This window comes from Mercenaria mercenaria, chromosome 6 (genome assembly GCF_021730395.1).
Source record: "Mercenaria mercenaria strain notata chromosome 6, MADL_Memer_1, whole genome shotgun sequence".
Taxonomy (NCBI): domain Eukaryota; kingdom Metazoa; phylum Mollusca; class Bivalvia; order Venerida; family Veneridae; genus Mercenaria; species Mercenaria mercenaria.
Window position 1 is genome coordinate 61,680,362 of NC_069366.1, and position 492,545 is coordinate 62,172,906.

The 492,545-nt window shown below is 36.1% G+C and overlaps 11 protein-coding genes across 16 annotated transcripts; 6 read left to right on the forward strand and 5 right to left on the reverse strand.

Moving 5' to 3' along the window:
• Nucleotides 1-2,203: 2,203 nt before the first annotated feature.
• LOC123548728 (C-Maf-inducing protein-like) lies at nt 2,204-125,247 on the reverse strand. Its single transcript, XM_053546850.1, has 18 exons — nt 124,028-125,247; nt 121,621-121,749; nt 111,745-111,795; nt 108,376-108,447; nt 84,044-84,133; nt 79,167-79,274; nt 73,020-73,100; nt 66,419-66,522; nt 58,820-58,921; nt 54,609-54,679; nt 52,106-52,817; nt 44,453-44,479; nt 34,927-35,012; nt 33,849-33,967; nt 33,052-33,192; nt 8,026-8,176; nt 7,409-7,479; nt 2,204-3,948 (listed from the first exon to the last, which is right to left on the reverse strand). The coding sequence occupies exons 1-18, from the start codon at nt 124,634-124,636 to the stop codon at nt 3,895-3,897; spliced, it is 2,778 nt and encodes a 925-aa protein (XP_053402825.1). The 5' UTR covers nt 124,637-125,247; the 3' UTR covers nt 2,204-3,894.
• Nucleotides 125,248-142,966: 17,719 nt separating this feature from the next.
• Nucleotides 142,967-153,340, forward strand: LOC123548727 (procathepsin L-like). The gene is made up of 9 exons (XM_045336233.2): nt 142,967-143,008; nt 143,797-143,945; nt 144,240-144,345; nt 146,697-146,852; nt 148,120-148,243; nt 148,494-148,594; nt 151,584-151,744; nt 152,701-152,811; nt 153,181-153,340. Exons 2-9 carry the CDS (start codon nt 143,800-143,802, stop codon nt 153,278-153,280), a joined length of 1,005 nt encoding a protein of 334 aa, XP_045192168.2. The 5' UTR covers nt 142,967-143,008; nt 143,797-143,799; the 3' UTR covers nt 153,281-153,340.
• A 4,372-nt stretch (nt 153,341-157,712) lies between these two features.
• Nucleotides 157,713-229,302, forward strand: LOC123548725 (RNA cytosine-C(5)-methyltransferase NSUN2-like). The gene is made up of 23 exons (XM_053546078.1): nt 157,713-157,845; nt 163,665-163,757; nt 164,476-164,570; nt 167,550-167,651; nt 168,152-168,257; nt 168,509-168,580; nt 169,720-169,804; nt 171,517-171,659; nt 173,423-173,472; nt 173,911-173,985; nt 175,285-175,412; nt 178,873-178,949; nt 179,458-179,585; nt 181,824-181,921; nt 187,188-187,400; nt 207,655-207,967; nt 215,425-215,550; nt 216,568-216,694; nt 218,842-218,922; nt 222,362-222,500; nt 222,861-222,900; nt 224,136-224,263; nt 228,288-229,302. The coding sequence occupies exons 1-23, from the start codon at nt 157,777-157,779 to the stop codon at nt 228,590-228,592; spliced, it is 2,793 nt and encodes a 930-aa protein (XP_053402053.1). The 5' UTR covers nt 157,713-157,776; the 3' UTR covers nt 228,593-229,302.
• LOC123533418 (uncharacterized) lies at nt 191,353-475,289 on the forward strand. The gene is made up of 12 exons (XM_053546852.1): nt 191,353-193,364; nt 437,240-437,390; nt 446,161-446,332; nt 447,611-447,810; nt 460,611-460,814; nt 466,267-466,370; nt 470,040-470,243; nt 471,114-471,354; nt 471,980-472,147; nt 472,469-472,691; nt 473,568-473,744; nt 475,210-475,289. Exons 7-12 carry the CDS (start codon nt 470,047-470,049, stop codon nt 475,287-475,289), a joined length of 1,086 nt encoding a protein of 361 aa, XP_053402827.1. The 5' UTR covers nt 191,353-193,364; nt 437,240-437,390; nt 446,161-446,332; nt 447,611-447,810; nt 460,611-460,814; nt 466,267-466,370; nt 470,040-470,046.
• Nucleotides 193,372-198,060, reverse strand: LOC123548726 (uncharacterized). The gene is made up of 2 exons (XM_045336232.2): nt 197,929-198,060; nt 193,372-196,895 (listed from the first exon to the last, which is right to left on the reverse strand). Exon 2 carries the CDS (start codon nt 196,892-196,894, stop codon nt 194,744-194,746), a length of 2,151 nt encoding a protein of 716 aa, XP_045192167.2. The 5' UTR covers nt 196,895; nt 197,929-198,060; the 3' UTR covers nt 193,372-194,743.
• On the reverse strand, nt 241,462-244,353 carry LOC123550086 (uncharacterized). Of its 2 annotated transcripts, none has more exons than XM_045338527.2 (2): nt 244,214-244,353; nt 241,462-243,936 (listed from the first exon to the last, which is right to left on the reverse strand). In XM_045338527.2, exon 2 carries the CDS (start codon nt 243,933-243,935, stop codon nt 241,788-241,790), a length of 2,148 nt encoding a protein of 715 aa, XP_045194462.2. In that variant the 5' UTR covers nt 243,936; nt 244,214-244,353; the 3' UTR covers nt 241,462-241,787. The 2 variants fall into 2 exon arrangements, with proteins under 2 accessions (XP_045194462.2, XP_045194464.2); XM_045338529.2 differs by having other exon boundaries at nt 244,251-244,347.
• Nucleotides 247,377-270,477, forward strand: LOC123548723 (uncharacterized). Its single transcript, XM_053546084.1, has 7 exons — nt 247,377-247,448; nt 255,624-255,755; nt 257,495-257,705; nt 259,058-259,247; nt 260,522-260,570; nt 267,364-267,566; nt 268,617-270,477. The coding sequence occupies exons 1-7, from the start codon at nt 247,386-247,388 to the stop codon at nt 268,924-268,926; spliced, it is 1,158 nt and encodes a 385-aa protein (XP_053402059.1). The 5' UTR covers nt 247,377-247,385; the 3' UTR covers nt 268,927-270,477.
• LOC123550443 (zinc finger CCCH domain-containing protein 18-like) lies at nt 276,412-352,417 on the reverse strand. 5 transcript variants are annotated; one of them, XM_053546075.1, is made up of 20 exons: nt 352,369-352,417; nt 339,873-340,050; nt 338,142-339,330; nt 325,054-325,476; nt 323,531-323,992; nt 322,519-322,690; nt 321,573-321,658; nt 320,873-320,959; nt 314,487-314,668; nt 310,417-310,612; nt 310,125-310,198; nt 304,284-304,448; nt 302,822-302,905; nt 302,271-302,360; nt 288,979-289,071; nt 286,579-286,830; nt 281,162-281,194; nt 280,635-280,685; nt 279,072-279,298; nt 276,413-277,230 (listed from the first exon to the last, which is right to left on the reverse strand). In XM_053546075.1, the coding sequence occupies exons 2-20, from the start codon at nt 340,016-340,018 to the stop codon at nt 277,043-277,045; spliced, it is 4,200 nt and encodes a 1,399-aa protein (XP_053402050.1). In that variant the 5' UTR covers nt 340,019-340,050; nt 352,369-352,417; the 3' UTR covers nt 276,413-277,042. The 5 variants fall into 5 exon arrangements, with proteins under 5 accessions (XP_053402052.1, XP_053402050.1, XP_053402049.1 ...); XM_053546074.1 differs by having other exon boundaries at nt 352,250-352,391; XM_053546076.1 differs by lacking the exon at nt 352,369-352,417 and adding an exon at nt 346,212-346,378.
• On the forward strand, nt 352,479-386,354 carry LOC123548722 (beta-catenin-like protein 1). The gene is made up of 16 exons (XM_045336226.2): nt 352,479-352,534; nt 355,679-355,852; nt 359,907-360,013; nt 363,457-363,596; nt 368,455-368,552; nt 370,682-370,775; nt 373,585-373,676; nt 374,123-374,195; nt 376,280-376,338; nt 378,389-378,537; nt 378,883-379,061; nt 382,068-382,165; nt 382,914-382,994; nt 383,406-383,543; nt 384,327-384,399; nt 386,069-386,354. Exons 1-16 carry the CDS (start codon nt 352,505-352,507, stop codon nt 386,155-386,157), a joined length of 1,674 nt encoding a protein of 557 aa, XP_045192161.1. The 5' UTR covers nt 352,479-352,504; the 3' UTR covers nt 386,158-386,354.
• LOC128558061 (uncharacterized) lies at nt 441,552-442,730 on the reverse strand. Its single transcript, XM_053546851.1, has one exon. The coding sequence runs from the start codon at nt 442,728-442,730 to the stop codon at nt 441,552-441,554; it is 1,179 nt and encodes a 392-aa protein (XP_053402826.1).
• A 203-nt stretch (nt 475,290-475,492) lies between the features above and the next one.
• On the forward strand, nt 475,493-483,138 carry LOC128557789 (GPI mannosyltransferase 1-like). Its single transcript, XM_053546086.1, has 2 exons — nt 475,493-475,906; nt 482,335-483,138. The coding sequence occupies exons 1-2, from the start codon at nt 475,856-475,858 to the stop codon at nt 482,638-482,640; spliced, it is 357 nt and encodes a 118-aa protein (XP_053402061.1). The 5' UTR covers nt 475,493-475,855; the 3' UTR covers nt 482,641-483,138.
• Nucleotides 483,139-492,545: the final 9,407 nt, after the last annotated feature.

Consider the following 492,545-nt stretch of genomic DNA (forward strand, 5'->3'; position numbering starts at 1 on the left):
TAAATCATATTTTTATTTAATGAATAACACTTTAGAGATCTTTTCTAGATGTTTTAAGGATAACACAATAGTTTTTCATACATAAACAAGAGCAGCAATGCTCACAACTTAAACTTTTACTTTTACATAAGCAATAAAAATAATAATGGGATCAACAGTGCATCAATTTGCACACCTACCGTAACCCAAACCAATCCCTATTTATCAATCACATGCTGACAAATGATATCAGATAGGACCCACAAATCAAGTCCCAAGGTCTACAGTGCTTTATCAAAATAAGGTTTTAATTTAACATTATTTCATAATCGTGGTATGTCCTAAGTTAAGTTATTCTGTAACCCTTTATCTTATTTTAATGACAACTTGTGCACCAGAAAACTCCCAAACAGTAACCAGCTCGTTTCGCGGTCTCGATATAAGCTGACATAGCAACCCAAGTTTTAGGTTAAAAATCTTTACCGAAAACAAAAAACAAAATCCGCGATGTTTTAATGTCTACCAGGTAACTACAGTACCTGTCGACTTCCCTTCCAATGACATACCCAATCAATAACTCTGGGTTTCATTGCGAAACCTGTTGTTAATAAGGAAGGACATTATCAATCATACTTCAAAATTTATTTTTTACTTATATTAACAACTGGCACAATGACTGATCTTGAATAAATCCAAAATATAGGATTTTCAAACACACAATTATGGAATAAGATCGTGACAGCCTTACTAGATTTGTTTTATACCCAAACCATTAATGCTCTTATTATCGATTTCAGCATGCATTCAAATGATTAAGTGTCAAGTAATGGATCCAGACAAGCTGCAAGAATGTGCTAGCGAGCACTCCACACTGGTTATCTTACATCGGGATGCTCAATTTATTCAACAAATGAAAGCGTTTTTAATTTTGAATGTATTTCATATCTTAAAGTAATAATTCCGTTATACGTTCCCTTATTAAAAAAAGTAAGAAGTTTTCATTTACCCTTTCCAACCCTTTAATTTGAAACAGACCCATGATCTCTGCTTGCCACGAATTATGGGTATGTAACTTTAGTACATGTCTTACATTTTTTTTAAATATCTCACTTTTTCTGCATGATTTAAAACAAAATTTTACAATAATCAATCTTATTATCAGGCAGTTGATAAAGAACTGGAATAAAAGTCTCAAAACTTGGCCAAACATATTTATATTTGTAGCCCAAAGTTACACAATATACCAGTGCCATGAACTGATATGATCTAAGTCTCGAGGGTTCCCACCAAATTGCCCTGATCCCCAGCGGCTTATGAATCTTGCCTATTTAATTTTGCTGTGTAAGAAATAGCTACCACGTTGACTAAAGTTCAACTAAAAAATTTGGGATTGTAAAATGGCAAAAAACAATTCTAATATGCCTGTCTCTGTTAAAACACTCTTATGCTAGAATGATGTCACGTTAACATGCAGTGACGTCAAAGTTTTTGTTGTGACCAAAAAACAGCGCTTCTATATTTTATCTACTGTTTTAGATTAAGGACATATTTGAATCAAAATATTTTATAGCAAAAAGAGTGTTTTAACACTATTTATACTCTCGGGCGGTAATACCTTGTACAAATAAACTCACTCAGGCTGTGCCCTCATGCAATTATTACGCCCAACATATAACTGCCCATCATGCATAAATAGTATTAAAGCACTTTTGCTATAAATTATTTCTTAAATAAATAAAAAACAAAACATGGCCCCAGTTCCACAAAAAATTTAATTTTTGGAGTTGAGAAACAAACAAACAAAAATCCTTCCCCAAAACTTTAAAATTAAAATTACTCTGTCTGCTTAATTAAACCAGCTATTTTAAGAGATATCTACAAAAATATATGTATCTAATAAGAGCTAATATGAAAATATGGTTATGGCTAAATGGTATGCTCAACTTTAATAAAATAATATGAGCCGCGCCATGAGAAAACCAGCATAGTGGGTTTGCGACCAGCATGGATCCAGACCAGCCTGCGCATCCGCGCAGTCTGGTCAGGATCCATGCTGTTCGCTAACAGTTTCTCCAATTCCAATAGGCTTTAAAAGCGAACAGCATGGATCCTGACCAGACTGCGCGGATGCGCAGGCTGGTCTGGATCCATGCTGGTCGCAAACCCACTATGCTGGTTTTCTCATGGCACGGCTCATATAAAGCAGAGATCGTGTTTTAATGGCTACATATTAAGATCAGTAATTTCCTGAGTTCATAGCCCAAGTGAATTATTTCTTGCTGTATATAACTGATTAATAATATTTTATCATTAAATTCATCAAATACAACACACTAACTTGTATATCTGATTCTGTATTTTTATTAGATATTCATTCCTTGGTCGCTACAAGTTAGTTAGTGACAAACCCTACGGCTGCATCAGCGAAAATTAATAGGATTTTTCGTGTCAGAATATGATGGGCATTATCATCATGTAAAGGAAATGAACACCTGTTGGGGATACATTCATTATTTCAAAGGAAACTAATTCTACAAGAATGATGAAAAAGACAGACATAAAACATTATACTATATTGAATGGTAGATTTATTTCATGGTAATTAATTTTCTATAAATACTTCTCATTTCCTTACAGCAAGTCATTTAAGATGAAGTTCATGCCAAAGTGAAATTACACCAGAAGTTATTTTACTTCAGATCAAAACAATAAAGAGAATACTAAATAGAAATCTTGTATCAGGGCTGAGGTATCTGTTTGTAGCATAAAAGCTTGCAAATGTACTAGATGGTAGACAGCTTGAATGATGATTGTAACACTAATTTTTTACAAAATTTTACCTGGGTACCCTTCTTACCATGCAACCCTTATGGATGAAAACCCTAAATTTTAAAAGTTAAACCATACATTTTAAAAAGAGTTGACTTTTAGCATTGAAAACTCTTATTATCAAAGGGTGAAAATTCGGATTTGAAAGAGCATTGAAAATCTATTTTACACATAGGGCAAACAATAGAATTTTAGAAAGGAATTAAATTAAATTAATTTTAGAGGGTGAAAATCAGGATTTTTGATGGTACCGGTAATCCTCACACCATCAGGGTGTAAAACTCATACTTTAAGGATGAAAGGGTTTACATCATACTACAAGAACACAGAATATTGAATCACAATGAATCACTGATTGCTCAAAATAAAAAAAAATAAAAAGAATTCTGTAGACTGGGCAATGTTCGCAACACTTTAATTTTTGCTATTTTTGTTAATGAAGAGACACAAATTCAAAAATCTTGTTAATAATAAACATTGTCACCAAGAGTGTAACAACCAGAATGAGAGAATCTTTCATAAGAGACATGTATCTGTCGTCTTTAAAATCATGCAAGTGGTGTGAACATTACCTAATCTACATAGAAATTTTCTATTTCGCAAAGCTGCATTTTCATACTGTTGTGAAACATTGTCAAATGATTGTGAAAGCATAATTCTCTGAACCTTTGATGGCAACTATGTATAAACCATTTCAGAAATTGCTGTATAAAATCTATATCATATAATTATTGTTTGTGCGTATTTTGTGTGTACCTCAACAATTTTACCTATGAACTATGAAGTGTACTGTATGTTTTGGATATTTACATATGCCTTTGGCAGGATAACTATGGTAATGTATGTTCAACATAATGAATACTTAACACAAGATTCAGACTACACAAGTTTGAAACATTCACAAATTACTACAGTAATTATGATTTTATGTAACGCCACCTGTCAGTGACCACATGTTTCAGTTTATATTAAGCCAAGCTCAGTGAGCTGAGCGTGTTCAAATTGTTAATGGTGCCAGACTCAGATGAACCCAGCATGTTCAAATTGTTCATGGTGCCAGGCTCAGATGAGCCCAGCGTGGCTTAGTCACCAGGCATCTGTGTATCGAACATCACACTCCTGTAACGCCGGTAACTTCTCCTGAAATATCAAAATACATCTGCTCTTAAACATCTTCAATTTTCATAAGTAGTTACTATAAAATCATTATATTAAGTGGACAAGAATTTTCAAGTTTTGGGGCAAAACGGCTAATTCTATAAAGTTGTGGATTTCAGCTTTTGAACTTAAATTAACAGGTAGTTTATTTGTTTATTGGGTGTATATTTTTTGGACTGACTCATCCAAAACATTTAGCCTCACATGAATATCAGTAAGTTCACTGTACTATGAAATCTTCATACTGATATATTATTTTACCTTGATTGATTTAACTTATGTGAATATCTCTAAGTTCTAGAAATTTAATTATTCAATTATGTTACAATGGTATAAATTCTGAAGTTTTTACCAGAACGCCTTTTTTTCATGAAAACGTGAATTCAAGTTTCAGTTTCAGACCCCTATGTAGGGTACATAACTTCAATCCACAACCAATGAAAATATTTTCACATGATTATTTTAAAAAAAGACAATTATATGTGAAGGTGTTTTCCCCCTAATCTTCTAGTTGTGAAGTTGTCAATCAAGTACCTGATCAAAGAACATTTCTTCCCACAGACGTTTAATCAGTACTGCAATTTTTATATATAACCAGAATACACAAAATTCACATATTATCAGGATAATAGTTTAAATTACATTTTCCTATCTATATATTTTAGATTCAATATTTTTCATACAGATTAATGAGTACAGAAAAAACTATTCATTTTTTTTTAATTTTCCGCATTCCATGCATGTCAATGGTAAACTTTAGAAAAAACTGATGAAACAAGAGCTGTCTGAAGAGAGCAACACTCAACTATTTAACTGCCTTGCCAACAAGGTAACTTAAATGAACTAATACAAAAGTGGTAAAAAGGGTTAATTTTGTAAAAATGCAAAATAGAGTTATGGAACCTGTACAATGCATATCAAATCATCACAGTGAACAAGTATTTGAAGTTTCAATTCAATTCCTTTAGTGGGAAGGAGATACAAACTTAACCAAAAACTGCTCAGCCCAAAAAAAAAAACAGCATAGTTTTGTAAAAAGCAAAACAGAGTTACTGAATCTGTGCATAGCAAGTCTGTTTATTAGTGAACAAGTGTGTGAAGTTTCAATCCATTCCTTCAAGAGTTTACTGAGATACCAGCCTACATACAAAATTTAACCAAATTGAGACGTAGACACAGACATCAACAAATAGATGACTGCAAATATCTAAATATTGCTTCCAATAGTCCAGCTACATAATTAATCTAAGTTTGTAAGCATATAAAGCTTAAATACAAAGGCAAATTAATTTGTCATGTTATTCTGTGGCACTATATATTGGGTATTAATATAAAATTTTCCAGAAATAGATATCAAACTACATGAGATATGGCCAGTGTGTTTAAATTTGGAAGCATGCATGCCAGCCTTAGGAAAAACTGTTTCATGAAATTTATTTTGGCATTGAACTGTAGCATTAATGAAGTAACATTTAATGTAGTAACGAAAACTCTTCAAAGCCATGTCATGACATCTGATTTGACAGACATGACTTTGTTCAGTAAATAGCGACAAATAGTATTATTTTAGTCCCTCAGGTATTTATTTAAATCTTAAAATAACTTCTCTATTTACTATATAGTCTACAGAAATGTGCAAGTCATTCAGAAAGGTCATTAATAGCAGAGTTTGTCTAATAAAACTTCAGGTAATTGAAAACTGAAATTCGCAATAGAAACATGTAAATATATATAGCTTCTAAATACACTTCTGATACAATAAATACTGTTAAATTTGTGTTGTTGTTTTTGTTGGGTTTAACATTGCAGCAAAACATTTCAGGTCATATGTCAACTTTCCAACTTCGATGGTGGAGGAAGATACAGCTGCCCCTCTGTGCATTATTTCATCACAAGTAAGCACCCTGGTAGAACCAACAACCTTCCGCAAACTATGAAGAATTCATTGCCCTGAGTGAGGCTCAAACTCACACTGGTTAGGGGAACACAATTTGAACTCAGCAACCATAAGCACTCAGCCACAGAGGCCACCCACACAGCTGCTTTTTTGTTGGAAGATCAATTTTTGGGTTTGCATTTTTTATTGGTAACATATTAAAATGTTTTTGTTTTTTTTGTCTGAGTTTTCTGTGGGTTGTTGCAACCTCTTGCACTTAGCAAAAATTGAGTTTCCACGAATAAAAGATTTCATAGTACACAGGATTCGTGCACATCTACACTTGGTACTGATCCTTCAAGGTAGTTCAGCTTATTTGATAAACCGGAAGTAATGGCGTAACAACATTTATCCAGAAAACGTAGAATAAAACCTGGATTCGGCATACGGAAATGAAAATCATTATATGAATTTATGGCAAGAGGTAAGTGAACTTATCACAACAGTAACATCACTAAAATGGACCATTGGGGAACTATCTAAACAAAACAGAGAGGTTCTGGCAAGGACTATACACACCAAGCTTGGTGAAGATCAATCAGGTCTTTTTAGCTCTAGCGACTTCTAGAAGGGGTTAAGTGTTACATATTCAACAGAATTAGGAGAAGCACTCATTATAATCCTACTGACAATTTTCGGTCAAGTGCTCTAAGCCGATTTGTTTAATGGTATTCCTATGTTTTAGCTATAGTGGCCTTTAAACGAGGCAAAGTGCCCACATCTGAACAAATTTATGAGAGGATCCTACAATTATGCAACAGAACAAATTTGATTAAGATCTCAAAAGAGGTTCAAGAGAAGACATTGTTGAATAGTTTTTTTCTGATTTTAGCTCTAAATGGGGTAAAGTGTCCCCCCTCCCCTGCTTTGAATAAAAATGAGACAGGACCTTATAGACTAAGCTGGATAAAAGTCCCATCAAGCAGTTCATGAGAAGAAGTTGTTTAAAAGGTTTTTTTTTCTATTTTGAACTCGAGTGACTCCTAAAAGGGGTCAACTATCTGTATCTGAACAAATTTGAGAGAGGACCTTTTACTGATTCTGATCATTATACAGACCAAATATAATGATGATCCATCAAGCAGTTCATGAGAAGAAGTTGTTTAAAGGTGGTTTCTATCAAACACTGAAAGGGGACGTCTGCACCTATCTGTACATGAAAGAGGACTTATAATAATGCCAAGAATAAGTTTGATGAAGATCAATCCATGCAATTCACAAAAGAAGGAGGTTTTTCTACAGTCAGCTTTGGAAGCAAATACACAAAGCTAAACCATCTGAACAAAATTGATGGAGGTCCTTGCCAGGATGCTACTGACCAAGTTTAGTGTAATTCAAGAGTTTCTGAGGACAATATATTTAAGCAATAAATGTTGACACAGACAGCAGGCCATCCACCTATACTAACTGCTCACCCTAAACAAGGTTCAGGTGAGCAAAAAACATTAATACATCCAACTTCGATTATAAAATACAAGATATTTCTATAAATGAAAACAATCTTACTTTCAGTCCCTCAAACACCAGTGCTGAAAGATTTGTGCTGTTCAGATTCAACTTCCGTAAATGTTTGAGTGCTAGAGAAAAATAAAAAACAAAAAATTAATTTTTACACAACTTTCTAAAGAATATTTTATTCATTCACTACACTGAACATAACACCATTGTAATAATATATTCAAACAGAAAAGCATGACATGCTGAAATGATCAACTAATCATGATGAAATGGTTCAGGACAATTTTTGCCTCTTTAATGTATATACTTACCTATTAGGTAGATCAGGTTCTGACAACTGCATTAATATGATTGTAATTTGATAGAATTGTGAAAACTTGAGATTGTTTTTCTTGGAAAAACGTATGTCTAACACCACTTAAAACACAGACATTACAAATTGCCACATAAAAATATTCATAATTTTTACATGTAAACCTGTTAATAACTTCCTTTGTTTGAAACACCTATCTAATCAACCCTGTATTTAACAGCCTGCCAAAGGAAACCTTAAGCCACATGGCAGCTTAAGACTAGTTAAGACTAGTCGATGAGTTAGCTGACTTAAGGCAAAATGATGCTTAATACCGATGTTTAATACAGCAAGCTCAAATGTAAGTACTTACCAGCAAGTGAGCTAAGACCTTTGTCAGAGACAGGTGTCTCACACAGGTTCAGAACCTGAAGCTTGTGTAGATGTTCCGATATTTTCTGTAAACCAACATCACCAAACTGAAATATCAAATAAAAAATTTCTAAGTCCAGATCTAAATAAATCTGCCAGTAAAAAAACAAGATAGAATGGTCGTAAGTTTATTCTTATTTCTGTCTGGAGACCAGTTTCTAAACATCAACATCTGACTCGTTGTTACTGATCATAATACTCAAACTGACCAATGGAAGACAAGTATTTTAGACTGTCTCCAAATTGAAACTGTCAAATTGCCTGGGCAGTTGTACATTAACATTTAAAATTTGACACGCTATGCCTTACACAGTCTGCAGAATCTGAGAATATCAAAACAATATAAAACCTGCACTTGAAAATTCTATGCATTCCCCATATATTGGGGGGTGGGGGGGGGGGAGGGAGTAGTAAATATTAGTTGTTCAAAAGCTCACATGAGCTTATGTTGTACTTTTTTGATGTCTTGCCGATTTTAAATAAATCTTATATTGTCTTATCTTATCTGAATAGTTCTCTCAAAATTTCTTATATCTTGTATTTCATTTAACTGATCATTGGTATAAACTTTTTGACATTAAAATTCCTTTAAGACATCCCTGTTTTTTTTTTTAAAAATCATTGATTACAAATAATTAAAAGATCTGACATAAAAATAATTAAAACCCTATATAGAATTTTCAAAAATAGCACTAACTGGTTAATTCAAAGTTTTCTTTTGTTATTTCTCAATGTCAAGATATTAATTCAATATTTGATACCAAAAAATAAAATGAAGATATTTCAATTTTTCACCCTAAAAATGAACAAGAGCTGTCTGATGACAGCACGCTCGACTATTCGAAGAATTGATTGAAGAATGGGGTCAAAATATTTCCACAGATATTCAGACAAAAGAAATAAATAGATTAGACAAACAATGTTCCTGTATTACTTTGATTTCGATAAGTCTTGCACTAAATGGCAATGTATGAACCAATTTCAAAGTCCAAAAAGGGCCATAATTCAGTCAAAATAGTTATGTACTCTTGCCTACAAATGGAAATCATAATGATAAACAAGTGTTCAAAGTTTGAAAGATATATGTCAAATAGTTTTTACAAAACGTGGACTTGTATGAAAACAGAACCAATTTCAAAGTCCAAAAAGGGCCATAATTCTGCCAAAATAGATGACAGAGTTAGGTACTCTTTCCTACAGATAGAGACTATTATACTTAACAAGTGATAAAAGTTTCAAAGCCATATGTCAAACACTTTACAAAAAATATGAACTGGTACGGAAAACTTAACCAAGATTTCTAAGTCAAAAGGGGCCATAATTCAGTCAAAATCCTTGATGGAGTTATGTACTCTTGCCTATAACTGGATATGGCGATGGTAAACAGATGCTGAAAGTTTCAAAGCTTTATCTTAAAAGACTTTGTCAAAATATGAACTGGTACGAAATATTTACCAAGATTTCTAAGTCAAAAAGGGCCATAATTCAGCCAAAATCCTTGATGGAGTTATGTGCTCTTTCCTATAACTGGACATGGCGATGGTAAACAAGTGATGAATGTTTCAAAGCTTTATCTCAAAAGACTTTGTCAAAATACGAACTGGTACGAAAAACTTAACCAAGATTTCTAAGTCGAAAGGGGCCACAATTCAGCCAAAATCCTTGATGGAATTATGTACTCTTGCCTATAACTGGCCATGGTGATGGTAAACAAGTGTTGAAAGTTTCAAAGCTTCATCTTAAAAGACTTTGTCAAAATATGAACTGGTACGAAAAACTTAACCATGATTTCTAAGTCAAAAGGGGCCATAATTCAGCCAAAATCCTTGATGGAGTTATGTGCTCTTGCCTATAACTGGCCATGGTGATGGTAAACAAGTGTTGAAAGTTTCAAAGCTTTATCTCAAAAGACTTTGTCAAAATGTGGACTGGTACGAAAAACTTAACCAAGGTGTGACGCTGACGCCGACACCGACGTCGATAGTAGGATAGTTTTACTTTTTCTTCGAACAGTCGAGCTAAAAATTCAAGTTGTGATTCAGATATGTTTTACCCAACTAAATTAACTCATATTGTTTCAGAAATGTGTACGTTTTAGTTTTTTTCCCCAAACATACTTCTACCAATGCCCTATTTCTATTTGAATTTAATGATGTTTTAACCAAAGAATGTCTAATATACTATTTGTTTAATGACATAAAAAGTCACTTAACTTCTAAAATAGCAATGACAATGACAACATATCAAGTTAAGATCTCATTTTCACATCAAACCTTTAACAGCAAATTTATAACAAAGTCAAGCGTATGATTTACGAGAAGAACTTCCTGATTACAATATCTGCTATTTTTAGCTTTAAGTTTCAACAATCCATGCTTAAATGCTATAAAACAATGTGGTAATTTGGGTACAACTGTACCTAGAAGTCATAAAACAATTATTGGAACAGCTTAGTGAGAAAATCTAAGGAAAAACTTCACTTGATGATACAAGTATGAAATTTACACTAAATGTTCATCATATGGCCTAGATTCAAAAATGATCGAGGGCCACCTAAAAATCTTCCATTTTCAAGATGGCCGCCAAATTTAAAAATGACTGCCAGAATTGAGGCATTTTTCATAAAATCAGGATCTTTAAGTTTCTAAAATATCGTATTTGTTGGGATATAACATGTTTTTCCCTATCAATTTGTTCCCATAAGCTTATAGTTTTTTTTAATGTTGCTTTTTCCAAATATCGACCCATTTAAGAAGGTCGCCATCTTTAAAATGACCACCAGACTTTTAAATAACGTTCTTTTCGCGGCCAAGTTTGAGTTTTCTACTTTCAGTGTTATAACCATCGCCTAATGATTAGATCCTGGTCCCAGATAAACCAGAAAGCATATTGTAATGATATTGGCCTGAAAAAAAACTACTGTAATATAATATTATATTGAAGGCGGTAAAAGGACAGTCCCTAGGCCTTCTAATTATACATGTATTAGTACATACTTTGTATTAACATACCAAATCCTTAAAATATATCATTGTAAATTTGAGTATCTGTGCTTTTGTTTATGTTTTATTTCCAACACTTGATAATGTCGAAAAGAGTTTAATAGTAGACCTTCTAAACTATGGAATAGCTTTCTCAGATGCGTTGAAAATAAAACTAACTATTTAGTTTTCGTGCGGATAAAACTAATGGTGATGAATACCCCCAGACATCAGCTTACTGTCAACGGAACAGGGTAATTGAAAATAAGATACATTGCTTTGTATATTGTACAGGGAGAAAATGTACAAAGACACACACAAATTGTTGTGCAAAACTGTATAAAATCTTCAAACTCCACTGTTGTACCTTAAAAAGAAGAAAGTAGGTCAAGATCAAGGTCACTGAAAGTCAGTTTTGAAATGTTTGTTCAAAACTGTACAAGTGGTTCGAATTTTATGGCAATATCTTAAAGAAAGAAGAAATTCAGTAGGTCAAGGTCATGGTCAAGGGACCATGTAATCTGCTTTTTAATCTTGTCTTTTGGCATTTTCTGTGATATGCAAACTCCATAACCACAAATCAAATCAAGCCTGCAACATTTTCGTTTATGTCGTCTTGGGAGACCTGTGGGTTTCCGCTTTTTTACTTTATTATATCACCAAGAGTCATCAACTAGTTATACTTAACATATAAAGTATGTTGAAAATTTCACTGTAACTCTGTTCGTATTTGAAACAAATAAAGGGCCACAACATAGTCAACAATCATTCATATGGAACGTGTTTTGCACATGCATAACTACACTTTGTACCAATGATAATAGTGATAACAAGGTGTGATAAAAGTATGGCATACAATAACTGAGAAGTAGCGCGGACATTTTTTTCCATATGTGAAAAACTATGTGAAAAAATAGTTCAAATGGAACATGCTTTGCACATGTAAAATTTGACTTGGTACCAATGGTAATTGCAAGGTTTGATTAAAAGTCTCGAATATGATGACCGACAAATAGCGCGGGCAAAAGTTTTCCATATACATATAAAGAAAGAACAATAAAGAGCCATAACTAGATGAATCAAGGCCTTGAGATGTCTGGTGGTTGCGGGTTTTGCTAGAGTTATTTTCATTTTAAATGCCAATCTATAAATATACACGTATAAGAAACAAATACTAATGTGCCTCATATCTAAGATAACTCTGCCTGACCTTACATGAACAGCTGGAAGTCAGTGATGTAACAATGGGCTGGAATACCTAATCATTGGCAGATCTTACATAATCTAAATGGCCAGTGTGAATAATTAGAGGACGAATAAGAACTGCTTGATCATTGATAATTCATCCGCATTGTTCATGAATGGGACTACTTTGTGTAGCACATGAACAAATTCTTTTGGATGTGATTTGGAATCAAATAAAGAAGATACCTGATTGTCAGAAATACACCTCAACTTTGGTAGCGGGATAAACCCGCAACCAAAAATCATCCAAATGGAACTTGCTTCGCACATGCGCAACTTGGCTTTGTACTGATAATAATTACAAGGTTTGATTGAAAACTGGCAATAATTGCTGAGAAGTAGCGCAGACAAATCCCGTATACAGACGGACGGACCGGAATCCAGAATAGTCCCAATATATCTCGGTATAAACCAATAAGATGATCATAGCACCAAAAGGTGTGCCGATATTGTTTGCAATTTAGATATAAACGGAAATGCGTTTGCTCCATTTAATCACAAAGAAGCCGATAATTGTATATTTGCTCATGCACAGCATGCCTCATTGACAGGAAACCAAACAATTACAATTATAAGCTAGTTCCTGCTATGGCAATGTATTGATGTTTTGTGACTTGCTTAATTGGTCCTCATTCAAAGGCATTGCCATTGTTTCTTGCTTTAACCGGCTGCGACACTGTTTCTGCATTTGTTGGCAAGGGCACGAAATCTGCATGGCAGAAATGGAACATTTGTGAAACAGCTACTGAAGTATTTCATAGTCTCAGTGTTGCCAAATACACAATAACTGAGTAGGAAATGGATACATTAGAACAATTTGTAGTTATATTGTATGCTCGATCAAGCACGGCGTGCAAGGTGGATGAAGCTCGATTTGATTTGGTTGTCCAGAAACAAAGAGTGTATAACATGATTCCACTAAGAAAAGGTACTCTGAAACACTTCATCAAACGAGCATTTTTTGTCTTGGGTAAAGCAGCTGTTACTGTGCAGCAACTGCCGCCTCTGTCAAACTGGGGATGGCTGAAGCAGAAAAATGTGTGGATCCCTTATTGTATGGAAATGTCCGTTATAGCTGAATGCTTCCACATGCTTCAAAAGTGTGGCTGCAAAAGGACTACCTGTACTGGAAGAAATTGCAAGTGCCACCGCTTAGGTCTTTTATGCACAGCAATTTGATGTTGCAACTGTTAAGAAAATGACTACATGCAGTGTATGCATATATTTTATTTGTTTCGATTAGAACGCATTTTCCGATGTGTATAATTTCATGGGTATAGTAAATCAACAGAGATAGTTTCTTAAGGTTTGCATTATAAGAAAATGTTGCTCTTGACTGTGCAAGTGCTCACGCTGACCAGTTTCTTTATCCCCTCGTAGTTTATACAATAGAAAAATGTGGAAACTTCAAGACGCATTTTAAGACGCATTTTCTAAAGATGTTTATTTTGCGTTGAATGTTTAATGTATATTAAACTTATATTGGTTGGTGTGCTTCAGATTTTACCATTGTTCGAAAACAAAACTGCAAGTTATAAAAACTTAATTGTTGAGATGCCTAAAGCCTTGAGCTTAGTTATACAAAATTGATTCCAAATTAAAAGAATATGAATACTGTTACTACAGTTTGGTATTCTGTTCTGAACTGAAACAAAAGTGTATAAATAAAAACAAGGAGCTGCGTTCAATAAACGCTTGATGCTCCCAGTGGCATCCGTTTCGACAGATTTTGCTACTAAGTCCAAAAAGAGGTCATGGTCAAACTGAGGCCAGGTGATATTTGAAGATGAGGAATGGTCACAGGTTACATCTGTATTAGTATCAATTTATTCTTGTAAGGGGTATTGATGCTAGACGAAACGGTCCCATTTGGATAACCAAGAGATGGCCCATATAAAGCAACCTGTCCAAAATTAGGTCACGGTCAAGGTTAAAGTGAAGTCAGGTGATGTCTGAAGATGAGGAATGGTCACAGGTTACATCTGCCTTAGTATCAAGTCATTCTAGTAAGGGGTATTGATGCTAGACGAAACGGCCCCATTTGGTTAACCTCGTATGGACGGACAGACGGACGGACGGACAGCACAGTCACTATATGCCTCCCACATCAGTAGATGCTGGGGGCATAAAAATGTTATCGTTTTAATGTCTTACATGCTTGCCTCAAATAAAGTACTGAAAAGTAAATACAAAATGGCGGCCATTTTGTTTTTACGGCGGCCATCTTGAAAACGACATAATTTTAAGTGGCCCTTGATCTTATGTTAAAGCGCATGCCAGGTAGTTACTGTCCTGCAAATTTGATGCTTGTATCATCAACTGAAGTATTTTTGCAATATTCTGCTCCACTAAATGTGGTAATTTAGATACACCTGTACCAGCTATTAAATGCAACAAAACTGGCATATATTTAGTGTGTAAGAATGCCAATTTTGATTTAAAAACCAGTAAAATATTTCTTACTTTCTCAATAAAATTGAAAAATTCATCAGTTCATGTGAAAATTACAGACGGAATGAATACTTAGTTTTTCAGTGACGAGAGTGTTAAGTATTTTCAGCAAAAAATGGCCCTAAACATACTGGCAAAGGGAGATAATTTATGCTATAAATAATATCTGAAAGGCTTGTGTAGTACATACCATCATCGTATGAGTATAGGTCACACCTTATTTACCGAGATTCTGGTCAGGAAGAACCAATGCGACCTATACATGGCTATAGGATAAGACCACACTTTACCCTGGCTCAAAAAATTTAAAAAATATATCTTTGTTTACACCGAAGATATTCTTACAATGAAGAGAATTCAAAGGGAGTAACTACCTTTGACTTGGGCATAAGACAAGAGCTGTCAGTGGACAGCGTGCTCGACTATTCTCAGTGTTTGATAGTATAATATAAGCAATGACTAAAACTTTAACATTACAATAAGCATATTCCTAGTCGAAAAGGGGCCATAATTCAGTCAAAATGATTAATAGAGTTGCCTCCTCCTTTTTACAGACTGGGGTCATGATGGTAAATAAGTATGCAAAATATGAAAGCAATATCTCAATGGACTTTGAAAATATTTGGGGTGGTACGCAAACTTTAACATTTATTCTAAGTCGAAAAGGGGCCATAATTCAGTCAAAATGCTCGATACAACTGCCTCCTCCTTTTTACAGACTGGGGTCATGATGGTAAACAAGTATGCAAATTATGAAAGCAATATCTCAGTGGACTTTTAAAATATTTGGGATGGTACGCAAACTTTAACATTTATTCTAAGTCGAAAAGGGGCCATAATTCAGTCAAAATGCTTGATAGAGTTGCCTCCTCCTTTTTACAGACTGGGGTCATGATGGTAAACAAGTATGCAAAATATGAAAGCAATATCTCAATGGACTTTGAAAATATTTGGGGTGGTACGCAAACTTTAACATTTATTCTAAGTCGAAAAGGAGCCATAATTCAGTCAAAATGCTTGATACAATTGCCTCCTCCTTTTTACAGACTGGGGTCATGATGATAAACAAGTATGCAAAATATGAAAGCAATATCTCTATGGACTTCGAAAATATTTGGGGTGGTAGGCAAACTTTAGCATTTGTGTGACGCTCATGCTAACACTCACGCCGACGCCGGGGCGAGTAGGGTAGCTCCCCTATTCTTCGAATAGTCGAGCTTAAAAAGTCGGTATTGGGACCCAGCGTCTTAAATGAATTTTGTATAAAACGTTTAGCAAACCCTGTGTAAAACTTTCCCAAAGTTGGTGTTTTCACACATTTTGCAAGTTCATTGAACCAACTTAATTACAAGTTGCTACAACACATAAGTCGATAATTAGGAGATGTTTGAGAAGGTGATGAGATCGAAAAAGTGTTGAGAAGTTTGAGATACCTAGTTTGGACAAAACTTTAAATACCTGTGTTTTCTAAATAAATTCCATTGAAACTGTCAATTTAGTAGTATCTTTACTCACGATTTTTAGGACGTATACTAGAATTCCCTGTATATGAGATGGGCGAAAATTCTCCAAAAAATTGAATCTCTTCAAACTTTGGATATTGAAGGACAATTATCTAAGAAACAAAAATATGCAATAAAAGTCATAGGTCACCAGTATTGACAAGAGGACCATGATGGTCCTGAATCGCTCACCTATCCCCACATGACCCAGTGTTGAACTGAGTACGAAGTCGTTATTTCTATTATTTGACATAGTGACCTAGTTTTTGAGCACATGTGACCTAGATATCATCAAGATAAAAAATTCTGACCAATTTTCATGAAGATCCATTGAAAAATATGACCTCTAGAGAGGTCACAAGGTTTTTCTGATTTGACCTAATGACCTAGTTTTTGAAGGCACGTGACCCACTTCTAAATCTGACCTAGATATCATCAAGGTGAACATTCTGACTTATTTTCATGAAGATCCATTGAGAAATATGGCCTCTAGAGAGGTCACAAGGTTTTTCTATTTTTAGACCTACTGACCTAGTTTTTGACCGCACGTGACCCAGTTTCGAACTTGGCCTAGATATCATCAAGAGGAACATTCTGATCAATTTTCATGAAGATCCATTGAGAAACATGGCCTCTAGAGACGTCACAAGGTTTTTCTATTTTTCGACCTACTGACCTAGTTTTTGACCGCACGTGACCCAGTTTCGAACCTGACCTAGATATTATCAAGGTGAACATTCTCACCAATTTTCATGAAGATCCATTGAGAAATATGGCCTCTAGAGAGGTCACAAGGTTTTTCTATTTTTAGACCTACTGACCTAGTTTTTGACTGCACGTGACCCAGTTTCAAACTTGACCTAGATATCATCAAGGTGAACATTCTGACCAATTTTCATGAAGATCCATTGAGAAATATGGCCTCTAGAGAGGTCACAAGGTTTTTCTATTTTTAGACCTACTGACCTAGTTTTTGACCCCACATGACCCAGTTTCGAACTTGACCTAGATATCATCAAGGTGAACATTCTGACCAATTTTCATGAAGATCCATTGAGAAATATGGCCTCTAGACAGGTCACAAGGTTTTTCTATTTTTAGACCTACTGACCTAGTTTTTGACCGCATGTGACCCAGTTTTGAACTTGACCTAGATATCATCAAGGTGAACATTCTGACTAATTTTCATGAAGATCCATTGAGGAATATGGCCTCTAGAGAGGTCACAAGGTTTTTCTATTTTTAGAACTACTGACCTAGTTTTTGACCCCACGTGACCCAGTTTCGAACTTGACCTAGATATCATCAAGGTGAACATTCTGACCAATTTTCATGAAGATCTCATGAAAAATATGGCCTCTAGAGAGGTCACAAGGTTTTTCTATTTTTAGACCTACTGACCTAGTTTTTGACCGTACGTGACCCAGTTTCGAACCTGACCTAGATATCATCAAGATGAACATTCTGACCAACTTTCATAAAGATCCCATGAAAAATGTGACCTCTAGAGTGGTCACAAGCAAAAGTTTACGCACGCATGAACGCACGCACGCACGGACGGACGACGGACGCCACGCGATCACAAAAGCTCACCTTGTCACTTTGTGACAGGTGAGCTAAAAAAGAATGATCTGCTCTTGAAAATGGCATTTTCCCAAAAATTTCGCCCGAATTCTAGTGTACGCCTTAAAGAAGTGGTTTTCACAACTTTGTTAAAATTACCGGTGCCACGACAATGGCCGACCAATGTCGGGGAAAACCGCATTTCCGTACAAATTTACATGTGTTTTAGATTCCTTTTTTTTTCTGCGACCAATACACAGGTATAAGCATTTTTCTAGAAATCTGTTGATATTTTTCATTGCGTCTTATACACGAATGCGACCTATACTTGTACGATGATGGTACATAGTTACAATAGATGTATGTCAGAACAGCCGTCATTTATTTTAGTGACTACGGACAAACCTGCATATCAAGACCATGTTTAATAGAGTCAAAAATTATCTTCATTTATTCATAAAAAAATACTCTCAACAGGTGACGTTTAGCCAAACATATGGTCCCTAGCACAGACTGGATTGTATATATTGCATTTTGTTACTTATGCTACAGGCTAACACACAAAAATAAATGAAACAAGAGAGTCAAGATGACCCTGAATAGCTCACCTGAGTAATATGAGCCACATGTTTAAAATGGCAAACTGATGCTAAAATATTAGAAAGTAGGTCAAATTCATGGTCACTGAGAGTCAGTTTTAAGATTGGTGTGAAAAACTGTATATGTCATCCAAATTTCAAGGCTGTATCTTAAAAAACAAGAAAGTAGGTCAGTAGGTCAAGGTCACAGTCAAGTGACCCCTAATCACTTCGGGTCATCAGGTCATTATGATTAAGCACTCTAGGAAATATGATTTGATAATTTTTGAAGTATTCATTCCTATATAACTCATATAACAAGTGACCCCCACGTGGGGGGCCTCTTTTCACCCCAGGGGCATAATTTGAACAATCTTGTATGAGATCCACTAGGCAATGCTACATACCCAATATCAAAGGCCTAGGCTTTGAACTTTCAGACAAGAAGATGTTTTCCCCTATAGATATGTCTATGTTAAATTTGGGAACCCTAGGGCTGGGCCTCTTTTCACCCCAGGGGCATAATTTGAACAATTTTGGTAGAGGAACACTAGGCAATGCAACATACCAAATATCAAAAGCCTATGCCATGCAGTTTCAGGCAAGAAGATTTTTAAAGTTGTTTCCTATATAAGTCTATGTAAAACTTGAGACCCCCCGGCGCAGGGCTTCTTTTCACCCTAGGGGCATAATTTGAATAATTTTGGTAGAGGACCACAAGGCAATGCAACATACCAAATATCAAAAGCCTAGGACCTGCAGTTTCAGACAAGAAGATTTTTAAAGTTTCTTCCTATATAAGTCTATGTAAAACCTGAGACACCCCGGGGCAGGGCCTCTTTTCACCCCAGGGTTATAGTTTGAATAATTTTGGTAGAGGACCATAAGGCAATGCTACATACCAAATATCAAAGGCCTAGGTCTTGTGGTTTTAGACAAGAAGATTTTTTAATTCTTTTCCTATATAAGTCTCTGTAAAACCTGTGACTCCCGGGGCGGGGCCTCTTTACACCCCAGGGGCATAATTTGAACAATCATACTAGAGGACCATTAGATGATGTTACATGCTAAATATCAAAGCTCTACGCCTTGCAGTTTTGTACAAGAAGATTTTTAAAGTTTTTCCTTTCGGTTGCCATGGCAACCAGAGTTCTGCATGGAATTCAATCCTTTGAACAATTTTGAAAGGGGGCCACCCAAGGATCATTTCTGTGAAGTTTGGTTTAATTCTGCCCAGTGGTTTTCAAGAAGAAGATTTTTTTAGAAAATGTTGACGGACGGACGACGCACGTCGCACAACGGACATTGAGCAGTCACAAAAGCTCACCATGAGCATTTGGCTCAGGTGAGCTAATAAAAATACAAGGTTTCCATTGAAGTTTGGAAAATATAAACAGCAACAGAATATCAATTCTTGTTAATCGCAGTATCACGAAGGTAACTATGGAGTTGTTAGTATGCAGATTACATAAATCGTGGTTGTTAATTTCTCTATGGAAATTTCATGTGGTAATGCTGTTATGTTAAACATGGTTGCTAATAAAAAATGAAGTCATCTGTAAGGTGAAGGGTTATTACCCTCATGTTTTAATATAACTTACTTGCTTATAACAAGAGGGTCATGATGACCCTGGATCGCTCACCAGAGTAATATGAGCTACATGTTTCAAATGTCAAACTGATGATTTTTAGAAATTTTTTGGAAGATTTTCCAATGTACAATCAAGTAACCCCTTGGGCGGGCCAATTTACCCCGGGGATCATGATTTGAACAAAGTTTGTAAAAGTCTACTAGGAAATGTTACATATCAAATATCTGAGATCTAGGCCTTCTGGATTATTTTTAGCAAATTTATGAAGATTTCCCTATGTACAATCAAGTAACCCCTAGGGCTGGGTCAATTTGACCCTGGAGGGGTCAAGATTTGAACAACTTTTGTAGAGGTCCACTAGGCAATGCTACATGTCCAATATCTAAGCTCTAGGCCTTCTGGTTTATTTTTAGAAATTTTTTGAAGATTTTCCTATGTAAAATCAAGTGACCCCGGGGGTGGGGCAGAGTTGAACAAATTTTGTAGAGGCACTACAATGCTACATTAAATATCTAAGCTCTGGGCCCTTCGGGTTTTTTTTTAAAAAATTTTGAAGTTTTTTCCTATGAAAACAAGTGACCCGGGGGCGGGTCATTTGCCCCCGGGGGACATATTTGAAAAAATTTTTTTGTAAGGTCCACTAGAAATGCTACATGTAAATATCTAAGATCTGGCCTTCGGGTTTTATTTTTAAGATTTTCTAGGTCAATCAATAACCCCATGGGGGGGGGTCAATTTACCCCGGGGTTCTGTTTGAAAAAAATTTTAGAAGCCCCTACTAGGCAATGCACATGTCAAAAAAAAAGCCTAGGCCTTTGGTTTTTTTTTTAGAAATTTTGAAGTTTTTCCCTTTTAAAAATCAAGTGACCCCTGGGCGGGGTCAATTTTTATCCCGGGGGGTCATGATGAAAAAAATTTTGTAGAGGTCCCTAGAATGCAATTTTAAATATCAACTGGGCCTTTTGGGTTTTTATTTTTAGAAATTTTTAAAGATTTTCCTATGAAAAATCAAGTACCCCTGGGCGGGTCATTTTGACCCCGGGGGTCGTTTTTTAAAAACAAATTTTGTAGAGGCCCACTAGGAAATCTACATGTCAAATATCTAAGATCAAGCCTTCTGGTTTTTTTTTAAGTTTTTTTCTACGTACAATCATAACCCCCGGGGCGGGTCAATTCTGACCTCGGGGGTCAGAGTTGAACAAAATTTTGTAAGGTCCATAGGCAATGCTACAGTCAAATATCTAAGCTCTGGGCCTTTTTGGGTTTATTTTTTTTAAAAAATTTAAAGATTTTCCTAAATAAAATCAAGTGACCCCGGGGGCGGGTAAAAATTTGCCCCGGGGGTCTGTTTTGAACAACTTTAGTAGGGTCCATGGGCAATGCACATGTCAAATATCAAAGCTCTAGGCCTTTTTTTTTTGAAAGATGTTTTTTTTAAGATTTCCAGAAAAAATAAAGGACCCCTGGGCGGTCAATTTTGACCCCGGGTCATATTTGTATAAATTTGGTAAGGGGTTTCCACTAGGAAGCTTCACCCAAAAAATTAAGCTTGGGGCTTTTTTTTTTTTAGAAGAAGTTTTTTAAAGTTTTTCCTTTCGGTTTGCCATGCAACCAGATTTCGCATGGAATTAAATTCTTTGAACAATTTTTGTGACTTCACCCGGGAAAAACATTCCTGTGAATTTGGGATAAATTGCCTAGGGGTTTTTATGAGGAGATTCGTTTAAAGTAAAAGTTAGGGATCCGGGAGGGTGACTGATCAAATACTCACCCTACCTTTGGCTCGGTGACTAAAATTAATTGCTTCCTTTTAATAAATACATTTCCCAATATTTCAAAAGCTAAAAGAAATCAAAACTAAGCATCACAAAAGGGTGATAAGTACCCCCCCCCCCCCCCCCCCCCCCGCATGCACGACACAGTACTTTGCAATTTGAGCACACAAGATTGCTATTATGTGGACTTATGTAACATTTATAAAAAAAACAAAGCCCCATAACTAGCAGAATATTTATCTAAAAAATATAACAGCCCCAGCCAACTAGGGTTGGTATGATCATTTGTGTGAATTTCATTAAATGTGTGTAAGGGTTTTTAGATTAGGCGGGCACAAGTTTGCATAGCAGCGTATGTAATAGATGTTAACAAAAACAAAGTCCCATAACTCTGCTTTTTTGTCGCTGAAAGAACCTAAAGCCCCAGCACAACTACGTTGTTTAATGATCACTTGTGTGAAGTTTCATTAAAATTGTGTCAAGGGGGAATTGAGAATGGTGCACAAAAAGTTGGTCTATGTAATAGATAGAAAAAAAAAAAACAAAGCCCCCATAACTCTAAAATTTTTTTTTTCTAAAAAACCTAACATGCCCCATGCACAACAAAGTTGTTACTGATCACTTTGTGAAATTTTCTTTTAAAATGTGTAAAGGGGGATGAGGAAGATGGTGCGCAAAAGATTGTGTCTATGTATATATATAGTAAAAAAAAAAAAAGCCCCCAAAATCGCAAATTTTTTTTTCTAAAAGAACCTAACATCCCCCATGCACAACACTGTTTTTTACTGATCACTTGGTGAAGTTCTTTAAAATTGTGTAAAGGGGGAAAGGAAAGGGTGCGCAAAAGATTGTGTTTTTTTTATAAGTATGAAACAAAAAAAAAAAGCCCCAAACTCTGCAATTTTTTTTCTAAAAAAACCCCTAACATCCCCCAGCACAATACGTTGGTCTGATCACTTGTGTAAGTTTCATTAAATTGTGTCAAGGGGATGAGAAGAAGGGGGCCAAAAGATTGTGTCTATGTATTATATAGTAACAAAAAAAAAAAGTCCCATAACTCTGAAAATTTTTTTTTCCTAAAAGAACCTAACGCCCAGCCCAACTACTTTTGGGTCTGATCACTTTGTAAATTTTTCATTAAATTCTGTCAAGGGGATAAGGACAGTGGCGCAAAAATTTGCGCTAGGGGAAAAGCCCAAAAACCCTGAAACCAGTATACCCCCACCCCCCTTACAACTTTGTTGTCGGGAGGTACAATTAGTTTTGTTTTGTACATTCAAAACTCTAAGTTAATCATGCCTTTTCCCCTGGTTAAAAAGGGAAACTGACTTTTGAACCTTTGCCAAAAATATGAAAAAAACACCCTTAAGCTGTCATAAAGGGTGATTTTTAGAGGTCTGAAGGAAGTAATGGAAAAGGTTCCAGTAAAAAGTAATATAAAATCCTCTAATTGTGTGGGAATAGACTTTTGTGGTTTGGACAAAAACGACTTTTTGTGGGGTTATGAATTCAGGGACTTCATTTTTTAAGATAAATTAAATGTATTTTTTTTAGTTCCTAGGGTTTTATTCGGGACGATGCAAAAGAAAAAAATCAAAAAATTTAGCCCTTTGTGAATATTTTATTTTTTCCAGAACCAGGTTAGGGATCAAACCCCCATTAAAATGAAAAAAGATGCAAATTCTAACTTGAAACAAGAGGCCCCTGATGGTCTAATCGCTCAACTGCCCCCTACGTGCCCTAGTTTTGAACAAGTATGCCCGTTTTTTCTATTATTTGACATAGCGACCTAGTTTTTGAGCTCATTACCCAGTTTTTAATTTGACCTAGATTTCTAAAGAAAAAATTTCTGACTGTTTTTTATGAAGACCCAAATTAAAAAAATAGGCCAGAAGATTTTCCCTATTTTTCCCCTAATACCTACTTTTTAAAACATGGACCCCTTTTGAACTTAGCAGAAAATCATCAAGGAACATTCTCACCAATTTCAGAAGATCCATGAAAAAATGGCCTCTAAAGGTAAAAGGTTTTTTCTATTTTTTTGCCCTAAGCCCTATTTTTGACCGCACTGCCCCATTTTCAAACTTTACCTAGTATCATCAAGGGAACATTCAGCCCAAATTTTTTCATAAGACCCATTGAAAAATTGGCCTCTAAGAGGTAAAAAGGGTTTTACTTTTTTTTAGATCTGCTGCCCTATTTTTTTAACGCATTCCCCAGTTTCGAATTTGACCTAGTTTCATCAAGATAAACATTCGACCAATTTTTAAAATTCCCCATGAAAAATAGGGCCTCTAAAGGTACAATTTTTTTTTATTTTTTTGCCCTACTACCTTTTTTTGTGGACATGACCCATTTCAAACTTGCCTAGATATCAATTTGAACATTCTGCCCAATTTTCTAAAAGACCATTCAAAAGATGGCCTCTGAGAGGTCCAAATTTTTCTATTTTTTAGACCACTGACCTATTTTTGACCGCAGTTGACCCTTTTTCAAAACTGACCTGATTCTCAATAGGAATTAAACCCAAACTTCATCAGACCCAGAAAAATAGGGCCTTTTTAAGGGGGTCAAAAGGGTTTTTCTATTTTTTTGCCTACTGACCTAGTTTTTTAGGGGCCTGACCCAGTCTCGAACTTGCCAGTTTATCAAATAACATTCTGACAAATTTTTTCAGAAGACCTTTTGAAAAGTAGGGCCCTTAGAGAGGTACAATTTTTTTTCTATTTTTAACCTACTGCCCATTTTGGAACCCCGTGCCCCTTTAAAACTTGACCTAGTTCATCAAGATGAACATTCAACCAACTTCATACAGACCCCCATGAAAAATAGGGCCTCTAGAAGGTCAAAAGGTTTATTTATATTTGACCTATGCCCTAGATTTTGGTGGCACGTGACCCATTTCAACTTGACCTGATATCTCAAGGTAACTTTCTGACTATTTCGAAGACCATTGAAAATTGGCCCTAGAGAGGTCAAAGGTTTTTCTTTTTTTTCGCCCTAGGGGACCAGTTTTTGCCGCAGATACCCATTTTTCGAACTTGACCTAGAATCATCAAGATGAACTTCTGACCATTTTCATAAAGATCCCTGAAAATTGACCTTAGAGAGTCACAAGCAAAAGTTTACGCACGACCACAGAGACGAACGACGAGGCGCGATCACAAAACCTCACATTTCCCCTTTTTACATTGAGCAAAAATTTGGGACTTAAAAAAACCAAACTTTAAACCAAACAAAAGGGATGAGGGGAGCAGTGAATCAAAATCTTTCTAATTTATTATAGTTTAAGCCCCTACTTTTTTCGACAAAGTAGTGGGAAAGGAAAAATTTTTCAATGATGTGTAGTGTCCAAGTTTTTGACTGCATAAAAATGAAAAAATTTTTCACTTCCATATTTTTATCGTTTTTTTTACCCTGTTTTTCCATTACCTATGCATTTGAAAATTTTTTATGAATTTTATGTTGTAAATGTGGAATATGGATACCACTAAAGAAAACAATTATATACTTTTTAGTCTTTTTTTTATTTTCATAAAAAAATAAAAAAACGGGGGTGCTTTAATAACTGCAAATACTACGTGATTTTTATGTACCTTATTATATAAGTATCCACTATATGACGAATACTCAATTCGGGTAATTTTCAAAAAAGACTTTGACAATATAAAATATCTGAAAATTGGAAAAAAAATCCAACGGGATGAATTTTCGTTTTCTCAGGGGTACTTTTAAAAAAGGAATAATATAGGCACATTGAAAGTTATGTAAAAAACCCCTGCGTAGACCAAAAGGGTTTTCAAGTACGCTATGGTAGTTTGCGTCTCGCACAGCACTTGTAATTGAGTAAGCAAGACCAAACACCCCAAGGTTTCCGAACGATCCAAGCTGACATCTTTGTAGGTCGTACAGTTCTTGGACGAAAAAAGCCCAGCTTTTTTGGGGCCTCCTTTCTTTGCGAAAAAAAACAACAAAAAACATACTCTTTTTTGCATATTCAAAGCGACCATTTATGACAATGTTACCAAAAACTCCCCTTTGGGCCCAAAAACGAATTCTTTTCAACATTTAAAAAATATACAATAAATTTAGGGACTAAAGGATTTCAAATATGAAAGGTTTTACTTTTTGCTGGGTTTTTAATTTTGTGAAAGACTGAGCTTTAAAAACCCAAAACTTTTTTCCCTCATAAATTTTTTCCCATTTCACAGTCCCCTATTTTTGGTTTTCCGTCCTTAACATGAGACTTTTAAACGGGGTGTGACATGGCAAACTAAGGTTCTAGCAACTTTCCATTTTTCCCCAAGTACTATTTTTCCCTTTTGGCATATGGCAGAATCACCTAAAATCCCCAAGCTAGCTGCTTACTTCCTAAAAAGGGGGGGGCCTCTTGTCCAAGGGTTAAAAGCACTGACTTTGAATCCTTCCCCAAATTCAAGGTCATGGTTTTTAAAAGGTACCCATGTGATGAAATAATGCTGGGGGGTCTTCGTTGAAAATCACCATATGACCTAAAATTTTGCCCAGGGGACAAAAATCCAACAAAAACAAAAAAAAAAAAAAACCCACAAAAGGGAATTTTACCCCGGGCGGGCTTAGAAAAAATATTAAAAAAGGGAAATTCTTTGGGTAAGCAATCTTGGAGTCACTTGGAACTTCCCCCAAACCCCACTTGGAAACCCTACTCCATTATACCCCACTCTGGACCTTAACCAAAATAGCTATTGGGAATTTTAAAATGACTTTCCACAGACAATCTTACCACTTAAAAACCCTTTAAAAACAAACCCACAGAGCAATCTAAAAAACCTTGCCCCTTCACCCAACTGACCACCTTTCAAATTTGGGGGGGAACTCACTTTTCTTATCACCGTCATCACAACCTAACCACTTGTAAAATTAGCAACAATATCACCTAGCAATTTAGCAATTTTTAAAACTATTACTCTTCAACAAAAACCCACTAACCAAAAAAAATTTTATAATTTGCAACTCCAATTTAACACCTTGGCCACTAAGCAATCTAAAACCCTTATCTCACTCAAAATTTAGCTACTAGCCAAATTTGAAATTTAGCAAATCACAATTTTACCCACTAAACCACCAAAAAACTATTAGAAACCTTTAAAACCAAGTATTAAATCTTAACAACTTACCACTCAGAACTCCCACAACTGCACAAAAAAAAAGTCTAGTTTCTCTAGATGGTTAACAAGTGGATCCTTAGAGGTCGGACAGTGGACCCAATCATTTTATGAAGATGGGATAAAAAATTCCGAGATGGGGACAAGAGTAAAAACCGAATTTTGGAAAATAAAGGGCCCCATAAACTAATAGCCAACCAATTTTGGGTATTTAAATCAAATTTGGGGCCGGGTCTTAGGGTCAAAACATTTTTTTTTAAGTTTGGTGAAAATCGGTGAAAAGTTTATTTAAGATGGGGACAAGCTTTGTGACAGACAGACACACAAAAACAACACAACACACACAGACTGAAAAATCATTATGTCTCCCACACCACTGTGTGGTGGAGACATAATTCCCACACCTTAGCCACAGCCCTCAACAACCTTAACAACTAAGTAAATAAGCAACCTTTACTACTTAGCCACTCATCAACCTTAACCACTTAAGACATTAATCAATCTTAAATACTTAATCAAAGGCCTGAAGGGCCTGAGAGCGCAAATGATTGAGTCCGGGTATAAGCCCCTCCCATTTCATTTTGTTTTTATTTTTTTCCCCCCCAACAAAACGAGATTTTTTTTACAAAAAATAAATTAACATCAAGTCGATGCCTAAAAAAATTTGATTAAATTTAACATGTATTTAAACCCAATAATTTCTCTAAAATTAAAGAGTGGTTGAGCCAAAAAATGTTTGAAAGACAAATTTAAAATTTGACAGCTACACAAAATTACGCCCATGACTAAAAAATTTTTTTTCAAATAAACATTTTTTGCCTCCCATTGCCAAAAGAGGCAATTATGGGGCGGAAAAATTCGCACGTGTTTAAAATTTGAATATGAAATTTTTATTTTTTAAAAAATTTTTTAAGCGCGGTTGCCACATAAAATTTGTAATAGGGACAAAAAACTGTTCAGATATTTTACAGATAATGGGCCGGGCGAAAACCCCGGGTCATAATTAGTATTTTTCATCATAAAAAAGGGGTTTAAATTTAAATATACTTACTTTTGCGTTTAAGATCAGTAGTAAATGTTACTGAGGTCAATTTTTTAGTAATCATATTAATAAATGCAGTTTTTTTTTATTAAAACCATTATTTATTCATTTCAGACCCGTTTTAACCCCCTTTAAAAACAATCTGTAAACCCGAAGTCCATGCATTTTAATTTTTTCCTTTTGAATCTCGCGGGAAATATTAAAGTACGCACATATATTATTCGGGGGCATTAAAATGAAGCTGCATAATTTAATTTCATGATGTGGGGAAACTCTTTGTTAAAAACATTCCCAAACTTTCAGAGGCACCGACCCAAAGAAATACTAGATATGTTCTGGGGAATATATTTTTTTCTTTCGCTGTTTACGCAACTTGTAAAACCTGGGGATTCATAAAATGCACAGCGCAATAAATTTGTTATTTGCGCAAGATTTAAAAAATTTTTTTTGAAACGGACAGGGTAACAATGAATATTTGGGTAAAAATAAAAATCAGCTTTTTATTTGAATTTTTGAAACATATTTGGATTTTGTGACAAAAGGGATAAAATCGTCACCATAATCATTCCCCCAAAAGATTACCAAATCCTGCAGTATCGTTATGCGTTTTATGCTTTAAAGATTCCCCCGGGAAAAAAATACGGGGTTTATTAGTATTCACATTTACAAGTCAAAATTTGACAGATTCATCGTGTATTTTGGGCATACAAAAAGGATTGACAGACTAATTCATTCGATCAAAAGAGCTCTTTGAAATTTGGGCAATCTAATGGGAAATACAAAACCTCGCTGTGTTTGAGGCCATTTAAAAAATGAGAAATCGGGGGATAGCAAGGACTCTCAAACCTTGAAAGCGTTTAGCCGACTCAAAAACCTGAAACCTTAACTACTTCACCACTCGCAACCTTAAATATTTTTTCAAATCATTACCCATTAGCAAAAACTTTATTTTTACCCACTCGCAGCCCTTAACCCCTTTTGGCCCACACAACTTTAACTACGTAGTACTCATAAAATTCAACTATTTAGCCACTCATAAATTTTAAACTAATTTCACTTTTTCAACCTTAATACTTAACACTATTAACTATTACCCTTCAGCAAAACCTTAAAAATAAGCTCTCAGCAACCTTAATTCTAAGCCCAAAGACAAAATAAAAACTTAACTTTGCCCCTCAGTAACCTTAATACTTAGCCATTCACAACTTAACTATACACTGAACTTCAATGGCTCGAACTCGGATCTTTCGAACACCCGGATCCTCGAAAATCTTCGCCCGGGGCCCCCAATTTTTTCCTTCTTTTTTCTATAAAGTTTACCTCGGACGCTCGAACTTCAAAAATTCGAACTCTCGAACTCATTTGGGGTCCCTTCAGTCAATTACAGTGATAATTACACCTTTCACAACACCCAATTTTTCCCCGGGAAAGGGTTGTGTTTACAAAGTTTTTCACACCTTGCCTGACATTCGCCAAGCTTTCCCCTTTAACGGCGCGTGCGTAATTTTCACACGCTTATAAGTAATTAGCTTGTAAACGACAAACAAATTTGACAAAATGATTTAATCACTGCAATGCTTTTTAAAGGGGTTTGATTTTAAAACAATAAATTATTTAAATAAATTTTACAATGTCTTTCTTATTTTTTTCGCTAAAAAGGGGGATTCGATTTAACGTTTAAGCTTTAGTACGGTTGAACAACTTAGTAAAGGGCCCCGGAAACGGGGGGGTGCTAATCGGTATGGGAAAACAAGGAACAAAAAGAAAAAAAAATCAAAAAGCTTTAGAAACAAAAATATAAGCCTCATCAAAAGTCAAAAAACTCCATGTTTAAACTATTCAAACTCTCTCCCAAAATTAAGTTCAACAAACGTTCGGCGGTTTTATCCTCCTTCAAGGATTTATTCAAAAAAATAAACTTATACGTACATGACTCACTGATATTATGAATAAAATGACTAGCTCATTAGTTGTGTAGATTTCATGTGTTATTTTACCTATGTCCCCCCCATGTGACGTCCTATACGTTTTCAAAAAAAACTGTTTACATACCTGTCCGGAATTTAAATTTTTTTCGTTTTTAAAGTGTTTTTTGAAAATATTTCACTGGACTATGATTCAAAAAGGTTTGCTTTCATGTCTTCTTATTTATGGTCTTCACCCAAATTTCTGATGAATATATTGTGTTTTACTATGTTTTTTTCGATCTTTCATGTTTTTAAAATAAATAATAAAAACATTTTCCTTTGTTTTTTTCAAATATCGTATCAAAACTTAGGGACAAAATGCAATATATTCGATGTAATTTTTTTAACACATATGCCCTTTTAAAAACCCAAATTCAAAATGGGGCCCCATTGGATGGGTCGACAACGGGAAAAAACCGAATTATTTCAACGGGCCCCCAAGTTCGAGCCATCGAAGTTCCACTGTTAACCACTTAGCAACCTTAACTTCTTACCCCCTTGGCAATCTTAACTAATAGCCACTTTAAAAACCCTTTCTATTACCCTTAGCAACCTTTTAAATTCTTAGCCATCCCAAACCCTTTAAATATTACCCCTCACAACCTTAATACTTAGCCATCCGCAATACTTAGCTTTTCGGCAACCTTAACTACTTAGCTATTCAGCAACCTTAACTACTTTGCCATTCAGCAACCTTAGCTACTTAGCCATTCGGTAACATTAACTTCTTAGCCGCTCAGCAACTTTAACCATTTAGCCACTAAGAAACTGTAACTCTTAACCATTCAGAAAACCCTTAACATTTAAAACATGGCAACCTTAACTACAAACTATTCAACAACTTGGGGGCAATTTCATGCCAAAAATGGGAACTCCGCAACAACTAGAAACTTCACAACAACAGTGGTGTGGAAAAACAATGTTTAAATTTTCATAATTGCAAATAAAAAGGGGCCCTTTTTACAAAGAAAAGGGCAAATTTTTGTAATTTTTTCAATTTTTTTCTGTAGACAATTTTTCTTAAAAATGATAAAAATACCCAAATTTCGGAATTTTGTTTCTTGTTAAGGGGAAAAAATCTAATCATATTTTGCTTAATGAAAAAAATATAGTAATGTCTGAGATACATAAATGGTCTCAACAAGGATTTTCAATCAATACTACTTTAATAACAATTTCCTTTGATCTTATGAACCTTCAAACACATCAAAATTTTTGCTCTCTACATGACTGGAATTAACCTAATCATATCTGGAAATAGCTTCTTGCTAATGAAATGAAAAACAGGATTGATGGGCTATGCTTTAAAAAGTTATGACTGATGAAAGAAAATGGAACTGTCAATGATGACTTTGTTTGTTTTGTCAGGTGTTTTGTCGCATGTTTTTTAGATTGAGTCTAGTCATCCAAAGGGAAAAACGCTGGCTTTTAAAACTAAAAAGGGTCTTGACAAACTGCAGTAATCTAAGCTTCTTTTTAAGGGGCCTCAAAAAATCTTTTGGAATTATAGGCCCCAAAAATGGTAAAAAAAGATTTTTTAAAGACCGTTTTGATATACATTTAAGGAAAAATGGAGACACTTTAGGGCCATGCCTAATTTAAAATAAGAAAAAAAGGCCCCCCTTTTTAAGAGCAAAGACCCCCGTAAAGTTACCACAATGGTTCATGACCAACTTTCTATATTAACCCCTTTGCAGCCACTTAATTGGGCTGATGGCCCTAAATGAAAAAACTGAGACAGTACGTTACAAACTAAAATAAACCCAAATTTGGTTAGATCCAAAAATCATCATCAGATCAATTTAAAGGGAGTTGTATTTTCAGCTCTACCTACAAGGGGCTGTCCTATTAAAAGAAAATTAAGAGGAACTCATACTACAAAGTTTTTATGAAAAATTTATTGAAGTTCATCAGAAGAAATTGTTTAAGGTTTTTCCATTATTGCTTTAGGGCCCATAAAGGGGGCAAGCCAAACTTCGGGGGAATTCTTACCAGTATTCAATTAGAATAAGTTTTCAAAAAATTTCAGGACAAGAAAACCCCCCCGTACTAATAGCCCCCTGAACCTAAAGGGTTTAATGAGATTTAAAAAAGGGATAACAATTCAATTAGCTTATCACAACAGAATGTGTCATTATCATACAACCTGACCCATGTTGTTTTTATAATTAAGAAAATCTGCTCAACAAACATTTGCAAACTACAACTATCACTAAAAAGAGTGTCTGTAAGACAGCGTGCTCAAAATTTTTTCAGTGCTTGACTTGAATTTGACTTTGCCATAAAAAAATTCCAAGTAAAAAAGGGGCAAATTTTAAATTTCAAATCAAAACTTTAAGAGTAATAGATATTTGACTTTTTAAAAAAAAAATTTAACAAAAAATTAAAAGTTAAAAAAGGGCAAATTCTGTCAACGGGAGATTATGGGGATTGTTTCTCCTGGTGTGGGCTTTTATAGTAAAAACTATTTTAATTTCAAGCAAAAAGCTTTGATAGTAACAGAGATAACTGACTTTATCAAAAACTTAAACCCAACCGATGGCGACGCCGCCCGGGCGGGCAAAGCTTACTTTTCTTCAAAAGTCGAGGTAAAAATTTATACCCCCCCAAAACAAGTTTGAACAGGGGCGTAAAGTGTTGTTATCATGACCCTTTTCCTTTAAGTGGACCTTGAAACTGCACCCTTGACCCGGGGGTTTAGGGGCCCGCATGTTTTCTTCAGAGGTTACAACAATGTTGTTGTAATAAAAATTTTCTTCCCTTTGTTTGAAGTACGGACAAACAAATTTTTGACTGGTCTTTTACTTCTGTTCCCTTTCCTTTAACTTAATACCGGGTTTGCACCCCATTTCTTTTGGGTAAGAAAAACAAAAAGTTTCTAATTTTACGAAAACAATTTTTGGGGTTTAAAAAAAAAGATGGACAAAAAAATCCCAGCCACTTTTTCTTGACCTTTTTTACCTTGACCAGGTTTTTGCACCAAAGTTTGATTGAGGTCAACACCCTTTAAATTTTAAAACCACACTGAAGTTCCCAAAAATTTAACTGGATTTTAAAAAGCAAAATCTTCGTAAACCTTAGGGTATCTAAAACATTTATGCAAAAATGTAAATATGAATATATTTACCAATTCCCTGAGTGCGATTTGTCTCTCACAGAGATCGGCGTACATACGTTTTCCCGACATTGTACTCTGTAGTGTTGTTACCATCTGCATCTTGAGGTCATTATTCTCAACAACATCACATTCTAACATCGCACAAAGTACCTAAAACAAACATAGTAAATAGGTCATTATTCTCAACAACATCACATTCTAACATCGCACTAAGTACCAAAAAAAAACAAACATAGAAACAATCATATTCCCCAAAACACACATTTTAACACAATAAGTACCCAAAAAAAACAAACATGTTAAAAAGATATTATTCTCAACAAATTTCTGCTTCTGCAAACTACAATAAACTGGTAACCCGTAGTTTTGTAATCTTGTTCTCTTCCTATTGTGCCCTCCAGGCCAGCTCGTTAAGCCCCTCCAGGCAAGCTCCAGGCCAGCTTATTAAGCCCCTCCGGACAAGCTCCAAGCCAGCTCATATTCTTACATTATTAGTGTCTGTAGACAGACAATTATACCTATAGCACTTAGTGCACTTTTCCACTTCAGTATATTTAATGACTAGCTCAACGAAACTGTGAAAATGTGTGAAGAAGGAATTCACATTAATATGGACAATTTTCCAAGTGACTGCATCAAGGTTTTGCCTATCAGATACTGGTGCTTTGGCTATATAACCATTTGGAGACCAATCTAAGAGTGCAGCCTTGTCAATGGTCAATTTCAAGACTCTGCCCAGGAACAACAAATCCAATTCTAGAGTTTTCCCTCAAATTTATAAAGTAGAATCTAGATTCTAAACTCACCTCCATTGCAGCAATATTTTCTCGTAGGGACAGTAACATAACTGGTCCCAACTTTTTTTTCAAGCCAACAAAAAGTTTTTTTCCCTTTTCAGCAAAAAAAAACATTAGTGCCCCTTTAACTACAAAACAATGTAAATCAATTAAGGTAAATTTTGTTACAATTTAAAAATCTCCCAAACAATCTAGGTAATCTGTTTTCCAAAAATGAAGTCTGATCCACCAACTCAACAATCAATGTACGTCATCTACTGACCAGAATATGACCTTTGACCTACGAACACTAAAATCAATGTCAGTAATCCATTTACCAGAAGCAATATGACCTTTGGCCTTCTATCTCTAAAATCAGAGAAGGTCATCTACTGACCTAGGGCAATAATTAAGCTTCATGTCCAAAGCCTTTTCAAGATACATACCACAGACTGTTCAAAATCACAAGCTTCAACTTACTGTAATACAATTCAAATCCATGCATGTTCAGCACACAAGCCGCTGCTATTCCCTCATTAGTTGGTAATTACTTTATTCCAGTCAGACATCTTGCCATTAATCAATAGAAACTACCGCAAAAGGTATTACAGAATTCTTGTTATTTAAATCTATGGAATATACCCTGTCAATTTTCCATCCCGCTGCATAAATCTTGCAACAAATTAAATTAAGCCACATTTTTTAAAAATTTTTGCCGTTTGCTATGTATTGGTATAGGGGATGTTTTTTTAAACAACCAGGGTTAGGCTTTTTGGGGCAAAATTTAAAATAACAACTCCACAGTGAGTTTTTTTAAGTTTCCCAACACAAAAGGGTCAATGACAACTTTCCATCTTTAAAGGTCCCAATCAACATTTCAACAAGGGCAGGATCTCAGTAAAATAGCCAACCGATACTTTCACATGAAAAAATTCTTCCTCCAATAGGGGTTTAACCTACTGCAGCAAAGGGCCAAGTGACCTTAATCCTTGGGGTTTCGCCCAAGGTGTTTGCCTATAGGTGCAAGTCATCAATCTAAAAACATCCTCTGGGGCCCCATATTCCCCCCTCGTCCACAACCAATGTTACCCCGACAATATATATAAACCCGCCTTCTTTCCCTTCTCGTTACCAAGTATCGTCTGGGGGGACCCACACTTTGTCGTAGCTATATTTCGTACAATCTTTCTGTTTCTGCAGCAAATATAACCAGCATTTAGTAAATCACACCCTAAAGAACAATTTTTGTTCATTTTTCTGGTCTATAATTGTTTCATGTCTTGGGAAAAAAAAACTAGCAATACAATACTTTTTGATTTCAGCGTGTTCCAATTTATGTTGATACTGTATTTGTCATTTAGAGTACTTACAAATTTCTGTAAACCCAAAAAAACAGATTATTCTTTTTCCTTTAGCAGCACTGAGATCACAAGGGGAAATACCAAAAATATATTTTTATCTAGTGACTTTCTACTAAATACCGTATTTTACCTAAGTCTTGGGACAGCATAAAATAATTATTTTTTACACTGTCCCAAGACTTATTCCCCGAAAAATAATTATTTTGAAAAGTGTCCCAAAAATATGGACACAATAATCGTCATCGGGTAACATCCCCCACCCACCCGTGTTGAAAGCGAAAAAAAACAACCATTATCGGTAATTATTCTGTTGATAAACAAAGTAATTGGCCTTGTTTTCATCATCAATTAACACCCCCTCAAAGAGCTAAAAGAAGTTTGTCGGTATCATGACATTAGAAGTGGAGATCAAAGCGGTATAGTTTCCCCGAGATTTTCATGGCATTACGTCATGTTTTCGCGCCATGTTGCACATCACTGTTTGATCGTACCGCCTCAGTTCTTAAGCGCTGAGAAGTAGATCTAGTGTTGTAACAATCAATAAAAAAAGCTTATTTTTAAATTTGTTAAAGCGAATGTGCAATATCCCGTATAAACTGACAGGTAAATGTGTCAAACTATAATAGCAGATATCTTACCTCTGTGACCTATTTGCCCTCAAGGAAATTACAAAATGTTTTGAGAAGAATATCTTATTATAAAGTGTCATGTCAAACAAGAGATCACGGAGTGATCTTGGCGCCCACCAATGTGCCATTTTTGAGTGTTCCAAATTTCAAGACTTACTGACTAGCTCAAGGTCAAATTTCATTTTCGTACACAACACAAATCTATGCATGTGGTCCAAATTTGAAGCCTGTACCTTCAAAAATGTGAAAGTAGGTCACTAGGTCAATGTCAAGGTCAAAGTTTGTTTCGGTACACAAAACTATGCATGTGGTCCTAAATTTGAAGCCTGTAGCTACAGAAATGTGAAAGTAGGTCACTAGGTCAATCTTAAGGTCAAAGTTCATTTTGGTACCCAAAACTATGCAAGTGGTCCAAATTTGAAGGCTGTAGCTTGAGAAATGTAAAACTAGGTCACTAGGTCAAAATCCAGGTCAAATTTTACTTCGGAACACAAAACTATGCAAGTGGTCCAAATTTGAAGCCTATACCTTCAAAAATGTGAAAGTAGGTCACTAGGTCAATGTAAAGGTCAAAGTTTGTTTCGGTACACAAAACTATGCATGTGGTCCAAATTTGAAGGCTGTAGCTTGAGAAATGTAAAAGTAGGTCACTAGGTCAAAATCAAGGTCAAATATTATTTCGGAATACAGAACTATGCATGTGGTCCAAATTTGAAGCCTGTACCTTAAAAATGTGAAAGTAGGTCACTAGGTCAATGTAAAGGTCAAAGGTAATTTCAGTACACAAAACTATGCAAGTGGTCCAAATCTGAAGGCTGTAGCTTGAGAAATGTAAAAGTAGGTCACTAGGTCAAAATTAAGGTCAAATTTTATTTCAGAATACAAAACTATGCATGTGGTCCAAATTTGAAGCCTGTACCTTCAAAAAATGTGAAAGTAGGTCACTAGGTCAATGTCAAGGTCAAAGTTTTTTTTGGTACACAAAACTATGCATGTAGTCCAAATTTGAAGGCTGTAGCTTGAGAAATGTGAAAGTAGGTCACTAGGTCAAAATCAATGTCAAATTTCATTTTGAAACACGAAACTATACATATGGTCCAAATTTGATGCCTGTACCTTCAAAAATGTGAAAGTAGGTCACTAGGTCAAAATAAAGGTCAAAGTTTTTTCCAGTGCACAAAATTATGCATGTGGTCCAAATTTGAAAGCTGTAGCTACAGAAATGTGAAAGTAGGTCACTAGGTCAAAATCAAGGTCAACTCATGTCAAGGTTCATCTTGCCACTCAAAAATATACATGTGGTCCAAGTTTGAATGTTGTAGTTACTGACAAGAATGTTTTAAAAGCTTTTCCCTATATAAGTCTATATGAACCAATTGACCCCCGGGGCGGGGCCATATTTAACCCTAGGAGGATAATTTGAACAAACTTGGTAGAGAACCACTAGATGATGCTACATTACAAGTATCAAAGCCCTAGGCTTTGTGGTTTGGACAAGAAGATTTTCAAAGTTTTTCCCTATATAAGTCTATGTAAACCATATGACCCCCAGGGCGGGGCCATATTTGACCCTAGGGGTATAATTTGATCAATCTTAGTTGAAGACCACTAGATGATGTCACATACAAAATATCAAAGCCCTAGGCCCTGTGGTTTTGGACAAGAGGTTATTCAAAGTTTTTCCCTATATAAGTCTATATAAACCATGTGACCCCCAGGGCGGGGCCATATTTGACCCCAGAGAAATAATTTGAATCATCTTGGTAGAGGACCACTAGATGATGCTTCATACCAAATATCAAAGCCCTAGGCTCTGTGGTTTTGGACAAGAAGGTTTTCAAAGTTTTTCCCTATATAAATCTATATAAATTATAGAAATAAACAAAGGGCCATAACTCACTCATAAATTGTTGAACCAGTCTGATTTTCAGGGGGACACAACTAGGGTACCAATACATCATTCTGACAAAGTTTGGTCAAAATCCCCCAAGTAGTTTCTGAGGAGATGCGATAACGAGAAATTGTTAACGGACGGACGGACGGACGGAATGACGGACGGACGGATCACGGACGCAGAGTGATTTTAATAGCCCACCATCTGATGATGGTGGGCTAAAAATACATGTGATGTACAAAGATTCATCCAAAACTTATTAAAAATACGCAACAACATTGTTTTTGTTTTTTAACTGCATTTTCTATTTACGTTCAAGAGGTCACGTAACAGAAATCTGTTTGCCAAAAATCGTTTTACTTCATATTTTTAAATTGCTGCTGCCTTTTCATTATTTAAGATTTTTCTATTCTGTTTTTTGTACTTTCTGGTCAAAAGTCTGAATTTTATGCCCATAGTTTGTATTATTTATTTACTTTAGAAAGAAATAAGTATTTAGGATCGCGCTGTTTGGGATTTTGCAAGTAATTTTATGAAAGTTCGACCGTTTTTATAGAATTTTGCCAACATTTCTGTTAATACCTTTTTAATATCATTATAGAGTTCAAACTATATTACTTCTCAATCGGTGTTAAAAATCTGAAGCGATAAAACCAAAAAATGAATGCGTGACGCGCGTTTTTTGTATACGTGTCGATGAACAAAAGTAACGGCGTTGTAAGTTAGACATTACGATAGGTCGCACGTGCTCGGGGAATGGAAAATTACTGGCATGGCGTTTTGATATTTGTATGATTCGCGGGTAAATTCCAGTCAGTGGTAAATAAAATAAATAAATAACGGAAAATGGATTTCCTGGCTGCAGCAAAAAAAAAAAAAAAATATATATATATATACAACACTTAACTGGTATGGTAAAAAAAAAACAATTTACTAGTAAAAACACGACACGAAAATGTTTAAAAAAAAAAGTCTTTGTTCTTATAATTATTTGATATTTTGATCGATACAACACCATACAATGTATAATAACAGTATTTGGGTTACATCTTGAATCAGTGCACAACCATAGTCCCAACACTTAGGGACGAAAAATACGCTGAGAAAATACTTATGTCCAAAAACTTAGGGTCAAGAAAAATAATTATTTTTCCAGATTTTAGGGGTGTCCCAAGATTTAGGGTGTCCCAAGACTTAGGTAAAATATGGTAGTCAGGCTGAAGAAGTAAAATTGGTCTAGACATTCTCATTTAATAAAGCAACTGAACTACAGATGTATGACAACAAAGAATAAGGAAAATTTTAATATACCAGGAAATTATTGCTATATTTTCAAAAAAGCTTTGAAACTTAGTTACTAACAAATCAAATGTTATGGAAACAGTGAGAATTTAATTGTTCGTTATAAGAGATTTTTCCTTTTCGGAGTGGAAAGTACCAATGGTAAACTGCATTAATCATAAAGCCTTATATCAATAAAATGTTAAGTACATTTTTCTCATGGTGTATTGGTAAAGATGGTAGGAAAATTTCTATTGCCAATGCAACCTGGGTTTGATTCCCAGCTTAGACAAGTCATTTTTTTAATTAGCATTTTTAAGATACCGTATTTCCCGAATAAACGCCCCCGGGGGCGTTACATTTTCCAAAGAGGGGGTGTTCATTTGAGGTAAAAAAATAAAAAATAAATTTTTTTACAAAACTTAAAAACATCGTTCAAACCAACTGTAAAGTGTTTCTGTGTTGTTTAATTCCCCCCAAAACGTAATTATTTGGCATCCAATTTAATGCAGTGTGTCTTAAAATTATGCATTTAAATGCGGTACCTCATGTATTCCGTGACACGCTCGCGACATTACACATTACGTCATCATACCCAAACAGCTGTGTACTCGATAATATTTTCCTTAGTACATGAGGTAGCAATACAAATGTCAGTGGTTTGACACGTGGTTATGTGCCGGCTTTTAAATTAAAAGTAATAAAACTGCCGAAGAAAAGGTTAACACTTTGCCGCAAATTTGTTTAAAGTCGACAGGAAGCTTGTGCGCGGGTAGTGCAAAAACAAATCAAAATGGATTTACCGTTTCATTTTCTATTTGATGATTGGATACGTACCGTACTTAGTATAAACGTTTTGGATTTACGGTATATGTACTGTTTAAAAGTGTGTTTAATTCTCAATACATTGGATACTTACTGTAAATTACTTATTATGTGGACTTATAAAAATGAGGTAGGTGATTTCTTTTCGTTCTTGTTGACTTTTTTTCCCTCCAAAACGGGTGGGGGCGTTAATTAGAGGGGGGGGGGCCTTAATTCGGGAAAATACGGTAGTAACATCTCATGTTCTTATGTTCTTAATATGTCCACACTTCAAATCAAATGAAGACCATTTTTCCTTTAATTCAAAACAATTTCCTGTTACAAAGTCACTGTTGCCTGGACTTTTAACTAAATGATACAAAACCATAAAAGTCAACTTCAATGACAACAGTTCTAGGAATTCCCAACTTAATGACATGTTTACTCTCTCTTGACTATTACCTTGACTTCTAACTTGATGGCCAAAAAAATATTCAACCAGACCAGGCTCCAAGTTGCAGGCCTGTTTAAGAGTGCAATTATGCTGTTGGAAAATTTCAAATTTTGCTCAGAAACTGCCTATCATAAGCTGGTGTTGTACGACTGGTTTCCAGCTTTATAACTCAACACCCTAATCAGAGAATATGAAAAAGCCTACATCCTTTCAGGTTCCTCTTTTAAAGTAGATTCTAAACAAGGAGCTGCGTTCAATAAACGCTTGATGCCCCCGGTGGCATCCTTGTCGACACAAAGCAACCTAAGTCCAAAATGAGGTCAAGGTCAAGGTCAAACTGAGGTCAGGTGATGTCTGAAGATGAGGAATGGTCACAGATTACATCTGCATTAGTATTAAGTTATTCTAGTAAGGGGTACTGATGCTAGACGAAACGGTCCCATTTGGTTAACCTCGTACGGACGGACGAATGAACAAACGGACGGACAGGACAATCACTATATGCCTCCCGCATCAGCAGATGCCGGGGGCATAAAAAGTCAACATGAAACAACAAAGTCTAAAACTAGATGTGTGTCTATAGGACACTGATATCTGCTCTTCCTATCACTATACATGGTTTCATGATTTTAAGTGAAATACTTTTCAAGACTATGTAAAGGGCCATCACTCTGGTCCCACAGGGTGAAATCTAAAATTAAATGCAGATACATAAATTCAAACGCTGAATAAGTCTCATGACTACAGGTAAAATATTTTTGAAGATGCAACACAAACTTGTATTCCCTCTATGCTTGACTAAATCAAGGGCTATAACTCTGGTCTGACTGTCAGAAATCCCAAACAAAACCCTAGGTGCACAACTTCACATTCTAAATAATATTCCTAATATGTTTCGTGACCCTTTGTCAGATCATTTTCAGATGTGTGCAACACAAACTTTCATACCCTTTTATGTATATTTTATAAGGGCCATAACTATGGTCTGGCTGAGTGAAATCTCAAACAAAACCTCATGTGCCCAACTTGACATGCTGATTAATATTCCTGTGTTTCATAATCCTCTAGGTTAAATACTTTTTTCTGACACATGCAACAAAAACCTTTAGGCCCTTTTATGCATACTTTTTAAGGTCAAGGCCCATAACTCCGGTCTTGCGGTGTGAAATCCCGATGAAAACACCAGGAGCATAACTTCAAATGCTTAATAGCAATCCTCCTAGGTTTAATGCCAATGTCAAATATTTTTTGAGGTTATTTATCATAAGAGGACGAATTTCTTCCAATTTTATGGTTTATTCAATCTATAAAATTGTATCTATTATTCATATGAAATTTGAAAATCAATGAAATAATTTCCTCTGCTGGGTAAAATCACCACAATTCACAGTAGTGTTGAAGAAAGGTTTAATATATCACCTGATACAACATGTCAAATAAATTTTATCTTCCAGTAAAATAGTAAAACAGCTGAATATTGTATCATTAACATCCTTAATTTATCACTCTCTGTCTGACAAATTTTCAATAAATTGCATGGAAACATGTCAGAAATAAAGATAGAACTAGAAAATGCTTTTGTAAAAAAGCGCATGTCTCCCCCAATGCAAAGTCCTATAGGAAAGAAGTCAATAGGGGTCAGGAGCGAAAGTCAAAGAGACACTGATGGTTGGCTGCAATAGGGATCATCTACTTGGCATGTCCAGTCATCCCGCTAAATTTCAACACTCTTGGCATAGTGGTTCTCAAGTCACTGTTAGGCTCCTGTGACCTTGACCTTTGATCAAGTGACCTCAAAATATATAGGGGTCATCTACTCTGCATGTCCAATCATCCTATTAAGTTTCAACATTGTAGGTCAAGTGGTTCTCAAGTTATTTCCAAAAAATGATTTTACATGAACAGGCCACTGTGACCTTGACCTTTAACTGACTGACCCAAATATCAATAGGGGTCATCTACTCTGCATGTTCAATCATCCTATGTTTCAACATTCTGGGTCAAGTGGTTCTCAAATTATTGATCGGAACTGGTTATCAATGTTCAGGCCCCTGTGACCTTGACCTTTAACGGAGTGACCCCAAAAACAATAGGGATCATTTACTCTGCATGAACAATTATCCTAAGAAGTTTTAACATTCTGGGTCGAGAGGTTCTCAAGTTATTGATTGGAAATGGTTTTCCATATTCAGGTCCCTGTGGCCTTGACCTTTAACAGAGTGACCCCAAAATTGTTAGGGGTCATCTATTCTGCATGACCAATCATCCTATGAAGTTTCATCATTCTGGGTCAAGTGGTTCTCAAGTTACTGACCAGAAATGGTTTTCAATGTTCAGGCCCCTGTGACCCTGACCTTTAATGGAGTGACCCCAAAATCGATAGGGGTCATCTACTCTGCATGTACAATCATCCTATGAAGTTTCAACACTCTGGGCCAAGTGGTTCTCTAGTTATTGATCGGAAATAGTTTTCAATGTTCAGGCCCCTGTGACCTTGACCTTTGATGAAGTGACCCCAAAATCAATAGGGGTCATCTACTCTTTATGACCAATCATCCTATGAAGTTTCAACATTCTGGGTCAAGTGGTTCTCTAGTTATTGATCGGAAATGGTTTTCAATGTTCAGGCCCCTGTGACCTTGACCTTTGACGGAATGACCCCAAAATCAATACGGGTCATCTACTCTTTATGACCAATCATCCTATGAAGTTTCAACATTCTGGGTCAAGTGGTTCTCTAGTTATTGATCGAAAATGGTTTTCAATGTTCAGGCCCCTGTGACCTTGACCTTTGACGGAGCGACCCCAAAATCAATAGGGGTCATCTACTCTTTATGATCAATCATCCTATGAAGTTTCAACATTCTGGGTCAAGTGGTTCTCTAGTTATTGATCGGAAATGGTTTTCAATGTTCAGGCCCCTGTGACCTTGACCTTTGACAGAGTGACCCCAAAATCAATAGGGGTCATCTACTCTTCATGACCAATCAACGTATGAAGTTTCAACATTCTGGGTCAAGTGGTTCTCTAGTTATTGATTGGAAATGGTTTTCAATGTTCAGGCCCCTGTGACCTTGACCTTTGACAGAGTGACCCCAAAAACAATAGGGGTCGTCTACTCCAGCAGCACTACAACCCTATAAAGTTTGAAGGTTCTAGGTCAAATGGTTCTCCAGTTATTGCTCGGAAATGAAGTGTGACGTACGGACGGAAGGACGGATGGACGGACGGCAGACGGACGGACGGACAGGGCAAAAACAATATGTCTCCTGGGGGAGACATAATTAATTCTCTTCTAAACAAAAGAAAAACAGCATCATTTTTTTTCTGCCTGCCAGTCGCAAACTATACTGAAATTTTGTTTTTGAAATATCTGCGGGAAAAAATATTTCATAATTATTTAGAAACATAATTTTAAATTACTGAAATTTGCTAACAGGGCAAGCAACCTGTTTTACATTTTTTTCATTTGCTAGTTGTAAGCAATTCAGCATTTTTGTTTTGTTGGGACACACCCACACAAGTTATGCCACTTTTTGGCGACCTTTCCCACACCCAAACAAATTATGCCACTTTTTGGTGACCTTTCCCACACCAACACAATTCATGCCACTTTTTGGCAACCTTTCCCACACCTACACAATCTATGCCACTTTTTGGCAACCTTTCCCACACCCACACAATTTATGCCACTTTTAATTTGAAGACCTTTCCTGCACCACACAATCTATGCCACTTTTTGGCAACCTTTCCTGCATTAGACCTGGACCTCTGACCTTCCACCCTGGTTCATACACTCTGCATATCGTTTCATCACCACCTACGTACATCCAAAGTTTGAAGAAAATACCGTGATTGGTTAACAAGTTATGCTACAGACACTAAATTTGGCAGACTTGACCTTTGAGCTCAGTTTGTGACCTTGACCTTTGACCTACAGAACCAGACAAAGTGCCCTGCATGTTGTCCACCATCTACCTATATGCCAAGTTTAAAGTAATTATCTCAATGATTATGAAGTTATGCTTAGGACACGAATTATGAAGGACGGACAGAGGGCCAGATGGACAGACGCATATGCCATCACATAATACACCCATTTTTATTCCAAAACAGACATATAAAAACCCACCAGCTGACCTTTGCCTTGAAGGTATAAACAAGCATGTTATGAAATGCTATTAGAAGTATCTTTGATGATAAGTACTTACGATGTGAACAGGTCATCTGCAAGGGCACTGAAAAGAAAACAGAATCACTTTACATATTACAGAAAGTTAAAGGCACTAACACACTAACTTTTAGGCAAAAAAATTATTTCTCTCTAAAATCCATACCAGAGGGCCATGATGGCCCTATATCGCTCACCTGTTATCATTGCACTTGAGGACAAGAAGGTCCTCAGAAAAAATATCTAAGTCCAAAGGACAGGAACAACAAAGGAAAGAAATTTAACCAAAAAGACAAGAGATCACAGAGTGATCTTGGCGCCCACCAATGTGCCATTTTTGAGTGTTCCAAATTTCAAGACTTACTGACTACCTCAAGGTCAAATTTCATTTCTGTACACAACACTGTGCATGTGGTCCAAATTCGAAAGCTGTAGCTTGAGAAATGTGAAAGTAGGTCACTAGGTCAATGTCAAGGTCAAAGTTTGTTTCGGTACACAATCCTATGCATGTGGTCTAAATTTGAAGCCTGTAGCTACAGAAATGTAAAAGTAGGTCACTAGGTCAATCTTAAGGTCAAAGTTCATTTTGGTACACAAAACCATGCAAGTGGTCCAAATTTGAAGGCTGTAGCTTGAGAAATGTAAAAGTAGGTCACTAGGTCAAAATCAAGGTCAAATTCTATTTTGGAATACAAAACTATGCATGTGGTCCAAATTTGAAGCCTGTACCTTAAAAATGTGAAAGTAGGTCACTAGGTCAATGTAAAGGCCAAAGTTCATTTTGGTATACAAAACTATGCATGTGGTCCAAATTTGAAGGCTATAGCTTGAGAAATGTAAAGTAGGTCACTAGGTCAAAATCAAGGTCAAATTTTATTCGGAATACAAAACTATGCATGTGGTCCAAATTTGAAGCCTGTACCTAAAAATGTGAAAGTAGGTCACTAGGTCAATGTAAAGGTCAAAGTTCATTTCGGTACACAAAACTATGCAAGTGGTCCAAATTTGAAGGCTGTAGCTTGAGAAATGTAAAAGTAGGTCGCTAGGTCAAAATCATGGTCAAATTTTATTTCGGAATACAAAACTATGCATGTGGTCCAAATTTGAAGCCTGTACCTTAAAAATGTGAAAGTAGGTCACTAGGTCAATGTGAAGGTCAAGGTTTTTTCGGTACACAAAACTATGCATGTGGTCCAAATTTGAAGGCCGTAGCTTGAGAAATGTGAAAGTAGGTCACTAGGTCAAATCAATGTCAAATTTCATTTTGAAAACACGGAACTATGCATATGGTCCAAATTTGAAGCCTGTACCTTCAAAAATGTGAAAGTAGGTCACTAGGTCAAAATCAAGGTCAAAGTTTTTTCCAGTGCACAAAACTATGCATGTGGTCCAAATTTGAAGGCTGTAGCTTGAGAAATGTGAAAGTAGGTCACTAGGTCAAAATCAAGGTCAACTCATGTCAAGGCTCATCTTGCCACTCAAAAATGTACATGTGGTCCAAATTTGAAGGCTGTAGCTACAGAAATGTGAAAGTAGGTCACTAGGTCAAAATCAAGGTCAACTCATGTCAATGGTCATCTTGCCACTCAAAAATATACATGTGGTCCAAATTTGAATGTTGTAGTTATTGACAAGAACATTTTAAAAGCTTTGCCCTATATAAGTCTATATGAATCATGTGACCCCTGGGGCGGGGCCATTTTTGACCCTAGGGTGATAATTTGAACAAACTTGGTAGAGAACCACTAGATGATGCTAAATTACAAGTATCAAAGCCTTAGGCTTTGTGGTTGGACAAGAAGATTTTCAAAGTTTTTCCTTATATAAGTCTATGTAAATCATATGACCCCCGGGCGGGCCATATTTGACCCTAGGGTATAATATGAATAATCTTAGTTGAAGACCACTAGATGATGTCACATACAAAATATCAAAGCCCTAGGCCTGTGGTTTTGGACAAGGGTTATTCAAAGTTTTTCCCTATATAAGTCATTTATAAACTATGTGACCCCCAGGGCGGGGCCATATTTGACCCCAGAGAAATAATTTGTATCATCTTGGTAGAGAACCACTAGATGATGCTTCAAACCAAATATCAAAGCCCTAGGCTCTGTGGTTTTGGATAAGAAGGTTTTCAAAGTTTTTCCCTATATAAATCTATGTAAAATATAGAAATAAACAAAGGGCCATAACTCACTCATAAATTGTTGAACCAGTCTGATTTTCAGGGGGACACAACTAGGGTATCAATACATCATTCTGACAAAGTTTGGTCAAAATCCCCCCAGTAGTTTCTGAGGAGATGCGATAACGAGAAATTGTTAATGGATGGACGGACGGACGGACCACGGACGCAGAGTGATTTTAATAGCCCACCATCTGATGATGGTGGGCTAAAAAACAAAATTCTTACAAGGTACAGATATGTCAAAATACACCTAAAAATTGAAGACCTTTCCTGCACCACACAATCTATGTTGTACCACAGAAAAGTGGTCTCGGTTCCCTAAGGCCAATAATAAAAAAAGTTTCTAAAAATAGGCTATTTATAGTAACATAAAAGGGAAGTAATTCAAAAGAAAATTATTGTTAGTTAACAAAAGAAGGATCTGCCAAATAAATCTGTTGACATAAATGAAATTTAAGATCAGTATCTTCATTAGTTACCGTGATATACCCATTTTAATTTGAAATAAAGGGAGGTAATTTGACATAAAATCAGTCCATAGTTATCTACCCTGATTGGCTCGGTCCAACTAATGACAATAATGAAATTTCAAATAAGTCCTGTAAGTACTTACTGATATAAATCCATTTTGACTACAATCAGGGGAGGTAATCAGATATAAAATCACTCTGGAAACTACGATTGGATCTGATTTGTCATGGAATCCAAGATTTATTGTTGTTGAAGATATTTTGGAAGTTTGTATCAAATAAAACCATAAATGAAGTCTCTATATGGCTGCAAAAGCCAAAATAGCCAATTTTGGACATTTAAGGGGCCATAAATCTGGAACCCATGATGGAATCTGGCCAGTTTAAGAAAGGAACCAAGATCTTGTGGTGATACAAGTTGTGTGCAAGTTTGGTTAAAATCAAATCATAAATGAAGTTGCTATTGTGCAGACAAGGTCAAAATAGCTAATTTTGGCCCTTTCAGGGGCCATAACTCTATACCCATAAGGGGATCTAGCCGGTTCAACAAAGGAACTGAGATCTTATGGCAACACAAGTTTTGTGCAAGTTTGATTAAATTCAAATCATAAATGAAGCTGCTATTGTGCAGACAAGGGCAAAATAGCTAATTCTGGTCCTTTCAGGGGCCATAACTCTGGAACCCATAAAGGAATCTGGCCAGTTCAAGAAAGGAACCAAGATCTTATGGTGATACAAGTTGTGTGCCAGTTTGGTAAAAATCAAATCATAAATAAAGCTGCTATTGTGCAGACAAGGTCAAAATAGCTGATTTTGGCCCTTTCAGGGGCCATAACTCTGGAACCCATAATGGGATCTGGCCAGTTCAAGAAAGGAACAGAGATCTTATGGTGATACAAGTTGTGTGCAAGTTTGGTTAAAATAAAATCATAAATGAAACCACTATCGTGCAGACAAGAAATTGTTGATGGGCGGACGGACGCACGACAGACGACAGACGAAGTGTGATCACAAAAGCTCACCTTGTCACTATGTGACAGGTGAGCTAATAAAGCAGTACCCTGAAAGAGACTAGTGGTACAAACTGGCTGACATAAGATTTTTGCAAGATATTCTTATAAATACCCCAAAAAATATTGTGCAGAAGGAAGTAAACCATTGCAATGCTTTTGAAATAATGCAGAAAATTTACAATCTTCTTGCTTTTTTACCAACTTTTTTTTTTAACTAACATTTATTTTCACCCACTTCATCATTTTACATTGTCATATATACATTCTATGCCAAACTTGGTGGAAATAAACATGGTGAAATTTTTTCACCCAAACTGTGGGTGTGTACCTTTAGTCAATAATATGAATACAAAAGTACAGTAACAGTTGGTATAAATCTTTGTAAAATTTCTGAGCCCTTCCCATAAACTCAGTAGTGTGTGTTGAGTGATTTGATTGGTCACTGATAACCACAGTCAGTCAATTCATGTCTGTCTAAAATAGTTAAGATGCCAGTAAGTTCCTGTGACAGCGGGGAGAAAAATAGAATCCAAGACACTTGTTCAGATTTTGTGTCAAAATATAATAATTTAGATAATTATTTTAACTATACGGAGAAAAACTGCTATCTTGAGCAAACACAAGGGCCGACTGGAGCAATTCCAGGACCTTTTCCTTAATTTTTTTTATCATTAAGATTACTGGACACCTTGGGTAACTCTAGTACTTTGCTCATCCCCTTGTGACTTTGAGCCATTTCAAGTGATCAACAGTTCACATTAACATGCATATCTGACACTGAAAAACAAGAGCTTTTTTTGAAGTCAATTGATGCTAGCTTTATAAAAATCCTTCCACCTGTTAAGATAAAATAACTAAAAAATAGACACAAGAAGAGATATTTGGCCTTTGACCCCAAAGTGTGACCTTGACCTTGGAACTAGTGGTCTTGGTCATGCCCTCTACACTTCATCCTGATAAGGTTAAGGATTGAGGCTAGTTTTTATAACTTCCTTTAAGAGCTTTTAAAGATTTGGAACAGATATCATATAAAGCTTTTTGAATCTGTATGACCTTGACATTAGACCTAAAAATTTGGGTTGTGCGCATCTGGTCACACTCTGATGGTGAATATTTTGGGGTACTTATTTGAAAATCCACTGAACAGTTTTGGAGATAAGCCTCAAGAAAGAAATAACAGAAGGACCGACGGACTGACTCCAATACTGGCCTCTACACTTTGTATCTAGTGGGTATAATAACAAAAGAAGTGAGAATCCTTATCAAATATATGTAGAAAACCTATCTTAATTGTTGATTTCCTTCCAAATTTCAAAAGCTTCACAGACATTTTACTGCTTCCAATTATTTATTTTTTTTACTTTTCAGTAATACCTTGCAAAAGCTAGAAACAAGATTATGGCGATTTATGTAAAAAAAAAAAATCAATTTTACTAGACAACAGCTTTCAGTGATTATCCATCCTATGAAAATCATAAATATCTTCTAATGATTTTCTGTTTTCTCAGAATGTCAATTTTCCAGTAAACTACCATAGTTATGATTGGTGATAATCATGGTTTACAGCTTCTCATACTGGGGGTGTTTAATATTTCACATCAAGGCCCTGTTCATATATTATTGTACAACCTGATAAACAAAGACTGAAAATTGTTAGTAGAAATATCCTTAAAGGAGCATGTTTGTGTCAACACCTGAAGAAGTCTATGGAGTGTCTCAGAACACACCTGCTTATGTCAGCAGTTGAAGCAGTCACAGAGTGTCTCAAAACACACTTGTTTGTGTCAACAGTTTATAAAGCAGTCACAAGGAGTGAGTTGTGAGTGAATTTCAATTAAGTTTTACAGTTAGCATAATCTGTGGTAGAGAATAACACAAGGAAAATATCTATGAAATTATTTTGAAATTAGGCCAGAGGTGTCTGGCAACAAGATTTTTTTCCAATATACATCTACAGGATTCCCCTTTTCGTTCTGGTAGGCATGTTTCCTGACTAATCAGAAGAATTTGTACAATCTTGGAGGAGGATTCCCCAACCCCCCTAAAAATGTGTCTGTGAGTTTGTTTCAAAATGTAAACAATGGGATTTACGGTAGGAGAGTACGATACTTGAAGATATTAATGTTTTCCTTGACTAATCAGAAAAATCTGAATACTCTTGGCAAAGGGTCCTCATAGAAACATATTTCTGTGAAATTCTTTCAAAATCAGACAAGATGTTATATTAAGGTCAAATCCTGTGAAGATTTGTCTACTTTTAGCTCTGGCAGCAAGAAATCTGAACAATTTGAAGAACCATTGTAGGTTACCAAAGGAACATAATTTTTTTATGCGTATATTTCAAAATCATGGCAGAAGTTTCTGAAGACAAAATTTTTAAAGCCTCTAATAAACAATGTAGAATAATCTGAAGGAAGTCAGTACAGGGTTACCAAAACAACAATAGAATGAAATTATTTTGAAATTCTGCAAGAAGATTCTCAAGTTCCCACTATAGCCAGAAAAAACATGACCTGTCCCGTGGTGGCCATCTTTTTTTAATGTAGCAGAATGACCTGAAGGAATTTGGTAGTTCACCTAATTAAAGAACATCTTGATGAAATTACTTTACAATAGGTCCTAAAGCCAGTATTTTCAGAGAAGACTTTTTAAGTTTTCCATATCGCTAGAGAAAATGAGTCCCGGCCCTGGAGATCATAGCTTTTAACAAATCAACATGGCGTGAAAGAATTTAATAGAGGGTCATCCAAGGAACATTTTAGCAAAACTATACTGAAATAGGGCTAGCAGTTTCAGGAGTTTTCCAAATAGCAATATAGAGAAAACTAGCTTCATTCCCTGGTGACCATGTTTTCAAACAAACCAAAACTGGTAGATCACACTAAAGATATTGCTGTAAATTTATTTCAAGCCAGCTGTTTTTGAGAAGAATAACTGTCAAAGTTTTTCCTTCTGTATCACGTACTAACCAACGGATGACATAGATTTGAAAGAATTTGTAAGAGGATGTCCAAAGGAACATTCTTGTGAAGCTTGGTTAAAATTAGCTTTGCGGTTTAGGAAGAGATGTTCTTTAAAGAACTTAAGCACAAAAGACGGATGAATGGACAATGGTCCTGAAAGCTCATCTTGAATACAAAATACTCAGGTGTTTCTATGTACTCCTGCAGTGGAGGAGAAACCATTCTTTTTGTAACCAGGGGTGTTTGTAAAACAAATATGCCCACATGATGTTCTGCTGGAGACAACTGGTTGTGTAATTTCACCTATCATAATTATTAACTATATGGGTCATCTATAGGTCACAGAAAATCATGCCATGAAATTTCATAACCACAGGCCAAAATATTCTCCAGCTTTTGAGTCTCAACGACACCAAGACCTGAACCTACTGACCCTTAAATAGGGTCAACTAAGCAGTCAATCATCCCATGTTTGACAGCCAAAGACCAAGTGCTCTCCAGTTATTGATCAGAAATCTTTTGCAGCCTGGAAGTCATGATGACCTTGACCACATGCCTAGTTATATTTAAAATCATAGAACACATTGACTGACCAAAGGCAATGCCCACTGTAAACCTATGCATCCTCCAGTAATGTATCTGAAAAGGTTTTCAGTCTCAAAATCACTGTAAGATAGACTTTTGACCTATTAACTCTTAAAACATATATTACCTACTGACTACTGTCAATAAATTTGTTTTGAACTTAGCTATGCATTCTCCAGTTATTCAACAGAGACCTTTTACAGACTTAACGTCACTGTAAACTTGGTCTTTGACCAGTTGAACCACAAAACTAAAGGTTAGTCTAATAACAACAGGCAATCATCATCCTATGAAGCCATACCAAACCTTCTCTTATTTATTTAACAGTAGTTGCTTTTAGTCTGATGGTCTCGGTGACCTTGACCTTTTAAATACTGACCTATAATAGGCATCATATTTTGACCACAGTCATTCATCCCATAATGTTCTCTTCTTGCAGTGATACAGAGACTTTCCAGCCACTCCGGGCACTACCTCAGGCAACGATGGGCAAGCACCAGTATAAAACCGGCCTTGACCTGATACCTCAGGCAACGGTACCTCAGGCAACGATGGGCAAGCACCAGTATAAAACCGGCCTTGACCTGATACCTCATGCAAGGGTGGGCAAGCACCAGTATAAAACCGGCCTTGACCTGATACCTCAGGCAACGGTGGGCAAGCACCAGTATAAAACCGGCCTTGACCTGATACCTCTGGCAACGATGGGCAAGCACCAGTATAAAACCGGCCTTGATCTGATACCTCAGGCCAGTATAAAACCGGCCTTGACCTGATACCTCAGGCAACGATGGGCAAGCACCAGTATAAAACCGGCCTTGACCTGATACCTCAGGCAACAGTGGGCAAGCACCAGTATAAAACCGGGCTTGACCTGATACCTCAGGCAAGGGTGGGCAAGTACCAGTACAAAACCGGCCTTGACCTGATACCTCAGGCAAGGGTGGGCAAACACCAGTATAAAACCGGCCTTGACCTGATACCTCAGGCAAGGGTGGGCAAGCACCAGTATAAAACTGGTATTGACCTGATACCTCAGGCAAGGGTGGGCAAGCACCAGTATAAAACTGGTATTGACCTGATACCTCAGGCAAGTGTTGGCAAGCACCAGTATAAAACTGGTATTGACCTGATACCTCAGGCAAGGATGGGCAAGCACCAGTATAAAACCGGTATTGACCTGATACTGAACAACACAACTTCCATAATCCAGCTGAAGAGCTTCATCTCATTGTGAAAATTATACTTCCCTAGTTGGTTACCAGTACAATACAAAAATATTAAGAAATAAATTTAACTTACTCATTAGGAAAAGGTATGGGTTGAAGCAAACTCCCTAAAATATACCTCCAGTCTTCATAAATGGACCTGAAATATTGGAAACAGACATTCAAAACTTTGAAATAAAATACTGTGCATAATGGAAAAAAGATGGATAAATGTTTATATTGTGAAGGGACTTATTTTTGCAGATTTCAATGTTGTATTAGTCCACAAAATGTAGTCCCAACATACAAGTTAAATTCCCACTCGTTTTATGTTCAAAAGCTGAAATCCACATATTCCTATCCCAAGGAAATTGCTGTTCTCACCAAAACCACCAAATTTTGTGCCCACTAAATTAATGTTTACATCATAACAGAACAAGAGCTGTCCGTGAGACAGCATGCTCCACTATTTGGCCATTTGACAGTAAAATGAATATACAACTCAACAAGAGACCTCTACTTTAAAAGGAAGATATACTAAGGGGCATAATTCTGCCAAGAACACAAGTTAGAGTTATTGTGATTGTTACCACACATGCATATGATGATGGTAAAGATATATTTTGAATTTCAAGTCATTATCTTAAATAGTAACAAAGTTATGTCCAGAAAACAGTCTGTCAAAAATTTAAGTACGAAAGGGGCATAATTTGATCAAAAATAGAAATTAAGGGTTATGGGGATTGTTACCACACATGCAGATGATGATGAGGATAAAGATACATTTTAAGTTTCAAGTCTTTATCTTATATTGCACTAAAGTTATATCCAGAAAGCCAAGATTGCCAAAAAAACTTTAAGTATGAAAGGGGCATAATTCTGTCAAAAATACAATTAGAGTTATGGGGATTGTAACCACACATGCGGATGATGATTATAAAGAAACAGTTTTAATTTCAAATCATTATCTTTTTAAGTACCAAAGATATATCTATAAAAGAAGCTTTCGAAAAAAATTTAACATGAAAATAATTCCAAGTAGAACAACTTTGTGACCTTGACCTTGGGTATGTATGCTGGACAATGTTTATGTGAACTTTCAGTAAGATATAAGCTACAGAAAAACAAAGGTTGCTGAAAAACTTTAACCTTAAAAATAACCTAAGTATATTTATTTACTTATTTGGGTTTTACGGCACAGTAAACCTGACTATAACACCTTGGTGACCTTGCCCTTACGTATAATGGGCCCAGCCCTGCACATACTTTATTTGTATGCTGGACAATGTTTATGTGAAGTTACAGTAAGATATAAGCAATAGTAACAAAGATATGACAGAAAAACAAAGGTTGCTGAAGAACTTTAACCAAGAACTTACGCCGACGCCGGGGAGAGTAGAATAGTCCCCCTATTCTCCGATTAGTGGAGCTAAAAAATGGTTGTTTTAGTTATAAACCTTTACCCTGCTAAATTTCTAAAATGGACTGGTCTATCATTCAACTGGGCAGTACCATTTTTTACTCACAGGGGTGTTCATTGAAAATTTACTGATCAAATAGCAAACACTGAAGACCATGATCAGTGCAGGCTGAAGGTTACAGTTTAACCCCAACCAAAGACTTCATTTGTGTGTAGACCTGTGGATTTAAGACCGGCCTAAAAAAAGGGGGGAACTATCAATCTTGTAACCAAGCCTTAAAAATGTCCCGGTTAAAACCTCTGTCCACTGGGGCCAATTTTTAACTCAAATATAGAAGCAGACAAAGACCTGTAAACACCTTCTGAACAATTATCAAGGAGAAAGAACTAAACTCAGTGACTGTATCTGCAGTATAAATCCTGAAAGCAAAACCTCCATATACAGACGAAAAAGAATTTTTCCCCCCCAACAAAATAAAAACCAAAATAAATGAAACAAAACCCATCTTGTTAAGAACATTTTCGTATTCCTCGAAGGTTGCACAATAAAACCAACAAACAATTTTTAAACCAAGGGAAAGTTCAGTCTGCAAAAAATTTAAAAATACCAGCATTACATAAAGCTTTATACAAGTCTGGGGCCTGTTTCAAACATTGTTTTAGATTTGAAACATGTTTAAAAAAAACTCATACCTTCTAATTTTACAACACAGGTGCTAAATTCCACAAACAGCAGGAAACTGACAAAAAATTCCCACCAAAAAAGGGTTTGATATACAAGATAATATGCCTTTTTGATCCATAAATTTTTATGCCATTTTTAAACATTTTGCTTCATGGCACTTGTTCACCACATAAATTCAGTATTTTCTTTTACAAAAGCTCTCAGATGACCTTTTTTTTGTTTAAATGCACATTTCAACAGTTTCAAACACTTTCCGAAAAAGCACTCTTTAACCAACAATCTCTGGATCTGTACCATATTGACCTTTTAAAAGTAAGGAATTACACTTCCCAAAAAAAACCCGGGCGGAAGACAAATGACAAAAATAAAAAATTTTGTTTTAATCAAATCATGAAAACATTTAAGCCCAACCCGGGGCTCCATTTTGCATCCTCTCTATACAGTGCAACCTCCATAGTAGCTCTAGCTGAGGGAAACAAAAAAGTACATGTGATGCAGGGGTTTACACTCTAAACCGGAATTTCAGCCAGTACACAATCTGGCTGCTTTGGGCAAGGGTTACTTAAATTGAAATTTCAATTAAATGTAAATTTCAGAAGAAACCACTGCGCTAAGCAAGTGGCTGCTAATGGGGTTTTCCAGAGATCAGCAGTGAATTCGTAATCAAACTACATTTTTCTCTCGTTTTTTAAATTTTTTACTCCCTGGGACACAAGGGTTATCATCTATGGACAGGTACACAAAACGCTACACCATAAAACTGAATTATTGAACTTTTAAATGAAAAAAATAACAAACTACAACTGACTTAATGGACTAAATTACCTTGAAAATGCATATGGAAGAGTGCTGGTGATCCCAAATTAGAACTTTTCCCTGTTAAAAAACTGCTACGCTAGACAATTAATTATAAATCCAAACACAACTTCTTTACAATGGATTTAGTCTAAAAAATAATCCTCTAGTGAGGTTCATTTTCTACATAGTTTCCATCATACAATGTACACACACTTTTCCTCCCCTCCGAAGGGTCAATTCATGAGTTCCTGTTATCTTCTTTGCCTGAAATTTAGAATCATTTCATTAAAAAACCCCCTTTGGGGCCCACCTTTCTACATACCCACCCCTATTTATCTATCAGTACGTCACATCCCTCTTTCGTGTTTCAAACAGGGAAAGTGTCCACGATTTCAGGGGTCAGTGGCGCTGGTTCGAGGGTTTGGGCAAAAATGCCAGGTTCGGGGTTTGGGTTTCCATTACGGGGATATACCGCTAGTGGGTCATGCTGGGGGGATTTCTTTAAAATGGGACTGTTTCCAGCAGTATCGGGCCCAGACTGGATGCGGGGAGGTAAAATGAGCCTGCTTTTGGGCTCGACTGGAAAAGTTTTTCCATCTATTATGGTGGGACTTTTGTCAAATACCCATGTTTTAAAAAAGAAACATTTTTTAAAAAATTTAAGAAAACTCCTGTAGAAAGTGTGGAGTGAAATAAAAACAAATACTAAAATCTGATATAGCAGGCTTTTTGGGGGCAAAGAAATTTGTTTTTTATAACCCAAGTTTGTTGTACCCAATAAAAAAAAAAATTGTTTTAAGGACCTGTTAGATATTAGTTCATTAGAACATCATTTATTGTTTTAAAAGTTATTTAAAGGGGCTCGCTACAGTTTTCTGGACAAATCGAAATTTACCCCAACCCGGCCCTTTGGTTGTGTTTCTAATCGATGTAGCTCATTTCAGATTTGGGGCGGGCTTCTCCCTGCCCGGGGGTGATTATCTAAGCGCTACAGCAAAATTTTCAAATTATTGAAAAGTTTTTTATGCATTTTTGTAAAAAACAAGTACACAGTTATCGACAGTTTCTGCTGATTTTAATTGATTTTTTAGTAAAATAACTCATGGGAAACCCCCTAAAATCAAAATGTACCCGAAAAAATTTTATTTTCGTTTATTTTCCCTTTTGAAAATTGGCGCCATATTTTTGACTGACCAAGACAATTTCATCAGGCACTGTTGTTGTCATTTCTAAAAATAGAAGGCCTACGCACGCGGAAGAGACCGGTTCCAAATCCGCTTCGGAAAATTTCCGTTTTTTGGGGGTTTTTTTTTTTTTAATTTGACCCTAGAGTATACTGTAGTTTGCATCCACTAAAAATTTTTATGCATCTATTGTGGGGCCAAATTGGGGGGGGCAATAACTATCTCCGGATTTCATTGTCTACAACATGGCCCAATTAATTGCATTTTGGTCAACCCTTATTTGAAGGAGCGGGAGCTAGCGTGTCTCGCACATTTTTTTTTAAAAAATTTTACGGAATAAGTTGAAATTTGCTATATTATTTTATAAAATACTGCATAAAATTTCCGAAAAAAAAAAGCAATAGCTGCATAAAAGTATCCAGAGTCGTAACTATGTCAACAAGGGAGATCGATTTTTTGATCATCATAACATGGACATATCACAGTAACCGGGAAATACCTTTCCAAAGGGCCAATCAAAAAACCTTTTTACATAATAGGATAGATATTACAACAAGTAAACAAAGAATGTAATTTGTGTATTAATATTTAGATTAAACTGTCGATAACTGTGTCACTTGCTCTAATATGTATAATATACTGACTAGAGGTTAGGGTAAGTATCACCATGGTTACAAAATATAAATATATATAAAACATTTAAAGTACTTTTAATTTAAATTGCTTCAATCCAACATATACTGGAGTCTGTAATTTATACCGGCGCTCCAACTCTACATTGAGTCACAGCTGTTTCTAATCCCGTACCATACCCATACCGTTCATATGTATTCGTAAACGATAGGTTTTGTTCGGAGAAAGGCGGAAACTTTCATCGCTCTATGACATCAAAATGCTTCAGAAACACCTTAAAATTTGCTTATTAAGAAATCTGCCATTTGATAATTTGAAGTCATTTGCTCAAACACTAAGAGAGTATCAACCTGCGTTGTATAAATGCCCGCTACACCCCACCTCGTTGTAATTTGATTTAAGCGAAATCTAGTATGGTGACCTATCAATTTTCTTTTTGTTTTAGATTAGGTAGACATAACCAAAGGTATGTGCAGAGTCTCTGAGCATGTTACAAAAAGATATATTCTTTTCCGTTATAAAAATGCTCAGATATCAAATTTATGCTGATTATTTTACTTTACTGAAATATATTTTAGGATTATAGAAATTTTGAAAAATGTTAAAAATAGCACCATATCTAGGGGCAAATTAAATTGAAACAAAGCTGGTGACCTAGTATTTTTATTTCATTTTTCAATACATCATAACCTGATCTTTTAATACAAAACATTTCATCAAAATCTATTATTGAGAAAAAAATTACGAAACTGTAGCGAGCATCCTTAATTATTTAACACATTTACTGTACTATAAACTGTACAGTTTCTTTATAAACTACCCAGGAATTTAACAATATGACATCAACAAAATTATCATAGGCCCGCCATCTGATAAGTATGAACAATCTCATATATAATTCTAGAATTATCAAAGCTCCTGTTGTTATCATATAGATTCTTAAATTGCCTCATAAAACCTTAATACATGACTAAGAGTATATTACACACTTTTCCATAGAAAACACTGTTTGCAAAATGTAGGTCTAGTATTTTCAAACTACTGTGAAATCATTAATATTCGTGTGGGACTCATTTTCGTGGATTTCGTGGTTAAGTCAATCCACAAAATTTAATCCCAACGAACAAGTAAAATTCCAATTTATTTTAAGTTCAAATGTTGAAATCCACAAATTTATATCCCCACGAAATTGCCATTTTGACCAAAACCACAAAATTTCATGCCCACAAAAATAAATGATTTTACAGTAGTTTTACTTACAATTTTTTATCCTCATACAGACTGTAGACAGCTGCCAAGCAAACCGCAACAAGATTTGGCAGAACTCTTGGGTGCGGGCACACACTTGCTGGACCATGCATACTGAAACAAAACATTGGCGTAAGTTCAAAATTGTTAAGTATCTTCCAAATACATACCACAAAACAGTTCAATCACTCTTGAAATACATATTGTGATAGGTGGCGACATGAAAGGCTGTATCACTATACCAAGGGCTGTATCAATAACAATGTCTGTACTGCGATACCGAGGGGCTATATTGTTATACCTAGGATTGTGTCACAATACTACTGGCTATATTGCAATACCAAGGCCTGTTTTGTGATACCATTGGCTGTATTGTGATACCAAGGGCTATATTGTAATACCAAGCGCTATATTGTCATACCTAGGATTGTGTCACAATACTACTGGCTATATTGCAATACCAAGGCCTGTATTGTGATACCAAGGGCTATATTGTAATACCAAGCGCTATATTGTTATACCTAGGTTTGTGTCACAATACTACTGGCTATATTGAAATACCAAGGCCTGTTTTGTGATACCATTGGCTGTATTGTAATACCAAGGGCTATATTGTAATACCAAGCGCTATATTGTCATACCTAGGATTGTGTCACAATACTACTGGCTATATTGCAATACCAAGGCCTGTATTGTGATACCAAGGGCTATATTGTAATACCAAGCGCTATATTGTTATACCTAGGATTGTGTCACAATACTACTGGCTATACTGAAATACCAAGGCCTGTTTTGTGATACCATTGGCTGTATTGTGATACCAAGGGCTATATTGTAATACCAAGCGCTATATTGTCATACCTAGGATTGTGTCACAATACTACTGGCTATATTGCAATACCAAGGCCTGTATTGTGATACCAAGGGCTACATTGTAATACCAAGCGCTATATTGTGATACCTAGGATTGTGTCACAATACTACTGGCTATATTGCAATACTGAGGCCTGTATTGTGATACCAAGGGCTATATTGTAATACCAAGTGCTATATTGTGATACCTAGGATTGTGTCACAATACTACTGGCTATATTGCAATACCAAGGCCTGTATTGTGATACCATTGGCTGTATTGTGAAACATAGGACTGTATTGTAATACCAAGAGCTATATTATGATACCGAGGGCTGTATTGTGATACAGAGGGCTATATTGTGATTCAAAGGATTATATTGTGATACCGAGGGCTATAATGTGTAACAGAGGGCTATAGTATGATACCAAGGGCTGTATTGTGATATCAAGAGCTGTATCATGATACTGAGGGTTGTATTGTAATACAGCAGGTTGTATTTTGATACAGAAGCCTGTGTTGCAATAATAAGGGCTGTACTGCAATACCGATGGCTGTATTGCAATACCAAGGACTGTATTGTAACATAAGTCAAGATATTATATCATATGATCAGTCACATTGGATCCTCTAATTCAATGGGTTATCAGTAAGTACTGTAAAGTTGACCCTTTTGTTTGTGATTTTATTTACTTTCAACATTATAAAAGGGTTAATTGATAAAAACAATTGTTTTAGACTGTATTGCCTTTGTTTAAAACAAGCTATTTTACCTTGTATGCTTTACATCAATACGTGTGATACTTGAAGAAATACGACACACATCCGCTAAATGTGAATCTATTTTCAGCAACACATTTCCAAGAATTTTAAACTGACTGATATTTATAGCTTGTGTTGCATTAAGGACAGTTCCTGGAATTCTTTTTTCAAATTTATGTATATCTACTTCTGAATCGATATGACGTTCTCTTTTTCAGCGATCATAAGTGATCGCCACCATATTTGTTTTTATGTTAAGAATAGTAGATGTGCATAACCAATTTGAAATTGGTATTTAAACATGAGAACCAAAAACTGAAGCAAACTATGAATAAATTTTGATAAATCTGTTTAATTTTATTAAATTTTCACTTCAGTCCATAGAATATTACATAATGGATATGAATGAATAGCATTTATCTTAATTTCAAAACGTTTTTCATTAATTTCAATTATATTTTTAACTCTTTTTTTTCAATTACATTAAAAATGTAATAAAAAATTACACATTTTTTACCATTTATTTTTATTTAAAAGACACATTTTTTATTCTTTTTTTAATTACAAGTAGCTTATGTCATATATGTCAAAAAGCAACCAGAAAATCATGGGTACTGGTACTGACGATAAACCCGGACAGATGATAAAGTCGACCACCTTGGAAATATTCGATTACAATCGGTTATTTATAAAATTGAACACACCATCTAATAATTTCCACTTACAACACCAACTGTTGTAAATAAAAACAAAATTGGTAAATATTCTGTATAAATAAATGGCTTACATTTATCTGTATAAAAAATATTTATCAAAAATTACTGGGGAAGAGGGTGTTTTTGGCGCATGCTCACTGTCGACACATGAAGGCCTGACATTGGGTCACTTTTCATTACTTGATCAGGAATGAGTGTTGCAGCTTTTTGGGGAAAGTTTCAACATAATACTACAAAGAAAATTTTGTAAAAGACAAAGTGGTCAAATTTATCATCAGTCAACGTTCGTACAGTCCCCATTTTACAAACCCCTTTCAGGGCCTCATTTCGTGTGAGTTTGCTTACTAAATATAAATTTGAATTATGTAAAGTTTTTAGCAATTGTTAAGCTTTACTTTGATACCGACCATTGATCACAATTTGCAGAAATAAAAAAGTTACAGGTAAAAACCTCATTTTCTGTTCGGGTTTATCATCAGTACCAGTATCTATGTGTTTTCCTGAGATATTTAGATATTTCACAAATTTTAGTTCATTTTTGCCATGTGCCTAACTCTATTATCTCGGCGATATAATGACCATTTTGTGTCTATTCACTATTCCAAACTCACTCACTATTATCCGCCTAAATTGTTTTATTCTTAAATTAAATGATGGTCCAGTCCATTTTAGAAAATTAGGAGAGTAAAGGTTAAACATGAATAAGAATTTAATTGTAATTGTAATAATCTGTGGCTGCAACACCCAAAGCTTTCTTTCCATCACCTTACATGTAAACAGAGATAAATAGCTTTTTCTTCTGATAGAAACCAACAAATTTGTTTCTTTACCAACTAATAAACATGCTCAAAATAAGTTTGTTTCCATTTATGAAGTGTTTGATATAGCCTGGCTCCCTGGCTGCATGGTTATTTTTTTATGTAAATACTGCAAGCAAAATAAGAAAATCTTAAGCCTCTAAAATAGTACATTTTATCTGATGGTCGAACCTTATGTTCGGAGCCAGGGGCAATAAAAAATGTCAATGTAGAAACAACCTGCTGGAGTTACTTCCCTCTTAATGAATAAAGATATATATGTAAATAAGAACAAACATAGGGACGGGAGCCAGTCAATGTTTGATACTAAGTGAAAATAATTAAAGTTTCTGTTTAGTGAAAAACAGAATTTATAAACAACATTATAGCTCATGCAAAATAGCTTTCACAGCTGGCGGAAATGCCCTTAAGTAAATCTCCTGCTGACTAGGGTTAGGGTTAGGGTTACAGTTTTCAATTGCGTTGTATCGATATGTATGTTTTGTTCACCATGAACTTGATTACATCGCTGGTGCAACTGATAGAGTGTAATGATTACAAACTATGAGGTGTGAGTTAAAGCCCAGACAATGGCCGTATTTTTTCTCTACTATACATTATTTTATTTAGTCAAGAATCTTTAAACTCTTTTTAAAAACCATTTTATCTATTTTTTTATAATAATGTTGGACTTATTTTTTCCATTGTTTCTATATTTTAATATATTTTGCTACTTTTATTTCAATTCAATTTAATTAAATTACACGTTAACTAAGGCAAGTATTTTTGACTAGCTAACACATCATTAACTGACCGATTCAATGAACTGCACAATTTTCTCGTGAAATGTATATTGAAACAAACGATTCAAATTTTTTAAAAAAGTGAACTTACGAAGGCTCGAACCTCAAAAAGTGAGTTTGTTAAGCCAATGCCATATCCTTTGGCCCATGCATTTGTTTACATTCACCGATAACTTATACCACTTTACTATGTATTGCTATGTATTACATATATGTTCCTACCCTTTTTGGCGAATCAACTGTTATGCATAAATTTGTTACGGCTCAAAAAATGTTGCTGACCTATACTGATAAACTACTAAGATTTGACCTTCACTACTTTAGAAAATAATTTCACTCAAAAGCTGTACCATTTGAGCCTCACTCGGGGCGTTGAATTCTTCAAGTGAGGAAGCCATCCAGCTGGCTTACAGAAGGTCGGTGGTTCTACCCAGGTGCCTGCTCATGATGAAATAATGCACAGAGGGCACCTGGGGTCTTCCTCTACCATTAAAGCTCGAAAGTCGCCATATGACCTATCATGTGTCAGTGCGACGTTAAACCAAAACAAGAGGGCCATGAGGGCCCTATATCGCTCACCTGTTATCATTGCACTTGAGGACAAGAAGGTCCTCATAAAAAATATCTAAGTCCAAAGGATAGGAACAACAAAGGGAAGAAATTTAACCAGAAAGAAAAAAAAATTCTTACAAGGTACAGATATATCAAAATACACCTAAAAATTGGAGGTACCATCCATGTTGTACCACAGAAAAGTGGTCTCGGTTTTTCCCTACGGCCAATAATAAAAAAGTTACTAAAAATAAGCTATTTATAGTAACATAAAAGGGAAGTAATTAAAAAAAATTATTGTAAGTGAACAAAAGAAGGATCTGCCAAATAAATCAGTTGACATAAATGAAATTTCAGATCAGTATCTTCATTAGTTACGGAGATATACCCATTTTAATTTGAAATAAAGGGAGGTAATTTGACATAAAATCAGTCCATAGTTATCTACCCTGATTGGCTCAGTCCAACTAATGACAATAATGAAATTTCAAATAAGTCCTATAAGTACTTACTGATATAAATCCATTTTGATTACAATCAGGGGAGGTAATCAGATATAAAATAACTCTGGAACCTACGATTGGATCTGATTTGTCATGGAATCCAAGAATTTATTGTTGTTGAAGATATTTGGAAGTTTGTATCAAATAAAAACCATAAATGAAGTATCTATATGGCTGCAAAAGCCAAAATAGCCAATTTTGGACCTTTAAGGGGCCATAACTCTGGAACCCATGATGTAATCTGGCCAGTTCAAAAAAGGAACCAAGATCTTGTGGTGATACAAGTTGTGTGCAAGTTTGGTTAAAATCAAATCATAAATGAAGCTGCTATTGTGCAGACAAGGTCAAAATAGCTAATTCTGGCCCTTTCAGGGGCCATAACTCTGAAACCCATTAAGGGATCTGGCCGGTGTAAAAAAGTAGCCAAGATCTTATGGTGACACAAGTTTTGTGCAAGTTTGATTAAATTCAAATCATAAGCTGCTATTGTGCAGACAAGGTCAAAATAGCTAATTCTGGCCCTTTCAGGGGCCATAACTCTGGAACCCTTAATGGAATTTCGCCAGTTGAAGAAAGGAACCAAGATTTTATGGTGACACAAGTTGTGCGCAAGTTTGCTTAAAATAAAATCATAAATGAAGCTGCTATTGTGCAGACAAGGTCAAAATAGCTAATTCTGGACCTTTCAGGGGCCATAACTCTGGAACCCATATTGAAATCTGGCCAGTTCAAGAAAGAAACCAAGATCTTATGGTGATACAAGTTGTGTGCCAGTTTGGTAAAAATCAAGTTATAAATAAAGCTGCTATTGTGCAGGCAAGGTCAATATAGCTAATTTTGGCCCTTTCAGGGGCCATAACTCTGGAACCCATAATGGGATTTGGCCAGTTCAAGAAAGGAACCGAGATCTTATGGTGATACAAGTTGTGTGCAAGTTTGGTTAAAATAAAATCATAAATGAAACCACTATCTTGCAGACAAGAAATTGTTGATGCACGGACGGACGGACGGACACACGGACGGACCATTCCTATAATCCCTCCGCCATGGCGGGGGATTAAAAATACTAGTGGTGTACCGCCTTATACCCCAGTCACACATACGGCGCGGATAGCTAAGTCTAGCTACGGATAGAAACGTAGTAATCTGTATCGATCCGTATCTGAGCCATACTGGTTGGTACGGACTGATACGGATTACTACTTTAAGGTACGGCTCAGGTACGGATCGATACGGATTACTACATTTCTATCCGTGGCTGGACGTAGCTATCCACGCCGTATGTGTGACTGGGGTATTATCGTGTCATTGACAAATCATGAATAAATTGTCGCTGATGAATTCTTACATCCTAATAATGCCCCCAAAAGAAGCAGAATCTAGTAATATAGCCACTTTTACTACTAATGAGCACGTAAAATGATTTCTTGTTAGTAAAATTGTGAAAACTGACAATTCCTGGACACTGTGTTAAAAAAATATTACCAACATTACTTGGCTTTTGTTTGTGCTCAAAACAGAAAAATAAGATTTTTACATGTTGTTTTGACCAGAACTGACACATATCTAATTTTCATCGTGATTAATCAACAATCTGCAATTTTTGTACAGATTAATAAATGCGGAAATTTTGAATTATTCCCAACACCATAACATACACTGTAATTTCTTTATTTTAATTAGAATGTAATTATATACACTAGTTGACGTCAATATCAAATTATCTTTAAAGCACAGTAGGAGAAAATTAGACAAAAAAATAAGAATTTCACTCCTATGTCTAGGGTACCATGGTAACAATGACACATTGTTTTAATGATATATTATTATCTCTGCCGCTCCAATCCGCAGAAAAAAGATGATAAATGCTGCTTATAAAACACATATGCTCCCCATGACACCCAGTCCAATTTTCTGTCTTGAGATCAATATTAATCTGACCTTTGACCTGATAATCCTGGAAATAACGGGGGCAAATATCTACTGACTAAAGGTAATCATCTTATGAAGTTTGATAACTTCATGCCATAATAATTTTAACTTCCTGAGCTTTTTTCAAGTTATCACAGGGGCACAGGTAATCATCTCCCTACAGAGGTAATCATCTCCCTACAGTCTGAATATTGTGAGGTCAAATGACTGGAAGTTTTACTTTTTTGTTTGTACTAGACTCCTGGATCAATGCATTCACAAACTCCATAAGAATTATTCACTCCCAAATATTAACAATGTCAATATCTTAACCCTTACCATGCTGGACACAATTTATTCTGCCTTTGCAACCAGTGTAGATCATAATCAGCCTGCACATCCATGCAGTCTGATCATGATCTGCACTGTTTGCTATTCAGTCAGTATCTTTTTGGTAAGCACCCCTTTTAACAGTTAATGGTACTATCCAAATTGGAAGATGGACAAGTTCATTATATAAATTTAGCATGGTAAGGGTTAAACCTTGTTGGATTTCATTCAATTTCTAAAGAAAACATTAATGGGCATTTATGTGACCAGATGATTTGAAGCAACCACTGCTACCGTCTTACAATCTGCTATGTAAGAGACAAACCCTTTGCAAAATTTTAACTCAAGTAACAATCAAGCAAAATGCTTAAAATTATGAATTACCTTTTGATGAATTCTTTAACAACTTCAAGGCCTGCATTTTGACAATTCAGGGCCTGTATGTATTCTTGAACAAACTGACGCATTCGTGGAAATTTTCCAAAATCCTGAAACAGTGAAGAAACAATATTTTTAAATTAACAAAACAAAACATGCCACACATCTTATTATTTATCATAATTCCCCTTGAAAATCTTCCTCATTCAACACTTCTGTTTGCTTGTGGTGCTTCTGGTCACACAACTTTAAGATCATATTTAAATTGTGTAGGAATGCCCCTGTACAATTCTTCAGTCATGGGCGAGCACCTTGGTAGACAGCAAGCCAGCTGGTTGGCTTCCTAACAGAAAAGAATTCCACATCCACTACTCATTCAACAGCAAGAACCATTTGAACTACTCTACAGGCCTACCCAATGAAAGAGTATTGTGAAGATCAAATAGAAAATGTGAACTCTAGACTGTTAACAAAGTTATTCTATGATTTGACCTAGTTTAAGACTTGGTAACCCAATTTTATTTGTTTGTTTGTTTGTTTGTTTTGGGTTTAACGCCGTTTTCAACAGTATTTCAGTCATGTAACGGTGGGCAGTTAACCTAACCAGTGTTCCTGGATTCTGTACCAGTACAAACCTGTTCTCTGCAAGTAACTGCCAACTTCCCCACATGAATCAGAGGAGGAGGACTAATGATTTCAGACACAATGTCGTTTATCAAATAGTCAAGGAGAACATACGCCCCGCCCGAGGATCGAACTCACGACCCCGCGATCCGTAGTGCAACGCTCTTACCTACTGAGCTAAGCGGGCGGGTTAAAAATTATGAATTCTAGAGAGTTAACAATATAATTGTATATGGTGGACGTCAGATGATAGACACATGTTGACAACAACAGTTCATCATCTTAAGCAATTTGTGCACATGGTGAGCGGAAAATCACTGCATCTCCTTTAAAGCCAAATTCCTAAGTTGTGATTTTTTAAACTTCTTTGAATTATTAATCAATACAGTGTTATCTAAACTGACAAAATGTACCTGGAGTTCCTGTATGATAATTACATATAATTAACGTATTCAGTTACTGGTGGTATTTCTACAGACTATGGAGAATCAATACTATCCTAAAGGCAATATTTCTATGGCATTTACTATTAAATTCATCTTCCATTAAGGCACCTCTTGTTAAAGTTAATTATTCATTTGCAGATTTTGAGCTATCTAAGCTGGAAAAACAAGAGGACTATGATGGACCTGTATTGCTTAAAAGAGTTTAGCTGTTCAAGCAGGTATAGAAACACATGTTGATCACCTACGGAACAATTACCTTCACATATTTTGAAATCAGACCAGAGGTTTTCATAGAGCTAGCCCCATTCCCTGCAGCCATGTTTTGTTGACATATCAAGGTGACTTTAATAGGTAAGAATAGGTTCACCTAAGAAACATTTCTGAGAAAAAAAGTAGGTTAGAGGAGATGGAATTTAAAAATTTTCTACCTGCAGCACTCGATATTAAACATATCAAACTTATTTCAATAACCTTGGTTACGACTGTGCATGCAGTCGCACAAGGAACATTTCTATGAAATTATTTCAAATTACTGTTTGAACAGTTTTTTTTCTATTTTCAGTTCTGCATGCAATGTTTCCTGACAAATTAGAATAATCTGAACACTCTTGGTAAAAAGTCACCCTAGAAAAAATTGTGAGAAATTATTTTAAAATTGAGAAAGCAGCTTTTAACATGATGAATTTTGGAATAAATTTATATACATCAAAGGAAAAGTGACCATGCCCTCTGATGATAATATTTTTTCACAAATCTTAACAATATGAACAATCTTTGTAGGGAGCCACACAAGGACTATTGGTATTAGCTAGTAGTTTCTGACAAGGCTTTTCAAGTTCCCATTATACACATACATGCATACAGGAAAGTAGCAATGCCCTCTTGTAGCCATATTTTTTGAAAAATTATAATAATCTGAAAACTCTTGATAAAAGGTAAACCAAAGAAAATGTGTGTGGAACTTTTTTAATAAGTGACATTTATAGAAGAAAGTATCACCAAGTTGCTTTAAAGGTGGTTAATCAGACTTCATGTTTATGATCTATACCAGATTTCATTTCAACTGGCTGTGAGCTGTATGAGGAGTCAAGTACATGAAAGTACGAAGGAAAGATGGACAGACAATTCAAACTCTGTATGCCTCCCAGGTCTTTGACACCAGGGGCAAAAAACAATTAGATATACATTTCTAACAGGAATCTGACTCTAACAACCTTCTTGTTCCTTAAATAAACAATTAACAGAATTTACAGAAAGCAAAAAGCGTCATCAAATATTGCTGAAATGTGGCTGACCACCTTTAAAAGTGTTATCTTGATAACTTAAGGACCAAGCAGTGATTGCATACCTAACCCAATAATACAAACTGGATATTATTGTTTATTTTCACCTTGTGTCCATATGGGTTTATTTAATATGGATTTAATGCTGTTGTCAACAAAATTTCAGATTTTGTTGAACAAATTAGGTGATAAGAGCGGTGGTTTCATTTTCATTAATATTCTCAAGCAAGCTACATGCAAATTCAGATCTCCGGGGAATGTTTACATGCATTACTCCCATCAGTAGAAATAAAATAATTACAAAACCTGAATTCTTTATGATACAAGCATGTCTGATGTTCATGAAATGCCAAATAAACTGTGATGAAGAAATCACCCATTCTGTTAGCCTAGGCAATGCTCCTGCAATCTGAACACCCATTATGTACCGAGTGTTTCATAATATCTGTTACCATTACTACCTAATATTGTAGTAACTTTTTTATTTTTGGTGTTTAGCACACAATTTATCTGTCATTTTAAAAACAAGAGGACCATGATGGTTCTGAATCGCTCACCTGTTCCCACATGACCCAGTTTTGAGTATGAAGTCGTTTTTTTCTTATTATTTGACATAGTGACCTAGTTTTTGAGCTCATGTGACCCAGTTTTGAACTTGACCTAGATATTATCAAGATAAAAATTCTGACCAATTTTCAAGAAGATCCATTGAAAAATATGGTCTCTAGAGAGGTCACAAGGTTTTTCTATTATTTGACCTATTGACCTAGTTTTCGAAGGTACGTGACCCTGTTTTGAATTTTATCTAGATATCATCAAGGTGAACATTCTCACTAATTTTCATTAAGATCTCATGAAAAATATGGCCTCTAGAGAGGTCACAAGGTTTTTCTATTTTTATACCTACTGGCCTAGTTTTTGAACGCACGTGACCCAGTTTCGAAAATGACCTAGATATCATCAAGATGAACATTCAGATCAATTTTCATGAAGATCCATTGAAAAATATGGCCTCTAGAGAGGTCAAAAGATTTTTCTAATTTTAGACCTACTGACCTAGTTTTTGACCGCAGTTGACCCAGTTTCAAAGATATCATCAAGATGAACATTCAGACCAACTTTCATACATATCCCATGAAAAGTATGGCCTCTAGAGAGGTCACAAGGTTTTTTTATTATTTGACCTAGTTTTTTAAGGCAGGTGACCCAGTTTCAAACTTGACCTAGATATCATCCAGATGAACATTCTGGCCAATTTTTATGGAGATCCATTCACAAGTATGGCCTCTAGAGAGGTCATAAGGTTTTTCTATTTTTTGACCTACTGACCTAGTTTTTGACCGCACATGACCCTGTTTCGAACTTGACCTAGATATCATCAAGATGAACATTCAGACCAACTTTCATCAGATCCCATGAAAAATATGGCCTTTAGAGAGGTCACAAGGTTTTTCTATTATTTGACCTACTGACCTAGTTTTTGATGGCACGTGACCCACTTTCGAAACTGACCTAGATATCATCAAGATGAACATTCAGACCAACTTTCATACAGATCCCATGAAAAATATGGCCTCTAGAGAGGTCACAAGGTTTTTCTATTATTTGACCTACTGACCTAGTTTTTGAGGGCACGTGACCCACTTTCGAACTTGACCTAGATATCATCAAGGTGAACATTCTGACCAATTTTCATGAAGATCTCATGAAATATATGGCCTCTAGAGAGGTCACAAGGTTTTTCTATTTTTAGACCTACTGACCTAGTTTTTGACCGCACGTGACCCAGTTTCGAACTAGACCTAGATATCATCAAGATGAACATTCAGACCAACTTTCATACAGATCCCATGAAAAATATGGCCTTTAGAGAGGTCACAAGGTTTTTCTATTATTTGACCTACTGACCTAGTTTTTGATGGCATGTGACCCAGTTTCGAACTTGACCTAGATATCATCAAGATGAACGTTCTGACCAACTTTCATAAAGATCCTAGAGTGGTCACAAGCAAAAGTTTACGGACGGACGCACGCACGGACGGACGACGGACACCGCGCGATCACAAAAGCTCACCTTGTCACTTTGTGACAGGTGAGCTAAGAAGACAGAATAAAGTTCTTTTTACTAACACTTTCTCCACAAATATCAATTCAAATTCCTTTCAATTCCGACAAATTCCATATCAAAATCTAAGTTGGAGAAAAAAATGACTAATGACTTAAGAAGCACTTCTTGAGTCATCTCATGACTTCAGACACATAGCCTACAGTCATCTTATGACTTCAGACACATAGTCTTCAGGCATCTTATGACTTCAGACACATAGCCTACAGTCAACTTATGACTTCAGACACATAGTCTTCAGTCATCTTGTGACTTCATACACATAGCCTACAGTCATCTTATGCCTTCAGACACATAGTCTTCAGTCATCTTGTGACTTCAGACACATAGTCTTCAGTCATCTCGTGATTTCAGACACACAGTCTTCAGTCATCTCATGATTTCAGACACATAGTCTTCAGTCATCTCATGACTTCAGACACACAGTCTTCAGTCATCTCATGACTTCAGACACATAGCCTACAGTCATCTCATGACTTCAGACACATAGTCTTCAGTCATCTGACGACTTCAGACACATAGCCTTCAGTCATCTCAAGACTTCAGACACATAGCCTACAGTCATCTCACGACTTCAGACACATAGCCTACAGTCATCTCACGACTTCAGACACATAGTCTTCAGTCATCTCGTGACTTCAGACACATAGCCTACAGTCATCTCGCGACTTCAGACACATAGTCTTCAGTCATCTCGTGACTTCAGACACATAGCCTACAGTCATCTCGCGACTTCAGACACATAGCCTACAGTCATCTCATGACTTCAGACACATAGCCATCAGTCATCTCGTGACTTCAGACACATAGCCTTCAGTCACCTCATGACTTCAGACACAAAGTCTTCATTCATCTCGTGACTTCAGACACATAGCCTTCAGTCACCTCATGACTTCAGACACAAAGTCTTCATTCATCTTGTGCCTTCAGACACATAGTCTTCAGTCATCTCATGACTTCAGAGACATAGCCTACAGTCATCTCATGACTTCAGACACATAGCCTACAGTCATCTCGTGACTTCAGACACATAGCCTACAGTCATCTCGTGACTTCAGACACATAGCCTACAGTCATCTCGTGACTTCAGACACATAGCCTACAGTCATCTCGTGACTTCAGACACATAGCCTTCAGTCATCTCGTGACTTCAGACACATAGCCTACAGTCATCTCGTGACTTCAGACACATAGCCTACAGTCATCTCATGACTTCAGACACATAGTCTTCAGTCATCTTGTGACTTCAGACACATAGCCTTCAGTCATCTCATGACTTCAGACACATAGTCTTCATTCATCTTGTGCCTTCAGACACATAGTCTTCAGTCATCTCATGACTTTAGACACACAGTCTTCAGTCATCTCCTGATTTCAGACACATAGTCTTCAGTCATCTTGTGATTTCAGACACATATGCTTCAGCCATCTGCGACTTCTGACATACTGTCTTCAATCATTGTGAAATTTCAGATACACTGTCTTCAAACATCTCTTGATTCCGTCATCTCTTGTTGTAACAGGCACTTTATTCAGTCATATTGTAACTTCTATGTTTTACCTCCAGCCATAAGCTAAGCTAATTCTATTGAGCAAGCCCAGTGAATACATCTGACTGACAAAAATTCAATGTATCATTTCAAACATTAGTCCAATTCAAAATGTTTACAGAAAATTTAAAACTAAAGCTATTTTAAATATTTTTTGCAAATTTTTAAGTTACACTAAAAAAATTTATCTTATAATTAATGCAACTTTACTGAAGGTTCCCCTCTAGGCACAAGTTTGGCACAAATGGACACCTATAGGAAGGCTCCTGGTGGCCATTTGGTCAGTAATATGGCACAATTGGGTATCTACAGGAAAACACAGTCTTCTAGTGCCCTTCCTGGCATTAGTATGGCATAAGGGGGCACCTACAGCAACAGTCCCTCAAGGCATTATTTCTGCACAGGTGGGGAACCTGGATTAGAAGCATCAACATGGGAAGCCTACTAAATCCATGGCAATGTATTTAACTCACTGCAGCCACAGACATGATTTAAGACGGCAAGCTTATTCACTCAGCCAACGAGTTTTTTATGCTTGTGGCCAGTTTCCATTTCTAGATATACTTGTTTAATTCTTACCATATTATGTTTGAGTATCCGCTGTACAACAGGGGTAAATAACTCTATCACAATGCTTGATCTGGGACTGTTTTTGCAGTGCTGAAATAGAAATAACAGAGGTAAAAAACTCCATCACAATTCTCTATCTGGACTGGTTTTGCAGTACTAAAATAGGATAACAGGTAATGATAACTCAACTGCAGTGACATCACTTGATCCTGGAATGTGTCTGAAGTACATGTACTGAAACAGAAATAACAGATGGAGTTTTAATAACACACTGCTTGAATCTGGACTTTTTTTTAATAGTGGAGGAATAGAAATATGAGTTGCAAGTTAGAAATAGCAGTCCTCAAACAGAAAAAGCTGACATGTGCTAAAATAGAAATAACAGACTGAAACTAGAGCTGCTTTTGAGAAAAGCGAATGTCTCCCACAACTGCCTAATCATCTAAATAGCAAGTCAGTCTTTATATACTTTTTACTCACTAAAATTCAAGGGCCAGAACTCCAAAATGCCTGGACCGATTTGGCTCATTATCGAACTTGTCGAGGTCTTGTAGTCAAACACATTTTGTTCAAGTTTGGTGAAGACCGGATGAGAAATATTTGACTTAGAGTGCAGACAAGAGTAGAAATGAATATTTTTCGGTAATTCAAAGGCCGTAACTCAAAAATGCCTGTACCGATTTGACAAATTATCAAACTTGGCTGAGGTCTTATAGTCAAACATATTTTGTTCAAGTTTGGTGAAGACCGGATGAGAAATGTTTGACTTAGAGTGTGGACAAGACTAAAATGGCCGATTTTTGGTAATTCAAGGGCCATAACTCCAATATGCCTGGACTGATTTGGCTAGTTATCGAACTTGGCTGAGGTCTTATGGTCGAACACATTTTGTTAAAGTCTGGTGAAAATCGGATGAGAAATGTTTGACTTAGGGTGCGGACAAGAGTAAAATTGCCGATTTTTGGTAATTCAAGGGCCATAACTCCAATATACCTGGACAGTTTTGGCTAGTTATCGAACTTGGCCGAGGTCTTATGGTCAAAAATATTTTGTTCAAGTTTGGAGAAAATGGGATGAGAAATGTTCGACTCAGAGTGCGGACAAGCTTTGTGACAGACAGACACACGGACACACAGACTGGAGTAAATCAATATGTCTCCTACACCACTGTGTGGTGGGAGACATAAATAACTCCAGCACAATGCTTGATCGCCGACTGATTTTGCAGTAGTAAACAGAAATAAAAGAACTAGCTAACACTGAAACAGTGCCTGAATTTGGTCTGTTTTTTGTTTTTTTTTGCAATGGGGCAGATAACTCAATCACAATACTTGATCTAGGAGCTGAAATAGAAATAATAGGGGTAGATAACTCAGTTGTAATGCTTGACCTGGTACTGAAACAGAAATATCAAGGGAAGGTAAATCTATCAAAAACTCAGTTGTACGTTTGACCTGTGTACCGAAACAGAAATATCAAGGGGGTAGGTAACACTACTGAAACGCATGATGTAGAGCTGTTTTAAGAGTGATGAAATAGAAATAACTGGGGTACATACTGATATCACAATGCTTGAACTAGGACTGGTCTTGCAGTGCTAAAATAGAAATACTAAAACTTACTGGCTTAAATTTTGATGGGAAAGGTAATGATCTGAATTACATGTCATAAAGAGATGACATTAGTTATTCATACAATTAATAGCTGTACATTTCCTCATCATGATCAATCATATGCTTTAAATATAATACAATGCAAAGTCAGAGGTGAATTACATACTATATAAATCATTCTATCATGATCAAATTATCCATTATTGCCATCACATCTGCATTGATCTTGCCTTAATGCTGTTAATGCTTTGACTGCTATTAACACGTATAAGAATATAAATCAGCTGAGGTAACGAAAGTCAAGTTGAAATTATACATGTAAGCCTAAATTAAACATTATTTCCTTTATACAGGATCAAATATCTCTCAAATTCATCTGACAAAACTCTAGCATGACAACAGGCTGTTGTAACAATTGTTAATACCTAGAGCATTTAGTAAAACTGTTTTAGAGGCTCATTCCTCAGCCATTATAAGCCGGGAAAGTCAACTGTCAGTCTAGGCTAATGTAAAAGCATTTTTCAGAGACAAATGTCCTGTAAGCCCTTTATACTAGCAGATTTCCCCTTTTGATACAGGCTCAAATACCTGACAATCAATGAACTTGAAGCATTCGAAAGGAATTTTATTTTGTAACAACCCCATTTTAATAATGTTACATAGGTACGTCAATTGAAAGACGGAAAGTTGTATAGAAATCAGGCTAGTAAGTTTCTGAACAGTGCATTCTCGCGCTGCACGGATTCGCATTTCAATCAGCAGACAAATCCGTACACATGGCAACAGGTAGTTTGGTATGCCCCCTTTTACTGTTATGGTATGTAATGAAAGTCGGACGTTTTATAGAAAAGCAATGTTATAACAGTAATGCAAATTTGATTCTAATCCAATGTGTTTTTTATCACCTAAAGTCATGTATTTCCAACATTGTTTGTAGTTGCGATTTTACAAATGTATCGTCTAAGTTTTCACACCTTCCATCCAAGACACACTTGCTACGATATCTATATGTCTCAAGGAATCACTGCATATAGAAAATAAAACAATATTTAATGCCTGATCGTCTGTATATTGTTGTTTTATTATACCAAACAATTCGGTAAAGGGTAGCTGAGGGTATCGGAATATGCAACAGCGATTTTTTTTTTCTCGTGCAACAATGTACCCTGTATATGTTTTATGTACAGTGAATAAAAAAGTGAAAAAAAAAAAAAAAAAAACCCGTTCTACATTCTACATACCATCTGAGTTTAGATTCGAATAAGATTCGTAGTAAAGCCAGATGTACATATAAAATTGGTATACATGTAGTCCGATATGAAAATCACATGTATAAATATCACGAGTTACGACGTGTAGATATTAAGGTGCTGTATAGCGAAATTTCCTATGCTACGCTCAAACGAAAATGCGATATTACGGAAAAAACGACCGGTCCCTTGGCTTTTCGTAGGATCGCGATTGTACTGTATACAGTAAATTGGCACTGGATTTATTTTTGTTCTGGAATGCCAATGGGTGTTTTTTATCACATACAGCATCATTATTGACCCAACAAATTCACAGAATGTCTGTGATTTGAATAAGAAATGAAAGCATGACATCAAACAAAAAAATCATCATTCAAACCTTGCTTTGGCCATTAATTCCATTATATCAATTTATTATCAACAAGGCCAGAAATAAACTTAATAAATTTTTCTCTTATGATCTCTGGCCAACTGTTGTCTACCTCATTTGTCAATGCTATTGTCAATGCTAGAGTGGGAAATATAAGGTTTCAATGCAAAATGTCATTTCAACATGCTCCCAAAAGCCAATCATTTAAAATTGCCAATTTTAATTCAATTCATACCGATACATTTTAGCCCATGTGGTAACAACAGGACTTTCTGAACCACTCTTATGAATCAAGTGTTAGTGCTGGTGTCAAATGGACAGGTGGGGGTCATGACCTAATAGGCCTCAAAACCACTACCTCCAGGTTATGCAGCTGGCACCTTAACTACCAGGCAACAGATCCTCAATATAATTGTATCCTCTTCAGTTTTGTATGAACATTTTTTCTCATGTAAGAAAAAAAAGACCATAATGAATAAATAGCTTGATGACAATACCCACTGAGAGTGAGATAATCTTACTATATGTGAGATAATACCCACTGAGAGTGAGATAATCTTACTATTTGTGAGATAATCCTATTGTATGTGAGATAATCTTACTATATGTGAGATAATCCTATTGTATGTGAGATAATCTTACTGTATGTGATATATCCTATTGTATGTGAGATAATCTTACTTTAATTGTGATGATAATCTTATCTGCATGTGAGATAACCCTATTGTGAGATCACCCCTAATGTATGTCTTGATAATCTTACTGTATGTGAGATAGTCTTAATGTATGTGACATAATCCTATTGTATGTGAGATAATCTTACTGAATGCGAGATAATCCTATTGGGTGTGAGATAATCCTACTGTATGTGAGATAATCCTATTGGGTATGAGATAATCTTATTGTAAATCACTCATGGTCCACTATATTTCAATATTAAAGCCATCTGTTTAAGATATGAATTTTTTTTTTCAATGTACATGCTAGCAATTCATGTTTAATTTACCAATCCTATTCTGTCACTCATTTCGCATGAACTCTGAAAAAAAAAATAATTTCTTATATTTACATTATATTTCCTTACCATTTGTAAACAAGGTTATATTATAAATTAAGCACATTTTGTTACATTTGACATTAAAATCATCTTCCCAGCCATTCTGTTCATCATAGAACAACTGCGACGTTATCTAAGGAATGTTCTCTTGACAAGACATGGACGGTGTCAAAACAGCGGCCCGTTATCACTAAGCACCGTTATCATAATTTTGGTGCCTTTCCTTTCAAACAAAAAGAACAACATAAGTTTCAATAGAAAAGAACAGGGCTTATGTAAATTTAGCAATGGCACAGTTTTTTGACAAATATCAAGAAGTAACAGTAAACAAAATGGTGATGAAATAAATCTACAATATCTATTAAGTTGTTAAGAACAAAATCCAACCCAAGGTTTGTGACAAGCCTAAACACTCAGCAGAACTTTATTTTGGTCATATCTAAACCTTGGGTGGCATTTCATTATTCACAACTCATCGGGAGTGGTATACTGTCTTTGTCTTAACAATAACTTACATTTTATGAGTAAGATAGTTACATAATGTGCAGAAAATCTATTTCTATCATCATAATTTATAGGAATCTTTTTCAAGGAGATGAATTTATACATCTGTTTGTAAAAAAAAACCTGTTTTCAGACATTGAACTATTTTTTTTCTGTATGACTAATGCATTTGACAGCTTTTTATCATACGTTTCAGGCCATGTACGTGGTTTTTGTATTGGTGCTATACACTGGGCAAGTTACAGAACTAGACAGTTTGTTCATAAAGAGCTGCACTGAGTCAGCCAGACATGCCTCTGTCTACAAGATTTCTTTCTCTGTTTGGGGGCTTTCTCTCACTCTGTCCCTCTGGTCAGATCACTCTGTTCTGTACTGGTAGAGGATGAATTTGGAGCCCTGAATGGCTGTTGTATGTAAAGCATCTCTATATATCTCTATCATGAAAAGAGTACTACATAAATCTGGTATAACATATATATAATATAGAAATCATGGTTGGGTCATACTATATTGCCTAAGAAATACTTTCAATCGTAAATATAATACTTGCACTTTTTAAATAGAAATTAGAACTGTTTACTAAATTTATCTCGTAAAAATGTACATAGTTATCTGTTGGATTGTATCATGTCGACCTATTTGATAGAAATAAGATGAAAATAAGTAAACTCTGTTTGAAACTAGTTTAACTTTAAGGTTAGCATGAGTCCAATATTACATCACAGGCTTAAAGGAACTGTAACGTGATTCATAAGGGTTTGACTACTGTTTGGGAAATCTACTATAGCCAATATTTATATCATGTAAACGATATACCAGACTGACAGGAATTAATTATAGACAGAACGGGTGCCAACACTCTTACTGAGTCAATCTGCCATTATTTAAAAATAAGTGCAGATTACGTCATTACTCTGAATGACCAATAAACGAAAACGGGTTTGACGACACTTTTACGTGTATATATAATATTGAAAATTTTGAGCAAGTTCCCAACCCCATATATGAATATTTTAACAATATTACTTGGAGATCACAACTGAACTATTCACAGTATTATCTCATTCCAGATTACAGGAAAGGAAAAATATATTTCTAATCAACTTAATTTAATCAAAATATGAAATGAGGTTCTTACATACACAGAATTACTAGTAACAAAACCCACAATGCCAGGTCAACATACACTCAATTCTGATTTCAACTCCAATGTCATAGGACACTCCTAACAGATACACAGAAGGATGGAAAAACAGACTGTAACACAATTACTGACTAAATAAGTAAATAACAGACTGTTACAGAACAAACAATGCTTATAAAACACTATCCTATTTTCAAAATATAGAAAGGCATACTAACCTTACTGAAAAAGTCACAAATTTCTTGTGTTGGATGATTGTTCTCCAGCAATGGCGCGAGAGCCACTATAATATTCTCATGTGCCACTTTAGTTATAACATCTGCATTCTGAAATTTACAAACACATGTGTAATTCAATATTAGTCACACAGATATCTACAAAATAGTAGCTTAAACACTGTAGAAGGCCTAACTAAACTGAAGGAACCAGCGTGGGAGCCATCTGATCTAGTCGCGTAATGGCTGCCAGGTATTTGAACACTAATTTTTCACTTGGCATGGCAATAGAGGTCTAAATTGAAGCTAGTTTCTGTTTAAATTTCATTGTGGGTGTATTTTTGGCGTTTTGGTAGGAAAAATGGGAGAGCAGGTTGTATTTGGTGAAATCAAGCTCAATTTTAGTATGAGTAGTACTTCCAGGTCACAGCAGTGTGATTTTGATGTCAGTTTACAGAAAGCAATGTGACCAGAAAAATCTCTCTTAGAAGATACATGACCCCTACTTTTCTCTTCATTTTATATCAGTTTTATCATAACTCTTTAGAATGAGGTAAGGATTTGTTCTCTGAAATGGACCTAGCTATGGTTGGTAGCTCTTTGAAAAAGGTCAGTTTTAACTAGAATATATAGGGAAAACTATTTAGCTTATTATGACCTATAAGAAAATGTGGGCAAAAATAGAGATTTGTCCAGATATTGATATTAATGAACTAGTTTGGTCAGATTTTGGTAAAAAATGAGAATTTCATTGAAATTTTGCTGCAAAAAATGATAAAAACCCCAAAAATCACATTTTCACTGTTTTGGGGGTATTTTTGAAAAAAATGTAAATTTGCATTCTAAATTATGCCCATCTATACCTTTCAGAGGGGACATTTGGTATATTTCAAAGTGTTAATGTGTAATTTGCTTGCAAATTATGGTGAAAATTTATGAAATAGGGCAAAAACCAGCTCTGGCTAGAAGAACTGGTTAAAAATTATGTCGCGACATCAATTTTGAAGGAAAATTGGCGCAGGGACCCGCATTACTGAAAATGCCATAAAACCTGGAAAACTGATTTAATCAAGCTGAACTTTAGTATTTTTCATGCAGATATATTACTGGTACTATACAAATGAAATTGAGACTATCACCGAAAAAAAGTTTTTCTTATAGGCCTAACTAAACTAAAGGAACCAGCATGGGAGCCATCTGGTCTTGTCGCGTAATGGCTGCCAGGTATTTGAACACTAATTTTTCACTTGGCATGGCAACAGAGGTCTAAATTGAAGCTAGTTTCTGTTTAAATTTCATTGTGAGTGTATTTTTGACGTTTTGGTAGGAAAAATGGGAGAGCAGGTTGTATTTGGTGAAGTCAAGCTCAATTTAGTATGAGTAGTACTTCCAGGTCACAGCAGTGTGATTTTGATGTCAGTTTACAGTAAGAAAATGTGACCAGAAAAATCTCTCTAAGAAGATACATGACCCCTACTTTTCTCTTCATTTTATATCAGTTTTATCATAACTCTTTAGAATGAGGTAAGGATTTGTTCTCTGAAATGGACCTAGCTATGTTTGGTAGCTCTTTGAAAAAGGTCAGTTTTATATAGAATATATTGGGAAAACTATTTAGCTTATTATGACCTAGAATGCATAACAGTTGTGCTATAAAACACTTCAATTAAACTTTGTTGCAAATCTGATTTGTATTAATGATCTATTCACGATATGTTGAATTGAGGACACTTTCAGAAAAGAAACCAGAAATGCATTTGAATATATCACATATATACAGATACAAAACTTGTCAAGATTTTCATGAAAAACTTTAAATTTGTAAGGGATGAAACTCATAGTTGTCAGTAAAAATTAAGTTCTTCTGTGTAGTAAGTGTAGCAGTAAGTCCAAGTGCAGAAAATGGTAGGTAATATTCAAGGTGTACAAAATATATCTGACAATGGAGGCATCGTAACATCTTATGGTAATAGGGAAATAACTCATTTTCCATAGGCCCACATTGTAATGTTTTGTGTTATGGGCCTTTCCTAACATTTAAACCTTTGATACCATCTATTCTGGATGAAAGAACTATATATGGGCAAGAAAGTATTCTTTACATATTGCACACAAACCATCTTCAGTTTCAAGATCACTTTGACCTCTGATCTTTGACAATAAAAACAATAGATGTCATCTACTGGCCACAGCAAATCGTACTATGATAATTATAGGTCAAAAGAGTTCTGTAGCTATTGAACAAAAACTATGATTTTCAGCCTTAAGGTCACAGCAACCTTGACCCTTGTACCCAAATATGATAGGGGTCATGTTCTACTACAGATGGTCATTCTATGATTTTGGCCGGCTGTAGGCCAGAGTTCCCTAGTTACTGAAAGGAAACCATTTTCAGTCTCATTGTCAATGTGTTATTTACCTTTGACCCCACAACAAAATTGGCCATCCACTGACTTAAGGCGATCAATGGTCATCTAACCTACCACATGAAGTCATTCAATAAAGTTTAAAGACTGTAGACCAAGGTCTTCTTTGCTTATTGAGTGGAAACTGTTTTCAGTGTCAAGGTCACTGTTACCTTGACCTTTAACCTAATGACACTGTTACTTTGACCTTTGACCTACTGACACTCAAAACAGTAAGGCACATCAACTGATCACAAACAATTATCCTATTAAGTTAACAATTGCAGTATGCCAAAGAGTTCTTTAGTTACTGAGAGAAAACTATTTTTAATCATGAGGTAAGTGTGACCTTGACCGTTAACCTACTGAACTCAAACACAGTACGGGTCATCTACTGACCACAGGCAATCATCCTTTGAAATTTGGTCATTGTGTCACTCAGACCAAGCAATCTTTAGTTTTAGTATGGAAACCAAATGAACTACAGACCAACCTAAGAATGACAGATGGACCAGTAAGGAGCAAAAATGAGCAACAATTAAGTTTTACCCTCCACTTTGTCATGCTTTAACTTCATTTGTTATCAATTTTACCCGCACATAAAGTTTTCCTTATTTTTTGATGACTTGGAATGAATTTCCTGACTAAAAAGGTCTGAAATTCTATACGAAGGTAATAAGGAAATCTATCCACATTTCATGTTTAATTAAACACATTTTTCTTACAAAGGAGAAGACCAGAGTGATACTAGTCATGATTAGTGTCACGATTTTGATTCATTTCTACACCAGGCTCTCAATCAGCTGTACATTTTACCACAGAAATCAATAGAAAACAATTCAATAATACGATATAACTACCTTTGTGTTTTAGTCTCAGATGCAGAGTTAGCATTTTCATAAATGACCTTGTTAACGAGAAGTTGAGATTTTGTATGTTTACAGTATAAGCCAGGGTAGAATTTCATTTTTAGTTTAAGGCGGTGTTTGTCATATCAAAATTTAGAACATTACTTTGCTACACAATGCATGCACTTATCATAGTCATCATATACATTACTGCCAAGTGACTGTATCAGTGTATATGTAACAGACTGTTGTATGTTTGTTTGCATCCAGCCTCCCCTAAAGCAGTACCCAAACTCCACCCAAGACTAGTCATCGAGTAAATGTAAGCACTTTTCCCACTTAATTATCATGGAAGAAGCATAAATGTTATATTGAACAAAACAAGTATTCTGCAAATAAAGTGACCAATGAGTAATTCTTCAACAAAAGTGATATAACTGGACATTGCTCGTGCACCATCCAATGAAATAAATCGTGCTAAGAACAAATGAATACACGCAAGTCCTGAATTACTAATTTTAAGATAAAACAGATTAAATTAACACCAATAATCTATATCAATACGGACAAATGTACAAACAAGAAGAGTAGGTTTGATGGCTAATTAGATATATATATTAGGAAAACTGGGTACTTCATACTCCAAAATATTATTCCAACAACTTTTTGTACATGCATATTACTATTAATAGAATTTTCTCTACATAGATGCAAATGTATTCTTCTTAAATCTCAACATCTTCACTATAAACTGCATTGATTCCCCATGAAAAGAAATGAACCCATCTCCATTCTCATCTTTAAAATGCCAACACCAAAGAAGAAAATATTCTTCAAGCTTGTGCAAATCATGCTAATAAAGTTGTCCATATTGATTGTTCTTGTAGGAAAAACACTGTTATTAAAGAGGCATGCAACTCTAAGAGGCACATCAAATTATCTAATTTTTACAAAATTTATTGCCACATCTAAACAATATCAACAAGAGCTGTCAATATGAAACAGTGGCTGCACCAAAAAAAAATATCTTTACAGATTGTTTCAACGATTCAGGTTGGGAAGGGCATAATGAGGAATGTGGGGTACTAGAAACAATATGCGAATCACAAGAAGTTGAAGGAGCAAGGAACACACAAATTTAATTCAGTGTGGGGAGTAAGAACCAGGTGGCCCCTGTACATTATATTTCAAGCACCAGGGCAGGCCACTTTGTACAGCCATCAACTATCTGCAAGCAAGCTAGATAGCTTTCTCAAATCATCTTCCAAAGAGGACTCCACCTTACATAAGTGAGGGGTAGGTGGTTTTTTGTCAGTGACTTTGGCAACTTTGATTTTTGAGGTGCCTCGTTGTCTGCCCCTTACTTTGACCAATCCTTATTTGAGAATGATAGTATAATTATTGGGGCAACATTTATCTGTCACAAAACTTTATCTGGAAAACAAAGCCAATTGGTGAAGCTAATGCCAGAGTGAGTAAAATAGTCCTCCTTATTCTTTAGAGAATCATGCTAATGAAAGTACATTTTTGTACTTTATGAAATTTCCAAAAGTCTGGAGGCATACACTCTTAATATTGAAATTATTTGCAAACCTTATAAACGTAAATGCACAGGTTAAGTTCTTACCCTTTGCAGAAGTTCTGACACAAGATCTAATGGGAACTGATACACACTAGGGTCCTGTATTGGTGTGTGCAAGGAAACATCTATCATGTTCTGAAAAGAAGAAATTGCATATTCAATATTTTAACTTCAAATGCTCTAGATCATTCGTCATTATTTACTGCAATCTTCCCTGCACAAGGTACTGTTACATGCACAGCAGAGATACTGCAAATTTTATCAGCAGTAGGTACACTATCTAAACTAAATCTCAGTACAAGTATGGAAGCCAAGATGGGACAAAAAAAGAGAAAAACAAAATTCCTTCAGTTCATCTTGTGGCCACAGGTCCCCTCCATGCTTCCATACATATCTGTATGCAGCTTGAATTCTGCATTCTGCAAGTGACATAAAGATTTAAGTCCGCGACCCTAAATACTTTTTTCACCGTATTTATCTCAAGATTTCTTGATATTTGACTGATTATATCATGATGTAACTTTACCATAACGTGATATCTAGTCTTGAGTATTTTCTACCTGACATGTCATATTAAGCCTCTGTCAATTTTGGATTAATGCATGTCTTTTCAAGTTATAAAATCTGCAGAATCCTGAGGGACTGGTTGCTCTCTGAGACAAGGAAACCAACATAACTTATAAATTTCAGCAGATGGTATAACAGGAAACTAACGTGTGATAAAACAAGAGATGATGTGTTGTTTTTTTTGCGAAAAACATACTTCTCCCACCACTTACCCAACAGACATTGTAAAATGGCACAAATTTAGGGCCAAACTCCACTGAAAATCACTGAACCAAATCATTCCAAGGAAATACACAACTAGGCTTGGCAGTGGTAACTCCTGTGAAGTTTGGTGGAGATGCAATCCGTGGTATAGGAGAAGAAGCAGAGATAAAAGAATTTGACAAATCAAGGGTTATGACTCTGCTGAAAATCATTTAATCAGAACATGAAGATGATATGCACAACTATGCTTCACACTAAACACTCGTGAGGTTTGGTGAAATTCAGCCTAATTGTATACAGCAAGTAGCGTAAATGCTGTAAAATAGGATAAATCAAGGGCCATAACTCTGCTGGAAACCTCTGGAAACCAGAACATGAAGAGGATGTATAACTTAAAAGCTTAGTACTGATTACTCCTGGTAGGTTTGGTGGAAAGCTGTCTGAAGGTGTAAGAGAAGTTGCCAAAAAATCATTAAATGACAAATCAAGGGCCAAAACTCCCCTGAAAATCACTGAACTGGAACATGCCAATAATATGCATAATAACGCTTGACACTGATCACTCCTGCAAGATTTGGTGCAAATCCACCCTTTTATACAAAGGAAGTGGTTACAACATTGTTACTCTGCCAAAAAACCCCAAAACCGGAACATGCCCAAGAAATACACAACAGTTACTAGGCTTTGGCAATAATCTCTTTGGTGAAGTTTGGTGTTATTCCTCCTGGTGATATTGGAGCAGTTGCCTGTACAAGGTAAAAATACAACAAATCAAGAGCCATAACTCCAATGAACTGGAACATGCTGAAGGTATTGACGATGATAACTTCTGTAAGATTTTGGTGGAAATCTGTCCAATAGTGTAAGAGGAGATGCCAAAACCTCAAATATTTTGATAAATCAAGGGCCATAATTCAACTGAAAATAATCAAACCAGAAAAAAGAACATTCATAACTAGGCCTTGCAATGATCACTCGTGTGAAGTTTGGTATAAATCTGTCCAGTGGTCTCCAAAGTTGCATAGACAAACTTTGGGACATTCAGTCAGATGGACGGACTGAAAGACTGACAGACAGCACTAAATCAATATATCTGCCCTACTACATGTGAGAGACATACTACCGGTGAGACCCCTAAGAAAAATCATGACTCCATAGTATGTACCAGAATTGTGTCCATGGGACACAAATGACCCAAATACTACGCCATCCCTTAAATAGTGAAGTTTTTATTAAGAAAGGGCTATAATTCTAGAACAAAAATATCCACAGAATCAAGCTTGTTCATCTGTAAAAGTTTTAAGCCTATCAGGCTAATAGTGTGGGAGGAGTTGGACACACAAGATTTTTCTCTATATTCTATATAGTCAAACTATCAAAGGGTCATAACTGCAGTAAAAATAGTCAAACAAAAAATCCTTTCTTTATGGGCATCTGCACATCAAGGTTGTTCATGTGAAAGTTGGAAGCAAATACAGCATATAGTGTGGGAGGAGTTGGACACACAAGATTTTTCTCTATATTCTATATAGTCAAACTATCAAAGGGTCATAACTGCAGTAAAAATAGTCAAACAAAAAATCCTTCCTTTATGGTCATCTGCACATCAAGGTTGTTCATCTGTGAAAGTTGGAAGCAAATACGGCATATAGTGTGGGAGGAGTTGGACACACAAGATTTCAAGATGTATGGACTGGTACGTACTGAGAGCAGCAACGCTATATGCCCCTCACATAAATGTGTGGGGGCATAAAAATGTTGAGATTTTCAGTCAAACTGTTAGCTGTAACTTCTAAATGAACAAGAGCCATGTGACACATGGCTAATCCCCCCGCCGGGCATATTATAATTGAAGGCTAAAGTTCCTGGCAAGTTAGTGTCTGAAAGTATTAATTTTGGGGAAAGCTTTGAAGAACCGTTTAGTTGTGGTCCGCATCAGGGGTTTTAAAGATGTGGAAGAAAGAATAAGTCAGTAGTGAGGTGGTTTACTGCTAAATTTTATTAATTTCATAAACAGTATATCTATGATGTTTTTCTATATGGCTACTGTAAAAAGAAGGAATGGAAAGCTAACAGGGAACAAGAGTGCCAGAATGTCACAACATATGCCCGTCGCAGCAATTTCTTTACTCTAGCAGCTGTATTTGCAAATGGAATGTTAATTTTGTGGTTGTTTAGTAATCATTGTAAGTCTTTTGTTTTTTTAAGTCTACAAAAAAACTCCTTACCAGGTAGAGATACCTTATATATAATAAAATACACCTAAAATTGGAGTGTAACATCTATGTTGTACCACAGAAAAGTGGTCTTGTTTTTTCCCTACGGTCAATTATAAAAATGTTACAATATAAGTTATTTATAGTAACAACTAAGGGAAGTTAATCTTAAAAAAAAAAAAAAAAAAATTGCAAGTCCACACAAAAATCTTTATCAGGTAGAGATTGGTCAAAATACACCTCAAAATTGGATATAGCATGCATGTTGTACTGCAGAAAAAAGTGGTCTCGATTTTTCCCTCTGACTAGTAATGAAAAAGTTACAATAAAAGCTATTTAAAGGTGGTCATTCACATTTAAGCAAAATTTAGTGACATTTTTTACTTTTTGTATATTCTGTTAGAGATTTATTTAAGAAACAAAAATACCCATTACTTAGAGTTAGATCCCTGTTAGAAATGTATACTTTATTGATTTTCATAAAAATTTGTAATTACTCCCCTTTAATATGAAAATATTTAAAATGCTTGGTATTTCTTTTTATTTCCATATAATTCCGAGTTTTACATTCGCATTGGATAGACATACCAAATATTTAACAATCTGAATCAAAAGGTTAGTTTTAAAATGCATGTAGCTTCTGAATTTCATTTTTTTCCATTCTATCTTGGTTGCGCAACCAAGATAGACAAAGGGAGGTAATAATAATTTTTCAAACTTGCATTTCTAATGAATTCAATCTATATATGTAATTGTTAATGCAATTATTTTACGAATATAATACAATATATCGGTTAGTTATACATTTTCTTAGGTAAAGTATGTTTATCACATTAATACCTATGATAAAATAACTCTATCTTGGTTGGGCAACTGCAATAGGAAAACCAATTATTAAAAATATCTCCAGTGAAAACCTAACTTGTATTAAGCGCTAACTGAACATAAATGAGTGTAAATGATCAGATGTTAAAGTTTAAAACAAATCCGTTACTTAGCCAAAATCTGATTATCCACCTTTAAAGTAACAACAAAGGGAAGTAATTCTAAAGAAGGGAACTGCGCATGACACTACGTCTCATGATGGTGTATAATTGTGCCAAGTTACATCTAAATCCCTCCGTGCATGAAGAAGAAATGCTTCGGACAAAGTCATTCTTGTATCTGACCTTTGGCCTCTAAGTGTGACCTTGACCTTAGACCTAGTGACCTGGATCTTGCGCATGACACTCCGTCTCGTGGTGGTGACCTGGATCTTGCGCATGACACTCGTAGTGGTGAACATTTGTGCCAAGTTATATCAAAATCCCTCTATGCATGAAGAAGAAATGCTCCGGACAAGGTTTTCATTCTTGTATCCTTTGACCTCTAAGTGTGACCTTGACCTTAGACCTAGGGACCTGGTTCGTGCGCATGACACTTCGCCTTGTGGTGGTAAACATTTGTGCTAAGATATATCAAAATCCCTCCATGCATGAAGAAGATATGCTCCGGACAATTTTTTTTTTTATGAAAATATGATAAAGGGGAATAACTCAAAAAATAGGCAAGGTGGAGTTATTGTTCTTGCACACTGCACTTCCTCCCAATGTGTTCTATCAGTGTATGAAGTTTGAAGAAAATCCCTCCAGTACTTTTGGAGTTATGCTCCGGACAAATTTTTTTAAGAAAATATGATAAAGGGGTATAACTCAAAAAATATGCAAGGTAGAGTTATTGTTCTTGCACACTGCACTTCCTCCCAATGTGTTCTATCAGTGTATGAAGTTTGAAGAAAATCTCTCCAGTAATTTTGGAGTTATGCTCCGGACAAAGATTGTTGCGGACGGACGCACGCACGCACACATGCACGGACGGAGAGCATTTCTAATATCCCCTTCGCCTTTGGCGGGGGGATAAATAAACTGACAAGCAAGTTACGAAGTACACTGATGACATTTTGTTCAAATGGTTATATAGCATTTCAATAACCTGAATACATTACAAATGGATTCATTTAAGCTGACATATTACTTTCCTTAAGAGTCCAATTTCGTTAAAATGAATCAATCTTTTACTGTAATATCCTAGAAAATGGAACACTGAAACATCACGGAAGCAGTTTTAGGATGATAAATTGAGTGGGAGAGCTTTCAAGAAATGCAAATGTACATTCTACCTGTAGAAAACACTCTTACAAAGTAACAAACATCTGCTAAAAATTGCCAAAATTGCCTACTAATAAAATCTTTAAAAAGATCGTTTGGAAGCAAAGAATGCACCAAAAAGAATAATAGCAGATTCTAAATCTGTATCTTCCCATTTCAATTTTTAATACAACCACTTATCATCTTTCAGCTTGGTCTATCATCTTTCAGCAGGTAAAACTCACCTTGGTCTATCATCTTTCAGCAGATAAAACTCATCTTGGTCTATCATCTTTCAGCACATAAAACTCACCTTGGTCTATCATCTTTCAGTAGGTAAAAGTCACCTTGGTCTATCATCTTTCAGTATGTAAAACTCACACTGGTTTTTCATCTTTCAGCATGTAAAACTCACTTTCAGCTTGTAAAACTCACTCTGGTCTATTTATTATCTTTCAGCTTGTAAAACTCACCTTAGTCTATTATCTTTTTTGCATGTAAAACTCACATTGGTCTATAATCTCTAAACCCTTTTCTAATCTGTTTATATAACTTAAAACAATTGGCCAGACCAATAAATGCTTAATATAAGGAAAGATGCATGGCTTTTAGTTAATTAATTTATTCAAATCAATAAAAAGATCCTTTAGAAGCATAGAATGCAATCAAGAAAACAAGACATCAGACAAAGTTTGACGGACTCTGTTTGTGGGAGTAATGAAATGTACAAAACCCCTCATACCCCCTTAAATATACCATAAAAAAAATTAAATGAATTTTCATATTTAGTGGTCAATGATCAGTAATATTTCAAAGATTTTACCCAGACCATTAGCCAGGACTGTCATTGATTGAACACTATTGATATTTCAACAATCCATTATAACAATGACAACACTCTTATGCAGAAAATAGGGCAGGATGAGACAGACCTCTTATCTAAGATAACATTTTTTGTAACTGAAATCTAAGGAGATACTGTGCAAAAATCTAACATAGTATTAATAACTAATAATAAAAGTAAAGTTTGTAAATCTATATTCATTTTCTTTTTGTTGTTCAAGGGAAATACTTTCAACTTATCAAGGTGTTTTTATGCCCCCGAAGGGAAGCATATTAGTTTTCAACTGTCCGTCCGTTCGTTAGTTTGTTAGTTCGTTCGTTCGTCACAACGTTAACTTTTTGCATGAAGGCACTTCACTCGCGAACCACTGCACCCAGGACCTTCAAACTTCACATGCTGATAGTACTTATTGAGTACACGGCCCCTACTGACTTTGGGGTTACCAGGTCAAAGGTCAAGGTCACAGGGGCCAATGTTAACTTTTTGCATGAAGGCACTTTACTCGCGAACCACTGCACCCAGGACCTTCAAACTTCACATGCTGATAGTACTTATTGAGTACAAGACCCCTATTGACTTTGGGGTCACCAGGTCTAAGGTCAAGGTCACCAGGTTAAAGGTCAAGGTGCTGCAGGGGCATTTGTCACCATTAGTGACAGCTCATGTTTTCTTCATAGTTATTTTTTACAGTACTGTTAGACTTGAACATAAACAAGAGCTCGTCGAACACGAAATGCCCCCCTTGATGCATTTAGTAATTGCACAAGGAACAAATTATATGCTCACTTATGCATGTGGTTCAAATTTGAAGGCTGCAGCTTGAAAAATGTGAAAGTAGGTCACTAGGTCAAAATCAAGGTCAAATTTTATTTCGGAACACAAAACTATGAAAGTGATCCAAATTTGAAGCCTGTACCTTCAGAAATGTGAAAGTAGGTCACTAGGTCAATCTCAAGATCAAAGTTAATTTCAGTACACAAAACTATGCTTGTGGTTCAAATTTGAAGGCTGTAGCTTGAGAAATGTGAAAGTAGGTCACTAGGTCAAAATCCAGGTCAAATTTTATTTTGGAACAAAAAACTATGCATGTGGTCCAAATTTGAAGTCTGTACCTTCAAAAATGTGAAAGTAGGTCACTAGGTCAATAACAAGGTCAAAGTTTGTTTCAGTACACAAACCTACGCATGTGGTCCAAATTTGAAGGCTGTAGCTAAAGAAATGTGAAAGTAGGTCACTAGGTCAAGATCAAGGTCAACTCATGTCAAGGTTCATCTTGCCACTCAAAACTATACATGTGGTCCAAATTTGAATGATGTAAGTTTTGGACATGAATATTCTAAGTTTTTCCCTAAATAAGTCTATATGAACATGTGACCCCTGAGGCGGGGCCTATTTGACCCTAGAGGGATAATTGAACAACCTTGGTAGAGAACCACTAGATGATGCTACATTACAAAATATCAAAGCCATAGTCTTTGTGGTTTGGACAAGAAGATTTTCAAAGTTTTTCCCTATATAAGTCTATGTAAACCATGTGACCCCCAGGGCGGGGCCATATTTGACCCCAGGGAAATAATCTGAACAATCTTGGTAGAGGACCACTAGATTTTGCTACATACCCAATATCAAAGCCCTAGGCCCTATGGTTTTGGACAAGAAGATCAGAAACTGTTTAACTGTTCCTGGCCAATGCGACCTTGTCCTTTGACCTAATGACCTCAAAATCAATAGGGGTCATCTGCTGGTCATGGCCAACCTAACTATCAATTTTCCTGAAACTAGGCCCAAGCGTTCTAGAGTTATTGCTCGGAAAACATTTAACTGTTCCTGTTCACTCTGACCTCAAAATCAATAGGGGTCATCTGCTGGTCATGACCAACCTGCCTATCAACTTTCGTGACCCTAGGCTGAAGCGTTCTTGAGTTATCATCCGGAAACCGTTTAATTGTTCAGGGTCACTGTGACCTTGACCTTTAACATACTGACCTCAAAATCAGTAGGGGTCATCTGCTGGTGATGACCAACCTCCCTATCAACTTTCATGATCCTAGGCCCAAGCGTTCTTGAGTTATCATCCGGAAACCATTTTACTATTCAGGGTCACTGTGACCTTGACCTTTGACATACAGATTTCAAAATCAATAGGGGTCATCTGCTGGTGATGACCAACCTCCCTATCAACTTTCATGATCCTAGGTCCAAGCGTTCTTGAGTTATCATCCGGAAACGGATTGGTCTACATTCCGACCGACCGACAGACAGACAGACCGACCGACCGACCGACCTACCGACCGACATCTGCAAAACAATATACCCCTCCTTCTTCGAAGGGGGGCATAATAAATCGTCAGTATACTGATATTCCCATTCAAGATATATCACTGACTTGACAATACAACCATACTGCAATATAACAATATTGCTATTAGCAATATACAGATATTGTGATCTAAGATGTATCACAGACTTTACCATCTTGCAATTAAACTGATACTGCAAATAATCGTGTATCTTTAACTTTACCATATTGCCAATATACCTAAACTTCAATTAACGATGTATCACTGTCTTGACCATACTGTCAATACATCGACACTATGATTAACCGTGTATCACTAACATGACCGTCCTGTCAATACATCGACACTATGATTAACCATGTATCACTGACTTGATCGTCCTGTCAATACATCAACACTGTGATTAACCATGTATCACTAACTGGACCGTGCTGTCAATAAATCAACACTGTGATTAACCGTGTATCAATGACTTGACCGTGCTGTCAATACATCAACACTGTGATTAACCATGTATCACTGACTTGACCGTGCTGTCATTACATCAACACTGTGATTAACCATGTATCACTAACTGGACCGTGCTGTCAATAAATCAACACTGTGATTAGCAGTGTATCAATGACTTGACTGTACTGTTGATATATCGACACTGTGATTAACCATGTATCACTGACCTGACTGTCCTGTCAATACATCAACACTGTGATCAACCGTGTATTATTCACTGACTTGACCGTCCTGTCAATACATAGACACTGTGATTAACCGTGTATTATTCACTGACTTGACCGTCCTGTCAATACATCGACACTGTGATTAACCGTGTATTATTCACTGACTTGACCGTCCTGTCAATACATTGACACTGTGATTAACTGTGTATTATTCACTGACTTGACCTTCCTGTCAATACATCGACACTGTGATTAACTGTGTATTATTCAGACTTGACCATCCTGACAATACATCGACACTGTGATTAACCATGTATTATTCACTGACTTGACCGTTCTGTCAATACATCGACACTGTGATTAACCATGTATCACTGACTTGACCATACTGTCAATACATTGACATAAAATCATTAATCATAAAATTTGTATTTAAGGCCTCATCTGCATATTTCAGTTATGCAGCTTTTTTAAAACAAAACACACTATCAGCCTTTAAATAATACATGCTTGAGTATACATTTCTTTAGTAACCATAGCAACATAGCACCATAATAGATAATAATCGGGACATTTAGAATTCCCCTGAGTGTGCTCTTATTCATTAATAATGTAACAATCATAATAAATCATTTCACTAATCATTGATAATGAAATAATTGTAGTTTTACAGTTTCATAAATGAGACAAACATTTTTTCCTTCATAAACTGATTCCAGAGTCTGTCCCCAGTTGAACATGTATACTTCAAACATATTCAAACACTGCCAAAATTTCTCACAATAGAGACATGCAGTGCAATAACATACCATGTGACGCTCCGATGGTAAAATTTAGTTGTTTCATTCAATACAATTTGATAAATACACGATAAACTAGATTATTAGGATATGGACAACGGTAATGCAGTTTTTGTATTACTGAAATAATACCTGTTAAAACTGACACATTGATTGAATTGAATAGCAATTTATCACCGATTTACACTGCCATCAATTTCATTTTTTCCCCCAAATCTTTAATTTGCTATACATTTCTCCTCATTTTACTGGAACTGGTACCATCCTAAAACTCTGAGAAAAAAATCCCTGTGTGAGAAGAAGTCAATCTGACAGTTAACAGCAAGTGCTGCAAATAATGTTTTATAGGGCTTAAAATAAAATTAAGTTTGTTTGACCTTTACCGACCGACCTGAAAAAATTGCCGCGACTCAAATAATTTTATTGCATTCCAGAGAAAAAAAATATTTTTATTTTCTTATCAAAGGGAAAAACTTATTTTGGTGCTTGAAACTGGCGATTATTTTATTTAACAAATGCGTAAATAATTATGGCAAGTGAGAAAGTAACCCGTGGTCGGCTAGTAGAAATCGATAAAGCGGACTGTTTATCATCTCGTGTATTCCGAAAACGTGTCAACTATGCCGATAACGTTGCCTAAGGCCATAGGATGCAGACGACAATCAAACCGCTTATAACCGTAAGGCAATCTGACAAAAGGACATATTTTACAGATCTAGTATCTAATTTACCCGCTAAATGTAAAGAAACCAAAACATCATGCCGGTACATTTCCATTCCACGAGCACGTGCGAGCTATCGTAATATCTAATTTCCATCACTCGACGTTACTTTTGTTTACACATACACAAAAAAAAAAACGCGCGTAGTGCATTCATTTTTTGTTATTATCGCATCAATATTTTTTAGCACCGCTTAAGAAGTAATATAGTTTGAATTCTATAACGATTTTAATAAGATATCGACAGGAATGTAGGCAAAATTCTATAAAAACGGTCAAATTTAAATTTAGTTCTTTGTAAAATTTCAAACAGTGCGATCTTAAAATTGCTTATTTCTTTCTAAGAGTAAACAAGAGCCATGTCAGACATGGCTAATCCCCCCACCGGGCATATCATAATTGAAGGATGTGGTCCGCATCAGGGGTTTTAAGATGTGGAAGAAAGAATAAGTCAGTAGTGAGGTGGTTTACTGCTAAATTTTATTAATTTTCATGAAGAGTATAGCTATGATGTTTTTCTATATGGCTACTGTAAAAAGAAGGAATGGAAAGCTAACAGGGAACAAGAGTGCCAGAATGTCACAATATATGCCCGTCAAAGCAAATTTCTTTACTCTAGCAGCTGTATTTGCAAATGGAATGTTAATTTTGTGGTTGTTTAGTAATCATTGTAAGTCTTTTGTTTTTTAAAGTCCACAAAAAAACTCCTTACTAGGTAGAGATACCTTATATATAATAAAATTAATAAAATACACCTAAAACTGGAGAGTAACATCTATGCTGTACCACAGAAAAGTGGTCTTGTTTTTTCCCTAGGGTCAATTAATAAAAATGTTACAATATAAGTTATTTATAGTAACAACTAAGGGAAGTTAATCTTTAAAAAAAAAAAAAAAAAAAAAAAAAATTGCAAGTCCACACAAAAATCTTTATCAGGAAGAGACTGGTCAAAATACACCTCAAATTGGATTTAGCATGTTTGTTGTACTACAGAAAAGTGGTCTCGATTTTTCCCTACGACTAGTAATGAAAAAGTTACAATAAAAGCTATTTAAAGTAACAACAAGGGAAGTAATTCTAAAGAAGGGAACTGCGCATGACACTTAGTCTCATGATGGTGTATAATTGTGCCAAGTTACATCAAAATCCCTCTATGCATGAAGAAGAAATGCTTCGGACAAAGTCATTCTTGTATCTGACCTTTGGCCTCTAAGTGTGACCTTGACCTTAGGCCTAGTGACCTGGATCTTGCGCATGACACTCCGTCTCGTGGTGGTGAACATTTGTGCCAAGTTATATCAAAATCCCTCAATGCATGAAGAAGAAATGCTCCGGACAAGGTTTTTATTCTTCTATCCTTTGACCTCTAAGTGTGACCTTGACCTTAGACCTAGGGACCTGGTTCTTGCGTATGACACTCCGCCTCGTGGTGGTAAACATTTGTGCCAAGATATATCAAAATCCCTCCATGCATGAAGAAGATATGCTCCGGACAAATTTTTTTAAGAAAATATGATAAAGGGGAATAACTCAAACAAGAGGGCCAAGATGGCCCTAGGTCGCTCACCTAAGAAACACTCCATAACAGTGTAAAACATGTTTGACCTTGTGATTTCATGGAAACAAATATTCTGACCAATTTTCATTAAGATTGGACCAAAAAATTGGTCTCTTGCGATAAAACAAGCATTTTCTTAGATATGACCTAGTTTTTGACCCTAGATGACCCATGTTCAAAATCGACCTAGATTTTATCAAGGCAATCATTCTGACCAAAATTCATGAAGATCAACTGAAAAATACAGCCTCTATCACATACAGAAGTTTTTTCTTTGATTTGACCAAGTGACCTAGTTTTTGACCTCAGATGACCCATATTCAAATTCGACCTAGATTTCATCAAGGCAATCAACCTGACCAAATTTCATAAAAATCAATTGAAAAAAACAGTCTCTATCGCATACACAAGATTTTTCTTTTATTTCAACTAGTGACCTAGTTTTTGACCTCAGATAACCCATATTCAAAATCGACCTAGATTTCATCAAGGCAATCACTCTAACCAAATTTCATGAAGATCAATTGAAAAATACATCCTCTATTGCATACACAATGTTTTTCTTTGATTGACCTAGTGACCTAGTTTTTGACCCCAGATGACCCAATTTCGAACTCGGCCTAGATTTTATCAAGGCAATCATTCTGGCTAAATTTCATGAAGATCAGTTGAAAAATACCGCCTCTATTGCATACACAAGGTTTTTCTTTGATTTGACCTAGTGACCTAGTTTTTGACCCAAGATGACCCATTTTCGAATTTGGTCTAAATTTCATCAAGGTAATCATTCTGACCAAAATTCATGAAGATCAATTGAAAAATGCAGCCTCTATCGCATACACAAGGTTTTTACGTGATATGACCTAGTGACCTAGTTTTTGACCCCAGATGACCATTTTCGAACTCGGCCTAGATTTCATCAAGGTAATCATTCTGACCAAAATTCATGAAGATCAATTGAATAATACCGCCTTTATCGCATACACAAGGTTTTTCTTTGATTTGACCTAGTGACCTAGTTTTTGACCCGAGATGACCCATTTTCGAACTCGACCTAGATTTCATCAAGGCAATCATTCTGACCAAAATTCATGAAGATCAATTGAAAAATACAGCCTCTATCGCATACACAAGGTTTTTCTTTGATTTGACCTAGTGACCTAGTTTTTGACCCAAGATGACCCATTTTCGAACTCGGCCTAGATTTCATCAAGGTTATCATTCTGACCAATACTCATGAAGAAGAATTGAAAAATACAGCCTCTAAGGCATACACAAGGTTTTTCTTTGATTTGACCTAGTGACCTAGTTTTTGACCCCAGATGACCCACTTTCAAACTCGGCTTACATTTCATCAAGATTATCATTCTGACCAATATTCATGAAGATTAATTGAAAAATACCGCCTCTATCGCATACACAAGGTTTTTCTTTGATTTGACCTAGTGACCTAGTTTTTGACCCGAGATGACCCATTTTCGAACTCGGCCTAGATTTCATCAAGGTTATCATTCTGACCAATATTCATGAGATTAAATGAAAAATACAGCCTCTATCGCATACACAAGGTTTTTCTTTGATTTGACCTAGTGACCTAGTTTTTGACCCCAGATGACCCACTTTCGAACTCGGCTTAGATTTCATCAAGATTATCATTCTGACCAATATTCATGAAGATTATTTGAAAAATACCGCCTCTATCGCATACACAAGGTTTTTCTTTGATTTGACCTAGTGACCTAGTTTTTGACCCGAGATGACCCATTTTCGAACTCGGCCTAGATTTCATCAAAGTTATCATTCTGACCAATATTCATGAAGATTAAATGAAAAATACAGCCTCTATCGCATACACAAGGTTTTTCTTTGATTTGACCTAGTGACCTAGTTTTTGACCCGAGATGACCCATTTTCGAACTCGGCCTAGATTTCATCAAGATTATCATTCTGACCAATATTCATGAGGATTAATTGAAAAATACAGCCTCTATCGCATACACAAGCTAAATGTTGACAGACGACGGACGACAGACGACAGACGACAGACGACAGACGCCGGACATCGAGCGATCAGAAAAACTCACCTGAGCATTGCTCAGGTGAGCTAAAAATAGGCAAGGTAGAGTTATTGTTCTTGCACACTGCACTTCCTCCCAATGTGTTCTATCAGTGTATGAAGTTTGAAGAAAATCCCTCCAGTACTTTTGGGGTTATGCTCCGGACAAAATGTTTTAAGAAAATATGATAAAGGGGAATAACTCAAAAAATAGGCAAGGTAGAGTTATTGTTCTTGCACACTGCACTTCCTCCCAATATGTTCTATCAGTGTATGAAGTTTGAAGAAAATCCCTCCAGTACTTTTGGAGTTATGCTCCGGACAAATTTTTTTAAGAAAATAAGATAAAGGGGAATAACTCAAAAAATAGGCAAGGTAGAGTTATTGTTCTTGCACACTGCACTTCCTCCCAATGTGTTCTATCAGTGTATGAAGTTTGAAGAAAATCCCTCAAGTACTTTTGGAGTTATGGTCCGGACAAAGATCGTTGCGGACGCACGGACGGACGGACGGACAGACGGACGCACGGACGGAGAGCATTTCTAATATCCCCTTCACCTTTGGTGGGGGGATAAATAAATGATAAATTCTATGGGCATAAAGTTCAGACTTTTGACCTGAAGGTACAAAAAACAAAACAAAAACAAAAACAGAATAAAACAAGAGCTGTCTCCATAGGATGACACATGCCCCCGATGGCACTTTGAATGAATATATAGTTATGGCCGATGTTAGAGTTTAGGACCTTTGACCTACGGAACTGGGTCTTGCGCGCGACACGTCGTCTTACTGTGTCACACATTCATGCGTAGATATTTTAAAATCTATGCATGAATGACAAAGATATGGACCGGACACACCTATCAATGCACTATCATGAAAAATGACCTTTAACGTCTAAGTGTGACCTTGACCTTTGAGCTACGGACCTGGGTCTTGCGTGCGACACGTCGTCTTACTGTGGTACACATTCATGCCAAGTTATTTGAAAATCCATCCATCGATGACAAAGATATGGACCGGACACGCCCATCAATGCACTATCCTTTAACGTCTAAGTGTGACCTTGACCTTTGAGCTACGGACCTGGGTCTTGCGCGCGACACGTCGTCTTACTGTGGTACAAATTCATGCCAAGTTATTTGAAAATCCATCCATCGATGACAAAGATATGGACCGGACACGCCCATCAATGCACTATCCTTTAATGTCTAAGTGTGACCTTGACCTTTGAGCTACGGACCTGGGTCTTGCGCGCGACACGTCGTCTTACTGTGGTACACATTCATGCCAAGTTATTTGAAAATCCATCCATCGATGACAAAGATATGGACCGGACACGCCCATCAATGCACTATCCTTTAACGTCTAAGTGTGACCTTGACCTTTGAGCTACGGACCTGGGTCTTGCGCGCGACACGTCGTCTTACTGTGGTACACATTCATGCCAAGTTATTTGAAAATCCATCCATCGATGACAAAGATATGGACCGGACACGAAAATTGCGGACAGAATGACAGACCGACAGACAGACCAACAGACGGTTCAAAAACTATATGCCTCCCTTCGGGGGCATAAAAATCTTAAATAATGAAAAAGCGTCAGCAATTTAAATACATGGCGTAAAACGACTTTTGGCAAACAGATTTATGTTAGTGCGGCAAAATAGCTCACAGAGGTAGGATATCCACAATTATCGTTTGACACATTTACCTGTCAGTTTATTCGCTTTAAGAAATTAAAGAAGAAACTTTTTTATAGATTAATTCAAAGAACCGAGGCGGTACGACCAAACAGTGATGTGTTATATGGCGCGAAAACATGACGTAATTCCATGACAATCTCGGGCAACTGTAACGCTTTGATCTCCACTTCAGATGCCATGATACCTACACACTTCTTTTAGCTCTTTGAGGGGGGTGTTAATTGATGATGAAAACAAGGACAAGGACTAAGTTTATCAACAGAATAATTACCGATAATCGTTTACGCTTTTTATTACGCTTTCAACATTGGGTGGATTATGATTATTGTGTCCATATTTTTGGGACACTTCACAAAATAATCATTTTTTCGGGAAACAAGTCTTGAGAAAGTGAAAATAACTAGTCCTAAGATTTTTGGAAAATATGGTAAGGGCTAGACTGTGATTATTTTTACTATCGATGCAGTTATTATGGAGAGCAACTAGGTGGTGGTGATTACTAAAATACCCTGAAAGAAAAATGTCTGCTGTGAAAACGAAATTTAAGAAGAACAAATATGATTGATTACAAAGGAAACGTAATGTACGTGAGATTATTATTTGTCTACTATGTGTTATATTTGAAATTTGCTTGTACATAATACTGCTTTCACAACAGTGACAGTATTACGGCAATTGACAGGCGAGTGGTGGGAAATTTGATTATCTGTGAAAATATATTATGAACTGACTTAATTGTTGATTTCAAAATGTCTTTAATCAGAGATCGTTTTGAAATGCATTTGTTCGAAGTGAGAAAATCTCAGTTTCCGAATTTCAAGAATTTGACATGAACGGAAATGTTTTGAAATATAACAAGCTAGATAGTTTTAATATTTTAATTTTGTAATGCCAGAACAAAGAGGTATGAAAATCTTATACTTCTTTTGCCAGGACAATGGCATAATAAATGTCTGATGTCGGAGAAACCCAATCTTGTTTCTGTTCTTAGTAACATGACCAATACGTGCAAGTAGCTTGAAGCTAAAAAATCATCACTTTTGCTTGCATACTGCCATAACCGTTGTAAAAACCTTCTAAAACTCATAAAAAGTTATTATCTATTGAATTAAGCATCAAACACTTGTTGAAAATAAGCTGTAATTCAGTAGTGTGTTTAGATGCCAAATATTTTCGCGACTATATCATTTGTACTTTTAAGCGCAGATGTAGTGAAAACATTTTTGATATATATATAAAGAAAAAGTATAGACATGAAAGATACTCAAAGACTTGGTCAACTTTGCCTTATGTGCAAATTAAGTCTGTGCCCATATTGTGTGTGCATGAATAGGGCTAGGGGTTTATTACAAGCATACATTTAACAGAGCATCTTCCGAGATTATCTACAAGCAATAGGTATTAATAAATAGACTTTAATTTTTATTATTACTGAGACAACAAACATTAAAAAAAACTAAAATATAATAAAATTATTTACCTACCTACCTACCCACTGTAAAAATACTGGGTCGGTAAAGGTCAAACAAACTTAATTTTAATTTAGGCCTAATGTGCACTATCACAAAGTGCACTATCACTAAAGTATCAGAAAGTCTGCTTCTTTGCAAAACATTTTGCAGCAACTGCAAAATATCTATCATCAACATTACTAAGAGGTACATATACAGCTGGCTAGTGCCATCACTGCCCGAAGGTTTTGACCTAAACACAATTATGAAACTAGGTTTTTATAAACATTCTCTTCACTTTTATATTTAGTAATAGGGTATTTTCATTCAACAAACTTAAAAGTATCATGTTTTGATTCTTTAATCCACAATGCAATCAATATCTTAAAATCTATCTGAAAACATTAACATCCTCTCAACCACCTTACTATGCTGATTTTTCAGCTACCTTGGGCTTTTATGATTATAGCATGTGGGGCATACTGCACCATTATCAATCCATTTCAAAGGCATTTTTTTCAATTTATAGTAACATGTACAACAAGAGCGCCACCAAGCGGGCAATATACGCCCGAAGGGTTACATCAGAGGATGGGAGCAAAATTGACTTGACTGTTGAAGCCCAAAGGACAGGAACAAAAAAAGAAGAAATAAAAATGTCCCAAGTCCAAGAAAAAATTCTTGCTAGGTAAAGTTAGTGCAAAATGCATCTAAAAATTGGATGTACCATCCATGTTGTACCACAGAAAAGTGGTTTCAGTTTTTCCCTACTGCCAATAATAAAAAAGTTTCAAAATAAGCTATTTACAGGCTTTTATAGTAACAAAATAGGGAAGTTATTTAAAAAAAAAATTCATTTAAGAGAACAAAAAGGTATTTTGCCAAATAAAAACAAGAGCACTGCAATGCTGAGCAATATACACAAAGCAAAGTCATATATGACCTCTGACCCCTAAGTGTGACCTTGACCTTGAAGCGAGTCATCCAAACATGCGCTATGCACGTCGCGTCAGTGTGGTAAACATTTGTGCCAAGTTCCTTTGAAATCCTTCAAGCAGTTCAAGAATTACAGAGCAGACACAGCAAAGTCATATATGACCTTTCACTCCTAAGTGTGACCTTGACCTTGAAGCTAGTCATCCGAAACAAGCGCTCTGCACGTCGGCTCAGTGTGATGAACATTTGTGCCAAGTTTCTTTGAAATCCTTCAAGCAGTTCAAGAGTTACAGAGTGGACACGAAACACAATCATATGACTTTTGACCCCTAAGTGTGACTTTGACCTTGAAACGAGACATCCAAAACATGCACTCTGCACGTCATCTTGGTGTGGTGAACATTTGTGTCAAGTTTCTTTAAAATCCTTCAAGGGGTTCAAGAGTTACAGAGCGGACACGAAATTGCTAACGGACAGATGGATGGATGGACACTGGGACCATAACATAATACGTCCCTTGGGCGTATAATAAAAGAATTTAATGTTAAAGGACCCAGAAAACTGAAATCATTCTTTTCTATGCGCCTAGCATAATATAATCAACATAGTAAGGGGTGTAGAAATATTCAATTTTTCTTAGACAAAGAACCTACATTCCCACAGCAAAATTTCTCTATTTGTCCAAATTAATATGATTCAATACTTTCCTGTTCTTACCTATATCTGTAAAAAGACATAATATGCAGCCGCCCCGCCCCTCTATGGTCTGTTGGTGGTAACTAGGTGAATTATTTCCAGCTTCAAGTATGGTACGATATGAACAGGAGTCATCTAATAACTGTTAACAATCATGCTAAGAAATTTCATGGCAATAGGCCCAAGCATTTTCCATTTAAAAATAACAAACCATGTTAAGCCTCAAGCTCACTGTGATCTTGACATTTAACCCTACCCCCACCCAACCCCAAACCCCAACCCCTAAAACAATATACATCATCTATTTCCTAACAAAAATAAAGCTATAATGTTTTGAGGGCAAAAAATAAATACCGAAATAAATCTATCTATCTATCTATCTATCTATCTATCTATCTAAAGGCCCAAGTACATGTATATTCCAACTATATAATTATCATAATACCATAATTAGTCTTAAACGTCAATGTTATTTTGACCTTAACTCAGTGGCCCCAAAAACAAAAGGGGTCATTAATAACAAGAGATAATTGTCCTAAAACGTTTTTAAACTGTAGGCAGGTGTTCTCTAGTTATTGATTGGAAACCAAACTGTCTACTGACAAACCCACAGGAGCAAGACAATATACTACTGTCTTCGATGCAGGAACTATATTCTGTTTTTGCAGGTTTTTTACTACCATAACTAGAAAGTAACTATCATATATGGGGAAGATCAGGGCGAGAAAATATACTGTAAAATCATTTATTTTCGTGGGCATGAAATTTCTGGTTTTTGGTCAAAACGGCAATTTCGTTGGGATATGAATTAATTCGTGGATTTCAACTTTTGAACATAAAATGAATGGTAATTTTACTTGTTTGTTGTGATTAAATTTCGTGGATAGACTCTACCACAAAATCCACGAAAACTAGTCCCCCACAAATATTAATGATTTCACAGTATGACATTTGGATCTAATGGTCAATATTAAAATGATTTAAGGGTTAATTACTATTCTAACACGACCAGCAAATAACCTACATACGTGTGGAGCAAAATCTATCTCGGGTTATTCTGCAATAACCCATGCGCATGCAATGACATCATCCGATCCAGGTGCGTAGCACAGTCGTAAAAAGTAGTTACCATTTTTTCTAACTCTGTTGATACTAGTATGTCATGTAAGAATCGAAATAACAAGTTCCCAGTGTGATTTATCGTAGAATAACCAGCGTTTTTTGTTCTTATGCGAAACAATATATCACTCAGGCCTATGGCCTTCGTGATATATTGTTATGGGTAAGAACTCAAAACACAGGGTATTTAAGAAATAATAAGTTCCCAAAAGTGGTTTATCGTAGAATAACCCGAGTTTTGAGTTCTTATGCGTAAGAATATATCACGAAGGCCATAGGCCTGAGTGATATATTGTTTCGCATAAGAACGAAAAACAAGGGTTATTTTACGATGAATCACACTTGGGAACTTGTTATTTCGATTCTAACACGACATAATAGTATCAAAAGTGTAAGAAAAAATGGTAACTACTTTTTACGACCGTGCTACGCACCTGGATCGGATGACGTCATTGCACGCAAGTGGTATATCGCAGAATAACCCGAGATAGATTTTGCTCTACATGTATGTAGGTTATTTGCTGGTCGTGTTAGAATCTATGATAGACCACACTTGGAAACTTATTATTAATATAATGTCAATAAAGTTAACGATTGTCTTTATGATGGCCCTGTAAAGACAAATAAAAGATCTATTACAGGGCCATTGTGAAAACAATTTTATAACATGACCCCTTTAAAATGTTTTTAATTAAGTATTATGTCAATAAAATCATCTCTTTTATCTAAACAGATGTTTTAAGTTTAGTGTTTTGCGTTCTTATTGACACAGTGGAACTGTCGAAGTAAATGACTATTAAACCAAGCAATATGAGTAAATAAAGTCCAAGCCATTTACCTAATGCCAGTTCATAGTGCACCTGTTAAATAAGGTGTATGATTGATTGGCCGAAATGACTGTTATAGGGTTTATTAATTACAATCATTCAACAAATTATATAGCTGCCATAATCTACAGGAGGGGTGAGGAAAAATATCAAATAATTAATGGAAAACCATTTTGATGCTCATCAGGTAACCCTGACCTTGATGTTTGTCTATGTTTGCAACATATGTAACTGTACCTACAGGCAGACAGTTTATTATTTCAGTCGAATCAGCCTCAACACTGCAAACAGTGTTATTTAATTTAGTCATTTGTATAATTTACTTATTACGCACTTACACAAGTCTAATATACGAACATGAAAATAACAAGTTACCGTCATATACAAAGCAAGATGCCTCCGGTTTTTTTTAGGGGGTGGGGGGCATATGAGTCATCTACACTAAGCCAAATCATCTTATCAAGTTTGAAGAGTTTGGGTCAAGTTCTCATGTTACCATGCAGAAATAATTTTCAATGTATGGTCTTTGTGACCTTGATCTTGGAATTATTGACCCCAGAAACAATAGGGGTCATCTACTTCATAACCCCAATCATGCTATCTAGCGTAAAGATACTGGGTCAAGGGGTTCTAAAGTCACTGAGTGGAAACCATTTTCTAGGTTCAGGCCCCTATGACCTTGACCTTATTTTTTTGAAGAACCAAAAAAACAATAAGTATCATCTAAATCATAAGCCCATGCTATCAAGTTTGAAGGTTCTGGGTTAAAAGGTTCTCAAGTTACCATGAAGAAATAGTTTTCAATGTTTAGGTCCCTGTCACCTTAACAACTGACCCCAATAAGAGGGCCATGATGGCCCTGTATCGCTCACCTGAGTACCATTGCTCAATCTGATATGATCGTTTCAAACCAATCTCATTAGAAGCTGCTAAGGTGTATTCATTTAGATAAAAAATAAAGGGAGGTAATTTGTCATAAATTCAGTCAATATGTATCTTCACTGATTGTCCAAGTCCATCTGTTGACATAAATGAAATTTCAGATCATTATCTTCATTAGTTACGAAGATAATACCCATTTTAATTTGAAATAAAGGGAGGTAATTTGACATAAAATCAGTCCATAGTTATCTACCTTGATTGTCTCAGTTCAACTAATGTCAATAAAGAAATTTCAAATAAGTCCTATAAGTAATTACTGATATAAATCCATTTTGATTACAATCAGGGGAGGTAATCAGATATAAATAACTCTGGAACCTATGATTGGATCTGACAGATTTGTCATGGAATCCAAGATTTATTGTTGTTGAAGATATTTTGGAAGTTTGTATCAAATAAAACCATAAATGAAGTCTCTATATGGCTGCAAAAGCCAAAATAGCATATTTTGGACCTTTAAGGGGCCATAACTCTGGAACCCATGATGGAATCTGGCCAGTTCAAGAAAGGAACTAAGATCTTATGGTGATACAAGTTGTGTACAAGTTTGGTTAAAATCAAATCAAAAATGAAGCTGCTATTGTGCAGACAAGGTCAAAATAGCTAATTCTGGCCCTTTCTGTAGCCATAACTCTGGAACCCATTAAGGGATCTGGCCAGTTCAAGAAAGGAACCGAGTTCTTATGGTGACACAAGTTTTGTGTAAGTTTGATTAAATTCAAATCATAAATGAAGCTGCTATTGTGCAGACAAGGTCAAAATAGCTAATTCTGGCCCTTTCAGGGGCCATATCTCTGGAACCCATAATGGGATCTGGCCAGTTCAAGAAAGGAACTGAGATCTTATGGTGATACAAGCTGTGTGCAAGTTTCGTTAAAACAAGAGCACCGCCTTGCGGGTGCTGACGCTCATCTGATTTTTTTTGTGTAATAGAAATATTGTCCTACCCATGATTTTCTAAGTCTAAAAAGGGCCATCATTCTTGCAAAAAGCAGGATAGAGTTATGTTTCTTGATGTACAGTGTCCACTTATGATGGTGAAAAACTGTTGCAAGTTTTAAAGCAATAGCTTTGATAGTTTATGAGAAAAGTTGACTTAAACATAATACTCAACCAAGAAAATGATTTTCTAAGTCCAAAAGGGGCAATAATTATTGCAAAAAGCAGGATGGAGTTATGTTGCTTGCTGTACAGGGTCAGCTTATGATGGTGAACAAGTGTTGCAACTTTCAAAGCAATAGCTTTGATAGTTTAAGAGAAAAAGCTGACCTAAACATAAAACTTAACCAAGAAATCTGATATTTTCTAAGTCCAAAAGGGGCCATAAATCTTGCAAAAAGCAGGACGGAGTTATGTTTCTTGCTATACAGGGTCAACTTATGATGGTGAACAAGTGTTGCAAGTTTTAAAGCAATAGCTTTGATAGTTTAGGATAAAAGCTGACCTAAACATAAAACTTAACCAAGAAAACTGATTTTCTAAGTCCAAAAGGGGCAATAAATCTTGCAAAAAGCAAGATGGAGTTATGTTTCTTGATGTACAGGGTCAGCTTATGATGGTGAACAAGTATTCCAAGTTTCAAAGCAATAGCTTTGATAGTTTAGGAGAAAAGTTGACCTAAACATAAAACTTAACCAAGAAATCTGATATTTCCTAAGTACAAAAGGGGCCATAAATCTTGCAAAAAGCAAGATGGAGTTATGTTTCTTGCTATACAGGGTCAGCTTATGATGGTGAACAAGTATTCCAAGTTTCAAAGCAATAGCTTTGATAGTTTAGGAGAAAAGCTGACCTAAACATAAAACTTAACCAGGCAACGCCGACGCCGACAACCGCTCAAGTGATGACAATAACTCATCATTTTTTTTCAAAAAATCAGATGAGCTAATAAAATCATAAATGAAACCACTATCGTGCAGACAAGAAATTGTTGACGGACGCACGCACGCACAGACGACAGACGAAGGGTGATCACAAAAGCTCACCTTGTCACTATGTGTATTTGAGCTAAAAATAATAGGGTCATCTACTTCATACGCTAAATCATGCTATCAAATTTTGAAAGTTCAAGGTAAAGTTGTTGTCAAGTTGAGTATAAACTGTTTTCAACTTTCAGGCCCCTGTGACCTTGACCATTGACCTATTGACCCCAAAAACAAAAGGTCATTTACTCTGATAAGACCACTCATGCAACCTAATTTGAATGTAAGGGTCAAGCGGTTCTCAAGTTAAAGAGCTGACTGTTCATTCTACCAACAGACAGACCAACCAATGTGACGACATTCACAAAGCAATATACCCCTGGTTTGTTGCAAGCGTTGGGGGTGGGGAGCGTAACTAGGATATAAGGCTGCATTACAACGGGAACTGCATAATCAACACTTGCATTAACAAGGATCCATTACAACAGGAACTCACCTTGATTTCCTTCACCGGAACTGCATAATCAACACTTGCATTAACAAGGATCCATTACAACAGGAACTCACCTTGATTTCCTTCACCGGAACTGCATAATCAACACTTGCATTAACAAGGATCCATTACAACAGGAACTCACCTTGATTTCCTTCACCGGAACTGCATAATCAACACTTGCATTAACAAGGATCCATTACAACAGGAACTCACCTTGATTTCCTTCACCAGAACTTCAGGACGTCTCGCATTTTTCAACAACTTCTCATATTTGTACATGTGTTTCTGTAAAAAAATAATACAGTAACAACTCGGCATGTTTGCAATATCAATATACATCATGTATATAACAATCATATAGAATTAGTGAAACCACTTCATTTTTTTGCGCACAAAATTTCGTGGGATAAGAACTCATGGATTTAAAAGTCTGAACATAAATTGAATGGAAATTTTCCTTGTTTTTTTTTTTTTTATTTAGTTTCATTGATTAACTCATCCCCGCACCCCTGTCCGCAATAAAATTATTTCACAGTAATCTGACCAGGATGTACTATTTAAAGTTCCATCCGTTCATAGTTGTGAAGCTTCCTGTGAAGTTTATTGAATTCCAGTAAGTGGTTGCTAAGAAATAGCATGGATATCAATGATGAGACACTGATAGATCAAGCGACAACTAAATGCATCCCCAAATTTTCAAAAAGCATAAATATACCACAGAAAAGCATAAATATACCACAGAAAAACCTTTAAATCTTGAGAGGTCTCATTAAAAGTCAGTTTACTATATTAAGGCTGTCCTATTCATATTACTTCATGTGATTTCCCAGGAGCTGCAGCATTTAGCATCAATCTTCCATAATTTGATAGTCAACAGTCAACAAAATATCAAGCTCTCTATGCTCACAATAATTTATCAGATTACACTGAAAGTATTGTATTACAAACTGATTTACATTCTACAAACAATATTTATTGAAGCTGACATTTTAATAAGTCAAATAATCATTTAATTTTGTTGGCAAGTTTTTGGCCAAACCAATTTTATCGTGGAGATGTTAATTCGTGGATTTCAAATTTTAATTTTTTTTCATAATTTCCACATGAGTAGATCTATTAATATATCATTTTGTTAATACATATGAAACTTACACGTGTCAAACAGTGCTATCATGGTTACCGAATTTGCAATCTACGCCCCGGGAGATTAGTGAGTGATCATGTGCTTTATATCTTACACGATCCCTACTTTTGCAAATGAAACATTCAGGAAGGAAAGTTGGTGCCAATTGAAAAGTGTCGAAAGTGTCAAAACCATATCACCTGTGATATAGTCTTGCACAATTAGCATTCATAATCGAAACAAATATGAAGTTCATCATAATGCATCAGACACAAATCTAGTAATTAATTTACAACATTTAATAGTCCCAAAGTACTATTAGTTTACTACATGTCAGTAAAATTAAAGGCTAGTGTAAGCATTTCAGAGTGATCTGAAAAAATGTGAATAACAGTTGCAGCATAGTGTAGTCTGACACATGACGCTACGTCAAACTACTATTTTTAGTATCTATTTAAACTTTGACAAGCAAATTGTGAACAAACCAGGGATGTCTGAATGAAATAGTTGGTTTTGTTCCTACCATACTTATGTTTATCACTGATCGAGCCTCAATAAACTACATGAAAGCTGCAGGTCAGTACTAACGCATACACACAAATACAGACCAGATTGGACGGCTATGGTGTCTTTTTGGCGACATTATCTTGGGCACAATTTGTTCACTGGGACTTAATTTTGTGACTTAATCCATGACAAGAGGGCCCTATATCGCTCACCTGAGTACCATTGCTTTAACCAAAAACAAAAAGAAAAAATTCTTACAAGGTACAGATGTCAAAATACACCTAAATATTGGAGGTACCATCCATGTTGTACCACAGAAAAGTGGTCTCAGTCATACGACCTTTGACCCCTAAGTGTGACATTGACCTTGAATTTAGCCATCCGAAACATGAGCTCTGCACATCCTTTCAATGAGTGAACATTTGTGTCAGGTTTCTCTGAAATCCATCAAGGGGTTCAAGAGTTATAGAGCGGAAGCGAAATTGCTAACCAACACACAGACAGACAGACGGACACCGATGCGATAACATAATACGTCCCTGCGGGCGTATAAAAAAGAATCGAGATCTTATGGTGATACAAGTTTGGTTAAAATCAAATCATAAATGAAGCTGCTATTGTGCAGACAAGGTCAAAATAGCTAATTTTGGCCCTATCAGGGGCCATAACTCTGGAACCCATTATGGGATCTGGCCGGTTCAACAAAGGAACCAAGATCTTTTGGTGACACAAGTTTTGTGCAAGTTTGGTTAAAATCAAATCATAAATGAAGCTGCTATTGTGCAGACAATGTCAAAATAGCTAATTCTAACCCCTTCAGGGGCCATAACTCTGGAACCCATAATGGAATCTTGCCAGTTCCAGAAAGGAACCAAAATCGTAAGGTAATACAAGTTGTGTGCAAGTTTGGTAAAAATAAAATCTTAAATAAAGCTGCTATTGTGCAGACAAGGTCAAAATAGCTAATTTTGGGCCTTTCAGGGGCCATAACTCTGGAACCTATAACGGAATCTGGCCAGTTCCAGAATGGAACCGAGATCTTATGGTGATACAAGTTGTGTGCAAGTTTGGTAAAAATCAAATCATAAATAAAGCTGCTATTGTGCAGACAAGGTCAAAATAGCTAATTCCGGCCCTGTCAGGGGCCATAACTCTGGAACCCATTATGGGATCTGGCCAGTTCAATAAAGGAACCAAGATCTTTTGGTGACACAAGTTTTGTGCAAGTTTGGTTAAAATCAAATCAGAAATGAAGCTGCTATTGTGCAGACAATGTCAAAATAGCTAATTCTGACCCATTCAGGGGCCATAACTCTGGAACCCATAATGGAATCTTGCCAGTTCCAGAAAGGAACCAAACTCGTAAGGTAATATAAGTTGTGTGCAAGTTTGGTAAAAATCAAATCATAAATAAAGCTGCTATTGTGCAGACAAGGTCAAAATAGCTAATTTTTGGGCCTTTCAGGGGCCATAACTCTGGAACCCATAATGGAATCTGGCCAGTTCCAGAATGAAACCGAGATCTTATGGTGATACAAGTTGTGTGCAAGTTTGGTAAAAATCAAATCATAAATAAAGCTGCTATTGTGCAGACAAGCTCAAAATAGCTCATTTTGGCCCTTTCAGGGGCCATAACTCTGGAACCCATGATGGGATCTGGCCAGTTCAATAAAGGAACCGAGATCTTATGGTGATACAAGTTGTGTGCAAGTTTGGTTAAAATAAAATCATAAATGAAACCACTATCATGCAGACAAGAAATTGTTGACGGATGGACGGACGACGGACGAAGGGTGATCACAAAAGCTCACCTTGTCACTACATGACAGGTGAGCTAAAAATTAATTCCTCATGAATAATAATGATTTCACAGTAACTTCACTGTTTCATCCCTCAATATGAGGTGATGTCCAAGCCCATCAAAGCTCACACTATATAACAGTTTAGCTTACCTTCCACTGAATAGAATACAGCCACTGGTCCCGTAGATGGGAGTTGTTTGCCTGGAAATATAAATATTTCTGCATTAAGTTTTTTTTTTAGATACCTACGACCACGCAGACCAACAGATGAGTGAAATAACTCAACATTTCTTTGGAATAGTTGAGTATATGTGTTTTTAATACACTTAGTACACCTTAGAATGGAAAAACTAAAGTTTCTACAAAATTAGGAGCCAACCAATTGGAAAATATGCACTTAACACAGGATGGAAATGGAAAAGGAAAAATTCTAGGACTTGAATTACTATTCAACACCTTCCTAGAATACCGATTAAAACAACTTCCATCACCTGAGAAACACAGATTAAATATACTAGTATCTGGACAGCACTCATGCACAACATAACAAAAGATCAGACATTGTTTAGGAATGAAAGAAGATAATTCAACCTAATGCAAAAACATTTATTTTCATGTCAGTTCAAATATCACTGCACAACTGGGAGAATTTTGTGTAAAATATCTTGAAAAGCAAGGTAAAGATTGATATCTTTCTTGCATCTTGCATTTTCATCAATTTGTTGTATGGTTACTTAGCAAAAGATGGTATGGGTAAATTTAATTCAACCTTTAGATAATCACCAGTTTCATTATAACTTATTGTAAAGGTAAATATACATAAATTTTGCAAACTAAACCTGCCCTACCCTTTCTCTGATTATGTTAGAGCTGTAAAAATGAACCACCTGTAACCTGAACAACAAGAGCACCGCCTTGTGGGTGCAGAAGCTCATCAGATTTTTTTGTCTCTGTATAATAGAAATATTGTCCTACCCATGATTTTCTAAGTCTAAAAAGGGTCATAATTCTTGCAAAAAGCAAGCTGGAGTTATGTTTATTCCTGTACAAGGTCAGCTTATGATGGTTAAACAACTGCTCGAAGGTTCAACACAATAAGGGCATATCTATATGTAATTATTATATGTAGATACGCCCTTATTGCGTTGAACCCTTGTGTTGCAAGTTTCGAAGCAATAGCTTGAAAAGCTGACCTAAACACAAAACTTAACCAAGAAATCTGATTTTCTAAGTCCAAAATGGGTAATAATTCTTGCAAAAAGCAGGATGGAGTTTAGGGCTGTCATCGATAGAAACGATATCGATGTATCAACGATATTTTTTTGTCGATCGATTATTGATTCCCATTTTCAAAAATCGATATTTTACAGAGAGAGAAAAACCTATCCAGATAAGCACTCAGACCCTCAAAAACAACTTAAGTTTACAAAGTTTTAAATTTGGATAAATGCAAAAGAGTGAAGGCAAAATAAAAATGAAAGATGTTATTAATTTTTACTAATTTCTTTTATTTCATGAATACAAATATAACACAAACAAACAATACCATGAAAAGTAGGCCAAAAAACTAAAAATAGCATTTACAGGAAGGTATATAGTATGCATATGAACAAATAGGTTGTTAATCTAACTTTATAATCGATATATCGATGTATCATCGATATTTGTCTCCTGATATATCGGTATCATCGATATGCCTAAGACCCAATCAATGACAGCCCTAATGGAGTTATGTTTCTTGCTGTACGGGGTCAGCTTATAATGGTGAACAAGTATTGCAAGTTTCAAAGCAATTGCTTTGATAGTTCAGGAGAAAATCTGACCTAAACATAAAACTTAACCAAGAAATCTGATTTTCTAAGTCCAAAGGGGGCCATAATTCTTGCAAAAAGCAGGATGGAGTTATGTTTCTTGCTGTACAGGGTCAGCTATTGATGGTTAACAAGTGCTGCAAGTTTCAAAGCAATACCTTTGATAGTTTAGGAGAAAAATTTACCTAAACATAAAACTTAAGGTAGTATGCGCCCTTTGTCGTGATTTTTAAAAAGTCGTCGGATTCCTTTCAAATTTAGACTAAATAAACGTGATACAACTGCCGTTGGTTTTATGAACTTTTGTTTTATTCTGACGTCGGTACCATAGCAACATAATGACGTTAAAGCGCCATCTGTCGGCTCTAACTGAAATTGGGGTGTTTCTGTATTTTTGCGTTGTATCTCTTTTATTAGTGCATCAAAATTTAAAATTCAAACTACACTAAAATCACGAAGAAAATATCTATGAAAACATTACTATATATTTGTCGCTAATTCTCCGAGTGTGTGTAAGTCAGTAAAAATGCAACGTCAAAATGTTATAAACGTACCTGTTTTTAACGCACTGTTGTATTTTTGACTGCATATAACGAAAAAACGGTGCGGTAAATTTTTTTTAGAAATCTGCTGCGAATTCCTCTATCATTTCTGTACTAAATTGACTAATAAAAAACATACCTTCTCGATTTAGATTCTGCATAACTCAACTCAGTTTGAAACGCGGCGCATTGTGCGTGTGACGTTATTGTTGGCGGTTTGTCCTGATCTCCGTGCCTTACCCGTTTGATGAGCTCATAAAATAAGGCTGTTAAATACGAGAAAAGCACATACACTTTAAAGTACGCACAAAGGAATTCCTGAGAGGATAATATGCAAAATGTTCACCGCGAGATATATGAATATCGACCGAGGCGCCATAATGAAGGCCGGATTCACACATCTACAAACACCAGAAAAGGTCATTTAATACTAAAGTATCTAAACGCTTCGTATAAAAATGTATCATCTCAGTCTTTTTATCAATGCGAAAGTATAGATAATGAAAAAATAATATCACATGCATAGAAAACCAAAATAGCGTAGTTGCGCATGTGATATGAAATTATGCATCATATCACATGCGCATAAATTGAAAATAACGGCATTGCGCAGGAGTTATAAAATCACTGGTGGGTATGATATATCATTCGAGTTAAACTAATGGAAATATAATGGAAAATTTACATTGGATATTTATGTCAGATAAATTAACATGTAAATCTTGCTCTCACGAGAGAGTGATATAAAACAGCCGATCGTCGATGAAATGACAAAAAAAAAGAAAAACAAAAAAAAAACGCACAGGTATATTGAATGATTTTCAAGGAAATTTCATTTTTCCCCTTTATTTCTCATAAAAGTGAAATAAAGGCTTGATATTCTTGATTAGAGGGGTGAACGATTTTCATTTCACACTCTCTTGAATGCAATATTTTATTATACCGGCAGAAATCGTCATAAAATAATTATGCGACGGAACAAAATCCAAATGGTATATAGTAGTAACTGGGTGAAAAAATGTGCTTCCGTGATTCAGTCGAAAGTAGTCTGGATTAGATTAATCAGAGAAGAATTCTTTAAGACTATGTGACTTTCATTCTTATCTTTTCCTACTTACTTTGTTCAAACTATGGTGTATGTATTAAATTTGTACATGTATTATTGTGAATGAAATATAAACTAACAAATTGATCCTGATTTTCCCATTTTTCGTGCATTTTTGCGTCACCGGGGACAAAATGCGCATTATGTAACTCATGAAATGAATTTTACATGGAATAAGAAACTTTCCATGCATGTTTTCGAGTTGTTTGCTTGAAATTAAAACAGGGTATTTATTTTACAGTTCGCTTTCTGAAATGCGGCAATATGCGGGTACCATGATTTCAGTGAACTTGTATTTCACTGCAAACTATTCAACACCCCTTTTTCTTTTCGTTTTCTTGTGTGGATATCTTGTGGAAAAAAATAGATCTACGACGGGGTGAAAATGTTGTAATTGTATTAAAATTGTTTTGAAGTTGCTGAATTTTATATGAAACAAAGAAAAAATTCTTTTATTGTTATGTACCCTTTGTGCATGTTCTGTTATCAGCCAGAGCTCCATGCAAGCGACCACTGGGTACCAGATTACTTTCATCAGTGAGCCGTAGCGCATGAAATTCGCGCATGTGATATTTCAATATTACCCTCAAAATTGATATCACTGCGCATCGTTTTACGCATGTTTGAATAAATATACGAAACTTATCCCTCTAAACTGGTTATCCTTGTATCCCAGATACCGGACGATTTGTTTTTGACAAATGTTTCCTATGCCTTGTATCATCATTTTTTTCAGTAAATCAGTTACTTACTAACTAGCATTTTATTTTTACAAAAAGGATGCCTAATTTAGAGGCGTTCTACTGTTCTTGCACTGTTCTACTCTCTACAACGATGACAAATAGAAATAGCAGGTATTATTGGAATAAAGTTCTTTTTTCACTTCTAAAATATGTTTGTTACCATCGCAGTATTGTACGGTGCCCCTAAAGTGACATGTTACGCACTTTTTTTCCACTTCGGTAATGTGAGACTTTTTTTATTTCGTTTAAACGGAATCATTTCGTTTTAACGAAATAACTATTTCGTTTAAACGAAATAACTAATTCGTTTAAACGAAATCATTTCGCTTAAACGAAATAAAAAAAAGTCTCACATTACCTAAGTGGGAAAAAAGTGCATAACATGTCACTTTAGGGGCACCGTAGTACTGACAATGGTCTGTTGTCTTCCTTAGATAAATCATATTACGGAAAGTGACGGACAAGGCCGAAGATAGCCGATATTCGTAGTATGATACATCTGAGGAAGACAAAAGACCGTTGTCGAAATTGTCATGGTAACAAACATATTTTAGTAGTGAAAACTATTATTCCAATGGATTACAACTAAACCAAATGAACAACTGGATAGCTGGTTGTAGTAGATAATTGCTGTTGTTTTGTTTTTTTAATATTATAACGACAATGAAATGTCCTTAAATTGAAGTGTATGTGTGTTGTTTTCATTGGTTTATACCCAACACAACTGAACAGTTTTCATAAGTTTTCATTTTAAACATTTGTTTTAGTGTTTGGATATCGAAATTTAAATAAATTAAACTGATATGAATCACTGCAAAGTGACATGATAAATATTTGACGTTACACAAACAAATGCATCGCGTTTCATATCGAGCTGAATGCTGAAAAATCTAAATCGAGAAGGTATGTTTTTTATTAATCCATTTAGTGCAGAAATGATAGAGGAATTCACAGCAAATTTCTAAAAAAAAATACCGCGCAGTTTTTTCGTTATACGCAGTCAAAGATGCAATAGTGCGTTAAAAACAGGTACGTTTATAACGTTTTGACGTTGCATTTATGCTGATTTACACACACTCGGAGAATTAACGACAAATATATAGTAATGTTTTCATAAATATTTTCTTCGCGATTACAGTGTAGTTTGAATCTTAAATTTTGATGCACTAATAAAAAAGATACAACGAAAAAACACAGAAACACCTCGGTTTCAGTAAGAGCCGGCAGATGGCGCTTTGGCGTCATTATGTTGCTATGTTACCGACGTCAAAATAAAATAAAAACTATATGTTCGCAACGGCAGTTGTGTGACATGTATTTAATCCAGATTTGAGTAGAATCCGAAGATGTTTTAAAAATCTCTAGAAAGGGCGCATACTACCTTAACCAAGAAATCTGATATTTTCTAATTCCAAAAGGGGCCATAATTCTTGCAAAAAGCAGGATGGAGTTATGGTCTGAGCTACTGATGGTGAACAAGTGTTGCAAGTTTCAAAGCAATACCTTTGATAGTTAGGAGAAAAGCTGACCTAAACATAAAACTTAACCAAGCAACGCCAACGCCAACACCGACACCTATCAAATGATGACAATAACTCATCTTTTTTTTTCTCTCAAAAAATCAGATGAGCTAGAAACCTGACAAGACCTTCATTTTATCACGTTTCAAGTTCATTATGTAAAAGAAATCAATAGTTTCACATGTGATGCATAGACATGTAGATGTAGACTGACAGAAGAACTTTTTTCAGATTTACTTCACAAGACAGAAAGATGACACTATCAAATAGGTAACAGATCGTGCCCATTTATGTAACAACAAGGTGTCATAACAGTGACACTTTTGTTTGTTGACAGTATAGGTAAAATTCCACTCGTCCACTCACAGTGGACCTCACTGTATACCATAGATAGCCATGTATAATGCGCACCCGTGTATAATGCGCACCCCCGATTTTAGCCCAAAATCCTGGGAAAAAAACATTTTTGGTCAATTTTGAGATGGATGGAAAACGAAAGTAGAGTTTACATTGACACCGGTAATAAATTTTATCTCCACTGCGGAGAGCCGCATCAGTCTCGCGGTACTATCGATTTTTGTTTTCTCGAAAATAAAACCAGCAAAATATTGTTGTATTTGTTGTTTTACCTTTTTTAATTAACTATTTTGAATAAATAAATAGCAGCTGATTCAATATTTTCAAAATGACATGAGCTTCTCAATTCAAACCGATAACAAAAGGTGTGATAGTCTTTTTGTCACGATCAAATAGCCAGTAATTATCGGCAATTAACGTGTCACCTCGTGTCAATTATGTTGTTCACAGTTTGATCTCGGTTGATGATAATTCTCGATCTTTAATTAGTATCATAATTTTTGTGATTTATTAACATTTCCTTCATCAAAATACTTTTAAATTTATATGAAATTAATTTTGTTTGAAAGAAAAGTAAACCATTCGATATTTTACGGAACGTAACGGCAATCTTAGATTTTAGCAGTGACAGTAAGCGCAGGGAGTAGTTTCCCTTTACCAAAATGGCGAACATCGGTAACAAACTTGTTTTGAAGTTGGAAAATTGTCTATACCTGTGTATCATGCGCACCCACGTTTCGGGGGTGGTCCCAGGTGTAAAAAAACAGCGCATTATACATGGGTATCTACGGTACTCAACCGATCGAGTGAGTGCATTTTACATCGTAACTTTACCAAAATTCAGCAAAAAATGTTTTGAATTACATCGCAAAAGATGATACACTTTGCATCGGTAGACGCTTTAAAATTCAATCACTTAACAATAATGATTAACAGGTGTGCGCTAGACTGTGATTATTATTATTATTGATGCAGTTATAACAATGTATACAGATCAAAATATCAAGATATACCGCTGTATCAAAGTAAGTTGTGATACCAAAGTTCATACAGACTTTTCACGGAAATATTCATAGACTTTTTCTAAAGGGACTTTTCAGGGACATTAGGGCTGTATCTCAATTTATCAACTTCTTCAGAAAATGCATAACAATTCTTATACCCACCTCTGTTTCATTACACAGTTTTGAGCTCTTTCAATTTTCCTTCCAACTTTGAGTCCAGCTTAGCACAAAGGGCAGATTTTTCCTTAGCTTTTTCTCTGAGTGCATTTGATTTTGAGATATGATCTCTGATGCAGTATATGTTTTTCGCTATTTCCGTGCGATGTAGAGCGCTTTTCCCCATTTTCCCTAAATCGGTCAACTTTTTGCAACATCTACAGTACACTATGTACTTATCTTAAGCTTTCATCACCCTGCTGTAAGACCATAACCAGTTTGGATTACATACACACTTGCCGACAATGCAAGTGTATTCAAGTTTTTTTCAGTATTTCTTAAAACTGCGATGCAAAATCTGTGACGATTTGACGCCATTAATGAAGGGCCGATTTGTTTGAGACACAGCGGCTAATAAACGGCGTACACCGTTATTTTCCCAAAACAGATGTACCGGTGCATCAAAACTACAACAGCATCAATATCCCATACTACCGATAATTTCACTTGAATACTGCTTCAGCTCGGCTAAATATTTCGTTTAGGACTAATGAATACACTTTTCTAGCCTTATAGTTTCGGTGCTCTCGAAGGATCCCTTCCTCCAGATATATTATAGTTTAATGCACTGTTTGAAGGGATGGACTATTACCAGTAAGTTGGCAAAACTGTAGTCCACCACAAATATCAATAATTTCACAGAATGACTATTTAGTTACCTGGGCAATATTTGTGAAAGCTCGACCATGCTCTATTGCAGTATATTTGGCTACAAATTAATGATATAATTATCTATCATTTGAATCTGCACAATTATTTTCCTTCTTCAAAATGTCAACAAGTAAGTACAGCATGTAACAATATATGTATGGAACATTAACTCCCAGGAGGAAAATACACTATAAACTGTAATTCATAAATAATTAGACATGATTGCATACTCTGAATATCTGCCAAGCACTTTGTCCTAAGCAAAAATACTGTTTTGGAACATGGAGCTTTTATGATGGTTGAAATAAATGTAGAAATTATGGGAACTATTCATTTCTACTTTTTTTAAGCACAGAAGATAACTTCTGAAACAAGAGCTGTCAGAGGACAGCAATACTCAACTATTCAACAACCTTGTCAACTGAATAAATATGAAAGTCGAAAAAGGGGTCTATGTTTGTAAAACTGCAAAACAGGGTTATGGAACCTGTACAATGCATAAGATTATCTTTGAATAGTCAAGCTAAAAACCAGCGTCTATGTATTATGTTACACAGAGCATAATTATTTTTTGTGTAAGACTGAAATATCCTATACAGGGTGAACACCAAATCTGTGTAATAGACGAATGATATATTTCATATTTTCATCATACACGTAAAACAAACAAATCTTTTTGTTTCATATTTTCAATTTTACCTATTTTATTATCTTACCAGAATAAAATATATCTGATGTTTTTCACTGAAGAAATACCTGATATACCATGACTCATATGTATAATATATATCACCCATCCACGGTTTGTGCTATATGAGGAGTCTATATTCAACACTTTATCAAACCTGTTAGGACCTCAGGCAATAGTTTTGATTACAGGGCACTAGACAACTCTTGGGGACAGGTACCCATACCCTAAGGAAGGGGAATTTTTCGTCGTTTTAAGACAAAAAGGGGAATTTTTTTAGTCATATATATGTTACTACTTTTCACACTTACTAATGCCGTTTTCAATCATTTCTAGCTAATGTAACTATATTGCAGCAGTAACCTTCCTTTCAGGCACTATAATATATCTTGAAAGAGAGTTCATACCTAGATGTGCCAAACAACCTATTATCAGGGGAATTTTCTTCTGAGAAAGGGGGAAAAAACATACTATTTTATGAGGGGAATGGGGCTCATATTCGGCCCCAAAAACAGCCAAACAAGTGCCCTGGATTATTGACCTACAAGCCATTCTGTAAGTCTATATTAGAAACTAGTAACTGACATGCTTCAAGCAAGTCTTAATAGTAAACATATATGCAGGAATAATACATTTTTCCTGCTAATACCAGTACATCAATTTGAATGTTGTTTTTTTATTTTAGAATTATAAAATGTGTTCTTGTAGACATGTTTGATGTAATGCCAGACTGGAAATTCCAGGAACTGATATATACCTGAAATAAATTGGCCAGATCTTAAGATGATTCCACTTTGATATAAACTTAAATTGCTTTCATCCGAAAGATCTATTTATAGTATCAGCTCATGATGCCAGTGTTTATAGTGGTTCCAGAACAAAAAGGTAAGACATGTTTACATCCTTGGCTTACATAAATAAACACCATTGAAATTTGCAAATTTTCTTGATGAGTTTATTGCACAGGCCTTCTTATACCACAAGTATCTCCTTTCCTTTTAAATTTCTATCAGCAGCTCCAAGAGATATATTTTGCGAGCACTGAATATCACTCAAGTATGGAAAGATGGAACAAACACTCATTAAAGCTTGTTTCTTTGGCTGGGTTTTAAATCACTAAGATGCAATCTAGACCAATGGTGACAATTCCAGTTTATAATGGTGCAGGATGGCCTAAAATACCACTCTTGACCAATATTCAGACAAAGGTGGGCACATGAACTGAAGCACTAACCTTATGCAGCTTTTCTTACATGAAAGAACTTCAGCCAGCAGAGTTTCAAAGCTGCAGAGGCGATTGGGAAATAATTTCTCAATGACATTATCTATTCTGCCACAAAAAACCTTAACAATGAAATAAGAAGTAAGTAAATCTGAAGCTATATATACCTGCAGTAACAATGAGCCATCTTGTATTGTGACACGTATGCAAAATTTCTGTCCCGCATCCCATCGTGATATGATATGAACATCCTCTACACTTGAATATGGAATGGGTGACTCCATGTAACCTGTAGCCTGCAATACAAAACAAAATTAAATTAAAAAAATAATAAGTCACAGTAGAAGGTATCTTCCCTGGAAATTACAATATTGTCCAGGTAAGGACCTGCGCATACAGCTTAAAAAAAGATCTATGCCATGAAATTTTGTAAAAACTGGAATGGAAAATTTTCTGGCATACAACATTATTTATCCTGGGGTTTTCACTTTTATTCAATTAAACAAGACATGATTATATTGCAAATATAAATGTTGAAGCCCAGACAATGCACAAATAAGTATCCAAAAGCGCACTTTATTGTTTCCAAGGACATTGAAATTTGCATGTTACTTTAAGTGTGCAATGCTGATCACAAACAAAGGTAGATGTTTTCAAAATGCTGCTATGCATTTAATTAATAGCATACCTGAAGGTATCGCAGGCTCAAACTAGTAACACTTGCTGCAGCATGACTTATTGCAACGTATCACAGTATTGCAAAAGATTATTTTTCTTTTGGTGGTGCATGACGGGGGGTGAGGGGAGGGGGGTGTACATAAGCTATATGTCAAAAGGTTTTATCAAAACATGGACTGGTACAAAAAACTAAACCAAGGTGTGACACCGATGCGAGCACTGCTGCCGATGCCATGGTGAAGAGGATAGCTCTCTAGAGGTATACACCTTGTGTTATATGATCTAGGTGATGATGTGGAACAACCTTTTTAAGTTTGAATCAATCCATTCAGTAATTACAGAGATCAAATGAAAGTGCAATAAAATTTTAACCCTAAATTCTAAGTAAAGACAGGGGGGGGGGGGGGGGAATAATTTATGAAATACTGGTTTGAGAGTTATAATTCTTGTGTAATAATTGCCCACATTTTTAATGTACTTTTCCTGTGCTAATTTTCTATGTATTTGGCTTCATGTCAGATTTTTTGAGGTCCAATGTGTTTGGTAGAGGTTATTTATTCTGCAATGATGAATATTTCAGTAGTGATGACATGCCTATTAAAATGATGAGTACAAACACTGCCTTGTATAGAACTGCCTATGTGTTGTTATATAAAATCAAATGACAAACGTGTGTGTAAATAAAGAAAATATACCATAATATGAAAGGAAATACTATAGTTTTATGAACTAGACTAAACATTGGAAGTATTTCTAGTTTTTTTGCATGTGTTGCTTGCTAGAGCGATGTGTAGTAGTGAATCTGTATATACAGGTTATGTTCAGTTTAAGGATTCTTAAAAGTTATGCTGTCATTGCTCATAAACATACTAATTCTTATATTAATATGCATATACATGGCATATACACTGTGATTTTAACAAGAAACTTTACAAGTACCTTATGCATATACAGAGTTGATCCATAGTGAATAAGTACTTTTAAAAAATAGCACCGGGTTCCAACTTGATTCAATTATCAATTATGTTTAGAGACGATTTTGTAGTAGATTTTGTACTTTTTATTATCATCATTGTCGAGTCTGGAGACACAAACATTTTTATTTCAATATGAATGGTTCAGTTGATTACACTCAGCATCAATTTATAGTCACATGCCCCACTATTTAAAATAATTTGCTATCATTAATGAATTTTGTTCATCTGAAGAACGCACTTTCATTTTTAATCACCTGTTACTTTCAAGAAAAAGAAAATGTAAGCAAAATTAGAAATCGCATCAGTTGGCTTATTTTCACTATTTCTTAAGTGGAATATGAAATTGTAACGCTTCTACTTATATTGCAAAAATTTGCTGAGTAGTTTCTCAGAAACCTGCTTACAAAAGAAATTTTAATCAGTTGAAAATTCTGACAGAAAAAGCCACAGTTATGAAACTTGTCCTGTATGGTCAGCTCATGATGCTGAAGACATTTGTAAAGTTTAAAATCAATAATAGGGAATCGATCCTTCAGATTTTGCGATGAAAATCGAGATCAATCCCTCTACCCTGCCTTATTTAATATTATGGCCTTGTAGCTTTTGAGAAACCTGCTTACATACAAAACTTTTGTGTCAGACATGGATGAAAAGGTAAAATATGGAGTAAATTTTATGCAATTTTATTGCTGTCTTCAACACCTTTTTCTGACATTAAATTCAAAACAAATCAAGATATTCTGAAAACTTAAAAAGGTTCCAACTACTACCCTTGGAGTTCTTATAGGTGTGGTACTGTTCTTATAGGTGTGGTACTGTCTTATATTTAAGGAGAACTTGGTACAGAAAAAGTGGGCCTAAATATTAGCTAGACTGGTCATCATGGTCTCCCTATACCAAGTTTGATAAGAAGTCTTACCTTTGCTCCTCTTATCTCATCCTTATCCAAAACCAACTGATGCCGCTCCCATTTAATATACTTGGGTTTCAAACCCTCTATAAATCGAAGTTCTGTTACTGACATTCTACACACATCTACAATGCTTTCTTCAAACAAATAAAAACATTTATGCTTCCAATGTTGCAACTTAACAACATTTTTGATTTGAGCTTTAAGAAGCTTTTTCCCTTTCAAAGGCTTTTCAGGCTCTCTAGAGTCATCAACATCGCTTTTTTCCTTACTTTTTAAATCTTCCTCATCCGTTCCACTGTCCTTCTTTAATTCATCTAAACTGTCATCTGAACATTGGACTATGTTCCTAGTTTTGTACTTTTCAACATTTAAATAGTTGCTAACCAAATTCAAATCATTCAAGTTTTCTTCCGATTGGGTGGTTCTCCGTGTTTTTGTCAAATTTCGACTTCTCCCGTTTCCATAGTCAGCAAAAACCAGTTCAGGATCGTCAGACAAATCAGACAAGTTATCATCAGTACTACTTACTTCAGTTAGAAGATTTGCAGCATCGATATTCACTTCTTTTTCAAAAATCTCTATTCCAACAGAACTAATACTTGTTTCCTCAGACATTTTTCAGTTATTCTAGTTTCTAAATAATTAAAAATTCAAATTTATAGTTAAAGTAACATATATTTGCAGCTGAAGTTAATATTCCAATGTTGTAATATTAAGAATTTGATTTTTATTTTAAATGACAACATTCAAGCTCCTGTGCTTGGATGTTGTTTTTTTTTTGTTGTTGTTTTTTTTTTTGTTCTTTTGTTTTTTTATCTAAAAGCATTTATCACAGTCACAACAAGCCAAATCCTTGCTTTTATATTATATTTTTTACTCAAATATAAATATCACATGAAGTACAAAATTATTTATAATTTGCTAAAATGCCATGAATAATAATTCTATATTCACCACATTCCTTCCATTCCACAATCAACAAGCATATTCCTGTATCGGAGCTGGCATATAAATGCTACTGAATCTGTCCAATAGCAGACTGCCAATCACTGCAATTTTTCCAATAGCAGGTGCATTTAATATTTTACTTGGAGTATTATTGATGTGCCTGGGTTTTTTTTCAGTTGAAGACAGTTTGGGACATCAACTATCAAATCAAAAAATATAAGGGTGCCAAGATGGACCTAAGGTCGCTCATCTGAGTAACACACCATAACAGCATAAACATGTTTGACCCAAAGACCCAGTTTTTGATACAAATGTACCATATGACCCAGTTTCGAGCTCATCTGAGTTTTCAGAGAGATCTATACATTCTGACCAAGTTTCATGAAGATTGGAGCAAAAATGTGGCCTCTAGAGTGTCAACAAGATTTTTCTTCAATTTGACCTAGTTTTTGACCCAACCTCATCCAATTTTAACCCATCTGAGATTTCATAAAGACAAATATTCTGACCAATTTTCATTAAGATTGGACAAAAAATGTGGCCTCTTAAGTGTAAACAAGCATTTTCTTCAATTTGACCCAAATTAGCACACACCCAGGATTTCATGGAGACAATATTCTCACAAAGTTTCATGAACATTGGAGCAAAAAAATGGCCCCTAGAGTGTTAACAAGCTTTTCCTTTGATTTTACCTAGTGACCTACCAGTAGTTTTTAATCACTAGTGACTTAGTTTGAAATGTTATCAAAGACTTTGTGGTAAACATTCTGACCATGTTCTATGAAGATTGAATCAAAAATGTGGCGCCTAGAGTGTAAACAAGAACTCATCCGAGATTTCATAGAGACAAACATTTTGACACATCAGGTGAATAATGCAGCCCCTATTGCACACAGCCCCTATCTCCTATTGCACACAGCCCCTATCCCCTAATGCACAAAGGCCCTATTGCACACAGCCCCTTTCCCCTATTGCACAAAGCCCCTATCCCCTATTACACACAGCCCCTTTTGCACACAGCCCCTATCACACACAGCCCCTATTGCAAACACCAAGTTTTTCTTTTTAGTGACATAGTTTTTGAACAAAGATGACCCATATTCAAATCTGACCTAGATTTCATCAAGGCAATCATTCTAACCAAAATTCATGAAGATCAATTGAAAGATACAGTCTCTATCGCATACACAAGGTTTTTCTTTTATTTGAGCTAGTGACCTAGTTTTTGATCCCAGATGACCCATTTTGAACTTGGCCTAGATTTCATCAAAGTAATTATTCTGACAAAATTTCATGAAGGTCAGTTGAAAAATACAGCCTCTGTCGCATACGCAAGGTTTTTCTTTGATTAGACCTAATGACCCAGTTTATGATCCAAGATGATCCATTTTCAAACTAGGTCTAGCTTTCATCAAGGTTATCATTCTGACCATAATTCATGAAGATTAGGGATGGGAACGAATATTCCAAAATCGGTCGAATATTCGAATATGAAAATCAAATTAGAATATTCGTAAATTATTGTATTTATTTTTTTTCAAAATAAGTATCATTGATTTTGGGCAATATGGGCATGCTAATTCTACAGAATAAAACCATGTCATGTTAGATTAACACATATCAAAAGATGTCCAATTAACAAGAAAATAGCAATGCATAATCGGCAGGGGCCATCGTTACTGATTAACAGTTTGCAACAGGCGTCAATGTGTCAGATGCATGTCAAAAGATGTCCAATTAACAAGAAAATTGCAATGCATAATTACCTGGGGTCATCGCTACGGATTAACAGTTTGTATTAGGCGTAAATGTGATATCTTTTTATCTTTTGTTCATTTTTATTGGCGCCTGTTTTATGTAACAAGTTGTAGAATTTTTTTTTCGAAAACAATACCAAACTTGTAGATATTGTCGATCTTTTCACAATATTTTGTATGACGTTTCAGACCATCCGGAGAATCGGTTTTCATCCGCAATCGGCCATATTCGAATTAAATTTTGAAGTAGTTAATAATAAAATCAAGAAAAACGTATGACTGATGCACAAGTTCATGTTGAAGGAAGTTTAAGTCTGCCTTACTTGCTTTTTACACGCCGATTGAAATTTTTCAAAATGGCGGTGGTAATACAATAGCGCGTCACGTGTTTAAATGGGACGACCTGCTATTTTTTGATAAAATTGCGACGGTCTAAATTATAATCGTTTTGATTTTTTGTATCATTTTGAAGCTAAAACACTAAATTCGTTAAATATGTTCATGATTATACTGACAGAATCGTGAAATAAAGTGCTAGGATCGGCGGGTTTCGCTATGTAGGATCAGGTTACCCGGAACAAACATTTTTTTGGCCTTATTTACGATGATCCACGCTTTAAACAAATGAATACGTTGTGTATATGCCAATCACTTAATAAGAATTTAAAGCTTCCATTAAAACTAATGGAATATTCAAATATATTCGAATATGGCAAACGGAATATTCGAATATTGATTTCAGTATTCGTTCCCATCCCTAATGAAGATCAATTGAAAAATACAGCCTCTATCGCATACACAAGGTTTTTCTTTGATCTGACCTAGTGACCTAGTTTTTGATCCAAGATGACCCAATTTTCGAACTTGACCTAGATACTAACAAGGTTATCATTCTGACAAAATTTCATGAAGATCAGTTGAAAAATACAGCCTCTATGGCATACACAAGCTAAATGTTGACAGACGACGGACGACGGACATCGAGCGATCATAAAAACTCAGGTGAGCTAGAAAGGGGCATAATTTTGACGGAGTAAAAGGTAGGGGTAGAGGCCCCTTTTGTCAGCTAAAGTCTGTATGAGCCATATTATATTAATGAAAGTCACCATGTCAATACTGATGACAGGTCACCATTTCAGCCATGAAGCATGTGATGTAACCATGTCATCATGCCAGCTATGAAGCATGAAAAATAATGCCAGGTCACTATGTCAGCCATGAAGCATGAAAAGTAATGCTAGGTCACCATGTCAGCCATGAAGCATGAAAAGTAATGCCAGGTCACCATGTCAGCCATGAACAATGTAATGTAATCATGTCACCGTGTCAGCCATGAAGCATGAAAAGTCATGCCAGGTCACCATGTCAGCCATGAACCATGTAATGTAACCATGTCAGCCTTGAAAAATAATGCCAGATCACCATGTCAGCCATGAACCATGAAATGTAACCATGTCAGCCATGAACCATGTAATTTAACCATGTCACCCTGTCAGCCATGAAGCATGAAAAATAATGACAGGTCACCATGTCAGTCATGAACCACATGATGGAACCATGTCACCTTGAACTATGAAAGGTAATGACAGCTCACCATTTCTGCTATGAACCATGTAAAGTAACCATGTCACAGTGTCAGCAATGAACCATGAAAAATAATGACAGGCCACCATGTCAGCCATGAACCACTTGTCACCATGTCAGCCATTAACCATGAAAAATAATGAAAAGGCACCATGTCAGCCATGAACCACGTAATGGAACCATGTCACTGTGTCAGCCATGAAGCATGAAAAATAATGAAAAGGCTCCATGTCAGCCGTGAACCATGTAATGTAACCATGTCACTGTATCAGCCATGAAGCATGAAAAATAATGACAGGTCACCATGTCAGCAATAAACCATGTAATGTAACCATGTCACCATGTTAGCCATGAACCATGAAAAATAATGACCAGTCACAATGTCAGCCATGAACCACGTAATAGAACCATGTCACTGTGTCAGCCATGAATCATGAAAAATAATGAGAAGGCACCATGTCAGCCAAGAACCATGTAATGTAACCATGTCACTGTCTCAGCCATGAAACAAGAAAATAATGACAGGTCACCATGTCAGCCAAGAACTATGTAATGTAACCATGTCACCATGTTAGCCATGAACCATGAAAAATAATGACCGGTCACAATGTCAGCCATGAACCACTGCAGGGGTGTAAAATTCCACTCGCCCGCTCGCATTGGCGAGTGAAAGTCTGAGTAGGACGAGTGGACCTCGCCGTATACTCGACCGATCGGGCGAGTGGTTTTTTACGTCCTTACTTTACCAAAATTCAGAAATTACAACTCCAAAACGTCAATAAACTTTGAGATTGTTCAGTCGCTACCTAGATTGACTGGAATTTACCCGCGAATCGTAAAGATATCAAAACGTCATGCCGGTAATTTTCCATTCCACAAGCACGTGCGACCTATCGTCATATCTAATTTACATCGACACGTACACAAAAACCGTGCGTAGTGCATTCATTTTTTAACATTTTCGCTTCAAGTTTTCAACACCTCTTGAGAAATAATACTATTTGAATTCTATAATGATTATAATAAGATATCGACAGAAATGTAGGCAAAATTCTATAACAAGAGGACCATGATGGTCCTGAATCGCTCACCTCTTCCCACATGATCCAGTTTTGAGTATGACGTCGTTTTTTCTATTATTTGACATAGTGACCTAGTTTTTGAGCTCATGTGACCCAGTTTTGAACTTGACCTAGATATTATCAAGATAAAAATTCTAACCAATTTTCATGAAGATCCATTGAAAAATATGGTCTCTAGAGAGGTCACAAGGTTTTTCTATTATTTGACCTATTGACCTAGTTTTTTAAGGCACGTGACCCAGTTTCGAACTTGACCTAGATATCATCAAGGTGAACATTCTGACCAATTTTCATGAAGATCCATTCAAGGGTATGGCCTCTAGAGAGGTCACAAGGTTTTTCTATTTCAAGACCTACTGACCTAGTTTTTGATCACAGTTGACCCAGTTTCAAACTTGACCTAGATATCATCAAGATAAACATTCAGACCAACTTTCATACAGATCCCATGAAAAATATGGCCTCTAGAGAGGTCACAACGTTTTTTCATTATTTGACCTACTGACCTACTTTTTGACGGCACGTGACCCACTTTCGAACTTGACCTAAATATCATCAAGATGAACATTCTGACCAATTTTTATGGAGATCCATTCACAAGTATGGCCTCTAGAGAGGTCACAAGGTTTTTCTATTTTTAGACCTACTGACCTAGTTTTTGACCGCACATGACCCTGTTTCGAACTTGACCTAGATATCATCAAGATGAACATTCAAACCAACCTTCATGAAGATCCATTGAAAAATATGGCCTTTAGAGAGGTCACAAGGTTTTTCTATTATTTGACCTACTGACCTAGTTTTTGACCGCACGTGACCCAGTTTCGAACTTGACCTAGATATCATCAAGATGAACATTCAGACCAACTTTCATACAGATCCCATGGAAAATATGGCCTCTAGAGAGGTCACAAGGTTTTTCTATTATTTGACCTACTGACCTAGCTTTTGATGGCACGTGACCCACTTTCGAACTTGATTTAGATATCATCAAGGTGAACATTCTGACCAATTTTCATGAAGATTTCATGAAATATATGGCCTCTAGAGAGGTCACAAGGTTTTTCTATTTTTAGACCTACTGACCTAGCTTTTGACCGAACGTGACCCAGTTTCGAACTTGACCTAGATATCATCAAGATGAACATTCAGACCAACTTTCATACAGATCCCATGAAAAATATGGCCTTTAGAGAGGTCACAAGGTTTTTCTATTATTTGACCTACTGACCTAGTTTTTGATGGCACGTGACCCAGTTTCGAACTTGACCTAGATATCATCAAGGTGAACGTTCTGATTAATTTTCATGAAGATCTTGTGAAATATATGGCCTCTAGAAAGGTCACAAGGTTTTTCTATTTTTAGACCTACTGACCTAGTTTTTGAAGGCACGTGACCCACTTTCGAACCTGACCTAGATATCATCAAGGTGAACATTCTGACCAATTTTCATGAAGATCTCTTGAAATATATGGCCTCTAGAGAGGTCACAAGGTTTTTCTATTTTTAGACCTACTGACCTAGTTTTTGACCGCACGTGACCCAGTTTCGAACTTGAACTAGATATCATCAAGATGAACATTCAGACCAACTTTCATAAAGGTCCCATGAAAAATATGGCCTCTAGAGAGGTCACAAGGTTTTTCTATTATTTGACCTACTGACCTAGTTTTTGAAGGCACGTTACCCAGTTTCGAACTTGACCTAGATATCATCAAGGTGAACGTTCTGACCAATTTTCATGAAGCTCTTGTGAAATATATGGCCTCTAGAGAGGTCACAAGGTTTTTCTATTTTTAGACCTACTGACCTAGTTTTTGACGGCACGTGACCCAGTTTCGAACTTGACCTAGATATCATCAAGGTGAACATTCTGACCAACTTTCATAAAGATCCCATGAAAAATGTGACCTCTAGAGTGGTCACAAGCAAAAGTTTACGGACGCACGCACGCACGGACGGACGACGGACGCCGCGCGATCACAAAAGCTCACCTTGTCACTTTGTGACAGGCGAGCTAAAAATGGTCGAATTTTCATATAATCATTTGTAAAAATTCAAACAGCGCGATCTTATTTACTTAGTTCTTTCTAAAAGTAAATAAATGATGAATACTCTGGGCATAAAATTCAGATTTTTGACCAGAAAGTACAAAAAACAGAATAAAAAATTCTTAAATAATGAAAAAGCGGCAGCTATTACAATACATGGAGTAAAACGATTTTTGGCAAACAGATTTCTGTTAGTGCGGCAGGATAGGTTACGTGACCTCGTGAACGTAAATAGAAATGCGATTTTAAAATAAAGCAATGTGATGTCATTGCGGTTTTTAATAAGTTTTAAATGAATGTTTGTACATGTATTTTTTGACCAACAATTTAAAAGTTTTTTTTTGTGAAACAATAATGTAAATTCCTTGAGGGCAAATAGGTCACATAGGTAGGATATCCACTATAGTAACTATCGTTTGAGACATTTACCTTTTATACGGGATATAGCACATTCGCTTTTGATAAATTAAAGAAGAAACTTTTTATTGATTTCTATTTCTCAGCAATTTTAAGAACCGATGCGGTACGATCAGACAGTGATGTGTCACATGGCGCGAAAACATGACGTAATGCCATGACAATCTCGAGCAAAAATACCGCTTTGATCTCCGCTTCAGATGTCAAGATACTGACACACTTCTTTCAGCTCTTTCAGGGGGTGTAAATTGATCATGAAAACAAGGTCAATTACTTAGTTTATCAACTGAATAATTACCGATAATCATTAACGTTTTTTTCCTCTCTTTCAACACGGGTGGATGGACGATGATTATTTAGACACCTTTCAAAATAAATATTTTTCGGGAAATAATACTATTGTACATAATACTCCTTTCATAAAAGTGACAGTATTAAAAGTGTCAATTATTAGGGCGAGTGGCTGTTCACTAAGGGCGAGTAGATATTACTGGCTACTAGTCCTGCAGGACGAGTGGTGTGAAAAATAATTTTACACCCCTGACCACGTAATAGAACCATGTCACTATGTCAGCCATGAATCTAGATTTCAACAAAGCAATCATTCTGACCAAACTTCATGAATATCAATTGGAAAAATACAGCCTCTACCGCATACACAAGGGTTTTCTTTGATTTGACCTCGTGACCTAGTTTTTGACCCCAGATGACCCATATTCGAACTCGACCTAGAATTTATCAAGGCAATCATTCTAACTAAATTTCATGAAGATCAATTGAAAAATACAGCCTCTATCTCACACACAAGCTAAATATTGACAGACAACAGACGCTGGACATTGAGCAATAATAAATCACCTGAGCATTAGGTGAGCTAAAAAACTAGGTAAGTAGGTCATGCTAAATATTATTCAAGATAACTTACTACTGAAATCTGTTTAAAAATGAAACTGGTGGTCCAAATTCCTTTGCTGTAGCTTCAAAAAACAAGAAAGTAGGTCAGCAGTTCAGGGTCAAGAATATTATTAAGGATGAGTATTGAAATCAGTATCAAAAGCATGGGCCCAAGGTTCTATACTGTACCTTCAAAAAACAAGAAAGTAGGTCAGTAGGTCATGATTAAGACAATTCAAGATGAATATTGAAATCTGTATCAAACATTACATAAATGCTTGTGTAGCCACTGCTTCAAAAACAAATAAGTCTATGAAAAACAAGGGACCACCCGGTGGGGCCTATATTGACCCCCTGGTCATGATCTGAACAATCTTGGTAGAGAACCAATAGAACATAACAAAACTATTACAAAATATCTAAGCTTTAGGCCTTATTGTTTAAGAAAAGAATTTTTTAAAGGTTTTCCCTGTATAAGTCTATTTAAACCATGTGGCCCCTACCCCCAGACAGGGCCATATTTGACCCTAGGAGGTTTTATACTTTAATATTCTTGGTAGAGGACCACTAGAAGATGCTACATAACAAATACATGCTCTGCACATCATCTCACTGCCAGCTACCCTTTATGTCAAGATTGAAGCCAATACCTTGAATGGTTATTAAACTATGCTCTGGACACAAAATATAAAGGACAAAATTGACCTCTGAGATCCACTTATGACCTTCACCTTTGACCTACCTACATGGTTTATGTGTTCTCTCAAGACACCTGTATGCCAAAGTCAAAACCTTGAATAGTTATTAAGTTATGCACCAGACACAAAATATGACGGACAGACAGACGCATAAACTATCTTATAATAAGTTGTTTTTTTTAAAATGGGCATACAACATTTTGTTTTTTGTTTCTGGATGGCTTCCTCACATGAAGAATTCAATGCCCCAAGTGAGGCTGAAGTCAGCTACCTTAACCACTCAGCAATGGAGGCCACAGCATATATTATAATGATGTATGCATTGTATATTACATCAAATCGTAAGTGTCTCAGTACAGAATTTCTTTCAAATTTTCAAAGGTGTCAGAACAACAATAACATTTAAATACCAGAACAGGGTTTGGCCGAACATTTTCCCTGCCAAAGTTATGGCCCTTTGATATTTTGTCATGTCCAACTTCTTATTCACTACTGAGGACATTTTCTTATAAATCATCAACCATCAGCATTTTGATCTTGGCTCTTTGATGACTTTGCCAATGAAATTTTAGGTTTTTTGTTTTGCATGACTGTATGTTATAAGGGGGTCAATGAAGTTTGGACAATGGTTCATGACATGGAATTCTTTGAAAGTCATTACACAATACTTAATTCATCAATCTCAACAGTTGAGCCAAATTAGCTATCACTTTCAATTGTTTTTTATTTACCTAACCTCAGCAGTTGCCTAACCATTACACTTTGTGACATTAAGTTAGGGAAATAAGCACCAAAATAATGCATGATAATGATCTTACTGATCTCGTGCAAAGCTATGTTCAATAAATTGCATTAAAACTGCATTATCTCGAACTGATACAACATTTATACGCATCAACTGATGAAAAAGAAAATGCTCGGGCATTAATATATTTATGTTCAGAGTTCTTAAAATTGACTTGTTCCATAAAAACTATTAATCATTCATAGGAACAAGGAAGGAAACAATTAAAATTCAATTATAAACAAAGTATCAAATGTGGAAATATAATTGTAAAGGAAGATAACAAAATATGGTGGGCCACATACGCCATTCAGAAAACAACTCATGTACTGAACACTGAAGAATAATTCTTTAAACTTCAATATTAAACAGTTCAGTTCTAACAGTCTGCATCGCTAATGTCACGTTTACATGACAAAATATTTACTCCTGACCATCTGTGTAAAATTTGAGATCACATAATACTTTCACAGGCGCAAATATATACCAAGATTTTGTTCACATTAACTTGTGGTGCAAATATATTTACTCTGATCTTATGACTTTTGAAATTTAAATGATATGGATTTATTAAATACTTATTATATTGATACTAATATTGCCAGCATGTTTCTCACATGTAGGGATTTATTTCAGACTTTGGGGATGAATCATGATTACAGTTCCAGTAAACATGGTAAATAGGAATATATGTATTATAAAAATATACGAATCTGGGAAAAATATGAAGGAACCATTCTGCTTCAGCAGTTATAATATTCATGTGTTTTGTAGATTACATCAGTAGACCTTGATGTTGACAGAGTCAGAACTTTTATTTTGTTGTGTCATGCCATTCTTAATAAGTATACAATGTTCTAAAGATTTGTCTGTGTTAAAAAATCACATGTACCAGTTTCAAGATTTTACAGTGACGCCAACACCTTGTGTATTTAAATAACCAAGCAGTAACATATCATCAGAATATAAATAATTGTTCATATTAAGGCGTTTTGCATGTATTTCAGATAATATGCTATGCTACTACACATTTTGATTAAAACAGAGGTAATATGAAGAAATACTGTGACACTCTTATTTCTCTTTAGTTAGATTTCTAACTTTCAAATATGAAAAAGATAATTCACTTTTGCAATTATAAATTCAATAATTTATTAACGTCATTATCATATTTGTTTCAGTGGAGGATGCAGCTGTCCTATCACATATGTCTAGAAGATATTACTGTAGAACACAGTATGAAAAAGGAAAGAAATATTTTAATTTGCTGTAATAAATGTATCTTGTGAACAGAAACGTTATTTGATATGTTCTCCATAAAAGCTACAGAAAAACAACAATCAAAATATATGCATGAACATACAGCATTTAGCACAGTGTGAAGTCCTGCTCCATTTGTCCTCCAAACTTTATTTCAGGTGTTCACAAAGAAAAAAGTAAATGAGAATAGATACGAATAGATCTCTCCCAAGATCTGTTTTGTTTTCAGATGTTGTAATTTGAATCGTTGTAAATTAACAAATACTATTGCGTGAATACTCTGAGAATTAGTCAGAGACATTGTGCTCCCCATTATCTGCTATTTGGCACCAGTACATGACGGTGAATGAAATGCAACAATAGTGACATAAAAAAGTTGTGCCGTCACAACTGACAAAAAAACAAATCGATAATATAGGTCAGTGGGTGACTTTCTTCAGGGACTGTGAAGTGCTCCTTAATTACATGAATATCGCACGTTACACAAAGCAAGTACAAAAATAAATTTGCTATTCAGAAAAAGTTTTCTTTTCACCACTAAATCATAACTAATGCTTGCAATCATGACTGAAAGACCTAAGTACCACGATTACACTGATTTTCAATAGTTGTTGCTTGTGACTTTATGGACGGACTGTCAGAGAAGGTAACTAGAGTCACGCATTGGGACTATGTTCAGAAAGGCACCCTTATTCAAAAATGCTTCCAAGAAGGCATCATCTTGAATTCAAATTAGAACTTAAGACATGTTCAAGTGATCAACTGTGTACAATATCATAAAAGAGTATTTAGATTTAGAAATTCTAATGGAATGTTCATCTTAGTATAATATAAATATATTAATTATGCATGAAAATAATTCCTATCAAATTAATGGCAATGAAATTCATTATGTCCTATTTATTGTTAAATGTCAAAGCAATTATTTGATAAGTCACGACTCTGTAATGTTATTTGTGCAGCGCATTATGCCTGGTGCCCAAGGGTTTTGAACGATGTTGGAAAGAGAATATTTATTTTGATATAATTGTGAAGATTTCAGTGAGACTTTTTTTAAATGTGATGAGATATTTACATTTACCAAATATAAGCTCTGCAATACTGGTACCATTAAAACATTGATCAAATCTATTACACTGCAATATGTATTTAGTAAATTTCATTCTATTTGGTCACTCAATTTGAAACGCATGTTCATTAAAAATGGGTCCAACGCAATACTGAAAGCTGCTTACTTGATTAATGCATTGTCTAGTTGGCCTGGCAATAATCTATTTGAAAATGAACAACCATATTTCTTTTCTTTGTAGGATCTCTTTTACATTCAACACAACTATACAACCATGATAGATAAATCTAGTTATATTGAAACTCCATCATCTATACTCACCATTGAAGATTCTATCTCGTTTGCTCCAAGAAATAAATGATGACTTTCCCACCGCCGTAAATACTTGGAATTCATTATTTTACTATATATTGTTCGTCTATGATCTAAACGACACACATGAATGTCCCCTTCATGAATAAGTTTGAACCTCTGATGACAAGTGTTAGGTCTGTGTTTTACAAATGTGGGTGTGCTTACAGGGCTTTGAGGTACACTGGGTGTATCTGGTGGCCAGAAATCATTTCTTACAGGACTCGAATCTTCCCGTATTATGTCTATAGTTTCTATATTTGTATCAGTTGATGAGCATCCTATCGTTTCTCCAAGTCTCAAAGCAGTCGTGGCAGCCATTTTGGATTCTGTTGAATACAGCGATTCACATACACTTCCAAATGGGAAAAGATTCCCCGAAAAAGGACGAATTATACAAGCCAGTGTTAACTTTGATCTACAAACACTGAGTCATTTTTACGAGCGCTATTTTACCAAAATAACTGAATCGTCCATATTTATTTTGACAGCTGAGCTGATCATTGTCATTATAATACTGTTTCTAGTCATGTGACCAAAAATATGTAAATTATGTACAGGTTTTCCCGTAATTTTCGCAATATCTCGGATATTTCATTTTGCGATCAGTGTAGAGAATAACCGGTTAACTTTTTGCGTTTCCGGCAAATGATCTTGATTTAATAAGTTAGTGGATATGGTATATTTCAATAATTTTAGGAAAACATCTATAGTTATAATCAATTTAAAAGCTTAATTTCACACTGGAATAGTCAAGACTGCAAATGTTCAATGTGCAAACATACTTAGCAGCTTGTTCTGCAGGACCGGACGGCATTTTTTCATTATACCCAACCAGTTTAATTCTATATATAGATGCTTATACTCTCATTGTGGTCTTTTGCTTTTGTATTTTTATTTTTATTTGCTTGGTAGTTTTTGCTTTGTTTAGCTGATTTTGTTGTGTGCCTTGTTCCTCATAGTTTGCTACAATTAGTATGTTTACCTTGCTTTCCTTGTGTAGTTGACATAGTTTTATGCTTTTTTTCAACATGTTTAGCTGCTTTAGTTATTTACTGTGCTTTTTGCATTGTGCTGTTAATACTTGACTTGCTTTGCATGCTTTAGCTACTTTTTGTATGCCTTGTTTCCCTGTGTAGTCGACATAGATCTATGCCTTGTTCTCCATGTTTAGCTGCTTTAGCTGTTTCTTTGTGTTTGATGCTTGCTATTTTGATCCTTTTTCCTGTGTAGTTCATATCAATCTGTTCTTATTTACTTTTTAGCTAGTTATCTTCTTTTTTTATCTTTATTACTCTTTCTTTCTTGTATTCATTTAATCTTATCTTATCTTATCTTATCTTATCTTATCTTATCTTATCTTTGTACCAATACTTTGATTGTGCAACCATTGAAAATAAGCATTCGGTATGAGCTTAACTGAGTTTAAATTATCAGTTGTTAATCATGTAGCATAGCTATATATCCAGTACAGAGGTATATTCCTGCAAAGTTGTCATGCTTTTAGACAATTAATCTATGTTGTTTAAAATGTCATGAGGAAATTTCAATAAAACATAATTAACTATAACCTGTAATTTTACTCATTTTATGACCAGGTTTCATCAAGAAAAGGCACAAAAATATAAAAACGTAAAGAAATTATTTGAATTTTGCGCGAAATAAATCACAAAACATATTTGATTCGATTGCCATTTGAAAAATAAAAGAATGTCAAGCTGCGTATATTTTAGAAATAATATATCTTATTCATTGACTTGTTGTTGAATAAAATCATTATTTGGAGTTCAGAAGTGAAGGATTTATATCACAAGGTCGTAGCCCGTGTGATATCATAACGTGCTTGTTTTTCAATGGAAAATTAATGAAGGAGATTTATTATTCCGATTTTAATGCGCTATCAAGGATTATTTTCTTTATATTTGAAGATATTCACAAGCTAATAGCCTGTTTTGAGTGGTTTTCCTTTCCAGTGTACCACTTCGGGTGTTTGACGGTATGATGTAATAATTGTGACGTTTAAACAGTGTGCATGTGTTGCGTAATAACACACCGTGTAAGTCATCTTTTAGAGTAACAAGGAAATAAATCGGGCCTTGTTAGAATCTGCGATAAACAACGGTTGACGCCCGGATCGGTAAGAGAAAACAATGGCGTAAATTATGACGTCAAATTGTACCATGACGCCCGGTTCATTACTGCTCGGATAAATGAATTCTTGCACACCAAACTCATGCAATTGATTTTTCCGGTGATTTTACCCATGCCAGCAAAACCAATCTGACACCCCTCGCTACCGCCAAAAAACAGTTACCATCGAACCGGATATTCCCATCGGGATCTAAAACCAGTGACAGATTACCACAGTCCAGCATGATTTTTATAGAAATATTCCAATGAGCATGTAACACTGAAAACAGCCAAGCCTTCTTGTGATTCACCCTGATTTAACATGGATCGTCGTTCTAATGCTTTGATATCTAAATCATCAATTCCCGTAAATCTGATCTGTGATGAAGCAGGCGACAAACCACTATTTGATAAATAACACCATTGTCTTGTAAAAAGATACTAGGAAGAAAATCGATTGAACTTATTTAACGGACGTTTGAGAAAAGTGAATAAATTTACTTTTTTGTCAATTCATTAAAGATGTGCTCATTGAAAGCCACCCGTATACGCTATAGGTTTCTGTTTTGAAAATCTTCACAATTCAATGTATAATATAGAAAATATCCTTGACATTAGTCAATAGTTAAAAAGAAATCCTGTAACAATTTATTCCACAGGTGTCCTGGAATTAAGTATACCTTTTCGAAGTACCTTCACATCAACTGAGTCAAATTGCAAAACGTTTTTGTTTATTTTGGTTGGAATAATTTTCGCAAACAAACCAATATACGCTAAATTCATTATGAGCGACCTCGTATGTTGCGACTTCTTAAAAATAGGTATTGATATTAAAATAATCTTATGATTGCATCATTGATTTTTCTGTGTATGTTTGCGATAAGTGTATGTTAAAGTATCTTGAATGGAATAAAATTTGTTTGATTCTAATGGTTTCATTCCAATTGTTGAATCTTTAAAAAAAAAAACATGTCCAAACCATCGCGCAGAATGAATTGTTACTCGATTGGCCGTTATAACTAGTATTCATTTTCAAGAAATCTGTGAAAATACAAAGAAATACCCGTGCACAAGGTCATGTATTTAGCGATATACGCTGAATATATAAGCTCTGTTCTACCACCTTTTTGTGTATGTCTAGAATGCAACACTGCCATTGAACAATTAAAATAAAATCATGCCCAGAAGCAAACAATCAGACACTGGTATTTGATACTTAAGGCTTTGGTAATACGACTCCGGTAGAGCTGGATTCCCGTTTAATTGCATATGCATGTATGTGGTCTTTAACTTGAGAAAAACAGTTCCATTTTCGCTCTCTCCGTGACGCAATAATTCAGTGAATAATAATTCCAATCTCTATTAATTCAAGCAAGTGGACTGGTTTAGTACGGAATGTCGGTTGGGACATGCCAATTGCATATTTGCTAATTGCTAAACTGCTTATTGCTCATTGCTTACTTGCTAATTGCTGATTTGCTTATTGCCAGTTTGCTTATTTACTAAATGCGTATTTGCTAATTCATAGTAAATTGCTTATTTGCTATTTGCGTCTTTCAAGCCAGTTCGTGTTTGACCAGTGTCTCAAAAGAGATTAGTTATTTTAGGTTTTGGGGGACAACCATTCCAATTCTAGAGACCATCGGAGTGTATAGCACCCAGCGTGATAAACTTTTGACTGTCACTGTCTCGTCACATCCAAACTTATCCTGCATATTTCTGTTAGAAAATCCCCAATGAAATCCGTTGGGAACGTTTTCTGATACATGTACAATGTATTTGTAATGATTACATTTTGCAACAGTGATAATGCGTCTTAGAGAGTAATCCGATTCAAATTCTACAGACGGCAACGGGATTCTTTTTAAAGTTTAAATCTGTAATACCATTGTACAAGCACGAAACCGTGCAAACGCCACGAAAGTCACGCAAACGCATTCGCCACATCTTTTTGCGGAGAGCTGAAACTGGTGTTTACAAATGCATGAATATAACCTGCAAGAGATGGCTACCAGTAACCTGATCGGCAATTATCACTGACAGTCATAATTAGAAATCTGAAATGACGTCAAAACACGAGAACCATATTGATTCTAAATAAAGTATATATAATTACACGTTGACTATGTTATTAATGGACAAAACCTAGTAGATATATCAGGAATGTCGTGATAAATGATCATGTTGTTCGAGGTATGTAATTTCAAAAATAATGTAATCTAAATGTCACAGTCAGCCAGTATCATATACGAGCTTTTCACTCTTTGAAACATGGTTGCAGAATTTTGCCATTTTGTTATGTCGTTCTGCCCAGCACGTCATTATGGTGTCACGCTAAATGCCGCCCCAATAAACCTCGTCCTGCCGAACGCCGCTGCCTTCAAACTTCGTAACGGCACCCGCAAAAAGACCGCCTTACTGAACTTCGCTTCGCCATAAGTTCGGCGGGTCCTATTGCGATGTTAAGCAGTCACGCGGCGACGGTCGGTGTAACTCCATAACGAAGTAGTTTGGCGGTGCGACGTTCGACAGGACGCCATAATGACGTTTATCGTTGCGACAGGGCGACATAATAAAATGACACAAGTGAGCCACCATATTGAATGAATGCACATTTACCTGCAGTAATTTCTTTTTCTTTCGTCTCTTGTCTTATCGCGTTTACGTAAAAGAAATATCACGTCCAAATTTCATTTTTGAGAGTGTATAGATGATACTACATGAGCGACATTTCACATTGAATTTATTACAACAGTTCACATCTTATTCAAGGAGTTTAACAAATTCACTGCATAAAGGCACAAATGTTATAAAAAAATATCACGGATTAGCTTTTCATGCTAAAACATCAAACTTTCTGTTTTTCTTTTTCGGTAGACGCACTCGTATTATCAATTCGACCAACGTCTCCTTTATTTAAAACGACGTCGAGTACAAAGTCGAGGCATTTTTGAAATACCAAAATTATGTACATGCAATGCCTTTATTTCCATCCTACGATGTCAAACATTTCTACATAACAAAACATCAATTCTAACATGACGCAATTTGCTTTCCTAATAAACAAAGACGGCTATCAAACATAAATTAATTTTTCTGAGGTCACAATTATTACGTTATAGAGTCAAACGGCATTACAGTGCGCCGGGGGGAAAAAACCCAACAGAAAACAGGAAATATTTGATGGACGTGATAATGAATAGTAGAGCTACGAGATATCTCAAACAGTAATTTCCTCTTGAATAAAACCATTGTCGTTCATAGTAGATGCGTACTATTCTATTACTCGGGCTGTGCCCTCGTGATATAATTCCTTCGAATCTAAAATCCAAGTACTGATCTTAACATTGGGGTTATATTGTTACTTTAATAAACATGCGTGTTTGTGCACGCGTGCGCACGCTCAGGCGTGCGTGTGAACAAAACTACATCTAACAAGTGACTGGTAAACTGTGATTGTCGTTGTACAGTCAAGTTAGGCTAAATATAGTTAGATGAGAAAGATGCCTGGCCCGAACATATTTGGGTGAAAGATAAACACCGTGCATATTTAATGATTGTATACGTATTTATGTGCATGCAAGCTTTACGTTTTTTGAGAAGGCTCTCGAGGACAGTGTCTATCATTGACGGTTTCATTTGACACAGGCTCAACCATATACATACTAGTTCGATAAAATCCACTTTTGTGTTTTTAATAAGGCATATTCCCGCACCCTATCACGAAATACGGAAACATAAATCTGTAGTAACTATCCATCAAGTGGTGTAAAAGCGGTGGACAAGAACCCGTAAGTTTACAAAAGATACATAAGAATGTATGTTGAATTTTCCCTATTTCGCTGATAAACTTACAGCATACATGTACATTTTGTAGTTCTTATCTCCATATTTTGCCTTATCTTTTACCCTATTTAATGAAATAGGACGAATAGTAAGTTCAAGTATTCAGGGAAGAAAGGTAACACTTTTTATTCATAAACAAAAAAAAAAAAAAAAAAAAAAAAAAAAAAAAAAAAAAAAGAAGAAGAAGAAGATTTGCAAGCATATCAGTTTGTAGGACATCGGGGCATTATTGCTATATGGTCCTCCGAGACCCTTTGTTGCGGTGGCTTACTTCGAACCAGTTGCTGCATGAAGTATATAACACAGCTTTGCTCTAAGTCCCAGAAGCGAAGGAAGCTTTCATTTACATAAATTTTAATCATTTATTAGGGTGAAGTCAGCCATGCTTAGGTTGAAGAAATGTCGTTCAGACGTACATTGCACCAACTGACACATGTGAGCACGCTTGGGGAGAGATATTTGATATTGAAAAACGTTTTCAAGACCATTGCCTCTGAAAACACGGCCTTGTGCACATTTAAGAGTAATTGCATCGATTGACTTTTATGAGAGACCTCCTAGGATTCCCAAAGGGAACATTCACTATTGTAACTCTGGATCTAGAAGAGGATTTTTCTGCCAAGGTCTACAATTTTAAAGATGTCGTTTAGATGAAAAGATGGCGGATGGGGAAAAAAACGACATATATTGTTCTTTGGTTATTGTCTTGTCCCTCTGCCCGGGTGCGCTGAAATGATTCTATTTGTACCGACATTAGATATGTTAAGAATCTATTCCTGAGGTGCAGATATTTTATCATGTATTTCATACCAAGTACAGTGATTTTTTACAAGTTAACGTACATGTACTGAAACCTCGACATTTCCTATATTACTAATCTCCTTCATTATCTTCCATTTTCAGATAATGACCACTTTATTCGCAGCCGCCGTTGTTTGTATTCTGGCGCCATATGTCATTGGACTGCCCTTCAACTCCGGCCTTGATCTGCAATGGGAGCAATTCAAGCTGAACTATAGTAAACTATATGATCCCGTAGATGAGGCTGCAAGGTAAGGTCTTTTTGTTGTATTGGTAGAACGTATGTAGAAGGCTAGAAATAAGTCCAACACTGTTGCAAAGCAAAATAAAGACATGTACGACAAATTTGTCGTCAAAGTATTAAATGTTACAAGTGTTTGATAACCATGAACTTCATTTTCTGTTCTGCTTTAGTACATTAGTGTTCACAGAAAATTTATCAGATTTAGAGCGGACAAAAATATCGAAAGAATTCTACATTTCTAGATAAATAACACACAAAAATATTTCTACACAGTGTATAATTATACAACATTTATTTTCAGGCGAATAATTTGGGAAGAGAATTTGCGGTATATTGAGAAACACAACGCGGAAGCAAAACAAGGAAAACATACGTTCATTCTCGGAATAAATGAATATGCTGACATGGTACGTTTTCCCCTACTGCATCTTATTGATCACCCACAAAAAGTCAGGACAAAGTTTATGTAAACTATAATTATGCTAGTATATGGCCGTCTTCAGTAGACCTTACTAAAATGCACTATTTGTATATAAGACCACTCGACGATCAAGATAGCCGTAATCCAGTATACATGCAGCAATGGTGTATAAAGTATTACTTGTCTTTTTGCGCGTAGTCAACAAGACTCACTCGATATCACTTTTTTTTTCTATGTTGATAAATCCACATATCGGCCTCATTTATAGGCAGTTGTAATAATGATAATAATTAGGCCTATATTCCAGAAACTCTAGTTTCTTTTTTTCTTTTCTTTTTTTTTGGACCATTTCCGAGTGGCAGATTTTTTTTACAAGTGTATCAAACAAGTTTATTCGGATAACTTTTGTGCTGCTCCCGGTGTTGGACTACTGTAGAGATTTGAAATAAATTGAAAACAATGACTATAAAAAGAAACAAGTAATTAATGCAATAGGATAAGCAAAAGCAAAAAAAAAAAAAAAAAAAAAAAAAGCACTTACGTGTTGCCTGATGTGTGCACAGTTAGAATAAAGAAATGAATGTCATATTGTTTTTGTTTTAAACACTTGTAAAACCCGAACAAAAAAAATATGAGTCTGATGGTGAGAGGTAGTGAAATGTGCAACATCCCAAACGCCCCCTTGCACCGGCTTGAGTGGAATTCTATTACAGTAAAAAGTGACTGTTCTCCGATGCAATCCCAACGTTTTCTTTTGTATCAGGTGTGAATACTTCGCTAACTATTATATGCTCAAAGATCAATAGTTCATGACATACCCCAAAAGCGGTTAGTGTGAGTATCCTACGATTTATCGGTTGCCCCGGGGATCCTGTAGTATCACAATTTTTGGTGATCCTGTACTTACCTTGAAGATTCGGCACTTTAAATAAATTTAGCTGTTTTGGGAATCTCAAAGCCAATTTTCTGTATTTTGAACGAAACTGTACTTATTATCCCCCAACGAAGTCTGAGGGATATAGTTTTGGCGTTGTCCGTCCGTCCGGAGCCATATCTAGGAAGTGGTTGGGAAAAATTTTAAAAACTTCATATACATGTTCACCAATTTCAGGTTAAGGGGCCCGTCAAGTTTCAGTTAGATTGCCCAAGTAACACCAGAGTTATGGTCCTTCTAGTGTTAACTATATAGAGTACTATAAATATGGCAATTTCTGCTTCATAACTTGAGATACTTTTGTCCTAGAACTATGAAACTTAATCTGAATTTTGATCACCATAAAGTGGTTGTGTACACACAATTTCGTCCGGATTTCTATAATAACTTCAGAGTTGTTGCCCTTTAATTGTTTAAAAATCACATATTTGTACATAACAAACTTACCATTTGGTAGAATTTCATTAAACTTCTTTCATTCTTTTCCATGAACATTTGTTATTAACATGTGAAGTTGTGTACCCACACCTGGTCACCCTCTTGCCTTGGTCACACGCCCACCCCCCCCCCCCCCCCCCACACACACCTTATTTTAGATTTTTTTCAAACCTATGAATATTTATCAACATGCAAAATTGTACCATTCTCTCGCCTCGCTTCTCCACCCAGTCATGCCCACCACCCCAATCATGCATCCCTCCTCCCAACATTTGTTCTTTCGTTTTTGGTTTTCGATCAATATTTATGATCAACATGTGAAGTCACCCGCACCCCGCACCCCCCCCCCCCCCCCCCCCCCCCCCCCCCCCCCCCCCCCAAAAAAAAAAAAAAAAAAAAAAAACTAATATCCATTTCTTTCTTTAAAAAAATGTTCATACCTGGTGTAATTGTAACCACACCCACCCCGCTGGCAGCCATGTTCAAGATATCTTACATGACTCTTAAGGATATCTGTTCTTTTAAGTTCAAATGTACATGCTAAACAGCAACACTTTGTGCCAAACAGCTTGAAAACAATATTTCGTTCTAGTTACAGTTCAAGCTCACATTTCAAATAACTCCATTTTATTCTAAAAGCTAAGCTTATTACAGTAAACATATTCCATTCAAAATAATTTCTTTAGTAAACATATATTTATCATGTACACTTTAAACATTCGTTTTCTGTTAAATTGATTTTAACTAAAGAAATCATTTGCTTCTTAGTAACATCCTTAACTTTTTGCCGGATATATTTTTTGCCATTCCTCACCACAAACCCTACGGTGGGGGATACCAATTCATTGAATTTGCTTGTTTCCATGATTTCGTTAATTTTAAACTAGTTTGTTAAATCGTATACTGTCTTACATAGAAAAATGAGCATCCAATGACTTTTTGACACTCTTTTTTTCATTTACAAGACCTCAAATGAGTTTGTGGCGGCTATGAATGGATACCGACATGAAAATTTAAAGTTTGGAATATGCCATTTATATGTAAACCCAGCGGACATTTCTGATCTCCCAGATACTGTCGACTGGAGGAAGCAAGGGTATGTTACAGAAGTCAAGAACCAGGTACGGTTTAATACACTCGATTTAGCTCAATTAGGTCTAAAACCAAAGTGAAGGCATTTTCAACTGGTAGGAACTAAACGTTAAAAATAGTAGGTGGCAAGCAGGGTGCAAGGTGTTCGACAACTGTACAATAATGGTTGAAACTCGTATGATCAGCAGACCAGGGGTGAGTCCTGTAATGGGCTCACGACCCGGCATACCTTTTGATATGACATCAGTACCAGTTTTTTCCAGGAAGCTGAATTGAATTCCATAAGATTTAATGGCATATTTATACAAATTCAGATTATTTTCAAAAAGACCAGTAAACGACACCAGGTCGAACAAAATCTAATAGTTCTTGAAATATAAGACTTAAGTGCAACTGGTGTTTATTTATGTACAATGTATTCAGAAAATGCATTATATCATATATTTCTATAAACTGTATCTTATTAAATAATATTCTTACAAATAAATAATTGATAATGTGGCAGTCGAGTCCAGTAAGTCCAGGGGTGTTCAAAGATAATCCGTCACAGATCTGTTGTAAAGCAATTAATGGATTTACCTGTATTGGCAATCTGACTTAAGTACTTGATCTTCTAAACGAAGATCTGAAAACGACCCATTCACATTCGTCTTCTGTATATTTTGGATTTCCAGTATTGCTATTTTTATTTTATCCAATCGGACGACTTGTTCGAATGTCAAAGAGTAAGAAAAATGTGCAATCATTCCAGGGCTCGAACCAAGGACCCGTCGCTTACAAAGCAAGTGGCCTACCGACTGAGCTAACCGGCTATCTGATACATTACGATATAAGAATTGTAAATATCAAAAGTCAAGGCTACAGGTAGATTTGCAAGATGTTGTAAGTTAGGCTCTGATTGGTTAGCGAAAGGGTCGTCAGAACGAGGCAATGAATAGGTCGTTCTCAGATCCTATGCGTAGCGTTATAGGATATGTACTTTAGTCAGATTGCTGTATTGGAAAATAAACAGTGCCGATTGTATTGAGGTCAACTGCCACATTATCATAGTTTATTATTACCAATAAAAGTAATCACAATACTTCAATAAAATAATTTGCATTTTCATGTGCATTTGCTTACACGTGTCTTACTTGCAAACCTCTGCGAGATTCCTTATAAGATTTCATTAATGTTTTAAAAGCATATTTATACCGTTTCTTTAAACAGAGTTGTTATAGAAGCAGACAAAAAACAAACGTGACAATAAACATAAACTTTCATGAATGAAGCTTTTTTAATAAAAATCTGTTTTAGGGTCAGTGTGGCTCATGTTGGGCCTTTTCTGTAACAGGATCACTAGAAGGACAAAATTTCAAAAAGACCGGAAAACTAGTTTCTCTGTCAGAAAAAAATCTCATGGACTGTTCGAAAAGAGAAGGTACTTGAAAACTAATGATTATAGACGATAGGCGTCATTCCCGTAGAAGCACGCCGTCTAAGTATGTTTAACTTTTCCTTCTTCTCTTAGATGTTTACAATGCTACTAAAGAGGGAAATATATTTCGATCTTATATTGAAACAAACAAGTGTTCGACTGTAATGGAGGTTTGTCAATAATCTGTAGACTACGAATTTGTCAAATTACTGTCTTCCACTAGATGGGTATAATTTTTCCTTTTGTTTCTAAGGCAACCAGGGTTGTGACGGAGGACTTATGGACAATGGGTTTGAGTACGTAATTAAGAATAAAGGCATCGACACAGAGGAATCCTATCCTTACAAACCCGAGGTAAACAATAGTTACCTGTATTAAAGGTATACTGGACCCAAAACATAAAACATACTATACATAGTTTATGTAAACATAAAATTAACATGTTTATTGGCATAAACAGTATTTTGCATTAGGTTTAAAAAGTACACACTTGATACATGTATAGTTAAACACAGTAACAATATGTATCACTACTAAAAGCTAGGATTTTTTTAAACAATCAACTGTTACTGCATGACATTTTAAAATTATGAATGTGGCTGTATATATGCAATTAACTTATATCTTTAAAAAAGTTAAATAGATTTGGTTAAGAGCTTCTACATTTGAATTTAATACTCGAAAATGAAATACAGCAGGGTATTGAATATTTTTAAAAGTTTTCGCCATTTTATCAAAGAATTTCACAGACTGTTAGAATAACTACAGGGACGAATATGTATAAGTTGCCCAGTATGAAAACTAGAAAATGATCAAAGATATTCATCAAAAGAGGTTTACCTCCTTTAATTTTACACTATCGACTATATTGTTTTCAAAGAGATGGTAGCGTTGTAAGTCAGTTTTGCTGATGACTCAATTCCTTTTATTTTATATATTTTACTCATTGACTAACGCAACAGGATATCTGTTTGCATGGTATTTCCACTTGAAGGTTCTAAAAATAAAAACACTGCCCAGAATTCAGTGGACCATGTTTTCTGTTACTTCATGTATTGAAATTTGTTTGACAAAATTTCGTATAGTTAATTTTTTCTCAAAAAATATTTGATATTTTTCAACGTGAAATTATTTGATGTATGACCCTAATACTGAAAAAAAACAACAACAAAAAAAAAAAAAACAACAAAAAACAAACAAAAAAAAAAACATGCACCTCCTAATTTCGAAAATAAAGATATAAATCTCTCACAATGGCAAAAAAAATCCCCAAAAAATCTGAAATTCATTTTTGCAACCATTTTATGAATTGTGGCTCTGGGGCTGTGTTTTTGGTGTTCTGTGCTTCCGAGATATCTACCCTCACCTATTATTTTTTGTCTATTTGGCGCATATGTTAGAATATCTAGAAGATATCATTGTAAGGGGATGCCTCTTGATAAATAGCAAAATGTAAACACGATTCCGTGAGTCATTTGAACTATTTGATCAAAGAAAAGCACGCGTGTTCAGTAGTAACACAATATACAGGTGATTTGGAGGATTAGAATGACCTAAAATGTAGAGTTATAATTTAGGATGTAAATTTCGATTGACGTTTTTTTTTAAGTTTCACAGACGCTGTGCTCTGTTTTTGGAAATAAACGTTTGCCGATATGGATCAGACAAATATTAGCATATACACTTTACAGAATTAGTTTACGCCTACTGTTAATTAAGTTTATTTTTTAACAATTCATAGTGTTATGTGATAACAGAAACAATTATTAATGCTATGAAGTCAGATTACAACTAGGCTATCCCTGGGGTGTATGACGTCAAATAAATGAAATGCCAACCGTTTATTAGTCAGCATGCCAACAGATGTAAATGCCAAATTCAAGTTCACAAAAAGACACCCACTGAAAATTCTATATTTGGCCAGAAGACGTCAAATTGGCACACAAGCTATTCGGATAATACATTTTCTCCCTATATATTTTAGTTTCAATATTTTGTATAAATAAATACACAATTTTCTGTTATCTTGTAAAGAAGGACCAAAATGACATTCTGACGTTCCATTGAGATCAAGCTAAATTAACTTGCACGTTTAAAAATATAAAGGCATATTCTAAGTTTGTGTTGCTATGTAGTGCTATGTAAAATTAGGATTTCTAGAAATAGACATCACAAGATTATTAACGGAACTGTATGTAACTGGTTTTATAGCCTTTAATTTGGAGCGTTCTTGTGCATGATTGTGATTCACATTATCAAATTCCCGTGTTCGTAGCAAGTGAATTAAAATTAGATGTTGACGTGAATTTTCATCAGTAGATTAAATAGTTGAAAATAGCATAACATGTTATTAAAGTGCTCATTTTGTTTCCCATTATATTTGAGTCGGGAGGCTTGCGAACCAGGCAATACAACATCAGTTTATCCAAAACGCAAAAGACTGGTCTTGTCCCTCCTATCTACACACCATCCTCCGTCCCCAGAACTTATCCTCCGTCCCCAGAACTTATGCAAGTTCTAAGATATGTTTACGTATTGGCGGACTGTGGATATCCATTAATATAAACTTTATACCTTGCAATTACGTATGTTGTTAGATTGAGTGACTGTGTACCGTTGTTTTACTAGTTTTACTGTATGTGGTACAAGTATATATTTATGTATGTACGCAGAAAGAAAGGCCTACTTTACCCATAAAATCTTTATCAAACTTCATTTTTATGAGAAATAGTTGTATTCTAAAAATTGACTTTAATTGTAAAAATGGATATTTATCCAAATATGTTGTGCATTCCTTTCAAAATAAAGTACAAGTAACGTTACCCCAGAAACACCATTTGATACGAAACAGATATTAGTTTACGCTTACTACATGTATTTAATTTATGCTACACAAAGTATAAAGGTATATTGTTTGCATAGCTAATGGAGATATTATTCTCTTCAATATGACAGTTCTTCCGAATTAGCAGTCTTGGATGATTTGCAAGAAGTCGCAATGTACCTGTGTCAACTCATAAAAATGTAGCTTTTGTTATTTTTATATTTTTACAGTAGCTTGCTATCCACGACTCCCAGAAACTTTTTTTCACTTTTAATTTTGAGGATTTTATTCATTTTATACGGCGAATAAAGTGATATGACTTCTTATCAATAGTCTCAAAAATGTTAATAGGTCTATCTGATTTAATAACAAAGCAGAAAATAGTATTGAATCAAACTCTCTCTCGGGCTATATCTCTATTAAATATCCATACTCTTTAAATTGAAAGCTGCTCAATAAAGCTAAAAGGAGTGCGGATTTCTAACTTTCTTCCTGAATGTTTTCAATATTTCATTAAAGGACGGAAAATGCAAGTTTAACCAGGCAAATATCGGAGCGACGGCACAAGGATGTAAAGATATATGGAAAGGATCGGAGAATGAGCTACAGAAAGCAGTCGCCACTGAGGGTCCAATCTCTGTTGGTATTGACGCTAGTCATCCTTCGTTTCAACTCTACAAGTAATTTTACCATCTCTTATTTCTTTGTATATCAATGATGGAAATGGCGATGATGATGATAATGATGCTAATGATGACTGATTATGATGATGATATCCTAATTATAAAAAGCAAAAATAAAACATCAACAATAATGATGATAATAATAATAATAATAAGTAGTAGTAGTAGTAGTAGAAATGGCAAAAGCTATGGTGATGCTGGTGAGGGAGGTGGTCATGGTAGGGTAAGAAAAAGAAGTAAAAGAATGAGTCAAATTAGAAAAAAACTGTCCTAGTCTATCTTTTCCTAAAACATGTATGTATGTAGGCCTACGTAAAATTTATCAAACTTGATACATTTTGAAATGCTATCTCTATCTTTGTAAGGAAAACCATGTAAGCTGCTTTTGAATTACTAAATGACACATTCGTAAAAAAACAACATTTCCTTTGTTAAAACTTTGTCAAAAAATGCGAATGGGTGTGATGCCAGTCTATGTACTTTCAAATAAGCAATATCAATACTGAGAAACGGTAATAATGATAGAATGTGGATAGTAGATCCGTCGGAAGCACCGAGAACAAGGCAAACAGTGAAAATTGCAGACTCGGTTTTATTGAGTCTGTTCATGAGCAGTAATGGAAGATGCAACACTGCCCACGCCCGCTAGCATCGGCTTAAGCAGTATTCAATCTTCAAATCTATATGAATTGAAATCAATGATCCCGAAGGACCTGAAAATTTAACAACACTGAATATAACAACACTGAACACTTGCTTATTAAGCTTCTACATCAAGTTGTAAAGCGTATATAGAAGGGATCAAAATTATAAAGTTTACCCGAAAGAATTTTCATGTGTATAATATATATACCTTTACGCTAAAAGGAACGTCAGTTATCATAGTCTTACGGATCGGGAAAATATGGTATTAATCTTTTGATTCTATGTCTACACAATTATTTTGTTTGCAGATCTGGCGTGTACTACGATGAACTGTGCTCGACAAGACATTTAGATCACGGTGTACTTGTTGTCGGGTATGGTAATGAGCAAGGGCAGGACTACTGGCTTGTTAAAAACAGGTTCGTTTCATTCAAATCTTCCGTACATGTAGCGCTGATATTCATTTTATAATCATGAATGCTTCGTTAATATTTTTATGCAAAGAATCTTAACTCTCTAAAAAGATTTGTATCTTCTTTCCTCCAGGAGTATAGTTTTCTCTAAATTTTTAATGAAATATTCTGTATACACTATATACCTGTTTTGTTTATTTGTATGTTTGTATTTTATTATATATTCCATGCAAGAATTTCCAACCAGTATTTTGCAGTATTATTGCCGATTTGCAAGCGGCAACTGTAACGCCGATTGAATGTAATTTTGACGACGAAACCATTATAAATGAAATTGCAAATTAAATTTATACATTTTGTATATTTCATCTGTAGCTGGGGACCTAAATGGGGACAGGAAGGCTACATCTTAATGACTCGAAACAAACGGAATAATTGTGGTATTGCCTCACAAGCCAGCTTTCCTACCATGTAATAAACCATGTAATAAACGTACTATATATATATCAGAAAAAAAGAAAAATTGAAAACGTGACGGTTTTGTTATTCTTTTACTATTTTTAACTCCGTTCTCGTGTATTACCTAACATTTTAACAAAATGTGTAAAACACTAACTTCAAATGAGCCAAAATGCATGTGCAGTACGTGTGGGAATCCCATAAAGTACCAAAGTGTGCCAACATTTTCCTATAATTGCCAAAAAAGTAGTTACACGTACACGAATCGATATTTGTATCTGAATTAAAAGTGATATAATACAAAAATTGTTTCATTTTTAGCTCATCTGCTTTTTTTGAAAGAAAAAATGATGAGTTATTGTCATCACTTGATCGGCGTCGGCGTTGGCATTGGCGTTGCTTGCTTAAGTTTATGTTTAGGTCAGCCTTTCTACAAAACTATACAAAACTTGCAACACTTGTTCACCATTAATATCTTACTGTGAACAGCAAGAAATATAACCATGTCCTGCTTTTTGCAAGAATTATGGCCCCTTTTGGACTTAGAAAATATAAGATTTCTTGGTTAAGTATTATGCTTAGGTCAGCTTTTCTCCTAAACAATTAAAGCTATTGCTTTGAAACTTGCAACACTTGTTCACCATCAATATGGCTAACTGTGTACATCAAGAAATATAACTCTGTCCTGCTTTATACAAGAACTATGGCCCCTTTAGGACTTAGAAAATATCAGATTTCTTGGTTAAGTTTTAAGTTTAGGTCAACTTTTCTCCTAAACTATCAAATCTATTGCTTTGAAACTTGCAACACTTCTTCTCCATCAATAGCTAACTGTGTACAGCAAGAAATATAACTCCGTCCTGCTTTTTGTAAGAATTATGGCCCCTTTTGGACTTAAATATAAGATTTCTTGGTAACGTTTTATGTTTAGGTTAACATTTCTCCTAAATCATCAAAGCTACTGCTTTGAATCTTGCAACACTTGTTCACCATCATAAGCTGACTATGTACAGGAAGAAACATATCTTCATCCTGCTTTTTGCAAGAATTATTGCCCCTTTTGGACTTAGAAAATTTGAGATTTCTTGGTTAAGATTTGTGTTTAGGTCAGCTTTTCGCCTAAACTATCAAAGCTATTACTTTAAAATTTGAAACACTTGCTTACCATCATAAATTGACTCTGTACAGCAAGAAACATAACTCCATCCTGCTTTTTTCAAGAATTATGGCCCCTTTTGAACTTAGAAAATATCAAATTTATTGGTTAAGTTCTATGTTAAGGTAAACTTTTCTCCTAAACTATCAAAGCTATTGCTTTGAAACTTGCAACACTTGTTTCCCATCAATAGTTTACTCTGTACAGCAAGAAATATAACTTCATCCTGCTTTTTGCAAGAATCATGGCCCCTTTTGGACTTAGAAAATTTGAGATTTCTTGGTTAAGATTTGTGTTTAGGTCAGCTTTTCGCCTAAATTATCAAAGCTATTGCTTCAAAATTTGCAACACTTGCTTACCATCATAAACCGACTCTGTACAGCAAGAAACATAACTCGATCCTGCTTTTTTTAAAGAATTATGGCCCCTTTTGGACTAAGAAATATCGAATTTCTTGGTTAAGCTTTTTGTTCAGGTCAACTTTTCTCTTTAACGGTCAAAGTTATTGCTTTAAAACTTTGAGCAGCTATTCGCCATTAAAAGCTGACTCTGCAAGTACCGTAACTCTACATCGCTTTTTGCAAGAATTATGGCCCCTTTTGGACTTAGAAAATCATGGATAGGACAATATTTCTATTATACAGAGACAAAAAAATCAGATGAGCGTCTTCACCCGGAAGGCAGTGCTCATGTTGTACAAAACTGTGACACACTTTTATAGACATTCCTTTAAAGAAATACAAGAAAGCCATTTTTATGCAATTTCTTTCGTAAATTAAATGAGTAGGAACATTATTGTTTTCATACATCATTAGTTACATCTAAAATGATAGAGATCTGACAATGTAGTTAAAAGAAAGTTTAAACAATTACGCATGACTTAACCAGTCTTATACATATAATATTTATTATACATGTATCATTTATAATATTCCCTATCCCTCTCCGAGTCATCGATATATCCTTGTCACAGAGGGTATGGAAAATGGCTGATAAGTGTCTAATGTTCTACTGGTACTTCCAGATAAATATAAAAGTAAAGAAACACTCAAAAATATTCGTCACAAATTGTTGAACATATACTCGATTCTATTTAAGAAAAAGAGCTTTCATAGTGTGCAGACTGTCCTCAAGTTCGGGAATTATTCCGCCCCATTTCAGCACGTATATGAAAACAGTAACACTGCACTATGAATAGATTCCTTACCATATTAATACATACTGGATGGCTAATTTTGGAGAATAAAACAATTCTATGCATGTACATGAGTTAGCAGTCACATACAAAGAAGACACTGATGGTCTGTCATTCGTTTCGTAGTAATGATCTTGATCAATCAGACGTATGCAAAGGATACAAAAAAATGCATCAAGGACTTATTGCAGAGATGTCATCGTCCAAAACCATCGTTACTGGCTCTCCTGTCGGGGAATAAGAGGAATTTAATCACTTCAAACACTTCACCTAGTTGTGAATTTCTGGTCTGAGAAAAAAAGAAAAGAAATTATATTGAAGGGATAACGCATGTTTTTTCGTGTTATAATGTCTGCAGAATCCCGAGGGATTCTGAAGATGTTATAACACGAAAATAACATGCGCTAACGCTATTCTAGCATAAAACGCGAAAAAACGAATAAATGAAATCATTATCACTCAACGTCATTAAATTTCCATGAAATGCGCGGGAATATCAATGTTGTTTTTTCACGTTGACGTCATTTCCAATTGAATTATCCGTAATGCGTTAACACTCTGCCACGGTACGCGCATATATTAAAAGGTGTTATAACAGCACGTAAGCGCGAGAATCTCTCTGTTAACACACATTTTCTCTCCTGTTAAAACACCCCCAAAAAGTGACAAGAACAGCAGTTTTATGCTAGAATATACGAATGGGATCCTTAGATCAATCCTTCTTTGAAGACTCAACTTTGCTTTTCTGTCAAAGAAACCCCAAAAAACAACACACACTAAATCCATGTATTAATTGGTTGGCAGTTCACAACATATTATTCGCATTTATGTACAAATAATTAGGTCTCTTTTTCATGATGGCCAATAAATATCCGTTATATTTACCTGATATTCATAGATTATAAATTCAAAAACGTACAGGGAACTTACTGGGAATGAGGTATGTGTATAAGTTAACGTCTGTGCATTCTGATTGGTAAGTCAAACCCAAGAATTAAGTATTTTTCAAAATAGATTATTTACTGTATTTACAGTATTTTATCATACATTTTGACAAAATTTGCTACATTTTATATGTATTGAAAAAACTATCTCAAACGAATTTCTCCCGCCATGCCAGCGATGTAAACAGGAGGTCATCTCATTCACACGAAAACTACTTAATAATTATAAATTATCACTATTCATATGTTTTTGTCCGATATTTTGGTAAAACTAAGACAGTTCTTCAATCATGTAATTAGATATACATGTTTGGATTTATTGAAGATCGTACACGCCATGATGTTATAACGTAAGTCTATTGGAAAAAAATGGTGGCAAAATCGATTATATAACTGGAGTTACAACGAAGAAATGCAACTCCCAATTAATGCTCCTTGTAGAGTCGTGGATGACCACATTATAATTATTCTGATTAAATGCTAGCTTTCTGCAAAATAAGAAACAAAATATCAAAAATCGAAAAATCTCGGTGCACTACTTAGTGCATGTGTCCTTAATAACTGACTGGAATACTTTAATTCAGCCTCACCCTACCCACCTGACAGGTTTCAGCGCCAGGTTCTTCTTTTTTACTATCACTATTTATACTAACATTTCCGACGTTCACTAAGTCCTGTAACACTCACGAGAGGGTTTGTCAGTATGCAAAGACAGGGAGTTTGATGTAAATTGTATAAAATCTGTGGAAAGATCAAAGTTGCATGTAAAGCTTTCTCTTACCATGCCAACGATGTAAACAGTGGGTCATATTACTCACGCAGTAGATGCTAGAATAAAGTATGACTTTCATGTCTCTACTGTTGCATCTTTGTTTTGATTATGATCTACACGTGGGTGTGCTATGCAAGTAGGAAAGGGAAATATCAAAATACTACAGAAATATTATCAGTAGGTTTGTCCTTAACTTTTAGTGGAACGAAAATAGTTATTGAAAAATGATCAGATATCAATGTTTCAATAAATGGAAGTCTGTACACGTCAAAATGATGAAATGGAAGCCTGGAAAAAAACCCAACAATTAGTAGCCTTTAACCGTGAAATAGAAGATGATGACAACGATGAATTAAGTGTCTGGTAGTTTGATTAGACAAACCCTACATGCTGTTTCCGGTTAAAAATATTACAGTATTTTAACGATATTTTTTAATATTTGAAGATGGCAAGAACAAAAAGAGGTGGTAAAAGATCAGGAAAAGAAAGAATAAGGCGAAGCAAAGAAGAATGGGTACGAAGTTAAAATTGAAATAATTTTTTTTACGTTTATCATGTGTTTTCGCGATATTCAAATTTTATACAACCTATGTATGTGATGTTTACAATGTTCACAGTGACGATTCCCACCAGTAAGTCCGTCTAAGTTCCATTTATTTTAAGAATAAATTGAAAACTGACATAAAATGAAGAAAAAATTTTGGTCATGTATTATTCAGTAAACAAATTCCCATCAACAAAAGATACTGTAACAAAAGGTAAATAAACGTTTGACTTCTACTTGTAAAGTTCCTCTCCATAAAATCCTCTTCTCTAAATAAGTTTTAATAAATGTTCACTTACTGGGCTTAACAACTAGGGTTGATATTCTTAGTATTCCAGTTCTCTACATTGAAACTGATTAAGATTAGTTGCATAAGTTCCGTTTAATTATTCCAAAAAGCAATTGATCTCTGACTGAAGGAATTTAGTCCCGCATTAGGCCTAAAAAAAAAATATGTTTGTTTCCTGTAACCCGACCGACCGTAAGTTTTTACCGCCGACCGCAATTTTTTTATGGGCTGAAATTCGAGATTCTGATCATGTCTTTATTGATTATAGGGATATTTTAGTTATACCCGACCTCGTCGCGCATAGTCACGAACGTTCCTGGTTCTGTCGACATGAAACAACATGGCGAAAAGTCTGTTTGTCGAGGTTCTGGGTTTTCACCCGCGAAAATCCAGAAGTTTTCTTTGATACATATCGAGTTCAAAAGTTCTGCCCCTTGTCAATCAAAATCTCGGTGAATTTCAATACTGTTCGCCGCCACAAGCGGAAGTATGGCAGTAGACGGAGCGTCATATACTAATTAGCTACTGACAGATGTCAGTCACGCCACGCGCCGACTGACACGTGGTTATCTCGCGGTTTGTATTTAGTACTTCATTATGAAAGGTGTTTATTGATCAAGGTGTAAACGTTAATTGATAAACAATTCGTAGAAGAGCAGTCTATTATCATGTTTGTACCACTTGTTCAGGGGTCACGCTATCGGTTGCACTTGAGCCATTTGCGACAAAAGATTAATTGTGGCCCCGAAAATCTCTAATTGGCAAAAACGGCCCGAAGCTATGTCTGTCTGCACAACTATGAACTTTGCCTGTTACACAATGTTTACTGAACAAAAGGAATCAGTGTAGAAAAAAACTTGTATGAACAACATCTGTTATTGAAAGGCGGGAGCAAATTTTCAACAATTTTATTTGGTTAGTAATTTAAAATTCAGGCCTCGACCTTAGCGGTGGACCGTTGGACCGACGCAACCAAAAATATCGGCAGGTCCACTATCAAAAGTTGGGTAGACCGACGGTCAACCAATTTTCAGTCACGGTCTGCAAATAAAATAAAACCCTTAAAAGTGAAAAATTAGGGGTGGTGGGGGGTGGGGGATCGTATCCATATCGGCGAATTCACAAAATGAAAGTTGATTTTGCCTTAGTACGGCATTCTACAGTTATAAGCATTGGCGAGTTAAAGTCAGGATAGTACGAATGGACTACTCCACCGATCGGGTGAGTGGTTTTTACGTGGTAACTTTACCAAATTGAGTAATTACATCAGGCAAAATTACCTGGATTGACTGGAATTTACCGGCGAGTCGTAAAAATATCAAAACGTCATGCTGGTAATTTTCCATTCCACGAGCACGTGCGCCCTATCGTAATACTTAATTTACATCGCAGTTACTTTTGACACAAAAAACGCGCGTAGTGCATTCATTTTTTAATATAATTGCTTCAAATATTCAACACCGCTTGAGAACTAATACAGTTTGAATTCTATAACAATTTAATAAGATATCGACAGGAATGTAGGCAAAATTCTTTTAAAACGATCAAATTTTCATATAATGTTTTGTAAAATTTCAAACAGCGCGATCTTGATTATTTATTTCCTTTTTAAAGTAAATAAACGGTACATACTATGGTAATAAAATTCAGACTTTTGACCAGAAAGTACAAAAAACACAATTAAAAAATCTTAAATAATGAAAAAGCGGCAGCAATTTAAATACATGGAGTAAAACGATTTTTTGGCAAACAGATTTCTGTTAGCACGGCAGAATAGGTTACGTGACCTCATGAACGTAAATAGAAATGTGGTTTTAAAATGAGGCAGTATGATGTCGTTGCGATTTTTAATAAGTTTTAAATGAGTCTTCGTACATATATTTTTTGACACAACACTTTGTTAGATATTCTTCTCAAACAATAATGTAAATTTCTTGAGGGCAAATAGGTCAGCATCGTTCACGGTCTGACACATTTACATGTCAGTTTATTCGGGATATTGCAGATTCGCTTTTAAAACATTAAAGAAAAAACTTTTTTACTGATTTCTTCTCAACAATTAAAGGAATCGAGAAAGTACGATCAGACAGTGATGTGTCACATGGCGCGAAAACATGACGTAATGCAATGACAATCTCGTGGAAACTATACCGCTTTGATCTCCACTGCAGATGCCACAATAACCACCACACTTCTTTTAGCTCTTTGAGGGGGTGTTAATTGATAATGAAAACGAGGCCAATTACTTAGTTTATCATCAGAATGATTACCGATAATTGTTGATGTTTTTTTTTTTCACTTTCAACACTGGTGCTGATTGTGTCCATATTTTGGGACACTTTTCAAAATAATTATTTTTCGGGATAACAGATTGCTACAGTCTTCCATTTTTAATTATTTAGAAATAAGTCCTGTTTCTTTGAGTCATATGAAGTTATGACGTCTACAGCATCACAATTTATGAGATAGAATTGGAGGTCCACTAAAGTCTGAGCAGGTCTACTAGATTTTAGCAGTTGGTGAACCTGCTGGCAACTGCTGAAAAAAGTTAAGGTTGGGGCCTGATTAGGCAGTTAATTGGCGATAATAAGGTTACTAAACACTGAAATGTTCTGACACCTTCTAAAAAAAAAATTTAAAAAAAAAAAAAAATTCCCTACCTACCGACCCCCATTTTTTTCAGCATGTTACAGGAAACAAACATATTTTTTTTTTATGCCTTATGTTTAACAGAGCTCCAGATAAGTTTTGGTGCAATTGGGTATTTACCCATCACTTTTTGTCTGAATTGGGTATTGGAGATCTGAATTGGGTAAAAATAATATCATTACCCAGTGTTTTTAGAAGTGATTGGGTATTTGCTAAAACCAATTGGGTATTTCACCAATCTTGCACAAACAACTGAGTATTTTTTGCTTACAGTGTACATGGTATATATCATTAGCCTGGATTGACTAACTGCATAAAAGTACTTTAATAGCAACCTTCAATTTTTAATACAAAAATGTATTTAAAATTGTAATGAAAAGTGATTAATTCAAGGTTTTTTTTTATTCTATAGCAGCAGCCGAATATTGGCCTCGTCCCCCAGCCGAGGATTTCCCCCACAGCCAAGGATTTCCCCTACCGCAGTCCGAAATTCCCCCCTCCGAAATCGTAAACAAAGCAAGGGAGATTACTCCGTTAGTTCATATTGATGCTTTACGATACTGTTTTACAATACATCGGTTCCGATACCAAGCGTAAAAAAACTAAAATATCAGAGTCATTTTCGGAGGTAAACAGGGATTGTTAAAAAAGAGTGGGACATGCCTCTTTATGTGCTCGAAAATGGACTGGTCTTCTGACATCTGTGTGCTTATTTGCTAAGTGAGTGTTTGTAGTTGCTAAAGTTGCAGGAATATGTAATAAAAACATAGTTTAAAGTGTTTATTATGCATAATTGTAAATTCCAACCCCCCCCCCCCCCACCCACCCCCGAGTGAAAAAAATCCCCCAAAATTGCTCGTTGCGCGCTATTTTCTTCCCCCAGTGACAGGCTGGGGCCCCTTCCCCCAGTCATAAAAAAAAACCCTGTAATTAAAACAGTATTGTCATTTTTAAATTGTTTTTACATGCCTGTGATCAGTGTAAACATTTGTGTTTTAATTCAAAGTACCAATTTGAAAGATATTATTCCATACTGTTGTTTTCTTTTTCATTTTTTATGAAGTCGGAGATCAATTCGTTCCCCGCAATATGCATTCTCCCATAAGATGTCATCCAGTATCTGTGAAACTACATCGTCACAAAGAGATAACTGTCAGTGTTGAAAAGCAAAAATATCCGACTAATTTGTTTGTTTGTGCTGCAACAATGTTTTTTTCTGCCCTCTTTTTACATTTTATCAGCGTAAAGAAAATTGTTTACAAAGCGTCCAATTAACACTGATCAGCCGATTGAATGGTCCTGTGATTTTTCTGATACTTTGAAATCATTATTATTCGTGGGGGATTAATTTTCGTGGATTTCCTGGTTGAGCTCAACCACGAATTTAAGTCCCAACGAACAAATTGTGCCCACAATAATTTTAATTGTACGCAAAATAGCCAAACAAGACACCATAGCCGTCCGATCTGATCCGTAGACTTTGCATGCATGCGGCAGTACTAACCTGCAGCTTTCGTGTAGCTTATGGAGGCTCCATCAACGATAAACGTAGGTATGTGTGGAAACAAAACCGACAATTTAATTTAGAAATGTACCCGTGGTTTGTTTATGACATGTTTGTCAAAGTAAAAGTAGATACTAAAAATAGAAGTTTGACGTAGCGTCACGTGCCAACCGCACTATAATACGGCTGTTATTTGATTTTTCGGCCCCGCTATGCAATGTTAGCCTTTATTTTACTGACATGTAGTAAAATACTACGACTTTGGAACTATTAAACATTATAAATTATTTGCTAGATTTGCATCCGATGCATTAATACTTAATTCACATTACACGTTTCTCGGCAGGAAATAACACATGCACAACTTCAACAGCATGTAATTTTAGATGCTGACGCGCCATTCATATTGAAAAAAATCGGATCAGTTTATAAAAGTTTATGAAGGATAACTAAGGTTATATTAGTACTACGGAATAAAAACAACATTATTTCAATCTATAATAGTTTGTTTTAATTTGCAGTATAATAACTAGTTCTTGTTTAACACGATCAAATGATCAATGATCAACTTGATATTTGTTTCGATTATGAATGCTAATTGTGCAAGGTGCTATGGTTTTGACACTTTAATTGGCGCCGACTTTTCTTATTGAATATTTCACAGTTTTAAAAAGTTTTGCAAATTAGGGGTCGTATAATTATAGATAACGCGGTCGTTAATTGGCACATGATCGCTCGCTAATCTCCCGCGGCGTAGATTGCAAATTCGGTAACGATGGTAGCGCTGTTTGACACATGTAGGTTTCACATGTAAGGAGCCCAAGTACCTGTAGGTCTACTTTTGTGGAAATTGTGATTTTTTACAAAAAAAATGAAAATCCACGAATTTACGCCCCCACGAAACAGCCGTTTTGGCCAAAACCACGAAATTTCGTGCCGATGAAAATAAATGATTTCACAGTAAATTACAACCTGTTTTGCAGTAACGTTTAACCAGTCAGTTGTCAAGCGTTAAAGTCTCGTACCTGTTCTAGTTATAAGGAAAATGCGATACGCAAGCAATTTTTATTGAATTGCGTATTAGGAATTTTAATTGCAAGCCTCATTACCGCCCAATGCACAGGTGCCCTTGGGACGGATATTTCTATCCAATTCGTAAACACATGACAGATATTATTAATCTTAAACACCTTTATCTCAAATTCCAGCTATCTCCAAGACATTTCAAGTCCCATCTAACTTGAATTTTGGACAAAATGTGGTAATCTTTAAGTTAAACACATGAACCTTTTTGAATTGGAGATACCAAGTTTCAACTGGATATATTTACCAGAGCTTATATTTCAGGAGGAAATGAAGAGACAAAATCCAGACCTTGGAAAACCTAAAGGATACAAACTGGGACCCAAAACTAATGATGCCTTTGAGACATTTTATCAGGTAAAATTATTTGTAATTTTCTTTCTTAAATATGAGCAAAATTATCTGAAATAAATTTACAAAAAAAGTGGCAAGAAGTGCTGTTAGATGAATGTGGTGATTACTAGAAACTGACTCTTTTGTAGAACAAAATTTGTCATTAGTGATTTCAATTTTTTTTATCTAGGAAAATGATAAACATCCCATAAAATGATAGATTGAGAGAAAAGACTTGAGGTGCAGGACAGTAGTGACATGATGTCACTTTAGTAGAAAATCATGTATTTACTTTTATATTAAGATACAGTTAACAATAATTCTAACACGATCCGATTCATTTTCCTATTAAACAAAGAAGGCTGGAGACAGTGATTTATTAAACAATAATTCACTGTTCTGACGTCACAACTATTACGTCATAGCGTCAAGCGGCGTAACGGCGCGCTGGAAAAGAACCCGATTGAAAACGGGCAAATATCTAATGCATGCCGACAAGGTGTACTTTAAAGTCCTTGATAACGTGTTAGAATCGAAATAATATATCTCATTTAGTGATTTGCTCTTGAATAAATCACTGTTTGTCGTTTAGATGCGTAACATTATATCACTCGGGCTACGCCCTCGTGATATAATTCCTTCGCATCTGAACTCCAAACAGTGATTTATTCAGCGACAAATCACCGATGAGATATGTTATTTCTTAATTTCGTACTAAGGGAAGAATTTAATATATTTGTAGGGTATTGGGATTGTGCCGGAAGGAGAATGGGAGACGTTCTTGGAGACTATGAGAAAGGATCTGCCTACAACCTTCAGAATCACTGGATCCAGAGAGTATTTACATTGATATTATTAATTCCCTATGGCTACTACATGTAGTAAAATCAAGTGTTTGTAAACGGATATATCCTCACTTGCCTGAATGTCAGAAATTAGAAGGGCATATTATTAGTTTAAATTTCCTATGGCTACTAGTACTTGCAAAGTCATGTGTTTGGGGAAAAGGATGCATGCCAACTTGCCCCTGTTGTCAAAATTAGAAGAGCATGTCTAACTGCTTAGTGTGTTGACCATGTGATGTTGGGGAAAGAACAGATTTCAGACATTTACAGTCAGTGAGGGTATTTTAACTTATAATTCTGACTTGTCCTGCTGCTGCAGGGCTCTTAGACTGAAAAAATTGTCAGTCAGTACGATTTACACTGAAAATCTGTCTTAATTTCAGTTACCAAAAATAACTTGATCTATGTTAAAGATATGAATTTTGACTGAATTATGGCCCCTTTTTGACTTAGAATATGCTTATTGTAATGTTAAAGTTTGCGTACCACCCCAAATATTTTCAAAGTCCATTGTGATATTGCTTTCATATTTTGCATACTTGTTTACCATCATGACCCCATTCTGTAAACATGAGCAGACAACTCTATCAAGCATTTTGACTGAACTATGGCCCCTTTTCGACTTAGAATATGCTTATTGTAATGTTTAAGTTTGCGTACCACCCCAAGTATTTTCAAAGTCCATTGAGATATATTGCTTTCATATTTTGCATACTTGTTTTCCATCATGACCCCATTCTGTAAATAGGAGCAGACAACTCTATCAAGCATTTTGACTGAATTATGGCCCCTTTTCGACTTAGATTATGCTTATTGTAATGTTAAAGTTTTACTCATAGCTTATATTATACTATCAAGCACTGAGAATAGTCGAGCGCGCTGTCAACTGACAGCTCTTGTTTTTTGTGCCACCCGCCCCCATTAGTGGTGGGGGCATATAGATCTGCTCTTGTCCGTGCGTGCGTCCGAAGTTTGTGACGCGCCTAGCTCAAAAAGTATTTGATATAAATTGATGAAACCTTGCACGAGTCTTTATCATGATATGAACTTGTGCACCTCCTATTTTTTGTTTGGCTCTGCCACCTAATTTTAGAGTTATGGCCCCTGAAATAGTCGAAAATGCACACTTTCACCTTGTGACACGCCTAGCTCAAAAAATATTTGATATAGATTCATGAAACCTTGCATGAGTCTTAATCATGATATGAACTTAAGCACCTCTTATTTTTCATCTGGGTCTGCCCCCTATTTCTAGAGTTATGGCCCCTGAAATAGTCAAAAATGCACATTTTCACCTTGTGACTCGCCTAGCTCAAACAGTATTTGATATAAATTGATGAAACCTTGCATGAGTCTTTATCATGATATGAACTTAGGCACCTCCTATTTTTTGTCTGGCTCTGCCCACCTATTTTTAGAGTTATGGCCCCTGAAATAGTCAAAAATGCACATTTTCACCTTGTGACTCGCCTAGCTCAGAAAGTATTTGATATAGATTCATGAAACCTTGCATGAGTCTTAATCATGATATGAACTTGTGCATCTTTTATTTTTAATCTGGGTCTGCGCTCTATTTCTAGAGTTATGGCCCCTGAAATAGTCAAAAATGCACATTTTCACCTTGTGACACTCCTTGCTCAAAAGTATTTGATATAAGTTGATGAAACCTTGCATGAGTCTTTATCATGATATGAAATTACGCACCTCCTATTTTTCATCTGGATCAAAAAATGCACATTTTCACCTAATTATGTGCCTCATTCAGAAAGTATTGTAAAAATGTAAATTCATGAAACCTTGCTTGAGTCTTTATCATAATGTGACCTTGCACACTTGGCATTCTTCTTGAGAATTTTAGCGTTTATGGCCCTTGAAATAGCCAAAATAGTGGATTTTTTGTTTGTGATGCTCATAGCTCAAAAAGTATATGGTATAGAATAATGAATCCTTTTCATATTTTTTTTTGAGGCTATACCCCATTAAGACTGCAAACATTTGAATTATTTCCCCTTATTTGTGACAAATGTACCAGTGGGGGTCGGGGGGCACACCCTGTGTCCTACAGACACATTCTAGTTTTATTATGACATGAATGGTCATCGAGTCCTTGTTTACCGTGCTTTTTATACGCCCAAAGGGACGTATTATCTTATGACGCCGGTGTCTCTCCGTCCGTTAGTAATTTCGTGTCCGCTTTGTAACTCTTGAACCCCTTGAAGGATTTCAAAGAAACTTGACAAAAATGTTCACTACATCGAGACAATGTACAGAGCAGATGTTTTTTTGAATGGCTGGCTTCAAGGTTAAGGTCACACTTAGGAGTCAAAGGTCATATGACTTTGTTTCATGTCTGCTCTGTAGCTCTTGAATCCCTGGAAGAATTTCAAGGAAACTTGGCACAATTGTTCACCACATCGAGGTGAGTTGCAGAGCGCATCTTTTAGATAGCTCACTTCAAGGTTAAGGTCACACTTAGGGGTCAAAGGTCATATGACTTTGTTTGTGTCTGCTCTGTTACCTTTGATGAACTGGTTGAAGGATTAGAAAGAAACATGGCACAAATGTTCACCACATCAAGACGATGTGCAGAGCGCATGTTTCGGATGGCTTGCTTCAAGGTCAAGGTCACACTTAGGGGTCAAAGGTCATACCTTTGGGCATATATTGCTCTGCATTATGGTGCTCTTGTTTAGATATATTAGTATAAAGCTTGGTACAGTCAAATTCAAATTGACCTTTTCAACAAAAGTTGATATGGAGATTTGTCTGCAATGTGGGTGAACCAAATAATATATACATATACTCTGACAATAGCTGGCAATCTGACAGTAGCTGGTAATCTGTATATGTGAACTGCACTATCCATCCACCCCATTTTCCAATGACACTCTTCAAAGAATACACGCGTAACCTTTTATGGAAAAGTCGTTTTGAACCTGACTGTAGAATAAGTTATGTACATTTATTTCAGTCAAGCAGAAGAACTGTTGAAGATTATCAAGGGGCAGTACTTCAGCAAGTTTATATGTAGAGATGATGGAAGTCCTAAACTAGAGCCAAAATCCTTGCCATGGTAACTATATTCATAAAACACCTATTCTTAGACCATCAACTAAATCATTCCCAATATTCCTAAAATCTAAGATTGTTATTTATTGATACTGAAAAAGAATATGTTCATATGTATTTCAATAAATGTTGTTGTTATCTATTGCCAGCACACCAGCATGATATTTTATCTATGTAAAAGTACATATTTCTGGCCAAAGGGGAGTAAGTCTCAGAATTGTATCATCGTGTTCATATTTAAGAAAAACTGGATTCATTTCAAAAATTGAAATATTATAACAGTTTGCAAAATTCTTTTGAACACCTGTTTTAAGTCCTTGTTTTCTTTTAAGGGAACAAAGAGGAAACCAAAAGGCAAAAAGTTTATATCAGACTTTCAAATGTTCAGTGCTATTCACTTGTCAGATTTTGTTTAAGTGCAGGTAAGAGATAATATTTTCAGGAAGTTCAGATTACAGCAACACTTGTGTAACTAGATATAAATCAAAATATTCTGTATTACAGGTATCCAAATGAGCTGGCCTGGCAGCTGGACTTTACAAAGAAACAGATTAAAAATGTCAACACATTAAAAAGCTTACATGGCTTTCTCATTTCAGAGACAGAAAGTGTATGTATTAAATGCTTATAAATACTTCAACTGCATAAATTGAATTCCAGATATATATCAACAAATTCTACACAAAATCTACATATCAAAAAATACTACTTATCAAAAAATTCGATTTTACAGTTTTAAAAAGTAAGTTTTGGTGATAAATTAGAAATTGAATTGACTAAAAATCATATAAATGGTGAAGATATTTTGGCTGTTGAATTTATTAAGAATCTCTAGAGTAAGTTATTGTGAATGTATTTCAGGGTAATATAAGTAGACAAGAAGCTGTGAGTATGCTGCCTCCATTACTGATGGGGATTGAACCTCATCATAAGGTAATTCAGTCATAGTCGCTATACAAACAAACAATGAAAGTGAACTTTGTGGAAATTGAAGGGTTCTTAAAATGGTTTTGTATACTTTCCTTCAATAAATAATTTCACATATATTTTAAGTAAGTGTAAAACTGTTTCAGTTCAGATTTCTTTCTTTCAACTTCGAGGTAGGGATGGATGTAGATTTGCCCTTCTGTGTGTTTTTCAAAAGTAGATTTAGTAAAATAATACATCAGGCTATGATTTGTTTGTTTGTTTAGAATAAATTTCACTTTCACTTTTTCCAACTTATATTCATATTTATGCAGTTTATAAAAACTATTTAAAGATAAAACACTGATACTGATACTGAAGAAATGCTTGAATACTGTGAGAATACATTTTAAAAATGTATTGAGTGTTCATTCATTGTATTTGTGGAACTTACTTCCCTAGATGCATGGTTGTTCCACATCACCACCCTAACCATATGACTAGACAAGGGCCATTATTTCATGAGATATGCCCATTTTTACTTAGAATTTCAGGTTAATTTTGGGTTTTCCATTAATTAATGGATTTTATTCAAACTTAAAATATTGTTCCACATCGTCACCCACATCATATGACACAAGGTCCTTAACTCTAGTGCCACTATTGCATATTGTGCCTCATTTATATTTAGAATTTTAGTTTAATTTGTTTGATGCACTGTCAGTCGGTCTCTGTGTCTGTTTTAATGAACTAGATTTGATTCAGAGTTTAAAACTAGTTGTTCCACATCATCACCTACATTATATGACACAAGGTACATTACTCCATACATGTATCTTTTGCACCCTTGAACATTTTTGTTTTTTATGCAATTTCTCTATATCCAGTTGTTAGTCAGAATCCTGATATTTGACTCAAGCATGAACTGTTGTACAACATCACCATCCACTTTGCGGGTATTAATCACTTGTGTGATGGCATTAGTTGCCTCAGATATGCACTTCCTCACTATCCACCAGTCTCCTCTGACAGCCCTTTCTTCAACTCCTACTAGTAGAGAAGTTCTAATTGTAGGTAGGACATTTATTTGTGTATTTGTTCCTTTAGTTGATTGCACCAAATTGCAGTGATGTTCACCGTATTTTTGATTGTGCATTGTCATTTAGATTTTAGATATGTGTGCTGCCCCAGGTTCAAAGACTGCCCAGCTTATTGAAATGCTACACAGTGATGAAAATGTACCAGTTCCTTGTAAGTAGACAAGTTTAGATGGTAAGTCATGCAGTTATGACAAACTGTTTATGGATTGAGAGGGAATTCAGGGTTGAAAACTGTTTAAATTGTGGTGAATTTATTGAACAAACTGATGTAATTCAGAGCTCCAGATTTGGTGCAAATGGGTATTTACCTATCACTTTTTGTCTGAATTGGGTATTCGAAATTTGAATTGGGTAAAAATAATATCATTACCCAGCCTTTTCAGAAGTAATTGGGTATTTGCTAAAACCAATTGGGTATTTTACCAATCTCGCACTAACAGTTGAGTATTTTTTGCTTACAGTATACATGGTATATATCACTGAACAGGATTGACTAAGTAGCTAAGTACTTTAATGGCGCCCTTCAATGTTTAATACAAAAATGTATTTAAAATTGTAATGAATGTTCCATACTGTTGTTTTCTTTTTCACTTTTAATGAAGTCGGAGATCAGTTCATCCACAATATCCCGAACGATGTGGTCACCACTGTGCATTCTCCCAAAAGATATCATCCAGTATTGGTGACACTACATCGTCACAAACAGATAACTGTCATTGTTGAACAGCAAAATATCCCACTAATTAGTTTTAGCTGCAACAATGTTTATTCTTCAACTCTTTTACATTTTATCGGTGTAAAATTGTTTACAAAGTATCCAAATAACACCGATCAGCAGACTGAATGGTCCTGTGATTTTTCCGATAAATTGCAACCTGTTCTGCGGTAACGTATAACCAGTCAGTCAAATCTAGCGTTAAAGTCTCGTACCCGTTCTAGTAATAAGGAAGATGCGATACGCAAGCTATTTTTTATGAATTGGGTATTAGGAATTTTACTTGCGTTACATTACGCACACTGTATGAATTCAATTGGGTTTTCTGCAATTTTAATTGCATAAATACGCAGCTTATCTGGAGCTCTGGTAATTTATACATCTGAGGTGATGTATTTTATGCTTGCGAATGATAAAGGGCAAAGATGTATGTAATAATCTGTCAAGTTTTTTGATGTGAGGCAGCCATTAAGCTGGTGGTTCTACCTAGGATTATGGCCCTAACCTAAATAATATATCTGTTGCACCTTGGGTCTTGCCCCTCAACGATGTGGGTTTGAGCCTCCCTCAGGGCGTTAAATTTTTCATGTGAGGGGCATTCAGCTGGCTTACGGAAGGTTGGTGGTTCTACCCATGTGCCCGCTCGTGATGAAATAATGCACGGAGGGGCACCTGGGGTCTTCCTCCACCATCAAAGCTCGAAAGTCGCCATATGACCTACAGTTGTGTTAGTGTGATGTTAAACCCAACAAAATAAATTAAACTGGGTCTTCCCCTTCCGTTAAAATTTAGCCTGCTAAATTTCTAAAATGGACGGATGCATCATTCAGTTTGGGCAATACCATTTATCATTTATTACTAAGGGATGTTCTGTGAAAATTTACTGACTGAATAGCGAACAGTGCAGACCATGATCAGGCTGCAAAGGCAGGATCACTTGCCGCCAGCAGGCTAAAGGTTAAAGCTGGAAAGTTGCCATATGATCTAAGCTGTGTCAGATTGACTTTAAACTTATATAAAACAAAGTAAACTATATGTTTATTCTATTAAAATAAAGATAGGCCTATTTCCTTTTGCATTATTGACTAGACAAATAATGTTCTCAACTCCTTGGTGAACAAATTACATGATATCTTCATTTTTGACAGCTGGTTATGTTGTTGCTAACGATATGGACAACAAACGATGTTATTTGATGACACATCAAGTGAAACGTATACAGAGCCCTAACTGTATGATAATCAACCATGATGCCAGAATCTTACCTAACATGTTTACTTCAACAGATGAGGTAATTATTATATACAGTTATAGGTTTTAGTTTTGTTGATGTCAATATGTAGTTTTGTCAACCTTGCTAAAAGTAATTGGTCCCAAGACATAAGTTTTCAGTTATTATAACCTCGAGTAACCAGTTTCCGTTACAGTAAGGAAACAGCGCGTAATTTTCGTGAATAATAATTGTATAAGCTCAAACTATTTTACTTTGATATAAAGTGAAAATCTTTCCTCGTTTTATCCCCACAGTTTCAAAATGTATTTTATGTTGCTAACTGATGGGCGCTGCCAATTTTAAACATCAACCGGAACTGACTTCCATTTAGACTGGTAGAACAGTTTTCGTTACCTTTGCGAAATGGTTGAATTTAACAGAATGCAAGGTACTACAATAATAGAGACCCTAGAACATTCGAAATTTATTCATTTTCTATCACTTGACACAAATATACTGTTATAATTTAATTTGCATACACAGATTAACACTCTCGTTGGCCATGCCAAGAATAGTTGGAGAATACTGGATGTATTATCGCTTTGCTAGAAGTGGGTTTCTATGAACGTACAGCAATTAAACAAAGAAGTTTACAATGAACAATCTATCTTTCAATGAATATGACCAGTATACCTGTGTACTGATAGAATACTTTGAAACAAATGAGCATGACCTTCTTATTACCAAACAACAATACTTCATGATTGTTGTGCCCCCCCATGAGTGGTGGGGACATATAGATTTGTTCTTGTCCGTGCGTCTGTCCGTGTGTCCGTCCGTCCGAAGTTTGTGACGTGCCTAGCTTGAAAAGTATTTGATATTAATTGATGAAACCTTACATGAGTCTTTATCATGATATGAACTTGCGCACCTCATATTTTCCGTCGCCTCTGCCCCCTATTTTCAGAGTTATTGCCCCTGAAATAGTCAAAAATGCACATTTTCACCTTGTGACATGCCTAGCTCAAAAAGTATTTGATTTAGATTCATAAAACCTTGCATGAGTCTTAATTATGATATGAACTTGCGCACCTCCTATTTTTCCTATTGGTTTGCGCCCTATTTTCATAGTTATGGCCTCTGAAATAGTCAAAAATGCACATTTTCACATTGTGAAGCATCTAGCTCAAGAAGTATTTCATGTAAATTGATTAAACCTTGCATGAGTCTTAATCATGATATGAACTTGTGCACCTCATATTTTTTGTCTGGCTCCGCCCCCTATTTTCAGAGTTATGGCCCCTGAAATAGTCAAAAATACACATTTTCACCTTGTGACATGCCTAGCTCAAAAAGTATTCGATATTATTTATAGATTCATGAAATCTTGTATGAGTCTTAATCATCATGATATTAACTTGCGCACCTCCTATTTTTCATTTGGGTCCACCCCCTATTTTCAGAGTTATGGCCCCTGAAATAGTCAGAAATGCACATGTTCACCCTTTTGTGTTCAGATAATTGTTATTTCAATGTATGAAAACTTTGAAATGCAGGAATTTAAGCCAGCATAAAAGCTTATGTCAAAAAACAAAATTAACGCTCATCATGCTGTACAAAATTGATTCTGCCTTTGCGACCAATGTAGGTCATGATCAGTTTGCACATCTTTGAAATCTAATCCTGATCTGCACTGTTCGCCATTTAGTCAGTGTCTTTTGGTATGCACCTCTTTTAACAGTTAATGGTACTGTCCAAATTGAAAGATGGACAAGTTCATTATAGAAATTTAGCAGGGTAAGGGTTAAATGATATCACAGCAATTCCTGCGTGTATTTCAGGATGCAGAGGTTGTAAGATACGACAGAATACTGTGTGATGTTCCATGCAGGTAAACAAGTTTGACAGTAATATAGCTTTCACAGACTTTGACCTTTGACTTCATTTTATTCCAAATAATCCAGAATGCATTTTCTGCTGTAGTGTTAAGTTTTGAAATAGTGGATGAAAGTTGTTGAGATATCAAGATATGGTTTCAAGAAAAAGTCCTGAAAACCTTGAAAAGTACTTTAAAAGTCCTTGAAAAGTGCATTAATTTTGTGTCAGATGTCCTGTATGATTCATGCTAATGCTTTGAGTTGCATTGGGCTTCTCCACCAATAATGTTGTAGAGACTATATACTGCTTGGTGTCTGTGTGCATTAAAACTTTAGAATGAATAATTTGAGTCACATGACACAGGTTATATCTATTGTGTGTGCAGTATTCATGTGGTAATATAAAATAATTACAGCATGATGATATTTATGTGTATTGTTTTATATACCAGTGGAGATGGGACAATGCGTAAAAACCCGGATATTTGGAACAAATGGCATGTCAATGGTGCATACAATCTTCACAGGTTAGTGACAGACTCGTTTGTATGAGAGTTGATTGCGATTTCCTGAAATATTCTGTTTGTCATCTTCAAGATAATTCTTTTTCTACGGATATTAAGTATTACTTTAAATAACAAATATATATTTCTTACAAGCCGGACAGGATATTCTGCTGTTTTTAGCTCACCTGGGCAGTGCTCAGGTGAGTTATTCTGATTGCGCGATGTCCGTTGTCAGTCTCTCTGTCGAATGATTGCCTTGATAAAATCTAGGCTGAGTTTATATGTGGGTCATCTGGGGTCAAATCTAGGTCACTAGGTCAAATCAAAGAAAAACCTTGTGTATGCGACATAGTTGATCTTCATGACATTTGGTCAGAATGACTGCCTTGATGAAATCTAGGTAGAGTTTGAAAACGGATCATCTAGGGTCAGAAAGTAAGTCACTAGGTCAAATCAAAGGAAAAAACATTGTGTACCAGTATTTGATAGAGGCTGTGTTTTTCAGTTGATCTTCATGACATGTGGTTAGAATGACTGCCTTTATGAAATCTATGTAGAGTTTGAAAATGGGTCATCTCGGGTCAAAAAGTCTGTCACTAGGTCAAATCAAAGAAAAACATTGTGTATGCCATAGAGAATGTATTTTTTAATTGATCTTCATTAAATTTAGTCAGAATGATTGCCTTGATGAAATCTAGGTCAAGTTTGAATATGGGTCATCTTGGGTCAAAAACTAGGTCACTAGGTCATATCAAAGAAAATACTTGTTTAAACTCGAGAGACCAGGTTTTTTTGGTCCAATCATATTATGATGTGTTTCTCATGTGACAGTGAGCGACCATGGGCCATCTTGGCTCTCCTGTTTTTACAGGTGCTAAAAAATCTCCATTTGACACCCTGGGGTGAAAGATGATTCTTTTGTTGTAAATGACATATATCAAAGTACATCTGTATAGTAGTCTAGCAGTTATTATTATTTTTATGTAAAACTGGATAAGGATCAAACTCCTTGATAGGTCCTCTTTGTTCTATATGATAATGATACATTTCTTGATTAAAAAACAGCAGCAATATTTTACAAAAAAAGTTCTTATCATTTGACAGGTGAGAAAACAAAATAGGAAGTATGACATTGTGTTTATATCCTCATGGGATATTTCCTGTGTATAGACATGAATTTTCCACTTCTTGTTTAACTTGCTGCTGTAGCAAAAAGTGCTAAAACTATCATATGTTTAAATTTGAATTTTTTTAGTTTGGACCAATCCTAGTTGCTCTAAAGAATTGTTGTTTAGTATGTCCAATATTGTTGATTTACAGAATACAGAAGAAAGTGTTGCAGCGAGGATTGGAGTTGCTGGCTGTTGGTGGACGTCTTGTATATTCAACCTGTTCACTTAACCCTATCGAAGATGAAGCTGTCATTTTAACACTAATAAAGCAGTGTAGTATGTACTTTCTATTTTTTGACATAATATTTTCCATTTTACTTTATTATTATGTCTCCCCCAGGAGACATTTTGTTTTTGCCCTGTCCGTCCTTCCGTCCGTCCGTACGTACGTCACACTTCATTTCCGAGCAATAACTGGAGAACCATTTGACCTAGAACCTTCAAACTTCATAGGGTTGTAGGGCTGCTGGAGTAGACGACCCCTATTGTTTTTGGGGTCACTCCTTCAAAGGTGAAGGTCACAGGGGCCCGAACATTGAAAACCATTTCCGATCAATAACTAGAGAACCACTTGACCCAGAATGTTGAAACTTCATAGGATGATTGTACATGCAAAGTAGGTGACCCCTATCGATTTTGGGGTCACTCCATTAAAGGTCAAGGTCACAGGGGCCCGAACATTGAAAACCATTTCCGGTCAGTAACTTGAGAACCACATGACCCAGAATGTTGAAACTTCATAGGATGATTGGTCATGAAGAGTAGATGACCCCTATTGATTTTGGGGTCACTCTGTCAAAGGTCAAGGTCACAGGGGCCTGAACATGGAAAACCATTTCCGATCAATAACTTGAGAACCACTTGACCCAGAATGTTGAAACTTCATAGGATGATTGGTCATGAAGAAAAGATGACCCCTATTGATTTTGGGGTCACTGTGTCAAAGGTCAAGGTCACAGGGGCCTGAACATGGAAAACCATTTCCGATCAATAACTAGAGAACCACTTGACCCAGAATGTTGAAACTTCATAGGATGATTGTACATGCAGAGTAGATGACCCCTATCGATTTTGGGGTCACTCCATTAAAGGTCAAGGTCACAGGGGCCTGAACATTGAAAACCATTTCCGGCCAGTAACTTGAGAACCACTTGACCCAGAATGTTGAAACTTAATAGGATGATTGGTCATGCAGAGTAGATGACCCCTATTGATTTTGGGGTCACTCTGTCAAAGGTCAAGGTCACAGGGGCCTGAACATTGAAAACCATTTCCGGTCAGTAACTTGAGAACCATGTGACCCAGAATGATGAAATTTCATAGGATGATTGGTCATACAGAGTAGATGACCCCTAATGATTTTAGGGTCACTCCATTAAAGGTCAAGGCCACAGGGGCCTGAACATTGAAAACCATTTCCGATCAATAACTTGAGAACCTCTCGACCCAGAATGTTGAAACTTCATATGATGATTGTTCATGCAGAGTAAATGACCCCTAATGATTTTGGGGTCACTCTGTTAAAGGTCAAGGTCACAGGGGCCTGAACATTGATAACCAGTTCTGATCAATAACTTGAGAACCTCTCGACCCAGAATGTTGAAACTTCATAGGATGATTGAACATGCAGAGTAGATGACCCCTATTGTTTTTGGGGTCACTCCGTTAAAGGTCAAGGTCACAGGGGCCTGAACATTGATAACCAGTTCCGATCAATAACTTGAGAACCACTTGACCCAGAATGTTGAAACTTCATAGGATGATTGAACATGCAGAGTAGATGACCCCTATTGATTTTGGGGTCAGTCTATTAAAGGTCAAGGCCACAGTGGCCTGTTCATGTAAAATCATTTTTTGGAAATAACTTGAGAACCACTTGACCTACAATGTTGAAACTTAATAGGATGATTGGACTTGCAGAGTAGATGACCCCTATTTATTTTGAGGTCACTTGATCAAAGGTCAAGGTCACAGAAGCCTGAACAGTGACTTGAGAACCACTAGGCCAAGAGTGTTGAAATTTAGCGGGATGATTGGACATGCCAAGTAGGTGATCCCTATTGCAGCCAACCATCAGTGTCTCTTTGACTTTTGCTCCTGACCCCTATTGACTTCTTGCCTATAGGACTTTGCATTGGGGGAGACATGCGCTTTTTTACAAAAGCATTTTCTAGTTGACCATTGTGGAAACTGAAAACGTTATTGTACCCCCTGACAACAAAGTTGTAAGGAGGGGTATACTGGTTTCAGGTTGTCTGTCTGTCTGTCTGTCTGTCCGTAGACGCAATCTTGTGCGCACCATCTTTCCTTATCCCCTTGACAGAATTTAATGAAACTTCACACAAGTGATCAGTACCAACAGTAGTTGTGCATTGGGCATGCTAGGTTCTTTTAGAAAATAAATTTGCAGAGTTATGGGACTTTGTTTTTTTGTTACTATACTATATACATAGACACAATCTTGTGCGCACCATCTCTCCTCATCCCCTTGACACAGTTTAATGAAACTTCACACAAGTGATCAGTACTAACAGTAGTTGTGCATGGGGCATGTTAGGTTCTTTTAGAAAAAAAATTTGCAGAGTTATGGGACTTTGTTTTTTTGTTACTATACTATATACATAGACACAATCTTGTGCGCACCATCTCTCCTCATCCCCTTGACACAATTTAATGAAACTTCACACCAGTGATCAGTACTAACAGTAGTTGTGCATGGGGCATGTTAGGTTCTTTCAGAAAAAAAAAATTGCAGAGTTATGGGACTTTGTTTTTTTGTAACTATACTATATACATAGACACAATCTTGTGCGCACCATCTCTCCTCATCCCCTTGACACAATTTAATGAAACTTCACACAAGTGATCAGTACTGACAGTAGTTGTGCATGGGGCATGTTAGGTTCTTTCAGAAAAAAAATTGCAGAGTTATGGGACTTTGTTTTTTTGTTACTATACTATATACATAGACACAATCTTGTGCACACCATCTCTCCTCATCCCCTTGACACAATTTAATGAAACTTCACACAAGTGATCAGTAACAACAGTAGTTGTGCATGGGGCATGTTAGGTTCTTTCAGAAAAAAAAATTTGCAGAGTTATGGGACTTTGTTTTTTTGTTACTATACTATATACATAGACACAATCTTGTGCGCACCATCTCTCCTCATCCCCTTGACACAATTTAATAAAACTTCACACAAGTGATCAGTAACAACAGTAGTTGTGCATGGGGCATATTAGGTTCTTTCAGCGACAAAAATTGCAGAGTTATGGGACTTTGTTTCTTGTTAACATACTATGTACATACAGTCTGCATATGCAATCTTGTGCGTGCCTAATCTACCAAACCCTTGCACACAATTTAATGAAACTTCACACACGTGATCAGTACCAACCCTAGTTGTGCATGGTGCATGTTACATTCTTTTAGATAAATATAAACTTTGTTTTTTGTTACTATACTGTATACATACAGTCTATATACATACAGTCCACATAATTATGCAATCTTGTGTGCGTCAAATTGCAATGTACTGTGTCAGTGCATGCGGGGGGTACATTCATCACCTTTAGTGATAGCTCTAGTTAAGACCTAGATTTTCTCAGTTTAAAACTCTTCCATCTAGTGTGCATGGCATCTTTTCATGTTTATATGTTGAAAATACATTTGTTCGTTGTTTGGATACAGTATTGTCACAGAGGTTCCAAGTATTGTTTTATCTTTCCCTAGAGGGATCTGTTGAACTGGTGGACGTGAGTGACAAATTACCTGGACTGAAATACAGTAAAGGAACGTACTCGTGGAAGGTATAACAATTTTACTGTATATATTGAAAAACTAAATATAACTACAAAATTTCCATTGCAGTTGTAAAATAAAATAATCTCAGTTAATAAGCAGGCTATGTTTTTGGTCCCATGCAACTGCCCTATAGATAAGAGATGTGAACATAGTTGAGAGTTTACTTTGCGTACCTACCTTCATCTCTGTCACCTGTTACGGACTGAATTGAGGGGCCTCAGTGACCAAGCGGTTAAAGTCGTTAACTTCAAATCACTTTGCTTTGACCGATATGGGCTTGAGCCTTGCTTGGGGTGCTGAACACTTCATGTGAGGCAGCTATTCATCTGGCTTATGGAAGGTCGGGGTTTCATCCCAGGTGTCTGTCTGTAATGAAATAATGCACGGAGGGGTATCTGGGGTCTTCTTCCACCATCAAAAGCTGGATGTACTATAATTGTGTTAGTCTGACGTTAAACAAAACAAAACAAATCAAGCAGACTGAATAAGTAATGCTTCTGTTTTTCATTACAGATAATGACAAAGAAGGGTGAATGGTATGAGACGGAGGAGCAAGCTCCGGACCAGTTTAGGAATAGTTGGGATAGCACCATGTATCCACCTATCATCACAGAGGCGCAGGATGCTAAACTTGAGAGATGGTAACAAAGGTTTTATTTTTACATTTACTTTTTATTCAAACTTTGAATTTCCCAGTTGTAACCATAAAATTGATAAATAAGTAGAATGGCAAGTTAAAAGGACATAGAACATAATCTCATTTTTGACTGTGGGTGAGAGGTTATCAGGGTGACGCTAATGGCTTCCATTTTGAAATTCAAGTAAATTCAGATGTTAAAAATGGGACATGGATTCTGGATGATAACTCATCAAAGGCCCGATTTAAATAATATTTGGTACACAGGTGTAACATCAGAAAATACAGATCAGGTTCGAATATGGGGTCAGTAGGTCAGAGGTCAAGGTCACAGTGACCCTGAACAGTTAAACGGTTTCCAGATGATAACTTGAGAACCCTTAGGCCTAGGATTATAAATTTTAGTATGCAGGTAAAACATCATGAAATGCAGGTCAGGTTCGACTTTGAGGTCTGTAGGTCAAAATTCAAGGTCACAGTGACCCTGAACAGTTAAACGGTTTCCAGATGATAACTTGAGAACCCTTAGGCCTAGGATCATAAATTTTAGTATGCAGGTGAAACATCATGAAATGCAGGTCAGGTTCGACTTTGAGATCTGTAGGTCAAAGGTCAAGGTCACAGTGACTCGGAACAGTTAAATGGTTTCCGGATGATAACTTGAGAATGCTTTGGCCTAGGATCATAAATTTTGGTACACAGGTGTAACATCATAAAATACAGGTCAAGATCTACTTTGAGGTCAGTAGGTCAAAGGTAAAGGTCACAGTGACTTGGAACAGTTAAATGGTTTTCTGATGATAACTTGAGAATGCTTAGGCCTAGGATCATAACTTTTGGTACACAGGTGTAACATCATGAAATATAGGTCAAGTTATACTTTGAGGTTAGTAGGTCAAAGGTCAAGGTCACAGTGACTCGGAACAGTTAAATGGTTTCCAGATGATAACTTGAGAATGCTTGGGCCTAGGATCATGAAAATTGATAGGGAGGTTGGTTATGACCAGCAGATGACCCCTAATGATTTTGGGAACGTTTGGGACTAGGATCAGGAAACTTAATCAGGAGGTTGGTCATGTCAAGCAGATGACTCGTATTGATTTCGAGTTCCAAAAGTCAAAGGTCATTTACACATTTTATGGACAATAACTTGAGAAACTTCATAGGGAGGTTGATCATGACTAGCAGATGACCTCTATTGATTTGAGGTCAGTAGGGCAAAGGTCAAGCAAGTTCAGCTTTGACATTGGCTTAGTTCTGTGACAAGGCCATATTGGGGGGCATAATTCGTCACTCCTGTGACAACTCTAGTTTTGAGACATTATTTGGTGGATTTTAAATTATCAAATAAATTGATTATTTTGTTTATTTGGATTTTAATGAAGTGATTTGATGAAACCTTAAAATACATGTAAATTATTGTCCCACAAATATTAATGCTCTTGGTGAAGCAGAAATTTTTATTAATTATGTTAAGCAGAATTATTTGTTTAACAGCATACACTGTAGTTTAGATAACCTCCAGATTTACAGAGGAACTTAACATATTGTAACAAGCGTCTCCATTTAGCACTGCGTAATGCGTTGTAATGGTCAATAATTTCGTTGTGAAAGTCCATAGTTATATTGAGAAGGTCCATAATTACATTGGGAAGGTCCATAGTTACATTGTGAAAGTTCATAGTTACATTGGGAAGGTCCATAGTTACATTGGGAAGGTCCATAGTTACATTGTGAAAGTTCATACTTACATTGGGAAGGTCCATAGTTACATTGGGAAAGTCCATAGTTATATTGGGAAGGTCCATAATTACATTGGGAAGGTCCGTAGTTACATTGTGAAAGTTCATAGTTACATTGGGAAGGTCCATAGTTACATTTGGAAAGTCCATAGTTATATTGGGAAGGTCCATAGTTACATTGGGAAGGTCCATAGTTACATTGTGAAAGTCCATAGTTACATTGGGAAGGTCCATAGTTACATTGGGAAGGTCCATAGTTACATTGTAAAAGTCCATAGTTACATTGGGAAGGTCCATAGTTACATTGGGAAAGTCCATAGTTATATTGGGAAGGTCCATAGTTACATTGGGAAGGTCCATAGTTACATTGTGAAGGTCCATAGTTACATTGGGAAGGGCCATTCTTATGTTGTGAAGGTCCATAGTTACATTGGTGAGGTCCATAGTTACATTGGGAAGGGCCATACTTGTGTTGTATTATCGTGTAATTTTTCTTACAGTATTAGAGTGTTGCCCCATCAACAGAATACTGGAGCATTCTTCATAGCTGTGATAGAGAAAACACAGGAGTTACCGTGGTCATCAGGTAGAACGCAGAGTAAGTATCATGTTATCATAATACAAGGAAATACTACTCACTGGAGGGTCATTGACACAAACACAAACAAACAGGCTTGCTGAAGCGTCAGTGACTTAAGCACCAGAACTTCCACAAGGAATGAATGTAATCTTTGTTATTTTCCTTATATTTTCTATTTAGATCACACTCGATCTAAACTCATTTTGCTTGTCCCTGTATGACCTTGGGCAATAGGTGTTTTACTACAGTTTGATAGTGCTTGTACTGTGAAATCATTAATTTTTGTGGGGGACTAATTTTCATGGATTTCGTGGTTGAGTCTGTCCACAAAATGTAATCCCAACGAACAGTTAAAATTCCAATTCATTTTGTTTTGTTCAAAAGTTGAAATCCAGGAATTTATATCCCCACGAAATCGCCGTTTTGACCAATACCATGAAATTTAATGCCCATGAAATTAAGTATTTCAGATTAACTTTACTTAGCTTACATCTAATAACCATGCTAAAGGATGTAGAATTCTTTCATGAATCATTTGCTCCTCACTTCTTCTTAGTGTTCATGCTTGTGTCATCACCTGAATTGCAGATGCATGAAAAATTGCCCAGGTGTGCACCTATAGTCTTCCTCCACCAGACTGAGTATGAATTTGAAAGCCTCCATCAGACCTTAATTGTTTCAATGTAACTAGGTCATGTGAAGAAGTTGTCCAGCTTGCTAGCACAAGGTCTTTGGTTCCATGAAGGTGTCGACGTATGCCAGAAATACCTGGAGGGGCACCTAAGGTCTTTTTACACGATAAAAGCTCAAAATAGGGCTATTCTAGTTTGACAGATTTTGCATCTGTGACTGAAACCAGAAAAAAATCTTTTCCTGGAGAATATTTTAACCAATAGCCATAAATGCCATCATGTTTTTATGCTTCCCAAAGAGGAAGCATATAGTTGCCTCTTCATCCTTCCCTCTGTACTGCAATTCTTGTCCTGAGTATTTTTCAGCAAACTATAATTGGAATTTAGTGAAATCATATGAATGTTAACTACCAAGAGGAGAAGTGATATTGCCTTCATCTATGTTGGATGATATTTTTATATTTTTGCCCTGTTCATCTGTTGGTACGTTACACTTCATTTTTGATCAATAACTAGAGAACCATTTGACCTAGAATCTTCAAACTTCATAGGGTGGCAGGGCTTATGGAGTAGATGACCCCTATTGCTTTTTATGCCCCCGAAGGGAGGCATATAGTTTTTGAACCGTCTGTCTGTCTGTCGGTCTGTCAGTCTGTCGGTCTGTCCGCATTTTTCGTGTCCAGTCCATATCTTTGTCATTGATAGATGGATTTTCAAATAACTTGGCATGAATGTGTACCACAGTAAGACGACGTGTCGCGTGCAAGACCCATGTCCGTAGCTGAAAGGTCAAGGTCACACTTAGACATTAAAGGATAGTGCATTGATGGGCGTGTCCGGTCCATATCTTTGTCATCGATAGATGGATTTTCAAATAACTTGGCATGAATGTGTACCACAGTAAGACGACGTGTCGCGCGCAAGACCCAGGTCCGTAGCTCAAAGGTCAAGGTCACACTTAGACATTAAGGGATAGTGCATTGATGGGCGTGTCCGGTCCATATCTTTGTCATCGATAGATGGATTTTCAAATAACTTGGCATGAATGTGTACCACAGTAAGATGACCTGTCGCGCGCAAGACCCAGGTCCGTAGCTCAAAGGTCAAGGTCACACTTAGACATTAAGGGATAGTGCATTAATGGGCGTGTCCGGTCCATATCTTTGTCATCGATAGATGGATTTTCAAATAACTTGGCATGAATGTGTACCACAGTAAGACGACTTGTCGTGCGCAAGACCCAGGTCCGTAGCTCAAAGGTCAAGGACACACTTAGACATTAAGGGATAGTGCATTGATGGGCGTGTCCGGTCCATATCTTTGTCATTCATGCATGGATTTTAAAATAACTAAGCATGAATGTGTGACACAGTAAGACAACGTGTTGCGCGCAAGACCCAGATCCGTAGGTCAAAGGTCCTAAACTCTAACATTGGCCATAACTATTCATTTAAAGTGCCATCGGGGGCATGTGTCATCCTATGGAGACAGCTCTTGTTTTTTTTGCCCTGTCCGTCCATAAGTCACACTTCATTACTCATCAATAAATGGAGAACCATTTGACCAAGAATCTTCAAACGTCATAGGGTGGCAGGCCTTATGGAGTAGACAACTCCTGTTGCTTTTGGGGTCACTCCATCAAAGGTCAAGATCACAGGGGCCTGAACATGGAAATCATTTCTGATCAATAACTTGAGAACCTCTTGACCCAGAATGTTGAAACTTTATAGGATGATTGGTCATGCAGAGTAAATGACCCCTATTGATTTTGGGGTCACTCTATTAAAGGCCAAGGTCACAGTGGCCGGAACATGGAAAACCATTTCCAGTCAGTAACTCCAGAACCACTTGACCCAGAATGTTGAACGAAATAGAGTGATTGGATATGCAGAGTAGATGACTCTTGTTGATTTTGGGATCACTGCATTAAAGGTCAAGGTCACAGGGGCCTGAACATGGAAAACTGTTTTCGGTCAGTAACCTGAAAACCACCTGACCCAGAATGTTGAAACTTTATAGGATGATTGGTCATGCAGAGGAGATGACCCCTTTCAATTTTAGGGTCATTCTCTTAAAGATCAAGGTCACAGGGGTCTGAACATAGAAAACAATTTCATGTCAGTAACTTGAGAACCACTTGACCCAGAATGTTGAAACTTCATAGGATGATTAGACTATGATGAAGACTAGAATTTGAGGTGGGTAGGGGGGGGGGTGCACTCCATCAAAGGTCAAGGTCACAGGGGGCTGAACATAGAAATCATGATAACTTGACCCAGAACTTAATAAATAGGATGATTGGTCATGCAGAGTAGATGAACCCTATTGATTTTTGGGTCACTTTGTTAAAGGTCAAAGTCACAGGGGCCTCAACATGAAAAACAATTTCCGATCAATAACTTGAGAACCACTGGACCCAGAATGTTGAAACTTAATAGGATGATTGGACATACAGAGTAGATGGCTCCTAATGATTTTGACTTTCGCTGTTCTCCCCTATTGACTTCTTGCATATACGACAATGCATTTGGGGAGACAGGAACTTTTTTACAAAAGCATCTTCTAGTTCACTGAGTTATTGCCCTTTGATTATTCAGCATTTGTTTACTATAGCAGCATGTCTTGTTCGCAGTATTTTTCAGCAACTACTGAATGGAATTCATTGAAACTTCACAAGAAGCTTAACTGTTAATGGGAATTACACAGTTTATCTTGGGTGTTCTGTTGGATTGATTTGAATTATTGCCCTTTGAATATTAAATGTTAATAAACCTACGAACCATTTCTTGCATGGAATATTCCTCAACAACCACAACATGGGATTCATTGAAACTTGAAAGGCAGCTCCCCTACCAAGAGGAGATGTTCATATTGTTTCATGTTCCAGTCGGATAATTTTTCACTGACTTATTGTCTTTTGATTATTCAATATTAGTGGTTTATTATAATAGTACACTGGGACCCCGTTGTAACGCTGTTGTCGCGGGTTGATGGTATCAGCGGTAAATGCATTACCCCACCCACCGGTAATGTATTAGACGTATTTTGGATGCTGTTTTATGTTAATAAGAAATAAGAATCATATAAACGGAACATTTATTTACCTTAAATGCTACTGAAAAATAAAAGAATTATAACGCTGTGTCATTTTCTCATTTTGTCGTGATTCTAAAAGAAAGTTAGAATTGTGTATCCCAGAAGTAATCATATATAATGCTGTGTGAGGAGTGCGCGGTCGTGAGAATTACATATGCAATGCAATTGCACTGGGGGTTTATGTAACTAAAAGAGAAAAAAACGCGGACAGTCTTAAAAAACAATTAATTTTGAAAACATGAAGAAAATCGATAAATAAGATAGAAAATTGTTAAATCACTGTCGTTAATATTCGATATTAAAAAGGGAGAACATACTCAATATGGCTTTCAGTGCGTCGAATCTTCGAAAATTCCGATGAACTAAGAAAGATGATTACGAAAAACGGCTGCATTTTATTACAAAACTGAGCCTGTTGTTCGATTTTTTTTCACTCAAGTGTTCATGTCATCTGCTTAATTGGTGCAAACTTAAACGATTTGATAGTTGACTGACCAATTTTACACGCTTGTTATGCAAACAATCTAATTTTGACACGGTACTGATTGCCTAATTGTCACATGTCTACATGTATTCAAACTTTAACAAAGGCGATATGCAAACAAGTAAGCTAGCAGACAATTACTGATTTTTGACACAGATGTTCTGGCAAAGGTGTTAAAGTACAAAGTATACAGGTACATGTAGTTTTAACGCTGGTTATGATCAAATTAAATAACGTCCGCAGACTCGTTTTTTTTGTTGTTTTTTTTACCCCCGAAAATTCCAGAGCCAAGAACCTACTGCGTTATAATGAATACCGCGGTATATCGAGTAACGTTATAACGGGTTTCGAGTGTAGTAGTATTTCTTGTTCGAAGTATTCCTCAGCAACCACTGGAAGGAATTCATTGAAAATTCATAGGATTCTACACTCTGAAGAGGAAATGTGCATATTGTCTTCATGTTCTGGAGGGATAACCTTTCTCTGGGCAATTGATTTTACACTGAGTTATTGCCCTTTGATTATTCAACATTAGTAATCTGTAATGTCAATCTTATAAAAGAGTATTGCTCAGCAACCCTTGGCTGACATTCAGCCAAACTTCATAGGAAGCTTCACTCCCGAGAGGAGATGCAGATAATTTTGTATACATTTCTTAGCAACCACCTTCTGGAGTTCTATAAAATTTCTTTGGAAGCCTCGCTGCTAGGTATTTAACAGGTCAATAAATTCCACTTTTGTTCTTTTAATATGCAATAATTATATTTAAGGGAGCATCCATTGGTTTTACCAATATTTTCTTATTATATATATAGTACTAAACTGCCTGTTTTGAATAGATCAAAGACACAGTGATCATGAAACTATTTTTTTTTTCTTGTCAAAAATTTATGATAGTTGGACTGCAGTAATTAACTTAATAGAATGAATTTTATTGAATTTTAAGACAATTGATTGCATAGATTGTTTTTCTGATTAATATGTTGAAAAGATTTGTGGTATGGAAGATTCATAGGATTATCACCTGATAATTTAATTGACAGTCTTTTAGAAAATAGTTCTTGTTTTCTAGGGAGAGCTGACCCCATTATTAACCCAAGGAATCGACTAGATGAGTCGGAGAAGAAGATAGCAGGGTCAGAACATTTTTCATTTGGAGTGAGGAGCGCAGGTGGACTTTACACATACGCCAGGTGCAATCTGTGTAATGCTAAACTACAGGGCAAGAGTGATTATAACAGTCATGTACAGGGCAAGAAACATCAGAAAGAACTAGAGATTAGAAGTAAGTGGTATGGCTGTCTGTCAAAGTTACAAATCCCCATTTTAAAGCAACACGGAGCTTTGAAGGAATGAAATATAAAATAAGATTCTTAATTCCATTTACAGATCTAGGATTTTTCAGGACCAGTTTCATAATTTCCCTGTATTGCTGTAGTAAAAATGGAGATTTCAGGCTAGAGAATGTAGATTTTCAGGTTTTTGATTTTTGACTACATCTTAGGCCTGATTTTATTTCAGCTTTTTTTTTTAAAGGAAATGAAACAAAGTACTATACGATTTATCTTTATTTTTCAATAATAATAATTGTAACAAACATTAGAACATATGATAATCCATGCAATATTACAATGTATATCAAGTTCAGCCAGTAACAATATTAAAATAAATTTGAAGAATTAAATTAACTAATAAATAGGGCAGGAAAGTTGAATAGTAGGACTGGAGTGCCAAAGCAATTGTCTTTCATCCTACTAAAGCCAGCTAGTACCGTAAAAACTCGAATATATGACGCAGTTTTTTTACGATTTTTTTCATTTTCTCAAAGAGATGCGTAATATATACCAAGGTAGAGCTTCAAACATTTTTTCCAGCTTGAAAACACAAAAATATCGGAGAAAATCAGACAATTTTGTCAACTGTCATGTGTTTACATTTTGGGCTGTGCTTTTTTAACCTCCTCTTGAAGAGCGTTTTATTGGGTGGGTCTAAAAACACGTACGGAACAGAACCTCTGGTGATATATGGTAAAGTTGATTTTATTTGTGAGTTTAAATTTTTTGTATTTGTAAATTTAATTAATAAGTATCGTACATATCCAGAACACCGGATAATGTGTCAGTTTAATAATTAGGCAAAATACAAAATTTCGCGGTTCTGGGTTGTAGGTGTTTGATCATATAAATCATTATCTTTCAAGGATGCTCAAATAAATTGCAATTAAAACAGATTGTTTGTTGTTTCTTTATTTCCAGCAAATTAATACTGATCAATACAGCAGCTCGTACATTGTTAAACAATTAACCGTGATTTTCTCGTTTGATGTGCCCATAATTATGAGATGTTTGTTCGCACGTCTGTTAAAGTGTACTAAGGTGTTGACAGCTTGAGAAAGTTCTCAAATACTTTAGAAAGAATTTGTCTGTCAGTTACTGTCACTGTTGTCTGTAACCGATTATGCAGCAATGCGATTTTCACGAGAAATCGTTTTTAGCTCACCTGTCACAAAGTGACAAGGTGAGCTTTTGTGATCGCGTGGCGTCCATCGTCCATGTGTGCGTGCGTGCGTAAACTTTTGCTTGTGACCACTCTAGAGGTCACATTTTTCATGGGATCTTTATGAAAGTTGGTCAGAATGTTCATCTTGATGATATCTAGGTCAAGTTCGAAACTGGGTCACATGCGGTCAAAAACTAGGTCAGTAGATCTAAAAATAGAAAAACCTTGTGACCTCTCTAGAGGCCATATTTTTCATGAGATCTTCATGAAAATTGGTCGGAATGTTCACCTTGATGATATCTAGGTCAAGTTTGAAGCTGGGTCATGTGGGATCAAAAACTAGGTCTGTAGGTCTAAAAATAGAAAAACCTTGTGACCTCTCTAGAGGCCATATTTTTCAATGGATCTTCATGAAAATTGGTCAGAATGTTCATCTTGATGATATCAAGGTCAAGTTCGAAACTTGGTCACGTGGGTTCAAAAACTAGGTCAGTAGATCTAAAAATAGAAAAACCTTGTGGTGTCTATAGAGGCCATATTTTTCATGAGATCTTCATGAAAATTGGTCAGAATGTTCACCTTGATGATATCTAGGTCAAGTTCGAAACTGGGTCACGTGGGGTCAAAAACTAGGTCAGTAGGTCTAAAAATAGAAAAACCTTGTGACCTCTCTAGAGGTCATATTTTTCAATGGATCTTCATGAAAATTGGTCAGAATGTTCATCTTGATGATATCTAGGTCAAGTTTAAAACTGGGTCATGTGTGATCAAAAACTAGGTCAGTAGGTCTGAAAATAGAAAAACTTTGTGACTTCTCTAGAGGCCATATTTTTCATGGGATCTTTATGAAAATTGGTCAGAATGTTCACCTGGATGATATCTAGGTCAGGTTCGAAACTGGGTCACGTGCGGTCAAAAACTAGGTCAGTAGATTTAAAAATAGAAAAACATTGTGACCTCTCTAGAGGCCATATTTTTCAAGAGATCTTCATGAAAATTGGTCAGAATGTTCGTCTTTATGATATCTAGGTCAAGTTCGAAACTTGGTCACGTGCGGTCAAAAACTAGGTCAGTAGGTTTAAAAATAGAAAAACCTTGTGGTGTCTCTAGAGGCCATATTTCTCAATGGATCTTCATGAAAATTGGTGAGAATGTTCAGCTTGATGATATCTAGGTCAGATTCGTAACTGGGTCATGTGCGATCAAAAACTAGGTCAGTAGGTCGAAAAATAGAAAAATCTTATGACCTCTCTAGAGGCCATATTTTTCATGAGATCTTCATGAAAATTGGTGAGAATGTTCATCTTGATGATATCTAGGTCAAATTTAAAAGTGGGTCACGTGCCTTCTAAAACTAGGTCATTAGGTCAAATAATAGAAAAACCTTGTGACCTCTCTAGAGGTCATATTTTTCAATGGGTCTTCAAGAAAATTGGTCAGAATTTTTTATCTTGATTATATCTAGGTCACATGTGCTCAAAAACTAGGTGACTATGTCAAATAATAGAAATAACGACGTCATACTCAGTTCAACACTGGGTCATGTGGGGATAGGTGAGCGATTCAGGACCATCATGGTCCTCTTGTTACGCATGCCGCTAATGGCCGATTTCGACTTTGTAAACAACATTTTCGACTGATTTTTTGGTGCGTGATATATTCCAATGTAAGCATTTTTCCCAAGATTTTGATACAAGATTGGGGGTGCGTAATATACATACTAGCGTGATATATTCGAGTTTTTACGGTATTTTAACTCAAAGGACAAAACCCTTACACACAACATGACTTGAACCCGATCAAGTCAGAAACTTGGCAAGTGCAACTGTTAACTAAGCAAGCTAGGATTGACAGCATATCCACCTTTTGTTTTAAATTGAAGACTGGACATGAGTGACCAGAGATAGTCCCAAACGGTGCATGCTTGGTGGGGTTAATAGCTAGACTGCCTGAAATTGTTTGAAATATAGAATGTGGAAAATAAGGGACAGTACATTGCACCAGACTTTAAATTACCAGAACTTGAACCAGTTTGGCTACTTTCAAGAGTTAAAAACCCCGAATCCCGAACAAAGGTTTCAAAATCATTAATAGACCTACCCGCAACAGAATGCTGCTGTTTCTAACTATATCCACTCTTGGATGCTTCTGACTACGTGCAATGACCCGTGGGTTCACAGAAGATGAAGAGTCAGTCTGACATCACAAATATTCTTGTAATGTAACTGAATGACAGCAGTATGTTTGTCAATCATATATTTGCATTCCAACCAACAGAACCCTGTAACTGTTGTCTTAGCTCAAAGGCAGAATGGAGTCTTCTAAGTGCACTATGAAACATGGCAAGATCAATTCAATTACTATGGACCCCTGCATTATAGCAACTGAACTGTCAGTCAGAATGTTTGTCCATCTTTAATAACCCAGATTGCCTACAGCTCACATTAATGACCAGATTTAGTTCCTACTCACACTCAGCAATTCTAAAATGTTGTGGCAAGACCTACAAAATGACCTTTACCGTAGATACCCATGTATAATGCGCACCCATGTATAATGCGCACCCCCCATTTTAGCCCAAAATCCTGAGAAAAGAAACATTTTTATTCAATTTTGAGGTGGATGGAAAACGAAAGTAGAGTTTACATCGACACCGGTAATTAATTTTATCTCCGCGGCAGAGAGCAGCATGGGTCTCGCGGTACTATCGATTTTCGTTTTCCCGAAAATAAAACCAGTAAAATATTTTATAGTTTTGTTTTACCTTTTTAGCTCACCTGTCACAAAGTGACAAGGTGAGCTTTTGTGATCGCGTGGCGTCCGTCGTCCGTCCGTCCGTGCGTTCGTGCGTAAACTTTTGCTTGTGACCACTCTAGAGGTCACATTTTTCATGGGATCTTTATGAAAGTTGGTCAGAATGTTCATCTTGATGATATCTAGGTCAAGTTCGAAACTGGGTCACGTGCTGTCAAAAACTAGATCAGTAGGTCTAAAAATAGAAAAACCTTGTGACCTCTATAGAGGCCATATTTTTCATGAGATCTTCATGAAAATTGGTCAGAATGTTCACCTTGATGATATCTAGGTCAAGTTTGAAACTGGGTCATGTGCCGTCAAAAACTAGGTCAGTAGGTCTAAAAATAGAAAAACCTTGTGACCTCTCTAGAGGCCATATTTCTCAATAGATCTTCATGAAAATTAGTCAGAATGTTCACCTTGATGATATCTAGGTCAAGTTCGAAACTGGGTCACATGCCATCAAAAACTAGGTCAGTAGGTCTAAAAATAGAAAAGCCTTGTGACCTCTCTAGAGGCCATATTTCTCAATGGATCTTCATGAAAATTGGTCAGAATGTTCACCTTGATGACATCTAGGTCAAGGTGGAAATTGGGTCATGTGGGGTCAAAAACTAGGTCAGTAGGTCTAAAAATAGAAAAACCTTGTGATCTCTTTAGAGGCCATATTTCTCAATGGATCTTCATGAAAATTGGTCAGAATGTTCACCTTGATGATATCTAGGACAAGTTTGAAACTGGGTCACGTGCGGTCAAAAACTAGGTCAGTAGGTCTAAAAATAGAAAAACCTTGTGACCTCTCTAGAGGCCATATTTCTCAATGGATCTTCATGAAAATTGGTGAGAATGTTCACCTTGATGATATCTAGGTAAGGTTTGAAACTGGGTTACGTGCGGTCAAAAACTAGGTCAGTAGGTCGAAAAATAGAAAAACCTTGTGACGTCTCTAGAGGCCATGTTTCTCAATGGATCTTCATGAAAATTGATCAGAATGTTCCTCTTGATGATATCTAGGCCAAGTTCGAAACTGGGTCACGTGCGGTCAAAAACTAGGTCAGTAGGTCGAAAAATAGAAAAACCTTGTGACCTCTCTAGAGGCCATATTTTTCATGAGATCTTCATGAAAATTGGTGAGAATGCTCACCTTGATGATATCTAGGTCAGATTCAGAAGTGGGTCACGTGCCTTCAAAAACTAGGTCATTAGGTCAAATAATAGTAAAACCTTGTGACCTCTCTAGAGGTCATATTTTTCAATGGATCTTCATGAAAATTGGTCAGAATTTTTTATCTTGATGATATCTAGGTCACATGTGCTCAAAAACTAGGTCACTATGTCAAATGATAGAAATAACGACGTCGTACTCAGTTCAACACTGGGTCATATGGGGATAGGTGAGCGATTCAGGACCATCATGGTCCTCTTGTTTAATTAACTATTTTGAATAAATAAATAGCAGCTGATTCAATATTTCGGAATGGTATCTTTCAAAATGACATGAGCTTCTCAATTCAAACTGATAACAAAAGGTGTGATAGTCTTTTTGTCACGATCAAATAGCCAGTAATTACCGGCAATTAATGTGTCACCTCGTGTCAATTATGTTGTTCACAGTTTGATCTCGGTTAAAGATAATTCTCGATCTTTAATTAGTATCATAATTTTTGTGATTTATTAACATTTCTTTCATCAAAATACTTTTAAATTTATATGGAATTAATTTTGTTTGAAAGAAAAATAAACCATTCGATCTTTTACGGAACGTAACGGCAATCTTAGACATTAGCGGTGATAGTAAGCGCGGGGAGTAATTTCCCTTTACCAAAATGGCGAACATCGGTAACAAACTTGTTTTGAAGTTGGAAAATTGTCTATACCTGTGTATTATGCGCACCCACGATTCGGGGGTGGTCCCGGGGGTAAAAAAACTGAGCATTATACATGGGTATCTACGGTATATTAATGACCTTAACCCACATTTATGACCTTCATCTGAAAATTGATAAAGCTGTTGTTTGTAAGCAAGTGTTATGTGGAAGGGTCTCAAATAGGCAAGCACACTGTCATTAGACAGCTTTTGTTTGTGAATGGTGTACATTTCAACACACAACTTTTTTTCATGATTGACCTTAGGTAGATCTGTATGTTTGATAAACCGTAACTGATGGTGTAATGTCATTTGTCTGGAGAACGTAGAATAAAGGCTGGATTCGGCATACCAAAATGAAAATCATTAATGAGCTGCACCATGAGAAAATCAGCATAGTGCATTTGAATAGCATGGATCCAGACCAGCCTACACATTCATGCAGTCTGGTAAAGATCCATACCGTTTGCTTTCAAACCCTATTTCAATTAGAGAAACCGTTAGTGAACAGTATGGATCCTGACCAGACTGCACGGATGCTGGTCGCAAATGCATTATGTTGGTTTTCTCATGGTGCAGCTCAATTTTTATTGATTAATGGAAACCTGTGAGAAAATTGATTACAATGGCACTGTTACTGTCTTTTTAAAGAGTAGGATATTAAAACATCTGACACATTAAATAATTCACAAATGCCTCAATAGCTTAGTGGAAGAGCGTCTGCTTCGAGTGCGGGAGGTCTTTTGTTTGATTTCCCGCCACGTCATACCAAAGATGTGAAAAATGGTACCAGTAGCTTCCTTACTTGGGGCTCAGCATTAAAAGGGGAACTGATCGCTTCTCTCATACCCTCACTGAGATGGATTCCATCAGGAATGAGGTGTTGAGAGTGAATAATATTCCTTCACAATCAACCTAAAATAAGTTATGTATAAACCAAAATAATGTCTTAAAATTTGCATGAAATGTGCGGTTCACTTTAGTCATGGTCAGATATCGCTAAAATAAGCACACGGACCTATACATTTTATTTCACCACTTTTTTGGTCATGTGTTTATTTACAAGTGTTAGAAGTTTCATTAAAATCTACATTGTAGAAAAATTTCTGTTCGGGAAAATGTTATGAAAGTTGTGATTTTCCAATAGACTTCCATTAAGAAAAATTGCATGAGGTCAAAAATTTTCAAATCAGTAGCAAAAGATCAAGCACACAATCCCATCTTTTTTATTTGCTGAATTTCCTAAATATATTCTGAAGTTTTAAAAACTCCCAAGTTTAATCAAATTCTACATTGCAGAAAAAATTTCAATCAGAGCATGCAGAACTACCTTAGACATTAAGTCCTTTACAATGCTTGTATATTACTTGACTGTATGAATAACAGATTATTTTATAGAGTGTTTTTATAGCAACATACTGTATCTTTATGCAGATAAGCACGTTGCATGCAATACCCGGTTCATTTCAGTTCAGTGCAGGTCCCTGCATGTTGACTACTTCATAAAGAAGTCTACAGATAAGAAAGTTTGCAGCATTGTTTCTTGCTCTGATATTCAGAGATATCATATAGCATCGTAAAGCATCAGCATGACGGTTTTCCTGTTCCATACACTGTCCTAGTAAGTTCAGTGCTGTTTCCTTGTGACCTAGGTTTTGTTCTGTTTCAATGGTAGTGACAAGATTTGCAAGAGCACATTGTTGGTCTGCCACTCTCTGAAATGAGCCGTAAGTCTTGTACTGTAGAAAGTACAGGTAAGGGAGAGAATCTACGACTGCCCAGTCCAGCCAGTAGTCAACCATTTCATTCCTTTCAAGCCTTTCCTCTTGTGTAGACCTAAACATTTCATACTGTAGCTCTTCAGGAACACAGCAAATTTCGCACTGCAGAAATCTAACACAAAATGCTGTAGTATGTTGTATCACTTCTTCATTTCCAGTGTTACATTTATGCTTAAATCCTTGCCTTAGGTAATACTTGGGATGCTCATAACATGTACATTCAGGTTCAACAGTATTCAGATCATACTTTTCCTCAGTATTCCTCAGAACAAACTCTGCTCTTTCCATATCTCCTACACAGTATAATGCTGATGCAAGTTTCAATCTACCAGATGCCACGTCTGAGTTCAAACCAACTGAAAACAAGTCGAGGGCTTCTGGAGATATACTGCGAGTAGTGTAAATGTTGTGAGATGCTATCACAGATCCTAGGGAAGATGAAAGCAGAGGTGCTAGAAGCCTTACTGCAGATTTTCTCAAACTATTTAAACCCATTTCTCTGTTGTACATTCTAGTTAGTGTTAACATATAGTCTGATAATCTTACATGCACCATTGCATTTCCATTATGCTGTATTTCTTCCAAAAGACCCTTGTGATTGATACTTACTGAATTCGCAATATCAAGTAGCTGCTCTGCTGAAATGTGGGCATTTATTTGGGCTGGCGTTAGGTAATACTGTAAAGCTTCACCCATGTTCATTTTCACCTGCAGTCTCCTACCAAGGTTATCAGTGAGAATCTCCAGCAATGCACGACCTTCACCTTGTAAGATATTTTTAAGGATTTCAACAATTTCATGTTTGTTATGAGGAGAAATTCTTCCAGCCATCAGGTTGTTTTCAGGTATTACAAAATGAGGACAGTTTTCTTTCCTAACAAAGTTCTGTAATACTGTAAGACAGCACATCAAACATGCAAGTAAATTGGATTTCACCCAGTTATTTGAATGTGTATTCTGTATACAATGAAATAAAACAGTTTTGCACATAAAACTTGAAAGGACACCATCACACTGAGGATTTATAAATGTTTTAAGAATCATCTTCATCAGAATGTAACATCTTAATTGTGTGATGTTTAAACTGAACATGAGACATCTTTCAGCCTGGGAAGTAGATATTCTCCATTCAAGTTCCTCATTCCGGCCATTTTTACTGCTCACTGGTACAGCAAAACATCCTGTAGTCTCACAATATCTCTTCATGTCTTCCGTAGGCCATCTACCTATGCCTTGTTGTAATAACCATGGCCGGGCTTCTACAGGCCATGATTTACAGTGGTATGCTGGAACAAAATCTTCATCATAATAACCTGGCCTTCCTTGTAATGATTCAGCAGGACCATTTATTACTTGTCCTGCTGCTGCAGTATCTCTCAATAATCTGTTCTTCAGCAGCACTTTACCTCTGCTTACTGTAAACTCTCTGTTAGGTAAATGATCAAGTAAAGCAGTAGGAAGAGGAAGAGGCTCATCCTTACTCAGACATTGTAGTAGACAGTAACCTGGTGATGTGGTCTCATCCTGGATCATCAGTAGATTGTTCCTGCCAGGTTGCCACTCACTCCAGTCCTGTATCAAATTAAACTCATTGAGGCTAATGAGTGTATCAGTGTCTGAATGAAGTCCTAATGTTGTAGACCCTTCAGACTGGCTACCAAAATGAAAGGTGGAAATGTTCTTGCCCTGCAATCTGGCTGTACTAGTGTTCATAGTTTCCATCAACAAGAACATCCTCCTCGTCTTCAGAATCAATATCTCATTGACACCAATATCATTGAATACCTCTGACAGTTTCAGTGATACAGTACGGTAATAATCAGGATCTTGAGACATTCTGGAAATGTAAAGAGCAAAATATTGTTAGGCCGTCCAACTGATCTAAACACGATTAGTAACATGAAACTTGTACATGTATATTTTTGACCGCATAGAACCAGAAGTTACATCAACGATTTCGTCCTGCGTATTTTATGTCAGACCTAAACATGGTATTAATCTATAGCCCTACATGTTCTTGACCAATCTATATCGGTGATTCGCTTGGAATATTGTTATTTAGAAAGATATGCAAGAAATACTTCACTTATATCGGTCTTTCGCTCCGCGACATTTGTTTACTTCCGGTTGCTCCGGTGTCACCGCATGTTTCATGTAACGTCATTTTCGATTGGATAGTAGCTATCTCCACGTACGTCACATACCGTTCACGTACCGTTGTTGTATGCGGAGCTGTGCTAAAACTATAAAAGGCCTGTTTTTCGGCTCCTCATTTGTCAATCTTTCCTCCACCCCGAAGACAGTATCCCCTATGTTAAATGCCTAAAAATCGGCTCCACAAATATTAATTTATCCTGACATAAGCACACTGTATCAGAGTCATAGAACAGTAACTTCTGGAGATATGTGGAATTTATGAATACTTTGTAAACTACTGAATATTTTACCATGGAACTGCTGGAACTTTATATCCGAATAAAAGATGTGTGACTGAACATTGATTTTGCCTTTTTGCTAGAGATATAGGTACTCTTCCATCAGTCTTTCTCCGAACCCAACTCAACAACTGTTCCCGGTCCTAGGGTGGAACAATATCGATGCTTTTATCATCATTAAATCTATTTTTGTTTTAATGAAATATCAGAGCTGCTGAGAAATTTTGGTATTATGAAATATCTTGTCTATTTAGATTCTGTATCTTTGTACTTTCTGGTGCTGTATGATGTTTACCACTGGTAATAGGATAGGATGACTCTTTTAATGAAAGAAACTTTTCTATTAATATGGTCTAATAAGTATTACATTTCGGCTGTAAAGACATAAATGTACTTATTTTGTTAAAGAAGAAGTGCCAGCTATGACCAACTCACCTTGAAATTAATTTGTTGTTAAAATGTTATTGTATTTGCTGTCTATTTTTCTGTCTTTAAAGACATATTATGTTAATTACTTTTAATCTACTTTCTGTTTCAGTTTTGTTAGGAAATTTTGTTAAAATTTACTTCCTCTTTTGGTTTTATTCAACTAAGAGAGATAATTCATTCACTTAGTAAGATAAGAGACACTGCTGATTATTTCCCCTGACAGTATAGAGCTTGAGAAATAACCAGAGTTAAGTGCCCCTTTAAACCTTTCCTTGCAAAATTCCAATAAAAAACTTGTCTATCTTTCAATTTGAGCAATGAAAGGGGTGCTTACCAAAATGATACTGACTGAATGATGAATAGTGTAGACCTTGATCACATATGTACAGGCTGAATATGATCTACACTATTGCAAAGGAAGAATCAATCATGTCCAGAATAATTAGGGTCAAGTTTAAAAAAAATGAAATCTGGAAAATAGATCTTTCGGAAGCACCGAGAACAAGGCAAACAGTGAAAATTGCAGACTCGGTTGGATTGAGTCTGTTCATGAGCAGTAATGGAAAATGCAACACTGCCCACGTCCTCTAGCACTGGCTTAAGCAGTATTCAATCTTGAAATCAATCATCCCGAAGAACAAGAAAATATAACAACACAGATGTTTAAGTCAGGCATCAGGAACCATTAAGTCTGGAACAAATTCTTAGCTGAGAAAGAGTTTAAGTAATAATTTGATAAAATTATTTCAAAATATATGACGAACATTTAACTACAATCTAAACTGTACTAACTGTCACATCTGATCAGCGGTCACCTTAGTTAAATGGCCACTTTCAAGTCCTCCTGTGAATTTTCGTTCTTAAGAAGTCTTTAATAAGTAGCCACCTGACTTCCCAGCCAGCAGCCAGTAATTTACGTCACAATTAGTCATTAATCCTTTGTTTGTGTAAGGCCGTCACAAAGCCCCCGTATAATCTACTTATCATCTATAATATTTAGCTCAACTGATTTTTAGCTCACCTGAGCACGAAGTGCTCAAAGGTGAGCTTTAGTGATCGCCCTGTGTCCGTCGTCGTCCGTTCGCTGTCGTCAACAATTTGACTGTTAACACTCTAGAGGTCACATTTTTGGCCCAATCTTAATGAAACTTGGTCAGAATGTTACCCTCAATAAAATCTTGGACGAGTTCGATATTGGGTCATCTGGGGTCAAAAACTAGGTCAACAGGTCAAATCAAAGGTAAAGCTTGTTAACACTCTAGAGGTCACAATTTTGGCCCAATCTTTATGAAACTTGGTCAGAATGTTACCCTCAATAAAATCTTGGATGAGTTCAATATTGGGTCACCTGGGGTCAAAAACCAGGTCACCAGGTCAAATCAAAGGAAAAGCTTGTTAACACTCTAGAGGTCACAATTTTGGCCCAATCTTAATGAAACTTGGTCAGAATGTTACCCTGAATAAAATCTTGGACAAGTTCGATATTGGGTCATCTGGGGTCAAAAACTAGGTCACCAGGTCAAATCAAAGGAAAAGCTTGTTAACACTCTAGAGGTCACATTTTTGGCCCAATCTTAATGAAACTTGGTCAGAATGTTACCCTTAATAAAATCTTGGACGAGTTCGATATTGGTTTATCTGGGTTCAGAAACTAGGTCACCAGGTCAAATCAAAGGAAAAGCTTGTTAACACTGTAGAAACCGCATTTATGTCTGTATCTTCATGAATCTTGGTCAGATTGTTAATATTGATGATCATAAGGTCCAGTTTGAATCTGGGTCATGTACGATAAAAAACTAGGTCACCAAGCCAAATCAAAGGAAAAGCTAGTTTACACTGTAGAGGCCACATTTATGACCATATCTTAATGAAACTTGGTCAAAATGTTAATTTTAATGATCTATAGCTCAAATCTGGGTTAGGTGGGGTCAAAAACTAGGTCACTAGGTCATATCAATGGAAAAGCTTGTTAACACTCTAGAGGCCACATTTATGACTATATCTTCATGAAACTTAGTCAGAATGTTAAACTTGATGATCTTTAGGATAATTTTGAATCTGGGTCATGTCGGGTCAAAAACTAGGTCACCAGGTCAAATCAAAGGAAAAGCTAATTAACACTGTATAGAGGCCACATTTATGACCATATCTTAATGAAACTTGGTCAGAATGTTAATCTTTATGATCTTTAGGTCAAGTTTAAATCTGGGTCAGATGGGGTCAAAAGGTCACTAGGTCATATCAAAGGAAAAGCTTGTTAACACTCTAGAGGCCACATTTATGACTATATCTTCATGAAACTTAGTCAGAATGTTAAACTTGATGATCTTTAGGTCAAGTTCGAATCTGGGTCATGTCGGGTCAAAAACTAGGTCACGGGTGTCAAATCAAAGGAATAGCTAGTTAACACTTTAGAGGCCACATTTATGACCTTATCGTAATGAAACTTGGTCAGAATGTTAATCTAGATGATCTATAGGTCAAGTTTAAATCTGGGTCAGGTGTGTTAAAAAACTAGGTCACTAGGTCAAATCAAAGGAAAAGCTTGTTAACAGTCTAGAGGCCACATTTATGACTGTATCTTCATGAAACTTAATCAGAACGTTAATCTTGATGATCTTTAGGTCAAGTTTATATCTGGGTCATGTGAGGGGCAAAACCTAGGTCACCGGGTCAAATCAAAGGAAAAGCTAGTTAACACTTTAGAGGCTACATTTATGACCATATCTTAATGAAACTTGGTCAGAATGTTGATCTCGATGATCTTTAGGTCAATAGGTCAGGTGAGCGATACAGGGCCTTCATGGCCCTCTTGTTTGAAAAAAAAAAATGATGAGTTAATGTCATCACTTGATTGGTGTCTGCGTCGGCGTTGCCTGGTTAAGTTTTATGTTTAGGTCAGCTTTTCTCCAAAACTATCAAAGCTATTGCTTTGAAACTTGGAACACTTGTTCACCATCATAAGCTGACCCTGCACAGCAAGAAACATAACTTCATCCTGCTTTTTGCAAGATTCATGGCCCCTTTTGGATTTAGAAAATATCAGTTTTCTTGGTTGAGTATTATGTTTAAGTCAGCTTTTTTCATAAACTATGAAAGCTATTGCTTTAAAAGTTGCAACAGTTTTTCACCATCATTAGTGGATGCTGTACATCAAGAAACATAACTCTGTCCTGCTTTTTGCAAGAATGATGGCCCTTTTTAGACTTACAAAATCATGGGTAGGACAATATTTCTGTTATACAAAAAAAAATCAGATGAGTGTCAGAACCCGCAAGGCGGTGCTCTTGTTTTTTTCACGTCAAGTTAATCGTCCAGTTTGCACCTTGATAACCTCCATGTGTGTTTCTCAATCAGCTGTTAAGTAAGCTCCATCTACTCTTCTCATTGCCTAATTGATAGTTTTAAGTCTTTCAGATTTAAAGTTCAAAGGAAGTGTTTTTATGCACGTCATTTCAGAGTCCAAACAGGCATATAATGTTTGAAGGATATTTCCATTTCTTGTGTACTCAGCTCCTCCTACAATATCTGCTGAATTCAAATGAAACTTACAATGCATCATTAACCTTTAGCATGCTAGATAAATTGTGGTCTGCTGGAAATGTCGTCTGCTGAAATTGTAAAGTTCATTCAATTTGCTCCAAAATTGGAAGAAATATTGTCAGAGTAGCAAACATCTTGGAACCTGATCAGACGCCGATTTAATCGGCGTCTGATCTGGTTCCAAGCTGTTTGCAAAGGCTGTTAAATTCGCCTGCAGCAGGCTAAGGGTTAACATGAAGTGAACAAGAATATTTTTTTTGGACTTCCATATCCAATATTTGTAGATCTGCTGAGCACAAAGTGCTCATAAAGTGCTCATAGTTAGCTTTTAGGATTGTTGGAAGTTTGTCGTCCATCGTTTTCCTTAATTGCTTTAAAAACATATCCTACTCAACCACTAAGACAATTTCAGCCAAACTTCACAGAAATGTCCCTTTGGTAGTCAAATATAGATTATCCATGCAGGAGACTTTAAAAGTCTTCTCAGATACTGCTGGCCCATGTTCAAAATATTTTCTTTTAAAAAAACTTCCCTTGGAAAACCATCTACCAAATTAATCCAAATCATTCTGTTTCCTTAAAATGGGGCAGGGCTAGTTTACCTTGTATGACTTACATGACTGTATAGAAAACATTAGTAATAGCTGTTGGTCCGATTACAAAACAGTTTGACAGCAATGTTTCTTCGGTGATCTTCTACTAACTTACTTCATATCAAGGTTTTGTTAAAAGTATGGCTGCCTTGAGACAAGACTAGTTTTCCCTATATGGCTATTTTCAAAACTTCAGAGTTCTTCACCCCTGAAACGCTGGCCTGATTTTGAAATAATTTAGTAACAATGTTTCTTAGGTGACCCTCTTCTAACTGCCTTTCCCTCTTCTAACTGCCTTCAAACCAATCTGTTTTGATAAAAAAAGAGATGTAGTCGCTATGGGGCAGTACTAGTTTTCCCTATATGGCTATTTGGAAAACTTTCAAATTCTACCCCTGTAACCACTGGCCTGATTTTGAAATTATTTGACAGCAATGTTCCACTACTAAATTCTTTCTTAATTCTATGTTAAAACAAGGCCACTGAGGCGCTTGGAAAAAACGTTTTCCTTGTTCAAAAATTATTTAGTCGAGCTCTGAATGTCGGGCAGAGTGATCAAGGGCCACTTGTTTAAATCATAGGTCTATTTTGGAAATTCTACCTTACTCTATCAAGTATTTTCAGGAGGCATGCTTCACATATATTGTTGACATCATGTTTGTTAGCTCACCTGAGCACAAAGTGCTCGGGGTGAGCTATTGTGATCGCTCACCGTCCGGCGTCTGTCCGTCCGGCGTCCGTCTGTCCACGCTTTCCTTTAAACAACATCTCCTCCTAAACCGCTAGGCAAATTTCATCCAAACTTCACAGGAATGTTCCTTCGGTGAAGCTCTACAAAAAATGTTCAAAGAATTGAATTCCATGCAGAACTCTGGTTGCCATGGCAACCAAAAATTTTAAAAATCTTCTTCTCAAAAACCAGGAGCCCTAGAGCTTAGATATTTGGTGTGAAGCATTGCCTAGTGGACCTCTACCAAGTTTGTTCAAATCATGGCCCCGGGTCAAAATTGACCCCGCCCCAGGGGTCACTTGATTTTACATAGGAAAATCTTAAAAAATCTTCTTCTCAAAAACAAGAAGCCCTAGAGCTTAGATATTTGACGTGTAGCATTGCCTAGTGGACCTCTACTAAAATTGTTCAAATCATGACCCCGGGGTCAAAATTGACCCTGCCCAAGGGGTCACCTGATTTTACATAGATTTCTATAGGAAAATCTTCAAAAAATTTAAAAAAATAAACCAAAAGGCCTTTAGCTTAGATATTTGACATGTAGCATTGCCTAGAGGACCTCTACAAAAAATTTTTACAATCAAGTAACCCCCGGGGTCAAAATTGACCCCGCACCAGGGGTCACTTGATTTTACATAGGAAAATCTTAAAAATCTTCTTCTCAAAAACCAGAAGCCCTAGAGCTTAGATATTTGACATGTAGCATTGCCTAGTGGACCTCTACTAAAGTTGTTCAAATCATGACCCTGGGGTCAAAATTGACCCTGCCCCAGGGGTCACCTTATTTTACATAGATTTCTATAGGAAAATCTTCAAAAAAAATTTAAAGAAAAAACCAAAAGGCCTTGAGCTTAGATATTTGACATGTAGAATTGCCTAGTAGACCTCTACAAATTTTTTTCAAATCATGACCCCGGGGTCAAAATTGACCCTGCCCCAGGGGTCACTTTATTTTATATTGGAAATCTTCAAAAAAAATTCTAAAAATAAACCAGAAAGCCTAGATCTTAGATATTTGACATGTAGCATTGCCTAGTGGACCTTTATGAAATTTGTTCAAGTCATGACCTCCGGGGTCAAAATTGACCCTGCCCCAGGGGTCACTTGATTTTATATAGGAAAATCTTCAAAAATGTTCTAAAAAGAAACCTACAAAATTTGTTCAAATCATGAACCCCAGGGTCAAATTGACCCCGCCCCATTGGGTTACTTGATTGTACCTAGAAAAATCTTCGAAATTTTCTAAAAATAAACCAGAAAGCCTAGAGCTTAGATATTTGACATGTAGCATTGCCTAGTGGACCTCTACAAAATTTGTTCAAATCATGACCCCCTGGTCAAAATTGACCCCACCCCAGGGGTCACTTGATTTTATATAGGCAAATCTTCAAAAAAATTCTAAAAATAAATCAGAAGGCCTAGATCTTAGATATTTGACAGGTAGCATTGCTTAGTAGACTTCTACTAAATTTATTCAAATCATGACCCCCGGGGTCAAATTGACCCCGCCCCATGGGGTTACTTGATTATACATAGAAAAATCTTCAAAATTTTCTAAAAATAAACCAGAAGGCCTAGAGTTTAGATATTTGACATGTAGCATTGCCTAGTGGACCTCTACAAAATTTGTTCAAATCTTGACCCTCCAGGGTCAAATTGACCCAGCCCCAGGGGTTACTTGATTGTACATAAGGAAATCTTCATAAATTTGCTAAAAATAAACCAGAAGGCTGAGATCTTAGATATTGATATGAAACATTGCCTAGTAGACTTCTACAAACTTTGTTCAAATCATTAACCCTGGGGTAAAATTGGCCCTGCCCCAGGGATTACTTGATTGTACATCGGAAAATCTTCCAAACAATTTCTAAAAATCATCAGTTTGACATTTGAAACATGTAGCTCATATTACTCAGGTGAGCGATCCAGGGTCATCATGACCCTCTTGTTTCATTGTTAACATAGATACAATAGTTGCGTCAGTACAGGATCATACTATAGGGATGTTGGTCACTTACACTGAGACTGTTTCTGTAACAGATTTGTGAGCACAGTGACAAGGACGACAAGGATAACAGATGTGTTAAGAGTTCTTTTGATTTCTGTAAGAGTTATCTTGCAACTGTAGTAGCCTGTCCGCTTAGCTCAGTAGGTAAGAGCGTTGGTCTACGGATCTCAGGGTCATGAGTTCGATCCTCGGGTGGGGCGTATGTTCTCCGTGACTATTTGATAAACGACATTGTGTCTGAAATCATTAGTCCTCCACCTCTGATTCATTTGGGAAAGTTGGAAGTTACTTGCAGAGAACAGGTTTGTACTGGTACAGAATCCAGGAATACTGGTTAGGTTAACTGCCCGCCGTTACATGAATGAAATACTGTTGAAAAACGGCGTTAAACCCAAAACAAACAAACAAACTGTAGGTACATTGCATAAATTGTTTAAGCTTTTGATTTTATTTGGTTTTGAATGTATTGTATATAAATTTTTTATGTACAATGTTGGGTGTGTGAGGTAATTCAGTGTGTGTTGTTGCACTATTTTTTTTCTATTTAGTTCAGTATTGTCAATCCTACTCAGGCTATTGAAGATATTTATGATATTTACATTATATTTATACGTGTAAATGCATATGTAATAAAAAGGTCATTATCTTTTTTCCTAAAGTTGCGCAATATTTCCGCTGAAGAACTCGTGCATATTTCCCGATACAAAGCTAATAACCTATAAGTATTGATCTTGAAGCATTAAGATAGGTACTTATTTGAGACAAAATACCACAATACATTCTGTAGTATCAAAAATAAATTACATATTTCACATATATATCAATTTTGTGAAATGCCACCTTACTTAAGATTGTGATTGGTGGTGAAAAAAAGAACAGAATTTGTCCTGGAAACCTTTTGATCATCAGAAAACACAGCTTTATGTATCAGACATCAGTAGGCTGAAGAAGGCTTTATATTTCACAACCCAAATTATCGAAATTGTTATGGCCATTGGCCAATACAAATATTTCTTATCAAATTTAATCATCACCGCATTAACTCATGCATATGCAGCTAGTTATGTATTTAGTGGTAAAGCAGTTTCCAGAAATTCTTAATTTTTCATTAAAAAAAAACAACACCAAAAACAAATAGGCTGAAAATTAAATACTAAACAACTTGTCCAACAATCATTGTTACAGAAAATGTTTAGACAAGTTTCTAATTATCAAATACAGGGAAAAAAATCAGGTCAGATTCCACAAATGTATTTGTTAGGAATTTAGTGTCTGTTATCCTTTTTTTGTTACCTGACCTAGTGAAAACCAAATCTCTAGACATCTTGGATATCGGACCTGAAGAATGCTGATCAGAATAATTTAGTTCCTGTCAGGTAGTACCCTAAATTCTTCATAATTACGCAAAGCAGCTATTCTTAATACACTTACATATTATTACAGGTTTTCAAAAGAAATGTAAATGAGTATGACAACAAACTTCTCAAACTTCTTTTTTATACAATTTTATGTTGCTACTTTTGTTGTACTGTGTAAATTGTTGATGGAAATCTTTAAAATACATGTGGCTCATGTGTTATGCAATTCAACAACACAACAGCTATAACTAAGATGTTAAATGGTTTGTCGTTTGATACCACTTTGTCCGATATTACCCCTTTGTCCGATAATACCCCCATGTCCGATAATACCCCTTTGTCTGATGATACCACTTTGTCCGATAATACCCCTTTGTCAGATGATACCACTTTGTCCGATAATATCCCTTTGTCCGATAATACCCCTTTGTCTGATGATACCACTTTGTCCGATAATACCCCTTTGTCCGATGATACCACTTTGTCCGATAATATCCCTTTGTCCGATAATACCCCTTTGTCCGATAATACCCCTTTGTCTGATGATACCACTTTGTCCGATAATATCCCTTTGTCCGATAATACCCCTTTGTCCGATAATACCCCTTTGTCTGATGATACCACTTTGTCCGATGATACCCCTTTGTCCGATGATACCACTTTGTCCGATAATATCCCTTTGTCCGATAATACCCCTTTGTCTGATGATACCCCTTTGTCCGATGATACCACTTTGTCCGATAATATCCCTTTGTCCGATAATACCCCTTTGTCTGATGATACCACTTTGTCCGATAATACCCCTTTGTCTGATGATACCACTTTGTCCGATAATACCCCTTTGTCTGATGATACCCCTTTGTCCGATGATACCACTTTGTCCGATAATACCCCTTTGTCCGATAATACCCCTTTGTCTGATGATACCACTTTGTCCGATAATACCCCTTTGTCTGATGATACCACTTTGTCCGATAATATCCCTTTGTCCGATAATACCCCTTTGTCTGATGATACCCCTTTGTCCGATGATACCCCTTTGTCCGATGATACCACTTTGTCTGATAATATCCCTTTGTCTGATAATACCCCTTTGTCCGATAATACCCCTTTGTCTGATAATACCCCTTTGTCTGATAATACCCCTTTGTCCAGTGATACCACTTAGTCCGAAAATACCCCTTTGTCCGATGATACCACTTTGTCTGATAATACCACTTTGTCTGATAATAACCAGATCAGTGTTATGTTAGAATGTCAGTCTATCGGTCAGTAAATGAATGAGATGAAAATTCATACAATAATGCAAATGCACTACACCCTAAATTACATGTTGTATACAAAACTAATAGAACAGTGACTTGATTTGAACATTCTTTGCAGGCCTGTATGCCTATTGTATGGACAAGTAGATGTTTAATGGGAAAAAAAAATGTTTTAAAATTACCATTTCCAGGATTCTGTATCATTCTATAAATGTATATAATTTTGACACTGCAGAAGCAGCAGAGAAAGACAAAGCTGCAACAGAATCTCAAGAAATCAAATCAGAGACAATGGAAACCATGGAAACAGAAAACAGTAATACAGTCAAAACTGAGGTGACTGAAAATGCTGTTCACTCAGAAACACTCAGTAAACAGACTGAAAGTGATAACAGTGATAACACTGACAGTGTAGATAAAATGGAAATGAAGAGAAAAAGGACTGATAGTGATGAAGCAGAAACATATGGGAAGGTAGATGAAGATAGTATTGTAAAAAATGAAGACCAAAGTCAAGTTGAGGCAGCTGGAGATTCAGCTGCAGATAAGTATATCACTTTTGTTCTTAAACAATTCTTAAACATTTTGTTTAGGAAGACTTCCAGATTTATAGTGTTCCAATCAAAGTTTCAGTACTATTAATTATGGGTTTGCAATTGAATAATTCGTTATAATCTTTATTAATTCCCCGCCATGAGTGGTGGGGGTTATAGGAAGTGTTTCCGTCCTGCGGTCTGTCTGTCCATAACACTTTCGTGTCTGCTCCATATCTCCTAAACACCTTGATGGATTTTCATGAAACTTGGGTCAAATGATCACCTTTTCAAGATGATGTGCAGAACACATGAGTCAGCCATGTCAGCTCAAGATCAAGGTCACAACTCGAGATCAAAGGTTAAACCTTCAATTTTGTGTTTGCTCTGTATCTCCTAAACCCCTTGAAGGAAATTTATAAAACTTGGGTCAAATGATCACCTCATCAAGACAATATGGAGAACCAATGAGTCAGCCATGCCGACTCAAGGTCAAGGTCACAACTTAGGGTCAAAGGTTTGAGCCTTCCATTTTATGTCCGCTTTGTATCTCCTTGAAGGATTTTCATGAAACTAGGTTCAAATGATCACCTCATCAAGACTTGGCCATGTTAGCCAAACCTCAAGGTCACAACTCGAGGTAAAAAATTTTAGCCTTCCATTTTGTGTCCACTCTGTATCTCTTAAACCTCTTGAAGGAATTTCATAAAACTGTGATGTGCGGAACCCATGAGTCAGCCATGCCGACTCAAGGTCACAACTTAGGGTCAAGTGTTTGAGCCTTCAATTTTGTGTCCACACTGTTTCTCCTAAACCCCTTGAAGGATTTTCATGAAACTTGGGTCAGATGATCACCTTATCAAGACTTGGCCATGTTAGCTAAACCTCAAGGTCACAACTCAAGGTAAAAAATTTAAGCCTTCCATTTTGTGTCCACTCAATATCTCTTAAACCTCTTAAGGAATTTTATAAAACTGTGATGTGCAGAACCCATGAGTCAGCCATGCCGGGTCAAGGTCACAACTTAGGGTCAAGGGTTTGAGCCTTCCATTTTGTGTCCGAACTGTTTCTCCTAAACCCTTTGAAGGATTTTCATGAAACTTTGGTCATATGATTACCTCATTAAGGCAATGTGCAGAACTCATGAGTCAACCATACCAGCTCAAGGTCAAGCCACAATTTAGGGTCAAAGCTTTCAGCCTCCCATTTTGTGGGCTCTCTGTATCTTCTAAACCACTTGAAGGAAAGTTGGGTCAAACAGGGATCAGCCTACGTCAAAATTTTAGGGAGAAGTGACTTCTCCCTCCGCAGAATTTAGGGAGAAGTTGAGAAATTTAAGGAGAAGAATCTGCATAGCATTCAGTTTCTTGCCTATATATATCCACTTTCTGTGGGTCTAGCTGTAACTTATAAATAGTAATTATTTAGGGAAATTGATTCTTGCATTATCATTTTCATGAATTTCTAAATAAAGTATAAACTTAGCTATGAAAAAGTCGCGTTTAAATTTTTATCCGAAATTTACATGTCCGAATTTCGTAAATTTAACAGGTGCACGATCAAAACGGCGTGAAAATTTTCATTCATGTTTCGATTCTCGTACTTTTATAATGCCCGATTTTTGCACCAACTTGTTCAGATTTATACATTTAATTTATTTATTTATTATTTTTTTCGAAAATAATACCAAACTCCTAGTTAATGGCGATCTTTTTACAATATTTTGTACGGCAGTTCTGACGTCCGCGAAATCATTTTTTATCCACAGTACCCGAGCCGTTCATTTACAGAAATTTGAAGTAATCTTTAATAAAATGAAAGAATAATATACAATTGTTGCATAAAATCATGCTCTCGTTAAGTTTATCGGCTTTTTACACGCCGATTGAAAATTTTCAAAATGGCGGCGGCTTACAATATTATTGATTGACACTGTTCGATATTAACACTACGATTGGCTGAAGTTTGACAGGCGAGTAGGCGGGGTTGACTATGGATTTATCGATAATTTAATCTAGAATATGCATCAAGTTTTGCAACTTTAAGTAAACAGATAATAACTCGCTGAAAAACTCAGCGATTTGGATTTCGCCCGGAGGCGATAATTAGGCGAAGTGGCCGACTTTAAAGCGACGATATTGCTCAAATCGCCTTGTAGGCTGATCCCTGGTCAAATGATCACCTCATGAAGAGCTCATGCAGGGCTCACGCTGTCAGTCCCCATTATCGCCATTTGCGATTATTTTATCTAAATGGCGAATATTTTTTCATTTTGGCGACAGGAACTGGCGATTATTTTATTTAAAAGCCACATAAATAATTATGCCAAGTGAGACAGTAACCCGCGGTCTGCTAGTGTAGAAAATCGATAGAGCGGACTGTTTATTACCTCGTGTATTCCAAACATGTGTCAACTATGCCGATAACATTGCCTAAGGCGGTAAGATGCAGATGACAATAAAACCGGTTACAAGCGGAAGTTAATCTTACTTATCTAGCTGTCAATCAGATTGAACTGGCAAGCTACTTTTTTGGAACATTTTAAAACGCCAACACAAATTTTATTCAACTCTATATTCGGTAGACGACAATTAAATCAATTTGTTCGGGCAGTTTCCTAATGAAAAACTAAATTGCCATCTATAGTTACCGCTAATTTAATTATCTTTAAAAGTATTATAAACTGACCTTACTGTCGACGATTTCAAAATATCTTTAATCAGGATCTAGGTTAAATCTATATGTGTTTTTAATCTAAAATGAAATTGTTCAGAGTGAAAAAACAAATTTTTTTCTCGAATTTTCAGAATTTGTAAAGAATGAAATTTGTTGAAATATTACAGGCCAGATATTTTTTACCAAGACAATTCTGGCATAATTAATGTTTGTTTTTGCACATTAATTAAAAAATTATCGGAAAACCCAGTCCTGTTTCTATTTTTAGAAACATGGCCGATACGGACAAACTAAAACCATCAACAAATAAATTTGCTTGCAAACTGTAATTAGCGTAAGTAAAAACATTCAAAAACACTTGAAAATTAGTATATCTATTGAATAAAGCATCAAAAACTTGTTGAAAAAAAAAAGCTGTAATTCAATAGTGTGCATAGATGCCAACTATCACGTATTTTTGCGACCTGATTGCTTTGTACTTTTCGAGCAATTTAAGTGCAGTTATGGTCAAAAGAATCATGAAAACACTTTTGTAAAAAGAAAAGGTATAAACGAAGTATGAATAATACTCAGACTTAGTAAACTTTCCATTGTGTGCAACTGTGTCCACATTGTGTGTGCATGAATGGGGCTAACTGAGCCATTGTCCACTCCAAAATGTCAGTCAATATCAACCATTTCAGCTGCCTTACACAAACCAAATATGTGTCCTGTAAATACCTTCAGAATATAGCATTTTAAACTGTTTAGTGGGACCCCACCACCAATATTAGGAGGTAATTTCCATGAATCCCTGATTCCCACACCACCAGTTGGGGCCTGCTACTTTTAAAAGCAATTAAGAAAATATAAATGTTAAAATTTATCATTTTTATTTCTATAAAAATTGCATGCAAAGATCCACATCAATTTTGGCTATTAATTTTTCATAGGTTAAAAAGTTGGCTATTATTTTTTGGAGGCCAGTGTGAGCCCTGTCATGAATCAGCCATGTCAACTCAAGGTCAAGGTCACAACTCAATGTCAAAGGTTTGAGCTCTGTATCTCTTAAACCTCTTGAAGGATTTTCATGAAACTTGCATGAAAGTTCAAGGTCAAGGTCACAGCTCAAGGTCATAGGTTTACCCTTCACTTTCCATAACAGTGGCGAGGGATTTTGCTGTCTTTCAGACTGCCTTGTTATTATAAATGTTCCTTGGTATTCAGTGCAAGGACATACTTAGCCTACATGAATTTGAAAGTCAAAAAAGTTTGAAGCCAATTTCTATTGCTATGTACTAGTACTAAGTTATTTGATTGCTTTATATTGGTTGTACCAGACTTGTATTTCTTTGTCAGTAATCTTATGTCATGTGGATATTAAAGGTGTATGCATACCAATCAGGAGTAGGAACTTATTTGGGTCATATGACTGCAGTATTGTTTTTTCCAGGAATTGGAACAAGAGTGACTCAAGTTTTAGTCACTATTTTTAGCCCACCATCATCAGATGGTGGGCTATTCAAATCACTCTGCGTCCGTGGTCCGTCCTTCCGTCCGTTAACAATTTCTCGTTATCGCATCTCCTCAGAAACTACCAGGGGGATTTTGACCAAACTTTGTCGGAATGATGTATTGGTACCCTAGTTGTGTCCCTCTGAAAATCGGACTGGTTCAACAATTTTTTAGTGTGTTATGGCCCTTTGTTAACCAGGTTTTCAGAGTTATTAGATTGGGGTAGATGTCGGTCGGGCGGGCGGGCGGCAGCGTCAAACTGGTGTTTCCGGTCAATAACTTTTGTTTCGGTAAAGATATTTGAATAAAACTTGGTATGTATGTAGCTTATATCAGACAAAGGCTGGGATTGATTTTGGGGTTTCTGGGGTCAAGGTCAAGGTCACTGTTACTTTAAATAGAAAAAGGGTTTCCGGTCAATAACTTTTGTTTCGGTAAAGATATTTGAATAAAACTTGGTATGTTTGTAGCTTATATTAAGACAAAGGCTGGGATTGATTTTGGGGTTTCTGGGATCAAGGTCAAGGTCACTGTTGCTTAAAATAGAAAAAGGGTTTCCGGTCAATAACTTAACTTAGGAATGAGCTATCATGATGAAACTTGGTGTATAGAAAACTTATATAAAGTTGTAGCTTGGGATTGATTTTGGGGTTTCTGGGATCAAGGTCAAGGTCATTGTTACTAAAAATAGGGTTAGGGTTAGGTTAGGGTTAGGGTTAGCATATCTTCTACATGCATGGAGGGATTTTGATGAAAGTTGGCACAATTGTTCACCATCATGAGACGGAGTGTCATGCGCAAGAACCAGGTCCCTAGGTCTAAGATCAAGGTCACACTTAGAGGTCAAAGGATACAAGAATGAAAACTATGTCCGGAGCATATCTTCATGCATAGAGGGATTTTGATGTAACTTGGCACAATTATACACCATCATGAGATGAAGTGTCTTGCGCAGTTCCCTTCTTTAGAATTACTTCCCTTTGTTGTTACTATAAATAGCTTATATTGTAACTTTTTCATTACTAGATGTAGGGAAAAATCGAGACCACTTTTCTGTAGTACAACAGGCATGTTACATCCAATTTTGAGGTGTATTTTGACCAATCTCTACCTGGTAAGGATTTCTGTGTGGACTTAAAAAAAATTTTTTGTAGTTTTTTTTTTTTTTTTTTGTAGTGTTCTTTTTTTTTCTTCTTTTTTTTATGATTAACTTCCCTTAGTTGTTACTATAAATAACTTATATTGTAACTTTTTTTTATAATTGACCGTAGACCACTTTTCTGTGGTACAACATAGTTGTTACTTTCTAATTTTAGGTGTATTTTAAGGTATCTCTACCTGGTAAGGAGATTTTTTGTGGACTTAGAAAAACAAAAGAATTACAATGATTACTAAACAACCACAAAATTAAAATTACATCTGCAAATACAGGTGCTAGAGTAAAGAAATTTGCTGTGACGGGCGTATATTGTGACATTCTGGCACTCTTGTTTATTCTTATGAAAAGTGTTGAAAACCTGGTTTCGTGGCATTGCCGCGTTTCTTGTTTATTTCTATAATTTACATAGATTTATATAGCGAAAAACTTTGAAAATCTTCTTGTCCAAAACCACAGAGCCTAGGGCTTTGATATTTGGTATGAAGCATCATCTAGTGGTCCTCTACCAAGATGATTCAAATTATTTCCCTGGGGTCTAATATGGCCCCGCCCTGGGGGTCACATGGTTTATATAGACTTATATAGGGAAAAACTTTGAAAAACCTCTTGTTCAAAACCACAGGGCCTAGGGCTTTGATATTTTGTATGTGACATCATCTAGTGGTCTTCTACTAAGATTGTTCAAATTATCCCCCTAGGGTCAAATATGGCCCCGCCACAGGGGTCACATGGTTTACATAGACTTACATAGGGAAAAACTTTGAAAATCTTCTTGTCCAAACCACAAAGCCTAGGGCTTTGACATTTGTAATGTAGCATCATCTAGTGGTTCTCTACCAAGTTTGTTCAAATTATCCCCCAGGGTCAAATATGGCCCCGCCCTGGGGGTCACATGGTTCGTATAGACTTATATAGGGAAAAGCTTTTAAAATCTTCTTGTCAATAACTTACAACATTCAAATTTGGACCACATGTATGGTTTTGAGTGGCAAGATGAACCTTGACATGAGTTGACCTTGATTTTGACCTAGTGACCTACTTTGACATTTCTGTAGCTACAGCCTTCAAATTTGGACCACATGCATAGTTTTGTGCACTGAAAAGAACTTTGACCTTGACATTGACCTAGTGACCTACTTCCACATTTTTGAAGGTACAGGCTTCAAATTTGGACCACATGCATAGTTTCGTGTTCCGAAATGAAATTTGACCTTGATTTTGACCTAGTGACCTACTTTCACATTTCTCAAGCTACAGCCTTCAATTTGGACCACATGCATAGTTTCGTTTACCGAAACAAACTTTGACCTTTACATTGACCTAGTGACCTACTTTCACATTTTTGAAGGTACAGGCTTCAAATTTGGACCACATGCATAGTTCTGTGTTCCGAAATAAAATTTGACCTTGATTTTGACCTAGTGACCTACTTTCACATTTCTCGAGCTACAGCCTTCAAATTTGGACCACTTGCATAGTTTTGTGTACCAAAATGAACTTTGACCTTAAGATTGACCTAGTGACCTACTTTTACATTTCTGTAGCTACAGGCTTCAAATTTAGACCACATGCATAGGATTGTGTACCGAAACAAACTTTGGCCTTGACATTGACCTAGTGACTTACTTTCACATTTTTGAAGGTACAGGCTTTAAATTTAGACCACATGCATAGATTTGTGTTCTGAAATGTAATTTGACCTTGATTTTGACCTTTTGACCTAGTGACCTACTTTCACATTTCTCAAGCTACAGCCTTCAAATTTGGACCACTTGCATAGTTTTGTGTACCGAAATAAACTTTGACCTTAAGATTGACCTAGTGACCTACTTTCAAATTTCTCAAACTACAACCTTCAAACTTGATGCACATGCATAGTTTTGTGTACAAAGAACTTTGTCCTTGAAATTGATCTAGTGACCTACTTTCACATTTCTCAAGCTACAGCTTTAGAATTTGGACCACATGCACAGTGTTGTGTACAGAAATGAAATTTGACCTTGAGCTAGTCAGTAAGTCTTGAAATTTGGAACACTCAAAAATGGCACATTGGTGGGCACCAAGATCACTCTGTGATCTCTTGTTGTTAAAATAGATTACTTTCTCTACAAATTAAATTTACTAGCAAAGACATATATTGCAGGCTGCCACCAGCAAAGAAAATGAAGATGGAAACACAAAATGAAGAAATTAAATTGGTCATGTATGGTCACAGGGAAGATCCTTTCCTCTTTTGCTCGAAAGATGATCCCATCTGGCCAAATATTCAGTAAGAGCTTTTCAGTTGAAGCGTTAGTAATAACATGGTTTATACTTTCCTGTTGTGTTTGCAGTTTTCTCTGCATTTGGTAATAAGAAGGAAATGTTCGCATTACCTATAATTGATCAATCTATTGTGTTAGGACTCATTTTTGAAGCTTAAGATTTGTGATTCTTCTATTAAATGTAACTAAAGTCTAATACTGAAAATTGTTTTGAATCACAGACATATCAAGATTGTCAATAGCCCAGTATTAGCAGAAATTAAGACTGGCAATTATTCCTAATTCATTGTAAATTTTTATTCCCCATGTTGAAAAAGGAAGGGGAATGGTGTGTTTGAACTTCCTGTTAGTCAGTCTGTCACACTTTTTATGCCCCCGGCATCTACTGATGTGGGAGGCATATAGTGATTTCCTGTCCGTCCGTCTGTTCGTCCGTTAGTCTGTCAGTACGAGGTTAACCAAATTGGACACGTTCTGTCTATCATGAATACTCCTAACTAGAATGACTTGATACTAATGCAGATGTATCCTGTGACCATTCCTCATCTTCAGACATCACCTGATCTCAGTTTGACCTTGACCTTGAACTTGACCTCGTTTTGGACTTGGGCTGCTTTGTATCGACAAGGATGCCACCGGGGACATCAAGCGTTTATTGAATGCAGCTCCTTGTTTGTGTACTCATCTCCTCCAGTTTCTATTCATGTAATATGAAACTTAGTATTCTCCATCAACATGAAGCGGACATGTGCATATTGTTAAGACTTTTATGTCCGATTATTTTTCTGGAGCTGTGGCACTGTTGTGGAATTTATGTATTATTCTATCTGGTTTTTTAGGGGGCATGTGTCATACAACATTGTCGTCATTCTTGTTGTATTTAAGCTGCCTTTGCATAGTTTGTGTCAACTGTAATGTAATTTCTCCAGTGGACAAATATAAAACAGATATAAGAAAGGAAAACTCATTGTTTGAGGACTATCTTAAATGAAACACTTTTATGGTTCATATGATACTTTCAGAACATTTTATGACATCTCTGAAGATTTGGGTGTGGAACAGATTATGTACAGAAATATGAAACGTGTTCTGTATTATGTCTCGAAACCTATACGTAACCTAGTCATCTGTAACAGTGAGAGGGTCAAGGTCAGTACATATCAAGCATGTTGTTAACGGTTATTGTTGCTACCATTTCTCATTGTAAGAAATCTTGTTCAGGATTATATCTGCTTTCCATTGACTTTAGTGGAACTTAAGAGGCTTCTCAGAACGTTACAGTTTATACGCATAACTTTAGGTCAGATAAGGGTTAACCTTTCTGAACTTACAGAAAGATGGAAATGGTTGTCTGTATGCTATGACTATTTCATTTATCATTAAAACAATGGAATTTAGTGGAAATCTGGACTTTGTCATACACAGATTACTGTTTATTCACATTTTTAGAGGCAACTCCTATGTTGAAAAAAATATCCATTTAGTTTTGAAAAAAAGACACTACCTTTTATCTAAGAAATAAAGTGAGATTGCATGATCAGCTCTGTTGGGCAGGCAGAGGAGAGATCACAAGTGTGATCCTCTTGTAAGGCATATATTCTCCATGACAATATAACAGTTGATGAAGAATTCATAAGTCTTTCTTTTTTGTCAGTTACTTCAAAAGAACATTTTAATATGCTGGTGTGAAATCCAGGAAAGTTGAACTGATTGCCCTAAATGGGATACTGTTTTAAATACTATCGTATAACATAGAACTTGTTACTTAATGCATGTGTGTAAGAGAACTTTTAGGAACAATTTTGATTTTGTTGTGTGAACGCCAAACTTAAGTATTTTTCTGTAAAGATTTTAGTATTTTAGGATGAACCACTGAAAATGTTATGGACGCTTGCTACAGTTTCGTAATTTTTTTCTCAATAATAGATTTTGATGAAATGTTTTGTATTAAAAGATCATGTTATGATGTATTGAAAAATGAAATAAAAATACTAGGTCACCAGCTTTGTTTCAATTTAATTTGCCCCTAGAATTGGTGCTATTTTTAACATTTTTCAAAATTTCTATAATCCTAAAATATATTTCAGTAAAGTACAATAATCAGCATAAATTTGATATCTAAGCATTTTTATAACAGAAAACAATATATCTGTTTGAAACATACTCAGAGAAATCAAAAGAAAATGATTTTGTAGAGAAAGGAATACTTGTTCAGCAGACCCAATGGCTATTTTTGCATATTTTTGTCAATTTTAAGTTGGTACTTTTGCTATTTTATCGAGTTTCACGTAATAGAATTTAATCAAACTCTGCACATACCTTTGGTTATGTCTACCTAATCTAAAACAAAAAGAAAATTGATAGGTCACCATATTAGATTTCGCTTAAATCAAATTACAACGAGGTGGGGTGTGGCAGGCATTTATACAACGCAGGTTGGTATGAAATACTTTTTCAGTGTTTGAGCAAATGACTTAGAGATATATAAAATTATCAAAGGGCAGATTTCTTAATAAGCGGATTTTAAGGTGTTTCTGAAGCATTTTGATATCATAGAACGATGAAAGTTTCCGCCTTTCTCCGAACAAAACCTATAGTTTACGAATACGGATGTACGGTATGGGTATGGTACGGGATTAGAAACAGCTTTGACTCAGTGCAGAGTTCGAGCGCCGGTATAAATTACAGACTCCAGTATATGTCGGATTGAAGCAATTTGAACTAAATGTACTTTAAATGTATATATTTTGTAACCATGGTGATACTTACCCTAACATTTAGTCAGTATATTATACATATTTTACATTAAATGCATGCGAACATACAATAATTTGCGAATTTTTGCCGTACGCGACATTAGATAATCACTTCCGGGCATGCGCAGAAAACCGCTCCAACTCTGCAGTGAGCTAAATCGATTAGAAACACAACCAAATTGGTATGGTGTTGGGGTAAATATCGACCCGTCCGGAAAAACTGCAGCGAGTGCCTTTAAATAAAAGATTAGATATGATAGGATTTACTGTAATTATCCTTGGAATAAAAAGAGTATATGGTTAACTTACTGATACTGATCATGTTCTTCAAGGATTACCTGTTTGTCAAGTCAGCAAGGAAATGTATTTATGCAATAAAAGAAGTCAAGGGTTATCATAATTAATCTAGACACCTAGAATAGAATCTGGCCCTGGCATACAAAAAGGTAAAACATGCAGCAAATAGATGACATTGTTAAAACTAGCAACATTACTTTCTTTTTAAAGTTGAAATATAATGACAGAATATTTATATTTCAGTTTATCAACCTGGGAGTGAAGTGTTTCAGTAATGCTCCATCTCCTCTTGTACCAGATTGTGATTTCAGACTCTCTCAGGAGGTAATGTACAGCTTCTATTACGTTGCAGTCTTGAATTTACTGTCAGTTATAAGGGTTCTGTTAGCTTCTAGTGAAGAGAATAGAAACAGTAGTGGGATGTGTACATATCTGCTCCTGATTGTTAGCATTTCTTAGTGACTTAAGTTAGCAGTAGCTTTAGTGATTTGCTATTTACTGTTGGAACCATTTTTTCTTGATTTCTCTTTTGATATATGATTTATATATACATTTGTATATGAATATACATAATTCTGAAGAACAGCGTGGCTGGTAAAAGAAACTAAATTTTAAAATATCTTGATCAGTTTAGAATTTATCATTATAAAACAATTTGGATAGAGTATTTTCCATTGTAATTTCAGCCATTTGTTACATAACATTCAGGATATTTTCATTGGCATATATGCAAGATTTCCCTGAAATAATGCTTATTAAGTTTTTCATGGGCCAGAATTTTGTGCAGAAAAACTCATTTATGGCCATAACTTAACATTTTAAAAATTTCTTAACATGTGACGTGTCCGCGTCCTGATCTGATTAAGTTTTTGTATGTAAGCTGGTATTTCAGTAACCACTTGTGGGAATGTATTGAAACTTCACATACTTATTCACTGTGATAAACTGACTTACATTGCACAGGTTCAATAACTCTATTTTGCTTTTTTACAAAATTATGCCCCTTTTTATGCCCCCAGCATGTACTGATGCTGGAGGCATATAGTGATTGTCCTGTCCGTCCGTTCATTCGTCCATCCGTACAAGATTAACCAAATGGGACTGTTTCGTCTAGCATCAATACCCCATACTAGAATGACTTGATACAAATGAAGATGTAACCTGTGACCATTCCTCATCTTCAGACATTACCAGACCTCAGTTTGACCTTGAACTTGACCTCTTTTGATTCCATACCTTATATTTTTATTTTAAATGAGATGTGAAATCAAAATTTGTAGTCCTGTTTGGTGCCATATAACCTATACTGTGTTGGTGCGCCATAAAACCCAAATAAATAAATAAATAAATTGAACTTGACCTCATTTTGGACTTTGGTTGCTTTATATGGGCCATCTCTTGGTTAACCAAATGGGACCATTTTGTCTAGCATCAGTACTACAAGAATGAATTGATACTAATACAGATGTAACCTGTGACCATTCCTCATCTTCAAACATCACCTGACCTCAGTTTGACCTTGACCATGACCTTGTTTTGGACATAGGTGCAAAATCTATCGACAAGTTGTCAGATGCCACTGGGGGCATCAAACATTTATTGAATGCAGCTCCTTGTTCAACTTAGAATTTTTTGGTTAAGGTTTTGTATGTTACCTGTTATTTCAGTATCCACTAATGGGAAAGGATTGAAACTTCACACACTTGTTCGCTGTCATGATATGACATGCAGTGCTACGTTTCAATAACTCTACATTCTTTTAAATTCTTTTATGTAAACTGGTATCTCAGTGCCCACAAATGGGAATTGATTGGAACTTAACACACATGTCCACTGTTTTGAGCTGATAAGCACTGTGCAGGTTACATAATCCTGTTTGCATTTTTACAAAATTATGCCCCTTTTTCAACTTCTGTATTCATTCAGTTGACAAGGCTGTTGAATAGTCGAGTGTTGCTGTCCTCCGCCAGCTCTTGTTTGTTGTTTCTTAAAAGAATGTTATAGAAAGGAAGATTGATGTAGAGTACATGCATTATGAATGACCTGCCTACAAATTTGACTAAAATCTTCAAGCTTATTTTGTCTGGTGTTAGAATAATTTGTTCTCTTCTTGATGTAGAATAGATATAATTGCTGTAATTCTAAGACTAGGATCAATGCCTTTTTTTAGCTCACCTGTCACAAAGTGACAAGGTGAGCTTTTGTGATCGCGCGGCGTCCGTCGTCCGTGCGTCCGTAAACTTTTGCTTGTGACCACTCTAGAGGTCACATTTTTCATGGGATCTTTATGAAAGTTGGTCAGAATGTTCACCTTGATGATATCTAGGTCAAGTTCGAAACTGGGTCACGTGCCATCAAAAACTAGGTCAGTAGGTCTAAAAATAGAAAAACCTTGTGACCTCTCTAGAGGCCATATATTTCACAAGACCTTCATGAAAATTGGTCAGAATGTTCACCTTGATGATATCTAGGTCAAGTTCGAAACTGGGTCACGTGGGGTCAAAAACTAGGTCAGTAGGTCTAAAAATAGAAAAACCTTGTGACCTCTCTAGAGGCCATATTTTTCATGAGATCTTCATGAATATTGGTCAGAATGTTCACCTTGATGATATCTAGGTCAAGTTCGAAACTGGGTCACGTGCCATCAAAAACTAGGTCATTAGGTCTAAAAATAGAAAAACCTTGTGACCTCTCTAGAGGCCATATTTCTCAATGGATCTTCATGAAAATTGGTCAGAATGTTCAGCTTGATGATATCTAGGTCAAGTTCGAAACTGGGTCACGTGTGGTCATAAACTAGGTCAGTAGGTCTAAAAATAGAAAATCCTTGTGACCTCTCTAGAGGCCATATTTCTCAATGGATCTTCATGAAAATTGGTCCGAATGTTCAGCTTGATGATATCTAGGTCAAGTTCGAAACTAGGTCATGTGCGGTCAAAAACTAGGTCAGTAGGTCTAAAAATAGAAAAACCTTTTGACCTCTCTAGAGGCCATATTTTTCAATGGATCTTCAGGAAAATTGGTCAGAATGTTTACCTTGATGATATCTAGATCAAGTTTGAAACTGGGTCACATTGGGTTAAGAAATAGGTCAGTAGATCTAAAAATAGAAAAACCTTGTGACCTCTCTAGAGGCCATATTTTTCATGAGATCTTCATGAATATTGGTCAGAATGTTCACCTTGATGATATCTAGGTCAGGTTCGAAACTGGGTCACGTGGGGTCAAAAACTAGGTCAGTAGGTCTGAAAATAGAAAAACCTTGTGACCTCTCTAGAGGCCATATTTCTCAATGGACCTTCATGAAAACTGGTGAGAATGTTCAGCTTGATGATATCTAGGTCAGGTTCGTAACTGGGTCACGTGCGGTCAAAAACTAGGTCAGTAGGTCGAAAAATAGAAAAACCTTGTGACCTCTCTAGAGGCCATATTTTTCACGAGATCTTCATGAAAATTGGTGAGAATGTTCACCTTGATGATATTTAGGTCAAATTTAAAAGTGAGTCACGTGCCTCCAAAAACTAGGTCATTAGGTCAAATAATAGAAAAACCTTGTAACCTCTCTAGAGGCCATATTTTTCAATGGATCTTCATGAAAATTGGTCAGAATTTTTTATCTTGATGATATCTAGGTCACTTGTGCTCAAAAACTAGGTCACTATGTCAAATAATAGAAATAACGACGTCATACTCAGTTCAACACTGGGTCATGTGGGGATAGGTGAGCGATTCAGGACCATCATTGTCCTCTTGTTTATTTCAGGGATTGTTAGCCATTCAACAGCATGTAAGAGGTAGACGTGTAACCTTGACCCGACAAGATGTGATCACAATTCTGAGTCAGGAAAACCCGTTCATTTGTAAACTTTGTCCATCAGCTCAGGAAAATGTATATGCTATGGGTAAGTCCAGGGAATAAACATTTTAAGTTGATATCTTCTGTGGGAAAATGAATTGCGATTTTCTCATGTATCTGCAACTGTCTTATCAGGTCTTCTTGATGGTTTTCCGTAAAAACTTTGTATAATAACCTGATATTCTCGGAGTTATGACTGCCTGGTTTCACCTTGTTGTTCAAAATCACTTCCAAATGTTCTGATCACATTTAGCATGTAAACAATAAGCAATGAATACTTGGTATTGCTCTAAATCCTGAGAGAGGGAAAAAATAAATGGTCAGGATTGTTAGACCTTTGCAAAGACTCCTTTTATTAACAGAAACAGATAATTGAAGTTGTATTAGTTTTGTTTAATTGTTTCAGATCCAGGAAGTGCTCTCTTCCATTTCAAACCAAGTGAAAGGTAAGGACAGTGGTTGGTAATTAATCCTATTTAAAAATCAACAACAACAGACAGTTTCTTCTATTTCTAAGAAGTTCTGTTGCCTTAGCGTTTAGCCTGCGGTCGGCATGTGATTCTGACTTTGCGACTAGTGCAGACTAACATAGCCTGCAAATGCATGCAAGTTGATCTTGGTCTGTACTGGTCACTATTCTGTCAATTAATTTCCAGTGAACACCACTTCAAATAAAAATTGGTACTGCCCAGATTGAATGATAGACTAGTCCATTTTAGAAACTTAGCAAGGTTAATGTTAATCGTATTTCTGCAGAACAGATTATGAATGAATAATCTTAAGATAAACTCATGATACCTGTAGGTACTAAAAGTGGGTTTGGCAAATATTTTCTGCTAGGACTTGACCAAAATACATATACATGCAAAGGTCACTAAATTGTCCCCCCCTCCCACCCCCGACTCCATCCCCTCATTCATGTGGAGAAGTTGTTGGTTACTTGCAGAAGACAAAATAGTATCTAGGAACACTCTCAATTGATTGGACTGCTGTTATTTAATACTGTTGAAAATGACAGAGAAAGGAGCACCATCCAATGGTATAAAAGTCCTAGCTTTGTGCCATGATCGAAATGTTTTAAAAGATGACATTTGTGACAGAGGAAAATAATTTATGACTAAAATGTACTATATTATTTAAAGTGGTACCATTTCATGTGAAATGTTTCAACAGCAGAACATTTTGTTTGTTTTTGTTTTACCATTTTCAGCAGTATTTATATTGCAAAATATTAAAGTCAGTGATTTTTTTTTGCCCTTTTGGGAAAAGGTCCGCTACCGGATAAATTGGGGAAAATAGCGGGGTTTTTACTCAGATTGGGAATTTTTATAGTTAATTAATAACATCATTTAGAATGCTTCTTCCTTTAATTCCATGTAGATAGCATCAAACAAACTGTTTAAATGGTTAAATCATGGTGAATGTCAATGTAACTAAGTTTTCATTCTGCAATCATCAAAATGCAAACTTAATTTGGTCATTTGGGGAATTTTTGGATGATAATTGGAAAAAAAGATTGCATTTTTCAGTTGGGAAAAGGTCCTTTTAGGGGTACTTTATAAAGAAGGAAAAAAATCTCAGAAAGTTATGACAAAACATTTCACATGTAAGGGTTAAAACTATAATATTATGTAAGTTTATTTCTTCCATTCTGATAGTCTAACTTGCATTGTGACTTCAGTGATCCAGAACCCAATGTAGAGATTGTGTTCTGTGGTTGGCGTGGGAAGACGTCTGTGAGATCATTTGTTGGGAAGGATGAGAGATCTCACTACCTGCGACTGTGCGGAGTGGAGTTGTCTGATATACGTAAGTTCCTTTCATAGAGTCGTGATTTCTCTTCAAAAGTTTAAAGCTCGTAGCATATTTATGAAATGTGAGATATTATTTAAATTGATATTATGAGAACAAGATATCGAGAAACATGAACAACTAAATTTTATAAATTTTCATCAGTTCTCAGAGTTGTCTGTCCATTTGTCAGTCTGTCCATCCGAAATTGTGTCTTGCATATTTCAAAAAGTATTTAACCCAGTGTCATAAATCCTTACAGGATTGTTATTCAGTGTTTGAAGTTTTGTATCTGATGTTTCTAATTGGGATTTCACACAGCCTGAAAAAGTATTTGACATAGGATTATGAAAAATTATAGGAGTATTATTCAGCATGTGGGGTTGTCCTCTGGGGTTTTGTTTGAGAATTCCCTTACCCAGACCAGAGTTATAGCACTTGATTTAGTCAAAAATTTGCATAAAAGGACAAAAGTTTGTGCCAGAAGTAAATGTATCTTATATCTTATGTAATAATATGACTTGATTTGTTTTCATGAAGTAAAATAGCAATGTTTGGGTTTTGTTTGGGATTTCTGTTGGGCAGACCAGAGTTATGAACCTTGATTTTCAAAAATTTGTATAAAGTTTGTCATACATGCCATATTTTCAGACGGTCAATAAGGGAGATTTGCCTCAACAGGGCTTTCTTTAAGGGAGATTTGGGTAAAAATAAGGGAGACTTTTATTCACTCTATTTTTATGCGCTAAACAGCCGTTTTCATGAAAAAATCATCAAGTTTTCTATATTGAATTGATGAGTGGAGCCAACAGTTGTGTACAGAATGCATGATTATTACTTATAGCACTTTACTTATTCGAAGGAAATTCAGAATTCCATGAAAGATTGAACCAGGAACTTTCATTTTGCTTAAATGTGTTGATGCTTCTGCACCTGGAGAGTGATCTTTTTGACATGTTTAAGCATACAATTCTCAGAAGATTGCAGAGATATCATGTCAAAACAGTCTTTTAAGGGCAGTCATTTCTTTTCAGAAATGAAGTTGTTAAAACAAAAAAGAAAGCCATTCTTTTGCTGGATTGTCCATATTTAGATTAAAACTGGAAATTCTTCTCCCGTTAATTATTGCAACATGACAATATCACAAAGGAATGGCAGTCAATTCTTCGGGCAGTATGAATTGCAATTCATTTCATAAAATTCACTTATCCGAATTCATGTTTTTCCGAAATTCTGTTTAGTCTGACATTTACTTGCCAATTTTTGTTAAATCGTGGTTGATTTTTTGCATGTTTTGCAAGTATTTAAAATGAGAAGCATAAACTCGGTGTTAACACTAACCTGTCTCATCCTCTGATGGCTCGATAAATATATTGAGGTTAGCGAAAACGAAAGTACATTTTGGCAGGTGGCGGTAAAATGACGTAATTTTAAGACTCAGGTTTACATATTGTTTTGGAAACTACAGGTCAGTGACTTTGATATTACTGAATCAGTCTAAAATCTTGCATACACGTGTTTACAATTGCCTACGGGTAAGATAAAACGGTTAATTGTTTGCAGATGGTGACAGTAGGTGGTAAGATAATTAATGCCTTAGGCTTGTATCTCTCGATAAACAAGCTAGGGATTATAGACAACTATCAAAATTATGTTTGTAGAGTATTTCCGGGCTACTCGATATTGAATTTCAAGTATTTTCTAAAGGTCTACATTGGGTCAGAGATATGATTTTTCGACAGAGGACTTTTTTTCAGAACTATTTTTTTTAACGGATGGTTTTCATGTCCCGGCGGGAGACCAGGAGATATACTGAAAATACGGGAGAACAAGAAATATCTTTAAAAATGATGGTCGGCGAATTGTAATAATGAAAGAAGTTTATGAATTTTTCATCTAACTTTCATCTAACATTTTGCAAAACTAAACACCGCACTTTAACAATTTAAATGGTTCTCTTTTAATTTTTCGCAAAGGTTTCGTAGGGTTGCAATTTTGTTTCGTTTATCCTTAGACGAATAATTACAGCAGTAGTTTGATGAAGATTCATGAAGCGGTTCATGAGAATAGGTCATTAAACGTGTTTATATTTTTAGCTAAATTGGTCCCTACCCCCATTTGTAACAAAATAGCAAGAGACCTTACGATATTGTTACACATCGAGTTTGATAAAAATCCATTACATTTTAGTGGTAAATGCGAAGAAAGGCATATCTACTTTTAGCTATAGTGGTCCCTAATAGGGTCCAAGTTCCTATATAAATTAATTTGGAAGAGGACCTTATAATGATGCTCCAGACCAAGCATGACAAAGATCCACCAAGCTGTTCATGAGACGCTGTATAAAGGCATTTCTAGTTTTAGCTCTAGCAGCCCCTAAAAGGGGTTAAATGTCCCAGCTAAACAAAGTTGGCTGCGGGCCTAATAAAGATGCTACAAATCAAGTTTGATTAGAATACATGAGAAAAAATCAATTAAAGCATTTTTTTATTTATTATTTTTATTTATTTCTAAAACAGGCCAACTGATCCCGCTTTAACAAATGCATATTCGCTATTCATGAATCTTTGGACAATGACGTCACACCTATAAAAAAGAGAAAGGTCAAGCAAAACACACAATTGTAATTATTTCAATATTTCTGTTTCATAAGCAGAGTTTGATCGTAGTCATATCCATAGATAAACTGTATGCAGCGTACCTTCATTTCAGTGTAATGAGATTCAGTCATTATATAGCATATATATAATAAAACAAAAAGTTCAATATTTGCATACCATACTAAAGAAAGATATTCATATATAATAAATCAGTTAAATAATTTATAAGAAATATATCAAAGCAAACAAGTACTCATTTTAATATGCAAATTGAATAAGTCACAAAAGCAAGAAACTTTTTCATATACAGACGACAATTGTAACAGGGAAAATCTTTTAAAAAGCACTTCTCTACATAAAAGACTCTTATCACACCCTTATTCATGTGATACGCAGGCCGTATTCAGCTCTTTCTTTAATTTGATATATGTTGGTGTTTGAACAGGTTTTTATCATATTTATTAAACTTACTTATCATTTTGAGATATATCAATATTCTTGCTAAATATACTGAGCCAAAGTTAGCTTTAAAACTGGGAACAGCGTCGTTTAGAATAAACGCTTTGTCTACATTTCACTCAGCGTAGCACAATCAACAGAGTGAAGGAAATTGACACTCTCGTCCAATCAGGCAGAGTGTTGCATAAATCTTCCATTTTGATAAATTATCTGTAATGCGTTATCAAGTAGTTTGATTTGCTAACTGAAGTCACGTGGCATAGGTAACGAAAACGAATTTAGACGGCGTCGCCGAAAAAGTCTCCCGGCGGGAGATATGGCATGTATGGTTTGTATTACATGCATCTCAAAAAGTATTTGATTTAGAGTCATAAAACATTAGAGGATTGTTATATAGCATGTGAAGTTGTGTTCTATTAGGTAGACCAGAGTTATTGTCCTTTACTTAATCAAAAGTACACATAAAGTGTATAAAAGTTTATTTTGCATATATCTTAAAAATATTTCACCTACAGTCATGAAACCATGTACATTGACAGGAAGTGGGAGGGGGCACCATTTTGCTATGGACACATGTCTAGTTCAACATATTTTACAGACTGCACAAGTGTCTTTGTTCGTAAGAATGCATATAATTGACTGAGTTGCGTTCTAAGCTCCATTTCTTATTTACAGTTCCTTTACTATAAGGTGACAGTATAGTCTAAACTAAGAAAACATTTAAGACTTTAAAGTAATTTTTGTGTACTAAATTTCTTCTAATACTCTTTTGGAAAGATGGTTAATGTTCGTTATAAAGAAAACTGCCTTTAAAATCATCATTCGTGGTTAGTGATTTGTATAAAGAGTAGACACTTTATGATACTCGTTTCAGATACAAGTCCTATGTCAGTGTTTGTCTCCAGTACAGGTTTTAGAAGTGACCAATATGCTGTAGGTTTTTTTTTTGAAATAAGATAATATATAGCGATTTGTCTCTGCAGAGTCAAAAGTACAGGAAATGAAGTCGTCGAGGGATACCAGTATATCTCTGTCTGGTACAGAAACTCCAGTTGGAGTGCCCTCAGGGGACGAGGCTGAACTAGAACAGTGGAATAAGGAAGAGGAAGCACCAAGAGGAACTGAGGCAGATGAGGCAGAAGGGGGAAATAGTATTGAAGCTTTGAATATAGAGATTGAGGCTCCTGTAAAGTTAGAATCTGATAATGATAAAGAACAGACTGATGAAGGTCAGGCTGATGAAGGTCAGGCTGATACAGAAAATGAAAATAATAAAGATGTTGATTGAAATAAATGAAGAAGAACCTTTAAATTAATGTAGAAAATGAGACAGAGGCTCCTTGGGAGAAAGTGGCTGTTACTGATATGGAGGAGAACAATGCTTAATAGGCTGATGCAGTTATTCACATTTAAAAAAACAACAACAAAACTGAAGCATCTATTTTAAGAAGGTGGCATTTAAAATTAAATAAATGGCACATGCTGTTTGCAATTTATACCAGCTTTATACAAATACAAGGATCGCAGAGGAGTTTTATACTGACTGAATAATAAACAAAATCAATTTCCACGAACATTTAATTCTGGCTAATGTTAGGTATACAGTTTAGATTCTACACCTGATAATGGTTTTAACCCTAAATGTTAACAAGTAGCTTATGAGGCAAACTGTTGGATACATAAATAATATACCAACTAGCAGTTCAGAAGACAGATATTAAAAAATACAACACCACCAGATAATACAAAGAAGAATCGCCTGGTGTTGAACATGAAAATATAGAAAAAAAAGTCAATCTGCAGTCCAAAAATAGACACTTCCAAAGAATTAAGCTGGGTATGAACAGGGAAAAAATGTTTTTAAGTACAAATATTACTGCTGCCAAAATAAGTTGGCAGTTTGTTGTTGAACATTTGATATGTATTAACCTGTTATTGTGGTCCAGAATAAAAAACAGCTTTTAAAATTTTATGTAAATAAAATAAAATGTTACTGAAGTTTTTTTGTTGTTGTTTTTAGCTCACCTAAAGTGAGCTTTTGTGATTGCCCTGTGTCCGTCGTCGTCCGTCATCAACAAGTTGACTTCTAACACTCTAGAGGTCACAATTTTAGCCCAATCTTAATGACGCTTAGTCAGAATGTTACCCTCAATAAAATCTTGGACAAGTTCGATATTGGATCATCTGGGGTCAAGAAATAGGTCACCAGGTCAAATCAAAGGAAAAGCCTTGATAACACTCTAGATGTCACATTTATCTTGATGATTTTTAGGTCAAGTTCAAATCTGGGTCAGGTGAGATCAAAAACTAGGTCACCAGGTCAAATCTAAGGAAAAGCTTATTAACACTCTAGAGGCCACATTTATGACAATATTTCTATGAAACTTGGTCAGAATGTTGATCATGATCTTTCGGTCACGTTTAAATCTGGGTCAAGTGGGGTAAAAATAACTAGGTCACCAGGTCAAAAAATGAAAGGAAAAGCTTTTTAACACTTGAGAGGCCACATTTATGATTATATCTTCATGAAACGTGGTCAGAATGTTAACCTTGGTGATCTTTAGGTCAAGTTTAAATCTGGGTCATATGGGGTCAAAAACTAGGTCACCAGGTCAAGTCAAAGGAAAAGCTAGTTAACACTAGAGGCCACATTTATGACCATATCTTAATGAAACTCTTTAAAAGGTTATGTTGTAATCTGGGTCAGGTGGGGTCAAAAACTAGGTCACCAGGTCAAAGCATAGGTAAAGCTTGTTAAAAAAAAAAAAAACACATCGAAAATGAAACCATTGCCATCGTACTTTTCCAATTTAAAACAGCACCCTTTTGAGCGCTAGAACAACACTCTTATAATAACCATCATAGAAATACAAAAGAATACAGTTATTTTGTGGTGCCTCTTTAAACAGTTTATGCAAATGCCAATGACAATACCATAGTCTGATAGTGGTATCAATTGTGTAAGATTTTTGCATATTTATGCCCCTCTTCAAAAAAGGAGGGGTATATTGTTTTGCAGATGTCGTTCTGTTGGTCGTTATATAGACCAATCTGTTGCTTGATGATAACTTGAGAACGCTTAGGCCTAAGATCATGAATGTTGATAGGGAGGTTTTGTCATAACCAGCAGATGACCCCGATTGATTTTGAGGTCAAGGTTACAGTGACCCGGAACAGTTAAACGGCTTCCGGATGATAACTCAAGAACGCTTGAACCTAGGATCTTGAAAGATGATAGAGACTATTGATTGTCAGTTGGTCAAAGGTCAAGGTCACAGTGACCAGGAAAAGTGAAATGGTTTCCAAATGATAACTCAAGAACGCTCGGGCCTAGGATCATGAAAGTTCATAGGGACTATTGATTTAAAGGTTAGTAGGTCAAAGGTCAAGGTCACAGTGACCAGGAACAGTTTAACGGTTTCCGGATGATAACTCGAGACAGCTTTGGTTTAGGATCATGAAAATTGATACGGATGTTAATAATGACCAACAGATGATCTCTACTGATTTTGAGGTCAGTAGGTTAAAGGTCAAGGTCACAGTGACTCTGAACAGTCAAACCGTTTCCAGACAATAACTTGAGAACGCTTAGGCCTATGATCAAGAAACTGAATAGGGAGATTGATCATGATCAGCAGATGGCCCTTATAGATTTTGAGATCAGTATCTCAAAGGTCAAGGTCACAGTGAATCTGGTAAAGTTAAACTGTTTCCAGACGATAACATGAAACGTTTAGGCTTAGGATCATGAAACTTGATAGGGAGGTTGATCATGATCAGCAGATGTCCCATATTCATTTTTAGGCCAGTAGATCGAAGGTCGAGGTCACAGTGAACCAGAACAGTTAAACAGTTTCCGGATGATAACTCAAGAACGCTTGGGCCTAGGATCACAAAGCTTAGTAGGTAGGTTGATCATGACCAGCAGATGATCCCTATTAATTTTGAGGTCTGTAGGTCAAAGGTTAAGGTCATTTTGACCCAGAACAGTAGAATTTTTGTGTACAGTGATTAGATAATTTCTGTTTCTTGTGCAACTACGGAATGCATCAAGGGGAGCATTTCGTATTCTATGAGCTCTTGTTTGTATTATTAAGATTCAAAGGTCAGTTATTTTCTGTTCAGTTCAGAGTTTACAGCTTTGAATAATTTATGTCTGCTTTGTCATTCACTTTAAGTTTCTTTGATGGCAAAAGCAAAATGGCAGTGGCTTTAAAGTGGCTTTAATACCATTTCGTGCAGTAACTCTGGCTTTAGCTAGCACTACGTGCAGTCCAGGTAAAAGGAATTTGGTCCCTGAAACTAGAGTGGTGAGGAGTAAGTGATTTGAACCATTTTGCTCTAGAGGATCTAAATGTCAGTTTTAGCTCGTCTATACGAAGTTTGGAAAACTGTCCTACTCGGCGTCCTTCCACATCCACGCCTTGGTTAAAGTTTTGAAGCACTTTCTCTATCTCTAATTATTTAATAGATTTGTTTAAACCTAAAACAGTTATTTCTCGTCATCACCTAACATCATATGGCACAAGGGCCATAACTCTTGCACCAATATTTCATGAATTATGTAATGCTCAGGTGAGTTATTGTGATCGCTCGATGTCCGTCGTCTGTTCACGCTAAGCTTGTATATGCAATAGAGGCTGCATTTTTTTTACCTGATCTTCATGTTTTATCAATATGATTGGCATGATGAAATCTAGGTTTAATCTATGAATATTAGTCATTTGGGGTCAAAAGCTAGGTCACTAGGTCAAATCAAATATATGAAAACCTTGTTTATGCAATAGGGGCTACATTTTACATTTGATCCTCATGAAATTTGATCAGATTGTCTTGATGAAATCTAGGTCAAGTTTGAATATGGGTCGTCTGGTGTCAAAAACTAGGTCACTTGGTCAAATCAAAGGAAAAGTTTGTGTATGCAATTAAGGCTGCATGTTTCACTGAATATTCGTGGAATTTTATCAGATTGTTTGTCTTGATAGGATCTAGGTCAGGTTTGAATATGGGTCATTGTCAGAATAATTTGTATATTTAATATACTGATAACGCAAAACATTAAGCACAGATAGTGCTTGACTCCCTTTCCATGCTATCATTGCTATAATTATTGTTGAATTGTTGTTAATAATAGAATTTGGGTCATTTGTGGCTGATTTGGGTTCATTATGTGGATGGCTGGGTCCCATCTTCGCACATTATGTCATATACAAAAGATAAAGGGAACCAGATATTTGATAGAGCAAGTACTCGTTGTAAAACGTTATGTTTAAATTTGGACCAATCAGAAACACATGTTCTAAATATAGCACGTCTGCTGGGGTATAAATAGGTAGATGGATGACAGAGAGCTCATTCGGTATCCAGCGGTTGAAGAAGACACATCGAGGATTCAACTAATAATTTACCCCAGTACCTTGATAAGGAGACTATTACAGTTACCCTGTCAGGGCGGATAAATTATTAAAAAGAAGACTTTGTAAGTTCGTAGACTAAAGAAGAGTTGCAGAATTTCAACCAGGTTTCGAGCTATAGGGCCAGCGCATAGAAGTTTTACCTTAAGGTTAGTTGAATGCTATATACGATAGCATATATAGGCTTAGCATCGGGAAGCTGAGACAGAGACCAAGAGTTTGGTAATCTATTGAGATAGTAAGAGAGTTCCAGCTTATAGACGGTTCAGCATTACTGGCGAAGTACAGCCAAGGCATCGGGGATATACCTATATGGTAGTTGAATGCTACATATGATAGCATATAGGCACTGAGCATCCAGGAGTCAGGGCAATCATATAGAGTTTAAGAGGACAGAGGCCGAGCATCTATAAGATAGGACTCGTATGTTGTTGATTCAAAGCCATTGTCTGACGGGAACTTCAACAAAAGACCAGTCAAGTATAGAGTCTCCAGCCTATAGGAGTTTTAGCTAATTGAAAATTGTTAGTTTGAAACATTTAGTGATTTGCCTGATCCCTGAAATTGTCTAGCCCATAATTAAAATCATTTACGAATCATTGGTACACGAATCATTTAGGCAAGGTAGCCAGAGGAAAATTCTATATATGAGATATTTGGTCTCACTAGCTCACGTTTTAACAAAGGACATTCTACATCGTTTGTCAGCTAGTCTAAGACATAGTCACCTTAGCGATTGGACCCAAACCATTGTTCAAGATACTAAAGGCGTAGGCATTTCCCTGGGTCATATAACGAGTATCCTGACAGTCATCTGTGGTCAAAAACTAGGTCAAACAATCTAATCAAAGAAAAATTGGGTATGCAACAGGGGCTGCATTTTTCACTGGATAGTAATGAAATTTGATCAGAATGTTCTTGATGAAATCAAGCTCAAGATCAAATATGGGTCATCCGGGATCAAGAATTAGGTCACCTGGGCTTCATTTTCACTGGATATTCCTGGAATTTTATCAGATTGTTTGTCTTGATCAAATCTAGGTCAAGTTTGAATATGGGTTGTCTGGGGTCAAAAACTAGGTCACTCGGTAAAATCAAAGAAAGGACTGGTGTGTGCAATAGGGGCTGCATTTTCCACTGGATATTCATGAAATTTAATCAGGATTATTGTCAGGATGAAGTCTAGGTGAAGTTCATTTATGGGTCAACTGGGGTCAAAACTAGGTCACTAGGTCAAATCAAGTACAAACCTTAGTACAGTAGGGCTGCATTATACACCAGATATTCATGAAAGCACATCGGACAAAATTCTAGTGATTTTGCCTAAATTTAAATGCATTTTCATGATTTCTTTAACTGATAATTTGATATAATGGCTTCAAATAAGTTATATCAAACTGTCACAAAAACTTATGCTTGTTTTGTTGAAATTATAGCATTTTGCGTCTAAGGGTAATATTTTCTGTAAAATGTGCAATGTGTATTTTCAGAGAAATAGGCATATGCATTTAAATCTTCTCTTCAAAACCACTGAGCAGATTTACAGCAAACTTCATTGTCCCTGAATGATCATTGGGTGACCCCCTTTCAAACTTGCCCAAAGAAACGAAATCCATGGCAACTGAAACGAAAAACTTTAAAAATCTTCTTCTGCAAAACCACAGGTCCTAGGGCTTTTGTATTTGGTATGTAGCATCACCTATCAAGATCGTTCAAATTATCCCCCTAGGGTTAAATTTGGTACCGCCCTGGGGGTCACAATGGTTTACATAGACATATATAGGGAAAACTTTGAAAATCTTCTTGTCCAAAACCACAGGGTCTAGGGCTTTGATGTTTGTATGTAGCATCATCTAGAGGTCTTCTGCCAAGATTGTTCAAATTATCCCCTAAGGTCAAATTGCCTTAGCAGTCACATAGACTGATTAGGGAAAACTTTAAAAAAAATCTTGTCCAAAACCACGGAGCTTAGGGCTTTGATATTTAGAATGTAGCATCATTTAGAGGCCCTCTACCAAGATTATTCAAATCATCCCCTAGGGGAAATACTGCGCGCCCTGGGGGTAACATAGTCTACAAGTATATAGTCTTATATAAGGAAAAACTTTGAAAATCTTCTCGTCTTAAACCACAGGGCCTGGGGCTTTGATATTTTGTATGTAGCATCATCTAGTGGTCCTCTGTCAAGATTGTTCAAATTACCCACCCCCAGAGTCAGATATGGCCCTGCTCAGGGGGTTACATGGTTTATATAGACTTGTATTGGAAAAAAAACTTTAAAAAATCTTCTTGCCAAACATTTTAAGGCCTAGGCTTTTGATATTTGGTATGTTGCATTGCCATGTAGTCTACTACCAAAATTATTTAGATTGTACCCCTGGGATGAAAAGAGGCCCTGCCCTGTGGGTCCCAAGTTTTACATAGATTTATATAGGAAAAACTCATCTTGTCTGAAAGTTCAAGGCTTAGGCATTTGATATTTTGTATGTATCATTGTCTAGATGATCTCAAAAAATATTGTTCGAATTATGCCCCTGGGGTAAAAAGAGGCCCCGCCCTGGGGTCACCCCATGTGACTTTTGAAACATGTAGCTCATATTACTCAGGTGAGCGATCCAGGATCATCATGACCCTCTTTTTTTCATTTGTTAGAATCCTAGACTAATGCACTGGTTTCGAAATTTGGTCCTCTTCTTATTTCAGCAATTGAAAAAAGGGAATAAAACAATGTACTATGTGATTTATCATTGTTATTCAATAATAATAATAATTGTAACAAACATTACATCATATGATAAGCAATGCAACATTATGTTTTAAGTTCAAAAATTAACAATGTTAATGAATCAGACCTTTAAGTTCGGTGGGAGACAATCAAAAGCATCTCAGAAATTTCCAGTGCATGGACCAGGATTTGAACCACGGACCTCTGGATTGACAGTCAAGAGTGTTACCACTAGACCATCGGCCCATTTTAACCTAAACAAACATAGTTTTGGTCCTACAGCCTAATAAATGACCCAATTATGTCATACTTGCACTCAAGAAACATACAAACTGACTTATATAAGATGACCTTGACATTCATTTGACCTTCATCTTTAAACTTAAGCCTTAAAACAACTTGTTTGGTCATGCATTCGGGTAAACAATTTTGCAGTTTGAAAACACAACTCCTTGTTTCTGTAAACCTGCCATGTTTGCTCATATATTGCAAAGAAAGTTTTGTTAATATCTACCTATTTATGTAATAATAAAGGTTGCTTTTTATTTGGCCAATCTTAATATAGTTGAAAATGTTAAATTTTATATGAAATAGCAGGCATATCAATTCAGAAATGTACTGTCAAGAGATGTTATATCCTATCTATTCCTGCTACAGTTTAGTTTAGCAAAATGAAATAATTTTGGAAATAAAATATTTTTCCTTCCTACCCACCCTAATTTCTTCCAACATGTTACTGGAATTGCAATAATTTCCATTGGTTTAACCATTGTACTGAATCCTTTTAAATTCTTCAGTAGTCTTCAACTAAAACTCAGTAGTCTTCAGCATTTTGAAATGACCATTGTAAATCAGATTTCATATTGCTTATTGACAGTTAACATATTTAAGCCCTATTGCAAATACTCAAGCACACTGTCATTAGACAGCTTTTGTTTGTGTATAGTGTACATCCGTCCATACAACATTTTTAGCTCACCTGAGCCAAAGGCTCATGGTGAGCTTTTGTGACCACCCAATGTCCGTCGTGCGTCGTCAGTCGTCCGTTGTGCGTCGTGTGTACGTCAACATTTTCTAAAAAAATCTTCCTCTTGAAAACTACTAAGCAGAATTACACCAAACTACACAGGAATGATCCTTGGGTGGCTCCCTTTCAAAAGTGTTTAAAGAATTGAATTCCATGCAGAACTCTTGTTGTCATGGCAACCTAAAGGAATAACTTTAAAAATCTTCTTGTCCAAGACCGCAAGGTGTAGAGCCTTGGTATTTAGCATGTGACATCATCTTATGGTCCTCTATCAAAATTGTTCAAATTATGCCCCTGGGTTGAAAAGAGGCCCCTCCCCGGAGGTCGTAAGTTTTACATAGACTTATATAGGAATTTTTTTTTTTAATCTTCTTGTCTAAAACCACAAGACCTAGGCTTTTGATATTTGGTATGTTGCATTGCCTTGTGGTCCTCTATCAACATTGTTCAAATTATGTCCCTGGGATGAAAAGAGGCCCTGCCCTGGGGGTCCCAAATTTAACATAGACATATATAGGGAAAAATCTTCTTGTCCAGAAGTTCAAGACCTTTGATATTTGGTATGTAGCATTGCCTAGTGGATCTCTAACAAGATTGTTCAAATTATGCCCCAGGGGTGAAAGGAGGCCCCGCCCTGGGGGTCAATTGTTATATGAGTTATATTGGAACAAATACTTAAAAATTATCAGATCATAATTCCTAGACTTTTTAATTATAATTACCTGATGACCCCAAGTGATTAGGGGTCACTTGACCGTAACCTACTGACCTACTTTCTTGTTTTTTAAGATACAGCCTTGAAATTTGTATGACATGTACAGTTTTGCACACCGATCTTAAAACTGGCTTTCAGTGACAATGAATGTGACCTACTTTCTAATATTTTAGCATCAGTTTGGCATTTTAAACACATGGCTCATATTACTCAGGTGAGCAATTAAGGGTCATCATGACTCTCTTGTTCATGATTGTCTTAAGGTAAGTCTGCAAGTTTGATAAACCCCAAGTGATGGCATAACATCAGTTGTCCGGAAAACGTAGAATAAAGCCTGGATTTGGCTTACCGAAACGAAAATCACTTTAATAATTTATGACAACCTACGAGTAAATTAATTACATTATATTTCACCATACTGAAGGCCAAGTGTTCACATACGTGTCAACTTTAGAAGTTACATTAAAATAAACATTGTAGAAAAAATTCTTTTCGGGAAAATATTCTAAAAGTTATGATTTTTCCCATAGCCTTCCATTATTATACGTCGGAAGGGATGTATTTTATTATATCCATGGTGTCCGTCCGTCCATCTGTTTGTCTGTCCGTAAGCAGGTTCGTAAGGATTTCGAGGAAACTTGACACAAATTTTCGCCACATCGAGAAAACGTGCAAAGCGCATGCTTCGGATGGCTCACTTCAAGGTCAAGGTCACACTTAGGGGACTAAGGTCATATAAGTTTGTTTCTTGTCTGCTCTTGAACTCTTGAACTGGTTGGAGAATTTTAGAGAAACTTGGCGAAAATGTTCACAAATCAAAACAACGTGCAGAGCGCATGTTTCGGATTGCTTGCGTCAAGGTCAATGTCACATTTGGGGGCAAAGGTCATAGTGTTTGTTTGGTGTCTGCTCTATAACACTTGACCTGCTTGAAGGATTGCAAATAAACTCGACACAAATATTCACCACATCGAGAATACATGCAGAGCACATGTTTGGGATGGCTCGCTTCAAGGTCAATGTCATAATTACTAATTTAACAGGGTTTCCGCTGCAATTCGCCAAAGTCGCCAATGGCGAAAAAAAATAAAAAAGTGGCGAAAAAATATTTCGCCGTTCATGTACTATTTTTTAATGTGTAATTCTTTGCCAAAGTTCTCTCTATCTAGCCTAAAAATCAATATTACCCGCGGCCGTTTCCGTTCATAATTCACAATACACAGCGTGTCATCAACCGAGGGATTAGCGATTCGACATCCATTATACAACGCTGCCACGTGCATCTCGATCTTTGATAAAATATGCGATAAACCGTTAAATTTTATTAGGGTCAAATGTCATATAACTTTGTTTCGTGTGTAGTTTGCTCTGCATTGGGATGCTCTTGTTTTTATTTGGCATATCCCTTTTTTCACCCAAAATATTTATTTCTTAATTACTTCCCTTTTACGAAACAATAAATGGCTTTTTCGTAACTTTTATTATTATTGGCTCTAGGAAAAAACTGTATCTACTTTTCTGTGGTACGACATGTATGGTACTAGAAAGGTTTAGATGAATTTCTAAATTTCTGTACCTGGCAAGGATTTTTTCATAGACTTGGATTTTTTTGGGGGGAGGGAGATTTCTCCCTTTGTTGTTCCTGTCCTGGACTTCAACAGTCAAGTTCTTTAAATTTTGCTCCCATCCTCCTCTGTTAAACTCTTCAGGCGTACATTGTCCCACTTGGCGGAGCCAAAGAGCTATAAAAATAAGTATTTTATACTTCTTTGGCGGAGCTCTAGTGAAAAATTGTGTGAGGACCAAATTTTATTTTTCGAATTAGGTTTCGCAGAAAATCAAGCATATGATCCCTTTTTTATTTGTTGAATTTCTCTTAATATATGCTGAAGTTTTGAAAAATCTGAGTTAAATCAAAATCTACATTGTAGGAAAAGTTTAAGTCCGAACATGCAGAACTCTCTTAAACATTAAAGGCCTAGATTTAGGCAGTGGGCCAAGGATTTCTGTCTTCACCAGCACAGTTGGGGGCTAATGACCATCACATTATGGTTCCAATAAACAAAGGTCATTGTTTAGTGGCGAGTCAGTCTACCTTACAAGTGTATCAATTAGTGAGAAAGGGAAACAATGGAATTTATCTTAAATTAACGAATAATTGATAACTTTTAAAGTTATAAGTTTAGTTGAGCACGAAGTGCTCAAAGATGAGCTTTAGTAATCGCCCTGTACCCGTCGTCGTCGTCCGTCCGTCGTCAGTCGTCAACAATTTGACTCTTAACACTCTAGAGGTCACAATTTTGGCCCAAACTTAATGAAACTTGGTCAGAGTGTTACCTTTAATAAAATCTTGGACGAGTTCGATATTGGGTCATCTGGGGTCAAAAACTAGGTCACCAGGTCAAATCAAAAGAAAAGCTTGTTAACAGTCTAGAGGTCACAATTTTGGCCCAAGCTTAATGAAACTTGATCAGAATGTTACCCTCAATAAAATCTTGGATAAAGTTGATATTGGGTCATCTGGGGTCAAAAACTAGGTCACCAGTTCAAATCAAAGGAAAAGCTTGTTAACACTGTAGAGGCCAGATATATGACTATATCTTCATGATACTTGGTCAGAATGTTAATCTTGATGATCTCAAGGTCCAATTTGAATCTGGGTCATGTAGAGTCAAAAACTAGGTCACCAGGTCAAATCAAAGGAAAAGCTAGTTTACACTGTAGAGGCCACATTTTTGACCATATCTTAATGAAACTTAGTCAGAATGTTAATCTTGATGATCTCTAACTGAAGTTCAAATCTAGGTCAGGTGGGGTCAAAAACTAGGTCACTAGATTAAATCAAAGGAAAAGCTTGTTAACTATCTAGAGGCCACATTTATGACTGTATCTTCACGAAACTTAGTCAGAATGTTAATCTTGGTGATGTTAAGTTCGAATCTGGGTCATGTCTGGTCAAAAACTAGGTCACTGGGTCAAATGGAAGGAAAAGCTATTTAACACTTTAGAGGCCACATTTATGATCATATCTTAATGAAACTTAGTCAGAATAATAATCTTGGTGATCTTTAGGTCAGTAGGTCAGGTGAGCGATACAGGGCCTTCATGGCCCTTTTGTTTTAGCTTTAGCATTTCTATGTAAAGAAAAATATTTGTTGATCAAACACAATAATAAAATAATCAAACTTTATTTTCACAATAACGAAATAATGAGAAACTTACTTAAAGAAATATGCAAATTTTTATTTTTTCAAATTCTGTCTGGAGAATTGTAATATTTCAGAAAAAATGTGACTTTCACTCATCTAAAGCTTGCAGAATACTGTAAATAACATTTGTCTAAAATTGAAAACAAAATGTGCATTTCGAAGTTACAGCATGAAAAAAGTCACTTTTGGCAACATACTGAAATTGAAAATTGAGTATAGATGGAACACAATAATTTTATATTCAAAAAAGTTTGATTACATAAATACAAGAAAATCAATTTCCAATTCGAAAAATATTGTTTGTCAGCACAAAGAACTCATGAAGTTTTCACTATACTTGTGTTTTATTATCATTATTATTTTCAATATTATTACTGCAACTTTTATCATCCTATATGTAATATAATAATAATAATAATAATAATAATAATAATAATAATAATGATTATGATTATGATTGTGATTATTTTTATTATCATTATTATCATTATCATAACGTTAAAGTAATATCTGTTATCATCTATATAATATCAAATTAATGATCAATATTATTATCATTCCACAATCACTGAAGAAAAATTTCTTTCTTTCAACTCCACTGCACACATCTTCATGGTCTAGTTGGGGTCCCTGCTGAGCTGATTGCCCTCTAATCAGTTACTGTTACATAATTCCTGATAAGCAGCAGATAAGATAGGAGTTGTATAGGAGAGATCGCCGTGACATCACGCGTTAACATCTGTTTATCTGGTGGTTGGCAAAACAAATGATTTTAACACCGTTTGCGTATTGAATCAGAATTTTTAATTTTTAATAATTTTTTTGCTCATTTATGGATTTTCAAAATTAAAAAAGATTTGAAATACTAACAATCTTCATATTTTTGTATCCAAATATCTTTTTTCAATGAATAACCGTTTTAAATGACATATAATTTTAAAAGCGGCGTAGTGATTTTCACAACCTTTAGAAAAACAGTGTAAGTTAAGCGTTCATAATTAATCCATTTTATTTCGAAATAACAATTAAAAGTAATCAATAAATTGCTTGTTTTATAACCTTTCCATTGATCAAAAAATTATTTATGTAATTTGTGTTTTAAGAAAGTTTAGACCGTTAGAAAAACATCACTGTTTACAAAAAACATGAACGGTCGGCTTCTGCCCACCCGATCACTGTCTTATCAGTTCTAAAAATAGAATTTGTATACAAACACGATCTCTCCTATATTGGATTGTGTGTGTTTGTGGGGGGAGGGGGGCACTTATATAGTAGTGAATCTAGGCATTTAAGATTTTTGCAATGCCTGTATAGTACTTGTATGAATAAGAGATAGTTCATAAGAGTGTTTTTATAGCATCAAACATTAGCTTTATGCAGATATATACCCTGTTCAGCTCGGTGTATTTCTCTGCATGCTAACTATTTCATTGAGAAGTCTACAGATTAGAAAATTTGCTACATTGTTTCTTGCTTGGGTATTAAGAGATATCATGTAACAGTGTAAAGCATCAATTTGTCTTTTTTCCTGTTCCATACACTGTCCTAGTAAGTTTAGTGCTGTTTCCTTGTGACCTAATTTAGATTCTGTTTCAATGCTAGTGACAAGGTTTTCAAGTGCACATTGTTGGTCTGCCATTCTCTGAAGAGCTCCGTAGGTCTTGTACTGTAAAAAGTAGAGGTAAGGGAGAGAATCTACCACTGCCAAATCCATCCAATTGTCAAACATTTCATCCCTTTCGAGCCTGTCCTCTTGTGTAGATCTAAACATTTCAGATTGTAGCTCTTTTGGAACACAGCAAATTTCACACCTCAGAAATCTAACACAAAATGCTGTGTAATGTTTTAACACTTCTTCATTTCCAGTGTTACATTTATGCATGAATCCTTGCCTTTGGTAAAACCAATCACGATTATTACATTGACATACAGGTTCAACAGTATTCAGATCATAGTTTTCGTCTGTATTCCTCAGAACTAACTCTGCTCTTTCCATATCTCCTACACAATATAATGCTGATGCAAGTTTCAATCCACCAGATGCCACATCTGAGTTCAAACCAAATGAAAACCAGGACAGTGCTTCTGGTGATATACTGTGAGTAGTGTAAATGTCATGAGATGCTATCACAGATCCTAATGAAGATGAAAACATAGGTGTTATAAGTTTCAATACATATTTTTCCAGACGATTAAAACCCATTTTCCTGTACACATTAGTTAGTGTTGACATAAAGTTTGATAAATTATCACGCACTATCGCATTTCCATCAAGATTTAGTTTTTGTAAAACGTGGATGTGACTTAAACTTATTGTATGAGAAGTAGAAAGTAGCAGCTCTGTTGAAATCTGAGTATGTATGTGGGATGGAGTTGGGTAATACTGAAAAGCTTCATCCATGTTCATCTTCACCTTCAGTCTTCTACCAAGGTCATCAATGGGAATCTCCATCAGTGCACGACCTTCACCTTGTAAGATATCATGTAGGATTTCCAGAATTTTATGTTTGTTACAAGGAGAAATTCTTTCGGCCATCAGATTGTTTTTAGGCAATATAAAATGTGGACAGTTTTCTTCTCTTACAAAGTTCTGCAATACTGTAAGGCAGCACATCAAACATGTAAGTAAGTTAGATTGCACCCAGATATTTGAACGTGTATTTTGTATACAATGAAATAAAACAGTTTTGCACATATAACTTGAAAGGGCACCATTAAATTGAGGATTTATGAATGTTTTAAGAATCATCTTCATCAGGATGTAACATCTTAATTGGGTGATGTTTAAACTGAACATCAGACATTTTTCAGCCTGAGCAGTAGATAATCTCCATTCAAGTTCTTCATGTTGGCTATTTTTACTGCTCACTGGTACAACAAAACATCCTGTAGTCTCGCAATATCTCTTCATTTCCTCTGAAGGCCACTTTCCTATACCTTGTCTTACTAACCAAGATTGGGCTTCTACAGGCCATGATTTACAGTGGTATGCTACAACATAATCTTGATCTGCATAACATGGACTTCCTTGCCTTGAGGAAGCAGGACCATTTACTACACTTCCTGCTAAAGGGATATCTCTGAAACATGTGTTCTTCATCAGCACTTTACCTCTGATAACTGTATAAGTTCTGTCTGTTATATGATCAGGTATAGAAATGGAAATAGGAAGAGGCTCATCATCCCTTAGCATTTGTAGTATACAGTAACCTGGTGAGGTAGTCTCATCCTGGATCATCAGCAAATTATGCCTGCCTAGTTGCCACTCACTCCAGTTCTGTATCACAATAAGCGTTCTGACGCAGATGAGCGTATCAATATCTGAATGGAGTCCTATCGTTGTAGACCCTTCAGATCGGCTACCAAACTGAAAGGTGAATATGTTCTCTCTCAGCAATCTTTGTGTACTAGTGAACGTAGTTTCCATCAACAAATACACCCTCCTCCTCTTCAGAAGCATTCTCTCATTGACACCAATGTCACAGAGCACCTCTGACAGTTTCAGTGATACAGTCCGGTAATAATCAGGATCTTGCGACATTCTAGAAATGTAAACAACAAACAGTTGATACTTTTATCATCATAAAATCTTTTTTTTAATTAAGATATCAGAGCTGCTAAGAAGATTTGGCATAAAGTATATTGTCTATTAAAATTCCGTATCTATGTACTTTCTTGTACTATATGATGTTTACAACTGGTAATAGGACAGAATGAAAAGTTTGATAAAATAAAATTTTCCATTAATATGGTCATTGTAATATTTCAGCTATAAAGACATAGATGTACTTAATGTTTCGAAGAAAATGAACCACTCACCTTGAAATTATTTTCTATTAAAATTGATTGTAATTACTGTCTATTTTTCTGTCTATAAAGAATATGATGACAATTACTTTGAATCTACTTTCCTTTTTCAGTTTTGTTATGAAATTCGATTCAAATTTACTTCCTCTTTTGATTTGATTCAACAAAGAGAGGTAATTCATTCACTTAATAAGATAAGCAAAGAATTGCTGATTTATTCCCCTGACAGTGCTACGAGATTGAGAAGTAACTGGAGTTAAATGTCCCTTTAAATCAGGCATCAGGAACCACTAAGTCTTAAACAAATTCCTAGCTGTACGTTAAAGTGATTAGTAACATTTGACAAATTCATTTCAAAATACAGAACTGTATACAATGATATTTTTACAAATTAACGGTAGATGAACAAAATCTGTAAAAGGATCCTTTTGAAGCAAGGAATGCAACCAAGAAGAATAATAGCAGACTCTGTTTGATTGAGTCTGTTCATGAGAGGTAATGAAATGTGCAACACCCCTCACGCCCCCTAGCATTGGCTTAAGCGGAACTCTATTACACATATGTTGAATGAACTCCATGATCCCAAAGGACCAGAAAATATAACAACACTGAATCCAGTGAAAACCTCAGAAAATATTGAATTTCTTAGATGAAAAATAAATTCAGAGATGTTGTTGATTAGATTATTCACAAATGGAGCAGAAATACTTAAACATTTAAATTTTCATATATTTATGCAATTTCTTACATATAATTTAGAATTTTAAATTATATCTGATATTTTCAGTGTGAACCTACCGGTACTTGACATATAAAAGTCTTTTAGAAATTCTGAGGTTCTTTGGGGGCGGAGGTTTATATGAGCGTGCATGTCAGCCGCCGGTCTGTCTGTCAGTCCGTTGGTGTCCATGGTTTCCGGACAATAACTCATGAAAGGGTTTTACATGGTTAAATAATTTTCGGTACACAGGTCTAGCAACATAATATCAGGTAAAGATCGACTTTAGCTACAAACCACCAATTTTTAGCTAGTGCTCACGATGAGCTGTTGTGACCAGTCATTGTCCTGCTTCGTGAGTGGTCGTCCGTACATATTTGCCTTGTGAACACTCTGGAGGCCAACATTTTGACCAATCTTTATGAAAGTAGTCAGAATGCATATTCTCTAGGCCAAGTTTGAAACTTGGTTATGTGGAATAAAATACTAGGTCAGTAGACCGGATCAAGTGAAAAGCTTGTGAACACTCTATAGGGCTCAACTATGACTCAATCTTTATGAAACTTGGTCAGAATGTTTGTCTTGACGACCTCTAGCTCAGCTTTGATCAGTGGTTTTGGGGATAAAAACATAACGTACTTAAGTTTAAAAATATCAACTTCCTTATTACTGAACCGTCTTGAAATTTACATGGAAATTGAAGTTAGAAAAAACAGAAAAAAAACAGGAGAGGTATTTTATGTGTAAGACCTGACATTTACCTCGATAACTAAAAAAAATAATATAAAAAGATGCAATACTTGCATTTTAACTACCGATACGTTAAGGCCCGTATCTCAGTTTGTGACAGCGGATAGCTAACCAATTTTTTCTGCATTCTAAATTAGAGAACTGATGTATAGTAGTTTTTTTTCTGTATATCAGACAGAAAACAGCTATTCTTTTCAAAACATTCAGCTATTGATAACTTTGGTCATTTCTTTTTTCATTATTAGTTTAAAATCCACATCTAAACAAACCTCTCAAATTTCTTTTACTATATATTAGAATAATAATGTATTCCTTAAAAACACATTCAGCTTTTAAAACTTCTAACAAACAGTTTTCATTCACTGATGTTTTTTACATACGCACTGATTTATCCATTACAGGAAAGGATAGCTTCAATTTTCATTTGATGACATGACACAACAAGCAAACATTAAAAATTTATGCTAGAATGTCATTCTGCTTGAAAGTCAAAGAATGATATGAAAATTTATACAACAATTCAGGTCTAAATTCAGACTTTATCAACCTATCCTCTATACCCTAAAATCTGTGATATACCCTATCACTGTATATCAATGGCATAGAACCTATCTAGCTATAGTGTTGACATTAATGTGTATGTAACTTCAATATAATGCAACTTTTGCATTTGGAAGTTATACAGAAAAAGAAAAAGGTTAGACAGTTCTGCCAGTTGCATTGGGGTTTGATAAGAGTTGGCGACGTCGGGGTTATTTCCGGTGATGCCGGGGTTACTTCTGTGGGTGTTGATGTTAGTGTTTGTCACGTCGGTGTAGGTTCCGGTGACGCTGCAGTGCATTCTGGAGGCAGTGGTAATAAGTTTGAGGGTGCTGATGTTTATTCTTGGGCGTCAGTGTTAGTTCTCTGGCGGTCGGAATTAGTTCCAGAGGTGTTGGGTTTAGCTCTGGGATGAAGACCTAATGAATGGCAAAGTCATCTACATTATATAAGTCAGTTTGTATGTTTCTTGGGTGCAAGAATGACGTAATTTGGCCATATATGAGGCTGTAGGACCAAAACTATGTTTGTTAAGGTTTAAAGTGGGCGATGGTCTAGTGGTAACACTCTTGACTGTCAATCCAGTGGTCTGTGTTTCGAATCCCGGTCCAGGCACTGGAAATTTTTGAGATGCTCTTGAGTGTCTCCCACCTAACTAAGAGGTCTGATTCATTAACAGTTTTAATTTTTGAACTTGAAACATAATATTTCATTGCTTATCATGTGATGTAATTTTTGTAACAATTATCATTATTATTATTATTATTATTATTATTATTATGTGTGGTATTTTATAGCTGCCTGGCTCTATATTTCATTCTGGAATTAGCAATTTAGTGAAGTAAGTACTAGTTGGAAATTCACCACTAAATTCCATGCACAGTTGAGGGTGGCTGTCTATGAATGGAAATAGAAAAAAAATGGATCCTGCATGCCCATATGAAAATGGTATTTTTTTGTGTCTGGAAGGCTATTTGATAGGAAAAATGACACCTTATGTGCCAATGAAAGTTTTAAGAGGGTCCTACACTGTCATTTCTTACAATGTAAGCCTATGGGAAAATTAATAGCAGTGTCTGACCAATTAAGTAAAGTCCATTTCGCGAAATTGAGTCCATTCCCACCAATAAATTGTAAATAGCACGTAATTCAGATAGAACAGCACCGGATATAAAAATGGCGACCTCCATGCAAATTGATCATTTTTCCAATAATCTTGAAGAATTTCTTCAGTCAGATGTATGTATGCATTAATATGAAATTAGGCGCTGCCTATCTGACGGGAAAACCTAATCATACAGATTCTTTTTTTTCTGCATAAATTGTTCTTTCTGATATTTTCAGTTATGACAGTAAGCCTGATGGTTTTGCTCTTGTTGTAAAAATAACAAAGGAAAATGTTTTGAAATGTTTTGTTTAAATGAACGTAGATCTAATCATTTCTTCAAATGTGTCAAGACTAGACAGACAATGGAAAATAGTGTTCATGAGTTAAAGATAATAGTGATATTTGGGTGCACAGAATGGAAAACAGACACTTCACCCCGATGACATTTCACCCCATGACAATTCACCCCTGTTTTGGATGACATTTCACCCCGATGTCACTTCATCCCAAAATTTCATTTTTTTGGAAGTGACATTTCACCCCATTTTCAGATTTTGATATATAATGTTACTTTTTGCCATGTTGAAAAATGCAGGAGTGCATCTATTAATAAAACTCAATTGCTAATTTCAAGGTTGATTATATGGACAGTTTTATTTATTAATGATTATTCTCTTTCTTTTGTTATTTAAACAGATATATTCTGACCATAAATAAGAAATTAAAAGATAATTATGCAACTTAGAAATGACTTAAAAGAAATGAATTTCAACTGATTAAAGAAGTGCAATTAACAATTAATATGTCACTTGAAAATGACATAAAAGAATTCAAATTCAATTGATTAAAGAAGTGCTAGGCAACCAATTAGTGACTCTAAATTGAGTAAAACATAATCATGATTGACCACTTACTGATCAATCAATTAAAGATTATCAGTTTTTCGGGGATAATCCGATTATTTCCATGGTGCTTTTGAAGTCTTTTGAAGAATTTCTGATCAAAGGAAAACATGAAAGAAACAGTGAGTAATTAATATCCTAATAGTGTAGCTTTTTATTGTAAATATTCTTAGATAAAATATTTTTTTTAAAATCAAACAATAATTCTATACCAAAAATAGATTGCAATTAAAAGTGAGAGAATTTAATTGGTTCTGATTATTATATATACTGTAGACTTATTTTCTTAGTTTCATGTCTTCTTGAAACTTTGAATCTGAATTATTGGTATACGGAATATTTATAATAGTAAACATTGTGTATTTAACCTAAGTTGGAATATTTTCTGAATTTAATATCAAATTATTAATAAAAGTGCAATTGTGGACAATGTCTGACAATGATTGTGTTGTTTGTGATAGGGAGGTTACTGCAAAATGTGAAGCTGTAACATGTGACGTGGCGCCATAGACTATGTGGCACAGGTATGTTATATTAGCTTTGTTACGAATAATTTTTTATAACGGTAGTCATTTCTTTATGAATACTCCTTTGGGATATTTAATTTAAATTAATTTTTTTTAAATGAAACATATCAACCAAATTATAGTGAGCCAATAGTTATAACCTTGATAACATATATTTGATAAGGTAAGAATAGCAGGGTGATGTTTTGATTTAAAGTTTAATGCCTTTTTTATTTTTTATTTTTGGTCTTTGATATATTAATATATATAGATTTTAATGAAGATATGTTTGATTGATATTGATCATTTCCACTTATTTTAGATGTTAGAAGTTGGAATATATGCAAAACTGACAGTTAATTTGACTGTTTTTAATTTTATGTTGTAATGTAATGGGAAATTGTTATAATTTCAGGGTGGCACCGAAAACTGAACACAAAGGCAGGCAGAGGGAAGGTCAAGGCCTACCGCCTTCTGGAGATCCTCCTTGTAGAATCTAAGTTGGTGAATCTAGAAGTGACCAGACTTCTTGAAGGAAGTACATCCCGTCGATGTCGTCTCAGTGACGAATGGTTGTTTGATTTATGGGATCAGTATGATAACCATGACATTGTGTTAAGAATTCCTTGGAAATGTGGGAACGTATTATGGACAGTTTTAGGTGATAAGGAGATGTATTGTGACCAACATTAACTGTGCCACTGTGTCTGATGAAGTTTGAAACTTGCCCAATTGAGTTGTGATAGGTGTATTATATATTTGCTATAATGCTTGCTATGTGAATAAGTCATGTAAATAAATGTATTGTTTTTTCATGTGATTAATGAATATCTAAATAAACCAGTAAACATCTTACCCAGTTGTAATTTATTGTCTAGAAGGTATATTACATGAAATACTATTGCTTGTGTTTTGAATACGTTTTATGATATCTACAGATATCATATCTATACAGATAATCAATTGATTGGGGTGAATCAAGAATTAGTTTGTTGAAATTTCCAAGTATTCATTAAATGCAACAGTAGACAAAGTATTGAAATCAAAAGAAATAATTCCCTTAAAAAAAAACACTCCTATTAAAGGAAGATAATTACAAAATTTCATAAAAAGTAATAAAATACATATTTCCAACATAGATACAACTCTATGTATAAATGTTTAATTCCTTAAATGAATCTGTAACAGAATATGTAACAGAAGACTGAAACATGTCATAAATTGTTGCTAAAATGTGTTTGACCATCTTTAATGATATTAAATGACATACAAAGGCAACATCTGAAATGATCCATTTACATGTCATCAGACTAAATAATTGTCTGTAAAGATGATTAAAATCAGTATATTTTATATATACTCAAATAAACAGCTTTTATATAGGTGACATGTCATATATTTACATTAAATTTTTACAGTCATAATTTTCACAAAATATCAATAGACGAGATAATAATTGCATAAAATAAATTATGTAAGTGTATAATAATTCAGTCTATTAAACAATATAATAATATGATTAAAAGAAACAAAAAAAAAAAAAAATGGGGGTGATCTGTCATCTTCTATTTTGGGGTGATTTGTCTCTTTGGGGTGAAATGTCATCCTATTTTTTGGGGTGAAATGTCATCGGGGTGAGATGTCTGTCATTCCACAGAATCGAGTCCCAAAATGCACCCATACTGGTACTGATGATAAACCCGGACAGAGAACGAGGTTTTTTTTTACCTGTAACTTTTTTTTTATTTCTGCAAATTGTTATCAATGGTTGGTATCAAAATAATGCTTAACATTTGCTGAAAACTTTACATAATTCAATTTTATATTTAGTAAGCAAACTCACACGAAGTGAGGACCTGAAAGGGGTACATGTATGTAAAATGGGGACTGTACGAACGTTGATAAATTCGACCACTTTGTCATTTACAAAATTTTTCTCATAGTATTATATATGCTGCAACAGTCATTCTGGATCAAATAATGAAAAGTGACCCAATGTCAGGCCTTTATGTGTTGACAGTGAGTAGTGTTATTTCTAGAGCTCAAAAAGGGCAGGGTGCTGTCTAAAAGGGGCAGGGTGCTGCCCAAAGGGGCAGAGTGCCGTTTTAAACTGGAAAGTTACCGCAGCAGTAGTTACATTTCTAGGTGTTTATAGTTATGTATTCATCACCTCATACATTTATGATTATTGTGCACATACTTTTAAATTACATAATAAAGTGGTAAAAGATATGTTCCCAAAACCAGTAACAGAGTTTACAAAGGGTTTTACATTACTTTATATATTTTTTCAAACCATTAATTGAAGCCTTTTTCTTATAAAATGTCACCAAGGATGTCAACTTATTCATATGAGTATGATATAATATTTAGTGGAGGGCTTTTATATGTTATATATAGCTTGAAGCCAAGATCGTCTTACAACATAAAAAGGTCAGTTTCAGGTCACATTGTAAACTAATATGTATCAAAATTCATGTCATATTAATTAGGTCTTTCATCAATATTTCAATAACAGAAAAATGCTAGAAATATTTGTAAAAAAAAATGTATCCAAAATGTAGTACTAACCGGATACTGGAACGCATTCGGAATGTCATGTGAAAATCGTTTTTGCTCAGTTTACTTGACTCACTAAAGTAAACCAGACATAATTCCTCAAATTATGATGTTACTTATCATAAAAAATAACACTGATAGTCAGCTTTTTTGAAGGAATTATGGAAAATTTGCATACGACATCAGATGTAATTAGAATCGTGAATGGATATTCTAAACTTATTTTTGCTTCCGAAATTCTTTAAAATTTGTGGATTTTCAGGTTGAAATTAAGGTAGGATCAGACTGCAAAGATATATACTTATTATATTAAACAATGGTCTAATTTAATGCTTGCTAGAAGAAATTTTACAGGGCACTTTTCACGTGCTCGGTAATCAGCTGGCCGCTTACGGATAATTTATTTATTGGCGCTTTTTTGACAATACACTTAATCAATACTCTATCAATTAATCGTAACACCTCAATGATTCTCGTCACCTGTGTGCACTTGCCGTGACCTAATTTGCTGATCAAATAATCGGCGAGGCATGTCTACAGGATAAAGGGCGGGATTTAGCAGAAGATCAAAAGCAGGAAGGCACATTTTAAGGGCAGCGTGGTGGCAGTTAAAAAGGGCACGGCGGGGCGCCCCGCTGCGTGGCTCTAGAAATAACACTATGTGACCTTTACAGCATTGAAAGTGGAATGCAGACGTACAAAACAATTTCCATGATATTTTTAGCTCACCTGAGCACGAAGTACTCAAAGGTGAGCTTTCTGGATCGCCCTGTGTCCGTCGTCAGTCGTCCGTCCGTCGGTCGTCCGTTGTCAACATTTTGACAGTTAACACTCTAGAGGTCACAATTTTGGCCCAATCTTAATGAAACTTGGTCAGAATGCTACCCTCAGTAAAATCTTGGACGAGATCGATATTGGGTCATCTGGGGTCAAAAACTAGGTCACAAGGTCAAATCAAAGGAAAAGCTTGTTAACACTCTAGAGGTCACAATTTTGGCCCAATCTTAATGAAACTTGGTCAAAATGTTCCCCTCAATAAAATCTTGGATGAATTTGATACTGGGTCATCTTGGATCAAAAACTAGGTCACCAGGTCAAATCAAAGGAAAAGCTTGTTAACACTCTAGAGGCCATATTTATGACTGTATCGTCATGAATCTTTGTCAGAATGTTAATCTTGATGGTCTCAAGGACCAGTTTGAATCTGTGTCATGTAGGATTAAAAACTAGGTCACCAGATCAAATCAACGGAAAAGCTAGTTAACACTGTAGAGGCCACATTTATGACCATATCTTAATGAAACTTGGTCAGAATGTTGATCTTGATGATCTATAGGTCAAATTCAAATCTGGGTCAGGTGGGGTCAAAAACTAGGTCACTAGGTCAGATCAAAGGAAAAGCTTGTTAACTCTAGAGGTCACATTTATGACTGTATCTTCATGAAACTGTTAAAGTCAGATTGTTAATCTTGATGATCTCTAGGTCAAGTTCGAATCTGGGTCAATCATGTGGGGTCAAAAACTAGGTCACCAGGTCAAATCAAAGGAAATGCTACTTTACACTTTAGAGACCACATTTATGACCATATCTTAATGAAACTTGGTCAGAATGTTATTCATGATGATCTTTAGGTCAATAGGTAAGTCAAGCAATACAGGGCCTTCATGGCCCTCTTGTTTTAATTTAAGCATCTACAGGTACATGTTTATAAAGGGTGAAAATTTGCATTAGTAAGCAAAACCCTTAAAAATCATGTACACGATAACTATAAGTTGATAAATATCTTCAGATCCTGAACTTTCAAGATTGTTTACCATGAAAAGAACCGCGATGTTTTTCTGTCAAAAGACTGTAATTATTTCATCGGAAATGCCAATAAATTGAAAATGAGGTCAAAACAAAAATGGTGTCGAAATAGGTGTACGTAAAATTATGGGGTACATGTATGGTGATATATTCACTTGTTGATATAATCTGGTCAAGCAGCGCCAACGACCTGCTGTGTTAGATAGGAGGGCTACAGATTGTCCAACACATTGTCATTATAAACAGTGTTGTTTCAGTTGTGTCATTCTAGAACCAAAATAATGTTCATGAGCTGGTGATTTTAGTAATAGCTCTCTATATGGGGTCTCAGAATTTAGACCCAGAAATGCACCAGAGGCCACCATTTACATACCTATATTAGTAAAACGCCTAGGGGGAGACCCCTAAAACCCATTACATTTGGGATATACCCCTTCCATACCTACCCAAGTCCTGCAGTATGCACTTGGATAGTTACGCCTTCACTGTCAACTTGTGTCCCAAGGCCAAAAATCATTGATCCATGCTTGTGAAAGTTCTTTTATTTCATGTGTTTTCAATGGTTTTAGACAGTTTTTACATTAAGCCCACTTACGGTCAAGCATAACCTGGTGATATCAGCACAACTTGATGATGAAAGTGTTCATGCATAATGCAAAATTTTATAATTTTCCTAAGTAACATAATCTTTTATAAAGAGAATATGAGCATTTCAATTAATAGGAAACCAGTCTTGTATGATTTTTGAAAAGTAGGCTCAACAATTTTATTTTATCAAATGTCATCTGAAAATGTTTTCTTGTGAAGGGTCACACATTAAACTGGATTCCACCTAACAGTCAGAATACACTTTTCAAAACTGGAATACACCTGTATTCTTTAAATTAAAGGTATTTTGAAGGGTTTTTGACACAATCCAGTCATATTTATTTTATAACATAAATAATTAACTTACTAAAGGAAAATTATTATTGTTATTATACCAGATTTATATAGCGCCCTTTTCATGATCAATTTCACGTTCAAAGGTGCTTTACATAGTTCAAATGCAGCCATACAGGGCGCATAATTCATCCTCTACTAGTACAGACACAGATTGATCTGACTAGAGGGACAGAGTGAGACAAAGCCCCCACTACAGAGAGATCAGATACAGGCTTGTCCGGCTAACTTAGCGTAGCGCGTTGCAAATAGACAGCCTGGTTCTTTAACGTGCCCAGTGTGTAGCACTAATACACACAAGGATTGCCTGGGTTCCTGACCAGTACACCTCTGGTTGGGTGGGAAACACTGAAAAGCGTTTCTGAAAAGTTCTGAGTAGCTGCCGGGGATCGAACCCCCGACCTCAGGGTTGGAAGGCCAGTGTGCAAACCACTGAGCTATCCATCCACCACAAATAAAATAAAATACATTTGCACAAAACTATTTTATACGAGATTAAAATTTGGCAAGCAGCAGTTCTAAAAGAAGGGAATCATGCTTAGAAAACAACAACAAAAAGGTGCTTAAGTAGAAAATATTCACAGGTCAAACAAATATAGGTTTACATTGACATATAAACATATGTTTGAATTAGTATATTTGTAAAACATTTTATCATTTTACTTGTTAAATATGTCAAATTGAAGCCACTCTTGTTGGATTTTTTATTGGTAGAATAATTTATCTTATTTATTAATCAATCAAAGGATGCTTGCTCTTCACTGCATAGCAGTGTTGGTGCGAGTTGTAATGTCATGGCCAGCAACAAAAACAACAAAACAGTAGAAAATATACTTACTTTGACATATCCATATACATGTATTATATTATCTGTAGACAGTAAAAGCCGTTTGTTTTCCCATATAAAAACATCTGCTGTTAGTCATGTGTCCAGTCATACAAATTTCTCCTTCTACTTTTGATGTAGGTAACATACATTAACTAAAACCCTTAAAGTTTTTCAGTATGGATCTCAACATGAGTGAATATTTTTGCAATCGAATAAGTGTACTAATTTGTGAGATAACTTAAGTCCATCAATGGATAATTTGGCTCTTCATAAGTAATATTTTCTTCTTAAAATTAAGTACAGTTGTATACATGAAACCAACAAATATTACCAATAATGTAATGTTGTTTTTTTAATTTTTGGTCTCTCTGACTAAGGTTGCTGTGTTCGAATCACTTGTCCCTCACAGCAGTTGGTTTGAAACTTTGTTTGGGGTCACATTTGGTGTAGATTAGAATATTCTTCATGTGAGGATGCAGTCCAGCTGGCAGATGGAAGGTGGATTGTTCTACCTTGTTCTCCTCGTGTCGGCCCTTGCCTAAAACAGTGCCCAGATGAGCAACTGGGAACTCCTTCTAAAATCAAGTGTTTATACATCTGCAAGTACAGGTGATTTTTCAAAGAAAGAAAAATCTGCAACTAAATCCTGGGCGCCAAATGTCACAGGGCTCAAACTCACCAGGTAATAAACTGTATGTGAATATATTCTTAAATTGTTACGATGATAGCAAAATGTCAAATTCCATTTATATTATTTTCAGTCCAGTGCATGTATGTTTTGCAATGGGTTTTATGGTAAAAGTTTTGGACAGCCAGTATGTAGCACATGTCACCTATTTCTCTTCTCGTCCGATATAAACAGAGATGAAGGGGAGGAGGATATCTACACTGAGGTAAATGATTGTGCATTCACTCCTACTACATATAAAGGCATAATTTTATATAAAGACATTGTAATTTTTAGAAAATAGCGACAGAAAACTAAAAATTATGTAAATATGGTAATGGAATGACCCAGCTTTTGGCTAAAATAATTTATATTCCCAACATTTTTTGCACTTGTTGGTAGCAGTAAAGTCTTTCCTGCTTCTAGTCATTGTTGTACAATGCAGTCAGTTATTAGCTCACCTGAGCACAAAGTGCTCAAAGGTGAGCTTTAGTGATTGCCCTGTGTCCGTTGTCGTCCGTCCGTCCGTCGTTGTCAACAATTTGACTGTTAACACTCTAGAGGTCACAATTTTGGCCCAATCTTAATGAAACTAGGTCAGAATGTTACTCTCAATAAAATCTTGGATGAGTTTGGTATTTGGTCATCTGGGATCAGAAACTAGGTCACCAGGTCAAATCAAAGGAAAAGTTTGTTAACACTCTAGAGGTCACAATTTTGGCCCAATCTTAATGAAACTTGATCAGAATGTTACCCTCAATAAAATCTTGGATGAGTTCGATATTAGGTTATCTGGGTTCAAAAACTAGGTCACCAGGTCAAATCAAAGGAAAAGCTTGTTTACACTCTAGTGGTCACAATTTGGGCCCAATCTTAATGAAACTTGGTCAGAATGTTACTCTCAATAAAATCTTGCACAAGTTTGAGATTGGGTCATCTGGGTTCAAAAACTAGGTCACCAGGTCGGATCAAAGGAAAAGCATACTAACACTCTAGAGGTCACAATTTTGGCCCAATCTTAATGAAACTTGGTCAGAATGTTACCCTCAATAAAATCTTTGACAAATTAGATATTGGGTCATCAGGGGTCAAAAACTAGGTCATCAGGTCAAATCAAGGGAAAAGCTTGTTTATACTGTAGAGGCCATATTTATGACTGTATCTTCATGAAACATGGTCAGGATTTTAATCTTGATGATCTCAAGGATCAAAAACTAGGTCACCAGGTCAAATCAAAGGAAAAGCTAGTCAACACTGTAGAGGCCACATTTATGACCATATCTTAATGAAACTTGGTCAGAATGTTAATCTTGATGATCTATAGATCACGTTCAAATCTGGGTCATGTGGGGTCAAAAACTAGGTCACCGGGTCAAATCAAAAGGAAAAGCTTGTTAACACTCTAGAAGCCACATTTATAACTGTATCGTCATGAAACTTAGAAAGTTAATCTTGATGATCTTTAGGTCAAGTTCGAATCTGGGTCATGTGGGGTCAAAAACTAGGTCACCGGGTCAAATCAAAGGAAAAGCTAGTTAACACTTTAGAGGCCACATTTATGACCATATCTTAATGAAACTTGGTCAGAATGTTAATCTTGATGATCCTTAGGTCAATAGGTCAGGTGAGCAATACAGGGCCTTCATGGCCCTCTTGTTTCAATAAAGGTGTTAAGTTTGCAATGTATTATTACTGTATATTATAACATGACAACCTGTATAAAATTAAATCACTGGTTGATAGTTTGTGTAATATGATTGGTCTGTATTCAACACATTTACTGGCCTAATAAGTCAAAAATAAAGATAAAACTGATAATTTCTGATGTCACGTAGTAAAACACTTACCCAGTATGGAATGGCTTCAGTCTCTGGCAATAGTTTTGAATATAGTCTGGCAAGCCATTCAGCAAGCGGATATTATACCAGATTTATATAGCACCCATTTCGTGGTCAACTTTTTAAGAAAGCAGATTCGGGAGATAGTGGCAATGAGGAGCCTGAGATGGCCCAGGATTTCTGTGAACACAGTCATCTACCGGCCAGCTCTACACATGTCAGGGCGTCACAAATCTCACACAAGATGGACAAACTGGCAGAGAGGATTGGCATGCTGACGTTACCCCGGGAGAGAGATCATGTGCCAGAGGGACTGGTAGATTCTTTACCTCCAGAAGGTAACTTCAAATGATTGCAGTCATGACCAGTAAACTTTGTATTTCTGAAGACCTCTGCAAGTTAATTCTTCCAGTTTTAAGCTTGATTATCCGAAGTATGGAGAGCTGTCCTACTCAACCTGGCGTCGGCATCCTTCGTATCCGCACCTTGGTTAAAGTTTTGATGCACTTTCTCTTTATTTCTGTAATTACTCGATGGATTTGTTTCAAACTTAAAATAGTTATTCCTCATCATCACCAACATCCTATGGCACAAGGGCCATAACTCTCACACCAATATTTCATGAATTATCCCCCATTTTTACTTAGAATTTCAGGTTAAATTTTTGATGCACTTTCACTCTGTATCAGTTATTACTAAATTGATTTGATTCAGACTTGAAACAGTTGTTCAACATCATCTCTCACATCATATGACACAAGGGCCATAACTCTTGCACCAATATTTCATGAATAATCTCCCCTTTTTACTTAGAATTTTAGGTTAAAGTTTTGATGCACTTTCACTCTATCTCAGTTATTACTGAATCGATTTGATTCAAACTTAAAAAAGTTGTTCCACCTTATCATCTGCATCATATGGCACAAGGTGCATAACTCTTGCACCAATTTTTCATGAATGATGCCCCCATTTACTTAGAATTTAAGGTTAATTTTGATGCATTTTCAATATATCTCAGTTATTACTGAATAGGTTTGATTCAGACTTGGAATATTTGTTCCACATCATCACCCACACCATATGACACAAGATGCATAGCTCTTGCACCAATATTATATGAATTATGCCCCCATTTTGCTTAGAATTATATCTATTTAGTGTTTTGATACACTTTATCTCTCTTATTACTAAATTGTTTTGACACAGACTCAAGCTATTGTCCAATTTCTTCATCCACCATTGAACACTTCAGTGACGGCTCCAGCTTCCTCAGATGTGCCCAGTTTCACTATCCAGCATTGAAATAGTAGAGCTTGCTGTCTCCTGTGACAGCTCTTGTTTGTGTGTTAGAGTACGTAAAGCTATGTCTAAAAAGGCATAACTATGCTTCTAATGACTTGGTTGTAAATCTTAAATTTCTTTTGCCATGAAGACTCGTATATAACCATTTTCAGGAGGTTTTGCCTGTTTGGTCAAAATGTGAGAAAATGCAGTTATAAAACACTTATAAGTCTCATTTGGAACATAGACTGGCAGATAATAAATATTTAAATACATAGGTTGAGTAAATTGTATTGTGCTGACATAAGTGACCAAATCTCCTACATTATTCAGAGGAAGTCCAAAAATTCTGTTGTAGTAAATATACAGCATAAACGTTCTTTAAATCTCCTTTTGTGGCATTTTATAGTTTTACTGGTTGTGTTCAAGTACCTGGATGATATTTCCCTGTGGACAGCTGGCATGGTTTGTCCTAGGTGGCAGCAGCTACTACAAGGGGAGACAAATGACTCGAAGTGGCGGGAATTTACAAAGCTGCGATGGCCATTGTTCAACCCTCATTACAAAGTGAAAAATTGGAAAACAATTTATACAAAACTGTAAGTAAATTAAAGCAAGTCAGACTACCATCATTTACATTTGTATAGAACATTTGTTCCTGGTTTGTCATCCCAACTCCAAGGAGTGATGCACCAGTTTCAAGTACTCTTCAAGTGGCCAAGTGGTACAGGTGTATTACTTACACATCACAGCTTTGGTTTTGCAATGTGTAAAATTTAGGGGTGTAACGATACATCGAACTATCGATGCATTGCGATACTAAGTGTCCCGATAGCATGCATCGATAGAAAAGTCACGATCCAATAACAATCGCCGATAGTTCCTTCAACAATCGATAGTTTCGATAGTTTTGAAATTTTAGTAAATACAGAAATAACCAAGAAACAGAGCCAGCTTTCATTTGCGGCTCAGAAAATGTTTACGACTCCATTACAATAATTACCCTCACAGAATTAAACTACCATAAAGGACTGAGAAGTTTGGGAGATAATTAATAAATTTAGTTTCTTAGAAACTTTGATTAAATATGTTTAAATAACCTGTTAATATTAGATGAGAAAATGTACTATGGACATGGAGAAAGAAGGCTACTTGTATTATACAGCAATCTGTTCGGTAGGACCCTTCATTTAGTGCTGGTACACCTTAATCCGATCCGTTAATTTTCGTCTTTTTCGATGCTTTGGGTTATTAAACATGTTGACATTCGCAACAAAATGGCCGATTCGTTTGAGTATACCTTGCATAGGTTTATTGTTTTACTTATTGTTCCAAAGCCAAGGAAGGCAAGAAATATTTATATTAGAATTATTTTTGTCCGTTTCAGCTGTACAAACATCTCAATGTGTGTTAACAGCAATTATAAACAGTGCCGTCTCTTACACTGTGTAACAATGCCAGTTGGTAGCTTTACTGTATAAAATATGATGGCCGATAACTATTGCAATAGTATCGCAATAGTAACCTGCAATAGAATAGTATCGCAATAGTTTTTAAGCAATATCAATAGTATTGCAATAGTCAAAATTGGCCTCAATAGTCACCCCTAGTAAAATTCATTCATGTGAAGATGCTATCCAGTCTGCTTGTAGGAGAGAAAAGATTTTGCCTAAATATTCCTGTAAATAATGTGCTATGAAAGTGTTTTGATATGAAAAACAGATAAGCATCACAAGATTGATTGATATTTCAGAAAGAGAAGCTCTTGTTCTGTGCTGAGATAAAAAGTAAGAAGTACATTGTATTGTTGTCAGCTTTTCAAGTTAATGAAAAATGTGTCTGACATTAATTGAAGTGTTTACCTTTCTTACAGGCTTGAGAGTTCTCCTTGTAGATATTGTCTGGAAAGTATGATGTTACAGGTAAAACATTCTTTTTATTCCCCCCACCCCACCACACACACACACATTAAGTTTTACTTGGGGGGCATATAGTGTTGTTGCTGTCTGTCTGTACATATATCCTGAAATCTTGTGTGTCCAACTCCTCCCACACTATTAGTCTGATTTGCTTCAAACTTTCACAGATCAACAAGCTTAATATGTGGATGATCATATAGGGAGGAAAATTTTCTGTGACTGTTTTTACGGCAGTTATGGCTCTTAGTTTTTATACGCCCGAAGGGACGTATTATGTTATGACGCTGGTGTCCGTCTGTCCGTCCGTCCGTCCGTCTGTCCGTCTGTCCGTTAGCAATTTAGTGTCTGCTCTGTAACTCTTCAACCCCTTGAAGGATTTCAAGGAAACTTTACACAAATGTTCACCACACCGAGACGATGTGCAGACCGCATGTTTTGGATGTCTCACTTCAAGGTCAAGGTCACACTTAGGAGTCAAAGGTCATATCAGTTTGTTTCGTGTCCGCTCTGTAACTCTTGAACCCCTTGAAGGATTTCAAAGAAACTTGACACAAATGTTCACCACACCAAGACGACGTGCACAGCGCATGTTCCGGATGACTTGCTTCAAGGTCAAGGTCACACTTAGGGGTCAAAAGTCATATCAGTTTGTTTTGTGTCCGCTCTGTAACTCTTGAACTGCTGGAAGGATTTCAAAGAAACTTGGCAGAAATGTTCACCACATTGTAACGATGTGCAGAGCGAATGTTCCGGATGACTCGCTTCAAGGTCAAGGTCACACTTAAGGGTCAAAGGTCATATATGACTTTGCTTTGTGTATATTGATCTGCATTGCAGTGGTCTTGTTTTTATTTGGCAGATCTCTTTTTTGTACTTACAATAATTTTTTTTTTTGAATTACTTCCCTTTTATGTTACTATAAATAGCTTATTTTGAAACTTTTTTATTATTAGCCGTAGGGAAAAACCGAGACCACTTTTCTGTGGTACAACATGGATGGTACCTCCAATTTTAAGGTGTATTTTTACATACCTATACCTGATAAGGATTTTTTTGTAGACTTTGATTTTTTTTTTATGGACTTAGATTTGTTTTTTGAAGTTTTCCTTTTGTTGTTCCAGTCCTTTGGGGCTACAACAGTCAAGTTCTTAAAATTTTGCTCCAATCCTATGATGTAAGCCTTCGGGCGTATATTGCCCCGCTTGGCGGCGCTCTTGTTGCTATATAGAATATAGAGAAAAATCTTATATGTCCAACTCCTCCCACACTATTAGCTTGATTTGCTTCAAACTTTCACAGATGATGTGCAGATAAATGAAGGAATTTTGTCTGTGATTATTTTTATTAGCTCACCTGTCACATAGTGACAAGGTGAGCTTTTGTGATCACCCTTCGTCCGTCGTCAGTCCGTCCGTCCGTCAGTGCGTCAACAATTTCTTGTCTGCACGATAGTGATCACCATTCGTCCGTCGTCAGTCCGTCCGTGCGTCAACAATTTCTTGTCTGCACGATAGTGGTTTCATTTATAATTTTATTTTAATCAAACTTGCATACAACTTGTATCACCATAAGATCTCAGTTCCTTTCTTGAACTGGCTAGATCCCATTATGGGTTCGAGAGTTATGCCCCCTGAAAGGGCCAAAATTAGCTATTTTGACCTTGTCTGCACAATAGCAGCTTCATTTTTAGCTCACCTGTCACATAGTGACAAGGTGAGCTTTTGTGATCACCCTTCGTCCGTCGTGTGTGCGTCTGTGCGTCAACAATTTCTTGTCTGCACGATAGTGGTTTCATTTATGATTTTATTTTAACCAAACTTACACACAACTTGTATCACCATAAGATCTCGGTTCCTTTCTTGAACTGGCCAGATCCCATTATGGGTTCCAGAGTTATGGCCCCTGAAAGGGCCAAAATCAGCTATTTTGACCTTGTCTGCAAAATAGCAGCTTTATTTATGATTTGATTTTTACCAAACTGGCACACAACTTGTATCACCATAAGATCTTGGTTCCTTTCTTGAACTGGCCAGATTCCATTATGGGTTCCAGAGTAATGGCCCCTGAAAGGACCAGAATAAGCTATTTTGCCCTTGTCTGCACAATAGCAGCTTCATTTATGATTTGAATTTAATCAAACTTGCACAAAACTTGTGTTGCCATAAGATCTCAGTTCCTTTGTTGAACCGGCCAGATCCCCTAATGGGTTCCAGAGTTATGGCCCCTGAAAGGGCCAAAATTAGCTATTTTGACCTTGTCTGCACAATAGCAACTTCATTTATGATTTGATTTTAACCAAACTTGCACACAACTTGTATCACCACAAGATCTTGGTTCCTTTCTTAAACTGGACAGATTCCATCATGGGTTCCAGAGTTATGGCCCCTTAAATGTCCAAAATTTGCTATTTTGGCTTTTGCAGCCATATAGAGACTTCATTTATGGTTTTATTTGATACAAACTTCCAAAATATCTTCAACAACAATAAATCTTGGATTCCATGACAAATCAGATCCATTCGTAGTTTCCAGAATTATTTTATATCTGATTACCTCCCCTGATTGTTGTCAAAATGGATTTATATCAGTAAGTACTTACAGGACTTATTTGAAATTTCATTATTGTCATTAGTTGGACCGAGCCAATCAGGGTAGATAACTATGGACTGATTTTATGTCAAATTACCTCCCTTTATTTTTGAAATTAAAATGGGTATATCTCCGTAACTAATGAAGATACTGATCTGAAATTTCATTTATGTTAACAGATTTATTTGGCAGATCCTTCTTTTGTTAACTTACAATAATTTTCTTTTGAATTACTTCCCTTTTATGTTACTATAAATTAGGGCTGTCATCGATAGAAACGATATCGATGTATCAACGATATTTTTTGGTCGATCGATTATCGATTCCCATTTTCAAAAATCGATATTTTACAGAGAGAAAAAACAACTGTCTAGATAAACACTCAGACCCTCTAAAACAACTTTTTCTGCCTACAAAAATGTGCCGAAAGTAACGGAAGTTGTCAAAAAAGGTCATGTCTAAACTTGTACCGTAGCAGTCTTTTCCCACTAGCCGGCACTACCTATATGGGTAGAAGTAAAAAGGGCTCAACTTCAGAATCTATTTGCAAAAAGTTACGTTGTCCCGTCTTGAAAGGTCGCTTCGTTGTTTGTGCATGTAAAAACATAGAGTATATATACTGTTTCTACGTCAATCTCGGCTTTTTACTTGTTCGCGTATAGCTGATCACTCAGTAAAAGGTACAGAATTTAGCTAGTGCCCGTGACAATAACAATCAAAGATGGCCGAAGAGGCCGGCTTAAATAGTGGAAAAACAGTCAAAAGACGGAAGGAAAAGCTTTGTTTGGGTTCGTAGAAACACAGGGTGTTGCTTAAACATGCCTTTCAGTACAACAAACAAACAGTCAAACACTACAAATTTGAGGCCCATTGAAAACTTGGGCAAAGTTAAAAAAGAAAACAAAAACAAAAACAAAAAAACAAAAACACGCGGTGCCAGTACCGAATCCGAATGTAAACTTATGTAAGGTTAAAATTAAGACAGGGTATGAAACAGGCTAAAAATAAATAAAAACATTGTAAATAATTAAATAAATTAATTTAATAAATAAATAGACATCTGTGGAAGAGAAATGCAGAATTTTAGCTGTTTGAAACCCAACTCCAGTGCCTGGTATTATAGTTTACTAGGTTGTAAAGTAGGATAAATGCAAAAGAGGAGTGAAGGCACAATGAAGATCTATAAAAGATTTCATTAATTTTCATTTATTTTATTCATTTCATAGATACAAATACAACACAATCAAACAGTAATATAAAAAGTAGGCAAAAAAAAAACAACATAACATTAACAAGAAGGTATATAGCATGCCCATAAACAAAGAGATTGTTAATCTAACATAATAATCGATATATCGATGTATCGTCGATATTTGTCTTCCGATATATCGGTATCGTCGATATGCAAAAGACCCAATCAATGACAGCCCTACTATAAATAGCCTATTTTTAGTAACTTTTTTATTATTGGCTGTAAGGAAAAACCGAGACCACTTTTCTGTGGTACAACATGGCTGGTACCTCCAATTTTTAGGTGTATTTTGACATATCTGTACCTTGTAAGAATTTTGTTTTTCTTTTTGGTTAAATTTCTTTCCTTTGTTGTTCCTGTCCTTTGGACTTAGATATTTTTTCTGAGGACCTTCTTGTCCTCAAGTGCAATGATAACAGGTGAGCGATATAGGGCCATCATGGCCCTCTTGTTTATTTGATTTTAACCAAACTTGCACACAATTTGTATCACCACAAGATCTTGATTCCTTCCTTGAACTGGCCAGATTCCTTTATGGGTTCCAGAGTTATGGCCCCTGATAGAGCCAGAATTAGCTATTTTGACCTTGTCTGCACAATAGCAGTTTCATTTATGATTTGAATTTAATCAGACTTGCACAAAACTTGTGTCACCATAAGATCTTGGTTCCTTTCTTGGACTGGCCAGATTCCTTAATGGGTTCCAGAGTTATGGCTCCTGAAAGGGCCAAGATTAGCTATTTTGACATTGTCTGCACAATAGCAGCTTCATTTATGATTTTATTTTAACCAAACTTGCACATAACTTGTATCACCACAAGATCTTGGTTCTATTCTTGAACTGGCCAGAATTCATCATGGGGTCCAGAGTTATGGCCCCTTAAAGATCCAAAATTTGCTATTTTGGCTTTTGCAGCCATATAGAGATTTCATTCATGGTTTGATTTGATACAAACTTCCAAAATATCTTCAACAACAATAAATCTTGGATTCCGTGAAGAATCTGTCAGATCCAGAGTTATTTTATATCTGATTACCTCCTCTGATTTTAATCAGAATTGATTTATATCAGTAAGTACTTATAGGACTTATTTGAAATTTCATTATTGTCATTAGTTGGACTGCGACAATCAGGGTAGATAACTATAGACTGATTTTTTGTCAAATATCTCCCTTTATTTCAAATTAAAATGGGTACGGTATATCTCCGTAACTAATGAAGATACTGATCTGAAATTTCATTTATGTCAACAGAATGGACTTGGACAATCAGTGAAGATACATATTGACTGAATTTATGACAAATTACCTCCCTTTATTTTATGTAAACCAATATATCTCAGCAGCATCTAATGAGATTGGTTTTAAATGTTATTTAAGTCTTCCAGGGTAAGGAATAGTCATGTTAGTACAAAAATGCAGCATTTGAACCTAGGACCCTTAAACTTGGTATTGATATTGGCCCTGACTAGGTCAAAAGGGACTGTTACAAGAAAATGTTTATCCTGATGATATTTAATGTGTATGCCTATGTGCTCTATGTCAAAACTTGATTTTGTCATTTTGAGCAATGGTACTCAGGTGAGCGATACAGGGCCATCATGGCCCTCTTGTTGCAGTTATGGCCCTTTGATAGTTTTTGCTTTATATAGGATGACACAGTATGTAAGGGAATCCGATATTTCTAATTTAGTAGAACTTTGTCCCCTATGTAACTTTAGGTCTTTATAGAACTTGGTCCACCATGTAACATTCTTTTAATCTGTAGACCCTTGTTCTTTGGAATTTATCTTAGAAGGGAGTGCTTCGCACAAGTCAGAGTTTGTTTAAAAGGAAATTCTGCTTCCTGTAAAAATTTAAGAAATGACATAATGTGTATAATATAGCCATTAGTCCTTCATGAAGAGTTGCCAAGAACATATATTTATTGTCATTTTACATTTGGTTAATAGTCTGCCAAATGTCTATAAAATGAACAAAATCAGTAGCTGTTTTCTGTATGCCAATAATAGTTCTGTCAAATCATGTACTGTAATTTCATTAAATATAGATTCATAGATTGTAATAAGGCTGAAATTTGATGGATAACACTGAAGACGCATCTGTGTCCCAATGAGTTGTATTATACACTAAATGGCAGCGGTGGGCCATAAGTGGTTATTAGCATGACTAAACCTTAAAATTGCACGAGGTCAGTATAAGCTCAGGAGTGCTAATGACCATGTAAGGAATTTGATTTCCTTTGAATAAGTTCTTTATCATATACCAAACACATTCCTGGCAGTCCAATATCCAGTTATTTTGTCCACTTACAATTAATAAATCGCTTCTAGTTATGTGCCTGGATTGCATAATTCTATCCTAATCGGTTTAATTCTGTTTATACTAAGGACTATAATACAGAAATAGATTTTATTCTGCAAGCAGTAAAAACAAATACCTCTTATGATATACCTTGGTTGTCAGTCTGGATGTAATTTGATTGAGACTTATAAAAGGACATCAATAGTTGACATTTTTTCACAGAGTTTTAATGAGCAGTTTTAAGCTTTCATTATTGTAAATCTAAAATAAATATTTAACGGAATTATGTTAAACTGTGAAATCATTTCTATTTGTGTGGGGGACTAGTATTGTTGGATTTCATCTATTAAATCCCATAGAATCATTTCCCTTTGAAGTAGCCATTGTGGTTGAAAACTGGAAATTTTAGGAGAACAAAATGTAATGATTTAGCTGTATATCTTAAGATGAATATGAGGTATACTAGACATGAAAATAACTATTCTTTCAGGCTCAATTGTAAGATTAATTAAATAGTTATTGCTCCGTCATGGGACTCTGTAATTCGGAAACAATTACCAGGGATATTGGCTTGATTTGAAGGTATAAAAATGGTTATAATTACTATATAAAAACACTACCATTTCAATAGCTAAATTTTCTTTTCTTTTCAGAGTACACCTCCTATAGAAGAAAATTCCTGGAGACATCGTAGGTTGAGAAGCGAACTGAAAACTCTGAAATCAGATCCACCAGAAGGTATTCGGGCTGAGCCCCTGGATCGGCATTGTTGTCATTGGCAGGCTTCCATCACGGGACCACAAGGGAGCCCGTACGAAGGTGGCCTGTTTCTTCTCTATCTACAAATTCCAGACAGGTGAAAACACTGAACATTTCTCTTTTTAAAGCCTTGAATATTTTGCACCATAAATACACTTTAACAAATACATCAAAAAGATTTGCATTTAAGAATTACAGAAATTTATCTGTTTCGTTTCCTAATATAGTCAGTGAGAGCTTATGGAATGTTTTCATTACTTGCAGAAAGATAAAAGAAATATATAAATAAATGACTGATTTTGAAGGTCAGGCCTATTTCATATGCTATTGCTGGGATTGTGAATGAAACATCAAGAGCTCTCAGACAAACAGTAAATTTAATGCTTATGTCATATAAAGGGTTTGTAGTAAATTCATTCCTATTCGTCTTGTTTAACTGAATAGTATAGAATGGATTTTGTTGAACGTCTTGCACTGTTACTGTAAAACATGTTGAGTATACAATAATGTCATCAAATGCAATTTGGCATGTAGACCGTAAGCTAGATTTCACATTTAAAAAGTGTGCCAAGTTTGGATAATGCCATTTCAGATAAAATCAAGCTGTTGAATATTTTACAGGCTAGCTTTTCCATTCCTTAACTAATATTGGTTGAACGTTTTCATTTTCTGGTGAATACCTATAAGCTACTTAAGCCAGAATCATGAATTTATTTAATTGACCAGTACATGTAAACTGTATAATTAAGTGGATGGGGGCAGTGGAAATATTTGCCTTTTCAAAAAAGAGATTTCAACATACCGGTATATATTTTTTATATACAAAGAATCCAGTTTGTCCGGAAATTATAATATTTTTATTCAATTTTCTAAAACTGATATCCGTCTTGTTTAAATGTTTAAATTAATGTGGCACTTGAAAACTTATTTGAAAATGAAGCCTATGGTGAAAATAGGAACAAACTTTTTACACACCCTTTAGGTTCCAAATAGTCCTGGACTGATTTTGTTTTTAATATAACTTGCTTAATATTTAACAAATTAAATCATCTAGACGAAATTTATTGAAGATTTCAGAAAGTCCATGTAGGTCATGTTATAACATATTTCTTTTCTCTTATATTAAATTCTTTTCTTTGTTTTGCAGTTACCCTATGAGGCCGCCAAAAGTACAGTTTATAACAAAAATATTCCATCCAAACATCAGTCGTCATGGAGATGTGGGACTGGATTCCATTCACTACAACTGGAGCCTGGCTTTGACAATATCTAAAGTTCTCATTAGTATACAGTCTTTATTAACGGATCCATATTGTGATGTGTGCATGGAACCAGCAATTGGTTCATTGTACAGTAAAAATAGACCAGAATTTGATAGGATATCACGATTATGGACATGGAAGTACGCTATGCACGATTTTCTCATGCCAATGGAAATAGATCTGAATGGATTATAGTTATTTTTTTATTCTGGTAGAGGGATTGCAATTTCCTACTTGTATGTGTACATGTAAGGTTTTATTATTGTGTGTGAGGTGTCAGAATTTTTCTCAGTTTTGAGGGACACACTCAGTATTTGTAAATTATATTGTCCTATATCCAAAGTTTTAAAAATGTAGATTTACCTGTAGTGTCCAGCATGATTGAATTCATATAACAATTTTCAGTGGACACATTTTAAATGCTACATGTACATGTATCAGTATGGAAGTTGCAGCCTCACTATTATTTTAGGGTTGTGCAATTTAAAAATTGTTATGTCTTAAGTGGTTATTTGTGCTAGAAATGCATAATCAATTATATTTGTCTTTTTATTATAGTTTTTAACTTGACTACCAGATGGTAGAGTTGTTACAGTTACTAGAGTACATTTCCTTGGCTCCAACTAATGCATTTATAGCCACTGGTATTTTCTTTGAAACAGATGAGCAGTCAAGATTTTCCTCATACAAAAGCAAGGCCAGGTTGTTTGGCATTTTTTACATTTGGCTGTCAATTCTTTAACTTTTCTACTTCATCTAGGAATTAAAAAAATAGGGTTTTTTTTTGTGAATACTGATTTACATAAATTTTTCCTGAACAGTAGTAAGTTTTCAAACAAGAATAACTTGTAAATTCTGGTGAACCATTCAGTATTGCTATCCTCGACAGGACAAAGTACACCACTTACCATAACTTGGCTTATAGGTTATAACTCTAATTTTGACCAGTCTTGGAAGCATTCTTGCCATTGGTTACCCAGGTTGTGCTCAGAAACAGCCAATTAGAGGCTGGAACTCTGAGGCTGGTGGGGTCTCCATGGCTGAGGTCGTTGACTTCTAATCACTTGCCCCTCACTGATGCGCATTCAAGCCTCACTCGGGGCATTGAAATCCTCATGCGAGGAAGCCATCCAACTGGCTGATGGAAGGTGGCTGGTTCTATCCAGGTGCCCACCTGTGATGAGATAATGCACAATGGGGCACTTGGGGGTCTTCTTCCACCATCAAAGCTGGGAAGTCGCCATATGTCTTACAATTGTGTTGATGCAACATTAAACCCAACAAAAAAATCTAAGGTTGGTCTCCAAGCTCTTGTGTTATAACCTTAGATACTGGCCTTGCTTTTCGAGAAACATTGTTGGGTTGAGATTTAAATACCTCAAAATTTCAGACTAGAGCTCTGTCACTTTTGAAAGAAACGAATCTGTCTTGCATATTAAATTGATCTGCAGTGAATTTTGCTGTACAGTAAAATAACTAAATAAGGATGTGAACTAGTTGAACATCTGATAATCATTTAACAAAACCAATTAAAATCAATTACTGTATGTTTTCTTCAAAAATTCAACAACCATAGTATTTTGGAAAATTAGAAAATTCCAGATATTGTGGTAAAAGCATCTGCAGTTCGTAAATTGATCTATGTCACTTGTACAAATGATAGCAGTGGCAGAACAATAACATTGATCTGCTATTACTAGTATCTGTATATCATACAAACTTTACAAATAAATGTTTTATATTGTTTCCCTACGTTTGTTTTACTGGAAGAAGAGAGCTATGAAATACAGCATCTCTCCAAATCTTAAGGCTGTATGGAATGAACATTTTAAACAACAGAAAACTCAACTTTGATTTCCAGTGGGGTCAAAGGTCAAGTTCAATGACCTCGAGACTGAAAATGGTTTCTGCTAAAAAACTGGGGAATGCGTCTTCAGCCATCAAGTTGCATAGGATGATCGTCTGGTTACCTCGATAACCTCTTGTATTGGGGGTCGTAAGACAGTTGAGTAAAGGTTATACTTGTCATTAGAGTGAAAATGGTTTATGCTTACTTGGAAAAGCTATTTAGCAAGGTCATTGGCATCTACTCAAAGATACTGCCTGGGAAATTACAGCTTATTTTTGATGCCATACCTTTGTCCTATTTGTGTAATGGTGTACATGTTATAATCATCAGCAAATCTTCACTGTCGTCACATCTGCCCTATTTACAGGCCATTTAATGGGTTTAAAAGACAACTTTTTAAGTTGGTATATACTAAAACAATTCCAACGCAATCTTTTTGCAGTAGAAATTGTCATGTGGTATGAATGCCAGAAAATTTAGCTCGGCTGTGCTCGTATATTTTTGTTGAAGGCATTGAATCTGCTTCACCACCACCAGTATGTGTATGAAGCAGCCATTCGGCTAACTTCCCAAACCTGACCGTGTTCCAATTTCAATTTGTCTTCAGCAGTCACATACTAGCAGCACTGCTATTTTTGCCAGCTGCTTAACAAAGGGTTGCCTATATTACTGACCTGTTGCATCTCTGCTCTCTATGTAACATACTCATTTGGTTTGCTTTGTATGGAGATGATGAAACTATCAACAGTGAAGCAATTTCATTGATATAAAATTAATGGTTTGGGGGCGAAATGTCTGTTTCTTGGGTACATAGTGGTAAATTGAATTTTTAACTTTCAACTTCTGGAAACAAGATAGAAATTTATATTTGGATTTAGTTTCGTGAACTGAAACAACCATGAAATGCATGAAAATTTAATTGGTCACTGACAAATAATTATCTGATAGTACTAAAGGACGCCAGTTTTATCCTTGGGCAAGGCAAAGGTTTCTTGACCACTCAACAGAAGACAGAAATCCTGTGTGTACGTCTGAATATGTGGTGAAGTTGTCGTTACTTGTCTAGTACAAAATCAAAGAATACAAAATGAGAGAACTGACCACAACAACAGAACACAAACATCCAATTTAGGTTTCAGTATCGGTTTACTTTCAATTTACAAGACATGATGTATATACATTGTACAAATGAGCAAAAAGAGAACTTTTCTGAAAGTGTTACAGATAAAACTTAAAATTGGCAAAGGTTTCAAGAAAACCAACATGGTAGTGCTAATTAAACAGCTTCCAATAAAACCCCCTTTAATGTATTAAAGACCTCTATCTTGCATGCTTTAATAACTCCATCGTGTACAAGGGAGCATGTAGTAGCAAACCTAATGTACAGTCAGACACAGTTTTTAATTATAAATATCATAGGTGACACACCAGTGTATTGAGGCTTCCATAAAAGATCAATGTTTGTAACTACTGTTATAACTTGTTTCACTATTAATGTGATTATTTAATACAACACTGAAGTGGTATTTCCAGTTTTAGTAACAGAAATTTAGTACATAATGTATTGCCATGGCACCTGGTGTTTTCAATGCAATAGCAGAAATTATAACAAAAATACCTTGTCAGTAAAAACTGTATGAAGAGTTTAAAATTGTTGACTGTATTTAACCCAAGAAAATCTGAATATTCGGTAATATCAGGAGAAAATGGTATATTAATTTTAAATTGGCTGGATATTGATCATTAAACCAAACGAGTGTTAATACTATAATTCCCAAGATAAGCCTGTTATAAGCTTGTTTATTGTATAAAACCCGACAACATACTGCTACACTCAGTAACTCTATTTAAGGCAAGATTTGTATCGTTCTATTCAATAGATCACTATTTCCTAAAAGTTGATCATGCTTCCTTCCCTTGCTTGTACATATAAATAGATGCTTGTGAATACCATACAAAGTTGTGTGAACAACAAATGAACAGGTTTCAATAATGATACTCCACTATCCTAATACATTGTATGTTCCAATCCCCCCTGCCAAAGCGTAGCATTTTGTCATTTAAATGGCGCAGTCATCTTTTCTTGATGAAGGAAGTAAAATGCCACCCGAAGCATAATTTCAGGCATGGGTGGGTACCTGGGTAGAACCGCCTACATTCCACAAGCCAGCTGGACGGCTTCCTCACATGAAAGAATTCTACACCCCAAACGAGGTTTCGGACCCACAGTGCCGAGGAGCAAGTGATTCAGTCAGAGACCTTAACCACTCAGCCACAGAGGCCTTTTCAAATCTAAATCAGTGTTGGGCAAGTGATTATTTGAGGTTGGCCACCTAAACCAAGTGGCTATGGAGCCTTTCTAAAGGAAACATTGCCAAGTTTCCTATTGTCCATGATTATAATTATGGTATAAATGAAAACCTAAAATTTCAACAAATGCACAGTTAACAATACAAACAATATGTCCATGATATATCTACATTCTTTTTCTAAAAATAAACAGTGCAAGCATCTTCCTGACAAATATATTTAAGAATATAGGTATCATTTCATCAATACAACCTTGCACAAACTTCATATTAAATATTAGCATAAAATCCTCTTTTATATACATTTTAGCACACAGTGACTACTGTTTTTCACTCTAGTGAACACACTTTCTTTGCCATTTGAATGTACTTCAATTTTTCTTGTAAGGATTTACAATATAAATCTGCAGTCATAGTAACTGTGTTCTTGGACAGTATGTCACGATTCCTTTTGTGTAACATAATTATGTCGACATTTACTGATTCCTCAGGTAAACCAAAACATGCATAATTTACTCGGTCCATTACCTGTAAACTACATCACTCATCCATCTCATTTCTAGAATCTATGGTAACCTCACCAGATTCCTATAAACTGACAATACATCAAGGATCCACCTTTCTTATTGCCTTTACTTGAATTATTTTGTCCATTTATTCTTTCTAATTTCTTCAACCCATTTTCTTTTTCTTCTTAGCAATTGCATCTTCAACAGCCTTCAACTGTTTAAGAAGTTCTTCTCTCCTTGAGACTGTGCTCTTCTTCTTTACGGCTGCTGTGGTAGCAGCTGGTGCTGGTGCCGCTGGCGCAGGTTTTGCTGGCCCTTGGGGACGTGCTGGACCAGGGGGACGTCCAGCTGCCTTGGTAGGTGATACTGGTACTGCCTTTTCTGGCTTTTTTACAGGCTTATCTGTAAAATTATAAGAGATTTATGCCTTTTCAATATCAAAGTTGCAACACCTTTATTTTCTATAAACTTAAATCTCTCCAGTAAAATATTAAAATCTATGAGAGGATCCTTCAGAAGCAAAATTAGAGCATAGAATACATCCAAGCAAAATCATAGCAGACTTAGTTTGATTGAGTCTGTACATGAGAGGTAATGAAATGTGCAACACCTCTCACATTGAACTAGCAGAATTCTATTATAGTAAAATTGAATGTCCTCCATGATCCCCGAGAGTAGAAAATATAAAAACACTGAGTCCATGTACAGAAACATAGTATGCCAAAGTCTAGTATCAGATAGGAATAATAACTATGCAGGATCTATGAAAACATAAAAATATAGATATCTGTGTGAATAACCTACTTTTTGTTTGGTTAAAAATACTTCAAAGTTTCAAATGTATAGGTAAGTTCAGTGTGGATATGTAAAACCACAGAAGAAACTGAAGTTTTTTTTAACTAAGTGCTATTACTAGATATGACATTTTTTGATTGCAGCCATTTTGGACCATTCATGATATAATAGAACAAGAGCTGTCTCCATAGGATGACACATGCCCCCAATGGCACTTTAAATGAATAGTTATGGCCGATGTTCGAGTTTAGGACCTTTGACCTACGGAGCTGGGTCTTGCGTGCGACACGTCTTACTGTGTCACACATTTATGCGTAGTTATTTTAAAATCCATGCATGAATGACAAAGATATGGACCGGACACGCCCATCAATGCACTATCATGAAAAAAGACCTTTAACATCTAAGTGTGACCTTGACCTTTGAGCTACGGACCTTGGTCTTGCGCATGACACGTCGTCTTACTGTGGTACACATTCATGCCAAGTTATTTGTAAATCCATCCATCGATGACAAAGATATGGAACGGACACGCCCATCAATGCACTATCCCTTAATGTCTAAGTCTGACCTTGACCTTTGAGATACGGACCTGGGTCTTGCGCGCGACACGTCATCTTACTGTGGTACACATTCATGCCAAGTTATTTGAAAATCCATCCATCGATGACAAAGATATGGACCGGACACGCCCATCAATGCACTATCCCTTAATGTCTAAGTGTGACCTTGACCTTTGAGGTACGGACATGGGTCTTGCGCGCGACACGTCGTCTTACTGTGGTACACATTCATGCCAAGTTATTTGAAAATCCATCCATCGATGACAAAGATATGGACCGGACACGCCCATCAATGCAATAACCTTTAATGTCTAAGTGTGACCTTGACCTTTGAGCTACGGACCTGGGTCTTGCGCGCGACACATTCTCTTACTGTGGTACACATTCATGCCAAGTTATTTGAAAATCCATCCATCGATGACAAAGATATGGACCGGACACAAAAAATGCGGACAGACCGACAGACAGATGGTTCAAAAACTATATGCCTCCCTTCGGGGGCATAAAAAACAAAATTTATTTTTTATGGTAAAAATGTAAATATCCAATTTTCTATTTAAAATAAATATAAATTTCAATCTTACCTATCTTGGGAGGATTGGTAACAGCAGGTCTTTTCAATGGTGGGGCTTCGCCTCGGGTTCTGCTGGTCTCTTTCTACTGACAGGCTCAGGTGCTGATCCGGGGGGGCTTTAAATTTTGCTGCAAGCAGAAGTAAGTAAATGATAAATTCAAGTATTTATATCAGAAAAAGCTGCAAGCGAAGCAAGTAAATGATAAATTCAAGAGTTTTATCAGAGAATACTGTGAGCAAAAGAAAAGTAAATGGTAAATTCAAGAGTTTATATCAAAATGCTGGTGCAGAAGCAAGTAAATGGTAAAGTCAAGAGTTTTTACCAGAGAATGCTGCAAGCAGAAGTAAGTGAATGATAAGTTAGATTTTTTATAACAGGGAATTCTGAATGCATCCTGATTACATGGATCTTGTGAAAGCCCAGGTTTCCCTAGCTGTAAAAAAGAAACCGAGTTTCGCACGGACATTAAGATAACTTTCATTCCTATCGCTATAAAAATAAATTCTGATAGATCTTGGTATTTCCCAACATCAACATGGGGAGATACTTAGGCAAAACTTTTATAACTACAGCTATCACTAAAGGTGAATGTACCCCCCGCATGCACTGACACAGTACATTGCAATTTGACGCACACAAGACTGCATAATTATGTGAAAGATAAGGCGCACACAAGATTGCATATGCAGACTGTATGTACATAGTATGTTACCAAGGAACAAAGTCCCATAACTCTGCAATTTTTGTCATTGAAAGAACCTAACATGCCCCATGCACAACTACTGTTGTTACTGATTACCTGTGTGAAGTTTCATTAAATTGTGTCAAGGGGATGAAGATTGTGTCTATGGACAGACAGACGGACGGACGTTCCTACATATGGATACTTATGTGGCTACTCTTTTGTTCTCTCTATTGTTCTTTTAGCCATGTAAGAGAAAAATAGCCACATAAAAGCCTCACGGAATGAATGACATCAAGGAAAAAGTACAGTTATCTATTGTTCCTATGGCCACCTAAGTATGCAAATGTGAGCTCAGACAGACAGACGGACAGACAGACAACCTGAAACCAGTATACTGCCCCTTACAACTTTGTTGTCGGGGGTACAATAAGTCATGTTCTACCTTTTAGTAAAGATTTTTAAATGACAAAGATATTAACTAGCTAAAAGGTTTTATCAAGAAATTACTGACCGTTGTAATTTTGGGTCTTTCACTAAGGAGTATTTTAAATGGCAACTGGAAAGGTACTGTGATCAGACTAGTATAACATGTGGTAAATAGTGGCCTAGCACAGGAGTGGATGAAGTAAAGAAGTGGTAACATTGTCCGACTGTGAAACCTGTGTAATTCCAAACTCCTCCAAAAATTATTTTCTATTTTTTTTTTTTTTTGATTTAACGTCGCACCGACACGATAGGTAATATGGCGACTTTCCAGCTTTTATGGTGGAGGAAGACCCCAGGTGCCCCTCTGTGCATTATTTCATCACGAGCGGGTACTCTTCCAAAAATAACTAATCAGTATAATAGTCACATTATGTGCTTTATACCTGGCTTGCTAAAGAAACAGGGAAGCTTCTGGAATAAGAGCTTCTTCTGAATTTTGCATTATTTCCCAACTAAAATTTACTAACCAGTATTTCGGAGTAGTCGCCCACCTGAGTTACTGGTGGAAACTAAAACTAAGTTTACAAATGCACACCTTAATCACACAACTACACTCACCTTTATTAGTGTAAGTTTGATGTTTGACTTGAGCCCTGTCATTTTCAGTGGATCCTTGACAACCTTGGCTTGAGCAAGTGATGAAGGACGGCTTGTCTCCCCTGGCTTCAAACCTGGCCGACCTTGTCCAGGTCTACCTGCTGGTGGCATTCGTCCATGCTTGGCCGTGTCTAGAGTGCAGAAATAACATATTACTATTTTCCTTAACCACACAAAAACACTCAATATATATAATGTGTGTTTCATGTGAATTGTTTCGATTTCATTTGAAAATCAATAACTTAAACTACAATGTGTAAAATTTACACAGGTCATTTTTAAAACTAAAAAAACTAGATGCCCACTGGCAACATGTCGAGCCCGTCAGCTGTCAAAAGGACTGGGAGTTGCACACGACACTCTGTTGCATTGAGGCAAACATTTATGCCAAATAAAACTAGAGCTATCACAAAAGGTGATGAATGTCTCGTCCAAGACTTTATTGAAGGTAACATTGTGACCAAGTTTTATTAAGATTGGGCCCAAATTGTGACCTCTACAGTGTTAACAAGCCTTTCCTTTGATTTGACCTGGTAACCTAGTTTTTGACCCCAGATGACCCAATATGGAACTCATCCAAGATTTTATTGAGGTGAACATTCTGACCAAGTTTCATTAAAATTGGTCCAAATATGTGACCTCTATAGTGTTAACAAGCTTTTCCTTTAATTTGACCTGGTGACCTAGTTTTTGACCCCAGATGACCCAATATCGAAAACGTCCAAGATTTTATTGAGGGTAACATTCTGACCAAGTTTCATTAAGATTGGGCCAAAATTGTGACCTCTAGAGTGTTAACAAGCTTTTCCTTTGATTTGACCTGGTGACCTAGTTTTTGTCCCCAGATGACCCAATATCGAATTCGTCCCAGATTTTATTGAGGGTAACATTCTGACCAAGTTTCATTAAGATTGGGCCAAAATTGTGACCTCTAGAGTGTTAACAAGCTTTTCCTTTGATTTGACCTGGTGACCTAGTTTTTGACCCCAGTTGACCCAATATCGAACTCATTCAAGACTTTATTGAGGGTAACATTCTGACCAAGTTTCATTAAGATTGGGCCAAAATTGTGACTTCTAGAGTGTTAACAGTCATAATGTTGATGCCGCTGATGGACGTCAGACACAGGGCGATCACAAAAGCTCACCTTGAGCACTTTGTGCTCAGGTGAGCTAAAAAAAATTGCAAAAAGTTACAATATAAGCTATCTATAGTAATAACAAAGGGAAGTAATTCTAGGTTCTTGCGCATGACACTCCATCTCATAATGGTGAACAATTGTGCCAAGTTACATCAAAATCCCTCTATGCATGAAAAAGAAATGCTCCGGACAAAGTCATTCTTGTATCTGACCTTTGACCTCTAAGTGTGACCTTGACCTTAGACCTGGTTCTTGCGCATGACACTCGTGGTGGTGAACTTTTGTGCAAAGTTACATCAGAATCCCTCCATGCATGAAGAAGAAATGCTCCGGACAAAGCTGTCATTCTTTTATCCTTTGACCTCTGTGACCTTGACCTTAGACCTAGGGACCTGATTCTTGCGCATGACACTCCGTCTCATGATGGTGAACAATTGTGCCAAGTTAAATTAAAATCCCTCCATGCATGAAGAAGCAATGCTCCGGACAGTCGTTACTGAATTTGACCTTTGACCCAAGTGTGACCTTGACCTTTGAGTTAGGAACCTGAGGTTTGCGCATGACACTCCATCTCACTGAGGTTAACACTCATGCCATAATATAAATGAGATTGCTCCATGCATGTCAAAGTTATGGTCCGGACAAACAAATCCGGACGCACGCACGGACGCACATACACTGAACAGCCATTTGGACAACTATGTCTTCGCTTCCGCAAGCGGGCTCGACAAAAACTGCTCAACTTGGCTATGTAATCTAAAGTTTCTATTTCAATTTTTGAATTTGTCTGCATTCACTTTATTTGTACAGAAAATAGAAAACTTTACGTACCAGGATTAGGTCTACCAGGCTGTGGTGGTTTCTGATTATCTCGAGCACCAATGTTACGATACAGATGATCAGAGTCCGCGCTACCACTTGAGCTAGTTGACGAACTTCGACTACGGCTTCGACTGTAACTAGATCTGCTGCTGTAACTGGATCTTGATGATGATGATGAAGATCGACTCCTTGATCTGCTTCGACTACTAGAGCTGCTTGTCTTACGTTTGCGTGCACTAGTTAGAAAATAGCTTGTTTCAAATAAAGTAACCATGTCAATTAAAGCCTTCACAAAATGTGCTTCATAACCCAAATAAAAGCCTTGTTTGAAAAGGTTAAAATGGAAGTAGATAATACAATCAAGTTTCTGTTACTCAAAATGCTTTACTCAACAAGCCGCGTTCACTCAAAATAAACATGAAGTCTTGGCGTGTTTACATATATTTTCAATGTAAATAAAAGGTAATTTCTCAAAATACGATGTCTCGAAAAAATGCGCTGGTAGTTTTAATCCAAACATGAGTAAAACCCGTTGATGTCTCAATCACTCAAAGAGGTCAGCAAACTGTGCTACCGTGTTTCGACATGTGTTTTCACTTATTATGTCAATTTCATATAATCCTTGAAAAAAACTGTTGTTTACCTTTAACATGTGTGAAAATAATAACCTTAGTGTGATGTAAATTAAATTGAGTGATTAAATGTTTAATAACACTTTCCGGTGTTAACCTAACATTATCCCTAGTCAACTAGACAGATTATTGTATGCGGTCGCTCGAAAGATGCGTTGACTTGAAATTATTAGGTAGTCCCTTAGTTCTTCTAGTGATCACAATTTGACTGTACTCACTGTAACCTTTTTAGTTTCAATCTGAGATATATTTTTATAACCATTCATGAAAGAGTTATGTTTCTTCAATTCATTACTTCCTCACTTTTCTATATATAATTGTAGAAAATCAAAATAAATTTCATGTAGAGAAGTCAAAGTAATTGTATTTAATGTTCAAAAGTGCAAAAGAAGTGAAGTAACTTTACAATATTGCAGACAACACATCATTTTATTATGGTATAATTTGTACCAAGTTATTCAAATATCAATTCATGCATAAAAAAGTTATACCTGGAAAAATGTGACCTTGACCTTTGAGGCAGGGGTTATGGGTGTTATATACTATACTGCCTAGGCTTTTTATGAGGAACATTAATATTTTGTTCTAATTTATATCGAAAGCATGTTGCATGACAAAGTTCTTGGCCTAACACGCACAAACATAGGACAGACACACAAGCACATGAACTGGGATAACGCTATATGCCTATTATTAACCCTAAGCCCGCTGGCGGCAGATGATTCTGCCTTTGCGACCAGTGCAGACCAAGATCAGCCTGCACATCCATGCAGTCTGATCATGGTCTGCACTGTTTGCTATTCAGTCAGTAAATTTTCAGTGCAAACCCCTTTGAATAATAAATGGTATGATCCAAATTGAAAGATGGACCAGTCCATTATAGAAATACAGCAGGGTAGGGGTTAAATGGTGAGGAAATAAAAGTGATGTTTTAACTTACACTGGTTTTGGTTTCCCTTTGTCTTTAGTTAAAGCTGACTGTGGTAAGGGCCTGGAATGAAATGTTTACTTCATATAACTTTTATGATTCATATCTAACAAGACCCAATACCTGGCTGATCATATGGGTCACATTTGTGAATCTTGTACTACTGCTAAAAATAAAATTCTACAAACATTTAAAACTTAAAGTCCACAAATTCATGTTATATAAGATGAAACAGAATTTTATGCTAACAAAATTAATCATTTCATAGTCTTAATATAAAAACATTATTTCAAATCAGCCAACAAGAAATGTTTGTTTGTAACTTATGTTTTAAAAAAACTTATTAAAAGTTTAAACCAGATGAAATGCTAATCATTCAATGTGCTTGTGAAAAAAAAGAACAAACAGTATATTAACTCTACATTTTGACAATAACAGGAGCAGTGTATGTGTAACAAGCAAACACAAACAGATCAAGGTTTTAGCTTTGAATAACTGTATCTTAAACATTCATAGGTTCATTAGAAAAATGCCATTACCTGTCTCTTGTTTTGACTGCCATCTGGAATTTTCTGAAACACACAAAGCAGGCAAGCATCTAGCAACAATCATGACACAGTCACATAAAACAGGTACACAATTCACACACAGTGCTCCAGCCAATTTGACAAGCACCAAAAACTAATCATAAGTTTGATGTTTCAGATACTACAGACTGGGTATTTTTCAAACGGCTTTTCAGATACTATAGACTGGGTATTTTTCAAACGGCTTTTCAGATACTACAGACTGGGTATTATTCAAACTGCTTTTCAGATACTACTGACTGGGTATTTTTCAAACGGCTTTTCAGATACTACTGACTGGGAATTTTTCAAACGGCTTTTCAGATACTACAGACTGGGTATTTTTCAAACGGCTTTTCAGATAGTACTGACTGGGTATTTTTCAAACGGCTTTTCAGATTCTACTGACTGGGTATTTTTCAAACAGTTTTCAGATATTACAGACTGGATATTTTTCAAACGTTTTTTCAGATATTACAGACTGGGTTTTTTTAGATACAACAGACTGGGTATTTTTCAAACGGTTTTCAGATATTACAGACTGGATATTTTTCAAATGGCTTTTCAGATACTACAGACTGGGTATTTTTCAAACATTTTCTTTAGATATTAGACTGGTTATTTTTCAAATGGTTTTCAGATATTACAGACTGGTTATTTTTCAAACGGTTTTCAGGTATTACAGACTGGGTATTTTTCAAACTGATTTTCAGATACTACAGACTGGGCATTTTTCTAACAGTTTTTCAGATACTACAGACTGGGTATTTTTCTAACAGTTTTTCAGATACTACAGACTGGGTATTTTTCAAACGGTTTTTCAGATATTATAGACTGGTTATTTTTCAAATAGCTTTTCAGATACTACAGACTGGGTATTTTTCAAACAGTTTTTCAGATACTACAGACTGGTTATTTTTCAAACGGTTTTCAGGTATTACAGACTGGGTATTTTTCAAACAGTTTTTCAGATACTACAGACTGGGTATTTTTCAAACAGTTTTTCAGATATTACAGACTGGGTATTTTTCAAACTGATTTTCAGATACTACAGACTGGGCATTTTTCAAAATGTTTTTCAGATACTACAGACTGGGTATTTTTCAAACGGTTTTTCAGATATTATAGACTGGTTATTTTTCAAATAGCTTTTCAGATACTACAGACTGGTTATTTTTCAAACAGTTTTTCAGATACTACAGACTGGGTATTTTTCAAATGGTTTTACAGATACTACAGACTGGTTATTTTTCAAACGGTTTTCAGATATTATAGACTGGGTATTTTTCAATCTGATTTTCAGATACTACAGACTGGGTATTTTTCAAATGGTTTTTCAGATATTACAGACTGGGTATTTTTCTAACGTTTTTTCAGATATTACAGACTGGGTATTTTTCAAACTGTTTTTCAGATATTACAGACTGGGTATTTTTCAAACAGTTTTTCAGATACTACAGACTGGGTATTTTTCAAACGTTTTTTCAGATATAACAGACTGGTTATTTTTCAAACGGGTTTCAGATATTCTAGACTGGGTATTTTTCAAACTGTTTTTCAAATACTACAGACTGTGTATTTTTCCAATGTTTTTTTCAGATACTACAGACTCCGTATTTTTCAATTGGCTTTTCAGATACTACAGACTGTGTATTTTTCCAATGTTTTTTCAGGTACTACAGACTGGGTATTTTTTAAACGGCTTTTCAGATACTACAGACTGGGTATTTTTCAAATGTTTTTTCAGATACTACAGACTGGGTATTTATGAAATGTTTTTTCAGATACTACAGACTGGGTTTTTTTCAAACGGCTTTTCAGATACTACAGACTGGGTATTTTTCAAATGTTTTTTCAGATACTACAGACTGGGTATTTATGAAATGTTTTTTCAGGTACTACAGACTGGGTATTTTTTAAACGGCTTTTCAGATACTACAGACTGGGTATTTTTCAAATGTTTTTTTCAGATACTACAGACTGGGTATTTTTCAAATGTTTTTTCAGATACTACAGACTGGGTACTTTTCAAATGGCTTTTAATTAATCTTTAGTTATATAGTAGTCTTATTGCTCTCATTAAAAATTCATGACTCTGGTAACCATGAAATCATTAATTTTTGTGGGGGACTAATTTTCGTGGTCGTCTAATACTAATTGATTCCCAGCAAAGAAGCAAAAATACCCATTAATTCCATATTCATAATTTGAAAGCCATGAATTTATATCCCAACAAAATAGCTGTTTTGGCCAAAACAATGTAATTTCATGTATATCATTCCACAGAATGCTAGTAAATATAGTTCAACCTCTCTAAAGCAAACAGCACATGAAAGACTAAAAATCTCTCTTACTGAGGTTGTCTCTCCACAGAGGTTGATTTACAAAATGAAAACTTGTGTTTAGAAAGTAAAGATGTGTCCCTGTTGAGAGGTGTACACTATTCTGAAAAGTCGTGAATAGAGTTTATACCGTATTCATGTACACTGTAAATTTGGAGCAATATTGTGTACCCAATATCAGCAAAAATAAAACCCTCATAAATAATACCCAATCTACAGCATAATGAATACTGCAGAAGCAAAGTAAAGGGAGAAACTAACTGTATAATATAAAGGGAATCTACCACACCCGTGAGTTCTGAACAAGGAAATCCTGAGGTTGCGATTTTGCCCAAAATTGAAATTCTACCAAATTTTTTGACATGTCTCAAACTGAGGATGGAATTTCCTTATAACCACAACTTAACTGAAATGGCAAATTTATTTTCTCACCAATTAAACATCCTGTTTTATTTATACCTAATTACCTACTATTAAAAACATGTATCATGCCATTACAATGATGTCAACTGTAAATCGTTGACTCAAATACCACTGCTATCTGACACTGTGTAAAATAAATTCAGTTAATTTTTAATGAATAAGACAAAACAATGCTCTCAAATGTTAAAAACATAGAGAATTTTTTGACTTGAGTGAGACAAGCATTGTGAGGGAAAATTACCTCACAACAGTATTTCATTCCAAATATTCCGTCTCATAGGTGAGGTAATGCATAAAACACATGAATCATGCAGAAACCAATACTGTCATATAAGCAGGAAATAATTTTATAATACATAATTCTAGTGGAGGTTGTACCAATGCTCTTATGTATATGCAATATGAGAAAATACTGTGAAATCACAAATATCATAGTTTAATTTTCATGGATTTCATTGATCTATGAATAAAACAAGAGGGTCATGATGACCCTGAATCGCTCACCTGAGTAATATGAGCCACATGTTTAAAATGGCACACTGATGCTAAAATATTAGGAAGTAGGTCACATTCATGGTCAATGAAAGTCAGTTTTAAGATCGATGTGCAAAAACTGTACATGTCATCCAAATTTCAAGGCTGTATCTTAAAAAAAGAGAAAGTAGGTCAGTAGGTCAAGGTCACAGTCAAGTGATCCCAAATCGCTTGTGGTTATCAGTTAATTATAATTAAACAGTCTAGGAAATATAATCTGATAATTTTTTAAGTATCTATTCCTATATAACTCATATAACAAGTCACCCCCAGGGGCATAATTTGAACAATCTTGTTAGAAATCCACTAGGCAATGCTACATATCAAATATCAAGGACATAGGCCTTGAACTTTCAGACAAGAAGATATTTTTCTCCCTATATAAGTCTATGTTAAATTTGGGACCCCCAGGGCTGGGCCTCTTTTTCCCCCAGGGCATAATTTAAACAATTTTGGTAGAGAACCACAAGGCAATGCAACATACCAAATATCAAAAGCCTAACCCTTGCAGTTTAAGGCAAGAAGACTTTTAAAGTTTTTTCCTTTATAAGTCTATAAAAAACTTGAGACCCCCCGGGGCAGGGACTCTTTTCACCCCAGGGTTATAATTTGAACAATTTTGGTAGATGACCACAAGGCAATGCTAAACACCAAATATCAAAGGCCTACGTCTTGTGGTTTTAGACAAGAAGATTTTTAAATTTTTTTCCTATATAAGTCTATGTAAAACTTGTGAACCCCGGGGAGGGGCCTCTTTTCACCCCAGGGGCAAAATTTGAACAATCTTCATGGAGGACCATAACATGATATCAAATGCCAAGTATCAAGGCTCTACGTCTTGCGGTTTTGGACAAGAAGATTTTTAAAGTTTTTCCTTTATGTTGCCATGGCAACCAGAGTTCTGCATGGAATTCAATTCTTAGAATAATTTTGAAAGGGGGCCACCCAAGGATCATTCCTGTGAAGTTTGGTGTAATTCTGCCCAGTGATTTTCAAGAAGAAGATTTTTTAAGAAATTGTTGACGGACGCACGGCAGACTACGGACGACGGACATTGAGTGGTCACAAAAGCTCACCATGAGCCTTTGGCTCAGGTGAGATAAAAAATGAATTCCTTACAAATAAGAGATATTCCATTCATTTTACCTTAAGAAAATGGAAACCCTCAGATTCATCAGAAAACTAGAGCTGCTTTTGAGAAAAGCGAATGTCTCCCACAACTGCCTAATCATCTAAATAGCAAGTCAGCCTTTATATACTGTTTACTTACTACAATTCAAGGGTCAGAACTTCAAAATGCCTGGACCGATTTGCCTCATTATCGAACTTATCCGAGGTCTTATGGTCAAACACATTTTGTTCAAATTTGGTGAAGATCGGATGAGAAACGTTCAACTTAGTGCAGACAAGAGCAAAAAGGCCGATTTTTTGGTAATTCAAGGGCCGTAACTCCAAAATGCCTGAACAGATTTGGCAAGTTATCGAACTTGGCCAAGGTCTTATGGTCAAACACATTTTGTTCAAATTTGGTGAAAATCAAATGAGAAATGTTCAACTTAGTGCAGACAAGAGCAAAAAGGCCGATTTTTTGGTAATTCAAGGGCCATAACTCCAAAATGCCTGAACAGATTTGGCAAATTATCGAACTTGGCCAAGGTCTTATGGTCAAACACATTTTGTTCAAGTTTGGTGAAGATCTGATGAGAAATGTTTGACTTAGAGTGCATACAAGCTTTTTGACAGACAGACACACACACATACAGACAGACACACACAGAGACTGGAGTAAATCAATATTTCTCCCACACCACTTTTTGGTGGGAGACATAATAAAATGATTTCACAGTACCAGAAAGGGAAGCAAATATATACATGAATCTTCACTAAGTATTTGTGTTATGATTTAAAGCCTGCACTTCAATGCAATTGTAAGTATTTGCATTCACCCAAATGTTGATAACTGATAAATCTAGGCCCTTCATGATGAAGCTTGATTATTATAATAGCAACAGGAGAGAACACATACTTCTTTTTAGCAGCAAAACCTGTGAAAGAATGGAATAAATTCTGTTATGACAGTGTATAATTTACCTCTGTGGCTGGGGAGGAGGAGCTGCTGCTTTCTGTGGTGGTGGTCTTTTACCACGCCCAACATCTGCTATCTGCTGCCCTAAAGACCTGCCTACTGGTGGCTGTTTCCCTGGAGCAGGGGCATTTCCTCTGACTGGTTTAGTTGGGGAACCTTGAACACCACTTGGTCTTGAGTTTGGTACTCCGCCAGGACGCCTCTCCCCACCTCTGCCTCCTCTACCTTGAACTGTCACAGAACTTTTGGGAGGCTCACTGAAAATTATCATCAATACTCATGAAACAGACTTGGGAGGGATGAAATATCTGCTTAGGTTTTAAGTCATACCAACACAAAGTAATTCATATAGTGTTTCTACAGCTCAGATAGTGCAGGAAGACCCAGGTGCCCCTCTGGATATTGTTTCAGACATATGCCTGGGCAGAATCATCAACATTTCACAGGCTAGCTAGATAGCCTCCTCACACAGGTAAGACACATGTGGTTAAAAGTCAGTGATTAAACACTTGGCCATGGTGGCCACCCACTGCAAGGCATGGTCACTTCTTTGTTAATCCTAACAAAAATTGAAATTATTAACAGGTATGAAATACTCTGTTAGAAAATAAAAAGTAAATAGAGTTTTTTGGTAGTCTATCTACTGTGAACCTAAGTTATATTTACTAAGGTAGTACCTTTGTTCTTTATCAAAACAGTATACTTCTATTAACCTCTTAAAAATAAACAGTAATAATCACACTCAAACAATAACAAGAGGACCATGATGGTCCTGAATCGCTCACCTGTCCCCACATAACCAAGTTTTGAACTGAGTATGACGTCGTTTTTTTCTATTATTTGACATAGCGACCTAGTTTCTGAGCTCATGTGACCCAGTTTTGAACTTGACCTAGACATCATCAAGATAAAAACTTTGACCAATTTTTATGAAGATTCATTGAAAAATTTGGCCTCTAGAGAGGTCACAAGGTTTTTCTATTATTTGACCTAATGACCTAGTTTTTGAAGGCATGTGACCCAGATTTGAACTTGACCTAGATATCATCAAGGTGAACATTCTCACCAATTTTCATGAAGATCTCATGAAAAATATGGCCTCTAAGAGAGGTCACAAGGTTTTTCTATTTTTATAAGTACTGACCTAGTTTTTGACCGCACGTGACCCAGTTTCAAACTTTACCTAGATATCATCAAGGTGAACATTCAGACCAACTTTCATGAAGATTCATTGAATATGGCCTCTAGAGAGGTCAAAAGATTTTTCTATTTTTAGACCTACTGATCAAGTTTTTGACTGCAGTTGACCCAGTTTCGAACTTGACCTAGATATCATCAAGATGAATATTCAGACCAACTTTCATACAGATCCAATGACAAATATGGCCTCTAGAGAGGTCACAAGGTTTTTTATTATTTGACCTACTGACCTAGTTTTTGTCGGCACGTGACCCAGTTTCGAACTTTACCTAGATATCATCAAGATAAACATTCTGACTAACTTTCATGAAGATCCATTGAAAAAGATGGCTTCTAGAGAGGACACAAGGTTTTTCTATTTTTAGACCTACTGACCTAGTTTTGGACTGCACGTGACCCAGTTTCGAACTTGACCTAGATATCATCAAGATGAACATTCTGACCAACTTTCATAAAGATCCCATGAAAAATGTGGCCTCTAGAGAGATCACAAGGTTTTTTTTTTTATATGACCTACTGACCTAGTTTTTGAAGGAACGTAACCCAGTTTCGAACCTGACCTAGATATCATCAAGGTGAACATTCTGACTAATTTTCATGAAGACTCATTCAAAAGTATGGCCTCTAGAGAGGTCACAAGGTTTTTCTATTTTTAGACCTACTGACCTAGTTTTTGATTGCAGTTGACCCAGTTTTGAATTTGACCTAGATATTATCAAGATGAACATTCAGACCAACTTTCATACAGATCCAATAACAAATATGGCCTCTAGAGAGGTCACAAGGTTTTTTTATTATTTGACCTACTGACCTAGTTTTTGTCGGCACGTGACCAAGTTTCGAACTTGATCTAGATATCATCAAGGTAAACATTCTGACTAACTTTCATGAAGATCCATTGAAAAAATATGGCCTCTAGAGAGGTCACAAGGTTTTTCTATTTTTAGACCTACTGACCTAGTTTTGGACTGCACGTGACCCAGTTTCGAACTTGACCTAGATATCATCAAGATGAACATTCAGACCAACTTTCATAAAGATCCCATGAAAAATGTGACCTCTAGAGTGGTCACAAGCAAAAGTTTACGGATGGACGGACGATGGACGCTGCGTGATCACAAAAGCTCACCTTGTCACTTTGTGACATGTGAGCTAAAAATGCAAGCACTTTTCATATACAACTGCATTTAGAAGGAATTTTTTACTTTGGTTTAGCCTGGGTTGAAGGTCGCCTGACTGGATGGTTCCCACCAGGTACTGGACGCCTCACTCCTCGCCTAGGTATGGGTGAACGAGACCTGGAAAAGAAACAAATATATATACCGCTACCAGAAATCACCACTCTTCAATAAATCTTATTAAAATTAATTTTAATACCAAAAACACAAAAATCAGCTTTCACCCAAAAAGATATTAATTTACTGGTGAAATTAAACAAGAGGGCCATGATGGCCCTATATCGCTCACCTGTTATCATTGCTCTTGAGGACAAGAAGGCCCTCAGAAAAAATATCTAAGTCCAAAGGACAGGAACAACATGGAAGAAATTTAACCAAAAAGAAAGAAAAAATCTTACAAGGTATAGATATGTCAAAATACACCTAAAAATTGGAGGTACCATCCATATTGTACCACAGAAAAGTGGTCTCGGTTTTTCCCTACGGCCAATAATAAAAATGTTACTAAAAATAAGCTATTTATAGTAACGTAAAAGGGAAGTAATAAAAAATAATAAAAATATTGTAAGTGAACACAAGAAGGATCTGCCAAATAAATCTGTTGACATAAATGAAATTTCAGATCAGTATCTTCATTAATTACGGAGATATACCCATTTTAATTTGAAATTAAGGGAGGTAATTTGACATAAAATCAGTCCATAGTTATCTACCCTGATTGTCTCAGTCCAACTAATAACAATAATTAATTTTCAAATAAGTCCTATAAGTATTTACTGATATAAATCCAGTTTGATTACAATCAGGGGAGGTAATCAGATATAAAATAACTCTGGAACCTACGAATGGATCTGATTTGTCATGGAATCCAAGATTTATTGTTGTTGAAGATATTTTTGAAGTTTGTATCAAATAAAACCATAAATGAAGTCTCTATATGGCTGCAAAAGTCAAAATAGCCAATTTTGGACCTTTAAGGGGCCATAACTCTGGAACCCATGAAGGAATCTGGCCAGTTTAAGAAAGGAAGTAAGATCTTGTGGTGATACAAGTTGTGTGCAAGTTTGGTTAAAATCAAATCATAAATGAAGCTGCTATTGTGCAGACAAGGTCAAAATAGCTAATTTTGGCCCTTTCAGGGGCCATAACTCTGGAACTCATTATGAAATCTGGCCGGTTCAAGAAAGGAACCGAGATCTTATGGTGACACAAGTTTTGTGCAAGTTTGATTAAATTCAAATCATAAATGAAGCTGCTATTGTGCAGACAAGGTCAAAATAGATAATTCTGGCCCTTTCAGGGGCCATAACTATGGAACCCATAAAGGAATCTAGCCAGTTCAAGAAGAACCAAGACCTTATGGTGATACAAGTTGTGTGCCAGTTTGGTAAAAATCAAATCAGACAAGGTCAAAATAGCTAATTTTGGCCCTTTCAGGGGCCGTAACTCTGGAAACCATAATGGGATCTGGCCAGTTCAAGAAAGGAACCCTGACCTTATGGTGATACAAGTTTGGTTAAAATAAAATCATAAATGAAACCACTATCGTGCAGACAAGAAATTGTTGACGCACGCACGGATGGACTGACGACGGACGAAGGGTGATTACAAAAGCTCACCTTGTCACTATGTGACAGGTGAGCTAAAAAAAAGCAAAGTAGAGTTATGGGACCTACACAGTGCATGTCAGATCATGACAGTGAACAAGTGTGTAAAGTTTCAATCCATTCCCATTAGTGGGTACTGAGATACCAGCTTACATACAAAACCTTAACCAAGAATTTCTAAGTCGAAAAAGGGGCATAATTTTGTAAACAAGAGGGCCATGATGGCCCTATATCGCTCACCTGTTATCATTGCACTCGAGGACAAGAAGGTCCTCAGAAAAAAATATCTAAGTCCAAAGGACAGGAACAACTAAGGGAAGAAATTAAACCAAAAAGAAAACAAGAGGACCATGATGGTCCTGAATCGGTCACCTCTTCCCACATGACCCAGTTTTAAGTATGACATCGTTTTTTTTTTCTATTTTTAGACCTACTGACCTAGTTTTTGACAGCACGTGACCCAGTTTCGAACTTGACCTAGATATCATCAAGATGAACATTCAGACCAACTTTCATACAGATCCCATGAAAAATATGGCCTTTAGAGAGGTCACAAGGTTTTTCTATTATTTGACCTACTGACTTAGTTTTTGATGGCACGTGACCGAGTTTCGAACTTGACCTAGATATCATCAAGGTGAACGTTCTGACCAATTTTCATGAAGATCTTTTGAAATATATGGCCTCTAGAGAGGTCACAAGGTTTTTCTATTTTTAGACCTACTGACCTAGTCTTTGAAGGCACGTGACCCAGTCTCGAACTTGACCTAGATATCATCAAGATGAACATTCTGACCAACTTTCATAAAGATCCCATGAAAAATGTGACCTCTAGAGTGGTCACAAGGTTTTTCTATTTTTAGACCTACTGACCTAGTTTTTGACCGCACGTAACCCAGTTTCGAACTTGACCTAGATATCATCAAGATGAACATTCTGACCAACTTTCATGAAGATCCCATGAAAAATGTGACCTCTAGAGTGGTCACAAGGTTTTTCTATTTTTAGACCTACTGACCTAGTTTTTGAAGGCACGTGACCCAGTTTCGAACTTGACCTAGATATCATCAAGATGAACATTCTGACCAACTTTCATGAAGATCCCATGAAAAATGTGACCTCTAGAGTGGTCACAAGGTTTTTCTAATTTTAGACCTACTGACCTAGTTTTTGAAGGCACGTGACCCAGTTTCGAACTTGACCTAGACATCATCAAGATGAACATTCTAACCAACTTTCATAAAGATCCCATGAAAAATGTGACCTCTAGAGCGGTCACAAGGTTTTTCTATTTTTAGACCTACTGACCTAGTTTTTGACTGCACGTGACCCAGTTTCGAACTTGACCTAGATATCATCAAGATGAACATTCTGACCAACTTTCATGAAGATCCCATGAAAAATGTGACCTCTAGAGTGGTCACAAGGTTTTTCTATTTTTAGACCTACTGACCTAGTTTTTGACTGCACATGACCCAGTTTCGAACTTGACCTAGATATCATCAAGATGAACATTCTGACCAACTTTCATGAAGATCCCATGAAAAATGTGACCTCTAGAGTGGTCACAAGGTTTTTCTATTTTTAGACCTACTGACCTAGTTTTTGACCGCACGTGATCCAGTTTCGAACTTGACCTAGATATCATCAAGATGAACATTCTGACCAATTTTCATAAAGATCCCATGAAAAATGTGACCTCTAGAGTGGTCACAAGGTTTTTCTATTTTTAGACCTACTGACCTAGTTTTTGACCGCACGTGACCCAGTTTCGAACTTGACCTAGATATTATCAAGATGAACATTCTGACCAACTTTCATGAAGATCCCATGAAAAATGTGACCTCTAGAGTGGTCACAAGGTTTTTCTATTTTTAGACCTACTGACCTAGTTTTTGACCGCACGTGACCCAGTTTCGAACTTGACCTCGATATCATCAAGATGAACATTCTGACCAACTCTTATGAAGATCCAATGAAAAATGTGACCTCTAGAGTGGTCACAAGCAAAAAGTTTACGGACGGACGGACGGACGCACGCACGGACGGACGACGGACACTGCGCGATCACAAAAGCTCACCTTGTCACTTTGTGACAGGTGAGCTAAAAAATTCTTACAAGGTACAGATATGTCAAAATACACCTAAAAATTGGAGGTACCATCCATGATGTATCACAGAAAAGTGGTCTCGGTTTTTCCCTACGGCCAATAATAAAAAAGTTACTAAAAACAAGGTATTTATAGTAGCGTAAAAGGGAATTAATTAAAAACAAGAGCACCGCCTTGCGGGTGCTGACGCTCATCTGATTTTTTTTGTATAATAGAAATATTGTCCTACCCATGATTTTCTAAGTCTAAAAAGGGCCATCACTTTTGCAAAAAGCAGGATAGAGTTATGTTTCTTGATGTACAGTGTCCACTTATGATGGTGAAAAACTGTTGCAAGTTTTAAAGCAATAGCTTTGATAGTTTATGAGAAAAGTTGACTTAAACATAATATTCAACCAAGAAAATGATTTTTCTAAGTCCAAAAGGGGCAATAATTATTGCAAAAAGCAGGATGGAGTTATGTTGCTTGCTGTACAGGGTCAGCTTATGATGGTGAACAAGTGTTGCAAGTTTCAAAGCAATAGCTTTGATAGTTTAAGAGAACAAGAGGACCATGATGGTCCTGAATCGCTCACCTCTTCCCACATGACCCAGTTTTGAGTATGACGTCGTTTTTTCTATTATTTGACATAGTGACCTAGTTTTTCAGCTCATGTGACCCAGTTTTGAACTTGACCTAGATATTATCAAGATAAAAATTCCGACCAATTTTCATGAAGATCCATTGAAAAATATGGTCTCTAGAGAGGTCACAAAGGTTTTTCTATTATTTGACCTATGGACCTAGTTTTCGAAGGTACGTGACCCTGTTTTGAACTTGATCTAGATATCATCAAGGTGAACATTCTCACTAATTTTCATGAAGATCTCATGAAAAATATGGCCTCTAGAGAGGTCACAAGGTTTTTCTATTTTTATACCTACTGACCTAGTTTTTGATCGCACGTGACCCAGTTTCGAAACTGACCTAGATATCATCAAGGTGAACATTCAGATCGATTTTCATGAAGATCCATTGAAAAATATGGCCTCTAGAGAGGTCAAAAGATTTTAATTATTTTAGACCTACTGACCTAGTTTTTGACCGCAGTTGACCCAGTTTCAAACTTGACCTAGATATCATCAAGATGAACATTCAAACCAACTTTCATACAGATCCCACGAAAAATATGGCCTCTAGAGAGGTCACAAGGTTTTTTTATTATTTGACCTACTGACCTAGTTTTTTTAAAGGCACGTGACCCAGTTTCAAACTTGACCTATATATCATCAAGAAAACATTCAGACCAACTTTCATACAAATCCCATGAAAAATATGGCCTCTAGAGAGGTCACAACGTTTTTCATTATTTGACATACTGACCTACTTTTTGAAGGCACAAGACCCACTTTCAAACTTGACCTAGATATCATCAAGATGAACATTCAGACCAACTTTCATACAGATCCCATGCAAAATATGGCCTCTAGAGAGGTCACAAGGTTTTTCTATTATTTGACCTACTGACCTAGTTTTTTGATGGCACGTGACCCACTTTCGAACTTGACCTACATATCATCAAGGTGAACATTCTGACCAATTTTCATGAAGATCTCATGAAATATATGGCCTCTAGAGAGGTCACAAGGTTTTTCTATTTTTAGACCTACTGACCTAGTTTTTGACCATACGTGACCCAGTTTCGAACTTTACCTAGATATCATCAAGATGAACATTCAGACCAACTTTCATAGAGATCCCATGGAAAATATGGCCTGTAGAGAGGTCACAAGGTTTTTCTATTATTTGACCTACTGACCTAGTTTTTGATGGCACATGACCCACTTTAGAACTTGACCTAGATATCATCAAGGTGAACGTTCTGACCAACTTTCATGAAGATCTTATGAAATATATGGCCTCTAGAGAGGTCACAAGGTTTTTCTATTTTTAGACCTACTGACCTAGTTTTTGATGGCACGTGACCCAGTTTCGAACTTGACCTAAATATCATCAAGGTGAACATTCCGACCAATTTTCATGAAGATCTTGTGAAATATATGGCCTCTAGAGAGGTCACAAGGTTTTTCTATTTTTAGACCTACTGACCTAGTTTTTGATGGCACGTGACCCAGTTTCGAACTTGACCTAGATATCATCAAGATGAACATTCTGACCAACTTTCATAAAGATCCCATGAAAAATGTGACCTCTAGGGTGGTCACAAGCAAAAAGTTTACGGACGGACGGACGCACGGACGGACGGACGACGGACGACGGACACCGCACGATCACAAAAGCTCACCTTGTCACTTTGTGACAGGTGAGCTAAAAAGTTGACCTAAACATAAAACTTAACCAAGAAATCTGATATTTTCTAAGTCCAAAAGGGGCCATAAATCTTGCAAAAAGCAGGATGGAGTTATGTTTCTTGCTGTACAGGGTCAGCTTATGATGGTGAACAAGTGTTGCAAGTTTTAAAGGAATAGCTTTGATAGTTTAGGATAAAAGCTGACCTAAACATAAAACTTAACCAAGAAAACTGATTTTCTAAGTCCAAAAGGGGCAATAATTCTTGCAAAAAGCAAGATGGAGTTATGTTTCTTGATGTACAGGGTCTGCTTATGATGGTGAACAAGTATTCCAAGTTTCAAAGCAAAAGCTTTGATAGTTTAGGAGAAAAGTTGACCTAAACATAAAACTTAACCAAGAAATCTGATATTTTCTAAGTACAAAAGGGGCCATAAATCTTGCAAAAAGCAAGATGGAGTTATGTTTCTTGCTATACAGGGTCAGCTTATGATGGTGAACAAGTATTCCAAGTTTCAAAGCAATAGCTTTGATAGTTTAGGAGAAAAGCTGACCTAAACATAAAAATTAACCAGGCAATGCCGACGCAGACGCCGACGCCGACAACCGCTCAAGTGATGACAATAACTCATCATTTTTTTTCAAAAAATCAGATGAGCTAAAAATGATTGTAAGTTAACAAAAGAAGGATCTGCCAAATAAATCTGTTGACATAAATGAAATTTCAGATCAGTATCTTCATTAGTTACGGAGATATACCCATTTTGATTTGAAATAAACGGAGGTAATTTGACATAAAATCAGTCCATAGTTATCTACCCTCATTGGCTCAGTCCAACTAATGACAATAATGAAATTTCAAATAAGTCCTATAAGTACTTACTGATATAAATCCAGTTTGATTACAATCAGGGGAGGTAATCAGATATAAAATAACTCTGGAACCTACGAATGGATCTGATTTGTCATGGAATCCAAGATTTATTGTTGTTGAAGATATTTTTGAAGTTTGTATCAAATAAAACCATAAATGAAGTCTCTGGCTGCAAAAGCCAAAATAGCCAATTTTGGACCTTTAAAGGGCCATAACTCTGGAGCCCATGAAGGAATCTAGCCAGTTCAAGAAAGGAACCAAGATCTTGTAGTGATACAAGTTTTGTGCAAGTCTGGTTAAAATCAAATCATAAATGAAGCTGCTATTGTGCAGACAAGGTCAAAATAGCTAATTTTGGCCCTTTCAGGGGCCATAACTCTGTAGCCCGTATTGGGATCTGGCCGGTTCAAGAAAGGAACCGTGATCTTATGGTGATACAAGTTGTGTGCAAGTTTGGTTAAAATAAAATCATAAACGAAACCACTATCGTGCAGACACGAAATTGTTGACGCACGGACGCACGAGACGCACAGACGACGGACGACAGACGCAGGGTGATCACAAAACCTCACCTTGTCACTTAGTGACAGGTGAGCTAAAAAGCAAAATAGATTGATGGAACCTGTGCAATGTAGGTCAGTCTATCACAGTGAATAAGTGTGTGAAGTTTCAATCCATTCCCACAAGTGGTTACTGAGATACCAGTTTACATACAAAACCTTAACCAAGAATTTTTAAGTCAAACAAGAGGACCATGATGGTCCTGAATCGCTCACCTGTCCCAACATGACCCAGTTTTGAACTGAGTATGACGTCATTTTTTTCTATTATTTGACATAGTGACCCAGTTTTTGACCTCATGTGACCCAGTTTTGAACCTGACCTAGATATCATCAAGATAAACATTCTGACCAACTTTCATACAGATCCCATGAAAAATATGGCCTCTAGAGAGGTCACAAGGTTTTTTCATTATTTGACCTACTGACCTAGTTATTGATGGCACGTGACCCAGTTTCAAACTTGACCTAGATATCATCAAGACGAACATTCTGACCAATTTTCATGAAGATCCATTCAAAAGTATAGCCTCCAGAGAGGTCACAAGGTTTTTCTATTTTTAGACCTAATGACCTAGTTTTTGACCGCAGCTAACCAAGTTTCGAACTTGACCTAGATATCATCAAGATGAACATTCAGACCAACTTTCATACAGATCCCATGAAAAATATGGCCTCTAGAGAGGTCACAAGGTTTTTCTATTATTTGACCTACTGACCTAGTTTCTGATGGCACGTGACCCAGTTTCGAACTTGACCTAGATATCATCAAGGTGAACATTCAGACCAATTTTCATGAAGATCTTGTGAAAAATATGGCATCTAGAGAGGTCACAAGGTTTTTCTATTTTTAGACCTACTGACCTAGTTTTTAACCACAGTTGACCCAGTTTCGAACTTGACCTAGATATCATCAAGATGAACATTCAGACTAACCTTCATACAGATCCCATGAAAAATATGGCCTCTAGAGAGGTCACAAGGTTTTTTTATTATTTGACCTACTGACCTAGTTTCTGACGGCACGTGACCCAGTTTCGAACTTGACCTAGATATCATCAAGGTGAACATTCAGACTAATTTTCATGAAGATCCATTCAAAAGTATGGCCTCTAGAGAGGTCACAAGGTTTTTCTATTTTTAGACCTAATGACCTAGTTTTTAACCGCAGCTGACCCAGTTTCGAACTTGACCTAGATATCATCAAGATGAACATTCAGACCAACTTTCATACAGATCCAATGAAAAATATGGCCTCTAGAGAGGTCACAAGGTTTTTCTATTATTTGACCTACTGACCTACTTTTTGATGGCACGTGACCCAGTTTCGAACTTGACCTAGATATCATCAAGGTGAACATTTTGACCAATTTTCATGAAGATCTTTTGAAAAATATGGCCTCTAGAGAGGTCACAAGGTTTTTCTATTTTTAGACCTACTGACCTAGTTTTTGACCGCAGTTGACCCAGTTTCGAACTTGACCTAGATATCATCAAGATGAACATTCTGACCAACTTTCATAAAGATCCCATGAAAAATGTGACCTCTAGAGTGGTCACAAGCAAAAGTTTACGCACGGACGCACGGACGGACGCACGGACGGACGCACGGACGACGGACGACGGACGCTGCGCGATCACAAAAGCTCACACTGTCACTTTGTGACATGTGAGCTAAAAAGGGGCATTATTTTGTAAACAAGAGGACCATGATGGTCCTGAATCGCTCACCTCTTCCCACATGACCCAGTTTTGAGTATGACGTCGTTTTTTCTATTATTTCACATACTGACCTAGTTTTTGAGCTCATGTGACCCAGTTTTGAACTTGACCTAGATATCATCAAGATAAAATACCTGACCAATTTTCATGAAGATCCATTGAAAAATATGGCCTCTAGAGAGTCACAATGTTTTTTCTATTATTTAACCTATTGACCTAGTTTTTCGAACCGTAGTGACCCGTTTTGAACTTAAGGTGAAACATTCTCACTAATTTCATGAAGATCTCATAAAAATATGGCCTCTAGAGAGGTCACAAGGTTTTTCTATTTTAGATCTACTGGCCTAGTTTTGACTCGGCAAGTGACTCAGTTTCGAAATGACAAAGATATCATCAAGGTGAACATTCGACCAATTTTATGAAGATCCATTGAAAAATATGGCCTCTAGAGAGGTCACAATGGTTTTTCTATTTTTAGACCTAATGGCCTAGTTTTTCGAAGACGTGACCAGTTTTGAACTTGACCTAGATATCATCAAAGATGAACATTTCAACAATTTTCATGAAGATCTCATGAAAAATATGGCCTCTAGAGAGGTCACAAGGTTTTTCTATTTTTTATCTACTGCCTAGTTTTGAACGCACGTGACCCAGTTTCGAAACTGACCTAGATATCATCAAGGTGAACATTCAGACCAATTTTCATGAAGATCCATTGAAAAATATGGCCTCTAGAGAGGTCAAAAGATTTTTCTAATTTTAGACCTACTGACCTAGTTTTTGAAAGCAGTTGACCCAGTTTCAAACTTTATCTAGATATCATCAAGATGAACATTCAGACCAACTTTCATACAGATCCCATGAAAAATATCGCCTCTAGAGAGGTCACAAGGTCTTTTTATTATTTGACCTACTGACCTAGTTTTGATGGCACGTGACCCAGTTTCAAACTTGACCTAGATATCATCAAGGTGAACATTCTGACAATTTTCATGAAGATCCATTCAAGGTATGGCCTCTAGAGAGGTCACAAGGTTTTTCTATTTTTAAGACCTACTGACCTAGTTTTTGACGCATGTGACCCAGTTTCAAACTTGACCTATATATCATCAAGATAAACATTCAGACCAACTTTCATACAGATCCATGAAAAATATGGCCTCTAAAGAGGTCACAAGGTTTTTTCTATTATTTGACCTTCTGACCTACTTTTGACCGCACGTGACCCATTTCGAACTTGACCTACATATCATCAAGATGAACATTTGACCAATTTGTCATGAAGATCCATTTAAAGATATGGCCTCTAGAGAGGTCACAAGGTTTTTCTATTTTTAAGACCTACTGACCTAGTTTTTGACCGCAGTGACCCAGTTTCGAACTTGACCTAGATTTCATCAAGATGAAACATTCGACCAACTTTCATAAAGATCCCATGAAAAATGTGACCCTAAGTGTCACAAGCAAAGTTTACGCACGGACGCACGGACGGACGCACGACGGACGCACGACGACGGACGACGGACGCTGCGCGATCACAAAGCTCACCTGTCACTTTGTGACATGTGAGCTAAAAGGGCATTATTTTGTAAACAAGAGGACCATGATGGTCCTGAATCGCTCACCTCTTCCCACATGACCCAGTTTTGAGTATGACGTCGTTTTTTCTATTATTTCACATACTGACCTAGTTTTTGAGCTCATGTGACCCAGTTTTGAACTTGACCTAGATATCATCAAGATAAAATACCTGACCAATTTTCATGAAGATCCATTGAAAAATATGGCCTCTAGAGAGGTCACAATGTTTTTCTATTATTTAACCTATTGACCTAGTTTTCGAAGGTACGTGACCCTGTTTTGAACTTAAGGTGAACATTCTCACTAATTTTCATGAAGATCTCATAAAATATATGGCCTCTAGAGAGGTCACAAGGTTTTTCTATTTTTAGATCTACTGGCCTAGTTTTTGACCGCATGTGACTCAGTTTCGAAATGACAAAGATATCATCAAGGTGAACATTCAGACCAATTTTTATGAAGATCCATTGAAAAATATGGCCTCTAGAGAGGTCACAATGTTTTTCTATTATTTGACCTATTGGCCTAGTTTTTGAAGGTACGTGACCCTGTTTTGAACTTGACCTAGATATCATCAAAGTGAACATTCTCACTAATTTTCATGAAGATCTCATGAAAAATATGGCCTCTAGAGAGGTCACAAGGTTTTTCTATTTTTATATCTACTGGCCTAGTTTTTGAACGCACGTGACCCAGTTTCGAAAACGACCTAGATATCATCAAGGTGAACATTCAGACCAATTTTCATGAAATCCATTGAAAATATGGCCTCTAGAGAGGTCAAAAGATTTTCTAATTTTAGACCTACTGACTAGTTTTTGAAAGCAGTTGACCCAGTTTCAAACTTTATCTAGATATCATCAAGATGAACATTCAGACCAACTTTCATACAGATCCCATGAAAAGTATCGCCTCTAGAGAGGTCACAAGGTCTTTTTATTATTTGACCTACTGACCTAGTTTTTGATGGCACGTGACCCAGTTTCAAACTTGACCTAGATATCATCAAGGTGAACATTCTGACCAATTTTCATGAAGATCCATTCAAGGGTATGGCCTCTAGAGAGGTCACAAGGTTTTTCTATTTTAAGACCTACTGACCTAGTTTTTGATCGCAGTTGACCCAGTTTCAAACTTGACCTATATATCATCAAGATAAACATTCAGACCAACTTTCATACAGATCCCATGAAAAATATGGCCTCTAAAGAGGTCACAAGGTTTTTTCATTATTTGACCTTCTGACCTACTTTTTGACCGCACGTGACCCACTTTCGAACTTGACCTACATATCATCAAGATGAACATTCTGACCAATTTGTATGAAGATCCATTCACAAGTATGGCCTCTAGAGAGGTCACAAGGTTTTTCTATTTTAAGACCTACTGACCTAGTTTTTGACCGCACGTGACCCAGTTTCGAACTTGACCTAGATTTCATCAAGATAAACATTCAGACCAACTTTCATACAGATCCCATGAAAAATATGGCCTTTAGAGAGGTCACAAGGTTTTTCTATTATTTGACCTACTGACCTAGTTTTTGATGGCAAGTGACCCAGTTTCAAACTTGACCTAGATATCATCAAGGTGAACATTCTGACCAATTTTCATGAAGATCCATTCAAGGGTATGGCCTCTAGAGAGGTCACAAGGTTTTTCTATTTTAAGAGCTACTGAACTAGTTTTTGATCGCAGTTGACCCAGTTTCAAACTTGACCTATATATCATGAAGATAAACATTCAGATCAACTTTCATACAGATCCCATGAAAAATATGGCCTCTAAAGAGGTCACAAGGTTTTTTCATTATTTGACCTACTGACCTACTTTTTGACCGCACGTGACCCACTTTCGAACTAGACCTAGATATCATCAAGATGAATATTCTGACCAATTTTTATGAAGATCCATTCTCAAGTATGGCCTCTAGAGAGGTCACAAGCTTTTTCTATTTTTAGACCTACTGACCTAGTTTTTGACCGCACGTGACCCAGTTTCGAACTTGACCTAGATATCATCAAGGTGAACATTCATACCAACTTTCATACAGATCCCATGAAAAATATGGCCTTTAGAGAGGTCACAAGGTTTTCCTATTATTTGACCTACTGACCTAGTTTTTAATGGCACGTGACCCAGTTTCAAACTTGACCTAGATATCATCAAGGTGAACTTTCTGACCAATTTTCATGAAGATCTTGTAAAATATATGGCCTCTAGAGAGGTCACAAGGTTTTTCTATTTTTAGACCTACTGACCTAGTTTTTGATCGTACGTGACCCAGTTTCGAACTTGACCTAGATATCATCAAGGTGAATATTCTGACCAATTTTCATAAAGACCCCATGAAAAATGTGACCTCTAGAGGGGTCACAAGCAAAAGTTTACGCACGGACGGACGCTGCATGATCACAAAAGCTCACCTTGTCACTTTGTGACAGGTGAGCTAAAAATGACTGTTTAACAGAATGGATCTGCCATAAATATGCAGTAACTGATAAGCAAACAACTGAATGATGGCTAAATGAAGAATTTGTAATATTACCACATATCAATGAAAGGTGACAGTACCTGCTTAATGAAGAATGACTGCTGGAACGACTTGATACCGAGGAATAAGATGACGATCGAGACCTTGACCTTGATGAACCAGAGTACGAACTGTGAAAACAAAGAATACAATTATTCTTCTATCTAACTAACTTTTAGAGTTGTTTTCCTGTCACTCTTAAATATAGCTAAATTCTGCAACAAAGTTTAATCTTACTGCTATCTCTCCTAGTATTTCCTCTTCAATTTCATGTCAGTCTATACTTGTATATTCTACCAGCAATTTTTTACTTTCTGCATGTTCATTTCTCTATTTTTGAAAACATTTGAGCATTTCCTTACATGGGGTTCACTAACCTATACTGTTAAATACTTCTATTCTGTATACTTTAAATTTTCAGTTTTCTATGAAAATAATACTTCTTATGTACACAAATTGTAGATTTAAAGTATAAAAATAAAATAAATTATAATTTAGCAATTTAATTTTATGCAATTCCCAAAGATTTGTGATCCAAGAATAATGGTGATTTCACAGGAATTACATATTTTTAGATATTAAGATAAAATACCTTGAGGAATATGAAGAGTAACTATGGGAACGTCTAGAACGTCTGCGACCACGAGACCTACTCCGCTTCTTAGGCGATTTTCCTCTGAAAAAAGATTACTGTTCATGGCATTTTCCTTACAGTATTTTAGGAACATATGCTGATAAGCTATATCTTAGTTTTTAACAACTTCAGTGTAATTCACTGCGTTCAATTTTCACTTCATAGTGACAAAGCATATTGGCGCTCAGCATAACAAGAGCACCGCCTTGCGGGTGCTGACGCTCATCTGATTTTTTTTGTGTAATAGAAATATTGTCCTACCCATGATTTTCTAAGTCTAAAAAGGGCTATCATTCTTGCAAAAAGCAGGATAGAGTTATGTTTCTTGATGTACAGTGTCCACTTATGATGGTGAAAAACTGTTGCAAGTTTTAAAGCAATAGCTTTGATAGTTTATGAGAAAAGTTGACTTAAACATAATACTCAACCAAGAAAATGATTTTCTAAGTCCAAAAGGGGCAATAATTATTGCAAAAATCAGGATGGAGTTACGCTGCTTGCTGTACAGGGTCAGCTTATGATGGTGAACAAGTGTTGCAAGTTTCAAAGCAATAGCTTTAATAGTTTAAGAGAAAAAGTTGACCTAAACATAAAACTTAACCAAGAAATCTGATATTTTCTAAGTCCAAAAGGGGCCATAAATCTTGCAAAAAGCAGGATGGAGTTATGTTTCTTGCTGTACAGGGTCAACTTATGATGGTGAACAAGTGTTGCAAGTTTTAAAGCAATAGCTTTGATAGTTTAGGATAAAAGCTGACCTAAACATAAAACTTAACCAAGAAAACTGATTTTCTAAGTCCAAAAGGGGCAATAAATCTTGCAAAAAGCAAGATGGAGTTATGTTTCTTGCTATACAGGGTCAGCTTATGATGGTGAACAAGTATTCCAAGTTTCAAAGCAATAGCTTTGATAGTTTAGGAGAAAAGCTGACCTAAACATAAAACTTAACCAGGCAACGCCGACGCAGACGCAGACGCCGACGCCGACAACCGCTCAAGTGATGACAATAACTCATCATTTTTTTTCAAAAAATCAGATGAGCTAAAAAGGGAAACTGGCTTTTCTCATACCCTCGTGGCGATAGATTCCATCAGAAATGAGGAGTCGAGAGTGATTAATGTAAGTTGTAGAACTTGCTTCACAATCGAGCTAAAATAAATTAGCATAAATCAACAAAGCATAAAACTACACTCCACTGCCTAAAATCACCTGTTGTCAACAACTTCAATTCCAAATTATGCTTTTTTCCATAGTGCCTACAAGAACCCTGGATAGACCTTAATCATATAACAATGCTTACAGCCCATGTGAACTTTTTTCAACTTGTATATCTTATTTTCTGCATGATACAAATAAATATCAAATCTTTTGATAACCAAACTGCAAGTGGTTTAACTTTTAAGCAACAAAAAAATAATACTTTGCAGCATTAGCTCGTGTCCATGGATCGTTCCAATCATCCGCTTTTGGGCGGCCTCGTCCAACAGGCGGTTTACGTTTCGGGGGTGGTGATGACATACGCTGTTCTTGAATTTTTTCCCTTCTTATCATTTCTTGTTGCTCTCTATGAGGTGGTCTCATTTGTCTTAAAACATAAAAATAGCAAAGTACTGAAACTGATATAAATTCCCTATGGAAAGAGCCATGACACACTCTTAACTTAAAACTGTCACCCTAACACAGGTATATGAATGCACTGTCTATATTGATGAATTTGTAATTTTTTATTTTTTTGAGGCCCCAAATGGGTAACCCCGTTTATTTTCCCAGTCACAGGTATAACTAGGGTCGGAGAACCATCCCTAATTAACCTTACACACAACACATTACAACATATTATAATATTGTACTTATTCAATCAATATTTTCATATTACAATACTATTACATATGTATATCAAGTATGGTATAAAAAGTCATAAACGGGTACCCAAGGAACATTCTTTGTAAATTTACTTATGTCAAACATAAGTTTTTAAAATCTTATATGCTATAACAAGAGCTGTCTGTTGACAGCGCGCTCGACTATTTGAAGAATTGATGGAAGAATGGGGTCAAAATATTACCAGAGATTTTCAGACAAAAGAAGAAAAATAGATAAGACAAACAATGTACCTGTAGTTGTGGAATTGGATAAGACTTGCACTATATGGCAATGTGTGACCATGATGATAAGCAAGCGTTCAAAGTTTCAAAGCCATATATCAAACAGTTTAGACAAAATATGGAAAGGTATGCGAAATTTAACTAATTTCTATGCCAAACAAGAGTTGTTTGTAAAACACATATGCCCCCCTTATGGCCAGGTCACTGTGACCTTGACCTTTAACCTATTGACCTAAAAATTATTAATTGTATCAAGTTTGGTGATCCTAGGCCATAGCGTTCTTGACCTTTGACCTCAGGATCGAAGATATGCTCCGGACAGTCATTCTTGAATTTGACCTTTGACCTCTAAGTGTGACCTTGACCTTAGACCTAGGGACCTGGTTCTTGTGCATAACACTCCGTCTCATGATGGTGAACAATTGTGCCAAGTTTCATCAAAATCCTTCCATGCATGAAGAAGATATGCTCCGGACAAAGTCTGTGGACGCCGCCCGCCCGCCCGCCAGGGGCGTTCCCATAATACGTCCTGTTTTTCAAACGGGCATATAAAAATGTGGCCGACGAACGACGGACGCCAGACCATCCACCCTATACTAATAGCTCACCCTGAACCTTTGGTTCAGGTGAGCTAAAAAGTAGTTCCACGTAGAGTAACTTCTGCTGCATTAGTGTAGACTTCTTTATAGACTATACACTGCACCGAGAGACAAAACTTACTTCTATGCAAAAGACTGAACAGGGGAAATAACTGTCACAAAAGGCAGGGGTGAGTAGTATAGCTATTCATATTCTTCCAATAGGAAAACATTGAAGACAGGTGTAACATTTTAAAACAACATGGTTATTATTTATAGCAATATCAAATCTAGGCAAAATATACAACAAAGTAATCTAAGTAAAAACCGGGTAGATGAATCTGCCACAAAACATGTAAAAGTGATCTAATCATGTTGAGGGACCATAACTGATGACTTCAAAAACAACTGTGAGGCCTCAACCAAGTATCTTTATTGGTATTGGAGACACCTACTTCTGTGCATATTAACCAAATTTATTAAGTGCAAACAGGGGGGATAACTGTCATAAAGCAGGTAAGAGTTATCTGTTCCAGTTGAGTGATTATAGTAAACAACCCCAATGATATTTTTGACAAAACATTGACTTGTACGAAAACTGAACCAATTTCCAAGTCCAAAAAGGGCCATAATTCAGCCAAAATACTTGACAGAGTTATGTACTCTTGCCTACAGGTAGAGACTAATATAATAAACAAGTGTTCAAAATTTCAAAGCCACATGTCAAATAGTTTTTACAAAATGTGGACTTGTACGAAATCTGAACCAATTTCCAAGTCAAAAAAAAGGACCATAATTCAGCCAAAATACTCGAAAGAGTTATGTACTCTTGCCTACAAGTAGAGACTGTTGTAATAAACAAGAGTTCCAAGTTTGAAGTAAATATCTTAAATGGTATACAAGATATTACCATTTCCTAAAAACTTTAACCAACGCCGATGCCGGGTGAGAAGTATAACTCTCCATATTCTTCAAATAGTCGAGCTAAAAATAATTTTGATATATTCATGTGAATCTGGTGTAAACTGGAAGTAATACTCAAACAAGTTCCAGCAAAACATACAACAAGTGGCTATGATGGCCCTTATTTCTCAACAGAACTTCACATCTCCAACAGGTATAACAATAAAAATTACCAAACCAAACTACTTTGAAATAGGACTGCAGATTCAGAGGAGATTTTCAAAATAGGTAAAACTAGACCTACCCAAAGCAGCCATGTTCTTTTTTGACAAATCAAAATGACTTTTACCAATTTTAGTAAAAGGTCACCTTAAAGAACATTCCTAAACAATTATTTAACAATAGGCCCAAATGGTCCTAGGTCGCTCACCTGAAGAACATCTGGAATAATCTTGCTGAAAGTGTGACTGAAGAAACTGTTCTCTAATTTATTTCTGTATTTTTTAATGATTTTCCAGCTGCTGCATCCTTAACCTTTAACCTATTGATCTTAAAAGCAATAGGGGTTCACAAGGTTTTTCTTTGATTTGACCGGGTAACCTAGTTTTTGACCCAGATGACCTATATTCAAACTTGACCTAGATTTCATCAAGACAATCTGATCAAATTTCATGAATATCTGGTGTAAAATGCAGCCACTATTGCATATACAAGGTTTTTCTTTGATTTGACCTAGTGACCTAGTTTTTGACCCAAGTTGACCCATAATTGGACTTCACCTAGACTTAATTGTGGCAATTATCCTGATTAAATTTCATGAATATCCAGTGAAAAATGCAGCCCCTATTGCAAGTTTTTCTTTGATTTGACCGAGTGACCTAGTTTTTTACCCCAGATGATCTATATTCAAATTTGACCTAGATTTGATCAAGACAAACAATCTGATCAAATTCCACGAATATCCAGTGAAAAATGCAGCTCCTATTGCATGCACAAGGTTTTTCTTTGATTTGACCAGTTGACCTAGTTTTTTATCCCAGATGACCCATATTCGAACTTGATCTAGACTTCATCAAGAAGATCATTCTGATCAAATTTCACGAATATCCAGTGAAAAATGCAGCCCCTATTGCATGCACAAGGTTTTTCTTTGATTTGACCGGGTGACCTAGTTTTTGACCACAGATGACCCATATTCGAACTTGACCTAGATTTCATCAAGACAAATGTTCTGATCAAATTCCACGAATATTCAGTGAAAAATGCAGCCCCTATCGCATACACAACGTTTTTCTTAGATTCGACCAGGTGACCTAGTTTTTGATCCCAGATGACCTATTTTCGAACCTGACCTAGATTTTATCAAGACAAACATTCTGATCAAATTTCATGAAGATCCAGTGTAAAATGCAGCCCCTACTCCATACACAAGGTTTTTCTTTGATTTGACCTAGTGACCTAGTTTTTGTCCCCAATGACCAATATTCGAACTTGACCTAGATTTCATCAAGGCAATCATTCTGATCAAATTTCATGAAGATCAAGTAAAAAATGCAGCCTCTATTGCATACACAAGCTAAGTGTGAACAGATGACAGACTACGGACAACGGACATCGAGCGATCACAATAGCACTCTTGAAATCAGACAGTGGTTTCAGAGATACCTTTTACAGATTTATCAATTTTTAGCTCGGATGGACATGTTTAACAAGAGCACCGCCTTGCGGGTGCTGACGCTCATCTGATTTTTTTTTGTGTAATAGAAATATTGTCCTACCCATGATTTTCTAAGTCTAAAAAGGGCCATCATTCTTGCAAAAAGCAGGATAGAGTTATGTTTCTTGATGTACAGTGTCCACTTATGATGGTGAAAAACTGTTGCAAGTTTTAAAGCAATAGCTTTGATAGTTTATGAGAAAAGTTGACTTAAACATAATACTCAACCAAGAAAATGATTTTCTAAGTCCAAAAGGGGCAATAATTATTGCAAAAAGCAAGATGGAGTTATGTTGCTTGCTGTACAGGGTCAGCTTATGATGGTGAACAAGTGTTGCAAGTTTCAAAGCAATAGCTTTGATAGTTTAAGAGAAAAGTTGACCTAAACATAAAACTTAACCAAGAAATCTGATATTTTCTAAGTCCAAAAGGGGCCATAAATCTTGCAAAAAGCAGGACGGAGTTATGTTTCTTGCTGTACAGGGTCAACTTATGTTGGTGAACAAGTGTTGCAAGTTTTTAAAGCAATAGCTTTGATGTTAGGATAAAGCTGACCTAAACATAAACTTAACCAAGAAAACTGATTTTCTAAGTCCAAAAGGGGGAATAAATCCTGCAAAAAGCAAGATGGAGTTATGTTTCTTGATGTACAGGGTCAGCTTATGATGGTGAACAAGTATTCCAGTTCAAGCAATAGCTTGATAGTTTAGGAGAAAGTTGACTAACATAAAACTTAACCAGAAATCTGATATTTTCTAAGTACAAAAGGGGCCATAAATCTTGCAAAAGCAGATGGAGTTATGTTTCTGCTATACAGGTCAGCTTATGATGGGGAACAAGTATCAAGTTTCAAGCAATAGCTTGATAGTTTAGGAGAAAAGCTGACCTAAACATAAAACTTAACCAGGCAACGCCGACGCAGACGCCGACGCCGACGCTGACGCCGACAACCGCTCAAGTGATGACAATAACTCATCATTTTTTTTCAAAAAATCAGATGAGCTAATAAGATATCCAAATATATGAAAATTCTTGGAGGAACATTTCTGTGGAATTATTTCAAAATTGGATGAACGTGGGATTATTTTCAGCTAGATCCCATATTTTTTGACAAACCGGAATAACTGAAACAATCTTGGTAAAGGGACATCCAAAAACCTTGATGTGAAGTAGTTTTAAAATGTGGCACACAGTTTCTCACAAGGCTTTTTAAGTTTCCACTAGATGCATAAAGGAAAAAGTAGCCATGTACTTTGGCAGCTAAGTTTCTTTTTTTTACAAAGCTGATCAATCTGAAAGATCTTTATAAATGATGACCCATGGAACACTCTGAAATTATTTTAAAATTGGCCAAATGATGACCCATGGAACACTGTGAAATTATTTTAAAATTGGCAAACAGTTTCTGACAAGATTTTTTTGAAGTTCCCACCACATACATATTATATAGGGAAAAATGACCAAAACCTCCTGGTGGCCATATCTGTTTTTGATGAATCAGAATAATTTGAACAATCTTGGCAGAGCGCCACACAAGAAACAAGTGTTTGAAATTATTGAAAATTTGGCTAGCAGTTTCTGACAAGAAGACTTTAAAATTTTTCTTTTCAGCTGCCATGGCAACCAGAGTTCTGCAGTGAATGGATTTCTGATTTCTTTAAACAATTCTGAAAGGAACTCTCCTGTGAAGGTTGGCTGACATCGACCAAGTGGTTTGGGAGATGTCATCTGAAACAGTTATTAACCGACGACAGACAACAGACACTGGAAGATGGGAAAAGCTCACCTTGAGCACTACATGTTCAATGATACGGCAAAGGAACAAAATAACACCCTTTCAACCAAAGTATTCCTGTCACAGCAGCAGGAGGCCAAAAACATTCAATTTAGCATTTATTTTGAAAACCAGTCATCAATAGATATGTCCACAATTTCTAGAAGAGGACAGCTGATGTTACCTTTGACGTTGTGCTGGAGGAGGAGACATACTGTATCTACGTGGAGATGGTCTCAGTGGCATTCTCTCTCTACCCTGTAAAGAACAATAATTACATAAAGTTTGACCTAGTTTGACCAAAATAAATATAAGAAATTTGGTCAATCATTTTGTTTCTTTGTTCCATTACTTTTAGCAATAAAATACTCTAAAATCATTAATATTCTTTTCTGGATTTTGTGTTTTCATTAATCCACAGATTTAAATTCAACAAACAAATAGATTTCCAGCTTAATTATGTAAGATGTACTTACTCTCATTGGCTGTTCTGGTTGATAAGGATATCTGGACATTTGAGGAGGATAAGCACCAGGTGGTGGAGGCCCATACTGATCCTGTGTCCAGTGCACTTCAAAGTTCTCGTACTGACCAGGCATCCAGCTCTGCTCCATCTGTTTCTGTTGTAGACGCATTGGTGTCTGATCATAGTACTCATCATCGCTGAGTGGCCTGTAAAATATACAGCTACGGTGAGACAGGCTGAACTAAACTAGAGTGTTAAACTATTTCAATTTTTTTCACTTGTCTTCTAATCAGTGGGATAAAAAAAACAGAAATAATGTAAGACACAAACATGCCCTAAAATACTGTGAAATTATATATAATTGTGGGGGACTAATTTTCATGGATTTTGTGGTTGTGTTAATCCATGTTGAATCCTAACTAATAAGTAAATTTTTCAAATACATCTTTATATTTGATACCCATGAATTCAATTCCCCACGAAATAGCCATTACTGCTGAATTCACGAAATTTTATATGCAGACAAAATTAAAGATTTCACAGAAACAGTAACTCTTTTAAAGAGGTTGCTAAAATCATCAATGGGCTTAAACTCTGGAAAATAAAACCTTTTAAAATATTATTTTCCACAAGTATATCTAAACACAATGGTTTTGAGTAACTCCAGCAACAGTTACAATCCAAGCAACCTTACACTTACTTCAAGGTCTGTCAGTATGATAGTAACAGCAGACACTAACAATAAACACCACAGAACATAGAGTGGAACCGAAACAACACCAAAGTTGATAATAACCTTAAACATACTAAACTAGAGCTATCACTAAAGGTGATGAATGTACCCTCCGCATGCACTGACACAGTACATTGCAATTTGACGCACACAAGATTGCATAATTATGTGGACTGTTTGTATATAGACTGTATGTATACAGTATAGTAACAAAAAACAAAGTCCCATAACTATGCAGAATATTTATCTAAAAGAATGTAACACGCACCATGCACAACTAGGGTTGGTACTAATCACTTGTGTGAAGTTTCATTAAATTGTGTGCAAGGGTTTGGTAGATTAGGCACGCACAAGATTGCATATGCAGACTGTATGTATCTATAGTATAGTAACAAAAAAACGAAGTCCCATAACTCTGCAATTTTTGTCGCTGAAAGAACCTAACATGCCCCATGCACAACTACTGTTGTTACTGATCACTTGTGTGAAGTTTCATTAAATTGTGTCAAGGGGATGAGGAGAGATGGTGCGTACAACATTGTGTCTATGTATATAGTATAGTAACAAAAAATCAAAGTCCCATAACTCTGCAAATTTTTTTTCTAAAAGAACTAACATGCCCCATGCACAACTACTGTTGGTACTGATCACTTGTGTGAAATTTCATTAAATTGTGTCAAGGGGATGAGGAGAGATGGTGCGCACAAGATTGTGTCTATGTATATAGTATAGTAACAAAAAAACAAAGTCCCATAACTCTGCAATTTTTTTTCTAAAAGAACCTGACATGCCCCATGCACAACTACTGTTGGTACTGATCACTTGTGTGAAGTTTCATTAAATTCTGTCAAGGGGATAAGGAGAGATGGTGCGCACAAGATTGCGTCTATGGACAGACAGACAGACAACCTGAAACCAGTATACCCCTCCTTACAACTTTGTTGCCGGGAGGGGGGGGGGTACAATAAACAGATGCCTCTTTATGAAACAAGAGGGTCATGATGACCCTGGATCGCTCACCAGAGTAATATGAGCTAAATGTTTCAAATGTCAAACTGATGATTTTTAGAAATTTTTTGGAAGATGTTCTGATGTACAATCAAGTAACCCCTGGGGCGGGGCCAATTTTACCCCAGGGGTCAAGATTTGAACAAAGTCTGTAGAAGTCTACTAGCAATGAAACAATAAAATATCTAAGATCTAGGCCTTCTGGTTTATTTTTAGCAAATTTATGAAGATTTCCCTAGGGACAATTAAGTAACCCCTGGGGCGGGTCAATTTGACCCTGAGGGGGTCAAGATTTGAACACTTTTGTAGAGGTCCATAGCACTGCTACATGTCAATATCTAAGCTCTAGGCCTTCTGGTTTATCTTTTAAAAAAATTGAAGATTTTTCTATGTACAATCAAGTAGCCCAATGGGGCGGGGTCAATTTGTCCTCGGTAGTCTTGATTTGAACAAATTTTGCAGAACTCTACTAGGCAACGCTACATGTCAAATATCTAAGATCTAGGCCTTCTGGTTTATTTTTAGAAATTTTTTGAAGATTTTCCTATGTAAAATCAAGTGACCCATGGGGCAGGGTCAATTTTGACCCCGGGGATCATGATTTGAATTAAATTTTGTAGAGGTCCACTAGGCAATGCTACATGTGAAATATCTAAGCTGTAGGCCTTCTGGTTATTTTTTAAAAAAAATTTTGAAAAATTTTTCTATGTACAATCAAGTAACCCATGGGGCGGGGTCAATTTGACCCTGGGGGTCATGATTTGAAAATTTTTGTAGAAGTCTACTAGGCAATACTACATGTCAAATATCTAAGATCTAGGCCTTCTGGTTTATTTTTAGAAAAATTTTGAAGATTTTTCCTAGTAAAAATCAAGTGCCCCCTGGGGCGGGGTCAATTTTGACCCTGGGGTCATGGTTTGAAACAAATTTTGTAGAGGTCCACTAGGAAATGCTACATGTCAAATCTCTAAGCTCTAGGCCTTCGGGTTTATTTTTAGAAAATTTTGAAGATTTTTCTATGTACAATCAAGTAACCCAATGGGGCTGGGTCAATTTGACCCCGGGGTCATGATTTGAAAAATTTTTGTAGAGGTCCACTAGGCAATGCAACACGTGAAATATCTAAGCTCTAGGCATTCTGGTTTATTTTTAGAAATTTTTTAAAGATTTTCCTATGTACAATCAAGTAACCCAATGGGGCGGGGTCAATTTGACCCCGGGGTCTTGATTTGAATAAATTTTGTAGAGGTCCACTAGGCAATGCAACACATGAAATATCTAAGCTCTAGGCCTTCTGGTTTATTTTTAGAAAATTTTTGAAGTTTTTCCTATGTAAAATCAAGTGACCCCTGGGGCAGGGTCAATTTTGACCCCGGGGGTCATGATTTTAACAAATTTTGTAGAGGTCCACTAGGCAATGCTACATGTGAAACATTTAAGCTCTAGGCCTTCTGGTTTATTTTTAGAAATTTGTTTGAAGATTTTCCTATGTAAAATCAAGTGACCCCTGGGGCGGGGTTAGTTTTGACCCCGGGGTCATGATTTGAACAACTTTAGTAGAGGTCCAATAGGCAATGCTACATGTCAAATATCTAAGCTCTAGGGCTTCTGGTTTTTGAGAAGAAGATTTTTTTAAGTTTTTCCTATGTAAAATCAAGTGACCCCTGGGGCGGGGTCAATTTTGACCCCGGGGTCATGATTTGAACAAATTTGGTAGAGGTCCACTAGGCAATGCTTCACACCAAATATCTAAGCTCTAGGGCTTCTGGTTTTTGAGAAGAAGATTTTTAAAGTTTTTCCTTTTGGTTGCCATGGCAACCAGAGTTCTGCATGGAATTCAATTCTTTGAACAATTTTTGTAGAGCTTCACCCAAGGAACATTCCTGTGAAGTTTGGATGAAATTGGCCTAGCGGTTTATGAGGAGATGTCGTTTAAAGTAAAAGATTACGGACGACGGACAACGGACTGTGACTGATCCTAATAGCTCACTCTGTGCCTTTGGCTCTGGTGAGCTAAAAAAAAAAGAGAAAAATCCGAAATAAATATGTAAAGACACAAGGCATAGCGGACTACCTACTAACACATAGTAATCGCCACATCATACCAAAAGGTCTACATTCAAATCATTGAGGTCATACATTGTGATCCAGGGAAAGAAAAAAAAAAGATAAAATGGAATCCTATTGGCTCACCCAGCTTCACACTCTCCACCAAGTGGGGATCAATATTTCCTGATATATCAAGCTACTCCACTCATTACTCTTTAGTTTCATTGCATGGTTTATATAATTATATCTCTCATAATACTGCACAGAAATTATTAACAAGAAACACTTACTCGTATTTGTCATAATAAGGTGTCTTTTTCACTGATGGTTTTATAGGTGACTTCTTCGGTGACTTTTCCACTTCATCAACATTCTCTTTATCAAACTCCGGGTTATCTTCTATAGACAGATTCATCTTCTTATGTTCAAAGTTTGTCTCCATCTCACGTCGCTCTAACGCTTTTTTCCGTAACTGTAAATGAGTAGTGAATACTGTGAAATCTGGACTATTTCTGGTTTATTTTCTGGCTACGTCAATCCACAAAATGAAATCCCAAAGAACAGGAAAAAATCTCATTTATTTCATCATATTCAAGTGACCGCATGTCATCTAGATGTTAAATACTGATGCCAGTTTCATGAAAATCTTTCCAGAGAGAAGATACGGATCGCACATGAATTTAAGCTATTTGATCTTTGACCTTTAAGTAAGACCCTGAATTTGAACCTAGTGTCCTGAGTCATGTGCTCTGCACGTTGTTCTGATGCGGTAAACAACCAATGTCAGTTGTATGAAAATCTTACATATGGAGCAGAAATTAATTTAAGCTATTTGATCTTCGACCTCTAAGTGTGACCTTGACCTTGGTGACCTGGATCATGTGTTCTGCACTTTGTTCTAATGTAGTAAACCACTGATGGTTGTTTTATGAAAATCTTCCAAAGCTTTCTGGCCAATATGACCCAAGATTAAGCAAGTTTGACCTTTGACATTTAAGCGTACCTAAAACACTTGGTTGCATGCTCTGCACATAATGAGGCAAATAATTGATTAAATTTTATGAAAATCTTCCCAGCCGTTTAGAAGACATCAATCACAGATGAATGGAAGGACTGACGACAGAAAGACATTAATCCAATAAAGCTCTCCATATCCTTTTTATCTGGGGGTATAATGATTTCTACAGCACCATTTTACTGTGTAAATACTGCAGTAGACAGACAGAATGTTATATGTCTAACAGACTTGCAAGTGTTTTCATTTATAAATATTACTTATAAATAACTTTTACTTCTTACTTACAATAATGGTTACTAAAAACAAGAGGGCCAAGATGGCCCTAGGTCGCTCACCTGAGAAACACACCATAACAGTGTATACATGTTTGACCTAGTGATTTCACGGAAACAAATATTCTGGCCAATTTTCATTAGGATTGGACCAAAAATGTGGTCTCTTGAGTTTAAACAAGTATTTTCTTTGGTATGACCTAGTGACCTTGTTTTTGACCCCAGATGACCCATATTTAAACTTGACCTAGATTTCATCAAGGCAATCATTCTTACCAAATTTCATGAAAATCTATTAAAAAATACAGCCTCTATCGCATACACAAGGTTTTTCTTTGATTTGACCTAGTGACCTACTTTTTAATCCTAGATGACCCAAATTCGAATTCGACCTAGATTTCATCAAGGCAATCATACTGACCAAATTTTATGAAGATCAATTGAAAAATACAGCCTCTATTGCATACACAAGGTTTTTCTTTGATTTGACCTAGTGACCTACTTTTTGACCCCAGATGACCCATATTCAAACTCGACCTAGATTTCATCAAGGTCATCATTCTGACCAAATTTCATGAAGATCAACTGAAAAATACAGCTTCTATCGCATACACAGGGTTTTTCTATGATTTGACCTAGTGACCTAGTTTTTGACCCCAGATAACCCATATTCAAACTTGACCTAGATTTCATCAAGACAATCATTCTGACCAAATTTCATGAAGGTCAACTGAAAAATACAGCCTCTATCACATACACAAGGGTTTTCTTTGATTTGACCTAGTGACCTACTTTTTGACACCAGATTAGCTATATTCTAACTTGACCTAGATTTCATCAAGGCAACCATTCTGACCATATTTCAAAGATCAATAAAAAAATACAGCCTCTATCACATACATGAGGTTTTTATTTGATTTGACCTAGTGACCTAGTTATTGATCCCAGATTACCCATTTTTGAATTTTCATCCTAGATTTTATCAAGGTTATCATTTTGACAAAATTTCATGCAGATCAGTTGAAAAATACAGCCTCTATCGCATACACAAGGTTTTTCTTTGATTTGACCTAGTGACCTAGTTTTTGATTAGATGACCCATTTTCGAACTTGGACTAGATTTTATCAAGGTAATCATTCTGACCAAAATTCATGAAGATCAATAGAAAAATACAGCCTCTATCACATACACAAGGTTTTTCTTTGATTTGACCTAGTGACCTACTTTTTAAAACCAGATAACCCATTTTCGAACTTAGACTGTATTTTATCAAGGTCATCATTCTGCCCAAAGTGGGGGTCCCAGTTAGGTGTCTGCGCAAAATGTTTTTTGATTTTATTTATACTTTGTGGTAACATACCTACATGTATTAAGTTTCATTAACAAGTATTGTTGTTACTAGTTTTGATTTACTTTTATAGATATTCACTTTTAAAGTGGGTGGGGAATCGGGACATGTGACCAGCCAGGAAAAACAATTTTGTTATTTTTTTAAAAAGGGTTCTAACTTTTACCTGAAACTTTCATGATAAAATAACTATGCAATGGACATTCACACAACATGTTGTATTTTAAATTGTACTGAATACTTTTTTCTTTACAGAGCCACAAAGTGGTCTAATCAAATTTACTGATTTTCAATGGACGAACTTTACCAAAAAGTTTAAAACATTTTTCATTAAGTTGTGATATTAAGGTGTTATTTTCAGCAGATATTGTAAACTAAATAAACATTAAAATGACAGTATATCAGTGTACTCTGTTTTAATATTGGAAGAGTGGTACACTCTAAAACTGGGAAAAAGTGGGTGGGGTAAATAAATATTCGAAGCAACACTACAAAAATACAGCATTGATTGATAAATTTTAACAAAAAAATCCCATTTTATACATGTGTGTCATGGAAAAAGCATGGACCTTGAACATGACATGTAGGCATAGGAAAAAGAGATCAATATAATTGCACCTTTACTAATCCTACCAGGTGTTCTGTATTACAAAAGTGCTTCTATTGTGACATTTTGATACAAGCAAAACTGTATTATCTGCACTATAAAATACTTACTGGTATTTCATTTTATCATCGGTTTGTTAAAAGTTAATTTTTACCATAAGTAAGTTGACAAAATCATAGGAACCAGTGGTTCAGGGGTAAATCAAACATATATTAATAAATCCTAAACGTTTTGTTGTGCAAAAATGTATAATATTTTGTCTTAACCGTTTTCGTTTTCTACTCTATTGTGTAATTGCAAGGGAAGTAAAATAATAAATAGCTCTGCTTTTTAAAAAACAGCCCAAGGCAAGAGTTGACATTCTTTGCGGATCACAACTTTGAATTAAATATTAAAATTTCTGTTATTGATATTAGCAAAACTATCATACATTGCATATTTGTGAAATCATTTTTGTTAATTTCAAGGACTTGGAAATCAATTTCTAGACTTTATTTAATGTATTTCTATCAATGAAAATGTTAGGTTCTATCTCTATGACATGTAGACAAACCAAATTAACCCTGAAAGCTAAAAGTATTTAACAAAATGTTTTTGCCTGAGGCAGTAATTTTGAGAAAAAACTATTGTTCAAATTAACATTAAATTTTCTGCATTGATTTTTCCATGGCACACATGGGATAAATCTTATTAAGTGAAAAAAAATGTTAAAATTTATCAACCAAGTCTGTATTTAATAAAACTAGAATGTGTCTGTAGGAAAGGGTGTGTCCCCCTCCCCACCCCGCTACCCTCGGCATGGTACATTTTTCAAAATAAGGGGAAATAATCAAATGTTTGCAGTCTTAAGGGTATAGCCTCAAAAAAACTATGAAAAGGATTCATTATTCTATACCCTATACTTTATGAGCATCACAAACAAAAATCCACTATTTTAGCTATTTCAAGGGCCATAACTCTGTAATAAATGCTAAAATTCTCAAGAAGTGCCATGTGGGGCAAAGGTTTACATTATGATAAAGATTCAAGCAAGATTTTACATTTTAAAAACTTCTGAGTAAGGCACCGAGAATACTTCTGAGTAAGGCACATAATTAGGTAAAAATTTGCATTTTTCAGTTACTATTTCAGGGGCCATAACTCTGGAAAAAGGGGGCAAACCCAGATAAAAATAGTATATGGCAAGTTCATATCATGATAAACACTCATCAGTTTATATCAAATACTTTTTGAGCTAGGCATGTCACAAGGTGAAAAAGGTGCATTTTGACTATTTCAGGGACCATAACTCTAGAAATAGGGGCGCGGACCCAGATATAAAAATAGGAGATGCGCAAGTTCATATCCTGATTAAGACTAATGCAAGGTTTCTGAATCTATATCAAATTTCTTTTTGAGCTAGGCATGTCACTAGGGGAAAATGTGCAATTTTTACTATTTCAGGGGCCATAACTCTAGAAATGTGGGGGGGCCAGATGAAAAATAGAAAATGTGCAAATTTATATCATTTTAAAGACTCAGGCAAGATTTCATCAATTTATACAAATACTTTTGAAGCCAGGCGTTTTCACAAGGTGAAAATTGTGCGTTTTTACTATTCCAGGGGCGTAACTCTAAACTTAGGGGGCGTAGCCAGATGAAAAATAGAAGGTGTGCAAGTTTAAATCATGATAAAAGACTCTTGCAGGTTTTTATCAATTTATATCAAATACTTTTTGATCTAAGCTTGTCACGAACTTCGGAGGACGCACAGACGGATTGACGGACGGACAAATGCAAATTTTATATGCCCCCACCACTCTTGGTGGCACAATTAAGATAGTAATAGACAATCTGAGGCCATTTCGTAACAACTGCACAATTTTTGTAGTGTTGCTTCGAATTTTTTAAATTTTCCCCACCCACTTTTTCCCAGTTTGAGGTGTACCACTCAAACCCAAAACTAATCAGAATATACTGATATACTGTCATTTTAATGTTTATTTTGTTTGCAATATCTGCTGAAAATAACACCTTAATATCTCAACTAATGAAAGATGTTTTAGCTTTTTGGTAAAGTTCGTCCATTGAAAATCAGTAAATTTGATTAGACCACTTTGTGGCTCTGTGATTAAAAAAGCATTCAGTACAATTTAAAATGCAACATTTTTGCGTGAATTTCCATTGCATAGTTATTTTATCATGAAAGTTTCAGGTAAAAAGTTAGAACCATTTTAAAAGAATAACAGAAATTGTGTTCCTGGCTGGTCACATGTCAGATTACCCCCCCCCACTTTAAATGTGAATATCTATAGAATAAGTAAAACTGGTAACAATAACACTTGTTAATGAAAAAATTTAAAACATGTAGGTATATTACCACAAAATATTTAAAAAAATCAAAAAACATTTTGCGCAGACACCTAACTGGGACCCCCCCCTTTCATGAAGATCAGTTGAACAAGGAGCTGCGTTCAATAAACCCCTGATGCCCCCGGTGGCATCCTTGTCAATACAAAGCAACCCAAGTCCAAAACGAGGTCAGGTGATGTTTGAAGATGAGGAATGGTCACAGGCTACATCTGTATTAGTATCAATTCATTCATGTAAGCGGTATTGATGCTAGACGAAATGGTCCCATTTGGTTAACCAAGAGATGGCCCATATAAAGCAACTTAAGTCCAAAACGAGGTCAAGGTCAAACTAAGACAGGTGATGTTTGAAGATGAGGAATGGTCACAGGTTACATCTGTATTAGTATCAATTCATTCTAGTAAGGGGTATTGATGCTAGACGAAATGGTCCCATTTGGTTAACCAAAGGATGGCCCATATAAAGCAACCCAAGTCCAAAATGAGGTCAAGGTCAAGGTCAAAATGAGGTCAGGTGATGTCTGAAGATGAGGAATGGTCACAGGTTACATCTGTATTAGTATCAATTCATTCTTGTAAGCGGTATTGATGCTAGACGAAACGGTCCCATTTGGTTAACCAAGAGATGGCCCACATAAAGCAACGTAAGTCCAAAATGAGGTCAAGGTCAAGGTCAAACTGAGGTCAGGTGATGTCTGAAGATGAGGAATGGTCACAGGTTACATTTGCATTAGTATCAAGTCATTCTAGTAAGGGGTATTGATGCTACTCGAAACGGTCCCATTTGGTTAACCTTGTACGGACGGACGAACGAACGAACGGACGGACAGGACAATCACTATATGCCTCCCGCATCAGTAGATGCCAGGGGCATAAAAATACAGTCTCTATCGCATACACAAGCTAAATGTTGACAGACGACAGACGCCGGACATCGAGCGATCACAATAAGTCACCTGAGCATTGCTCAGGTGAGCTAAAAAGAAGTAATTTCTAAATTTCAGAAAAGAATGCACTCTGCAAGCATATTTGTTAGAAAACAACAATATTTTGTTGGGAAATAATTTTTGTGCACTTACCTCCTTGGCCTGTCTCAGTCCTCTCTCCCATGCTGTCTCCTCTTTAGGCTCTGGAGGTGGGGGAGGGGGCTCTGGTGTGGGCGTTCGCTGTTAAAAAAGTAATTGCTGTGTATTAGAAAATTCACGACAACTGTGAAGTAATTTCAAGTACCAATAGATTTCTGTCCAAAATGTTTGAGGTAACAGCTGTGCACCCCCACGTCCTGAGGAGAACCACCTTATTTCTATGCAAACACACGCACACATATATATATATTTTGCACTTTTTTGCTTTGAAATACTAGACTTTCTAACATAACAATACTGCAAGTTAGGAACATTATAATACTTTTATGTAAAATATGTTCTCTACTGAGTCACTTAATTAGACCTGTCTCAAAGTTTAAACCTTTACAGTGGATTCTTACATGCAGGTCTGTCTTAACCCTTATCATGCTGGACAGGATTGATCCTGCCTTTGCGACCAGTGTAGATCATGATAAGCCTGCACATCCGTGCAGTCTGATCAAGATCTGCACTGTTCGCTATTCAGTCAGTATCTTTTCTGTAAGCACACCTTATAACAGTTAATGGTACTGTCCAAACTGAAAGATGGGTAAGTTCATTATAGAAATCTTGCAGGGTAAGGGTTAAACTGATCAATGACAGTTACATTCTCAGACTGCTCTAAAAAAATATGAAGCAAGTTAATTTTTTTTACCTCTGGTGCTTCTTCTTCCCATTTCTCCTCAAATGGTGGTGGTGGCTTATTGCTGAATCCTGGTCTCTCTATCAACTGGTAATAACCTAATCACAGAAAAACAGATGTTTCAGAATCTTATACAATTTTAAGACAAACAAAGTGGTTTAAATGCGGTATAATGATAACGTTTTATGCATTATGATATCTTTTTCAATACAAAGAAATAACAGTCATTCAAAAATGGATATGGTATCAGCTCTTCAAACTGTAAACTGCGTGTTTGAATGATAATGCTGCACAACCTTCTAAGACATCACTACTGGTTTTTACAGAAAAGCAGACTTGCATGACTCAAATAAGCTCGGATCTTTCCTCACAATCTAGATTATACTAACTTAACTAAGGAATTAAAGTAGATGTGTATTAATATCATGGCTGCAAAATGTTTCATATACCAGTACATAACTGTTACACTTCCATATCCACATGACTTAATTAGCTTAAAACGCTACCATCAACTCAGGATTAACAGAACATATAAAGGTAAACCTACATGTAGCTTTCACACATTGTTTCTAGTTTATGATGGAAATACCAACTGATGCTGAGTCTACACTTTTTTCTTGTCTTTTCTCTTTCATTTAACAGATGTGAACCAGTTTTTGTAATTTCCGGCCATGCTCAATATACTTTTTCCTCATGAGTAATATGCATGTTTCCAACTGGATTCCCAACTTACCTTTAACATTAACTCCATGTATGATGACCCTGCATATAAAATCTGCACAGTTTCTGACCTTGTTTACTACCTTAGGAATTCTTGTCTGGTTCCCAGCTTACCTTTGTATCACTGACTCCAGAATGAAGGAATCAACATGCTGATACCCCATGTACAATGACACCACATAAAGAATATACATGTTGGCTTGATAAATACAGAGTTCTAACCAGGTTTCCAACTTACCTTTATCATTGACTCCAGGATGAAGGAAACGACAGTTGATTCCCCATGTACAATGTCCCCGCATGAAGAATCTACATGTAGGCTTGATGTATGGTTTCTGGCCAGGTTCCTTTATTTCACCTTCCTCACATTCCTCCTCCTCTATCTCACCATCACTTGATGAACTATCACTCTGAAATATTACAACTTCATTCACTTGTTTGCCTGATTTGTTTTGTTGGTTTTTAAGTCACATCAAAACACTTTAAGCTGATATGGTGACTTTCCAGCTTTTGGTATTGAAAACAGGCAACAGGTGCTCCTTAATGCAATATTCTAGGCACAGGTTGGTACTTGGGTAGAACCACCAACCTTCCATAAGTCAACTGGATGGCTTCCTCACATGTAATACTTCTATGCCCATGTAAGGTTGTTTCCAACCCACAGTGGTGATAGGAAAGTGAACTGAAGTAAGCAACCTTAACCATGCGGCCACAGAGGCCCTGTTTGTTTCATATGGATGCCATTCTTTTAACAGCAGTCAGCTAACCTAACAAACATTCCTTGTCTAATTTGGTCTACATGTATCATGATAAATGACAACTTCCCAGCATGAAAAAGAGGTGGAGGACAACTGACTTCAGTCAAATCATCACCATTTTGGTGACAATTAGTTGCATCTGGGGCTCTATCAGGTGACCCCTAGAATGACCTGGTGATATTTGTTCTTTTATACAGTGGTAAAACTGGATTCAGTACATAACAATTTTTGAATTCAAACTGACATGGTACTAGTTATAACAAATAAATACAGTTTGTCCATCTACAGTAATGAAACAATATTTATGGTGGAAAATTGTAAGACAGTGAAGCAAAGAAATTATTTTACACAGTAAAGATCTTTTGCAACAACAAATTCTTCAACATACCATAACTAAGTTTAACTAACCAGTAAGCTGCACACTATCAGCAAAGGAGATTAAGAAAAGATTTAGCAACAAGTCACAGATAATATTACAAACTGAATACTTACTGTTATTTCACCTTCAGACTCACTACCCTGCTTATCTTTGCTTTCATCATGCACAGTGTCATCATAATCCAGCTCAACATCATCACCGTAACTTGCCTGAGCTTTCAAACGTTCATTTATATCCCTTGTGTCTTTTATATATGATTTAGTTTTAGATTTTGCACTTTCCCTCCTTTCCTTTTTGTCTTTGGATTTTCTTCTTTTAACAACTGTCTCTGCTTTGTCTCCAGAACTGTTTTCAATCTTTATTGTCATATTTTCTAACATTTCTTTCACTATAGCACCATCTTCCTTTCCAGTATCGTCAATTGTAACAATCTCCCCATTCTGTTTTACTTCTACAGTTCTAGCTGCATCTGCTGTTTCAGCTTCTAATTTCTTAACATCTTCTTCCTCCTCTTGCTCCTCATCAGAACTAACATTTTCCACTCCTGATCCATCTTCTCCTTCACTCTCTCCTTCCTTTGTTACAAAAATATAAAGACATGTTTATCTAATATGGGTCCAACACCACTTTTCGGCAGTATGAACATTTTAGTAACTTAACATTAGTCAGTTTATTCCGACCAGCATTCCTGGATTCCGAACCAGTACTACTGCGACCCCTGTAAATACTATACTAAATAGGTGACTTACTAACTTCATTACAGGAATAAATAGAACAAATTTCTCTAAAGACATTCCTCTCCTGTCAAATAATCACACACAAAATTTCCCATGACATAGGATTACAGTCATTAACAGCCTTATGTACTCACACATACAGATCAAAACAGAGGAAAATACTTTTTGTCAAAAAGAAAACAAAGTCAATACTGCATCTGCTAGTGCTAAACAGAATGATGTTATGAAACATAAACAATATGTGTGCCTATAGGACACTAGTGCCCCAACTTGCTGTCACTGTATGACACCCAAAACAAAGTCTCTGGTGCACAACTTCACATGCTGAATGATATTCCAATAAGGTTTCATGACTCTAGACCAAATACTTTTTGAGATACATTTATGTGACATAAGCTTTTAGGCATTTTATTCATATTTTGGGCTACGTCAAGGGTCATAACTCTGGTCGTGCAGAGTGAAATCCCAAACAAAACCCCAGCAGCACAACTTCACATGCTGAATCACAATCATACATTGTTTCATGACTCTAGGTCAAATGCATTTTGTGTGAAACAAATTTTTAGGCCCTTTAGGACAGTTTTGATTGTCAAGGGCCATAACTCTGGTCCTACCAAGTGAAATCCAAAACAAAAACCCAAATGTTGAATAACAATCCTATGATGTTCGATGACCCTTGGTCAAGAACTTTTTGAGATATGCATAACACAAATCGAACAGACTGACAGACGTACTGACAATGGCAAATCCAAATGCAAAAATCATTTTTTCTTCAAATGTAGTTTAGAGGGTTACATAAATACATGTAAAAACTTTATATTACCATTTGAAATTAAAAGCAAAGAAAACTAAAATTAGATACATGTTTCAGAAATATCTAGTAAATGAATAGCTACTACCTCCTCTGATACTTCCTCCATTCCAGATTCCACTTTTTTATCTTCGTCATTTGCCTCAACCTCCTCCTCCTCCTCAGAGACCTCCTCCATACCAGATTCCACCTTGTCATCTCCCCCATCAGCATCACCCTCCTCCTCAGAGACCTCCTCCATACCAGATTCCACCTTGTCATCTTCCCCATCAGCATCACCCTCCTCCTCAGAAACCTCCTCCATTCCAGATTCCAATTTTTTTTCTTTCTCATCATTGTCAGCCTCCACCTCCTCCTCCTCCGAAGAGACTTCCTCCATACCAGAAAGTGAGCCTTGCTTTCCTTCTTGTACTTCCTCATCTCTATGAACATCCTCATCCTCCTCATCAGAAACTTCTTCCAGGGAATTATCTAATTTCTTATCATCTACTTGTGACTGCTGTGCTTCTTCCTAACATATTAATCAAAAAATTAATTAGTTCATCATTCTAAAAATCTTTAAAAGTGTACATTTATTATAGAAATTATTTATCTTTCACAGGATCTTTAGTCATTTTATTTCTATGGCTAAAAGTGTTTTTAAAAAAATCACGACAATATTCAACTGCCAAAGCTTTTTGAAATGACTAAACAATTTCTAGAACTTAACCCTTTTGTATATTTTCATATCTGTACTCAGAAAATTCTGTAACAAAGATGTAATAAGTTATTATTACCTTTTTTTAAAAAAAGCTTAAAAGCCAAAACTGGCAAAAATTTAAATGGAACTAGAATGTGTCTGTAGGACACTGGGTGTGCCCCCCACTGGTACATTTGTCATAAATGAGGGCCAATAATTCAAATGTTTTCAGTCTTAATGGGGTATAGCCTCAACAATCATTTTATGAAAAGGATTCATTATTCTAGGCCCATTACTTTTTGAGCTATGAGCATCACAAACAAAAAATCCACTATTTTGGTTATTTCACGGGCCATAACTCTGTAATAAGAGCTAAGATTCTCAAAAGGAATGCCAAGTGTGCAAGTTCACATCACGATAAAGACTCCAGCAAGGTTTCCTGAATTTACATCTGATACTTTTTCAGCTAGGCACATAATTAGGTGAAAAAGTGCATTTTTTTACTATTTCAGGGGCCATAACTTTAAAAATAGGGGGTGGAGCCTGCCAAAAAATTAGAGGTGTGCAAGTTTATATCATGATAAAGAATTATGCAAGTTTTCAACCATTTATATTAAATACTTTTTGAGCTTGGTGCATTACAAGGTGAGAATGTGTATTTTTGACTATTTCAGGGGCCATAACTCTAAAAATAGGGGGCGGACCCAAATGAAAAATAGGAGGTGCGCAAGTTCATATCATGATTAAGACTCATGCAAGTTTTTCATGAATCTATATCAAGTACTTTTTGAGCTAGGCATGTCACAAGGTGAAAATGTGCATTTTTGACTATTTCAGGGGCCATAACTCTGAAAATAGGGGGCCGACCCAAATGAAAAATAGGAGGTGCGCAAGTTCATATCATGATTAAGACTCATGCAAGGTTTCGTGAATCTATATCAAACACTTTTTGAGCTAGGCGTGTCACAAGGTGAACATGCGCATTTTTTACTATTTCAGGGGCCATAACTCTGAAAAAAGGGGACAAAGCCAGATGAACAAGGCAGTCTGAAAGACAGCTAAATCCCCCGCCACTGCTATGGATAGTGAAAGGGTAAACCTTTGATTTTAGCTGTGACCTTGACCTTGAACTGACATGGCTGACTCATGAATTCTGCACAACGTCTTGATGAGGTGATCATTTGACCAAAGTTTCATGAAAATCCTTCAAGGGGTTTAGTAGATACAGAGGTGAAACCTTTGACCTTCAGTTGTGACCTTGACCTTGAGTTGACATGGCTGACTCATGAGTTCTTGATGAGGTGATCATTTGACCCAAGTTTGATGAAAATCCTTCAAGGGGTTAAGGAGATACAGAGTGAACACCAAATGGAAGGCTCAAACCTTTGACCCTAACTTGTGACCTTGACCTTGAGCTGGCATGGTTGACTCATAATTTCTGCATATCGTTCTGATGAGGTAATCATTTGACCCAAGTTTTATAAAATTCCTTCAAGGGGTTTAGGAGATATAGAGCGGACACGAAATGGAAGGCTCAAACCTTTGACCTTCAGTTGTGACCTTGACCTTGAGCCGACATAGCTGACTCATAAGTTCTGCACATCACCTTGATGAGGTGATCGTTTGACCCAAGTTTGATGAAAATCCTTCAAGGGGTTTAGGAGATATAGAGCGGACATAAAATGGAAGGCTCAAACCTTTGACCCTAAGTTGTTACCTTGACCTTGAGCCGGCATGACTGACTCATGGGTTCTGCATATCGTCTTGATCAGGTGATCATTTGACCAAAGTTTTATAAAATTCCTTCAAGGGGTTTAAGAGATATAGAGCGGACATAAAATGGAAGGCTCAAACCTTTGACCTTGAGTTGTGACCTTGACCTTGAGCCGGCATGGTTGACTCGTGGGTTCTGCACATCGTCTTGATGAGGTGATCATTTGACCCAAGTTTTATAAAATTCCTTCAAGGGGTTTAGGAGATATAGAGCGGACACAAAATGGCAGACTCAAACCTCTGACCTTGAGTTGTGACCTTGACCTTGAACCGACAAGACTGACTAATTGGTTCTGCACACCGTCTTGATGAGGTGATCATTTGACCCAAGTTTCATGAAAATCCTTCAAGGGGTTTAGGAGATATGGACCGGACACGATTTTGTTATGTACAGAAGGAGGGACGGATGGAAAGATGGACAGAAGGACGGACGGACGGATGCAGACCATTCCTATAATCCCTCCGCCACGGTGGGGGATTAAAAATAGGAAGTGCGCAAGTTCATATCATAATCAAGACTCATGCAAGGTTTCATGTATCTATATCAAATACTTTTTGAGCTAGGCATGTCACAAGGTGAAAATGTGCATTTTTGACTATTTCAGGGGCCATAACTCAAAAAAATAGGGAGCGGAGCCAGATGAAAAATAGGAGGTGCGCAAGTTCATATCATGATTAAGACTCATGCAAGGTTTCATCAATTCATATCGAATACTTTTTGAGCTAGGCATGTCACAAGGTGAAAATGTGCATTTTTTACTATTTCAGGGGCCATTAACTCTGAAAATAGGAGGCGGAGCCAGACGAAAAATAGGAGGTGCACAAGTTCATATCATGATAAACACTCATGCAAGGTTTCATCAATTTGTATCAAATACTTTTCGAGCTAGGCGCGTCACGAACTTCGGACGGATGGACGGATGTTCTAACGAAACGGTATTTATGTGACACCACTATTGTTCTCTCTATTGTTCTAACAGTCACATAAAAAGAAAAAGGTCACATAAGCAGAACGGAATGAATGACATCAAAGAGAAAGTACCGTTATGCAGTCACTTAACCATCATTTCGCGGGCACGGAAGGACGGATGGACGAACAGACGGACGGATGCACGGACAAGACCAAATCTATATGCCCCCACCACTCATGGGGGGGGGGGGGGGGGGGGGCACAATAAAACAAGAGCTGTCACTATTAGTGACAAATGCCCCCAAGTGTGCCCAAGAATGCTACAGTTGTCTGCGCAAAATATGCCAGAATAGTTTAGGTGCGAATTTTAAGCCATAAGTATGAAAATGCTCCATGTGCTATAAAGATATGGACTGGACACGACAAAATGCAGACAACAAATTGTGACATTGACCTGACAGACCAAGGTCACAGGCACTACACACCTTTGAGGCTTAGATAAACATTTAAAAAAAGTCATTTCAAAATCGTTCCATGGTTAAAAGAGATATGAAGCAGAAAGGAAATAAAATAAAGATTTAAATAATGACCTTGACCCGAGAGACCCGGATCATGCACATAGCATATTCTCAGGCTAAAATAGTTATTTGCACAAAATAACTTCTAAATCCATATATAAACAATAAAAACAAAAATAATGACTGCATGCAGAAAACCGATATGTCAAATTGACCTTGACCCAAGAAATCCGGGTCATTGACACGACACACTATTGGCATTAGATGAACAATTGTGCAAACTTATTTCAAAATCCCTCCCTGTGTCAACAAGAGCACCGCAATGCGGTGCAATATACGCCCGAAGGTATGACCTTTGACCCCTAAATGTGACCTTGACCTTGAAGCGAGTCATCCGAAACATGCTCTCTACATGTAGCCTCGATGTGGTGAACATTTGTGCCAAGTTTCTTTAAAATCCTTCAAGCAGTTCAAGAGTTACAGAGGGGACACGAAACAAAGTCATATGACCTTTGACACATAAGTGTGATCTTGACCTTGAAGCGAGCCATCCAAAATATGCGCTCTACCTGGGGTCTAGCTAGGTCCACTTTTTTGGGAAAAGTCACTTCTCTCTCAAGCTGATTCAGGGAGAAGTGGGGAGACTTTAGGGAGAAATGGGAAGAATTCTTCGATTTTTTATTTCTACCTCAACGCTGTTGAGTGATTCGAAAGGTGGCTATAATTTTCTTGTTTCTAGATAAAAGAAACAACAACATTGATGTGGCCATTCATTTTCTTAGTTACATCATTTCCCATACAGTGGTTATTGTTTCATTACAAAGTTCTGAAAAAACAAGAGCTGTCACTGACAAATGCCCCCGCAGCGCCTTGACCTTTGACCTGGTGACCTTGACCTTTGACCTGGTGACCCCAAAGTCAATAGGGGTCGTGTACTCAATAAGTACTATTAGCATGTGAAGTTTGAATGTCCTGGGTGCAGTGGTTCGCGAGTAAAGTGCCTTCATGCAAAAAGTTAACGTTGTGACGAACGAACAAACTAACGAACGAACTAACGAACGGACGGACAGTTGAAAACTAATATGCCTCCCTTTGGGGGCATTAAAATTGTTTTCAACAATTCAAGCCGATGCTGTAAATCTAACCCGCCGATTTTTGGTTATATCTTGTATGAATGCAGGATGAAAGTGTTTATTATTAACGCCAAGTCACCACTTCGGTGAATCCAGTATCTTACTCGAACAAGAGGGCATTAATGGCCCTTTATCGCTCACCTGTTATCATTGCACTTAAGGACATGAAGGTCAAAAAATCATAATCAAGATCAATCAAAAGAATTATGAGAAAATATAGTTGAAATTTTCTTAAAGTTACTTCAAATAAAATTATTTTCAAATCAGGCCAGTAGTTTTTAAAGGGAAAAAATTAAAAATAAATCTAAGTCCTCAGAAAAAATATCTACCGGTAAGTCCAAAGGACAGGAACAACAAAAGGAAGAAATTTAACCAACAAGAGGGCCATGATGGCCCTGTATCCCTCACCTGAGTACCATTGCTCAAAATGATATGATCAAGTTTTGACATAGAGCACATAGGCATACACATTAAATATCATCAGGATAAACATTTTTTGTAACAGTCCCTTTTTACCTAGGCAGGGCCAATTTCCATACCAAGTTTGAGGGTCCTAGGCTCAAATGCTGCATTTTTGTACTAACATGACTATTCCTTACCCTGGAAGACTTAAATAGCATTTAAAACCAATTTCATTAGATGCTGCTGATATATATTCTTTACATAAAATGAAGGGAGGTAATTTGTCATAAATTAGGTCAAAAGTTATCTATCCTGATTGTCCGAGTCCATCTGATGTCACAAATGACATTTCAAATCAGTATCTTCATTGGTTACTGAGATACACCCATTTTAATTTGAAACAAAGGGAGGTTATTTGAAATAAAATCAGTCCATAGCTACGTACCCTGATTGCCTCAGTCCAACTAAAGACAATAATGAAATTTCAAATGAGTTTTATAAATATTTACAGAGATAAATCCAAATTTATTAAAATCAGGGGAGGTAATCATGAATTGGTATATGCATGTAGAAGATACAGAGTATAAGCCTATACAACAATATATTAGTAAAGTATTCATATATATAAATGTTCAATCAAGAGTTATCTCATATGAAAGAAGACATAAATAACGTTTCAAATCAATCTCATTAGAAGCTGCTAAGGTATATTAAGATAAAAAATAAAGGGAGGTACTTGTCAAAAATTCAGTCAATATGTATCTTCACTGATTGTCCAAGTCCATTTGTTGACATAAATGAAATTTCAGCTCAGTATCTTCATTAGTTACAGAGATATACCCATTTTAATTTGAAATAATGGGAGGTAATTTGACAAAAATCAGTCCATAGTTATCTACCCCGATTGTCTGTCCATCTAATGACAATAATGAAATTTCAAATAAGTCCTATAAGTACTTACTGATATAAATCCATTTTGATTACAATCAGGGGAGGTAATCAGATATAAAATAACTCTGGAACCTACGATTGGATCTGATTTGTCATGGAATCCAAGATTTATTGTTGTTGAAGATATTTTGGAAGTTTGTATCAAATCAAACCATAAATGAAGTCTCTATATGGCTGCAAAAGCCACTAGAACTGTCACAGTACGGTCTTAAAAATGGGCACAAGAAGGTGCAATTTAAATTGAACTTGACCTGTATTTTATGATGTTACACATGTGTACCAAAATTTATGTAAATCTGTCAAGCCTTTTGTGAGTTATTGTCCAGCAACCATGAGTGTGACAAATTTTAAGTTGTAAAGGGGCCATAACTACATATAAAATTGGTGGTTTGTAGCCAAAGTCAAACTTTACCTGTATTTTATGATGTTACACCTATGTACCAAAAACATTTAAATCTGTCAAGAACTGTCACTGGAGTGTTTAATGACTCCAATGGTGAATGAATATTGCACAATAGCTCGAGTCTGTGTTAAACAAGAGGGCCAAGATGGCCCTAGGTCGCTCACCTAAACACACCATAACAGTGTAAACATGTTTGACATAGTGATTTCATGGAAACAAATATTCTGACCAATTTTCATTAAGATTGGACCAAAAATGTAGTCTCTTGAAGTGTAAAGAAGTATTTTCTTCAGTTTAACATAATGACCTAGTTTTTAAGCCAATGTAACCTACATTCAAACTTGGCCTAGATTTGATCAAGGCAATCATTCTGACTAAATTTCATGAACCTCAATTGAAAAATACAGCCTCTACTGCATACAAAACCTTTTTCTTTGATTTGTCCTAGCGACCTAGTTTTTGATCCCAGATGACCCGTATTCAAAATTGACCTTAATTTCATCAAGGCTATCATTCTGACCAAATTTCATGAAGATCAATTGAAAAATACAGTCTCTATCGCATACACAAGTTTTTTTTTTATTTGACCTAGTGACCTAGTTTTTTACCATAGATGACCCATATTCTAACTTGACCTAGATTTCATTAAGGCAATCATTCTGACTAAATTTTATTTATATCCAGTGTAAAATGCAGCCCCTATTGCGTACACAAGGTTTTTCTTTAATTTGACCGGGTGACCTAGTTTTTGACCCTAGATGACCCATATTCAAGTTGGACCTAGATTTCATCCAGACAAACATTCTGATCAAATTTCATGAAGATCCCTTGTAAAATGCAGCCCCTATTGCATACACAAGGTTCTTCTTTGATTTGACCTTGTGTCCTAGTTTTTGACCCTTTTGCCATATTTGACCCTAGGGGAATAATTTGAACAATCTTAGTGGAGGACCACTAGATGATGTCATATACAAAATATCAAAGCCCTAGGCCCTGTGGTTTTGGACAAGAGGTTTTTCAAAGTTTTTTCCTATATAAGCCTATATAAACCATGTGACCCCCGGGGTGGGGCCATATTTGACCCCAGGGAAATAATCTGAACAGTCTTGATAGAGGACCACTAGATTTTGCTACATACCAAATATCAAAGCCTTAGGCCCTATGGTTTTGGATAAGAAGATCAGAAACCGTTTTAACTGTTCCTGGCCAATGTGACCTTGAACTTTGACCTAATGACCTCAAAATTAATAGGGGTTATCTGCTGGTCATGGCCAACCTAACTGTCAATTTTCCTGACACTAGGCCCAAGCGTTCTAGAGTTATTGCCTGGAAACCATTTTACTGTTCCTGGTCACTGTGACCTTGACCTTTGACATACTGATCTCAAAATCAATAGGGGTCATCTGCTGGTCATGACCAACCTCCCTATCAACTTTCATGACACTAGGCCTAAGCGTTCTTGAGTTATCATCCGGAAACCGTTTTACTGTTCAGGGTCACTGTGACCTTGACCTTTAACATACTGATCTCAAAATCAATAGGGGTCATCTGCTGGTCATTACCAAGCTCCCTATCAACTTTCATGATCCTAGGCCCAAGTGTTCTTGAGTTATCATCCGGAAACCGTTTTACTATTCAGGGTCACTGTGACCTTGACCTTTGACATACAGACCTCAAAATCAATTGGGGTCATCTGCTGGTGAAGACCAACCTCCCTATCAACTTTCATGATCCTAGGCCCAAGCGTTCTTGAGTTATCATCCGGAAACGGATTGGTCTACATTCCGACCGACCGACCGACCGACATCTACAAACAATATATCCCTCCTTCTTCGAAGGGGGGCATAATAAAGCTGCTATTGTGCAGACAAGGTCAAAATAGCTAATTCTGGCCCTTTCAGGGGCCATAACTCTAGAACCCATAATGGGATCTGGCCAGTTCAAGAAAGGAACCAAGATCTTATGGTGATACCAGTTGTGTGCAAGTTTGGTTAAAATAAAATCATAAATGAAACCTCTATCGTGGAGACAAGAAATTGTTGACGGACTCACGGACTGACAACAGACGAAGGGTGATCACAAAAGCTCACCTTGTCACTATGTGACAGGTGAGCTAAAAAGAAAAAGAAAATTCTTACAAGGTACAGATATGTCAAAATACACCTAAAAATTGGAGGTACCATCCATGTTGTACCACAGAAAAGTGGTCTCGGTTTTTCCCTACGGCCAATAATAAACAAGAGCTGTCAGTGGACAGCGTGCTCGACTATTCTCAGTGCTTGATAGTATAATATAAGCAATGAGTAAAACTTTAACATTACAATAAGCATATTCTTAGTCGAAAAGGAGCCATAATTCAGTCAAAAGGCTTGATAGAGTTGCCTCCTCCTTTTTACAGACTGGGGTCATGATGGTAAACAAGTATGCAAAATATGAAAGCAATATCTCAATGGACTCTGAAAATATTTGGGGTGGTATGCAAACTTTAACATTTATTCTAAGTCGAAAAGGGGCCATAATTCAGTCAAAATGCTTGATAGAGTTGCCTCCTCCTTTTTACAGACTGGGGTCACGATGGTAAACAAGCACGCAAAATATGAAAGCAATATCTCAATGGACTTTGAAAATATTTGGGGTGGTACGCAAACTTTAACATTTGTGTGACGCTCACACTCACGCGGACGCCTGGCTGAGTAGGATAGCTCCACTATTCTTCGAATAGTCGAGCTAAAAAGTTACTAAATAAGCTATTTATAGTAACATAAAAGTGAAGTAATTTAAAACAAGAGGGCCAAGATGCCCCTAGGTCGCTCACCTAAGAAACACACCATAACAGTGTAAACATGTTTGACCTAGATGTTTCATGGAAACAAATATTCTAGACAATTTTCATAAGGATTGGACCAAAAATGTGGTCTCTTGAGTTTAAACAAGTATTTTCTTTGATATGACCTAGTGACCTAGTTTTTGATCCCAGATGACCCATATTCAAAATTGACCTAGATTTCATCAAGGCTATCATTATGACCAAATTTCATGAAGATCAATTGAAAAATACAACCTCTATCACATACACAAGGTTTTTCTTTGATTTGACCTAGTGACCTATTTTTTAATCCCAAATGACCCATATTCGAACTCGACCTAGATTTCATCAAGGCAATCATTCTGACCAAATTTTATGAAGATCGATTGAAAAATACAGCTTCTATCGCATACACAATGTTTTTCTTTGATTTGACCTAGTGACCTACTTTTTGACCCAAGATGACCCATATTCGAACTCAACCTAGATTTTATCAAGGTTATCATTCTGACCAAATTTCATGAAGATCAATTGAAAAATACAGCCTCCATCGCATACACAAGGTTTTTTTTTTATTTGTCCTAGTGACCTAGTTTTTGACCCCAGATGACCCATTTTCGAAACTGGCCTAGACTTCATTAATGTAAACATTCTGACAAAATTTTATGAAGATCAGTTGAAAAATACAGCCTCTATCGCATACACAAGGTTTTTCTTTGATTTGACCTAGTGACCTAGTTTTTGACCCTAGATGACCCATTTTAAAACTCGGCCTAGATTTTATCAAGGTTATCATTCTGACCAAATTTCATGAAGATCAGTTGAAAAATACAGCCTCTATCGCATACACAAGGTTTTTCTTTGATTTGACCTAGTGACCTAGTTCTTGAACCCAGATGACCCATTTTCGAACTTGGCCTAGATTTCATCAAGGCAATCATTCTGACAAAATTTCATGAAGATCAGTTGAAAAATACAGCCTCTATCGCATACACAAGCTAAATGTTAACAGACAGACAGACGACTGACAGACAGATGCCGGACATCGAGCAATAAAAGAATTATTGTAAGTGAACAAAAGAAGGATCTGCCAAATAAAAACAAGAGCACTGCAATGCAGCGCAAATGCAGAGCAATATACACACAAAACAAAGTCATATGACCTTTGACCCCTAAGTGTGACCTTGACCTTGAAGTGTGTCATCCGAAACATGCGCTCTGCACGTCGTTCCAATGTCTGAGGTGAACATTTGTGTCAGGTTTCTTTGAAATCCTTCAAGGGGTTCAAGAGTTACAGAGCGGAAAGGAAATTGCTAACCAACAGACAGACAGACAGACAGACAGACAGACAGACAGTCACAGAGGCAATAACATAATACATCCCTTTGGACGTATAAAATGGAATCGAGATCTTATGGTGATACAAGTTGTGTGCAAGTTTGGTTAAAATCAAATCATAACTGAAGCTGCTATTGTGCAGACAAGGTCAAAATAGCTAATTCTGGCGCTTTCAGGGGCCATAACTCTGGAACCCATTAAGGGATTTGGCCAGTTCAAGAAAGGAAACAAGATCTTATGGTGACACAAGTTTTGTGCAAGTCTGAATAAATTCAAATTATAAATGAAGCTGCTATTGTGCAGACAAGGTCAAAATAGCTAATTCTGGCCCTATCAGGGGCCATAACTCTGGAACCCATAATGGAATCTGGCCAGTTCAGGAAAGGAACCAAGATCTTGTGGTGATACAAGTCGTGTGCAAGTTTGGTTAAAATCAAATCATAAATGAAGCTGCTATTATGCAGACAAGGTCAAAATAGCTAATTCTGGCCCTTTCAGGGGCCCTAACTCTGGAACCCATAAAGGAATCTGGCCAGTTCGAGAAAGGAACCAAGATCTTATGGTGATACAAGTTGTGTGCAAGTTTGGTAAAAATCACATCATAAATAAAGCTGCTATTGTGCAGACAAGGTCAAAATAGCTAATTATGGCCCTTTCAGCGGCCATAACTCTGGAACCTATAATGGGATCTGGCCAGTTCAAGAAAGGAACCAAGATCTTATGGTGATACAAGTTGTGTGTAAGTTTGGTTAAAATAAAATCATAAATGAAACCACTATCGTGCAGACAAGAAATTGTTGACGCACGCACAATACCAAATTCTGGCCCTTCAAGGGGCAATAACTCTAGAACCCATGCTGGGATCTGGCCAGTTTTCGAAAGGAACAGAGATATCATGCCAATACAAGTTTTGTACAAGTTTGATCAAAATTGCTTGCAAAATGTGGTCTCTATCGTGTTCACAAGAAATTGTGGACGGACGGTCAGACGACGGACGAAGGGCGATCACAAAAGCTCACCCTGTCACTACATGACAGGTGAGCTAATAAAACTGAAAGTAAACTGTGTAAACTAGAAATACATATTCAAATCAATTCATCGATGAAAGTCAATTTAACGTAGTTAATACTTTACATGTCGTTCTTTTGGCCGTTCTTTTACGATAGATACCAAATTATTGTGTACAACTCCAATTAATCGCATGGTTAATCAACAATTTCTTTATAAAACATTGTTTTTTGCACTCGCACATGTTGACATTTAAACGCAGTGTCAAAGACGTAACCACGGCTCTAATTGGCCAAACACAATCGTTTCTGGTGTATCGGAAAATCTGATTCGCTTTCACACTTATCGCGAAAATCTCGCAAGTACCTGAAGTAGGCGGAGCTTAAATTATGCTATCGGCGTGTGTTTACAGTGTATTCAACACTCATTTTGACAAGGTGCAAATTGTCAACAGTCAGGGTAGCGGTAATCAGCGAGTGCGGATAAAAGAAAATCGGGCGACTTGAATTTCGCTTCGAGGTTAGATTTGAGCAAAGTCTGAAGTTCCAAAGCGACTATTTCGCTCAAGTCGCCCACTAGCAAGAGCCCTGTCTACATGTCGTCTCGATGTGGTGAACATTTGTGTCAAGTTTCTTCAAAATCCTTCAAAGGGTTCAAGAGTTACAGAGCGGACACAAAATTGCTAACGGACAGATGGACACTGGCGTACATTATACGTCCCTTCCCGTATAAAAAGATATGGACCGGCCACGAAAAAAAATCACAAAACAGGTATGTCAAATTGTGACCTTGACCCAAGAGATCTGGGTCAATGACACAACACCCTTGGGATTAGATGAACATTTGTGCAAACTTATTTAAAAATACCTCCATGTGCCAAAAAGATATGGACCGGACACGAAAAAAAATCACACATCATTTTGTGACCTTGACCTGAGAGATCCAGGTCATAAGAGCGACACACCTCAATATGGTTAACATTTGTGTCAAATTATTTTCAAATCCCCCTATGAATGTTGAAGTTACAGGCCGCACAAGAATTTACACAGATGCACGCACACACACATGGACTGGCAGTGCGATTTTGATATGCCCACCTTTGGGGGCATAAAATTTTTTGTCTGAATCAAACTGGAAAGATTTTTAAGTTTTAGGAATTACCGCCATTTGAGCTCTTAAAACAATGCTTAATAACAATTATATTATCTGGTGTTATGTTGCAGGTGGAAATGCTTGTATATATTTGACAGCATACCTGCATACTTGTATCTGGTGCACTGTCACCTGTTCCATTTTCTTCAGCAACTTTTTCTTCAAAATCATCCTGCTTGACTGTGTTTTCTATTACAGTATTAGAAGAACTAGAAACAGTATCAGTGTCAGTAACTTGGCCATTTAATGTTTCACCATCTTCAATTTGTCTGCCAGTGCCAATACCTTGTGTTTCCGGCTTAGTAAGATCAAAATCAGATATGTCATCATCATCACTATCACTTGAACCTTTTAAAGATGTAGTTGAAAAATTGTCTACTGAACTAGAAGCTGACATATTTCCCTTTCCAAATGGATCTATATTTAAATGTTCTGGTTTCTTTGTCTGGACTAATCCACTACTTGGATATTTAAAACTATCAATGTCCCCTTCAGCCTCAAAGTTTGTTTCTTTAGTTTTGTCTAAAGAGAGAACACTATTTTCCTCCAAATTGTCAAAGACATTGTCTTCTTTTTGTGGCAACTCTTTATCAAGTGAAGTAGAGCTTACCTCCCGAGATCTGGGTGAATGAGACCTTTCTTCTACATTTTCATTTCCCTCCTGACCTAACTGTCTGTCACTATCAGATAAATTATGAATTTCTTGATCTGTCACATTATCGGTCTCAGTGAAATCAGTTTTATTTTCATCAATAGTCTTGTGTTCAAAATTTGACTCATCAGGAACATTACCTTCCTGCTGGCTTACATTTTCAGAACTTTGAGAAGTTCTTGACTCGTCAACAGGCTTTGATTTATAATTTTGTGAATCCTCTACTTCTTCCTGATCAACTGATTCTGCTTCTTTTTCATTAGCTTTTTCATTTTCAAATTCACCTAATTCACCTTTTTCTATAGTTTCTTGCTCATCATCTATTATTTTACTAGAATTTTTTTCTTCACCATCCCTGATTACATGCTCTTTTTCTTGTGTTTCCTGATCAGACCAAAAACTAGAATCAACCACAGCTGGCAATTCAGGTGATTTCTGCACAGGTTGATATGATTCAGTTACATCTGTTCTATCAACCTCAGATTCACCAGCTTCATTGTTTTCTATTTCATTACTTTCATCTTCCTGCTCATTGTCACTAGCTCCCTCACTTTCCATTCCAGCATCAGGAGATTCAGGTTTATCATCAGCTGTATCCATCAGTTCTCCTTGAACTGTTTGATCTGCACTTTCTGGAGACCTGAATAAATATAACTTCTATTTACAGTTTTTGAAGAATCCAATGAAGCATTAAAAACAGTAAATGCATACTATGGTTTTCTATTACATATATCAAAATACTAAAATTAAATGAATTTGAAAGCTACATATGATTTTAACACTTGCATTTTGGTTCAGATAAACTGTTGAAATATCCCAATATCTATCAAATGCAAATGTAAAACTAGAAATTAAACTAAAGTCAATTGAAACACTCCACTTTTAACAAATTTTTAAATACTGTCATACTAAAGACGTTTATTAAACTGGAAGTGATGGCTTTGCGTCATCTAACTTGATAATCGAGGAAAACCTCGGTCCAGCATAAGGAAACGCTAGAAAAAATTTCAAATGTCATAAAGTCAGATTCAAATCTGGGGTTTTCTTTATTGATTCTATCTCGATGTCATTGGTCTCTCTGGTCCTTAAATACAGTATAAATCTCTAACCGAAAATACGAAACACAAAAAATGTCATAAAATGTCGACGATCTTTAATACTCACCCCCAAATTCTACATTACCTGTAATTTTCATCGAAGTTGGACTGGTCCGGTGATTGTTGCATTGGACTGCCAGCCTCAGTATCTTCTTGTTCATTCATCTCAGTTGCTTCCTCAAGTTGATCTGGTCCCTCTCCAGACACAGTCTCGTCTGGACCAGAATCCATGATGAACACTTACGAGCTATTTGTCTTTACTCCTGAAAATGAAAGAGTATTTTAATTGTACCGTAACATAAAACTGTTAATTTTATATAGTTTTCTGAAACAAGCTATTTCATCTTTTTCTCTCGATAAAGGGAACATACATAGACAATGTCATAGTCATACTCATTTTCATAATCCTCCTGGTACGTTCTTGACCAGAGAAAATTTCACAGAAATGTGACCCCTATTAGCAGAGCAGATATAAACCATTTCTGCCTCTTGAAAGAATCAGTAGACCCATCTGATATAACTGAGATGAATTTCGAGTCCTCAAGTGTTTTCCTCATTTTTACCCTTTCAGATTCAGCTACTGAGTAGGCATATTCCACTGCCTTTTTATCAGTTCTATACCGACATCCAGTCATTTGGCTTCGTCTAAGTCGCATATTAAAATGTAGTCTGTGTATGGCTTGCCCTTTTTACACAATCCATGCACTGATCTGAATAAATTTTTAAGCCTATATAAAGCTGTCTGGTTTAACAATCAGACTGCTTTAGCAGCCGGGGATTGGTCGGGATTTAAAAAGGCATTATGTTCTTTCACACCGAGAAAGTTCTTTTCCGTTTTCTTGTGATTGATAAGTTGATCATGTTTGAAGATTCGCTACTGGAAGCCGCCATATTGGTTTACAAAATGCATTTTCAATTGGTTGATTGGCGAGTCAGCGCCCAACCAAAAATCATGTAATAAATTCATAATCAAAAAATTGCTGAAAAAAATCAATCTAATATCTTTGTAAACCCAGTTTTTCAAACTGGACTGGGGGACCAGCTCAACAGAGGATGATTTGGACCAAGGGAATTTTAACTGGACACGGGGCAACACTATATCGAGCTAAATAGAGCCCCTACAGAAAGCCACAGATCAGTGATATGTGGTACACATTGTCCTGAAATGGTAGTCCAAATAATAGGATGGTTCGGGACAGAAAATGATAACTTTTGACTGTCACTGTCCTGTCACCTCCAAACATATTCTGGATATTTCTGTTAGGAAATCCCAAATGAAATCTGTTGGGAAGGTTTTCATGATATATGCACCATGTATTTGTTACGATTACATGTCTGATAATGAATTTATGTTGACATTGCCCCTCTGACATTTCTGAATGTTATTTTGTGTTTTGTTTGTGCAATTTAGTGTCATCAACAGTCTTAATTGTATTGAAACCAGAGTCAGGTAGATATCCACTAAATGCACCTATTCACAAATTTAAAGTCACTTATCTAAAATTATGCTTTATATTCAGAACATCTGAAGTTTCTATATGAGTATTAGTGTTTAATTTATTGGAGCAAGTAAATCTGATCAGTATTTTATGACTCTTTTTTTTTATTTTTTAATGTCTTCCTTTTCCCGATGATAAAGTGCAGATACGTGTAAGGCTTAGTAGGTGGCAACTATAAAATGTCAGATCATAAAATAAGTCATCCCATTTCTTCAAACAATTAAGGCTAATACTATTGGTACTTGTAGAATCTTCTTGAGTTCTGGTACTCGTCGTCTACATTATGTTTCTGTGCTGGGACAACCCAGATCAGACAACCCGAACCATATTCGGAACAACCAGGACCACGTTTCAGAATGACCTGGACCATGTTCTTTTTTAAATTTTTATACCACTATTTTTTACCAAAAATATGGTTTTAATGTTTCAGAATGACTAGTACAGCCGCAGACAAACAATGTTCATTTTTAGTAAACCTTAGTTATAGGTCAATGTTATGGACGATCCGGACCATATCATGGACGACCCGTACCAAGTTTTAAGAAAACCCGTACTATGTTTTAATATATATTTTATAATAGAGTTGTAAAATAATTATATTCTCCTGTTATTCCCAGGAAAGATTATGAGATTATTAGGATTTGTAATTTACTGAGAAGATTGATGATGTTTTTTTAGGTAAAGATGTTTTTGCTTAAATAAGCCAAAGGCATAGTGTATGCTGAATTTGCTTATAAAGTTTGGTTTCTTTTGCTTGTTTGTTTGCTTGACATCGGTGATTAACGGTATAAAAGATAATAATTTCTGATTAGATTACAGTTTAGTTTGATTTACTGGAAAGGACTTGTCATTAATCAAAATTGTTGGATGTGTCAAGTACCTGTGAAAAGAATGGATAATGACTGCCAGCGGTTCTATCGGTCTTTAAGTTTAATTGATTTAGGAATTATCTTTCATAAATGTGACTCTAGCGGTGTGGCACCTTTAAAATCCAATGGATCTCTCAATAGTGATAGTAAAATCAAAGCAGATATTTTGAATGCTCAGATTACATCAGTTTTTACGTCAGAAGACAGTGACAATATACCAACATTACATGAATCCTATAAGGAAGTGCTCCGTATTACTGTTACCAAAAATGGACTCTTGAAACTACTGAAAAACATCAATATCCACGAGGCAACTGGTCCCGACAATATATCAGGAACACTACTGAAGAGTGTCTGCGAAGAAGCTGTAGATGCATTAACACTTCTCTTTCAGACCTCGCTAGACTGCGGCAAGTTACCATCTGCCTGGAAAGAAGCTTTCATCACTCCACTGTTCAAGAAGGGGGACAAGGGTACGGCATCTAATTATAGACCAGTGTCGCTTACTTCTATTTGCTGTAAACTTCTTGAACATGTCAAACATAGTAATGTCATCTCTCACCTAGATCGACATGGTATACTCAGTGATGCACAGCACGGCTTTCGTAAGCAGAGATCCTGTGAGTCACAGCTGATCCTTACAGTCCAAGACCTAGCTGACAGTCTCAACACTGGCGAGCAAGTTGATGCCATATTACTTGATTTTAGTAAGGCATTTGATAAAGTGCCCAATCAATGCCTTCTAACGAAGCTACGATGTTATGGTGTGCGAGGTCACCTTCTTGATTGGATATCAGACTTTTTGACAGGCAGAACCCAGTCAGTGGTGCTAGAAGGCCAACACTCCTCCTGTACCCCTGTTACATCAGGCGTTCCACAAGGCACAGTCCTCGGGCTGCTGTTGTTTCTAGTGTATATCAACGACATGCCTGACTGTGTCTCATCTACCTCACGTCTCTTTGCGGACGACTGCTTGCTCTACAGAACCATCAAAACAACGACAGACGCAACGAAACTTCAAGAAGATTTAAATAAACTTCAAGAATGGGAAAATAAATGGCTGAAGCAATTCAATCCAGACAAGTGTGAGGTCATCAGAATCACTAAGAAATGCTCACCAATCATATCTTCATATAGTATCCATGCCATGGATCTACTTTATCAAACGTCAAAACAGCAAAATACTTAGGTGAAAACATTTCTTCAGATCTATCGTGGAACAAACACATAGATATTACTTGTCGCAAAGCTAATAACACCTTGGCCTTTCTCAGAAGAAATACATACAGTTGTCCACCAAAAGTTAAAGAGATGTGCTACAAGTCTTTAGTTCGACCAATAACAGAATATGCAGCCACTATCTGGGATCCACACACACAATCAGCAAAATAGAACAAGTTCAACAAAGAGCTGCAAGATACGTTACTGGTGAATACAGCAGAAATAGTAGCGTGACATCCATGCTGAATCAATTATCATGGGAATCTTTACAACAACGCCGTCAAAAGGCCAAAGTCGGCATAGTCCATCATCTTATTGCAGTACCAGCTGACATTTACTTGGTCAGACCAGATGCATGTCAATTGAGGGGCCATAACATGAGATACCTCATACCCAGGGTTCTCACTAGCAATTTCAAGTTGCATTCCTGGGACTCCCAAAGCTGAAAAAGTTGCAGTCCCAACTACTGACTAGACTGACGAACAGACTTAAATGTTTCGTCAAAACACAGGCCTCTATTGTACTGTCAAATTAAGTGTAGACCGACAGACATTTTATAATCACAATTCTTCACCCAAATATTGTTAAGGTGCGATGAAAAGGTAAAGGTAAAATAGGTAAAATGTAGTCAAAAATTAATGTAGGACAAAATCACCCCTGCATACCCCCCCCCCCCCCCCCCCGCAGTTTCTGATCTTCCTGGACAAAATCCCCCTGTGAAATTATAAAGGTGGACAAAATTCCCCTTGTAAAAATATCAATTTAGACAAAATTCCTGGTGATAATTTTATCTTTACCTTTTTATTTCAAAATGGAAACGTATATAAACATACAGTGAAAAGAAAATACATGAACAATTACTGCTTTTATTTTAATACTTATTAAAGTTAAAACATTCGGTCTAAAATACATTAAGAATGCACAGTATGTTTATGATCAACATAGTAATAAATGCTTCTTTAGTAACATCATCGATTTTGCAGAAAAATAATCACGTTACTAAGACTGGCATCGACAGCATCTTAAAATTACTCGGACATTCATTCCTAATTTTCACTTCTTCTAAAAAAGTTCTTTAAAACTGCCTGGTAATTAGTACGTGAGAAAACAATCGGAGTTACTCCAAACACTACGTAATCCGTCGTTTACAATTAGAAATTGTCACCTATGCAATCACGCCGACAATCACATGTATACATTCGAGTTAATTATACATAATTATGCAGCTTATCTCTCGGTGTACTGTAAACCGGCAACGCTGATTGGCTATACATGTACGCGGCTATCGGTAACAAGCGAGTGACTCCGCCCACATATTTTGCTCTCGAGTCAAACCTTGTGTATTCACAGGTTTATGTAATAAGTTAATTTTCATTGCGTCTCACTGCAGAAACGGGCGTCCGGGGACTCCCAAGCTGCAATAAACACGTGTATACCGGGACCAATTATCCGTACAGGGACGCCGATTTCGGCGTTTCCGAGAACCCTGGACACTCCAGGATCCTGATACATAAGGCATCATTCTTTCCAAGTACCAATTGACTATGGAACTCACTTCCTGCTCAAACTGTTGCAGCCACGACCATCGAGGGCTTCAAGTCGGGACTGCAGACGTTGGTCGTGTAAATATACAGGACATTTTTACTTTTAAATTGTACACTTTGGCATTTTAATTTCACTGTGTTGTCCTCAACGACGCAAGTATAGTCACACCCTTCGATAATACTCATTTTGAGGTATGAAGTCAACTGGAAGAAGAAGAAGAAACATAAGAACTTCAAGAGCACTATGAACTCATTTGCTGCCCGAAGTGTGAATCGCTGGAACAAATTGCCTAACAAGTGTATAAACAGCAGAACTGTGAATGCTTTTAAAAGCAATTTGAATGTAGCCTGGAAACATAAGCCAAACAAATTTGTATATGACTTTTAAGGAGCATGCTATTTGAGAATTTTGGATATGAATCAGTCACTACATGTTCGACGTATTCAAGACTTGGCATCAACGGTAAATTCAACGGTAAAAGAAGAAATTATTGGTTTCTGACCATGTAAAACTACAGAGACCTATACACATTTTGAAAAACAATATGCGTGATGACGGATACTGCCATTACTGGGAATGGGATCACGGAGATAGTGATACCTTGATTCGAGTGTATCATTAACTGTGCCCGGTTCATATGCCATATATCCTGTTTTCTCATATTCTCGGGGGCCTAAGGGGTTCTTTTTATTCCCAGTAACAGATTAACCATTTCATAAACAGCATTTGGGTGTTATTTTGTAGAAAATTCACTTGTCTTTCAGATGGAGTCATAAAATGTTACTGAAATGATCCCATTTAATTATTTTGTTTCTGTATTTGGAACCACCCTCACCCTCAGAAATGGACCAAGAGTTTCTCGTATTCCCGTGGATTTAGATTTGACTTTCATCACAAATAAGTTGTAGAATTTAAAACATTAAAATTACCATTGTGTTATAAAAATATATACTCTGTAGTAAATACATCAAGAAATATTACAATTAATTGCACAGAGCTCCAGATAAGCTTTTGGTGCAATTGGGTATTTACCCATCACTTTTTGTCTGAATTGGGTATTGGAAATTTGAACTGGGTAAAAATAATATCATTACCCAGCCTTTTCAGAAGTAATTGGGTATTTGCTAAAACCAATTGGGTATTTTACCAATCTCGCACTTACAATTGAGTATTTTTTTGCTTAAAGTATTCATGGTATATATCATTAAACAGGACTGACTAAGTATTTTAATGGCGCCCTTCAATGTTTAATACAAAAATGTATTTAAAATTGTAATGAATGTTTCATACTGTTGTTTTCTTTTTCACTTTTAATGCAGTCTGAGATCAGTTCATCCACAATATCCCGAACGATGTGGTCACCGCAATATGCATTCTCCCAAAAGATGTCATCCAGTATTGGTGACACTACATCGTCACAAACAGATAACTGTCATTGTTGAACAGCAAAATATCCCACTTATTTGTTTGTTTGTGCTGCAACAATGTTTTTTCCTGCAACCTCTTTACATTTTATCGGCGTAAAATTGTTTACAAAGCGTCCAAATAACACCGATCAGCCGACTGAATGGTCCTGTTATTTTTCCGATAAATTGCAACCTGTTCTGCAGTAACGTATAACCAGTCAGTCAAATCTAGCGTTAAAGTCTCTTTTTTACGAATTGGGTATTAGGAATTTTAATTGCGTTTCAGTACGCACACTGTATGAATTCAATTGGGTTTTCTGCAATTTTAATTGCGTAAATACGCAAATACGCAGCTTATCTGGAGCTCTAATTGCATAATCAATAATTTATGGCAAATTTGCTAACACCACCAGAAAAAATTAAGGATTTTTTGGAAAATGTAGTAAAATGCTGATATCCCAGACTCACCAGTTTCGATGCACATAACAAGCAACATGGCCGCACTTTTTCATTCAGTAACATACGTGACTCTATTAGATGTTGCATGTGCACTAACCTTTTAAGCATTGAATCATACCAATAACATCTTATTCTAAACAACTAACTGCAGAAATCAAAAGGTAAACAACAACTAGTGTGGTCGGCCATACTTTTTTCTAACACACCTATTTCGACGCATCTTACATGATATTTGTTACGAAGCTTTTGATCGGCTTAAATATTTGTGCAATCACTGTAAGTAATGTGCTACACCATAACCAGGCCCTTCCTCAGCCGCATAAGGCGCCGCGCTACCGCGGCGCTTAAAACACGAAATACAGCTTCCCGCAGCGCTTAAATATCCCGCGCGGTGCCTCAATTATTAGCGCGGCGTCTTAAATCAGTAAGCGATTTCATCCCCGTGAGATACCTCATGTGTAGTGTATATGTAATTTCCCAGTTGACATGCCTCAACGATTTTTTTAAACAGCAAATTACGTCACGGCGAGTGCACACAGGTAATGAGAATCAATGAAGTGTTAAAACTAATTGATAAATAGTATGGATCCTGTGAAATGTCAAAAAGGGGTGCGTAAGCGGCCAGCTGATTACCAAGCACGTGAAAAGTGCCCTAGATTTCTTTGTGCAAAATTTAAATTAGACCATTGTTTAGTATAATAACAAGTATATATCAATGCAGTTTGATTCTACTGTAATTTAAACTAGAAAATGCACAAATTTTAATGAATATCGAAAGAAAAAGTACGTTTAGAATGTCCGTTCACGAGTCTTATTACTCCCGATGTCGTATGCAATTTTTCCATATTTCCTTCAAAAAAAGCTGACAGTCGGTGTATTTTTTAAGGATGAGAAACATCAAAATTTGAGGAACTATCTCTGGTTTACCCTAGTAGGTCATGTAACTGAGTAAAAACTACTTTCAGACAACATTCCGAAAGTGTACCGGTATCCGGATAGTATATTTTGGATATGCGTTTTAGTAAATTTTAACCTGACTGTAATAGTACTTTTCTGTTAATGAAATATTGATGAAAGACCTGATCAATACAACATGACTTGTGATAATAATTAGTTACAATGTGACCTGAAACAGGCCTTTAACTATGTTGTTTACAACATGATCTTGGTTTCAAGATTAAGCTAATATATTAAGGCCCTCCACTTTTTCATATTCATATGAATAAGTTGACATTCTTGGTGATATTTTTTAAGAGAAAGGCTTGAATGGTTAAACCTAAACTATAAAGTAAGTAAAAAGGCTTTGTAAACTTTGTTACTGGTTTTGGGAAGATTTACCGCTTAAATTTATTCTGTGACATTTCCTTTAAGTGTGCAATAAAGATAAATGGAATACATATTAACTATAGACATCTAGAAATGCAACTACTGCTATGATAACTTTCAGGTCGAAAAGAGCACACTGCCCTTTTCGGACAGCACTCTGACCCATTTTGGCAGCACCCTGCCCTTTTTGAGCTCTAGAAATAACACTATATGATATATTGATGGTTATATCATTATGTGAAAATGTAGAAGTAATGAAATACATGTTGTTGTGTTTTTTTGCATATGGTATACTTAAAAAAGCACCATTTGGGTTCGATTTTTAAAAAAAAAATCAAACACGAGAGGGGGTACCCCTCCCGCACCCACCCCTTATCCCGCCACACAAACTTTACCCCAGCGCCTTAAAAAATTTCTGGGGAAGGGCCTGATAACTGTCATGGATGCTGCAATAAAACTTGACACAAAAGTAGATGCAAGTAGATAATCAATGTTAAGGCCAAATGATATAAATAAATCTGAAAACATTTTAACATTCATGAACATAAGGGGCTATGAACATAAATAATCACTCTGCTTTTTTAATACACAATGTCTGATGTTTTTTCTTTCATTTTTCTGGACTGCAGTGTTTACAGAGGAATTTGGCACATTTTATTTTATACAAAACTTTAGATGAACCCAGTGTTCGCAGCCTACTAGACAAGAGAAAAAAAATTAAGTGTGTAGTAATGATCGCATTGATATATAATGCGTACACCTTCCAAAACAGTGCATAAAATAGTGCGACTACATATGTCACATGGCAGTGATGTGACCTTGATAGCACCAAAGTCGGCAGCAGACGAACAACAAAATTTCCAGTAACTTTTTTAATCTAAGCTTCCACAGGGACGTTTTTAAAATGGATGAAAATTTGCATTAGTAGAAACATTAAAAATCATGTATATGGTAAATGTAAGTTGATAAATATCTTCAACTCCTGAACTTTCCAACTTTTTTATCAGTAAAAGTAACCATGATGTTTTTTGTCATTACACCGAGTATTTACGTCATCGGAAACCCCAAGTTAATCGAGAACGAGGTCAAAACAAAAATGGTGTCGAAATAGGTGTGCGTAAAATTACGTGGTGCAACGATAGGTTCGTCAATATGCATTCAAATCGCTTGAAATTTTCAGTGTGTCAGTTTTATACCATTCCAGTCTAGAAAATAACAAACATTAAATTATTTGACAACTTGAAGGCAAAAAACGAGAATATGAGAAACCCTGAGAATATGAGAAACAGGGATATAAAGTGACTTTGTTTGTACGAATCTTGGACGTTTCGACCCCAAGACATTTCGACCCCAAGACATTTCAACCCCAAAATTTAATTTTCTTGGACAATTCGACCCCAAAGACATTTCGACCCCAAGACATTTCGACCCCTCAGAAATAGTTGTATGTTTTCATTTTATATTTCTTCCATTTTACATATTTTAGAAAATATGAATATGTAGATCTATATAAATATTCTATTTTTAAATACATGTCAGTGAATAAACCGCGCTGGTCGGAAAGGATCGGCCGTATGTTTATTATTGGAACTAATTGAGTTATTTCTTCATGTTATTTTGATAATCTAAGAAAAAAATATATTATGAAAAAAAAAACAGTTTTTAAAAGAATTATATCATGTTTATATATGAATATAAAAACGTTTACTGCATTTATTGCCAAAGCACGAATAATGTCCTTTGATTAGTCCTGATAGAGTTTGATTGGATTATCACACCTATTGATTATATCAATTAATCAGTATATTTGTAAGCACACACAAATGACATGTGACAAACAATGTCTAACAAGGTAAGTGCAGTTAAATATGATAAGCTTTTATTTAATTTAAAAGCTAACAAAATTATGGTGATTGTGGTTCATCCACGAGTGCGCAAATTTCCCGTGCGCTCAACAAATTTTCAACTTCGTATAAAAACGTTTTGTGCATTTTATTTTCCTTTTGTAAATTAATTATTTATTTGAGATATGATTGAATTCTATCATAAACCCTAAAAATACGATTTATTAAAGAAATACCTGTGTACATTAGAATATTTTAGGACATGGAAATTCCGAATGTACAAATTTCCAGTGCACACGCCGATTTTCAATCATGGACAAGACGTAACGCGCAAAAGTATTTTAATTTCCTTTTGAAAAATAATAATTTATGATCTATATGTTTGAATTCAGTCATAAATCACTTCAAAAATACCATTTGTTGAAGAAATACGGGTGTATTTCAGTTATGGCAATTTCCCGCGTGGTCGCCGAATTTCAATCTCTTATAAAATCGTTTTGCTTAAAGAATTTTATTTATCCTTCTGAAACTTATTTTTTATATTATACACGAATGATTTCTGCAATAAACCCTACAAAAATACCATTTATTAATAAAAAAGGGTGTATTTCGGTAATGGAAATTTCCCGCGCGGTCGCCGAATTTCAGTCTCGTATAAAGTCATTTTGCGTGAACGCATTTTATTTTCCATTCGTATTTTATTCATTTATGATATATATGATTGAATTATTTAAAAAAAACTTCAAAAATACCTTTAACTTACAAAATACAGGTGTATCCCGGTTATGGAAAATGTACTCCGGCGTATCCCGTTTTTTTTAGGTGGATTCTGGTTTAATGTGTGACCGAAATCGCTTGAAGTTGCTTAAATCATACTTTTAAAATCATACATTAAATCAGGTGTATTTGCTAAAATATTTAATATAGAAAAAAGTAATACGGCTGTCACATTTTCTTTACAGATATGAAATATGATAATAATTTTTTCCCCGTTTTTAACAGAACAGTACTCACATATTCTTACATTTTGCAGAAACGGGGATTTCGTGTTTGATATTTTACAACTGGAAGGAATGTCGTACATAGAAAAGAAAAGACCCTTTTGTAAATAACAAAAATCATATTCTGTAAAGCAAATACTTTATGTGTGCGTCAAAATCGCGTACGAAAATAACATTAAATGCGAAAATAAGCAATATGTTGTTTAATTTCCTATTGTTTTCTTTACATTTTCGCCCAAATTTAAGATAATGTTGACACATGTTTATAAATATCCGATGTCACCACAATCGCTTGTTAATTGCAATGCGCACTGCAGATAAATGCACACCAGGTCCTGCTGTATATCAACAAACAGTTAATCAAGGTGTGATAATCCAATCAAAAGATTACGTGTTTCTGATTATGATTTTAAATATCAATATAATGAAGATGATGACATCTGAAACTTCTTTGAGTTACATTATGATTATTTATATTTGGATGAATCCCATACTATGATAGAAATGAGATGCATATATCTTTCGAAAAAAAGTCAAATAAAGATAAATAAATAAATAAATAAATAAAGAGGTATTAAAGATGTGACTTTATTAAAGTTATTTTCATAATTAAAATCGGCGAAATCGGCCCATGATTTAAAAATCTTTTTTTTTTGTTTTTTAATATAGCCGTGTACTAAAATAGTCTTTAAGATGATTTGAACATATAAATAAACACCAAGTATGAAAATATGTTATATGAAGGTTATTTTAAGATAGATAATCAGAACGATTTGTTCATAAATTATTTACGTAATAAACGCGGTTGATACATAAATCCCGTTATTTTAATAATTTATAAATGATGATTATTTCGGTATTGTTCGGTATTGTGAGATAAAAATCACTCATTTTTTCATATGAAGGCATGTACTAATATAGACTTTAAGAAATTAAAAAAAAAGAATTTTAGAAAATAAAGAAATTTAGACAAATGGATCTATGGCTCATTTTTGTAAAAAATCTTATTTTCGCGAAAATGACCGTATTTTAACATTTTAAATTAAATTGGTAATTAAGCATTATTACATTTTGAAATTGCTCAATTATCTATAGATTAAAGCTTGATTATAATAATGACGGCATTCTTAGATGTTTTCAGGCATATCATTGAATGGGGTCGAAATGTCCAAGGAGTTGGGGTTGAAATGTCTTGGGGTCGAATTGTCTCTTGGGGTTGAAATGTCTTGGGGTCGAAATGTCTTGCTAGCGTTTGTACCAGGTGGTTTTTCCAAAATGTAAAACGGACGAACCTCAAATAATCTTACTATATTATAATGTGTAGATTTAATCTTGTAACTTGTACGGTAGTGTTTCAATTTCAGTAAATCTCACAAAACACGCTAGAAATGGGTAAAAAAACGATTTGTACTTTTTCCATAGTCGCTGCCATTTCTCTAATTTCATTGGCTAATTCTGTCACATGGACGGTGGTTAAAAGTACTTTATGCGATCAAATCATCCTGGGGCTTTTTATTTGAACAGTTATATCAATATACACCGGAAACATGGACGTTGTGGAGTTACTTTCATTTCAGGTTTTTGGTGTTATATTTTTTTTTTCGATTAGATATCTATTTGAAAAAAAATTGAGAAAGCGTATATTATAAAAAAAAAATTGCTGCCAATCAAGGCTTACTTTAGTCAACCATTCACCTGATGGTATTTCCATTTTTAAAGGTTTCATAGACAAAGGGAGATAAATTTGCAATGGGCCAATTCGTTTCACTTTTGCGGCGTACGCCGTTTCGCCGCGTGCAACTACTAGGCGTTCGTTTGGCTTCCCGGCACTGCCCGGGTCTATCCGGCATACGCCAATGTACGCCGGTCTTGCGGGATAGGCAAAGCGGCAAATCATACATTTTCGCGCTATAAAATTGAGTAAACATTTGGAAATTTGGGTTAGTACAAGTAAATGTAAAAACATACTGCAAGAACTTTTTTGCAAACTTATTTGGAACAAGCCACAAGAGAAAATCATAATTAATTGGATTTTTTTTTTTTTTTTTTGGTATTTGCAGGTCACGTGGCCGGCGTACGCCGAAACGTTCGTTTATTAATAAACCGGCAAGAATTTTTTTCTTGCCGCTCACGTGACCGGCGTGTCCCAGGTTGAGTGAAACGAATTGGCCCACAGTCTTTGTGACTGTAGTCTGGCTATATACCAATAAAAGAAATTGTTCTTTGTTTCACATAAAATTCAGCTACTTCAGAACAATTCTGATACAGTTTTTTGATTTTCACTCTGTCGTAGACCTATTTTCCACAGGGGTTCGGCTCATGCCTAGGTCCAGGCCCTACCCTGTAAGAAAAACACGGGAAATCATTTCACATAGAGCAAAGTTCTATGTCCCTTAGGTTTTTCGCTTGTTGTATTTTTCTAAATAAATATTTTCTAAAACTATATATGCCATTTATTGTCTATTAAATTCCGTGCACGATGGTACCAAACTTTCTCACATGGGTGCTAGCAAACGCGAGAAAACTGCATCTGAACTTCAATCATGGCATGTGCCACAAACAAACTCCTTTGATCCATGTATATTCATTAATCTACCAATTTAGCTAAACAAAATGAGAGATGCTTTTAATTACCCCAAGGGCACAGGTATATTGTCACTTGATGGTGTTAATGGACCATGGACAGTGCCTCTTGTTTATTGCATGTTTTGTCACAGTCTGTCTAGGCACTCTTTTAGTCCAAAATAACATTATATAAAAATTGACTGGTTTTAATTCTTAAAGTAGGGTTTTTTTTAGAGTTTTAGCCATTTCTGAATTTTCTTGAGCCAAAATTAGCATTTAAAGCATTTTGCTCAAAATGCCCATTCCAGCGCTAGCCCTGGACCATAAAGGGTGCAATATTTATTTTTTATATATAAATAAAGTATTAATAGTTATTTTGCAATGTCATAGATTACCAATAACATATTATTTAGAGTGAAACATCTTAAAATAAGTTTATTGAACAGAATAGAATTATATAAATATTTGAATAGAATAACAGATTTTTACTGCACAGATTTAAGACTTATTGCAGTTTCTAAATTAAGCAATCTTGAGGTAATTTATGTAAGAGCAGTTAACAAATTAAGACTCTTAGAGCATTTTGTTTTCCTTCAAAATTATATGAATATATTCATGTAAAAGATGTTACAATTCATTTAGAATAATTAAAAAACAAACAAACACAAAAACTGTTTGAAAAAATATGATACGATCTGTGGTTGCTTGGATGAATGTAGGACGTTTTGGCCAGCGGACGTTTTGGCCCGGATGTTTTGGCCAGGCATTTTTTGGGGGTAGGACGTTTTGGCCAAAAATAAACTGTGGTTCCATATCATGCAAATATGGTCTATATATGGATATGGATATCCAGTGAAGCCCAGTAGCAATTTTTTTTTCAAATGCAGAATCACTTAGATAGGTAACATTTCATTATGATTAAAAGGTGACTTACTGGTCTTACTACTTGTTCAGAAACCATTTTTAGAACAAAAACACATAATAAGCAGTATAGATTTAAATGATGTAAAAGCAATGCTGGTATATTTATAAATAGAAATAATAAAGTAACCTTAAACAGTAATTAGATTTCTTTTATATTATAATGAGCATTAGTAATTGACTTTGACTGGCATTTTACTTACAGTTTAATTCTTACTTGGGTCAGATGGTTTTCCTTTGATTATACAGTGTAACTTCCGAAAACCACACACCGGGGTGATTTGGACAAATACAACTATATACCATAAGTCAGTCGCTGTGATTTTTTAGCAGGTTCAGACTCGCCAATTATCTGATTTTTGTCCTGTAGGGACAGTTTAGTTTAACGGTGTTTCAAATTTAAATTTTGAATAGGATGAAGATTTCGTAAAATGTGATTTTAAAAGGTTTACTCATTTTTTTTCATACCTGCATCAAGCTTTGAAGTTGCGACAATTTGTGAAACTGTTTGACCAATTACGAAATCAAACCATTGTCCACAGTTAAATCCTCATGCTAAGTAATTTCATAACTAAATGCAAGTTTTAAATTCTTTTCCCTTTCTTTTTGTAAGTATTGTATAAAATATAATGTTAAGATTACCTCCATCGGTATGACCTTTTTTCGTTATGATGATTTTGGCAGATACTGTCTGTCAATACAAAAAAATATTTAGTTTTTGCTTTACCTGTGGTTAGTTATCATAATTAGAGGCCTCTGTGGCTGAGTGGTCAAGGTCGTTGACTTTGAATCACTTGCCCCTTACCGATGTGGTTTCGAGCCTCACTCGAGGCGTTGAATTCTTCATGTGAGGAAGCCATCCATCTGGCTTACAGAAGGTCAGTGGTTCTACCCAGGTGGAGAAAGCTTCAAACCTCATTGGATAATTGCCTGTAGTCGGAGAATATCCCAGTAGTTTTAGGGATCACTAGGTAAAAGTTCAAAGACACAGTGACCTCAAAACTGAAAATGATTTCAGATCTATAATTTGAGAATGCTTGAGCCTATGGCTGTAAAACTTGCTATAATAATTACCTCTGGACAGATGACCCCTGTAGATTTTTTGGGGGTCAGTAGCTCAAAGATCAAGGTTAGTCAGTGACTGTAGAAGGGTCATTACATGAAAGGTTAAGGTCACAGCTACAAGTTGTGTAGTGAGCATATGTTTGTTTTACACAATGTTTTTGTTATTTCAGCCTGACAAACCAAATCCTAAAGGTAAGAAAAGACAGGTTGATGATGATGATGATTATGAAGATGAAGAATACATGTATGAGGAGAGGAAACCACGTGGTGTTAAAGCTGCTAAATCTGGCATCAGTGACGAAGAAAAAGAAAAAATACTTCAAATGGTCGAGAACGAACCTGATGTTAGTAATATTATTATACCAGATTTATAGTAATTGTTATTTTGAATTTATTTGTTTTAGCTCAATTACTGTAGCATCCTTGCAAGGTGTTCAATTGGTTCCACTTGACCCCTGTTAGGGGCCGCTAGAGCTAAAAATAGAAAAGCCTTCTCATGAACTGCTATATGGATCTTATCAAACTTGGTCTGTAGTATTGTAATGGTTCTGCTTGGTCATGTTTAGGGGAAACGAGAGCTAAAATTAGAAAGAAAAAAGTTCTTATCATGAAGTTTGTGCTAATTGTTATGCATTTTTGGTGCATCTAGGCAAAATACATGTATAGAAAAAACCTTTAAATTACATTTTCTAATGAACTGCTTAAAGGATTTTCACCAAACCTAGTCAGAAGCAAGGTCAGATTGTTAAGGTCCTCTTCAGTTGAGCGACTTGGGGCCAATTTTGGCCCCTTTGTTTTATATACTAAACACATAATTGTATATAATCATTCATGACTCAATGTGTCTTACACACATTCAAGGTCAAAACAGTCAAGTTCAGGTGAGCCACTTAGGGTTGTTTGGATTGACCCAACCACAAAATTTACGAAAAGTAGTCTCCTACGAATATCAATAAAATCTTCAAGTATATGCTTTGAAAACGAAACAGTGGCTGAGTTTGTTCAATGCCTGTGTGTAACTTAGAAATGATCTTTTGAATACAGGCAACAAGAAAAAAATGCAATGCTGTGAAATGAAATCAAAATGCTTTAGATAAGAGAAGGATGTATGTGTTGTGGGAGGGGGGAGTGTAAAGATAACATTATGATAAATGTAGTTTCTTAGGCTTCCATGGCAAAGAGGTTAAAGTTGTTCACTTTTAAACACTCGCTCTGCACCTCAGTGGGATCAAGCCCAGTTCAGCATACGGAGGGTTCAACACAGGTGCCTGAAATAATGTCTGTTAAGGGCACATAAATCTTTCCCATCATTACTGCTAGAAAGTCACTTATGACATTAAAAAAAATAAATAAATAAATTGTAAAGTTGGATTTTCTTTGTATAAAATGGAGTTACATGTACAATAAGGTGACATGATGTAATAATATTTGAAGAAAATCAGACACCTATTTTAAAACCAGATAAATCAGAATAAAGACTTGATATCTAGAGAATTGTATCAGAATAAAGACTTGATATCTAGGGAATTGTATCAGAATAAAGACTTTATATCTAGAGAATTGTATCAGAATAAAGAATTGATACCTAAAGAATTGTATCAGAATAAAGACTTGATATCTAGGGAATTGTATCAGAATAAAGACTTGATATCTAGGGAATTGTATCAGAATAAAGAACTGATACCTAAAGAATTGTATCAGAATAAAGACTTGATATCTAGAGAATTGTATCAGAGTAAAAAAAATGATACCTAAAGAATTGTATCAGAATAAAGAATTGGGAATGGGGCAAGTGCCTTTACAGCAGGCAAAAATGTGTCACCAAACATTCAGTCTGCATTAGAGGCAGTGAAAACAGTGTAAACTTAAAGCAAGTTTTGTGATACATTTCAGTGTAATGATACCCAACCTGCATTTTTAACTTGAATAAATTGTTTAACTTAGAAATGATCTTTTGAATACAGACAACAAGAAAAAATGCAATGCTGTGAAATGAAATGCAATGCTGTGAAATGAAATCAAAGTGCTTTAGAAGGGAGGGAAGTGGGTGTTGGGGGTGGGGGGGGGAATGTAAAGATAACATATTGATGATTGTAGTAAGTTTCTAAGGCATCCGTGGCAAAGTGGTTAAAGTTGTTGCCTTTTAATAACTCGCTCTGCACCTCAGTGGGATCAAGCCCTGTTCAGCATGGGGAGGGTTCAACACAGGTGCCTGCGGGTGCCTGAGATAATGTCTGTTATGGGCACATGAGGTTAAGTTTTTCGTACCAGTCCACATTTTGACAAAAGCTTTTGTCATATAGCTTTGAAACTTTCAACACTTGTGTACCATCACCATGTCCAGTTTAAGGCAAGAATACATAACTTTGTCAAGGATTTTGACTGAATTATGGCCCCTTTTAACTTACAAATCTTGGTTAAGATTTTTGTACCAGTTCATATTTTGAGTAAACTGTTTGACATATGGCTTTGAAACTTTTATCACTTGTTTATTATAACAGTCTCTGTCTGTAGGCAAGAATACATAACTGTGTCAAGTGTTTGGAAGAATTATTGCCCTTTTTGGACTTGGAAATTGGTTCAGTTTTCGTACAAGTCCATGTTTTGTCAAAACTATTTGACATGTGGCTTTGAACACTTATTTATTATAACAGTCTCTATTTGTAGGCAAGTTTACAATGCTCTTGTCAAGTATTTTGGCTGAGTTATGGTCCTTTTTGGACTTGGAAATTGGTTCAGTTTTCGTAAAAGTCCATGTTTTGTCAAAACTATTTAACATGTGGCTTTGAAACTTTGAACACTTGTTTATTATCACAGTCTCTATCTGTAGGCAAGAGTCAGAACTCTGTCATGTATTTTGGCTGAATTATGGCCCTTTTTGGACTTGGAAATTGATTCAGTTTTTGTTCAAGTCCAAGCTTTTCAGTTTTTGTTCAAGTCCAAGCTTTGTCAGAACTATTTGACATTTGGCTTTGAAACTTTGAACATGTGTTTATTGTATTAATGATCTCCATCTGTAATCAAGGGTATGTAACTATAGCAAAGATATTTGGCTTAATTTTGGCCCTTTTTGGACTTAGAAATCAGTTCAGTTTTTCGTACCAGTCCATATTTTTTCTAAACTGTTTGACATATGGCTTTGAAACTATGACCACTTGTTTACCATCATAGTCTCCATATGTTGGCAAGACTACATAACTAGGACAAGGAATTTGGCTCAGTTATGACCCTTTTTGACATAGAAATTAGTAGGGATGGGAATGAATACTGAAATCAATATTCGAATATTCAGCTTGTTTAATGGAAGCTTTAAATTCTTATTAAGTGATTGGCAAATACACAATATATTCCGTTGTTTAAAACGTGAAACATCGTAATAAATATGGACTGTTGGATAAAATGGCAAGGGTTGTTTTTTTTTTCAGTCAAGATACGGGAAAATAAAAAAACATTGATAATTTCATTTACAAATGTACATGCATAAATCAACGTGTCAACTTTTATTCAAGTGTAGCTTATACAGCTACAAAAAGTATCACAATCATAATCGTACGATGGTAACTACGTATTTTATCAAAAATATACAAACAATTTTTTAAAATTTGTAACATAAAAGAGGCGCCTGTGAATTAAAATGAACAAAAGATAAAAAGGCATCACATTTACGCCTGTTGCAAATTGTTAATCTGTAACAATGACCCATGACATTTTTTGACACGCATCTGCAATTATGCATTGCAATTTTCTTGACACGCGATAAACAAACATGACAGAACAAACGGTTTTATTCTGCTTAATAAGCATGCTTAGATTGCTCAAAATCAACGATACTTATCTTGAAAAAAAAACTAATTTACGAATATCGAATTTGATTTTCACATTCGAATATTCGGCTGATTTTCGAATATTCGAATGTTCGTTCCCATCCCTAGAAATTAGTTAAGTTTCACATACCATTCCATATTTTGTCTAGACTGTTTGATATATGGCTTTGAAACTTTGAATACTTAATTTCCATCATGGTCTCTATGTGTAGGCAAGAGTACATTACTTTTCTAATCACATCTTTTTAGCTGGACCATTAAAAAATAACTAGGAACCCATGCTTACACCAATTCTCCAAATAGTCGAGTGCACTGTCAGCAGACAGCTCTTGTTTAAAACCAGATAAATCAGAATAAAGACTTGATAACTAGAAAATTATATGAGCATATAAAATTGATATCTAGGGAATTGTACCATAATAAAGACTTGATATCTAGAGAAATGTATCACAATAATAACTTGATATCTAGGGAATTAGAATGTAGCAGTTAAAAATATTCAGTGCTAAATAACACCCCTATAAATTTTCTGCAATTTGTTCAATTGTGAAAAAAATGATATTTTTTTTTATAGGTGGATGCCATGGATGAAACAAATTTGAAGAAACTGTTGTTGAAATTTGAAAAATCTGTCTACAAAAATCAAGAAATGAGAATCAAATTTCCAGATATGCCAGAAAAGTAAGTCAAAGTAAATTGCCACTAAACAGTACTCTGGTATTTTCCATTGGCAAGTAATAAGAACTTTACATTTCGGGAGTTTAGAAACTAGCTCAGAATGATGGAGGACTGTGTTGTTTCTGCAGCAGTATTCATATTGTTGAAAAGTAAAGTTTCTTGTTTAACATTAGTAGTCGACAAAAGTCCCCACCTGGAATGGATGGAACAACTTATTTCCAGCCGAGCCCACAGCAGGTGTCTTATTTACCTCCCCAGCATCCAGTCTAGGTGGATACTGCTGGAAACAGTACCAATTTAAGTAAATTACCCAGCACTGAACACTAGTCGGGATATCAGCCACGACCGGGAGCTGGCGTTGTAGTCCAACCTGCTAACCACTGTGCCACTGATTCCCTACATAATGGTTTTATTCGTAAATTACGTAAATGAAAAAAATATAAAAGAATATACAATGTAATATGTTTTACTATATCCATATATACCAGATTAATATATAATTATGTATACGTTCAGATTTTAATTTAAGCTCATACACACAAGAAATGCAGGTATCAAATTGGGATTTGAGATTTTGTGAATTTGTATATTTTGTGTGTGAAAATTTTGGGCTGACATTGAAGGGTGTTTTGTCAATTTTGGAAACCAGAGTACATTAGCAGGAGTTTACATGCCTCTAATGTATGACAATGTTCAATGGTTGCCAAGTATCCACAGCTATATTGATGTCATTTACCACATGTACCCAGTTTCATTAAAAACTATGTATCGTACTCCAAGTACAATTTGCTAGAGTCTTTCACATGGATTTTTTGGTTTCCTAATATACATTGCAGTTCCAAAATGCAAGTTGTTTTTTTCATCTTGCCCAGAATACTGCTTGTGAAGAAATGTAAGTAGAAATAACCATGTAAGATGTAAATCATTTAATATCCATATTAACACTGCCGTTGGGTTGCAATTTTAGGAAGCTGCATTCTCAGGACTTTGATTGTCCTACTAGATATTTGTTTTTTTTAGCTCACCCGAGCACAAAGTGCTCAAGGTGAGCTTTTGTGATCGCCCTGTGTCCGTCGTCTGTCATCCGTCATCAACAATTTGACTGTTAACACTCTAGAGGTCACAATTTTGGCCCAATCTTAATGAAACTTGATCAGAATGTTACCCTCAATAAAATCTTGGACGAGTTCGATATTGGGTCATCTGGGGTCAAAAACTAGGTCACCAGGTCAAATCAAAGGAAAAGCTTGTTAACACTCTAGAGGCCACATTTATGTCAATATCTCTATGAAACTTGGTCAGATTGTTAATCTTGATGATCTTTAGGTCAAGTTTAAATCTAGGTCATGTGGGATCAAAAACTAGGTCACCAGGTCAAAAAATCAAAGGAAATGCTTGTTAACACTCTAGAGGCCACATTTATGAACATATCTTAATGAAACTTGGTCAGAATGTTAATCTTGATGATCTTTAGGTCAATTTCGAATCTAGGTCATGTGGGGTGAAAAACTAGGTCACAAGGTCAAATCAAAGGAAAAGCTACTTAACACTCTAGTGGCCACATTTATGAACATATCTTAATAAAACTTGGTCAGATTGTTAATCTTGCTGATCTTTAGGTCAAGTTCAAATCTGGGCCAGGTGGGTCAAAAACTAGGTCACCAGGTCAAATCAAAGGAAAAGCTTGTTAACACTCTAGAGGCCACATTTATGAAAATATCTCTATGAAACTTGGTCATAATGTTAATCTTGATGATCTTTAAGTCAAGTTTAAATCTGGGTCAAGTGGGGTCAAAAACTGGGTCACCAGGTCAAGAAATCAAAGGAAAAGCTTGTTAACACTCTAGAGGCAATATTTTTGACACTGTCTTCATGAAACTTGGTCAGAATGTTAACCTTGATGATCTTTAGGTCAATTTCGAATCTGGGTCATGTGGGATCAAAAACTATGCCACCAGGTCAAATCAAAGGAAAAGCTTGTTAACACTCTAAAGGTCACATTTATGAATATATCTTCATGAAATTTGGTCAGAATGTTAATCTTGATGATCTTTATGTCAAGTTGGAATCTGGGTCATGTGGGGCCAAAAACTAGGTCACCAGGTCAAATCAAAGGAAAAGCTAGTTAACACTCTACGGACCACATTTATGACCATATCTTAATGGAACTTGGTCAGAATGTTAATCTTAATGATCTTAAGGTCAGATTCCAATCTGGGTCATGTGGGATCAAAAACTAGGTCACCAGGTCAAATCAGAGGTAAAGCTTGTTAACAATCTAGAGGTCACATTTATGACTGTGTCTTCATGAAACTTGGTCAGAATGTTAATCTTTATGATCTTTAGGTCAGGTTTGAATCTGGGTCATGTGGGGTCAAAAACTAGGTCACTAGGTCAAATCAAAGGAAAAGCTAGTTAACACTCTAGAGGCCACATTTATGACCATATCTTAATGAAACTTGGTCAGAATGTTAATCTTGATGATCTTTAGGTCAAGTTCCAATCTTGGTCAGATGGGGTTAAAAACTAGGTCACCAGTTCAAATCAAAGGTAAAGCTTGTTAACACTCTAGAAACCTAAGTTTAAGTTTAAAACTCATGAGAATTGATCAGAATGTTTGTCTTGATGACCTCTAGGTCAAAGTCAAATCTGGGTCATGTGGGGTCAAAAACTAGGTCACCAGTTCAAATCAAATGAAAAGCTTGTTAACACTCTAGAGGCCACATTTATGACCATATATATTCATGAAACTTGGTCAGAATGTTATTCTTGATGATCTTTAGGTCAAATTTGAATCTAGATCATGATGGGTCAAAAACTAGGTCACCAGGTCAAATCAAATGAAAAGCTTGTTAACAGTCTGGAGGTCACATTTATGACCATATCTTCATGAAATTTGGTCAGAATGTTATTCTTGATCTTTAGGTGAAGTTTGAGTCTGGGTCATGTGGGGTCAAAAACTAGGTCTCCAGGTCAAATCAAAGGAAAAGCTTGTTAACTCTCTAGAAAATGGAATAAAAGACACAAACATCGAAAATGAAACCATTGCTATCGTACTTTTCCAATTAAAAACAGCACCCTGCTTTTTTTTTAGCGCTAGAATAACACTCATATAAAACTCTAGAAGTCACATTTTCTACTTGATCTTCATAAAACTTTGTCAAAATGTTTGTCTCTATGAAATCAAGGCCAACTTAGATTCTAACTTACCAGGGGTTAGAATTAGATCAGGTGAGCGATACAGGGCCTTCATGGCCCTCTTGTTTTCTGTACACAGTGCATGTGCTGATATTAATGGTTTATGAAATCTGAAGTGAAGCACATGCAGTGAAGTGTTGCAGCATATACTTGTAATTATGGTGCAAAAACATTACTGTATTTTCTTCATTCTTAGCACAATACAGTCTCTGCTTGATGATTTAATATTTCCTATGTTTATATGGCAGGTTTATGGAATCGGAAGTTGAGCTGAATGATGTGATACAAGAAATGCATGTGATTGCTACGGCCCCGGAACTTTATCATATTCTGGTTGATCTAAACACAGTACAGTCACTGCTGCAACTCTTAACACATGAAAATACTGGTATCCTTTAACAGTTGAAGACTAAATTTATTTGTTAAGATACTACATTTTCAACTGTAAGAAGTGATATGCAGTCATAGATTAGTTCACAGTATAGACAGTTAAAGGGGCCTCCGTGGCTGAGTGGTTAAGGTTTCTGACTTTGAGTCACTTGGCTCAAGCAAGCCTCATTACCGCCCAGGCCACCCTTAAAAATATGTTTGTTTGCCGTTTCGCACCCAGTACTTCAAGGACTGGGTCGGTAGGACGGTAATTTCTTTTTTTTCCAACTTGAATAAGTGAAAGAATCGTCATTATCAGCTTGTTGCTGTTTAAACGTTAACATCCTTTCTTTTTGGAAGCTGAACACATCAATGAAATACTAAGAACTCGAATGAAAAATATTATAAACTCAACCATTTCAGAGACGGTCACTGGCCTACAGAAACGAAATAAATTCAAGCTCTGAAGCATGCATTTTCATTTGGTTGTCAGGGGCGTAGCTAGGGCTTGGAGAATGTGTAAGCAAGCATTGTAGGGGGGTCCGGGGCATGCACCCCTGAAAATTTTGTGTTTGCTAGAACGTTTTTGGTGCAATCTGCGAGTATTTTCACAAGAAATAGAGTCAATAAAACGAGTTAAATACCAGGGTTTCATGTTATAACATTTATTTTTCAAAGTGGATTTATTACATTACAAGCGATATTGTCATTTAAATCTATTTCGTATCTAAAAATGTAGAGAAAGCATTTAAATGCTCACTTCCACGATGTCTTTCTAATGACGTTACTATTCAATTAATTATTTCTCCATCAATAATGAATTAAAAAAAAAAATTATTTCACAAAATGATATTTCGACCTGGCAAATAGTGTTACTTAAATTTAGTAGTACATTGTATACCTTTAATTTGTATAAAGTATAGTGATGACTGTAGAAAATCGAATTGTCGGACGTAAAACACAGTGGTTACGTCGCACTATAGAAAAATCAAACAAACAACAACATAATCCGACGTACAGACATTTAACAACATGTTTCAGTTCATTCAAAAATAAGCGCCAATTTCCTATTCTTCCTTCTGATTTTGATACAAATTGAACCAGGGTTCGACAGTAACTTATTTGAACAGGGTGCCCAAAGGAATCTCTACTTTTTAAATTTGGGGGTCCTTGATATATAAAAACAATAGCAATAGGTTTTAAGACAATTTATTGAGAGTTTTGGTTAACATCAAATCTAGCATTAACTTGTTTGCCTTATTTATAATGCATGGTGGTCCATATCTTCTAGTTGTTGATATCACAATAAACTAATTTATACACCAAACTAAACTAATTTATGCACCAAACTGTATGGAATTTTATAAGCTTTCTTTACATGTTTTTGATTTTGAGACGAATTAACAAATAGCATTTGTACAGGGAAAATAATATACTGGGTATTGAAAATTGGTAAAATTCCAGACTGATAAGCAATAGATATGTGGCTTATTAGGGTTGCTATTATTTGTAACATAACTGTCACCGATGTTGGGACACTTGGTTTTATAGGCTCATTAAATCTGTGTGCGGCCTCCCACATTTTGTTATGTAATGTAATGCGCAGTTCTAAACAGGTGAGTTAGTTTTAGAAAGGCAGACTTGTTCAGCATCTGGATAGTTTGTTTGTTAATAGAAATATTGATTTTGTGGCTTTTTAGCTCACCTGTCACAAAGTGACAAGGTGAGCTTTTGTGATCGCGCGGTGTCCGTCGTCCGTCCGTGCGTCCGTCCGTAAACTTTTGCTTGTGACCACTCTAGAGGTCACATTTTTCATGGGATCTTTATGAAAGTTGGTCAGAATGTTCATCTTGATGATATCTAGGTCAAGTTCGAAACTGGGTCACGTGCCCTCAAAAACTAGGTCAGTAGGTCTAAAAATAGAAAAACCTTGTGACCTCTCTAGAGGCCATATATTTCAGAAGATCTTCATGAAACTTGGTCAGAATGTTCACCTTGATGATATCTAGGTCAAGTTCGAAACTGGGTCACGTGCCTTCAAAAACTAGGTCAGTAGTTCTAAAAATAGAAAAACCTTGTGACCTCTCTAGAGGCCATATATTTCAAAAGATCTTCATGAAAATTGGTCAGAATGTTCACCTTGATAATATCTAGGTCAAGTTCGAAACTGGGTCACGTGCCATCAAAAACTAGGTCAGTAGGTCAAATAATAGAAAAACCTTGTGACCTCTCTAAAGGCCATATTTTTCATGGGATCTGTATGAAAGTTGTTCTGAATGTTCATCTTCATGATATCTAGGTCAAGTTCGAAACTGGGTCATGTGCGGTCAAAAACTAGGTCAGTAGGTCGAAAAATAGAAAAACCTTGTGACCTCTCTAGAGGCCATATATTTCATGAGATCTTCATGAAAATTGGTCAGAATGTTCACCTTGATGATATCTAGGTCAAGTTTGAAAGTGGGTCACGTGTGGTCAAAAACTAGGTCAGTAGGTCAAATAATAGCAAAACCTCGTGACCTCTCTAGAGGCCATATTTTTCATGGGATCTGTATGAAAATTGGTCTGAATGTTCATCTTGATGATATCTAGGTCAAATTTGAAAGTGGGTCACGTGCCATCAAAAACTAGGTCAGTAGGTCAAATAATAGAAAAACCTTGTGATCTCTCTAAAGGCCATATTTTTCATGGGATCTGTATGAAAATTGGTCTGAATCTTCATCTTGATCATATCTAGGTCAAGTTCGAAACAGGGTCATGTGCGGTCAAAAACTAGGTCATTAGTTCTAAAAATAGAAAAACCTTTTGACCTCTCTAGAGACCATACTTGTGAATAGATCTCCATAAAAATTGGTCAGAATGTTAACCTTGATGATATCTAGGTCAAGTTTGAAACTGGGTCACGTGCCTTAAAAAACTAGGTCAGTAGGTCAAATAATAAAAAAACCTTTTGACCTCTCTAGAGGCCATACTTTACATGGGATCTGTATGAAAGTTGGTCTGAATGTTCATCTTGATGATATCTAGGTCAAGTTTGAAACTGGGTCAACTGCGGTCAAAAACTAGGTCAGTAGGTCTAAAATTATTAAAATCTTTTGACATCTCTAGAGACCATATTTTTCAATAGATCTTCATGAAAATTGGTCAGAATTTTTATCTTGATAATATCTAGGTCAAGTTAAAAACTGGGTCACATGAGCTGAAAAACTAGGTCACTATGTCAAATAATAGAAAAAACGACATCATACTCAAAACTGGGTCATGTGGAAAGAGGTGAGCGATTCAGGACCATCATGGTCCTCTTGTTTCCTTTCTTGCTTCGTCATATTGAAGCCAGTCAAATTGGTTTAATCAACCCACTGAAAATCCATGATCAGGATTTTCTTGGTCATACATCCTCTGTGTCTGTTCAAGTCTTTCTTCAAATGTTTTAATTTTTTACTATGGAAAGTGAGGCGCCTTTCACTTACTGTCACATAGCTGCAAAATATTTGGTTTCAATGTCAGAACAAATCGCTAATACTTAAGACAAGTTTATTATCGTGTAGATGCTTTACATTTATAATTTCAACTTTTAATTAGCAAAATAAGTTACAATATTTTTTATCTTTAGTTCTATTTATTTTGTCTGGCCTAGTTAAAAAGGTATCCAGGCAGAATCCCCGGTGTTTCTCCTCAGAATTAGGGATCCTCGGGCCCCTGGGACACTGTTAGTGTGGAACCCTGTGAACAATGAAATAAGTCTAAAATTTCAGATTTTATTACTAATCCGATGAAACCCCTGTTTTTCAAAGTCGTAAATTTAGCCAATAATTATGCTGTACAGTAGTAACTAACGCGAAAGTTAACAGTTTATATTACAAATATTCTTGCAAATTTATAATAAATTGAATCCTGATAGTACGTGACTGAAACACTGGATATTTATAAATATTAAAATATGCAAAGTCGAACTATTATGCATGAAGAAGAATGTTGAATACTTGAATAGTTTTTCAAGAAAATGAAATATAATCATGATAAGCGTGACAATTTTCCCGTCTGTTAAGTTAACATATGAAATACAAAATGATATGGTATCACAGAGGACTCGATCCTACAACAACTAGATGGATTTGCACAAGCGATATTATGATGTTAATTAATAAATGTATTTTATTGTTTTTTCAATGATTATCGTTATTTAGGCTCGGACACCGAAAATTGATAACGGAAACATACGGAATATTCATGAGTTCTAGGTCAATGCATTATAAACGTCACGTGCCAGTTGAATACACGGCGGGAAAATGGAAGAATCAATCGGTCTCCACGGATTTTATCGACATCTACACAAGTGCGAGATACAGTAAATAATCGGTGGCACGATTCCATTACGTCAGGACATCTTGATTGACGTAATTCTTTCGGCGATCAACGACGCTCTCAATGAAATTTAAAGCATGATCCAGACTGCAAATTCAACGAGAAGATACGTGACAAAAAGAATATTTCATGAACAGAAATAAAAAAAAAATGATCATATATTTTGGGTCAAAATTTTTTTTCGACCGGCGCAATTCTGGTGGGTCGGGCGGAAGCGGCAAACAAACAAAATTTTAATTTAGACCCCAGCGCAGGTGCCCTTGGGACAGATATTTCTATCCGATTCATAAACACACGACAGATAGTATTAAAACTATCTATCTACCTATATTTTGGATTTAATTTAATGGATTAACGCAACCACGAAATCCACAAATTTTATTAATGATTTTACAATAACTGTTGGAAAAAAAAGAAAACATAGTTGAAAATGATAATTGAATGCATATAATGAAAATGTTAATCACACAATTTAGATGTATACATTTATGGATTTTCCTTTACGGCTGGTACAGATATATCTATAGCAGCAGTAGACTTGATGCAGGAACTGACAGATGTTGACACACTGAATGAAAGTGATGAAGGAGCTGCAGCACTTATAGGGGCACTGGTAGGCACAATGTGATACTGTAAAAGCAGAAATTTTCGCAAGGGTTTAATTTTCGTTATATTTGCGAGGCTCTACATCTCGCGAAAATTAATCCTCGCGTAAATATTCACCATTACATTGTAATTCAAATTCAAGTAGGATACCATTTTTACAATTTCGCGAATATTAAACCTCACTAACATACTCAAAATTTCAAATTTGCAAAATTTTGACCCAGCGAAAATATGTGCTTTTACAGTATATAATACAGTTAGTTACTATCTACCTATACATTTTCAATTAATACTATCCAGGCTTTATCAAACTAGTTTATAGAACATCTTGTATTATTACTGTCTTGGTATTTTCTCAACCCGTATTATCCTAGTTGGTCTGTTTGACAAACTATCCTTTTGTCCTACTCCAGTGTACAGGGATTTCTAGGGCTGTCATTGATTGGGTCTTAGGCGTATCGACGATACCGATATATCAGAAGGCAAATATCGACGATACATCGATATATTGATTATTAAGTTAGATTAACGACCTATTTGTTTATATGCATACTATATACCTTCCTGTAAATGCTATTTTAAGTTTTATTGCCTACTTTCCATATTTCTGTTTGATTGTGTTGTATTTGTATTTATGAAATAAAAGAAATACATAAAAATTAATAACATCTTTCATTTTTATTTTGCCTTCACTCCTTTTTTGCATTCATCCAAATTTACAACTTTGTGAACTTAAGTTGTTTTTTAGGGTCTGAGTGTTTATTTGAGTAGTTTTTTTCTCCCTGTAAAATATCGATTTTTGAAAATGGGAATCGATAATCGATCGCCAAAAAAAAACCGTTGATACATCGATATCGTTTCTATCGATGACAGCCCTAGGGATTTCCAGTGTGAAGCTTGTAGAAATTTTTATGCCCCCACTTTGTGGGGAGGGCATATAGATTTGCCCTTGTCCGTCCTTCAGTCCTTCCGTCCGTCCGTCCGAGAATGTTGTAGGGGGGGGCATGTAGATTTGCCCTTGTCCGTCCCTCCGTCCTTCTGTCTGTCCGTCCGAGAATGTTGTGTCGCGCCTAGCTCCAAAAGTATTTGACGTAGAGTCACAAAACTTTACAGAAATGTTGGTTAGCATGTGTAGTTGTGCACTTGGGGTTTCGCGTCCGGATTCATTCAGTCATGTAGGAATTATGGCCCCTGACTTTGTAAAAATTGGTCATTTTAGTGTTGTGTCGCGCCTAGCTCCAAAAGTATTTGATGTAGAATCACAAAACTTTACAGGAATGTTGGTCAGCATGTGTAGTTGTGTACCTGGGGCTTTGCGTCCGGATTCATTCAGTCATGTAGGAGTTATGGTCCCAGACTTAGTAAAAAATTGGTCATTTTAATGTTGTGTCGCGCGTAGCTCAAAAAGTATTTGACCTAGAGTCACCAAAGTTTACAGGAATGTTGGTCAGCATGTGCAGTTGTGCACCTGGGGTTTCGCGTCCGGATTCATACAGTATTGTAGGAGTTATGGCCCCTGACCTAGGAAAAAATTTGTGTCCTTTGTTATGTAGTGGGGGCATCTGTGTCCTATGGACACATTTCTAGTTCTTTTCTGTATTGTAAATAAAATGTGTAGTCTTTCAAACCTACCAACTAGAGCTATACTTATTCAGAAAACACCTATGTTGTTGATGATTGATAAAAAGATATACTTGTAGTACTGGTATAAACACTCTCACTTAATACATGCATCCCAGCTCTTATTATACCGGGCTATACTGGATTCCGGTTCAACCGTCCGTCTGTAGACGGAATTTGTCTGCGCTATTTCTCAGCAATTATTTGCAGATTTCCATCAAACCTTGTAATTATTATCAGTACCAAGCCTAGTTGTGCATGTACAAAGCGGGTTCCATTTGGATGATTTTTCACTTAGTTATGACCCTTTATTAATTTTTTCTTCATGCAATGGATCATATTTTCAATACCCCTGTTCCTCTGACAATAAGCTGCTGTCTGGCGGTATTCATCACCATTAGTGATAGGTCTTGTTTATCACTAAAATAAACCTATATAATCAAAATTATTGGCACATTTCCTGAGTCAAGGGAGCATACATCAGAATATTGATAGCTCTTGTATTTGTTGCTACAGGTTGAGGGACAGGTGGTAGCTTTATTGGTCCAGAACTTGGACAGACTTGATGAAAATGTAAAGGAAGAAGCGGATGGTGTACATAATACATTAGGTAATCATGATCATTTTAAGACAATTTTTTTTAGCCTAGGGCAGTGGTTAAGGTTGATGACTTCTAATTACTGCTATGGATTTGGTGTGTGGAACTCTTTCATGTGTGAGGAAGTCATCCAGCTTGCATAAGGAAGGAAGGCGTTTCTACCCAGGTGCCTTGTGATAAAACTATACCTGAAGGGGTACCTGGGGTCTTTCTCCACCATCAAAAGCTGGAAAGTTGCCACATGACTTATATTGAATTGTGTCAGTATGACAATAAATCCAACAAAAAATACCCTATAAGCTCAGGCATATTTTTTTTCAGGCATTGCTTTCAATTTATTATTACTCAAAGGACAAACTTTTTAGTGGATATTATTGATGCAGTAATCCTTAAAATCAAATGCCAAGAAACAAGTTAAATTCTTATTGCTTTTACCACAACAGCTTTTTATGCCCCCACTTTGGGGGGGTGCATATAGATTTGCCCTTGTCCGTCCATCCGCCCATCCATCCGAGAATGTTGTGTCGCGCCTAGCTCCAAAAGTATTTGACGTAGAGTCACAAAACTTTACAGGAATGTTGGTCAGCATGTGTAGTTGTGCACCTGGGGTTTCGCGTCTGGATTCATTCAGACTTGTAGGAGTTATGGCCCCTGACTTTGTAAAAATTGGTCATTTTAGTGTTGTGTCGCGCCTAGCTCCAAAAGTATTTGATTTAGAGTCACAAAACTTTACAGATATGTTGGTCAGCATGTGTAGTTGTGCACCTGGAGTTTTGCGTCCAGATTCATTCAGTCATGTAGGAGTTATGGCCCCAGACTTAGTAAAAAATTGGTCATTTTAATGTTGTGTCGCGCGTAGCTCCAAAAGTATTTGACCTAGAGTCACCAAAGTTTACAGGAATGTTGGTCAGCATGTGCAGTTGTGCACCTGGGGGTTTCGCATCCGGATTCATTCAGTCGTGTAGGAGTTATGGCCCCTGACTTAGTTAAAAATTTGTCATTTTAATGTTGTGTCGCACGTAGCTCCAAAAGTATTTGACCTAGAGTCACCAAAGTTTACAGGAATGTTGTTCAGCATGTGCAGTTGTGCACCTGGGGTTTCGCGTCCGGATTCATTCAGTATTGTAGGAGTTATGGCCCCTGACCTAGGAAAAAATTTGTGTCCTTTGTTATGTAGTGGGGGCATCTGTGTCCTATGGACACATTTCTAGTTTTTGTGGGAAATCTTAAAGACCAGAAGTAATATCATCACCAGTTCAGTTTACAGCCATCACGCAACACTTAAACACTGCTGTTATCATGGGTTAGATAAATCTTTAAGAAGATCTAGTGGAAGCATAAAATGCAACCAAAAATAATGATAGCAGAATGTTACTGAGTCTATTCAAGAGACGTTAAAGGAAGTGCCACACCCCAGTTTCCTACACAGTTGTCTTCCCTTACAGTATAGAGACTGCTGTCACCACAAACATTTAATCAAGGTTTTTTGATAAATCTTTTTTTTCGTCATTTGATATTAGATTTTAGATATTGAAATTGCTTTGAATAGTCTGCAGAGATTTCAAGCTAATGTGGATGATACAAAAAATAAAAAAACAATTATTGAATATCTTTTCAACGGTCGTGTGATTTTCATAAGTCAATGATATTTGTGACAGCAATGATTAATTTAGTGCTAGAGGAGATAACTGTTGCAGGGAAGTTGGAAACACTCCTCATACTCCTTAGCATTATCACCTCTTTTATTCGAAAACATTGAATAGATTCCATTATCTCGAAGAGTCCAAGTGCGAGGCAAATAATTACACTCACAGTTAGTTGTGAATTACATACAGCTCTTAAAGACTGTTTCTGTGATAGTGAATAAATCTATAAGAAAATCCTATTGAAGCGTAGAGCATAAGATGTAAAGCAGAGTCAGATGTTGATGAATACAGGCCCATTCATTTATGTATAGGGTCCGCGTCTTGGGTGTAAGAGATGCAAAAATCAGTTTGCCATATCTTTAATTGGAGCACATTTAAAATCTCCCACCACAAGTGGTGGGGGGTCATAGGAATGGTTTCCGTCCTTCCGTCTGTCCGTAACATTTTGTGTCCGCTCTGTATCTCCTAAACCCATTGAAGTATTTTCATGAAACTTGGGTCAAATGATTACCTCATCAAGACGATGTGCAGAACGCATGAGTCAGCCATTTTTGCTCAAGGTCAAGGTCATAACTCAAGGTCAAAGGTTTGAGCCTTCCATTTCATCAAGATCATGAAACTTGGGTCAAATGATTACCTCATCAAGACGATGTGCAGAACGCATGAGTCAGCCATGTTGGCTCAAGGTCAAGGTCACAACTCAAGGTCAAAGGTTTGAGCCTTTCATTTTGTGTCCTCTCTGTATCTCCTAAACCCCTTGAAATATTTTAAAATTCATTGATTTCCTCATACATGGACTATAAAATATACTTAACAAAGTCAATGCTTCCACCCAGTACTATCAACTTTCACTACCCATAACATTGGCGGGGGCTATAGCTGTCTTTCAGATTGCCTTGTTTAATTGTAGACAAGTGAGACTTTGCTGTGCTTTTTGTAGATGTAGAATGCACATTTATGCAACGTTTCATCAAAATTTGTACCAATATAACATTTACAGAGCAAAATGAATGTATAGTGTTTTATGGGTTAGTCTAAATTTCAGTGTTAAACTGTTGATAAATGTAGGCCCTGTAATCTAAAGTTATATTTATATTAGTACCAAACAAAAATGACATGTGTTAATCCAGATTTTCAGTTTACTTGTACGTATTTTGTAATTGTATGCTATATAGCTGTGATAGAGAATATGGCAGAATTCCGACCAGAGATGTGTACAGATGCTGCCCAGCAAGGACTTCTACAATGGTTGTTGAAGAGAATTAGGGTTAGTATTGCCACATGGTATCTGTTGGTACAGTACTTGGATAAGGATTTAGATTCTAAGCTTGTTGTTGTTGATATCACATGTCAGATTTCTTTTAGTTTTTAATCAGAGGAGGACATCTTGGTTCTTGTAAAATGTGTCAGTTCAATCAGTTTTGACAAACCCTTCACTAGCTAAAATGGGATTTCAATACTAACATGATCTAACATATTGACTGTGATATTTATATGGTTCATTCAAACCATACAAAATTGATAAAAACTTTAAGAAACTTAAATACTGTTGCAGAGTATGTTTGATTACAGAATTGATGAAATTTTAAGAAACTTAGCTTTAAGTTTTCTTGCAATGTTTGTCTGATTTTCATTTAAACAAAATTTTGTCAATGTTATGAGATTGTCATTTATGTGTGTCATTACACTGTAGCCTCATTTGCTTTTTTTCAGTCAAAGATGCCGTTTGATGTCAACAAATTATATGCAACAGAAATTTTAGCAATACTTCTACAAAACAGTGATGGTAAGCAGAAGAAACTATAAATTGGAAATACCCAGAAACACACATATAAATAGATTGATATCATTGGCATTTTTAGCTCACACGAGCGATATGACTAAAACTGAGCTGGTATGTCTCTAAACCCAACAAAAAAATCTAAGAAAATTCTTGTTACCAATCTACACATCCGCTATTAGATATTCATGAAACCTAGACAAAGTATGAAACTGGGTCATCTAGGGTAAAAAAAAAAACTAGGCCACTATGTCAGATCATTGAAAAACTTTGTTTACATACTACAAGCCATGATTTCTAGCTGACCTTCGTGACACTGTCGGACTGTCTTTATAGTATTTGGTTTATGTTTGAAACTTGATCATTTAAGGTCAAAAACTAGGTCACTAGGTTAGGTCATTGAAAAACTTTGCTAACATACTAGAGGCCATGGTTTCTTGCTGATCTTCATAAAATTTTCAATTTGACTATAAAATTTGGTTTATGTTTGAAACTTGATCATTTAAGGTCAAAAACTATGTCACTAGGTCAGATCATTGAAAAACTTTGTTAACATACTAGAGGCCATGATTTCTTGCTGATCTTCATGAAATTTTCAGTTTGACTATAAAATTTGGTTTATGTTTGAAACTTGATCATTTAAGGTCAAAAACTATGTCACTAGGTCAGATCATTGAAAAACTTTGTTAACATACTAGAGGCCATGATTTCTTGCTGATCTTCATGAAATTTTCAGTTTGACTATAAAATTTGGTTTATGTTTGAAACTTGATCATTTAAGGTCAAAAACTATGTCACTAGGTCAGATCATTGAAAAACTTTGTTAATATACTAGAGGCCATGACCTCAAGCTGATCTTCGTGAAACTGTGAGACTTAGTTTATGTTTGAAACTTGATCATTTAAGGTCAAAACCTAAGTCACTAGGTTAAACCATACAAAAACAGTCATATTTTTTTACTTTAGATCTTCATGAAACATAGAATAATTTTCTATATAAACTCTAGGTCAGTTTTGTAACTGGGTCATCATGGGTCTAAAACTAGGTCACTTGATTAAACCTTAGTAATGCCTGATTTTGATTAAACCTTAGAAATGCCTGATTTACACTCCTGAGGTTACATTTTTTACATGATAATCATGAAACCTTGTCCGGATTGTCTTTATATGAAAACTAGGTGAAGTATTAAACTGGGTCACCTAGGGCCAAAAACTAGGTCATTTGATCAAACCATAAAAAAACTTTTTTAACTTTCCAAAGGTCACGTTTACTTCCCGATACGAAACTTGATCAGAATGTCCGATTCTCTCCAGAGGCCATATTTTATACCTGATCTTCAAATTTTGTCAGGATGTTTGCCTCTCTGAAAACTATGTCAACTTTGAAACTGTCTGAGGTCAAATCCAAGGTCATTTTGCCAGATCATAGAAAAGCTTCTTTTACTCAAGAGACAACATTTTGTCCTGATCGTCATGAAATCTTGTATGAATGTTTATAAAATATAAGTCCAGTTTGAGACTGGGTCATTTGTATTAAAATCTAGGTCAAGTCTTAAAAGAAATATTATTAACACTAGTGTTAACTTTTTCTATCTCTTTTGCATGAAAAATTGTCAGAATTTTTGTCCAATGAAATCTTGCTCAGACAGAATATTGGGTGGGGGTAGTGAGGTGGAGAATTAGGTCAGGTGAACGATACAGGGCCTCTATGGCCGTCTTGTTATGCTACTATGCATATATTATACAGGTTTAGGAATGGATGAATTAACCTTTATCGAATAATCTGTCTGTCAGACTATTTTTCTTTAATTAGAAATACAATTTATTTCAGATAAATCTCTTCTATATTTCCATGTGGGGCTTGCAGGGATGCCCTTAGGCCGAGCAGTTAAGGTTGATATCTGAATCACTGTCCACCAAGTCTATGCTTTTGAACCCTTCTCTGGTTGTAGAATGCTTTCATGTGAGGAATGTCAGTGGTTCTACCCAGGACAAGAACAAAATTAATTTCATTTACATTGTTTATAACATGCTATATATTTAGTATGGTGTTGTGAAGTTTTTGTCAGATATTTATATTTGTTGTTACAGATAACCGACAGATCCTTGGAGACATAGATGGTATAGATGTTATACTTCAACAGTTAGCGGTACGTTAATATTTACCAACATAAAATCAATAATCTCAGTAATGTCAGTGAGTGATATGGGTCAGTGATGAATGTTGTTACACTAACAAAGTAATATCATCACAGTCCCATGTTTGGCTTTCAGACGTCTTTGGGTGAGAAAAATGTGAAGGCAGACCCATTCTATTGCTTTTCAGACTGTGCTACCTGGCTTATTAAACATTTTATTGGCAAGTGTAAATTATGAAAGAAACTTTCACACTTGTACGAAATAATATACTGGTCTCACAGTAAAAGTTGTAGAGTGTTGTCGGGTATATTGGGACACCTAACAAACTTTTTTAACCTTGATTTTACATATGCTTGTTTCGGGACAGGGCATGAAAATTCTGAATTTCCTATCATTTTCGGTCGAATAAAATTTGGCCCCGGTAAAGGCATATGCACATTAAGTGCAATTTATGTGGATGAAAATAAAACCCGTTGGAGGCAGTTTTGGGACATGTCGGGTATTTTGGGACACCTTCATTTTATTTTTGAAACAGCTTAAATTGAACACAAATCATCATGTTTTATTAGATGAATGAAGTTAATTGAATTATGTCTATTAATTCGGTATTAAATGCTTATTATCAATTAAGTGTAATACACAATTTTAGCCTGTATCAAACCACAATAGAACAAACAAGTGTGTATCAATAAATTTCGACAAACAACATGACCGTCTGTTCGATACAGTTCTCATTCTAGTGCAGGTAGAAACACATCTTTTAGCCAGAATGCAAACAGTTTCGAGTCCATCCACCCTGTGTTTGTACCCAAGAATAGCATCTAGGAAATCTTCCAGATGGTTATACAGCACATGTACTATGAGAAGCCTAGACATAAACCAACAACATCCATACTCATATATGCTAAAACAGTTACCTGAGTGTTATCAGAGCAAGTACTTTGCCACTTTTTGGACACAAGAGAAAACCAGATTCATTTGCGTTAAACCATCTACTGGGATCTTTCCATATCAGAGAATCTTTCCTCTCTACTGACATGAAATATATCAGAAAACCAATGCTCAACTCTTTTGGATGTCACATCTCTTTAGCTAATTGTTGAGGCATTCTAGAAACTAATTCTGAGTGTCTTTTAAAATGACACGATACCAGTCTTTTTTATCGGTCGAAAATCTACAACAGGAGAAGCCACACCATCAAGTGTAATGATATTTTGAATGGTGTCTAGGATCTCTGCCCTAGCTTATAAACCAAATCCCATTTCCGTCATGGTAATTGTCCTGTCTGCAAGCATGTCCTCCTCTTCCTTCGTTAATATAGTTTCATAGCCACTGCGAGCCCCAATTTCAGCCTTAATTATTGTTAATTGAGTTGTTTTGAGCACACCAAAAGTTTTAGCTGCTTTGTGAAGTGAAATGCTTTTACTTCTTGTCATAGTTACTTAATATATATCTAGTGACTTAAAGTTTTGATTGTGAATTTGCAATTATGAATACTACTTGCACTGGAACTGGCGACTCATTCTAAAAACACTCAGGAAGATGAAAATGTAATTTTATCAATCTTACGACATTTGGTTCCAATATACCAAACAGCAATAAATTGTTGTCGGGTATTTTGGAACCATTTACAACACATCATTAAGCAGCGCTAACAACAACCAGACGCTTTGATTTTGATACGAACATGTTTTTCGCTCTAGAAAAAAACTATTTAACTGTTAAAATGCACTTTTTTTACTTGTAATAATGTCAGGTGTTTTTATCCCTTTTTTACGGGTATAAGTAACTAAAAGATTTTGCGCTTCAAATTTAAAAATAAGTTAAAATAACAGCAATGGCATGAATGTGCAGACAACATGTAGACGCCTGCAAAAACAAGTGGACTTGATTATCAATTCAGACTAGGAACAATTAAGGAACAGTGTTCCTAACCAAAAATACGAGATGCGGACCAAAACTGCCTACGGTTCCAGAATACCCGACAACGCTCTAATGAAATTTATCCAGTTCAATTTATTCCTACATTCAGATGTTATTCATATTATAATTGATTTTCAGTGGTATAAGCGGCATGATCCAACATCAAAAGAAGAAATAGAAATGATGGAAAACATCTTTAACTGTCTGTGTTCCTGTCTCATGTCCCCAATAAACAGGGGCCGCTTCCTCAAAGGAGAGGGGTTGCAGCTTATGAATCTCATGTTAAGGTAAGTATTGTCTTCAATTAAAGGTAAATGGGGCATAATGTAAAAGATGGGATGAAATCTATTGCAAATTGCACAAAAAAGTATTGTAAAAACATACCTACACTTTTCCCAAATGAAGGGTTGTTAAGAGAATTAGTATTGCCATGGCAACACAGTTCATATAAAGAACATATTTTCACATATGGAAAAGAAAATTTGTTCCTGACAATGACTAAATTCTTCTGCTATCCATATTGACACACGCAATTTTTCTTCATTTTCTGTTGAAATTAAGCAACATTTAAAACAGGCAATCTGTAGCATGTACTATTTTTCTGAAATATTTTCTACTACTTCATGATACAGAGAGAAGAAGTTGTCTCGTAATTGTGGAATAAAGGTACTGAACCATGCCATGACTGGTGTAGAGGGAACAGACAATTGTCAAAAGTTTGTTGACATTCTAGGACTGAGGACAGTTTTTCCACTCTTCATGAAGACTCCAAAACAGGGCAAAGCAGGACCTCCACCAGAGGAACTGGAAGGTTTGTTTTTCTGATAGATAATGCACCTGTGATGATGATCAGCAATATCCTTGCAATTACGTATTGTCTTCTGTTATTTCAGCATTTACCGGCCATAAATGTGGTTCATATGAGCAGTGGTTTCCCCAACAACCAGATAATGCCAAAATCACATTTGAAAGAAACATAAAATAATGAAAGAAATGTAATGAAGTGGAAATTACCTATTGTCATTTGCGAGTCCATTACATTGATGATTGTTTTTTAGCTCACCTGTCACAAAGTGACAAGGTGAGCTTTTGTGATCGCGCGGCATCCGTCGTCCGTCGTCCGTCCGTCCGTGCGTGCGTGCGTCCGTAAACTTTTGCTTGTGACCACTCTAGAGGTCACATTTTTCATGGGATCTTTATGAAAATTGGTCAGAATGTTCACCTTGATGATTTCTAGGTCAAGTTCGAAACTGGGTCACGTGCCATCAAAAACTAGGTCAGTAGGTCTAAAAATAGAAAAACCTTGTGACCTCTCTAGAGGCCATATATTTCACAAGATCTTCATGAAAATTGGTCAGGATGTTCACCTTGATGATATCTAGGTCAAGTTCGAAACTGGGTCACGTGGGGTCAAAAACTAGGTCAGTAGGTCTAAAAATAGAAAAACCTTGTGACCTCTCTAGAAGCCATATTTTTCATGAGATCTTCATGAATATTGGTCAGAATGTTCACCTTGATGATATCTAGGTCAAGTTCGAAACTGGGTCACGTGGGTCAAAAACTAGGTCAGTAGGTCTAAAAATAGAAAAACCTTGTGACCTCTCTAGAGGCCATATTTTTCATGAGATCTTCATGAATATTGGTCAGAATGTTCACCTTGATGATATCTAGGTCAAGTTCGAAACTGGGTCACGTGGGTCAAAAACTAGGTCATTAGGTCTAAAAATAGAAAAACCTTGTGACCTCTCTAGAGGCCATATTTCTCAATGGATCTTCATGAAAATTGGTCAGAATGGTCAGCTTGATGATATCTAGGTCAAGTTCGAAACTGGGTCACTTGGGGGTAAAAACTAGGTCAGTAGATCTAAAAATAGAAAAACCTTGTGACCTCTCTAGAGGCCATATTTTTCATGAGATCTTCATGAAAATTGGTCAGAATGTTCACCTTGATGATATCTAGGTCAAGTTCGATACTGGGTCAAATGGGATCAGAAACTAGGTCAGTAGGTCTAAAAATAGAAAAACCTTGTGACCTCTCTAGAGGCCATATTTCTCAATGGATCTTCATGAAAATTGGTCAGAATGTTCACCTTGATGATATCTAGATCAAGTTCGAAACTGGGTCACGTGTGGTTAAAAACTAGGTCAGTAGATCTAAAAATAGAAAAACCTTGTGACCTCTCTAGAGGCCATATTTTTCATGAGATCTTCATGAATATTGGTCAGAAGGTTCATCTTGATGATTTCTTGGTCAGGTTCGAAACTGGGTCACGTGGGGTCAAAAACTAGGTCAGTAGGTCTAAAAATAGAAAAACCTTGTGACCTCTCTAGAGGCCATATTTTTCATGAGATCTTCATGAAAATTGGTGAGACTGTTCAGCTTGATGATATCTAGGTCAGGTTCGTAACTGGGTCATGTGCCGTCAAAAACTAGGTCAGTAGGTCGAAAAATAGAAAAACCTTGTGACCTTTCTAGAGGCCATATTTTTCACGAGATCTTCATGAAAATTGGTGAGAATGTTCACCTTGATGATATCTAGGTCAAGTTTAAAAGTGGGTCACGTGCCTTCAAAAACTAGGTCATTAGGTCAAATAATAGAAAAACCTTGTGACCTCTCTAGAGGCCATATTTTTCAATGGATCTTCATGAAAATTGGTCAGAATTTTTTATCTTGATGATATCTAGGTCACATGTGCTGAAAAACTAGGTCACTTTGTCAAATGATAGAAATAACGACATCATAGTCAGTTCAACACTGGGTCATGTGGGGATAGGTGAGCGATTCAGGACCATCATGGTCCTCTTGTTTTTTTTGGTGAAAATATTGTCTAAAGAAATTTAATGAAAGTATTGTATAAAATATTTTGTGAAAATATTGTCTAATGTGTCAGCACTAAAACAAGAAAACACTAACATTGTAATGTAGGCACCTTGTAAGTTTGGTATATAGTAGAAGCTTTTTATGCCCTTGAAAGGCTGGCTTGTTGAAGCTTTCCGAGTCTGTCTCACCATCCTATCCTATTTATGTCAAGGGTCCATCACATTTTCATCCATCAAAGGACTTTGAAATAACTTCGCAATTTTTTTAACTATAACAAGATGATGTTGACATCATGTTCAGCATGAATGTCTTTGGTTTCAAGGTCAAGGTCACACTATGGGATCAAAGGTGATAAGTTCTTTTTACTTCATACCGATGTTTTGCAAAAAATAGGTAATGTCTCTGAATGTTGTTGTAATATAAATAGCATTTTTCGTAAATATGTTACACTCATGACGAAAGTGTCATAGAACATATGAGCTGTGCCATGAGAAAACCAACATAGTGGCTTTGCGACCAGCATGGATCCAGACCAGCCTGCGCATCCGTGCAGTCAGGTCAGGATCCATACTGTTCGCTAACAGTTTCTCAGACTGCGTGGATGCGCAGGCTGGTCTGGATCCATGCTGGTCACAAAGCCACTATGTTGGTTTTCTCATGGCACGGCTCATAACGTCTTGTGTTTTAAATGGATTTATTTACATTATGTTCTAAGAGTTTTGGTTGGAATGTAAATTTCTTGACAGAAAAATGGGAGAAATATACTTACTGGAAAGGAGAATGGGGCCCACTGTCAGCTCCAAATACAGTCCAAAATTCACAGTAAACAGTATTTAATTTTACAACACAGTTTTCTGAAGCATCAGGTGTGCTATTTCAGAATATGTTTCACAAATGTTTATTCTTGTTAGTGTATGAATTTTCAATATATACATGAGTATATATATATGTATGAGTTTTTCTCTCAAGTTTTGATATAATTGATGTTTTTGCAGAACACATCAGCTCAATAATTGGTTCTATGTTGAGGAACTGTCAGTCTACACAGAGACAGAGGCTGCTGAATAAATTTATAGAAAATGATCATGAAAAGGTAACATAATGAAATTTCTAAATTTAGTAAGTGGAATGTGTTGGTACATAGAGAGTGTTCAAAACTACAAACCTAGAGGGGAGATATTTCTTGGTCTGAAGTCATTCAGTAAATGTTGGCAATAAATTTGCAGAAAAAAGACTATGTGGAGTTGTTCTTGCAACAATCAGTTTTTGAGGTGTGATTCATCTGTTTTGGATATGCAAAATAGTTTCTGTCTGCCAGTAACACTGTTATGTACTATAATATCTTAAGTGGAACATATATTTATTTCAGCTAAAATGTTTTGGTTTTTATTATTGCATCAAGTTTAAAGATGCAGTGGTAAACAAGAAAATTGTATTAATTTTTTAGCTCGACTTTTTGAAGAAAAGTTTGGATAAAGTCAAATATCTCTGTTACTATCAAAGCTATTGACTTGAAACTTAAAACAGTTATTTACTATCAAAGTCTACACCAGGAAAACAATCCTCATAACTCTGGTTTGAATTTTGACAGAGTTATGCCGCTTTTTAACTTTGGGTTGTTTGGTTAAAGTTTTTGATAAAGTCAGAAATCTCTGTTACCGGTACTATCAAAGCTTTTGACTTGAAACTTATAAGAGTTATTTACTATCAAAGTCTACACCAGAATCAACTGTGTCCAGCATGGTAACAGCTGTTTTGCAACTAGGATTCAGAAATATATGTAGGTCTTTATTCTGTTTCTCTTTTGTTTTACATTATCTGGTACTTTCTTTGATTTGTAGGTTGAGAGACTGTTGGAGTTACACTTTAAATACCTTGATAAAGTTAGACATGTTGATAATCAGATAGAAAGAGAAAAAAGTGTGAGTATTTTACAGATTTATTTTCATTTTGTCACACTCTTTGTTTACTACTAGATTATTTGAAATGATGCTTGTTTATTCATTACATTTGTAGATGTGATTATTTATTTCTAAGGTAGAAATATCTAGGTGTGCACTATATTTATTTCTTTAGGGGAATTAATGTTTTCATTATTTAATTTTATGTACTGTTTATTTCAAAAGGTGAAATATCTAGGTCACAGTGAAATTCTATGCTTATTTTATTTCAGAGATTGAAATGTAATTGTAGGCTTTGGTTTTTTTCAGAAATTTAAGTATCTAGGTCAAAAATATAAGTGTATGCTATGTTTATTTCTGAGATTGAAATATTATTGTATGCCATGTTTATTTCAGAGGCCAGGATGTAATTATATGCTATGTTTATTTCAGAGATTGAAATATCTTGGTCAAGAAGTAGATGAAGATCTAGAGGACAGTTATTATTTACGGCGACTTGATGCGGGTCTTTTCACATTACAGTTGATAGATTACATTATGTTGGAAATATGTGTTACTGGGCCATCAAGTGTATGTATAGTGTTGTTGTTTTGTACTTAAGACTTGCATTGCATTATTTAAGCTTGCAACCATTGAGGAAACGTTTTTGCTGTATGTCCAGTAATTTAGACCCTTTTGGTAGATATAATAACACTTTGCTGTTGTTGTTTTACAGTGTTTTTCAGTTTTGATTGTAGTTAAACAAAGTTTAAGGCTGTGACTAATTCATTTGGACACCACTAACATTATTAGAATGCCAGTTTGTTTATATAGAGGATATTACATGAAAATTGTTTCATATTGAAATTATTAAACGTGTTGAATATAGTAACAAAATAAGAGCCTCTGCCGAGCAGTTTATAAATTTTATTCAACAAATTTAATAAATTCATTTTGGAAAGTCACAAATGTAATATTTTTTATCACATGTTAGCTTTTCCTGCTGAAACATAAACATTTTTACTTTCTTTAACTATTGTAAAATGGTCACTTCGACCAACGTCTCCTACACTTTAAAGTGAAATCGTCTTCAAAGTTTTATTACACTAGTTAGTGCATTATCAGTTTTATGTAATGGCTTTATTTCACTAATCTCAACATACAAGTAATTTTTGCATTAATTTGATGTTCAAAAGTTGAAATCAATGACTTCATGCCCCAGTGAAATATCGATTTTGATAAAAACCATGAAATTTCTTACCCTCTAATTTAAATGATTTCTCAGTACCATAATTAAGTGGTGCTAGTTACATCTGTGCTGTATATTTTTGACATTTGTCTGAGCAAAACTTTAATGAATATATTTTTCTTCAGATTAAATCCCGGGTACTGCAGATATTAAACATGAGAGGAGGGTCAGTGAAATCTATAAGGAACATTATGAGAGGTATGATTTCATGGGAGGATAGATACAAAAATTTGTTATATATAATTTAGGCTGCTGATATACCATTTCCTATTTAGCATGTAAAATTAGATAGGAATAAGTATAGAACAATTCTAACTTTCTTACTGTTAAAATAAATTATCAGTTAACTTAAAACTTGAAATACAACCATAAGTGTGATTTATTTCAGTGAGGTTAGTGGACTGCAAGAAAGACGCATTTGTATCAAATAGAAATATATATACAGTGTAGATCTATTGTAGTGTACAGCTGACACAGTGTAGTGCTATTGTAGTGTACAGCTGACACAGTGTAGATCTATTGTAGTATACAGCTGACACAGTGTAGAGCTATTGTAGTATACAGCTGACACAGTGTAGATCTATTGTAGTGTACAGCTGACACAGTGTAGAGCTATTGTAGTATACAGCTGACACAGTGTAGATTTATTGTAGTATACAGCTGTCACAGTGAAGATCTATTGTAGTATACAGCTGACACAGTGTAGATCTATTGTAGTATACAGCTGACACAGTGTAGATCTATTGTAGCGTACAGCTGCCACAGTTTAGAGCTATTGTAGTATACAGCTGACACAGTGTAGATTTATTGTAGGGTACAGCTGACTCAGTGTAGATATGGTGTAGTGTACAGCTGACACAGTGTAGATATGGTGTAGTGTACAGCTGACACAGTGTAGAGCTGTTGCAGTGTACAACTGACATAGTGTAGATCTGTTGTAGTGTACAGCTGACACAGTGTAGAGCTGTTGCAGTGTACAGCTGACACAGTGTAGAGCTGTTGCAGTGTAGAACTGACACAGTGTAGATCTGTTGTAGTGTACAGCTGACACAGTGTAGAGCTGTTGCAGTGTACAGCTGACACAATGTAGAGCTGTTGCAATGTACAGCTGATACAGTGTAGAGCTGTTGCAGTGTACAGCTATTATAGTGTACAGCTGACAGTGTACAGCTATTGTAGTGTACAGCTGACACAGTGTACAGCTATTGTAGTGTACAGCTGACACAGTGTACAGCTATTGTAGTGTACATCTGACACAGTGTACAGCTATTGTAGGGTACAGCTGACACAGTGTACAGCTATTGTAGGGTACAGCTGACACAGTGTACAGCTATTGTAGGGTACAGCTGACACAGTGCACAGCTTTTGTAGTGTACAGCTGACACAGTGTACAGCTATTGTAGTGTACAGCTGACACAGTGTACAGCTTTTGTAGTGTACAACTGACACAGTGTAGATCTGTTCTAGTGTACAGCTGACATAGTGTAGAGTTATTGTAGTGTTCAGCTGACACAGTGTACAGCTATTGTAGTGTACAGCTGACACAGTGTAGATCTATTCTAGTGTACAGCTGACACAGTGTAGAGTTATTGTAGTGTACAGCTGACACAGTGTACAGCTATTGTAGTGTACAGCTGACACAGTGTAGATCTATTGTAGTGTACAGCTTACACAGTGTAGAGTTATTGTAGTGTACAGCTGACACAGTGTAGAGTTATTGTAGTGTACAGCTGACACAGTGTAGTGTTGTATCTACTAAAGTATTCAGTCAATGGCAGTCATACTTTAATTCTGGGTATTGTTACAGTGTTCCTCAAATTAGATTCAGTTTTATGTAGCAAACATTCTGTACACTTTCTATTTGCAGAGTATGCAGGAAATATTGGAGATGCCAAAGATCCAGAGACAAGGGAGGCAGAGCAAAATCATATCATGCAGCTTGTCGACAAATTCTGATCTAAAACTATTAATCTTATGGTCATATTTGTTGAATTAACAAGAGGACAGTGGGAAATTGTAATCTTGTTTGAGATTTTCGGTAACCATGTAGGTTTTTCCGAAGTCTGTTTCTGAGAGCAATGTTACTCCTTCTGTGCTGTGGGATAGGAACAGTTTTGAACTAAGTCAGTGTCACGTAGCAAGTACATGAAGAATCATTGCTCACCCTTTATTTTGTCACTTTATTTTGTCACTATATTTTCATTGAAATGACAAAAACATATCTCATCTATCTCTAAACATTGTGCCAGTTTCATACGTAATCAGGTATTATAGAGGTTACTGTTCACAAAATGTAAGCAAGTGTGGGTCCTGAACTAAAGTCTGTCCCACCTATCTGGTTAACATCATTTTTAAAATTATGATATGCGTTATGATGCCCTAAAATATGTTTTTATATAGCGCAGATCCATATCTCTAGGCACTTTTTTCATTCTTCAAAAAAATTTTTGAATATATGGATATGTAAGTCAAGGTAGCCGGCTTTGATAAACTGTATTATAAAGGATCATTATTTTAGTTAAATAAATTATATTTCTTGTGATTAATTATTTAAGATCTTTTCGTGATTTACCTATTCATTTCGCCGTATTTACTCGCTCATATCATATCGGCCGATATTGTGTTTAGTTGTCCACAAATGATCAGAGTGTCTTTATCGTCATCGGCATGTTTATAGCTTCCTAAAGTAAAGTCTTTAATAAAGTTTTGTAGTTTGTTACATGTTGAAAATCATTTTTGATAGAAGATGTCAGTTATCGGCGGTCATTTAGAATTAGGTCTTTTGATATGTAATTATCTTACAATACAATTGCCTTAGAATAAAGAGTTCATCATTTTGTTCAAACAAACAATAAGAACCAATCAAGCTAAGATTATTGACTTATGTTCATGTATGATATGTAGATATAGGGCTGGCTACCTAGACCTTTAGACTAAAGGTTCCGGTAGAACAGGCTACCTAGCCACTGCCAAATTGAAAACTGAGGATCTTTCATAGTATCAATAGAGGTCTGAAAGTTCATTATTATGATAGTAACTGTTATGCCTAAGTTCTTGCAAAAATATTACTCATTTGTGTTTTATAAGTTGGTTTCCTTATATTATATAAAGATTGCCCTCTTTTTGAAATCATTGAGAGATAATAAAATCTGGAAAGTAGATCCCTCGGAAGCACCGAGAACAATGCAAACAGTGAAAATTGCAGACTCGGTTTGATCGAGTCTGTTCATGAGCAGTAATGGAAAATGCAACACTGCCCACGCCCCCTAGTACCGGCTTATGCAGTATTCAATCTTCAAATCTAAATGAGTTGAAATCAATGATCCCGAAGGACCAGAAAATATAACAACACTGAGATGAAGTCGGGGCGACTTTTAACGACCGCTGTTGTGAAGTAAATAAAACACGGATTACCACTGTATGTGTAATGTTGGTTCGTAAATGTGACTTTAGATACATATGTTTTATAGTTCTATTCAGTCTATAATTCATGAAGGTCGAAATATCTACCAAAAAAAAATTCATATTAATGCATGTACAAAAATTATCCTTCATATTCAAAAGAACCCGATTACGTTCAACCTCGTGAACCTGTTTGCATGGGTATCAGGAAGGCGGTACACGATGTTGAAAGTTGAGACTTTGATGATGAAAAGCCGAACCTACAATGATGAAAAGTCCAAAATACAATGATGAAAGGTCGAATGTATGATGGTGAAAACTCGAATCTACGATGATGAAAACTCAAAACTACGATAGTGGAAAGTCGAAACTAAGATGCTAAAAAGTCGAAACCGCGAAACCACGATGGTGAAAATACAAAATGATTTCGACTTTCAGCATCATAGTTTTGTGGTTTCGACTTTTAAACATCGTAGTCTCGTTCTGACGTTGCTTCAAGCTCACATACGTTATGAGGCGATGGCCCTACCGGAACACCGTGCGTAGACATCATGCGCGGATCCAGCCATTTTTCTCAAGTGGTGTTCCGACCGAACCCTTACCATGGCAAACGTGTCTGTTTATATTTAATAATTTGAGGTTATTTATGTGGATGTTAGCCGTTTACAAATAAAGAGTTGTCAATAAGTATTTGTTGAGCTAAAAGAGGAAATAGTGGGGCATACTCCCCCTGAATATTTTGAAATTCAGCGTTTCATTTCCTGCATTCTGGGATGTTTTAGAAGCATTTAATAACATCTTTCCCATTGCCATTGTATATACAATATACCCCTTATTTTCACATTTTTATGAGCTCACCTGTTAAATTAAAAGGTAGAATTATTCGTATCTTTGAGATAATTAACATAAATATGAATTAGCGCTCTACGTGTAGCAGCCCCATACACTTTGAATGCGGTCCCTAATGTTGCCTTTTCGAAAAATCATTTCCTTCTATTCTTTCCTTTTTTTAGGATTTTCCAAGGGGTCCGGACTACCGGACCCTCCCCCTCTGGATCCGTGCATAGTTAAGCTTACCTGGACCGCGCATAGTTAAGCTTACCTTTTTTACAATAAAAACAAAATTTTGGCTCCACTTACACAATTTGGTAAAATTAATTTTTTTTCGAAATTGTGACTTTAGAGCTGTATTTACACAGGACAAAAATTTGACAATATTAAAACTATAGAATTATAAATTCTTTTCAACTTTCAAAACCCTTAGAGATGTTTAAATGATTTAGATCTACATTCTAAATCGATCTGGCTCTATAGCATTTGACCCGCGATTCACGCTCTGAACATTACGGATTTATAGTTGGCAGGGGCGTAGCTGGCTTTTTCGTCCTGAACAAAAGTTTGTGCATAAAATATCTGAACCACGGGAAGACGTAGCCATATGCCTTTGGTTTTTTATCGTTAAATTTGTTTTATCAGTTGTCACAAGTTCAAACGAAGATGGAATGCAGACGGAGAGAACTTTGCTTTGCTTTAAGTCACGATCTAGTATCTCAGATGTGAAGCCGTTGATCCCATCTTATTTTTAAATACACTTCATGTGTGTGTGTGTGTGTTTTTTTTTGTTTTTTTTTTCATCACGTTTCCTTAAAAACTCTTTCGATCTCGCCAATGCATGGGATCCCTCTCACATGCAGTCGACAAAATTTTGCCTCTTTGCCTCACAGGATCTCTCTTAACTCCCTTTACCCAGCACGGGAACCCTCTCTGACAAAATTTTCTATCAGCACCGGCGCCCTCTCAATTTCACTTCAGTGTTAGAATTATGAGATTGTATATATATTTTTTAAAAGTTGCACCAATGATAATGCAGACTTACAAGTGTGGCCCCTCTTTGTATCAAATCAAATTATACAAATTCTAGTTTAAGTGATTTAAGGATCATTCTAATATTTTTAACATTTTCTTTTTATAAACATAGAAGGCAGGGCTCCGGAAATTTTGATAACTCAATCGGTCCGAAACGAAAATCCTGACATCGGCGCTACCCCACCCACCGCATTCCCAATATTACATATTTTGTAAAACGTGATAGAGTAAAGAAATAAGCATGTCATGTATTAAAACTGAGTTACCGGTCACCGCGTGTTTCCACACAATGAAGACAGTTATTCAGTGTTATGTGTGATCGTTACTTTGTTTAAATTTCGATGTTTTTCCGAGAAAATACTTGTAAGGATAAAATTACCGAGGCATTGACACCGTGTGCGTAACTAGTCTAAAAGCCAACGCACGTGACCGGTACCGTATACACGGCAGATACTTTGTGATGTTTCCTCATTCTTTGACGGAATTCTATAAAATACAATGCATCAAAGTGAATTACACGACACATATTCTCTGCTAAACAGTCTCAGTATTTTAAGAATACTCTCCCGCGGACCGAATGTGTACGTTACATGAATGCTGAGATTGAATTTCCCGCATGTATAGTACCAAAAGGTCACGCGTGTTGGCCACGGATATTTCATTTCACTTATGTTGTACTTCAATAAGCAACTACATTTTATAAAGTTATATGTTCTCTTCTGATGTAAACAAAATTTCATTTTGAAACGTTTTTTAAAAGACCGATTTGATAAACAGCGCCACTCCGGTTTTCTTTATCATTCGTGTTTGCCAGTCCATTTTTTTTTTCTTTTTCTTTTTTGCACAGTCAGGTTGCAAAGACGATTTTCTGCACTTGTTTCAACTGGAGCCCCAACAAATGAATCTTGTATTTTTTTCAAATCAAGTAATTATAAAAAATATTTTGATCGGTTTTCCGTGTGATGTCTCATTAAATCAAAGACCTATAATGTACAATTATAGCTCTTTGATTAAATGCATTTGTGACCATTTGTTTTTTACCGTGATCAAACATAGCCTTTTGAAATAAACCATCCGTCGGATTCTAAATAAAAGAAGTGGATCCCCGTCGAAATGATTTGGATCCAGTCAGACATATTTGGAAACCAGTCAAAAATGTTTAATACATTGCAGTCGGCTGTCTGCAAACATTAAAGGATGTGCCGCGCGAGCACTGATTGCGTCACGTGCTAATTACGGACCGATTATTAAAGTGACAATCAGACCGTTTGACATGTTTATTGATTATCTGAAGGTGCGACCAACAATTTCCTGCCTGGCAGTAGATGGTGTATTGAGATATCAGACCGAAATTTATACTTTTCTCCATTTTTACGGGACCGATTTTTTTCGTTTTTTCACTTCATGAATCGGTCTGAAAAGTCAAAAATCGGTCCAAAACCGACAAACCGGCAAATTTCCGAAGCCCTGATAGAAGGCTTTTACCGTGTAGTGTTTTGCCGATTGAAACATGTTTCACAAAATGACCTACTTTTGGTAATGCGTCCATTTACGCCTAAAAAGGATTAAAGATTGAAATCCCTTCAATGGAAATAGATTTTAGTTTTGCCTGCTTTGTGGGCAAATAAAACTTTTTTTCCATTCATATGCGTCGTAATTAGGCCCTAATCATCTCTCTTACCTCACTGGTCAGGATAAGGCGGACCCGATGATGCCATTTTCAAATTTGGTGCCAAAATATTTAGTGCAGGGTTAAAAAGCGCTTATAAAATGTTAACTACAAGCTGCAAGCAATGTCTATTTTCCGACATTAACAAAGTTGCAGGGCGATATTTTGCGGGGCCGTGGTATACGAGCGAGATAATAGTTAAACTACTGGTATCTGTTTTTATCAATCATGGAAATAAAATTAACTCTAATTACATGTTCAATACAGATTTTAGATTATCATAAGCTCCTATAGCCTTACCCTTACAGAAGCAAGCCTCTGTGGCGTACATGCTGCGTATTTGCTGTGTATATGCCGCGAACACAGTAGTACGCCAGAGGAGTACATTTTACATACACCGCATGCCGCGTACATGCCGCGTACTATTTCGATGAGTACACAGCATGTACGCAGGAGGTCACTAGTACACTTCAAGTACACAGCACAGACTCTGAAAATTTAAGGAGTACACTGCATGTACGCAGGAGGAACTTGTACAAGAAAATAGTACACTGCATGTACACCGCAGATACTTTGAAATTTGTGCAGTACACTTCATATACGCGGGAAAGACTTGTACAATTTCTTTTGGCATTTATACTTAGTTTTTTTTTTTTATAAGTTAAAGTCTGAAGTAAACTTCATATACGCGGGAGGGACTTGTTCATTTTCTTTTGGTGTTTATACTTTGAATTTTTTTAGGTAAAAGTCTGAAGTACACTTCATGCAGGAAGGATTTGTACATTTTTTTTTTTTTTGGAAGCAAGAACTTGATTTCCGAGTAACTTTTATCTTAATAGCATAGAATAGTTCAGATTACCGGTATTCTGAACAATGAAAATTTGCCAAACTATTTGCAATGTTCATTTGTGAAGCTTACATCTTAGTGATTTCTGAGCTGTACCTTGCATGCAGTGTAAAAATATATTCTTTTTCATTTTGAATTAATCCTGGAGCTTTCTAACTTGGATAATTGAAAATCCTTATTTGAACTTAGTTGCATTACATTTTGTGATACATGAAATAATTACCAAGATAATGCCTAATGAGAAGAATTAATAGCTCTCACTGTTTTTTGAATACTCTTAAGCAAAACACCATTCTATCATGATCTATAAAGGCTTTAATGCTCATTATGTTAACTCATTTAGGCCTCACCAAATTAAAAAGTTGTTCATCGGATTTGCCGCTCATATATTTTCAGAACGTTTTTGGCTAATTGCGCTCGCCCCATTGGAAAAAATCAATCCAAAATTTTTTGGTGCGCTACTTTTTACGGACGTAAAAGTGTATAAATGCTTATATAATTCCAGTCCTAGATTGTTCTCAGATGGATTTTAATCAAAATAAATACATACTACGCACACATCGTCTATAATAAATCATAACACTTATATTTAGTTGCATTAAAGTTGTTTCCCCTTGATGCAGTTACGCCATTTTCTTCAAATGTTTACCAAATTACATGCTACAAAAATTGATTTATTTCATTGAAAAGTGGATGGAGAAAAGCATACTAATTTATTTGATAACATCAATCTACATTATTTTGGAAGGGTAAATACTTATTGATGCATGTCACTTATCTTTTTTCTGTTTTTTTCTGTCCAAATGATCAGCATTTGCATACGAAAGTTGGTGGGGTAAGGAATTTACATTATCACAGCAGTTTCGCCACAAGAGTACACAGCATGTATGCAGCAGGAGTACACAGCATGTACGCCGCAGGACTCAGGCCAGGAGTACACAGCATGTACGCCGCAGGAGTACACAGCATGTACGCCGCAGGGGTAGTACACCGCAGGCTCATTTGCATGTGAAAAGTGTATGTGCCGCGTACATGCTGTGTACTATTTCCCGCATACTAAATTCCTCCAGCGTACATCCTGTGTACTATGTAGTCCACAGCATGTACGCAGCAAGTAGTACGCGGCAGAGCTCATTTGCATGTCAAAAGTGTACTACAAACGTACTATCAGTGTATGTGCGGTGTATATCCTGCGTACTATTGATTTCAGTACACATCATGTACGCATCATATACGCTGTATGTACACAGCAAGAGTACGCAGCAGGCCTTTTTCTTCTGTAAGGGTACCCCCCTTGTACTGTATTGAGAAATGAGTAACTCAATGAAACTATTCTACAAGTTTATTTACTAAGGCACTACAAGTGATCATATTGCATGCATGTATTCAACTAACTTATAATGGTATCAGAGAGACATCCTTCTGCTAGGGAGCTAGTGGGAGGAGCTGCTATCACTTGATTGACATTGTATTTAACAACACTACAATTCCTCCCGGCCAAGATTTGAAATTAGCCAGAATAAAAGAATGTTTATACTAATCAAATTCTCCAACAGCAGTGTCATTGTTTCCAAACATTAACTGAGATTACAAGTGTTTGTCTTCACGAGTGTCTGTTCAGATAACGAGAGTTTTATTTGTAGCAATGATATGCCCCTAATTGCTTTATCATCTTATCTCAACGTTAATGTTCAATGGCTGATTTAAAGATTGGTTCCGATAGCAAGTACTGTCTACACGTGTTCATAAATTACTTTAATGTTTCTAAGATTGTGAATGAGACTGGCATTTCATTCAATTAAATAAATTATATGCCCAATGATACAAAATGAATTTGCAATGAAGGTCAGATATATTATTCTAAAACAATAATGTAAATCCAGTAACAAAACAGTGTAAGCATATGAATGGCATGTATTATTTCAATGCACCTGTTGCATGTATAATTCATGGTGAATTACATTTTATTGTTAAATCCTTTTACATCCCTTTGGATATTTTTTTCACAACGTTACATATTTAAATGGTAGATTATTGTTTAGCACTTTTAAATTCCAATTTCGAATACAGCTCTGCTTTGAAGTATAGCGGATTATTATGCCGCTATTTATTACTTTGACACACATAATCTTTTAAGTAATCCGGTGTTTTTTTCTGTCTTTGTGTTCGTGGTGATACGGCATCGCCAGAGTCGTTGCCTTGGTGTGATGGGGTTTCGTGCCTGGTTTTCTTCTTGAATTGTGATGATACGGTCGTATCATGGTTGGCGTTGGTTTTCTCGTTGTTTGGCTCATTTTTCGACGTTCCGACACGTTTAAAGAATGAAGAGTTTCGAGTTATTTGTTTGTCCTCGCGTTCGGCGGTTACCATTGACCCTTTTGTCTTGATTACCTCATAGGGTATTGGATCGTATGGGGTCGAAAATTTGTTGTGTTTGTCTTGTTTTACCAACACACTGTCACCAATTTTAATTTCAGTTTTTCTCGCGTTTCTCCGTGTATCAGCATAGTCTTTCATTTTCTGCTTTGATTTTCTGTCATTTTCTCTTGCGTTTTTGTGTTTTTTCGATTTCTTTTGCCTTTGTAAGAATGGAATTTTAATGTTTATGGGTCTTCCATAAAATAGGTCAGAGGGTGTTTCGGATGTCGTTCCGTGCGGTGTCGATCTGTAATTTCTCAGAAAAGCATACATGGTCTTTTTTCCAATCAGAATGATGGACATGGGAAGCTCTGATTGTTTTGCCTATTGTTTTCATGAAGCGTTCACATTCAGCATTTGCCTGCGGCCACAGCGGAGTTATTTTCTTGTGTTTGAAACCCAAATGCTTAGCAAAATCTTTGAACTGGTGTGAATTCATGGGACTTCCGTTGTCCGACTTTAACACTTCTGGAATCCCTGCTTCTGAGAAAATTTTGTCTAGCACAGGAATCACCGTGTTGCCTGTGATTGAATTAAGTACTTCAACGAACGGGAAACGTGAGTATTCATCTATTAGCACGAGTAAATACTTTCCATCTGGAAATGGTCCACGAAAGTCCAAGCTAACTACCTGAAACGCATATTTTGGCATTTCACTCATTTGCAGCGGTTCTTGAGTCTTTTTATTTGTTGCTGCTAGACACGGAATGCAACTTTTGCATTTTGCTTCTACTAATTGATCTATGCCTGGGAAATACACTTTCTCTCTTAATAATTGTTTGGTTTTAACAATTCCCTGATGACCCTCATGAGCTAATGATATCACTTTATCTTGTAATTGACCTTACGCCAGATAGCCTGTAACCACGCCTACCAGTTTTCAGGGGGAACAATTCATGCTAGGCCCGACAAACAAAGGAATCAAATTGCGACGGCAGAAATATTTTGCCGGACATTCTAGTTGATTTCGGCGTACGCTACCTCAATTCACACGTATTTCTAAAGTGAAAAGACAAAACACAATCGTTAATAAGTGGATGTTCTGTAGCGAAACATAAATTCTACAAAAAAAACAACGATACGTTGTTGTTAAAAGCCGGGAACTGCACCCGAGTATGAGGAAAACTAAACAAGGCAGGGGGCCGAGCGGAAAACACGTAAAAAGACGGAAATCTCTGAAACCATTATAGCTGATTTTGTGGGGTTTTTTTAATTGTCCGTTTCTTTTTCATTATAGAAACGTCAAATTTCGATCTCCCGAAATTCATGTAGGGTATGGCTATATTAAGCAGACTAGAACATTGATTTTTATTAATTAAGGTTGAAATCAGACTTTGGATTCTGAATCCTATTTCAAAATAATTAGATAAATTAAATAAGGTAATTTACATGTAAAAATTGTCACTTGTGTCATTTAAGAAACGTCGGATTTCGAAATACCGGAACTCATTTAAGATGCTCATATCATTGTTCAACGTGATTATTCAGATACATAGCATTTAATGTCTAATACTTAGACATGATGTGTTTTAAGTATAAGTAAAGAAAATTCTCTTATTAGAATTAAAACGTGTAAATGATAGATAAATAAGATATAGTCCAAGGCGATGATATAGTCCATACTCATATTTCAAGACATATACCGGCGCATCGCAGCTTAAAACAATGTTTGAGCCTACCAAATTTCTTTATAAAATATACAGAATGAATGTATAATTTTTTGTTTAGGAAAATATCTTCTTTATACGAAATATGCTATTTTTCTGGAATTTTAGACGAAGTTTACGCTGTCTATTAAAATGAAATTTAGAACGAAAGCACACACCGAGTGCTAAGTCAAAACTTTGAGCGCCTGGAAAATTGTTGATTAGACTCATTAAAAATAATCTTATATTAATCATAGTTTTTTATCATGTGTATTATTTGTTGTATTATCACCCAGTTATGACTTAACATACACCAGTGGGAGATCGATGTAAACCTTAAAAAATGCATAAATCATGTTTCCGGTACATTAAGGCATAATATTTACACGTTACCATTCAAATAATATAGAACATCAAATACTTGTGTTTTATCAGTTCATACCAGTTACTCTGGTAACTGATGGAATATTTTTACTATTGAATAAAGAATACTACGCACTTTTGTTAAATAAGAAAGTTAATTTTCATAGAATTTTACACTGATTTAAATGAAATAATTAAAACGTTATAACACAATGAGTGCTAAGTCGAATTGCCTTGCTTTTAAACATTCTTATAAGATTTTTAAGATCAACTATTCTTGAGGACGTCCACAGAGCCTGATACATCGTTGACAATATTCGAGGTCTGAGAGTAGATTTGGAAAAGGGAAGCGCTCTAGTATTACACTGTCTTCCCTGTGTCTGATGTAAAGGTGTCGTAACGTCACCTTTTTACCATTTTGGACGATTTTTCGGTGGTATTTATATTCTTTGACTGGTGAGTCCGGCACTAAGTTTGACGGACAAAATGGCGGCTAACAACAAGGCTTATCAGTTCTGTTATCTGATTGGTCAGTTGGAACCTGTCAGTCAACACTGGCGTAAGGTCAATTGCCTAGGGATAACAATCCTGGACTCATGCAGCAGAATTTCACCATTTTGAAGATTTACTACCGACAGCTCGTTTTTGCAGCGTGTCAGGGTATCAATTATTTTGTTTTTTCTTGGGTTATTCCAGTTTCCAGATTTGACATATTTAATGGCCATTTGGAGGTCAACGTCCTGGGATGTTGCTTGAATTATTTCATTCATGTTCATGGCTACAGGGACATCATGATATGCCAGGAAATTAACATATTCCTCTGCCACACTTGTTTGTTTGTGTTTTCCTGTGTCTGGGTGTCTGCTCAAGAAATCCGACATGTTTGAATCTCCACTTTTATGTATGACGTTAAAGTCGTATGATAATAGTCGCATTCTCCAGCGTTCAAGTCTTGCTGATCCAATTTTTGACTTTGGATTACTGTAGATATTTTCAATGAATTTCGCATCAGTGATCACAGTGAACTTATGTCCATATAAGTATATATGCCAATGTTCTACACTCCAAACTAGTGCCAAATTCTCTCTTTCTTGCTGAGAATATGAATTTCTTTCAACGTCTGTCAATGACCTGCTTGCATAGCATACAACTTTTCCTTCTTGTAGCATTATTGCGGCTACTCCAACGGGACTTGCATCTGTGATGATCTGTGTTTCCTTATTAGGATCAAAGTAGGTCATGACAGTATCACTGCTGAGAATCGATTTCAGCTTAAGGAATGCTTCTTGTTCATTTTGCCATGTCCATTTTGCGTTTTTCTTAATCAGGCGTCTTAGAGACTCTGCAATTGTGCTGTAATTTTGAATGAAGCTCGACAAATAATTTGTCATAGCTAAAAAGCTTCTCACCTCTGGCACATTCTTGGGTGGTGGTGTGTTCTTGATGGTTTTGACCTTCTTTGGGTCTGCCGACATGCCGTCTTCACCAAATACATATCCAAAGAACTCTAATTTGTTCTGGTTGAATTCACATTTCTTTTTATTTAGCGTAATGTTCATTTGTTGTAGTCGCTTTAAGACTGCTTCAAGCCTTCTGTCATGCTCTGTTTGGTTTCTAGCATATACGATTATGTCATCCGAAATATTTTTCACACCATCTAATCCCTCTAGAGTTGTACTTAAAGCGTTTTGAAAAATTTCCGCAGCGCTATTTATTCCAAAGCTTAGGCGTTTGTATCTTCTCAGTCCAATATGTGTGGTGAATGTCGTAATGTTTCGTGATTGTTCTGATAGTTTCAGCTGGTGATATCCCTGATTCAAGTCTAATTTAGAGAACACTTTAGCACCGCTTAAGTCCACGATCATATCATCAATAGTAGGAATTATATGTCTTGTGCGTTTTATTGCTTGATTAGGCAATCTCATGTCAACACAAATCCTTATTTGGTTTGTTTTGCTTTTGGGCTTCGGAGCCACCACTATCGGTGATACCCAATCTGTCGGACCATCTACTTTCTCAATGATGTCTAACTTTTCAAGCCTTTGGAGCTCATCTTCAACTTGTTTTCTCAGGTGAAAAGGTATGCGTCTGTGCGGCTGGGTGACAGGTTGAACATTTTTGTCAACATACAACTTTACTTCAGTGTCTTTCATTTTTCCAATACCCTTGAAGACAGATCCATATTTATCGCAAAGTTCATCGACCTTATTCTGTGTTATGACACTTATTTCAGGAATAACCTGGAGATCAACAGATGTCAAATAAGATAACAAGTTGCCACTTTTACCTTTTGCCACATATACTGGAGCTGTTGTGATCTTGTGTTTGGTTTCAATTGTCGCCTGGAACTTTCCTAATAAGTCCACTTTATTAGCACCATAAGCATATACTTTCGTGTCTACCTTACTGAGAGTCACTTTGTTTTTTAGCTTGCTGTATGTCCTTTCATCAATTACATTTATAGACGACCCTGTGTCTATCAATGCCTTGACAGACTGACCGTTTATTTGGATCGCCAAATTAGGTCTTGATGACTGCAACGAATTCACTGATAATCCAAATATGCTATTTTCATTTTCACTTTCGCTTCTAGTTTCACTTTCAGTTTCGCTTTGAGAGCTTTCATCATCCATTCTGTTTACGTTTTTCCTACGATTTCTCAGCTTGGACCTGCACACTTTTTCAAAATGACCTTTCTTTTTGCAGTATGTGCACGTCTTTCCGTCCGCCGGACATTTTCCTGATTGATGTGGGTATTCGTATCCACAATATTTGCAAGTTGCCTTCTTTCTGGTCGGATAAGAGTTGTGTTTTGTTGATGCTGACTTGTGTTTCGATTTCATGACATTCACTGCATCTTTCTTTGAATTGTTCTCAATTTCGGACGCTTGTAGATCCGATAGTTCCAGGGCACGTGCTTCCTTTATCAAATTGTCCAACGTCAGATCATCTCGTAAAGCCTTTCTACGTAACCGTGTGGAGGTACAACCTTGAATGATTTGTGATTTGATTTCTTTGTCCGTGTTAGGAAATTCGCAATTTCTGCTTAATGCCCTCAATCGCGTGTGAAAACTGTCTATGTTTTCGCTCGAGTCCTGCTTTGCCTGTCAAAATTTGAAGATTTCATACTCCGTGCACTTTTTTGGTGCGAAATATTCAGTCAGTTTTGTTTTTGCGGTTTCATAATCGTCCCCGGTGTCTTGCAATGTATCAAATATGTCGTTGACGTCTTCCCCTGCATAGTGAAGAAATAATGCACGTTGTCGCGTTTTGTCTTTGATATTCATTCCAATCATAAGATTTTCAAAACGGTTTGTCCATTTTTTCCACCTTGTGTCTATGCCAGGCTCGTTTACACTAAATGCGGGAAAAACTGGTAATCCTTGTGCCATATTTATTGTCTAAATATCAGTGTTATTGATAAATGACAGTTATTGTAACAAAGATGTCCAAAAAAGTGTTCTAAACTCTTACGTTCCTTCTTATATGTGTAAACATAAATTCCAGCGTTTTGAAAGTACACATTTTATTGCAATTTATTGTAAGTCAACTTTTTTATCCTCGTCGCCATTGTACTGTATTGAGAAATGAGTAACTCAATGAAACTATTCTACAAGTTTATTTACTAAGGCACTACAAGTGGTCATATTGCATGCATGTATTCAACTAACTTATAATGGTATCAGAGAGACATCCTTCTGCTAGGGAGCTAGTGGGAGGAGCTGCTATCACTTGATTGACATTGTATTTAACAACACTACACCCCTTACCATTCCATTTTTATTGCTTATTTAGCATTTTTATTTTTCGTTTTCTAGGATATCTGCAGGCCCAGGCCTGCCGTGCCTTAAAGAAGCGTACGCCACTGATTAGATGAACAGTACTTAAGGCAAGTCTACTGTGACGTCATTCAGTTTTATGTCATTTGTGATGTCACTTTCAAATCGGACGCGATTGAAAAGTGTAGTGTGTTTTCAAAGCAGTAGTTTTATGGAAATAAATTTTGGAAAGGGTTATATAATATCGAGGATACTTCTTTGAAATACATTCAATGGGAAGGAAGGATTTTTAAATTGTAGAATACAGGTTATTTTTTGAGCCATGCGTATGAAAAATGGTGTAATCAACGCATTGTTTCATATGTATGGTGCAATTGGTGCCTGAATATCATCTAGAGTGCCGGAGCCACTGACTGAGTGTAGTTGTTCGACATAGAACAAAAATGAAGTTGTATTCCGATTGGACGGTGGAAAAATAAATTGGGAATTGATAATTTGTAGAAATCTAAAAATCGGACCTTAACTTGGAATTTGAAAGTTGCATGTGAGTAAATTTGTCTTCCTTGCATTTGAAATTTGTTTTGAATATACGAACTGTTCAATCTGTTGAGCTTTCAAGGTATTTCAGTACAAAACGACGATTATTCATTTTTAAATCCATTTTGAGTGGCTCCCCAAGTAATTCACGTGAACAATCATGTTCTCCTCCTTTTTAGAGAGTAAATGCCAATGGCGGCCGATTTTTTACAACAGTGAGCTGCCGTTGGAAAAATATATGTGGCATTCATTTAGCAATTTGAGTACTTAGAGAAAAATCCTTGAAATTCTCGAGGGTGACTTTTTTGTAGTTTAACTAACGCTATTTACTTTACCGATAGCTGCTCCAGTTTTGTCACCGTGCATCCAAGTTGATGTTAACCGATGGGATGGGACAGACATTTTTTTTTTTTTTAGTACTATTTGAGATCAGAGAAGGTGAGACAACAACATCTAGCAGATTTATGTATACCACACTTAGAAGAAAAATTAATAGTTACTTCAGTTTAATAATTTATTAATGAAACTTGTTAACATTAATGATTTTCTCATTAATTTTCAAAAGCTATGGAGTCAAAACATTCTGTCAATATTTATGTTTTATATCGAATCATCAAAAAGTTGAATAAGAATATTTCTGTTTTATATAGCTTACAGCTTCTTCTGGGAAGTAATTCTAATAAAATAAATTTTTATGTACATTTTTCTTGTTTTGTTCATCTATGGCATGAGTGGTGGAACCAATGTTATGTTGGCAGATGCTATGAAATACAATGTAATTGTCATTCATGAAGGTCAGAGTTACATTTTGTAGTTTTTTCAGTTGACAAAATTGAATGCCAACAAATACTGTTTCTACTTATTAGCTCACCTGAGCAATGCTCAGGTGAGTTTTTCTGATCACTCGATGTCCGGCGTCCGTCTGTCTGTCTGTCTGTCGTCTGTCATTTAGCTTGTGTATGCGATAGAGGCTGTATTTTTCAATTAATCTTCATGAATATTGGTCAGAATGATAACCTTGATGAAATCTAGGCTGAGTTTTGAAAATGGGTCATCTTGGGTCAAAAACTAGGTCACTAGGTCAAATCAAAGAAAAAACTTGTGTATGCGATATAGGCTGTATTTTTCAATTGATCTTCATGAATATTGGTCAGAATGATAACCTTGATGAAATCTAGGCCAAGTTCGAAAATGGGTCATCTCGGGTCAAAAACTAGGTCACTAGGTCAAATCAAAGAAAAACCTTGTGTATGCGATAGAGGCTGTATTTTTCAATTGATCTTCATGAATTTTGATCAGAATGATAACCTTGATGAAATCTAGGCCGAGTTCGAAAATGGGTCATCTGGGGTCAAAAACTAGGTCACTAGGTCAAATCAAGGAAAAACCTTGTGTATGCGATAGAGGCTGTATTTTTCAACTGATCTTCATGAAATTTAGCCAGAATGATTACCTTGATAAAATATAGGCCAAGTTCGAAAATGGGTCGTCTGGGGTCAAAAACTAGGTCACTAGGTCAAATCAAAGAAAATCATTGTATATGCAAGAGAGGATGTAGTTTTCAATTGATCTTCATGAAATTTGGTCAGAGTGATTGCCTTGATGAAATCTAGGTCGAGTTTGAATATGGGTTATCTGAGGTCAAAAACTAGATCACTAGGTCAAATTAAAGAAAAATCTTGTGTATGCGATAGAGACTGTTTTTTTCAATTGATTTTTATGAAATTTTGTCAGGATGATTGCCATAATGAAATCTAGGTCTAATTTGAATATGGGTCATCTGAGGTCAAAAACTAGGTCACTTGGTCAAATCAAAGAAAAAACTTGTGTATGTGATAGAGGCTGTATTTTTCAATTGATCTTCATGAATTTTGGTCAGAATGATTGCCTTGATAAAATCTAGGTCGAGTTTGAATATGGGTCATCAAGGGTCAAAAACTAGGTCATATCTAAGAAAATCCTTGTTTTATCGTAAGAGACCAACTTTTTGGTCCAATCTTAATGAAAATTGGTCAGAATATTTGTTTCCATGAAATCACTAGGTCAAACATGTTTTACACTGTTATGGTGTGTTTCTTAGGTGAGGGACCTAGGGCCATCTTAGCCCTCTTGTATAACATTTAACCCTTACCATACTGGACACGATTGGTTCTGTCTTTGGGACCACTGTAGATCATGATCAGTGCAGTCTAATCATGATCTGTACTGTTCGCTATTCAGTCAGTATCTTTTTGGTAAGCACCCCTTTTAACAGTTGCTGGTACTGTCCAAATTGGAAGATGGACAAGTTCATTATTAGCCCACCATCATCAGATGGTGGGCTATTCAAATCACTCTGCATCCGTGGTCCGGCGTCCTTCCGTCCGTCCGTCCGTCCTTCCGTCCGTTAACAATTTCTCGTTATCGCATCTCCTCAGAAACTACCTGGGGGATTTTGACCAAACTTTGTCAGAATGATGTATTGGTACCCTAGTTGTGTCCCCCTGAAAATCAGACTGGTTCAACAGTTTTTTAGTAAGTTATGGCCCTTTGTTTATTTCTATAATTTACATAGATTTATATAGGGAAAAACTTCGAAAATCTTCTTGTCCAAAACCACAGAGCCTAGGGCTTTGATATTTGGTATGAAGCATCATCTAGTGGTCCTCTACCAAGATGATTCAAAATATTTCCTTGGGGTCTAATATGGCCCCGCCCCGGGGGTCACATGGTTTATATAGACTTATATAGGGAAAAACTTTGAAAAATCTCTTGTTCAAAACCACAGGGCCTAGGGCTTTGATATTTTGTATATGACATCATCTAGTGGTCTTCTACTAAGATTGTTCAAATTATCCCCCTAGGGTCAAATATGGCTCCGCCCCGGGGGTCACATGGTTAACATAGACTTACATAGGGAAAAACGTTGAAAATCTTCTTGTCCAAACCACAAAGCCTAGGGCTTCGGCATTTGTAATGTAGCATCATCTAGTGGTTCTCTACCAAGTTTGTTCAAATTATCCCCCTAGGGTCAAATATGGCCCCGCCCTGGGGGGTCACATGGTTCATATAGACTTATATAGGGAAAACATTTTAAAATCTTCTTGTCAATAACCTACAACATTCAAATTTGGACCACATGTATGGTTTTGAGTGGCAAGATGAACCTTGACATGAGTTGACCTTGATTTTGACCTAGTGACCTACTTTCACATTTCTGTAGCTACAGCCTTCAGATTTGGACCACTTGAATAGTTTTGTGCACTGAAAAAAACTTTGACCTTGACTTTGACCTAGTGACCTACTTTCACATTTTTGAAGGTACAGGCTTCAAATTTGGACCACATGCATAGTTTTGTGTTCTGAATTGGAATTTGACCTTGATTTTGACCTACTGACCTACTTTCACATTTCTCAAACTACAGCCTTCAAATTTGGACCACATGCATAGTTTTGTGTACGGAAACAAACTTTGACCTTTACATTGACCTAGTGACCTACTTTCACACTTTTGAAGGTACAGGCTTCAAATTTGGAACACATGCATAGTTCTGTGTTCCGAAATAAAATTTGACCTTGATTTTGACCTAGTGACCTACTTTCACATTTCTCAAGCTACAGCCTTCAAATTTGGACCACATGCAAAGTTTTGTGTACCGAAATGAACTTTGACCTTAAGATTGACCTAGTGACCTACTTTCACATTTCTGTAGCTACAGGCTTCAAATTTAGACCACATGCATAGGATTGTGTACCGAAACAAACTTTGACCTTGATTGTGACCTACTTCCACATTTTTGAAGGTACAGGCTTTAAATTTGGACCACATGCATAAATTTGTGTTCTGAAGTGTAATTTGACCTTGATTTTGACCTAGTGACCTACTTTCACATTTCGTCCTTGAAATTGATCTAGTGACCTACTTTCACATTTCTCAAGCTACAGCTTTCGAATTTGGACCACATGCAAAGTGTTGTGTACGGAAATGAAATTTGACCTTGAGCTAGTCAGTAAGTCTTGAAATTTGGAACACTCAAAAATGGCACATTGGTGGGCGCCAAGATCACTCTGTGATCTCTTGTATAAATTTAGCATGGTAAGGGTTAAACTTAAAATCCAGAAATTCATGTGCCTATGAATGCTCCTTTTCAGTCAGAGCACAAAGTTTTAATGCATTTGCAGTTAAATGATGTCACTGTTTCATTAACTATAGTCTATTGTCCTCTGATGACTGCTGTTTAGATTTAGAAAGTTTAAGTTTTGCGCGATGTCCCTACCATCTCATTTCCATTATGCTTTATATCCCTATCATTTCATTTCCAATGTGCGCGATGTCCCTACCATCTTATTTCCATTATGCTTTATATCCCTATCATTTCATTTCCAATGTGTGCGATGTCCCTACCATCTCATTTCCATTATGCTTTATATCCCTATCATTTCATTTCCAATGTGTGCGATGTCCCTACCATCTCATTTCCATTATGCTTTATATCCCTATCATTTCATTTCCAATGTGTGCGATGTCCCTACCATCTCATTTCCATTATGCTTTATATCCATATCATTTCATTTCCAATTTGCGCGATGTTCTTACCATCTCACTTCCATCTTGCATTATATCCCTACCATCTCCTTTCCAATGTGTGCGATGTCCTTACCATCTCATTTCTATTATGCTTTATATCCCTATCATTTCATTTCCAATGTGTGCGATGTCCCTACCATCTCATTTCCATTATGCTTTATATCCCTACCATCTCCTTTCCAATGTGGGCGATGTCCCTACCATCTCATTTCCATTATGCTTTATATCCCTATCATTTCATTTCCAATTTGCGCGATGTTCTTACCATCTCATTTCCATCTTGCATTATATCCCTACCATCTCCTTTCCAATGTGTGCGATGTCCTTACCATCTCATTTCCATTATGCTTTATATCCCTATCATTTCATTTCCAATTTGCGCAATGTTCTTACCATCTCACTTCCATCTTGCATTATATCCCTACCATCTCCTTTCCAATGTGTGCGATGTCCTTACCATCTCATTTCTATTATGCTTTATATCCCTATCATTTCATTTCCAATGTGTGCGATGTCCCTACCATCTCATTTCCATTATGCTTTATATCCCTACCATCTCCTTTCCAATGTGGGCGATGTCCCTACCATCTCATTTCCATTATGCTTTATATCCCTATCATTTCATTTCCAATTTGCGCGATGTTCTTACCATCTCATTTCCATCTTGCATTATATCCCTACCACCTCCTTTCCAATGTGTGCGATGTTCCTACCATCTCATTTCCATTATGCTTTATATCCCTACCATCTCCTTTCCAATGTGGGCGATGTCCCTACCATCTCATTTCCATTATGCTTTATATCCCTATCATTTCATTTCCAATTTGCGCGATGTTCTTACCATCTCATTTCCATCTTGCATTATATCCCTACCATCTCCTTTCCAATGTGTGCGATGTCCTTACCATCTCATTTCCATTATGCTTTATATCCCTATCATTTCATTTCCAATGTGTGCGATGTCCCTACCATCTCATTTCCATTATGCTTTATATCCCTACCATCTCCTTTCCAATGTGCGCGATGTCCCTACCATCTCATTTCCATTATGCTTTATATCCCTATCATTTCATTTCCAATTTGCGCGATGTTCTTACCATCTCATTTCCATCTTGCATTATATCCCTACCATCTCCTTTTCAATGTGTGCGATGTCCTTACCATCTCATTTCCATCTTGCATTATATCCCTACCATCTCCTTTCCAATGTGTGCGATGTCCTTACCATCTCATTTCCATTATGCTTTATATCCCTATCATTTCATTTCCAATGTGTGCGATGTCCCTACCATCTCATTTCCATTATGCTTTATATCCCTATCATTTCATTTCCAATGTGTGCGATGTCCCTACCATCTCATTTCCATTATGCTTTATATCCCTACCATCTCCTTTCCAATGTGTGCGATGTCCCTACCATCTCATTTCCATTATGCTTTATATCCCTATCATTTCATTTCCAATGTGTGCGATGTCCCTACCATCTCATTTCCATTATGCTTTATATCCATATCATTTCATTTCCAATTTGCGCGATGTTCTTACCATCTCACTTCCATCTTGCATTATATCCCTACCATCTCCTTTCCAATGTGTGCGATGTCCTTACCATCTCATTTCCATTATGCTTTATATCCCTATCATTTCATTTCCAATGTGCACGTTGTCCCTACCATCTCATTTCCATTATGCTTTATATCCCTATCATTTCATTTCCAATGTGTGCGATGTCCCTACCATCTCATTTCCATTATGCTTTATATCCCTACCATCTCCTTTCCAATGTGTGCGATGTCCTTACCATCTCATTTCCATTTTACTTTATATCCCTATCATTTCATTTCCAATGTGCGGGATGTCCCTACTATCTCATTTCCATCTTCAACCGCCTAGGTAGCCTAGTGGTAGAGCGTCCGCTTTGAGAGTGGGAGGTCTTGGGTTCGATCCCAGGCTGCGTCATACCAAAGACATAAAAAATGGTACAGTGGAACCTCCCTAATCCGAACCCCTCTTATCCAAAAAACCTGTCTAAACTGAACGAATTATTTGGTCCCATTTTTTCTTATTCATTCTCTTTTGTAAAAATACCCTTGTAATCTGAAACCTCTCTACTCCGAAAACCGAACAAACTTTTGTGATTTTTATATCTAATTGCATTAAAATCTACTCTTCTAATCCGAACCTTAGTCAATGTTTCTGATGTAAACCTTACTCATTTTTGACATTTTTTGAGTCTGTTTACAATTTTAACTATTACTCTTTATAAAGGAGTCAACAACAATAGGCCCCAACACTGATGATCAAAACTCATGTCAGATGTTTGCTTTGTAGATCCATGCAATAAGCACAGGTGTGAAAGAAGCAAGTTCAAGTAGTTTGTTTGAACAGAAGTTTGTGAGAATAGACATATATGCAATAAGTTCTGCCAATGTAAAAGTTCCATATTAATCTGTTTATCCTTACCTTCCTCAAAACTGTCTGTGCAATTTGTTCATTTAAAGCAGCAAATTTATTCACTGAAAGTGGCACTAAATTGGATCATTACAATAACCGGACAAGTAAAATATTCTCCTTTTAGCTACTTTCTGGGAATTTAGGAGTGGTTGAAAAAAAGTTTACAAGTGATACTGAGTTGAATTAGCATGAAATTTACATTACACTAAAGCAATCTACATGCTGCTTATAATTTGATTATTATTATTAGTCTGTACACAAAAACATAAATTTACAGATCATGTGTAAAAAATAGCATAATTTTTCATTCTTAAATAGAAACCTTTCTAATCCGAAAACCCCTCTTATCTGAACATTTTTGTTGGTCTGAGCATGTACGGATTAGACAGGTTCCGCTGTACTAGTAGCTTTCTCGCTTGGCGCTCAGCATTAAGAGGATAGTGCTAGGACTGGTCAGCCCAGTGTCAGTATAATGTGACTGGGTGGGGTATCATGTCACATGTATACGGTGTGATATTCCAGTGAAGCAGCACTATAAAGTTGGGCATTGTGCTCACTGCTACAAGTAGACACCGTCGTTTATATGACTGAAATTGTTGAAAAAGACGTTTAACCCGAACACACACACACACACACACACACACACACACACACATTTCCATCTTGCATTATATCCCTACCATCTCCTTTCCAATTTGCGCGATGTCCCTACCATCTCATTTCCATCATGCTTTATATCCCTATCATTTCATTTCCAATGTGTGCGATGTCCCTTCCATCTCATTTCCATCTTGCATTATATCCCTACCATCTCCTTTCCAATTTGCGCGATGTCCCTACCATCTCATTTCCATTATGCTTTATATCCCTACCATTTCATTTCCAATGTGTGCCATGCTCTACCATCTCATTTCCATTATGCTTTATATCCCTGTCATTTCATTTCCAATTTGCGCGATGTCCCTACCATCTCATTTCCATTATGCTTATCATTTCATTTCCAATGTGCGCAATGTCCCTACCATCTCATTACCATTATGCTTTATATCCCTGTCATTTCATTTCCAATGTGCGCGATGTCTCTACCATCTCATTTCCATTAATTATGCTTTATATCCCTATCATTTCATTTCCAATGTGCACGTTGTCTCTACCATCTCATTTCCATTATGCTTTCTATCCCTATCATTTCATTTCCAATGTGTGCGATGTCTCTACCATCTCATTTCCATTATGATTTATATCCCTATCATTTCATTTCCAATGTGCACGTTGTCTCTACCATCTCATTTCCATTATGCTTTCTATCATTATCATTTCATTTCCAATGTGCGCGATGTCTCTACCATCTCATTTCCATTATGCTTTATATCCCTATCATTTCATTTCCAATGTGTGCGATGTCCCTACTATCTCATTTCCATTATGCTTTATATCCCTATCATTTCATTTCCAAAGTGCGCAATGTCCCTACCATCTCATTTCCATTATGCTTTATTTCCCCATCATGCATGTATCCCTACCATCTCATTTCCATCATGCATTATTTCCCCCATCATGCATTATATCCCTACCATCTCATTTCCATCATGCATTATCTCCCTACTATCTCATTTCCATCATGAATTATATCCCTACCATTTCATTTCCATTATGCATTATACCCCTACCATCTCATTTCCATCATGCATTATTTCCCCCATCGTGCATTATATCCCTACCATCTCATTTCCATCATGCATTATATCCCTACCATCTCATTTCCTCATGCATTATTTCCCCCATCATGCATTATATCCCTACCATCTCATTTCCATCATGCATTATCTCCCTACTATCTCATTTCCATTATGCATTATTTCCCCATTCATGCATGTATCTCTACCATCTCATTTCCATCATGCATTATTTACCCCATCATGCATTATACCCCTATCATCTCATTTCCATCATGCATTATTTGTTGAATTCTTCATGTGAGGAAGCCATCCAGCTGGCTTACGGAAGGTCGGTGGTTCTACCCAGGTGCCCGCTCGTGTTGAAATAATGCACGGAGAGGCATCTGGTGTCTTCCTCCTCCATTAAAGCTGGAAAGTCGCCATATGACCTATCATGTGTCAGTGCGACGTTAAATCCAACAAAACAAAACAAACAAACATGCATTATTTCCCTACCATCTCATTTCGACCATGCATTATATCCCCATCATGCATTATGTCCTTTACCATCTCATTCCTGCCATGCATTATATCCCTAACATCTCATTTCCATCATACATTATATCCCTAACATCTCATTTCCATCATGTATTATATCCCCATTTGCATTATATCCCCATCATGCATTATATCCCTACCATCTCATTTCCATCATGCATTATTTCCCCCATCATCCATTATATCCTTAACATCTCATTTCCAACATGCATTTTATCCCCATTATGCATTATATCCCTATCGTCTCATTTCCATCATGCATTATGTCCAAATCATGCATTATATCCCTAACATCTCATTTCCATCATGCATTATATCCCCAGCAAGCATTATATCCCTACCATCTCATTTCCATCATGCATTATTTCCCCCATCGTGCATTATATCCCTACCATCTCATTTCCTCATGCATCATTTCCCCCATCATGCATTATATCCCTACCATCTCATTTCCATCATGCATTATCTCCCTACTATCTCATTTCCATTATGCATTATTTCCCCATTCATGCATGCATCTCTACCATCTCATTTCCATCATGCATTATTTATCCCATCATGAATTTTCCCCCTATCATCTCATTTCCATCATGCATTATTTCCGTACCATCGCATTTCGACCATGCATTATATCCCCATCATGCATTATGTCCCCTACCATCTCATTTCGACCATGCATTATATCCCTAACATCTCATTTCCATCATGCATTATATCCCTAACATCTCATTTCCATCATGTATTATATCCCCATTTGCATTATATCCTTTACAACGCATTTTAGCATGCATTATATCCCCATCATGCATTATATCCCTACCACCTCATTTCTATCATCCATTATATACTTAACATCTCATTTCCAACATGCATTATATCCCCATTATGCATTATATCCCTACCGTCTCATTTCCATCATGCATTATATCCAAATCTTGCATTATATCCCTAACATCTCATTTCCATCATGCATTATATCCCCAGCAAGCATTATATCCCTACTCTCATCCATCATTTCGAATCATGATCTAATTCTTCCACCATCCACTGCTACATTACATGCCGCTCGTGATAAAGATCACAGACCTGGGTCTTCCTCATGCAATCGCATTACTAATGCCCTTAACCAACATAAAATAATAATTCCTATTCCATCTCATTTTCCCATCCTGCATTATATCCCTACATCTCATTTCCATATGCATTATATCCCCACAGCATTATATCCTACCTCTCATTTCCATCTGCATTATATCCCTAACGCCTCATTACCATTATGCATTATATCCCGATCATGCTGTATATCCCTACCATGTCATTTCCATCATGCATTATATCCCCAGTAAGCATTATATCCCTACCTTCTCATTTCCATCATGCATTATACCGCCATCCTGCATTATATCCCTAACATCTCATTACCATTATGCATTATATTCCGATCATGTTGTATATCCCTACTATCTCATTTCCACCATGCATAACATTCCCATCATATATTATATCCCTAGAATCTCATTTCCATCATCCATTATATCCCTACCATCTCATTTCCATCATGCATTATTTCCCACATCATGCAGTATATCCCTACCATCTAATTTCCATCATGCATTATCTCCCTACTATCTCATTTCCATCATGCATTATTACCCCCATATGCATTATATCCCTATCATCTCATTTCCATCATGCATTATCTCCCTACTAGCTCATTTCCATCATGAATTATATTCCTACCATTTCGTTTCCATCATGCATTATTTCCCCCATCATGCATTATATCCCTACCATCTCATTTCCATCATGCATTATCGCCCTACTATCTCATTTCCAGTATGCATTATTTCCCAATTATGCATGTATCCCTACCATCTCATTTCCATCATGCATTATTTACCCCATCATGCATTATACCCCTATCATCTCATTTCCATCATGCATTATTTCCCTACCATCACATTTCGACCATGCATTATATCCCCATCATGCATTATGTCCCCTACCATCTCATTTCCACCATGCATTATATCCCTAACATCTCATTTCCATCATGCATTATATCCCTAACATCTCATTTCCACCATGTATTATATCCCCGTTATGCATTATATCCTTTACATCTCATTTTATCATGCATTATATCCCCATTGTAATATCTCTATAGCCAATCATGTACTAGTAGGCGTGGCTTAAATGTAATGCATGCATGCCACTGACCAGAGTTAGTTAGTTCTATGATAGTCATGAAATGCGGTACTAGAAACAATGTAAATAAACCAGTATAAACCAACTATGTTGTCTTCCTATATCTTGGTGTAAAAACATAACACCCCGATACATTACATTGGCGACGAGGATGAAGGATTTAATTGTGGAAAAAAAAGACAAAATGGAATTAACAACATAAAACAATTAACTTTAATACTAGTGAAGCAGGACTATCAGTGACTTTTAAAGCAAACAAAGACAATCATGGCTGCAAAACTTGATGTGTCAACACCACCGCAGTTTTTAGTTACAGGACAACACATAAATCTGGCAAAACAATGGGAACAACGAATATATCAAACGTTTTAATTATTTCATCAGTGCCGCAAATATAACCAAAGATGATCAGAAACGTAATTTACTGTTACACGTATCGGGAGAACAAATTCGGGATATATTCGAAACATTGCCAGAAACAGGAACATCATACAACGATGCAGTTACGTCAGTTAACCAATATTTTGCACCAAAGAAAAATGTGGCGTGTGAGAGACATATATTCCGTCAAGCGGGACAAGAACAGAATGAAACAGTTGATAATTTCGTGGTGAGGCTGTCGAAATTGGCAATATCGTGCGAATTTCCAGAGACCCAGAAAAATGACATGATTCGCGATCAAATAATTGAAAAATGCTCAGGTAGTGCATTGCGTCGAAAACTATTACGAGAAACAGAACTGACCTTAGAAAAAGTCCAAACAATTGCAAGAACATTTGAACTGTCGGCATTACATACAGAAAAAATGACAGAAAATACAACTTCGCAGTAAACAAAATCCAAACGCAGACAAGACGGAACTCAGAATACAGTTCTACCAAACCAAACAGACAAAATACCAAACCAGACAGACATAAGGAAAAACAAAAATATAGTGCACAAACAGCAGTTTGTTATCGTTGTGGAAACAAGGTTCACTATGGAAAAGATTGTCGGAAATCGCGAAATGTTACGTGTTTATCTTGTAAAAAGATCGGACACTTCGCAAAAATGTGTAAAACAAAAGGATTAAATAATCTGGGAAATCAGGAACAGAGCGAGAGAAACGAGTTATTCAACTTATCAGACGCAAACAATTCGGCTACAGTCGATTTATGCATAAACGGTAAAATTACAAACATCTTAATCGATTCCGGTAGCTCAGTCAATGTTATTGATAAACAAACTTATGACAGCTTAATCAAGCCGAAACCAATCATTGAATAGTCAAATGCAAAAATATATCCATATGGCAGCAAATTACCCATGAAAATTCTTGGGAAAACAAAGCTGCAGGTCAAGTTCAATAACACTGTTCATGAAATTGAGTTCCAAGTCATAAATCAACCTGGACGAGGAATCTTGGGTCATAAATCGGCTGTGCTAATGGGGCTATTACGCATCGGAATGTTAAACAATGTGCAGAGTTCACCAGCGCCGAACATCTCAGGTCAAGCAAACACAGATAAAATCCTAAGTTCATTTCAGGATAGATTCGAGGGCATAGGAAAATTAAAAGACTTTCAATTAAAATTGCATATCGATCAGTCGATCAAACTAGTTGCTCAAACTACGAGAAAATTACTGTTTAAAATCAGAAAAGATGTTGAAAACAAAATTGCCGAGTTAGAGAATTTGGATATAATTGAAAAAATTCAAGGACCTACACCTTGGGTCTCACCGCTCATAGTCATTCCGAAACAAAATGGGGATATAAGATTATGTGTGGATATGAGACAGGCAAATACGACTGTACAACGAGAAAGATTTCCAATTCCGAATATTGAGGATACACTCCAAGAAATGAACGGCGCGAAAATTTTCTCAAAACTAGACGTTACACAGTCATACCATCAAATTGAACTAGAAGAAAATTCACGGTACATCACAACTTTCACATTTCATACAGGACTGTGTAGGTACAAAAGACTGATCTACGGAATAAATTCAGCACCTGAAATTCACCAAAGAATAATACAACAGATCATACAAGACATACCAAATTGTAAGAACATTTCAGATGATATTGTTATTTACGCGCAAACGCAAGAACAACACGACGAAACTTTGCAAATGGTGCTCGAACGATTAAGGGAAAAACAATTAACTCTGAAGAAAGACAAATGTGTATTTAACAAAGAAGAAATCAAGTTCATGGGACATACATTGTCAAGCATAGGTGTCAAAATAGACGAAGCCAAGGTTGAAGCAATCAAAACATTCAAGACTCCGAAAAATGCAAAACAAGTACTTTCGTTTCTTGGACTAGTAAACTTCTGTGCAAAGTTTGTGCCGAATTTTGCAACCATTGCAGAGCCACTAAGGAAACTCACAAGGAAAAAATCCGAATGGCAATGGACTACTACCGAGCAACATGCATTCGACACGTTAAAGGAGACGCTCATGACAGCAGACGTATTTTGCTACTATAATCAAAACGCAGAAACAAAGATAATTGTTGATGGAAGTCCATTTGGAGTCGGAGCCATACTGACACAAAAACAACAAAACGAGGTGTTCCAGCCAGTAATGTATGCGAGCAGAACATTGACCCCCGTGGAAAGACGGTATTCCCAAACAGAAAGAGAAGCTTTGGCCGTGTTTTGGGCGATACAAAAGTACAGTACATACCTATATGGAATAGAATTTACAGTTGTCACGGATTGCAGGCCATTGGAGCGAATTTTTACCAGTACACACAATGCGCCACCAAGAATACAAAATTGGGTCATCCGACTACAACCGTATCAATTTACGGTAAAATCACAGGTGCCCGTCCAGTCTTGGTGCCCATATGGGGGCCGCCCCCTCCAAAAAAAAAAAAAAAAAAAAAAAAAAAAAAATAAAAACACTGTTTTAAGCCTAAAACGAAAAAAAAAAAAATTTGAATTTTTTTTTTCCCCTATATATACTCTTATATGGAAAAGGTGCATGTGTTGCCGTAACGCTATGGAGGTTTACTAGGACACGCTGTGGAACAACCAAAATGTCCAGTTCAGTACCAATACAAGCTACCCTGCAGCAATTTACACATCATACATTTATAACATAGTAAACAATCCTATTCTACCTGGTAAACAGCCTTAAATAACTTACATTTAAATTCTAAGACGCAAACAACGGAAAAGGTTTTCTACTTTCGTTTTGAAACAAAATGGCCGATCGTCACTGTTATTTTGCAAGTGTCTAGACAATTTGGCTTGTTTGAATTTAAATGTAAGTTATTTAAGGCTGTTTACTAGGTAGAATAGGATTGTTTACTATTTTATAAATGCATGATGTGTAAATTGCAGCAGGGTAGCTTGCATTGGTACTGAACTGGACATTTTGGTTGTTCCACAGCGTGTCCTAGTAAACCTCCATAGCGTTACGGCAACACATGCACCTTTTCCATATGAGTATATATAGGGGGAAAAAAAATTTCCAAAATTTTTTTTTTTCGTTTTAGGCTTAAAACAGTGTTTTTAATTTTTTTTTTTTTTTTTTGAGGGGGCGGCACCCATATGGGCACCAAGACTGGACGGGCACCTGTGGGTAAAATATGAACAAGGCTACTTAAATGCTTCTGATGTGTTGAGCCGAAACCCACTCAAAACATGTGACACTTTATGTGCAAATACCGAAGAAAACATACGGTATATAATAAAGTCAGCTCTTCCAATCGCGGTAACAACAAAAGAAATCGAGGACGAATCCGAGAATGACAAGACACTAAAACTAGTAAAACAATCCTTACAGACAGGAAAATGGTCAAAATCAGGAGAATTGAATATATTTCACAAAGTCAAGAATAAACTTACTATAAAAGAATCAACTGTCCTTCGCGGAAATAGAATTGTTGTGCCGAAAGCTTTGCGAAGTCGAGTCTTGGAATTAGCGCATGAAAGCCACCAGGGAATAGTGAAAACAAAACAATTACTACGTGAAAAAGTATGGTGGCCAAATATCGACAGAGATGTAGAAATGCTTATTCAATACTGTCGGCCGTGTCAAATGGTATCAAGCCCACCAAAACCTCCGCAAGTAATAATGTCTCCGTTGCCCGACGGACCATGGAAAAAGGTAGCAATTGACCTTACAGGACCATTCCCGACAGGAGAAAGTATTCTGGTCGTTATAGACTATTACTCTAGATATCCAGAAGTGGAAATTATAAAATCAACAACAAGTGCTACCATTATAAACAAACTCAGGAAAATATTCGCAGTAGATGAATTAATTTCAGACAATGCGCAAAATTTCACATCTGAGGAATTCGAGGAATATCTCAATGAAAATGGAATAAAACATACACGCGTAACGCCGTACTGGGCTAGAGCAAACGGACTAGTTGAAAATTTCAATATCACTCAAGAAAGCGGTAAAAACTGCTTGTGCTGAAAACAAAAACTGGAGGACGGAACTGCAGAACTTTCTACTCATGTATCTTGCAACGCAACACTGCACAACAGGATATTCTCCTACAGAACTATTATTCAATAGGAAAATAAAAACCAAGTTACCGGAGTACATTCAGAATAAAGTGCCAAAACAGTTAAAGTCAAGAGACAAAGAGCGCAAACAAAAAATCAAACAAAATGCTGACAAAACAAAAAACCGTAAAGTGACAAAATTTAATCAAGGACAAAAAGTTTTAATTTTAAAACAACAAAGGAATAAAGCCTCTTCAGTGTGGGAAAACAAACCAATGGAAATAGTTAATCAGAAAGGGACATGTGTTGTTATAAAATCAGCGGATGGCACTGTTATCCGACGCCACGTATCTCATGTCAGGCCGTTTTATGAAAAACATTATCATCCTTATGACGGGAATCATCGCATGAACAGGCAAAATGACCGGTCAAACAGCAGAATGTCACAACGTAAAACCAAGTCGCCATATGGCCTATCATGTGTCGGTGCGACGTTAAATCCAAAAAAAAAAAAAAAAACAACGTAAAACCAATTTGCCGTCAAAATATAGAGATTTTCATGTGCAAAGATATGGAAATAATTAAACTAATAGCCATAATACCGAGGTATGGACATGCGAACCGAACTGTTGTGATCTTTACTTGTTAAAAGAAGGAAAATGAACAGATAACAAATCCAGAAATGTTAAAAGACAGACAGTTTATCAGTTTAATGTATTATGTTTACAGGACATTAACTCTAGAAGTGCAAAATTTATCAAAACCAGACAAACTTTATAGGACTCTTCAAGTGCACAATGTTTTAATTCATTATTATGGTTTACAATTACCTGCACTTAAATCAATCAATATAAATAGAAAAGATTTATTATGAAATGTATTCATGTATGTGATAATTATGTCGTAATGTTGAGATTCTTAAATGCTATACATGTATTTTCTTATACAACAAAAAACAAAAAACAAATGATAGTCATTTCGTTTAAAACAAGAGAAGGATGTAATATCTCTATAGCCAATCATGTACTAGTAGGCGTGGCTTAAATGTAATGCATGCATGCCACTGACCAGAGTTAGTTAGTTCTATGATAGTCATGAAATGCGGTACTAGAAACAATGTAAATAAACCAGTATAAACCAACTATGTTGTCTTCCTATATCTTGGTGTAAAAACATAACACCCCGATACATTACACCCATCATGCATTATATCCCTACCACCTCATTTCCATCATCAATTATATCCTTAACATTCATTTCCAACATGCATTATATCCCCATTATGCATTATATCCCTACCGTCTCATTCCCATCATGCATTATTTCCCCCATCATGCATTATCTCCCTACTATATCATTTCCATCATGCATTATTTCCCTCATCATGCATTATACCCCTATCATCTCATTTCCATCATGCATTATCTCCCTATCATCACATTTCGACCATGCATTATATCCCCATCATGCATTATGTCCACTACCATCTCATTTCCACCATGCATTATATCCCTAACATCTCATTTCCATCATGCATTATATCCCTAACATTTCATTTTATCATGCATTTTATCCCCATCATGCATTATATCCCTACCACCTCATTTCAATCGTCCATTATATCCTTAACATCTCATTTCCACAAGCATTATATCCCCATTATGCATTATATCCCTACCGTCTCATTTCCATTATACATTATATCCCAATCATGCATTATACCCCTACCATCTCATTTCCATCATGCATTATATCCCCAGCAAGTATTATATCCCTACCTTCTCATTTCCATCATGCATTATATCCTCATTCTGCATTATATCCCTAACATCTCATTACCATTATGCATAATATCCCGATCATGCTGTATATTCCTTCTATCTCATTTCCACCATGCATTATATCCCCATCATGCATTATATCCCTACCACCTCATTTCCATCATCCATTATATCCCTACCTTCTCATTTCCATCATGCATTATATCCCCATCCTGCATTATATCCCCAACATCGCATTACCATTATGCATTATATCCCGATCATGCTGTATATCCCTACTATCTCATTTCCACCATGCATTACATTTCCATCATGCATTATTTTATACCTAGCATCTCATTTCCATCATGCAATATATCCCCATCATACATTATATCCTTAACATCTCATAACCATTATGCATTATATCCCCATCATGCATTATATCCCTACCATCTCATTTCCATCATGCATTATATCCCTACCATCTCATTATCCTCATGTATTACATCCCCATCATACATTATATTCCTACCATTTCAATACCATCATGCGCTACGTCTCTCCCATCCCAGTTCAACCATGCATTATATCCATACTGTCTTATTTTCATCATACATAATATCCCTACTCATTTCCGTCATGCATTATATTCCTACCATCTCCTTTCCATCATGCATTATATCCCTACCATCTCATTTCCATTATGTATTATATCCCTACCATCTCATTTCCATTATGTATTATATCCATACCATCTCCTTTCCATCATGCATTATATCCCTTCCATCTCCTTTCCATCATGCATTATATCCCTACCATCTCATTTCCATTATGTATTATATCCATACCATCTCATTTCCATTATGTATTATATCCATACCATCTCCTTTCCATCATGCATTATATCCCTACCATCTCCTTTCCATCATGCATTATATCCCTACCATCTTATTTCCATTATGTATTATATCCATACCATCTCCTTTCCATCATGCATTATATCCCTACCATCTCATTTCCATTATGTATTATATCCATACCATCTCATTTCCATCATACATTATACCCCTCAGTAAAACAGTGACAGAAGCTATTTGCTGTAGTAATATCAATGAGCAGTAGTGCTGAAATATTTAGGAATCTGATAAAGCCAGAAGTGCCTATATTTCCTCAGAAAATGTGAATTTATTTTTTCTTTAAATTGCCCATTTTCAGTTGTAAAAGACTTATTGCCTGATTTTCATTTGTAAAATACATTATGACAAAATTGTAATATACTTTATTTATCTATTTAGTTTTACATGTATTTGGAAAACGACAGTTTGTACACTCTTCTCCTCCCAGGCCCTGTTTATATGTTGTTTCTTTTAATAGGCCTCTTCTATTCTGTCCTGAGAAAAGATGGTCATTCCAGTTAGTGTCATTTTTTTCTGAACCTGGGACAATAAAACTATGTTTGGACGACGTCTAAGAAATTAGGAATACAAATGTACTAATTTTCTCTCAAGATTTAAACTGCATTTCCAAACTTCTTGCCTCTTGACAAAGTTAATTATGTGTTTTTTACTTGCTTGGCAATACAAATGTACTAATTTTCTCCCAAGATTTAAACTGCATTTACAAACTTCTTGCCTCTTGACAAAGTTAATTATGTGTTTTTTACTTGCTTGGCAATACAAATGTATTGATTAATTGGGATTCTAGTCGTCTCCCAGGGGCTGTAAAACATTTTAATTTTACATATCACAAAATATCAAATAAAAACAAACTTCCTAGATCTAGTTGTCCAGTTCATATAATTATTAAAATAAATAGTCTGTATCATTTCATTAACATATAGAATATGCAGCATATAAGAGAAATTGTAACGGCGGCCATGTTTGTTGACAAACAGTCGTCTGACATTTGTCCGCGAAAATTACGTCATGCACGCAGTGCATTATCGGAAAATATACCTGGTTAAATTGAATTTACGGTTAGGTACCGCGCGGTAAACGTTATACAAGAGAAAATAATCAGTGTTACCTAACACGTATATACCGCGGTTATAGTTTAACCGTGGTATATTTTAACCATTGTTTATACAATTGGCTGCAGGTCAAATCAAAGGAAAAGCTTGTTAACACCATATGCCACATTCATGGCCTTGTTATAGGTCGTCTACACTATTCAAGAAAATCATGTAGGGCCCATAATCACTAGATATTTATATCATTGTACAAGCAATTAGGCTTTGCAATTTCTTGAACTTGGAAGACCATTATTTTAAATGAGGGAAATCATGACAGGTAAATAAGAAAGTGCCGAAATGATACGGTACAAATGTTTATAAAGATCAAATATTTGTAACATTTAAAAATTAATCATTGGTGATACAATTGATTGAGAAAAACTCTAGTTGAAGTGATAATTCCAGTTGAAGAACAAGCTACTTAAAAGATATTAATTTCAGGAAATATGATAACAGTCTTATTGTTGTTAATCGTACCTGTGAGAACATCATTGATAATGTAAATACTTTTTGAGACACCGAACCTGCTGATGTTATCTTCATTGGAGTTTATATTTTTATTATTGAATTTATAATTGTTTTGAGCATTTCATTCAATAAAAAGCATCATTTATCTGCTGTCCACACTGCCAGTTTTATGTAAATCATCAAAGCAACATTCAATGATGATCTTATTAGATCTCAATACACATTTAATGAAAAAATGAAAAAAATACCATATGGCAGTGCTCCTCAAAAAACCCTTTAATAGAGCATTTGACAGCACTTACATCCAAGAAATAGGTTGAGTTTAAACGCTACAAGATCTTGTAGCCGAAAATTATCTGGAAACTGTCACTCAAAAAGACACTAATGGGGGACACAATGTACTGTCTACACTACACAAGTTGCTGTGATTTATATCTTGTGCAAGTTTTCTTGAATAGTGTAGACGAGCCTTTATCTTCAGTAATGTTTATCTTGATAATTCTAAGGCTAAGTTTCACATTGAAAGATAAACGCTGAAACAGAGTTCAAATAACTAACAACAGACAAGCAGAAAGAAATGTTACAATAAATGAAAGACAAAAACTTCTTTCTCCTGTGAAAACTGTCACAGCGCCAATTAAATATATTAAAGGGAATTCCTATAGTTTTTATGCGCATCTTTCTGCGCAGCCGACACTTTCAATGGAAAACTGAACTGAAGTCGAAATCTCTTGAAACGTGTTACAGACAATCTTAAATATGAGGAATCTTGAATGAAATAACATTTTTTGATAAGTTTTATCAGTAATCAGATGTTGATACTGGTTTATGTTGTATTGACAAGTATCATGCCTGACAGGTATCTGGCTATTTTTGTGGTTGTTTTCACATCGCATTTTAGTACAAAGACAGTGTTGTTCATATAATGTAAGATTATTGACTTAGTACTGATAAGACAATATCACCTTTCAGATTATTTAGTATTCAATTATAGAAAGAATTAAGAATTTTTAAAACATTTTTTTTAACTTCTGGCAGACATACATGTAATCAATTTGGCCAGGTTCGCGCCATTTTCCGTCCGAACAGGTGTTGTATTCTAGCGGTCTTAACATAAAATTTAGCCTGGTGACCCAAACATTTTAGCCATTTTTATGCTCACAATACAATTATCTATACACAAGAAATACAGGAAAAAATTCTATGAAAGAGTTTTTTCAAAATTTAAAAAAATATTCTTCACTATATGGGTATTTTTCATTGAAAAAAAGTTCACAAAAGTAAATATGATTTTTTTTTTATTTGTACCAATTAAAATAAATAAGTATATAATAAAATCTGTAAAAAGAAAAAAAACCGTATTGTGCTGTCTTGATAAATATTTTGGTTGGTATTTATAAAAAAGCAGAAAATCATTATGAAAATGTTGAAAAATCGCTGGCAGTTTCAGCACCAGTGGATGTGTGCAAAACAATTTTCTCACAAAAACAAGCCCGGAGACCTATTGTTTTTATTTGTTCATTGTTTTCAGCACAAATTTTCCTATCATATACGTGAATTTGAAAAAATTCTATGAAAGGAAAAAAACTATAGGAATTCTCTTTAAGAGACCTCATTGTTTAGTGCCAAGAGGACGGCAAAGAATAAACTCATTTCATTCATTCTTATTATAACAACTGAAGAGAAATTATAGCTGGGAACATACTTAAATATGCTTAACATGATTAAAAAACTATAAATATAACAAATGGTTGCAGCATGTGCAGTGTGTTGAAGAATACTCCCCCGCCCACACCCCAGAAACCCAGAAACCCTGTCAATTTGTACATTAGATAAGTTGGTCTGTTCTATGATGTTAAAGTCGCATGTGGTAAGCATTTAATCAGACAATCGATATTGTCAGTTGATATTTTGTATAAAATAAGGGAAAAGGGAAATGAAGAAAACCGTCATGCGTTAATATGAATAATCATAACTGATGTGTATTAAGTACGAAAGAATATGGCGTTATTACTTGGCAGTTGATTTAGTAAAATAATTATGGTTTAAAATAAAGCTTTCGTGTATGCATTCAACATAACAGAAGTGCAAGTCAATAGTATATTATTACTAAATATTAAATTTCTATTGCTGTCTCATGTCAAAGTGATTTCACGGACCTACCCCAATCAAAATCCAAGGAATATGCTGTTTACTTAAATTAAAAGTCCATAACGAACATTAAAGAAACAAGATCCACCGTAATGCGTTGCAACTGTATCCTCCGCACACTACATTGGAATCATTTTTGGTCGAGTTTTTCATATCCCTATAATGAAAATTCACCTGTTACGAAGTGCCCTACTTACGATTTGCTGCAAACGTGCTCAGGGGGCATTTTGTACAGGATTTTACCATTTTTGATGTGAATTCTACAAAAACCGCAGTCCCACGTCAAACTGTACAGAAGTGTTTACATTAATGACAAAGAATTGCACTGAGCAAGTGTTTCTGGTTGGAAGAGTACACATGTGGGCTCCTGTCTCACTGGTTGTTTTCAGACAAACGTGAAAAACGCATTAGAAAACTTACCGATGACAGCATAAATGTAGTCAGTGGCCATATTTCTCCACCGCTTCTGCGACGAATCCTCCACCGCCGCGGCGTTGGAACCAACGCTTCTGCGAAAGCTATGGCCAGTGTGATGGAAGCAGTATGTAAAATGCTTCAGCTTTTCAGTAACAATGTTTGTAATCTATTTGTTAAAATTGCATAATCATTATATAAATAATTTATGGTCGATAATGATAACATTGTATCTCTATTTAAGATCTCTACTCTAATTGTTTTTAACAGAAGACTTATTTGACAGACATTGATAAAAGGTCAAGTGTATTGAATATCATAATAAGTGTGTACCGGAAAAGTGCACTTCAACCGGTGATCAATTTAATTAAATGTATCAATATCTAAAACATAGATCCATCTGCAGCAAACTTTGTGTTAACATCAAAACATCGTGCAACTGTGGACGGTTCAGTCATGTGTCTCTTGCCGGTGGCGACAGAGCATATACTTTCACATTCACCACATTTGATGCAAGACCGAAGCGTTTTTCTTTCTGAATGTCAGCTAAATGAATGCGAGAATGACAATTTTCGCAGATCAAAGCGCTTGCGAGAAACCCAAGTTCAACTATTCTTCGGCCAGTCTGCCAGGTAACAGCTTCTGATCCACTCTCCAAATCCACAGGACAGTCTCCGCATGCATTTACTTCTACACTTTTAAACGGATTTTGTTTGAGAAGCTCCTTACTTTTTTCTTTTCTTAAAGATGAAAATTGGCCCTTGCTTCTCAACATTTTGAATAAGTTGTTGTTTTTACGTATTGACGTCATATCCGTATCGTTATGCATTTTTTAGCGCCGTTACGGAATCCAAATTCTAACACGATCCGCAGCAATTGCTATATAAACATATAGCGAAATCGCCTATACATGAATCTACGATAAATATGGTTGGTGTTACATTTCACCCTATGATTGTAACATAGAGATTTACTTCGTTCTCATACATACGAATATTCAGGGCAAACGGTTGAAAACAGCATTTCAAAAACATAAATATAATAAAAAGTCATACTGACCTATGTTAGGTCCGTAAACACGCTCTCATCTGTACGAGCGAATTCAATTAGCTTAATTATGATTCAGCGGTGACGTCATAAATGTATGACATAAAGTATGACGTCATAATGATGTGACGTCATATAAAAGTTAATCTCGTCACTCGTAATACAGGGTCAACTCGCTTATTTTGATGATTCTGTTCATAATTAGTTTGCGAGCTGTTAGATTACTAAATTATATATATTTTTCAAAATTCTGATAAAAAATAAACAAATATATATACGTTCCATTAGCTATGCAACACTTTCTAACCATAGGGGGTAAATTGTAACAGCATATGACCCGAATGACGTATTACGCTGAAAATGTAGTACGTACTGTAAAATGCGAATTATTTGCGTTGTTAGAATCGAAATAATAAATATGTTCCAATAATTTTTATCAATTAATAAAACATGGGCAGTCGTTTGGATGCGAATAATTAAATCACTCGTGCTGCGCACACGTGATTTAATTATTACGCATCCAAACTCCTGCCCATATTTTATTAACTGATAAAATATAGGAACAGATTTATTATTTCTTAAATATGATTATTATAATGATTAGTATAATCCAGTAATTTTAAAGGCAGCAAAGGGAGGTAATTAAAGAATATATTTCAAGGGAGATAATTTATCTGGAAAAAAGGAAGTTCGGCACTGTGAGTGATATCGATTTATATCTCACTGCTATTTTCCAGTATTTCACCAATAAGCATAAAATAAAATGAGTTTACTCATAATAAAATACAAAGTAATAAAAGGTGATTTATTAAGTGCGTGTCTATTTTTGGATAAGTTTTCTTGATTAAAACCATCGGAAATATGTGATGTTTTGTCTGGAATTTGGGATTAACTTGTTCATAAACTTATGTGCTAATGGTTATCCAAGGAACTACTCCAATTTCCGACCCAGGGAGTAAGAAAAAGAAAAAGAAAAAACGCAAAGCCAAATCGCCATTACAAACCGAATTCACGGGAAATTCGTGCAATGATGGACTTAGTGGTGGTTTGGATTTAGGACAATCAAAACGGTCAAAAATAAAAAGTGGATCTACTGGATCTACTGGATATAATGGATTAGAACATAGTAAGGACATAAAAACCGTAAGTGACGCTACTTTTGTATATCCTCCTTCGTATCTCAGTATGGCATTTCCGCAATTTACCCAGACGCCAGCATTTGGTATGATTGGTCAACCCGGATATGTCCAAGGCTCCCCACCCCCACCACCAGGATCACCGTTTGGAATGGGTGTTCCGTCTCAGCCCCCTCCGTGGGCTAGTGAATTACTTGAGGATATGAAACATATAAAAGAAAAATTGAAAATAGTTGACAAAATAGATAAAACTGTTAACGTCATAAATTCCAAAGTTTCAGATTTGGAAACGAATATGAAAAAACTGGAGCTGCGTGTTGAAGAAACTGAAAAATCATGTGAGTTCACGTCAGCGGAAATAGACAAAAATCGGTATGAATTAAAAACAGCCAAAGACGAAATTAAAACGCTGAAAAAATCGTGTGATAAATTAGAAAAACAAGGGAAAGAACTCAATGAATAAAAAGCACACCCTATAAACGACTGTATTTCCCCTCTTCCTCTTGCGAGTGATCAAAACAATAAACAGACACACAAAAGGTAAGAATCGTCTTCAAATTCATCATTTGGCTTTACACTGTATGTGTATTTAAGTCAAACGATAAGTCTAACATAGATATGTGTATATGGTGATATAATAGATGAAACTGACAGGTAATGTTTAAAAAATGTTGACTGATCACACTCATTGCATGAAAATTCACTCGACCAAGTCACGAAACTGATGAATATCACGCCAAATTGATTTGTAATCCAATTATCCATGATGTTTTCTCTAATAAGTATGCATACTTCATAAATATATGTAAATAAAATGTTTCGTTTTTGAATGAAATTAATTTTTATCTAGTCGGTAAAAAAAAACATTTACTGTATGCCGACTTGCCAATTCTGATATTTGATCTGAATGCGTATTTGCGAGTGATACTGTATTCCATCTTGCGAGTACAATAGGCGATTTATGTCCTTAAAAGACGTAAATGAAATAAAAAATATGCATACAAAATTGTTTCTTTTGATCAGTCGTCATGTTTATAATGTCGAACCCCCCATGCGATGCTTGTACTAATCCATTGGGGGGGTGGGGTGGAGTGTCTGTGACTTGCTACCCTACTTAATTAAATAATTAATTGAATGCTTCAGCATCGTTTACATGCAAGTGTTCAGTGTTGGTTTTACACACATATACTATCATAAAACACGAATTAGAAACTGAATGTATACACAGGGTCCTACTATGTCTTGCAAGAAATTAACTGTCGATTCCCTATGGAAATCACACAAAGAAATGTTACCTTACGATTTCAAAACATCGATGAGATGAGACAGGAGAGGACTATAGGTTGACCCGTCTGTCTGTCCGTCTGCAGCAAATGATCTCTGATTTATAAAAAAAAACTATTTCACCCGCAAGTATCCTGCAAATGGACGTATAAATAGAAAATGATAACGAAAAATTATCGGAAAAGTCGATTAAGTCCTTATTAGTAATTCAGAGTTTACTTCATGGTAAATCAGTCAACAAGATTCAAAAGTAGTACAAAATAGTTGAATGGCCTAATGGTTTAACTACCCTATTCCCCCTTCCTCAATAACAAAATAAACATGTTATCGTTACAAATACAGCCGTCGTGTTTACTACCTATCAAGATTTACCGCTATTTCTCATGTTAATAGGAATAATTTACATTTGATAGTGATAACGCACACACGCCGGGAATCTGTCCTTGCGGATTTGGTCGTTTTTATGGCTAGGCCTTGCTCAATCCACTTCCGTGGTTTTAAAAATGCCGTGAGTTGTACCTCGTCTTTGTTTCAGTATGATCGGCGAATTCCGACATTTATATCGAAAGCTGTATGTTATTTGGTAAGTATAAATGTATTGGAAATGATTATTAAATCACAGCGGGTAGTCGTGGGTAGGCATTAGAAATATTGCCATATTTATGGCCGATAGAGAGTTAACAGGATTTTCCTTTGATTTTATCTGCTGACCTAGTTTTTGACCCCACTTGACTCGGATTTAAAGTCACCTAAAGATTATCAAGATTAATATTAAGTTTCATTACTACATGCTCACAGATGTGGCCTCTAGAGTGTTTACTTGCTTTTCCTTTGATTTGACTTGGTGACCAAGTTTTTGACCCATCTGACCCAGATTTGAACTCGACCTAAATATCACCAAAACACATTTTGAAAAAAAGTTTCATTAATAAATGGTCATAAATGTGGCCTCTAAAGTGTTAACTACGTTTTCCTTTGATTTGACCTGGTGACCTAGTTTCTGAACCCAGATGACCCAATGTCGAACTGGTCCAAGATTTTATTGAGGGTAATATTCAGACCAAGTTACATTAAGATTGGACCAAATTGCGATCTCTAGACTGTTAACAACCTTTTCATTTGATTGACCTGGTGACCTAGTTTTTAAGCCCAGATGACCCAATATCGAACTCGTCCAAGATGCTATTGAGGGTAACATTATGACCAAGTTTCATAAAGATTGGACCGAAAGTGTGACCTCTCAGTGTAAACAGTCAAATTGTTGACAACAGACGACAACGACGAACACAGGGTGATCACAAAAGCTCACCTTGAGCACTTCTTGCTCAGGTGAGGTAATAAACCCTCATTTTTTTCCTGGCTCTTCTGCTTGTAAAATGGGGACTTATTTCATTCGCAGAATGTATTTTCAGTAAAATAAGACAAGTTTCATGTTAAAGTTCATGTGTTTATGGCAAATACAAAGACAAAACTAAAATAGAGCTGTTTACTATGCGACGCTGTCAAGAAAGCGACCCACAAAGGATTAGTGGATTCAATCTGGCGCCGTTTCACTCCAAATCACCCATTTACTGTTAATATTTTCACACCTTATTAATTGCAGTGCGATTATTTTATTGGTTTCAATGGTTTGAAATTCTAGAAAATATAATCTTGTATGCGACACATCGTCGCATTACGGTCTCATGATGGTGAACATTTGTGCCAAGTTATTTCAAAATCTCCTAATGCATAAAGAAGTTATGGCACTGACACGAAAAACAGACCACATTTCACCTTTAAGTGTCTCTTTAAAAAGAAAAAGGAAAATAATAAGATGGACATTAACTACATATGGCCGATGTTTGTATGTAAACTTTGAGAGAGGTAGGTGCAATAGCATTGAAGTAATTGCACGACCAAATATATGAGGACACATATACAAACAGACCGAACAGACAGACCGCATGGTGACTGCTTTATACCACCCTCCTTCAAACATTGTTTGCGGGTTCTAAATATGAAGAAATACTACAGGAGCATAGGAAACGCCGATATTTTATAAAGAAGTCACTCACAAACAGGCATACAGTCGTTTTACCAAACTCGCAAGCACTTGTACAGTAATTAAGCAAGCGTGCATACAGTCAGGAAATAACACCGAATCTTCTTTCATTTACGGTTATAAACAACTTGGAGAATTTATCAATGATTTTATTTTATTTTACCAAACTAGTATTGTTTCTTTATCAATGAAACAGTAGAATTTACATGTAGGTCATTCTTCAAGCAAGAAAATAAGTACTTCTGACGCCGACAATGTACAATTTCTGGACAAAACCAGTGATCAATCGAGTTTTTTGCTATACATCTACCTGTCATCAGACTAACACATTATATACAGAAACAAATCATGTTTAGCTTCCAATAAAATGTAAATATACATACCTTCAAAGCAAATCAGTCACTTTAAATGCTGTTTTTCAACTTTTAGCTGTCAGATTATTGTTTTGATCACTCGCAAGAGGAAGAGGGGAATACAGTCGTTTATAGGGTGTGAAAAGAGTTCATGAACGAGAAGTTATTAGATTTGGAATTTAGGGATATGAGGGAGAACCTTATGTTTTATGGAATTCCGGAAGTGGCCATGGGAGAAACGGAAAACTGCGAAACTTTGACTAAAAACGTAATTAGTACGTATCTGGGAATTTCCGACGATATACTTTTCGACCGGGCGCATAGGGTTGGAAACAAATCACACAAAGCACGTCCAATAGTAGTGAAGTTTCACTACTTCCGTGACAGGGAAAGGGTACGACTGGCATCATTCGATAAAAGACAGCAGGCTATGGGATCGGAGCCCAAATCCCGAAAGGGATAAGAGACGCAAGAAAACCGCTATATGGAGCTATGAGGGACGCCAAAAAGTCGGTGAAATTTGTTGGAACAAAACTGTATATTGATGGGAAGGAATATCACCCACCAACTGGGGCATCAAAGTAGGGATGTCATGAAGAACATACATTTAAGGTTGCATTTTGGAATATTAACGGACTTAAACGGAAATTGGTAGATGGTGACTTTACAGAATACTTACAACAGTACGATTTATTCTTTTTCCATGAAACCTGGGTTTCATCGAAAGAAACTTTTAATTTAGATGTACATGGTTATCTGTCTGATCATATTTACGGAACTAAGTTTAAGGAAAATAGTAGAGGACGATTTAGTGGTGGAATATCTGTGTACTTTAAGTCAAAATGGAAAAACTATATTACTGTTGTAGATAAACATCATGCTGGTATTATTTGGTTAAAACTGTCGGCGGAGTTATTTGTATTTAATTCTGATGTTTACATATGTCATGTTTATATTCCTCCGCACGACTCACGTATTTTACAAAGAAATGATTTTGATTTTTATGATCACATAGAAAGAGACATTTTGAAATATGAAACTTTAGGAAAAGTATTCCTTTCTGGCGATCTTAACAGAAGAACGTCAAACGATTTAGATTATTTAATTTTTGACAAGTATTTAGATCAAAATCAATTACTCATAGATAGTATTTTAATACCACCGCGTGTAAACAAAGATCAGGTGTTAGATTATAGGGGGCGGCGCTTATTGGATACCTGTCGAACAACAAACTTCTTAATAGCCAATGGCAGATTAGGAAATGACAATTTAGTAGGCGAGTTCACTTTTTGTTCCGGTAGGGGGGTTAGTGTGGTAGATTATTTACTACTGAAACATTCAGATTTAAATAAGGTTCTTAACTTTAAAATACATGACTTTAATGAATTTTCGGATCATGCGTGCATTTCGTTTGAATTATTGTTACTTATCTCCAGAAATAATACAGATAATGAAAATTACATAGGTTCACATAACTCTGATTCCCCTTCAAGTAAAATTGTATGGGACAGCGATAAGGTACCCTTGTACCGAAACAAGTTAATGAATAATCATAACATATTAAGTCAGCTGACCAATAATGCGCGGCATGAGCCGGTTGACGAAGTAGTTCAAGATTTTACACAATTTATTTTCACAAATGCGCATGCCGTTTTCGGAACATCCGAGCGTAGTAATAGAAATAAGAAAAGTAAACAAACCAGTAAGCCGTGGTTTGATGACAGCTGCTATAATGCAAAGCGATCGTTTAAAATGCATCGAAACCGGTATAATAGGGATAAAAATGATGAAAATCGTTCAAATTTTGTTAGAGCACGGACACATTATAATAAAATAAAACAGAAGTCCAGACATGCTTACCGGGTAAAAGAAGGATTAAGAATAAACAATTTAGCATCCTCACAACCCCGGAAATTTTGGGAAAATATTAAAAAGACATATAAAAAGAAAACAAATTTTGCAGATTCATTGACAATTGAAGAACTGTTTACCCATTTCAAGGATATGTTCGGCGGTACACCCTCGAATGATAATGACCAAGAAATTGGGGAAAATTCTGACTTAAATAATGAGGAATCGGACATTGAAATTTCCGAAAGAGAAATTCGGGAGGCTGTCTTTTCGCAAAATAATAATAAAAGCCCAGGCGTCGATAACATTCCAGCAGAAATCTTTAAGTCCGCTTTTGATATATTGTCGCCATTTTTGAGCAACTTGTTCAACAGAATATTTACTAGCAACGAATACCCAGTCTCGTGGGGTCAAGGTATTATTGCACCAATATACAAGAAAGGGGATCCAAATTTGGCAAGTAATTACCGAGGTGTAACTTTGATAAATATACTAGCTAAAATATATTCACAAATATTATTAAATAGGTTGGACAAATGGTCAAAAATGCACGACAAACTTTCAAAAAACCAGTTTGGTTTCCAGAAAGGTAAAAGTATAAGTGATTGTATTTTTATTCTCCAAGCAATTATTTCCAAAACACTAAGTGAAAAACAAAGGGTATACTGTGCATTCATTGATTACCAACAGTGCTTTGATTCCATTGATAGACACCATTTATGGTATAAATTAACAAGAGAAAATGTCAGTGGAAAATTTGTAAAAGCACTGCGTGCTATGTATAATACAGTTAAATCATGTGTAAGGTATAAATCAAACGTTTCGAACTTTTTCAATTCTGAAATTGAATTGAAGCAGGGAGACCCGAGTTCTCCTCTACTGTTCATGTTTTTTCGTGAATGATGTCATTCAAAATATCAATTCGGATTTCGATGATATTATATCCATTGATGATTTGAAACTTTTCCTCATATTGTATGCAGATGATATGGTCTTATTTGCACGTTCGCCTGAATCTCTACAGTCAATGCTCAAAGACGTAGAGACTTATTGTGAAACCTGGGGTTTAAAAATTAATGTAAATAAAACCAAGGTTATGATTTTTGAAAATGGTCGACCCACATCAATTGACATGTACATTTATGGTACAAAACTAGAGAACGTAAGCTCGTTTAAATACTTGGGTATCAGTTTATATAAAAACGGAAACTGGCTACGCACACAAAAACAAATAGCGCAACATGCCTCTTTTTCATTGCACAACCTGTTTTCGATATTTCAACAGATTGAATTACCATTATCTAGAAAAATCCAGTTATTTGATATATTAGTCGGTTCCGTCCTAAACTTTTGCTCAGAAATCTGGGGAGTGCATACCGCAACGGACATTGAAATGATTCATGTGAAATTCCTACGACGTATATTAGGCGTTAGGAAATCAACAAATTTATCCGCCCTGTATGGGGAATTGGGTAGAGTACCGCTACATTTATTTCGTAAAATAAATATCCTGAAATATTGGAGAAAATTGTTGGCACAAGATAATTCTTCTCTGACGTTTAAAGTTTACACTCTTTTGAGAAATGAGGCCGAAAATAATTTAACATATGGGGGAAAAATTGGGCATTCCATGTTAAAATATACTGGAAGAACACGGGTTTGCGTACGTATGGGGGGATCAATGGATTGATACAACACTTTGATGCTGATCAAACAAAGAATATTTAATAATTATTATCAGTCGTGGTACTCTGACATAAATAATTCACCGCGTTTACATTCATATTGTCTTTTCAAGCATACATTTGAGCGCGAGAAATATTTGGAAAGCATACATAACCGGAAATATTTATTAGCTCTCTCTAGATTTCGGGTATCTGCCCATCAGTTACTTATCGAAACAGGAAGATACAACAATATACCTCGAGAACAACGGCTCTGCAAATCGTGTACTATGAATAAAATCGAATCGGAATTTCATTTTCTACTTGTTTGTCCCAAATACAGAGATTTAAGGAAAAAGTACTTTAAGCCATATTTTTGCCATTGGCCGAATCTGAATAAGTTTGTGCTACTCATGAATTCTTCTTCCAAATTAGTAATAAATAACTTGTCAAAATGTATCTATTTCGCAAATAGAATTAGGGTTACTGAATAAGAATAAGCTACAGAATGTATTTTCTCTGCTTGCTAACTTGTATGTTATATTTAGAATCTGTCAAAATATTTATATAGAGAATCTATAATTGCACCGTTTTTACTGAACTTGTAATGACCCTTCAGAAAATGGTTCTTATAGTTTCATGTATTTCCATGTTTTCTCTCTTTTCTCTTTGTTACTATAAACATTGTAATAATGTTTTACGTAATAAATTTTTTGGTATTGGTATTGGTATGGTATTGGATTAAATATATTACAATCAGTATTTATTTATTTTTTTCTCGTTTTTCATTAGTTACTGATACCTCTACCTTAAGCGTATTTTTCTTTTTGTATTTCGTTTGACTTTATAAATAAGTTAGCCAAACATACGCTGACAGAAATAAAAAAAACATAAAACCGGCCTGATGACGTAGCACCGAGTTTAAATCTAAAGACAAATTTAATTTGAATCAAGTGTAGCGAAAAATCTTACGCGATGACCTCCATATTTTTTCCGTTAATCATTCTGTTTATAAATACTGCACAAAATGTGGAAATATAAAAAAAAAAATCACCGTTTAAAAACATGCTCTTTTCGCTATTTTATCTTACAGACGAGGCAAAATTTTCCGACGTCAGAATAGCTTTTTGTGGTCGGTTGCACCGAATAAGCGTTTCAGTTGATAAAAGTTTATTAAAAAATTGATATAGTAATAGAGTGTCTGTAGAGTGAAATGAAGGTTTTACCGGCGAAATCGGACAAATATTGTCAAAATCATGAGCGATCAACGCTAAAAAGACGCAGTTTTACTGTTGCCGCTAGAGGGCGCTTCGACGTCAAAACTATAATAGACATTTATTTAAAAAATGCACCATTTGAAAGGGGATGCATTATCGTTCAGTTATGCCAAAAATCATCACAATCTGAGATTGTGCCAAAATTCATGAGGAAAGTAGCGAGCCACGTTAAGTCATTTCGGGATACAGTTTCTTACATTTGCATAACTATGTAAAAACAAAATGCATGCATTTTCACCTGATGTTTTTCATAACATATAGAAAGTTTCATATTGCATTATCCATTCTTTTGTACACTTATTGAGACAATTAGAAGGACATTCTGGTGGACGGAATTAAGCCACCTAAAAGAAGTTTTTTAAAATCACTAAATAAGAATTAGCGAATAAATAGAATTCAATATTATGTATTGTCTCCTGTAGCAGCATAAGTACCGATTCGTATTAAAGCATGGACAGACAAACTGATGGAAGTAGTAAAACTATAAACCCTGTAGTGAAACAGGTAGGGACTAATTCCAATTTTCTTAGTGTTATTGTGTATAATAATAATAATAAACTTTCTCGAAAATAACTGTACTGTACTTCTAATTGTTTTGCCAGATAAATTTTGTTTCAAGAACATATTAAACTGATAAAGACAAAAAATATATTATTACTCACCTGTAAAAAGTAACAAATAGTATTAAATTTATTTATAGCTCTTCGGAAATGATGCAAAAAAAAAACATTCCCTGCTTTGTAGACAACAATATCAGACTTCTATAAATTTCTGCTGATTAGTAACAAGAGATCACAGAGTGATCTTGGCGCCCACCAATGTGCCATTTTTGAGTGTTCCAAATTTCAAGACTTACTGACTAGCTCAAGGTCAAATTTCATTTCCGTACACAACACAAATCTATGCAAGTGGTCCAAATTTGAAGGCTGTAGCTTGAGAAATGTAAAAGTAGGTCACTAGGTCAAAATCAAGGTCAAATTTTACTTCGGAATACAAAACTATGCATGTGGTCCAAATTTGAAGCCTGTACCTTCAAAAATGTGAAAGTAGGTCACTAGGTCAATGTAAAGGTCAAAGTTTGTTTCGGTACACAAAACTATGCATGTGGTCCAAATCTGAAGGCTGTAGCTTGAGAAATGTAAAAGTAGGTCACTAGGTCAAAATCAAGGTCAAATTTTATTTCGGAATACAAAACTATGCATGTGGTCCAAATTTGAAGCCTGTACCTTAAAAATGTGAAAGTAGGTCACTAGGTCAATGTAAAGGTCAAAGGTCATTTCAGTACACAAAACTATGCAAGTGGTCCAAATCTGAAGGCTGTAGCTTGAGAAATGTAAAAGTAGGTCACTAGGTCAAAATCAAGGTCAAATTTTATTTCAGAATACAAAACTATGCATGTGGTCCAAATTTGAAGCCTGTACCTTCAAAAATGTGAAAGTAGGTCACTAGGTCAATGTCAAGGTCAAAGTTTTTTTCGGTACACAAAACTATGCATGTAGTCCAAATTTGAAGGCTGTAGCTTGAGAAATGTGAAAGTAGGTCACTAGGTCAAAATCAATGTCAAATTTCATTTTGAAACAGGAAACTATGCATATGGTCCAAATTTGATGCCTGCACCTTCAAAAATGTGAAAGTAGGTCACTAGGTCAAAATAAAGGTCAAAGTTTTTTCCAGTGCACAAAATTATGCATGTGGTCCAAATTTGAAGGCTGTAGCTACAGAAATGTGAAAGTAGGTCACTAGGTCAAAATCAAGGTCAACTCATGTCAAGGTTCATCTTGCCACTCAAAAATATACATGTGGTCCAAGTTTGAATGTTGTAGTTACTGACAAGAACATTTTAAAAGCTTTTCCCTATATAAGTCTATATGAACCATGTGACCCCTGGGGCGGGGCCATATTTAACCCTAGGAGGATAATTTGAACAAACTTGGTAGAGAACCACTAGATGATGCTACATTACAAATGCCAAAGCCCTAGGCTTTGTGGTTTGGACAAGAAGATTTTCAAAGTTTTTCCCTATATAAGTCTATGTAAACCATATGACCCCCAGGGCGGGGCCATATTTGACCCTAGGGGTATAATTTGAACAATCTTAGTCGAAGACCACTAGATGATGTCACATACAAAATATCAAAGCCCTAGGCCTTGTGGTTTTGGACAAGAGGTTATTCAAAGTTTTTCCCTATATAAGTCTATATAAACCATGTGACCCCCAGGGCGGGGCCATATTTGACCCCAGAGAAATAATTTGAATCATCTTGGTAGAGGACCACTAGATGATGCTTCATACCAAATATCAAAGCCCTAGGCTCTGTGGTTTTGGACAAGAAGGTTTTCAAAGTTTTTCCCTATATAAATCTATATAAATTATAGAAATAAACAAAGGGCCATAACTCACTCATAAATTGTTGAACCAGTCTGATTTTCAGGGGGACACAACTAGGGTACCAATACATCATTCTGACAAAGTTTGGTCAAAATCCCCCCAGTAGTTTCTGAGGAGATGCGATAACGAGAAATTGTTAACGGACGGACGGACGGACGGAATGACGGACGGACGGACCACGGACGCAGAGTGATTTTAATAGCCCACCATCATCATGATGGTGGGCTAAAAAGGCATAAAACTTGTGGTCGTAATTCATGTAAGATAAGGTCAAATAGCAGGTAATTAATGTGAGGATTTCGGTCAGCACAGCTGGCCACGGAGATTTATGGGATATTAACAGTTACAGATTATTTTAGTAACCTTCTCCGACATTTTGGTAGGACTGTATTTAAGGACCCCATAGGAAATAAGCAGAAACACTTTATGGGTTATCCTGTGATATATATGTCACGGGTCGTCTGCTATTTAATTGAATCGGGGCTTCTCGGTAATGTACGTAATATCACGGATATTAACGGAAGTTCCCGCGGCAATTCATCAGTGTGTTTGTCTGTGCAGTTTGTCATGTTTGTCCAATCGTCTTGTTTGTCTTACATGTTTGAATGAGAGATAGAATGAGAGAAAGATATACATTGGTCTGTTCTTTTTATTCTTTTTGCACTTTCCACTGACAAAATCCTTCGACCCTAAGGGCAGTCTTTCTTCTCTTACGTGTAAGATGGGAAAATTATTTTGAATTTATTTATTTACTAATCTTCAGCTTTATGTGAGATATCGCTCACATGTCAAAAAGTCGGACAATAGTTTGGCGAGCGGAAAAGTAGCTGACGCCTAAAGGTTAGAAAATGTTGTAGAAGAAACATTGAGAAATACCGGCGACGGCTTGATAGCAGCATGTTTCATATGAGCAGGTAAGTTATTACATGATTAATTTAAAACTTGTGATTCTAAAATGTAGTCTTGTCCAACTAAAGGACTGTGCTTGTAACCCTGACAAGTTTCAAACACTCGGCCTTCGGCTATTAACTAGTCTTAGCTTCAACACAGGATGCTGGGTTACAGCAAAAGGAAAAAATGCGTTCAAAGCTATTTCAACCGCCACTATTCGGAGAAGGGGAGGGGTTAGGTGTGTGTGTGTGTGGTGGGGGGGGGGGGGCTATTGTACTCGCCCCGGCGTCCGCGTCGGCATCGACAGGACCTTTCTTGGTCAAAGTTTTTTCAGCAAGCTTTGTTTTTCTGTCATATCTTCGTTACTATTGCATAATCTTATCGTAACCTCACATAAACATTGTCCAGCATATAAACAAAGTATGTGCAGGGGCTTGACCCATTATACCCAAGATCAAGGTGACAAAGGTGTTATACTTGTACTGTCATTGATACTGATGTACTGATAAAGTACACTGTGTATAAACTGACCCTACAGAAGGGATATGTATAAAATAACTGGAGCCTGGTTTTTAATCCATTTTATTCTAAAGCTCACTACACTACAGTATAACTAACTTCTACTATCAGAGCGTAATGCCCATTAACTAGAGTAGGCGGAGCCTATGTGGGGTCTGCATGATTGGCAGTTGATTATATTCACTACATCCCTCGTGTCTTTTAGATATTGGACCTATATCAATAATTCTAGATAGTTATGTTCTTTAGTATCATTATTATATAAACACGTACATAGATAGTATATTAAATGTTTCGGGATGCAGATAGTTAATTGTTCACATAGATTTTCTCAGGATAAAGTCTCACACATTTGTTTTGATTAATATTCCTTATCAGAATTTGATTAACAGTTCTGTTTAACCTTTTCTCCCCACAGACACATGTGAAAGTCATAAAATGTTTCTCCGCACAAACTCAAATGTCAAGCAAATATAAAATCATGAATCAGTTTCAATTAAAACCACATAAAACAAGTTCACACGTCAATTTACTCTGTATACAAGCAATTTACTGTTGTTCTAACCCGATGCCAAAAGTTCATAAATTAGTTTAAATGGCTTTTAAGTCAGCATCGTTTCATGGCTGTCATTCCTTTAATTCACATCTGATTAAACTTCGAAGCCAGACTAAACACTTAATTACAGTTTTGACAAGAATGTGCCAACAAATCTGATAGCAAATTGATACGCCGAATTGTGGCTTATTTATTTTATAGACTCATGAGTGCCATTTACATTTCTTTGTTTTAGTTCCAAAAATGAATTTGTAGAAATATTTAATTACTGCCTTAGATTGTTATGCACATTCTGTTTACAATAAAATGTAATTTCTTCATGTATTTTGCACGTGTTATTATGACGTGCACACTAAAAGCATAAACTCATGACCTTATCTCGTAATGCAATTATATGAATAAACACAATTGTATTCCAAATGATCAGGCATTATTATGGCCTGCACTTTTAAATCCATACTAGAATCACTGCACTTTTTTTTTTTTATTTAATCACCAACGAATTTAAAATGTGATGCATCTCTAGTAATGTTCTTCCCGTTGTGTCTAGCAGTTATCATTGATCCTTTTCGAGACACGACCATTCCCGGAACTGGATTGAATGGAGTATCCAGTTTGTTATTTATCGTCTGTTTGATTAAGACACGATCACCAGGTTTTAATGTGCATGTCTTTGATTTCCGGCGTATGTCTGCATAGCGTTTATTTTTATCTTTAAGATTTTTGTCTCTCTGCCTAATGTACTTGTCATTGTTTTTGATTTGAAAATTAGGCAGTCGCGTTTTCACTTTTCTTCTGAACATGACTTCTGCCGGGCTCAAACCTGTAGATGGGTGTGGGGTACTCCTATAATTCATCAGAAATGTGTTCAATTCTCGTCTGTGATTTTTTCCTGAGGCTTTCTCAGTTTTAATCGCTTTTTGTAACGGTTTCATAAATGATTCAGCAATAGCATTTCCCATGGGTGATAGGGAGTTATTTTTTCTGTGCTTAAATCCCATTTGTTCAGCAAAATCCGCAAAAGCTTGGCTCTGGAAGGGTGGACCGTTGTCTGTCCTCACAACACTCGGAATTCCGAACATACTAAACACTGTCTCTAGGCGCGGGATTACAGTTTGTGCTGTAATATTTGTTAGTTTTTCAACGATCGGGTTTCTGCTGTAGTCATCTTTAACTACCATATAGTACTCTCCTGAAGGAAATTTTCCACAGAAATCCACAGATATTTCGTCGAACGGTTTGGCCGGTAACTCGCTTGACTTTATTGGATCTGGTGTAGACGCTGAGGATGCGGCCATACACGGAATACACTTTTTGCACATGTTATCTACCATAGTATCCATATACGGAAAGTAAACGCTGTCTCTTAAGAACAGGATACATTTCAAACGTCCCATATGTCCTTCATGTGATAAGTTCACAGTGTTTTGCTGTAATTCTGTCGGAATACATAAACGTGTCCCTCGTAGTAACACCGGGCCATTTTCTGAGTGTACTACGGTAATCTCATCTCTAAGTTTCTCATAACACTTAAACGCATTTTCGTCACTGCATTTCTGATTATACCATTTACCTGTCCGAACTGCATTTATAACACATTGCAAAATGCAGTCATTTTTTGTAGCTTCGGCGATGTCTGACAGGCGTAGCGATTTTGGCAGGTCATTATCAGTCATAAATCGAACGTAGTTTTCTGCTATGCTACTGGTCGCGTGCGGTTGACTGGGATGCCGTGATAAATAATCTGACACATTTTTGCTCCCTGCTCGCCATTTAACCTTGAAATTGTATGTCACTAGTTTTAATCTCCACCTTTCTAACCTTGCAGACTGAAACTGTTTTGTTTTGTTAAATATTGACTCTAGTGCGCGATGATCTGTAATTAACGTAAACGGTTTACCGTACAGATACAGATGAAAATGTAAAGTGCCGAAAACACAAGCAAGGGCTTCTCGTTCTGTCTGACTGTATCTTTGCTCGACTTCACTTAGCGCACGACTTGCATATGAGATAATTTTGTTCCCTTGTATTAGAATCGCGGATAATCCCACAGGGGATCCATCAACCCAGAGTTCTGTATCATCACGATTCGGATCAAAGTACGCTATCACATGGTCACTTACAAGAGCACTCTTGAGCTCCTGGAACGCGCTCTCCTGATCATTTCCCCACTCAAAATTCTGGTTTTTACGTGTTAATCTCCTGAGGGGCTCTGTTTTTGTGCTGTAGTCCTCAATAAATCGTGATACATAGTTCGTCATTCCAAGAAAACTGGCTACTTCTGCAGCATTTTTTGGACGTTCAACATTTTGTATTGCCTCCACCTTTGACGGGTCGGGTGATATTCCATTTTCCGAAAATATGAAGCCATAGAATTTAACAGACGTTTTCCCGAACTCACATTTTGCTCTGTTTAAGGTGACATTTCTTTCCTTTATTCTTTGTAAAACTGATTCCAGATTTTTGTCATGTTCTTCACGTGTTTGCCCATGTACGATAATATCGTCAGAAATGTTCATAGTTCCATCTAAACCTTCTAGCATTTGCCTGATTTCATTCTGAAACACTTCCGGTGCCGACGACACTCCAAAATTTAATCGCTTGAAACGCCAAATTCCGACATGCGTTGCAAATGACGTCAGATTTCGGGACTCTTCGTCGAGTTCTAACTGATGGAAACCTTTATTTAAATCTAACTTTGAGAACACTTTTGAACCGTTTAGGCTAATTATTATGTCATCTATTGTAGGTGTCATGTGACGTGTTCTTTTTATCGCTTCATTTGCTTTTCTCATGTCGACACAGATCCTAATTTCGTTCGGATTGTTCGCTTTTGGAGCAACTACAATAGGTGATATCCATGGAGTAGGTCCCTCTACACGTTCAATTACGTCCATTTCCTCCAGATTTTTTAACTCAGCTTCCACTTTTTCCCGAACTTGAAATGGTAGACGGCGATGTGGTTGTGTTACAGGAACCACACTTTCGTCCACATGCAGTTTAATTTTTCGATCTTTCAGTTTGCCCAAACCAGTGAAAACCGATTTATATTTGTCACACAGTCTAGAGTATTTGTCATCCTTGTCACTGAATTTATCGGCGGTATTATTTACAATGATACAGCGGTGTCATAGCTTATGATCGAGTCAGTGTTACCTTCAATAACGTAGAATTCTGCTGTTGAATACTTTTTCTCTGTCTCAATCGTGCATGTAAATTGTCCTTTTATAGGAAGAGCTTTGCTTTGTCCAAATGCATAAGCTTTTGTGTGTGACGGCTTCAGTTTCGGATACGGTTGCATTTTTCTTAGCAGTTTTTCACTTACAATGTTTATTGTTGACCCTGTATCTACAAGCGCATTTACATTGATTCCATTGACATTTACAGTCACGTGCGGCAATCTCCGAATGTTATTCACACGTACACTAATTCCAAAAGTACCCTCGTTATCTGAACTATCCTGATTTTCCTCTTGTTCACTTTCATGTATTTCTCGCAAATGGTGTTTATTTTGTTTTCTTTTACGACACACAGAAATCAGATGATTTTTCTTGTGACAATAAAAGCATTCCATGCCAAAAGCTGGACATTTACCCTTATGTGGAAAATTGCCACCACAGTTTGTACACTTAGTGTTTTGTCTTGATGGCTGATTTTGATTTTTATGTACTGTTGGTCTCGGGTTTCTTGCGAACTTTGGTGTACGTTTTGATTTTACTCTATCAACAGAAGCTGTTTGTCCATTTGTTTGTACTTTCTTTCCTATTTCTGTAGCTTGTGACTCTGATATTTCTAATGTTCTTGCAAACTTTTGTAAATCATTCAATGAATAATCATCTCTCAATGCTCTTTTGCGTAGTTCATTTGATCTACATCCTTGAATCAACTGAGATTTTACTTCCCTTTCGGAATCGCTAAATTCGCAAAATTTTGCTTTTGTTTTAAGTCTAGTCACAAACTGATCTGTTGTTTCACAGTGTTCTTGCACCATATTCCTGAATTCATATGTCTCGAACTCTCTGTTTGATTTTGGATTGAAATATCCATTCAGCTTTTGTTTTAACGTGTCATAATCGAGTTCTTCACTATTTGTAGAAAGTGATTCCGCGATATCATAAATTTCATCGCCACCATAATGTAAAAGTAACGCTTTCCTTCGTTTTTTACTTTCAATATTTAATCCAATAAATAAGTTCTCTAATTTGGATACATATTCTTTCCACCTAACACCAAGATTCTTCTCTCCAGACACTCGAAACTGCGGAAATTCCGGTAACGAAACAGACATTTTGTGAGTGTGTGTGTGTGTTTTTTTTTTATCCAAAATCACATAATTCAAGAAAATATCCAATTTATCCTCGTCGCCAAATGTACTGTCATTGATACTGATGTACTGATAAAGTACACTGTGTATAAACTGACCCTACAGAAGGGATATGTATAAAATAACTGGAGCCTGGTTTTTAATCCATTTTATTCTAAAGCTCACTACACTACAGTATAACTAACTTCTACTATCAGAGCGTAATGCCCATTAACTAGAGTAGGCGGAGCCTATGTGGGGTCTGCATGATTGGCAGTTGATTATATTCACTACAATACTTAGGTTATCTGTAAGGTTAAAGTTTTTAGGCAAACTTTGTTTTTCTGTCACATCTTTGTTACTATTGCTTATATCTTACTAAAACTTCAAATAAACATTGTTCAGCATACAAAGAAAGCAAGGTCAAGGTCACCAAGGTGTTATACTTTGGTTAGTTTTAAGGTTTTTCGGCAACCTTTGTTTTTCTGTCTTATCTTTGTTACTATGGCTTATATCTTACTGTAACTTCACATTAACATTGTCAAGCATACAAACAAAGTATTTGCAAGGGCTGGGCCCATTATACCCAAGGTCAAGGCCACAAAGGTATTATACTTGAGTTATTTTTAAGGTTAAAGTTTTTCCGCTATATTTGTTTCCCTGTCATATCTTTGTTACTATTGCTTTTATCTTACTGTGAGTTCACATAAACATTGTCCAACATACAAAGAAAGTATGTGCAGGACCTGGGCCCATTATACCCAAGGTCAAGATCACAAAGTTGTTATACTTGAAATTATTTTAATGTTATTTTTTGAAAGCTTTGTTTATAGACATATCTTTGGTACTTTAAAAGATGATGACTTGAAATTAAAACTATTTCTTTATAATCATCAACTGCATGCGTGGTTACAATCCCCCCTGTGGGAACGCTAAATGATACTACTTCGCTAAATGATACAACTGGCGTTAAATGATACAAAGCTGACGCTAAATGATGCAACCAACGCTAAATGATACAAATCTAGGCTCGCTAAAAGATACAAAACTAACGCTAAATGATACAACATTTTTAGGCTCGCTAAAAGATACAAACCGTTGACGCTAAAAGATACAATTTTTTTTTATAGGGGTATATGGATAATTTCTACACTTGATGACGATTTCACAAAAATATTATCTCATTTTATGCACGGCGTGTCAAATGGAAATTTAAATATAGTTTTGTATGTTTCCTGTGAAATAAACATATACTTGATCCCAATTTTATTTTCCTGAAGTGATTGCCAGCCGCTATAAATGAAGAACAAATCGGCATATTTTCGGTCTTAATATCCAATCTCTATGCCGTTATTAATACTTTTTAGTGGTATTTGTACATTTTTTTTTATTTTGTAAGTTCTTCAAACTGAGTTCGAAATGTATCCTTGCCGTGGTGACATATGCAAAATGTATTTTTTTAAAATTGTTATATTTATGTTGTTGACACTGTTATTATAGCAAATCAAGCTTCTTTCTTTTTTTTTTGCAAAAAAAATATCCGCTACAATTGTATATCTTTGTTAAAATAGGTGTTTTTGATCATTCAGCTGTAGCATTGTACTCCCCACTGTTACTGTACTTTCAAAGCTGACTGTATTTTGTAAAGATTCCGAACACTTTGTTTCATGACAACCATTTTTTACATTTTAAAATGTGATTCAAAAATGCAACTTCAAACGAGCCCACTAACATAATTAGATCAAGTGCATCAACTATATGATGATTTCTACGGACTAATACACGCTCAGTGAAAATTGTTGCATAAATAATATTTTTATGAGTCAATGATTTGAAAAACATCCCAACTCTGGAAATTTTATACTTACCATTTGGGTATATGGAAAGTTCTATAGGAAAATAAAAATGTATGTGTCAATTTGCAGAACTCTGAAGAAGATAAAAAATGTAAAATGACATGTTAATATACAACTGATGCGAAGATGTGACTACTGTTGTATTAATGTAAAGGGTAGTTGGAAATATTAAAAGCAACAATAAAATTTGCTTTTCATTTATTAAGAATACATTTATTGATTATCGATCTGCATTTACAGAAGTATCACTCATAGAAGCATCAATACAAAATGAACGCGATATTGTACAACACGTGCTTGCAAGCAAAAACTGATCCTGGTTAAAGTTTTACATACAAGTTAGATCTACTATCTGCAGAACAAATGTTTGTTTGTTTGATTGTTTGTTTTTGGTTTAACGCCGTTTTTCAACAGTATTTCAGTCAGTTAACGGCGGGCAGTTAACCTAACCAGTGTTCCTGGATTCTGTACCAGTACAAACCTGTTCTCCGCAAGTAACTGCCAACTACCCAACATGAATCATCAGAGGTGGAGGACTAATGATTTCAGACTCAATATCGTTTATCAAATAGTCACGGAGAACATACGCCCCGCCCGAGGATCGAATTCCCAACCCTGCGATCCGTAGACCAACGCTCTTACCTACTGAGCTAAGCGAGCGGGTCTGCAGAACAAATGTAGCATTGACATAGGTTCTTGCCGCAGTGATCCGGGTATCATCTGGAACATAATATTTATCAACGACTACCTGTATGAGCAGCTACATTTATATTATTCTACAAAACCATTGTCAATTTACTCATATAACCTTAGGACGGCCAGCACATATTCATGCAACCTCGCCAGGTATATGTATGTTTTTGATGACTTTCAGCTATTTCCGGAAGTAAATAAAATGAAAGTAGAAATGCTTAAGGAACTTGAAAACGAAAGCCGCATTTTGATTCGTAGATAGTCAGGGGTCACGCGCAGGGATCACCCCGTCTAAATGTATGCGCGTGGACTTTTTTTTTTTTTTTTTTTTTTTTTTTCGCTAATTGGGGAGCCAATTTTCAGCACTTTATTACGAATTAATATTACCTGGGCTTTAGTACAGCATGTTAGCTTTTAATCTATAAAAAAAAAGATGCTCTGGATAAACACTAATCCCACAGGGGTCCGCAACGGACGAAGCGTACATTGATCATTTTGAAACTTCATCAAATCGCTCAAAATGTCATTTTTGATGTTGTCTGAGTGTCAGTATAGGCCTAAGATGTAAGATATAACCGTATTTGAGAGCTGCATACCTAGACATTTCAGAAATATTTTCAAAAAAATAAGTTTCGTGTAATAAATGTTGTTTCTACGGAAGCGTGAAAGGGCCATCAGACGCTAATACGTTTTAGTAGGCCTACGTTAAGGCTGCGGAAAGGATATGTAGGAACTGAATTGCATGAAGAGCACACACTTTTGGACAGTTCAACGTCTTTACTTACTGGGTTTGCGACCAGGATGGATCCAGACCAGCCTGCGCATCCTGCTCAAGTTCTTTATGTAGACTAATTTGAACCTTTCAGATGCTGTCAGCGAATAGGACTTGCATCGCAGGGAAGGACCGAGGGAATGGACTGGCTGGCCTGCTGACCGAGGGAATGGACTGGCTGGCCTGCTGACCGAGGGAATGGACTGGCTGGCCTGCTGACCGACTGGTGGAGGAGATAATAATAGCACCCTGCTGGCACACTGATGGTAAGAACAACAATAATAATATCCTGCTCATTTCTTAAGTAATTCTCTTAAATTGATAGCCATAACATTAGTAGAGTTTTCATTAAATATTGTTTTCAGGGACAGGCCGCGAAGTCTGGTGTGGATCCACGCTGGTCGCAAACCCACTATGTTGGTTTTCTCATGGCGGGGCTCATCTCTTTATGTTGGTTTTCTCGTGGCAAGGCTCATTTCTTAAGCCATTTTAAGAAATGAGCCGTGCCACGAGAAAACCAGCATAAAGAAATGAGCCCCGCCATGAGAAAACCAACATAGTGGGTTTGCTGGATTTCTCATGGCGGGGCTCATTCCTTTATGTTGGTTTTCTCGTGGCACGGCTCATTTCTTAAGCCATTTTAAGAAATGAGCCGTGCCACGAGAAAACCAGCATAAAGAAATGAGCCCCACCACGAGAAAACCAAAAATAATAATATCCTGCTCATTTCTGAAGTAATTCTCTTAAATTGATAGTCATAACATTAGTCGCGTTTTCATTAAATATTGTTATCAGAGACAGGCCGCGAAGTCTGGTGTGCATCCACGCTGGTCGCAAACCCACTGTGTTGGTTTTCTCATGGCGGGGCTCATTTCTTTATGTTGGTTTTCTCGTGGCAAGGCTCATTTCTTAGGCCATTTTAAGAAATGAGCCGTGCCACGAGAAAACCAGCATAAAGAAATGAGCCCCGCCATGAGAAAACCAACATAGTGGGATTGCTGGTTTTCTCATGCAGGGCTCATTCCTTCATGTTGGTTTTCTCGCGGCACGGCTCATTTCTTAAGCGGCCACGAGAAAACCAACATAGTGGGTTTGCGACCAGGATGGATCCAGACCAGCCTGCGCATCCTGCTCAAGTTCTTTATGTAGACTAATTTGAACCTTTCAGATGCTTAAGAAATTCTCTTAAATTAATAGTCATAACATTAGTCGAGTTTTCATTAAATATTGTTATCAGAGACAGGCCGCGAAGTCTGGTGTGGATCCACGCTGGTCGCAAACCCACTATGTTGGTTTTCTCATGGCGGGGCTCATTTCTTTATGTTGGTTTTCTCGTGGCAAGGCTCATTTCTTAAGCCATTTTAAGAAATGAGCCGTGCCACGAGAAAACCAGCATAAAGAAATGAGCCCCGCCATGCGAAAAAACCAACATAGTGGGTTTGCTGGATTTCTCATGGCGGGGCTCATTCCTTTATGTTTGTTTTCTCGTGGCACGGCTCATTTCTTAAGCCATTTCTTTATGTAGACTAATTTGAACCTTTCAGATGCTGTCAGCGAATAGGACTTGCGTCGCGGTGGACTGGCTGGCCTGCTGACCGAGGGGGGGAATGGACTGGCTGGCCTGCTGACCGAGGGAGGGAATGGACTGGCTGGCCTGCTGACCGAGGGAGGGAATGGACTGGCTGGCCTGCTGACCGAGGGAGGGTGGAGGGGATAATAATAGCACCCTGCTGGCACACTGATGGTAATAACAACAATAATAATATCCTGCTCATTTCTTAAGTAATTCTCTTGAATTGATAGCCATAACATTAGTCGAGTTTTCATTAAATATTGTTATCAGAGACAGGCCGCGAAGTCTGGTGTGGATCCACGCTGGTCGCAAACCCACTATGTTGGTTTTCTCATGGCGGGGCTCATTTCTTTATGTTGGTTTTCTCGTGGCAAGGCTCATTTCTTAAGCCATTTTAAGAAATGAGCCGTGCCACGAGAAAACCAGCATAAAGAAATGAGCCCCGCCATGCGAAAAAACCAACATAGTGGGTTTGCTGGATTTCTCATGGCGGGGCTCATTCCTTTATGTTTGTTTTCTCGTGGCACGGCTCATTTCTTAAGCCATTTCTTTATGTAGACTAATTTGAACCTTTCAGATGCTGTCAGCGAATAGGACTTGCGTCGCGGTGGACTGGCTGGCCTGCTGACCGAGGGGGGGAATGGACTGGCAATTTACCCCCTATGTTTAGAAAGTGTTGCATAGCAAATGGAACGTATGTTGGTTTTCTCATGGCGGGGCTCATTTCTTTATGTTGGTTTTCTCGTGGCAAGGCTCATGTCTTAAGACAATTTACCCCCTATGGTTAGAAAGTGTTGCATAGCAAATGGAACGTATAGATATTTGTTTCTTTTTTATCAGACTTTTGAGAAGTATTTATAAATTAGTAATATAACAGCTTGCAAACTAATTATGAACAGAATCATCAAATTAATCGAGCTGACCCTGTGTTACGAGTGACGAGATTAACTTTTATATGACGTCACATCATTATGACGTCATACTTTATGTCATACATTTATGACGTCACCGCTTAATCATAATTGAGCTAACTGAATTCGCTCGTAGAGATCAGAACGTGTTTTACGGTCCTACACATAAGTCAGTATGACTTTTTATCATATTTATGTTTTTGAAATGCTGTTTTCAACCGTTTGGCCCTGAAATAATTCGTATGTAATGGAACTGAAGTAGAATCTCTTATGTCACAATAATAGGGAGTGAAATGTAACAGCCAACCATATTTTATCGTAGATTCATGTATAGGCGATTTCGCTATATGTTTATATATTAATTGCTGCAGGTCGTGTTAGAATCATTGATAAAACATAATATGTTGATGTGCTTATAGAGAAATTGTTGTAAAACAACACACATTGCAGTAACAATATTCTTATACAGTATGCTAGTAAACAACTTGGTATCCAAAAACAAAATTTATTATCAACACAAAAGTTTCGAAAATTTTAACTGATCTGGATTTTAATGAAACATTTCAAAAGCAACGCAAGACATAAATAGGAGGTGTCAAGCAAACATTTCATTTGATGTTCCACAGTTTCCATTGAATATCGAGGCCAGATTTGTCCAATTCGGAACTGGATAAACAGAAAGTTACATTGAACCACATACTTTTGCTAAATATTTCCATTATACAATGTATTTACAAAGTATAACGTAATAGTGCTAGATATGTTTCATGATTCAATTAACAATATTTCAGTGGTAAATAACTTCCTTGTATTGATTGAATGAATTACCACAAGAAAAAACTGATGATTTCATAAATACAAAATTAACGGAAATAGAAATTATCAATTTGAATTTATCTATGTTATTTTTGTCATAGGTTTTAATTTTTTGTGGTGAAGATTTTGTCATTTGTAATATGACATAATGTAGATATTGCATTCCTGAGAGAGTGATATGAAAAATGTTCCGCATATAGCTCCCCGGTCTTGTTGCAACATGACCACGTAGTTGTTACTAGTAATTAATTTATATGATTTAAGATATTGAGACTGATTTCTAAAAAGCAACTTTAAATATAGAATAGTCCGTATCCACATTTTTTTCAGTAATGTGTGAGACGATGGCTCTAGGATTAGAACTCAGCATAAGTATTTATATAGTGAAAAACGAAAACCGAGCACGGCCACTAGCATCAAATTTTTATATTTGACTGAACAAAAAGATTTAGCAAAAAAAAGCAAAAAATGAATGTTGGGTTTGAAACCCGCACCTGACGGTCATGCTCAATGTGAGGCATTTGACAGAGAATGACAGACCGGTTAGAAAATTAAGTTACCGTTGAAACATCGTGACATTATCCATTATCGCGAGTTCTTTTAAAGAGGGTTACTGCGTTGTTTTTGTAGGGGCTTCTGCACAAACAAAACTAGAATTCTGTCAATAGCATACGAATGTCCCCAGTCAAATGTCGCAACACCGCTTAATGTCGCAGCAGTGTTTAATGTCACAAAATCATCTGCCACTGTATGTCGCACCTTTAACGTTACATATGTCGCAAGAACTTGCCCATCGTTATTTGTAGCAACACCACACAGCAAATAACGAAAGAAATAACTACCCTTACAGAAGAAAAAGGCCTGCTGCGTACTCTTGCTGTGTACATACAGCATATATGATGCGTACATGATGTGTACTGAAATCAAGGGCTTTAAATAGTACGCAGGATATACACCGCACATACACCGATAGTACGTTTGTAGTACACTTTTGACATGCAAATGAGCTCTGCCGCGTACTACTTGCTGCGTACATGCTGTGGACTACATAGTACACAGGATGTACGCTTGAGGAATTTAGTATGCAGGAAATAGTACACAGCATGTACGCGGCACATACACTTTTCACATTCAAATGAGCCTGCAGTGTACTACCCCAGCGGCGTACATGCTGTGTACTCCTGCGGCATACATTCTTTGTACTCCTGGCCCGAGTCCTGCGGCGTACATGCTGTGTACTCCTGCTGCATACATGCTGTGTACTCTTGTGGCGAAACTGCTGTGATAATGTAAATTCCTTACTCCACCAACTTTCTTATGCAAATGCTGATCATTTGGACAGAAAAAAACAGAAAAAAGATAAGTGACATGCATCAATAAGTATTTACCCATACCAAAATAATGTAGATTGATGTTATCAAATAAATTAGTATGCTTTTCTTCATCCACTTTTCAATGAAATAAATCAATTTTTGTAGCATGTAATTTGGTAAACATCTGAAGAAAATGGCGTAACTGCATCAAGGGGAAACAACTTTAATGCAACTAAATATAAGTGTTATAAATTTCAAAGTATCTGCGGTGTACATGCAGTGTACTATTTTCTTGTACAAGTCTCTCCTGCGTACATGCAGTGTACTCCTTAAATTTTCAGAGTCTGTGCTGCATACTTGAAGTGTACTACTGACCTCCTGCGTACATGCTGTGTACTCGTCGAAACAGTACGTGGCATGTACGCGGCATGCAGTGTATGTAAAATGTACTCCTCTGGCGTACTACTGTGTTTGCGGCATATACACAGCAAATACGCAGCATGTACGCCACAGAGGCTTGCTTCTGTAAGGGTAAGGTATGTTCAGGGGTCATAACAACCTGAGGTAAGATAAAGTGTGTACGTGCGTGCCAAAGTTTGCACTGAGTGGACTAATGAAAGGGTTTAGAAATTACATACTGTTCTGAACTGCATGTTTGTTTTTCAATGTAACTGATTTGATTTTTAAAGGTTTGGGCCTGGATGCGGTACTTGCCGCGCTACTTAGAATTGTTTTAGGTCTAAGCTACACTACAACATTTCATCTCGAGCACCAATATCTTATCTCGAACGCACGGGATCCTTTTTCGAATTGACGATGTCTTATTTCTATCACACGAAATTTTATTTCGATTGCTCGTAATAATTTAATTTAAAAATCATAACGTAGTCGCCGATAACTTTTATACACGATACATTTAAAAAAGACAATTGACCTGTCAAAAAATGAAGGCTTTACTAGCCCAGCCCAGTCCGGTCTGATTCGTTTAAGTAAAAGCTGCAACAAGTTATATTTTTGTAATAGGGAAATGTTTGATAAATGCGACATGAAACGGCCTTAATTGCCACCGAAGGATCGAACCCTTATATGTTGAAAGACAACCAGTCATAAATTGATGGACATGCGAGTAATACGAAATTCCACCGACTTTGATAACGCTTGTTCATATAAAGACGTGCACAAAGGAGACTTCAACCTGTTCGTGTTATCAATTATATATTAATTGTATATGCCCGCAGTCAATTAACCTGTCATCTGTCCTGTGTTTTGTACCGTGCAGTAGTAGAAACAGCAACTGCTAGTACTGCTACTGCTGCTGCTGCTGCTACTGCTACTACTGTTACTACTACTGCTACTACCCTGCTGCTGCTGCTACTACTACTGCTACTACAACTGCTAGTATTGCTTCTGCTGCTGCTACTGCTACTACTGTTACTACTACTGCTACTATTCTGCTGCTGCTGCTACTACTACTGCTACTACAACTGCTAGTACTGTTACTGCTGCTGCTGCTGCTGCTACTGCTACTGCTACAGCAACTACTGCTGCTACTACTGCTACTACTCTGCTGCTGCTGCTGCTGTTGCTGCTGCTACTACTACTACTACTACTGCTACTACTACTACTGCTACTACTCTGCTACTACTACTGCTACTACTACTACTGCTACTACTACAACTGCTAGTACTGTTACTGCTGCTGCTACTACTACTACTGCTACTACTACTACTGCTACTACTCTGCTACTACTACTGCTACTACTACTACTGCTACTACTCTGCTACTACTACTGCTACTACTACTACTGCTACTACTACAACTGCTAGTACTGTTACTACTACTGCTACTACTACTACTGCTACTACTACAACTGCTAGTACTGTTACTGCTGCTGCTACTACTACTGCTAGTACTGTTACTGCTACTACTACTACTACTACTGCTACTACTACTGCTACTACTCTGCTACTACAACTGCTACTACTACTGCTACTACTACAGCTACTACAACTGCTAGTACTGTTGCTGCTGCTGCTGCTACTACTACTGTTGCTACTACTCTGCTGCTGCTGCTGCTACTACTACTGCTACTACTACTCTGCTGCTGCTGCTGCTACTACTACTGCTACTACTACTCTGCTGCTGCTGCTGCTACTACTACTGCTACTACTGCTACTACTCTGCTGTAGCGTTAAAAAATGCCATTTAGGATTAAGTAGTTGAATTTATCATTGATTATTGAGCATTTATCAACTGGCCATTACCATGGTACACTGGACTTTCATAATGCAACATACCAAATGCTATATACATGTGCCTGTGGAAGGCTGATGCGCCTTTCTAATTGGCAAATTGTTAATGAAAAATGCTTTTTACCAAATGCTTGAATCATATATTGGCTGTCAAACGGTAATAATCAGTGGATGAATGCATTCTTTATATAGTTTATACTCATTGTTCATCGCTGTATGTGATATTTTAGTAAGCATTTTACAGCAGAAAGTTACGGTTCCATGTCCCCATAATAGGTGCAACGTATTACTGCTTCAAATCAGTCAGGTAGATTTTTTTCAAAGGAGTAAAGTGACATTCATTAGTTGAAAAAAAAACTGATCATATATGTATAAAGCTCAATTATTTGAGAATTACCATTTATCATTTGACTATAAGAATTAGTTTGTATAAAATTTAGCATTTGACAGTAACCATTTTGTATATAGTAGTAGTTGCAGCAGAAGTAGTAGCAGTAGTAATAATAGCAGCAGCAGCAGCAGCAGTAGTAGTAGTAGTAGTAGAAGCGGTAGCAGTAGCAGCAGCAGCAGCAGCAGAGTAGTAGCAGTAGTAGTAGTAGCAGCAGCAGCAGAGTTGTAGCAGTAGCAGTAGCAGCAGAGTAGTAGTAGTAGTAGTAGTAGTAGAAGCGGTAGCAGTAGCAGCAGCAGCAGCAGCAGAGTAGTAGCAGTAGCAGCAGAGTAGTAGCAGTAGTAGTAACAGTAGTAGCAGCAGCAGCAACAGATTAGTAGCAGTAGTAGGAGCCGCAGCAGCAGAGTAGTAGCAGTAGTAGTAGCAGCAGCAGCAGCAGATTAGTAGCAGTAGTAGTAATAGCAGCAGCAGAGTAGTAGCAGTAGTAGTAGCAGTAGTAGCAGCAGCAGTAGCAGTTGTAGTAGCAGTAGTAGTAGCAGCAGTAGCAGAGTAGTAGCAGTAGTAGTACCAGCAGCAGCAGAGTAGTAGCAGTAGTAGTAGCAGTAGTAGCAGTAACAGTAGTAGTAACAGTAGTAGCAGTAGCAGCAGCAGCAGCAGTAGCAGTACTAGCAGTTGTAGTAGCAGTAGTAGTAGCAGCAGTAGCAGAATAGTAGCAGTAGTAGTAACAGTAGTAGCAGTAGCAGCAGCAGCAGCATTAGCAATACTAGCAGTCGTAGTAGCAGTAGTAGTAGTAGCAGCAGCAGCAGGGTAGTAGCAGTAGTAGTAACAGTAGTAGCAGCAGCAGCAGCAGTAGCATTACTAGCAGTTGTAGTAGCAGTAGTAGTAGCAGCAGTAGCAGAAGAGAAGTACCAGTGGTAGTAGTAGCAGTAGCAGCAGCAGCAGCAATAGTAGTAGCAGTAGCAGTAGTAGAAGCAGTGGCAGCAGAGTTGTAGCAGTAGCAGTAGCGGCAGCAGTAGCAGAGTAGTACCAGTAGTAGCAGTATCAGTAGTAGCAGTAGCAGCAGCAGCAGCAGCAGTAGCAGCAGTAGCAGAGTAGTACCAGTAGTAGCAGTAGCAGCAGGAGCAGAGAAGTAGATATACTCATTGTGGAAGCATGCACGGATGATATTTCACGCGGCTATGTATGTAAAATCATATGTCTATTGTAAAAGCATGTACTGATGACATTTCACGTGGCTATCTGTGAGGATGCATATGACCAAATACACTCACTGTAGAAGCCTGCACTAAAAATATTTCACGTAGCTATCTGTGACGATGTATGTCACTAAAAATAGTCACTGGCAGTAGCAATAACAGTAGCAGCAGTAGTAGTAGTAGAAGTAGCAGTAGTAGTAGCAGTAGTAGCAGCAGCAGCAGTAGTAATAGTAGCAGTAGCAGAGTAGTAACAGCGGTAGCAGTAGAAGTAGTAGCAGTAGCAGTAGCAGTAGTAACAGCAGCAGCAGTAGCAGTGTAGTAGCAGAAGCAGTAGCAGTAGTACTAGCAGTAGCAGTAACAGTAGCAGCTGTAGTAGTAAAATTAGCAGTAGTAGTAGTAGTAATAACAGCAGCAGTAGTAGTAATAGTAGTAGAAGTAGCAGTAGTAGTAGTACCAGCAGCAGCAGCAGCAGCAGCAGCAGCAGCAGAAGCAGTAGCAGAGTAGTGGTAGTAGTAGTAGTAGTAGAAGTATTGATCGTACACTCTTGAGTCCTCTCCCTGGAAAGACCAGTACTGGTGAATTATGATTAGGCTCGATCGTGACCTCAGTTGGACTCGAATCTTCGACTCCCGGGTCAAGCGGCTATCGACATTTTCAAAAGCTATAACAATACAAATTAAGTTTTCTAATTAATTAAAGGGTGATTCAGGACAAATATAGTATCGAAGGTAATTTAGTAACTTTTACAAGCCCTTAATACTGAACAAGAACTGGAATTTCGAACTTATGATGTGCTGTTTTGGCTGTAACGGTTGGATATTCGTTATTCTAACATGGCTCAGATTGATTTCCAGTTAAACAAAGAAGAAAATCAAACGCAATATATCCTGCGATAAACAACGGTTGACGCAGGGACCGGTAAGAAGAGCATTATGACGTCAATTTTGACGTAAATGTAGCCGCCTGACGTCCGATACATTACTCCATCGCGTAAATTAATTCCAGCATAATATTTATTGAAATATATCAACGTGTATGTCAGAATGAAAACAATCAAGGCCTTCTTGTGATTTATCGTCTAATTTATCACGGTTCATCGTTCAGATGCTTCAGTATTAAACCACTCGGGCGTTCAATTCCTACGCATCTGAACTCTGAACCGTGGTAAATTAGACGATAAACAATGCGAAGGCCTTGATTATTTGTTAATTATCACATGATTGACGTTGTAATAAAGCCATTACATAAAAATGATAATACACTAGTGTAATAAACCTTTGACTTCGACGTCGTTTAAAGGAAAGGAGACGTTGGTCAAATTGACTTGTTTTAATAGTTAAAGAAGGAAGAATTTTTGATGTTCGGCAGGAAAAATTATCATGTGATAAAAAAAAATATTACATTGTGACTTTCCACATTGAATTTATTAAAGTCGTTGAATAAAAATTGATAAAATGCTCGCAGAGCCTCGCATTAATATAATTTTAATTCAACGATTTTAAAAAATTCAATATGAAAGACACTCATGTAATCCTCTATTTCTCAACTTTAAAGAGAGTTTATTTGAAAATGTGTGCATTTCCGGGCAAAGCGTTCGCTTTTTTGTGGATACTGTATTATGATTATGGACTAGCCCCTAGACTATACATATTTTTTTACATTTTTAAAATTGAACGTAACAACTGAGACAGTCTATATCCTATGGCCAATATGAAATTTAACATCATCCTCTGTGAAAATCTGTAGAATAGACTGGCTTTGTCTCTATAAAATTTGGGGTTCGTCAAAAAAGGTGAAAAATGCAAAAAATATATTTAATTATCAGTCCTGTGGTAGTCTACTATGATTAGGCATGCGAATAAAATTCGATTATTAAGCGATCACTATTACAAGTAAAATGATCTTAGTCTGGAAGTGATCTTTTTACACCATCCCTCGACAAGAATACGACTAATCCATTCAACTGAAGCGTGCGTCCCCTGAAAAAATATTTTCAATTTTAAAGTGACTGATTTATATTCATCAAATGTGAAAGAAAAGAAAAATGGACGGGGAAACAATTCTAACAAATGACTTTTCAACTGAAATTTTGGGCGTAACATCAAATGGCGCTAAAAAAATTAATGTCTACTTTATTAAGAAATCATAAAAAACAAAATAGTAAGTACGGACGTGCCCAACTATGTATCTGCATGTTTCGCCCCAAATTTAGGTCATTTAGACAGTAATCTTCATCATCATAAATCAATGCGAAGGAACTGATGTACTTATATAGGCCAATCGGGTTCAAGTTTTACTGAAAAGTATTCATCGTTTTAGTTTAAAATCAGTTTTTAAAAAAGCAGCATTTGCCAATTTGACCATTTCATCAGCCGTTGTCCACAGTGAACGCATACCGCTAAAATTTCTACGACTATTCTTAAATGTCAGGTCTTATTTTTACTCTGTTGTTTTAAAAAGTAAAGAAATTTTTTCCTATGATAGGTATGGCAGATAAAAATGAAAGAATTTTTCCGTATAATATGGCCGCTAAATGGTTTCACTGAGTTACCAACTGTTGCTACATTTGAACTGATTTGAAAATTCTAACAAGTCTGAAAGAACCTGCCTGCTTTGAATAGAAAAAACCTGCCTAATACTGGTGCTATAATTATATTTACGACATTGTTATGAAAAACGTCTGCATTAATTTTTTGTTAGCCACTGTACTGTACTCCAAAGTACTAGAATAGCAAATTGCAACACAATATCAAAGGGTTTTCCCAGAAAAAAAACTGCATACAATCAACCACTATCCAATGGAAAACGTCCATTTTCAACCACTGCTGCATAGGGACATTGCATTTTAACCTCTACTGCATACGGACACGTGCTTTAACGATCACTACTGCATACAGAAAAGTGCATTTCGACCACTACTTATACAGACAGGCGCATATAAATACACGTGCATTTCAACCATTCCTGAAGCAAACGCAACACAGAAATAGCAATCATGTAGCCAAATATTTAGGGTTGCGCATGATACGCAAAGTACAACAGGTATGCAACTTAAACCCCAGCCCCTAAATTGCGTTTTAATGAATTTGGATTTTGAAAAGCCCCAATTGTAATTTCCCTTTTTGAAAAAGATAATGCTGCACGCTATTTTGGTGATCTAATTGCAACCAATGTTTCACGGCTGCATTCGATATTAGAGCTAATAGAGTAAGGCAGATTCTGTGTGTAATAACTTAACTCTCCCCTACATAGGTATCTCGTACTTAGAACTTTCGAAACCAGTGAAAGGAGCAATTAGTGGAATACAAAACTCTCAGACCACTCAAATTTCCAGTCACATGTCTAACGACGTAAAGTTCGAGTCCTTTAATGTACAATCCAGTTGTTTACTGCCCACAAAAAGGGGTTGTTTCCGCAAAAAAAATTTCGTAATATTGGCATACAGATCTACGCCATAACGATAAATAAAATATTGCCTGTACAACGTAAGTTTCCAAACAAAAAATGATATTTATGGACTTTGTTTACAATATTCCGTTTTAATGTCTTTTTGTGGAGAGGACCATTAGCAAATTTTTGATATATCTCGTGGCCAAACCCTTTTGGGAAAAAATGTTACTAAATTTTTCCCCAAATTGTAATTAATATTAACAATAAATATTATTAAATAAAAAATAGATAGTTTAAAATATACAAAGTTTATATTTACGTGTGTATAAACTAATGTAGAAGTTAAATTGAAGTTATATCGAATGGATTTGCAACAAGAAACGCATAAAAAATTAAAAACCCGACTTAATCCTGGTCTTGGAAAACCGAAAATTTTAATGCCATCCAAGTATGAAATTGTTGGGAATCCTTTAAAAACTTTGTCTTGTTAAACTTTTAGCAATCAAATTTTTGAAAAAATGGCCATTTGGAACTAGGCAAACTGCCCATTAGGAATCACAGCAAAACAGACACATTTAAAATGTTTAATCATCTATGTCCCAAAGGGTCAATTTATCTACCAAATCACTAAACAAATTTCGTTTTTTTTTTTTTCAACAAAACAGGTTTTGTCCTCACGAGTATGTTAAAGCAAAATGTAAAACAAAGATCAAAAGTTATATCAATCGATAATAAATATGACATTACAAATAAATTTTTTCTATACTTTTCATTTTTGTTGTCTTTTTTTTTTCTTCTTTTTTTTTAGAAATAGGTTAAAAGATACATAAACTTCACCAAAGGCTTCAGCATTTTTTTTTTTTTTTTTTTACTCAAACATCTACAATCTGTGGAAAGACATAATAAACGGGCAGTTTTAAAGCTTTTTTATCTGAGTCTAACTGTCGCTTGATACCAGGAGTCTTTTTTTCTCTTTACAAATAACGAAATTAACGGTACAAAATTGATGTAAATAAGTGGTTTAGTGAATTCTGCGATGTTTCGGGCCAAAGTGACAGTTTAATTGCATGAGTGCTTGGAAAAGACAATCGCGTACTGGATAAAGAGAGTTTTAGATGCGAGCAACTTGCTGACGAGTGCTGAGTATTTAACAGGTATTTTAAATTGGCCACATCTTAGTTACTATATTTAGCGCGGGGTCGTACTAATTGATAATAATCATTTAGCTTTAAGTAATTCCATTTAGCTTTGAAGCCCAAATTCGAATTTAGTACGACCCAGGGTCGCTAACCCAAATTTATATGACCCAGGGTCAGACATTTCTAATTTAGTATGACCCTGGTTGTGAATTAGCTTTAAGCTAATTATATTTAGTACGACCCTGGGTCAGACATATTCTATATATAATCATACTAAATCGAATTAGTACAAACCCTGAATTAAGATAAACCCCATTTAGCTTTAAGACAATTGGAATTAGTACGACCCTGGTCAGACATATTCCAGTTAGTATACCCGGGTCAGACATATTCCAATTAGCTTTAAGACAATTGGGAATTAGTATGACCCTAAATTAAGATAAATCTATTTAGTTTTAAAGGGACAATTCGAATTAATACGACCCTGGTCAGACATATTCCAATTAGTATGACCCTGGTTCAGACATATTCCAATTAGCTTTAAGACAATTCGGAATTATAGACCCTGAATTAAGATAAATCTATTAGCTTTAAGAACAGTTCGAATTAGTACACCATGGGTCGACATATTCCAATTAGTATAAACCCTGGGTCAGACATATTCCAATTAGCTTTAAACAATTCGGAATTAGTATGACCCTGAATTAAGATAAATCCATTTAGCTTAAAGACAATTCGAATTAGTACGACCCGGGGTCGAAAATATTCCAATTAGTATGACCCTGGGTCGGCCCATTTTCCAATTAGCTTTAAGCTAATTCCGAAATAGTATGACCCTCAATTAGGGCACCCAAACTTTAGTACGACCCTGGGTCGGACATAGTTACAACTAGTATGACCCTGGGTCGGACATATTCTGATATGTCTAAACCCGGTCGTACTAAATATGAAATACTTTAAGCTAATTTCTGAACCTGGTTCATACTAAATACAATATGTCCGACCCTGGGTCGTACTAAATGAAATAGCTTTAAGCTAATTCTCAACCAGGGTCATACTAATTGGAATATGTCTGACTCTGGGTCATACTAAATCGAATTGTCTTAAAGCTAAATCGGCATTTTCGACCCTAACGGTATGCCATATATGTCTGTACTATGTATGACAAAATCAATAAAAATATCCTAAATAACTATGTTTCTATGGTATATCTGTCATACCCTTGAAAGCCATGACAGAATAAGCAGTGAGTTTATTTTGCTATTTAACATAAACTGTTCAATGGCATAAGAAGAATCCAAACATTTCCAACATGGAAAGAAAATCAAATGATGTAAATAACCTGTTTTCTAGCTAAAATGATTATTGTTCATCATGTCTATACCTTCATTACACCATTATTTGTTTTCTACAATATGATTAGGCCCTCAAATGTCTACCATACAGTGTTATAAAGGTTACCTCACTGATCAAAATATATATCAGTAATTAAAGCCAGCTAAATGCTAATAGATAGTAATTGGGTTATTAAATGAAAACTTGTTTAAAAGTTAAGAATATTTTCAGGTTGACAACCACAACTATGTATGGCTCCCAGACTGGCCTGGAGCCCCAGGACCACTCATGTATCGCCATCCAACACGACCATATGGAATTCAGGCCCTGCAAGATTTCCTCAGTGAGGCAGAGGTGGTCATGGGTAGAAACTACTGGCCATTTATCCTCTCTTTAGGTGCAATGGTGTCCATGTGCAACTATAAAGGAATACAGGTAATAATTGACATGCTATACTGTATACTGCTATATAGTTTAGGAATTGGAACTATTTTCAAGCTGCTGATTTTTACAAGTTTTATCAGGTTTACAACTACTAAAAAAGAAACTGGAAACTAGTTGCCAGTATTTAACAATGGCAACACTTTAGGCCAGCAGTTCTCATTATAAAACATAAAACCAGTGTCAACTTCAGTTGTTACATACAATGAGGATTTCAATACAAATCACACTGGCCATAGCTTTATCAGATCAAGGGTTCCAAAGTTGTTTGGGGGCGGTGAATTTAACCCGACAGATGGAGAAATAGGCGATACTACAAAATTTTCCGGAATTGTAAGTATGAGTTAAAGGAATTTCTACCCTTAGATAACGAATCAAATGAAAACTGGTGAAACCTGAAAACGCAAATGTGTCTATAATTTTAGCACAAAGTGGGCTATTTAGCTGAGATTTGTGCCGTTTTTTTTAAACACTTCTGTACAGTCCGGCGGGGGAAGGAGATTTTTGACAGTTTTTGACAATATCGCCTCAAATTTAGTGTTTTTTTTTGGGAGCAAGTAACTGTTAAAACACTGTTTATGTAAAGGCTACCTCTTAAAACAAAGCGTGTTATTTTCATAGAATTTTTCTGGGTTGTTTCTGAACAATCGGCCGAAAACCTAATAAAAACGCCGTTTCGAGTTTGGGGCCTAAGCAACGCAATCAAGTGGATACCGTTTTGTGTTTTACTTGCGAAGTCTTATTCGTCTTAAAAACAGTCATTATTTTCAAAGTCTAACAATGAATAAATTAATTTGGAGAGTTTTAATCATCATAATGATTCCGCCATTTCTAATATATTGTACTTTACATTTTTATGCTCACTTAACATTTCACATATTTTGCGGGCATTGTCAAAAAACATCAACACATTTATAAACAATAAAGCAAGGATGAACATCGAACAATACATTGAGTAAATAATAGTATTAGTTCGTTAAAACAAGAACCAGTTTCACGGATATTTTTCTCCTCCACGAATGGAACGAACAGCATGCCGAAATCGGGTGACTCTTTAAATCAGTATAGTTACAGTTGGTCACTTTTAATCCCTTAAAACCAATAACATTGTGATTTCAAATTTCTGATTTGTGGTGCATTTTAAGCTGTTTATACAAAATAAATAAAGTTTGGTCCATGATAAAAGTATTGATCAGTTGTTTGTATATATTTTCATTCATAAATTTCCCGGGGAAACGTTCATTCATTTTCAGAGAGATAAATCACAGAGACCGTTAAAATTGGCCAGGGAAAAGGCAAGATTTTATTTGTCCCTCCAGAAAACAAAAAACGATTAATAAAACTCTATGGCCGCCGTTTAAAAATGAAAATACAAATGAAATACAGACACCAATGAAAAAAATAGTAAAAACTGTAACAAAGTCTCTCTTAGTATGCTAGTCCGTTTATTTTCTTTCATTGGTGTCGTATTTCATTTGTACATTTATACATTGATACCACACCCATTAAAATCCGTTCACTTTAGCTGTGTCTATCCCTCGCTACTATGTATACTAATACAAAAAAAGGTTTGGAAGAAGGTCAGCGTAAAGCCGTTGAAATACGGTCCTATAAATTTAAAAATCGTTGTACTCTTGGCATAGGGTTTTAAAGACATTTTTGATGATATTGTTCTGTTTTATGGCATAATGAAATATCTTTTTCGACAGTTTTTACTTGGTTAAGAAATTCAAATGTGGGTTAGTTTTCAACAGAAGAATGAACCACAGGCCGTCGGGCCCAAAACAGCAACGTTTGCCAAGATGGTGCCTAGAGTGGGAAAAAAATAGTTGCTACTGAAGCAAGATACTCCGCTAGGCAAATAGCTAGTATGATTGGCATCTCATAACAGCAGCTCATACAATTCTGAAACGTAATTGAAAATGAGGGAAAATTCCCCATCTTTGACAGATGAGCAGAAAAAAGGGCCCCGTGCAATGCGCAAACTTGTTTGCTTAAATAGTTTCCAAATTACAATGCACGATCTTTCGCAAAAGTCGTCACTGGTGACGAGACATTAGTTCACTTTTTCCGAACCCAAACGAAAAATTCAGAACAAAAAAATATGGGCAACAAAGTCTGACAAAAGACCATGCATGCAAAGCGGACCATGAGTGTCAAGAAGGTAATGTATGCCATATTCTTCACAACACGGTCCTGCCATTCAGGTTGCTGTTTCCTAAAGGCAAATCCGTAAATTCGAAGTTAAACAAGACTAAAGGTTTTCGAAAACTGAAGAAATATTTTAAAACTCGAAGACCCGCAACTGGTTGGCCAATGTTTAGATTGCACAATGAAAATGCGTCATCACACAAGGCGTCTATTGTACAAGACTTTCGAAGCAGGAAAAGGTTGTTGTGCTCCCTTTAATCACCCTCCTTATTCGCCTGACCTTGCCCCGTGTGGCTCTTTTTGTTCCTTAGGCTCAAGAATACCTTTCTGGTCGAAAACTTTGTGCAGCGCAAAAAACCTCGGTTTCTGCAATAATTCCAGTGTCTTCATAGTATACCTAGAAAATACACGAAAGGCTTCAAGGATTGGATTAGAAACTGAAATTTTTGCAAATCTGTTGGAGGGGAATACTTCGAGGGGACCAAATAAAATTTCATTGAAATCTATCAAAGGGTACATTTTTATGTGCTCAATGCATTCATATTTGAACAATCCTCATAAAGAGTCTACCCGCTTTTGGCATGCTGTTCAGTATACAATTCGTGGAGGAGATAAATGTCCTTGAACTGGGTTCTTGTTTTTACAAACTATTACTATCATTTACTTAATGATATTGTTCGATGTTCATCCTTGCTTTATGTTTTTGTGTTGATGTTTTTGACAATGCAAACATATGTTAAATGTTAAGCGAGCATAAAAATGTATTATATATATTTAGTACAAGATATTTGAAAGGCGGGATCATTATAAGATATAAAACTCACTAAATTTATTCATTGTTAGGCTTTAATGACTGTTTTTAAGACGGATAAGACTTCGCAAGTAAGAACAGAATGGTATCCACTTGATTGCGTTGCATAGCGACCCACTCGAAACGGCGTTGCATTAGGTTTTCGGCCAATTGTTCAAAACAACCCTGAATAATTCTATGAAAATACACACGCTTTGTTTTAGTAGTAGCCCTTTACATAAAAAGTGGGTTTTTAAACAGTTACTTGCTCCCGATAAACACTATATTTGAGGCATAATTGTCAAAAACTGTCAAAAATCGCCTTCCCCCGCCGAACTGTACAGAAGTGCTTGAATAAACGGCACAAATCTCAGCTAAATAGACACAAGTGCTAAAATATAGACACATTTGCGCTCCAGGTGCACCCATCGTTTTCATTTGATTCGTTATTTAACGGGTAGAAATTCCTTTAAATCATACTTACAATTCCGGATATTTGTAGTATCGGCCATATTTCTCCATCTGATCGGCGTAAAATTCACCGCTCAAACAACGTTGGAACCACTTGATCTGATAAAGCTATGGCCAGTGTGCAAATGCACTCTCATTTATGCAAAAATGACAGTGCTCATTGAATATTAATGGCATTTCTATACTGAACAAATCTAAACACCATTTGCACACCCGTTAACCGGTTCCGAGCAAAACAGTTTGTGGTGGACAAAAGTTCACCGGTACTTTTGCCGGTATCTGCATTGGGGTAAGTATTTTCCATCCAAGAAAAATTATTGGTTGGTGCAAAATATGTTAAAGATTTTTATTTCTGTAAAAGAAGCATGAACGAAGAACATGTCATGTGATTCCCGTTTAAAAGTAACCTATATTTAGTGAGTTATGACGAGTTAAAAGTGTGGTTTTGTTGAAAAGATGTAAATTCATATGTATTTTAATGTATATTTAATTCAGTTTTCAACTTAGGTGTATTGTAATAACGTTAACCTTTAAAATACTGTTTGCCCTGTATATTGTTCAATTTTTAAGCGACAAAACGCAATATTCAACGAGTTATAGACATGCAAACATGACCTGGTCGAAAAAAAAGTGTGGCGGCATTGCACAGCTCAAAATTATTTGTGTGGCGAGCAAGAACAGTCCTTTGTCTTTTTTTAAATTTACTTTAATAAATGGTCTTGATAGTGATATCAAGCTCGTTACTCATTGTAATCTGACAAAAACAAGTGGTACTAGCTCAGCAATATTCAGAAAATACAGCGGAGATGACATGATGCAATTCGTATGCATGCATATAGTGATGAAAAATACTCGTATAATGAATGTTAAACACACATCGCCAGGTCATAGTTGACACTGTTTAACCAGCACATGCTTTTTGTAAACAGAACATATTTTTGGAATTTTTATGAAATTGCAATGCCGATCAATATCATACATTTACTGAATAACTCAGGCTTGTTAGTTGATAATCATTACTATTTGTCCAAGGCCTGAATGCAACCACTCCATAAATAGTTTATAATAGACCTCAGAAATAGATTTTCAAGTTTTGGTGAATACGGAACACTGTTCGTTTATTTGTTGGTTCCGGAAGTAGCGTCATTTCTTGACAGCATTTCAGTTATTCAACGACAAACCTAACGTATGGTGATCCTATGTTTTTAAACCGGTACTACCCTGTTCGGCACAAAATATACTGCCAACCTCTCCCCATAAATCTGATTTTAGAACATTGTCTTCTATTAAATAGTTACAGAGGTACTCAAACTCACACTCACGACCTTATGATGTATAGCTTTCCCTGTTGATCTAAGCTAGTGACCTTTATTCGAAATATGGACTGGTTATCTATGTAAGGTGTCTTGAAATTTAACAAGTCTAAATATCCAATTAGCTACCAATCTTTCCCAATTTTCATTCACTTATTAGATCAATATGCTAGGTCAAAGAAGTATTAAATACACAGAATGGCAACTGGCTGTAATCTCGCGTGATCTCGTGTCAGAGCGTGAATCGGCGTTATCTTAGTAAGAGTTACATTTAGAGTTAAATTAAATTTATTTTTATAGCTCTTTGGCTAGGTTATAGAGTTCCTACTAGATATTCAGTATAGAAACTTATTGTTCTCCTTATTGATTAAGTTACTGCTTTCATTGCATCCATTTCTAAAAAACGTAAATTCATCAGAAGTTCAGTAAATGACCTGTAACATATACACGTAATAACAAAAGTCATTATATGACTATTTCTATATATCACCTGTCCATAGTTTGTTATATTGACCGGTCTATAGTTTGACAATAAATTTTGCTGGCCTACAGTCAACTAGAAGAAAAACACACGAGAATCTATTTTTTAAACTAATGAAATAAAACACTCATTGAATGGCTTGTCCGTAAATATAATCAAAACCACTGCCCGAGGTCTGAGAGCCATCATTATAAGTACAATAGTCACGCACTGTATTTGTTGTATTTCATTTATTTGCAGAAACATGGATGAATCTGTAAACGAGTCAATGGTTGGGTCGTTTTTGGACGGGTCACTTTTAGATGTTTCAGTTGAAGAAGTGGTACGGGACTCCTTCTCCTGTGGTATTTGTGAGAGAAGTTGTAAATCTAAATCCTCATTAAAAGGACATTTAAAGGTGCATTTAGACAAATATCAATGCAAAGCCTGTACACTAATCTTTGACACTGAAGAAAAGTTAACATCACGCAAAGATGCTAAACATCAGCCACATTTATGTGTTGCCTGATGATTCTAATTTGAATGTTGAAGTGTTTCCTAATTCCTTGTTATCGTTAATGTTTAGTGAAAGATTGTCTTCTGCTACTTCAGATAAAAAAGAATTTTCAGTGTTGTTTTCTTCAAGTAGAGATATGTGTAACCGATTGTTTTTATCAACGGATAATATATGTGATACATGTTTAATACATTCAAATATTATTTGATTTCCTGTTTTTCCTGTATGACAGTCAAGCTCATGTGTTTGTACTTTAACGTGTCAAACTTATGGCTATTACGGAGGTGCTGAATTTACTGGCTATAAACGTCAGCTGTTGCATTGCAGTAGTAGCACAGGTACATATGCATTGTGATCCTGAAAGAAATATCACAAATGATATAATAAAGAAAGTGGAACGTTTCTAAAGGGGAAGGCATCACATCAAACTAACGTACCACTGCAAACATAATTTAAAGATGTAGGAAGACGTGTTGATGATATATTACATTGTAAGGTGGTTGTATGATTAATATACTGTAAAATCATTAAATTTCGTGGGCATGAAATTTCGTGGTTTCGGTCATAATGGCAATTTCGTGGGGATATGAATTCGTGGATTTCAACTTTTGAATATAAAACGAAAGGGAATTTTACTTGTTCGTTGGGATTAAATTTCGTGGATTGAGTCAACCACGAAATCCACGAAAATTAGTCCCCCACGAATATAAATGATTTCACAGTATGCTTTGATTTACATCCGTTTGTTAATAAAAATTAGTGTAAATTGCCATTGTCTGATTAAAAACGTTATTTTAAGACTTACGAGCTTGATATAACTATTTAGACCATTTATTAAAGTAAATTTTAAAAAAAAGACACAAGACTGCTCTTGCCCGCCACACAAATAATTTTGAGCTGTGCAATGCCGCCACACTTTTTTTCGACCAGGTCATGTTTGAATGTCTATAACTCGTTGAATATTGCATTTTATCGCTTAAAAATTGGACAATATACAGGGCAAACATTATTTCAAAGGTTGACGTTAATACAATACACCGAAGTTGAAAACTGAATTAAATATACCACAATAAACTTTCGTTTTCACATTTTTTCAACAAAATCACACTTTTAACTCATCATAACTCACTAAATATAGGTTATCTTTAAACGGGAATCACTAGGCATGTTCTTCGTTCATGCTACTTTTTACAGAAATAAAAATCTTTAAGATATTTTGCATTAGCCAATTCTTGGATGGAGAATACTTACCCCAATGCAGATACCGGCAAAATATCGGTGGACTGTTTTGTCCACCACGAACTGTTTTGCTCGGAACCAGTTAATGGGTGTGATTTGGCTTTAAATTATTTTGCATGTGTTAAATCAGGTTTCAGCAGCATAAAAAAGTATTTTCATATGATTTTAATCACTCTATGACATAACCGATTCTTCAATTAAGGAAATATGGTAAAATGTATCAAATGTACCAGTCTGTGTGTGTGTCTGTCACAAAGCTTGTCCGCACTCTAAGTCAAACATTTCTCATCCAATTTTCACCAAACTTGAACAAAATTTGTTTGACCATGAGACCTAGGCCAAGTTCGATAACTAGCCAAATCGGTCCAGGAATTTTAGAGTTACGGCCCTTGAATTACCGAAAAAATCCGTCTGTTTACTCTTGTCCGCTCTCTAAGTCGAACATTTCTCATCCGATCTTCACCAAACTTGAACAAAATGTGTTTGGCCATAAGACCTTACCCAAGTTCGATAACTAGCCAAATCTGCCCAGGCACTTTTGATTTATGGCCCTTGAATTACTGATTGGATCCACTCATCCAGACCATCTAATTGGATCCACTCGTCTAAAACATCTAGAGAAACTATAGGGGCAGTTGTGGGAGACATGCGCTTTTCTCAAAAGCATCTCTAGTTTTGATCAAACTTGTATTGGCATGATATCTCAGTTCCCTTCAAAAACTGGCCAGATCCCATCATGGGTTCTAGAGTTATTGCCCCTTAAAGGGCCAGAATTTGCTATTTTTGTGCGTTGACAATTTCTTGTCTGCAGGATAGTGGTTTCATTTATAATTTTATTTTAACCAAACTGGCACACAACTTGTATCACCATTAGATCTCGGTTCCTTTCTTGAACTGGCCAGATCCCATTACAGGTTCCATAGTTATGGCCCCTGAAGGGCCAAAATAAGCTATTTTGAGCTTGTCTGCACAATAGCAACTTCATTTATGATTTGATTTTTACCAAACTTGCACACAACTTGTATCACCATAAGATCTTGGTTTCTTTCTTGCAGAACTGGCCAGATCCCATAATGGGTTCCAGTTATGGCCCCTGAAAGGGCCAAAATTAGCTATTTTGACCTTTTCTGCACAATAGCAGCTTCATGTATGGTTTGATTTTAACCAAACTTGCACACAACTTGTATCACCATAAGATCTTGATTCCTTTTTATACACCCAAAGGGACATATTATGTTATCGCCTCCGTGTCCGTCTGTCTGTATGTCTGTTGGTTAGCAATTTCCCTTCCACTCTGTAACTCTTGAACCCCTTAAAGGATTTCAAAGAAACCTGACACAAATGTTCACCTCATTGAAGCAACGTGCAGAGCACATATTTCCGATGGCTAACTTCAAGGTAAAGGTCACACTTAGGGGTCAAAGGTCATATACTTTGTTTTGTGTGAATATTGCTCTGCATTTGCATTGATGGAAGTGTTCTTGTTGTTATTTGGCAGATCCTTCTTTTGTTGACTTACAATATTTTTTTTTCAATTACTTCCCTTACATGTTACTATAAATAACTTATTTAGTAACTTTTTTATTATTGGCCGTAGGGAAAAATCGAGACCACTTTTCTGTGGTACAACATGGATGGTATCTCCAATTTTCGGTGTATTTTGACATATCTGTACTTGTAAGAATTTTTCTTTTCTTTTTGATTCAGTTCTTCTCTTTGTTCCTGTCCTTTGGACTTAGATATATTTTCTGAGGACTTAATTTCTTCCCTTTGTTGTTCCTGTCCATTGGGCTTCATCAGTCAAAATTTTGCTCCTATCCTCCTCAGATGTAATCCTTCAGGCATGAAACTACTGGCCTGATTTGAAAATAATTTCATTTGAAGTAACTTTAATAAAATTTCAACTATACTTTCTCATAATTCTTTTGATCTTGTCCGATTGTGATTTTTTGACTATATTGTCCTAAGTGCAATGATAACAGGTGAGCGGTACAGGGCCATTTTGGCCCTCTTGTTTAGCAATTTAAGGCAAAGGTTAGGTATGATAGGTGGATTGGCTTGCGCAATGAGAAGTTTCTTTTAAATGAGAAAAATTTTACTACATATTAAGATAGTTCTACTTTTTGAGGTGAATGTGACAGATGTTGGTCAATGCAAATGAAGTTATTGGAAATATGAAAAACTATTATATTCAAATAACAAAGGATAATCGTTTCACTGTTTGTTTCCCCCGATAAGGTCAATTTTCTTACGTTTGGTTTGGTTTATATGTTTACAGGAACACCATGGCATTTCTTCAGGAGCTGTCAATCAGCTCAACCTTCCCATTCCTGTGGGATGACCCAACCAAAGAGTCAGATGTTAAGCAAGTCGCTATAGATCTTGGGAATGCCGCTTTCCGCGGAAAATACAAAGATGGGGCAAAGACACCGCAGACCGGATGCTTGGTAACGGCAAACTTCAGTCTGACAGAGGTTGAAAAGTAAGTTTTGTACAAAAACGAGCATAATTTCATTCACAGTAGGCTATATACAAAACAAATTCATTTATAAATAAGGAAATAGTAAGAATTTGACTAAGAGCATGCCACAAATAATGATGTCAATGTCAAGTCAAGGAAATGCATAGGAGTACAGTAAGGTACATCCTAAATAAAATACCTCAAAAGTTTGTAAACAGAAACCTTATCTGATATTATCATGTATTTGAGCTTTTTGAAAATGCTATTCATGAGAAATTCAAGGGTTGGCAGGAAATTGTAATTATCTTATACAGTCAGAATCATCAAGGGAGGTAATCAGAACTATGAATTCAAAAATACTTTCTATTATGTTAATGGAAATACAAATTTATGACAAAAGTGTAACAAAAAAGTGTCAGTCATTTAAAGTTATTGTATGAAATGAGATAGGTTATTAAAATACTAAAAAGGTACATGCTTTGTCTGTTCCCAGCCTTGGGAACTAATACTTAGAATTAGGAAACCCAGTTTTGTCAGTCAGTCACAAAAGAGAGAACAATGTGTCTTTAGAAAACCTGGTGTTTCACTTTTAAAATTGAAATCTAATGCATATTTCCAACATAAATACACCTGAGGTATGGGATGATGTATTTCCCGCCTTCCCTACACTCAGCACTTCAATGTAAATTCAAATCCAACCCATTTTTTAAACATCAATATTGTAAACCATGCTTGTGAAAATCATGTTTAGGCCCCAGCCTTGGGAATTAATACTTAAAAGTAGGAAACCCATTTTTGTCAGTCATATTTAGTCACAGGAACTTAATATTAAAGAAAAACTTGGGACAGCTATACACAAGTATAAATTGTAATTTATGTTGATTTTTTCAGATACTACTCCCGCATCTGCCTACTGCCATTTGGGAAGCCAGACATGGTCCACTGTGGGGACGGGCCCAGACTTGAGGCAAAGGCATCAGCAGCATCAGCAGCTTTCCCAACCCTATTAGGTATAGCAGCAAGGCTGAACCGAAGTAGTATTCGGGAAGAGGTAGCAAACCTTAACAAACATCAAGACTTGAACCTTCGAATACAGGAAGGCATAGCGGTGCCAGCATATATTGCGAAACAAGTAAGCTGGTGTACTTCCTATTTAACCAAAAGAATAGGAATATAACAGTGAGTTATTGTGTAAATGCACTGAGGTCATTTGTTGTTGATATCTGCAAAAAGATTTAGCTTTAAATAAAACAAGAATACAAAAATGATGTTAAGAATGATGTACTTGTATTTCTATCCGAATCAATGTTTTATGAAAAGAGTATTGTTATTTGCTATGCTCCATTTGTACTTCAGTTCTTTACACATAATTAAGTGAAAAAATGTAACTTGCAATTCAAATGGGTGTCAGCTAGGAAATGCAGACTACTAACTATGACATCATTACCATATTCACAATCTATGCTCAGCAGCATTACCTCAAAGTGCTTGGATTAAATACAGACCTCAATAAATGGGCAGCAGCTCAATATAATAGTGAACATTTCAAAATGTTTGCTATGGATTAGCAGATTACAATAATTAAGGTGCATAAAGAGATAATCTCCATCCTATCAGTTCAGAACAGAATCAAGACTAGTTGTGGTTAAAATCTACTGAGGCATAATGAACTGAACCTTATTGGAGCATAATCATAGCTTTATAGGTATATGTTACTTCTGTTACCAATATACCAGAATTTCCAACTACATTTCCAGGTCCTCACAGAATGCGGACTGCCGACAGATGTTGTAGACCAGACCTGTGAGACTGTCGTTGGTTATCATGGAAGGAAGTCAGGCGTGGGTCCCACAATTGGTAATACAGACTTAGATATTGCCACCAACCTGCAGAAGGCCCTGGAAGAGTCAAGGACAAAAACCCAGGTACTTTACATAATTATTGCATCTTATGGGTTGCAAAGTTTGTCTTTAAAACACCAACACTAATCTCAAACTTATAATGTAACAGTTGAAGTGTTATTGTCCTTTCTTACTCACTAGATAATTTGTAGCATAGCTACCTCATACAGAATTGAACTAGCCTAAATTTAAAAAGCCTACTGGAATCTTGAGGTTAAAATGAAACACTTGTAATTAGTCTTGTTTTCAAGTCTGTACCATTTCTGGACCATTAGAATTATTACTGGCTTATACTGTTATAATGAGCCACAAGAATGTTGAATTTTGGATTTTGTACCTTTGCAGATTGGTTCCGTCATACGCATCCATGATTGGAAACTACATATACCAGTAAGGGATCTGGAGATGATAACAGGTGTTCATCTAAGAGACGAACTCAAGGCCAGAGGTGTTGCCACTTGTGGCAAAAGTTTTCGTTTCCTAGTAGAGCCTGGTGTCAGTAAAATCTTCAAGTGTGCTATGTTGAGAATTGACTCTCTGTCTAACAGTAAGAGGAAAGCACTTGATGGTAATTTGTTAATATATCCAATATCTGTTCTTCATAATAAACGGATCCCAGTGTTTTATCTGAATATGTTATAAGTAATAAGGAGTACTACTTGAAATCAAGACCCACATACTTTACTTCATTGTTAACCCTTTTTTATAGCCTAGATACAGCTTTACAAGTTAAATATTTCGTCGCTTGATTTCCACAACGCCATATGTCAATTTTGGTCAATTTGGAGTATTTGGTATCATTTTTTTCGTCTCGCCAAGCTCTATCATAATATCCCGATTGTTTCCTTGTGGAACGTATATAACTAGAGTAAATCGCATTTCCACAAAGCCCTAAGTAGTTGAAAACACTATAGGTAATTTCCACAATGCCACATATTGAAACGCCAATGATATTGTCATATCACATCACGTGACAACAATATAAGGAAAATGGCGAAGTTTCAACTAAAAAGGTACATACTTTGAAACAGATTTTGCAGAGTATTTATCGCAAATAGTAAATAGTTTACTTGCTATTTATTGCTTTTTACAATTTCATAAATTAGTGGTGTATATAATTTGTGCCAAAAGAGCGCAACCTTTGCTGCAAACTCAATGTGTAATACATTTTCGGATGGTTTTTGTTTCAGATACTTGATTGCACTTTCAGTGTAAGACTAGTGTTTTCTTGTTTTTATTGGTGGTATATATAGTGTATAAATAGAGAAACAATTGTGTCCAAAAAACGGTCAGTTCACACTTTTGATCAATACCTTTTTTGGGGGTTAATGACCAATGAATTTCAGAATTCATACCGAACCACTATATTTACCAAAAGGGAATACCTACCCAGAGTGTTTGTCAGTGGCTGAGATGTATGGTATATGTTGTTCAATACCAATAGAATGGATTAAATCTGCTGAAAAAGAATGTTCCAAAACATTTAAAATAGAATTCAATATACCTATGAAAGACAAATGTGACACTAATTGTGAAGAGATGGTTGTTGATTTCGAGCATATAGATGAAAGCATAAGACATAGATATGAACAATACTTGCAGGACAAATTCTGTACAAAGGGTGAGCAAGAGGCTTGTAGAAATAATACAAACAGTTTGGTTATATGTTTTTATCTAGAGAATGTCCTTTCAGTTACTTAGAGCAAATTTTTAAGACTTTTTCAGCAAAAGAAAATTGAACATGTCAATCTGACAGGCCTGTTTTTTTTTCTATTGATAAAACTGCATATCATGCCGACGGCTGGCCGAAGAAGCAATGAGATAGCCAGTGTTTAAAGACACTGATTCTGGTATGCCTGGTATGTGGCCTATGGAGATGATAAGGTCTGCGTATTGGCGATAAGGGACAATACACAAGTCGGGACCATTGGTAGACTTGCTTCTGTTTATCATAATAAGCTACTGTATAGCTACTGTGCAGTAAATAAATTGCAGGTGATATTTCTCACCTTTATAGCAAATCAGTTCTCACCTTTATAAGGAGTTTAGAAAGCTTGATTGAATTAGGGCTAAATAAACAAAGTGATAAGATACAACAGTGTTTTATCATATTTTTAATAAAGTAAGTTTTTTAACAATTACATCTCATTATTGCTGTTTTTTATTATCAAAAATATAAATAATGCATTCAGGCACATAACTTTTAGAAGTAATAAATTGTGTATTTTGAACAATGATATATCTTTATTGCTGGATTTTATTATACATAAAAGAAAGTTAACATTATTTAGACAAAACAAGAGGAATTAAGCATTTTTAATATATAACATCCTTCTGTCTATATACCTTCTTTATCTATTAAAAATGCAACTGAATGCTTCTCTAATTTCTAATAAAATCCAGCAATTATCTTTTTTTTCCTTTTTATTTTGTTACTTTTGATAAAAAGATCATAATCATTGAATAAACAAACTTGTAATTTCTCTTATTAAGTTTTGAATAATTATTTTATAGTGAGAAATGCTTTGCTATAAGAGTTATAATTTAATTGGCCAGGACATTACTCAACATGACTGAGCAATCAAAATTAGTATCTTATCAATTAAAATAATTTTGTGTACATGCTGAAAAAAGACTAAAAAAACAACAGCATTTCAATTAATAAAATGCAAAACACAGGAAATAACCAATTTACCTGTAGGCAATAAAATCTATGATTCTCTGACAATAAGTAGGCTACATGTAAAGTCTACAGGGGTTTTATGGACCCTTATCAGACTGGACCAGACAGGATCTTGTATATTGGAGATTAAAAAGTCTGGTATTTGGGGGGGGGGGGGGGGGGGGGGGGTCACTTATATAGGAGATTTTCTTTGCATTTAGTTAACAGGAGCATTCAACCATTATGTCGAACTCACTTTGGTCCCAAAATAGGAATTACATAATTACATTTGCACTGAAAAGATTCATAATTGATAACGATAATGGCGAGATATTATAGAAGTTTTTTTGGTCCAGGCCGTCTTTTATACAAAAAAAAAAAGATAGTGTCCATAGTAACATTAAAAATACTTTACTGTTTCAAGAAGCATACAGTCTAGTGTTTCTTATACCTAAAACATGTAAGACGCTGGCAACAGTAACTGTTGTAATCAAAATGTCATAGAGTAACAGTTGACTGTTTAAAAAACATTCTGTGTTTTTAGCGGACACGCACATTTATACTGTGTTCAGTTTTACATGTATACAGGGTGTACTATTTTTATCCTAATGCATAGCACTGTTCATACACTTAACAATCAGCACAGAAAATGTTTTCATCATTATTGGTGTTTCATTTTGTTTTGAAATTATCACAAAAGATAAATCATGAAATACGAACAAATCCATCTACAGGTACTCTGTTTTCAAGCACAAATGATTTCAAAACTGAACATCAGAAAATACTTAAAAAATGTAACAGCTTTGGGTTGATTTTGTCATCAAACATATTGCATAAAATAGTCACATTAATTTTTGACTCGACAAGAGGAGTTGTGTTTAAAGCAGTTGAGTGTAAATTGTACTATTACATGTACACTATAATTGATAAAGGATAGCATATGTTTTGTATAAACCAGTGGAGGAACTTGGATACATACTTTAAATATAAACAACCATCAATTTTGTCTTTTTCAGTATTTTTTGTGGTATTTATGCCTACTTCCCCTGCTGTTACCATATCTCACCAAGATGTCTCGTACAAAAGCTGTCATTCTTGTTGTACTGTGGTTTACTGGACAGGTAAACTTGTGTTTTCACTGTAGAAAGAGCTCCTTAACTTTGCTCAGTAGATAATGCACAAGATTATGAGTCAAGAGGTTGTGAGTTTAATTCCCATGCTTTCATTTAAATTTGACAGTGAAATCATTCTTTAGCCTACCTGATGAGGAAAGATAGGGATTGCTAATGGGAGATCTTTTTACCTTTTTCGTAGGGAAAAAACAGCCTAAACACACAAAATACGACATTATAATTCTGACATTATAACCCTATAACAATTTTAAAATATCTAAGAAAAAGTTTTCAGTGGTAGGTAAGAAAAATGATATTACATGCTTGTGTCAGACAGGTGTTTTCCCCAGCCCTCGGGACAGGGCGGATACAAAACCTGGCTATCGCTTGGTTTCTAATTCCCCACTGACCATTAGATTGGGAAAACCCTGCCCTACATAAGCAGACATGTAAGGTCCTGATAATCCTCCCAGTCTGTTTCATATGACCAAGTGAAGGATGATACAGAATCAACAAACACTGGTTACAGATTCACTGCTGTCAGTTAAGTACAGTCAAACTGTAATGGACAAATTGATATTTGTGAAAGAAGAACATATGTATGTTTTGATGTACCTACATCATACTGTGAAATCAGCTAATTTGGTTGTATGAAAATCTCATGGTTTTGGACAGAAGAGCTTTTTTGTTGAGACTTGAATTCATTGATTTCAAGTTTTGAATTAGAATGTTATTCCTTCATTAGGATCTTATCTCATGGGAAATGCTAAACTTTACAAAAGCAAGAATTTTCCTGTTTTTTTTTTTTTGAAAAAAAAAAGTTCAAAAATTATTTCAGATAGAATCACTAAACCTCACATAATGATGAAGGTTGACCTTTGCTCACATGTAGTTTTATATCCCTTTTATCACCCTCTTGATTTGGTAAAAACAAAAATCTTATAATTTAAGAAGTATTTTAACTAGAATCACCAACCTCCAGTAATAATTAATTAGTACATGACCTTTGCTCACATTATAGTATTATCCCCATTGACCTAGTAAAAGCAGAGTTTTTCCCCTCAGCCTTACCTAAGTTATCTATCTATGGATCTTCGTGAAACTTTCCGCAAATGTCTATCATTATCAGTTGATGGTACACAGACAGTTTCATCAGGATCACCTAATAAACTAAAAGAGTTATTGCCTAACTTAATTATCTAACAGTACAAAAATTTCCACATAACAGAGTAATCCATTGATTAATCTTCACAAGATTAAACACATATGAAGAAACGTAATGGTATAAACACAATTTATGTACTACAGGACCATGCAAGAGCTTGTTGGTTCCTATTTTTTTTTACAAAATACAGGTGAAAAGCTGCTCTATAGTGATCCATATTTGTAGTAAGTTTTGTGAAGATCCATCTCTGGCCGACTTTGTTTTGTAGAAAGTTATGAATTTTAGAAGAGTTTGAGGGCATTTTCTCTGAAGGAACTAAAGAGATCCTGAAGAAAGATATGTATGCACTACCACACTATAGTGGCTAGGTTAATATTGATGTATTTGCACTACATCTCTGTTACTGACGAAACGATTTGCATAAAATCTATTTTCACATCACCACACCCATTATTTAACTCAAGTGCCTTAACTCTGCCACCAAAATTCTATGAATTATCCCCAATTTTACTTAAAATTTCAAGTTAATGTTTTGATGCACTTTTCACTCTGTCTCTATTACCAAATTAGTTGTACCACATCATCACCCACATCATATGACACAAGGGTAATAACTCCTGCACAAATATTTCATGAATTATGCCCCCTTTTTACTTAGAATTTCAGGTTTTATTTGATGCTTTTTTCACCATATCTCCGTAATAGTTTAATGGATTTGATCCAGACTTAAAATATTTGTCTCACATCATCACCAACATCATATGACACAAGTTGCATAATGCTGGCACCATTATGTTATGAGTTATGCCCCAGTTTTTTATTCGAATTTTTCCATTCAAGCTGTGATGCTCTTTAGCTCTATCTCAGCTGTTACTATACAGATTTGATTCAAATTATAGTTGTTCCACATATTAGCCACATGATAAGACACAAGTAGCTGTGAAATTAGTCGTCAGCCACCTCAGGTACTTCATGAGGGGAAGTTTGCATTTACTTGTGGAGAACAGATTTGTACAGAATCCAGGAACACTGGTTAGGTTAACTGACTGCGTTATATGACTGAAATACTGTTAAAAAACGGTGTTAAACCAAAGAAAAAACAAAACAAAACAAAAATAAATGACTTCTGTTGCATTACTTTACAGAAATTTTCTATGAATTTTATGTCCATTTTATACATAGTTAATATTTTGATACACTTATCTCTATTTCTTGTATATTTGAATAACTTTGACACAAACTAGATGTTGGCTAGTATCTTCGTCTGCATGGAGTCATAAAACACTCCAGTGACAGCTCAAGCTTCCTCAGATGTGCCAATTTCACTTTCCAGCACCAAAGTAGTAGTTGGCATTTGTGACAGCTCTTGTGTGTATACTAAGTGTTAAACCCAGAACTGCATACTTCAGGTTCACTACCACAGTGCTATCTTGCCATAGGAAAAAACTAATTAGAAATGAGGAAAATAACATACTTAGGTACAGAGAAATTTAAGGTGTATATGCAATGTTAATGATTTTTTTTTTTTTTTTTTTTTTTTTTTTTGAGAATTTTAACTGACTGACATCAGTGACATTGTTTATTGCTCCATAATTAAAACTTTGTGTTAGATATTGTTAATGTATATTCCTATAAACTTTTGCATGTGAATAATTGAAAATATCATTGTTGCTTGTTATTGCCTATTTTTAGCTCACCTGTCACATAGTGACAAGGTGAGCTTTTGTGATCACCCTTCGTCCGTCGTCAGTCCGTGCGTGCGTGCGTCTCGTCCGTCAACAATTTCTTGTCTGCACGATAGTGGTTTCATTTATGATTTTATTAGTCCCCTACTGGTTGAAAACCAGTTTCGGGGACTATAGGAATGTGCTTTTCCGTCATTCCGTCATTCTGTCCGTCCGCAATTTCGTGTCCGGTCCATAACTCTTTTATTCATGAAGGGATTTTAATATTACTTGGCACAAATGTTCCCCATGATGAGACGACGTGTCATGCGCAAAACCCGGACCCCTAGCTTAAAGGTCAAGGTCACAATTGGAGGTCAAAGGTCAACAGGGCTTTTTCCTGTCCGGTCCATAACTCTTCCCATCCATGAAGGGATTTTAATATCACTTGGCACAATTGTACCTCGTAATAAGATGATGTGTCATGCACAACTTTGAGACCCCTAGCTCAAAGGTCAAGGTCACAAATAGCAGTCAAATGTTAACATGGCATGAACAGGGTCTGTTTCGTGTCCGGTCCATAACTCATTCATCCATGGTGTGATTTTAATATTACTTGACACAAATGTTCCCCATGATGAGATGACGTGTCATGCGCAAAACCCGCACCCCTAGCTCAAAGGTCAAGGTCACAATTTGAGGTCAAAGGTCAACAGGGCTTTTTTCCCGTCCGGTCCATAACTCTCCCATCTATGAAGGGATTTTAATATCAATTGGCACAATTGTACCTCATAATAAGACGATATGTCGTGCACAACTTTCAGACCCCTAGCTCAAAGGTCAAGGTCACACTTAGCAGTCATATGTTAACATGTCATGAACAGGGTCTGTTTCCTGTCCGGTCCATAACTGTGTCATTCATTAAGGGATTTCAATATTACTTAGCACAGGTGTTCCCCATGATGAGACAACATGTCATGTGCAAATGCCGGAGCCCTTGCTCAAAGGTCAAGGTCACCATTGGGGGTCAAATGTCAATAGGGCTTTTTTCCTGTCTGGTCCATAACTCTGCCATCCATGAAGGGATTTTGATATTACTTGGCACAAATGTTCCCCATGATGAGGCAACATGTCATGCGCAAAACAGGACCCCTAGCTCAAAGGTCAAGGTCACAGTTGGAGGTCAAAGGTCAATGGGTTTTTTTTCCTGTCTGGTCCAAAACTTTGTCATCCATCAAGGGATTACAATATTACTTGGCATAAATATGCCTCATGATAAGACGACGTGTCATGCGCAACACCCAGAACCCTAGCTTTAAGGTCAAGGTTACACTTTGAGATCAAAGGTCAATAGGATTTTTTTCCTCTCTGGTCTATAACTTTGTCATGCAAAACAGGATTTAAATATCAGTTGGCACAAACATTTCCCTGGATCAGACAACATGTTGTGCGCAAAGCCCCGGCTCTAGATCTAAGGTCAAGGTCATACTTAGAGGTCAAATTCAAGAATGACTTTGTCTGGAGCATTTCTTCTTTATGCATTGAGGGGATTTTAATGTAACTTGGCACAAATGTTCACCACTATGAGACGAATTGTCGCGCGCCAGAACCAGGTCCCTAGGTCTAAGGTCAAGGTCATCCTCAGAGGTTAAAGGTCAAATTCAAGAATGACTTTGTCCGAAGCATTTCTTCTTCATGCATGGAGGGATTTTGATGTAACTTGGCAGAAATGTTCACCACTATGAGGCACACTTTTTTTAGAATTATGTCCCTTTGTTGTTACTGTAAATAGATTATATTCTAACTTTTTTATTACTGGCCGTAGGGAAAAATTGAGACCACTTTTCTGTGGTACAACATGCACGGTACATCCAAATTTTAGGTGTATTTTGATCTATCTCTACCTGGTTAAGAGTTTCTTGTGGACTTATATTTTATAGATTTTTTTTGATTTTTTTTAGGGTTAATTTCACTTTGTTGTTACTATAAATAACTTTTATGATAACATTTGTATGATCGGCTAAAAAATTCCAAATGAAAACAACTGTGCGTTTTTATATATGCAAATTTTAATCCAAGTGCTTTGTTATATTATATTGTATATTTAGTACAATATTGTTTATACATCATTGACAGATATCAGTTCATTATGTTATACTGCAGTAGAGAAAATTAGGTGCCTTCCAGTAGGGGACTTTGTATTGCATGGCAATACTTCATTCACTTGTTTTAACCAAACTTGCACACAACTTGTATCACCATAAGAGCTTGGTTCCTTTCTTGAACTGGCCAGATCCCTTTACAGGTTCCAGAGTTATGGCCCCTGAAAGCGCCAAAATTAGCTATTTTGACCTTGTCTGCACAATAGCAGCTTCATTTATGATTTTATTTTAACCAAACTTGCACACAACTTGTATCACCATATGATCTTGGTTCCTTTCTTGAACTGGCCAGATTCCTTTATGGGATCCAGAGTGATGGCCCCTGAAAGGGCCAGAATTAGCTATTTTGACGTTGTCTGCACAATAGCAGCTTCATTTATGAGTTGAATTTAATCAAACTTGCACAAAACTTGTGTCACCATAAGATTTCGGTTCCTTTCTTGAACTGGCCAGATCCCATAATGGATTCCAGAGTTATGGCCCCTGAAATGGCCAAAATTAGCTATTTGACCTTGTCTGCACAATAGCAGCTTCATTTATGATTTGATTTTAACCAAACTTGCACAAAACTTGTATCACTACAAGATCTTGGTTCCTTTCTTGAACTGGCCAGATTCCTTCATGGGTTCCAGAGTTATGGCCCCTTAAAAGTCCAAAATTTGCTATTTTGGCTTTTGCAGCCATATAGAGACTTCATTTATGGTTTTATTTGATACAAACTTCCAAAATATCTTCAACAACAATAAATCTTGGATTCCATGACAAATCAGATCCATTCGTAGGTTCCAGAGTTATTTTATATCTGATTACCTCCCCTGATTGTAATCAAACTGGATTTATATCAGTAAGTACTTATAGGACTCATTTGAAATTTCATTATTGTCATTAGTTGGACTGAGCCAATGAGGGTAGATAACTATGGACTGATTTTATGTCAAATTACCTCCTTTTATTTCAAATTAAAATGGGTATATCTCTGTAACTAATGAAGATACTGATCTGAAATTTCATTTATGTCAACAGATTTATTTGGCAGATCCTTCTTTTGTTAACTTACAATATTTTTTTTTGCATTTAATTCCCTTTTACGTTACTATAAATAGCTTGTTTTTAGTAACTTTTTTATTATTGGCCGTAGGGAAAAACCGAGACCACTTTTCTGTGATACAACGTGGATGGTACCTCCAATTTTTAGGTGTATTTTGACATATTTGTACCTTGTAAGATTTTTTTTTCTTTTTGGTTTAATTTCTTCCTTTAGTTGTTCCTGTCCTTTGGACTTAGATATTTTTTCTGAGGACCTTCTTGTCCTCAAGTGCAATGATAACAGGTGAGCGATATAGGGCCATCATGGCCCTCTTGTTTCAATGGATTAGTTTTGAATATTCTTTGTTAATTTCAGTGCCCACATATTTATTATACACACTCATATATTTTCTGTTACAGGGGATGTGGCTGCTACCAGCTTATTACCTGGAATTCCAAGGCTTGAACACGTTCCTTTACATTTGGTTTGCTGGCCTCGTCTTCTTTATCATCAATTGTTACATTCTGTATGAGATTATAAACAATTATTCCAGTATGCCATATGTTTATGAGAAATCTAAACAATTGGGGGTAAAAGATCGTGTTGCTGAAGATGAACTAAACCATGAAAATAGGAGCATGAAAATTGAACAGACTGTATCAGGTGAAAAAGTCACAAGAAATACAAGGTCTCAAACTAGAAGAAGAAATAAAATCAAAAACTGATACTATTGTGTTTTATTTGATTAAACAAATGAGCCTTGCAATGACCAGCCTGCGCATCCACGCAGTCTGGTCAGAATTCATGCTGTTCACTTATTGTTTTTGTACGCCTGTTTGAAAAATGGGACATAGTATGGGAACGCCCCTGGCGGTTGGGCTGGCGGCGTCCACAGACTTTGTCTGGAGCATTTCTTCATGCATGGAGGGAATTTGATGAAACTTGGAACTATTGTTCACCATCATGAGGTGGAGTGTCATGCACAAGAACCAGGTCCGTAGGTCTAAGGTCAAGGTCATACTTTGAGGCCAAAGGTCAGATACAAGAAGGACTTTGTCTGGAACATATCTTCTTCATGCATGGAGGGATTTTGATGCAACTTGGCACAATTGTTCACCATCATGAGACGGAATCCCTAGGTCTAAGGTAAAGGTCGTACTTTAGAGGTCAAAAGATACAAGAATGAAAACTTTGTCATCTTCTTCATGCATGGAGGGATTTTGATATAACTCGGCACAATTGTCCACCACCATGAGACAGAGTGTCATGCGCAAGATCCAGGTCCCTAGGTCTAAGGTCAAGGTCACACTTAAAGGTCAAAAGTCAGATACAAGAATGACTTTGTCTGGAGCATTTCTTCTTTATTCATGGAGGGATTTTGATGTAACTTGGCACAATTGTAAACTCTGAGGTAAATACCAACTTGTTGGTTCTCCAAGTTCGAAAATGGGTCCTCTGGGGTCAAAAACTAGGTCACTAGGTCAAATCAAAGAAAAACCTTGTGTATGTGATAGAGGCTGTACTATTTCACTTGATCTTCATAAATTTTGGTCGTAATGATTACCTTGATAAAATCTAGGCAAAGTTTGAAAATGGCTTATCTGGGGTCAAAAACTAGGTCACTAGGTCAAATCAAAGAAAAACCTTGTGTATGTGATAGAGGTTGTATTCCTCAACTGATCTTCATGAAATTTTGTCAGAATGTTTACCATGATAAAATCTAGGCAGAGTTCGAAAGTGGGTTATCTAGGGTAAAAAACTAATTCAATAGGTCAAATCAAAGAAAAACCTTTTGTATGGGATAGAGGCTGTATTTTTCAGTTGATCTTCATGAAATTTTGTCAGAATGATTACTTTTATAAAGTCTAGGTCAAGTTTGAATATGGGCCATCCAGGGTCAAAAACTAGGTCACTAGGTCAAATCAAAGAGAAACATTGTGTATGCAATAGAGGCTGTATTTTTCAATTGATCTTCATGAAATTTGGTCAGAATAATTGCCTTGATGAAATCTAGGTCAAGTTTGAATATGGTTCATCTAGGGTCAAAAGCTAGGTCACTAGGTAAACTTGCATATTTGACAATGGTGTATTTTTCAATTGATCTACATGAAATTTGTTCAGAATGATTGCCTTGATGAAATCTAGGTCGAATTTGAATATGGGTCATCTTGGGTCAAAAACTAGGTCACTAGGTCAAATCAAAGAAAAACATTGTGTATGCAATAGAGGCTGTATTTGGGTCATCTGGGGTCAAAAACTAGGTCATTAGGTCATATTAAAGAAAATACTTGTTTAAACTTTAAAGACCACATTTGTGGTACAATCTTAATGAAAATAGGCTAAAATATTTGTTTCCACGAAATCGCAAGGTCAAACATGTTTACACTGTTATGGTGTGTTTCTCAGGTGAGCGACCTAGGGCCGTTTTGGCCCTCTTGTTTATAAAAAAAACTGTTGAAAAAGACGTTAAATCCGAACACACACACACAATCTCCAAGACATTCGTCTCCCAGACCTCATGACCAAGGGGCAACTGCCCCTTGGATCCCCATCTCACTCCAACACACCTTACGGCATTGACAGCTATAAATACATATCAGAAAAACAGAATCCTTATACATTTTTGAAATTAAGTATATTATATTAGAGCATGAACATAATTTATGCCCCGAGATGGGAAGCAGTGGTCTAGTGGATGAAGTGTTGGCCACTCAGTCCAGGGGCCATGGGTTCCAGCCCTAATGGCGTCATGACTATGACTTCTCATATGACACCAGTACTGGTATTTCCAGAAAGTGGACTTGAGAGTGGTTCCAATAAGCTAAAAGCTTTCATCACAATCAAGCTAAAACAAATTAGAATAAACTAAACCAAGATGGTGCTAAATCATGTCCAGCATTATTGCCTTAGCCTAGTGTGTGCCTGGTAATAGCCAATCATTGAAATGAAATAAACATTATGATACAAGAGTGTCATTGACCCTAAAGCACCCACCTGTGTACAAGACTTCAAGTGTGTTTGTATAATGTATTAATGGTGCAAGTACAGAGTTAGCTTTGTTCTATGTTAGCCTATATATAAACATATCACACACATTTTTAGCTTGTCTGATTTTTTTTAAAAATTCTACAAGACTTGGTATTCTTGTCACTTGATTGTCAGTCAGTGCTAGTTAAGAAAAACTATAAGAGATAAAACTGTGTAACTTTGCACACTTCTTTATCATCATTAATATTAGGTTATTTAATACGGAGATATATTTGGACGAGTACCCAGCTGAGAAAACCATATTGGACGAGCCGCTAGGCGAGTTCAGTATGGTTGTCTCAGCTGGGTACGAGTCCAAATATATCTCGTATTGTACAGTACAATGTTAAATAACCTTTTTATTCTATATCTATTTTATCTTACTATAATAATAGTTTAAATTAAAAATGTTTCACTGAATATTGTATTCCTGCCTTTTCTAGTTTTCCCAGCTTGGTATGAGTGCAAATATATATTATACAGAACAATGTTAGACCTTAAATAACCTTTTTATTCTATATTTATTTCACTTCATACGTAATTCATTGAATGTTGTTTTTTCTGCGTATCATCATTAAGAAAAGTATATGGTGCTACCTCCCTACAACAGCCATTTGGCGATTTGGGTGGTAATAATACTTGGCTGAGATATTATGCCCACAGACATTGTCAGCAAGTTTGGTGAAGATCGGATGAAAACTGTTCGACTTAAAAGAGCGGACAAGGTCAAATTCCTCGTTTTTCAAGTAATTCAAGGACTATAATCAAAGAGTGCCTGGTACAATTTGGCTGGTTATCGAAATTGGCCGAGATGTAATGCCCACAAACATTGTCAGCAAGTTTGGTGAAGATCCGACGAAAACTGAATTATAGAGCAGACATGTTTTGGATGCTGACCGCCCGTCCGTTGCCATTCATAATCTTCTCCATTTTATTAGCCCACCATCATCTCCATCGCATCTCCTCAGAAACTACTGGGGGGATTTTGACCAAACTTTGTCAGATTGATGTATTTTTACCCTAGTTGTGTCCCCCGAAAATCAGACTGGTTCAACAATTTTTGAGTGAGTTATGGCCCTTTATTTATTTTTATAATTTACACAGATTTATATAGGGAAAAACTTTGAAAATCTTCTTGTTCAAAACCACAGGGCCTAGGGCTTTGATATTTGGTATGAAGCATCATCTAGTGGTCCTCTACCTAGATTGTTCAAATTATTTCCCTGGGGTCAAATATGGCACCACCCTGAGGGTCACACGGTTTACATAGACTTATATAGGGAAAAACTTTGAAAATCTTCTAGTCCAAACTACAAAACCTAGGGCTTTGACATTTGTAATGTAGCATCATCTAGTGGTTTTCTACCGAGTTTGTTCAACTTATTCCCCTAGGGTCAAATATGGCCCCGCCCCAGGAGTCACATTGTTTATATAGACTTATATAGGGAAAAACTTTGAAAAACCTCTTGTCCAAAACCACAGGGCCTAGGGCTTTGATATTTTGTATGTGACATCATCTAGTGGTCCTCCACTAAGATTATTGAAATTATCCCCCTAGGGTCAAATTTGGCACCGCACTGGGGGTCACATGGTTTACATAGACTTACGGTATATAGGGAAAAACTTTGAAAATCTTCTTGTTCAAACCACAAAGCCTAGGGCTTTGATATTTGTAATGTAGCATCATCAAGTGGTTCTCTACCAAGTTTATTAAAATTATTCCCTTAGGGTCAAATATGGCCCCGCCTCGGGGGTCACATGGTTCATATAGACTTATATAGGGAAAAACTTCTTTTTGTCGATAACCTACAACATTCAAATTTGGACCACATGTATAGTTTTGAGAAGCAAGATGAACCTTGATATGAGTTGACCTTGATCTTGACCTAGTGACCTACTTCCACATTTCTGTAGCTACAGCCTTCAAATTTGGGCTGCATGCATAGGTTTGTGTCCCGAAACAAACTTTGACCTTGACATTGACCTAGTGACCTACTTTCACATTTTTGAAGGTACAGGCTTCAAGTTTGGACCACATGCATAGTTTTGTGTTCTGAAATGATATTTGACCTTGATTTTGACCTAGTGACCTACTTTCACATTTTTCAAGCTACAGCCTTCAAATTTGGACCGCATGCATAGTTTTGTGTACCGAAATGAACTTTGATCTTGAGATTGACCTAGTGACCTACTTTCACATTTCTGAAGCTACAGGCTTCAAATTTGGACAACATGCATATTTTTGTGTTCTGAATTGAAATTTGACATTGATTTTTACCTAGTACCTACTTTCACATTTCTCAAGCTACAGCCTCCAAATTTGAAGCACATGCATAGTTTTGTGTACCAAAATGAACTTTGACCTTGAAATTGATCTAGTGACCTACTTTAACATTTCTCAAGCTGCAGCTTTCAAATTTGAAACACATGCATGGACCACATGCACAGTGTTCTGTACCGAAATGAAATTTGACCCTGATTTTGACCTTGAGCTAGTCTTAAAATTTGGAACTTTCAAAAATGGCTCAATGGTGGGCGCCAAGATCACTCTGTGATTTCTTGTTTCTTAACCGTTAAATTAAAACTGCTGAGGTAGCTATTCAGACAGTCAGGGCTGAAACCAATTTCTAGGTTTCGTCTGGAACGGCTTCTTTTAGCGACTTTGCAAATATTCCAACATCTGATGATCCTTTTACTGTATTTTTAAGTTTTTGATTATTAACAAACGTTTTAATATCTAAATCAGATAGCATTGTTATCCCTTGAATGGTTTTTAGCTCACCTGTCACATAATGACAAGGTGAGCTTTTGTGATCACCATTCGTCCGTCGTCAGTCTGTGCGCCCGTTTCATTTATGATTTTATATTAATTAATCTTGCACACAATTAGTATCACCATAAGATCTCGGTTCCTTTCTTGAACTGGTCAGATCCCATTATGGGTTCCAGAGTTATGGCCCCTGAAAGGGTCAAAATTAGCTATTTTGACCTTGTCTGCACAATAGCAGCTTTATTTATTATTTGATTTTTACCAAACTTGCACACAACTTGTATCACCGTAAGATCTTTTTTCCTTTCTTGAACTGGCCAGATTCCATTATGGGTTCCAGAGTAATAGCCCCTGAAAGGGCCAGAATTATCTATTTTGACCTTGTCTGCACAATAGCAGCTTCATTTATGATTTGATTTTTACCAAACTTGCACACAATTTGTATCACCATAATATCTCGTTTTCTTTCTTTAACTGGCCAGATCCCATTATGGGTTTCAGAATTATGGCCCCTGAAAGTGCCAGAATTAGCTATTTTGACCTTGTCTGCACAATAGCAGCTTTATTTATGATTTGATTTTTACCAAACTTGCATACAACTTGTATCACCATAAGATCTCAGTTCCTTTCTTGAACTTGCCAGATCCCATTATGGGTTCCAGAGTTATGGCCCCAGAAAGGGCCAGAATTAGTTATTTTGACCTTGTCTGCACAATAGTAGCTTCATTTACGATTTTATTTTAAACAAACTTGCACATAACTTGTATCACCATAAGATCTTGGTGCCTTTCTTGAACTGGTCAGATTCCATTATGGGCTGCAGAGTTATGGCCCCAGAAAGGGCCAGAATTAGCTATTTTGACCTTGTCTGCACAACAGCAGCTTCTTTTATGATTTGATTTTAACCAAACTTGCACACAACTTGTATTACCATAAGATCTTTATTTCTTTCTTAAACTTGCCAGATTCCATCACGGATTCCAGAGTTATGGCCCCTGAAAGGGCCAAAATTAGCTATTTTGACCTTGTCTGCACAATAGCAGCTTCTTTTATGATTTGATTTTAACCAAACTTGCACATAACTTGTATCACCACAAGATCTTGGTTCCTTTCTTGAACTGGCCAGATTCCATCATGGATTCCAGAGTTATGGCCCCTTAAAGGTCAAAAATTTGCCATTTTAACTTTTGCAGCCATATAGAGACTTCATTTATGGTTTGATTTGATACAAACCTCTAGAATATCTTCAACAACAATAAATCTTGGATTCCATGACGAATCTGTCAGATCCAATCGTAGGTTCCAGAGCTATTTTATATCTGATTACCTCCCCTGTTTGTAATCGAAATGGATTTATATCAGTCAGTACGTATGAAATTTCGTCATTGTCATTAGTTGGACTGAGACAATCACGGTAGATAACTATGGACTGATCTTAGTCAAATTACCTCCCTTTGTTTCAAATTAAAATGGTTGTATCTCAGTAACCAATAAAGATACTGATTTGAAATGTCATTTATGTCATCAGATGGACTCGGACAATCAGGGTAGATAACTTTTGACTGAATTTATGACAAATTACCTCCCTTTATTTTATGTAAATGAATATAGGTCAGGACCATTAGGTCAAAACAGACTGTTAGAAGAAAATATTTATCCTGATGATTGTTAATGTCTATGCCTATGTGATCTATGTCAAAACTTGATCTTATCATTAAGAGCACTAGTACTCAGGTGAGCGATATAGTGCCATGATGGCCCTCTTGTTGTGTGTTGTAAACAAAAAAACTCAAATTAAATCCAGATTTCAAGACGCATAAACAAACTCTGTACATAGCTACTTCATCCAATTTACATTCGGAACATTTTCACGCGTTTCGGGCTTTATTGTTTGTTTAACATGGGGCTGTTGAACCGTCCAAATACAGAAAATACAGGATTTTTTGTATGCGCGTGCGTCCAATTTACAGAAAATACAGGATTTTTGTACGCATGTGCATCCAAATACTGTAATATATTGTACGGTCACGTGTTGCAAATGAACGTTCGCGATTGGATAGATAAAATAGGTATAGAATAAATGACTATATAGGCCAAACAAGAGGGCCATGATGGCCCTGTGTCACTCACCTGAGTACTATTGCTCAAAATGATACGATCGTTTCAAACCAATCTCATTAGAAGCTGCTAAGGTGTATTCATTTAGATAAATAATAAAGGAGGTAATCTGTCATAAATTCAGTCAATATGTATCTTCACTGATTGTCCAAGTCCATCTGTTGACATAAATGAAATTTCAGATCAGTATCTTTATTAGTTACGGAGATATACCCATTTTAATTTGAAATAAAGGGAGGTAATTTGACATAAAATCAGTCCATAGTTATCTACCCTGATTGTCTCAGTCCAACTAATGACAATAATGAAATTTCAAATAAGTCCTATAAGTACTTACTGATATAAATCCATTTTGATTACAATCAGGGGAGGTAATAAGATATAAATTAACTCTGGAACCTACGATTGGATCTGACAGGTTTGTCATGGAATCCAAGATTTATTGTTGTTGAAGATATTCTAGAGGTTTGTATCAAATCAAACCATAAATGAAGTCTCTATATGGCTGCAAAAGTTAAAATGGCAAATTTTTGACCTTTAAGGGGCCATAACTCTGGAATCCATGATGGAATCTGGCCAGTTCAAGAAAGGAACAAAGTTCTTGTGGTGATACAAGTTGTGTGCAAGTTTGGTTAAAATCAAATCATAAATAAAGCTGCTATTATGCAAACAAGGTCAAAATAGCTAATTTTGGCCCCTTCAGGGGCCATAACTCTGGAACCCATAATGGGATCTGGCCATTTCAAGAAAGGAACCAAAATCTTATAGTGACACAAGTTTTGTGCAAGTTTGGTTAAATTCAAATCATAAATGAAGCTGCTATTATGCAGGCAAGGTCAAAATAGCTAATTCTGGCCCTTTCAGGGGCCATAACTCTGGAATCCGTGATGGAATCTGGCAAGTTTAAGAAAGAAATAAAGATCTTATGGTAATACAAGTTGTGTGCAAGTTTGGTTAAAATCAAATCATAAATGAAGCTGCTGTTGTGCAGACAAGGTCAAAATAGCTAATTCTGGCCCTTTCTGGGGCCATAACTCTGGAACCCATAATGGAATCTGGCCAGTTCAGGAAAGGAACCAAGATGTTATGGTGATACAAGTTGTGTGCAACTTTTGGTTAAAATAAAATTATAAATGAAGCTGCTATTGTGCAGACAAAGTCAAAATAGCTAATTTTGGCCCTTTCAGGAACCATAACTCTGGAACCCATAACAGGATCTGGCCAGTTCAAGAAAGGAACCAAGATCTTATGGTGACACAAGTTTTTTGCAAGTTTGATTAAATTCAAATCATAAATGAAGCTGCTATTGTGCAGACAAGGTCAAAATAGCTAATTCTGGCCCTTTCAGGGACCATAACTCTGGAACCCATGAAGGAATCTGGCCAGTTCAAGAAAGGAAAAAAGATCTTACGGTGATACAAGTTGTGTGCAAGTTTGGTAAAAATCAAATCATAAATAAAGCTGTTATTGTGCAGACAAGGTCAAAATAGCTAATTTTGGCCCTTTCAGGGGCCATAACTCTGGAACCCATAATGGGATCTGGCCAGTTCAAGAAAGGAACCAAGATCTTATGGTGATACAAGTTGTGTGCAAGTTTGGTTAAAATAAAATCATAAATGAAACCACTATCGTGCAGACAAGAAATTGTTGACGGACGGACGCATGCACGCACAGACAACGGACGAAGGGTGATCACAAAAGCTCACCTTGTCACTATGTGACAGGTGAGCTAAAAAAACACAACTCTGATAAATTATGGCCCTTTTTATACTTAGAAAATCTGAATTATAACTTTTTTCTTATATATTGTCCAGCAGTTGCAAACGAGCAATGGCAACCATAGGTGTTGCTCTTGCTGAACCTAGGGCAATAATTTGAACAATTACTGTACAGTTAAACTCTGATATTACATGTCAAATATCAAGGCTCTAGCTATTATGTATTCAGAGAAAGATTTTGAAAGTTGCATATATATAGCCTATAGTAAGTACATGTCAGTAATTTGGACAATAAGGGTAGTCAAACCATTACCTACTAGTATGTCAAAGCTCTAGAGAAGAAGATTTTTAAAGTCTGACAGCTAAAAAAAACTAGTTTTCATATCAACAATACTGATACATTCAATAAACTGGAGCCATTTGAACAACTTTGAAAGAGAGCTACCCAGAGATCATGTGTGTAAAGTTTCATCAAAATCTAAAATATTACCTTTTATTTCTATGATTTGGTGTAGTGTGAATTCTTTTTTTATACGCCCGAAGGGACGTATTATGTTATGATGCTGGTGTCCGTCTGTCCGTCTGTCCGTCCGTCTGTCCGTTAGCAATTTCGTGTCCGCTCTGTAACTCTTGAACCCCTTGAAGGATTTCAAGGAAACTTGACACAAATGTTCACCACACCAAGACGACGTGCAGAGCGCATGTTCCGGATGACTTGCTTCAAGGTCAAGGTCACACTTAGGGGTCAAAAGTCATATCAGTTTGTTTCGTGTCCGCTCTGTAACTCTTGAACCCCTTGAAGGATTTCAAAGAAACTTGACACAAATGTTCACCACACCAAGACGACGTGCAGAGCGCATGTTCCGGATGACTTGCTTCAAGGTCAAGGTCACACTTAGGGGTCAAAAGTCATATCAGTTTGTTTCGTGTCCGCTCTGTAACTCTTGAACTGCTGGAAGGATTTCAAAGAAACTTGGCATAAATGTTCACCACATTG

Excerpts from the sequence above, each read along its gene's own strand:
- LOC123548722 (XM_045336226.2), top strand. The coding sequence starts at position 352,505 with ATGGACGTTGTGGAGTTACTTTCATTTCAG. Across the intron at positions 382,995-383,405 it reads AGATAGAAAGAGAAAAAAGT|AGATTGAAATATCTTGGTCA; the intron begins GTGAGTATTTTA and ends TGTTTATTTCAG. Across the intron at positions 384,400-386,068 it reads TATAAGGAACATTATGAGAG|AGTATGCAGGAAATATTGGA; the intron begins GTATGATTTCAT and ends TTCTATTTGCAG.
- LOC128558061 (XM_053546851.1), bottom strand. The coding sequence starts at position 442,730 with ATGTCTGTTTCGTTACCGGAATTTCCGCAGTTTCGAGTGTCTGGAGAG.
- LOC123533418 (XM_053546852.1), top strand. The coding sequence starts at position 470,047 with ATGGCATTTCTTCAGGAGCTGTCAATCAGCTCAACCTTCCCATTCCTG. Across the intron at positions 470,244-471,113 it reads AGTCTGACAGAGGTTGAAAA|ATACTACTCCCGCATCTGCC; the intron begins GTAAGTTTTGTA and ends TGATTTTTTCAG. Across the intron at positions 472,148-472,468 it reads AGTCAAGGACAAAAACCCAG|ATTGGTTCCGTCATACGCAT; the intron begins GTACTTTACATA and ends GTACCTTTGCAG.
- LOC123548725 (XM_053546078.1), top strand. The coding sequence starts at position 157,777 with ATGGCAAGAACAAAAAGAGGTGGTAAAAGATCAGGAAAAGAAAGAATA. Across the intron at positions 168,258-168,508 it reads TCATTTCAGAGACAGAAAGT|GGTAATATAAGTAGACAAGA; the intron begins GTATGTATTAAA and ends AATGTATTTCAG. Across the intron at positions 181,922-187,187 it reads GTCATCAGGTAGAACGCAGA|GGAGAGCTGACCCCATTATT; the intron begins GTAAGTATCATG and ends CTTGTTTTCTAG.
- LOC123548726 (XM_045336232.2), bottom strand. The coding sequence starts at position 196,894 with ATGTCTCAAGATCCTGATTATTACCGTACTGTATCACTGAAACTGTCA.
- LOC123550086 (XM_045338527.2), bottom strand. The coding sequence starts at position 243,935 with ATGTCGCAAGATCCTGATTATTACCGGACTGTATCACTGAAACTGTCA.
- LOC128557789 (XM_053546086.1), top strand. The coding sequence starts at position 475,856 with ATGTCTCGTACAAAAGCTGTCATTCTTGTTGTACTGTGGTTTACTGGA. Across the intron at positions 475,907-482,334 it reads TACTGTGGTTTACTGGACAG|GGGATGTGGCTGCTACCAGC; the intron begins GTAAACTTGTGT and ends TTTCTGTTACAG.
- LOC123550443 (XM_053546075.1), bottom strand. The coding sequence starts at position 340,018 with ATGGATTCTGGTCCAGACGAGACTGTGTCTGGAGAGGGACCAGATCAA. Across the intron at positions 322,691-323,530 it reads AGTCTGAAGGTGAAATAACA|AGTGATAGTTCATCAAGTGA; the intron begins GTAAGTATTCAG and ends GTAATATTTCAG. Across the intron at positions 280,686-281,161 it reads GCAGTCAAAACAAGAGACAG|GCCCTTACCACAGTCAGCTT; the intron begins GTAATGGCATTT and ends ATTTCATTCCAG.
- LOC123548728 (XM_053546850.1), bottom strand. The coding sequence starts at position 124,636 with ATGTCTGAGGAAACAAGTATTAGTTCTGTTGGAATAGAGATTTTTGAA. Across the intron at positions 73,101-79,166 it reads TTTGTGACTTTTTCAGTAAG|CACTGCAAAAACAGTCCCAG; the intron begins GTTAGTATGCCT and ends TTTCTATTTCAG. Across the intron at positions 66,523-73,019 it reads GGATACTCAAACATAATATG|GATTTTGGAAAATTTCCACG; the intron begins GTAAGAATTAAA and ends TCACTGTTTCAG.
- LOC123548723 (XM_053546084.1), top strand. The coding sequence starts at position 247,386 with ATGGCGACCTCCATGCAAATTGATCATTTTTCCAATAATCTTGAAGAA. Across the intron at positions 247,449-255,623 it reads AAGAATTTCTTCAGTCAGAT|TCCAGTGCATGTATGTTTTG; the intron begins GTATGTATGCAT and ends TATTATTTTCAG. Across the intron at positions 267,567-268,616 it reads TATCTACAAATTCCAGACAG|TTACCCTATGAGGCCGCCAA; the intron begins GTGAAAACACTG and ends TTTGTTTTGCAG.
- LOC123548727 (XM_045336233.2), top strand. The coding sequence starts at position 143,800 with ATGACCACTTTATTCGCAGCCGCCGTTGTTTGTATTCTGGCGCCATAT. Across the intron at positions 151,745-152,700 it reads CCTTCGTTTCAACTCTACAA|ATCTGGCGTGTACTACGATG; the intron begins GTAATTTTACCA and ends TTTTGTTTGCAG. Across the intron at positions 152,812-153,180 it reads TACTGGCTTGTTAAAAACAG|CTGGGGACCTAAATGGGGAC; the intron begins GTTCGTTTCATT and ends TTTCATCTGTAG.